The sequence below is a fragment of the Salmo salar genome, chromosome 21, assembly GCF_965601325.2.
Source record: "Salmo salar chromosome 21, fSalSal1, whole genome shotgun sequence".
In the NCBI taxonomy this organism is placed as follows: Eukaryota; Metazoa; Chordata; class Actinopteri; order Salmoniformes; family Salmonidae; genus Salmo; species Salmo salar.
In genome coordinates, this window is record NC_138311.1 from 18123687 (window position 1) to 18700402 (window position 576716).

The 576716-nt window shown below is 44.1% G+C and overlaps 8 protein-coding genes, 1 non-coding gene and 1 pseudogene across 15 annotated transcripts; 6 read left to right on the forward strand and 4 right to left on the reverse strand.

Annotated features, from left to right (window-relative positions):
• Positions 1 to 11126: 11126 nt before the first annotated feature.
• rabl3 (RAB, member of RAS oncogene family-like 3) lies at positions 11127 to 15174 on the reverse strand. Of its 2 annotated transcripts, none has more exons than XM_014164013.3 (8): positions 14958 to 15174; positions 14526 to 14611; positions 14183 to 14312; positions 13973 to 14087; positions 13666 to 13816; positions 13343 to 13414; positions 11954 to 11992; positions 11127 to 11833 (listed from the first exon to the last, which is right to left on the reverse strand). In XM_014164013.3, exons 1-8 carry the CDS (start codon positions 15001 to 15003, stop codon positions 11777 to 11779), a joined length of 696 nt encoding a protein of 231 aa, XP_014019488.1. In that variant the 5' UTR covers positions 15004 to 15174; the 3' UTR covers positions 11127 to 11776. The 2 variants fall into 2 exon arrangements, with proteins under 2 accessions (XP_014019488.1, XP_014019487.1); XM_014164012.3 differs by having other exon boundaries at positions 14520 to 14611.
• Positions 15175 to 15232: 58 nt separating this feature from the next.
• Positions 15233 to 59086, forward strand: gtf2e1 (general transcription factor IIE, polypeptide 1, alpha). The gene is given in 5 exon segments (NM_001173567.1): positions 15233 to 15307; positions 15772 to 16419; positions 53101 to 53302; positions 53786 to 54030; positions 57312 to 59086. Coding segments are annotated over 4 exon segments (1365 nt in total). The 5' UTR covers positions 15233 to 15307; positions 15772 to 15971; the 3' UTR covers positions 57782 to 59086.
• Positions 59087 to 100041: 40955 nt separating this feature from the next.
• stxbp5l (syntaxin binding protein 5L) lies at positions 100042 to 334328 on the forward strand. 4 transcript variants are annotated; one of them, XM_045704491.2, is made up of 28 exons: positions 100042 to 101011; positions 123847 to 123944; positions 194787 to 194868; positions 214471 to 214571; positions 242588 to 242722; positions 257106 to 257169; positions 262280 to 262363; positions 266060 to 266183; positions 270199 to 270274; positions 273872 to 274032; positions 274675 to 274747; positions 275968 to 276115; positions 276251 to 276318; positions 276659 to 276699; positions 278492 to 278706; positions 278903 to 279054; positions 279396 to 279521; positions 281266 to 281417; positions 284499 to 284567; positions 286262 to 286327; positions 304689 to 304793; positions 310935 to 311117; positions 318869 to 319108; positions 319563 to 319926; positions 320094 to 320259; positions 330638 to 330749; positions 330943 to 331163; positions 331260 to 334328. In XM_045704491.2, the coding sequence occupies exons 1-28, from the start codon at positions 100844 to 100846 to the stop codon at positions 331299 to 331301; spliced, it is 3636 nt and encodes a 1211-aa protein (XP_045560447.1). In that variant the 5' UTR covers positions 100042 to 100843; the 3' UTR covers positions 331302 to 334328. The 4 variants fall into 4 exon arrangements, with proteins under 4 accessions (XP_045560447.1, XP_014019480.1, XP_082823140.1 ...); XM_014164005.3 differs by lacking the exon at positions 304689 to 304793; XM_082967014.1 differs by lacking the exon at positions 284499 to 284567.
• On the forward strand, positions 274059 to 274134 carry trnas-uga (transfer RNA serine (anticodon UGA)). The gene has a single exon. It is a non-coding gene; the product is annotated as a tRNA-Ser (tRNA).
• A 585-nt stretch (positions 334329 to 334913) lies between the features above and the next one.
• Positions 334914 to 360453, forward strand: poglut2 (protein O-glucosyltransferase 2). The gene is made up of 10 exons (XM_014163995.3): positions 334914 to 335475; positions 337504 to 337709; positions 345529 to 345734; positions 346772 to 346849; positions 349446 to 349618; positions 349897 to 350134; positions 351942 to 352151; positions 352292 to 352381; positions 358878 to 358985; positions 360264 to 360453. The coding sequence occupies exons 1-10, from the start codon at positions 335153 to 335155 to the stop codon at positions 360279 to 360281; spliced, it is 1650 nt and encodes a 549-aa protein (XP_014019470.3). The 5' UTR covers positions 334914 to 335152; the 3' UTR covers positions 360282 to 360453.
• Positions 360454 to 360843: 390 nt separating this feature from the next.
• tex30 (testis expressed 30) lies at positions 360844 to 365105 on the forward strand. The gene is made up of 5 exons (XM_014163993.3): positions 360844 to 361143; positions 361231 to 361467; positions 361641 to 361692; positions 364362 to 364576; positions 364870 to 365105. The coding sequence occupies exons 1-5, from the start codon at positions 361126 to 361128 to the stop codon at positions 365026 to 365028; spliced, it is 681 nt and encodes a 226-aa protein (XP_014019468.1). The 5' UTR covers positions 360844 to 361125; the 3' UTR covers positions 365029 to 365105.
• A 36-nt stretch (positions 365106 to 365141) lies between these two features.
• On the forward strand, positions 365142 to 370947 carry rmp64 (ribonuclease MRP subunit p64). Of its 3 annotated transcripts, XM_014163991.3 has the most exons (9): positions 365142 to 365386; positions 365668 to 365822; positions 367982 to 368070; positions 368306 to 368434; positions 368915 to 368992; positions 369198 to 369550; positions 369762 to 369823; positions 369958 to 370187; positions 370346 to 370947. In XM_014163991.3, the coding sequence occupies exons 1-9, from the start codon at positions 365290 to 365292 to the stop codon at positions 370713 to 370715; spliced, it is 1563 nt and encodes a 520-aa protein (XP_014019466.3). In that variant the 5' UTR covers positions 365142 to 365289; the 3' UTR covers positions 370716 to 370947. The 3 variants fall into 3 exon arrangements, with proteins under 3 accessions (XP_014019466.3, XP_014019467.3, XP_082823141.1); XM_082967015.1 differs by lacking the exons at positions 365142 to 365386; positions 365668 to 365822 and adding an exon at positions 365836 to 367569; XM_014163992.3 differs by lacking the exons at positions 365142 to 365386; positions 367982 to 368070.
• Positions 370948 to 371543: 596 nt separating this feature from the next.
• Positions 371544 to 374923, reverse strand: LOC106581704 (uncharacterized; annotated as a pseudogene).
• A 2243-nt stretch (positions 374924 to 377166) lies between these two features.
• Positions 377167 to 382110, reverse strand: slc10a2 (solute carrier family 10 member 2). The gene is made up of 6 exons (XM_014163990.3): positions 381527 to 382110; positions 381013 to 381131; positions 379899 to 379987; positions 379578 to 379753; positions 379046 to 379203; positions 377167 to 378802 (listed from the first exon to the last, which is right to left on the reverse strand). The coding sequence occupies exons 1-6, from the start codon at positions 381925 to 381927 to the stop codon at positions 378624 to 378626; spliced, it is 1122 nt and encodes a 373-aa protein (XP_014019465.1). The 5' UTR covers positions 381928 to 382110; the 3' UTR covers positions 377167 to 378623.
• Positions 382111 to 383187: 1077 nt separating this feature from the next.
• Positions 383188 to 399472, reverse strand: gtpbp8 (GTP binding protein 8). The gene is made up of 7 exons (XM_014163989.3): positions 399336 to 399472; positions 398600 to 398937; positions 390872 to 390970; positions 390637 to 390767; positions 389444 to 389543; positions 386825 to 386940; positions 383188 to 384665 (listed from the first exon to the last, which is right to left on the reverse strand). Exons 2-7 carry the CDS (start codon positions 398915 to 398917, stop codon positions 384575 to 384577), a joined length of 855 nt encoding a protein of 284 aa, XP_014019464.3. The 5' UTR covers positions 398918 to 398937; positions 399336 to 399472; the 3' UTR covers positions 383188 to 384574.
• Positions 399473 to 576716: the final 177244 nt, after the last annotated feature.

The window sequence follows — 576716 nt, forward strand, 5'->3', positions numbered from 1 at the left end:
TTTGCCGAAAGGATGGCGGGGGATGGGGCCTTGTAGACATCCCGGAAGTTGGAGTAGCAGTGGTCGAGTGTTTTAATTAACAGCGCGAGTACTACAGTCAATGTGTTGATAGAACTTCGGCAGCCTTTTTCTCCAATTTGCTTTGTTAAAATCCCCAGCTACAATAAATACGGACTCAGGATATGTGGTTTCCAGTTTGCATAGAGTCCAGTGAAGTTCTTTGAGGGCCATCGTGATATCGGCTTGATGGGGGTATACACGGTTTTGACTATAACCGAAGAGAATTCTCTTGGGAGATAATACGGTCAGCATTTGATTGAGGTATTCTAGGTCGGGTGAACAAAAGGACTTGAGTTCCTGTATGTTATCCCAATCACACCATGAGTCGTTAATCATGAAACATACACCCCTGCCCTTCTTCTTCCCGGAGAGATATTTATTCCTATCTGCGCGATGAACTGAGAACCCAACTGATTGGATGGACTCAGACAGTATATCCCGAGAAAGCCATGTTCCCGTGAAACAGAGTATGTTACAATCCCTGATGTCTCTCTGGAAAGAAATCCTCGTCCTGAGCTCGTCAACTTTATTATCAAGAGACTGAACATTAGTGAGCAATATACTCAGAAGCGGTGGGTGGTGTGCACACCTCCTAAGTCGGACTAGAAGACCACTCCGAGTACCTCTTCTCTGCCGGTATTGTCTCTGGAATCAGTTCAATTGCCCTGGGGGGTGCAAACATAGGATCCATTTCGGGAAAGTCGCATTCCTGGTCATAATGCTGGTAGTGTTGGTGAGTTACCGCCGCTCTGATATCCAATAGTTCTTCCAGGCTGTATGTAATAGCACAAAAAAAGTCTGGGCTAATAATGTAAGAAATAATACATAAAAAAAACAAAATACTGCAAAGTTTCATAAGCAATAGAAGCACGGCAGCCCTCTGTCGGCGTCATTTCCTTCCTAGCTTTCACCTGGATTCACCTGGTCAGTCTATGTCATGGAAAGAAGAGGTGTTCTTAATGTTTTGTATTGGTGTTACATTCTTTCATAAATGTTTTACAATTGTTAGAATTTTTCTTCCCCTTTGATAAGAATATTTTGTTTAGATTGTTGACAAAAAATGACAATTAAATCCATTATCCCACCATGTAACACAACATGTGGAAAAAGTCAAAGGGTGTGAATACTTTCTAAAGGCACTGTATATATCATACCCCCCAAAATGCTAACCTCCACTGTTAGAGAGAATCTAGAAAATGGTTGCTTTCAAAAAGTGATTGATGCGTTTTGCTGTGTCCTTTGGTAGTCCTCTCAACGGCCTCTTAATGACATCCTCTCCGGATATTCTCACAATATTTAGTGTGTGATTAGGTAACTTGATAGTGCACCTATTATTTTGAAATACTCTCAGGATTTCATTGAGTTTGAACTGAATTAATATATTTAAAAAATGTTTTATGTCAAATCGCCAATTGGCAACCGATCCCTTATGAGGTTAATTGACACATAAACAAACATTACAATAATTCACTGTGATAATTCAGTGAGAATTCTTCTTTTGGTGTTCTCTACAGTGCGCATCGCATAAAGAGTGAACAAAAATCAATACATAATAGTAAATAAGGTTATCCAAACAATAATTATATCCCTAGAGCAGTAAAAATATACATACATACATTACATATACAGATAAATACAGAAAAATGTAACTTGTTCAACTTTTAAAATGTGTTGGAAGTAAAAAAGTAATGTCCTGGTGATGTGTTCTATTCTAGCATTCCCTGTATACAGTTGAAGTTGCAAGTTTACATACAGTGGGGAAAAAAAGTATTTAGTCAGCCACCAATTGTGCAAGTTCTCCCACTTAAAAAGATGAGAGAGGCCTGTAATTTTCATCATAGCTACACGTCAGCTATGACAGACAAAATGAGAAAAAAAAATCCAGAAAATCACATTGTAGGATTTTTTATGAATTTATTTGCAAATTATGGTGGAAAATAAGTATTTGGTCACCTAAAAACAAGAAAGATTTCTGGCTCTCACAGACCTGTAACTTCTTCTTTAAGAGGCTCCTCTGTCCTCCACTCGTTACCTGTATTAATGGCACCTGTTTGAACCTGTTATCAGTTATCAGTCTTCCCAACCTGCACCAGGCTGGGAAGACTGAATCTGCAATAGGTAAGCAGCTTGGTTTGAAGAAATCAACTGTGGGAGCAATTATTAGGAAATGGAAGACATACAAGACCACTGATAATCTCCCTCGATCTGTGGCTCCACGCAAGATCTCACCCCGTGGGGTCAAAATTATCACAAGAACGGTGAGCAAAAATCCCAGAACCACACGGGGGGACCTAGTGAATGACCTGCAGAGAGCTGGGACCAAAGTAACAAAGCCTACCATCAGTAAAACACTACGCCGCCAGGGACTCAAATCCTGCAGTGCCAGATGTGTCCCCCTGCTTAAGCCAGTACATGTCCAGGCCCGTCTGAAGTTTGCTAGAGAGCATTTGGATGATCCAGAAGAGGACTGGGAGAATGTCATATGGTCAGATGAAACCAAATTAGAACTTTTTGGTAAAAACTCAACTCGTCGTGTTTGGAGGACAAAGAATGCTGAGTTGCATCCAAAGAACACCATACCTACTGTGAAGCATGGGGGTGGAAACATCATGCTTTGTGGCTGTTTTTCTGCAAAGGGACCAGGACGACTGATCCGTGTAAAGGAAAGAATGAATGGGGCCATGTATCGTGAGATTTTGAGTGAAAACCTCCTTCCATCAGCAAGGGTATTGAAGATGAAACATATTGAAGCAACATCTCAAGACATCAGTCAGGAGGTTAAAGCTTGGTCGCAAATGGGTCTTCCAAATGGACAATGACCCCAAGCATACTTCCAAAGTTGTGGCAAAATGGCTTAAGGACAACAAAGTCAAGGTATTGGAGTGGCCATCACAAAGCCCTGACCACAATCCCATAGAAAATTTGTGGGCAGAACTGAAAAAGCGTGTGCGAGCAAGGAGGCCTACAAACCTGACTCAGTTACACCAGCTCTGTCAGGAGGAATGGGCCAAAATTTACCCAACTTATTGTGGGAAGCTTGTGGAAGGCTACCCGAAATGTTTGACCCAAGTTAAACAATTGAAAGGCAATGCTACCAAATACTAATTGAGTGTATGTAAACTTGTCTGTCTTAGGTTATTTAGGATCACCACTTTATTTTAAGAATGTGAAATGTTAGAATAATAGTAGAGAGTGATTTATTTCAGCTATTATTTCTTTCATCACATTCCCAGTGGGTCAGAAGTTTACATACACTCAATTAGTATTTGGGAGTATTGCCTTTAAATTGTTTAACTTAACAGGCTTGTGATAAAGGAATTTTATATCCTTATGCTATAAATTAACACTCAATATATCCTTGACTAATCCCCAGGGTTTGTAAGACACTGGGATAATAATTAGGCAAGGGCTCAGCTTTCTAAAAAAGGTCTGTTCAGTTTATTCAAAGAACGTTCTGAGGTCCAAATGACAGAGATGTTCATTTTATCCTCTCTCCGCTTACGCACACACATCCACACCCAAAAGTAGATAACCTATGCACACACATACGCACAGACAGTAGGTGAACAGTATCTCTTCCTTGACCTGCTACCACTGTTCTAGCACTGCCTGTTCCTTTCCCCATAGATTAGGAGAACCTTGAAGGCTCCTCCCGGTATCTCTAAATACACACACACACACATTTCTCTCCCTTTCCAGCCTCTACTAGACCTTTATGAGACTAACGTTCAGTAAATTAATTATTAATTATCCATGTTACATAACTACTAATCAATGATGGATTATTGATTCATTTACCCTTATTAGATAATTCTCTTATCAGCTTGATACTGATGTCTCTAAATGGAAAGATAACTGGCACTCAGCATTAACATTTTACTAGACAACTTTTACTTGTATTACCTTTTTTTAACATTTTATTTAATGGTATAAATCAATATGGGGAGGGAGAAACACTGTGTATTCTGCACCAGGATCGGTATCGACTGGGAATGACAGTGAAAGGTGCACATTGTTATATTAGCAGAGCACTGCTTCTATGGTATTACAGTGCATTTGGAAAGCATTCAGAATACTTGACTTTTAAATGTTTTTCTTCTCATCAATTCACACACAATACCCCATAATGACAAAGCAAAAACAGGTTATACATTTTTGCAAAACCTGGAATACCACATTTACATAAGTATTCAGTACTTTGTTGAAGCACCTTGGCAGCGATTACAGCCAAGTCTTCTTGGGTATGAAGCTACAAGCTTGGCACACCTGTATTTGTGGTGTTTCTCCCAATCTTCTCTGCAGATCCTCTCAAGCTCTGCTGCACAGCTATTTTCAGGTTTCTCCAGAGATGTTCGATTGGGTTCAAGTCCGGGCTCTGGCTCGGCCACTCTTGTCCCGAAGTCACTCCTGCGTGAAAACCCTGCCGCTGAAACCCATCCCCACAGCATGATGCTGCCACCACCACCATGCTTCACCGTAAGGATGGTGCCAGGTTTCCTCCAGACGTGACGCTTGGCATTCAGGCCAAAGAGTTCAATCTTGGTTTCATCAGACCAGAGTATCTTTTTTTCATATGGTGTAAGAGTCCTTTAGGTGCCTTTTGGAAAACTGCAAGTGGGCTGTCATGTGCCTTTTACTGAGGAGTGGCTTCCGTCTCCTCACTCTACCATAAAGGCCTGATTGGTGGAGTGCTGCAGAGATGGTTGTCCTTCTGGAAGGTTCTCCCATCTCTGCAGAGGAATTTTGGAGCTCAGTCAGAGTGACCATCAGGTTCTTGGTCCCCTCCCTGACCAAGGCCCTTCTCCCCTCGATTGCTCAGTTTGGGCGGGCGGCCAGCTCTAGGAAGAGTCTTGGTGGTTCTAACGTCTTCCATTTAAGAATGATGGAGGCCATTGTGTTCTTGGGATCCTTCAATGCTGCAGACATTTTTTGGTACCCTTCCCATGATCTGTGCCTCAATACAAATCCTGTCTCTGAGCTCTACGGACAATTCCTTTGACCTCATGGCTTGGTTTTTGCTCTGACTTGCAGTCAACTGTGGGAGTTTATATAGACAGTTGTGTGCCTTTCCAAATCATGTCCAATCAATTGAATTTACCACAGGTGGACTCCAATCAAATTGTAGAAATATCTCAAGGATTATCAATGGAAACAGGATGCACTTGAGCTCAATTTCAAGTCTCATAGCAAAGAGTCGGAATACTTACATAAATAATATATATATATTTTTTTTTATACATTTGCAAACATTTTTAAAAACCTGTTTTAGCTTTGTCATTATTGGGCATTGTGTGTAGATTGATGAGGAAAAAATGAATGTAATCTGTTTTCGAATAAGGCTGTAATATAACAAAATGTGGATAAAGTCAAGGGGTGTCGAATGCGCTGTTTGTAAAGGGTTGTTTATGCTACATGGACCTGTTACTACATTTGAAAGTGATCAAAAGACTTAGTTTAGAATATGTACATAAATTCAGCAATTGCATTCTTCTCATATTACTCTGTAGGCTACTGACCTATTCAAAGCTTCCTCCGACATCTCATCATACATATGCCTGTAGTTATTGAACTCAACCTGTTGGAGGTTTGTTTGTTGTGATTGATTGGGGGGAAACAGCTGCGGTCAAGGTTCTGACGGATGGGTGAGTCTAGGTGATGGCAAGGACACACCCAAGAAACATCCACATCAAACCACACCCCCAAGCCAACTCACTTCTGTCATTGCCACCAGAATTTATTGAGGAACAACCCAAAAAATTAGGCCAAACCAGCAAGTGGAGTTCCACTTTAAGCCCATATGTTATCATAATTATTTATAAAAAATATCTGTCAGCGGTATTTTGCGAAGGGGGCACACTGACTGCACCAGGCAAACAGTACACTCACCCCACCCCACTTATTCTCCCTAGTAAGTGGTTCCTGCCAAAATGCGCCTTGGAGGAAAGATATGCAAAGTAGGATGCTATATACTCAAATGGATCAGGACAATCGGAAAATAAATGGCAGTCACAAAAGAAGATGGAGGACAAGAAAAAAAAGGAAGAAAGAGGAACATACAGTATTATCAATAAATATGGAGTATGGGATTGCACAAGCAATCTGGTGGAAGAAAAGATGGTGGATAAGGAAAAAAGGAGGAAAGTGGAATATGTTTTGAAGGATTATGGAATGAAGGATTGCACAGAACTTTTAGAAGAGCTATAGAAGGACAGTGAACGTGACGAGGGTTAATTAATTGTGGTTGGTAGGTGCAGTGATGACCGCTGAGAAGGAGCTGAGTGTTGAGGGAAGCAGTGTGGTGAGGAAGGTTGTGTCAAGTGCAAAAAGAGGGATATGTGCTCTAGTAGCTAAAAGATGGAACCTGGCAGGGAGCATGGATGTAATACTCGTGGTGAGGAGTTCGGGCCTCATCCCGAGGATGAAAAGGATGGAAAAAAATGATTCTGGCCCAGTGGGAGTGAGATTTGTGGAGAGGATAGATTCTTTCATTATGGATGGTCTCCATGATGTGTCAAGTTGGGTGGAGAAGAGGTTGGGGACAAATTAGTTGCTGAGAGTAACTTGGAGTGGACTAGTACTGACTGTTGTTTCTTCAGTCCAGAAGGAGCGGGTGCTCCGGATCACCCAAATAGGGACAAGAAATGTGACTTGCTTTGCTCTCCAGAGCAGGGCGCCGTTGAAAGGAGTGATAATGGGGGTGGCATTAAGTGTTGAGGAGGATCAGTTGAAATGGAAGATTCCTGGTGTCTGTGACGCCCGCCAGTTGGTGTGACGCAGATCCGGTGGAGAGCGTGGGGAAACGTAGAAGACATAGTCTGGCCTGCTAACTTTTTATGTGGAGTCTTTGCCCGACAATGTCAAGTTAAGAAGTATAAGGTATCCCGTGAGAGTTTTAGTTCCCGAAAATACTACAGTGTTTTAGGCGTCAAGTTTATGGGCAGGTTGCAGCAGTGTGTAGGAGGGCGATTCCTAGATGTGAGAAGTGTGCTGAAGGGCATGAGACGAAGGAATGTGCTGTACCGGTGGACAAAATGTGTAGTATCGGTGGAGAAAGTTGTGTGTGTCGGGTTGTGGGGGTGCCCATGGGACTGGAGATCGGAGGTGTCCGGTGAGAGAATGGCAGGTTGAGGTTGCCAGGGTTAGAGTAGTGCAGAAAGTGTCGTATGCTGAAGCAGTGAAGAGAGTGGTAGAGAATGATGGCTACAGGGTGAGGGATAGTGAGAGGATTCCTGTGAGAAGGCAGAGGCCAAGAGAGAGAGAGATGGGAAGAATATGTGCTTCAGTAAGGTGGGCTTTTTAGCATTTATAGCCATGGTTGTCAGTTATACTGCAGAAATGGATCGGAAGTCACAGAAAATAGAGGATGTGGTGGCAGTGGCAGAGAAGTACTTGGGATTGCGAGGATTTACTGCAGAACGGTTGCAGGGGGTGTTGAGTGGTAGTGTTCTGTCCTCTCAGACTGTTACGGGTCTGCAGTAGGATTAGATAGGGTTAAATAAGGTAATGGGGTGGTTTTCCTTTTCTCCAATTTTGATTTACTGTATGAAGAATTTAATGTTGGTAGGCCGTGAATGGTCTCACACACACCAGTACAGTAGGTGGCAGTGTATGCGTCTAACCAAATCGCAAAGAAGAAGATACTCTAGTCTAGTGCATGCAAACAGTATCGTCAGTGGAGGAGAGAGAATGTAGAGCAGCAGTGTTTGATGTGATTTTAGCTGGCGGTGATGGGCAGGACTCTCCGAAGGTATGTTTGTAAATTAATTTGATAAAGCTATGTAGTCCATTGATTCCTTCCTGATGAATAAATAAAACAAATGTTTTGTTTCTCTGTAATACTAGCCACCTACCAATTTTATGAAGTTGGCTTTAGCTAGCCAGCTACTGTAGATAGGAAGTTGGGAGATTGAGAACCTAACTAACTATCTACCAAGCCATTTCAGGATATCAATCAAGTTGAGTAGCTTGTCTATCTTAGCTGGCATGCCTGATGGCAAGGTTGCTAGACTTTAGAAAAGCAAGCAATTTCTAAATGCACTGAATATCACTCACATAAGAACTACCAGTCAGGGGGATACAGACAGTTCTAGAGGTATGTTTAGATATGCAGAAATATACTTGGTTTACATGTAATCTGGCACATTTGTGTGTTAATTATGATGCCATGATATGTGCCTGTATTGATGATGCGTGTTATGATCCCATGTACTGTGTTGAAATTTGGATGTAATATCCTAGGCATGTTAGTGCAGTATATTGAGATGTGTGATTTACAACAGTCAGAATGACACCCTCATTAAAATGACAGTTGAACAGGTAACGAGGTATGCTTAGATAACCTATGCAGAAAAATAGACAATTTTGACACAGAATTAGGAATAACGATTATGGATCTAGATTGCAGGAAAAAGCATCAGGTGTTTGAAAAATACTAAATTCTCCAACACCGCTTCGGACCACCCTCTAAAATAATGGGTGCATGACGCTCCTGTGTGTGTGTGTGTGTGTGTGTACACACATGTGCACAGTGTTTGAAAAATGCATCCTAACCAGTGGCGTAAGGTACTTAAGTAGTACTTTAAAGTATTTTTACTTAAGTCATTTTTGGGGTATCATTACTTTACTATTTATATTTTTGACAACATTTACTCCACTACATTCCTAAAGAAAATAATGTACTTTTTACTCCATACATTTTCCCTGACACCCAAAAGTACTCGTCAGATTTCGAACGGAAAATGGTCCAATTGAAGCACTTATCTAGAGAACGTCCCTGGTCATCCCTACTGCCTCTGATCTGGCAGACTCACTTAACACAAATGCTTCGTTTGTAAATTATTGCCTAAGTGTTCCCCTGGCTATCCGTCAATTTTAAAAAAAGAAAATCGTTCCGTTTGGTTTGCTTAATATAAGGAATGTGAAATGATTAATACTTTTGATACTTAAGTATATTTTAGCAATTACATTTACTTTTGATACTTAAATATATTTAAAACCAAATAATTTTACTCAAGTAGTATTTTACTAGGTGACTTTCACTTAAGTCATTTTCTATTGAGGTATCTATACTTTTACTCAGGTATAACAATTGAGTACTTTTTCCATCACTGACCCTAACTAACTTTGTAATGACACCCCTACAGCAGGGGTAGGCAAATAAATCAACAACATGCCATCAAAGGAGCAACACACAAGCATTTTCAATAGGTGGCTTGCCACGACAAGACTACACGCCGCAAATGCAAGGCCACCAACCAGCCGCCTACGAAGGCTTTTCAACAGGCTAAGATTGGTGTCCTGGGTGGTTGCTAGCTAAGCAGGAAATCATAGAATACATCCTCCGCTCCAGGGTGAAGTTCCTCTCGCCAAATCCTAACCTGAAGCGTTAGTGATGAAAATGCAAGACTGACCCAAGATCAGCTTCTAGGGGCAACTTCACCCTACACCCCATCCTCCTGAGGCTGTACAACACCCAAACAAAAAGGATGGAATCTGAAAAGTCAGGAGACACACTCCAGCTGCTTTCAGACCCTGCTCTGGCCAGAGATACAAAGTATTCAAATTACATTAGGTACAGGCAGTTGTTTCCATGTCATTTCAACCCAAAAAACTGATTGGATTTGCTAAGTCATCAACATAAAGGGATTTCAGGAATGTTTCTTTTTTTTCACCCAACTTTTTACCTAAATCCAATGACATGGTTCAAGTTGTTGATTTCACGTTAGTTTACAGCTCAAATGTATATCAAAACTTGACGTGGAACTGACGTCTGTGCCCAGTGGGAGGGCACATCAATGGACTGACCGCCTGGCTATTACTTCCAAGGACACATTCTCTACACTTTATTCATGGATTTTATCCAGAGACACCTATGATTGTGTACATTGTTGCTTGACTGAATACGAATCAGTTAACTGTATGACAGAACTTTGTAAAATCATTTTTTTAGTGCCGAGTGCTGACTTGAACAAAATCAATAAAGGTGATGTAATCTAATATCTGTTCCTGCACATTTGAAACAGTGATTCATAGCACACGTCCATAGTTTACAGCACGGTTGCAAACGCACCTTGTCCTCTTAACCTCAGTTGTTTTCTTATAGGCTCTATGATTTCCCGGCCGTCAAACTCCTAGACAGAATATCTACAAGCACTAAGGATGGTGTCCTAGCCCAAAAGGTATAAGGCTGGGTATTATGACCCATACAAGGTACCACAGGAAGCATCCCATGCTTACATCCAGAAAATACCTTGAGTCCTGGATTAATTTTGTCAAAATGTTACATTTGTATTCAGATTTCTATGTTCTTTTTATAACAATTAATATTGGAAAATAAATTGAAACACTTACTGTACATCTTTACTATGTCATATTATGGGTAATCCTGAATGAATCATGAATGAGAAAGTTACAGATGCAAATATCCGAACCAAGACATGCTAACCAAGACTTTCTCGCTCATCATTACTCACGATTCATCCAGGACTATCCGTAATCATGTTAAGATCCACATTAATGTAGAAGTGTTTAGAAACATTCTTATTTACAATAAGTGACTCAAATGACACAATACATGATTCACCATTAATTTCTATTAGGCAGAAAAATAATCTAAAACAAACCAAACAAACAGCAAATGCATCCAACATATTTATAGAGTCACACGCTTGATGTAGTCATTGCGTCCTATGAATATGGGACCAAATACTACACAAGTGAATTTGTCCCAATGACTTTTGGTTCCCTAAAATGGAGGGACTGTCCAAAAAGTGCAATAATAGCTAAAAGGTTCACCCAATATGGATGAAAATACCCTCAAATTAAAACTGACAGTCTGGACTTTAACCTCAGTCATTGTATCCTTTTCACATCCAAAGTACAGAGCCAAAACAACAACAAAAGTGTCACTGTCCCAATACTTTGAGCTCACTGTATATGCCAATGAGGAATGAGGGGGACGATTAGGTGGCCATGATGGAAGTGGGGCCAGGTTGAGAAATTAGCCAGGACAATGGGGTTAACACCCCTACTCTTACGATATGTGCCAAGTGGGTTTGACCACAGTATTATAGGTCCAATGCAGCAGTTTATATCTCAAAATTATTTCTGGGTAACAAATGTGATTGTTTAAAGTTGGCAACCTCTGGAACGGTACCTTTTCTAGTAGGATAGAGTCATATCCATTAGGCCAGAGAACAGCATTCCACACTTTTCCTTCTCCTGTACTATACACACAGGACAGGGCAAAGTGAGGAATACTGTCCTCTAGCCTAATGGATATGGGTCTATCCTACTAGAAAAAGGTACTGTTCGAGGTTAAGAAGCTATTTCTCAATCAAGAATTGTGCTAGGACTGTCTGGGAGTGGTCTGAGTGGGGAGTGGAAAACTAGCTATTATTGGCAGAGAGGTATGGAACTTTCTTATTGGTCTATTAACTAAATGTATGTCACCAGGCCAAAACATCCCACCACAACAAGCTGAGATTTCACTCAGTGTTTTCAAACAGCTCTTACACTAAAAGGAAATTATCACAATATTATTCCAACCTCAGTGTGAAAAAAATATATAAAACACAGAAAAATCACATTTGACTGCACTGGGCCTTTAACAGAGAGAAGAAAAAAAGTGTAAGAGAGAGACAAAGTACACTTGTTGAGTGAGGGACTGTACTGAAGCAGGTTGAAACCAGAGGCCCCAGCACTGTCCACCTCCATCTCAGTCGTAGTGAACGCTTTTGAAGTTGAAGCGTTTCCTCTCTGTGAAACCTGTCATCTGGAGAGAGGAGAGATGGTTTTATGTTTCAAGTCTAAAGCTGATAAAGTAATGGTTTCAAAATTGGAAAGACCAGAGCAGTGTTTCATGTTCATTATGGCTACATAGACAAACACTTACTTGACTAGGGTCTCTGGTGAAGTATCTCTTCTCTACGACCTAAAATAAAAGACAAGTATTACGTTTTTTTTTATACATGCTCATGCACTCTTGAATAATGAACACCTATGTATAGAAAGAACAGTATCCAGTGCCGTCGGAAAGTATTCAGACCCCTTGACTTTCCACATTGTTAGGTTACAGCCTAATTCTAAAATTGATTCAATTGTTTTCCCCCCCTCAATCTACACAGAATATCCCATAATGACAAAACAAAAAACAGGTTCAGAATTTTTTGCAAATTTATTAAAAAAAAATATAATAAAAACAGTAATATCACATTTACATAACTATTCATACCATTTACTCAGTACTTTGTTGAAGCACTGTTGGTAGCAAGCTTGGCACACCTGTATTTGGGGAGTTTGTCCCATTTTTCTTTGCAGATCCTCTAATGCTCTGTCAGGCTGGATGGGGAGCGTCGCTGCACAACTACTTCCAGGTCTCTCCAGAGATGTTCGATCAGGTTTAAGTCCGGGCTCTGGCTGGGCCACTCAAGGACATTCAGAGACTCATGCGTTGTCTTGACAGTGTGCTTAGGTTTGTTGTCCTGTTGGAAGGTGAAACTTTGCCCCAGTCCTGAGTGCTCTGGAGCAGGTTTTTAATCAAGGATCGCTGTACTTTGCTCCATTCATCTTTGCCTCGATCCTGACTAGTCTCCCGGTCCCTGCATCTGAAAAACATCCCCACAGCATGATGCTGCCATCACCATGCTTGACTGTAGAGATGGTGCCAGGTTTCCTCCAGACATGACACTTGGCATTCAATCTTGGTTTCATCAGACCAGAGAATCTTGTTTCTCATGGTCTGCAAGTCCTTTAGGCACATGACAGCAGGCTGTCATGTGCCTTTTACTGAGGAGTGGCTTCCATTAGGCCACTCTACCATAAAGGCCTGATTGTCCTTCTGGTTTTTGCTCTGACATGCACCGTCAACTGTGGGACCTTATTTAGACAGGTGTGTGCTTTTCCAAATCATGTTGAATCAATTGAATTTACCACAGGTGGACTCCAAGTTGTAGAAACATCTCAAGGATGATCAATGGAAACAGGATGCACCGGAGTTCAATTTTGAGTGTCATAGCAAAGGCTCTGAATACTTACGTAAATAAGGTATCTGTTTTTTATTTGTAATAGATTTGCAAAAATGTCTAAAAACCTGTTTACGCTTTGTCATTACAGGGTATTGTGTGTAGATTGCTAAGGAGTTGTATTTATTTAATCCATTTTAGATTAAGGATGTAACGTAACAAAATGTGGAAAAAGTCAAGGGATCTGAATACTTTCTGAAGGCACTGTATTAAGGGGGTTAAAATATGTAAGAAGAAGCATCCGCTTCTGAACATTTCACCTTGTCAAAGAATCTGCTCAACTTCACAGCGTTGGACGTGCCTGCCGCAAAGTATCTTTGGTTGGTGCAATCCTGTCATGAGAGTCAAGGACAAAACATGACCTAAACCCCAAGCCTCAATGCAAAAAGGTAAAAAAATTACTTCCACTACCTGTAGCCTATTCAATAGCTGTTACAATACTAATGATGTGTGCCCACACATTAGGCTTTCATTGTTAGCAAAAGTACATTGCTGCAGAAAATAAGGTTTTCTTTGACCGCGTGATTGGTATCTCAGAATCCATATAGGCCTAGAAGGATAGTTGAGGTGAGGCTTCACCTACCAGGTTGATCTCCTCCGCGTTGAAGTCTTCAGACAGGAAAGCTGTCCTGGTGAGAACATCATTCCTCTTGTTCTCTGGGATCTGGTCAAACTTGGTGCCGATCAGGAGCAGAGGCACAGAGCTATCAGCAAACTGTTCTCTGTCATAATCACTGGAAGTATTCAGGCAAGACATTCAAGATAAGACTTTCAAGAAGTACATACACTTTCTCCAAGTGCCTATACAGGATAGCAACTTCTATTTAACAAGCTTTAAAATGTATTAAATTGAGGTAAGCTATTTGATTCCAGCAGTAGTAGATACTTGCCCATTTGAGACGATTACCCCCGTTGGGGAGGAGTCTTTGTTCAAGGCTTCTAGTGACCAGCGATACAGATTCTGGGAGGATTTCTTGTTCGTCAGGTCGTGAACTAATACAATACCTGTAAGGATACAATTATCTGTCATTACAGATCTATACAGGTTATCATTTTCCTCATGTGGTGACTGATAGAGCCAGTCAGTGCTGCGTCTTTACCATTGACAGAGTTGTAGAAAACTGCTCTGGTGCTTTTCAGACTGCTGGTACTGCCCACAGATCCTCCAACATCCCATAATTCAATGTAGTAGGTCTTCTCCTCTGGAGTGCCCTCCTTGTAGTCGTGGACCTGTAAAACCAACTCTTAGAATAACCTTAGAATATGACTGGTAAACCTCCAAGTAAAGTAATCTTCAGGGGGATAAAAATCAAATGAGTCGACTAAGGTAACTGAGTTGAGTTTATTTTTCTACAGGGGACTGTGCACATTAATCAACATTTCAGTAAAAGTGCCGGTTTTAGCCAGTCGGCAAATTCTACCGCAGTCATTTCCTACCCGTACATCCACGGAGCAGCCTACAGTCCATGATGGATTTCCCAACACTTGGTTCTGACACAGCAGATGAACGAGTGAGGACTTTCCAACACCTGCCATGACAAAATCATTTTAGTTAGTGAGACAAATACAGTCTTTTTCAAGCACATAGCTAAGTTCACTTCTCATGTCTTGGTATATTTGTAAATGCATCAAGGGAAGCCATCAGCAGAGAATAGAAAATAAGATTAGACTTTCAGATGCTTTTCTAAATAACAACTATAGGTAGTTAGCAAACATTAGCTATATGTCTAGCTTAACTAGCTAGTTACCACGGATAGGAACAAGGGGGACATTCATGTTTTAGATAAGCATTATATTTGACCAAACCATGTCGAAAGACACAAAATTTACAAAAGACAATACGATTAGTGAGACATAAATTAATAGGATACCAACCTGAATCACCCAAAACTAGCACCTTCACTCTGTCAAGAGACGCCATTTAATTTTTGTCCTGGAAGTAAATAGTAAAGTTCCATCCCCAAAAAATAACACTTGTTCTCTGATTGGTTTAGGAGAACGGTTCCGTTTCAAACTGATCCACTTTTATAACAACAACATTAGAAATTGTGAACGTCAATCAAAAAAGTGTTGCGTTGATTGGCTGTTAAAGTATAGCATTACGTACAGCCAATCGGAATAGAGAATTCTTTTTCCAGATTTCCATGGCGAAAAAATATAGAGAAAAGTACGAAGCAGCTCATCCACACGCTTTCAAGTTATTACAAGAGAACACATGCAATTGAGTGAGTGTCGGATTTTCTGTATTTCATACATGTGTTGTAGTTAAAGCTAGCTAGCTCGTTTATTCTCATAGAGATCAATTGTGTTGCGCTAACCGGTGATGTAGCTAGCCGTAAACTGAGCTAGCTACTGTTAGCATAGTTGCTAGCTAGCCAGTTTCATTTCTATTCATTCCGTTTCCATTCGCGAGTATTAGCGAACAACAAAAAGTATCGTTTGCTAAATAATATTTTGGCTAAACATATAAGTTCTGCATTACAGCCGGTTCATCTCTCATTTGGATATGTTTGACTGTAACTGTTATGACTTACAAGCTATCTAATCACATTGCAACCCCGTCCACGTTGGATGAACACATGTTCATGTTTTTAACAAAGAGTTCCTTAGTTATATAATAATCCTACTGATGGATGGTGATGTCTAAGTTTCAATACCAGAATGTATAAACAGTGTTCCTTTGTTGCAGATCCCACCACAGAGAAGGACCCCCTTGACCCCTTGCTGGGGTTGTTCCCTCTCAAGATCCTCTCTTTTCTGCCTGAAGTTTACCCACCCTCCTGTCCAACCACCCACAGACACTTTTCAGGCTATCTATTGTAGCCTTTACTTGTTCCGTAAGCCACTCTCTCTACCAGTCTGCTACCCCATAGGACAGCCATATAGAAGATGTCAGAGCCAGAATTATTAACAGAGGTCCCTGCTTCGCTGAAGCGCCTGGCCAAGCAGGTAGTGCGGGGCTTCTACGGGGTAGAGCATGCCCTGGCTTTGGACGTCCTTATCCGCAACCCCTGCGTCCGCGAGGAGGACATGCTGGAGCTGCTCAAGTTTGACCGAAAGCAGCTGCGCTCGGTGCTCAATACGCTCAAGGGCGACAAGTTCGTCAAGTGCCGCATGCGGGTGGAGACGGCTCCCGACGGCAAGACCACGCGTCACAACTACTACTTCATCAACTACCGCCTGCTGGTCAATGTGGTCAAGTACAAGCTGGATCACATGCGGCGGCGCATCGAGACGGATGAAAGGGACTCCACCAACCGGGCGTCATTCCGCTGCCCCTGCTGCTTCAGCACCTTCACTGACCTGGAGGCCAATCAGCTGTTTGACCCCATGACCGGTGAGGAGAGAGAGGGTGGGGGGGAGTAGGTGGGATAATAGGGTTGAGGGAGGAGAGGAGGAAGTGAGAGGGAGAGTTTTGCAGCAGCATGAGACGGGCAGAGAGGCACTGGCGGACTTCCCATTAGGCAGAAGAGGCAATTGCCTCAGGCTTCACATCATCAAGGGGCCGCATGAGCTAGGCATAATATATAAACCTGCACAAAACGTTAATGATGCACCGATATTACATTTTTGGCCGATATCCGATGTTTTTCTTGTCCCCCCCAAAAAACGATACAGATAATCGATATTTACAATTTTTGTGGCCTTTTAAGCATTCTAGTACAGTTAAATAGTTAACACAGACATGGACGCAGCGGTCTAAGTCACTACAGTCTCTTGTTCGAATCCAGACTCTTATCACATCTGGCCGTGATTGGGAGTCCCATTGGGCGGCGCACAATTGGCCCAGCATCGTCCGGGTTTGGCCAGGGTAGGCCGTCATTGTAAATCAGAATTTGTTCTTAACTGACTTGCCTAGTTAAATAAAGGTTACACACACGCACACACACACACCACACTGACCCCAAACATATTTTGTTGGCATTTACGTATGTCCCCATTACCAGTAAAACATAATCAAAACCTATTTATTTCACTTACTTGCTGTTTTGTTGTTCATTTCTTCAGTCATTTCATTCTCAACCTGGATTTCTATGGAAAGCCGTTTGGGTCTTTGTGTGTCAAAAAAGATACACGTCAAATAACACTATTCTACAATAACACTATTTGACGTGTCAAATAAGCTTGTTGACCAATCAGGATCTGAATATGACTGCACGTCACATAATAATTTAACGCGTTCATACATTTTTTTTGTGTAATTAATGTGTAATAACTACATATCACTTGTATTTCATATGTCACAACGATTCATCGATACGTATGCTGTGATGCTGGTGAAGTTGTCTCGCACACCTACATTGCTGGTCATAAAAAAAAGCTAGCTAGCTCATTGATGCAAACAATGTTCTTCCCAAAAACATAGCAAAATGACAATCTGTTTCAGGAGCTATAGTTGGCTAGCTAACCATATAGCTAGGTGTCATCCATCTAAACTAACCCTAATTTATAAGACAGTTCTTATTTCATTAATGGTGGTCGGACCAGCTATGTGAAGCTAGCTACAATAGTGGACTTTGAAGTTGGCCTTCAAAATAAAAGTATGGCATAATTCTACTGTTTGTATTCATTTGCATCACTGTCAATGACAGACTTTTATTTTGAAGGCAAACCGTGAATTCCACTATTGTGTCTAATCCTTATTGTGGCTAGCTTCACAAAACATAACCCAGTTCTGTCGAGCCTCACAAGCATGATGAAGGTAGCTGGCTGCTTTTAACGTTAGCTTTGGGCAACGGGGTTAAGTAGCTGGCTAGTTATTTATTTTCATGACCTGAAGTTCAATTTTAATAGGCGAACAACAATTGGCAACCTAGCTAATACTTACTCACAAGGACTCCTAAATTATTGCTAAGAATAATGAAAATGACTGCAGTTTCTACTAGTCAATGTTTTCAGGCTGGTTGTATTTCTGTTAGCTAGGTACCAAGCTAAAGCTAGCTAGCCCAGAAGTTGCAGTCGAACAAATTATGCTTTATTACCAACGCGGTATTGGAAACACATTGTTCGTTGTCTGTGTTTGCTTGTTTGCAGGCTTTTTGTACAGCTTTGACAGTGCGACTATCTTTTTTGACACGCAAAGACCCAATCGGCGTTCCATCGAATTTATGTCATGAAGATATTAGCAGTGATGCTATTACTGTGTAACTCCGGTAGGGCAACAGCAGCAGGCCACAAATGTGCATGTGTCTGCTCAAATGGTCAGAAACAGACTCCATGAGGGTGGTATGAGGGCCCGAAAGCCAACATCACCCACGACAGAGAACAGTTCATTGTCAAGGGCATTGAATTCCTTTATCTTGGCTTTAATGGATTTCTCTGTTGTGTTGTCTCGCTGAAATTTCAAATGACTGCTCGACTTATCGACTGCTCGATCCACACAGCAGACATTGTGGGGTAGTTTAGGGATGCTGTGTTGCACGTGTAGCACAAACTTGTACCTGGCGTCATTACTTCATGTACCTACGTTATGTAGGTATGCACGTCTGCTTTGACATCGGTTTTTAACATCGGCGTTAAACTAGACATCGGGCCGATACCGATGTTGGCATTTTTAGCTAAGATCGGCCGATTCCGATATGTTCACCGATATTATCATGCATCCCTAGAAAACGTTATGCTGAAGTACTGAAATTCCCACAGAAGAACGTTGTTTCTTAAAATATATATACACTGCTCAAAAAAATAAAGGGAACACTTAAACAACACAATGTAACTCCAAGTCAATCACACTTCCGTGAAATCAAACTGTCCACTTAGGAAGCAACACTGATTGACAATAAATTTCACATGCTGTTGTGCAAATGGAATAGACAACAGGTGGAAATTATAGGCAATTAGCAAGGCACCCCCAATAAAGGAGTGGTTCTGCAGGTGGTGACCACAGACCACTTCTCAGTTCCTATGCTTCCTGGCTGATGTTTTGGTCACTTTTGAATGCTGGCGGTGCTTTCACTCTAGTGGTAGCATGAGACGGAGTCTATAACCCACACAAGTGGCTCAGGTAGTGCAGCTCATCCAGGATGGAACATCAATGTGAGCTGAGCAGGAGGAGCACTGCCAGAGCCCTGCAAAATGACCACCAGCAGGCCACAAATGTGCATGTGTCTGCTCAAACGGTCAGAAACAGACTCCATGAGGGTGGTATGAGGGCCCGACGTCCACAGGTGGGGGTTGTGCTTACAGCCCAACACCGTGCAGGACGTTTGGCATTTGCCAGAGAACACCAAGATTGGCAAATTCGCCACTGGCGCCCTGTGCTCTTCACAGATGAAAGCAGGTTCACACTAAGCACGTGACAGAGTCTGGAGACGCCGTGGAGAACGTTCTGCTGCCTGCAACATCCTCCAGCATGACCGGTTTGGCGGTGGGTCAGTCATGGTGTGGGGTGGCATTTCTTTGGGGGGCCGCACAGCCCTCCATGTGCTCGCCAGAGGTAGCCTGACTGCCATTAGGTACCGAGATGAGATCCTCAGACCCCTTGTGGTGCGGTTGGCCCTGGGTTCCTCCTAATGCAAGACAATGCTAGACCTCATGTGGCTGGAGTGTGTCAGCAGTTCCTGCAAGAGGAAGGCATTGATGCTATGGACTGGCCCGCCCGTTCCCCAGACCTGAATCCAATTGAGCACATCTGGGACATCATGTCTCGCTCCATCCACCAACGCCATGTTGCACCACAGACTGTCCAGGAGTTGGCGGATGCTTTAGTCCAGGTCTGGGAGGAGATCCCTCAGGAGACCATCCGCCACCTCATCAGGAGCATGCCCAGGCGTTGTAGGGAGGTCATACAGGCACGTGGAGGCCACACACACTACTGAGCCTCATTTTGACTTGTTTTAAGGACATTACATCAAAGTTGGATCAGCCTGTAGTGTGGTTTTCCACTTTAATTTTGAGTGTAACTCCAAATCCAGACCTCCATGGGTTGATAAATTGGATTTCCATTGATTATTTTTGTGTGATTTTGTTGTCAGCACATTCAACTATGTAAAGAAAATAGTATTTAATAAGATTATTTCATTCATTCAGATCTAGGATGTGTTATTTTAGTGTTCCCTTTATTTTTTTGAGCAGTGTATATTACACACAGTACCAGTCAAAAGTACCAGGGCTTTTCTTTATTTGTACTATTTTCTACATTGTAGAATAATAGTGAAGACATCAAAACTGTGATATAACATGTAGTAACCAAAAAAGTGTTAAACAAATCAAAATATATTTGAGATTCTTCAAAGTAGCCACCCTTTGCCTTGATGACAGCTTTGCCACACTCTTGGCATTCTCTCTACTAGCTTAATGAGGTACTCACCTTAAATGCATTTCAATGAACAGGTGTGCCTTGTTAAAAGTTAATTTCTGGAATTTATTTCAGCCAATCAGTTGTGTTGGGACAATATAGGGGTGGTATACAGACGATAGCCCTATTTTGTTAAAGACCAAGTCCATATTATGGCAAGAACAGCTCAAATAAGCAAAAAGAAACAACAGTCCATCATTACTTTAAGACATGGTCAAGTCAATCTGGAAAATTTCAGGAACTTTGAACGTTTCTTCAAGTGCAGTCGTAAAAACCACCAAACGCTATGATGAAACTGGTTCTCATGAGGACTGCCACAGGAAAGGAAGACCCAGAGAATAAGTTAGAGTTACCAGCCCCAGAAATTGCAGCCCAAATAAATGCTTCAGAGTTCAAGTAACAGACACATCTCAACAGCAACTGTTCAGAGGGGACTGTGTGAATCAGGCCTTTGTGGTCGAATTGCTGCAAAGAAACCACAACTAAAGGACACCAATAAGAAGAAGACTTGCTTAGGCCAAGAAATACGTGCAATGGACATTAGACAGGTAGAAATCTGTCCTTTGGTCTGATGAGTCCAAATTTGAGATTTTTGGTTCCAACCGCCGCGTCGTTGTGAGATACAGAGTAGGTGAATCGATGATCTCTGCATGTGTGGTTCCCACCGTGAAGCATGGAGGAGGTGGTGTGGGGGTGCTTTGCTGGTGACACTGTCTGTGATTTATTTAGAATTCAAGGCACACTTAACCAGCATGGTTACCACCGCATTCTGCAGCGATATGCCATCCCATCTTAGTGGGACGATAATTTTGTTTTTCAACAGGACAATGAGCCAACACACCTCCAGGCTATGTAAGGGCCATTTGACCAAGAAGGGGAGTGATGGAGTGTTGTGTCAGATGACCTGGCCTCCACAATCACCTGACCTCAACGCAATGGAGATAGTTTGGGATACTTTGGACCGCAGAGTGAAGGAAAAGCAGCCAACAAGTGCTCACCATATCTGTGAATTTTTACAAGACTGTTGGAAAAGCATTCCTCATGAAGCTGGTTGAGAGAATGCCAAGAGTGTGCAAAGCTGTCATCAAGGCAAAGGGTGGCTACTTTGAAAAATGCAAAATACATTTTGATTTGTTTAACACTTTTTTTTTTTTTTTGGTTACTTCATGATTCATAAGTGTTATTTCATAGTTTTGATGTCTTCACTATTCTACAATGTAGAAAATACAACAACAAAATAATAGTAGCGAGGCTATACAGGGGATACCGGTACAGAGTGAATGTGCTGGGGAACAGGTTAGTCAATGTAGGTAGAGGTAAAGTGACTATGCATAGATAGAGAGTAACAGCAGTGTCAAAATGTGTGTGGGGGGGGGGGGGGGACGACGACAATGCAAATTGTACCGGTAGCCATTTGATAAGCAGTTTTGGAGTTTTATGGCTTGGGGTAGAAGCTGTTAAGAATCCTTTTGGACCTAGACTTGGCGCTCTGGTACTGCTTGCCGTGCGGTAGCAGAGAGAACAGTTTATGACCAGGGTGGCTGGAGTCTTTGGCAATTTTACAGCCTTTTCTCTGATGCCTGATATAGAGGTACTGGATGGCAGGAAGCTTGGCCCCAGTGATGTAATGGGCCGTATGCACTATTCTCTGTAGTGCCTTGCGGTCGGAGGCCGAGCAGTTGCCGTACCAGGCAGTGATGCAACCAGTCAGGATGCTCTCGATGGTACAGCTGTAAAACCTTTTGAGGATCTGAGGACCCATGCCAAATCTTTTCAGTCTCCTGAGGGGGAAAAGGTTTTTGTTGTGCCCTCTTCACGACTGTCTTGGTATGTTTGGACCATGATAGTTTGTTGGTGATGTGGACACAAAGGAACTTGAAGCTCTCAACCTGCCCGTCGATGAGAACGGGGGTGTGCTCGGTCCTCCTTTTCCTGTAGTCCACAATCATCTCCTTTGTCTTGATCACGTTGAGGGAGAGGTTGTTGTCCTTGCACCACACGGTCAGGTCTCTGACCTCCTCCCTATAGGCTGTCTCGTCGTTGTCGGTGATCAGGCCTACCACTGTTGCGTCATCAGCAAACTTAATGATGGTGTTGGAGACGTGCCTGGCCGTGCAGTCATGAGTGAACAAGGAGTACAGGAGGGGACTGAGCACACACCCCTGAGGGGCCCCCGTGTTGCTCAGCATGGCGGATGTGTTATTACCTACCCTTACCACCTGGGGGCGGCCCGTCAGGAAGTCCAGGATTCAGTTGCAGTGGGAGGTGTTTAGTCCCAGGGTCCTTAGCTTAGTGATGAGCTTTGAGGGCACTATGGTGTTGAACGCTGAGCTGTAGTCAATGAACAGCATTCTCACGTAGGTGTTCCTTTTGTCCAGGTGGGAAAGGGCAGTGGTGAGTGCAATAGAGAGAGCATCATCTGTGGATCTGTTGGGGCGGTATGCAAATTGGAGTGGGTTTCTGGGATAATGGTGTTGATGTGAGCCATGACCAGGCTTTTATATCTCTCAGCTGTAGTACAAACACTTCAAAACATAATTTCCTTTTGATAAGATTTGACTGTCTGTTTTTCCATGTATGAAACGGTTATACAAACTTAGTGTTTTGTTTCTTCTCAGCTGCATCCAATTCAGTAATAACTGTCACAAAGGTTGTGACACCTCGTGGATGCGCTCGGTGTTCGAGAGATTTTGTTCAATAGGCTCTAATTACTTACCCATGAATATGCACTGTTGGAAATATATCTCCACTCAACGTTGTTGCAAGCACTTGCAACCAAAATAAAGTGTACCATCTGGGTTAACTTGGTCATCCCCAGAGGAGGGAAAAACAGTTTCAATGCGTAGTACATTTAATCGCTAGGTGTTACACAGGATTTAGCTAGTTAAAATGATGTGTAACTTGAGGGGTACTTACTTGTAATTAAAGTGTGCTTTATATAGTACATTACCCATCCTGACAACCTGGCCCTCCTTTTAAAGCTTCTGGAAGTTTCACTTCATTTCTGTACCTTATTGTGAAATGAAACTTCCAGAAGCTTTAAAATGAGGACCAGGTTGTCATGATGGCTAACGTACTATATAAGCCCACATTTAATTACAAGTAAGTACCCCTCAAGATATACTTAATTTCAATTAGCTAAATCCTGTGTAACAACTAGTTATTACATTGTACTAGGCAAACATTACATGTACTATGCTTTGATATAGTGTATTTTTCCACATCTGGTATGCCACCCATATTCGATCCCAGTCAGTGAGGTTGACCTACTGATCTTTTTTTTTTACCAGCTCAACCAAGTTAACCCAGATGGTACACTTTTTATTTTGGGGGCCATTGATAGCAACATCACTGAGTGGAGATATAGTTTGAACAGTGCACATTCATGGGTAAGTAATTAGAGCCTATTTAGCATAGACACCCAGCACATCCACGAGGGATCACAACCTTTTGTGACAATTGTAACTGTTTGCAGCTGAGTAGAAGCGAAACACTAAGTTGGTGAATTTAGTGGAAACATGCCCATTGGTAACCAGCATGGTAACAAGCATTAATTGTTATACCTCTGTAATTACATACTTCAATTACTACCAGTTACATGATATTACACTGAGTTGTTAGAGTTAACTAAAATGCTTGTTAGTGTAATCACATGTATTACATTGTGATCAGGACCCTTTTACATTTACATTTACATTTAAGTCATTTAGCAGACGCTCTTATCCAGAGCGACTTACAAAATGGTGCATTCACCTTATGATATCCAGTGGAACAACCACTTTACAATAGTGCATCTAAATATTTTAAGGGGGGGGGGGGTTAGAAGGATTACTTTATCCTAGGTATTCCTTAAAGAGGTGGGGTTTCAGGTGTCTCCGGAAGGTGGTGATTGACTCCGCTGTCCTGGCGTCGTGAGGGAGCTTGTTCCACCATTGGGGTGCCAGAGCAGCGAACAGTTTTGACTGGGCTGAGCGGGAACTGTGCTTCCTCAGAGGTAGGGGGGCCAGCAGGCCAGTGGTGGATGAACGCAGTGCCCTTGTTTGGGTGTAGGGCCTGATCAGAGCCTGAAGGTATGGAGGTGCCGTTCCCTTCACAGCTCCGTAGGCAATCACCATGGTCTTGTAGCGGATGCGAGCTTCAACTGGAAGCCAGTGGAGAGAGCGGAGGAGCGGGGTGACGTGAGAGAACTTGGGAAGGTTGAACACCAGACGGGCTGCGGCGTTCTGGATGAGTTGTAGGGGTTTAATGGCACAGGCAGGGAGCCCAGCCAACAGCGAGTTGCAGTAATCCAGACGGGAGATGACAAGTGCCTGGATTAGGACCTGCGCCGCTTCCTGTGTGAGGCAGGGTCGTACTCTGCGAATGTTGTGGAGCATGAACCTACAGGATCGGGTCACTGCCTTGATGTTAGTGGAGAACGACAGGGTGTTGTCCAGGATCACGCCAAGGTTCTTAGCACTCTGGGAGGAGGACACAAGGGAGTTGTCAACCGTGATGGCGAGATCATGGAACGGGCAGTCCTTCCCCGGGAGGAAGAGCAGCTCCGTCTTGCCGAGGTTCAGCTTGAGCTGGTGATCCGTCATCCACACTGATATGTCTGACAGACATGCAGAGATGCGATTCGCCGCCTGGTTATCAGAAGGGGGAAAGGAGAAAACATTTTTAAAATGTTAGTGCTTCACCCAAGCAAGGCATTTGATTGGTTTGAGGTGTAGCGAGGCGTTACTGATTTACACCGGGTCTCCACCCCTATTTAGCTATTTTGCCATGAACTTCTCCAGGCTTACCCGTATTAAGGATGCCTGGTTTTCGATGAGGCTAGCTTGGGGGGGGGGGGGGGGTCTCACACTGGGCTCTGCCTGGGGCCTTCAAATCACTAAATCTGCCCCTGCAGAGAGGGGGGGTTGGGAAGAGGGGGAGATATTTTGGCAGTTATAGCTGCAATATGTAACTTTTTAGGCGATCTGACCAAATTCACATAGAAATATCTGTCATTCTCATTGAAAGCAAGTCTATGAAGTGGTATATCTGTTCTATGTGCGCTATTTCTATACCTCGCAAAAACTAAATTTAAGAAGCCATCTTTTGCTTAATGTTTTGTACACCAGCTTCAAACAGCTGAAATACAATAGTTTTGGTTAGATGGTACAATGATTCTCTACACTATTCTTGCTTGTTTTGTCACAAACTGAAATTAGGCGAACTATTACAATTTCAGCAACCAGGAAATGGTGGAGCGATTCATGCATAGTGCACCAACCTTCCAGGCTTTTCTTCTGCTGATCTGTGTATTCCATTGTCCCCAATATTCATTTTAGGGATATGTGGTCATTCATGGTTTCTTACACTAGATGGCAGTAAATGCTAATAAAATGTAGATATTCTGACTACACGCTCAGTTTGCACTCTATGCACCACTGTCTGTCTGGGCCTTCTCTAGAGTTGGACCTCTACACGGCATGTAATCCAGTATGTTCTTCTCAGGGTTCTAGACTTAACTTCGAACTCTGATGTACCTGCATTCCATACAGAACCAGGTTAATAATGACTAGCCATCATTTAAATGTTACCTTTTTAATTTGCGGTATGAGCATGTATCCTATAGTCTATAATGACCTATCCTCCATACACAAATAATTACATTTTAACTTGATAATATTATTTACATGGATTGTTTGGAGGGAATAAATAAAACCCTTTTGCGCAATGTCAAAAAGGAACGGGGAAGGGGTCATTATTGTTAGCTATGTTCTATAGTTGTAAGGACCTATAAAATATTTTATCTTTTGGTAAATTCTGTTTTTCACGGTATTGTTTTTCCAGGTTTCTTAGTTTATCTTCTTTTTTTTCAGGTTTTCATGTTCAAAATCAAACTTTTTTTATATAAAAGGCATTGGATGTATGTACACAACAATTCTTAAACCACGTCAGGAGACCACTTTTGAGGCCTGGGAACAAAAACAACCAAAGAAAGAGAACACTATATGCGTGAGACGCATGCACATGTTTACATGGTTCTGCGCGTGCTTCAGGTGATAGGAATCGGAACGTACTACCAGAGCTTTGAAAAGTTGATGTAAATATACTTTCCTGTAGGTATGTCTCACATTCTTACTGCCAAAAGGACCAACCACATGGACAACGGGTAAAGTCTGTTACAATATCATTTTATTCAACCTTCTGGCTTGTAGAGGTCGTGTGAGGATACTTTCCTGATTTTTAAAACGCTAATTTCTGCCTGATGTAGAATTCAACCTCGGATTTCCAGGCAAAGGAGAAGGCAACTAAATTCTGCCACGGGTCGAATTTTGTTGGAGTGAATTGTCACTGGACTGGAACGAAATTCTAATAATTTGTACACTGGAAATTGACCACAACTAAGCCCGGAAATAGATTTGTATTTGAATATAACAATGATTTCTAACCTTGATTACATTGAGACACGATCACGTCTCTTTTTTTATTTGTGGGAATACTTGGGATCAGATTTCCTAAATTAAATACATTTTTAGCTATATTCCTGGTGATTTCAGTCTTATCCGATCAAAAATGAAAACTCCCCTCCCCTCTGTCTTCTCCCTTCTCCTCCCTGCGGACGCTGTGTAATAGGCTACCCTTACGGGGGGAAAAACACACATTTTACATGTCAAATACAAACATGTGGTTTGGAAGACTTCACGTGATATTTCACATGAAGTTTCACATGTGGATAATTTTCACACGAGGTGATGCCCTGCAAACAAAAATGAGTCGTAAGGATGTCCCTGGAACGTCAGTCCAGTGTTTTCAACATACATGTTAGAAAAATACTTTGACATACATGATTACATTGTGTATGTTCATTTATACAGTAATTATTATTTAACATGTCCTCACCTGGGATTTGAACTCACAACCTCGTGGTTCATCGCATTCCGATCATCCCGCTACGCCATCACGTCTGTGTCAGTAACTGATTTCACCTGTATTCCTACGCTTTGGACTTCAAAGTAAATCTCAGCTTTGTTAAAAAAAAATACACTATAGAAAAAGGATTATAGTGATGCATGAGTAACATTTAGGACTGTGGCAGTCATGACATATTGCCAGACGGTTATTGTCATACAAATGACTGCCGGTCTTCCAGTAATTGACAGTTCATTAACAAACACGTTTAGCATCTCCTGGCTTCCTCGCATACAAGCCGCATAGAAGCCTCTGATGCACGGCTTTGGAACATCTGCAATTTTAAAACATTCGAATGAATCAATTTAGTATACACCATCACAATAAATCCATTTATTTTAGACAGGTTTAAAGAAACATGCTATATGTAGAAAATGTATTTCAGAAGAACACAATATGAGTTGGCCTACTGTATGTTATCTGGTTATGCTCCATACTGTAGGTTTGTTAATTTAACAGACGAGATATGCTTATAAGTACTGTACCATTATTATATGTTCCGATTTTGTAGTAAGAAGAATATAATAGGATTTAGCTGAATAAAATAGAATTGGCTATGTTGAGCGTAAAAGTGACCGTTTTGAAACAGGTCCTATATGCTAGATTTTGAGTTATTTGTCAACTTTAGCTGTGAATGATACAAACCTTTTTAGAATGTCTTAGAAATCAAAACATATATGGGCTGCATGATGCGACTATAGGCTATCAAAAAGAGCTTGCGCTCTGTTCCTTGCCTCAGGCTGCATACGCTGTTCTCTCATTATGTGATGATATTTTTACCCATCAGACTATTCTCAATTCAATCTTGTCTTTACTAATATGTAAAATTATACTGAACAAAAAATATAAACGTAACATGTCAAAGATTTTACTGAGTTACAGTTCATATAAGAAAATCAGTCAATGTAAATACGTTAATTAGGCCCTAATTTCACATGATTGTGCAGGGGTGCAGCCATGGGTGGGCCAGGGATGAGATGGGCCCACCCACTGGGGAGCCAGGTCCAGCCAATCAGAATGAGTTCCCCCCCCACAAAAGGGCTTTATTAGATGATCTCACAGGTGAAGAAGCCGGATGTTGAGGTCCTGGGCTGGCCTGGTTACTTACACATAGTTTGCCGTTGTGAGGCCAGTTGGACGTACTGCCACATTTTCTAAGATGACATTGGAGGCAGCTTATGGTAGAGAAATTAACATTCAGTTATCTGGAAACAGCTCTGGTGGACATTCCTGCAGTCAGCATGCCAATTGCACACTACCTCAACTTGAGACATCTGTGGCATTGTGTTGTGTGCAAAAACTGCACATTTTAGTGGCCTTTTATTGTCCCCAGCACAAGGTGCACCTGTGTAATGATCATGCTGTTTAATCAGCTTTTTGATGTCACACCTGTCAGGTGGATGGATTATCTTGGCAAATGAGAAATGCTCACTAATAGGGATGTAAAGAAATTTGTGCACAACATTTTAGAGAAATTTGCTTTTTGTGTGTAAAGTTCAGCGATTTTTAGTTAAAAAAAAGCTCATGAAATAGGGGACCAACATTTTACATGTTGCGTTTTTATAGTATTGTTCAGTGTAGTTTCCCGTTATCAAATGGGCAGGAACAGGGGTCGAGGGAAAACGACATTCACTCAAACAGTGAATGGAGGCCACTTTCATTCCAGGTTGTTTTTCACTCATGCCAGGGAGGCTACTCCGATTATTTCACTCCACACATCAACCACTCTTTGAGGAGCATGCAGTCTTATGCTGTGCGGCATGTCATATTCCGCCCAAACTCTGTATGCCATGGGCTCTCTAACCCTGTTTCTGCAGCTAACCAGTGCTTAATTTGGGAAACCAAGTGAAATCAGTTCGGGAACAAAGATGGTAACATGTTTTCACAATGAAACATGTTGAATTAAACTGACAGCCCCTATTTTTGCTCGCTCGAGAAAGGAAGGAAGGAGAGAGAGGAGATGGAAACTCACAGTGGTGAGAGATTCTGTAGCTATAGGTAATGTCAGCCTATTAATTATGAAAATATAAAAAAAATCCCTATTACTAGACTATTCAAAATCAAATACAAATTAACTATAATTGTGAACCAACAGCATCGCCTAGGCCTATACGTTCTCTCCTAGACTCATGGATAAAAAGTTTAGAGCAGTAGCATGAGGTAACCAGTCTATCCAGTATGCATAATAATACAGTCCACACTAAAAGGCGATTACTAGAATTAGTTTAATTTTGGAGTGTAGGCTAGACCATGTGTCGCCAATCTTTTCTCAGTCAAGATCACTTTCTGAGTCCTACTCTTATCTATTTTTTTTTTTACTTTTTATTTTTATTTAACTAGGCAAGTCGGTTAAGAACAAATTCTTATTTACAATGACGGCCTACCGGGGAACAGAGGGTTAACTGCCTTGTTCGGGGGCAGAACGACAGATTTTTACCTTGTCAGCTCGGGGATTCAATCCAGAAACCTTTCGATTACTGGCCCAAAGCTCTAACCACTAGGCTACCTGCCACTTTAATAACTCTAACCACATGTATATATTGCCTCGACTAACCGGTGCTCCCGCACATTGACTCTGTACCGGTACCCCCTGTATATAGCCTCGCTATTGTTATTTTACTGCTGCTCTTGAATTATTTGATACTTTATTTCTAATATTTTTAGGTATTTTTCTTAACTCCATTGTTGGTTAAGGGCTTGTAAGTAAGCATTTCACTGTAAGGTCTACCTACACCTGTTGTATTCGGCGCATGTGACACAACATTTGATTTGATTTTGATTTGATCAACTTTGCTCTGCGCTCGGCTTATTTTTTTGTTTTTACATTCTATGGCTCGAGGAAATTGTTCAGACACGGTGATCTGAGCTATCTGATTGGCCAGCGGTAGGCCTATAGGTGCACTTGATTAGCTATTTGGTCCTGCCTGGTATGCGGAGTTCTACTTTCAGATACATGAAATGGTTCAAAATGGGAACAATTTGGCTTCCTGACGCTAGGCCTGCTGAATCAAGTTCACCTACTGCGAACAGCGCTAAACCCCCAAAAATCAGAAAGCAAGGGTTTATCGTTGTTGTTTTTTTACATGTTTGGTGATCGACCAGTTGGTGACCACTGGGCTAGACCAATTATGCACCAAATATAAGCAATTCTGCCGTGCGTAATATGCAGTAGGGTATGTACTGTGTAAGGGCACAATCATTATTTTAATTCAGTTTTTTTTCAGGCTTGGGCTCTAAATACAATGCCTTCAGAAAGTGTTCATCCCTGGATTCCACATTTTGTTGTTTCAGCCCAAATTCAAAATTGATTAAATCATATTTTTTTTCACCCATCTACACACAATACCCCATAATGACAGCTACATTTAATTTAATTTAATTTTTTATTGAAAATGAAATTCAGAAATATCGCATTTATATAAGTATTCACACTCCTGAGTCAATACATGTTCAAATCACTTTGTCAGTGATTACAGGTGTGACTCTTTCTGGGTATGACTCTGAGAGATTTGCACACCTGGATTGTGCCCATTTCAAAAATATATTTTTAAATTATTAAAAAAATTCTTCAAGCTCTGTCAAATTGGTTGTTGATCATTGCTAGACAACCATTTTCAAGTCTTGCCATAGATTTTCACTCATTTTCACTCACTTAGAACATCTTGGCAGGCAACTCCGGTGTAGATTTGGCCTTGTGTTTTAGGTTGTCCTGCTGAAAGGGGAACCAGGTTTCCCTCTAGGATTCTGCGTGTGCTTAGCTCCATTCCGATTTAATTGTTTATTCTGAAAAACTTCCCAGTCCTTAACGATTACAAGAATTCCAATAACATGATGCAGCAACCACTATGCTTGAAAATATGGACAGTGGTACTCAGTAATGTGTTGTATTGGATTTGCCCCAAACATAACACTTTGTATTCAGAACAAAAAGTTAATTGCTTTGCCACAAGAATCAATCATCACCTTAGAAACGCTGTCCGTTTCATTTGTATTAGGCTTTGAAACGACATCCACAACGACCATGTTTTACCACTCAGTTTCAACCTGTTGTTGAACCAACGCATGTCCAGAGTGAATAAGATTACTTTGACTAAACGGACACGCGCCATGACCTCAGTAAAATTCCACATGACTGCCGGTGTAGCAGTAATCTAGTCAAAGCAAAAGCACTAGTAACATTAAATCAGAATAATATGCCCCACCAACATTTAGAAAACTACACAAAGCACTTAAATTGCTGAAATACGTCAATGAAATCAATTCTGAGAGAATAGTCAGATTAACTGATTAGCTAAATTAGCAGTGCTGATGGCACGGTTTTCCTAAATGCAGAATCTGTAGGGGATTTCTGAGAACAGACAGATCGGCGTACCCCAAATCCAGCGGTTGTGAGTTCAAATCCCAGGTGGGGTCATGTTGAAAGTCATCACTAAGTGATCATGTCAAATGTAATCATATTGATTTGAAGATGTTTACACTATTTTAACTGTACAAGCATACCACTTACCTTAAAACCCCAAACCATTTATTTACTTCCCTTACAACAACAAAAAAACATGTGAAATCCCATTTTGGCTGTTTTCACATGTTGAACAATGAGCAGAAATTTATAATGTGAAAAAAAGAGACATGTGAGGTCAGTTGTTCATATGTGAAACCATATGTTCAAATGTGAAACCATATGTTCACATGTATTGCAGTTCATATCGTAACACCCTTTTCACATGTAATAACATGTTTTCACCTCGTGTGAATTGCAGATTCATATGTGAAATTCGCAGTTTCACGTGTGAAAAACATCCAAATGTTGTCACGTGTAGTTTAGTGGTATCATGTTGAAATTTTGCATCCCCATGTTGTATTTCACATGAGATCATGTTTTCACATGTTCAAATGTTTTCACTTGTGCAGTTTCATGTTATCACATGTCACAGGGTACCGTTATGGAAAAGCCACGACTGTGTGCAGTGAGGCTCCAGTTTGCCTTTCAGCGCTCTCTGCCATGTATAATTCATCCGACCTGCAGTTTAGCACTGCGTCTCTCCCCCCCATTTCCCCCAGAATTATTTACTAAGAGTGGAGAGGGGGAGTAAAGGAATGAGAGAGCGAGAGAGCGACTGAAGGTGAATCTACACGCGCGGTAGTCCCACCACAGCTCCTTAACGTGAGTTATAACTCAGCCTGCCTGGCTGGTTGGTAGCGGGGGACGTTGTCGTAGATTTGAAGACTGTCTAAATACTCCGGGGTATTTCACACTAACCCAAACGCACACAAATCAGCTATGAAGTCTGCCTGCCTGCTCCTAGCTCTCTTTAGGGCATCCATTTTCCAACAGGACAGCTGGAGATATAGCTGTAGCAGGGCCCAGGTCTACCAGCACAGTCAGGGAGCCCTGCCCCTAGGCAGGCACAGATCTTGCTGACTGCACAGTGCACACTCCTGGGAGTGGAACCCTTTTTTTGGGGGGGTTGGGTGGGGCTCGAAGCTCGCTCTAAAAACTGATTTTATTTGAGAAAAGTTAAAACGCTGATAGAGCGCCCTCCTTCTTTCCATATTGGGTCTATTCTTTTCCATAACAATTGAGCAAATTGTTTAAACCTTCTTCCATAGCGCTTAAAGACGATTTTTCAAAAAATCACGGGGTAAGAAAATTCTCATCTATTGAAAACCTTGATTGCTGATGTAGACAACCCTTCATTTTCAAACCGTAATATCTATTGTCAGTAGAAAATGAATAATTCAACAAGCATTTACACTTACATTTTGTGCACTTGTATAGTGTGCGAGTCATCATGACATGGTTTGTATTAGGCTTGGGCAGTATACCGTATAGTACAGGGGTCACCAACCTTTTCTGGGTCAAGATTACTTTCGCAGTCAAAAAGCAAGCTGAGATCTACTGCTCAGATATATTTTTACATTAACCTGACACAAACAATTTTGTAGTAATGTATTAGGCCTACTTCCCAAACCTCATTATCACTGGATATTGGCTATATGATTGGCCTGCCAATATTGTTAATCAGACCATATTATATTTCAAAACTTGAGTTTGATAACAATATAGATCAGTTGGTTTAGCACTTGTGAGGCACTGTGGAGCATGAAATGAAATGAAATAATTAGCTTTTTTATTTTACTGGACTGATGGTACCTGCATCTGATGGTCAACGAGATCAATTCATGACGTCAAAGTCGGAGCTCTGGAAAGATGCCTGAGTTTCTGACTTGGAATTTAGAGTTGGATGACCGTTCAAAACAATTTTTCACAACCGCCTCTCACGGTCTTCTCACGGTCTCTGCTCTCTCTTTCCCTTCCTCCGGTCAGTCTGACCAGAGAGGGGGGACACCGTCTTCCACCTGATGGCAAAACCCGATTCGCAGCGCATCTGCTTCATGCACAAATTCATGTTGTTCCTATGACCAGAGAAAGTTAAATATTCCTTAATTATTCAAATCAACACGACGAGCAGCTAATAATAATAAAACGCAGGGCTTTCAATACTTGGCTACTCGTTCATTGCAGCTGCAGCCGAGCGGAGGTACGGAGAAGTGCTGAATTTAAACGGTGACAGTGCTGAATATTAACTTAAACTCACTCATCAAAACAGCAGCTCTTTGTTGTATTCGTTAACAGTCCCTCTGTGGTCATGGTTTTAGAAGTTATTAAATCTTAATTAGGCTAGTAGCCTATTAAACTTGTCTGTGGCCAGGGTCATGGAAGCTCTGTAGCCATGGTGATTTGAGCTATCCGATTGGGCAGCGCAGTAGGTGCACTCCATTTAGTCACAGATTTGCCAGTCGGCCGGGTAGGCGTAGTTTCTCTCATGGGAACACTTTGCTTACCCGGTGTTCACGACTTTTGAATCAAGTGCACCTCAACACGATTTTAAAAAAGGAGCGCAAGCCTTTATCGTTCGTTGGCTTTTCTACAGAAATATTTGGTGATCGACTAGTAATGCCTTGAAGATGGACCGGTTGATCACGATCGACCGGTTGGCGGCCACTGGTAAAGTATCCAATACAACACATTACTGAGTACCACTCTCCATAATTTCAGGTATAGTGGTGGCTGCATCATGTTATGGGTATTCTTGTAATCGTTAAGGACTGGGTCGTTTTTCAGGATAAAAAATCCGAGAGGAAAACCTGGTTCAGTCTGCTTTCCACCAGACACTGGGAGATGAATTCACTTTTCAGCAGGACAATAACATAAAACACAAGGCCAAATCCGCACTGGAGTTGCTTACCAAGAAGACCGTGAATGTAACAGTTTTGCCTTAAATGTACTTACATCTTTGTCAAGACCTAGAAATGGTTGTCTAGCAATGATCAACAACCAATTGACAGAGCTTAACGAATTTTGAAAAGAGTAATGGACAAATGTTGCACAATCCAGGTGTGGAAAGCTCTTAGACTTACCCAGAAAGACTCAAAGCTTTAATCGCTGCCAAAGGTACTTCCACAAAGTAGTGACTCAGGGGTGTCCCCTGAATACTTATGTAAATTATATTTCTGTATTTCATTTATTTCATTTTCAAAAATTTACCAAAACATGTTTTCACTTTGTCATTGTGGAATATTGTGTGTAGATGGGTGAGGAAATTCAGGATTTAACACAAAATGCGGAGTAAGTCGAGGGGTATGAACACTTTCTGGACACACGCGTGCGCACCTGCGCAAACACACACCCTAAAGCTCGGAAACCTTTCCTATATTCTCTCTGCTCTCTCGTTTTTGTAATTTTCCGCTCACTGGATAGAAAATTGGGAGCTAATTTGAGGAAATTGGCTGCCTTTTGTCAGCTTTTAGGCGATTTCAATGAAGCCGAGTTGGTTGGTAAAGTGCACAAAGGCCTCATTTCCACTTAGGCCTCGCTGATGACAATTGCCTCCCAGGTGAAGCAGGAACTAGGCTAATTGCTCCCATATCTATGATTACTGAATAACTCATTTGTCTCAGAACACAGCTACTGTAACGTGCCATGGCCCCAGCACCACTTTATACAACACAGTTGCCAGGCAATGCATTGACAAGGCAGGGCTCTGTTAGTTGGTGATAGAAAAACAGGAAGTATGGCACAAATTTGTCAACAGCAGGAGGGTAACTCTTTTCTCCATTTCCTCGCCTTGCGAATCACAGCTGTCAAGAAAGTCCATTTGTGTAACGATAACATGCTAACAACCTAATTGAGAAACGTGGCTCAGAAAGTTTAGCCTAGTGCTGTAGAATCCTACACAACACCAGTGCTGAATCCTTTGTATCCATACGGCCTGAGGTCATCCTCAGTGCTGACACATTGACTGAGGATCAGTGACGGCGAGAGGGAGAAGCTAATTCATCTGTCCCATGTTTATTCATCTCTTCTCTCTTTCCTACACTATCCTGGAGGACTGGCACCTGTCCAGGGTGCACTGCTGCAAAATGGATGACATCACAGCCTTCCGCTGCTGCAGCGGGAGCTACACATTACACACTCCCTCTCTTCTGTGTGTGTCTGTGTGTGTGTGTGTGTGTGTGCATATGTTAGTGTGGTACGACTCGTACACTGCTATTCAGGATATGTCTCGTTGTGAATCCAGACAGCGTAGTCTACATACAACTTTGTCTGGAACTACGTCGAAGTTCTGTTCTACTGTTGGATAATAGCTAAATACATGTATTCATCATTCCTTTGGCGGTCTTGATTGTTCCTTCGTCAAGGTGAGGCTCCACGATATCGCACTGCCTCAAAACAGACATCAGAGAACCGGAGCTGTTGCTAGGATACGCACGACAGTCAGTGAAGGGGTAGTACACAAGTCAGCCTGTGTACGAATCCAGTTAAAAACCGAGCTGTTTGTAGAAGGAACACCATTGGTCATGCAGGAAAAGGGAATATCCAAACCTGTGTAGCTAAACGATACTCTCCAGGCCTACTCCACACTCTGAAAGACTGTCAGCCTCGTGAAAGTGAGCCTAACTAGACCACACCTAAAGTTTTCATTTCTTACAAGAGTCAATATGTTAAAAAAAACGTCTTGCATCCGTTGCACGTTTTTAGACGCTAAACACAACAAACCATCAAGCCATTGAGTGTTTGACGGTGATGACCCACTCAGCCCACTGCCGCGTCCGTAAACAAGACCTTGGTCTCAGCATGACTCACTGTCAAAATAACGGTTCAGTAAAATACATTTGAGCCTTCTAACCAACTCATGTGTTGCCAAACCATCCAGGCCTAGTGATTAGCTCCAATGAGAATCCTGTCAGTCTCGTGGAAGAAAGCGCAGAGAGGGACAATGTTGCTCGACCAGCATTGATTCCAGTTGTGAAGTTGGTCTCAGTAGGTTAGTAGTGTCATCTCCATTGATTTGAGGAGAAGAGCCGGAGACAGACGGTAGAGCTTGAAGGACCGCGTGAACCGCTCTTACACGGCGTCGCCCCATATCGTCTATGATTGGAGACAGGAATATCCAAACCTTTTGTAGATAAACGATACTCTCCAGTTATTAGGGCTACTCGACGTGTTTTATCATGACGAGAAAGATCTATATCATGATTGGCTGTTTGTCCCGGGGAGTGTAGATAAGCTGATCTTTGGTTTGATTGGCCGTGTGTCTTTGGCAGATAAGATCTGCTTTGGCTGTCGAAGTCGCATTCAAACAAAAATAACGTAACATTTCATTGTCCTTACAACCCACACTGTTTTGGGCCCTTAAGTGCCAATTTATCCCCCCCAAAAATTGGTATTTAAATCAAAATGTTCTGAATAAATGGCTGGGCCTACATAAAGCTGTCCCAACAGCAGAGCTTTCTTTTCAGCAGCATGGAGTGAATCCTTACCACTGCTAGACCTGGCTATCAGCAGAGCCTTGTCTGGCAGAAAAACAGATTATAACAGCTTCATTTACTGTCTTTAAAAAAGCATAGCTGATATGGCTGACTTGTGTAAACAAATGTGGTTTCTACTGACAATTGAGATGTACAAACTATGGCTTAAAGGGACGACGAGAGGATGAGGCAATCCGCAATTTTGATTAAGACAATGAGTGAGCTAGGATGGATGTAGTCAATATAACTATTTGTTCAGCACTTTTGAAATGTACAGCGACATAATTCAGAACATGGGCCATTCTTACAGTATTCTCCCGGTACACCAAGTCAAGACCGTAGGATAAATAAAGTGGGCATATAAGCAGACAATGAAAGCTCTTACAATATTCAATAATTACATTAGTCTAAAACAGGCTATAGGCTACATGTGCACCACCAAGTCTGAACAGTAGGCTAAACTTATGAGGGGGAAAGGGACCCAATTATTAGGGTGAGGCACATGGGCTACTAACAGCTTAACACACTTAGTATTACTTTCTTAGCTACAGTATACATGTCTCCCTGGCATATTACATCATTAATGCAGCAGCATACAATACATTTTTGGACTCACCTTGTTCTGCTGTGCTCACTTGAACAGGAAGGTGGTTTTTTTTTTACGAGTTCCCAGTTGTCTTGAACTCACTGAAGTCTGAGATTTCAGAGTTGAGTTGTTTTGAATGCGGCAGAAGTCATACTGGATTGACAGATTGGCCAATGCCCATAGTGTTGAATGTTTATCTTTTTAAGCTTGGAAAGGAGACCCTTAAACCCAGACTTGGACCACACACCCACTCCACTGAATGGCAGGCTAGGGGTTTATTTGCAACACTTGCAGTTATCCACTGATTTCTTCCAAACCACTAATTTGTTGAATTTGTGATTTCCAACTTGTTGTGTAATGTTTATATCCAATGGCTGATGAGCATCGATACGTTTTATCTATAATTTCTCTTCATATGACAATGATTGAAAATAATTTGCAAGTAGATTGTCGGCTTGATTCATGGTGATGACTGCTAGCTAAGATTTTGAAAGAATTATGTTGCCATCATCAGTCCAATCATAGCTATGGTAGATATAACATGATTTGACATCTTATCTGTGGCCAATGACCTTGAGCCTTCTCGGATAGGCACTTCTAATGTAACACTATGGCAGCACCCAAGGGAATTTTCGAGATCTACCCGTAGATTTTGCGGTGACGTAGTGTTCCCATAAGTGACAGAACACTGAATATTACCAACCCCTACACTCCCTATTTTCCACCACCACCACACCGAGCTAGGCTGAAACACTTGCATTTTGGAGCTGCCTTACTCAAGAAAGCAAAAAGGAGACCATGTTTGTATGCGACTTTATTAACTGAATGATTATTATTTTTTCATTGTTTGCAAACTGATATGTGACTCAAATTAATGCCAAAATAACATGCAAAACAGGCAACACAAAAATTCTATATATTAGATTTTTTTTGCTAAATAGGTGGGGCTCTGCCTCACTTGCCCTGAATGACTGGTCACCAGTGCTGTTGCCAAATCTTACCCTACTGTAAATTATTTGGAAGCATTTTGCTTACGTCTCTCAGTTGTTTCCCTCTCCATTAATCCTTTACACAAGACTGAATCCAAACCTTACACTGTTGATTTTTATGTGCATTTTACTGTACTTTTCTCTGCATTTGTTAACGAAATCTGAAGAGACTCTGGATACATTCAGTAACATAATACAAATATTCCTGGAAAATTTGGGGTAGGTAGAACATAAGACAAATAAAAGGGTTTGAGTGAGAGGACTAACTGGTTTCCAAGTTGCCACACACCTACAAAGTGCACAGATCCTACGTAATTTCAATGCTTTTTTATGACTCAAAGAAGAATCAACTATAAGGCTTTTTTTTTTTTTTTTTTAGCTCTCCTAGCTGTGCTGTTGAGGAACTAGAGCAATCCCACTTGTAGTTGCTTTGCTTGCAACACAACCCGTCTCAGAGAAACTGATCGTAATTGTAAGTCGTGAGTGCATTCAGGTGCGTGTTCCGCGGCTAAATTTCTTCACAGTACAAAAACAAGCTCATTCTGTTCAGAACAACCCAGAGTATGACACCATGTTCATAGTGATCATGTTGACACTGTATAAGACATGGGTTTTATGATGTGAAATGTTGCAGAGCACATTTGGACTCGCAGGTTTTTGGCTTGCTTGTATGACATCAAGTAGTATTTATTATAATCCTCAATGTCTCATCTTTCAAAAGACATAAAGTCCTCTTAATGTACATTATTTCCCTCACTCAAACTACAGAGAATTAGCGAAAGCTGCCCAATTACCGGGAGGGATGGGGGCAACTTCTAGTCATGTGCTGTGCTCAGGTTCAGAACAGCTGTCAGTCAAAACCCACACAGCACTGTGAGCACAGAGCCAGAGCTCTGACCTCATGTATAGTATGTTACTGTACAGCCACTATGTTCTAATTTTAGTGCCCAAATCTGCCATTTTCATCCCGTATACAGGTATGAGTGTAAAGGGCTATGTCACCGTCCATCTCTCCAGAGCGCTGAGCACCCGTTTTCCTGTCGTCCATATCGAATGGTGCCGCTGTGGCAGTAACAGTACCCCGTACCAGAGAGACAGCTAGGCCTGCCTGCAGAGATTGACAGGGAGAGAGCACAGAGTTCACTGTTACCAATCTGTTAGCTGTTTCTGCTGGCCCAGCAACACTCAACACCACATCACAGGGAATAACAGATGACAATGGAAGTGTTTCCACCCTCCCTAAAGCACAGCTCTGGATTTTCACAGCTACCATTGGAATGTGATAGAGGGGGTGTACTTGTACAACAAGCTGCCTCGTGCTACAGGAACAGGAGATGGGCTCCTGCTGCTATGAGCCGTTTTGGGCGCGCATAAGGCAAGGCTCTTGAAAGGCTACTTATTTACCATCAGGGTCATATATTAACTCCTGCAGAATTAAGCAGCTTTTACAGTAAAACTATACACCAAGTTTACATTTTGACTGGAACAGGAGTGGAGAAATATGATTTATTTCTTTCAGCATCTTGAGAGTGTCACGTTTACTCTCTCTCCGGCGCTCGAGGTCGGCAGTCTGCTTATTATTACGCACACCTGTCACCATCATTATGCGCACCAGTGCCTCATCAGACTCACCTGGACTCCATCACCCTCCTGATTACCTTCCCTATAACTGTCACTCCCTTTGGTTCTTTCATCAGGCGTTATTGTTTCTGTTCCTGTTTCATGTCTGTACGCTACTCGTGGTTCTTGTTTTGTTTCATTTACTTATTAAATTCACTCCCTGTACTTGCTTCCCGTTTCTTTGCGTGCGCGTTACAGGGTCAATGGATGTGCGGTTAGGGTCCGTCTATAAAGTTGCTATATCTTTATTAGCATCATAAAAGCTAATAGTATTTCAAGCACACAAAATATGCATCCAAGCCGAACTGAAATCTTATCAGGTACATGTTGGGTCAATTTCACGTCTTTTAATTCCCTTAAAACCGGTCAAACTGATGTCATATGTAAATTTTGCCCAGAAAATATTTTTTGTTTGTTTTTGTTATTACATTATCTCCCTGGTCCCTAAACGTCTTTGCTGTGTGTGTGAGAGAAGCAGAGATAAGAGAACATTACTGAATATTAATGAGTTACAGTTTATATAAGGAAATCAGTCAATTGAAATAAATGAATTAGGCCCTAATCTATGGATTTCACATGACTGGGAATACAGATATGCATCTGTTGGGCACAAATACCTTTAAAAAAAAGTAGGGGTGTGGATCAGAAGACCAGTAAGTATATGGTGTATATCTCCTTCGCATAGAGTTGATCAGGCTGTTGATTGTGGCCTGTGGAATTTTTCCCACTCCCCTTCAATGGCTGTGTGAAGTTTCTGGATATTGGTGGGAACTGGAACACCCAGTCGTACATGTCGATCCAGAACACCCCAAACATGCTCGATGGGTAACATGTCTGGTGGGTATGCAGGCCATTTGAAGAACTGGGACATTTTCAGCTTCCAGGAATTGTGTACAGATCCTTGTGACATGGACCTTGCATTATCATGCTGAAGCGTTAGGTGACGGCGGCAGATAAATGGCACAACAATGGGCCTCAGGATCTCGTCACGATATCTCTGCATTCAAATTGCCATCGTCCGTAGCTTATGCCTGCCCATACCATAACCCCATCGTCACCAGCAGGCACTCTGTTCACAACGTTGACATTAGCAAACCGCTAGCCCACACGCCGCCATACACGCTGTCTGTCATCTACCTTATACAGTGGAAACTGGGATTCATCCATGAGGAGCACACTTCTCCAGATTGCCATTGGCCATCAAAGGTGAGCATTTGTCGGCTAAATTTGGTTACGACACCTAACTGCAGTCAGGTTAAGACCCTGGTGTGGACGACGAGCACACAGAAGAGCTTCCCTGAGACAGTTGTGCAAACTCTGTTTCATCAGCTGTCTGGGTGGCTGGTCTCAGACGATCCCGAAGGTGAAGAAGCCATATGTGGAGGTCCTGGGCTGGCGTGGTTACCTGTGGTCTGCTGTTGTGAGGCCAGTTGGACAGACATACTGACAAATTCTATAAAACAACGTTGGAGGCGGCTTATGGTAGAGAAATTAACAATAATTTCTCTGCAACAGCTCTGGTGGACATTCCTGCATTCCGCCTGCCAATTGCACGCTCTCTCAACTTGAGACATTTGTGGCATAGTGTTGTGTGATAAACTGCACATTTTAGTAGCCTTTTATTGTACCCAGCACAAGGTGCACCTGTGTAATGATCATGCTGTTTACTCACGTTCTTGATATGCCACACCTGTCAGGTAGATGGATTATCTTGGCAAAGGAGAAATGCTCACTAAAAGTAATTTCTAAATGACAATTTCTTTTAAGAAAGGGTTTATTTTGTCTTCCAGGGCAACAAGTGATGGCACAAGAGAAGCTGCATGTATCTAATTATAGACAAGTTGACCAAGAAATAGCCCACCAAAATGTTGTTAACTATAGACATTTGTTTCTGCTTATCTAAATTGGGCAAATAGTAATAATAACACTGCACCCCCTGTCAAAAAAATCCTTCCGGCATCTCTGACTGTAGGCTACAGTGCATTTTCGAAATTTGCTGGTTATTTTATTTAACCTATATTTTAACAGGGTGTCACATTGCGACCCAGTTCTCTTTTACAAATGAGACCTACAGAATACAGAAATAGACGCATCAAATGCGAAGTGCAATCAATAAATAAGGGGGGCAATCATAAAAAAACAACCACATTCCTCAGTAAAGAGGTCTTCAACCAACACTCTGAATTGCCCGAATGGCACCAATGCATCCAACTGTAGGTTATTCTGAACATTGTTCCATAAATGAGATGTGAAATAACAAGCCACTCCCGACTGTACAGTACTAGCAACTAGATAATCAAATGGTAATATTGTAGACTTTCCTTTTTCCTGGTAAGACTGAATTCACTTCCTTCAAGTCTTACGATTAACTTTGAACTCAACCCATGGGTCAACCCAGCTCCAACTCCCCTTTAACACAATTAGTCACCAGCCTCCCAATTTAACCCACCTTCTCCACCACAGACCTTTAGTCTTGTTCTCTCTACTAAAGACGTATCGCCACCCAACTCTCTACGGCGGAGTCCTTATCATTTTTTCCCAACGTATTAATATTTGATAAGCATGAAGGGGAATCTGCACGCCAACTTTTTCAACACCCAAATAAGCTGTGAGCAGAGCTGTAATTAGGATCCCAGTTCCAGATACATTCTGTTCTCAGTTTGAGACAAAAGCCTCCCCGAGCCTCATTGTCTCTGTCACCCGGCTAATTGTCACGGGCTTTGATGAGATAGAAAAAGGCCCGCTAACGTTGTCTAGGCTCGCCAGCCAGCACACTGTTTTTAGCCTGTGATTACGTGTAAATTGCAAAGGCCTGTCTTTAGTCAAATCAAAGACAGTGATTTTCCTTTTTTTCCCTCTATTTTCTTTCCGAGAGAGGATGGCGTGTTGGAGAGTGGTTATTTTCTGGCGGGTCGGCCTTCACTGTTAGAAACACAGCAGTGTAATCTGGAGGGATGTGTTAGACACAGGCGTACTCGCATAGCAACATACACTTCATCTCCGGTCTCACTCTCACTGGTCTCTCAATTCAATTCAGTAGACTTTGTTGATATGGCAAGTTAAATTACGTACATTGGAAAAGAATACGTATAACAAAGAAAATTGTGGGACCAACGGCAATAATAATAGTAGTAATGTAAATTATATTACCATTAACAGCCTTGCTCTCTCCCTCTGGACCCTCTCAAAAAAAAATTGATTTCTATATTGGCATGAAATACAATTTTTAGATATTGCCAAAGCAGCGTAGTGGTCCACCATTTCAGTAAATGCAGTACAATGCAACGAGGATAATGAAATACAGTTAATTTCAGTAGTAATAATACGCTACATTATTCCTCCTCCACCAAACTTTATATTTGGTGCTATGCGTTAGGGCAGGTAGCGTGCTCCTGGCATCCGCCAAACCCAGATTTGTCCGTCGGACTGCCAGATGGTGAGGTGTGATTCATCACTCCAGAGAATGTGTTTCCACTGCTCCAGAGTCCAATGGCGGCGAGCTTCACACCACTCCAGCTGGCGCTTGGCATTGCACATGGTGATCTTAGGCTTATGTGTGGATGCTCGGCCATGGAAACCCATTTCATGAAGCTCCCAACGAACCGTTCTTCTGTTGACGTTGCTTCCAGACGCAGTTTGAAACTCAGTAGTGAGTGTTGCAACCAAGGACAGACGTGGCCTGAGCTTGTGGCTGAGCCGTTTCCACTTCACAATAACAGCAGTTACAGTTGACCAATGTTTGTCTATGGAGATTGCATGGCTGTGGGCTCAATTTTATACACCTGTCAGCAACGGGTGTGGCTGAAATAGCTGAATCCACTAACTTGAATGGGTGTCCACATATTTTTGTATTTATAGTACCAGTCAAAAGTTTGGACTCATTCAAGGGCTTTTCTTTATTTTTATTATTTTCTACATTGTAGAAACTATGAAATAACACACATGGAATCATGTAGTAATCAAAAAAGTGTTAAACAAATCTAAATATATTTATAAAGTAGCCACCCTTTGCCTTGATGACAGCTTTGCGCACACTTGGTATTCTCTCAACCAGCTTCATGAGGTAGTCAGCTGGAATGCATTTCAGTTAACAGGTGTGCCTTGTTAAGTTAATTTGTGGATTTCTTTCCTTAATGCGTTTAATCCAATCAGTTGTGTTGAGACAAGGTAGGGGTGGTATACAGATGATAGCCCTATTTGGTAAAAGACCAAGTCCATATTATGGCAAGAACAGCTCAAATAAGCAAAGAGAAACGACAGTCCGTTACTTTAAGACATGAAGGTCAGTCAATCCGTAAAATTTCAAGAACTTTGAAAGTTTCTTCAAGTGAAGTCGCAAAAATTATCAAGCGCTATGATGAAACTGGCTCTCATGAGGACCGCCACAGGAAAGGAAGACCCGGAGTAACTTCTGCTGCAGAGGATACGTTTATTAGTTACCAGCCTCAGAAATTGCAGCCCAAATAAATGCTTCAGAGTTCAAGTAAGACACATCTCAACATCAGCTGTTCAGAGGAGACTGCGTGAATCAGGCCTTCATGGTCGAATTGCTGCAAAGAAACCACTACTAAAGGACACCAATAATAAAGAAGAGACTTACTTGGGACAAGTAACACAAGCAATGGTGAAAATCAGTCCTTTGGTCTCATGAGTCCAAATTCAAGATTTTTTGTTCCAACCGTCGTGTCTTTGTGAGACGTAGAGTAGGGGAACGGAAGATTTCTGCATGTGCGGTTCCCACCGTGAAGCATGGAGGAGGAGGTGTGTGGGTGCTTTGCTGGTGACGCTGTCTGTGATTTATTTTTAATTCAAGGCACGCTTAACCAGCATGGCTACCACAGCGTTCTGAAGCGATATGCCATCCCATCTTAGTGGGATTATCATTTGTTTTTCAACAGGACAGTGACCCAACACACCTCCCAGGCTGTGTAAGGGCTATTTGACCAAGACGGAGAGTAATGGAGTGCTGCACCATTTGTGATGGTTTGGGATGAGTTGGACTGCAGAGTGAAGGAAAAGCAGCCAACAAGTGCTCAGTAAATGTGGGAACTACTTCAAGACTGTTGGAAAAGCATTCCAGGTGAAGCTGGTTGAGAGAATGCCAAGAGTGCAAAGCTGTCATCAAGGCAGCGGGTGGCTACTTTGAAGAGTCTCAAATATATATTAAATATATTTTGATTTGTTTAACACTTTTTTTGGTTAGTACATGATTCCATATGTGTTATTTCATCGTTTTGATGTCTTCACTATTATTCTACAATGTAGAAAACAGTAAAAATAAAGAAAAACCCTTGAATGATTAGGTGTGTCCAAACATTTGACTGATACTGTATTTAGTGTGTACTCATGTATACAGGTAGAACACAACTGTTGTATTGTGTAATATTTGGTCAATACATTTAATTAAATAAAAATAAATGGCTAATAAATAAACAACAATGTACATGGATAATGGTTACACTATGTAGTTCTTGTTAGTTATATACAATGTAAATACTTCAAGGAATTAATGGTCATGGGATGTCCCTCAGGCTCTGGCAATCATATACATATCTGGCGGTAATATTTGCGGTTTCTCCCTCACCCAGAATAATTCCCAGCTTTATGTTATTAGTAAATGCACAGAAGTTGGAAATTCATTGAGATATTTATTTGAAAAATTATCTTATTTGGGAGTTTTTCTCACAGTGTAGGAAAAAGTGGTCACTATGGTCTCTCTCTCTCACTATGGTCTCACTATGGTCTCTCACTATGATCTCTCTGTCTATGGTCTCTCTCTCTCTCTTTGGTCTCTATGGTCTCTCTCTCTATGGTCTCTATGGTCTCTCTCTCTCTATGGTCTCTCTCTCTCTATGGTCTCTATGGTCACTATGGTCTCTCTCTATGGTCACTATGGTCTCTCTCTCTCACTATGGTCTCACTATGGTCTCTCACTATGATCTCTCTGTCTATGGTCTCTCTCTCTCTCTTTGGTCTCTATGGTCTCTCTCTCTATGGTCTCTATGGTCTCTCTCTCTCTATGGTCTCTCTCTCTCTATGGTCTCTCTCTCTCTATGGTCTCTATGGTCTCTCTCTCTCTATGGTCTCTATGGTCTCTCTCTCTCTATGGTCTCTCTCTCTATGGTCTCTATGGTTTCTTTCTCTCTCTATGGTCTCTATGGTTTCTTTCTCTCTATGGTCTCTATGGTTTCTTTCTCTCTCTATGGTCTCTATGGTTTCTTTCTCTCTATGGTCTCTATGGTCTCTCTCTCTATGGTCTCTATGGTTTCTTTCTCTCTCTATGGTCTCTATGGTTTCTTTCTCTCTATGGTCACTATGGTCTCTCTCTATGGTCACTATGGTCTCTCTCTCTCACTATGGTCTCACTATGGTCTCTCACTATGATCTCTCTGTCTATGGTCTCTCTCTCTCTCTTTGGTCTCTATGGTCTCTATGGTCTCTCTCTCTATGGTCTCTATGGTCTCTCTCTCTCTATGGTCTCTCTCTCTCTATGGTCTCTCTCTCTCTATGGTCTCTATGGTCTCTCTCTCTCTATGGTCTCTATGGTCTCTCTCTCTCTATGGTCTCTCTCTCTATGGTCTCTATGGTTTCTTTCTCTCTCTATGGTCTCTATGGTTTCTTTCTCTCTCTATGGTCTCTATGGTTTCTTTCTCTCTATGGTCTCTATGGTTTCTTTCTCTCTCTATGGTCTCTATGGTTTCTTTCTCTCTATGGTCTCTATGGTTTCTTTCTCTCTCTATGGTCTCTATGGTTTCTTTCTCTCTATGGTCTCTATGGTCTCTATGGTCTCTCTCTCTATGGTCTCTATGGTTTCTTTCTCTCTCTATGGTCTCTATGGTCTCTCTCTCTATGGTCTCTATGGTCTCTCTCTCTATGGTCTCTATGGTCTCTCTCTCTCTCTTTGGTCTCTATGGTCTCTCTCTCTTTGGTCTCTATGGTCTCTCTCTCTATGGTCTCTATGGTCTCTCTCTCTATGGTCTCTATGGTCTCTCTCTCTCTATGGTCTCTCTCTCTTTGGTCTCTATGGTCTCTCTCTCTCTATGGTCTCTATGGTTTCTTTCTCTCTATGGTCTCTATGGTTTCTTTCTCTCTATGGTCTCTATGGTCTCTTTCTCTCTATGGTCTCTATGGTTTCTTTCTCTCTTTGGTCTCTATGGTCTCTATGGTCTCTCTCTCTATGGTCTCTATGGTCTCTCTCTCTCTATGGTCTCTCTCTCTCTATGGTCTCTCTCTCTCTATGGTCTCTCTCTCTATGGTCTCTATGGTTTCTTTCTCTCTATGGTCTCTATGGTTTCTTTCTCTCTCTATGGTCTCTATGGTTTCTTTCTCTCTCTATGGTCTCTATGGTCTCTATGGTTTCTTTCTCTCTATGGTCTCTATGGTTTCTTTCTCTCTATGGTCTCTATGGTCTCTCTCTCTTTGGTCTCTATGGTCTCTCTCTCTCTCTTTGGTCTCTATGGTCTCTCTCTCTCTCTTTGGTCTCTATGGTCTCTCTCTCTATGGTCTCTATGGTCTCTATGGTTTCTTTCTCTCTATGGTCTCTATGGTCTCTCTCTCTCTATGGTCTCTATGGTCTCTCTCTCTCTATGGTCTCTATGGTCTCTCTCTCTATGGTCTCTATGGTCTCTCTCTCTTTGGTCTCTATGGTCTCTCTCTCTCTCTTTGGTCTCTATGGTCTCTCTCTCTCTCTTTGGTCTCTATGGTCTCTCTCTCTATGGTCTCTATGGTCTCTCTCTCTCTATGGTCTCTATGGTCTCTCTCTCTCTATGGTCTCTATGGTCTCTCTCTCTCTATGGTCTCTATGGTCTCTCTCTCTCTATGGTCTCTATGGTCTCTCTCTCTCTATGGTCTCTATGGTCTCTCTCTCTATGGTCTCTATGGTTTCTTTCTCTCTCTATGGTCTCTATGGTCTCTCTCTCTATGGTCTCTATGGTCTCTCTCTCTATGGTCTCTCTCTCTATGGTCTCTCTGTCTCTATGGTCTCTATGGTCTCTCTCTCTATGGTCACTTTCTCTATGGTCTCTATGGTCTCTCTCTCTCTATGGTCTCTTTCTCTATGGTCTCTATGGTCTCTCTCTCTCTATGGTCTCTCTCTCTCTATGGTCTCTATGGTCTCTCTCTCTATGGTCTCTATGGTTTCTTTCTCTCTATGGTCACTATGGTCTCTCTCTCTCACTATGGTCTCTCACTATGGTCTCTCTCTATGGTGTCTCTCTCTATGGTCTCTCTCTCTATGGTCTCTCTCTCTATGGTCTCTCTCTCTATGGTCTCTATGGTCTCTCTCTCTGGTCTCTATGGTCTCTCTCTCTCTATAGTCTCTTTCTCTCTCTGGTCTCTATGGTCTCTCTCTCTCTCTGGTCTCTATGGTCTCTCTCTCTCTCTATGGTCTCTCTCTCTATGGTCTCTATGGTCTCTCTCTCTCTCTCTGGTCTCTATGGTCTCTCTCTCTCTATGGTCTCTTTCTCTCTCTGTCTCTATGGTCTCTCTCTCTCTGGTCTCTATGGTCTCTCTCTCTCTGGTCTCTATGGTCTCTCTCTCTCTATGGTCTCTTTCTCTCTCTGTCTCTCTTTCTCTCTCTGGTCTCTATGGTCTCTTTCTCTCTCTGTCTCTCTTTCTCTCTCTGGTCTCTATTGTGTCTCTCTCGCTGATCTCTGTCTGGTTTCTCTCAGGTCTCTCTCGCTGATCTCTCGTCTCCCTTCTGTTACAGACTAGCATGGGCTCCCTCTGAGGCTTGTTCTCTCTGTCTGGGTCTGAGTCCCCCCCCCCCCCCCCCCAGTGTCCGTGACATTAATGGAGAGGTTCCATGTATTTGAACTAGTACATCTGTTTCTACTTTTAAACGAATGATCAAGCCCTTGATTAGGTAAATGAATTAGCTAGTTCAGGGCTACAACAAAGTTGTGAAACGTTTGGGGGTCCACTGGGCAGTGTTGTACCACTCGATTTTGTAGAACTGTCTGGCTGGCTTGTGAAGGCTCATCTGTGGTATCTGACTTTTCCCTCATTGCAGTTTGGCAGTTTGTGTTAAGGAGTTATTTTAAGCTTTTCAATATAGATTTTCTTGTTGCAGGGAGTATTTTGTTCGTCAGCCAGAGTTGAGTCATGTCACCTCCCTCTCTCCTGTGGCGGTAATGACACCTCAGTCCATGTCAGTCGCTATTCCTCTGTGGAGAGGTGTCACTCTCGACAAGCGTGCCCTCACTTTCCACCTTGTCACCAATCAGAAAGCCGCAGGCCATTTTCTGTCACACACACACACACACACACACACACACACACACACACACACACACACACACACACACACACACACACACAGTACGAATGGGCGGTTGGTCCTCTCTGTTCACCTGGTGCAGCCGGTACTAGGTCCTGTGCATTGTGGTGGCCAGACGCGCACACAGAGAGAGAGAGAGAAAGAGAGATATCACATCACACTCTTCTTGCTTGTGGATACATTCCGCTGTTCAAGGGGGAAAAGTACATGCATTGCTATGTTTTCACCAGTAGCTATTTTTCTTATCTTCGTTTGTCAGATTTTCATTTTTTCCTTATTTTAGTCTGTCACATTGGAAACAGGAAAGAGCAGACCGAAACGGACTGTGTGATCATTTTACATTTTTTTGTTTGTTTCTTGTTATTTTGAGTTGTTGGCGATGACCCAGTGGATCTTTCAAACTGTTGACAGGTGTTCATTTGAGGGAGACACACAGGGCGGGTGGTTGAGGGTCTGTAGTCATGCTGGTGCCGCTCCCATCTGAGGGACTGAAAATAGCCTATGGAGCAGATGGCTCGGTTTTGAACTGATGCGCAGCCAGCGAGCCAGGACACTTCGATTGTAACCAACCTCAACTAGACAAAATGATCTATACTCTCTTGAACTTTCATGTAGCTGGGCTATTTTGTTTTGGGTGCGCTGTTATTCATCTGTGTTGCCGCTCTCGTGGTCGGCTAATGCGAGTGCATTTTCTTTTCTCCCCGATTTGGGAAAATATTTATGCAATTAGCAGTTGCTTAATATTAGAAGCACAGTCATATTTCTGGCAGTGTTGTCAAGCTCAGATTATCCCCCTTTTAAGGGAATAACTAATCTACCGCATCCCAGGGTTGTGATTGGGAGAAAAGAGCGGTATACCTAAATTCTTTAACCTGTAGCCAAGGCTTTGTAGCCTACATGGTAAATCATGGCTGGCGTTGGTTACAATATGCCACAATAGCAATGTGTAAGCTATATGAGGGTTAGTAGCCTGGTCCAACTAGGCCTATCTGAATGTGCACATGATGGAAGTTAGAGGTAAATCATATTAAATACACTGAACAAAAATATAAACGCAACATGCAAAAATGTCAAAGATTTCACTAAGGTATAGGTCATATAAATGATTCAGTCAATTGAAATGAATAAATTAGACCCTAATCTACACATATACCTTTATTAAAAGAAAAATGTAGGGGCGTGGATCAGAAAACCAGTCAGTATCTGGGGTGACCACCATTTGCCTCACGCAATGCGACACATCTCCTTCGAATATAATTGATCAGGCTGTTGGTTGCGGCCTGTGGAATGTTGACCCACTCCTCTTCAATGGCTGTGAGAAGTTTCTGGATATTGGCGGGAACTGGAACACGCTGTCGTACACGTCGATCTAGAGCAGGCCTGAGCAACTCCGGTCCTCGGGGGCCTGATTGGTGCCCCAGCCCCAGCTAACACACCTGACTCCAATAATCACCTCATCATGATCTTCAGTTTAGAATGCAATTTGATTAATCAGCTGTGTTTGCTAGAGATGGGGGAAGGGGGGGAGGTGTGACACCAATCAAGCCCCTCGAGGACTGGAATTACCCAGGCCTGATCTAGAGCATCCCAAAACATGCTCAATGGGTGATATGTCTGGTGAGTATGCAGGCCATGGAAGAACTGGGACATTTTCAGCTTCCAGGAATTGTGTACAGATCCTTGCAACGTTATCATGCTGAAACATGAGGTGATGGCGGATGAATGGCACGACGACGGGCCTCAGGATCTCGCCACGGTGTCTCTGTGCATTCAAATAGCCATCGATAAAATTCTATTTTGTGTGTAGCTTATGTCAGGTGGACGGATTATCTTGGCAAAGGAGAAATGCTCACTAACAGGGATGTAAACAAATTTGTGCACAAAATTGGAGAGAAATAAGCTTTTTGTGTGTATGGAACATTTCTGTTATATTTTATTTCCGCTCATAAATCATGGGAACAACACTTTACATGTTGCATTTCTATTGTTGTTCAGTATATGAGAGAAAATGTACTGACTAAAAGTTTTAGTCGACTGATAACTAAAACTAACGAAGGATGAAACGGCAAAACTGAATAAGACTAAAATATATTTAAAGATAAAAAATGGAATATAGCTGACAAAAATGAACGTGTTTGTTTGTGTTTGTGTGTGTCCATCATGTTCCAAAGCTGTAATCAGGATCTCTTAGCAGGGGGCACCGTGTTTGTGTGATGGCGTAAATGACTGTATGTGTGTATCTGTGTGTTTGTTTGTGCGTTCCATGGGCCATATTGGGTCTCCCATGGTGTGTGGGATGAGACGCTGTAACTGTCCCCATCAGGAGACCAGAGGGGAGAAGTCTGTGTATGATGACACACCACACAAACACTCGGGTGGGTTTCCGTCCACACAGACGGTCTTCTCCAGGGGGGTTGAGGAACTATAGAGGAACGTCAGACAGACAGACACCTCTAAATCCGTGTGCTTTTTTTCTGGTCTATCTGCTCCGTCACTGCATTGCTCCTGCCTGTGGTCTGAACCGTCTAACCCAACCAACTTTACCAGCGTCATACTTAAGCAATAAGGCCTTAGGAGGTGTGGTATATGGCCAATATACCACAGCTAAAGGCTGTTCTTATGCACGACACATCACAGACTGCCTGGACACAGCCCTTAGCCGTGGTATATTAGCCATATACCACAAACCCCCAAGGTGCCTTATTGCTATTATAATCTGGTTACCAATTGCATGTGGTATACGTTCTGATATACCACGGCTGTCAGCCAATCAGCATTCAGTGCTCGAACCACCCAGTTTATAATCGCAAATATACCAGTGAAATCTCTGTGACATATGAATTACGAGTGGTAGTGTAATCACTTCGTACATTTTTTTTTTGTACATGTTCAATTATTAAGTGAAGTGCAGTGCTATTCAAGTCCAGATTGGTCAATTACTCTTATTTGACGCGTCAGATAACGAGACGAGTACTCACCAAAACGGCGTTCGATACCTACTAACCTACCGTAGGTTGCCTTAGTTCATTTTTTCCGTGGGGTGGGGGTGGGGGGGGGGGGGGGGGGGTGTAATCAGCTAGCCAGCGGGGGTGAGAAAGAGGGAGGGCGAGAGCAAGAGAAATGCACATTTTCAAGTTTTATCTGTCCTCTGGAGCTACACCACCACCGCCGCCATGCATTATTCATCAACCATGTTCATGCAAGCCTTAAACTGCACCAGCACCAGCCCTGGAGACCTGGAACTCATGCTGCTCTCTCTCTCCCCTCTCTCTCTCGCTCTCCCTCTCTCTCTCGCTCTCCCTCTCTCTCTCTCTCCCTCTCTCTCTCCCCTCTCTCTCTCCCCTCTCGCTCTCTCCCTCTCTCTCCCTCTCGCTCTCTCTCTCTCTCCCCTCCTATCTATCACTCTCTCTCCTCCCTATCTCTCTCTCTCTCTCCTCCCTATCTCTCTCTCTCCTCCCTATCTCTCTCTCTCCTCCCTATCTCTCTCTCAGGGACGTTTCGCTGTACGTTCTGTCAGACGGAGGTAGAGGAGGACGAGTCTGCGGTGCCCAAGAAGGATGCCAGGACCCTGGTGGCCCGTTTCAACGAACAGATCGAGCCCATATACGTGCTGCTGCGTGAGACCGAGGACGTCCACCTATCAAACGACCTGCTGGAGCCCGAACCTGCCGAGATCCCCGCCCTCAAACAGAGGTCGTCCCCACCCCTTTTCACCCCGTTTCTCTGAGTCCCGCTGTGAACGTGTTCCTGTCACCGCTCGGCTAGTCCTGTACACCAGAGCGTTATATTTAGTTAGGACATTGAGGTTTCTGCCTTATGATGCATTTTACATGACACTACAACATTCTATGGCAGCCATGTTAGCACCACATTAACATTACATGGGGGGTATTTAAAGAATGCTATGTGACAATGTCTAGAATTAGAACGATATTTAAAATGCAAAAAGTTGGCCCAACTTCCTAAATATATGGCTCTCCTGTAAACTGACCTGTAACAGCTCTGCTTAACCTGCAATCTGTGACTTATTCACAGATGAAGTCCTTGTGTCTGTTATTAGTGGAATGCAATGTAGTTTACTGCTCTCGGGCTTCTCATTAACAGATCACACTGTGAACTACTGTCCCGGGCAACAGTTCTAACTTGACGCGCTCTCCTCTCTGTCCCGCCCTGTAGTCGGGACCGTGCGGCGGCGGCGGCGGGTGCAGCAGCTGGCGGTCCCCACCGCGAGGCCTGGTCCACCAAGGGCTCGTCCTACGCCGACCTGTACACCCAGAACGTGGAGATCAGCATGGGGGAGCAGGAGGAGCAGCAGCGCAAGCAGGCCAGCGAGGGGAAAGCACCTAGGGAGAGACCCGTGTGGCTGACAGAGAGCACTGTGCACGGAGGAACGTACAGCGAGCCAGACCCACTCAAGAACTGTGAGTTACTAAGTGCTGCTGCAGCGCAGTACGGACTCTGCTGTTTCTCTCTCTCTCCTTCTCCTTCTCCCTCTGTCTGTCTGTGTCTCTCTCTCTCTCTCTTTGTCTGTCTCTTTGTCTGTCTGTCTCTTTGTCTGTCCAGGCTTTCCTCTGTGTACTTGTTCTCCAAATCATTTTATGAAGCGATTTCAGTGCCAACAGTATTTTAATTTGTATTAGGGTATTGAATTTAATATTTATGAATTTGTAATGCACAAATGTAATCATTGAATTCATAAATCAAACTTGTATTTCATGATTTGAAATTGAATGAATATCGCATTCAGTTTTAAAATGTAATATTCAATATGTGTATATATTCAGTTTCAATATGGTAGATATTGCATTCATTGTCTATCAAGTTTACGAACCTATAATTTCAAGTTGATCAAAGTTTTGTATTCAACTTCCCCAATGGATTCAGATTTCTAATTCAGTTCTCTGAATCAGAGACAACATCCTGGTACTTTGCCAGAGAGGAAAGATAGAGGAGAACAGTTTCTGAATCCAATGTGGCATGTTGAATTTATTTTCTTCCCCATGAATTTGGCTCTAGCATTTGAACCAATTTGGCTATGAGCTATTATGAATGCTAAGACTCTCTAGAGCACGGATGTGCCTTCTGTTCCACTCTATGATGATCACAGGCCGCGTTAGAAGGGAGTGTCACTTAAACCGCAAGACAACCCCCAATAGAATATAGTTAAATAGCCATGTCAGAGCCCTTCTAAGGATAGTCTTTCCACTTCCTGTTTCATCTTGCGCTTGTGACTGACTGGGTTCGAACCGGGTCTCCTGCATGTCACGATACTGTGTTAGCCCACTTGGAGAAAGCCCACAGGGATGAGTTCAGGAAGCTGACGCAAGTCTCCAGAAAGCTTCATCGAACCACCTCGGTTTACATTTCACTCCCCCTTTGACCTCAGACTCAGAGATCACTGCACCAATATAACTGACTGGGTTCGAAATCAAACCTACTGCACAACAACAACACTTTCTGTGGCAAACAGAAAGCTCTGTGCACCCCATTTAATGAACGTGCAACAGAGGTGGATTGGTGATCCATCCATGTGATGAGTAGTCTTGTAATGTCCTGACTGACTGATTCCCGCTTGTAGTGATCCCCGCTTGCATGTAAGCTCGCGGGGTCAGGACCAGGTGCGAGGAGGCTATGGGATGCACAACCTTGGCTGAAGATGTTTGTTTAACTGATGGGGCTCTAACCCAGGTCTCTTGCGCACCAGACAATGCCGCTTTTCAGGTCTCAGGCAAGTTACTCTCAAACGAGCCTGGTCACCGAACCACCTGTGTTACACTTCATTCCCCTTTGTCGTCCTCCTTGAAGAGACCCGTCCTAGACACGGGACCGATGCCTGGGCTTTAGCTCAACAGGCTAACACAGTCTTAACCCAGTCAGTCAAGTTGACCTTATAATGACTGCCCTTACCGGAGACTTGAAACCAGGAGCGGACTAGGACCGAAAATCGGCCCTGGATTTTCTAACACACCGGCCCCGTTCCCCTGAGGCCCCCACACTGGCCCATTCTTTTCCTTGAGGCCCCCATTACTAGCCAGAGAATGATCATTTTGAACAAGAAAACCAAAGTTAAAAATGGACGAGCCCATCTGGCATTAGCTCGAAATGCCAGATAACCAGTCCACCCCTGCTTAAAAAAAATGTCTAAACAGGCCTCAGGCAAGGTTCTCATCACATAAGCATGGATCACCAAACCACGCGAGAAACTTTGCTGGATCTTCGAAGACTTGTGTTGTTGCAGCAGATGGGGAAATGTAACACTCAGTCACTCAGCCTGAAGTGTAGCCTCTTGCGCAATTGTAGAAGGCTTTTTTATTTTTTTTAAATAGCACGTTGGGTTCGTGTTAAGACCCGAGTTCGAGTCTCCATATGAGCTGAATCAGGGGAAGCGTAACTCGCTAAGCAGGCAGCGTGACTTCTTTTAAAGTGGTGCCACTGGACTTGGATCTACGGTTCAACTGCTGGGGCCACCGTGGAGGGATTTTTAAGGGGGTGAATGAAGCAGATGAAGCTCTTTTGAAACTCACTCATCAGCGTGAAGCGTTGCTCCTTGCGCAATTTGAAAAAGGCCTTTTTTTTCAATAGCGCAGTGGGCTGGAATGCTTCAGTTGAGCGGTCAAGTGTGTTTGTGAGGCAAAGGTTCGAGTCTCGGGATGAGCTGAATCAGGGGGAAGTGGTACTCGTTAAGCAAGCAGCGTGTCGTCCTTTTACGTGAACTTCCTGAACTTATCCTCCTCACCTCATTTGCTCACATTGTATATACACTTATTTTTCTACTGTATTATTGAATGTAGGTTTGTTTTACTCCATGTGTAACTCTTGTTGTATGTGTCGAACTGCTTTGCTTTATCTTGGCCAGGTCACAGTTGTAAATGAGAACTTGTTCTCAACTTGCCTACCTGGTTAAATAAAGGTGAAATAAATAAATTATCCCTATATTGAAACCGAATATATACATATTGAACTTGGATATTCAATTAAATCATGAAATACAACTTTGATTTATGAATTCAACGGTACAATTTCTATATCCTAATACAAATTCAAAATTATGAAATTTGAATACAATTTCTGTTGGCACTGAAGTCGCTCCGTATCCTCAGTTAAGGCCTTAAGACATTAGGTTCTACATTTATTACCATCTCCCACTAAAGGCTAAGCCCTGGTGTGTGTGTGTGTGTGTGTGTGTGTGTGTGTGTGTGTGTGTGTGTGTGTGTGTGTGTGTGTGTGTGTGTGTGTGTGTGTTTGTGTGTGTGTGGCTGAGGTTAGACTGCTCGTTAAAGGCATAGTGCAGGATTTTGGCACTGAAGCCCTTTATCTACTTACCCAGAGTCAGATCTCATGGATACCGTTTTCATTGGCTCGCGAATCTACCTCGTAACTTCCTCCATACTGGATGCAGAGACATTCAAATGGTATTAATCAGTTCATCTGACTCTGGGGAAGTAAACAGATAAAATCTTGCACTTATCCCTTTAATAAAACCCTGTCTGATTCATGACCTTTCAGTCCTTTATTGGAGGTGTTTGTCTTTGTAATGACCTCAGAGACCATGGGACTTTAAAAGAAGACATTTAATCTCTGTGATGAATTTGCACATCTAGCCTTTTAGTTTACGTGTATTTGCATAGCCGTGTGTACTGTTGTTTTTCCTAATGATTTATTATTAGCTGTTTCTGATTGACTTGTGATGTTCTCTCTGCAGCCGGAGACGACGCGGGAGGAGCCCAGGTGGGCGTGGCCGGGCTCGGAGGTGGCCAATCGGACGAGAACGAGGAAGTGATGCGCGCCCTGCTCATCCACGAGAAGAGGAGCGGGGCCGGGCCGGCAGGAGGCGGAGCCGTAGCGGCAGCCAGGGCACTCACCTCCTCATCAGCAGCCAGGGGCAGCGACTCGGAGAGCGACACCAGCGAATCAGACGAGGACTCTCCCACGGCTCCGCCGCCTGTGGCTGCGGCCCAGCGGCGGCCGACGGGCATGGAGATGGAGGAGGAGGAGGATGATGACGAGTTTGAGGAGGTGGGGGACGATGAGTCCATGGTGATGGTGGGGGGGCGGTCGTTCTCCTATCGGGAGGTGAGCCAGAGGCCAGAGCTAGTGGAGAAGATGAGCTCTCAGGAGAAAGAGGCCTACATCGAGATGGGACAGAACATCTTCCAGGAGATGTACTTCTGACTGAAAACACACAGACACTCACGTACACAGCCTCTCTCTCTCTCTCTCTCTCTCTTTCGCTCTCTCTGTCGTGTCTCCTTCACCCTCTCGTCTTCAAGATGTCACTCTAGTTCCAATTCTGTTCTAGAGACCAGACTATTGCCATGACAGGTGTATTAGCGGTGTGTTAGTCTGGCAAGTCACTCAGACTCAGCTCCACCAGTCAGTGTTTCCTCAGTATTACAGTAGCTGAATGTTACAGCACACTGCTCTAGTGTCGCTCTGTAACCACAGCATGATGCCTAGTGAAGACACACACACTGCCTCCCCTCTCATCCTGTCTCTACCTCCTGTACCCATTACTAAACAGGAACAGAAGTTGTAGATCTGGGAACCTGTCCAGAAAAACAAGTCACACGCACTCACGCACACACAGTTGCCAACCAGTTGGTTAGACCACAGTAGACCACGCCGCTCCTTTTTCTCTCCCAGTGCTCCAACCTTATGGCTCTCTGTCTCCACACTCTGTGAATTCTTTACTGTTCTCAGGGTGAGCTGTTTATTATTCATTTCTCCTCTCCTCGCCCCTCTCTCGTTTTACCGTCTACACACACACACACACACAAGCTCCCTCTTTTTTTTCCATCTGATTGAGAGGCTTTTTTGCGGGGGGGGGGCTCCCTCCACAGGGAAAGAGACAACTCTGGAGCGAATAATACTGGCTTTGATGTTACCGCGGTAACCCCCGGGATGGGGTGACCTGCTCAAACGCGGAGGCACCCCCCATAGCGAGGCCTTTAGCGGTGGCGTGGGGATGACATTTGCAGAGCATGTGGCTTTTTCCCTCCGAAATGTGACCGTATATGACGGTGTCTCTGTCGCTGTGTGAGACACAGTACCACTCCAACCTTCAACTTTCTGCTTCTGATGAATTTTTCACTGTTTTTTTTTTTTTTTTACAGAGCAGTATTTACCTGTTAGGGAAGAACTACCATATACTGTGTAAAGAGATTGAGAAGAAAATAATGGTAATTCAATGTTTTTTTTTAAGAGAGGGTGTCCTTATTGTATTGTATACTGGCAATGGGGCCAAGAGTGTCTAATTTTCCTTTTTTGGCTAAACATGAACATGGACTGTTTACTATGTTAAATTTCTCTTTGCTTTTCTCTACTATGGTTTTGACCTTTGCCCTTTTGAGTTGTACCACCTCCCCACCACTAGGCTCCGCCACATCTTTAGTTGAGCCTGTCAATGAAGAGCCACTTGCCTAACGTTTTAAGTTCATTGATTTGTAAAGGTACAGCATTAAAGCAGATTATACTTTTGAGGATTTCAGTGAAGTATTTCTTTGTCATTATTGGTCCATTTTTGATCTCGCTTGGATACATTCCATTACAGGTTTGGTTGTCTTCTTATTTCTCCTCGTAGAGACATTGCTGCTACCTCAACAGAGAGTAGTTTATCTTCAGCTTTAAAAAGTGAGCTTGCTTATGGGGCTGTCGAACCTGGCCAAATGGCTTAGGGAGAAGCTGCCAGTTCGCATTAGTTCAAATGTCGACAGTGGAGTTTAGACAAGGTGAAGTGCTATCCCCGAGGACTAGCGAAGAGACGGACGTGCGCACACACACACACACTTCCCTTGCATCTTCAGGCCAATTAAATGAGTCGAAAAAGAAGCGGAGCTTCTCAGGGGCTTCCATCGTATAGCAGCTTTAACCTGTCCTGTCAGATCTGTGGTCCTGAAGCCGGCCAGGAGAGGAAGCTATTTAAAAGGCACATTCTCTTAGTCACGCTGCTAATTGCTCATGCTAACTCCTGAAATGCTTTAGAGAAATGTCTCGCCTGGATAAACTGTACCCACTAGCTCTGGGCCTGTATTCGTCAAGAGTAGGAGCACTGATCTAGGATCAGTTGTGATTTTAGGTCATAATGACGAAGAGGGGGGGAACCTGATCCTAGATCAACACTCCAGCAAGTCTAAGCAACTCTGTCTGACACCACAAACAAGATGTTCCACTCAGCCACAAAATATTTATTTATTTAGCCTTTATTTAACCAGGCTAGTCAATTAACAACTAATTCTTAAAAAGCCTGTGGGGACAGGGATAAAAACAAATAAACCAACCAATGTAAGACAAAACGGACAACACAGACCGAAGACACTGGCAACAGCACAAATACAACAGAAAATAAACTGCGTGTGTGTGTGTGTGTGTGTGTGTGTGTGTGTGTTTTTTTTTGGTAAAACAACATGCTTCCTTACATAAGGCAACGCAAACTAGTGACAACTAGAAACAACAACCTGTTCATCTATTTGTCCTTGGAACTCTTTAAGATCAACCTTACCTACAGGAATGTATGTATCCAACCTTACCTACAGGAATGTATGTATCCAACCTTCTCGGACATTCAGAAGAGCAGAGTAAGGATGAATGTATTTTTGCGCAACCGTGCCATACCACACTGTTGACTTTTTACATAAACCTACAGTAGAGGCCTCTGGGTAAAGAGGGAGATGAGAGGATGGCCACCTGCAAAGCACAGCCTCAAAGGTCAGGATGAAACACGACCCCTAGCTCATTAAACTCACCTGGCCTCCATGCAGCCCTTTGGAAGTCTCAATTAAAACCAACGGCATAGCCACACACAGACCATTGATCTGTCATGGAGCGGGTGGGGTGGGGTGAGGGGCAAACCAGCCCCTTTACAGGGTCTCTTCTCAGATCTGCCACATCCCAGTGTATTGTGGGGGCTGGGTCTGGAGCTGGGGGTCCCTGTTGGTGCAGTAGAGAGGGAATTATTGAACAGGTAAGGGATTAAGGTTGGCACCCCTGGCTGACTGGGGAGGAAGCTCATGGGGTTATGGTGGGGGTGTAGAGTGTCTCTGGTGTAGTTCGTAATGATTGATGCTCAGGATGGATGCCGGGGGAGATTACATGCAGGTTGACGTTTATAGTCGTGAGTCTTGTCCTGGAGGCAGAGCTGAATGATTTCCCTTTAGGGCTATATTGTAAAAATACAAAATAAAATAGCTTTTTGGCCTTGATTTAAGGTTAGGGTTAGCAGTGTGGTTAGGGTTAGGTTTAACATTTTATGAATTTGTGGCTGTGCCAGCTAGTGACCTCTCTGTAGAGCTGCCTCCAGAACAAGATTCATGACGAATAACGCTAACCTGCAGATTACATAGTGATTGATTGAAGGTTCTGTCGTCCTTTCATCTGATAATCTGGTCTAGAAGAAGATTAATGTTCAACCCTGTCTGTGCCTGTCTGTCTCTGCGTACCTAACTGTCTGTCTGTCTGCCTCCTTGCCCTCCATCTTATGTCTCGTCAGCCTGGTAAGTACTGTAGTCTGGTAAAACCTAGCAGTGTCTCAACCCCATGGGACACTGGAGATTGGTTGCACCGCAGATCGGCTTTCCAGTCAATTAGTGGACAGTGAATTAATCAATTCTGAAGTACTGAGCCAAGATGCAATAGCGGTTAGTTTGTGTGCGTTGCACTGTCACGAAACAGCCAAAGTTCATACGCTATGAAATGCTTATGCATGTTAGGCTATATGGCAACAGAAGTCTCGCAATACATATTGAAATAGTCAATGATGAAGTTCTCTGAATGTTCTGAGGAAGTTTTATTGTTGGCTTTGATGCATTGTGTGACAGTGCAGGGAAGCATAGCAGGTAGCGTACCGCGTTTATTGAGGCGAGTGAATGAACCTTAGCGTTTCTTTACTGAATCTAGTCTGACATTCAGTCAGATGCGAGCTCATTCGACAGTGACTAAATACATTGAGTATTTGAAATGCAAAGCACTGACATTTGAAATGAGTACAGGCTGTATAGCAATTCCATTTTTGAAATCAGATCACCGTGTTTTAATCTTAAATTGACTTCTGTGCATATTTTCCATTCCGATCTCCTGCTACCTTTTCCACTCATCTCCTGTTGCCTTCTCAATCTATCGTCCTCTTCCTCCCTCCCTCTCTCTTCCTTTTCTCTGATTGACAGAGGATTTGCGGTGAGAGAAAGCAGATAGAGGTTTGAGGGAGGTTTGAGCGAGAGCAGCTGCACTCCTCTATCCACTCTTTTCCCCACTAATTTCTCATCTCCTTCTCTCCTTCTCTGAGAGCTCATCTATCTCATGGCAGATGTTGGTCATAATGAGAACGGGGCTGTGTGAATGAGATCGTTTTCTCCTCGCAGATCTCCATCCAAACTAGCAGCAGATGCAGCGGGCCTCTCTCACTTAGGCACAGGTAATGGGAGAAGAGAGCAACACGGATGTGGATCACCCATTTCCTTTTTCCCCTGATCCCTCATTCGTTTACCTTTTATAAATAATACTGTTTGCTTGTTTGTCCCTTAATCATTGCCTCCCATTATCCTGTCTTCCTCTCTTCATGTCACTCTTTCCCTCTCTTTCATATGCCTTCACTTTTCTACATCCCTCTATCAACAGTGTCAGCGCGCATCTTTCTCTCTACTTTCAGTGCCAGCGTCTCTCTCTCTTTCACGGCAGAGCTCAACTTTCCCACAGGGCACGATCCCTGACTGCCAATCAAATGTCAGATTTCAACGTTTGACCTTCATAGCCCCGCCCCCAGCATGCCATTGTGTCCATCGATTCCTCAAGACCTCTCAGCAGAGAGAGAGAGAGACTGTTTGGGAAAACGAGTACAGAGAGAGGAGAACCTGCTACGACGACGGGGGCGCTCGATATCAATTGTGACCCTCCCATATTTGTTTTTGTACCAGAAGCAATGATGTGGTCTATACCTGTCCCAACAAGCACACGCTAGCTATCTCCAATCAAGACGTTCCACACATAACATCTGTCCTCATTTCAAAACCATTAACCTTCTCAGGGTGTAGACCCCTGGACACGCACGCACGCACACACACTGCTGAGGAGATTGATCTCTATTTCGGTTGACGTGGATAAAGGTTAGAGATGGATCTCCTTAACTCAGGGGTAACAAAGGCACTTTGTCTCTCCCAGGGATCATTTTCTGTAAAAGGCAATTGTGAAGACTGCTGCTGCTCCTTGGCGAGACAACATCAAAGGTCACCCTTGATTCCGTACGTTTGCACAGCCTTTCACCTCCGATTCACACGGACGCACTCGCTTCCATCCCAGTGCAGTCTGCCTTTCATACTAAGCAACCTGAGCTGTTTTCGGCATACTTTTAAGACATGACTGAACTGTTTTTTTCTTTTTATGATCTTACCACTTAACACCTTTTCATTTCTGTTGTTTTGATGATTTTTTTCTCTCACTTTCCTACATGTGAGAGAGCTCTGACAGAAGTGTGTTACTTTTATTACCTGCAAATTGCAAATGTAATTGCACTGAACAAAAATATAAATGCAACGTGCAAAAATGTCAAAGATTTTATTGAGGTGCAGTACATATCAGGAAATCAGTCAATTTAAATAAATTAATCAGGCCCTAATCTGTTAATATCACATGACTAGTCTGGCCCAGGAGTGTGAAGGTGAACGGAAAGGCTGGAGCAACGAACCGCCCTTGCTGTCTCTGCCTTGCCGGTTCCCCTCTTTCCACTGGGATTCTCTGCCTCTAACCCTTTTACAGGGGCTGAGTCACTGGCCTACTGGTGTTCTTCCATGCCGTCCATGGGAGGGGTGCGTCACTTGAGTGGGTTGAGTCACTGACGTGGTCTTCCTGTCTGGGTTGGCTCATGGCGGAGATCGTTGTGGGCTATACTCGGCCTTGTCTTAGGACGGTAAGTTGGTGGTTGGAGACATCCCTCTAGTGGTGTGGGGGCTGTGCTTTGGCAAAGTGGGTGGGGTTATATCCTGCCTGTTTGGCCCTGTCCGGGGGTATCATCGGATGGGGCCACAGTGTCTTCTGATCCCTCCTGTCTCAGCCTCCAGTATTTATGCTGCAGTAGTTTATGTGTCGGGGGGCTAGGGTCAGTCTGTTACATCTGGAGTATTTCTCTTGTCTTATCCGGTGTCCTGTGTGTATTTAAATATGCTCTCTCTAATTCTCTCTTTCTCTCTTTCTGTCTTTCTCTCGGAGGACCTGAGCCCTAGGACCATGCCTCAGGACTACCTGGTATGATGACTCCTTGCTGTCCCCAGTCCACCTGGCCGTGCTGCTGCTCCAGTTTCAACTGTTCTGCCTGCGGCTATGGAACCCTGACCTGTTCACCGGACGTGCTTGTTGCACCCTCGACAACTACTATGATTATTATTATTTGACCATGCTGGTCATTTATGAACATTTTAACATTTTAACATCTTGACCATGTTCTGTTATAATATCCACCCTGCACAGCCAGAAGAGGACTGGCCACCCCTCATAGCCTGGTTCCTCTCTAGGTTTCTTCCTAGGTTTTTGGCCTTTCTAGGGAGTTTTTCCTAGGGAGTTTTTCCTAGCCACCGTGCTTCTTTCACATGCTTTGCTTGCTGTTTGGGGTTTTAGGCTGGGTTTCTGTACAGCACTTTGAGAATATCAGCTGATGTACGAAGGGCTATATAAAAATAAATTTGATTTGATACAGATATGCATCTGTTGGTCACTGATTTCTTAAAAACAAAAGTAGGGGCGTGGATCAGAAAACCAGTCAGTATCTGTAGTGACCACCATTTCCATAATGCAGCACAACACATCTCCTTTGCATATAATTGATCAGGCTGTTGGTTATGGCCTGGGGTATGTTGTCCCACTCCTCTTCAATGGCTGTGCGAAGTTTCTGGATATTGGCGGCCATTGGAACACGTCGATCCAAAGCATCCCAAACATGCTCAATGGGTGACATGTCTGGTGAGTATGCAGGCTATGGAAGAACTGAGACATTTTCAGCTTCCTGGAATTGAGTACAGATCCTTGCGATATCGGGCCTTGCGTTACCATACTGAAACATGAGGTGATGGCAGCAGATGAATGGAACGACAATGGGCCTCAGGATCTCGTCACGTTATCTTTGTGAATTCAAATTGCCATCGATAAAATGCAATTGTGTTCGTTGTCCGTAGCTTATGCCTGCCCATACCATAACCCCAACGCCACCATGGGGCACTCTGTTCACAACGTTGACATGATCAAACCGCTAGCCCACACAACACCATGCCATCTGCCCGATACAGTTGAAACCGGGATTTGTCCGTGATGAGCACACTTCTCCAGCTTGCCAGTGGCCATTGAAAGTGAGCATTTGCCCACTGAAGTTGGTTATAACGCCAAACTGCAGTCCGGTCAAGACCCTGGTGTGGACGACGAGCATGCAGATGAGCTTACCTGAGACATTTTCCCTCAGGTGAAGAAGCCGGATGTGGAGGTCCTGGGCTGGAGTGGTTACACGTGGTTGTGAGACCGTTTGGACGTACTGCCAAATTATCTTAAACAACGTTGGAGGAGGCTTATGGTAGAGAAAGGAACATTACATTCTCTGGCAACAGCTCTGGTGGTCATTCCTGCAGTCAGCATGCCAATTGCACACTCCCTCAACTTGAGACATCTGTGGCATTGTGTTGTGTGACAAAACTGCACATTTTAGAGTAGCCTTTTATTGTCCCCAGCACAAGGTTCACCTGTGTAATGACCATGCTGTTTAATCAGCTTCTTGATATGCCACACCTGTCAGGTGGATGTGTTATCTTGACAAAGGATAAATGTTCACTATCAGGGATATAAACACATTTGTGCACATTTTCTGGGATCTTTGATTTCAGCTCGTGAAACATAGGACCAACACTTTACATGTTGCATTTATATTTCTGTTCAGTGTACTTGAAAATACACACACACACACACAATCTGTGGTATCTCCTGCCTCACTTTGTTTTGAAGGAGAGATGGATGCAGCAGCTGCTGAAATGAAGGGAGCTCCAGTGGAAATAACAGCGCTGCCTTCCTTAACTCTTTCACTGGTATCGATAGCGCCTAATTACTATTCAGATGGATCCCGTTGATTCCCCTGCCTTGCGTAGCTGCTCTGAGTGGGAGCTCACTTTCAAGCGTTTGATGTACAAGTGTGTGTTTGTGCATGTGGGTGTGTGCTTCCGTGTGTGATCCCAGTTTGTGTGTGTGTTATCTCTATGTAACCACAGAAGCACTGTTACACACCTCTTATAGTGTATAGTACAAGTTGATAGATTGTGTGAGTCTTTAAATAAGTGTATGTATCAGTGTGTATGTGTACTTTCGAGGGTGTAAACTGTGTGTATGTTGTGTTACACATGTCTACGTGTCTAGCCTGGATCTCCTGTGGTGGTCACAGTGACACGGTGGCAGCGTCTTGTCCCCTCCTCTCCGCTCCCCCTCTTCTCCCCCTCCTTTCTCTGCAGCTCCATGTTACTGCCTGGCTGTCTGAAGTACACTGCTGGTGAATCATGGGCTCTCTGCCTGTTACGGCAGCGGACTGACTCACATGGCGAGGAGGCTGTCTGATTAGCGTGCGTCACAACGCTACAGACATCCTTATATGATTGACTGGTGATCCTTTAGTCCAGGGAGCGAGTTACCTCAGCCTTAACCTAAGGATACAAAGTCCAGTAGACCCACTGTGCAGATGTGTGATATTAGCCACAGGTTCATACACAATGTGTCTATCATTTAAATGTCTTCTATAGATATGCCAGTGGAGGTTAGTGGTTTTGAAGAACCACTCTACTATCTCACCTCTAGTAGGGTACCTGGATGTCAGGGCTACCTGACCACCGGCCTATAGCCTCCTGCCCTCCCTACCATACCCTCCTGCCCTCCCTACCATACCCTCCTGCCCTCCCTACCATGCCCTCCCTACCATACCCTCCTGCTCTCCCTACCATGCCCTCCCTACCATACCCTCCTGCCCTCCCTACCATGCCCTCCCTACCATACCCTCCTGCCCTCCCTACCATACCCTCCTGCCCTCCCTACCATGCCCTCCCTACCATACCCTCCTGCCCCCCCTACCATGCCCTCCCTACCATACCCTCCTGCCCTCCCTACCATGCCCTCCCTACCATACCCTCCTGCCCTCCCTACCATGCCCTCCTGCCCTCCCTACCATACTCTCCTGCCCTCCCTACCATACCCTCCTGCCCTCCCTACCATACCCTCCTGCCCTCCCTACCATGCCCTCCCTACCATACCCTCCTGCCCTCCCTACCATGCCCTCCTGCCCTCCCTACCATACCCTCCTGCCCTCCCTACCATGCCCTCCCTACCATACCCTCCTGCCCTCCCTACCATACCCTCCTGCCCTCCCTACCATGCCCTCCCTACCATACCCTCCTGCCCTCCCTACCATGCCCTCCCTACCATACCCTCCTGCCCCTCCCTACCATGCCCTCCCTACCATACCCTCCTGCCCTCCCTATCATGCCCTCCTGCCCTCCCTACCATGCCCTCCCTACCATACCCTCCTGCCCTCCCTACCATGCCCCCCTGCCCTCCCTACCATACCCTCCTGCCCTCCCTACCATGCCCTCCTGCCCTCCCTACCATACCCTCCTGCCCTCCCTACCATACCCTCCTGCCCTCCCTACCATACCCTCCTGCCCTCCCTACCATGCCCTCCCTACCATACCCTCCTGCCCTCCCTACCATGCCCTCCCTACCATACCCTCCTGCCCTCCCTACCATGCCCTCCCTACCATACCCTCCTGCCCTCCCTACCATGCCCTCCCTACCATACCCTCCTGCCCTCCCTACCATGCCCTCCCTACCATACCCTCTTGCCCTCCCTACCATGCCCTCCTGCCCTCCCTACCATACCCTCCTGCCCTCCCTACCATGCCCTCCCTACCATACCCTCCTGCCCTCCCTACCATGCCCTCCTGCCCTCCCTACCATGCCCTCCCTACCATACCCTCCTGCCCTCCCTACCATGCCCTCCCTACCATACCCTCCTGTCCTCCCTACCATACCCTCCTGCCCTCCCTACCATGCCCTCCCTACCATACCCTCCTGCCCTCCCTACCATGCCCTCCCTACCATACCCTCCTGCCCTCCCTATCATGCCCTCCTGCCCTCCCTACCATGCCCTCCTGCCCTCCCTACCATACCCTCCTGCCCTCCCTACCATACCCTCCTGCCCTCCCTACCATGCCCTCCTGCCCTCCCTACCATGCCCTCCTGCCCACCCTACCATACCCTCCTGCCCTCCCTACCATACCCTCCTGCCCTCCCTACCATGCCCTCCCTCCCTACCATACCCTCCTGCCCTCCCTACCATGCCCTCCTGCCCTCCCTACCATGCCCTCCCTACCATACCCTCCTGCCCTCCCTACCATGCCCTCCTGCCCTCCCTACCATGCCCTCCCTACCATACCCTCCGGCCCTCCCTACCATGCCCTCCCGACCATACCCTCCTGCCCTCCCTACCATGCCCTCCTGCCCTCCCTACCATGCCCTTCCTACCATACCCTCCTGCCCTCCCTACCATGCCCTCCCTACCATACCCTCCTGCCCTCCCTACCATGCCCTCCCTACCATACCCTCCTGCCCTCCCTACCATACTCTCCTGCCCTCCCTACCATACTCTCCTGCCCTCCCTACCATACCCTCCTGTCCTCCCTACCATACCCTCCTGTCCTGTGGAAGGAGGATTAGGATGCATGATGAATCCAGAAGTACACCAGGGTGAATGCTGACGGTCTTTAGAGTAAGATCCAGTCTCGAACTGATACAAGACGGATGTGTTGACTGATAATTGCTGTACAGAAGTGAATGGCTAAAGCATTCAATCAATCAATAAAATGAATATTATAAATCCCTTTTTACACCAGAAGTTGTCACCAAGTGCTTTATAGATACCCATCCTGAAACCCCAAAGAGCAAGCAATGCAGAGGCAGAAGCACAGTGGCTAGGCAAAACTCCTTATAAAGCAGGACCCTAGGAAGAAACCTGGCATCTACATGTATTTGTAAATGTTCTTGCTTTCCCCTTTCTGTTCTCTTTTTCATCAGCCTACCAAGGATAAGTTAGTATTCTCCTACTAGGGAAGTATTGCAGGATTTTTGAAAACGTTTTGAAAAAGTTGAGCAAAGAGTAGTATTTTGGCTGACATTCTTTCAGAATTCCATGGTGACTCAAATGTGTCTCTTGAATTAATGTCTTATTTGTAATTTTTCACCAGTCCTTCATATGTTACTTGACTTGGAGTCACTCACAGCTGCTGTCCCTCAAGTGGTAACACGAGGAATTGAGGTATTGACATGAAGGCTGTAGACTAGAGGTGACCTACGGTTTTACATTTAGTCATTTATCCAGAGCAACTAGGGTTTAGTGCCTTGCTCAAGGGCACATTGACAGATATCACCTAGTCAGATCGAGGATTCAAACCAGCGATCTCTGTTACTGGCCCAACACTCACCCTCGTAGAGGGTTAACCTTTGATGATTCCTGTATCCATCTTATCCCGCTAGGAATTGGTGTGTCGGTAGATTTGCGACATGACAGATGAGCTGCCAAGTGGCACTCTTCCATGCGTTGGATTTCCGGGTCACGTTCTATCGGAGGGATACAATCAGGTCAAGTCTATGGTCAGCTCTATACAAGACCAGTTTTATCTGCAACGTTCAGAAGGTCACGCCATCCTGAACCCCCCCCGTTGGATCAGAGACTAAGGACAGGAAATGCTTTGTTAATTAACTCTCCATATCACAGGAAGGTATGCAACAAAGTGTTCAAATCAGGTCAAGCTTAGCCCTTTATCATTTCATCATGAAACAAATGTAAAATGCCATCATTAAAAAGCCTATACTAATGAAAGACTGAAATAAATCTAGACTGTCTATGTCCAGGGATCATGAATCACCAGACAGACTTGTCTACACCTGTTAATGAAACTGAAGCTAAGATCTCTAACCCTCCCCGTGTCTGTCTGTCTGAACTTGTCTTAGGCCCTCTGCCTGCCTTGAACCTTGACAGAGAGAGAAGCTATATTTAGCTCACAGTCGAGTTCTTCTTTGACAGCCTGCCTTGATATGTTACAAGGCAGGGCGAATTCAACTCTCAGACGAAAAAAAGAACAAAAGTATAGGGGAGAAAAGAGAGCCAGGATAAGAGGAAGATGATGGATGGATAGATAGGTAATGATGGAGGAGAGAGATGGTATTGCCAAGCAGTGGAGGCTCCTCGGGGGAGGACCATCCACCTCAGTGAATTTCAGACAAATAAAAATTGTGAAACGTTTAAAAAAGTTATCCTTTTTAGACAAAACTACTAAATATATTCTATTCACGTCACCAAATAATTGATTAAAACACACTGTTTTGCAATGAAGGTCTAACAGTAGCCTCAACAGCACTATGTTGGGAAGAACCATGGTGTAGTTGTCTTCTGAGCACATTGACGTCAAAATAAAACCTAGGAGGCTTGTGGTTCTCAGCCCCTTCCATAGACTTACACAGTAATTATGACAGGTTGGAGGACGTCCTCCAGAAGTTATCAGAGCTCTTGCAGCATGAACTGACATGTTGTCCCACCAATCAAAGGATCAGAGAATGACTCTAGTACTGCAAGCATAAGCTCCAGCTGGCTAGCACAAAAATGTGTTGGACTAATGATTACACCCTAGATCAGCTAGATGCAGGCAAGAGTGTGCAAGGCGGTATGGAATGTGTCACTGTCTGTCACCTTGATTACTCAAAATTCTCTCTACCTGTGCAGCTACTTTGTACATTTACATTCATAGGCTAGGTTGTAGCAACCTCATGATGGGTATAGGGAAAATATCCATGTTACATTGCGCTGGGTGACTGAAATATGAGTGACAGTCATCCAATATGCTATAATAGAAATAAGACCAAGCTCATAAATTAGGGAGAATGTTTTTTTTAAACGGCACCGACCGACATTGTTGCCAAGGTGTAGTAATCTACAAGCCTCTATCTGTGTAATGTTTGTTGTTTTATCTGTACTGGGCTTAACAATTTCAACTTCTTCCACTAACAAAAATACTTTTGGACAGCTTATCTTGAAAAATGATTCTTTGTACTGTTTCTTTTCTTCATTACGTCTTTGGCTCCTCTTGGTTCACACCTCTTCCTCCTCCACCTCTTCTGGCCTGCTGGGAAATTTCCCATGAGTCTGTGTGGTTGACGTAGGGTCTTGTTTGTTTGTACCTTGCCAGACACGCAACGTGGAGCCTGCCTGCCACTGTCTTCTGGCCAAATGAGCACAGGGCCTCATCAGAAAACGAACAATTAATTTGTGTCTGACTCAGTCATTCTCCGAGTGTTTCTCATTAAGATAGCAGATATCTTGATGGCTGCATTTACACAGGCAGCCCAATTCTGTTCTTTTTCCCCCCCTAATTGGTCTTTTGACCAATCAGATCAGGTCTGAAAAAGAGCTGATGTGAAAAGATCTGATGTGATTGGTCAATAGACCAATTAGTGTAAAAATATCAGAATTGTGTGAACGCATCCATATAGCTTTGTTGCATTAGCCACAGGGTACTTTGTTTTTGGCTGGTTATAGTCAAAGACCAATCGTTGTATGATTGTGCTGTGAAAACACAGTTTCATCTTTGCAGCCTAAACAATATAAGAGGTTAGTGTTTGAGCATGTCCTCGGCATGGTCCTTTCTGATGAAGTCTTGTTTTGAAGGTGTGAGCTTTTATCATTCCTACCTCATTAAGCTAAATCGATCTCCTGTTGATGTCAATTAGGGGTTTGTTGCTAGAAAAAAGTAGCACGTAATTAGTTTTAAAGTTTGACTAAATCTCAGTCTCTACAAGTTCCTGTATACTTTATGATGCACCATGCATCCAAACAACTACCACAGCTACTTCTAACATGAAGTCTTGTAGCTTACGTTGCACTGGAGTCTAGGTCCAAAAGGCTCCTGAACAGCTTCTACCCCCAAGCCATAAGATTGCTGAACAATTAATCAAATGGCTACCCGGACTATTTGCATTGACCCCCCCCTCCTGTTTATTTATTTATTTATTTTTTACACTGCTGCTACTCGCTAACCTGTAACCCCGCACATTGAATCTGTACCGGTACCCCCTGTATATAGCCTTGTTATTTTGTGTAACTTTCTTTTTACTTTAGTTTATTTAGTAAATATTTTCTTAACACTTTTTCTTAAAACTGCATTGTTGGTTAAGGGGTTGTAAGTAAGCATTTCACGTTAAGGTTTACACCTGTTTTGACGCATGTGACAAATATATTTTTTGATTTCATTTTATTTGAATCGCACACCCTTATCTTTATAGCAATACCTCACATGAATCCATACACAGTTACGGGTGACATTCACATAAACACATTCACCCATACCATGCTTCTCCCTTCTCCTATCCCCTCTACAGGTCCCCTCCTCTGGGCGAGGGCTGGGCCGCTCCTCCCTGCTTATCTGTGGATGACTAGAGCCAAAGTCAGACTGGTGGGAAATGACAAGAGACAGGCTGGAGACAAACCCTTCCCAGCGGCTCTGCCACATGGCTGCTCCCTGGGACCCCAGGGACAGAACACTGCTGGCAGGAACACCACCATCCGCCCACTACAAAGGCAGACATGGCTATTAGCAGATCTCATCATCATTACCAGGAGTAGTAATGTAGAGTCAGGTTCAGTACGTAAAACTGAGGCGGAAAAAAACCCGAAACACTTTGTTAAAAAGCAGTTTCAATTCTAACTAGCACATTAAAAGAAATCATATAAATTATTTTAATTTTTGATTCGATATACAATGTGAGGGATTGAGGTCTGAGTAGCTAAATAAGGTTACTATGAATTAGATGTGGAAATTAGGAGTATTGGATTTGATTGGACAGGTGTCGTATGTAATCAATCAATTAAACCACCAGCTGCCCATCCAGAACGATCAATGATCACATCAATGAATCAAGACCCTGTATCAACATCAAACTAGATAAATGATGTCCTCCTACTATGAAGTAACTGTGTGTGTGTTTGAGAAACAATAGACATTCAACTGTAGCAGATCTTAACTCACTTTTTCGTGGTATCCAATTGGTAGTTACAGTCTTGTCTCATCGCTGCGACTCCCGTACGGACTCTGGAGAGGCGTACGTCCTCCGAAACCCAACCCAACCGAGCCGCACTGCTTCTTGACACAATGGCCACAACCTAGCCGCACCAATGTGTCAGAGGAAACACTGCATGCACTGCGCCCGGCCCACCACAGGAGACGCTAGTGCGCAAGGGGACAAGTACATTCCTGCCGGCCAAACGTTCCCCTAACCCGGACGACGCTGGGTCAGTTGTGTGCCGCCCAATGGGTCTCCCGGTCACAGCCAGCTGCGACAGAGCCTGGACTCGAACCCAGAATCTCTAGTGGCACAGCTAGCACTGCCTTAGACCACTGCGCCAGTCGGGAGGCCCTTTATCACACCATTCTAACCTGAAGGGACTAGTTGGATCCAGTGGTAAGCAGACGTTGATTAAGAGTGAGGTTGAGAGGTTAAACCGTAGTTAACCGTAGTTAAATTATGTCAGTCCAGGACAGACGGGGGACGGACAAGTCAGGGTCTCTCTCTACCCGTCGTTATTGATCACCTCCATCACATGCGTGTGTATCACGTTACATCAGATTTATGAAACGTATGTGCATGTTGGCGTGCGCGCTGAGGATAGACTGTATCCTGATTTATGACATGGGTGTATGGCGACACTCATGATTCATCTGAGCCAAGTACGATCCAGCGTTTTGCCATCGATCCTGATGGCTGAACGGTCACGGCAGGATATTGCCTTTTTCACTGACCTCAAGTTGACACGAGGTAAGGACAGCCCATGTTGTGGTCACGTGCAGGATGAGGGTAGTGCTTTCATCCCACTCAGATATCATTATGATGTGGATACTTGGTTAGCTCATAGAGGACAAGGAAGTTGAATGTTGACTCCTGTTAATAGTGGTAGGTGTTATAATATACTGTATAATATGCCATTCTGCAGGCATGTTTATTGAAAAGCAATTTAGTCATTCTTTTTACATATGGGTGGCCCCAGCAGGAATTAAACCCACAACATTTGGTATTGCAAGTGCCATGTGCTACAGACTGAGCCACACAGGACCAGTAGGACAGAGTTTGGTAAATTGAGCCAAAAGGTTAGTTGAGACAACCCTTATTTCTAGGACACAATACACAAAATGAATCATGTGACCAAATATTTAGAAAGAGGTCTGTGAAGGAAGATGCCACATGGAAAAAAGTGGTAAGCAAGTCAAATTCATTTATTGCGTTATAGGTTTTATGACGATTGTCTCTAGACCAAAGTAAATAGTGTTAAGATTGTTTTATACGTCAGTTGGGGTTTCTATAAGCTCCACTATGAGGTCCTAAACTTAGCATGAAATTGCATCCTTGTAGCTGTTTGGGCTAATATAGTCAAAATGTCAACTTACCCCATACAAATGATGATGATGCAATTGTGTCTGTTTTATGCACAGTATTTTTGCAATGTACCATGCATATGAACTCCAGACATCATCATGCCCCGTGTATACAAACGGAGCCCCCCTCGAAATTCTTGAGAGAGCAGCCAAGGAAGTGAGAGAAGGGATGAAAAAATTTACTAAATGACACTGAAGAGGTAATTTGATGAAAAAGAAAAGGAACAGGTAGAGTTGAAGTCTGAAGTTTACATACACCTTAGCCAAATACATTTAAACTCAGTTTTTCACAATTCCTGACATTTCATCCTAGTAAAAATTCCCTGTCTTAGGTCAGTTAGGATCACCACTTTATTTTAAGAATGTGAAATGTCAGAATAATAGTAGAGAGAATGGTTTATTTCAGCTTTTATTTCTTTCATCACATTCCCAGTGGGTCAGAAGTTTAAATACACTCAATTAGTATTTGTTAGCATTGCCTTTAAATTGTTTATCTTGTGTCAAACGTTTCGGGTAGCCTTCCACAAGCTTCCCACAATAAATTGAGTGAAGTTTGGCTCATTCCTCCTGACAGAGCTGGTGTAACTGTTTCCTCCAGTATCTTCACAAGGTCCTTTGCTGTTGTTCTGGGATTCATTTGCACTTTTCGCACCAAAGTACTTTCATCTCTAGGAGACAGAACATGTCTCCTTCCTGAGCGGTATGACGGCTGCATGTTCCCATGGTGTTTATACTTGCATACTATTGTTTGTACAGATGAACGTGGTACCTTCAGGCGTTAGGAAATTGCTCCCACGGATGAACCAGACTTGTGGAGGTCTACAATTTTTTTTCTGAGGTCTTGGCTGATTTCCCCATAATGTTAAGCAAAGAGGCACTGAGTTTGAAGGTAGGCCTTGAAATACATCCACAGGTACACCTCCAATTCACTCGGGCTTACTGACATCATTTATCAGAAGCTTCTAAAGCCATGACAACATTTTCTGGAATTTTCCAAGCTGTTTAAAGGCCCGGTCAACTTAGTGTGTGTAAACTTCTGAACCACTGGAATTGTGATACAGTGAATAATAAGTGAAATAATCTGTCTGTAAACAATTGCTGGAAAAAGGACTTGTGTCATGCACAAAGTAGATGTCCTAACCGACTTGCCAAAACTATAGTTTGTTAACAAGAAATTTGTGGAGTGGTTGAAAAACAAGTTAATGACTCCAACCTAAGTGTATGTAAACGTCCGACTTCAACTTGTACCTGTGAGAAAGAGAGGCTATGATGGAGTAGCAGAGACACACAAGGTCCTATCTGATGACATGGAGTCTGAGCTCGCTAAACATATAAAGAATCTTTCGGACCAGTCTCATGGACTTCAAATGCGGAGAACTAGCCTATGCATTGGCACATTGAAACAACATCCCTGTCTCGGACAACTGGTCATGAAGTTGAAGGGTAAGTGATATTGAACAGAGATCTATATGTGAATGTTGGCATACATGTAAGATATACAATATACCACACCCCCGTTCCATAAATTTAACTTTGACCTATCAGCACCATCACCCACTGTCACAGGACACCAGCACCCACTTACTCCAAAGCTACTCAACTTACCCCCGGGGTAAGTTGTGTCGAGACAAAGTTATGTTTTCAAAACTGTGATGTTTAGATGAATTGTGATTATTTCCAGGGAAACACAACATTCAGAAATATATGTAGATGTCTTTGTTAGAAAGAATACTACATTTCCCTTGACAGAGGGATGCTGATTTGTAAAACAAATGGCTCAACATACCCCACTCTCCCCTCGAGGTGATCAAGCATGGTTGGATAAGTATGCTAAGAGGGTATTACTCGCCATGGGTGAGCTGATACTACCTGGACAGTTTGTTAGCTGTACAGATTACATGCCTGGGAGGGGATCGTTTGCTGGAGTCAAACAAAATTATGTGGGGTCCCATGTGTGGCTCATGGCATTATGATGAATGACTCTTTTAAATGTGTAAAGTGTTTTCTTTTTCCTTGGGAAGTGAGTAGTCGGAGCACAACAGGGGTTAAAATATGCTGATAGCATGTTGCCATACAGGTTGAAAATAGGACACATTAGTGTGCAGGCTGCTGAAGTTGATAAATTATACAGTACATTATCGGCGCTAGAGACTGCAGTGACATAGACTGACGTAACCAACTGCCTCAAACCAAATAGAGCCACAGAACTGTGTTGGCCCGTTGAGCTAAAGTCTAAGATCAGGGAAATGCTGCAATTCTTCTCTTCTCAGGCAGGGTTACTCATCACTAGGTTTCAAAATTCTGGTAATTTTCCCATAGCACTTATGGAAAACTTGGGAATTTGGGGAAAGTTACCAGAATTTTTCAACCCTACTCATCACGTGAGCAAGTTTCATAAAACCTCCATTACTCTGGCAGGATATACTGTGTTTTATTATATTAGCTTGTGATTGTGGGCTATGGTGATTCCATGCTGTATGCCTAACTCCAACCTGGACTCAGGAGTAGATGTGACATAGTCAATTTAAATCCTGGATGATATGGTTGGTATGGTATGTATTAATTTGTGGATGCCGATAATCCATCTTGTATGATATGTTATGAATTACAATCCGTATAATATGTTACGATTTACAATCCTTATATGTTACGAATGTGCAATTTGTTGTGGCTAACTTTAGCTAGGTGGCTAACACTAATGTTAGCTTGGTGGCTAATGTTTGCTAGGCTAGGGGTTATGGTTAAGGTTAGGAGTTAGCTTAAAGTGTTAATGTTAGGTGAACGGTTAGCTAACATGCTAAGTAGTTTCAAAGTAGCTAAAATGTAGTAAGTAGATGCATGTTTTCTAAAATGCGAAAGTTGTCAGTGATGAGATTCGAGCACATAAACTTTGGGGTGTTAGGAGTTTACATTACACCCTCCTTTTGCCTTAATGTAACCTTCTGTCTTATGTACCAAACGTTACATGTCATATTAATTTGAGTGTCCCGGATTTTAGTTTACTATGTTACATCTGGTCTATGAGACCAGGCTGGTAACTCAGCCAGAAGGGTTAAACCGATGAATTTTGAATGCTAAATATATTTTTCTCCATGAAAATCAGTAATACCATGAGACATATAGTATACCTCTAGGCAGAAGTAAGATAAAAGGAAAGGCAGTGGGAGTATCCCATCTTTTAGTGAATAAAGCATGAAGGAAAGAACGAGGGTTGATGTAATACAGACAGATGATTATGTCAAACACGACGAAATGTAAATATAGAGGACAACAACAGGGACTGGTACAGTACATTGGTCTTATAGGGGCTATATGCAGTTCACACAATAACAAAGCTGACCCCGGCGCGTAAAATTTGAAAATGTAGTTAGCTAGACTATCTTACCCATATACATGGAATGGTCGCTTCTCCCTGTCATGGATGCCATGGTTGCCCTTACTTAGTTTGAAGATATAATCCAGAGACCGATGTTTTCTCCATCTCCTTAGCTATCAGACTCTAATTCCACTGATTTCAAAACTCGGTCCTCCAGAAAGTGGAGAGCAACACTTATGTAGTTCAACTACGCGATATATATATATTTTTAAAGCCACGTTAGACAGGATTACCTACACATACTGACCAGCTCAAATAGAGAGAAGCGTGCTACATGGCAGACCAATCCAAACCCATCTCTCGGCATGTCCAGCCCACTCATTATCTCAGACATTCATGGCCAGCGGGAAGGTTGCTTACTTTTTCTGTGGCTAAACCAACTAGGCTCGTAATTTAATAATTTTATTCGTATTTACAGATGGCATGCAAGTTTGTTATTAAGGCAGGTGAAAGTTCACATTTTTCAGAAGGCATTTCTGCCCCCCCAAAAATAAATAATAATTGACATTCAAATGGCTCTCGTGTTTCCTGAAACATTGTGTTCTTTTTTTTCATTCACTTTATTTTCAACTTTCGACTGGCTCTTATGTGATGAGAATAGCTTGAGCAAAACAAACAAAGCACCAGTCTGCTCTGAGTGCACTGAAGCCCGTCACTTTGCTTCACGTGTGGTGAGTCTGCCACAGTGGAAATCAATGGCCATTCAGACTGGAATTATACTGAACAAAAATATAAAAGTAAATTGTTGGTCCCACGTTTCATGGGAAATAGAAGATGGCAGAAATTGTCCATATGCACAAAAAGCTTATTTTTCTGAAATTTGTGCACACATTTGTTTACATCCCTGTTAGTGAGCATTTCTCCTTTGCCAAGATAATCCATCTACCTGACAGGGGTGGCATATCAGCAAGTTGATTAAACAGCATGGTCATTACACAGGTGCACCTTGTGCTGGGGACAATAAAAGGCCACTCTAAAATGAGCAGTTTTGTCACACAACACAATGCCACAGATGTCTCAAGTTTCGAGGGAGCGTGCAATTGGCATGCTGACTAACTGCAGGAATGTCCACCAAAGAATTTCATTTCAACGTCATTTTAGAGAATTTGGCAGTACGTCCAACCGGCTTCACAACCGCAGACCACGTGTAACCATGCCAGCCCAGGACCTCCACATCTGGCTTCTTCACCAGCAGGATCATTTGAGACCAGCCACCCAGACAGTTGATGAAACGAAAGAGTATTTCTGTCTGTAATACAGCCCTTTTATGGGGAAAAACAAATTCTGATTTGCTGGGCCTGGCTCCCCAGTGGGTTGGCCTATGCACTCCCAGGTCCACCCATGGCTGCACCCCTGCCCAGCTTCACTGGTTGGTCGGTCCATCGGTTGGTCAGTTCATTTTTAGTCGAGGTCCTCACAAGGCCATCGCTCATATAACGTTGTAGCCTTGATGCTGAGCAACCAGCGGTGCGGTGTGTGATATAGACCAAGGTGAACATCTGGTTGTTGTCAGACTGGCTGGCGTGATTGTGATGGCCAAGCAGCAGAGGAGAGCAGAGCTCAGGGTCTCAGCTCAGAGGAGAGGAGCAGTCTTGTATTCCCACGAATGAACAGACAAACCTGTATTAAGCTGAATGGACAGGCTATCAGCAACAAGGCCAACAGGGCAAAGCCATGCACCTTTCTCCGCTCAATCATGGGTCACGTCTCCTTAGGGGTGTTGAGGGGTTTGGATGACAGGACGGCTACTGACCAAGACACACAGGCACAACAGTGCAAACCCACACTCATATACACACACACACTGCCTCCCCACTCATCCTGTCTCTACCTCCTGTACCCATTATTAAACAGGAACAGAAGTTGTAGATCTGGGAACCTGTCCAGAAAATACACACTCACTCACTCACTCACGCCGGAGCACATTTCAGTGCAGCACACACACAGCATTCCGTGCAGAGGTGCGCTCAGTACTGTAGCGTTAAGTCTTAGGCCTGAATACTCAGAGCTGTGTCTCCTATTCCTCTCCTCTGTGGGGCTGATGCTGTCTGTCTATCAGCCTTATCCTGTTTCACACCGGGCTTAGCAGACAATGGAGGCCTGCAGGATTAGGAGAACAAACAGGGATGTTCTTCACAGGAGAGAAAGAGTCAAGGGAGCGAGAGAAGGAGGGAGGAATGGAGAGATTTGGTGCCGCGTGGCCCGATTTCACTATTTACTGTCATGCTGATTGCCGTTGTCAGCTAATTCTAAAATCACATGTTTGGAAGGAGGAAGAAGAACAAATTACATGAGGTGTTACATCCAGGGCCTGATGTGAGTTACATAACAGAAAGATATGATTCAGGCGTGCGATACAGTGTTGTTTTTAAACTGAGGGTGGAGGATGATAGTCTGGCTAACACCTAACCCGACGTCCTCCTGACTTCACAATCTGGAAAGGCTCTTTTGATGTTCTCGGCACGAGGCGTTGATAATGAAGGGGGGCTGTGCTTTTTTTTAATTTGTTTTTTTTTACTGATTGGTTCTCCTCTTTGTCTTTCTCACTTAAACACCCACGTGGACAACCACACACGGCCCCTGAGCGCCAGCCACTTCCAATACAAACAACGTGAGGTCTCAAACCCCCCAGGAAAGAAACCAAAACGTTCAGAGAACCAATCAAAACTTAGCCCCTTGCTGTGCTAATGCTGCATTTACAACAGAATCTTGTCACGACCAATGTGTCACAGCTCTCTCTCTCGGCTGCGTACCAAATGAGTGGCGTCAGCCAGGACAGGAGGATATGGAACAGTAACACAAACTGAACTTGTCGTCTCACTACAGTACCTGCATAAGATAGGTAATAAATACAATGAACAATCGATACTACATAATATGCTTATGATAACATGTTTTTGTCGATGAACATATGGGTGGCTGCAATGTATAAGTCTTCGCAGGTCCAAAAGAACCGAAATTCCAAGATACGACCCGGGACCAGAGAGGGTCCGGGTTCAAAATTCAGAGTTTTGTCTCTGATCTGTGATCTGGGTCGGGTCTGACACAATTTCCACGTGTCTCGGGAATGTGCAGTTAAAATCTCTTTACAGACTGTGCCCTATTGGACCCGTTCTCAGTTAATTTCATGTGTGGTTGAGAAGAACAGCGCAAGCTTGTTATCTGTGTCAGCCAATTGCAACTCAATAAAACGTATCACTTATGTCCAGCTGAAACTGGTTCCGGCTGCTCACCTCACGTGTGGCTGCTGCTGAGGAGAGAGAGACAGCCTAGGCTACTGTTGATTGCGAAGATTAATTGCCAATAAACCTCAGTGGATCAACGAGAGAGAGTAAATCTGCCTCTTTATTGGACAGTAGGTGCGCTCTGCACTCTACTTTTAGCCCCTTTGTGTGGGGGTTTATGGCATGTATGAGCTTTACCTCGGTGATCTGGAAGTGAATGAGATAGCGGGTGATATCAGAAACCTCCTATGACCAAATCTCCTTTAGACCACATCAAAACAATACTAATCCAATTAGCCTTTATTCTCCTAGGAATATATTAATACAGAATGTAACCGCCTTTTCACCCAAGTAATATGAAATATCATTTCTTTTTAATAGCTCATCTTTCAACTTATTTTCCAATAGGCCATTTCCCAGTTCATTCACAGTGAAAACCCCTATAAGAGGTTGCGCTGGGGATGTATTGTGAACGTATACGATCCTCTTGCTCTAGTGGTATTGACACTTTGATTCAAGAGGGGTTGTTCTGCAGGAAATGACATAATACCCACTCTGATTAATTTCCCTCTCAGACGACCCGAAGCCCTCCCCCTCTCATCCAGAAGGCCCCTTAGAACAGAGTTGCTGCTCAGGGGTAATGACTAACCCTGTGTTGTGCATGGACCTTGGTAATTGAAAATGTAGCATCCGCACCATCCCCCGTGATAGGTTGTTTTTCATTCACAAAATGAGAGAACCTGCTCTTGCGATTCTTCTGATCGAAAGAAGATATTCATTATACTCGACTTTCAGCCAATAACGTACAGCGCTGTATGTGCAGGAGCGTATTTACCAGCCCATTTATATGTAAATTTGCTATCCCCAACGGATGTGTCCACCTCCCTCTCCCACGACCCCCATTTTCACCAACCACGCACTCCCGCCACTGTTACTCAATTAGTGCGGGTCTCGCGGCGCCAATCTGAATCTGGAACTGATTAAAACTCTTTCCTTTGTGGCTGTAACCTGCCTCTAACTCAGGCTCTTGTGCATCTATCAAATCTCGATGGTGCTAAATGGTCCAGAGTGACTGAAGAGATGAGAGGAATGGTCCCGGTCAATGGTAATCAACCCAGTAGGGGTGTACTGTTAAACATGCACAAGCAGATGTAATTAAAGATGCTAAACATGGAGCTGACAGTATGTGTGACCAAGGGAGAGGTGGGATCAAACGATGAGTTCAGACTCACCAAGCATCCTGCTGATGGTATGGAAAGCTGTACGGTGTTCTGGTTAGTCTCTTTCACGCCTCTTCTCCTCTTCCCCACTCTTTCCTTCTCTGTCTGTCTTTTTATGCTTTCAGTCTCCTCACATATTCAATTATCCTAATACAGCACTGCTTCCTCTATCCCCAGTGATATTATCCGATTTCCTCTGTGATGTTGACTTTTACAGGCATCAGAGGGCAGTCCAGGTCATTCTCCTCCAAAACAAACTACAGCAACTTTGGCATATTTAATTGCACTTTTTCCACACATGGTGGAGAGTCAGGAGGAGCGAGCACTTTTCCCACCACTGGAGCGTCGCGGTGTGGAACTGCGCTGTGGCGCCACGTATCATTATCCTGAACGGTGAGTCATTGCTATGCATGGCAGACGTTGGGTGAGAAAGCCAGACTAATTCCGTGGTGACAGTGACTACGTCCTCTCTTACTGTAGCCAAGCACCTTGGCTCATAAATCCTGACCGCTGTTGAAGTGCAGGGAGGGAGAGAAACAGAGGTGGTTCGACAAACCACGCTAACTTGGATGAGTCACCTTGACTGAGACCTCTAACTTGGCTCCTGTATCTGATGACTAGGCTTTAGCTCAGCGGGCTACCTGGGGTCGAACCCAGTTGGTTCCGACTTCAGTGTGAATAGCCGATGACTGTGATGATTCAAGACATTGCTTAACAATGGGTTGTCAAACATTGCTTTTTCCTATTGTAGCCTAGTCTCTGAACAATGGGTGGGATTTCATTTGATACATTGTGGTGAGAAAATACATTACATCTCAGCTGGTTGACAATGTCATGTTTGGGGTAATGATGATCCTTCAAATATCAATAGACATGTTTTACATAATACAGAAAAAATCTATACAGCCTATAGGCTGTCACAACAACATCCTAACTGTTATTGCATATCAACTGTACTGTCTGGAAACCTGTAATACAATGTCTGTCTAGACTGAGAAGGTACTTTTCACCCCCTACTAGTCTTGTATTATACCAAGTGGAGACTTTTGACAGATGTTAGCTGTGGATGTATTGCAGTGGGCAGGGTGTTATACAGTATCTGACCAGTGAAGAGGCTCTAATGAGTGGATAAATATATCTGTACTGCTGGTCTGTCTACTGACTCCCATCACCTCACTGTCAACTCTATTCTACTGGCTAATGTCAGGTAGGACACTGTTCTCTCTCTCTCTCTCTCTCTCTGTCTCTCTCTCACACACACACACACACACACACACCATCTTCCTCGTCTCCTTGTCCGCCAGACCAGAGTCAGTAGAGATGACGAGGGATGTGTGTGAATTTCCTGTCCTGTTAAGAATTCAAAATATAATGAGTACTTTTGGGTGAAGTAAAAGTGGTCAAAAATATAAATAGCCAAGTAAAGTATAGATACCCCACCCAAAAATACTTAAGTAGTACTTTAAAGCATTTTTACACCACTGCTGAACAGTGAGAAGCCTCATGTCCGGTAGATTTATAGGCTTGATTCTGGACTTGTATCGGAGGGAAACACATGGAAATGGGTTGTAAGGAGATGGATTCACAAAACGGGGAGCTCTCTGTTATTAGATATTTATTGGAGAACCTCACAACGAGCTATTTCATTTTATAGGGTGGCCATGGATGTAATGACAGATTGAAGCACACGCGGTGTGTGTGTGTGTGTGTGTGTGTTAATTTGTGTGTGCCGTGTGTGTGTGTGTGTGTGTGTGTGTGTGTGTGTGTGTGTGTGTGTGTGTGTGTGTGTGTGTGTGTCTGCTCTTGGAGTAGACGCAACACCTCTCGTGTCTCTTCACAGTCAAGGTCAAGGGCCGCTAGGTGAAAGGTAATGTCTTATCTGATCCCTCACCAACGACTCCCACAGAGTCTTTATACTCTTTGCCTTTTGGGCTCTTCTCTTTTCTCTCTCTTTCTCTCCTCTTTCGCCCCTGTAAATCCCTGGTTTAGAGAGGAATTCCCTGACTGCCATTGGTACCAGTGGCTGTTAGTGACTTGAGCCATGAGGACAGCTCTCTCTGTATTCATCGATCACTGGATCTATGGCTTGGCTCATGTTCTTAGGAAGTCTGTAGCGTCGACCTCTAGTGATTTGAGAATATGCTTTTTAACTGCCTTTTGCACAAGAATGGATAGAGATGATTGTCTGAATTCCACCCTTAGGCACAGATATGGTTGCAAAGGGAGGGTAAATTACTGGAAACTGTCAAAGTTTACTAGTAAACTACAAGAATTGTATGTAATTTATCACAAGACATCTAGTGGCCCTTTTGGGTACTTCAGATTACTTCAGCCTTATCACATTTCAAATATATAAAATAATAAAATAAAAAATGTAACAACAAAGCTGTAAAACACTATCATAAATATAAAACAATGCAGTGAATACCATTTGTGTTTAATATGAGGGTTTCAGCATGAAATACCCTTTATATATATATATTTTATTCACTTTTATATATTTTACTATGTCTTTGTTTGGCAGTTGTGAAAAAGTCAATAGTTGTAAGAGTTGCAGAGTTAATTGAAAATAAATGCCACTATTGATTAGAGGACTTTGTTCTGCGTTGCCTCTGAGAATAACATTGACGTATACACTGACACAAGTTCATCAGGAAGTGTATAGGGGATGTTGTTCCTACTGTGACTATTAAAACCTACCCAAACCAAAAACAGTGGATAAATGGCAGAATACACGCGAAAATGAAAGCAAAAACCACCGCATTTGACCATGGCAAGGTGACTGGGAACATAGTTGAATACAAACAGTGCAGTTATTCCTTCTCTAAGGCTCACGAGTGGCACAGTGGTCTAAGGCACTGCATCTCAGTGCAAGAGGTGTCACTGCAGTCCCTGGTTTGAATCCAGGCTGCATCACATCCAGCCGTGATTGGGAGTCCCATAGGGCAGCGCCCAGTGTTGGCCGGGGTAGGCCGTCATTATAAATAAGAATTTGTTCTTAACTGACTTGCCTAGTTAAATAAAGGTAAAAAAATAACAGGCAAAAGTCAGTACAGAGACAAAGTGGAGTCGCAATTCAACGGCTCAGACACGAGACATATGTAGCAGGGACTCCAGACAATCACGGATTACAAAGGGAAAACCTGCCATGTCGCCGACACTGATGTCTTGCTCCCAGACAAGCTAAACACCTTCTTCGCCCGCTTTGAGGATAACACAGTGCCACAGACACGGCTGCTCTCGTTCTCCCTGGCTGACGTGAGTAAAACATTTAATCGTGTTAACCCTCACAAGGTTGCTGGCTCAGACGGCATCCCTAGCAGCGTCCTCAGGGCATGCGCAGACCAGCTGCCTGGTGTGTTTACGGACATATTCAATCTCTCCCTATCCCAGTCTGCTGTTCCCACATGCTTCAAGAGGGCCACCATTGTTCCTGTTCTCAAGAAGACAAAGGTAACTTAACTTAATGACTACCGCCCCGTAGCACTCAATTCTGTCATCATGAAGTGCTTTGAGAGACTAGTCAAGGATCATCTCACCTCCACCTTACCTGACACCCTAGACCCCTTTCAATTTGCATACCGCCGCAAAAGATTCACAGAGGATGTAATCGCCATTGCATTGCTCCACTCATCTGTACAAGAGGAACACCTATGTAAGAGTGCTGTTCATTGACTATAGTGCAGCATTCAACACCATAGTACCCTCCAAGGTCATCATTAAGCTCAGGGCCCCTCTAATCCCACCCTGTGCAACTGGGTCCTGGATTTCCTGACGGGCCGCCTCCAGGTGGTGAAGGTAGGAAACAACACCTCCACTACGCTGATCCTTGACATTGGGGCCCACAAGGGTGTGTGCTCAGCCCCCTGCTGTACTCCCTGTTCACCCATGACTGCGTGGTCACGCACGCCTCTAATTCAATCATCAAGTTTGCAGTCGACACAACAGTAGTAGGCCTGATTACCAACGAAGACAGTCTACAGGGAGGAGATGAGGGCCCTGGCGGAGTGGTGCCAGGAAAATAACCTCTCCCTCAATGTCAACAAAACTGACCTGATTGTGGACTTCAGGAGACAGCAGAGGGAGCATGCCCCCATCCACATCGACGGGGACGCAGTGGACAAGGCGAAAAGCTTACATTTCCTCGGCGTACACATACTGACAACCTGAAATGGTCCACCCACACAGACAGTGTGATGAAGAAGGTGCAACACCGCCTCTTCAACCTCAGGAGGCTGAAGAAATTGGGCTTGGCCCCTAAGACCCCCAAAAACTTTTACAGATGCACCATTGAGAGCATCCTGTCGGGATGTATCACCGCCTGGTACGGCAACTGCAACGCCTGCAACCGCAGGGCTCTCCAGAGGGTGGTGTGGTCTACCCAACGCATCACCGGGGGCACACTGCCTTCCCTCCAGGACACCTACAGCACCCAATGTCACAGGAAGGCCAAAAAGATCAACAAGGACATCAACCACCCAAGCCATGGACTGTTCATCCCGCTATCATCCAGAAGGCAAGTTCAGTAAAACTGGGTATGAGAGACAGAAGCTGTTTTTCAATCTCAAGGCCATCAGACTGTTAAACAGTCATCACTACCCGGCCTCCACCCAGTACCCTGCCCTGAACTTAGTCCCTGTCACTAGCCGGTTGCCACCCGGTTACTCAACCCTGCACCTTAGAGTCTGCTGCCCTATGTACATAGACATGGAATCACTGGTCACTTTAATAATGCAACACTGGTCACTTTAATAATGTTCACATACGGTTTTACTCATTTCATATGTATATATTGTATTCTAGTCAATGCCATCCTATTCAACTATTGCTTATATATACTATTCTATCCTATATATTCTACAGATATACTAAATATTCTATCCACATACTGTCCATAATGTCTATACATCCCATATATACAGTACCAGTCAAAAGTTTGGACACGCCTATTCATTCAAGGGTTTTTCTTTATTTTTACTATTTTCTACATTGTACAATAATAGTGAAGATATCAAAAATATGAAATAACAAATATGGAATCATGTAGTAACCAAAAAGTGTTAAATAACTCGAAATATATTTCATAATTGAGATTCTTCAAAGTAGCCACCCTTTGCCTTGATGACAGCTTTGCACGCTCTTGTATACAGTACCAGTCAAAAGTTTGGACACACCGACAGTTTTACCAGCAAAGCACCCTCACACCATCAAACCTTCTCCTCCATGCTTCACGGTTGTAACCACACGCAGAGAATATCAATTCACCTACTCTGCGTCTCACAAAGACACGGCGATTGTAACCAGAAATCTCAAATTTGGACTCATCAGAGCAAAGGACAGATTTCCACCGGTCCAATGTCCATTGCTCGTGTTTCTTGGCTCAAGCAAGTCTCTTCAGAGGAGACTGGTTCACGCAGTCTCCTCTGAACAATTTATGTTGATGTGTCTATTACTTGAACTCTGAAGCATTTATTTGGGCTGCAATTTCTGAGGCTGCTAACTGTAATGAACTTATATTCTGCAGCAGAGGTAACTCTGGGTCTTCCTTTCCTGTTGCGGTCCTCATGAGACACAGTTTCCTCATAGCGCTTGATGGTTTTTGAGACTGCACATGAAGAAACTAAAAGTTCTTGACATTTTCTGAATTGATTGTTTTTTTTAAAGGTATTTATAACCAAGAGATGCATACAGTGCCTTTGAAAAGTATTCAGACCCCTTGACGTTTTCCACATTTTGTTAGGTTACAGCTTATTCTAAAATGAATTTTAAAAAATCCCCAGCAATCTACACACAATACCCCTTAATGACAAAACAAAAACATGTTTTGAGAAATTTGTGCAAATGTATAAAAAAACAAGAACAGAAATGCCTTATTTACATAAATATTCAGACCCTTTGCTATGAAAATCGAAATTGAACTCAAGTGCATCCTGTTTCCATTGATCGTCTTTGAAATGTTTTGACAACTTGATTGGAGCCAGCTGTGGTAAATCCAATTGCTTGGACATGATTTGGAAAGGCACCCACCTGTCTAAATATCTTTCTTTAACATAAAGAAAAAAAATACAAATAAAGACAAAAACACCAACTCAGACGCACATAAATTTCAACAAACATGAATTATGTCGCACTTGCTCAGACCCTCATGCTCTTACCGTATTCATACCCATCCTGAACATCTCAAAATAACATCCCTTCCTATTTCTCGTCTTTTGGATATCTCCAGTGCTTGTAACCATTTTTGCCATATGGCTTCAACTTGCACTATTTACTTTTTCTCTTCAGCCCACATTTTTCTATATTTAAATTAGAATGCATTTGATTCATCCACTTTCTTAACGATGGAGGATCACTTGATCACTTCCAGTTTTTTAAGTAAAAGTTTTTTCAAAATGATTGATGAGAAAAGTATGGTCCAACCTATTGGGTATCTCACTGCACCCTCATATGCCATGTCTTGAAATATGCAGATAGACAGATCAATAGTAAACTGACATTGTAAAACCTCTGACAGCCAACTTTCCAACTCCACCCGTAACTTTCTGACTTTATAGCACTCCCAGAAGGCATTAATTATCGAGTCATTGTTAGTTTTACACTTAAGACATGACTCTGCCATTGTGCTATAGAATTTCAGAATTTTGTCTTTTGCATAATACATTCTGTACTTTAGTTAATAATGGATTAAGCATGCATTTTTGTTTAGTTATATTCCAACACTCCTTCCATCTTGTGCCAATATCAGTTCTTTTTAAGTCTTGGTTCGAATAGTTAATATTTTTGTCTAAGAGATTGTTAGTTGGATAGGCTTTCTGTAAGGTTTTGTGCATCTTGCCTATCGTATGAGTATCCTTTACGGTCTCAAATAGAATTCCCTCAACATTGCTCTGATGTCCAAAATATTTCAGATTGAAATTTCGTTATATTAAACATTTAAGTTGCATGCATTTGAAAAATGTCTACACTGGTCAGTCCAAAATGGCTTTTAAATTCAGTCATGGAAATAACTGTATTTCCTATTACCAAGTCATTTACGGTTTCAATTCCTTTAGTTTTCCATGTGAGCCAATATGTCTGTGAATTCTGAAAAGCTATCCAAGGATTGTTCCATAGTGGTGTGTTTTTAGGGAGTGACATCTCAGACAATGAAATATATTAATAGCAATCACTGGCTGTTTTAGAGAAACATTACTTCGCTTAATCATTCGTTCATGTGAGAAGAAGAGAGGTTAGTCCAGGAATTTCACATTAGTAGTGAAATGGTTTGGGGTTTTTAATAAGGTAAGTGGTATGCTTGTACAGTTAAAATAGTGTAAACATCTTAAATCAATGTGAATACATTTGACATGATCACTTAGTGATGACTTTCAATATGACCCCATCTGGGATTTAAACTCACAACCACTGGATTTGGGGTACACCGATCTTTCTGCTGCATCACGAACAGATTCATTCAGGGTCGCAACTTTTTTTTATTTTTTTTTACATCCGTTCGGATAAAGCACTCCAACAGCCTACCCGACCGTTAGGAGGCGTCTGTGTGGTCCTAAAGCATACCTTTGCCCACCTTTTGTATCACATTCCAATGATAAAACTGGGGGGGGGGGGGGGGACAAAAATGTAATTTCAGAATGTGGGGGCAACTTTCCCCAGTGTAAGTTGCGCCCCTGGATTCATTACCTATAGTACATCTCTGCACTTAGCAAAAGAGTGCCATTTAGACTGCTAATTTAATTATAAGTTATTCTGACTTTTCTCTCATTGATTACATGTACTTATTTCAACAATTTTAAGGTAATCTGTATAGTTGTCTGTTATTGGAGCATATTATTCTGCTTTAATGTTACACCTGAATCACTATGATAAATATAACACTTTTCCTTGAGTGTATTATACAAAGCTGATGTTGTTTTTCATGTTCCAAGTGTCAGAATGCAGGTCAAATCAATCATTGATGCAGACATGGTGGCATAGCAGGAAGTTTGGAATGCAGTAAACCAAGAGGTGAGTTCAATTCCCAGGTTGAGTAATAATTACTGTATAAATAAACATACACAATGCAATCATATGTCAAAATTGAAATTTCATGTCAAATATCTTCACATGTGAAGTGTTCCAAAAACACTATCATGACTGTCCTGTGAGGATCAGAATGGGTCAGATATGCTTGGCAATGGCTGACAGTAACCAGACCTTCTCTCAACCACAGGAGAGGGGAGGAGGGAACTGGTGTGGGGGTTTTGACACCTCATGCCCTGTCGTAAATTTAAGTAGAAGAGGATTCTCTTTTCCCCTCCAGTATTGGCGAAAGGAATTGTCTTTGTTAACAGACTGTTTACTGCCGAACTGTAACACGTTCAGAAAAAGTGAATACTGGAACAATATTTCCAACATAAGAACATGGGGAATGGTCAGTGGGGAGCTATAGAAAAATGATGTAATATTGGTTTTTATTTTGTGATGTCATAAAAATTGGTATGGACAAAATACTGTAATTTGAAAGTTATTTACACCAGTAGGTATGTGGTCTCTATCCTTAACGTTGTGTGTGGATAATGAAAAAGTATGAAAGTATTTTTGTTAAGATAGGAGTGTGATTTTAAGAGCCATAAGAGATAATAGTTTTACATAACTTTGTACAAGTAAGTAGCCACACCCCGAGTGAGGTCAGTGAGTGTGTCATACTGCCGGAACGGTCCCCTTTGGCCAGAGTGTATAAAAGGATTGCCAACAGAGATTAACATTAGACCAGGAAATGTGAGGCAGGAGCTACATTTTTGAAATGGTTGGAACTTTAAAACTCAACACGAGGTGAAGTAATAAACTCACCTTCCTTTAGACCAGAGAGACGGCGAGCTGCAGCTCATGTCCATCGTGGTCTGAATCCTGAATACCAACACAAGGGGGAAAACAAACTCCTCTCAGACAATCACTGAGACAGCTGTCTTGAGTCAAATATCTAGAAAAGCGATTCTAAGTGAGACTATCCTACTACGCTCGGCTGGCTAGCTATCTTTCAGAGTGAACAACAGTAAGAGACGGGAAAGGGGAGACCCCTTTTGGACAATCAGAGCCATACAGCTTGCCGCTAAAAGGCCAACAACCTTCCTAAGGAGGGTTGGTTCCGACAGAGATAAATGGCGATCAAAGGCACTCACACGTAAAAACATTTATGATTTCTTATTCCAAAAGGGCGGTGGTTCGTGCGCAAACTATATGATTACTGTGAGAATAGTTATGCAACATATCAACGATGTGTCTTTTTCGCTCTCTCTCTCCATGTCGTTGTGTAGAAAGCCACGATATTGTAAAAGTCCGCTTGGGACCTTTGTCTCATGTATTAAGTTATCCTGTGTATGTTATCCTGTTATTATTTAGTTAGCTAGTGAATAAATAATTAAACCAATTTGTGTAGTACTGAATCATGAGTACGGCTGGGGTTTTTGCAGATGCATGAGGTTACGATTGTTCAGAATGAGGACATGAATAGAGGTACATTTTTTAAATGCATTTTTTATTTAACCTTTATTTAACTAGACAAGTCATTTAAGAACAAATTCTTATTAACAATGACAGCCTACCCTGGCCAAACGCTGGGCCAATTGTGCGCCGCTGTATGGGACTCCCAATCACAGCCTGATGTGATACAGCCTGGATTTGAGCCAGGGACTGTAGTGACGCCCTCTTGCACTGAGCGACAGTGCCTTAGACCACTGCGCCACTCGGGAGCCCGAGTGATTAATAAGATTACTGCTTATCGATGAAATAGATATATACCTTATAGAGCTTAATTCGGGAGATGGTAACTTTTTAAACAACCTCTTCCGTGGTGCCCCAAATCCTACTGAGTTAATTGTGACATTATTCATTTAATCGGGTAACAATTAAACATAGTAAGTGGATTAAATAAATAACAGTCACGTAAAGTCACGACACCACATACAACTTTACATGTCCGAAACATGAAATCATGTGGTTTTTCCATAAGTGATAAGAGTTAACAGTGCAGACAGAAGGCTGCTGATAGGCTGGCTCTTCCCTGGCCGTAACTCAGCAATCCTCATTCACACCCTCTGTTAATTTAATCTGTAGTCATTATGGTATTGTGCTTGGACATGCGTATTGAAAATGAGTTTTTCTCCTGACATTCATGGTAACAAGGTGGATCGTGTGTGTGTGTGTGTGTGTGTGTGTGTGTGTGTGTGTGTGTGTGTGTGTGTGTGTGTGTGTGTGTGTGTGTGTGTGTGACATTTAGTCCAAGCAAAGGGTTAATCCCACTTCGGATCCTATTCATCGAAAGGCCTGTTGTATTCCATGCCTATGGCCACCTAGCCTCCTAATCAGCACAACTCATGGTGAGATTAATCACAGAACAGACCATGACTACAAATATCTCCCTTACACCAATGAGCTTTAATTATTACACCGCTGCCCTTTATAAATCCTTGATTGCATACGGCAGCCTGATTGTTGCTCCATGGCAAAAGGAAAAGGACAGGCGCACAATAGAAAAGATGAAGGCCGCTTTCTGAGAAGTGACAATTAAGTTTTAATAATGCTATTCAGCCAAACGGAATGTGACTGGATTTATGACCCATGGCTGACATGCGCTGCGCGTGTTCTTGAGAGAAAGTTAAATATTTCTGCTTTTTAATTCCTCAAGTGACAGCAAGGCATTGTGTGATCATGGAGGCCATGGATAAATTAAGAATTCTCCGTCGACCATTGAATATTCAACAATGACCAATTATCCAAAACCTTCCGGAACAATGTGTGAATGTGCTCAAGCAAACGAGTGTGTAGCTGCATGTGTTTATGTGTCATGTTCGTTGGAAATATGCGCACACACACACACACACACACACTCTCTAATTGTTGTGTATAGCCTAGGCCCCAGGGGTATCTCTCTCTCTCTCCATGTCTCCTACACACAAAGATCAAACGATGATGAAGTAAGGACCTTTGAGCACAGTTTAGTGTTGTGTTCACCAGACAGCTCTGAACATCCTATGTGAAATCCCCCCCCCCCCCCCCCGGGTTGTGTCCTAGTGCGTCGAGGAATGCATTAGTACCAGGGGTAATGGGCTGGTGTGTTTGTTTAGTATTTTCTCTTCTATTACAAGGGCCTCGGCCAACTCATGGCAGCCACCCATCACACCATATATTCTTAGAGCCGTAATGAATGAGGTACTGAGTGCTCCGCTCTTCATATAGCACTCTGTGAGAGAAATTCAGAAGTTATTCAACATAGATGCTATGCCATGCACAGTCATGTATTTTGTAGTCCATGCAGCCATGATTGATATTTAATTCAATGGTTTTTCTTTCTTTTTTTTTTACAATTTTCTACATTGTAGAATAATAGTGAAGACATCAAAACCATGAAATAACACATTTGGAATCATGTAGTAACCAAAGAAGTGTTAAAATAAATCCAAATATATTTTATATTTGAGTATCTTCAAAGTAGCCACTCTTTTGACGACAGCTTTGCACACTCTTGGCATTATCTCAACCAGCTTCACCTAGAATGTTTTTCCAACAGTCTTGAAGGAATTCCCACATATAATGAGCACTTGTTGGCTGCTTTTTCTTCACTCTCCGGTCCAACTTATCCCAAACCATCTCAATTGGGTTGAGGTCAGGTGATTATGGAGGCATGGCTATCTGATGCAGCACTCCATTTCTCACCTTTTTACACAGCCTGGAGGTGTGTTGGGTCATTGTCCTGTTGAAAAGCAAATTATTTTCTCATTAAGCGCAAACCAGATGTGATGGTATATTGCTGCAGAATGCTGTGGTAGCCATGCTGGTTAAGTGTGCCTTGAATTCTAAATAAATCACAAACAGTGTCACCAGCAAAGCACCCCCACACCATCAAACCTCCTCCTCTCTGCTTCATGGTTGTAACCACACATGCGGAGATCATCCGTTCACCTACTCTGTGTCTCACAAAGCCACGGCGTTTGGGAACCAAAAATCTCAAATTTGGACTCATCAGACCAAAGAACAGATTTCCATCAGTCTAATGTTCATTGCTTGTCTTTATTGGCCCAAGCAAGTCTCTTCTTATTATTGGTGTCCTTCAGTAGTGGTTTCTTTGCCGCAATTCAACCATGAAGGCCTGATTCACACAGTCTCCTCTGAACAGTTGATGTTGAGATATGTCTGTTACTTGGACTCTTTGAAGCATTTATTTGGACTGCAATCTGAGGTGCAGTTAAGTGCGTCGAGGAATGCATTAGTACCAGGGGTAATGGGCTGGTGCGTTTGTTTAGTATTTTCTCTTCTATTACAAGGGCCTCGGCCAACTCATGGCATTTCTGAGGCTGGTAACTCTAATGAACGTATCCTCTGCAGCAGATGTAACTCTGGGTCTTCCTTTCCTGTGGCGGTCCTCATGAGAGCCAGATTCATCCTAGCGCTTGATGGTTTATGTGACTGCACTTGAAGAAACTTTTAAAGTTCTTCAAATTTTCCAAATTGACTGACCTTTATGTCTTAAAGTAATGATAGACTGTCGTTTCTCTTTGATTATTAGAGCTGTTCTTGCCATAATATGGACTTGGTCTTTTACCAAATAGGACTGTCTGCTGTATACCACCTCTACCTTGTCATAACACAACTGATTGGCTCAAACACATTACAAAGGAAAGAAATTCCAGAAGTGAACTTTTAACCAGGCACACCTGTTAATTGAAATGCATTCCAGGTGACTACCTCATGAAGCTGGTTGAGACAATGCCAAGAGTGTACAAAGCTGTCATCAAGTATAAAATATATTTTGATTTGTTTAACACCTTTTTGGTTACTACATGATTCCATCTTTGTTATATCATAGTTTTGATGTCTTCACTATTATTCTACATGTAGAAAATAATAAAAAAATAAAGGAAAACCCTTGAATAAGCCCGTGTGTCCAATCTTTTGGACTGGTACTGTACGGTCATGAGGTTAGTTTGCTTGGACAAATGGGCCATGGGAATAGGCCCACAGATATGTTTTTGCAGGCCTTCCCCTTTTCAGCAGACCTGCAAGATGTTAAAAATGCATCTGTATTGATAAAAGCCTCTCTTGGGCCTTCAATACTGCAATCCTATGGTCTAAACTGATCCTCAAGTCCCAGTAGTTTACTGAAAAGGATGACTAAGGATTTTAATCATCTACCCACCCACCATATCGCAGGTCATTGAGATGACCACACACGGCGTGTTCCGTGAAATTACTGGGATAAAAAAACACACTGCTTAAATCAAACAAGCCATGCATGGCAAACACAGAGGAGGACCTTGGTAAAGTTTGCACGGTTCAAGAGTTTCTGTTGGTTGTCACGCAACTCTGTAGTTTGGGCTCGCACTGGGGCCCCTAACGTGCTCTGGGTCTTAATCCGTGTCGGCAGGTTTTAGCGGTGAAGATTAACCGTATCCTCCACCGTGATTTTGTGCGCTTCACTGGTGTTGTCTTGCCAGAAGTATTTTAGTGGATGCCGCTCACCCTCAGAGAGCAATGAAGAGGATTATTTTGCATTTTATTGTCCCCCATACATTTAAAGAATGGATTTAATCTGCAGTACAACCAAGATGTGAAAGGCAAAAAGAGCCATTGATTTGTTTTAATTTTGGCCTACCTATAGCTCCCAGGCAAATATTGTTCTTGATAGGGAATGTCTGCTTACTTTCCTATATGTAAGCCTAGGGCTTGTGATAATGATGACAGATATTACGATAGTGATGATGAGGATGATACTAGCCTACTACTACTTCTACTGCTACTACATATTCATATAATATGCTGAAAGTAATAGCTACTCATAATCATCTTTATCTTTATGATCATCATGAACAACAATCTATAGGGTTTATCTTCAGATGAGCAAATATTTGATACAAAACACCCTTGTCCAGCGTTTTCCTTGACTTTCCACTCCTCTTGCTGGGGTCCTACAGCATCCCGAGCAGCAGAAGAACCGTACGGCGTGCCACCGAGTCATCGCGGTTCCTTCTGCATCATTCAATGCAGAAGAAACCGCGATGACTCGGTGGCGCGCAACGCGTATCCAAATCCATTAGAGATGCAAAAAGAAAATTCAGACTTAAATTGGAATTGATGTTCGACAACTCAGACTCGCGACACATGTAGAAAGGACTACAGACTATCACAGACTACAAAGGCAAATCCAGCTGTGTGATGCCCACCGAAACCTCCCTCCCAGACGAGCTTAACACATTCTGTGATTGCTTCGAAGGCAAACAACACCAAGCCATCCAGGAAGGCCCTCGCTGGTACGGACGACCAGGTGCTTTCGCTCTCCATAGCTGACGTGAGGAAAACTCTCAAAAAGGTGATTACTCACAAAGTCGCCGGCTGTTTCCTCAGAGTGGGTGCTGACCAGCTAGCTCGTGGGCATCTTCTCAGACATCTTCAACCTGCCCCTGTCCCAGGCAGTAGTCCTCACCTGCTTCAAGGAGACCACCATCCCAAATTACTATCGCCCTGTTGCACTCACCCCGGTCATCATGAAGTGCTTTGAGAGGCGGGGCATGGCCCATATCAAGGTCAGCCAGGCCCACTCCATTTTGCCTACTGCTCCAACAGATCCATGGAAGATGTCATTTCCATCGCTATTCACACAGCCGTAACACATGTGGACAGGAGGAACACCTACAGTGCATTCGGAAAGTATTCAGACCACTTGACTTTTTCCACATTTTGCTACGTTACATCCTTATTCTAAAATTTATGAAATCATTTTTTCCCCCTTCGTTCAATCTACGCAGAATACCTCATTATAGCAAAAACGGTTTTATATAAATTTGTGCACAATTGACTAAAAATAAAAAACAAAATGTCACATTTACATAAGTATTCAGACCCTTTACTCAGTACTTTGTTGAAGCATGTTTGGCAGTGATTACAGTCTCGCATCTCCTTGGGTATGACTCTACAAGCTTGGCATACCTGTATTTGGGGAATTTCTCCCGTTCTTCTCTGCAGATCCTCTCAAGCTCTGTCAGGTTGGATGGGGAGCGTCGATGCACAGCTATTTTCAGAATTCCCCAGAGATGTTAGATTGGGATCAAGTCCTGGCTCTGGCTAGGCCACTCAAGGACATTCAGAGACTTGTCCCGAAGCCACTCCTGCATTGTCTTGGCTGTGTGCTTAGGGTTGTTGTCCTGTTGGAAGGTGAACCTTCACCCCAGTCTGAGGTCCTGAGTGCTCTGGAGCAGGTTTTCATCAACGATCTCTCTGTACTTTGCTCTGTTGATCTTTCCCTCGATCCTGACTAGTCTCCCAGTCCCTGACACTGAAAAACATCCCCACGGCATGATGCTGCCACCACCATGCCTCACCGTAGGGATTAATTGCAGGTTTCCTTCAGATGTGGTGCTTGGCAAAGAGTTCAATCTTGGTTTCATCAGACCAAATAATCTTGTTTCTCATGGTCTGAGAGTCTTTAGATGCCTTTTGGAAAACTCCAAGCAGGCTGTCATGTGCCTTTTACTGAGGAGTGGCTTCCGTCTGGTCACTCTACCATAAAGACCTGATTGATGGAGTGCTGCAGAGGTGGTTGTCCTTCTGGAAGGTTCACCCATCTCCACAGAGGATCTCTGGAGCTCTGTCAGAGTGACCATCGGGTTCGTGGTCACCTCCTTGACCAAGGCCCTTCTCTCCCGATTGCTCAGTTTGGCCAGGCAGCTAGCTATAGGAAGAGTCTTGGTGGTTCCAAACTTCCTCCAATTAAGAATGATGAAGGACACTTTGTTCTTGAGGACCTTCAATGCTTCAGAAATGTTTTGGTACCCTTCTCCAGATTTTGTGTCACAACACAATCCTGTCTCGGAGCGCTACAAACAATTCCTTCAACCTCATGGCTTGGTTTTTGCTCTGACATGCACTGTCAACTGTGGGACCTTATATAGACAGGTGTGTGCCTTTTTGCTGGGCTCCAATCAAATTGTACAAACATCTCAAGGATTATCAATGGAAACAGGATGCACCTGAGCGCAATTTCGAGTCTCATAGCAAGGAGTCTGAATACATGTGTAAATAAGCTATTTAAAAATATCTTTTTTTTAATATATAAATGTGCAAAGATTTCTAAAAACATGTTTTCACTTTGTCATCATAGGGTATTGTGTGTAGATTGATGAGGATAAAAAAAATCAATTTTAGAATATGGCTGTAACGTAACAAAATGTGGAAAGTGTCAAGGGGTCTGAATACTTCCCAAATCGCTGTATGTGAGAATGCTGTTAATTGACTACATTTCAGCATTCAAAATAATTTTTGCCCAAGGTCTGGACACCACCTTCTGCAACTGGATCCTGGACTTCCTAAAGGGCACACCATAGGCTGTGAGGATTGGCAACAACACCTCCTCCACACTGACTCTTAACACAGGGCCACCCTGAAAGGCCTGATAACTAACAACGACGAGTCAGCCTGCAGGAAGGAAGTAAGTGAGCTGACATTGTGGTGCCAGGACAACAATCTCGTGTCTCAACGTCAGCAAAAGAAAGGAGTTGATTGTTGACTTCAGGAAGCAGAGGAGGGAACATGCCCCGATCCACATCAACTGTCTGCAGTAGAGAGAGTCAGCAGTTCTAAGTTCCTCTGCCTCCACATAACTGAGAACTTGACATGAACCACCACTCTTGGCAAGAGGGCGCAACAGCGTCTCTACTTCCCAAGACGGCTGAAGATCTTCGGCATGCAACCCTGGGTCCTCTCCAAACACTACAGCTGCACCATCAAGAGTGTCCTGCCAGGTTGAATCATGGCCTGGTATGGGAATTGCTCCGTCTAAGACCACAAGGCCCTCCAGTGGGTGGTGAAGACGGCCCAGTACATTACTGGGGCCGTGCTTCCACCCATCCAGGACATCTACTCAAAACAGTGCCTGAGGAAGGACTAAAGCATCATTTTTTTAATTTAACCTTTATTTAACTAGGCAAGTCAGTTGAGAACAAATTCTTATTGGACAATGACGGCCTACCCCGGCCAAACCCTTCCCTTACCCCAACAACGCTGGGCCAATTGTGCGCCGCCATATGGGACTCCTGATCACACCCGGGATCGAACCAGGGTCTGTAGTGATGACTCTAGCACTGAGATGCAGTGCCTTAGACCACTCGGGAGCAATCATCAAGGACCCCACACACCCCAGCCACGAGCTTCCTGTTGTGCAGACTGTATCGGAGCATGACAGTGTCTACCTAAAAGCCATCAGAATGCTGAACACTTGAACTGGACTGACCATCTGCTCTGATTCTCTGCACCTTAGAACACATGCACTCACTCACTCACTCACTCACTCACACACGCTACACAGACATCATAACTGCTGCTACCAGACTCGTATTATGATTACTAAATACTGCACAATTTAAATAATTGCCCCCCAATCTCCCCTCCTCAAAATACGTGTAAATATTGGATATAAATTGTGTCTTCCTGTATTATACTTATGCTGAAATGTTTATACTACTGAGACATTAACCAAAACTTGGAGAGAGGCTGCCTGGTGATGTAAGCGCTTGCAATTCAATTCAGCGTCTCAGTGGGGCCGATTTTATACCAATCTGCTGCTTATAGTGTACGTATATATATATATATACCGCGGCGCCACATATCCGTGAATCTGTTTTAACCTTTATAAGGAGGTGTGAATGATGCACATGCGCCTTGACTAGTTTAACGGTCTGGTTTACCCATGTTTAATTAAATTATTGATTGTTCCCAGTGATTGGTTTTTGGCGGTTCACTTTTGTTCCCGCACATGACATTGACAAATTGCACAGCTGTCAAATGCAAACAGCTGGGGAAGGTTCTAACTAACCAAGCAGCAACCTTGGGCCTACACCTTAGCGTTATCCCCATCCACATTTACAAGGAGTCAAGTTCAGTTTGTCACGTGTGGAAGCGTCATGAATAGATTGTGAATAAGCAGTCCTATGTTCACACAAACGCACGTTTCACAGATGGTGCTGTTCCACAAGCCAGGCAAAGTTGATTATTTCCCCGTTGCTTTTATTCACAATACTGCCTATTCAGTAGGTATTGGCTGGAAACCGTAATCCAATCGCTACCGAGAAAGGGCGGGGAGAGGAACGAAGAGAGAGGCGGTGCCCGAGTGGAGTCTTTCAGTACCATGGACAGCAACTCGCGCTAGACTGCAGAGAATCAGCTCAAGGGGAGAGGGCTGCATACAAACGCTGGAACCGCGACAATTCGGTTTTAAACTTAATTTGACTGATTCCATTCTCGTTTACCTGTTCCTCTCCTCAGTTCGTGCAAGGGTTTACTTTAATTTCTAGTTGTAATACCAGCGAGTGGAAGCGAGCTGCATTTAGCTGCATTGTCTCTCTGCAAAGACCTGCTTCACTCTCCATCCAGTCAAAAAGTGCGATTTATTTTGAAGCATTGTTTAGGTAGTGCATTGGTAAGTCTTTGAACTTTAGCTTGTTATCTATCTATCTATCTAGTTAGTCTCTCATAACTGCTGCAGTGGTTGATTAGGTTATTCTATTGTAGTTTGTGTTTTGCCTTCATGCTTAATAGTGATGCAGGTTAAAGAAACATGACGTTTCTTAGTTTAAATCTTTGCTGGGGCATGCTCTTTTGATGCGCAATATACATCCATTTGCAATTGGCGATTCTCTTTTACCTAAGTATCCTCCTCAAACCAAGATAAACAGTTTTGTGGACAGAAGCCTAAGTGCACAATGAGGTCCCTCCACGACTTTTTCAATTGCACTTAAAAAGAAGAGGGAGCGAGAGGGCGAGAGAAAGGCTGCAGGAAGCGACGCCTGCCAACCCTCAGGGGTTCCTACATCAAACAGACTCTCGCGTCATCTTAGCGTTTGAAACGGAGACAACTCTTGATAGGTTGATAGAATATATAGAAATAGAAGTTTTTCTCGCTAAAATAAAGCAAGATGAAGAAGTTTCGAAAGGTACTGGACGGCCTGTCATCCTCCTCCCCGGGGGGTGTCGCGTCCCCGTCGTGCGGCAGTGCAGCTGGTACCCCGACCGCTCATGCGCCCACTCCCCAGGATATCCACGTCCAGGAGACGCTAGTCTCGGAAAACTTTCAGATATGCAAGGTGAGTTGTGTGTGTGTGTGTGTGTGTGTGTGTGTGTGTGTGTGTGTGTGTGTGTGTGTGTGTGTGTGTGTGTGTGTGTGTGTGTGTGTGTGTGTGTGTGTGTGTGTGTGTGTGTGTGTGTGTGTGTGTGTGTGTGTCTAGTTCTCCACAGTTATGTTTCTCAAATGGACCGAGAATAAAACCGCCAAATCTACGGTTTTATTACAAGGGAACAAGGGCCAAATGTTACAAGGGCCAAATGTACATGCTGGCTAGTGGCTATAGGCTACAGTATATCAATTTACCAACAATGGTGGTGAAATGTTGACGTACAAACGCATTGTTTTTATGGAATAGAGTATAGTGTTTTGTGTGGTATTGAGTAGCCAATAGAATAGAACCTACCAGACTAACAGACTGTCATGTTGTCGGTTCACACGGGTGCTTTTCAATCAGTCATCTTATCCGAGTTTACCATTTTAGACGCTGCCTGTATTCAAACCTAACTCAGTCTGGTTTGTATATGTTGTGTGCTTATTGAATGGATATAACGCTGTAACACTTGTGCAGAGGTACTGATTTGGCTAGTGACCAACACATTACCCCTCTCCCTTATCTGTGACACAATACTTTCAATGAGGTGTAGGCCTGTATATCCTATAGCTTATCATTTCTAGTAGGCTATTGTTGTGTGTCCACTTCTTGGGAGGAGGCAGTACACAATTATGCCTTGAAAAGCATGGCGCCATGGGCGGTTGTATGTGTGCACAGCTGGCTGCTCATTGACTTTGGGTATTACCGTCAACGCAGGGTGTGTGCCAAAGATGGTGGATAAATTAAGATGGTTCACTCAGACCGTTTAGCATTGAAAAAAAATGGTCAGTTCTGGTCTATTTAACTGGGTGTGTCTCCCATAGGTACCAATGCAATAGCAGCTGGGTCTGGTCTACTTAGTTCTGTGACTTTCATTTCGCTTCCTCTTCCGTCAATGGTGTGCACGCTGATGACGACCGCATCATGCTGCATGTATTCATTCAATTACCGGTCCCGCCGTGCTCCGACCGTTCGCCTATAGCTCCCACCGCTCTCCTTCTCTCTCTCTCTCCTTCTCTCTCTCTCTCTCTTTCTCTCTCGGTCCCAGCAAATGTATGTGCATTTCTGGGGCGATGTGCATTTAGTAGGCTAAACACAAGTGGTAAGAAAGAATGGCTTGTAAGTGGTGGTGGTTGTTGTCTTCTCCGCAGACAGTTATTTAGTGTTGTAGAATCGATGACATAACGGCTGTTCATTCCTCCCCTTTTTTATAGCCCATAAAAAGTGAGCGAGCGCGCGGAGCGACCCTGCGGTACTATCCGGCTGATGTGATTTTCGGGGAGCTATTTTTAGAACGCTCCGCGCCCATTGCAGCCCCGCTGATGTATTTGGAGCTGACTGACGCGATTATTCCTTGCCCCAAAGAGGGAGGGATTTTGGATCTCACTGTAAATAATTAATTGAGGAGCGAGCAAGACCGGTATAACATTGTAGCTCAAGCAGATGAGAGAGTATGGGGGGGGGGGGGGGGGGGGGGGATAAAATGAACAATGGGAAGATAAGGAGAGGCAGGCAGGCAGTTGACTCCCAAACCGAGGAGGTGGATGCTGCAGAGCATCGGATTCTGCATACTGGAGAAAGTGCTAGAAATAACCACGTGGTAGGCTGGGCAAATCCCTGCAGAGACTATACATTCTTATTGTGTCTGTATTAGTAATTACACAGTATTTTCCCCACTGCAGTCTCAGCTACTCAAGACTAAACGTTCATAACTTATGAATAGCCTACAACTTGCCCACAAATCACCTGAGCTAACCTGTCATTGGTGTTTCCCAACATCTCGAGGACCCACACCAGCACGCAACTCACCTGATTCCACTCATTGAGGCCTTGATGATTAGTGGAACAAGGTGTGCTTGTCCTGGGCTACAACAAAAAGATGAGCCGTTGAGGGTACTTGAGGACTGGAGTGTGGAAACACTGGCCTAGGCTACCTATTACCGAACATCAACATTTCTTCTACGGTAATGGTTCAAGTGACAGATACGCGCAGCTGTTGTTTGGCATCATTCATTGAACCTTGCTGTGACCACAACAGGCAGGAAATTCGAGGTAAAAGACGAGGTGTGCCTCCGGTCAAGTTGGGCACAGAGGTGATGGCTTAAGAGCCATACGCACGCCCAAACGTTAAACGTTAAATACAGAGTGCACTTACTGTGTTAGCAGCATCTCTGGCACCGGTGGTGTTGTCACAACCCTCACACTGTTCCCTGCCCACTGTAGCAGACAGTACGGAAGGGCGGGAGTGTGAGCGGAGCTACACGCTAATGTTTGTATTGATTTTAAAATGTTGGTTCTACCAGTAACAGATAGAGCTATTATAGCTTTGCATGTGCATTTTGTAATGCTTTCTATTTAACAGTAAGCCTGGAATAAAAATCTATGAATGGGGATGTGGAAGAGGGGAATGGATAAATGAGACAGCGTGCAGAGGAAATCCTCTCCCAGAGGCAGCACACCTTTTCTGGGGGTAATGAGGGTGGGAGTGTCCTGGAGGTCAGTCGTCAAAAGGATCCCGAAGGAGGAACACGTACGCGCACACACACACACACACACTCACACCTATAGGGAATTGTGCCCGTTTGATGAATGAAAGGCGGTCACTACCCTAACCTTTTACTCATTCATTAGTATCTTTGGTATACGCTTCAGAGGATAAAATACTTAGTTTGTTAATGGTGTCACATACCAGAGATTCCAGGTGTGTGTGTGTGTGTGTGTGTGGGGGGGGGGGGTTCCATACATTTACTAACTTTCTTAGTCATGACATTTATTCTTCTCTCTAGTGTGTGGGAAGATAGCACACGTGTCTTACCGCTCTTCTTTTTATGGCTTTGGCCACTATTAATGTCGGTGATGACGCGTGAACAAGTGCGTGATATGAGTTTGTCATGAAAGCTCTCTGTCAGACTACAGATATTGGTCAACTTATTCAGTAGAGCAGATAGAGGTACCATGGGGTGACCCAGCTGTGAGCGTGCCTCATCCAAAAGTTGAGAGCAGGGTTGCATGGGGAATTGTGTGTGTGGGTGTGTGTTCGTGTGTGTGATAGAGGGAGCGTGATATGTGGATGGAGCTTAGCTAGAATAGGCATGGATGTGAAGAGAAAGAGAGAGGGAGCAAAGTGAGGTCATGGCTGCAGGTAATTGCAGGTAGCATAGTGGTTAAAAGCGTTGGGCCAGTAACCGTGCAAAATGTGCAAACGTATAAAAATCTGTTTTTGCTTTGTCCTAATGGGGTATTGTGTGTAGATTAATGAGGGGAAAAAAACAATTTCATCACTTTTAGAATAAGGCTGTAGCATAACAAAATGTGGAAAAAGTCAATTGAACACCTACAGTGCATTCGGAAAGTATTCAGATGCCTTGACTTTTTCCACATTTTGCTACGTTATTCTGCAAAAACAGGTTTTTATAAATATTTGCACATTTTGCACGGTTACTGGCCCAACGCTCTTAACCACTATGGTCCCGCTAAGCGCAAACCAGATGGGATGATTCACGCAGTCTCCTCTGAATAGTTGACTTTGTCTGTTACTTGAACTCTGTGAAGCATTTCTTTGGGCTGCAATCTGAGGTGCAGTTACAGTATTTGCCAATCTCTGAGACTGGTAACTCTAATGAACTTATCCTCTGCAGCAGAGGTAACTCTGGGTCTTTCTTTCCTTTGGCGGTCCTCATGAGAGCCAGTTTCATCATAGCGCTTGATGGATGTTGCGACTGCACTTGATTTTTTTTTTTTTAAGTTCTTGAAATTTTCCGCATTGTCTGACCTTCATGTCTTAAAGTAATGATGGACTGTCGTTTCTCTTTGGTTATTTGAGCTGTTCTTGCCATAATATGGACTTGGTCTTTTAGCAAATAGTGCTATCTTCCTTATACCACCCCTACCTTGTCACAACACAACTAACTGATTGGCTCAAACGCATTATGAAGGAAAGAAATTCCACAAATTAACTTTTAACAAGGCACACCTGTTAATTGAAATGCATTCCAGGTGACTACCTCATGAAGCTGGTTGAGACAATGGCAAGAGTGCACAAAGCTGTCAGCAAGGCAAAGGGTGGCTACTTTGAAGAATCTCAAATCTAAAATATATTTTGATTTGTTTATCACTTTTTTGGTTACTACATGATTTCATGTGTGTTATTTCATAGTTTTGATGTCTTCAGTATTGTTTTACAATGTAGAAAATAGTAAAAATAATGAAAGACCCTGGAATTAGTAGGTGTGTCCAAACATTTGACTGGTAGTGGGTTTGAATACACTATAAATCAGGTAATAAGTCACATGTACTCACTCTTTGTGCAATAATAGTGGTAACATGATTTTTGAATGAATACCTCATCTCTGTTCCCCACACATACAATTTTCTGTAAGGTCCCTCAGTCGAACAGTGAACTTCGTACACAGGTTCAACCACAAAGACCATGGAGGTTTTCCAATTCCTTGCAAAGAAGGGAACCTATTGGTAGATGGGTAAACATTCAAAAGGCACATATTGAATATCCCTTTGAGCTTATTAATTACACTTGGGACGGTGTATCAATACACCGTCCTTCCTTACTCAGTTGCTGGAGAGGAAGGAAACCGCTCAGGGATTTCATTTTTATTTTCCTGTCACCTCTCCACCAGTGCCCCCCCCCCCCCCCCCCCCCCCCCCCGTGGGGCGATATGCAAATTGTAGTGGGTCTATTACAAAAAAGTATGAATATGTATGGTCTCTGGATAAGAGCGTCTGCTAAATGATTAAAATGTAAATTTCTAGGGTGTCGGGTAAGGTTGAGTTGATATCCTCTCAAAGCACTTCATGATGACTGAAGTGAGTGCTACGGGGCGACAGTCATTTAGTTCAGTTACCTTCACTTTCTTGGGTACAGGATCAATGATGGACATCTTGAAGCAAGTGGGGACAACAGACTGGGATAGGGAGAGATTGAATATGTCCCTAAACACCACATTGACACCACACTCCAAAAATCAAGTCCGGCAGGCTCTAGTTTTGTCTTATCTTGATTATTGTCTAGTCGTGTGGTTCAGTGCTGCAAGGAAATACCTAGTTAAGCAGCAGCTGGCCCAAAACAGAACGACACGTCTCTGTAATCAGAGGGCTAATATAAATACTATGCATGCCAGCCTCTCTTGGCTAAGAGTTGAGGAGAGACTGACTGCATCACTTCTTCTTTTAATTAGAAACATTAATGCGTTTAAAATTCCAAATTGTTTGTATAGCCAACTTCCACACAGCTCTGACACACACACTTACCCTACCAGACATGCGAACAGGGCTCTTTTCACAGTTTTCCCCAAATCCAGAACAAATTCAAAAATGTGTACAGTATTATAGAGAGCCATTATTGGATTGAACTCCATCTTATATTGCTCAAATTAACAGCAAACCTGGTTTCAAAAAACAGATAAAGCAACACCTCATGGCACAATGCCTCTCCCCTATTTGACCTAGATAGTTTGTGTATGTATTGACATGTACTGTAGGCTACGTGTGCCTTTTTAAATATGTATGTAGTTCTGTCCTTGAGCTGTTCTTGTCTATTGATGTTCTGTATTATGTCATGTCTCATGTTTTGTGAGGACCCCAGGAAGAGTAGCTGCTGCTTTTGCAACAGTTAATGGGGATCCTAATAAAATACCCAAATACTAAATACCAAGTAAACACTCCAGCCATCTGGTCTACACATCCTCTGAAGACTAGCGAAGCCTTGCGAGGTTTAACACTTTAAATGTCTTACTCTCACGTCGGACACGGAGAGCGGGAGCTCCCAGTCCTCCTGAGCGGCTGTGGAGTCCCTGCCACATGCTTGTGTCTTTAGCTGTTGAATTGTGACTCCACTTTGTCCCTGTACCAACGTTTTACCACTTTGATTGCCATACGGATAGCATAGCTGGTCTGTTTGTACATGTCCATGGTCTCAGTCACCTTGTCGTGGTTCGCACTTTCAGTTTTGCGCAAATGCTGCCATCGATCCATGGTTTTTGGTTTGGTTAAGTTCTAATCGTCACAGTGGGAACAACATCCTCTATGCACTTCCTGATGAACTCAGTCACCGAGTCAGTTTATATTTCTATACTATTTTCAGAGGCAATCCAGAACATTTCCCAGTCCGCGTGATAAAAACAATCTCTGCCATGCTATTCATGCATACTAATCAAACATGTGATTACTGAGTAGTGTGAACCTCCGGCGACAAGCCTCAACCTCCCCATGACCCATTATAATGATCAGCATAATAATCTATTCACAATTCATAAAGCGGTTTTCTCTACTCAAAAGTGCTTTGCTATTGTATGGAGGTCACACCCTCCACCATTCAATTGCAGCGCCCAACAGCTGTAGCTAATCAATCAGTCAGCAAGAGGACTGTTGAATTCTGGTTTTACATCAGGACCCACATTTGACACTCAATCATTGCATTTGGCTTTTTATCATTACCTTTAAATTTGACATTTGAGTCATTTAACAGACGCTCTTATCCAAAAGGACTTACAGTAGTGAGTGCATACATTTTCATACTTTTTCGTGCTGGTTCCCCGTGGGAATTGAACCAAAAACCCTGGCGTTGCATGCGCCATGCTCTACAGTCTTACACTCTTAGAAAAAAAGGGTTCCAAAAGAGAACGCTTTTTGGTTCCAGGTAGAACTCTTTTGGGTTCCATGTAGAACGCTCTGTGTAAAGGGTTCTACATGGAACTCAAAAGGGTTTTACCTGGTTCTTCAAAGGGTTCTCCTATGGGGACAGCCAAATAACCTTTTTAGGTTCTAGATAGCAGTGTACCAAATGAGACATTTACCTCTACTACCAGAATGAAATGTCTAGGATTCTTGAAGTTGGCCCTACTTGCTTAGCTAAAGTCCGTTTTGCATTTGTTTCCCCCGTAATAGTTATGGTCAGCATTTGGGGCGAGAAGACTGATCTCAGATCTGTGACTACAGGCAGTTTCTGTCTCAGTCAGGGTCAAAGGTCAGTGGGAGGAGCCTTTATCTCCCATGTCTCCTCCTCATCACTCTTCGGGCATAGATGTGTGGGTAGAGGAGGAGATGAGATGACGTCAACCTCATCTACGACCCTTCAAACTTTCTGCGATCGCTGGCCTCCATCCCGAGTCTGATGACTCATTGTTTCACTGCCTGCCTGTGAAGTGTTAGAGTGAGATAAAATAGGGAGGTGTGGGTGTGTGTGGAGGCAGAGAAGAGAAGGGGGAGGAGGGGAGGGAAATGGATCCGGGGGCTGTACTGTGTGTGTGTGTGTGTGTGTGTGTGTGTGTGTGTGTGTGTGTGTGTGTGTGTGTGTGTGTGGTGTGTGTGTGTGTGTGTGTGTGTGTGTGTGTGTGTGTGTGTGTGATTATTCACAAATCCTCTTGGTTACTGGGCTGGTGGAGCATTGTGTAACTCTCTAGGAGCAGGTTTTATGTCCTTATTGGAGAGGTTGGTCCACTTACTCTCTGGGTGATGATGCCATTCCTGGCAAGCCTGGCAGATTGCCCACCGCCTCAGTACCTCATGCGGTGCAACACATAATTGTCTTTAAATTAAGTGAACTTTTCAATCATCCCATGATCTCGCTAAGTATTGCTTCATCTCTCTTTTGGAAAGTCTATTTTCTTCTCTCTGTCCTTTGATCAAAGGCAGTGGTAAATTGTGTAGACATACTGTATACTGCAACTTAGAGTGTGTGTGTGTTTGTGTGTGTTTGTGTGTGTGCAATTACGTGCATGCCCATGCATTTATGATCGTATCTATAGGAGGGACCCTCTGACAGTCTTGTCTCTTGAGGATTGTCTGTCCAATGAAACGCCAGGCTTCTGCCTATTCTGAGACACAGCTACTTGTACTACTCCCCTCAGCCACTCCTTTTAGTGGGATGTACGTGAGGATGGAGATTGGGTGGTCTGGAGGGGCTCTGCTCCGATGGAAGTTGGTGGATTTAGCATTTTTCAAATACCTGAAACAGTGTTTTCATGCAATATAGAGCTATAATCATGGGTAATTCTATTTAAAAAAAAGCATGATATTTATCTGCATAGGTTATCTAAGCATACCTCTTTACCTGTTCAATTGTCGTTTTAATGAACGATGCACGTTGATTCTTTAAGAACTTTTATGTCTTAGGAGTTTAGTAAAACTCCCACACTGGTAGATAGTATCATAGCCCAAGAGTTAAACGGCCATTGCAGTCAAAAACTAGATTGTTTTTGTGTTTTATATATATTTCCACACTATGAGGTTGGAATAATATTGTGAAAATGATGATAATGCCCTTCTAATGTAAGAGCTGTGTGAATAGAGAGCCTTAAATGTTACTGTTTTGGTGGGATGGAGTTTTAGCCTGCCTGGTAACAACCTACTCTAACTTGATTGGTAGCCTGAAATGGCTTGGTAGCTAGTTATGATGTTGGGAATTTCGGAACCTATCTAGGTGGCTAGTATTACAGAGAAACAACAAAACATATTTGTATTTATTTATTCATCAATAAAGAAATCAATAGGCTACATAGCTTGATTAAATGACAAACATACCTCCTGCGAGTCCTGCCTATCACCGGCATCTAAAATCAAATCAAACGCTGTGTCACACTCTCTGTCCTCCACTGACAATACTGTCTGCACCCACTACTGGACTATCTAGCATCCTAGTATATCTTTGCTCCGTGGTGCACCTTGGAAGGAACCACTTACTAGGGAGAATGGGGGAGGTGGTGGGGGGGGGGCACTCTTTGCCTGGTCCAGCCAGTGTGCCCTCTACGCAAAATACTGCTGACAGATCTTTTTATAAATAATTTTCGTGATGTCTTTATGCTAATTAGATTTTGACTCTAGGGTGTTAAAAATAAAGTTGAGTAAGTCATTCAACACCTAAAAAAATGTAAAAACTGGACGAATCTGAGGGGGTCCGTGCCCTTGTGCCCTTATGGGCATGATGCCTCTGGTGGTATGTGTGTGTGTGTGTGTGTGTGTGTGTGTGTGTGTGTGTGTGTGTGTGTGTGTGTGTGTGTGTGTGTGTGTGTGTGTGTGTGTGTGTGTGTTAGAGCTGGGCGGTATCCAGATTTTCATACTTTCATACCGTGCCTGTGCCATCTTGAGTTATACAGTATTACTGGTGGTGCAACAAAGGGTGCTATTTTTTTTACTTCTTATTTTTTAACGTAAACTCCAAATCAAACTTAAGACATCATCTGACGTGGTTGATATCATTTGTTGTTGCGTTTCTTAAGGTCAGACGTCATTCGCAGGAGCGCCCACCCCTCCTCCTCACCCCTCCCCCTCTCCTTGATGTTCTGAGCCTCAGCATCCCTGTGGCGATGCATTGCCTTTGCTGTTTAGCCACCTTGTGTCACAAGGAATCAATCAGTCCTATAGCTGGAATGATGGCCCCACCAGTCTCGCTGGTCCCCAAGAGATTACATCATCGCCCAGGCCTAGCCCACGGAGTCTAATGGATGATGCAATTGGCCCGCTGTTGACATGCTCGATTCTCTTTCGCCATGACAAGTCGCCAAGGGGGTTAAACACGCGTGCACATGGAACACCTTGGAACCCAGTGGCCACAATTACCCGTGGTTAAAGGCATAGTTCACCCAAATTATGAAATGACATATTAGTTTCCTTACACTGTACGCAGTCTATGGACAAGGTATGACAGCATTCTATGCTTTGGTTTAGTTCAATGGCACTGTTTCCAAATGTTAACATTTTTGGAAACAATTCTAGCCATTGCCAGGGGAACTAACCCAAAGCATGATTTGCTGCCATACCTTTGTACATAGCCCGCTTACAGGGTAAGGAAATCAATGTGTCATTTTGTAATTCGGGTGAACTATGCCTTTAATCACAGGCTAACAGGCTTTAGCCCCCATCATACGAATACGTAAAGCATGTCACACCCACACAGAGAGACAGGCTCACTGTTGCCGGAAGGCAAGCATGGAACCATAGATATCTTCTAGAATACAGTGTGTATGTGAAGACATGCTTGTGTGTTCACCTGTGAAGATGGAAGATGCAAGACAATTGCACACCCACACGAACATCCCGCTACACACACACACTCGCACGCACAGTACACAGAAACACTCACACACACATAGACACACACAAACACACACGCATTGTATAAACAAAAATATAGTATACGCACATACCAATGAGACCCTACACTCTTAGAAACAAGGTTCCATGTAGAACCAAAAAGGGTTCTATCGCTTGCTTCTGTAGCGATGTGTCCTTTTGAATGTCACATGTTGAACAATGCTGAACATTATGTTGATTTGACCTGAAACAACTTTAGGTTTTCTCCCCAAAATACTTTTTTGACACCTAGATGTGATACCATGTGACCTAGCAGAATATACAAGTACTGCTCCCCTCTCTCGTACTCTCTTTAACTGTGGACCTGAAGGAGGGAGTAGGACCTTCATCTTCAGCAGGCCCCGACCATAGGCCCTGGACCTTTGCCTTTAACGGTCAGAACCGATACATTAGGGGAAAAGTACCTTTTAGGGAATAGTACCTGTAATCCAGTACAGAAATAGGGACGGAAGTGCCCATGCACTAAACAGGCTCAGAAGAAGACAGAATACTTTAAAGAGCTAGTGTTGTCTGAACAGTACACGTCAGCCAAATCTTCTTCAAGGACAGAAGGAGTAGACAATTAGAGCTCAGCCTGTGCAACTCAACGAAGAAGCGCAACAAGCATAAGGATATCAATTCAGGACCAAAGGAAAAACCTGAAGGAGGAAACCAACCAACTGAACCAGAAAGGACACACAGCCATCTTCTTCCTTTGTTCTCCTCTATGCTGCCTGAACAAACAGGAAACCAAAACAGACTTGGATCACAGACTGAGTTTAACATCATTTAAAGTTCAGGATCTCTGGTTCTTCACTTCTTAACTTTCTTTCCATTTCCCGATCATTCTCATTATGTTTGTAACTATTTGGATGAGTGTTGATAAATGTTGATTGTATAAATCAATTTTGTTTGTCTTGTTATTCTGGTAAAGATCTCCAAATGATTGTCAAAGAGTTCAGACCTTACTGTTTTTCTAATTCTACTCTTATAGAGTTATTACAACAATAAGTCAGAAGACCATTTTGACCAATAACTGGACTGTTGCCCCGTAAATAGTTAAATAGTAATTCTGTAAGTGTAAATATTTCCTCAAATTTCTCCACCTTGTCTGCGACTGTTTCCCTCTTCCTTGTAACTGCAGATTTAACCTGTTTAAGTTACAGAATACGGTTGAAGTCGGAAGTTTACATACACTTAGGTTGGAGTCATTAAAACTCGTTTTTCAACCACTCCACCAATTTCTTGATAACAAACTATTGTTTTGGCAAGTCAGTTAGGACATCCACTTTGTGCATGACACAAGTCATTTTCCCAACAATTGTTTACAGACAGATTATTTCACTTATAATTCACTGTATCACAATTCCAATGGGTCAGAAGTTTACATACACTAAGTTGACTGTGCCTTTAAACAGCTTGGAAAATTCCAGAAAATTATGTCATAGCTTTAGAAGCTTCTGATAGGCTAATTGACATAATTTGAGTCAATTGGAGATGTATCTGTGGATGTATTTCAAGGCCTACCTTCAAACTCAGTGCCTCTTTGATTGACATCATGGGAAAATCAAAAGAAATCAGCCAAGACCTCAGAAAAAATATTGTAGACCTCCACAAGTCTGGTTCATCCTTGGGAACAATTTCCAAATGCCTGAAGGTACCACGTTCATCTGTACAAACAGTAGTACGCAAGTATAAACACCATGGGACCACGCAGCCGTCATACCGCTCAGGAAGGAGACGTGTTCTGTCTCCTAGAGATGAACGTACTTCAGTGCGAAAAGTGCAAATGAATCCCAGAACAACAGCAAAGGACCTTGTGAAGATGCTGGAGGAAACAGGTACAAAAGTATCTATATCCACAGTAAAACGAGTCCTATCTCGACGTGTCAAATCGGAGGGCCTGTTGTCCGGACCTCTGGCAGTCTCTATGGGGGTGCCACAGGGTTCATTTCTCAGGCCGACTCTTTTCTCTGTATACTTCAATGATGTCGCTCTTACTGCTGGTGATTCTCTCAAAACATTCATCTTCTGCACATCTACCATTCCAGTGTTTAATTGCTATTGTAATTACTTCGCCACCATGGCCTATTTATTGCATTACCTCCCTTATCTTACCTCATTTGCACACACTGTATATTGGCTTTTTATACTGTATTATTGACGGTATGTTTTTTTTCTTCCATGTGTAGCTCTGTGTTGCTGTATGTGTCAAACTGCTTTGCTTTATCTTGGCCAGGTTGCAGTTGTAATTGAGAACTTGTTCTCAACTAGCCTACCTGGTTAAATAAAGGTGAAATAAATACAAAAATACCTGAAAGCCCGCTCAGCAAGGAAGAAGCCACTGCTCCAAAACCGACATAAAAAAGCCAGAATATGGTTTGCAACTGCACATGGGGACAAAGATCGTACTTTTTGGAGAAATGTCCTCTGGTCTGATGAAACAAAAATAGAACTGTTTGGCCATAATGACCATCGTTATGTTTGGAGTGAAAAGGGGGAGGTTTGCAAGCCGAAGAACACCATGCCAACCGTGAAGCACAGGGGTAGCAGCATCATGTTGTGGGGGTGCTTTGCTGCAGGAGGGACTGGTGCACTTCACAAAATAGATGGCAGCATGAGGAAGGAAAATTATGTGGATATATTGAAGATATATCTCAAGACATCAGTCAGGAAGTTGAAGCTTGGTCGCAAATGAGTCTTCCAAATGGACAATGACCCCAAGCATACTTCCAAAGTTGTGGCAAAATGGCTTAAGGACAACAAAGGGAAGGTTTTGGAGTGGCCATCACAAAGCCCTGACCTCAATCCCATAGAAAATTTGTGGGCAGAACTAAAAAAGCTTGTGCGAGCAAGGAGGCCTACAAACCTGACTCAGTTACCCCAGCTCTGTCAGAAGGAATGGGCCAAAATTCACCCAACTTATTGTGGGAAGCTTGTGGAACGCTACCCAAAATGTTTGACCCAAGTTAAACAATTTAAAGGCAATGCTACCAAATACTAATTGAGTGTATGTAAACTTCTGACCCACTGGGAATGTGATGAAAGAAATAAAAGCTGAAATAAATCATTCTCTCTACTGTTATTCTGAAATTTCACATTCTTAAAATAAAGTGGTGATCCTAACTGACCTAAGACAGGGAATTTTTACTAGGATTAAATGTCAGGAATTGTGAAAAACTGAGTTTAAATGTATTTGGCTAAGGTGTATGTAAACTTCCGACTTCAACTGTATGTCAGCAAAAAAAAGCTGTGTGGGCAGCTTGCGGTTAACGGTTCAATATTTCTGTGTCGGCCCTCTATATTGGACAGGAAGGTCACTGAAAGTTCTGTGCTTAGATTCACTCCATAATTAGTCTAAGATTGAATTATTTGCAAACAGCAATATTTTCATTGCAAATAAGACACTCTGGCTTGGCACTGGGAAAAGATGGAGAGATGAACTCATATCTCTCTGTACCTTCTCTGAAACTTCGATTTTCATTATCCACCTTTCTTCTTGATTTGTTTTGAGAGCGACATTTTATCTTGCTATCAAGCAAATTATTCGGAACAAATGTTGACGTTAAAAAAAGTAGTGTAGACTCAGGGGCGGAAATCCCGGGGGGGACGGGGGGGGACACGACCCCCTCATCCTGGGAAAAATATGATTTGTCCCCCCAATATATCACTGAAACATAACTATGTAATTTAAATAATATTAATAATACGCAATGAAAGCAATTGTGCTGATTATAGACACTTAATAGCGCGTTTTTAAGTTTCAAAAGATTGCAACCCCCCCACCCTTTGCCTCACAATGGTTTGATCCACTGCCAGTTCCTTAGCTTGCTTGGTAACAGAGAGGTCGTATCTACTGTCTGAAAGGCACTCAATGCACGTAACTGACGTGAGGTTAATCCAGTCAATCGCGCACACACACTAGCTGAATATGCAGAGCTAGCGCGCAAATATTAACTATTAAGCTAGCTAGTACCTATTCCATTTATGTGGCGTCGTCAAAGATGGAATCAGCATGCAGATGATGTAAGTTAGTGCTTCAAAGTCCCTGTGATTAGGTTAGCGATAAACTGAAATCCAAACTGAACAGAACTTCACTCTCTTCTACCATTGTCTTAAATATATTTAATGGTCTCGTTGCAAAAGCTAAATTGTCGCAAGTGAACTTTTATTTCTTTATTTTATTTCACCTTTATTTAACCCGGGTAGCAAAGATTATAGCAAACACCACTGAAACTGAATTGGTGCTCGCTAGCTTTGCAAAGTCAGCTATTGTTGGAAGCCAGCCAATATGAAACAAACTATTAAAATTACAAAAGGTTGCAGCATATGTTGTGTAAATGGTGAACTCATACAGCTGTCAACTCTTGTCATTTTAATCCGTTTCACATTTGCTAGCTACCTTTTCGATTGAAGCCCAAATAGAATGATTGAAGATGATAGAAGCCCATCTGCTACTGTAAATAACCTACACACTGTGTGTGTAGCCAGCCAGCCAGCCAGCCAGGTAGAAAAATGGCAGAAAAATAAAAGACGGACATCAGAGTATTTTTCAATACACCAAAACGCATAGTAAGAACCCTAGTAGCCTAATATCCCAAAGACTAGTTGATAAAATGTTCATAAGAAAGAAATGAAATTCTAATGGAAATGTTTCACAATGATGTCATTAGGCAGAGCAGGCAACAGATGGCACACAGACAGCAGAGTTGGGGACAGATATGCAGGGACAGACTGGCAGAGACAGGGAGTCTCAGGTAAGTTTGTTGAGTCTTTGTTTGGCAAAATTATGAAAGGTTCTCAATTTTTTTGACTTGTAAAATAGGAACATAATTGGAAAATGCCATGGATACCCCCACTCTCAACTTAAACTGGTGACTGAACTAAGATTTGTTAAAGGCAATGGTATTGCTGTTGTGATTAGTTGTGTAGTTTTGGGTACCGGTAGTTAGGAGTACGGCAAACACCTTATTTCTTTGGTTCCTCAATATACATTTACCATATTACAATGTAGGCTATGTGTTACAGCACTACTTTTGGTGTCCCCCTCAGGAATTGCTCTTGAGAAAATTTCATGTAATTGTCCCCTCCAAAGTTGATATCAGATTTTCGCCCCTGTGTAGACTACTGTAGGCTATGTAGACCTGTTTTTCCCCACCAATCAACACACAGAGAAATATACACAAATAATCATTGAATAGAGACAGTGTTAATTATGTACATATCATATGTGTAAAATATGCTACATTTGTAGTGTAGGCCAATTAATTGTGCTAATAATTACGGTCATACTTATTATGTTCTGGCCCGCCATTGTCCAATTGTTATAATAGGATTTTCAGTAATAGCCAACCCGGGTGTGGTCAACTATTTCAGCACCGTTTCGCGCTGCTCTGAGACATACATGGGGACTGGTATTGATAAATCAATGAGATTTTTATTTTCACTGAATCTCCATTTGGGTATTGGTTAGACTACAATAAGGGTGTGGAAACGGTCACGTTGTATAGTGAAACCGTGAGGGTTTTGTATTTTGTTTTTCTTGGAATAGAAACACCATAATATTAATCAAATTAATTAAGCTACATTTAAAATCCATCCCATATACTATGTTCTTACAAAAAAGGTTTTGCATTTTCTAGTACAGCCAATATTACAAAAAGTAAAATGCTTCTCAAAGATGCCCTCTGGTGGTCAAACTAGCACTAACTAGCATTAATGGCAACAATGGCTGACAATTAAATAACATGCCATAGAATTCTGCGGTATCCCGCAAGGTGTGCTGCAGTATTACACAACTTTTAAAGGAAGAACCACTGTACACTTCATACAGTATATGGAACCCCTAGGGTGGCAGGTAGCCTAGCAGTTACAGTGTTGGGCTAGTAACCAAAAGGTCGCTGGTTCAAATACCCGAGCCGGCAAGGTGAAAAATCTGTTAATGTTTTCTTGAGCAAGGCACCTAACCCCAATTTGCTCCATTATGGCTACCGCTAATAAAATAGTATTACAAAGAAAATAATATCATAAATAATGAGAGAATACCAATATATTTTGAAGATGTTATTGTCATTATAGTCACTCTCAAACACAAACAGTTTAGGTAATGCAAACATTGTTTGGAAATATGCACAGATCGGTAGACAGGAAGGCTCTTTGTTTGAATGATGTTTGAATGATGGCCCAATGTCAATTCTGGATGCCTTCAGAGGGGTTATGCCTTCTGAGGGGTTATGCCTTCCAAGGGGTTATGCCTTCAGAGGGGTTATGTCTTCGGAGGGGTTATGTCTTCGGAGGGGTTATGCCTTCGGAGGGGTTATGCCTTCCGAGGGGTTATGCCTTCTTTATGGAACAGTACAATATGTGTTATTGCCTACCTGGTTTCCTAGAGAAAGAAAAAAGGAACATAATTGGTGTTATATCTTATACCTGCAAGAATGTAGACAAACTGGTACGCAGATATATCATTATTATAATGTAGAAGACCAACTTACATGCAGTTGTTGCCATCAACAGCAGCCAAAAGATTGATCCTTTTTCCGCCTGGTAGTTTTGTTCAGGGGCCTACATGGCTAGACCCCCCCATCTGACTCCACCCTGAAATACTGAGATAAAAGTAACAATTAGCTAGTTGCCAATGTCAGGCTGGGTCTGCAGCTCTGTTTGGCACATTTCAATAAGTAAAATGAACGTTTATTCGTAAGAGTTAGCTAGCTTGTAAAGTGGCTAGCTAGCTAATTAAAGTGTTTTTTCCCCTATAGGCTTAGCTAGCTAGCTTGTAAAGTGGCTAGCTAGCTAATTAAAGTGTTTTCCCCCCCATAGGCTTAGCTAGCTAGCTTGCTAGATAACAAACGGTAGCCTAATATAGTGCACAAAATTTGAAACAATGCTATCTATCTCGCCCTATATTTTATCTTATCATTATGGCTTCATTTATTTGAATGGAAAAATAAACATTGATTAACTTAAACAATTGTGTTATTGAGTCGTCACACTGGATAAATGGCAGTTGGTGTTGACAGTTTTTGAATTATGGAAACCACTTTCTCAAGGATTGAACCTTTCTCTGAAAAGGGTTCTTACATTTTGACCAAAGAACCAAAAGGTTCTACATAGAACCCCAATGAACCCTTAATTTGTAAGAGTGTAGCTAGCACCCATTAGCGAAGAGGAGGTCATCCCAGCTCATTCATTTATTTCCATCCCTTCACTCTGGTCTCATACTGCCCTCTCTCCCTGCTCGCTCAACTGGGCATGCGTGTGTGTGTGTGTTTGTGCTTGGGAAGCACTTATATCTGGATGTGGATAAGAATGGCTTCCTCCCGTTCTGTGAGAATCTGTAAGCTGCTGTCTCTCTACTGAAGGAAGGACTTACAGCTTTCTGGCTTCCTCAAACATTACACCAGACCAGCCAAACCAATACTCAGGATCCTCCCTTTTTCCTATCGCCTTTTCTCACTTAAAATATTTCACTGTAATCCACAATCAGGCAACCGGAATTGTTCTCAACTGACACAATGATGTACTTCGATGTGCTGACTCCTACTCCCTCCTAGTTCTATTTTTTACGTCTCTAACTATGGAGAGACCCCGTCTAGCCTGTCCCCCTCTCCTCCACTCCTCCTTTCATACCTCTCTCCTACAGTACCAGTGTTCAGATCTGTCTTTTTATTTTTAGTCCTCTGCACATCAAAGGAATTTTCGAGTAGCCTCAAAATATCTCCCCCTTCACTGTTGGTGAGGAGGTTCAGTGGAGTTCTCCTTCTGTCTATCTTCACCTTCTTTTGACTGATGGAAACAGCTCATAATTCTATGAAGCGAGGTTAGATAGGTATTCTTAGCGTAGGAAGTTATTTCCATTTTCCTTCAACTACTGTGTCTTCTCTGAGGCTACCATCACCCAATGAGGCAATGGAGTGTGGATGGATGCACAGAACCACAATCACACACGGCAGAACCACAATCACACACACGCATGCACAGACCGTAGTATGTATCAGTGGGCCCCCTGCTGCAGGTGATGCATGTTTAGTGTGATGTTGAACGTGTGCGTATGTCTGTGTTTGTGTACATTCTTGGGTCTCTCTCTCTCTCTCACACACACACACACACACACACACACACACACACACACACACACACACACACACACACACACACACACACACACACACCCCCCACCCTCCCTCATACACACAACCTCCCCCCTCCCCACACACACACACACAACCCCCACCCACCCTCCCTCACACACACAACCTCCCCCTCCAGACACACACACACACCCCCCCCACAATGCGTTATTCATGCCTAGTCAGTATTTGTGCCTCAGGTTGTGCATCACTGTTGCCTTCTGAATCTCTCCCCAGTTGTTACTTTATCTTTGGTTTAAATGTATGCACTCACTACTGTAAGTCACTCTGGATAAGAGTGTCTGCTAAAGGACTCAAATGTAAAATGTAAATGTATATTTGAGTTCTACATATTTTGCTGTGTGTATTAATGTATAAAACAATATGTGCTGTTTTTTTCTCTGTAATGCTTGGGTCTGTTGTTTGTGTTCAATGCTCTAGACCTCTCCTGCTATAACGTATTTGTATTCATCCAAGCTGGTACAGTATAAGAACGTTCAGGTAGTAATGGCAAAACAAAATATTTCTTTGGATGTGATTCAAGCACGTTTTATATTTGACTTCAGAGATCTTTCTCAGAGTTACAGTAGCAAAACTTTTGTTTTTCTTTTATTGGATTGAAACGTATGAGGAGACATGTTCGCTGTGGTTTCACCAGAAACGCCAGGTTCCAGTGTTTGATTATGAGCAGCTGATGAAGTCTTGGGTATGAGGCTGAGTTGACGAAGCTCTGTGTTGACAATGACTGGTCTGTCTCCGTCGTGGCCTATAGTTCACTGTAGCTGAGAGCGACATGAGGATGGAGTCACAACACTTCTGTTAGAAGATATTTAGATTAGGCTCGTCTTGTCCACTAGGATTAGCAGAGAAAGTGGCGAGCGAGATCGAGAGTGAGAGATAGACAGAAGGTGGCAGAGAGAGGATGTGGGACAGAGCTGGGGGAGGGAGGCAGACAGGGAGACAGCGAGAAGGAGGGAGCGAGAGAAGGAGCAATACGGGTATAGCTTGATATCTTGACACCCTCTGAAGATTCCTCTGACAGGCCTCTGACATAAAAAGAGAGCAGATCTTATAACGTGGCAAGATAACGACAGTCTCCCAAGAGGAGGAGAGAGGAAGGGGTGTTATCATCAAACACTGCCTGTCTGCTACAGTAGGAGTCCGACACAGAGCCAGTACTGAAACACAATGAGGAGTTATAGCTACGACACATAGATTACTCAGCTGCATGTGGAGCCCCACACATCCATAATACAGACAAATACTGTTTCAGTATGTAGTGAGAGAAAGAGAGGGAGAAATAGAATGAGAACAGAGTGTAAGAGCAACCATAGAGATGGACCCAGAGCAGACACACGCACACACACGCACGCATACACACGCACAGAAAAAAATGGCTTTAGAAGTTGTGAAATATGCATGAGCAGCTCTGAGATTCACCAGGGTAAATGCATTTTTCATCCACTTCATGTCTGTGATGTGTATATTTAATGGTTCTTCCCTCCGGGTGGGTCTCTATTGGCCCCATCAGTTGCCTGAGCAGAGTGCACCGAGCTGGGCTTGGTTCCCCATATCTCCCTTATCTCCCTCCTCTCCAGGTCGTCACAAGTTAACTTCTTTGGGATAGGTGGGACATCCGGTGAAATGGCAGAGCGCCAAATTCCCCCAAAATTATAAAAATATTTAACTTTCATACTTTCACAAGTGCAATACACCAAATTAAAGCTGAACTTCTTGTTAATCTAGCCACCATGTCAGATTTCAAAAAGGCTTTAAGGCGAAAGCAAACCATACGATAACCTGAGGACAGCGCCCAGCATACCAACACATGAAAATCGGATTTCAACCTGTAGGCGCGACACAAAAGTCAGAAATAACGATTTAATTCATGCCTTATCTTTGAAGGATTTCTTCTGATGGCACTCCAATATGTCCCATAAACATCACAAATGGTCCTTTAATTCCGTCGTTATATCTCCAAAATGTCCATTTATTTGGCTCATTTGATAAAAACAAACACCAGTTCCAACTCGTGCAACACGACTACAAAATATCTTATAAGTTACCTGTAATCTTGATCCAAACATTTAAAACAACTTTCCTAATACAACTTTAGGTATTTTTTAACGTAAATAATCGATACAATTTAAGACGGGATAAACTGTGTTCAATACAGGATGAAAAGAAAGTGGAGCGAGCTTTCAGGTTACGCGCCCACACCACAACAGTACACTAGACTCGAGCCACGTTCTGAACGTTCATACTTCTTCATTACTCAAAAGAAAAACATCAACCAATTTCTAAAGACTGTTGGCATCCAGTGGAAGCGATAGGAACTGCAAGCAAGTGCCTTAGAAATCTAGATCCACACAGAAAAATACATTACAAATACTGTCACCTCAAAAAAACTAAAATCCTGGATGGTTTGTCCTCGGGGTTTCGCCTGCCAAATAAGTTCTGTTATACTCACAGACATAATTTTAACAGTTTTAGAAACGTTAGAGTGTTTTCTATTATTATATGCTAGCTTCTGGGCCTGAGTAGCAGACAGTTTACTTTGGGCACGGTTTTCATCCGGACGTCAAAATACTGCCCCCTATCCCAAAGAAGTCAATAGCAACTGGTGGTTAGTTAAGAGGTCAGGTCCACACAGCAGCAGCAGTTCACCCCAGCCAGGCCTGTTCTACTCCTGATTGAAAGGTTCCTTCTGTACAGTGTGGATCATTGCCAGAGACCCTCTGCCCACCACACCTACAGGTGTGTGTGTGTGTGTGTGTGTGTGTGTGTGGTGTGTGTGTGTGTGTGTGTGTGTGTGCGTGTGCGTGTGCGCGTGTGTCACTCATGAATTTCATTACTGTTAACCCATCTCCCCAACCCTGCACTTACACAATGTCTGTATGCAGATTAATGTTGGATGATTGAATGTTACGTTCTCAGCCTTTTGAGAAGCATAAACACATATCTCTCTTTTCAAAGGTGTTGGCAAAACAACATATGCACCGAGAATAGGAAGAAATCAAAATGCAAGCTATTTGCTCTTCTCAACGAACACAATACCTCTGTTGCTTCCTCCTATTCCAACGTGTGATGCTGCTATCCTTTGATAGCAGCCTGCTGTGAATTATCCGTGCGATCAAAACCTTGATATTTTTTCCCATTTTCTTTTCGTACGTGGTATCAGAGACACAGCAGAGCACAAAAACAGAACAGGTGTACGCTGATATTCGTTTGATTTTTTTCAGCTGTTCCATTGATTATGCCAAGGCATATTTGATTTGCTTTCCCTAGTTTTTCTATGACTAGTAAATATTTGACAGTGTATCCACATAGCACTCCCTCTCCTCTGAAAACTGTCTGTATGCAAGTTGAGATAGTGGGCGTTGGAAAGCCGCTTGTTTTGGGGTGGACAGACACAGAAGGAGCAGGGTTACAGTAGGAGTCTGGAGGCTGCTGGGGGTTTTAATAGTGGGCAATAAAACAGGCCCCTAAATGAAAATCTATAGGCTATAAAGTCCTTCATTAGCACGAGTGTGAGTAGTGGAGCAGATGCCACATGTAAACATACCGGATGCAAACACACACACATATTCCCTTTTAAGGCAGGATTCACACCTCTCTCTCTCTCTCTCTCTCTCTCTCTCTCTCTCTCTCTCTCTCTCTCTCTCTCTCAGCTTGTATGACCTCTCTCTCTCTCTCAGCTTGTATGACCTCTCTCTCTCTCAGCCTCTCTCTCTCTCTCAGCCTCTCTCTCTCTCTCAGCCTCTCTCTCTCTCTCAGCTTGTATGACCTCTCTCTCTCATGACTCTCTCTCATGACCTCTCTCTCAGCTTGTATGACCTCTCTCTCTCTCTCTCTCACACACAGTTTTTATGACCACTCTATCTCATTCATTCAGCCGGTTGTTTGGTAGCCCCGCTCCAATTTCATGTCTATGAATTAAAGATGAGAGGACAGAGACGGTGTTGTCATAATTCAGCCAAACACAGGAGCTTGTCTGAATGGAAACAGATGAACAGGGCCACTGCTGGGTTTCCTGGGAGGCCATTGGATAACACACAGCTCAGTTGTTGTCGCCTATATGGATTTCAGCACCAGCCTGTTTGGACAGCTCGGGTATGATTACCAGTATAGATTCTGGGCAGTGACAGCATTGATTTCAGCACCACTGCTAGCGGACAGCGCCCATGCAGATTTAAACACCAGTCTTAGTTGACTGGGGAAAGAGCTGCTGAATATTTCAGCACCATGGACAGCAGCTCAGTGTAGACTGTTGCTGTTTACCTATTCTAGAAGCCCCTTCTTCCTTCTGTTTTCTGATCTCTTATGGGCTCTTGCTCCTGATTCATTACTTCAATTTCAGTATATCGTTTGGTGTTTGTTTGTCTCTGATTAATCTATTTATCTATTTTAGTAATAAAATAAAAATAGTTTTCCTGCATACTGATTACAATTCCGTAACATATGTACATATTTACCAATTTCTAACTCTAAAAATGTCTATTGAATGGGAATGGTAATTAAAGTGTGTTTGTGTTTTTCCTATTCCAGACGGTGCGCCATGGCTTCCCGTACCAGCCCACCTGCCTGGCCTTTGATCCAGTCCAGAAGATCCTGGCCATCGGCTCCAGAACAGGAGGCATACGGATGTATCCTTTCCTTTCTCTTCATCCCTCCCTCCCCTGACTTGTCGTTCTGTGTTGCGCTGCTGTCATGGCTGTCATTTCACAGAGTCAAACCTGTCCGTTAGCCGGCTCCCAGGAGGCACCTGGGCCGGGGAGGATGTGGTGGACGTGGACGTGTAGCGCCTCAGGTAGGAGATTATACTCTCACACATCCAGCCTCATTCTGCTCATACCCATCAGCCACTGGGGATCGGCACGGAGCCAGGTGGATGGGCCTGACAATAACGTCAGTGATAGACACCAGCAAATCTGACTAGCTACTGAGGGAGAGAAAAGTGTGTATGTGTGTGCTTGGAAGAGAGAGAGTGTGTTTGTGTGAGAGATAGAGAGAGGGGAAGAGAGAGAGAGAGAGAGAGATTTGTGATGGTACAGAGAATAGCTAATGAAAAAATTAAATGTGATTTGATTAAATTATTGGCTGGGCCAAAATTAGATCTCTCGCTCTCTACCTGTCTCACTCACTCACTCACTCACTCACTCACTCACTCACTCACTCACTCACTCACTCACTCACTCACTCACTCACTCACTCACTCACTCACTCACTCACTCACTCACTCACTCACTCACTCACTCACTCACTCACTCACTCACTCACTCACTCACTCACTCACTCACTCACTCACTCACTCACTCACTCACTCACTTCCTCTCTTCCTCTGCCTCTCTCTCTCTCTGGACCTGCAGCAGAGGCTTTGATGAAGCACTGACTGGAGGGAGAGCTCAGGTTTCTGTATGATGGAGACGCGTGACGGAATTAGCATTAGCATTGAAAGGCTAAACACAAATACCACTGCTCTCTCTCATGTGGCCTGTCATTCAGTCCATCTCTCTATTCCTTCCATTCTTTCCCTCCCTCTTTCATTCTCTCTCTCTCTCTCCATTTCTCTTTCTTTTTTCTCTACCCCTCTTGCTCTCCTCTCTCTCCCTTCTTTCTCTGTTCTTCCTGTGCTTTGAAAGTGTCTGGGTATAGACTAGAGGATAGATGTCAACACCTAACGTGGCTGTTCTTTGTCTAGGTCCATATTGGATCCCTCTTTTCTCTCTGTCTTTGTTGTGTCCATGGAGTCTCTCCTCTCACACACACACACACACACACACACACACACACACACACACACACACACACAACACACACACACCACACACACACACACACACACACACCCTGCTCTATACAAACACTATCGTCTTCTCCAGATGACATGATGACATTGAAAACAGTCCCATCATTACAGGTGCATTGTATTATTCATCATCTGATAGTAGGTCGGACAGAAGTGGGTGTGGTTTAGAGTTTTGATGGTTGTGATTGGATGGTAATTGGACAAGGGGGTGTGATTTTCAGACGTGTTGTTACACCTTATCAACTGTTACTTGCAATCAGCCTTATTTTCTTTACTCCCTTTCATTCTCCCTCCCTCCTGCTCTCCCTCCCTCCCTCCCTCCCTCCCTCCCTCCCTCCCTCCCTCCCTCCCTCCCTCCCTCCCTCCCTCCCTCCCTCCCTCCCTCCCTCCCTCCCTCCCTCCCTCCCTCCCTCCCTCCCTCATTTTGCTGCATCTCTATTTATTTCCAATCTCTCTGACCCATGTCTTCAGATGGTGATTTCCCCTGCCTGCTATAGCAGCACATTGGCACCAGGTAGAAATATATATTTTCTTCCTGTTAAAAAAATCCTCATTGATCTCCAGAGCTCCGAAGTTAAACATTCAGATGAGAGTATTGATTGTGTGTGTCTGTGTGCACCGTGCCGGTACCCTCCCCATGTAATTCATTTCAAGGACGCTCGTGTGTGTGTGTGTGTGTGTGTGTGTGTGTGTGTGTGTGTGTGTGATCAATATTGTTGCTGATTTCTGGACCAAATCCCTCACATGAACTCCCACAGAGTCAGAAAGCCCTGTCACCCTATCCGTGGCTGAAGGAATGATCAATACATTGATCATGATTGGTTAGATAATCCAAATTGATTAGTGAATCTGGTGATCAAGTTCAGAATCTAGATTTCCGTTTAAAAGTAATTGTTTATCATGAGAGGCTCATACATAATACCTAGTTCTGCCAGAAAGATTCAAATCTCACATTTCTGGTAAATAGAACACAGTACAAATTATACATTTATTTGATTTGTTTTTCCTATTCAGCAAAGTGGGGGAATAGGGCTTGAAATATTTAAACTGCTTTCTAATTAATGTATTTTTTTTAACCCTTATTTTACCAGGTAAGTTGACTGAGAACACATTCTCATTTAAAGCAACGATCTGGGGAATAGTTACAGGGGAGAGGAGGGGGGGATGAATGAGCCAATTGGAAGCTGGGGATGATTTGGTGGCCATGATGGTATGAGGGCCAGATTAGGAATTTAGCCAGGACACCGGGGTTAACACCCCTACTCTTACGATATGTGCCATGTGATCTTTAGTGACCACAGAGAGCCTGGACACACATTTAACATCCCATCCCGAAAGATGTTAAATACAGTAACAATCAAATTATAAACGACTTACTGTAACATTTCACCTTTCTTATAACCGTAAAATAAAGATGATCATACATAGTGACAGTACAAATGAATAACATTTCATATACCTGACGACGGAGAATGTTCTGCCAAGCGTCCTCTGAGTGAAGCAGAGCCTCCATTCAAATGCCTGTTGACTCGTTACGACTTCAGTTTTAAGCGTGAGGTGATTTCGTCCCTCTGTGACCAAGTCTTGTTTTGTTTGGTCTTGTTTCAGTTCTACAAAATGATTTGTAATGGTTTATGTTCAGCGCTCTAAATTCATCTGCGAACATCACAGTGAGATGTCAATAGGCGCGCGCTGGTCTGGCATTTTGAGGAAATGTAAACCACGTGGGTCTGTGACTCTCGCAGGCAGAGAAAATCGATCCTTTGTCTGGGTAGGTCAGAAGATGTGACGAGGCACTCCCTAGGCAAATGAGGTGTCAGATTTCACAGGCTGCATGTCAGCTGACAGCAATTAATGTTGTGCCATTCACAGAGTGCTCTGTACACCAAAAATGTAGTTCGGAACTGGTCCAGAACCGCTCAGAGTTCCCCAAATAGAGGACTTTAAATCTATAGCTCAGTAGGTAAAGCATGGCGCTTGCAATGCCATGATAGTGGGTTCAATTCCCGGGACCACCCATATGTAAAAAATGTATGCGTACATGACTGTAAGTTGCGCTACATAAAAGTAATATTATATATCATAATGCTTCCCTGTACATCCTGGGTCCATTGTGAAAATCCTACTGGTAGTGCTGCTGTAGAAATGGCACAGGCCCAACTGTGGTGTCTGTGAGTGGTGCATAATGATGATGTCATCGATGCTGGACTGTCACTCTGCAATGTGACCACCCAGTGACTAGATCCCAGAGAGCTGCAGACTGTCACTCTGCAGTGGGACCACCCAGTGACTAGATCCCAGAGAGCTGCTGGCTGGCAGACTGTCACTCTGCAGTGGGACCACCCAGTGACTAGATCCCAGTGAGCTGCTGGCTGGCAGACTGTCACTCTGCAGTGGGACCACCCAGTGACTAGATCCCAGAGAGCTGCTGGCTGGCAGACTGTCACTCTGCAGTGGGACCACCCAGTGACTAGATCCCAGAGAGCTGCTGGCTGGCAGACTGTCACTCTGCAGTGGGACCACCCAGTGACTAGATCCCAGAGAGCTGCTGGCTGGCAGACTGTCACTCTGCAGTGGGACCACCCAGTGACTAGATCCCAGAGAGCTGCTGGCTGGCAGACTGTCACTCTGCAGTGGGACCACCCAGTGAATAGATCCCAGACAGTTACTGAGATCTGGCACAGACCCTATGTGATTGACGTGGTGTGTGTGGTTGAAAGACCCTACAATCATACAATAACTTGTGTGTCATCTTCAGCAGAACTGAAACAGCCAATTTGTTTAATGTGCTATGCAGTGCATTCACATTTTGTTCGAATTCTATGTGTGTGTGTGTGTCTATATATCTGTCTCTGTGTCTTTGTATGTATCTGTCTGTCACTGCATCTGTGTGTGTAGCTGTCTGTCTGTCTGTCTGTCTGACTGTCTGTCTGTCTGTCTGTCTGTCTGTCTGTCTGTCTGTCTGTCTGTCTGTCTGTCTGTCTGTCTGTCTGTCTGTCTGTCTGTCTGTCTGTCTGTCTGTCGTCTGTCTGTCTGTGCGTCTGAGTGTATGAGTGTTTGACATTCCTGTTATCCTGCCGTGTCATGCTGGATTGGAAAAAGGCTTTTCAATAAAGGCCAGGTAATAGAATCCTCTTCTGTCTGATGGACAGTCACTTCTCATCACAGCCTATCAACAGACACACCGACCGACCTGACAGTCACTTCTCATCACAGCCTATCAACAGACACACCGACCGACCTGACAGTCACTTCTCATCACAACAAATCAACAGATGCATTGACCAGCCAACCGACCGTTCTCACACAACCTAATGGGAGAGAGAGGATGGGAGGAGAGGAGGGAGAGAAATAGAGAAAGGGGAGCTGCAGGAAGGGGAAAGGAAGGAAAGAGTGGAGGGTATAAGAGGATGAGAAAAAAAGAGAAGCAAATACACAAGGACGGAAGAAGGGAACTGAGGAGAAGACGGAGGCAAGGGGTTCAGATGAGAGGATGAAGGGTAGAAAGGGGTGCCTGAGAAGGAGGGAATAGGAGGAGGAAGAGGAGGAAATAAAAGAATGGTAAGCAGAAGGATGAAGAAAGTCAATTTCAGTCTACCCTGATGATAGGGCCGTTGCTGGGCTGTGATTTGAGTAACACCAGTATTGTAGGACATAGACATGTAGCAGTTATGTGCCTGGTGGTTATTGTGTGTGTTTGTGTGTGTGTGTGTGCCTGCCTGCCTGCCTGCGTGTGTGTCTGATGAAGTGTTTTGTAGCAGTGGTCTGCCTCGTCGTTTGCAGGCGTGGCACGTGCTGGATTCACTGCAGCTCCTCTCTCCCATCAAAGTAATGTCCTAATAATGGTTCTGGTACCCGTGTGGACATGGACACACACACACACACACACACACACACACACACACACACACACACACACACACACACACACACACACACACACACACACACACACACACACACACACACACACACACACACACACACACACACACACACACACACACACACACACACACACACACACACACACACACAACTGTCAGACATCAGCCAGGCAGTGTGTGTGTGTGTGTGTGTGTGTGTGTGTGTGTGTGTGTGTGTGTGTGTGTGTGTGTGTGTGTGTGTGTGTGTGTGTGTGTGTGTGTGTGTGTGTGTGTGTGTGTGTGTGTGTGTATATCTACAGTATACATAGTGTGCTGTGTTTGCTGTCAGCTCTGTAGCCCACCATTGAGTCATCACAATGCTTCCAGAAAGGTATTTCCAACAACACACAGCAGCAGCAGTATAGACACAACGAGACATCCCACAGTGGTTGCAGTGACAGCTGCCATACTCGTCCTGTCACAGCACTTTGTGACAGTACAGCAGTACAGCCAGGCTGAATAGGGACGATGACGATGACAATGACAATAATAGCCACCTCGCTTCTCTGCCTCTCTCTGCTGACTCCAGTCCTATAGCCGGGACGTCTGTTCTATTCACTGGCTATATGATAGACTCACCGTGGCGTCGTATCTGTACGGAGAGATAATGTCGATATATTTGCTAGCAATATTGTCTTCTTTGGTATGGTAGAGTGCCACTGGGCTATTTAATGTATCCACACGTTAGACCCACCGTGCAGTCACATCGGTACAGGGATAAATGTGGCTACAGTACACCATGATAGCAGAAATACTGGCAGGATACGTGAAACACGGTCTGTGGTAGGCCTGAGTGTCACTGAGCGATTTGATTTATCCACACAATGCTATCAGCTTCTGTGGATGACATGATACGTCCTCTAGGACGTCAGCAATATTATTGTAATCTACTGGCTATATGATACTCTCTGTTGTTTAGCAACTACGTGGAGCTGGTATATGATCTACATAGTGGTATATACAGTACACTACACGACTAAAAGTATATGGACACCTGCTCGTCGAACATCTCATTCCAAAATCATAGTCATTAATATGGAGTTGGTCCCTCCTTTGCTGCTATAACAGCCTCCACTCTTCTGGGAAGGTTTTCCACTAGATGTTGGAAAATTGCTGCGGGGACTTGCTTCCATTCATTCACAAAAGTATTAGTGTGGTCGAGCAATGATGTTGGCGATTAGGCCTGGCTCGTAGTCGGGCGTTCCAATTCATCCCAAAGGTGTTTGATAGGGTTGAGGTTGAGGCTCTGTGCAGGCTAGTCAAGTTCTTCCACACCGATCTCGACAAACCATTTCTGTATGGACCTTGCTTTGTGCATGGGGGCACTGTCATGCTGAAACAGGAAAGGGCCGTCCCCACACTGTTGCCACAAAGTTGGAAGTACATAATCATCTACAATGTCATGTCATTGTATGCTGAAGCATTAAGATTTCCCTTCACTGGAACTAAGGGCCCTAGCCTGAACCATGAAAAACAGCCCCAGACCATTATTCCTCCTCCACCAAACTTTACAGTTCACACTATGCAGTTGGACAGGTAGCATTGTCCTGGCATCCGACAAACCCAGATTCGTCCGTCGGACTGGCAGATGGTGAAGGGTCATTCATCATTTTAGAGAACACAATGGTGGCGAGCTTTACACCACTCCAGCTGGCGTTTGTCATTACACATGGTGATCTTAGGCTTGTGTACGGCTCCTCGGCCATGGAAACCCATTTTATGAAGCTCCTGATGAACAGTTCTTGTGCTGACGTTGCTTCCAGAGGCAGTATGGAACTCGGTTGTGAGTGTTGCAACCGAGGACAGATGATTTTTACGCGCTTCGGCACTCGGCGGTCCTGCACCGTGAGCTTGTGTGGCCTGTCATTTCGCGGCTGATCCGTTGTTGCTCCTAGACGTTTCCACGTCACAATAACAGCACTTACAGTGAACCGGGGCAGCTTTGGCGTATGTGTTATTTCATCGTTTTGATGTCTTCACTATTATTCTGCAATGTAGAAAATAGTAAATATAAAGAAAAACCCTTGAATGAGTAGCTGTGTCCAAACTTTTGACTGGTACTGTAGATATATATGGAGCGTGCGACTCTCTTTTTATTTTTCTATCTTCCAGTTTATTCTCCGTTGGTCAGCACCTCCACGCTAAGTAATGTTCTCTGGGGGTGCTCCAGCTCACGATTTTAATTAGAAAATTCGATCCCAACAATATAGAAATCTTCCACCGAATGCCCAGTACCTAAACAGATGAACCCCTCCTGCAACAGTGACTACCGCCCCTGTAGCTTTAACATTTAGTGATGAAGACCATCGAAAGGCTTATTCTACTACCACTCTCTCTACTCATCTATGCATTGCCACTTTAATAACCCCTACCTGCATGTACATCATTTCCTCTACTACCTCGACACCGGTGCCTCCCACACATTAACACATTGACTCTGTACTGGTACACCCTGTATAGAGCCCCGCTATTGTTATTTACTACTACTCTTTAATTATTTGTTATTCTTATCTCTTACTTTTTTGGGGGGGTGGGGGGTATTTTCTTCAAACTGCATTGTTGGTTAAGGGCTTGTAAGTAAGCATTTCACTGTAAGGTCTACACCTGTTCTATTCGGCGCATGTGACAAATAAAGTTGATTTGATGTGATTCTTCGCCAGCTACAAAAGGAGGTATGCTCTTAACACAGACCCACTCCAGTTTGCCTACAAGCAGCACAGAGGTGTTGATGATTCACTCCTATCCCTACTGCACAGTGCCTACACCCACATGGAGAAGCCCAAAACTGCCAGGATGGTATTTGTGGATTTCTCTAGTGCCTTCAATACAGTACAGCTTAACTTAACGGGTCAAAAGCTCCAGAACATGAATTTCAATCCACATCTGATTCTCTGGGTCCTCTCCTTCCTGACAAATAGACACCAGCCGGTCAGATTCAACAGTCGCTGCAGCTCATCCAGAACCATCTGTACAGGATCACCACAATGCTATGTCATCTCGCTGGTGTTATTCCCCCTCTACACAGACGACTGTAGGAGCTCGGACCCAGATATGACGTTGATTAAGTACTTGGAGGATACAGTTATAATGGACACATGTAACTCAGAGACCTCCAGGCTGCAATCTACAGGTTTTCCCTCTGGTGTAGCCAGAACTACCTGGATCTCAACTCAAACAAGATACCTGGTCATTGACTTCAGAAGAGACCCACCTCCCAACTCAGCGCTGGAGATTAACGGCCAGGTCAGTGAGTGAGTGGAGGACTATAAATACTTAGCAACCATCATCGACAACAAGCCTTCAAAGAGGAACACAGAACAGATTCACTCGGTCAACAACGGCTGTTCTTTTTACAGAAATTGAGGACGTTTTAATGTACACCCATCCATCCTCCAAGCATTTAATAAATTCTTCATAGCAACCATCCTATCTTTTAATATTGAGGGGGGGTTTGGTGCTCTAGGGAACACTAGTCAGAACCCAATGAACGAGATAATAAAAATCAGTAGGAAGGTCATTGAAGAAAGCCATGAACCCTTCAGTGACATCTCTAAAAAAAAAATGAGTGAGGAAAAGGGGAACAAATAGGCTTGGACAGGGGCGGCAGGTTTCCTAGTGGTTAGAGAGTTGGGCCAGTAACCGAATGGTTGCTAGAACGGATCCCTGAGCTGACAAGGTAAAAATCTGTCGTTCTGCCCCTGAACAAGGCAGTTAACCCACTGTTCTTAGGCCATCATTGTAAATAAGAATTTGTTCTTAACTGACTTGCCTAGTTAAATAAAAAAAATGACGCACACACTCCATGACCAGTATAGCCCCCTACCTTATGGGCAAAGATATAGATCTCTGGTATACAAATCTAAAATGGCAACTAATAATTTTATTCCATCAAACTCCTCAACTCTTGAAGTTATTATTTTTATTTGTATAGTGTGCGAAACATTAAGAACAGCTTCTTAATATTGAGCTGCCCTCAGAACAGTCTCAATTCATCAGGGTATGGACTCTACAAGGTGTCGAAAGCGTTCCACAAGGATGCTGGCCTCATATTGACTCCAGTGCTTCTCACAGTTGTGTCAAGTTGGCTGGACCATTGTTTATACACACAGGAAACTGTTGAGAGTGAAAAAACCCATCAGCTTTGCAGTTCTTGACACACTCAAACCGGTGCTCCTGGCACTTACTACCATACCCCGTTCAGCAATACTGAGCAATACGATACTCTCTAGGTTCCTGATACTGGAGGGTATACAGGGCTAGTCATCTGTGATACAGCAACACTGAGCAATATGATACACTCCTACCGCCGGATATTAGAGGCTACACACTTCTGGTCAGTCCAGTGGAGGGCCAAACCACGACATGATGGACGTCTACTTCCATATTCATAGTCGCACTATGTTTTGACCTTCGCTCACTGAGCGACTGCGTTACCGGGAACGTATGGATGGCTCTGTTGTGCTCCACCGCAGCAAAGCATGGGAATAAGACTGGGCCTGTATTTAAAGCAATAAGGCCAGAGAGGTGTGGTATATGGCCAATATACCACGGCTAAGCGCTGTTCTTAGGCACGACGCAACGCGGCTCATTGGCCTTTTGTAGGCCGTCATTGTAAATAACAATTTGTTCTTAACTGACTTGCCTAGTTAAATAAAAAATATAGATGTATCGCAAACACCCGAGGTGCCTTATTGCTATTATAAACTGTTTACCAACGTAAATAGAGCTGTTCAAATAACTGTTTTGTCGTACACGTGGTATACGGTCGGATAAACCACGGCTGTCAGCCAATCAGCATTCAGGGCTCGAACCACTCAGTTTCTAAATGGAAACGAGCAGATGTGTGCTTATCTCTCTCTCTCTCTCTCTTGTCCTCTCTGTCTTTGTCTCTTTATACACAACCGATACAAGGGGACCGATTGAATTAGATGTACTATGATTCGCAGCCCCTATGACTAATTAGTGTAATGACAGTTTTATCATTGCAAGGTGAGTGAAGCATACACTAGGACTGGAATGGAACCTCTGCTGAAATAGAATAGGAATTCATACAGTGTATTTGTAATGCATGGTGATGACTGAATACACAAGATTATCTGGTGCTTTGGATGTCAGAGACTTTCAATTCAACGAGGTGCGCTGGAAACTTCTATGGTGTGTACGAGCTCATAATCACTAAACAATATAATCCCACTGTTTCAATGTAGCCCCACCCTGTGGTGCTAGCTGTTAGGTAGCTCTCGTCTGTGTAGTCCCGCTCTTGCTCTCTCCATCTCTTTTCATTCATCTTTATCCATCCTTAGGGGTTCGATCAAGTCTGCCCTTTTCGTTTGAGAGCAAGCTCATTCGTTCCTGCCATGTAGCGCTGTTTTTCGATCCCAATCGACCCGTCCCGCTAGCCTGCCACGCTGTCCAGTGCGCCATGCCGCTCTGTTGTTTCTCTCTCCTCTCTTTCCTTTTTTTCTCCTTCTCTTTGTCTTCCATCAATCTGGTCTGTCCAGCTGAAGGAAGTAGGAAGGGCTGCTGGCTCTCTCTGGCTCTCTCTCGCTCTCTCTCTCTCACTCTCTCCCCCTGCTCTCTCTCGCTCTCTCTCGCTCTCTCTCTCTCACTCTCTCCCCCTGCTCTCTCTCTCTCTCTCTCTCTCGCTCTCGCTCTCTCACTCTCTCCCCCTGCTCTCTCTCGCTCTCCCTCTCGTTCTCTCGCTCTCTCTCTCTCTCTCTCACTCTCTCCCCCTGCTCTCTCTTGCTCTCCCTCTCGTTCTCTCTTGCTCTCTCTCTCTCTCCCCCTGCTCTCTCTTGCTCTCCCTCTCGTTCTCTCGCTCTCTCTCTCTCTCACTCTCTCCCCCTGCTCTCTCTCGCTCTCCCTCTCGTTCTCTCTTGCTCTCTCTCTCTCACTCTCTCCCCCTGCTCTCTCTCGCTCTCTCTCTCGTTCTCTCAGTAATGTCTCTCTTGCAATATGCTGATTTTATTTATGCAACTACAGTCTTGGCCTCGGTCAAGAGAAGCTGAGTTCCCTTCCCTCTCTCTCCGCTCTCCTTCTCTCTCGCTGTCACACACACACACACACACACACACACACACACACACACACACACACACACACACACACACACACACACACACACACACACACACACACACACACACACACACACACACACAAAGCCCAGACAAGATATATCAGTTATTTTTCCTAGTGTTTTTTCCACACAGTATGCCAGAGCATCCCCAGTTTCTCTGGCAGATGAAAGCAGTGTGAATGTGGGTATGTGTGTGTGTGTTTGTGAGTCTGTCCTCTTTGCTGCCCTGCCTCTAGTCATTGAGACTGCATGGTGTGTGTCTCTGTGTCAAGCTTAATTTCATTCATAATATAAAGAGCATACAGTATGAACGCCCTACCAGAGAGAAAGAGAGAGGGGGGAGGTGGGTGTGGCAGGGAGAGAGAGAGAGACAGAGAGGGATAAGGCCCTTCACTCTGATAGTAAAACATTTCACCAAAGCCTTGGCATACAGACCTCTGCTTATAGACTTCTGTCTTTTGATTTGGGGTCATGTTGTGACAGGCTGTGTGTCTGGATGCAGGGCCATCGGGCTGTAATGGAGAGTAGTTACACTGAAATGACTCCCTTTTGATTGCAACTGGTTGTTGGTGGTTGTCGTAACCATCGCTGCTTTGCATTATTGTCACAGCTGTTTATGTTACTGTTGATGCTCTTCTTGTTGCTGTTACTCGTAGACAGCAGATCGTTTAATCAGTTAAGGATGATAATGGATTGGATGTTTACAGTATAAGGGTGTTGTAAAGAACACAGTGGGAGACAGAGTGCTGGTTTCAAGCGCAGGGCGCAGCGGGTGTTTGTTGCAAAGGACCACAGGAGGAGGCAGGTAGCTGGGTCCAGGAGCAGGCAGAAGGTCATACACAGGGGTTCCAAAAGGGCAACAGTACAGGCAGGGAAAAGGCTAGTAACGTAGTCCGGGAGATCAGGCAATAGGAAGATAACAGGAAATCCGAGGCTAAAGAACAGGCAGGGAATAGGCAAAAAGGTGTCGTTAGTGAGGCAGGCAAAAACTGTCATACACGGCAGGAGTAAATCACGGGAAACCCAGCTCTCTGAAATACATGTGTCACAAAGCAAACAATACCTCACAGTGATGGGGTGCAAAGAACTGAACTAAATAGTGTGTAATAATGACATACAGGTGTGTGAACAGGTGATCAGAATTCAGGTGATTGGGATCTGGAGAGTAAGCTGCTTTCAGGGGATCTAGGTGTTTGAGAGTGTGAGCTGGAGAGTGAGCTGCGTTCAGGGGATCTAGGTGTTTGAGAGTGTGAGCTGGAGAGTGAGCTGCGTTCAGGGGATCTAGGTGTTGGAGAGTGTGAGTTGGAAGCAGACGTTACAGGTATAATGTAATCAGGGATCCTGTTCTCATGACATAAAAAGTCAAACGAGTTTGGTACAGGAGAGACATACATTTTCCCATACAAATCTGATTAGATACAGCATTTGACTATTGAAATATCAGCCTAATTTTAACTTCAGAGTTGACTTTTTTTATTTTATTTTTATTTTTTTGATGACGGCTCTAGCCGGGGACAGGCCACCAAAACCGGGGACTGTCCCCGGAAATCAGGGACGTTAGGTTACCCTAGGGTGGGGACTCACCTCATCCAGCTACCTCCGATGTATAGCATGCATCAGCTCAAGTTGCAAATTCCTTTCCTTCCTTCCTTCCTCCTCCTCATCTTGGTCTTACGTTTGTTGTCTGTTCATGCTTGGTCCTGTCTCCTCCTGAGGGCAGAGGGCTGAGCGGAGTGCTAGAGAGATACCCTGAACTAATGAAAGGTCAGCAAGATATAAATAGGCACACTGGAAGAAGTAAGGGGAAATGTCACTGGGGTATATAGTCTGTATGTGCGTGCATTGTACATGTGAGAGAGAGAGAGAGGGGAGGGAGGGAGGGAGAGAGAGATCTACAATATTTCTTATTTTCTTTCTGCTCTACAGTACACATTCGACATTTCTATTACTGATTCTGACCTGCTGGCTTTGGTAAAAGCCACATTGCTGTATAGAACTTCATTCTTGTACTCTGAAAAGACCTTGTGGTTCTAATCAATGTTGCTTGTATTCAATGTTGCTTGTATTCAGACGCACAAAGGTCGAAGTACAGCCAACAAAGGCTGTAGGAGAAAAACATGCTTAATGTAGGTCAGAGTCGCAGAATGAGGCAGATTTATGGAAAGAAATCATCTTTAGACAGTGTCGGTGTTCTCTGAATAATCAACAATGATACAATACTTAAAGAAAGAGTGTCTTATAAGACCACACGGGCTGGGTACCAATTGGTGTGTGACACTGAAAGAAAATGAATCAATCAATCAATATTCAACAGTAGACTGAATGCGGAAGGCCGACAGTCTGGTCCAACTCTTAAGTTGTTAGTCCAAAAGGTCTGCAGCAGCTACAGAGATGCCCTTCATCACAGACGAAGCTCTGTGATTGACAGGTAGAGGCACGTCGAAGAGAACAACAACTATTACAATTGATGAACCTATTCCTATTGATTAGGTTTGGCTTGATTTAGGAACGTTCTGCTTTGCTGCACGGTGTCTGTCACTTATTCTGCTCAGGTCGTTATTGTAAAAGAGAAAGTGTTCTCAAGTCTCTCTGACTTAGGTACCTGGTTAAATAAATGTCAAATAAATGTCAAATAAAAAGGTTGACTGCTGCAGTCGTATCTGCCGAAAGACATGGGATGACTGTTGGACATTGGACAGGTAAAACTGATCAATGTCCGTCAAACACCTAGCCGGTTCTATTCACAGGTAGCTGTTCTTTACAGAGTTTCTTGAATAGATAACGGATAAATACATCCAAATGATTTGATTTTATGGTGACGCCTTTAATCTGTGAGAGGGAGGAAAATACAGGAGAGGAGGAGAAAAGGAAAAGGAAGGTAAACAACATTGTTTCACACAAAACCAAAACATCTACTTCTGCTTTATCCGAATGTTTGCATGTTTCCCCGTGTATTTATTCCACTCTTGTATTTTTTTTTACGAGCCTAGGTGTGCGTCGGAATAGGGTGATGATGGAAACGTTGTTTGACGGAGACTGTCAGAAAAACACTCGTTCGACCTTTAAAGCAGAAAGGTCATGAAGAGTCACTCCTTTCTTGTTTTTATTGTCATTTTGTAAGATTCACAGGGTAATTTCAAGTAGTACATCTTTTTTTCTTCCCCAGGATTTTTTCTTCCGAAGAGGAGAGGAAACAGTGATCAAATCGAGTGCTTTTCTAGTCATTTATCGAGGATGGGTAAAACAATGTGGGACAGGAGGACAGGCAAAAGAGTAAAAAAGGAGAAAGAGAGAAAGAAGAAAAGGGTGGAGTTTTCACAGAGAAAAGTGAGAGAAAGTGGAGTATTCAGAGAGAAAAGTGAGAGAAAGTGGAGTATTCAGAGAGAAAAGTGAGAGAAAGGATGAATAGAAAACGATGGGGGTTGGTTTGAAATGTGTGTCTGTTTTTTTTTTTAGGTTAACAGTGTATGTGTTCTAAATAGTTAATGACTAGCTGTACCCTCTAGTAAAACTACATTTTAACCTATTTTCAGCACAGAGACTCACTCAACATTGAAAAATGTAGAGCATGTGTGGAAACCCAAACTGGAACCCCGCAAATGTCCTAAATGTAAAGTAATCTTAGCTTAACATCATGCTAGAATAGCTTTCATATCTTTCAATTAATAAATGTGGGCTGACTACCCAAGGCTAACATGCTAAAAACGTGTTTTGGTTATGTGTGATAGTAGCTGAGGTGAATTTTAACATACAGCTGTGTTGTGTCTCAAACTAATGGCCATACATCCTCCTCTCACATCTGGGTGAAACTCTGAAGACCGGAGCTCTAGAGGTTCAAAAAGGACCAGTGTGTTTGGCTATGTGATAGTGGAAGGCTTCTCTCTGTGAAGGCCTTTGATATGGAGGCTGGATGCATCGCTGGAGTGGATCTTGAGTGGACTGAATGTACAGCAGATAGAAGGGTAAAGATAAACAAAGAGAACGAGAACTAGAGAGAGAGAGAGAACTAGAGAGAGAGAGAGAACTAGAGAGAGAGAGAGAGAGAGAGAGAGAACCTCATCCTCAAACTGCCCTGCAGACGAGCAGCCCCAAGAGGAGAGCCATCCCCCCAGCACTGAACAGACCCAGTTCCCACAAATGCACTGCTCCTCCATTGTTGAGAGAGAGAAAATCACAGAGCTGGAGAGAGAGATGGTGGAGCTCAAAGAGCGGGGGTGCTCACAATGCAAATAGTCTGGGTAACCATTTGATTACCTGTTCAGGAGTCTTATGGCTTGGGGTAAAAAACTGTTGAGAAGCCTTTTTGTCCTAGACTTGGCACTCCGGTACCACTTGCCATGCAGTAGTAGAGAGAACAGTCTATGACTGGGGTGGCTGGGGTCTTAGACTATTTTTAGGGCCTTCCTCTGACACTGCCTGGTGTAGAGGTCCTGGATGGCAGGCAGCTTAGCCCCAGTGATGTACTGGGCCGTACGCACTATCCTTTGTAGTGCCTTGCGGTCAGAGGCCGAGCAATTGCCGTACCAGGCAGTGATGCAACCAGTCAGGATGCTCTCGATGTTGCAGCTGTAGAACCTTTTGAGGATCTCAGGACCCATGCCAAATCTTTTTAGTTTCCTGAGGGGGAATAGGCTTTGTCGTGCCCTCTTCACGACTGTCTTGGTGTGTTTGGACCATTCTAGTTTGTTGTTGATGTGGACACCAAGGAACTTGAAGCTCTCAACCTTCTCCACTACAGCCCCGTCGATGAGAATGGGGGCGTGCTCGGTCATCCTTTTCCTGTGGTCCACAATCATCTCCTTAGTCTTGGTTACGTTGAGCTATAGGTTGGCACCACCCAGCCAGGTCTCTGACCTCCTACCTATAGGCTGTCTCGTCATTGTCGGTGATCAGGCCTACCACTGTTGTGTCGTCTGCAAACTTAAGGATGGTGTTGGAGTCGTGCCTGGCCATGCAGTTGTGGGTGAACAGGGAGTACAGGAGGGGACTGAGCACGCACCCCTGGGGAGCTCCAGTGTTGAGGATCAGCATGGCAGATGTGTTGCTACCTACCCTCACCACCTGGGGAGCTGGAAGTCCAGGATCCAGTAGCAGAGGGACGTGTTTAGTCCCAGGATCCTTAGCTTAGTGATGAGCTTTGAGGGTACTATGGTGTTGAACGCTGAGCTGTAGTCAATGAATAGCATTCTCACATAAGTGTTCCTTTTGTCCAGGTGGGAAAGGGCAGTGTGGAGTGCAATAGAGATTGCATCATCTGTGGATCTGTTTGGGCGGTATGCAAATTGGAGTGGGTCTAGGGTTTCTGGGATAATGGTGTTGTGAGCCATTACCAACCTTTCAAAGCACTTCATGGCTGCGGACGTGAGTGCTACGGGTCTGTAATCATTTAGGCAGGTTGCCTTTGTGTTCTTGGGCACAGGGATTATGGTGGTCTGCTTGAAACATGTTGGTATTACGGACTCCATCAGGGACATGTTGAAAATGTCAGTGAAGACACCTGCCAGTTGGTCAGCACATGCCCGGAGCACACGTCCTGGTAATCCGTCTGGCCACACAGCCTTGTGTATGTTGACCTGTTTAAGGGTCTTACTCACATCGGCTACGGAGAGCGTGATCACACAGTCGTCCGGAACAGCTGATGCGCTCATGCATGCCTCAGTGTTGCTTGCCTTCGAAGCGAGGATAGAAGTGATTTAGCTCGTCTATGCTCAGGCCGTGAGCAGTGAGCAGAGCAACAGGCCCAACTAAGAGGCATGTATCAGATGCTCAGACGCTCAAAATGTTCTGCTCACATAGTTGGTTATTTGAATCAGCTGTGTGGTGCAAGGGCAAAAAAACTAAATGTGCACCAAGGGGGGGCCCCAGGACCGAGTTTGGGGAACCCTGCTCTAGGTTATAGAGAGCTGGTAGTCCCTTCCACTAAACTACCAGCTGTGAAACAGGGAAGAGACTCACAGGGTATGCTAATTTGGTATAGTGCAGACCTAACCCACTCTATTAAATTAGTCAAAAAATGAACATTTTACATCTGATTTGAAATTAATGGGGAAATTATCTCAACAGAGAAAAATGCCCGTGCGTGTCCTACCTATATCCCCCCCCCAATAGAATCCCCATACTTTAACAATGATAGCATTTCCATCCTAGTGGGGGAGATCAAACATTTCCAGGCCCAGGGACATGTACTAGTCTGTGGCGACCTAAATACCAGAACTGGACAAGAACCTGACACTCTCAGCACACATGGGGGAAAAACACCTACCTGGAGAGACAGCATTCCCTCCAAAATATGCCCCCCAAGACACAGCTCTGACAAAACAACCAACAAAAATTGGTCACAACAGCAGCTCTGTCACACGCACAATCATAAGGCATCAAAGCCAAAGGAAATGCATAATATTAAGAAATGCTATAGATGGAAGTAAAGTAGTGTAGGAACCTACCAAAAAACGATTTGGCAACAACAGTCCCTTCCAGACAACTTCCTGGACAAAACGTTTCACTGCAGTAGTGAAGGTGTAAACTTTGGCAGCAGAAAACCACAACAGTATACTGTATATCAACGAATTGGCGAGGGCACTAGAACAGTCTGCAGCACCCAGCCTCACCCTACTAGAATCTGAAGTCAAATGTCTACTGTTTGCTGATGATCTGGTGCTTATGTCACCAACCAAGGAGGGCCTACAGCAGCACCTAGATCTTCTGCACAGATTCTGTCAGACCTGGGCCCTGACAGTAAATATCAGTAAGATAAATAATGGTGTCACAAAAAAAGGTTGAGTTTCCAGGACCACAACTTCCATCTAGACACCGTTGCCCTAGACCGCACAAAAAAACTATACAGACCTCGGCCTAAACATCAGCACCATAGGTAACTTCCAGAAAGCTGTCAACGATCTGAGTGACAAGGCAAGATGGGCCTTCTACGCTATCAAAAGGAACATAAAATTTGACATCCCAATTAGGATCTGGCCAAAGATACTAAAGATCAGTTATAGAACCCATTGCTCTTTATGGTTGTGAGGTCTGGGGTCCGTTCACCAACCAATAATTCAGAAAATGGGACAAACGTCCTCTGTGTACAACGTAAAACACCAAATAATGCATGCAGAACAGAATAAGGACGATACCCAAACCTTCCATAACAAAGCCATCACCTACAAAGAGATTCATCTGGAGAAGAGTCCCCTAAGCAAGCTGGCCCTGGGGCTCTGTTCAAACACAAACAGACCCCACAGAGCCCCAGGACAGCAACACAATTAGACCCAACCAAATCATGAGAAAACAAAAAGATAATTACTTGACACACTGGGAAGAATTAACCAAAAAACAGAGCAAACTGGAATGCTATTTGGCCCTAAACAGAGTACACAGTGGCAGAATACCTGACCACTGTGACTGACCCAAAATGAAGGAAAGCGTTGACTATGTACAGACTCAGTGAGCATAGCCTTGCTATTGAGAGAGTCCGCCGTAGGCTTACCTGGTTCTTAAGAGAAGACAGGCGGATGTGGAAACTGAGCTGCACTTCCTAACATCCTGCCAAATGTATGACCATGTTAGAGACCCATATTTCCCTCAGACCCACAAAGAATTTGAAAACAAATCCAATTGTGATAAACTCCCATATCTATTGGGTGAAATACAGTGTGCCATCACAGCAGCAAGATGTGTGACCTGTTGCCACAAGAAAAAGGAAACCAGTGAAGAACAAAAACCATTGCAAATACAACCCATATTTATCTTTATTTATTTTCCCTTTTGTACTTTAACTATTTGCACATCATTACAACACTATATATAGCCATAATATGACATTTTAATATTTTGTGAGTGTAATGTTTACTGTTAATTTCTGATTGATTATTTCACTTTTGTTTATTATCTATTTCACTTGCTTTGACAATGTAAACATAATATGTTTCCAATGCCAATAAAGCCCTTTGAATTGAATTGATAACGAGAAAACATGAACATTTCCTAAGCGCGTTCTTTTCACGCAATGGCGAGAGGACCCAGAGAGTGACAGAAAAAGAGAGAGAAATAAGAAATAGCACTTCAGTGATACTGTAGGTGACAACCGTGTATATATGGGTATAGAGAGGGTTGGAAGAGGTTGAGAGAGAAAAAAAGAAAAAAAGGAAAAGAAAGATAGCGTTAGATTCAACGATGATAAACACTCGAACACACACACACACACACACACACACCCACACACACACACACACACACACACACACACACACACACACACACACACACACACACTGGGATGCTAATGGAGTTGCTGTTGAAATGAGGTCACAGAGGTATTACCTTAAACAACAGTGTTATTGCCTAATTCAATGCAATGTAACATTCTAGAGAAACATCTTTAATTCTAGCATAGCTCTTGTCACATGACTAGATGTAGGGTGAATACAGTATATGTCTCGGTCCTGATTTTAGACTTAGTATGTCCTTATCTGTATTGCCATTGTTTTCAAGCAGACTGGGATATTAAAAGAATTGATGCAAGGCTTGGTTGATGTTATGGCCACATGACAGAGTAACATAACTTGTTGGCCTCACAGTGTGTGTGTGTGTGTGTGTGTGTGTGTGTGTGTGTGTGTGTGTGTGTGTGTGTGTGTGTGTGTGTGTGTGTGTGTGTGTGTGTGTGTGTGTGTGTGTGTGTGAGACACGGACAGTTGGTGTGTAGTTGTGAAGGGAGTGTTTTGCGTGAGTGTGTGAGACAGAGTTGCAGTGTAGTTGTGAAGGTGAGTGTTGTGTGTGTGTATGCATTATCACGTCTGGTGTATAGACACACATGTTATTTTGTGTCTATAAGATCCCCCCCCCCCCCCCCCCAGGCAGTTCTTATCTGGTATCTTATCACAGTCTTCAGGGAATAGAATAGAAGTGACTGTTAACAGAAATGTCATCACTCTTGTCTCTTTTTCGCTTTCTGTCTCTGTGTTTCTCTCCATGTCTGTCTCTTTCCTGTCCTCTCTCCCCCTCTTTCAATTCAATTCAAGGGGCTTTATTGGCATGGGAAACATATGTTAACATTGCCAAAGCATGTGAAGTAGAGATTCTCTGTCTCTCTCGCTCTCTCCCCCCCCCCCTCTCTCTCTCTCTGTTGCTCTCTCTCTCTCTCTCTCGCTCTGTCCCCCCTCTCCCTCTCTCTCGCTCTGTCGCTCTCTCTCTCTCTGTCCCCTCTCTCTCTCTGACACATATTTACTCTGTTACACTACTGAAGCCAGCTCAATCACACAGTACATCAACTAATCCATACATTCCATAAGTATAGGGTTTACAGTAGTCTATGTGGGACATGCTTAAACCACCTGACCAAGTCATAAAACAATGGGACTCCCTAAATCGTTCTCAGATTGTTACCAATCCCACAAGGTATGACTCCACAAACACCCAGAAAAGCCTACTCTCCTTGATGTTAAGCATCAGTCTGGTGTTTTCTGTAATCACCTTAGTGATCACTGTTTTACAGCCTGTGTTCGTTATGGCTGCTCAGTGAAACGACCTGTCCTGATTCTTCATAGACGCTTGCTAAAAAACTTGAATGAGCAAGCCTTCCTTCATGACCTGGCGTCTGTAAAATGGTATAGAATCAGCTTGATCCCCTCTGTCGAAGACACTTGGACCTTCTTTTTTAATATTTTCAGTGGTATTTTGAACAAACACTTCCCCATAAAGAAAATGAGAATTAAAAACAGGTTCAGCTCCTGGTTCGACTGTGATCTTGCAAAGTTACTCCACCTCAAGAATTGCATTTGGCGAAAGGCTCGGCACACGCATACTCAGGCTGACTGGCTCTCGTTCAGGCAAATGAGAAATAAGTGCACTCAGGCTATCCAGAAGACCAACGTTAGTTACTTAAGGAGCAGGTCTCTCTCTGTGGGTCTAACCCCAAGAAGTTCTGGAAAACAATTAAAGACCTGGAGAATAAAACCTCCTCACAGCTGCCCATGTCCCTTAATGTTGATGATGTGGTTGTTACTGACAAGGAGCACATGGCTGAGCTCTTAAATCACCACTTCATTAAGTCAGGATTCCTATTTGACTCAGCCATGCCTCATTGCCCGTCCAACATTTTCTCATCTCCCACCCCTTCTAATGCGACTAACCCTGATGCTCCTCCCTCTTTTTCCCCTGCCCCGCTACAAAGTTTCTCCCTGCAGGCAGTCACTGAGTCTGAGGTGCTAAAGGAGCTCCTTAAACTTGACCCCCCAAAAAAACATCTGGGTCAGATGGTTTAGATCTTTTCTTCTTTAAGGTTGCAGCCACTATCATCACCAAGCCTGTCTCTCCCCTCTGGGGAGGTCCCCATTGCTTGGAAGGCAGCCACGGTGCGTCCTTTATTTAAATGGAGAGATCAAGCTGATCCTAACTGTTGTAGGCCTATTTCTATTTTGCCCTGTTAATCAAAAGTGTTTGAAAAACTTCTCAATAATCAACTGACTGGCTTGCCTGGTTAAATCACTATTCGTTACAATTACCGCTCAGACTGCCACGGTAAGAAAAAAAAGGAACAGTAGATTACTGTAAATTCCAAAGAAATGTTGGTTTAACAGTGCATTATTGTAAAGGTTCCGGTAATGTACTGTTAATCTAAAGTTTATTTGGAATACGGTAACTTACTGTACCTCTTTTTACAGTAACTTACAGGTAACTGGCTGTCCGTAAGTAACCGTAAAAACCACAGGATTTTGTTTGGTGTGTGTGTGTGTGTGTGTGTGTGTGTGTGTGTGTGTGTGTGTGTGTGTGTGTGTGTGTGTGTGTGTGTGTGTGTGTGTGTGTGTGTGTGTGTGCAGTGTATACATTATTATCTCCACCTCACCATCTCCTCTGTGTAAACGTGTTGCGTAATAGCGTGAGTTATTCAATCCTTTACGCAGGGGAAGGACTGCTGCAGGAAAAAGAGATGAAAAAAGAAAGAGAATTAGAGAGAGCGAGAGAGAGAGAGAGGCAGCTCTGCCATGCAAACCCAATGCATAATATAAACAGCGTAGGGACATATACTGAAGTGAGCATTTCGGCTATAATTAGAAAAGGGACATTTCCACAGCTGCTGAGATCTGACTAAAAAGACGGGAAGGCAGACTTTCAACTGTAAAGGGTTGTGTTTATTCAAATCTTTGAGTCAAATCTTTAGAAATGAACTGTCTCTGGACTACAATGGCCACAGTGCCTAGAGGGAACAGTCTTAAGGTTGTTTGGGGTGTAAGAGTCCGTGGAGGATAAATAGAACAGGGGATGAGAAGGAGGAGGGAAGGGCCAGATGTGTAACATGATGAAGTTAGCTCTAGCAGTCTGAGACGGGCTCAATAATGTTTGCCGTCCTTTCCTGTGGAGGGGGGTGGGGGGTTAGTGGATATTTGAGTTCTGTATTCTATCTCCTGTCCTGTCCTGTTCTGTCAGCGCACACACACACACACACACACACACACACACACACACACACACACACACACACACACACACACACACACACACACACACACACACACACACCACACACACACACACACACACACACACACACTCACTCACTCACTCACTCACTCACTGTGCAGTTCGTGGGAGCTCTTACCATGGCAGTCTGAGCGGTAATTGTGACGAATGAGGTCAGTGACCTGTCTGTGAGAAGTGAATCACTCACTATCCTCCAGGAGGGAGGGAGATAGGGAGGTAGGGAGGTAGGCAGGCAGAGGAGGAGAGGAGAGGACAGCAGAGGAGAGGAAGGAAGGAGACAGGCGGGCAGGCAGGCAGAGGAGAGGAGAGGAGAGGAGAGGAGAGGAGAGGAGAGGAGAGGAGAGGAGAGGAGAGGAGAGGAGAGGAGAGGAGAGGAGAGGAGAGATAGAATATGCAACATGCGGATGTTAGCAATGGTGGAAAAATACCCAAATGGCATACTTGATTAAAAGTTAATTAAGATACCTTAATAGAAAATTACTCAAGTAAAAGTGATAGTGACCCAGTAAAATACTACTTGAGTAAAAGTCTAAAAGGATTTGGTTTTAAATATACTGAAGTATCAAAAGTAGATGTAATTGCTAAAATACTTAAGTATCAAAGTAAAAGTATGAATCATTTCAAATTCCTTATATGAAGCAAACCAGACGGCACAGTTTTATAGTTTTTTAAATTTACGGATAGCCAGGGGCACACTCCAAATCTCAGATATAATTTACAAACAAAGCATTTGTGTTTTGTGAGTCCGACAGATCAGAGGCCATAGGGATGACCAGGGATGTTCTCTTGATAAGTGCATGAAGTACTTTGAAGTATTTTTACTTAAGTACTTTAAACCCCTGGATGCTAGACATTGTAATCTCCAGGGAAATCATTGAAGCATCAGTCTTACAAAACACAACAACATAGTGGAACATAGAGGTGTGGGTGAGTAGTCCATGTACAGTTGAAGTCAGAGGTTTACATACACCTTAGCCAAATGCATTTAAACTCAGTTTTTTTTAATTCCTGACCTTTAATCCAAGCAAAAACTCCCTGTCTTAGGTCAGTTAGGATCACCACTTTATTTTAAGAATGTGAAATGTCAGAATAATAGTAGAGTGATTTATTTCAGCTTTTATTTCTTTCATCACATTCCCAGTGGGTCAAAAGTTTACATATACTCAATTAGTATTTGGTAGCATTGTCTATAAATTGTTTAACTTCGGTCAAACGTTTCAGGTAGCCTTCCACAAGCTTCCCACAATAAGTTGGGTAAATTTTGGCCCATTCCTCCTGACAGAGCTGGTGTAACTGAGTGAGGTTTGTAGGCCTCCTTGCTCGCACACGCTTTTTCAGTTCTGCCCACAAATTGTCTATAGGATTGAGGTCAGGACTTTGTTCTTCAGCCATTTTGCCACAACTATGGAAGTTTGCTTGGGGTCATTGTCCATTTGGAAGACCCATTTGCGACCAAGCTTCAACTTCCTGACTGATGTCTTGAGATATTGCTTCAATATATCCACATAATTTTCCTTCCTCATGATGCCATCTATTTTGTGAAGTGCACCAGTCCCTTCTGCAGCAAAGCACCCCCACAACATGATGCTGCCACCCCCATGCTTCACGTTTGGGATGGTGTTCTTCGGTTTGCAAGCCTCCCCCTTTTTCCTCCAAACATAATGATGGTCATTATGGCCAAACAGTTTTTTGTTTTATCAGATCAGAGGACATTTCTCCAAAAAGTACGATCTTTGTCCCCATGTGCAGTTGCAAACCGTAGTCTGTCTTTTTTTATGGCGGTGTTGGAGCAGTGGCTTCTTCCTGGCTGAGCGGCCTTTCAGGTTATGTCAATATAGGACTCGTTTTACTGGAGATATAGATACTTTTGTACCTGTTTCCTCCAGCATCTTCACAAGGTCCTTTGCTGTTGTTCTTGGATTGATTTGCACTTTTCGCACCAAAGTACTTTCATCTCTAGAAGACAGAACATGTCTCCTTCCTGAGCGGTATGACGGCTACGTGGTCACATGGTGTTTACACTTGCATACTATTGTTTGAACAGACGAACGTTGTACCTTCAGGTGTTTGGAAATTGCTCCCAAGGATGAACCAGACTTGTGAAGGTCTACAATTTTTTATCTGAAGTCTTGGCTGATTTCTTTAGATTTTCCCATGAAGTCAAGCAAAGAGACACTGAGTATGAAGGTAGGCCTTGAAATACATCCACAGGTACACCTCCAATTGACTCAAATTATGTCAATTAGCCTACCAGAAGCTTCTAAAGTCATGACATCATTTTCTGGAATTTTCCAAGCTGTTTGAAGGCACAGTCAACTTAATGTATGTAAACTTCTGACCCACCGGAATTGTGATACAGTGAATTATGAGTGAAATAATCTGTCTGTAAAGAATTCTTGGAAAAATGACTTGTGTCATGCACAAAGTAGATGTCCTAACCAACTTGCCAAAATTATGTTTTGTTAACAAGACATTTGTGGAGTGGTTGAAAAACGAGTTTTAATGACTCCAACCTAAGTGTATGTAAACTTCTGACTTCACCTGTAGATGGAGACGCTCATTCTCCTTCTCTCTTCAGCCTCCAGTTAACCTGTTAACCTCCCTGCTATAGTCAACTCCTCACTGATTGACTCATTTGATTGCGTCTGGTGGAGTACATTTCATCGGTGCATGTCCCCGCGGCAACAAGATGAAAGGGGAGGAGGTGGAGCGTGGGACAGTGGAGGGAGTGGGGAAGAGGGATGGAGAGAAAGAAAAGAGATGCAAGAAAGATACATGAACTTATTCATCCTTCTCAGATAGTGGGATTGCAATTACAGTGGAGAACAATGGGCTGGGATGTGATAAATGTGGATTGGGGGAAATTATTGTTGTCGCCATGGCATTGTCAGATCAGAGGTGGAGATAGAGCACTTGTTGGGTTTCCTGGCTCTGCCTCTCTGTTGGTGGAGATGAGAACTGACCTATCGACGCCCTGACAAGGACTAGCTATCTGATTTCACTTGGGTGTTGGAGAGTGGAAGATGACCATTCTGAGACTGTGGTGGTGGGGCATCGATGAAACACTGGAATCAAACATTCATATTGGGTGATAAAGTATTATGGGCATGTGTTTCACATAACCAGTGAGTTTCCTTTCGAGGGCATATAAAAATATGTTTGGTAAAGCACTACAAAGCACCCTTTTTTTTCCTTTACTTAGCTGCATTTACGTGCCATGATGATGAAAAGACATGAGATGAGAGAGTGAGGGAGAGAGTGAAAGAGCAACGAGGGGGACTGCTGGGAGGATAGGCAATACAAAAAGCTTTTACCTTTGATGGACATCTAAATGCAGACAATAATGACCTCAATGGACAGAGAGAGAAAGTCTAAGTGCACATCACATGAGTAGATGCACCCAGTTTTCAGAAGACAAAGTGAATTTGGGTCTTGAAATAATGGGGCCAATGTGTGACATTGGGATCAACATTTCAAAATGGTTTGTAACAAAAATATGAATGATTTATTTTTGTGCTTAGAGGAATTAACATGAATGTATGCAAATTGGCCCTTAACTCCACCTATAGAACAACATAGGCCTATACATCCTTTAAGCAGGGTTCATACATAGACTATACATCCTTTAAGCAGGGTTCATACAGACATTTTCAAGTGAAATTCAAGGACTTTCAGGGACTTTTTCAAGCACTTTTTCAAGCACTTAATTTTCAAGGACCTCAATGTTATACAGTTGTATAATTTATATAATTGTACATATAGGGCCAAATATAGAACCCCTCCCCCTGAAAAAAAGCATGCAAAAAAGGAAATGAACACTAACAATTATGCATTTTTTGTCCTTGATATTCACATCATTATTTCATTCTAAAATATGTGAGAATAATGTGTACTTGCCTGACTAAATAGATTGGATGCATGCCTGGAGACTTTCTGTGGCCTATGTGACAGACGCAGGCACACATAATAAACCCATGAATAGCGGTAGTATTAATCTCACCATTTGGATCTCACTATCACTGTTTTTGTAATGAGAAAGTGACACAAAACCAGGTTGCTTTTTTAATGGAAGGATTTGTATGGAAAGTCAAGTTGAAGCCAATATTACATGTTGTCTTCCTCATAACAACCGTGCACGGCTTTACTACAACAGAGTAGAGCAAAACACTTCAATCGAAGCGGCAGGAAACAAACAAACGAAAGTGGCCACATTTCTCACAAAAACAAATCAAAAATGAAACCATGGATAATTATGAGAGCAGCAGAACTTATAAATTGGCTAAAACTTTTCAAGCATCAAATTGTGGAAATTCAAGTTCAAGTAGGCTACTTCAAGCCCCTTGTGTTGTTTAAAATTGCCGGTGTAACAAGGAAAACAACATGTATTTGCCATGTTATTTCATTGCCAGATGATACTGTCAATAAGCCCACTAGGCTACGCCATTTGTTGTCATTATATCCAGAATAATTCATAGGAAGCGCGTTGGGTGATGTTAGATCCTAACGAGACCCTGCTGGAAGTTAAGCAGACAACAACAGATGATCATCGTCAATTCGCTAGGGATATTAGATCCAACGTGGATCCAGGCACAACTGTCTTCACCAGCGTAAGGACACCAAAAATATTCTGGACATTCCTCGCAACTTTTTTTTCCTCCAGCACTTGAGCTGTTGTTGCATGGCATGCACTATCACAACAGCTGTTCATCACTTAACTATCCCTAGGAAAATTCCTTCCTGGACCAGATGATGATGTGTGAAAATATCAGGGCGTAACTAATCAGCTGGACACCAAATGCATTATTATTGAAGAACCACGTTGATGACAGTATCGATTTAGGTTTGAAATATCAATGTAAGGGGAATATTTGTGTTAGAAGCATTCAATTTTGCAATAGCATATACCATTTTGGATTTGTGTGCTCATGAAAAATGTTATCACCCCATAACATAAGGAGATCTGAAATGTTACATAGTTAACACTGCAATTCTGAGATCTTTATACAAAACACTGTCCGACAGCTAGATCCAGAATTCTTACAGAGTTCAAGTTCAATGTCTAATTTAACTGATTCATCTTTAATGAATGATATAACGACAACTTACACAGCCGTAAATGCAAGGACAGGAAAGTAATGTTTTATGTCACACGATTTCGGACAAATCCGTCAAGACGCCAACCATGATAAAGGTTCAACCTAGGTTTTAATTCAACTCGTGAACTTTATTGAATATAGCTATGAAACCCCTTATCTTAACGTAATGAAACAATCCGGTTATTATCAATGACTTATCAAAAGATGTAACAAGTTGTACAATATATGAAATCCTCACTATTTTCTAGAAAGACCCATGCACAGTGTATGTATGTACTGTATGCATGTACGTATGTATTTTTTTCAAAGATGGCGTAGCAGTCGGACGTGTGTGTTTGTCTTTGTCTTATCCTGTGTCTTAACCCGTGTAAGTAGCCAGTCTTTTTCATATATATCTTAATCTCACTTTCTATCTACGGACTAAATATACTTTCCTGCAACCCGCCTCACCCAATGTGGTACAGATCTGCTATTTTTATTCCTTATAACTGGAACTTCCATCAGGAGCTAGCCAGTTAACTAGCTACTAGTCTTTGTTAGCTACGTCTAGCAGTCTTCACCTTTTTCTCGGTCACCAGCTAGCCTAAGCTCGGACAATACCTGCCAGTCTGCACAGCGCGATATCAACGCAGAGCATATCGGACTGCTTCTCTCTACCACATCACCGGATTCCTGCCGCTCTGGATCATTACACAGGATCATTGCAGCTAGCTAGCTGCAAACGAGTGGCTACTGTTAGCTAACGCCTCTGTCCCGAAGCAACCACCAGCTAGCCTTGAGCTAGCCTCGAGCTAGGCCCATATACCAGTTAATTCTAGGGCTACAATACCTCTTTTGCCAATTGGCCTGGACCCTTCATTGTCGACACGGAGCCCCGCCGATCCATCATGACTGGACTGCCGACGTGATCGTCCGATGTGGTCTCAACAGGCTATTCTGTTACGATGTTGCCGAAGAACCATCTACTAGCCCCGACCCGCTAGCTTTTCTGAACGCTGTGTCCCCTGCTCGACTAGCGTAGTAGTGACCACTGAACGGCACCCTGACTCACCTATTGCTACTCTTTTGACCCTATGATATCTCGGCTACACAGCTGATTCCCCCTGGACTGTTTTAATAACACGGTACCTCATTTTGTTTACCTGTCGGCCCCAGCCTCGAACTCAGGTCCTGTATATACCTAAGTGACCCGCTCTGCCAATTCATCGCCATTTACCCATTGTTGTCTTAGCTCTCCTGATCTACACCTGTGATTGCTTTATGCCTCTCTCTAATGTCTACTGCTGTCTTGGCTAGTTCTTATTGTTTTATTTCACTGTAGAGCCCTCAGTCCCGCTCAACATGCCTTAGATAGCCCTTTTGTCCCACCCCACACACATGCGGAGACCTCACCTGGCTTAACTGGTGCCTCCAGAAACTAAACCATTGTTCTCACATCCTACCATACCATTGTCTGTACATTATGCCCTGAATCTATTCTACCACGCCCAGAAATCTGCTCCTTTTATTCTCTGTTCCCAACGCACTAGACGATCAGTTCTTATAGCCTTTAGCCGTACCCTTATCCTACTCCTCCTCGGTTCCTCTGGTGATGTAGAGGTTAACCCAAGCCCTGTACCCCCAGTTCTACTCCTATTCCCCAGGCGCTATCATTTGTTGACTTCTGTAACCGGAAAAGCCTTGGTTTCATGCATGTTAACATCAGAAGCTGTAAGGGCTGTCTTCAGGAATGGACCAAAATGCAGCGGAGTTAGTATTCATCCTTCAATTTAATTGGAAAGAACACTATACAAAACAAAAACAAGGAAACTGACAGCCAAATAGTCCTGTCAGGTGCAACCACACTAAACAAGAAACAATTACCCACAAACCCCAGTGACAAACAACTCCTACATATGTGACTCCCAATCAGGAACAACGATTCCCAGCTGTTCCTGATCAGGAGTCACAAGACACACACCAGACTGCCACGTCCTGACCCCCAAACTACTACACCAGCTCCATCTGCTGGTCAGGACGTGACAGTACCCCCCCTCAAGGTGCAGACCCCAGAATGCACCTAACCACAACAACAAAAAACCACCAACAAACAAAATCCCCAACAAAACCCTAAAACAGTAACCCTAAACAATAAGGGAGGGAAGGGAGGGTGGCTGCCGTGAACGACGGCACTGTGCTACACCCTCCCTCCCCAACCCACCTATCCTGGAGGCGGCTCAGGCTCTGGCCGTTCCAGGCAGTCTGGCAGCTCGGGGCAGTCTGGCAGCTCGGGGCAGTCTGGCAGCTCGGGGCAGTCTGGCAGCTCGGGGCAGTCTGGCAGCTCGGGGCAGTCTGGCAGCTCGGGGCAGTCTGGCAGCTCAGGGCAGTTCAGGGCAGTCTAGCAGCTCGGGGCAGTTCAGGGCAGTCTGGCAGCTCGGGGCAGTTCATCACTTAACTATCCCTAGGAAAATTCCTTCCTGGACCAGATGATGATGTGTGAAAATATCAGGGCGTAACTAATCAGCTGGACACCAAATGCATTATTATTGAAGAACCACGTTGATGACAGTATCGATTTAGGTTTGAAATATCAATGTAAGGGGAATATTTGTGTTAGAAGCATTCAATTTTGCAATAGCATATACCATTTTGGATTTGTGTGCTCATGAAAAATGTTATCACCCCATAACATAAGGAGATCTGAAATGTTACATAGTTAACACTGCAATTCTGAGATCTTTATACAAAACACTGTCCGACAGCTAGATCCAGAATTCTTACAGAGTTCAAGTTCAATGTCTAATTTAACTGATTCATCTTTAATGAATGATATAACGACAACTTACACAGCCGTAAATGCAAGGACAGGAAAGTAATGTTTTATGTCACACGATTTCGGACAAATCCGTCAAGACGCCAACCATGATAAAGGTTCAACCTAGGTTTTAATTCAACTCGTGAACTTTATTGAATATAGCTATGAAACCCCTTATCTTAACGTAATGAAACAATCCGGTTATTATCAATGACTTATCAAAAGATGTAACAAGTTGTACAATATATGAAATCCTCACTATTTTCTAGAAAGACCCATGCACAGTGTATGTATGTACTGTATGCATGTACGTATGTATTTTTTTCAAAGATGGCGTAGCAGTTCAGGGCAGTCTGGCAGCTCGGGGCAGTTCAGGGCAGTCTGGCAGCTCGGGGCAGTTCAGGGCAGTCTGGCAGCTCGGGGCAGTTCAGGGCAGTCTGGCAGCTCGGGGCAGTCTGGCAGCTCGGGGCAGTTCAGGGCAGTCTGGCAGCTCGGGGCAGTTCAGGGCAGTCTGGCCACTCCGGCAGTTCAGGGCAGTCTGGCCACTCCGGCAGTTCAGGGCAGTCTGGCCACTCCGGCAGTTCAGGGCAGTCTGGCCACTCCGGCAGTTCAGGGCAGTCTGGCCACTCCGGCAGTTCAGGGCAGTCTGGCCACTCCGGCAGTTCAGCGCAGTCTGGCCACTCCGGCAGTTCAGCGCAGTCTGGCCACTCCGGCAGTTCAGCGCAGTCTGGCCTCTCTGGCGACTGTTGACTGGCGGGCAGCTCTGACGACTGTTGACTGGCGGGCAGCTCTGACGACTGTTGACTGGCGGGCAGCTCTGACGACTGTTGACTGGCGGGCAGCTCTGACGACTGTTGACTGGCGGGCAGCTCTGACGACTGTTGACTGGCGGGCAGCTCTGACGACTGTTGACTGGCGGGCAGCTCTGACGACGACTGTTGACTGGCGGGCAGCTCTGACGACGACTGTTGACTGGCGGGCAGCTCTGACGACGACTGTTGACTGGCGGGCAGCTCTGATGACGACTGTTGACTGGCGGGCAGCTCTGATGACGACTGTTGACTGGCGGGCAGCTCTGATGACGACTGTTGACTGGCGAGGCTGGGTTGACACACTAGACTCCTGGTGCGTGGTGCTGGGCGTACCAGATTGCGAACACACACCTCCATGCTAGTGCGGGGAGCTGGCCTGGGGCTCCATTCTTGCCCCGCAAAACTCCCCTTGTGCCCCCCCCTAAAAATTTATTGGGGGTGCCTCCCGGTCTCCCTTACCTCGCCAGCCTTCCTCCGCTGCTTGGTCCTTTGTTGGTGGGTAATTCTGTAAGGGCTGTCTTCAGGAATGGACCAAAATGCAGCGGAGTTAGTATTCATCCTTCAATTTAATTGGAAAGAACACTATACAAAACAAAAACAAGGAAACTGACAGCCAAATAGTCCTGTCAGGTGCAACCACACTAAACAAGAAACAATTACCCACAAACCCCAGTGACAAACAACTCCTACATATGTGACTCCCAATCAGGAACAACGATTCCCAGCTGTTCCTGATCAGGAGTCACAAGACACACACCAGACTGCCACGTCCTGACCCCCAAACTACTACACCAGCTCCATCTGCTGGTCAGGACGTGACAGAAGCCTCCTCCCTAAGTTAGTTTTTTTCACTGCTTTAGCACACTCTGCCAACCCGGATGTCCTAGCCGTGTCTGAATCCTGGCTTAGGAAGGCCACAAAAAATTCAGAAATTTCCATCCCCAACTACAACATTTTCCACCAAGATAGAACTGCCAAAGGGGGCAGAGTTGCAATCTACTGCAGAGATAGTCTGCAGAGTTCTGTCATGCTATCCAGGTCTGTGCCCAAACAGTTGGAGCTTCTACTTTTAAAAATCCACCTTTCTAGAAATAAGTCTCTCACTGCTGCCGCTTGTTATAGACCCCCCTCAGCCCCTAGCTGTGCCCTGGACACCATATGTGAATTAATTGCCCCCCATTTATCTTCATTCAGAGTTTGTACTGTTAGGTGACCTAAACTGGGCTATGCATAACACCCCGGCCATCCTACAATCTAAGTTAGTTGCCCTCAATCTCAAACAAATGATCAAGGAACCTACCAGGTACAACCCTAAATCTGTAAACACAAGCACCCTCATAGATATCCCCTGACCAACCTGCCCTCCAAATACACCTCTGCTGTCTTCAACCAGGGCCTCATTGCCTGCGTCCGTAATGGGTCCGCGGTCAAACAACCACCCGTCATCACTGTCAAACGCTCCCTAAAACACTTCAGCGAGCAGGCCTTTCTAATCGACCTGGCCCGGGTATCCTAAAAGGATATTGACCTCATTCCGTCAGTAGAGGATGCCTCTTTAAAAGTGCTTCAAAAAATGGGGCATGCAAGTGCTCTATCTCCAAATCACTCCAGACTTGACTGCCCTTGACCAGCACAAAAACATCCTGTGGCGTACTGCATTAGCATCGAATAGCCCCCGCGATATACAACTTTTCAGGGAAGTTAGGAACCAATATACACAGGCAGTTCGGAAAGCAAAGGCTAGCTTTTTCAAACAGAAATTTGCATCATGTAGCATAAACTCCAAAAAGTTCTGGGACACTGTAAAGTCCATGGAGAATAAGAGCACCTCCTCCCAGCTGCCCACTGCACTGAGGCTAGGAAACACTGTCACCACCGATAAATATACGATAATCACGAATTTCAATAAGCATTTTTCTACGGCTGGCCATGCTTTCCACCTGGCTACGCCTACCCCAGTTAACAGCTCTGCACCCCCCACAGCAACTTGCGAAAGCCTCCGCTACTTCTCCTTCACCCAAATCCAGATAGCTGATGTTCTGAAAGAGCTGCAGAATCTGGACCCCTACAAATCAGCTGGGCTAGACAATCTGGACCCTCTCTTTCTAAAATTATCCACCGCAATTTTTGCAACCCATATTACTAGCCTGTTCAACCTCTCTTTCATATCATCTGATATCACTAAAGATTGGAAGGCTGCCGCGGTCATCCCCTCTACATGCATACTGTACATACAGTACCAGCCAAAAGTTTGGACACAACTACTCATTCAAGGGTTTTCTACATTGTAGAATAATAGTGAAGACATCAAAACTATGAAATAACACAAATGGAATCATGTAGTAACCAAAAAAATCCAGGTGAAGCTGGTTGAGAGAATGCAAAGAGTGTGCAAAGCTGTCATCAAGGAAAAGGGTGGCTACTATGAAGAATCTCAAATATACTCTTTTGGGGTTACTACAGATTCCATATGTGTTATTTCAGTGTTTTGATGTCTTCACTATTATTCTACAATGTATAAAAAACCCTTGAATGAGTAGGTGTGTACAGTATGTATGAATAAAGTGTGTGTGTGTGTGAAGGTAACCATCAAGACACTGTGAACATTGGCCTATATCTATGGGTGGTTTGATTGCATTTCTGCGTCGTGTTTGTAGGATGGTGGTTCCCAGCCACGTCTAACGCCTTGTCATCTGAACACACACAGACACAGGGATGCAGGGGCATGATGTGTGTTGGGTGTTTGTGTGTGTGTGTGTGTGTGTGTGTGTGTGTGTGTGTGTGTCTGTTTGCCATTTGTAGTTTACTGTAGCATACAGTAGTGAAATGCGTGGGAGCATAGTACTAATCATCACTTAGACTAAGCCATGGCTCTCTTTGTTATGTGGGTCACAGTGGGTGTTGAATGAGTTTGAGCCATAGCGGATCCAGGACAGATCGGTCTCTTGAAGAGGCCTATGCTACTTAAACTGAAGAGGCACTGGGTCATTAAATAGTGGGTGTATTTTCTAAATGTGGAAAGGTAATGTGCCTTTATTTGCCATAGTGTGTGCCTGAAGTCTGTAATGGCATGGAATGACTGTAGTGTGTAGGCTACGTAATGAATAGAACCTGGGTGTGGATCATCCGCCAGTGAAGACAGTGTTAACCTGCTGAACTAAAGGCTGTATGTATAAAGCTCTAGTTCCTTCGCATTCAAATCTGGACTACAAAGCCACTTCCACGACTTATATAAAAAAATAAAGGGTTATGTTGTTCATGTTAATGAGTGGGTTCTAGTCCATGAAGTTATTTGATAGTCATGTAATAACCTCCGTGAATAACTTTGACCTGTGACCTATGCAGGTTTCTATAGAGTGTCTAATGACAGCAAAGGTCACCAATCTTGGAAACGATCTAACAAGGTGTAAGAGAATGGTGCTAGGGTAAACATCACGTCATTCAGTCTCCTTCTTTCCCTAGACAGTTATTCATAGTTGTTTTGTTACCAAGATGCCCCTCTTGCTAATTGACATTATCACCTTACCCTGTCTAGGCAATATACTTCTATTGGAGCTGTTTGTTTCTGTTTCCCTTGTGCATCTGTTTAGATGTACAGTCTGTCACCCTGCCCCTGGCTGAAACAGCATGTCCAGGTGTGGGATGGAGATAAACACCATTGTTTAGAGCCTTAAAGGGATAGTTCACCCAAATTACAGGGGGGATTTGGATATGGAGCGCGGAAATGCTAATAGGTATAATTGGCTTGCATTGGATTTGTGCCACAATTGCTAAAAAATGTGCATTTGAAAAACTAAAAACAAATTTAGTAATTTGGGTAAACTATCCCCTTAAGGGGAAAAAGCAAGAAGGAGAATTAGAAAAGGTTTGTCAAGGGATTTACAGTGGATGTGGAGGGGACAGCTGAACGACTCTGGTCTGATATGAACTGAAGGGACCACAATGAAATAAGTAATTGACTTTACTGTGCTATCCCTCACATGTTTTAAAATGTATGTACTGTGTGTACATGGATATATTTTTTTAAATGTCAAATAAAGTCAATCGAGAGAGAGAGAGAAAGATTAAGCTAGGCCCATAGTGAATTCCTCTAAATTGGATTGTGTTAGGCAGGGTGTGCTTGCTAAGTGGTGTGCTGTTTTGATTTGATTTGATTTGATTGAGGGGGTATAAGGCTTTCTACCCTTGGTGGAGGACACACACACACACACACACAGTGTATAAATACGAGGAGTGTATAAGACCTTGTCTATTGAACAGATCCCAGCTGCATGCAGATTACTGAACTGCAGATTATCGCTTTGGCTCCGTCCGTAATTACAGTATTGTTAAGGGTGGGGTCAATTACATGAAGTCACTTACAGAGAACACCTATTCGGTACATGTGGCTCATACCGGAATGAGAACTGCAGTGAGATGCTGGCCGAGTGCAGAGCAGTGGGTTTTCATGTCTGTCCTGGCCTTACTTGTTCAATTTAAGTCATGTTTTGCTATCCCTGGCCTGTTCTGTGTGTGTGTGTGTGTGTGTGTGTGTGTGTGTGTGTGTGTGTGTGTGTGTGTGTGTGTGTGTGTGTGTGTGTGTGTGTGTGTGTGTGTGTGTGTGTGTGTGTGTGTGTGTGTGTGTGTGTGTGTGTGTGTGTGTGTGTGTGTGTGTGTGTGTGTGTGTGTGTGTTACTGTCCCTGGGCTTTTTCTGGCTCTAATGCTTAGTGCTGATGGATTATGTGTCAAGAGGTGTGACCTCCCTTTTCTCCACCTCTGGTTCTCCCTACCTTTTCTCTGTCTATTTTGCTGTGCTTCCCTTAGCCTCCTTCCATGTTTCGCTCGAGCTCCACATCTCTTTCTTCTACAGGGAGGAGGTTAGAGACCTGGCAGGGTGGTGCCAGGACAACAATCTCTCCCTCAACGTAGGCAAGAGCTTCCACAGTGTCCACATCACTAAGGACTTATCATGGTCCAAACACACCAACACAGTTGTGAAGAGGACATGACAACGCCTCTTCCCCCTGGAGAAGCTGAAAAATGTTGGCATGGGCCCTCAGAAAGTTCTACATCTGCACCATTGAGAACATCTTGACTGGCTGCATCACCGCCTGGTATGGCAACTGCTCGACATCTGACCGCAATGCGCTACAGAGGGTAGTGCGTACGGCACAGTACATCACTTGGGCTGAGCTGCCTGTCATCCAGGACCTATATACCAGGCGGTAACATAGGAAGGCCCTAAAAATGGTCAAAGAATCCAGCCACCTAAGTCACTGTCTGTTCTCTCTGCTACCGCACAGCAAGCGGTACCGGAGCACCAAGTCTGAGACCAAAAGGCTACTGAACAGCCATAACACTGCTGAACAGTTAATGAAATGGCTACCTGGACTTTCTGCTTTTAACCCCCTACCTACATGTACATAGTACTTAAATCAATCACCTAACCAAACCTACATGTACATATTACCTCAATAATTTACCCCAAGTACCTCGTACCCCAGTACAGGTACTGCTTGTATATAGCCTGTTGTATAGCCTCGTTATTATTATTTTATTGTGTTACTATTTTCTTTTAATCTATTTGTAAATGTTATTACTTTTTAACTGCATTGTTGGGAAATGGCTCGTAAGTAAGCATTGCAGGGTAGAGTCTACACTTGTTGCATTCGGCGCATGTGACAAATAACATTTGATTTGATTCTCTCCCCCTCTTCCTTCATGCCTTCACCTGTCTCTCCCTCTGTTTCTCTCTATTTATATCCATCTCTCCACACCTTTCTCCCTCCCGCCCCTCTCTCTCAGTCTCCCTCCATCCTCTCTCTCCTTCCCGCTGCGTTACAGCAGATATGAGATGAATGTGGCTGTCTGATCCTTTTGCATCTGGTATTTAGACAGCAGAGGGTGAGTGAGTCATGTCTCAATGCACAAGCTCCATAACCTTTCCTCAAAGCAGTTCTTAGCTTTTAAAAGCCCAGAACCTTCGCTCCGTATAATCAGCTCCTACAGCACTAGGGTGTGCGTGCGTGCGTGCGTGCGTGTGTGTGCGTGTACTTGTAAACTTGAGTTTATCATGACTTACTGTGCCCTCAGAAAGTATTCAGACTCCTTGACTTTTTTCACATTTTGTTGTGTTACAGCCTGAATTTAAAATGGATTAAATTGATATTTTGTTTCACTGTCCTACACACAATTCCCCATAACATCAAAGTAAAATCAGGTTTTTCCAAATTTGAGTCAATAAGTATTCAAACCCTTTGTTATGGCAAGCCTAAATAATTTCAGGAGTTAACATGTTGTGATAAGATATAAGAGAACTGTGATAAGGCTGTGATAAGAGAACTGAGGATGGATCAACAACATTGTAGTAACTTCACAACACTAAAGAGTGAAAAGAAGGATGCCTGTACAGAATAAAAATATTCCAAAGTATGCATCCTGTTGGCAACAATGCACTAAATGAATACTGCAGAAAATGTGGCAAACTAATTAACTTTTTGTCCCGAAAACAATATAAAAAAAAATATAAAATGTAACATATAAAGTGTTTGTCCCATGTTTCATGAGCTGAAATACAGTGCCTTGCAAAAGTATTAATTCCACCTTGGCGTTTTTCCTATTTTGTTGCATTACAACCTGTAATTTAAATTGATTTTTATTTGGATTTCATGTAATGAACATACACAAATAGTCCAAATTGGGGAAGTGAAATGAAAGAAATCACTTGTTTCAAAAAATAAATACAAATTTATAACGGAAAAGCGGTGCGTGCATACTGTATGTATTCACCCCCTTTGCTATGAAGCCCCTATATAAGATCTGGTGTAACCAATTACCTTCAGAAATCACATAATTAGTTAGATTGCACACAGGCGGTCTTTATTTAAGTGTCACATGATCTGTCACATAATCTCAGTATATATACACCTGTTCTAAAAGGACACAGAGTCTGCAACACCACTAAGCAAGCGGCAGCATGAAGACCAAGGAGCTCTCCAAACAGGTCAGGGACAAAGTTGTGGAGAAGTACAGATCAGGGTTGGGTTATAAAAAATATCCAAAACTTTGAACATCCCACGAAGCACCATTAAATCCATTGTTAAATAATGGAACGAATATGGCACCACAACAAACCTGCCAAGTGCCAGGCGGTGGTTAACTGGTGCAGTGAATCAGGCGCAGGAGAGTAGAAATTAGTGTACAAGGTTTTTAATTCCACGACAGCACCAGTATACAGACAATACTCAAAGTGCGGAGAAATACCGGTCACTCGAAAATAACGGGCGTAAATGCATAACCCGGCAAACATAACCAGCTGACAAGTACCGCCATGAACAATCAATAAACACGCACACTAACATGTGGGAAACAGAGGGTTAAATAATGAACATGTAATTGGGGAATAGAAACCAGGTGTGTAGAAAACAAAGACAAAACAAATGGAAAATGAAAAGTGGATTGGCGATGGCTAAAAGACCGGTGACGTCGACCGCCGAGCGCCGCCCGAACAAGGAGAGGGACCGACTTCGGCGGAAGTTTTGACACCAAGAGAGGGCATTAATCAGAGAGGCAACAAAGAGACCAAAGATAACCCTTTTTGAATTTTTTTATTTCACCTTTATTTAACCAGGTAGGCCAGTTGAGAACAAGTTGCGACCTGGCCAAGATAAAGCAAAGCAGTGTGACACAAACAACAACACAGAGTTACACATGGAATAAACAAACGTACAGTCAATAACACAATAGAAAAGTCTATATACAGTGTGTGCAAATGAGGTGAGGGAGGAAAGGCAATAAATAGGCCGTAGTGGCGAAGTAATTACAATTTAGCAATTGAACACTGGAGTGATAGATGTGCAGAAGATGAATGTGCAAGTAGAGATACCCGGGGTGCAAAGGAGCAATTTTTTTAAAATAAATAACAATATAGGGATGAGGTAGTTGGATGGGCTATTTACAGGTAGGGCTATGTGCAAGTGCAATGATCTGTGAGCTGCTCTGACAGCTGATGCTTAAAGTTAGTGAGGGAGATATGAGTCCAGTGAAATATACCTGCTGGAGCACATGCTACAGGTGGGTGTTGTTATGGTGACCAGTGAGCTGAGATACGGTGGGGCTTTACCTAGCAGAGACTTATAGATGACCTGGAGCCAGTGGGTTTGGCGACGAATATGAAGTGAGGGCCAGCCAACGAGAACATAAAGGTCACAGTGGTGGGTAGTAGTATATGGGGCTTTGGTGAAAAAATGGATGGCACTGTCATAGACTGCATCCAATTTGCTGAGTAGAGTGTTGGAGGCTATTTTGTAAATGACATCGCCGAAGTCGAGGATCGGTAGGATAGTCAGTTTTACGAAGGTATGTTTGGCAGCATGAGTGAAGGATGCTTTGTTGCGAAATAGGAAGCCGATTCTAGATTTAATTTTGGATTGGAGATGCTTAATGTGAGTCTGGAAGGAGAGTTTACAGTCTATCTAGACACCTAGGTATTTGTAGTTGTCCACATATTCAAATTCAGAACCGTCCAGAGTAGTGATGCTGGATGGGCGGGCAGGTGCGGGCAGCGATCGGTTGAAGAGCATGCATTTAGTTTTACTTGCATTTAAGAGCCATTGGAGGCCACGGAAGGAGAGTTGTATGGCATTGAAGCTCGTCTGGAGGTTAGTTAACACAGTGTCCAAAGAAGGGCCAGAAGTGTATAGAATGGTGTTGTCTGCATATAGGTGGATCAGAGAATCACCAGCAGCAAGAGCGACATCATTGATGTATACAGAGGAAAGAGTTGGCCCGAGAATTGAACCCTGTGGCACCCCCATAGAGACTTCCAGAGGTCCGGACAACAGGTCCTCCGATTTGACACACTGAACTCTGAGAAGTAGTTGAGGCTGTTGAGTCTGCCGATAAGAATGTGGTGATTGACAGAGTCGAAAGCCTTGGCCAGGTCGATGAATACGGCTGCACATTATTGTCTTTTATCGATGGCGGTTATGATATCGTTTAGGACCTTGAGCATGGCCTGAAGGAGCTGCAAAGCTCCACAGCGGAAGATTGGAGTATCTGTCCATAGGACCACTTTAAGCCGTACACTCCACAAAGCTGGGCTTTACGGAAGAGTGGCTGGAAAAAATCCATTGCTTAAAGAAAAAAATAAGAAAACACGTTTGGTGTTTGCCAAAATGCATGTGGGAGACTCCCCAAATATATGGAGAATGTACTCTGGTCAGATGAGACTAAAATTGAGCTTTTTGGCCATCAAGGAAAACGCTATGTCTAGTGCAAACCCAACACCTCTCATCACCCCGAGAACACCATCCCCACAGTGAAGCATGGTGTTGGCAGCATCATGCTGTGGGATGTTTTTCCATCGGCAGGAACTGGGAAACTGGTCAGAATTGAAGGAATGATGGATGGCTCTAAATGCAGGGAAATTCTTGAGGGAAACCTGTTTCAGTCTTTCAGAGATTTGAGACTGGGATGGAGGTTCACCTTCCAGCAGGACAATGACCCTAGGCATACTGCTAAAGCAACACTCAAGTGGTTTAAGGGTAAACATTTAAATGTCTTGGAATGGCCTAGTAAAATCCCAGACCTCAATCCATTTGAGAATCTGTGGTATGACTTAAAGATTGCTGTACACCAACGGAACCCATCAAACTTGATGAGGAGTAGTATTTCTCATTCTGATTGGCTACGCCTGGCTCCCCAGAGGGGGGATGCACCCCTGCCCAGTCATGTGAAATCCATAGATTAGAGCCTAAAGAATTGAACCCCATAATGATGAAGTGAAAACAGGTTTTTAGAAATGTTTGCAAATGATGACAAAATAAAAACAGAAATACCTTATTTACTTAAGTATTCAGACCCTTTGCTATGAGACGCAAAAATGAGCTCAGGTGCATCCTGTTTCCATTGATCATCCTTGATTGGAGTCCGCCTGTGGTAAATTCAATTGATTGGACATGATTTCAAAAGACACACACTTGTGTATGTAAGGTCCCACAGTTGACAGTACATGTCAGAGCAAACACCAAGCTATGGGCTCCCAAAGACTGCTCCCGAGTGGCGCAGTGGTATAAGGCCTTAGTGCTAGAGGCGTCACTACAGACACCCTGGTTTGAATACAGGCTGTATCCCAACCGGCTGTGATTGGGAGTCCCATATGGCGGTGTACAATTGGCCCAGCATCGTCCAGGTTTGGCCAGTGTAGGCTCTCATTGTATATAAGAATTAGTTCTTAACTGACTTGCCTAGTTAATTAAATGAAAATGTATATATATATATATATATATATATAATATATATATATATATATATATATATATATATATTAAATGAGGTCGAAGAAATTGTCCGTAGATCTCCGAGACAGGATTGTGTTGAGGCACAGATCTGGGGAAGGGTACCAGCACATTTCTGCAGCATTGAAGGTCCTCAAGAACATAGTGGCCTCCATCATTCTTAAATGGAAGAAGTTTGGAACCACAAAGACTCTTCCTACAGCTGGCCGCCTGGCCAAACTGAGCAATCGGGGGAGAAAGGCCTTGGTCAAGGGGGTGACCACGAACCCGATGGTCACTCTGACAAGACCAAATACAAGACCAAATCTAAACTGGAGTCGATTACCAAGAAGACAGTGAATGTTCCTGAGTGGCCGAGTTACAGAGTTGACTTAAATCTACCTGGAAATCTTTGGCAAGAACTGAAAATGGTTGCTTAGTAATAATCAACAACCAATTTGAAAGAGCTTAAAGAATTATGAAAAGAATACTGGTCAAATGTTGCTCAATCCAGGTGTAGAAAGCTCTTAGAGACTTACCCAGAAAGACTCACAGCTGTAATAGGTGCCAAAGGGGCTTCTACAAAGCATTGACTCAGGGGTGTGAATACTTATGTAAATTAGATATTTCAGTATTTTATATTCAATATATTTGCTACATTTTCTAAAAACATGCTTTCACTTTGTCATTGTTGGTATTGTGCGTAAATGTGTGAGAATTTTTTTTTCTTTTTTTATCCCTTTTGAATTCAGGCTGTAACACAACAAAATAGGGAATTAGTCAAGGGGTATGAATACTTTCTGAAGGCACTGTATATAGTTGTGTGTGTCTATATAAGTATTTGTATACATGTGTGTATGATCATGTTTGGACACACCTACTCATTCGGGGGTTTTCTTTATTTATACTATTTTCTACATTGTAGAATAATAGTGAAGACATCAAAACACTGAAATAACACATACAATCATGTAGTAACCAAAAAAGTTTTAAACAAATCAAATATATTTTATATTTGAGATTCTTCAAATAGCCACCCTTTGCCTGATGACAGCTTTGCACACACTGGGCATTCTCTCAACCAGCTTAATGAGGTAGTAACCTGGAATGCATTTCAATTAACAGGTGTGCCTTGTTAAAAGTTAATTTGTGGAATTTCTTTCCTTCTTAATGTGTTTGAGACAATCCGTTGTGTTGTGACAAGGTTGGGGTGGTATACAGAAGATAGCCCTATTTGGTAAAAGACCAAGTCCATATTATGGCAAGAACAGCTCAAATAAGCAAAGAGAAATGACAGTCCATTATTACTTTAAGACAAGAAGGTCAGTGCAGTCGAAAAACCATCAAGCACTATGATGAAACTACCACTCATGAGGACTGCCACAGGAAAGGAAGACCCAGAGTTACCTCTGCTACAGAGAATAAGTAACAGACACATCTCAACATCAACTGTTCAGAGGAGACTGCGTAAATCAGGCATTTGTGGTCGAATTGCTGCAAAGAAACCACTACTAAAGTCCACCAATAAGAATAAGAGACTAGTTTGGGCCAAGAAACACGAGCAATGGACATTAGACCGGTGGAAATCTGTCCTTTGGTCTGATGAGTCCAAATTTGAGATTTTTGATTCCAACCGCTGTGTCTTTGTGAGACGCATAGTAAGTGAACGGATGATCCCTGCATGTGTGGTTCCCACCGTGAAGCATGGAGGAGGAGATGTGATTGTGCTTTGCTGGTGACACTGTCAGTGATTTATTTAGAATTCAAGGCACATTTAACCAGCAGGTCTACTGCTGCGTTCTGCAGCGACACGCCATTCCATCTGGTTTGCGCTTAGTGGGACTATCTTTTTTTTCAACAGGACAATGACCCAACACACCTCCAGGCTGTGTAAGGGCTATTTCAACAAGAAGGAGAGTTATGGAGTGCTGCATCAGATGACCTGGCCTCCACAATCACCCAACCTCAACCTAATTAAGATGGTTTGGGATGAGTTGGACCGCAGAGTGAAGCTGTCATCGGCAAGGGGGCTACTTTGAAGAATCTCCAATATAAAATATATTTTGATTTGTTTCACACTTTTGTGGTTACTACATGATTCCATATGTGTTATTTCATAGTTTTGATGTCTTCACAATTATTCTACAATGTAGAAAATAGTTTAAAAAAAGAAAAACCCTTGAAGGAGTCGGTGTGTCCAAACGTTTGGCTGGTACTGTACAGTATGTGTGGAGTGTTAGTGATGTTACGGCATAAGAGTGTGTACAGCCTCTTCTATTTCATAAGGCCAGCCCTGAAGTGACAGCAGGATTATTTATCTTCCCACAGAGTGACTCACTGTTTCAGTATATGCAGTTCATATCAAAGGAGAGAATTACAGTAGATATAGAGAGAGAGATGGATGGATGGATGGATGGAGAGAGCGAGAGAGAGAAAAGGGGAGAGAGATGAATGGATAGAGAGCGAGAGAGCGATAAAAGTGAAGAGATGGATGGATAGATGGATAGATGGAGAGAGAGAGAGAGAGGAAATGGAGAGACTTAATGGGATACAAATCATCCATCCTATGACAGCTATCTGCTCTGTGTTTGTGTAAATTGTCCCTGTTAGAGAGGGAGTCAGACAGAGTAGCAGACCACTTAATAAAGAAGGCATACTCAGAAGTCCCATGCTAGCTCTAGCTCTGTCTCACATCATCGATGTTTCTCAAACATCATATTTCGTTGTTGCAAACGTCAAATTTCAACGTGTTTAAGGTTAAGTTTAGGCCTTAACCCCACATTTTTAAGGTTAAGTTTAGGCATTAACTCCGAATGGTTAAGTTAAGGGTTAAGGTTTGGGATAGGCTTAAAACAAATATCTCAAAAACAACGTTCTGTTGCTGGATTCAAACATGCAACCTTTGGAATCAGAGGGAGATGCTTACACCAATCTGCTCTCCCCGTCCACAATGCCCTAGCAAATCCGAAACCTACTTGAAGGTAATAGCGCTTACTGTTGCCCGTAGTGGCCGGTTTACACGTCATCTCCCAATGTCGTCAGACATTGATGGGCGTCGGATACTGACTTGTATCACGGGTGACCTGGTTGAACTAGTCCCAACCCCACACCTGTTGCTTAAGGCACAGACAGACCAATAGGATTGTCGAGCGTTTGCCGACTGATAGTACTTAGGATCTCTGAAAAAGTTGGCGGCTGTAATTTGCAAACCGAGCTTAAACCGATTCTACATGTAGAAGCAGGCGGAAATGACGTCCGTCAGCCACCGCCGGTGGGTGGCACCTACAGTATAAAAAAAAACACGCCGATTGCAAGCTAACGAACTGCAAACAAACGGCTCTGTGCTGTACTTACCGACAATCGGTCTGGTGAGTTTTCTCCTTTAGAGATACTGAATTCTGGATGTCTGAACACAGACCTGAGTCCTCTGAAAGCTCTTATAAGAGTTTAGCATCATTTCCCACAATGGGTTAACATCATCCACATCAGTTCTTGTGATGCATCCGGTAGTTGCATTTTTGGCCCAGAGATATCGAAACCATACACAATCTGAAGTTCTCATTTCATTGATCCAGAAACTTCTAGAAGTCAATCTTCTACAAATAGAGGTATAAACCCTTCATAGATCCAGCCATGGGTTTCCACGTGTTGCCATGGTCTTGAGACGATCACAAACCGGATGATGTATTAGATTATACCTCAATGTTGAGCTACATGTGTGGAGTAGGAGGCGACGGGAGCAAGGAGGGATGAGGATGCTGTCCCAAGGCTAGTTGAGGCTTCATTGCCTGACAAAAATTCTCAGTTTAGTAATAACGATCTGAACAATCTGAATGTGTAAGCCCTGTAGGAGATGTCAGCATATCGATTTCAATTTAAATGTTTTAGCACACACTGTCAAAAAAAATCCTGTTGCTTTTACGGTAACTTACTGGCGACCAGTTACCTGTAAGTTACTGTAAAAAAAAGGTACAGTATGTTACCATAAATTCCAAATAAACTTTGGTTAAACAGTACATTAATATACAGTTTATAGTAATGTACTGTTAAATCATAGTGTATTTTGAATTTACGGTAACAAACTGTACCTTTTTTTACCGTAACTTACAGGTAACTGGATGCCAGTAAGTTATCGTAAAAACAACACGATTTTTCTTACAGCGCACTTACCCATTGGGTATAGAAGACGGGAAATGTCTTGTGAGATAAGCCTGCAGTTGAACATGTACAGCTTTAGTGTACAGTATGAATGGTGTCAAATGTATGTGCATGCATGTACTGTAAAAGTCAGTATATTTTGAAGGGAGTGTTTATATGACTGCCTTTGTGAGCACAAAATAGGTGTATTTCTCTTTCCAAGTGTTTATGATTACAATAGGGCATTTACGTTTCTGTGTATCTATGTCTATTGTATATAATTGTGTATAGGTTATTTGTGTGTTTCCGTGTGTTGATGTCTTTTCCAATTTCCTCCACTGTGGCTTGTCAACTTGACACAACAGCCCGAGGACACTTAATGTAATGTCCCCCAATAGAACGGCATTATGCGGCATTTTCATAAGTGACAGGCCCATGATTGGGCCTCTCGGGAGTTTCAAACGACCCTATCCTGCTTGGCCTGCATGCCACACCATCTCATGCTGCTGAAACCCCCTCCATTGGGCTGAATGCTGTTTATGCCCTGAAAGCTGAATGCTTTTCATGCCCTGAAAGCTGTTTATGCCCTGAAAGCTGAAAGCTGTTTATACTCTACCACTATAATTTGATTGTGTTATTCAATCTGCCGGCTGGGTGGAGTGGTGGTGGCGCTGAATGAAAGAGAGAGAGAGAGAGAGAGAGCAATTCCCTCTGCATCGTAATCATTGATTCAGAGCTGGAGGATAAGTTCCAGTCGGAGGGGAGCGGGCGAGTGGGGTGGACATGCTAAATGGGCATGTATGGACCTGGCTGCTGGCTGGTGTTGTTCTTGTTGTTGTTGTTGTGACCAATACTGAGAAGTGTATAGTAATGGACATACATAGGTGGGGCACATAAATTCACCAATCAAAGAGCAATTAGACTGGAGTCAGGAGGACACTGGAGCAGTGGAAGATGTCTGGGAGGGAGGAATGGAGGGAGAGAGGGAGAGAGGGTTAATGTGTTGGGGACAGAGTTAGAGAAAGGTTAGCCAGCTCTCTCTTTATTTTGGTCTCTCTCTCTTTCTCCCTCTCTCTCTGTCTGTGTTGCATATTGGTTAGTGTGTGTAGTGTAGGTTGTTTGAACACCTAGTAGTGCTTTAGTAGAGAGATAAGAACAGGTTTTACACTGCTGTGTATCACACCAGACAGCAAATTACAGATTAATGTTGCACCCTAGGGCAGGGGGTACTGAAAATACACACAAACACATACACACGCATGTACACTCACACACGCATGTACACTCTCTCACACACACACACACGCACACACAAGCACACACACACTCATGTACGTATGCACACACATGCACATGCAAGTAAGGACACACGCACACAAATGAAAGCATGTCTTATATGTTTATGATTTGGTAATATAGTCAACCATGATTTCTTTCAATCACACTATGTGTGTATGTTTATGATTTAGGAATATCTACCCTAATTAAGATAGCGACAACACCCCCTCAGCTCTGTTTTGAAAGCTACTTAGGATACATATTAATTGAATGCCTATGTAATAGAAGCCAGGGAAATGAAGTGATTACCAAGATGTTACCTAACATTAGGCAGTAAATCCTACTTAGGCTGTTTCTTATGCTACAGCACATATCACAGTGTGACTGCACTTACATTAGCATATGGAATATAAAGTACATGTGTAATTAGTGATAAATAACAAGGCACCAGTATTTCTGAGTTTTTTTTCCATGTCTCTCTCTCCTTCTCTCTCTGTTTCTCCCTCTCTCTTCACTCTGCAGTACCTCTTCCTCTCTCTTTCTCTTTCACTCTCCCTTTCCCTTCCTCATTCCCCTGACTCTCAGTCTTCCTCATTCCCCTGACTCTCTGTCTTCCTCATTCCTCTGACTCTCTGTCTTCCTCATTCCTCTGACTCTCTGTCTTCCTCAAGCCTCTGACTCTCTGTCTTCCTCATTCCTCTGACTCTCTGTCTTCCTCAATCCTCTGACTCTCTGTCTTCCTCAGTCCTCTGACTCTCTGTCTTCCTCATTCCTCTGACTCTCTGTCTTCCTGATTCCTTGCCATCTCTCCCTCTCTATTTCCAAATCCTCTCTCTCTCTCTCTCTCTCTCTCTCTCTCTCTCTCGCCCCCCCTCTAGCTATCTCTCCTTCTACTGTATATGTCTCGCTCGCTCTCACTCTCTCTCTCCGTCTTTCTCTACTCTCCATCTTTCTCTACACCCTGTCTCTCTCAGATGGGCAGGGAGGCAGGCAGGCAGTGTTTGGGCTGGGCCCTAATGATGGTGCTGGTTGCTATAAAAAGCCTGCAGGCAGCAGAATCGATATCTCCTGATGGCAAATTGAGCCTTGCACAGAGAGGCAGTTGGAGGCAGGGTGGGGGACAGCCTAGCAGGGAGGGACCTGAACCTTCTTACTGGCTGCAGCACAGAGCAACGTGTGTGAATGTGTGTGTATGTGTGTGTACATTTGTTTGTGTGAGTCTGTTTACGAATATGTGTGCAGATGTGTGTGTCTTTCTCTGTCTCTGTGTGTTGGAGTGGATTTCCATGTGCATTTGGGTGTGTGTGTGTGTGTGTGTGTGTGTGTGTGTGTGTGTGTGTGTGTGTGTGTGTGTGTGTGTGTGTGTGTGTGTGTGTGTGTGTGTGTGTGTGTGTGTGTGTGTGTGTGTGTGTGTGTGTGTGTGTGTGTGTGTGTGTGTGTGTCCAATTATGTGTGTGTGTATGTGAGCCCTGGCAGGCTTGGTCACAGCGGGATGTTGTTATTAGCTAGCTGCACCTAATTCTGTGGAGCAGAAAATCTAGCAGGGCTTGTCTTTGTGTGTGTAGGCAGGGGAGAGTGTTGCAACACAGCCAGCTCTGCAGAGGATTAGGGCCAATGCAACAACACCATCAGAATAGTAACACTGTACCTACACCACACTCATACACCCATATAGTACCAACACCATCAAAATAATGTACGTACACCACATTCATAATACCATGCAGTACCAACACCATCTTAGCATTTACAGTTGAAGTCAGAAGTTTACATACACCTTAGCCAAATACATTTAAACTCTGTTTTGGACAATTCCTGACATTTAATCCTAGTAAAAATCCCCTGTCTTAGGTCAGTTAGGATCACCACTTTATTTTAAGAATGTGAAATGTCAGAATAATAGTAGAGAGAATGATTTATTTCAGCTTTTATTTCTTTCATCACATTCCCAGTGGGTCAGAAGTTCACATACACTCAATTAGTATGTGGTAGCATTGCCTTTAAATTGTTTAACTTGGGTGAAACGTTTCGGGCAGCCATCCACAAGCTTCCCACAATTTTGGCCCATTCCTCCTGATAGAGCTGGTGTAACTGAGTCAGGTTTGTAGGCCTCCTTGCTCGCACAAGTTTTTTCAGTTCTGCCCACACATTTTCTATAGGATTGAGGTCAGGACTTTGTGATGGCCACTCCAATACCTTGACTTTGTTGTCCTTTGTTGTCCATTTTGCTACAACTTTGGAAGGATGCTTGGGGTCATTGTCCATTTGGAAGACCCATTTGCGACCAAGCTTCAACTTCCTGACTGATGTCTTGAGATGTTGCTTCAATATATCCACATAATGTTCCTGCCTCATGATGCCATCTATTTTGTGAAGTGCATAGTCCCTCCTGCAGCAAAGCACCCCCACAACATGATGCTGCCACCCCGATGCTTCACGGTTGGGATGGTGTTCTTCGGCTTGCAAGCTTCCCCCTTTTCCCTCCAAACATAACGATGGTCATTATGGCCAAACAGTTCTATTTTTATTTCATCAGACCAGAGAGGACAATTCTCCAAAAAGTACGATCTTTGTCCCCATGTGCAGTTGCAAACCGTAGTCTGGCTTTTTTATGGCGGTTTTGGAGCAGTGGCTTCTTCCTTGCTGAGCGGCCTTTCGGTTATGTCGATATAGGACTCATTTTACTGTGGATATAGATACTTTTGTACCTGTTTCCTCCAGCATCTTCACAAGGTCCTTTGATGTTGTTCTGGGAGTGATTTGCACTTTTCGCACCAAAGTACGTTCATCTCTAGGAGACAGAAAGCATCTCCTTCCTGAGCAGTATGACGGCTGCATGGCCCCATGATGTTTATACTTGCGTACTGTTGTTTGTACAGATGAACGTGGTACCTTCAGATGTTTGGAAATTGCTCCCAAGGATGAATGAGACTTGAGAAGGTCTACAATTTTTTTTCTGAGGTCTTGGCTGATTTCTTTTGATTTTCCCATGATGTCAAGCAAAGAGGCACTGAGTTTGAAGGTAGGCCTTGAACTACATCCACAGGTACACCTCCAATTGACTGAAATTATGTCAATTAGCCTATCAGAAGCTTCTAAAGCCATGACATCATTTTCTGGAATTTTCCAAGCTGTTTAAAGGCACAGTCAACTTAGTGTATGTAAACTTCTGACCCACTGGAATTGTGATACAGTGAATTATAAGTGAAATAATCTGTCTGTAAACAATTGTTGGAAAAATGACTTGTGTCATGCACAAAGTAGATGTCCTAACCGACTTGCCAAAACTATAGTTTGTTAACAAGAAATTTGTGGAGTGGTTGAAAAACGAGTTTTAATGACTCCAACCTAAGTGTATGTAAACTTCCGACTGTATATCATACACTACATGACCATAAGTTTGTGGACACCTGCTCGAATATCTCATTACAAAATCATGGGCATTAATATGGAGTTGGTCCCCCCTTGCTGCTATAACAGCCTCCACTATTCTGGGAAGGAATTCCACTAGATGTTGGAACATTGCTGCGGGGACTTGCTTTCATTCATCCACAAGAGCATATTAGTGGGCACTGATGTTGGGCAGTTAGGCTTGGCTAGCAATCGCCGTTCCAATTCATCCCAAAGTTGTTCGATGAGGTTAAGGTCAGGTGTTCTGTGCAGGCCAGTCAAGTTCTTCCACACCAATCTCGACAAACCATTTCTATATGGACCTTGCTTTGTGCACGGGGGCATTGTCATGCTGAAACAGGAAAGGGCCTTTCCCAAAGTTGGAACCACAGAATCGTCTAGAATGTCATTGTATGCTGTAGCATAAAGATTTCCCTTCGCTGGAACTTAGGGGTCTAGCCCAAACCATGAAAAACAGCCTCAGATCATTATTCCTCCTCCCTCAAACATTACAGTTGGCACTATGCATTTGGGCACGTAGCGTGCTCCTGGCATCCGCCAAACCCAGGTTTGTCCATCAGACTTCCAGATGGTGAAGCGTGATTCATAATTCTAGAGAACGCGTTTCAACTGCTCCAGCCAACGCTTGGCATTGCACATGGTGATCTTAAGCTTGTGTGCGGCTGCTCGGCCATTGAAACCCATTTTATGTAGCTCCCAACGAACAGTTATTGTGCTGACGTTGCTTCCGAAGGCGGTTTGGAACTCGGTAGTGAGCGTTGCAACTGAGGACAAAGGATTTTTATATGCTACGCGCTTCAGTACTTAGCGGTCCCATTCTGTGAGCTTATGTGGCCTACCACATCAGAAATGTTCCGAACTTACTTGCTGGAAAGGTGGCATCCTATGACGGTGCCGTGATAAAAGTCATTGAGCTCTTCAGTACTGGCAAATCTTATGCCAATGTTTAACTGTGGAGATTGCATGGCTGTGCTGTCGATTTTATACACCTGGCGCCAACAGTTGTGTCTGAATTTGAAGGCGCGTCCACATACTTTTGTATATATAGTGTACTTATGCCTGAATACAGAGTATTACTACTGTATAAATGTATGACACAATTACTACACATTATGCTAGATCTTATTCCAATTGCCTCAATCTTAAACTGAACAGGTGGTAATAGCAGTGATAATAGCTGCGGTGATAGTAGCTTTTTGAGTGCTTCGTCATTTGATTTCATTCACCTTTGATTTCATTCATGCTTCACATGACAAGTGACACGAGCAAGAGCTTTGAACTTTGCCTCACATGAACCAGAGATTATGTTGTGTATTTACGTTTCTATTCAGGCATATTTCTAATCATGTCTTTCTTTATCGTGCAGTAATTGCCAAATTGCATGTCCTGACTGTTAATTGCCTTATTAAGGGTTCTGCACTCTTATTGGCTAGTCTGTTTCATTCTATTACGTCTTCTGTACTGCGGTTGGCTGTGACTAACTAACAGGTTCTAAGCTGATGACAACATTTCAATCCATTTGTCTGTTTTGTTTTATAGAACAGGGCTCCAGCGCTAATCTAGTGCACCAGATTCTAATAACTTGCTGGTTGATGAACTGAATCAGGTCAGTGACAGCAGGTTGGATTGATAACCTACAGGAAGGTGGCTCTCCACGAACAGGGTTGGACTGGAGAGCCCTGGTCTAGAAGCTGCCAGACAGGTGATACCGCATTTTAGTTCACCGCAGCTCGACGTAACAAGTTGAAGTACAGTCAAGTCAATGCATTTATTATTATGTTATGGGCGGTAGGCTATGGTATTGGGTTAGCGCTGTCACTTCTGGATTAAGAGTCTCCCATGATAACTCTGTGAGTGGAATGAATTGAGTATGGATTTTTGTTTATGGAGTTTATGATGATGAAGGCGGGTGGCTGTAGCAGACAGACGCCTCTGACTGTTACCCGGTGTGTGTGTGTGTGTGTGTGTGTGTGTGTGTGTGTGTGTGTGTGTGTGTGTGTGTGTTAGTGTGTATGTGTGTGTGTGTTTCCAGTGTCATTTATGATAATGAAGGTCTCCTCAGCGTGGTAGCCAGGGCACCCAGGCTTGTTTAACATACTATCTGTGGCTACAGCTGCATGGCCAGGCAGAACGCAGTTAGCGCCCACCCTAGCTATCCAGGTTAAGTACCTTGCTCACTCAGCTGTGGAAAAAATGGAACTGTGCCTCACACTCTTTCAAAAAAATGTGTGTGCGTGTCCTTTGTGGTCGAGTCGTTATTGGCAGTGCATGCAAGGCAGTGAACCATGAGACACTGCAGTAAATAGTGCCAGTTCAGACACACACACACTAGAGACCACACCCCAGTCTGTTCAGTCCCACCTGCCTGTGTGTCTGTGTTTTTTGACAGTCAATTTATCTTGCTTGCTTTCCTCTTGGATGGACAGCAAATCCACTTATCTATCACAGGTCCACCCATTTCACACATGACCTCTCTCTCTCTCTCTCTCTATCACACACACACACACACACACATTGTTGCCTGTACAGGAGAGAGAGAGATCTGGGGAGGTGGTAGGCAGTTGACGCGGTGGCTCCTCTGTGCTGTCCAGAATGATTATGGTCTGGCACCTCCGAGTGTGCAGTGGTCCGCATGCAGGCAGTGGGCTGACAGGGGGTACTGAAGAGAAGGGGGAGAGAAGGGTACTGAAGGGAAGAGCACACAACCCCTCCAACTGACTTGTATTTACCTCTGTTTCAAGGACATGGAATGCATACTATAGATGTGCACACCTACACCTACACACTTACGCACGTGCTGTAAGCACACCCACCCAGACAGATACACACACCCTAGTGCATGTAATGCAAACATACAGTCGTCAAGCTGTATACACACACCCATTCACACGCACGCCCTTACCTACTTACCTGAAGTCCCTGTGTGAGACCAGTGTGACAGAGAGACAGCAAGGTGTCCCAGTGGGTCCTCCCACCTGCCACCCCCCCACCCTTTACTTGGCGGGAAAGAGACAGAGATGAGATGAGATGGGGAGGTGGGGAATGAGGGCAGCGTGAACCATGCCTTTTAATGACCCTATTTTTCCTCCAGTTTCCCAGGAAGACAGACCAGTGAGTCTTTTCAGGAAGGACCCAATATAGCGTGACACGTGTGGTAGTGTGTCTGCCAGATCAGGTTTGTTTCTTGCATTTTAACGAGAGAACACAGAAATGTGTTATTTTTCTTCTATTACCGCTGGCTGGACTGCTGCTAAGCAAGCTAGGGGTCTTCAATTGCTCAGTTGGTAGAGCATGGCGCTTGCAATGCCAGGATTGTGGGTTCGATTCCCAGTTAATGCCATTTGGACACATACAATGTTCTCTATGGCTTGTTGTTGACACCTATCTGTCCCTCTCATTGGCTAGAATGGTCCCATCTGATCTAGCCTCCTTCCATCTTTGTGGACATGTACAGTATTTCCATTGTTAGAGCTGTCAATCGACTATCTTGTCAATATAGTAGACCATCTTTGGTAAAATTAACAAATTTGTCAAATATTGATTACAATGTATAGCTTGGAAAAGACTGACCAACCACCCAGCATTGGAGTTATTAGAAAGTATATTTCCCTGCTTTTGAGAGGATACTGTACCTGGAGACTTGCGCTAAGCTAACGATATGCTAAATTCTATCATCTCCAAACTGCACGCAGAGACATAAAAGTGGTATCCATGAGTTCATCTGACTCTGGGTCAGTAGAAACACGACCTAAATCTCGAATTCTCACAGTATCCCTTTAATAAATGATTTGCCTGCAGACAGAACAAATGTGTCAATTTTGCACACGATTCACAGGACTACAGTATGCCAAAACCAGAAGAATATAGGCGGGAGGAGGATAAAAACCTAAATTATGTTCACAAGTCTATCCTCCCTCCCTGCGGTGGCCAAGGACCCTATTTCCTCAGGTCCAGATTACCCAGAATCCCTACCCACTTTAATTTAGGAAGTGCCAGAGCATAATTTCCAGCCTGCCTCTTTCCTGTTAGAACTCTCTCTAGAGCCAATCGACTCCTTTGCCTTTTTGCCAGCTTCTTCTTCTCTGTAAAAAAAAAAAAATACATCTCCCTCTTTTCTCCTCTTCTCCATTTCCCCCTCCAGTGTGCCATCCTACAGGCCTCTTGAAATGAGAGGCTGTCTCCCTCAGCCCTCAGATTGAAGGTGGAAATGGAGGATGGAAATGGAGGGTGGAGGAGGTTGATGAGTCATGGCCTGCTAAGCTGTGTAATGGCTGCCATGCCATCTCTGGTAATTGTAGCCCATCGTGTCCCTTCGTTCCTGGTGTCCGCTGTGACAAGCAGGGTGACAGTGTGCCAGCCTGATCTCTCCACAGATGAGGACACACAGCTGTGGCAGGGCGGAAAGAGGAGGAAGAGAGGAGAGGAGGTGTCGTGTAGTAGGCTCAGTAACAGAAGGACACGATAGGTATAATTAAGTGTACGTTTACTCGGCGAGATTAGCACTCCATCACCACATGCATACTCTTCTTCTACACATCCCGACATCATCTCAGTAGGCACTTCAGTTCTGTATTTAATAGGTATGTTATAATGCACTTGGGTAGTGCAGCAGAACACAACAGGAGGAGAGGGCGAAAGATGAGTGGTGTTCTTTCTCTGAACATGACAATTATTTGGAACAGCCAGGTCCAGTGCACGTTGAACCCTTTACCTTCATTTCATCCCACCCCGTTCTGCTCTTTTCTCGTCCCTCGTTCCCTCTCTCCTTCAGTCCTCTCCTGTCGTGCTCGGCTCGGTAGCCAGGGATCACTGTGCGAGTGGTCATGATCATTTCTCAGTTTGATCCCTTCATCATTAAATGGAGCGTGGCAAACAAACACTGTTAATTACTGTCCCTTCAGCAATAGAGAGGGGGATGAGAGCTTACACCTGCATGATCTGGCCAGCAGATTCCCAGTCCTCCCTGGTCAGGCCAAAACACAGTTAGAAAAGATAATTAAAAGTGATAGGATGCCAGACAGACAGACGGTCGGCTTGGAGGCAGCGGAAACCTGGAGTGGTGGAGCGATGCACTCATCATTGTACTGGGACTCAGTAGCACCTCAAACCAACCTGCTATTCCGTAAGGACACTCCTCGTATACTACAGAATTCCTGGAGCCATGTGAGGATGAAGTTAAATGTTCCAAACATGGAGGAAAATTGTATCGTGTACAACACAAGATTTTGATGTATTGAACTCATCCTGTACATACCAGTCTTAGCCTATGCAGTGGTTCCTAACGTTTTTTGGTTATTGTTCCACCAACTGAATTTTACTCTGCCCAGAGTACCCCTGAAGTACCCCCTCATGTGTATTTTAACATTAGGCCAATGGTCTCATGAGTCTTCTCAAGTACCCCCTGTGGATACATCAAGTGCCCCCAGGGATCCTACTACCCCTGGTTAGGAACCACTGGACTATAGCATAGACGAGGCAAACAGTAGTTTGTGTGCAGGTTTTCAGAGTCCACTCAGATTCGGAGAACTTTGCAGTTGCCTCTCTTTTCCAGTGAGGGGGAAACATGTCCGGCTGTAGTTGTCCTTTAGTCGTTCGGTACAAAGCTCCATGCGTTCTGCTTCCTGCTCTGAATTATTCAAACGACTTTCATCAGAGTTGAGCTCCTCATGAAAACACAGAGGATTTTTATTCTACTTTATGTGTGGAATTCTGAAACACAGCACGAAGAGCATATGAAACATGGAGCATAACGTCTATAATCCATATATTTATCCGTAAACTAACACGACTCCCTGATTGATCATGTTAACTAGGAGACTAGGCAGTTTGATCATCCCAGCATTGGCTCAGAATGTGGTCCTCTGTAGCTCAGTTGGTAGAACATTGCACTGCCGGGATAGTGGGTTCGATTCCCAGGATCACCCGCACGTACAATCTATGCACGCATGACTGTAAGTTGCTTTGGATAAAAGCATCTGCTAAATGGCATATATTTGAATCTTTTTTTGTTATTACCACAGTGTGTGGAAAATAAGGTAGGATAAGCCTTTAGCCCCAGGCAGGGAACGCTAATAAGTAGTGATAATCTTCATAATGAGGGCTACATTAGGCTAAGCCAGGGATATCACACCTCAACATATTACTGATTAACATCCACAGATACAGCCAGGGGCCGTGCACACACACACACACACACACACACACACACACACACACACACACACACACACACACACACACACACACACACACACACACACACACACACACACACACACACACACACACACACACACACACACACACACACACACACAGTTAAACATGTCACACACACACACACACACACACACACACACACACACACACACAGTTAAACATGTCCACACACGTCCACACACACACTCACACACACAGTTAAACATGTCCACACACGTCCACACACACACTCACCAACGCACACACACATAGTCATCTCTGCCAGTTTTCATCCATCTAACAGCTTCATGACGTGTTTTAAAAACATTGCAGTCAGATTTACATGGCACCACGTTCACTGTCTATGTTCTATGTTGACGTATCTCTCCTCCCCCTTTTCACCTCCCCCTCCTCCTCCTCCTCCTCCTCCCCACTTCCTCCTCCCCACCTCCTCCTAGGGGGGAACATACACTAATCCAACAGCGATGGATATCTATTCTACCCGGTGTCAAATCAGCAGTCTGTGGAGCTCCTCGCCTGCCATTATCTCCCCTGTCAGTCACATCTACTGGTAGACACAGCTTCCTCCTGCCTCATGTACTGTGTTGTTGACCACGTTGCAATTTGATTCATTTTGCCAATTATTTGACTTCTCATATACAGTAGTTAATGAGACAAAATAGTTTTGATGAATCTTTGGGCTCATTTCGACATAGATCTGTTAACATTGTCTTGGTTACCAGAAAGCCATGACTATTCAGCAACGACACATATTAAGTCCTGAGTCTGATCCATACTGTCCTTCACACTGTCCTTCTCCAGTGTAGATGAAGATTAAGGAGAACAGGCTGGAGAGGATGACAGGGTTAAAGTAACTAGCAGGCTGGAGATGATGACAGGGTTAAAGTAACTAGCAGGCTGGAGAGGATGACAGGGTTAAAGTAACTAGCAGGCTGGAGATGATGACAGGGTTAAAGTAACTAGCAGGCTGGAGAGGATGACAGGGTTAAAGTAACTAGCAGGCTGGAGATGATGACAGGGTTAAAGTAACTAGCAGGCTGGAGAGGATGACAGGGTTAAAGTAACTAGCAGGCTGGAGAGGATGACAGGGTTAAAGTAACTAGCAGGCTGGAGAGGATGACAGGGTTAAAGTAACTAGCAGGCTGGAGAGGATGACAGGGTTAAAGTAACTAGCAGGCTGGAGATGATGACAGGGTTAAAGTAACTAGCAGGCTGGAGAGGATGACAGGGTTAAAGTAACTAGCAGGCTGGAGATGATGACAGGGTTAAAGTAACTAGCAGGCTGGAGAGGATGACAGGGTTAAAGTAACTAGCAGGCTGGAGAGGATGACAGGGTAAAAGTAACTAGCAGGCTGGAGATGATGACAGGGTTAAAGTAACTAGCAGGCTGGAGAGGATGACAGGGTTAAAGTAACTAGCAGGCTGGAGAGGATGACAGGGTTAAAGTAACTAGCAGGCTGGAGAGGATGACAGGGTTAAAGTAACTAGCAGGCTGGAGATGATGACAGGGTTAAAGTAACTAGCAGGCTGGAGAGGATGACAGGGTTAAAGTAACTAGCAGGCTGGAGAGGATGACAGGGTTAAAGTAACTAGCAGGCTGGAGAGGATGACAGGGTTAAAGTAACTAGCAGGCTGGAGAGGATGACAGGGTTAAAGTAACTAGCAGGCTGGAGAGGATGACAGGGTTAAAGTAACTAGCAGGCTGGAGATGATAACAGGGTTAAAGTAACTAGCAGGCTGGAGATGATAACAGGGTTAAAGTAACTAGCAGGCTGGAGATGATGACAGGGTTAAAGTAACTAGCAGGCTGGAGATGATGACAGGGTTAAAGTAACTAGCAGGCTGGAGATGATGACAGGGTTAAAGTAACTAGCAGGCTGGAGATGATGACAGGGTTAAAGTAACTAGCAGGCTGGAGATGATGACAGGGTTAAAGTAACTAGCAGGCTGGAGATGATGACAGGGTTAAAGTAACTAGCAGGCTGGAGATGATGACAGGGTTAAAGTAACTAGCAGGCTGGAGATGATGACAGGGTTAAAGTAACTAGCAGGCTGGAGATGATGACAGGGTTAAAGTAACTAGCAGGCTGGAGAGGATGACAGGGTTAAAGTAACTAGCAGGCTGGAGATGATGACAGGGTTAAAGTAACTAGCAGGCTGGAGAGGATGACAGGGTTAACATAAATCAGCAGGCTGGTCACTTGGTGAAATGTCACAGCCAGTAATCAGGCTCTGAGCGCCTGTCAAACAGCATCACCAGACAGACAAACAAACAGAAACTGTTTACTTCTGACTAGGGGCCTTCCCTTCCACCACGTACTCCAGATTGCTCTGCAATTTAGCCTGTCGCAAAAATTTTGCTTTTCAATAAAGGAGCCTGCTAGAGTTGAATTAGCAAATGAGAGATTGGAGTGGTGATGTTTAATTGGGTTTTCTGCACTTCTGAGGTAATCATCTTGTTTTGTCATCATCTTGTCTTCGTGATGGATTATGCTAATAACTTGCTGGTCATGGTGGGTTTGGTATTGGAGCAGACGGGAGCTGGCATTGTGGCAAAGACAGACAGACAGACAGACAGACAGACAGACAGACAGACAGACAGACAGACAGACAGACAGACAGACAGACAGACAGACAGACAGACAGACAGACAGACAGACAGACAGACAGACAGACAGACAGACAGACAGACAGACAGACACCAGCTGCTGAACCACCTGATACAATGGTCAATTAATACATGTCATACACCATGCGTGCCCATGCATGTTTGTATTAGTCAGTGTGGCTTTCTAACATCGAAACTATTCCATTCTTCCTGTGGCCCTGGCTATACATCCTACTAATGTAATCGCCTCTGTCTAACCTCTATCTCTCTCTCTCTCTCTCTCTCTCTTCCCCCCCCTCTCTGTTTCTTTCTTCCTCTCTCGCTCTTCCTCCCTCTCTCTCTTTCTCTTCCCCCTCTCTCTCTCTCTCTTTCTTCCTCTCTCCGTGTCTCTCTCTCTTTCGTCTTCTCTCTCTGATCATAGCATGTTTGTGTTAGAGACTGTCGCATCTGAAATCCTGCAGCTGTTGGATTGATTCATGTAAATATCACAAGTTTAGATCGTTTATATAATTTATAGACTTGGTTAAAAAAAGTATGTGCCAGACTGATGTGTCTCTGAATGGAAATCATGTGAATAGATCTGGCAGAGGAGGGGGTGTCGCCATATTCAGAAAGAACAACTTGAATGTTGCTGTGTGTATCACCACCTCTGTCCCCAAGCAATTTGAACGTCTTGTCCTAAATGTGGGTCTTGGTAATAATACCCAACTAAGGTTAAGATTGGGTGATCTTAACCTGGATTGGTTGATGCCAGTATCAGATAGACTGAAATATTTTGTACTGAACATTTTATTTACTCAACTGATATCTGAACCAACGCCCCTCATAGGTACAGTATACTGTACAGCCAATGGAATCTTTGCTAACGAGCTCAGTGACCGTTCTCCCATTGCTTGCATTAGAGATACTAAGCTACCTAAATCGCGTCCATGCGTTATTACAAAGAGACATTTCATCCCTTTTAATGAGCAACATTTTCTGTATGACCTGGTGTTCTACAATTGGGAGGGTCTATCCTCTATCTCTGATTTGGATCAGGCCCTTGAATGTTTTACTCTGTGGCAGATAAGCATGACCCATAGAAGAAATGTAAGGTAAGGAACAGGTCTAACCCATGGTTTCATGAAACAAATGTAGCTTGGGCTAAGGCTAGATTGACTGATTCTAGCTGTGACTGGCAGTCCTTCAGACATTTGAGAAATAGATGTGTTACTCTGGTTAGAAAAGCAAAGTCAACATACCTCTTGAAATGTGTATCTGAGAGTGGTGGAAATCCAGCCAAATTCTTGAGTGGTCAAATCTTTGAAACAATACTTCATCCCCTCATTGCCCCAGCAGGTTATGATAACCTCTGGTCCCATAAAAGACAAAAATGACATTTGAGGTGCTTTTAATAACCATTTTGCCTAAGCTGGCCCCCTATTTGAAAGAATGGTTTCTGAAAATACTTAAAGCTCCACTAGAGGGAGTCCTTTATTCACCTCTAAACAGATAGCAGAGAACGATGCTCTTCCAGGAACTCACTCTTTTTTTAATTTGAACTATTTTAGGTCAATGATGAACCAAATGCCTGGCAAAATGTATGTCAAAAAAATCTATTGGAGCTCATTCGCTTGATCCCTTTCTACTCCATTTTTCTGCCTCCCTCATTGTAGAACCTTTGACCCACATTTTTATTTAACAATTGCTTCTGGTGCTATCCTTAAGATATGGAAGGCAGTGCAGGTCCTCCCCCTTCACAAATGTTGGAATCCTTCTGACCTTGATAACTACTGCCCAATTTCTAATCTATCTTGCCTTGCAAAAATATTAGAATCATTTGCAATCTCTCAGCTAAGAACTTCAAGAACGATATTCTTAATGTTCACCAGTCTGTCTTTACCTGGACATAGCACCGTTTCAGCAGCTACGCCCGTCTTAAATGATGTGTTAAATTGCTGAGATCCTAGGACTCACTGTAATGCTATATTTATAGACCTATTCAAGGGCTTTGATACTGTCGACCATCCCCTACTCATTCAGAGGTTGTCTGAAATGGGCCTCGACCATTTCTGATGGTGTCAAGTTACCTTAGCGTTACTAAAGTTGTCCCGCATGGGTTGATTTTGGGACCTGTCCTCTTCACTAATTATACAGTGCATTCGGAAAGTATTCAGACCCCTTGAGTTTTTCCACATTTTGTTACGTTACAGCCTTACTCTAAAATTGATTGAATTATCGTTTTTCCTCTTCAATCTACACACGATACCCCATAATGACAAAGTGAAAACAGGTTTTTAGAAATATTTGCACCTTTATACATTTTTTTTAAACAGAAATTCCTTATTTACATATGTATTCAGACCCTTTGCTATGAGACTCTAAATTGAGCTCAGGTGCAACCTGTTTCCATTGATCATCCTTGAGATGATTCTACAACTTGATTGGAGTCCACCTGTTGTAAATTAAAGTGATTGGACATGATTTGGAAAGGCACACACCTGACTATTTAATGTCCCACAGTTGACAGTGAATGTCAGAGGAAAAACCAAGCCATGAGGTTGAAGGAATTGTCCATAGAGCTCCGAGACAGGATTGTGTCGAGGCACAGATATGGGGCAGAGTACCAAAAAATGTATGCAACATTGAAGGTCCCCAAGAACACAGTGGCCTCCATAATTCTTAAATGGAAGAAGTTTGGAACCACAAAGAACCTTCCTAGAGCTGGCCGCCTGGCCAAACTGAGCAGTTCCTTGGTCAGGGAGGTGACCATGAACCCAATGGTCCCTCTGACAGAGCTTCTCTGTGGAGATGGGAGAACCTTCCAGAATGACAACCATCTCTGCAGCACTCCACCAATCAGGCTTTTATGGTAGAGTGGCCAGACGGAAGCCACTCAGTAAAAGGCACATGACAGCCTGCTTGGAGTTTGCCAAAAAGCACAAAAAGACTCTCAGACCATGAGAAACAAGATTCTCTGGTCTGATGAAACCAAGATTGAACTCTTTGGCCTGAATGCAAAGCGTCACATCTGGAGGAAACCTGGCATTAATCCCTACGGTGAAGCCTGGTGTTGCAGCATCATGCCGTGAGGGTGTTTTTCAGCGGCAAGGACTGGGAGACTAGTCAGGATCGAGGGAAAGATGAACAGAGCAAAGTACAGCGAGATCTTTGATGAAAACCTGCTCCTCAGACTGGGGAGAAGAGTTGTCTTCCAACTAGACAACGACCTTAAGCACACAGCCAGGAGTAGTGGCTTCGGGACAAGTCTCTGAATGTCCTTGAGTGGCCCAGCCAGAGCCCAGACCTGAACATCTCTGGAGAGACCTGAAAATAGCTGTGCAGTGCCGCTCTCCATCCAACCCGACAGAGCTTGAGAGGATCTGTAAGGAAGAATGGGAGGAACTCCCCAAATACAGGTGTGCCAAGCTGGTAGCGCCATACCCAAGAAGACTGGAGGCTGTAATCACCGCCAAAAGTGGTTCATGTAAATGTTATGTAAATGTAATATATATATATATATATATATATATATACAAAACAGATCTTTTTTTATAAATTAGCAAACATTTCTAAATACCTGTTTTTGCTTTGTAAATCAGCCTTTAGTTTTAATGCCCCCCTCGTTTTCGAATAATTTACAAACTTCATTAAATGTTGAATCCTTGGTGCCAATAGGGCAGTTTAGAACACTGATGAGGGATGAATTCACGAAGGTTTGCACGTGTTTTGGTGGTTTATTTGTGTTTAGATCTGGTGTGTCTGATTCTGCAGTATCCTGTGGTTTCTTTTTTGCTGTTTTGTTGATTAACCACCCATGACTGTATTTGTTTGTGATAGAGACATGCTCGTTGCAGTCATCCATTTTCAGCCCTGTGGCCTTCACCAATTGATATTCCAAGTCAATATTTAATCATTTAAATTAAATTATTTAACACAATACAACAAGTATTTAATAAGGCCTTATTTTGAGGGCCTAGTTTTACTCAATACAGTGGTCTGAAACTCATGTTTTATAAACCTGCAAGTCACATTATGATGGCTTGCGAAATGATGTGTAATTCCTATTAGAATCCAGCCACAGTGTGGATATTCAACATTTTGAATTTGTATTCAGCCACAACCTGCATTAGGAATGACTGTTCAGCCGAACCCCCCCCCAGAATGAGATTAAGCTATGAGACTACCTAAACCATCTAAACTGGAACAACCATTTCGGTAACAGGTGCAATAAGTCCAAGTAACAGATTGGAATAGTTTAGAAAAATGTATGTTATTTATATTTGAGTAGCATAAGATTAATTAATCAATCAAAACATAGATATTGAAACAAATAATTCTAAAAGTCAACCTGCAATAGAGCATGCTGGGAAACATGATAATGATAGGTGTGGTTTTGGTTAAACACTGTTTCTTAACACAAACACTGGGGTTCTTTTAAACCAATGAGTGTTAATTTAACAGCTGAATCAACACTAGAAATGTTACACTGAAAAATCAATACTAGATAAAACTCGGCAATTTGCTGTTTAGCTTTCCCTATCTCTGAGTCACCACTTTCTAACTTTTCTCCTCTTTCTCTCTCTCTCTCTCTGTCTCAGTCTCTCTCTTCCTCAATTCAATTCAAGGGGCTTTATTGCATAGGAAACATATGTTAACGCAAGTGAAGTAGATAATAAACAAAAGTGTAGTAAACAATCTCTCTCTCTCTCTCTCTCTCTCTCTCTCTCTCTCCCTCTCTCTCTCTCCATCTCTATTTTATTTCGGTGAGTCACCTCTTCCTATTCTTACCCCTCTATTTCTATCTCAATATCCCTCTCACTGCCTGCTGAAATCCTATTGACTCATTACACCAAATTAAATAATTCAAGGATAGTTGAAATTTGGTTTAAATTGACTCTACTGGGAGTTATCTTAACCCTCGAGAGACTGATACGCTCCCTGCAGTTAGTGTTGATAACTGAGTTCATTGGGAAGGAGTACTTTTAACTCAATGAAAGGGAAACGTCACGATTTTTCAACGTCATATTCAGCATCTTCAGCATCAGCCCAATATCAACATATGTGAAAATGGTGCGTTTCTATGTTTTGTAGTAAAAAAGACAGAGAAAGATCATTTTCAATGACATCATCAACCAGTTAGCAGACAATTACTAATGCCAAATTCACACGATGAACACCGATGATGTCATTATAAACACCTATCTTCTTCTGTCTTTTTTACAACAAAACATAGAAATGCACCATTTTCACATGTAGATGTTGGGGTGGTGCTGGAGATGAGGAATATGTAGAACATTTTTGAAGTTTCCCTTTAAGAGTAACCAGGGACAGTTAAATATGTAAAAATAATTCCCAGCATGCTCTTGTAACGCGCGGGATATGAACTCCGGTCTCCCAGGGGAGCAACCAATGTCTTAGACCAAGAGGAAATGTCCTTTTGGGCTGAGGGCAGACACTGGTTTTGAAGTTCACAGGCGGGTCTACTTCGTCACGCAACCTTGTCCGACACATTCACCCCCCTTTGACCCCTCCCCCACGAGAGTCCGCAGCACATTTGGCGCCAATGTAACACTCTGGATATGAACCTGTGTCTCCCATGGGAGCAACCACCGTCTTAGAGCGTTAGGCTAACAAGAAAATGCCTTTTGGACTGACCGTGACCGACTCATGTCCACTACACTCTGTTGCAGGTTGATTTTAAAACATTTTTCAAGATCTGTGTTTTCTCTTGTACATTGAATGTTTCTTTTTATCTGATGCTACACAAAGATACGATACATGCAACTAATCCAATCTGGAAGTGGTTGGATTCATAGCAACTGTTAGTGAGATAGTTGTTCCAGTTTGACGTAGGTAGTCTCCATGGACTGTATTGTCTTCCCTACTCTGACAGGTGTTCTGAATGCAAGTTAGGGGTGATGTGAAAGTGCCGGATATCTTCCTGTAAGATGACTTCCAACAGAAATTGGATATCTTATTGCAAAACACCATAATGTGAAACATTCAGAAGTATTCAAATAAGGCTTTTGTAGCATGGGTCATTTAAAGGGGAACAAGGCGCAGCGTGTAGAGTCCTCATATTTCCTTTTAATGAATATACTTTTATACAAAACGACCGACAACAGTTCCGTCAGGTGAACTACACTAAACAGAAAACACCCCCTGTCACGCCCTGCCCTACACTACTATAGAAAATGACATCTTACTGGGGTCAGGACGTGACAGCTTTACACACTTATTACTCAAAGGAAATCAACTGAAAGAAAAATGTACTCTGCTGCAGTTGATTGTTGATTTAAAAACAACACAGAAAAGTGTAAAATGGCAAGGGAGTTGATTAAAAATGATACTGAAATTAGTAAAATGGCAATTGGAGTTCAATTCAAGAAACTCTGAGTTTGATATTTACTCCATTTAGTGTCATTTTAACTCCAAAAATACCAACCTCATGACCAAAATAGTGTTACATTTGACTCCATAGGAGTTGAATTAACTCATGCGATTTCACTATGTGGGTGCTATCTTATTTTTGTATGCATCCACAACCCAGCTATATCTGTACACTAACTGATTCACTAGGAATGGGATCATTTGCTTGGTTTAACAAACTCCTATACTATAAGCTTTTAGTGCCAAGTTGGCACCCGATCAAAACTCAATCTCAACCCCAGTTGGCCAACCTCTCCTATGTCTCTGGGTAGCATACACAAGGGCACAGCCCAGGCTGCTGTGTATTAACAACCATACTGTAAGTGAGTGCATCCCAAATGACACTCTATTGCCTACATAGTGCCCTATAGGCCCTGGTCAACAGTAGTGCACTATATAGGGCATACGGTGCCATTTGGGATACAAGCAGTGCGAGCAGGCTGGCACAGAGGTAATGATCCATCTTAGACAGCAGCAGCCATTCTGGCATCTCCTGTCCTGGCTGTGTGTGTGTCTCTGTAGTGGCTCCCATGCAGTCTGGATCCCATGTGTGTGTTTATCAAACTAATTAAACCAGGACCAATTAACAGGCAACCATGCAGAGAGCACAATTAGACCTAAGACCCATACCATCCATCCTTCTCTCTCCCTTTCATACCATCCCTTCTCTCTCTTTTCCCTTATACCATCCATCCTTCTCTCTCCCTTTCATACCATCCCTTCTCTCTCTTTTCCCTTATACCATCCATCCTTCTCTCTCCCTTTCATACCATCCCTTCTCTCTCTTTTCCCTTATACCATCCATCCTTCTCTCTCCCTTTCATACCATCCCTTCTCTCTCTTTTCCCTTATACCATCCATCCTTCTCTCTCCCTTTCATACCATCCCTTCTCTCTCTTTTCCTTCATACCATCCCTTCTCTCTCTTTTCCCTCGTACCCTCCCTTCTCTCTCTTTTCCCTCGTACCCTCCCTTCTCTCTCTTTTCCCTCGTACCCTCCCTTCTCTCTCTTTTCCCTCGTACCCTCCCTTCTCTCTCTTTTCCCTCGTACCCTCCCTTCTCTCTCTTTTCCCTCGTACCCTCCCTTCTCTCTCTTTTCCCTCGTACCCTCCCTTCTCTCTCTTTTCCCTCGTACCATCCCTTCTCTCTCTTTTCTCCTTTCATTCCCTCCCTCTTCTCTTCTCCTCCTTCATAAAACTAAATACAGACCCCTTGGCATGGTGTCGCTGGTTGGAGCAACAGTCCCAGAATGTTTTCATGAGTTGTGTTTCTTATGTCATTGTTCCGAGTTTTGTCACACCTTTCAGTGGCATGTAACATGTTCAGTGGCTGTCCAGTCATTACGGAGAGAGGGAGACTGGAGGGAAAGAAGGATGAGTGGTAGACGGGGCGCCAGGGAAAGAGGGATGAGAAGAATGAGTTTACGGTCCCCCCTCGCTTGTCACCCCCTTCTCCCTCATCAACCACCTCCTCCCTCCTGGGGAACGAATGGGAAATGGTACGGTCACGGATTGTTAATTCTGCCGGTCCCCCGCCGCCCACGAGCCCTGCTCAGCCGAACCCCCCCCCACCCCCCCCCACCCATTCCCCGCACAGCACAGCACGCCTGTCTGCATGCCTTGCACGCTCCCTCACTGGTGATAATGTGCATGGAGAATACACATGGAGGGAGCATAGAGGCTGACACAGCTAGACACACAGTGAGTTTCAAAGGTAGGCATACACACACACACACACACACACACAAAAGAGGCCATTCTTGCTAATGTTCTTGAAATGGGCTTGTATAAAGGCTTTTGGGATTGTGATTACCTGCAGTATTGATTTTGATTAGAAGTGCCTCCCTAACTAGAGAGAAAAAAGAGATGCCCAGCCAATCTCAATTCAAGTGGACAGCCACAGCTGTACTTAACATATTGGCTGGGCCTGGAAACAGATCTTTCGCCATCTACTCTTCCTCCTCTGAACATGGAAGGCCCTGTCCACTCAATTTTACTCCGAATTGCTCAACGTTGTTGCCGTGGTGTTAGCCATAGCATGTATTAGGTATTGACCTGCTGTTTGACAAGCACAGTGCCTACATGTTTAGCTGTTTTATATCACACTGTTTATCATGTCTGGGACTAAAATTAGAGGTCCCATGACCTTGTCCTTGTCGTGTGTGTGTGTGTGTGTGTGTGTGTGTGTGTGTGTGTGTGTGTGTGTGTGTGTGTGTGTGTGTGTGTGTGTGTGTGTGTGTGTGTGTGTGTGTGGCTGGCAGTGCCACCCCGGGTCGGCTGCCCACCGGAAAAACCGGCGCGACGTAGGCACACCTCCTGCTGGTCCACAGATGTAGTGCCCTGTCCTTACCACCTGGTGCTCGCCTCTGTCCCCTTATGTAGTCAACCAGAACCCTGTCTCTACAGCCACACACCTCTGTTCTACTGCAGATGGAGAGCAGGGCATCAAACATACTGTACTGGCTGAACACTGGTTGGGTTGGCATCGTTCATTAGTGTGTGTATGAGGGGGGGGGGGTTTGTGTAGAAACAAACATAATCAAATAGCACTTTGGTTTCCACTGGGATGTGGGAAATTGTTTTTGGCTATCATTTGCTTTGCTTTGAGATATAATTGTTCTGGAGATATAATTGCTCTGGAGATATGATTCTTATAGAGATATAAATGTTATGTCCACCCCCACCGCTAAATAGGGAATAGGGCGCAATTTGGGATGCAGGCCACTGTGTGTCTCAAAGTGACCTGATATCCTCTCTTGGGGTCCCTTCATTACTCCATCCCTCAGGCATGTTCTTTTTAACACAGAGAGAGAGAACTTCCACAACAATAACAACCCACTGGGCAAAAACTGAGTGAATCATCATTAAAAAAAATATACAATTGTGATGACGTTGAATCAATGTGGAAAACTGATTGGATTTGCAAAAAGTCATCAACATAAGGGAATTTTGTCTTTTTTTCACCCAACTTTGAACCTAAATCCCCCAAAAACGTGTTCGTTTCACGTTGAATTCACGTTAGTTGAAAACTCAAACCAAATGTAAGTCAAAACTAAACGTTGAACTGAAATCCGTGCCCAGTAAGAAAGCTGCCCCCACCCCCCCCCCACACACACACACACACACACACACACACACACACACACACACACACACACACACACACACACACACACACACACACACACACACACACACACACACTCCACCCTCCGTTTCTCCAATCATATGACTCGTTGTTTAAGAGAGGCTACTCTGGAAGGTTAGGCATATTATCTGGGGAAAGAGATGACAGAATGGGTGTAAGTGTGGCTTTACAAGACTACTAATGTACTTGATTCACTTCACTCCGGAATTCAGTGTTAATAAAGGAATGTTACTGACCTAGAGAGTTCATTTCATTCCATATTTTATTACACCTAACCAGGAGAAATAATGTTTTCAGTGTCCTGCCCTGCAGCCTACGACTGTTATATCATTTCTAAATATTCAGCTGTTCCAGTGGCGGTCAGTGCTGTTTCAGATGAGGGAGGACAATATTTTTTTTAATGAGCATGTCCTTATTTCTACTACAGCCTATTGGATGACTGTCATTCATATTCCGCTCTCCCTGCTCAGAGTAACGTCGATAGGTTTAGGCTACTACATGATTCTCTAATTTTCCCTGTACCCATCATGAGGTTGCTACAACCTAGTCTATGAATGAAAGTTTAGAACGTAGGCGCACACAGGTCGGGAGAAAACTTAGAGTAATAAAGGTGGCAGACAGTGACACATTTAATACCGCCTTGCACACTCTTGCCTGCACACTCTTTCATAGCAGCCACATACAAACAGCATGATCACTTTGCTCGTATAATTCCTATTCGCATCTATATGCTCTCCTCGTCTCACCTTTTCCCTTCGCTTGTGGACTTCAGTGCACAACACATCAGCTGTCTGTGACCAGGAAAAAATCTTTCCAAGCCAAACCTTCATATCATAACCAATAACCGCTACAAACAGCCTACATTGTTGTGGTCACCATATTAGCTAACGTCATACTCAACATAGCTACTAGAAATAACGCGTTAGTAAACTCGCTACAATCATGCAGTGCAGTGTACAGTCAGCAAGCATTTACACCGGCGGGCCACAGTTGCGATAAATTCATAAAACTAAAAGCTTACCTTGACTTGTAAGAGTTACGGTGTTGGATAGCCATAGCCATCTAGCTAAAATAGCATCTCTCTCTGTTTCAGCCGGGTGTTTGAGTAGGCTAAACTAGCTAGCTGCATTTGCTAGCTCAGTGAAAGTGAAAAGAATATAACAAAATATAGCTAGCTCTCTCTCTCTTGCTTCTCCTTTATTTTTGAAGAAATTAATTTGTTCAAAATGGTTCAACTATTGTCTTTCTCTCTCTTTGAGTCAACAACTCACCACATTTGATGCACGGCCATTCAAGCTAGCTGTAGCTTATCCTTTCAGTATTAGATTGATTTTCTTATCCTTTGATTGGGTGGACAACATTTCAGTTCATGCTGCCAGACCTCTCATAGGTAAGAGGACGTCCTCCGGAAGTTGTCATAATTACGGTGTAATTCTATGGAAGGGGGTGAGAACCATGAGCCTCCTAGGATTTATATTGAAGTCAATGTACCAAGAGAAGAACGGAAACTAGCTGTCCTCCGGCTACACCATTGTGCTACCCTACAGAGTGCTGTTGAGGCTACTGTAGACCTTCATTGCAAAACAATTATTTGGTGACGTGAATATATTTAGTATAGTTTTATCTAAAAAGGGTAACTTTTTAAACGTTTCACTGTTTTTATTTTTATTGAATTCACTGAGGAGGAGGGTCCTCCCCTTCCTCCTCTGAGGAGTCTCCACTGGTTCGTTCAGTGTTTTTCATGTTTTATCCTGCTCATACAGTCGGTGCTAGAGATGGTCCTGTCCTATGCCAATGCATCCTGCTGTGTGTGTGTATTTTTCTGTGTCTGCCAATGCGTGCATGTGTGTGTGTGTGTGTGTGTGTGTGTGTGTGTGTGTGTGTGTGTGTGTGTGTGTGTGTGTGTGTGTGTGTGTGTGTGTGTGTGTGTGTGTGTGTGTGTGCAAACGTGTGTGTGTGCGCTAGACATTGTCCTGTGCTATGCCAATGCATTCTACTTCCTGGTTATTTCCTTGACTCTGTGATGTCATCAGCCTGGGACGGCCTGGTGTGGACTGCTATAGCCAGCATGAAAGTGGAGCCGCTGTCCTCCAGCTACAGTTCCTCATCAACGAGGTAAGACTAATTATATTCTATTCAAGGTAAGATTCCCTCCCTGGTACCTTCATATAACAATCTTCTCAGTAGTCTACAAGCAGTGTTTCCCATTTCCAGTCCTCGAGTATCCCCAACAGCACACATTTATGTTGTTACCCTGGACAAACTCACCCGATTCAACTCATTGAGGGCTTGATGATTAGTTGACACGTTGATTCAGGTGTGCTTGTCCTGGTCTACAACAAAAATGGGAAACACTGGTCGACAGGTCTCTTCTCCTTGCCTCTCATCTGAAAATATAGTATGGGTGAAGGCAATATGGCCAACAAACATGAAGTGCATCTCCAGTTCACCCATCTGAGAACACATCATCTGTAATAGAAGCTAAGAGTTCTACCATTCCTCTTCATACTTTGAATTTAGCTCTGTTCTAAATCTTGTTCTGGGCAGATACATTCACAGTTCACAGACTCACTATTGATTTCAAACCTTGACTCGACACTCTTTTAGGATGGTTATGACTAATGGTAGCACTGTTATTTAGCAACTATGAGGGGTGTAGAGCAGGGGAGATGGATGGGTGGATGGGTGGTGGGAGATGGGGGATATGGAGGGGGGTTTGGTGGGAGAAGATGGGGCTTTATGAGGGGTGGGTGGGTGGGGAGGGAGATGGGGTTTGTGGACGGGTGGAGAGGTAGATGGGTGGGGGAGATGGGAGGGGTGGATGAGTGGGGCGAGATGGAGGGTCCTGCGGAGAGGAAGGCTGCTGGAACATGGCTGTCATTGGCTATGACCTCTTGACATCTCTCCTCTCTCAACCCACACACTCTCGCTCCAACAAGATCTCATCGTTTCCCTTCCAAATTCGACGTATTGTGGGATGAACGTCTGTTTTTGACACATTAATTCTGCGCAGTTACAGGGTTAATTCCGCGTGGTTACAGGGTTAAAACAGAAAAAAGAACTGAAAGGCTAACAGTTTAGGCATTCATTCTTAAAACAAAATAAAACAAAATAAATTCTTAAAACAAAATAATTAAAAAACAACTGGCTATTACCATCAAGTATTCTCACGGCGAGCTAGAGCATTTTGAACTGTGGTGGCTCAGTGGTCTGAGCAGCAGACTTCGACTACGAGCATCACGAGTTCGTCTCCCTCCACTCACTGTCACTTTCCGTAATACGCCCCCCTTAGTAATTGGGTGTGTGTGTGTGGTGGGGTGGGGGGGTAAGCACAGCTGCAGCAGTGTAGTAGTTCTTCATGTGTGTGAGGGGGTGGCTAATTACTGTGACAAGAAGGAAGGAAGGGGGTCATTAATGTCTTTATCCTGTGTGGAGGGAGAGTGTGATATAGGAAAGAGAGGGGAGAGGTACAGAGAGGGAAAGGAGAGAAAGACAGGGAGAGAGAGAGTGGAGAGATATTGATAGATGTTAGAGTTGGCTCTTTTCATACCCATTCATGTGAAGCAAGAAGCATATTTTCCCTTCAGAATGTGGATAATATAATCACTATGTGTAGTGTAGGGATGTGCGTGGTTATTTGAATATTCAAATATCCAAAACAGACATTAGTATTCAAATACTTGTGAGTATTTGTTTTTGTGAGGAAGAAAATATGAATTTTAGGCATATTCTACCACTGAAATGTATTTTTCTAAATGAAATTAAAATATCCATGTGACATTGTTTCACACAAGGATATCATGACATGTCAAATTATTAATTTAATAAAACAACAAACTTCTCAATGTAGTGTTTATCACTTGCACTCCATGAAAAGCCCATAAAAAGGCCAGTAGCCGACCCGTACGTGTGTAGCTTGTTGTTTATGTTGGCCAAACAAAGCAGCAGTAGTGAGTGGAGTGAGAGTTCACAAAATATGGAATAAAAGGACGGAATTAAAAGTTAGTGAAATAAAAAGGATTAGGCTACATCGAGCAACCAACGGGTTAGACGACTCAACTCAACTCCACGATTTACGAGCTACAGTCTGCCCACACTAGTCGCCGCTCAACTCCACCGCCAATCGTAGAGTTGAGTTTAATAGGCTACCAACAGATAGGCTGTTGTTTTATCTGAATGGGGTTGGGGAGAAAGTGCAGCATGTGGCCTCAAAGCCTAGCTAGTTTGGCAATAGAGCTCCAGCCTCTCTCCCTTACACAGCAGTGATCAGATTAAAAACGTATGTAACAAAAAAAACACAAGTATTTCGAATATCCGTCAAATATTAATGATGCTAATCGAATAGTGAAATTATTTCAAACCCCCATAGTTTAGTGTACTGATGAAAACACAACTATCGAAAGCAGAGCAGAATGTTTTATTCAAAACCAATGTAAAAAAATTCTGATGTACTGTATACTCCACACATCAAATCAATGTCTGATAATCACATTTTCTCGTATGTATATACTAGTTCCACACATGTAATACTGTGTACCGTACATTGACACAGACATGTACACAAATACAGTGCTTTAGAAAGTATTCATACCCCTTGACTTATTAAACATGTTGTGTTACAGCCTGAATTCAAAATGGATTGAATATATGTTTTCTCTCACCCATCTACACACAATACCCCATGATGACAAGTTGAAAACACAGAAATATCTCATTTAAATACAGAAATATGTCACGTCCTGACCAGTAAAGGGCTTATTTGTTATTGTAGTTTGGTCAGGACGTGGCAGGGGGTATTTGTTTAGAGTGTTTAGGGGTTTGTTATATTATGTGTTTATGTAGAAGGGGTATTTGTTTAGAGTGTTTCGGGGTTTATTGGGCTATGTGTTTATGTAGAAGGGGTGTTGGTTTAGAGTGTACCGGGGTTTTAGGTTTAGGTTCTAGGTTAGTGTATTCTATGTTAGTTCTAGGTTGTTTACGTCTATGTTCAGTTTATTGATTTGACCTTCAATTGGAGGCAGCTGTTCCTCGTTGCCTCTGATTGAAGGTCCTATGTATAGGGGTTGTTTTGTATGGGGGTATTGTGGGTAGTTGTAGTTGCATAGCTTTGTGTTTAGCCTGCATCCTGTTCATTCGTACGTTTTCTTGTTTTAGTGTTCAATAAAAGTGAAATATGAGCACTCAACCCGCTGCACCTTGGTCCATTACCTACGAAAGACGTGACAAAATATCTAATTTACATAAGTATTCACACCCCTGGGTCAATACATGTTAGAATTAGCTTTGGCGCGATTACAGCTGTGAGTCTTTAAAAGCTTTGCACACCTGGATTGTACAATATTTTTTTTAACTCTTCAAGTTTTGTCAAGTTGGTTGTTGATCATTGCTAGACAGCCATTTTCATGTCTTGCCATAGATTCTCAAGTCAATTTAAGTCAAAACTGTAACTAGGCCACTCAGGAACATTGAATGTCATCTTGGTAAGCAACTCCAGTGTATATTTGGCCAGGTGTTTTAGGCTATTGTTCTGCTGAAAGGTGAACTTGTCTCCCATAGTCTGTTGGAAAGCAGACAGAGACAGGTTTTCCTATAGGATTTTGCCTGTGCTTAGCTCTATTCCTGTAACGGTTGTCGTATAGAGGGGACCAAGGTGCAGCGTGTTGAGTGCTCATAATTACTGTTTATTTAAACTCAGAACACTAAAGAAAATAACAAAGAGAAAACGATCAGCTAACAGTTCTGTCAGGTACTGAAGACTACACAGAACACAACTAAACAGAATACAACTGCCCACAAACACACTAGAAAAAACCCCAACATAAATATGATCTCCAATTAGAGAGAACGCGAACCAGCTGCCTCTAATTGGAGATCATCCAAAAAACCTCCAACATAAAAATAGAATACTAGAACAAAACATAGATATAGAAAACATAGACTAAACACCCCTTGTCATGCCCTGACCTACTCTACTATAGAAAATGACGTCTTACTAGGGTCAGGACGTGACAATTCCATTTATTTTCATCCCCAAAAAACTCACTTGTCCTTGCCAATGACAAGCACACCCATAACATGATGCAGCCACCACAATGCTTGAAAATATTAAGAGTGGTACTCATTGATGTGCTGTGTTGGATTCGCCCCAAACATAACGCTTTGTATTCCGGACATAAAGTACATTTTCTGCCACATTTTTTGAAGTTTTACTTAAGTGCCTTATTGCAAACAGGATGCATGTTTTGGAATATTTACATTTTAGTCATTTAGCAGACGCTCTTATCCAGAGCTACTTACAGTAGTGAGTGCATACATTTCATACATTTCTTTTCATGCATTTTTTTTGTTGTTGTACTGGCCCCCCGTGGGAATCAAACCCACAACCCTGGCGTTGCACACACCATGCTGGCGTTGCAAACACCATGCTCTACCAACTGAGCCACAGGGAAGACCATTTGTATTCTGTACAGGCTTCCTTCGTTTAACTATGTCATTTAGGATAGTATTGTAGAGTAACTACAATGTTGTTGATCCATCCTCCGTTTTCTGCTATAATAGCCATTAAACTCTAACTGTTATAAAGTCACTATTGGCCTCATGGTGAAATACCCTGAGTGGTTTCTGGATGTCTGTATCTTTGTAGTTACTGGGTGTGTTGATACACCATCCAAAGTGTAATACATAACTTCACCATGTTGAAAGGGATTTTCAATGTATGCTTTTTCCTCCCCATCTACCAATAGGTGCATTTCTTTGTGAGGCATTGAAAAAACCTTCCTTGTCTTTGTGGTTGGACCTGTGTTTGAGATTCGTTGCTCAACTGAAGGACCTTACAGATAATTGAATGTGTAGGGTACAGAGATGAGGTAGTCATTCAAAAATGATGTTAGACACAATTATTATTAGACACAAGTCCATGCAACTTATTAGGTGACTTGTTAAGCACATGTGTACTCCTGAACTTAGGCTTGCCATAACAAAGGGGTTGAATACTTATTGACTCAAGACATTTCAGCTTTTCATTTTTTTATTAATTTGTAGACATTTCTAAAAACATATTTCCACTTTGACATTATGGGGTATTGTGTGTAGGCTAGTGACACAAAATCTAAATGTAATCCATTTTAAATTCAGGCTGTAACACAACAAAATGTGGAAAAGGTCAAGGGGTGTGAATATTTTCTGAAGGCACTGTACCTGTTGACACAGACATGTACACAAATACAGGATATGGACTTTAATTTTCTCTGTCTCTCTCGGACTCAAACTCTCACACTGCGCTCTTGTGTGGCTCAGTTGGCAGAGCATGGCGCTTGCGACGCCAGTATTGTGGGTTCGATTCCTGGGGCCAAGCATACTTCAAATATATGCACAAGTTGCTTTGGATAAAAGCATCTGCTAAATGGCTTATATTATTATATTCTACGCTCACAGGGAAAAACACTGACCTCTCTTATCCTCCAGTGACTCACAGCACTGATCTTGACACAGTTCTGATGACTCTGATGCGGTGGTGTGTGGGTTGTCTAGTATGGAATACTGATGTTAGACACACATACAGCCCAGCTAGCAGCCCCTTGACATTCAACAGGCTGATTAGCTGCTGGGGCCCTGGAGGGCCACTCCTGACCTGCATGCCTCTGCCTCCCTCACACACCCAGTCAATAATAAGCCTCTGGTTAATGAGAGCCCAGCTACTTTACATTCAAATACAGCTCTCAGCAAACACAGACACTGGGTCATGGTACTTGGGGATGCTGTATTGTTGGTGTGGTGGACCAACATGGATATTATTTTCACTCTTTATTAATATGCCCATGCCCTTGTTATTGCCCTGATTTTGTTGCATGCCAGAGCCCTGCTGTCATTCACCTCTTCTGTCATTCACCTCTGCTGTCATTCAGCTTTGCATTGGGTCACCTCTCATAATTATAGCCACAGTGTCCCTGTTCAGGTTTGATCCCATAAAGCTGGACTTATTCACTCCAGAGGACAAAGGCTTGCTCTTTATGTCAGAGTGCGACTAAAGGCTAATTAGATTGTTTGTTTGCTAATGTGAATGATTTGTTCCATGAATTATACATCTGATTAGTAAATGGGCTCGGCGGATCAGAGGGCCCTCTGTAGCTCAGTTGGTAAAGCATAGCGTTTCCTACGCCACGATAGTGATTTTGATTCCCATGATCACCCATATGTGAAGTGCATGACTGAAGTTGCTTTGGATAAAAGTGTCTGCTAAATGGCATATATTATTAGAATAGTTCTTTTTAATATGGATAGTACTGTAAGAGAGGTTGTCAGGGCATCTGTAGACCAGACTGTTGGGTTTCAGGGGGAGCTGGAGCAGAGTAGAGTGCTCTAGAGGACACAAGTGAAGCAGAGCATCCAGGTAAACAGCCACCTGGGGAGATCAAGGATATTAACTTCTGACCAGGAAATAATGACATTTTAGAGGAGCAGAACAGGCATTATATGGATGAATGTGCAAACAGCTAATGGCTGACAGTTTTATGGCTTGGTTTTACCTGAACACATACAAATGCAGTCCTCTCTAACAATGTGGTGTAAATAAATGAGGTGAGTGCTATTTATGACTTTACACAGTATCTCTGAACCTATGGTTCATTAATTGCTGCTCTCCTCCCCTTTATCCCCCCCCCCCTTGCAACTCATAGCATCCTCGTTTCGTTCCTGCGCTCTGTTGCATGTCTTTGAAGAAAGGCGACAGAGAGCATGTTTCTGTAAACACAATAAGCGCGCTGTTTTTCCTTTCTGTCTACTAGCCTGGGTGACAGGATCGTGATTGACAAGCGCACACAAAGGATTGCTAGACACAGAGGAAGTTTGAGAGCGAACAATTGAGGACAGAAAGAGCGAGAGAGGTGTATACGTATAGATTGTATTTGGATTACTTAGATTCGTTCTGACATTTCAAGATTATATGTTTTTTATTTATACTTTCTTATTATTTGTGTACTTGTTTGACATTTTACTGCACTGTTAGGAGCTAGTAACATAAGCATTTTTCTGCACCCACTATAACATCTGCTAAACTTTGATTTGGTTTTGATTTGATTTGATTGTGAGAGTGAGAGAACGTGAGAGAGTGAGAAGAACGTGAGAGAGGCAGTGAAGCAAACAGAATGAAGGGCGATATCAGATCTCTTAATCTCCTGAAGGTGCTAGCTAATCATCGCTGTGTACTCCATCAGTCAAATTTGACATGGATTAGTTGAGCATATCCAAGTTAATGCTATTAGCCAGCCAACAAAACCAGAGCTCACTGAAACAGGATAAGAGTTCACTGACACCAAAACAGACAGAGGGTGGAAAAACACAAGCAATTATATCGTTCATTATTTTCCAGGCTGCTTAATTATTTTGTGGAGATTAATTTATTGTGGTTCATACCAACCTCCTATCCCTCATATGCTAATATGGTGTTATGAAGTAGCTGCCATGTTTTTAACTGAGATGGAGGAGGAACCAGGAAGATACACAGCAAGGTTTGAGCTCTCACATTTAAAGGGATATTACAGGATTTTGGCAATGGGGCCCCTTGATCTACTTCTCCTGAGTCAGATGAACTCGTGGATATCATTATGTGTCTGTGTCCGGTATGAAGGAAGTTGGAGGTAGTTTCCTGAGACGATACTAACTAGCGTTAGCGTAATGACTGGAAGTCTATGGGTATCTGCTGCTTTCTAAGAGTATACTGCTTAGTTAGAAGAACACTTTCACTTAGCTCCAAAATGTTAAAATCATTGGTATTCCAAACCAGAGCACCTCAAACTAGCGCTTCAGCTAATTGGGTAGAACATGATGTACCTGACATTGAAAACAGGGAGATATACATGCATATAGAAGACGCACACACACACACACACACACACACACACACACACACACACACACACACACACACACACACACACACACACACACACACACACACACACACACACACACACACACACACACACACACACACACACACACACACACACACACACACACACACACACACACACACACACACACACAGTCCCAGAATACAACTGAAGACAATCATGAAAAGATGTTTACCCAGATGGGAATCTCAGTGGATTAGTGCCTGTATGCATGTTCCATGGGGATATGATGTTCTATGAGATGTGGAGTAATTTCCTCCCATGATTGAGCCCTTAATCTGGAGCTAATCCCCCCGTGGTTCCCCTGGGTCCCATCCTCCCCGCAGCCTTCCCACAGCACCAGTTACTGCACCGTACTGGGAATTCATGTTATCACTCACTCATAATCCCCCTTCACACAGAGAGGAAAGAAATTAAATATATTTCATAATCTCGGAAACTCAGAACTAAAATCTTGCATAATTGTGTCAGATGCTCGGTTAAATTCTGAGGGGAGATGTTAAGAGAAAGATATTAACATGACTTGTGAAGTCTCCACCCCCTAAACGTAAACGGAATTCGAAAGATATGGGCACCTGTGAGATCGTGCTTTGTCCAAATGATCATTGACGGAAAATCAGCATACAGGAACAAAGTTCCTCATTAGTCGTCACAAATCCACAGTCTGTTGACAGACATTACTACCATTTATGTTACGTGCGTCTGTCTACAAGAGATTACTTATTTCATAAAAATGACACTATACATCCTGTTGGACAGCCTCCTGGAGCTCTGTAGTTCCTTGACACTATTTACAATATGTTTCTCAGACATTAAATGCATATTTTTTTTAAACATCCACCATATTCAGGTCATCGTTTACTTCAGAGTATGCTAATGCTAGTTCAGACACATACATCCACAGGGCTATAGGAACAAGTCTGATTCAACACCTCATTCAACATCCACTCAGTGAAAAATGACAGCGAGTAAGGGAGAGACCCCTCTCCTCTCAGTTCTCATTTTCTGCGTCCCAAATGGCAGCCTATGGGCCCCAGTCAAAGGTAATGCACTACATGGGGAATAGGGTGCCATTTGGGACCAAGTCATTGTGTCCCGTTCACTCACTCTCACAGGTCTGAACTATGGCCCCAGTGTGTGTGTATGTGTAGTGTGTGTGTGTGTGTGTGTGTGTGTGTGTGTGTGTGTGTGTGTGTGTGTGTGTGTGTGTGTGTGTGTGTGTGTGTGTGTGTGTGTGTGTGTGTGTGTGTGTGTGTGTGTGTGTGTGTGCGTTCGTGCGTTCGTGCGCTGCCTGTGTGCAATTTTTGGTTTGTCCGTGTGTTTGTACACGATGTAGACACACAAATAATGATTCTCTGTCATAGGCCTGCATTTCCAAGGAGTAAATGTCAGCCTCTGTGTCTTGGGACCTCATTTCTCACCTGTATGTTTCTGCACATGCAGCTCCTGTCTCCAGAGACGTATACAGATGCATTCTGGTGGTGTCTACTCGCTGTACTTGGGCATAACCGCTGATTAGGCTTACTGTCAACACATGCATTCACACATACAGACACATACGCTTTACAATGCATATTCACACCCACACACATACAGGAAACTGCCAAAATAAAGGAAACACTTGTGTAAATGAGGGATTCAAATTGAAATTGAAAGCAGGTGCTTCCACACAGCTGCGGTTCCTGAGTTAATTAAGCAATTAACATCTCATCATGCTTCGGGTCATGTATTAAAATGCACAGTTGCCCATTTTTTTGGCTACCATGGCTAGAAGAAGAGATCTCTCTCTTTCTCCACTTCCCTTATGGAAAAATCACATGATTTCACGTGACATTTCCACATGTGAAATCATCTCAAACCATGTGTTTTTGGAACACTTCACATGTGGATTTTCACGTGATCACATAACGTTCACATGTGGATTCACATTGTCGAGACTTCACAGGTGATGCCCTGCAAGCAAAAATGAGTTGTTATGATACAGTTGAAGTCGGAAGTTTACATACACTTAGGTTGGAGTCATTAAAACTAGTTTTTCAACCACTCTACAAATTTCTTGCTAACAAACTATAGTTTTGGCAAGTCGGTTAGGACATCTACTTTCTGCATGACACAAGTCATTTTTCCAACAATTGTTTACAGACAGATTATTTCACTTATAATTCACTGTATCATAATTTGAGTGGGTCAGAAGTTTACATACACTAAGTTGACTATGCCTATAAAAAGCTTGGAAAATTCCAGAAAATGATGTCATGGCTTTAGAAGCTTCTGATAGGCTAATTGACATCATTTGAGTCAATTGGAGGTGTACCTGTGGATGTATTTCAAGGCCTACCTTCAAACTCAGTGCCTCTTTGCTTGATATCATGGGAAAATCAAAAGAAATCAGCCAAGATCTCAGAAAAGAAAGTCTGGTTCATTCTTGGGAGCAATTTCCAAACGCCTGAATGTACCACGTTCATCTGTACAAACAATAGTACGCAAGTATCAACACCATGGGACCACGCAGCCGTCATACCGCTCAGGAAAGAGACGCGTTCTGTCTCCTAGAGATGAACGTACTTTGGTGCGAAAAGTGCAAATCACTCCCAGAACAACAGCAAAGGACCTTGTGAAGATGCTGGAGAAAACAGGTACAAAAGTATCTATATCCACAGTAAAACAAGTCCTATCTCGACATAACATGAAAGGCCGCTCAGCAAGGAAGAAGCCACTGCTCCAAAACCGCCATAAAAAGCCAGACTACGGTTTGCAACTGCACATGGGGACAAAGATCATACTTTTTGGAGAAATGTCCTCTGGTCTGATGAAACAAAAATAGAACTGTTTGGCCATAATGACCATCGTTATGTTTGCAGGAAAAAGGGGGAGGCTTGTAAGCCGAAGAACACCATCCCAACCGTGAAGCAAGGGGGTGGCAGCATCATGTTGTGGGGGTGCTTTGCTGCAGGAGGGACTGGTGCACTTCACAAAATAGATAGCATCATGAGGTAGGAAAATGATGTGGATATATTGAAGCAACATCTCAAGACATCAGTCAGGAAGTTAAAGCTTGGTCGCAAAAGGGTCTTCCAAAGTTGTGGCAGAAAGGCTTAAGGACAACAAAGTCAAGGTATTGGAGTGGCCATCACAAAGCCCTGACCTCAATCCCATAGAAAATTTGTGGGCAGAACTGAAAAAGCATGTGCGAGGAAGGAGGCTTACAAACCTGACTCAGTTACACCAGCTCTGTCAGGACGAATGGGCCAAAATTCACCCAACTTATTGTGGGAAGCTTGTGGAAGGCTACCTGAAACGTTTGACTCAAGTTAAACAATTTAAAGGCAATGCTACCAAATACTAATTGAGTGTATGTAAACTTCTGACCCACTGGGAATGTGATGAAAGAAATAAAAGCTGAAATAAATAATTCTCTCTACTATTTTTTGGACATTTCACATTCTTTAAATAAGTTGTGATCCTAACTGACCTAAGACAGGGAATTTTTACTAGGATTAAATGTCAGGAATTGTGAAAAACTGAGTTTAAATGTAGTTGGCTAAGGTGTATGTAAACTTCCGACTTCAACTGTCATACACAGCGCATTTATTTTCAACTTATATTTGACTCACTTTAACATACATGACTACATTGTGTATGCGTTTTTATTCAGTATTTATTATTCAACATGTTCTTACCTGGGATTTGATCTCACAAACTCTTGGTTTATTTCATTCCGATATTCTTGCTACGCTACCATGTCTGTGTCAGTAACTGATTTCCCCTCCTTTTCTACACTTTGGACTTCAAAGTAAATCTCAGTTTTGTTAAAAAAATATACTTAAGAAAAAACTATTATACTGTATTCATCAGTATGATTCAGGAGTAACATCAAAACATATGACAACTACACAATTTCTAATTTGAAGTGTTCCAAAACACGTTTTCACTTGTGAAATGTCAAATGTGAAGTGTTCCAAAAACACATGTTTTCATATGGGAAATGTCACGTGAAGTGTTCCAAAAACATGTTTTCATGTGATTTTCCACGTGAAAAATCCTCACTTTCAATTGCGCTTATTGCACAAGCTATTACAAACCTTTCCTGTATTTTTTTAATAGTAAGTTACCAGCTACTGAGTTGCAGTGAAAATAGTGGAAACACCTTTTAATGTATTTCTACAGCTGAACTGTATTTATTTGTCAATAAATATACAACAACAAATTGTATTCAGGAAGTAGTACACAGAAATTCAAATTTTTATATTTTCAATACTGGAATATTTGGTTTACTTTCTGAACTGACTGGAACTTAAATGGAATTGACCTCCTCATTGGTTAGCACACTTGGGACACAACCACACCTGAGATTTTAAATGACAGTCTCTTAAGTAACAGCAACCTGAATTTGCTGCTTTGCCACCAGGTCTGTGGCCATGACAGAAATTGGCCAGAGATTTATTAGCAAGAATGCATTTCTGCACTTTACTAAAAGTTACCCGGATTCAAGTCAATAATTGTGTGAATATCTGACACCACCAAATAAAAAGTAGCAGTGCTCAGGGACACTTGACATTAAGGCCTAGATTCAATCAGATCAAGCATAAACATGCAATAGCCGACACCCGCATAGCTGGAGTTTAATGTGACGTTGTACCTGCTACACCTGAAAAACAACTGAAATCTTTTTTTGTCATTATTTCCATTCACAAAATAGAATGAAAGCGCGTGTCAACCATTCTTGAGCTTGCCATTGGACATGACGCAACATGGGCAGTATAGCAGCTTGCATTGACTTCAGAGGAAGCGTTCCCTCAATGGCTGATGGTGGATGACAATGCCGGATGCCCGATGGCTGTAGTGTAGCAGGGACATGAGAGCTGTCAAATCGGTGAGCGGCAAATCGTTTTGTCATTGTCATGAATCCACATCGTTCTACTCGCGTTAGAGGATTTCTATCAGCCTTATTGAGGTGTAGATTACATATCACAATCCAATGTTCGAACTTGTAAACAAGGCTGCATGGGATTTAACTTAATGATGCTCCATAAAGCCAAAGTCAAATTTCCACTTCAGGTAAATTAAAATAAAATACAATTGTGTGTGTCACATGCTTAGTAAAAAAAACAGGTGTAGACTAACAGTGAAATACAATGCAGAGGAAAAAATATTGCAAAAATTATAACACAAGGAATAAATACACAGTGAGTAACGATAACTTGGCTATACACATGGGGTACCATTACCGAGTCAATGTGCAGAAGTACGAGGTAATTGAGGTAGATATGTACATATAGGTAAGGGTAAATTGACTTGTGTGGTGGTTAATTTCTTTGGTATCAAATGAAGAGAGACAAACTTATTACACAAGTCAGAGTTATGCTTAAACTAAATCTTTATTCACTTAATAAGGAAAGCAGGTCACACCACAGACAGAAGTGAATGATGTGAGTGCTCTGCAATAACGATTGCTGTTCGACAAACCACACTTAGATGATTCGTTGAGAGCCCTGAGACAATTAATACAAACACCTTTTATAGCAAAGATACACCCCTTTAGTCTAAATGACAAACAACAGATGTGTGGAATGGATCACAAGGTTAGGATTTGATATATGAGAAATGAGTATCCCCCAGCCAGATAGCATTTGCTATGAAGACTGTTCTTATTGTACAGAGTTTGGCCCCTAAGGCACGGCCCTGCCCGTCCATGGTACTTCACAGCACAGAATCACCAACTCATTCTATGGCATAAATCAATTGTCAACTCCAGATACCCTTATCTCAAGTAAAACCCATGTCCTTGACCACACGGCTGGACGAGCTCACTGAGGGGAGTGAGCCTCTAAGATACACTATCCCAGGATAGGTGCAACACAAAAGATGACATACAATGATTCCAGACACTATCCCACACATCCTGTCTCAGACCTTATCTCCCCCAAGGCCGAAGGAGGGAGTGACTGGCGCACAGACATTGTGGAGACAAGTAATTGGTTCCCCACATGGTTTGTAATAGGTAAAGATACATATCTACATATGAAGACAATGTTCCCTCCTGTCCTCTTCTCTTTCTGATATTCTGCATAGCAACAGGGACATGTGATAGACAAGCCTGTCCTCTCCCCTCTCTGGGCCCCAGGTGACTGAGGCCCATATGAGGGAGGAAGTGCAACTGCCAACACCAGAGTCCGAAGGGATACATTCTAATAACAAGAGTTCAACAGTTCAATCATATAAGCGCATTATGCAGATAAGACATCTTAATTATCTATGTTACCGAGCTAATTCTGATTCTTCCACCACACTAGGCATCAGGATAGATAATAAACAGTTGCTGAAGGGTATTGATGAGTCAAAAGAGTTAGTGCAAAGAGGGTCAATACAGATAGTCCGGGTATTTATTTGGGGCGGCAGGTAGCCTAGTGGTTAGAGCGTTGGGCCAGTAACCGAAAGTTTGCTAGATTAAATCCCCGAGCTGACAAGGTAAAAATCTGTCGTTCTGCCCCTGAAAAAGGCAGTTAACCCACTGTTCCTAGGCCGTCATTGAAAATAATAATTTGTTCTTAACTGACTTACATAGTTATTTGTTTAACTATTTAGTAGTCTTATGGCTTGGGGGTAGAAGCTGTTTATGGTCCTGTTGGGTCCAGACTTGGTGCATTGGTACCGCTGGCATAATGCCAGGAGACGCTTGTGGATTTGACAGCTCAAATGCAATTCCACCTCTGACAAAACAACCGCCATGCGGTTGTCCGCCAGCACAGATCTGATAGTGTGCATAAATACTCTGAGGATTTGAACTTTCAACCTTATGGTCGGAATGTATTAATGTTTCAGCAGTCGATGGTTGTTTGTTACCAAGAGCATACAGTATCTCCACACACTCTGAAAAATAAGAGTAAGGTTACAGTACAGTGTTGTTCCCTGATGTACAACAAGGTCAAAAGGTACACATTAGGTACCTTTTAGAGGTATACATAGGAACTCACATGGTTCTGATTGGTACCTTTTAGGGTACATGTGTGGTTGATCTAGTATAAGGAAGAAAAAAATCTCCACAATATATGAATATCAAGCTGCATTCTTAACCATGAGGGAGGTGGGAATTTACCAGTTGTGAATTTACCAGTTGTGAAGTAAATACCTGTTGGATGCATTAACGTGCTTGGAAACCATTGTGAACCGTCAATTGACTAATGGCCAACAAGCTGTGTCAACCATGAACTAAAAGTACAGCTATCATGCTTGTCAAAAATGTATAGAGTTCAAAAGCCATATTAATAGATTGCTTTTTAGCATAATGTTTTGTCGTTCCAGTTAACTGCCGAAAAAATACAGTTATTGAGCTAATTTCATTAGTCAGTGATGTGGGAGAAGTTGAAGATCAGGGATGATAGACGCATTTCCCACTAGAAATTACCAGTTGGAGGGTTGTTCAAGCTGATTTTTCCCAGTTGTAAATTCCCACTTCCCACTTGGTAACAAACGCAGCCATTAGATGCAACCATTACTGCACTTTGAAATGTAGGTGGGGAAAATGTGCTGGTGGGGGCTCATTAGCATATTTTGTAGCATGGTCTAAATATTTAGTATTTGTGCCAACTGTCAGTGGAAATACAGTTTAAGTGCTTTTATCATTATGTTGAACAAGGTTGAGCAAGGCTTTTGACATTGTTTGTTATGCAATCTTTGTCAGAATGTGTGACACTGTTAAAAGGTTAGCGTGCATTTTCCAGTAGAACCTGGTTCACGAGAAGTTAATGTTCAATAGCTTACTGTCAATTAGTTACAAGTGGGTTATTGTGAAATTCACACTTACTCTACCTAATGCATCACACTCACTGACCTAAAGGTCTGGTAGGAAAGTGAGTATTACAATTGCATGGTGACTAGCTAAAAAATGAAATATATTTGGATGCTTTGGTGTCTAATACACTGATAAATAAATAAATAAATAAATAAATAAATAAATAAATATAGCGATGCTCCCCATCCAACCCGACAGAGCTTGAGAGGACCTGCAGAGAAGAATGGGATAAACTCCCCAAATACAGGCGTGCCAAGCTGGTAGCGTTATACCCAAGAAGACTCGAGGCTGTAATCACTGCCAAAGGTTCTTCAACAAAGTACTGAGTAAAGTTTCTGAATACTAATGTAAATAAGGTATTTATGTTTTTTATGTTTAATACATTTACAAAAACAAAAAAAAAGGTTTCTCTTTGTCATCATGGTGTATTGAGTGTCGATTGATGTGGGGAAAATCATTACTTAATCAATTTTAGAATAAGGCTGTAACGTATCAAAATGAGGATAAAGTCAAGGGGTCTGAATGCTTTCAGAATGCACTGTGTGTATATGTTTATATATATTTATATATGCACTGAGGGTACAAATCATTTGGAACACTTGCTCTTTCCATGACAGACTGACCAGGTGAAAGCTATTATCTCTTATTGATGTCACCTGTTAAATCCACTTCAATCAGTGTAGATGAAGGGGTGGAGACAGGTTAACGAAGGATTTTTAAGCCTTGAGACAATTGAGACATGGAATATTTAAGTGCCTTTGAACGGGGTTTGGTGGTAGGTGTCAGGCGCACTGGTTTGAGTCTGTCAAGAACTGCAACACGGCTGGGTTTTTCACACTCAAAAATGTCCTGTGTGTATCAAGAATGGTCCACCACCCAAAGGACATTCAGCCAACTTAACACAACTGCGGGAAGCATTTGAGTCAACATGGGTCAGCATCCCTGTGGAACGCTTTCGACACCTTGTAGAGTAGTTGAGGCTGTTCTGAGGGCAACTATTAGGAATGTGTTCCTAATGTTTTGAACAGTCAGTGTATATTAGGGCTGGAGAACTGAGTGTACAAGCTTAATGTTTATGAACAGACAACATTAACAAAGTTATTGTGACTTTTACATTAACTTACTGACAATTAGTTTCCAGTAACTTCTGACAACAAGTTTCCATTAAGTTACTGGAATATGCACAATAACCTCTTCACACTTTAGCTCATTACTGACACATTCTCTTATGAAGTTTACTGAAAGACAGTATCAAAGAAAAGGTTCTTTCCCAGCATTAGCATAACCATCAAACACTTAAACAGCTACAACACTTCCACTAACGGTTGTACACATATATTTGACCACGCCCCTCAGATATGCTAATGAGACCCACCAGTATATTGCCACCACCTATCAAAGCCCAGTGATGGTACCTTATTTTCAAAATATTGGGTAGCAACCAAGAGCTTATGAGTTCAAATCCCATTTAAGCCCCAAGTGTGGTCACAGTAAACAATTATACAAGATTCTTATATAGCAGTATACTGTAATGTTATAGAAATAACACCTTCAAGTTGTTTTATATATTTATTTATACTGTAACTTTAGCAAAGTGCAGAAATATATTATTGCCAATCTGTTGTGAGGTTGAGTTGTGAGGTCGAGTCCTAAGTACAGCAGCATACTGTCCTTTAACATTAACACCTGAATTCATCTATAAACATACAGTAACTACACTGAACAAAAATATAAATGCAACATGCAACAATTTCAAAGATTTTACTGTCTTATCGCTCATAAGGAAATCAGTCAATTGAAATAAATTCAAAAGGCCCTAATCCATGGATTTCATATGACTGTGAATAGAGATATGCATCTCTTGTTCACAGATACCTTTTTTTTTTTTTAGGGGCCGGGATCAGAAAACCAGTCAGTATCTGGTGTGACCACCATTTGCCTCATACAACCCAACACATCTCCTTCGCATAGAGTTGATCAGGCTGATTGTGGCCTGCGGAATGTTGTACCACTCCTTTAATGGGTGCACGAAGTTGCGGGATATTGGTGGGAACTGGAACACGCTGTCATACATGTTGATCCAGAGCATCCCAAACATGCTCAATGGATGACATGTCTGGTTAGTATTCAGGCCAGGGAAGAATTGGGACATTTTCAGCCTCCAGAAATTGGTTACAGATCCTTGGGGCCATGGGGCCATGCATTATCATGCTGAAACATAAGGTGATGGCTGTGGATGAATGGCACGACACTGGGCCTCAGGATCTTGTCAATGTCTCTCTGTGCATTCAAATTGCCATAGATAAAATGCAATTATGTTTGTTGTCCGTAGCTTATGCCTGCCCATACTGTACCATAACCCCACAGCCACTATGGGTCACTCTGTTCACAAAGTTGACATCAACAAACCGCTCGCCCACACAACACCATCTACCTTGTACAGTACAATTGAAACTGGGATTCATCCGTGAAGAACACACTTCTCCAGCATGCCTGTGGCCATCGAAGGTGAGCATTTTCCAACTGAAGACGGTTACGCCGTCGAACAGCTGTCAAGTCAAGACCCTGGTGAGGACGACGAGCACGCAGATGAGCTTCCCTAAGACGGTTCTGACAGTTTGTGCAGAAATTCTTTGGTTGTGCAAACCCACAGTTTCATCAGCTGTCTGAGTGGCTGGTCTCAGACGATCCTGCAGGTGAAGAAGCTGGATGTGGAAGTCCTGGGCTGGTGTGGTTATAGGTCGTCTGCGGTTGTGAGGCCGGTTGGATGTACCTCCAAATTCTCTAAAACGGCTTATGGTAGAGAAATTAACATTCAATTATCTGGCAACAGCTCTGGTGGACATTCCTGCAGTCAGCATGCCAATTGCATGCTCCTTCAAAACTGGAGACATCTGTGGCATTGTGTTGTGTGACAACTGCACATTTTAGAGTGACCTTTTATTGTCCCCAGCACAAGGTGCACCTGTGTAATGATCATGCTGTTTAATCAGCTTCTTGATATGCCACACCTGTCAAGTGGATGGATTATCTTGGCAAAGGAGAAATGGTCACTAACAAATTTGTGCACAGAATTTGAAAGAAATAAGCTTGTTTGGCATGTGGAACATTTCTGTGACCTTTTATTTCAGATAATGAAACATGGGACCAACACTTTACATGTTGCGTTCATATATTTTTGTTCAGTATACTTGTAGATTTACCATATTTTGACTGTAATTAGACCGAAACATCCAGGGGACCATGACTATTTAAATGTTATTAATGTCAATTATGTCTTTAAAAGTAAAATATTCAAAATTACATTTGACACCTGGGTTTTCTTATGTGCTCAAATGTTGTCACGTGTAGTTTCATGTTATCACATGTTGAAATTTTGCATCCCCATGTTGTCACATTTATTGCACATTAATTTCACATAAAATCATATTCTGATAGATATGTTCTCAGTCACGTGTAGTTTTGTGTTATTACATGTTGTTTCACGTGTCACATGTTGCTTAACAAGTTGCCACATGTTTTCACATTAGCTTCACGTTAAATCACATGTGATCACATGAGATCACATGTTTACATTTGAAATTCATGTTGTTTTTCCATAACGGTTCAGTCTTCCTCCCACCTTTTGAAACTGATTTGCAGTTATTATAAGTACCGTTCCTTGGCAGGAATATGCAGTTGCTCAGGGGTATGTTCGAGAATCAGAGTTCATTATGAGCTGCATTAGTTCACGGTTTACATAGCAGTGATCAGCATAGTAATGATGGAGTCAGTGTACCAGGGTTGGGGTCAAATTGAAGGCAGTTCATTCAGGAAGTGATTTATATTTAAAATTCAGAAATTGAAAAATGTTTTTGAAATAAATAGTGTCTACTTTTCAGTTTATTGAGAAGTCATAAAAAAATATAAAATAAATGTTTTCCATAACTTAGTTATTATTTCTGTTTACTTCCTGAATTGACCCCAATCAAGTGTACTGACTGTCTGTGTTCTGTTTGTTTGTCTCACCTTCAGGGGGCGCTGGTTACGGCATGTGCAGACGACACGCTACACCTGTGGAACCTTCGCCAGAGACGCCCAGCCATTCTGCACTCGCTTAAATTCAACAGGGAGAGGTAAGTACTCTACGTGCGGTAACACACACACACAAACATATACACACACACACACAAACACACACACACACACACACAGGACCTTGCATAAAGGCATGCATCTTTTCTGTTTGACATCTTGTGGCTCGATGAGATGGATTCTACTTCAAGGCCAGAGTATTCCCAAATGAATTCAAGTTAGACAGAATAAATCTACATGTCCCAAGGTTCACCGTCAAAGTTCCCAAACTATACTCAGAGTTCAGTAAAAGCATTCACCACAATGCTGAATGTTGCAAACATCAACATTTCCTCATCTTTCAAAACGCTCTGGGTGAGCCATTCACACATTTTCTGCATGGCCCTGTCTGCCCTGAATATGACAGATGTATTGTGTAGGTGTATGCTGTGCAGAATGTGGGAGCATGGTGAAGTTTGTGCAGAGTCTAGCTAAAAGGGTTCATTCATCTTCCCTTAAGCCTTCCAGGCAATAGAGGTGGATAGGGCATAGGGAAGAATCAGTCAAAGATACTGTAGTGAATGGCGGAAGTGAGTAACACCCTAGCAGGGATTAAAACCTGGTTCGTCTCACCCAATATTACCCTAGCCATAACAGGCTTATGAAGGGGTAATTCAGGAAAAATATTGGTGTGAAAGACTCTATTCTGTTCTGAAATCTGATATTTTGTAGTTTTGTAAAATGTCTAAAGTTTTATGGCCTCTCCATCTATTTTTGTGTCTCTTTCTTCAGTTAATTGTATGCAGACACCAATAAAATATTGGAGCAAAGTTTGAAAACATCCTAAATGATCAAAACAGCCGATACTACAATGTTATTAACTGGTCTATCTCACGACTCTCTTGTCCTGTGGGGTAATCTTCAGGTGCTATGAAACAGAAAAAAGCTCATTCAAACACTTTGTACATATTGTTTGAGTGCTTGAAGAAGAGAGAGAGAAAGGGATGCTTTGGAAGGATCTGTTTTTGTGTGTTGTGGAGGTCTTCCTGTGTGAATATTTGAAAAAGTGAGAAACAGAGAGATCCTTTGGGAAGATATTTTGAAGGTCTTTCCCATTTCGACTCATGAATACAAAAAAAAAATCCTGTGACAATGAAAAATGTCCTAACCTTTGAAGCCCCATCTAAGAAGTCATGAATGATAGTGTTGTAAAGCTTTCATTATAGGAGTTTTCTGCATGTGTTCCCTTAAAAAAACACATACAATTAGCATTTTCACATGTGAAAATCACAATTGTCATATGTGAAATAGATGTTTAGAGTTCATATGTTAACTCCCCCTTTTCACATGAGTAGAAAAACATGTTTTTACCTCACATGTGAAATGCAGTTACATGAAATGCATGTTAAAAACTTTCAAATGTGGAATTGCAAAACCATTCTAGTGTACATCTAATTTGCATTTTCACATGTAATAAAAATTCACACGTACAAATATCTAACTTTCACATGTAAAATTGCAAGTTCACATGTGGTGGTGAAATAGTGGTATTCGACACACGTGAGAAGGTAGTGTTAACTTATTCCAATAGTAATGTTTTCACATATGGAATTGAAAATTCTGTAATGTCATTCTCTAAAAAGGTAACAGCCTACTTGAGTATAATAATTCAAGTGTGTTAAAAATAATTTGTTGTTATTTCTGAGACATCCATTCCTGAGTGTTACTGCTGCAGACGCATGCCTCTCTTCTTCATATGCTGGTCAGTGACCGTTGGAAGAAGTCCAGTGAAAAGAACAGAAGTTAACGCTCCATGTTTCCATATTTATCTTGTTTTTTTTTAAATATAGAGCTATTTTAGGCATTGAACACTTAACTACTCTTCTACATTAGAATGAGATTGAGTGTCTGGAAAGAACTGCGTTGTTAGAGTTAATCAGTTAACTCAAATTAGCTTTTTGGAATTTTAGTGCACAATTTTTTCATTGCATTGTCTGAAAACGTTCAGAATACACTGGGAAAAAAAAGAAAATACATCATCTATACAGTTAAAAACAACAATGCGATGACAAGACAAGTTTATCAATTTACCTGGTTTTGCTCAGCGTTACTTTGGACAAAATCTAAACGGCAATATTCTTGTAATTATTTTTGTGTAAAAAAATCTTAAATTACAGCTCAGTTTGAGCAAATTATGAATTTACGATTAACCGTGATCCAATGACATGGTGACATTTTGTGTTGATTTCACGTTGAATTCACATTAGTTGGCAACTCAACCAAATGTAAATCAAAACTAGACGTCTGTGCCCAGTGGGTAACTACTTATATTCCTTCAGATAATAAGATAAGAGGTATGTCATTCAACCCATCTCCCTTACCGAGAATAGTGGATGTCAGTTTTCAATTAACAGGTCAAAGGAACTGTCACATTGAAGGTGGTATAAAACCACCATTTACACAAATGAGGTCAATTGTTGATAATGCACAATGTTCACAGGAGTTATGGCTGTGTTTGAACAGCAGTAAGTTATATCTGAAAGTGAAATACACTTCAGGAAGGCAGGGACTTGAATCGAGTCCAGTCGCTCACCACCGCCACATCTCATCACACAGGACCAATAAACCTTGAGAAAACAGACAACACTTTTAGATTCCACTGAAAATCCACCAGAAATCCTTCTGCAATGTTAATCTAGGTAACAGTATCTTTAAATCATAAAGCTACTTTGTGCACACTCTTTAAAATGCCAACGGTTTAGGGGTACGAGTGTGATGGCCTCCTTAATGTCCACTAAAATGCTACATTTAATCCCTTTTAGGCCGTGACAGAGAAACTACCTTTGAGTCATGGTGTGTCTCAAGGCTCCAATGTTGAACATTTAGACCAACAGTCAGACCCTAGAACACTACAACACCCATAATCCACCTGGTCTGTACTGGGTGGCCATTTTTTCTCTCAAATCAACCAGTAAACTCCAAACACTACAGTCCCCAGAAAGGTCATGCAAAAATGCTGGCTTTGTCATAGCCATTTTGCGTCCAACCCAATAGCTCAGTTATGGTCTTACTTGGTGGCATTCCAGCTCAATGTTTTTGTGTAGTGTTCGTCAGACGTGTCCGAAGGTCCCCTTGTGTGTGAGTGACGTTTAACACTCACTGATACCCCATGTGTAGGATTAAAGGGATGGGAAACCCTCTGGCAGACAACTCTTTCTTTCTCTCTATTTCTGTCTCCCTCCATTCCCATATCACAGAGAGCCAGACAGTCCTCAACCTTTGCCTAGTAATTGCCATTAAAGTCGTTTAAACCTGAGGAATTGAATTACCTTTCCTGGTGATAACTGCAGTCCGTGTGACGAGGGGGAATTGCAGAGCAGGGGGGAAGGAAGGTGTTTTTAATAGATTTCCACTAGCCACCCAGGTGGGAAGTGCATGGGTTGCAAAATTGAAAATGTCCGGGCATGATCATTCCCATCACCATCATATAGTACATTTTCTGTGATTATTTCTGGTATGACGCCAGTGTGGGTTTTGGTCAGGGAATTTTCACATCATGCAGATGCTCTTCAGTTGTTTGTGTGGATTTCAGTAACAAAATCTAATCAAATCAAAGCTTATTGGTTGTGTACACAGATTTGCATAACAGATGATAGTGCAGGTGCAGAAAACTGCTTATGTTTTTAGCTCCAACAATGCAGTAATATCTAGCAATGCAATAAAACTAAAAATATCAAAAAACAAACAAGAGATTAAGAAATATCAGAACCAGCAATATCAGAGTCTGGAATGTATATTTACATATAAAACATTAGGAACACCTTCAGAACAGCCTCAATTCATCGGGGCATGGACTCTACAAGGTGTCGAAAGCATTCCACAGGGATGCTGGCCCATGTTGACTCCAATGCTTCCCACAGTTGGCTTGTAGTGGATCTCTACTCCGAATAGCTCGTCCCAACTCATCCCACAGATGCTCAATTGGATTGAGATCTGGTGACTGGGCAGGCCACTGCAGTAAGCTGAATTCACTGTCATGTCTGTGAAACCATTACAATCCTAGCCTTGTGGCATGGAACATTATCCCATTAGTTTGTAGCCCAAACGGTTCGAACGTTACCAAACAGAAGTTGGCACATCACCGGTACTGACTTCAGACGAGTCTCCTGACACTTGTGAGGGTCGTAGAGAAAAACGGAGATGACCATTGTGAGAGTCTCCCCTTTCCATAGAGTGTTCATAATAGTTTGTAGGTCAAACCGTGCGGACACTACAGACGTTCTCGTGAGAAGAGCAATTTTTGGGATGTCTCACGGTCTGACAAATAACGTTCTACTTCTACCACATTTCACCGCAGGTGCGGAAGTGCGACACTGGCGGATGCGGTGGATTGATCCTACGTTTTTTTGTTCAGAATGTTTTGGTCATCGTTTCATATGACTGAACAAACCTTCTGGACATCAAAACAGCGATTACTAACCTCGATTTGGATGAAGACTTTTATTTCAACAAATTGGAGGTGAAGGACCATAATGCTCCCCCCAGACCAGACCCATATCCCCGTCACCTGGAAGAGGTGGAAGCGGCGATACAGAGGTCCGCGTTGGGGATATCGAACGAGATCCCTAATATTAAGGAAGTCTTGAGGTTCTGCTCGCCTGAGTTAGAATACCTCATGAAACTATAGACCACAGTATTTACCAAGAGTGATTTCATCTATATTTTTCAAAGCTGTAAATCGACCAGCACAAACTGATGCTGACACAAAGACCGCACTCAACCAGCCATATAAGGCCATAAGCAAACAAGAACATTTTCACCCAGATGTGGCGCTCCTATTAGCCGGGGATTTTAATGCAGAGAAACTGAAATCTGTTTTACCTCATTTCTAACTTGAGGCTTAAAAAACTCTAGATCACCTCTACTCTACATACACAGATGCATACAAAGCTCTCCCTCGCCCTCCATTTGGCAAACCTGACCATAACTCCATCCTCTTAATTTCTGCTTACAAGCAAAAACTAAAATAGGAAGTACCAGTGATGTGCTCAATATGGAAGTTGTCCAATGAAGCGGACCCTAAGCTACAAGACAGTTTCGCCAACACAGATTGGAATATGTTCTGGGATTCATCTGATGACATTGAGGAGTTTACTACATCAGTCACCGGCTTCATTAATAAGTGCATTGACAACGTAGTCCCCACAGTGATCGTACGTACATGTCCTAACCAGAAGCAATGGATTACAGGCCACAGCCGCACTGAGCTAAAGGCTACAGCTGCCGCTTTCAAGGAGTGGGACACAATACGGACGCTTATAAGAAATCCCTTTAGCTCTCCAACGAACCATCAAACAGGCAAAGCATCAATACAGGACTGAGATCGAATCCTACGACACCGGCTCTGACGCTCTGCAAACTATCACGGATTACAAAGGGAAACCCAGCCACGAGCTGTCCAGTGATGCCTCCCAGATAAGCTAAATGCCTTCTACGCTCGCTTCAACGCAAGCAACACAGAACTACACATGAGAGCACCAGCTGTTCCGGACAATTGTGTGATCACGCACTCCGTAGCTGATGTAAGATTTTTTTAAAGATTGATTACCAGGATGCGTACTCAGAGCATGTGCTTACCAGCTAGCAAGTGTCTTCACTAACATTTCCCTGACCCAGTCTGTAAAACCCACGTTTCAAGCAGACCACCATACATAGCCGCTGGAAGAAGGAGAGGGTTACACACTGCTATATCAGTCTGCTAATACAGAAAGAGTAAAGGCCCAGTGCACTACTTATTATTCATTTTGTATTATTTATTTATGTCTGATTTTTTAGGGGGTGCTGCAGCACCCTCAGCACCCCTACTTCCCGCGGCTATGCCACCACAGTCCCTGTGCCCAAGAATACCTAGGTAACTTGTCTAAATTACTTTCTCCACGTAGCACTCAGCTCTGTAGCCATGAAATGCTTTGAAAGGCTGGTCATGGCTCACATCAACAACATCATCCCAGACACCCTGGGCCCAATCCAATTAGCATACCGCCCCCAACAGAGCCACAGATGTTGCGATCTCTATTGCATTCCACACTACCCTCTCCCTTCTGGACAAAAGGAACACCTACGTGAGGATGCTGTTCAAATCAAATCAAATCACATTTTATTTGTCACATGCGCCAAATACAACAGGTGTTGACCTTACCGTGAAATGCTTACTTACAAGCCCTTAACCAACAATGTAGTTCAAGAAATAGAGTTAAGAAAACATTTACAAAATAAACTTAAGTAGAAAATACCATTACCAAGTCAACGTGCGGGGGTAAAGGTTAGTTGAGGTTCATTGACCATAGCGCCCTTCAAGCTTATCACTAAGCTAAGGACCAGGGGATTAATACACCTCCCTCTGCAATTGGATACTGGACTTTCTGATGGGCCGCCCCCAGGTGGTGAAGGTATGCAACAACACATCCGCCACTCTGACCCTCAACACGGGGACCCCTCAGAGGTGCATGCTTAGCCTCCTCCTGTACTCCCTGTTCACCCACAAATGTGTGGCCGCACACGACTCCAATACCATCATTAATTTTGCTGACAACATGACAGTGGTAGGCCTGATCACCAACGTTGAGACAGGCTACAGGGAGGAGGTCAGAGACCTGGCAGTGTGGTGCAAGGACAACAACCTCTCCCTCAACGTCAGCAAGAGAAAGGAGCTGATCATGGACTACAGGAAACGGAGGCTGAACACGTCCCCATTCACATCGACGGGGCTGTAGAGGAGACGGTCGAGAGCTTCAAGTTCCTCTGTGTCCACATCACTAAATCCAATCAAATTTTATTGGTCACATACACATGATTAGCAGATGTTATTGCGGGTGTAGCAAAATGCTTGTGCTTCTAGCTCCGACAGTGCAGTAATATCTAACAAATTACACAACATATACCCAATACACACCAATGGTCCTAACACACCAACACAGTCATGAAGAGGGCACGACAATGCCTCTTCACCCTTAACTCAATCAATCACCCACCTATCTCCTACCCCACAACACTGACTCAGTATCGGTACTCTTTGTATATAACCTGTATAGTGCCTCGTTATTGTTATTTTATTGTGTTACAATTATATTTGTATCTATTTGTTCATTTGCTTAGTTTTTAAGTACATTGTTGGGAAAGGGCTCGTAAGTAAGCATTTCACAGTAAAGTCTACACATATAACGGCACATATGACAAATACAATTTGAAATGATTGAAGTGACATCAATAAGGGATCATAGAATTCACTTGGATGCACCTAGTCAGTCTATGTCATGGAAAGAGCATGTTCCTAATGTTTTGTATGCTCAGTATACATCTGGTATGTACAGACAGTATGGACAGTAAATTAATAGAACTGGTGTATACAGCAGTAGTTCTGTTGGATGAACCATGACTAGAATACGGTATATACATATAAAGTGGGTAAAACAGTATGTAAACATTATTAAAGTGACCAGTGTTCAATGACTATGTACAGTACATTGGGCAGCAGTCACTAAGGTTCAGGGCAGGGTACCGGGCGTAGGCCGGCTAGTGATGACTGTTTAACAGTCTGATGGACTGGAGATAGCAGCTGTTTTTCAGTCTCTGTGTCCCAGCTTTGATACACCTGTACTGTCTCTGACTTCTAGATGGTAGCAGGGTGAACAGGCCATGGCACAGGTGGTTGAGGTCCTTATTTTCTTGTCCTTCCTGTGACACCTGGGGATATAGATGTCCTAGAGGGCAGGCAGTGTGCCCCTGGTGATGTGTTGGGGTGACCGCACCACCCACTGGCAGTGATACGGCCCGACAGAATGCTCTTGATGGTGCATCTGTAGAAGTTTGGGATGTTCTTAGGGGCCAAGCCAAATTTCTTTAGCCTACTGAGGTTGAAGAGGTGCTGTTGCACCTTTTTCACTACGCTGTCAGTTTGGAGGGACCATTTCAGGTCTTCAGTGATGTGCATGCCAAGGAGCTTGAAGCTATTGACCCTCTCCATGGCGGCCCCGTCGATATGGATGGTGGCGTGCTCTCTCTGTCTCACGTAGTCCACGATCAGCTCTTTCATTTTGTGACGTTGAGGCAGAGGTTATTTTCTTCCCAGCACCCTGCCAGGGCTCTCACCTCCTCCCTGTAGGCTGGCTCGTCATTGTTGGTAATCAGGCCTACAGTACCACTGTTGTGTTGTCAGCAAACTTGATGATTGCATTGGAGACGTGTTTAGCATACGCAGTCATGGGTGAACAGGGAGTACAGGAGGGGGCTAAGCACGGACCCCTGTGGGGCCCCCGTGTTGAGGACCAGTGTGGCATAGGTGTTGTTGCCTACCTTCACAACCTGGGGTTGGCCCGTCAGGAAGTCTAGGACCCAGTTATACAGGGAGGGGTACAGACCCTGAGCTTAGTGACGGTCTTGGAGGGCACTATAGTGTTGAAGGTTGAGCTGTAGTCGATGAACAGCATTCTCGCATACAGTAGGTATTCCTCTTGTCCAGGTGGCATAGGGCAGTGTGCAGTGCAATTGTGATTGCGTCGTCCATGGATCTTTTGGGGCGGTATGCAAATTGTAGTGGGTTTAGGGTAAGGTGGAGGTGATATAATCCTTAACAAGCCTCTCAAAGCACTTCATGATGACAGAAGTGAGTTCTGTGGGGGGATAATCATTTTGTTCAGTTACCTTCACTTTCTTGGGTTTAGGAACAATGGTGGACATCTTGAAGTAAGTGGGGAAAGAGATAACTACACTCTGGATAAATAGAAAACCTCAAACGTTCAAAAGATCCTCATTTTGATATGCTTGAACAGCAATCAAATAAATCATCCAATGAAGCACAGGAGGAGAAATGTCCTTCCAATGAATCAAACAAAACAATGGAAGAGGAGGCGGTTACAACAATGTCAAAGAAGGACAGCGCATTGCTGGCAAGAATGAACATACAGCTACAAAAGCTTGATCTATTGCCCGGAGTAATAGAGGACATTGAAGCCCTCAAGGTAGGAATGGATTACAGCAACAAATGAATGGAAGAAATAAGGACTGAAAACAAAATATTGAAAGCGACAGTAGACTCCCTACACTCAACGACAGAGAAACTCCTGAGTGATAACACTAAAATGAAAGCGGAGCTACTTCACCTAAAAAGCAGAAGCATGAAAAATATATATTTTAATACTGGGAGTGAAGGAGAATGGAAATTCTGGCAACAGAAGAAAAGGTGAAGGATTTCATGAAACATAATCTTAAAATGACCAACAAACAGATGAATAAAATTGATTTCCAAAGGGCGCATCGTTTTGGTCGAAGGGTTCCCCAGAAACCCTGACTCATTGTTGCTAGACTATCCCATTACAAGATGAAGGTGGCCGTGATGGAAAGGGGTAGGGAGTTGAAGGGCACACCATTCTCAGTCAACGAACAACTCCCCCAAGAAATAATAGAGAGATGACACGTCCTTTATCCCATTTTCCAAAAAACATAGAGCAGAGAACCAGAATGTGCGCTTAGTATTGGATAAACTGTATGTAAACAACCAGCTCTTCAGGGACTCAAAGTTTACAATGTGGCCTCCTAAGCTAGTTCCCAATACACAGAATTACACCACACTACACATTACCACTCTACACCACACTACAGAAAAATCACACTACAGCATTACAGCACTACAGCATTACACCACACTACACATTACCACTCTACACCACACTACACAAAAATCACACTACAGCATTACAGCACTACAGCATTACACCACACTACACATTACCACTCTACACCACACTACACAAAAATCACACTACAGCATTACAGCACTACAGCATTACACCACACTACACATTACCACTCTACACCACACTACACAAAAATCACACTACAGCATTACAGCACTACAGCATTACACCACACTACACATTATCACTCTACACCACACTACAGAAAAATCACACTACAGCATTACACCACACTACACATTACCACTCTACACCACACTACAGATTACCACTCTACACCACACTACACATTACCACTCTACACCACACTACACATTACCACTCTACACCACACTACAGAAAAATCACACTACAGCATTACACCACACTACACATTACCACTCTACACCACACTACACAAAAATCACACTACACAAAAATCACACTACAGCATTACAGCACACTACACATTACCACTCTACACCACACTACAGAAAAATCACACTACAGCATTACACCACACTACACATTACCACTCTACACCACACTACAGATTACCACTCTACACCACACTACACATTACCACTCTACACCACACTACACATTACCACTCTACACCACACGACACAAAAATCACACTACAGCATTACACCACACTACACACAAAAAAAACATTTATTCTCATCAACTTTTGCAAAAAACTGTTGTTGGTTTTTGGCTCCATCAGGCTACTAGGCCTCGAACAATCCATAACGGGCTAGGTGCCCTTACAGTCCTATAAACTTTTTTTGGTATAGCATATTCTTGGACTATGCAGATGTAGATTCAAGTTTGAGATAATAGGCAAAAGAAAATGGGTGATGACAGGCGGACTGTTTTACAGGACTGCACAAGCCTTAAAATGTTAAATAATGGTTTGGTGTTTATTCTTGTCTTTGATTTAAACTGAATGTAAGGATCTGAACATAGTTATATTGTGGCTACTCTCCTAGCAGATGTGAATCGGAACAAACAGTTTTGATAGAGATTATTGACTAATTTAATAAGGTTGTGATACGATATAAAAACGTAAAGGATTTAATATTGCTCCGATGTACATAGGCCCATGGTCACCAGGGTCGGTTGAATCCGCTTGCTCACGGCTGGTAAATTAAAACAAACTAATGGTATGCTAAATTAAATTGGTAAAGCCAATAGTAACTGGTTTAAGAAAGTACATTTTAAACCAGTACTTTCCCATGGGGCAGGACATTTTGATCTTATAAGTTTTGTCTACGTTAAATCTTTCTCTCTCCACACCTTTTCTACGTTTTGTAAAACAGCCTAAGCGTTTGAACAGAGACCCTGGCGCAAAAGTGGATGTGAATCGGAACGAATCATTTTGATATAGATTATTGACTCATTTAATAAGGTTATTGTTATGTTCGTCGTAAAGATTGGACCAAGGTGCAGCGTGGTAGGCGAACATTTTACTTTATTTAAAATGAACACCGACAAAACAACAAAATACAACACGAACGTAAAGTTCCGCAGGCTACACAGCAACTATACAAAAACAAAATCCCACAAACTAAAGGTGGAAAAAAGGCTGCCTAAGTATGATCCCCAATCAGAGACAACGATAGACAGCTGCCTCTGATTGGGAACCATACCCGGCCAACAAAGAAATAGAAAACATAGATTGCCCACCCTAGTCACACCCTGACCTAACCAAATAGAGAATAAAAGGGATCTCTAAGGTCAGGGCGTGACAGTTATGATACGATATAAAAATGTAAAGGATTTAATATTACTCCGATGCACATCGGCAATCGGTTAGGCCCATGGTCACCAGGGTTGGTTGAATCCGCCTGCTCACGGCTGGTAAATTAAAACAAACTAATGGTATGCTAAATTAAATTGGTAAATCCAATAGTAACTGGTTTAAGAAAGTACATTTTGCCTAGTCATTATGGGGTATTGTGTGTAGATTGTTGAAGAAAAAAACAATATAATCCATTTTAGAATATGGCTGTGACGTAACAAAATGTGGAAAAAGTCAAGGGGAATACTTCCGGAATACTTTCCGAAAGCACTGTATATATCCATAAAAATGATGCGAGCTGATTCATGATTTCGACTGGCTGAAAAACACTGCCTGTCTGTCTCATCCCGTCTCGTTCATTACTATGGGACAGCTGGAGATCGAATTTCAATATTGAAACAATGTTGCAAATGTCGGAGAGACAGACAGTAAGGTTTATACAAATCGCTGTTTTTGAAAACGAAATGTTAGTCGAAAAGAAATGTGAGGTAATGTCTAGATGCTTTTCATAGTGGAGACCAAGTTTTTAAATTGCTTGTCTGGGCTGATGAGACAGTGGATTGCACAGTCAGATGGAACAGAGAAAAAATAGTCATTTAACGTCATAGATTTAGCTGGTGGTAACTTGTGGCATAGAAACCGTCTGGAATGCGGTTTTAACCAATCAGCATTCAGGATTAGACCCACACATTGTATACATTTGGATGATGTATTATTTTTGGTGTTGTGATGTATAAATTGGATACCAATCATCAGTTTGGGAAGGCCTTTTCCGGTTTCAGCATGACAATGCCCCCCGTGCACAAAGCGAGGTCCATACAGAAATGGTTTGTCAAGATTAGTGTGGAGCACAGGAGGCTGCTGAGGGGAGAATGGCTCATAATAGTGGTCCCAACGGCGCAAATAGAATGGCATCAAACACCTGGAAACCATGTCTTGATGTAGTTGATACCATTCCACATATTCCGCTCCAGTCATTACCATGAGCCCGTTCTCCCCAATTAAGGTGCCACCAACCTCCTGTGGTGTGATAAACTTGACTGTCCTGCACAGAGCCCTGACCTCAATCCCATGGAACACTGACTGCGAGCCAGGCCTAATCGCCCAACATCATTGTCTGTCCTCACTAATGCTCTTGTGGCTGAATGGAAGCAAGTCCCTGCAGCAATGTTCTAACATCTAGTGGAAAGTCTTCCCAGAAGAGTGGAGTCTGTTATAGCAGCAAAGGGGGGACCAACTCCATATTAATGCCCATGATTTTGGAATGAGATGTTTGATGAGAAGGTGCCCACATACTATTCGTAATATAGTGTATTTGTAATGCTAGAATATAACAAGGATGACATATGAGCACATTTCTTTTGATATTTTTTTTCTTCCAAATAGGCAACGTGCAAGTAATGAACATTAAGAATGGTTCTTGTTTTCAATTTCCTTCTCTCGTTTTACTGACATTCTGATCTAATGAACTGAATGAATGCCTTTCCTCTATAGTGATTGTAGGAATGCGAATAAGTGAGCCTATAATGTTTACGCTGAATTTTTATTTGGCAAACGGATCTAATGAACTTAACGAAATGGTCCGATATGGCTTTCCTTTGTTTTATTCAACAACTGCCAACTTGCAAAGTGAGCCGATAATGAGCCGCTGTATACAGACTTAGTGACATATACTGTACATGGAGGAGGCTTAATCAAGCTAGTCATCTTGATTACTTTCTTGTATCCTTCACGCTAGCACCAAAAGTAAAAACGTATTGATAGGGGGCAAAATGCAGTCGGACCCTCAAATAACTGGCATCCACATCACTATTACAGAATTTCCACATATAATCAAAGCCTACTGGATGACAACCTGTTTTTAACCAAGACAAAGGATTTTACAACTGACTTTTTCCTGCATAAACATATGTACAGCAGATCCCCTTGTAGAATGGGACACTTTAAAATGTGGCTTTTAAAGGTCATGCAATTCAATATTCATCTTTAAAACAAATTAAAAAATCTGTCAAAAGAGTTTGTCATAGGCGTCGATGAAAGGTGACCAAAACGCAGCGGGTATAGTGCTCATCTTCTTTTATTATTACGAAAACAACAAACCGACAATCAACAGTTCTGCAAGGTACACAGACTATACAGAAAGCAACCACCCACAAATCCAAAGGAAAAAACAGGCTGCCTAAGTATGGCTTCCAATCAGAGACAACGAAAAACACCTGCCTCTGATTGGAAACCATACTGGGCCAAACATTGAAAAAGAAACATAGAAATAGAAAAGTAGAACCAAAATCCCCTAGAACCAAAAAAAAAAAAACACACAAAACAAACACCCCCTGCCACGCCCTGACCATACTACAATTACAAATGACCCCTTTACTGGTCAGGATGTGACAGAGTTCATATTATTAACAAAGGAAATAGAATAAATAACAGTAGAGATAGAATCTTCAACATAGAAATGGAACCAAAAAGAATTGACAGAAACTTGTTACAAATGACTGAGTCATCTATGATTCACAAAATTATATTTTGAAAGAGGAAGCAAAGTAATTTAAGCATATGTTCTCTTTTCAGTTTCCTCCATTTCCACTAACTGAAGTTAACTGTAAGGATTTTTCCCCTAATAATAGTGAAAAATTAACCTGTACAGCTGTACAGAGAGACTTGCACGAGGGCCAAATTGCGGAGGAGGAACTTCTAGATGCAATTAAAGCCTTTAGGCCATGGAAAACTCCAGGGATGGATGGCATATCAGTTGAGGTATATGAAACCTTCTTTGATCTACTGAAATATCCACTATTAGCATGTTTTAACCACTCCTATAAAAATTGTAAACTTTCAGGTACTCAGCAAGGTCTGATTTCACTATTACTGAAACAGGGCCCAGGTGGTATGTATAAAGAGCCGGTCTAAAAAACTGGAGGGGCCTTACAGTTCACTGTTGTGATGCGAAAATCCTAGCAAAATGCATAGCACATAGAATTAAAAAGGTGCTGTCGGATATTATCCATCCTGATTATTCATCCTGATCATGGAAGATACATTGGAAATAATATAAGACAAGTACTTGAAACAATAGAACACTAGGAACAATCTAGGAAAGAAGGTCTGGTATTCATAGCAGATTTTGAAAATGTTTTTGATAAAGTACAACTAGAATTTATATAGAAATGCCTGGACTATTTTTATTTTGGAGAATCTCTTAAAGTTATGTATAGTAACGCCAGGTGTAAAATAGTAAATAATGGCTACTTCTCAGAAAGTATTACACTGTCAAGAGGAGTAAAACAAGGTTGTCCACTGTCAGCATATCTATTTATTATGGCCATCAAATGTTAGCTATTAAAATCAGTTCCAACAACAATATAGAGGGGCTAGAAATCCAGAGCTTAAAAACAAAGGTGACTCAAATTTCCTCTTAAATCCAAAATCTGGATCCTTGCACAGCCTCATAGAGGTTCTAGATAATTTTTCTGGATTACAACCAAACTATGATAAGTGTACCATATTACGTATTGGATCGCTAAAAAAACTTTTACATTACCATGTAGTTTACCAATAAAATGGTCTGACGGTGAAGTGGACATACTTGGTTTTCATATCCCTAAAGTAATAAAGGAACTTACTACAACACACTGTTACAGAAATTTAGCAAAAATAGATACAATCTTGCTACCATGGAAAGTTAAATACCTCTCTATTTGTGGAAAAATCCCTGTAATACATTTTTTACTCATATCCCAGTTGACCTATTTACTTACGGCCTTGCCTAGGCCGAATGATTTGTCTTTTAAATTATTTGAGCAAACATATTTCACTTTATTTGGAATGTCAAGCCAGACAAAATAAAACATGGTTATTTATATAATGAATATGAGTTCGGGAGGGAGCTAAAATTATTAAACATTAAAGCATTAAACCTCTCACTAAAAGCATCAGTCATAAAAAAGTTATACTTAAACCCAAACTGGTTCTCCAGTAAGAACGTCTCATCCCTTGTTCAAAAATGGACTTTTTCTCTTTATCCAGATTACAAGCTCTCACTTTTAGTTAATGGAAAAATCTATTTTCTTTTAAATATCACCCTTTCTAAAACAAGCCATACAAAGCTGGTTGCAATTCCAGTTTCATCCTGCAGAAAAGACAAAACAAATATTACAACAAATAATATGGTTACATTTAAATATGCTAATTGATAAAAAAAAACATTATGCATGATTTTTTTACGGAATTATCTTTGTTACATTTGCAGTTGACAAACATATATGGAAATGTTTGCTCTATCCAAAATTACAACCAACTGATCGCAGCATTATCTCCAAAAATGGAGGAGGCAAGTGGAAGGGGGAGAAGGTAGTGAACTTGTTTGTTTTTCCTTTATTAAAGACCAAAATTGGCATAAAAATAATAAATAAAATAACGTATCAGTTTTACTTTTACTTTACAAAATGTTGACCACGGCGCCATAAAGGTTGCAAAATAGTTGGGAAGAGATTTTCGATGTGTCAATTCTGTGCCACATGGTTTATGAACTTATACGCAAAACGAACGGTTGATTCAAAACTTAGTTTTTCAATTTAAATTATTATACAAAATTCTTGCCACAAACAGAATGGTATGTGTATGGGGCATACAACCATCTCAGCTCTGCAGATTTTGCTGTGAAGAGAGAAAATCAATAGATCACTTATTTTGGTAATGCCTCTATGTAGCTTGTTTCTGTAAATCATAGTCAATCAATCAACAATATAATAATACTTTAGTACAAATATTTATCTTTAACTTACAATCTGTAGATATGTGAGACAGGTTCAGAATTTATGTGAAACATCACAGCAAAATATATGGCACATGGAAATCATAAGAGTGCGATTCACAGCGATAGGTGGGATGGACGGAGTAGCTGAGGGGTGGGTTTAAAAGCTCATGTTCAATAATAGTTATAACTAAAAACACGATTTATAATGTATATGTACTGCTGTATCCAGGGGGGGGGGGGGGGGGGGGGTTAGGACGATTCTAAGGGCCTGTGACTGACAGTGGCCTTCAAAAATTATTACAACAGTAGGTTAAAAAAAATTCAATACTAAATTATTAACCTATCATCATTAATATAACATTTTATTTACAATGTACTAATAAAACAAACGGTTTCTCTTTTTTTAGGGGGGGGGGGGGGCAAAAAGTAAACATCCAGAGAGCCTCTGTATTGACCCCCCCCCCCCCCTGCTATGGACAACATCATAAGTGACTTGGACACTAGGTTCCACACCACTGCAAAAATTGTAAAATCATTTTCTGCTGTTCTGAAAGTTGGGCAGATAAGTGAGGATAAAGTCCCTTCTGTGTGCCAACCACTGATCATGACATATTCCAGAGATCTTACACCTGAGTTTCAACATGAAGTAAGACACCTGAACACTGTATATGCTGCCACTTTCCCCCCTAACTTGTCCCCTCTTGGTCTCCTGAATGCAGTTTGTAAGATGCAGCTGCAAAGCATTTTTGGAGAAGTGTGCATTGCTTTACATATATTTTGCACACTGCCTGTAACTGTTGCTGGTGGCGAGAGAGCTTTCAGTAAGCTAAAACTGATAAACTATTTGAGGTCCACTATGTCCCAGGGCAGGCTTTGTAGTCTTGCCATGCTGTCCATTGAAAGTCAGTTAGCTAGAAAGCTGGACTTCAAAGACTTGATCAAGAAGGCTGGGCTCTTGGTGAGTAAGGCTGAGCAAGGGCCAGTGAAAACTATTAAATGGCATGGCTATGGATATTGGATCACTACACACATGATGCCCACAAGCTGAGAAAAATACTGAGAACAGACTGAGAACAAGATATATCTCAAAGTAATGGCTGGATTTTCACAAAATTTGTTGTGCACAATCAAGACCCCAAGTGGAAGAAACCTATTGATTTGGTGACTTCTTGACCTTTCCTCTAGCGCCACAATCAGACCTTTTCATTTCCATTTTGTTTTCCATTTTCTATTCCCACTTTTACAGGTGTTTATTTTCTAGTTGGTATGTATACTTAGTTCAACAATCTGCTGCTGATTTTATTATTTTGTTTGTTATATCATTCTATAGTTGATAATATACATTTATTTTAATTTAAGTGGTTAATGTATATTTAAGTTATATTTATTTTAAGTTATTCATTAATGTTAAGAGAATTTTCCATTCAAGAATTTTACCAATAAAATTACATTTAGACTGTAAAAGATGGCCTTTAGCACATTTCTTATAGAGGGTATCAGTCTTGCATCAAATCGTGAATTCCACTGTATGCAGAATGTTGCATGCATGTCTGCACAGTGTTATATTTTCACAGCTCACTATCAGAGAGTTGCATGCCTGCAAAGGTAGAGTCATTTAAAGCTTTGAATGGGTCGATTTGGTTCTGGAGGTGTGTGGTTACAGGTAATTGCGCAGGGTTGTTGTGGCCTGTGGTGGTGGGGACCAAAATCTTTTCATGGGGACCAAAATCCCTGGCAGCGCCCCTGGCTGTATGGTATCTACCTAGATGTAATGTATATCAAAATATCACATTACTTTATTCTTGCTATGTACAATACTGTAGAAAAAAAGTGCCATGTATGTAAAATGTGGGTAGAATATACATGTAAAAAAAATATTTTTAAAAGTGGTAGTGGATCAATTTTGCTTAAAAAAGAATGACCATAATCCATTGCACATCTGCTTGTCCGGTCTGTGTTATTTTACGCCTGCTACGGAAGAGACCGAAGAATGCGTAATTGTGAGGGGAAATAGAGAGCAGCTCTTGCTTCGCAAGGTACAGTATCTCTACTTGAAAATACATGATCTAAGTGATATTATATTTGGTATTCAGGAGTCATAAAAATATGCGTTATTTTCTTTGAAGAACTACACAATAGTGATTTTTGTCAGACAGCCTAGGCAGCAGCTCTAAAGAGATGAGATTATGACTTGGAATGAAATAATAAAGTAATCAAATAAAATAAATGTAATATACACAACAACTGAAATATTTTATTAAATCTAAGTAATGTGAATAAATGATGGGTAATAAGTGATAATCAGTAATGGGCAGTCACTACCATCATGGGACTTTTGTTAATTGTTTTATTCTGTTACAGCATTCAACTCACTAAATGCATAGTGCATTTAATGTTAAAAAAAATGATCGAAACCTAAATAGAAAACCGTAATTATTTTTTAAATAATCAAACTGAAACTGAACCGACCTCAAAAAGCACTAATCGATCAGCACTAATTGCTAGTTTGTTTGTACACATCCATGTTCCCAGTCACCTTGCTGTGATTAAATGCAGTGGTTCGCGCTTTCAGTTTTGTGTGAATCCTGCCATCTATACAGGGTTGTTGGTTTGGATAAGTTCTAACCATCACAGTAGGAACAACATACTGTATGCACTGCATGATGTACCCAGTCACAGAGTCGGTGCATACGTTGATACTATTCCCAGAGGTGACCCAGAACATTTCCTAGTCCGCAGGATCAAAACAGTTTTGAAGCAAAGATTCTGATTGGTCGGACCAATCTTGAATAGTCCTGACCATGCATGCTTCCAGTTTAAGTTTCTGCCTGTAGGTGGGGAGGAGCTGGATCGAGGTGTGATCTGATTTGCAGAAGGGAGGGTAGGGGAGGGCCTTGTAGTAGTCCCGGAAGGGAGAGTAGCAGTGATTAAGCGTGTTATCGCCGCGTGTAGCACAGGAGATGTGTTGGTACAATTTCGGGAGCATTTTCCTCAGATGTCCTTTATTAAAGTGCCTAGCATTGTTATTCACCAGGCTGGTGAGTGACAGCATTGTTGCAGCAGTATTGTCTTGGAGGAGTTACCTTCTTTCGTTTTGATCTCTAAGAAGTAGAGGTGAGAAGTGATTCTATCAAAACAAAATTATCTTATATTTACCCTCTGCTTGTCACTGTCTCTCCTCCCCTCTCAACCCCTCTATACTCGCTTCTCCTCTACTTGACTTTCCTGAGATATTTTACACTGTGGGAATAAGCTTTCTTATTATAAAGTTTGTTTTGTAATGGAAGGTTTTTGGGACTTGCACCCAGACCTACAACATCTGAGAAATTCATGATTATGATCCAACCCCTAGATGCCGAGAAGTACACTGGTCGCCAGAGATTATCCTGTATAAAGTTATTCTCTGTGCTTCTCGGTGCCTGGCTGAGATACTGAATTCCAGGCATCTCAAGAGCCAATTAGAATCTCACACCGCTGAACTGAATAAAGGGGGACGCAATACTCTTGGGAGGCGAGATAGCCTTTCCTCTCCTAATGCACATGGATGAAAGCGTTTCATTCAGAAGTAGGGCTTTTATGAAGGTTTGCCAATTAATGTGTCTGAGTGTTTGGAGTGTGTGTACGTTTATTGATGTCCTTTCACGTCACTGTGTCTGGGTCTGGGTCTATGTCTATTCCATCAAAAAATAGCTAACAGCAGGTTTTCAGTAGGTTTTTACTTATGATGACATATTCTGTTTATTCTGTTGGGCTCCCGAGTGGCGCAGCGGTCTAAGGCACTGCATCTCAGTGCAATCGGCATCACTGCAGTCCCTGGTTTGAATCCAGGCTGCATCACATCTGGCCGTGATTGGGAGTCCCATAGGGCGGCCCAGCGTCGTCCGGGTTTGGCCAGGTAGGCCGTCATTGTAAATAAGAAACTGACTTGTCTAGTTAAATAAAGGTTAACATTTTTTTAAGTGTTTGGATTGTACACAGCACATACACACACACACACACACACACACACACACACTCACACACACAGAGGAGACAAAATATGCATTTTATTTTTTCTGAATTCACAGGTGGCAAAATCACTTAAAATGGACTTTATTCCTCTTACTCCTCTGGAATAACTGTGGGGTATCATGTGTCACTCCACAGTAGCATAGGTTATGCACACACTAGAGGTCTTCACAGGTCCAGGTGGACCCGATATACCAGAGACCCGAGCCCGATTTGAAATTAGAACTTGTCCATCGGGTCTGGGTCGGGTTTTGTTTGAATGTCATCGGGTTACGGGTCTATGTAACTACAGCTTAAAGAGCCATGTGGACCCAAATGGACCCGACCACGGCTCTGCATAGCCTATACCATATTTATTTTTACACCGAAAAGGTGAATTTATTTATAGAAGTCCTAGCCAACATACAGTATAAAGACCTATTCATTTACCTGATAAACATAAAAAAATATTGTCACTCGGGTCCAATCGGTTCGGGTCTGATTATTCTCAGGTCTGTTCGAGACCGGGTCCCCTTTTTTTTTCATATCGGGTCCATTCAGGTCTTGTTGTCCTCGGGTCCGTTCGGGTCCTGGGCCAACTTTTTGGACCCGTGAAGACCTCTAGCACACATAGACAAAGACATGGATGGTGATTCACAAGCCAGCCAGTGAACCCTTGGTTAGCTATGTAACCACTCCTATGATGCAGTGCTTTACCCCTGCAATACCCACAATTCACCTGAGTGTTGACTGGTAGTCATCTGGGAATCATATGACAGATAACTGAGAATCACTTGTGTGACACCTGAATATCACACACTCGGCCTGTATCCTCTTTGACGCTCTGCTTGCAAATTGGCATATCAATCTCCCCATGCTGCATACAGTTTCTTTATCTGCCCATGACTAGTAATCTAAAATGGCCCGCTCCTCTCATTCTCCTCTCCGCGGGAGAAACTGAGACTGTTACAGAAACAGATGGGAGGTCACGAGGCATGTGGCCGAGATGGTTAGAGAAACAACATCTTCAATTAATTCTCTCCCTCCCTCCATCTATTTACTTCATTACTTATATTTGTTCCCTCAGAAGCTCCTTGGCTGCCCAGCCAGCTGGCGGTCAGTTCAACCCACGCCTCCTCCTGATTGATTGATAATTATGAGCCGTGGTGACGGCGCCTCGTCAAGCTATCTGAGTCAAACAAAGCCTTTGACTTTCTCTCCATTACACAGTCACCCTCCGAGACCCGCGCCAACCTTTTTATTTTCTCACCCTCCCTTGTTTCTGTATCTCCGCTCCTAAAGTTCTTGATTTCCAGTGACATTTAAATTATGTAAATGGTGTGTAAATGAAAGAGGTCGTCTGGGCACCATCGTGAGTCTAATGGGGTTGTCTGAAATGGCCGCCTCCTAACAGCTGATTGCCTGAGTGGGGACTGAGTCATGTTTCTCCTCAGCCAAGGGCTTTGATTTCAGCATAGTTTTTCTTATAGTTGCAAGGCTCAGTGAGTTATACCAGTTGGAGTACTTAACTTCACTTTGATTAGGGCTCTTGGGGTTCATTTTAGAAAGAAATGTCCTTTCGTGTAACGATCAGGAGAAATATAAAAGGGGCAACAGTTGAACCTTGAGGAACTCCTAATTTAAGTAGTTTATTTTGTAAATGTCCATTATCTGAGTTTTTCTCCATATACTGCTGGGAATCAGATGTCAATAATTATCCTTGCCAGCTATAAGAACTGACAGACTATCTACACATGTCATTGTGACATGCAACCTCACTCAACTTTCCTCTCTAGATTATGCTTCTGATAGACTTCTGGCAGCAAAGCTCGGAAAGTGTGAAGTCAAATATAATCGTCCCCCTGTTCTCTCACACAGTTCCTCTCCTGCCTGTGGAGTGGGTAACAGGTGTGCTATCTTGCTTTATTAGCTGGGTGCTCTGCCATATATGACAATGACTTCAAATGAAATCCCAAGTTCAAGAACATTGGGAAATGACGGCACTCCAAAATGTTTAAAAAAAAGATGTCTGATGAAGATTATGCGGCTGAAACGCTACTTGCAGCAAAGCTGGGGAAAGCGTGAAGTCAAATATAATCTTCCCCCATTCTCTCAAACACAGACGCCCTCTCCTGCCTCTCCTGATTTACCATTCCCCTCCCCCAGCACACCCAAGAGGTCAAAATCCTTTTTGAATTGTCTTCCATCTCATTTGTCTCCTATCTAATAATCCTGCGTCTCCCGGGTAAGTGGAAGTAGGGTGGCGAGGAACGGGGCCCGCTCATTCTCTATCCTGGAGAGGTAATCAGCATAGACAGGAGAGAATTAGTGTGTTGATCTGTATTCCCTAGTTATGGTGCTTATAAACATGATGGATGCTAATGCAGACTGAATGACTGTATGAACACCCCACCACCACATAGAAGCCTACTTCTGAATATATTACATGACCCCACCGCCACATAGCAGACTACCCCTGAATATTTTTTACATTTGTACATTTTAGTAATTTAACAGACGCTGTTATCCAGAGTGACTTACAGGAGCAATTAGGGTAAAGTTCCTTTGCTCAAGGGCAAATTGACAGACGTTTCACCTTGTCGACTTTATTGCAAGACAGCAACGCTACATAGAAGCCTACCTCTGAATATATTACATGTTACATAAACACCAAGCATGACTCTTTATCAATGGTTTATTGATTGACTAATAATTACACAGCTGACGTAGTGTATTATGCACAACCTTATGTGTGAGTGAAGTATGCTTGTACACAGGGCTCTAAATAAAACAAAATCATTGGTAGCACTTGTGCTCCTAACTTAGGAGCACCACACAACATTTAGGAGCACCAGAAACATGTTTTTTTTAATTATTATTATTGAGATATAGCCTACGTTGGGCCTATATGAATCCTACGTACTTATTGCTGTGCCATCAAATGTTTGCATATACTGGTAAAGCTACCAGGTAGTTAATAGGGCAAAAAATATCATTAAGATTTTTAAAGCAACTATTGCGATATACTGTAGATTAAAACACTTGGGTCAACTGTTGGAATCATAGAAATAGAATGATTATTCTAATTATAAGTTTGATGTTGTTTGACATGACAATTAATTAAAAATCCAGGTAGGAGTTATGACAAGGTAGGAAGCAAAGTGTTGGTCAGTGTTTCCCCGGGGAACCTAATCACATTTGAATAGAGTTGCATTTAGACAAATATTTTAGAACCGGCTATCTAATTCAGAACATCCCGTTGCACAAACACCATGCTGACCCATACCGAAGCCTAATATATTGACATATAATACCAGTCAAAAGTTTGGACACACCTACTCATTCAAGGGTTTTTCTTTATTTGTACTATTTTCTACATTATAGAATAATAATAGACATCAAAACCATGAAATAACACATATGGAATCATGTAGTAAGCAAAAAAGTGTTAAACAAATCAAAATATATTGTATATTTGAGATTCTTCAAAGTAGCCACCCTTTTCCTTGATGACAGCTTTGAACGCTCTTGGCATTCTCTCAACCAGTTTCATGAGATAGTCACCTGGAATGCATTTCGATCAACAAGTGTGCCTTGTTAAAAGTTAATTTGTGGAATTTATTTCCTTCTTAATGTGTTTGAGCCAATCAGTTGTGTTGTGACAAGGTTGGTGTGGTATACAGATGATAGCCCTATTTGGTAGGGTCCATATTATGGCAAGAACAGCTCAAATAAGCAAAGAGAAATGACAGTCCATCATTACCTTAAGACATGAAGGTCAGTCAATACGGAACATTTCAAGAACTTTGAAAGTTTCTTCAAGTGCAATTGCAAAAACCATCAAGAGCTATGATGAAACTGGCTCTCATGAGGACCGCCACAGGAAAGGAAGACCCAGAGTTACCTCTGCTGCAGAGGATAAGTTAATTAGAATTAACTGCACCTCAGATTGCAGCCCAAATAAACGCTTCACAGAGTCAGCTGTACAACTGAATGCAATCAACTGAAATGTGTCTTCCGCGTTCAACCCAACCCCTCTGAATCAGAGAGGTGCAGGGGGCTGCCTTAATCGACATCCACGTCATCAGAGCCCGGAGAACAGTGGGGTTATCTGCCTTGCTCAGGAGCGGAACGACAGATTTTAACTTTGTCAGCTCAGGGATTCGATCCAGCAACCTTTTGATTTCTGGCCCGATGCTCCTACCCGCCAGGCTACCTGCCGCCCCTGGGAATATATTATAATACATGAGTTTCCCTTATGGGGACCTACATCAAATCAAATCAAACCACCAGTAGTAGCAACCAGTGTTAGCACTAACGTTTGCTTTGCCCTAGCTAGTGCATTTAGCTAAATGGAATTTAGCTAGCCAGCTAGCTAATAAGCAATTAGCATTAGTGATTAGCATTATTTTAGGCACATGCCAGCTTCCTTAAACTAACTTGTGTTTCGCGGAGAACAAGATACACAAACTAATAGTATAATAGAGAAAACTCGTGGATTCATATTTAGAAGCAATGTGGAAAGCCGCATCGTTCTTGTTTTGCAATAATATGTTGAGTGCATGAATTGACAGCATGCTGAGAGAATAAACAGCATGGAGGAACTGTGTGCTGTCTGCTTGAGTGACAGGGGGTGGGGCTTAGTGTGTGTGGCCCAGGAACTGGAAGCAAGCATCTGCAGGTGTCAGCCTGACTTGTTTGAGAAGTGTTGAGGGAAAATATCATTACTCATTTATAATTTTTTTACATTTTATTTTAGTTGTACTGGTGCTCCCAAAATAAAACAGGTCGCACATCAGAATATTTTGTTGCATATGCGACCAAGTTGGTCGCACTTTAGAGCCCTTATTTCATACTTTCAAGTGAGAAAATGACACGTCGAAATGGAGCCGGTAATGCATATAATCAGATGCGTCGTATTACTGCAATGTAATGGAACAATAAGCAAATACACAAGGCAGTGTGAGAGAGAGAGAAAAATGGAGCTTGCAGCTGGGATAGCACTTGCCATGATAATTGCTTTCTACTGGTTTTGTCTGTGTTTTTGAGCCCTGGGCTCAATAGTTCAGAGAGATAAAGAGGGGTGAGTTGGGGGAGAGAGGGAAGGAAGTAAAGAGGAGATAACAAGTGAGAGAACAAAAGGTGCAGGGCATTTTCTATCACAATGATACTGACCACTTGTGATTAGCTTCTGTTTGTCTCAGGGTAATGATGCGTGACTTATTGAAGACTGCTGCCTAATAGGTTGAGGAAGAGGAATAATTAAAGTCCCAGTGCAGTCAAAAACGTGATTTTCTGTGTTTAATACAGTATATATTTTCACAATATGAGGTTAGAATAATACTATGAAAGTGTGAAAATTACGATAATGTCCTTTTAGTGATATACTACTTTCACACAGGATTTACAGTATTTTTGCCTGGAAAAGTGTTTGGCCAATGTTTACATGACTCCCTTACAAACAGGCCAATTTTTACCACATTCTTGCCTGCATACACCTTTTATAGCTCCTGTGCCGTTATGCCGGTGACGAGTAGTAGTGGTGTGCAGATATGGGTGGGCCTCTATTTGAATAATCAATTGAGAATGAACACCATAAAAAATGAATCTATATTTAATTTGTTTAAGCAGGTCCTAAGAAACATACGACTAATAAAATATATTATCAAAAGAAAAGAATGGCATATTTTGAGTTTAATTAGACCGATGTTACGGTTCTGTGCAGCCATGGCTGCGCCATCCAATTGAAAGCAATAGTTAGTTATTTTGTTAATTAAACAGACAAGACACACCTACCCGATCACAGTCAACACACATATATTTTATAGTAAGAATATAATGGAATATAACAGAATAAAATAATATTTTTCCCACACAGCAACATGGGGAAGTACGTGAAACCACTGCCATATCAAAAAAAAGGCCATCCTTTTTGGATCAATGTTTCATCTCTTTCCTACCCTCAACCCACTTTGTTTGGGAGCAGGCGTAGAGACCTATCTTCATCATAATAGCAATCCTATTTTCAAAAGCATGTGAGTCTCCTGTTCATATTTCACAACCTCTGCAGGCTTTTGGAGTTGCATAGGCTATACACGATCGAGCAAAATAATAGGCCTACTCTTGATTTAGGCTACATTATTGCATACTAAATGTTTCTGATCAGTGATAGATGACCCAACTAATAGATGAGCTATACCACTTCCACTTATTTGCCCAGCCAGAAGCCATTTAACCAAATAGCCTATACAGACAGAGATTCAGTGAAACAAAATCACATTGCTTGATTATCAAACAAGTCAGCCTTTTGGTCGGGAGTAGGCCTAGGCTACTACCTAACATGGCAAAATGTTCTAATAAACTAGACAAGGTGATCATGAGCAGCACTCACCTTAACTTAGCTAACATTTCCCCAGCCTAATTGTAGTTTCACCAATATCCAAATCGAGATTCAGTGAAAACTGAAATCAGACATTGAATGATTTATCAAGACGAGTCCTCACGCTTGTTTCAAAGCAGCACGGTGGCGCTGTCCCAATCAAAACTGTGCTGAAATGATCATCTAGTTGACAACACTATGCATGGATTGAATGACTTTGGGAATTTCACTAACGATTTGATACATGCCTTCAATTGCGTTAGCCTACTTTATTCCAATATTTTTGTCATTCTGTGCTATTTATTCCCTCAGTAATTATTTATGGATCCATCCAGTATTGGTTAGAGTGGAAAGAGTGCATGCTTAGTGGTGGGCTATGCTAAGTTTAAAACTGCCAGAAGGATAGTAAAACTTGCGCTACCTAGCAACCAGCAAGAGTTTAATAGCGTAGTACGTGCCAATGCCGACTCAGCACGATTCATACTAAGCCGTAGGCATAACTTTACATAAATGATCAAATAAAATGTTATTTGTCACATGCGCCGAATACAACCTTACAGTGAAATGCTTACTTACGAGCCCCTAACCAACAATGCAGTTTAAAAAAATACAGATAAGAATAAGAAATAAAAGTAACAAGTAATTAAAGCGCAGCAGTAAAATAACAATAGCGAGACTATATACAGGGGGGGGGGGGGGGGGGGGGTACCGGTGCAGAGTCAATGTGCGGGGGCACTGGTTAGTTGATGTAATATGTACATGTAGGTAGAGTTATTAAAGTGACTATGCATAGATGATAACAACAGAGAGTAGCAGAGGTGTAAAAAAAGGGTGGGGGGGGGCAATGCAAATAGTCTGGGTAGCCATTTGATTAGATGTTCAGGAGTCTTATGGCTTGGGGTAAAAGCTGTTTAGAAGCCTCTTGGACCTAGACTTGGCGCTCCAGTACCGCTTACCGCGTGGTAGGTTGTTTGGAGGAAATAAACATGTATGCTTTCATACTGGCAATACCTTTCAGATATGAAGAAAAGGCAAAAAAAGTTTGACGATATTGTTAAGTTGGTGAAAAAACATCTTAGTATGAAAGGGATATAAGAGCCGGAAATTTGAGCTTGTTTAGGTGGGATGGAGTTTTGGGCTGCCTGGTGACATCAATTAGTTAATAGGCCAATAAAAAAGAGAGTTCCAAACCTCTTTGTCAATAACAGCTAGTTTTCAGTTTTCACCACCCCACTCAGACCAGTCCCAGACAGTCCTAGCAACATTTTTCCTTGAGAAAATGCTCTTTGCTAAGAAGCAATTTTTCTTAATTTTTTTTAACAATTTTAACTGAAAACACAACATAATCCCTACCAAATCCAAAACATTGTATCAAATGTTATCGTATTTTAACACTGTTGTTTATTTTTCCTCCTCAGGATCACTTTTTGCCACCTCCCCTTCCAGAGTAAATGGCTGTACGTGGGCACAGAGCGTGGCAATACACACATCGTCAACATCGAGTCCTTCGTTCTGTCTGGATACGTCATCATGTGGAACAAGGCCATAGAATTGTGAGTTGAATCATCTAACATACACAAATGTTCAATAATCAATGATAACCTAATGATGACGACTACTGTAGGATGACGTTGAGTTGAGAGCTGTTATGAAGTTCTTGTTGTGTGGGTGATAATATTATGAGGATTGTTGTAATGATGATGACCATAATGATGAAAATGTTCTATTCTATTTTCTACTGAGTTCACGGCAGTGACAATGCTCTTGTTGGGTGGATGATAATATAATGATCATGATGATGATGATGATAATGACATGTCACGTTCGTCATAAAAATTATCGGACCAAGGCGCAGCGTGAGTAGCGTTCCACATAATTTATTATAATGTGAAACGTAATGCAAATACAAAACAAATAAAGAATAGACAAACCGTGACTATAATACAACTATACATAAGCAATATCCCATAACCCCCCAGTGAAAAACAAGCTACTTAAGTATGATCCCCAATTAGAGACAACGATTACCAGCTGCCTCTAATTGGGAATCACACCAATCACCTAAACATAGAAAAACTAAATTAGAACCCCACATAGAAAATAACAACTAGAAAAAAACCCTGTCACGCCCTGACCTACTCTACCATAGAAAATAAAAGCTTTCTATGGTCAGGACGTGACATGACAGTGACTAGCCAGGCAATTTGGGCCACAGAAGGCCTGGTATTCAGTTAGTTGAAGCCATAGACCTATATTTACAGAGTTGGGCCAACTTTTCGAATGTTGAAAATGGTTCTGATACCAGAAATTCAGTTACATAGCATTGTTTGAATATTCCCTGTGTAATGTTAATGGGGGTGCTAACATGGCTGCCATATAATTTTGTAGTGTAAATGCATCATAATGCAGAAACCTCAATGTCCCAAGTAACTCTCTAAATACAGTTGAAGTCGGAAGTTTACGTACACCTTAGCCAAATACATTTAAACTCAGTTTTTCACAATTCCTGACATTTAATCCTAGTAAAAATTCTCTCTCTTAGGTCAGTTAGGATCACCACTTTATTTTAAGAATGTGAAATGTCAGAATAATAGTAGAATGATTTATTTCATCTTTTATTTCTTTCATCACATTCCCAGGGGGTCAGAAGTTCACATACACTCAATTAGTATTTGGTAGCATTACCTTTAAATTGTTTATCTTGGGTCAAACGTTGCGGGTAGCCTTCCACAAGCTTCCCACAATATGTTGGTTGAATTGTGGCCCATTCCTCCTGACCGAGCTGGTGTAACTGAGTCAGGTTTGTAGGCCTCCTTGCTCGTACATGCTTTTTCAGCTCTGCCCATGAATTTTCTATAGGATTGAGGTCAGGGCTTTGTGATGGCCACTCCAATACCTTGACTTTGTTGTCCTTAAGCCATTTTGCCACAACTTTGGAAGTATGCTTGGGGACATTATTCATTTATAAGACCCATTTGCGACCAAGCTGTAACTTTCTACTGATGTCTTGAGATGTTACTTCAATATATCCACATAATTTTAATTCCTCATGGTCATCTATTTTGTGAAGTGCACCAGTCCCTCCTGCAGCAAAGCACCCCCACAACATGATGCTGCCACCCTCGTACTTCACGGTTGGGATGGTGTTCTTCGGCTTGCAAGCGTTCCCTTTTTCCTCCAAACACAACGATGGTCACAAACAGTTCTATTTTTGTTTCATCAGACCAGAGGACATTTCTCCAAAAAGTATGATCTTTGTCCCCATGTGCAGTTGCACAGTCTGGCTTTTTTTATGGTGATTTTGGAGCAGTGGCTTCTTCCTTGCTCAGTGGCCTTTCAGGTTATGTCGATATAGGACTCGTTTTACTGTGGATATAGATACTTTTGTACCTGTTTCCTCCAGCATCTTCACAAGGTCCTTTGCTGTTGTTCTGGGATTGATCTGCAATTTTCGCACTGAAGTACGTTCATCTCTAGGAGACAGAACACGTCTCCTTCCTGAGCAGGATGATGACTGCGTGGTCCCATGGTGTTTATACTTGCGTACTTGTCACGTCCTGACCAGTAAAAGGGGTTATTTGTTATTGTAGTTTGGTCAGGACGTGGCAGGGGTGTGTTTGTTTTGTGTTGTCGTTTTTTGGGGGGTATTGTTCTATGTTTTGTATTTCTATGTTCGTATTTCTAGTTGTTCTATTTCTATGTTAGTTTTGGGAACGGCCGCCATTTAAAAGCAGCTGGTTGTCGTTGCTTCTAATTGGAGGCCATATTTATATGGGTTTATTTTCTCTTGTGTTTGTGGGTGGTTGTTTCTTTGTATAGTCGTAGTACATTACAGGACTGTCGTTCTTGTTTTGTTTAGTGTTCACGTTTGAATAAAAATATAAGTATGGACACTTAACACGCTGCGTATTGGTTCGATATTGATTTCTCCTCATCAGAAGACGAAGCTTATGACAGTACTATTGTTTGTACAGATGAACGCTGTTCCTTCAGGCATTTGGAATTTGCTCCCAAGGATGAACCAGACATGTGGAGGTCTACAATTATCTTCTGAGGTGTTGGCTGGTCTTTTCTGGAATTTTCCAAACTGTTTAAAGGCATAGTCAACTTAGTGTATGTAAACTTCTGACTCACTGGAATTGTGATACTGTGAAATAATCTGTCTGTAAACAACTGTTGGAAAAATTACTTGTGTCATGCGCAAAGTAGATGTCCTAAACAACTTGCCAAAACTGTAGTTTGTTAACAAGAAATGTGTGGAGTGGTTGAAAAACAAGTTTTAATGACTCCAACCTAAGTTTATGTAAACTTCCGACTTCAACTGTACATGGCTCTGGTGGAAGCTATCGTCATAAGCAGCACCTGGTATGCTGACCAGAAGGAACAGTCATACAGTGTAACAATCATTTATAAAACCGGTAGTGTTTGGACCCTGAATGCTGATTGGATGAGCAGCATTCCAAGCTGTGCTATTTTGGCCATTAGACACATCTATGCCTGCTAACAGTTCCCTCTGAAAATGATCACTGAGTCTCCATCAGAATATCATGTTCATGTTACTGTCCCAATCATTTCTTGTATTTATCTCAACTCACACATTATTTCCCCTTGTTTCCAGCCTGGTATTTAGTTTGGTACAGTGGTGGTTAATATAAGCCTAGCATTTAGTTTGGTACAATGGGGGTTAATATAAGCCTAGCATTTAGTTTGGTACCTCGGGGTTAATATAAGCCTAGCATTTACTTTGGTACAGCGGGGTTAATATAAGCCTAGCATTTAGTTTGGTACAGTGGGCGTTAATATAAGCCTAGCATTTAGTTTGGTACAACGGGGGTTCATGTAAGCCTAGCATTTAGTTTGGTACCTCGGGGTTAATATAAGCCTTGCATTTAGTTTGGTACCTCGGGGGTTAATATAAGCCTAGCATTTAGTTTGGTACAGCGGGGTTAATATAAGCCTAGCATTTAGTTTGGTACCTCGGGGTTAATATAAGCCTAGCATTTAGTTTGGTATTTCGGGGTTAATATAAGTCTAGCATTTAGTTTGGTACAGCGGGGTTAATATAAGCTTAGCATTTAGTTTGGTACAGCGGGGTTAATATAAGCCTAGCATTTAGTTTGGTAAAGCGGGGTTAATATAAGCCTAGCATTTAGTTTGGTACAACGGGGGTTAATATAAGCCTAGCATTTAGTTTGGTACAACGGGGGTTAATATAAGCCTAGCATTTAGTTTGGTACAGCGGGGTTAATATAAGCCTAGCATTTAGTTTGGTACCTCGGGGTTAATATAAGCCTTGCCTGTTCTACCTCGGAAGCAATGTGTCACGTTTTTACTTCGATCTCTGTAGTACCATACATAGAGTGAACGGTGCCCAGATGAGACGAGACAGTCAAAATCACGTACTGTATCAACGTCATGATCATAGGCATATCCAAATGACAATAGAAAAAAGCTAAAGCAAACGAAAATGTAGACTGGGTTAGCTATCTAACTGGGTTAGCTATCTAGCAAGTGAAAAGAACGTTATTCAGCCTGCACAGCAGATTTTGTTTAGAACTGAGGACCAGTCCTTTTGCATAGTAACTATTCAGAAAGAATTGAAGACCAGGTTGCGTCTGTAGCAACGTGATCAAAAACAACCAGATTTGTATCCGGACTATATCATCTGTCCATTCAACCAGTGAATGAACAGGTCTCGTGCTTCGGGGTAATGGGTACTGTGGCGAGGCCAAGTATTTTTAGGCCGGTACACGCTATACCAGCGCCCCGCATTTGCCAGGGGGTAGTGGGCATCCAGCCAGTAAAAGCGATGCCAGTTCTGCGCTTGAAACCACCTCTACGGTCCAGTGCGTCAACCCAGTCCGACTCGGCCTGTTCCCGCTCCCCGCACTAGCCCTGAGGTGCGTGTTCCCAGGCTGATACCTCCAGTACCAGCACCACGCATCGGGCTTCCAGTGCGTCAGCCCAGTCCGACTCGGCCTGTTCCCGCTCCCCGCACTAGCCCTGAGGTGCGTGTTCCCAGGCTGATACCTCCAGTACCAGCACCACGCATCAGGCTTCCAGTGCGTCAGCCCAGCCTCAAGAGTTCGGCAATAGTGTGCAGTCCAGAGTATCCGGCAACAGTGTGCGGTCCAGAGTATCCGGCACCAGTGTGCAGTCCAGAGTATCCAGCACCAGTGTGCAGTCCAGAGTATCCGGCACCAGTGTGCAGTCCAGAGTATCCGGCACCAGTGTGCAGTCCAGAGTATCCGGCAACAGTGTCTAGTCCGGAACCGAGGGAGACTGCCTGCGACCCGGAACCGAGGGGGTCTGCCTGCGACCCGGAACCAAAGGGGTCTGTCTGCGACCCAGAACCGGGTGAGTCTGCCGATGACCCGGAACCAAGGGAGTCTAGCAGCAACCCGGAACTGAGTAAGCCTGACGATTTGGAACTAAATATGATTAACTGTATAACGAATGAGTCTGCCTTCAGCATGGAACGGAAGAGGTCTGCCGATGATCCGGAACGAGGGGAGTCTGCCTACGGCCCGAAACTGATCAAGTTCTGCATTCTGGAGGACAGTAGGCCGGAGCCAAAGCCACCTCCGGTATAGGTGGGTTGGGGAGGGGGGGGTGTAGCACAGGTGCCGTCGTTGACGGCAGCCACCCTCCCTTCCCTCCCTTTAGTAGAGGGGGAATTTTCTTTTGTTGTTGTTTTTTTTTATTTAATTTTTTATGAGGTGCATCCGGGGTCTGCACCTTTGGGGGGGTACTGTCACGTCCTGACCAGTAATAAGATTATTTGCTATTGTAGTTTGGTCAGGACGTGGCAGAGGGTATTATGTTTGTGTTTCAGGGTGATGGTTTATGTAGTGGGGTGTTTGATTTATTATTTCCGGGTTTTTTGGTCACTGCTATGTGTTAGTCTATTTCTATGTTCTTTCTAGTTAGTCTGTTTCTATGTGTAGTTAATTGGGGTGTGGACTCTCAATTGAAGGCAGGGGTTGTCTAGTTGCCTTTGATTGAGAGTCCTATATATTAGTTTGTGTTTGTGATTTGTGGGAGGTTGTTTCTTGTTTAGCTGTCTATGCCTGTCTATGCCTTCGTCGTTCATCATTGTTGTTATTTTTGTATACGTGTTTGTTTGGTTTTCCTTCTTTCGCCTATTAAAAGAAGATGAGTATACAACCCGCTGCGTTTTGGTCCTTTCCAGACGACAAATGTGACACTTATTGCCTAAGTACACAAGTGATTCTGTATGGCTCAGTCAGTATAGCGGGACACTTGCAATGCCAAGGGTCATGGGTTTGTTTCCCGCTGGGGCCATACTTACATAAAATGTATGCACACATGACTGTAAGTCGCTTTAGATAAAAGCATCTTCTAAATGTATTATTATAAGTGACATGTCCAGACAGAGCCTTCCTAGTGCAATGAGTCTCTTCCCTGTCACACACAGGAAGTCAGTTCTGTAGGCTTCATTCACCTATGCTTTGTCCCTCGGGTGTTAGTCTGACATGCCCTCCACTGTAGTGTCAATCACGCTTCCCTCTAGTCCCATCCACCGAGGCGGCTTTGTGCCTTGACTTGACAGTGTTAGCCAAAGTAAGCAGACTGGATTTCAACGGGTGGGCCGTCTGTCAGTCGCTCCAATGGCAGGCTCAGGAGTTTACCACTGGGTGGGAGCTAACCAAACATATATCCGAATCCTCCTGCTTAATTGGAATGTATGTTAAATATGATCATATATTATACCGCAACATTGTTGAGTACTAGTTTCTGATTGGCTCATTTCTAGTGTGCATTATTTCTCTGTAATACATGGCAATAACCAACAGTGTTGTCAAACATTCATATGTTTGGCTGCCTTTGAAATCAAAAATCTAATTGAAAACATTATTGGCATTGTTCAATATTCGATTTTCAAAATAGCAAGCTAATATTTAGGAGGACTGATGGTTTGGTTAGCTAAGCTAGCATGTCTGTTTAGTTACCGATGCAACTACAACAGCTATCTAGTAAACTTGCTAGCTACTTCAGTTGACGTTGAACACAGTTATATTGGCAAAATAACACATTTCTAGCTGCAAATGTGGTAAATTATAGCCGTGGTATAAGAGAGATAACCGACACGGGGCTTCATGCGTTCTCTGAAAATAATGCAACTCTACAGAAGGTTGGCGCCACTCCACTGTGCGTTGTGACACATACCTTTCACATCGTGCATTATTTTCCAGAGAGCGCGTAGCCCCTCGTTGATTATCCCTTACATGGTCGTCAGCAGTTGTTGACGTTGGTATCATTCATTTGACCTTTGAGTCATTTAACAGACAGTCTCATCCAGAGTGACTAGGGTTGAGTGCCTTGCTCAACACCTAGTAAGCTCGAGATTTGAACCAGTGACCTTTCGGTTACTGGCCCAACACTAGCCCTTGTTCTATCCTGAAACCTCTTACACTGCCACGTCAACTCATTTGTCAACTAACCCTAGCTGAAGGTTTGGCAAACTAACTTTGCTCACTACACCATGCCAGTGTTAGATGGTGCTCATGCAATAACTACGACTACTTTTAACATGCGTTAAGTGGGTTTTAAAGAGTAGCTCAATAAAAGTTGAACAATAATGTTTGGTCCTCATCAGCGTGTTTAAACAGAGCCAATGAAGCCTGTATTTTCTGACTGTGCTGAACTGCTTTCCACTCAGTATATATGAAGATGAGTCTCTCACACACACACACACACACACACACACACACACACACACACACACACACACACACACACACACACACACACACACACACACACACACACACACACACACACACACACACACACACACACCCACGCACGCACGCACCCACACACGCACGCACACACGCACACTGTGCTCCTTCACAGGGAAAGCATCAAGCATGCCTCTAATGGAAATGAACTGCAGAGGGGAAGGAATGAGGTTTGTTTTTTCCCTCTCAGTCATGCTCGAGGAGGACGGAGGTGTGTGTGTGTGTGTGTGCGTGTGTTAACGTGTGTGTGTGTGTGTGTGTGTGTGTGTTTCCATATGCGTATAGTGGAACTAAATAAAACTTTGCACAAGTATTAAATTGGAACAGCAAAACCCATATCCCCAATGTTTATTTTCATGACTTTTACCATATGCACTTTCAGGCTTAAAGGCCCAGTGCAGTCAAAAATGCGAACCCCTGTGTTTTTTAAAATATATTTCCACACTATGAGGTGTAGGAGCTGTTTGAAAAGAACCTGAAATCTCAATCTGTTTTGGTAGGAGGGAGTTTTGGCCTAGCTGGTGACATCATCAGGTGATAAATTAGTTAATCGACCAATAAGAAAGAGAATCCCAAAACTTTCCAATAAGAGCAAGTTTTCGCTTTTCCCCTCCTGACTCAGACCACTCCCAGACAGTCCTAGCAAAATTGTTGCTTGAGAAATTAGTCTTTGCTAAGAAGCCATTTTTGTTTCTTTTTGACCATTTTAATTGAAAATAATCACAGTAAGGTACTTAATATTAATTGTTACAGAGAAATGTATCAGGGATCAAGGTAAGACCCAGATGCAGACTATCGAATTAACACTGTTTATTTTAGCAACGGGCAGGCAACGACAAGTCAAGGCAGGCAGGGGTCGAGAATCCAGAGTATAGGGGCAAAGATACAGGATGGCAGGCAGGCTCAGGACAGGCACAGTAGTCGGGCAGGTGGGCTCAAAGACGGGACAGGTAAGGGTCAAAACCAGGGGGGCAAGAAAAAGAGAGACTGGGGAAAAGCAGGAGCTGAAAAACGGTGGTTGACTTGACAAACAAGATGAACTGGCAACGGACAAACAGAGAACAAAGGTATAAATACACAGGGGATAATGGAGAAGATGGGCGACACCTGGAGGGGGGTGGAGACAATCACAAGGACAGGTGAAACAGAAATGATTTAACATTAAGATTAAAACGACTGCATTGGACCTTTTTAAATTGAGGTGGAGGATAAGTTATTATACAGATTTTCAGCTCAACACACACACACGCGCTAAGACACACATAACTTATTTCAAGTGGAGCTTTTCTGAGTAGGACTCTTTTCCTAAAAGAGTGTAAGCCCGTACCAAAACACTCATTACATGATGTGTGTATCTCCCCTCCCTCCTGAGTATTGACTGAGCAGTGAGGCACTTGTGATCCAAAATGAATTTGCTTTTCCATTATCAGAAGTGGGAGACACGGCAAGTACACTGCATTAATCTCGATAGAGCTGCAATGCTGGCAGGAAGAGGATGTATCGGACACATAAACATCACACTAGCATGCTGTCTGAATCCCCCAATGGGTTCCAAAGACAATAGACCCAATTCATTCTGGCTCCTTGGAAGCAATCAATCACTCACAACTATTATCCCCCCCCCCAAATAAGTGTCAATTTAAAGTAAGTGCCTGCTGTCCTTTATTCACAGCTCCCAGGATGGGGCCAGAACCCCCTACTACCCATAATGCTCTAGTCTGGGTCTTTTCCTACGAGGCTTTAGATGTAGTGTCTGTGTAATAAAACCAGGGAAAGAAAAGCACAGCCTCAAATCAAAGAAGAAAGCGGGAAGCCTGATGGGAACAGAGCTTCATTAGGAAGACACAGGGGCTCCAACCTGACTCCTCATTGTATTTCACAAGACAAAAATGTCCAACGTGTTGTATGAGAAAGGAACACAAAAAGAAAAAGACTTGGCAAAGACGCTTTGGTGTGAGGAAAAGATAAAAAGACCGATCAGCTATTCAAATATGAGTCATATTGATGTCAGATTGTTATTTCAGAACGTTTACTCTTCTGTATATAGCTCCTTGTGCGAGGATTCAGTCTCTGATTTCCTATACCTTTGAATGACTGCAGTAATGGCTTGTATATTTCCTTAATGAGCCCATTATTTTCTAATTAGGCCTGAGTTTATCAGTCTAATGCAATCTCACTGGTTAACGCCTGCCGGTTTTGGCAGTAGCCTAAATTGAGACAGAAATCCCTGAGGGGCGGAACCCAGGCACACGTCTGATAACAAGAGACACATGCTACGTTTCCTCTCCCCCTCTTCTTCCCACCTCCTTCTCCTCCCTCCACGTCCTCTTGCATGTCAGTCTTTTCACTAGTCAATCTAGTGAGGCACAAGAGGAGTAAAGGCTGACACCTAACAGGAAATGAGTGGAGAAGAACACATGGTTACCGCAGCAAATAAAAAAACGTTTAGGTATCTTGTCTGTTGAAGTCGCTGTGCAGAGATACACATAAAAAATACTTGCACACAACAGAAGCGACGCCTTTCTCTCTGTGTGTGTGTGTGTGTGTGTGTGTGTGTGTGTGTGTGTGTGTGTGTGTGTGTGTGTGTGTGTGTGTGTGTGTGTGTGTGTGTGTGTGTGTGTGTGTGTGTGTGTGTGTGTGTGTGTGTGTGTGAGCGAGAGAGAGAGAGAGAGAGTGGGGCAATGACAGCTTTAGCAGAGGGAGTGTGACTAGCCATGATTCTACTCAACTTGGCTGGCTGGCTGGCTGGGGGACCAGAGGCTGTTGGGAAATTAGTTTGTCACCACCAACCAGGCTTTTCTCCAGAGAGAGAGATAAAGAGGAGAGAGTCCTTGGGAGAATCTCAATTGCATACACCTCGCGTCCTCTCTCCTAACCTCCTTCTCAAAACCCATTGGATCAGAAATCCAGAGGCCGTTCCCTTCTGACCTTCTCCTCCAATGGGCTTTGAGAAGGAAGCGAGGAGAGAGGAGCCAAGGAGTATGCAATTGAGATTCTCCCCTTCTGCGTTGACAGATCGAGGACTGTCGTTACTGCAGGGCCAGCAAATATTGACACAGGAGCGCCTAGTCCCAAAGCCCTGAGCCTCGTTCACCCAGCTCTGTTTCCTCCACTTTTCATGTTGATGTTAAGGCAACTTACCATCTATCCTCATCAGCTATAATACTATAGGCCATCCGGTGAATAGAGATTTTATTTATTTATTTTATTTCACCTTTATTTAACCAGGTAGGCAAGTTGAGAACAAGTTCTCATTTACAACTGCGACCTGGCCAAGATAAAGCAAAGCAGTTCGACACATACAACAACACAGAGTTACACATGGAGTAAAACAAACATAGTCAATAATACAGTAGAAAAATAAGTCTATATACAATGTAAGCAAATGTGGTGAGATAAGGGAGGTAAAGGCAATAAATAGGCCATGGTGGCGAAGTAAATACAATATAGCAAGTAAAACACTGGAATGGTAGATTTGCAGTGGATGAATGTGCAAAGTAGAAATACTGGGGTGCAAAGGAGCAAAATAAATAAAAAGGCACAGTACCAGTCAAACGTTTGGACACACCTATTTATTCAAGGGTGTTTCTTTATTTTTACTATTTTCTACATTGTAGAATAATAGTTAAGACATCAACACTATGAAATAACACATATGTAATCATGTAGTAACCAAAAAAGTGTTAAACAAATCAAAATATATATTATATTTTGCATACTTCAAAGAAGCCACTCTTTGCCTTGATGACAGCTTTGCACACTCTTGGCATTCTCTCAACCAGCTTCACCTGGAATACCTTTCCAATGATCTTGGAGGAGTTCCCACATATGCTGAGCACTTGTTGGCTGCTTTTCCTTCACTCTGCGGTCCAACTCATCCCAAACCATCTCAATTGGGTTGAGGTCAGGTGATTGTGGAGGCCAGGTCATCTGATGCAAAACTCGATCACTCTCCTTCTTGGTTAAATAGCCCTTACACAGCCTGGAGGTGTGTTGGGTCATTGTCCTGTTGAAAAACAGATGATAGTCCCACTAAGGACAAACCAGATGCGATGGCACATCGCTGCAGAATGCTGTGGTAGCCATGCTGAGTAAGTGAGCCTTGAATTCTAAATAAATCAATGACAGTGTCACCAGCAAAGCACCATCACACCTCCTCCATGCTTCACGGTGGGAACCACACATGCAGAGATCATCCGTTCACTTACTATGTGTCTCACAAAGACACGGCGGTTGGAACCAAATATCGCAAATTTGGACTCATCAGACCAAAGGACAGATTTCCACCGGTCTAATGTCAATTGCTCATGTTTCTTGGCCCAAGCAAGTCTCTTCTTCTTATTGGTGCGAAGATGTCATCAAGGCAAAGGGTGGCTACTTTGAAGAATCTCAAATATAAAATTGATTTTGATTTGTTTAACACTTTTTTGGGGGGCTACTACATGATTCCATTCGTTATTGTTATTTCATAGTTTTGATGTCTTTTATATTATTATAAAATGTTGAAAATAGTAAAAATGACGAAAAACCCTTGAATGATTAGGTGTGTCCAAACGTTTGACTGGTACTGTACCTTGCGCAGGTTTTTCATTCTGTACTTTTCTGCACTCTGTCATCATGCCCTATCCACTTGAGGTGTGTCACATCAGCCTTTTAATTTTCTCATCACAGAACATGCCCACCCCCACTCACACACATACCACAAAGAGAGGGAAAATGACTAATGCAACCTACAGCATTTTATAATTGTCTCTTTTGTCTGGTGTCTTTCAGGAGCAATACATTTCTAATCCTGCTCTAAAGAAATGATTCACACCCTCAGCAGGATGAGGAACAGAAAATACCCTAATCCTTTGTGAGCCCTGAAGAAATAATGATTTTCATTATCTTTTCCTTTTCATTGCCAGACAAAGCGTGCTCATCTGAAAAACAAGCATAAAAAATAAAAAAAACGGTCATTTCACCTGAGCTCTCATGGTTGGATATTCTCTTAGGGAATCTCAATCGCATACTCCTTGCGTCTTCTATCTCCTCGCCTCCTTCTCAATGCCCATTGAATGAGAAACCTAAAAGTCCCTCCCATCTGACCTTCTCCTCCAAAAGGGGTTTGAGAAGGAGGCGAGGAGAGAGGAGTATGTAATTGAGATTCTCCCATTGTGTATGTGCACGTTGACACAAGAGAATTCTGGGTATTGGTTGAATAATGAATGTCTCAGCGTAGACGGTCGAGGCCCTTTTCAGACGGGGTGGAATCTTCTCACCAGGATGTAGATATTTCCCCTGCTGGTAGCTCCTCGTCATCCCATCCCGCCGTTACCATGCCGACCAAGGAAAGCCAACCTAAACCTGCCGGCCCTGTGAAGCTTCTACAAAGGCTTGCAGCGTGTGTGTGTGTGTGTGTGTGTGTGTGTGTGTGTGTGTGTGTGTGTGTGTGTGTGTGTGTGTGTGTGTGTGTGTGTGTGTGTGTCAGCGAAAAGGAGGACACTCGGACGGACAGATTGGTGTGGTGACCTCTCCCTCAGGGGAGCCACGTTTTTACCATGAGTGCCAAACCCAACACAGACAAATCTAAGGGTGTTAAAACTGTTGGAAATGATCTCCAGAGAGAGAACCTGGGTGTTTCCTTTGAGACTCAGTCTGCTGTACTCCCGCAGAACCTCTTTCAAGGATTATAATGAACCAATTCAGGTTCAGAAAACTTTAATTTCCTCAATGAGGCAATTCATTTTGCAGCAACACAATACCTATATGGTGAAATCAAACAAACAACAACCAATAGCAAAGAGTATTTAAAAGCGAAGAAGGCTGAGGAAGTGCAATTTCATAAAAATGTAAAAGGGGTATAGAGATGTGAAGCCTAAAAGAATCAGCAGAAATAACACAAACTAATGTCTTTGTAATGAATTGAGAACATGTGTTTTTGTAATGGCTTATAATAGATGAGCTCACCAGCCGACAACAACAAACCCACTGGGTTCTAGCGTTGCCATGGCTCCCCGGGACCTGCCAGAGCACAAGGTGTCTGTGTGTTTCCCGACAGCGGTGGTAATTTGTGGCCAGTCTCCTCTGATTGGGTTTGCCTGCCTCTCTTTGTCTGAAGTCGGCAGCTGTAAGGCTGTGATTCTGCCTAGGCTAGCGCAGCGTGGTGATAGCCAGGGTCAGGCCAGTCCAGGTCTCTCTCTGTCTGTCTGGCTGTTGTGTGAAGTGTTTCCATTGCACTGTTTTAATGAAATGTTGCTGCTCCAGACGCTGAACCCTGAGTAGCCAATGAAGCAACTCTACGCAGTTCATACCCTGTAAAGCTGTAAGGACTCCGAGTCCCTTCTTTCTCTCAAGTCAATTCAACACAACCTTTACTTTGCAATATCAACGTGGTGAAAGCGCGTTTCAATCTCACTTTCCTTCACCTAGACCGTGATTTATGAACCAATAATTTGTCAGACAAGAGAGTACAACCATGAACCTAACAGTGTGATTTATCGTCTTTATTCTATTCTATTCTATTCAAAGAGACACTGACCAGGCTGCAGGCGATATGCTGTCAAGCGATTTCCAGGCCTTCATTGTAAATATGAATTCATCAACCTGCCTGGTAAAATAAATGATCTTAAACCATGCCAGAGATGTCATTACCTTCTGCTCAGGAATGACTACCATCCAGGGCACTGTTGTTGCCAAGAAACAAAAGATCAGGGTTCAGGAGGACATAAACATTTTAACTGGAGTATGCTGGCACAGTCAACTGCCACTGTGCATTGTATAAGTAAGTAAGTAAGTAGCCCTGCACTGGCCTTGGCTTGTGCGAGCCGGAACGGCTCATAAGAGTAGGAGCCTATCTCCTGTGTCTGTAGCGTGAGGCAGATTCATGTTCGAGTACACCCCCTGGACAGGACTCTAGTCTATCGCAGGGCTTGTGCATTGTGTGGTGATGTCTAATAGTGAACGTCTGGTTGATTCTGGTGCTGGGTGCTGAAGGCCACTGGTCACTATGACATTCTGCTGGTGCTCTGTGGTCTGGAGCGTCTATCTATTTGGTACAGCAGATACAGAAAATAGATTCAGGTTAACTGGATGGCAGCCAGTCACACACTCCCTTGACTATCACTCTGAAACATCTGCACTCATGCTCATAACCTGATAAACCTTTTCTCTCTCCTCCTCTTGTTCACAGAGCAACTAAAGCACATCCAGGGCCCGTGGTTCATCTGAGTGACAGCCCGAAGGATGAAGGCAAGGTGAGTAGGCGGAACAATAATACATCAAAAACTGCTTGCCTCCTCTTTCTCTCCTCTAGCAGGAACTCTGGTACACATGTTGTTAGACTTGTTCTTTTAAATACAGGACTATGACCCAAAATGGCTCCCGAACAAGTTGGTAACGCTCTCAGCATCACAGCTAGCATTTGGGTCATTGCGTGCCCTCTGGTACTGGCTGTCCTCCTTGTCATCGTCTCACAGTGGGGACGGCGTGTGTGTGTGTGTGTGCGTGTGTGTGTGTGTGTGTGTGTGTGTGTGTGTGTGTGTGTGTGTGTGTGTGTGTGTGTGTGTGTGTGTGTGTGTGTGTGTGTGTGTGTGTGTGTGTGTGTGTGTGTGTGTGTGTGTGTGTGTGAGCAACGTAGAGGGGTTTGGGTCATGAAGCGGTCGCGCCTGCTAAGATGATGGTCGGGGTTGTCGGGGCGGGTTGCCGGGGGCGCGGAGGCATTAGGGGGAATCGATTTGCCATGCAAGACCTGCTGGCACTCGATGTGCGTGGGCTGTTGGCGTGAAAAAAGTCTAAGATGCTGTCAGGAAAATAACAACACTTTAGCGAGAGAGAGAGGGAAGGAGAGAGAGAGAAATACGAGGGAAAATACAGAGAGAGAGAGCCAAACCACATGCACAACAACATTGGAGACTTTATGGAACACAAAGCCTTCACTATCTCATCCTAGAATATCCAAGGCCTGAGGTCATCTGCCTTTGGCCTAAAGAGCAGGAACCTGGACATCACCAAAGAAATTGGAAATACAGACATTGTCATCCTACAAGAAACCTGGCATAGAGGAGACGGACCCACTGGTTGCCCTCTAGGTTACAGAGAGCTGGTAGTCCCATCCACCAACTACCAGGTGTGAAACAGGGAAGGGACTCAGGGGGTATGCTAATTTGGTATAGAGCAGACCTAACTCACTCTATTAAATTAATCAAAACAGGAACATTTTACATTTGGCTAGAAATTCAAAAGGAAATTATCTTAACAGAGAAAAATGTCCTCCTGTGTGCTACCTATATCCCCCCCCCCCCCCCCCCCCCACTAGAATCCCCATACTTTAATGAAGACAGCTTCTCCTTCCTGGAGGGGAATATCAATCATTTCCAGGCCCAGGGACATGTACTACTAGTCTGTGGCGACCTGAATGCCAGAACCGGACTGGAACCTGACACCCTCAGCACACAGGGGGAAAAACACCTGCCTGGAGTGAATGACAGCATTCCCTCCCCCATTCCCTCCCCCATATGCCCCCCTAGGCACAACTACGACAACATAACCAACAAAAACGGGTAACATCTTCACAAGGTCCTTTGCTGTTGTTCTGGGATTGATTAGCACTTTTCGCACCAAAGTACATTCATTTCTAAGAGACAGAACATGTCTCCATCCTGAGCGGTATGACGGCTGCGTGGGTCCATGATGTTTATACTTGCGTACTATTGTTTGTACAGATGAACCTGGTACCTTCAGGCGTTTGAAAATTGCTCTCAAGGATGAACCAGACTTGTGGAGGTCTACAATTTGTGGAGGTCTTGGCTGATTTCTTTTGATTTTCCCATGATGTCAAGCAAAGAGGCACTGAATTTGAAGGAAGGCCTTGAAATACATCCACAGGTACACACACCTTCAATTGACTCAAATTGTGTCAATCAGCCTATCAGAAGCTTATAAAGCCATGACATGATTTTCTGTTTAAAGGCACAGTCAGCTTAGTGTATGTAAACTTCTGACCCACTGGAATTATGATACAGTGAATTATAAGTGAAGTAATCTGTCTGTGAACAATTGTTGGGAAAATTACCGACTTGCCAAAACTATAGTTTGTTAATTAACAAGAAATTTGTGGAGTGGTTGAAAAACAAGTTTTAATGACTCCAACATAAGTGTATGTAAACTTCCGACTTCAACTGTATGTTGCCTACCTACAGTATATACACTGCTGTCCCCTGTGAGGAGGAGGTAACCTTTTTCAGCAGTATCACACTACTTTATGGAGTAAATCAAGGTGATGAATGTGCTGAGATAGAGAGACGGGCCGTTTTGGTTTAATTGGCAGTAACGCAGGTTTATGTGGTAGGAATTGAGACAGGTATGCATGTGAACGTGAGCGTGTGTGTGTGTGTGTGTGTGTGTGTGTGTGTGTGTGTGTGTGTGTGTGTGTGTGTGTGTGTGTGGCCCATGTGGGACTGAGAGTGGCAGAGTGAAGACAGGCTGTTTTCCACCCCACCTGCTCTCCATTCCACAGTGTGTGATCTGTGCTTTCACAGTGTCTCCTCTCCTCCGTACAGGGACCTGTCTTCTCCTCCCCTCCTCAGAGGATCCCCTCCTTTAAATACTCCTCTCTTCCAGGCTGCGCCACCTCTTCTGCTCTGTCTGTCTCACTGTGTGACACTGCCATTACCCTCCGCACCACCCTCTTAAGGTGTACTTAGTGGAGAGTGTGTGTGTGTGTGTCTTTGTGTATCCTACTTTTTACTCAGGTTGTGTGTATTCCTCATTCCGTGCATGGGTCTGTGTTGTCTATCTCTCTCTCATCCTGAGGGTGTGTATAGTTTCATCTCTGCCTTCAAGTGTAGACTCCTCTCTCTGTGGGGGTGTAAGTGGACTTCTGTATTTTCTCTGCAGGCTTAATACATACAACATATTTATTGACGTTACAACGTACTGTTTGGTCAAAAATGAACGCAGTAAGCAAAGAATATCAGCATGCTAGATTCGTCCTTCTGAGAATGAGTCGTCTAAGGCGCAATTGCGTTGATTCCCCGCCATTCCTTCATTTCGGTATAGCGTGTTCCCTCAGCTAATTATCAGCTGTTGTCAGACAGACGTGGGTCTGGAAAGATGATTCTCATCCTCAATAGTACGCAGTGAATTCCCCTGTATAAAAAGGCTAAATGAATATGACATCTTGGTTTACTTACTATAAAATTGTTTCACATCATTTTTTCACATACCCAAAAGACCTAATATTTTGATCGCTAGTACGGGTGTTTGGACACCACCAGCGTCTTTGCATATCCCTGCGAACCTAATATATGTGCTGTTTCTCATTAATCAAAAACTGCAGAGCCAGTGGATTTTAGATTTTTCGCTGACAAAGGCCACTCTTTCTCTCTCTCTCTCTCTCTCTCTCTCTCTCTCTCTCTCTCTCTCTCTCTCTCTCTCTCTATAAATGCCCCATATTCCCATCCTCTCCTAAACCCTTCAGACATCTCCCAGTCCTCCTCCCCAAAAAGTAAATCCTCTATAAATCACACACATGGATAAGAGCAAGCCAGAGAGAGACAGGCAGAGGGAGCAGATTGGTTGTGTGCTGAGTGGAACACTCATGGTGAAGATCATCCCTCCCAATCCTTCTAATCACATCTTCCACAGGGAGAGAACCACAGCCACTGGAGCTACAAGCCAGGGGCCACTACGTCTGTAAAGGGGGAGAGAGAGAAAGAGTTTCTGTTTACTGAGACAAGCTCAAGTCTATAAGACTCTTATTTCAATGTTCAATGATTTGATCCTGTATTTCCTTCTCTGTCGCTCTACTGTCTGGCCCTCGGATTCTCTCCCCTCTTCTTTATCCTTCTCCCTCTACCTGTCTTCTCTCCCTCTACCTGTCTTCTCTCCCTCTACCTGTCTTCTCTCCCTCTACCTGTCTTCTCTCCCTCTACCTGTCTTCTCTCCCTCTACCTGTCTTCTCTCCCTCTACCTGTCTTCTCTCCCTCTACCTGTCTTCTCTCCCTCTACCTGTCTTCTCTCCCTCTACCTGTCTTCCCTCCCTCTACCTGTCTTCTCTCCCTCTACCTGTCTTCCCTCCCTCTACCTGTCTTCTCTCCCTCTACCTGTCTTCTCTCCCTCTACCTGTCTTCCCTCCCTCTACCTGTCTTCTCTCCCTCTACCTGTCTTCCCCCCTCTACCTGTCTTCCCCCCTCTACCTGTCTTCCCCCCTCTACCTGTCTTCCCCCCCTCTACCTGTCTTCCCTCCCTCTACCTGTCTTCCCTCCCTCTACCTGTCTTCTCTCCCTCTACCTGTCTTCTCTCCCTCTACCTGTCTTCTCTCCCTCTACCTGTCTTCTCTCCCTCTACCTGTCTTCTCTCCCTCTACCTGTCTTCTCTCCCTCTACCTGTCTTCTCTCCCTCTACCTGTCTTCCCTCCCTCTACCTGTCTTCTCTCCCTCTACCTGTCTTCCCTCCCTCTACCTGTCTTCTCTCCCTCTACCTGTCTTCTCTCCCTCTACCTGTCTTCCCTCCCTCTACCTGTCTTCTCTCCCTCTACCTGTCTTCTCTCCCTCTACCTGTCTTCCCCCCTCTACCTGTCTTCCCCCCTCTACCTGTCTTCCCCCCTCTACCTGTCTTACCCCCCTCTACCTGTCTTCCCTCCCTCTACCTGTCTTCCCTCCCTCTACCTGTCTTCCCCCCTCTACCTGTCTTCTCTCCCTCTACCTGTCTTCTCTCCCTCTACCTGTCTTCTCTCCCTCTACCTGTCTTCCCTCCCTCTACCTGTCTTCTCTCCCTCTACCTGTCTTCCCTCCCTCTACCTGTCTTCCCCCCTCTACCTGTCTTCCCCCCTCTACCTGTCTTCCCACCCTCTACCTGTCTTCTCTCCCTCTACCTGTCTTCTCTCCCTCTACCTGTCTTCCCTCCCTCTACCTGTCTTCCCTCCCTCTACCTGTCTTCCCTCCCTCTACCTGTCTTCCCTCCCTCTACCTGTCTTCCCCCCTCTACCTGTCTTCCCCCCTCTACCTGTCTTCCCACCCTCTACCTGTCTTCCCACCCTCTACCTGTCTTCCCCCCCTACCTGTCTTCCCCCCTCTACCTGTCTTCCCCCCTCTACCTGTCTTCCCCCCCTCTACCTGTCTTACCCCCCTCTACCTGTCTTCCCCCCTCTACCTGTCTTCCCCCCTCTACCTGTCTTACCCCCCTCTACCTGTCTTCCCCCCTCTACCTGTCTTCCCCCCTCTACCTGTCTTCCCCCCTCTACCTGTCTTCCCTCCTCTACCTGTCTTCCCACCCTCTACCTGTCTTCCCCCCTCTACCTGTCTTCCCCCCTCTACCTGTCTTACCCCCCTCTACATGTCTTCCCCCCCTCTACGTCCTCCACAGTTGCTGATAGGGTTTGAGAGTGGAACAGTAGTCCAATGGGACCTCCGAGCCAAGAAGGTTGACTTCAGAATCTACTACGATGAGGTGAGTACTCTCTTTCATTCTCTCTCTCTCTCTATCTCTCCCTCCCACTAGCAGACAGTTGAACAAGTGATTTCACCCACATGAACTGTCTGATGTAAGGTTTACAAAGACTGTGTGGGAGCTTCTTTTACATGGATGCTTTCTTAGGGTTCATTAAGAGTCCCTTAAAAGTATGTTTACGTAAGGTCACACAATCAGGGACGATGTAAGGGCCCTATCTGATTAAATATTGACAGTGTACACGATTTGTAACCTATATGCCCTCATTTAAACCTCTACATTCCTCCCCTTATTTCCAAAGAGGTGTCATTAGAACAGATCTGTCAGTCTTAATTACCCATTGTGATGCATGGTGGATGCTCGTCTCTGGTGCCTCCACGTTGCTAGGCCTCACCATCAAAGACGATTTAGAACATGACAAGGGAGAGGCATCGCCATGGCAGCCTCGACAAAAGCTGGGAGCGCGTAGGACAAAAGGAGCTCTCTCTCTGCCATGATTCATTAAGGAAGGCTCTTTGTGTGACGCTCCGGTGCGAGCCGGGAGAAGAGAGGAACGGGGGGATAAATAGCAGCGCTCCAGATATCGCACGGCGCTCCAGATATCGCACAGCGCTCCGTTTGGAGCCGATGCTCATCACAGAAGAGGCCGACGCACTGGAGCACGCTTTAGATGTTACAACACTCCCTCTTTTTTATATATATATACCATATATCTATTACTCACTCTCCGGGAATAAAAAGCAAACCCCATTTCAAAGGCTGGTAGATGAGCTCTCTGCTGAAACCTATAGTTTTTCATTAGTGCAGTTCGATTAACTGGCTCATGAATCCTCCCAAGTCATTTCTGGCTTCTTTAATATCACAGGCACGCAACGTCAAAGACTTTCACTAACACCACCTGAACTCGTCCTACAGAACCATACAAATAGGGTCATATCTGTAAATGAGTGAATGCACGCGTGTGCGTTCGTTTGTTCGTGTGTGGTGCAGTCGAGGGGAGAAGAATAGAAGTCACTGTCGGTTCTGAGCTTCACTAATTGCTTGGCAACATTGATTTCTCCTGTGTCACTCATCGAATGTTTACACGTGAGACTGTATTTTCCACACCTGTCAATATCCTTTCTTTCTCCTCCCCTTGTTTTTCCGGAGCTCTCCGGTTCTGTGCGTGGTTAGTGCTATGATCCTTCTCAATGTTCTAATCAGCCCAGCTCGAAGTCGCGGCCTCTCTCATTTAACACCAGATTAGTTGAGGGACAGCACTCATTTGTTTTAGCTGCTAGGTTAACTGTGGTTGAAGGACTGTATTCTATCCTCACGTTGGTGTTGTTACTCCCCCAAAACAGTTATATATAACCTATTATTATTTTTACTGATTACTCCCTAGGAAAAGTAATTTATTACACTACTTGTTATATTACTTTTGCGTTACACCCCAAAATGTTGCGGGTCCTCACTCAGTGTCAACTGTCATCGGCATTTTGTCTATCTGTCTGAAAGAGGTGGATTCTACCGTGGATAAGGGCAGCATTTCTTCTACTACATGCCCAGCTTTAAGCTTGTTCTTCAGTTTCTGGGTTACAGCCTGTCCTCCTGAACGATTAAAATCAAGCCTTGGTTGTTTGGATGAGGTAGGCCTACAGTCATTTTCAGCAGCAGTGGTCAGGTCTTGGGGGTCTTTCGCAACGAGTTTTGTGTTTGCGTGTTGCCTTTGCAGATGCTTCAAGAGATTGGAAGTTGTGTTTATAGCAGTGGAGAGTTGTTTCTTGCCTGGGCACAGTTTACATTTTACAGTTATATTCTTACCATTTTGTGCTACCAAGTCAAACTAATAGGAGTACTTCCAGTGGTAGTGCACGCATACGTTAACAGGAACTTGGTGAGAGGACGAAAATATTTAGAATCTGGGGCAGGGGGATTTTTTATATTGTGCAAAGAGTGAGGGAATAATCATCACAGATATTTATTTGGATCAATGTACACTGCTCAAAAAAATAAAGGGAACATTAAAATAACACATCCTAGATCAGAATGAATGAAATAATCTAATTAAATACTTTTTTCTTTACATAGTTGAATGTGCTGACAACAAAATCACACAAAAATAATCAATGGAAATCCAATTTATCAACCCATGGAGGTCTGGATTTGGAGTCACACTCAAAATTAAAGTGGAAAACCACACTACAGGCTGATCCAACTTTGATGTAATGTCCTTAAAACAAGTCAAAATGAGACTCAGTAGTGTGTGTGGCCTCCACGTGCCTGTATGACCTCCCTACAACGCCTGGGCATGCTCCTGATGAGGTGGCGGATGGTCTCCTGAGGGATCTCCTCCCAGACCTGGACTAAAGCATCCTCCAACTCCTGGACAGTCTGTGGTGCAACGTGGCGTTGGTGGATGGAGACATGATGTCCCAGATGTGCTCAATTGGATTCAGGTCTGGGGAACGGGCGGGCCAGTCCATAGCATCAATGCCTTCCTCTTGCAGGAACTGCTGACACACTCCAGCCACATGAAGTCTAGCATTGTCTTGCATTAGGAGGAACCCAGTGCCAACCGCACCAGCATATGGTCTCACAAGGGGTCTGAGGATCTCATCTCGGTACCTAATGGCAATCAGGCTACCTCTGGCGAGCACATGGATGGCTGTGCGGCCCCCCAAAGAAATGCCACCCCACACCATGACTGACCCACCGCCAAACCGTTCATGCTGGAGGATGTTGCAGGCAGCAGAACGTTCTCCACGGCGTCTCCAGACTCTGTCACGTCTGTCACATGTGCTCAGTGTGAACCTGCTTTCATCTGTGAAAAGCACAGGGCGCCAGTGGCGAATTTGCCAATCTTGGTGTTCTCTGGCAAATGCCAAACGTCCTGCACGGTGTTGGGCTGTAAGCACAACCCCCACCTGTGGACGTCGGGCCCTCATACCACCCTCATGGAGTCTGTTTCTGACCATTTGAGCAGACACATGCACATTTGTGGCCTGCTGGAGGTCATTTTGCAGGGCTCTGGCAGTGCTCCTCCTGCTCCTCCTTGCACAAAGGTGGAGGTAGCGTTCCTGCTGCTGGGTTGTTGCCCTCCTACGGCCTACTCCACGTCTCCTGATGTGCTGGCCTGTCTCCTGGTAGCGCCTCCATGCTCTGGACACTACGCTGACAGACACAGCAAACCTTCTTGCCACAGCTCGCATTGATGTGCCATCCTGGATGAGCTGCACTACCTGAGCCACTTGTGTGGGTTGTAGACTCCGTCTCATGCTACCACTAGAGTGAAAGCACCGCCAGCATTCAAAAGTGACCAAACATCAGCCAGGAAGCATAGGAACTGAGAAGTGGTCTGTGGTCACCACCTGCAGAACCACTCCTTTATTGGGGGTGTCTTGCTAATTGCCTATAATTTCCACCTGTTGTCTATTCTATTTGCACAACAGCATGTGAAATGTATTGTCAATCAGTGTTGCTTCCTAAGTGGACAGTTTGATTTCACAGAAGTGTGATTGACTTGGAGTTACATTGTGTTGTTTAAGTGTTCCCTTTATTTTTGTGAGCAGTGTATGTGATAGGAAGGGAATGATAATAAAAGTAACAACCTATTTCTTTGATCAGTAACTGTAATAATATCTGTCTCTCTCTCTGTTTCTCTCTCTTTTCACATTACCCTCCCTCCTTCCCTCTTCCCTTTACATCTCTCTCCAGGCTATCCATTCTGTGAGCTGGCATCATGAGGGGAAGCAGTTCATGTGCAGCCACTCAGATGGCAGCCTGACTATGTGGAACCTGAGAAACACAGCCAGGCCCATTCAGATCACCTACCCTCATGGTGAGACACGCACACACACACACACACACACACACACACACACACACACACACACACACACACACACACACACACACACACACGCACGAACACACACACGCGCACACACACACACACACACACATAACCTCTGACCTATGGTCTAAGACCCTACAGCCCTGACCCCAACGTAGTGACACAGTACATGCGGTAGTCATTGAGGGGACGTTTGAGATGTAGATGAATTTGCAGGCACTAGCGAAAACACATGGCATCAATTGATAGTGCTTTAAATGATAAACCTTTGCTGGATAACATCAAGACATGTTACAATGACTTGGTGAGTCCATAGATTTTCCAAGGTCCTGAGCTTACACTCTGCTACCCAGCAGATGAATAAGTGCACCATCAGGTCAGATGTTTGCGGAATACTCTTTGAGGAGCTCTGATTGCAATGAGCAAACCCTGCGTTTCTGCCACGGCCTTGGCTCTCTGACGCTGTGTCGGAGTGGTCTGTGTGTAGGCGGCATAGTTTGACCCTGTGACTTTACACATGAAAGACTCCACCAGACACTCAGGAAGGACACACGGTGTCTGTCTGTCTGACTGTCTGTAAACACTGGGGATGAGTAATAGGGACGGAACAGAGGACCAAAGATCTGTTTATCAGGACCGTAGCTGTGATTGTCTGATCGTCTTCATGACTGTGGGTGGTTTGTGTATGATCGCGATGCCTGTTGTGGCCGTGGGTGGTTGTCTCTGATGACCGCCGTGCCTGTGGGTGGCCCAGACCAGACTAACACATTCACAGTCACTCTGTGGGCTGTGGGCTAACTATCTCTCTCTGTTCTGGCGGACTCACTGAGACAGACAGGAAGGATTTTGCCAAGCAGCACTGTGGGAAGGAAGGGCACCATTGGCTGAAATATACTGTACATCATTATCCTGCCATGTGAATTTAGTATAGGGCTGGTATTGGATCAGTCAGACATCACTTTGAGCTGAGTATAGACCTGGTATTGGATCAGTCAAACATCACTTTGAGCTGAGTATAGGCCTCGTATTGGATCAGTCAAACATCACTTTGAGCTGAGTATAGGCCTGGTATTGGATCAGTCAGACATCACTTTGAGCTGAGTGTAGGCCTGGTATTGGATCAGTCAGACATCACTTTGAGCTGAGTATAGGCCTGGTATTGGATCAGTCGGACATCACTTTGAGCTGAGTATAGGCCTGGTATTGGATCAGTCGGACATCACTTTGAGCTGAGTATAGGCCTTGTATTGGATCAGTCGGACATCAATCAATCAATCAATCAATCAATCAAATGTATTTATAAAGCCCTTTTTACATCAGCCAATATCACAACGTGCTATACAGAAACCCAGCCTAAAACCCCAAACAGCAAGCAAGCAGATGTGGCTAGGAAAAACTCCCTAGAAAGGCAGGAACCTAGAAGGTAACCTATAGAGGAACCAGGCTCTGAGGGGTGGCCAGTCCTCTTCTGGTTGTGCCGGGTGGAGATTATAACAGTACATGGACAAGATGTTCAAACGTTCATAGATGACCAGCAGGGTCAAATAATAATAATCACAGTGGTTGTAGAGGGTGCAACAGGTCAGCACCTCAGGAGTAAATTTCAGTTGACTTTTCATAGCCGATGAGAGAGAGAGAGAGAGAGAGAGAGAGAGAGAGAGAGAGAGAGAGAGAGAGAGAGAGAGAGAGAGAGAGAGAGAGAGAGAGAGAGAGACCTGAGGCATGGTCCTCAGAGAGAAGAGAAATAAAGAGGGAGAGAGAGTTAGAGGATGCATACTTAAATTCACACAGGACACCGGATAAGACAGGAGAAATACTCCAGATATAACAGACTGATCCTAGCCCCCGACACATAAACTATTGCAGCATAAATACTGGAGGCTGAGACACGTCAGTGACTCAACCCACTCAAGTGACGCACCCCTCCTAGGGACGACATGGAAGAGCACCAGTAAGCCAGTGACTCAGTAATAGGGTCAGAGGCAGAGAATCCCAGTGGAGAAAGGGGAGCTGGCCAGGCAGAGACAGCAAGGGCGGTTCTTCGCACCAGTGCCATTCCGTTCACCTTCACACCCCTGGGCCGACTACACTCAATCATAGGACCTACTGAAGAGATGAGTCTTCAAAAAATACTTAAAGGTCGAGGCCGAGTCTGTGTCTCTCACATGGATAGGTAAACCATTCCATAAAAATTGAGCTCTATAGGAGAAAGCCCTGCCTCCAGCTGTTGGCTTAGAAATTCTAGGGACAATAAGGAGGCCTGTGTCTTGTGATCGTAGCTTACGTGTCGGTATGTACGGCAGGACCTAATCGGAAAGATAGGTAGGAGCAAGCCCATGTAATGCTTTGTAGGTTAGCAGTAAAACCTTGAAATCAGCCCTAGCCTTAACAGGAAGCCGGTGTAGAGAGGCTAGCACTGGAGTAGTATGATACATTTTTTTTTGTTCTAGTCAAGATTCTAGCAGCCGTGTTTAGCACTAACTGAAGTTTATTTAGTGCTTTATCTGGGTAGCCGGAAAGTAGAGCAATGCAGTAGTCTAATCTAGAAGGGACACAAGCATGGATACATTTTTCTGCATCATTTTTGGACAGAAAGTTTCTGATTTGTGCAATGTTTCTGTTTCAAGCTGTCCTTGAAACAGTCTTGATATGTTCGTCAAAAGAGAGATCAGGGTCCAGAGTAACGCCGAGGTCCTTCACAGTTTTATTTGAGACAACTGTACAACCATCAAGATTAGTTGTCAAATCCAACAGAAGATATATTTGTTTATTGGGACCTAGAACTAGCATCTCTGTTTTGTCCGAGTTTAAAAGTTTAAAAATTCCACCATCTGCCTTATGTCTGAAACACAGGCTTCCAGGGAGGGCAATTTTGGGCCTTCACCATGTTTCATCGAAATGTACAGCTGTGTATCGTCCGCATAGCAGTGAAAGTTAACATTATGCTTCCGAATGACATCACCAAGAGTTAAAATATATAGTGAAAACAATAGTGGTCCTAAAACGGAACCTTGAGGAACATCGACATTTACAGTTGATTTGTCAGAGGACACACTATCCACAGAGACAAACTGATATCTTTCCGACAGATAATATCTAAACCTGGCCAGAACTTGTCCGTGTAGACCAATTTGGGTTTGGTGATCGATGGTATCAAGAGCAGCACTCAAGTCTAGGAGCACGAGGACAGATGCAGAGCCTTGGTCTGATGCCATTAAAAAGCAATTTACCACCTTCACGAGTGCAGTCTCAGTGCTATGATCGGGTCTAAAACCAGACTGAAGCGTTTCGTATACATTGTTTGTCTTCAGGAAAGCAGTGAGTTGCTGCGCAACAGCTTTTTCAAACATTTTTCAGAGGAAGAGGAGATTCGTTATGGGCCGATAGTTTTTTTATATTTTGTGGGTCAAGGTTTGGCTTTTTCAAGGAGGCTTTATTACTGCCACATCACTTTGAGTTGAGTATAGGCCTGGTATGGGATCAGTCGGACATCACTTTGAGCTGAGTGTAGGCCTATATTCCTTGTTTCTTCCCCGACTCAGTTTTTTGAACGCAGGGAGACAGTCCTCTAGGTATTTATTTAAGTCTGATTCGTGACGGCCAAAAGTAATTTATCTTCGAACGGGAACAGGGAATACTGCCTTTATATATAGTTCAGAAGAGATAAACAATGTAAAAAACATACATGCAACTCACCCGCCAGCCACCACATTATTTAACATGATCTATTCGACTGCACTCCACTCCCAGGCGTGTTAATCACAGTCATTTGCATGAGAGGACAGGACTTAGAGAGAAACAGATTCATCAATGGTGAAAAAGCCCAAAACTGTTGTTGAAAAGAATGTGCACACTCAATAAGAGGGTTCGTTGTCCTCTGCTGTCTTAGCAGTACTTTACACTTTAATAACTACCTAATGATATGACGATAAAAACAACATAACTGGCTTATTTTGTTGATGTACCCAACATGGCTTCCCCTTTTTTTCGTCTTCCCCAGGGAAGATACTGAAGGACGGGAGGAAAGAGTCCTGTAAGCCCATCCTCAAGGTGGAATACAAGACCTCCAGGAACAGGTAAATACTCTGCCTCTCTTCATCTCATACACCTACCCAACAGATCCCAGATCCCTACATCACACCCTGCACTGTACTAACCAACATGGTACTCTAGTGCTGGGCGAAGCTACCTTGTGTTCTGTAAAATGAAATGTGTTTGCCATAACCACTTTTCAGGCAGCGGGATTTTCATAAAGGTTGTTGCTTTCTATTCCATTTACCCTCAAATAGAGACATTTTTCCTATGATATTTCAAATTATTGCCAAGAGCAGTTCCCCTGTAGTGAAAAATGTATTTGTCAAGTTTCCGATGTTTGTATTTGCCAAAAACTATTTTGATCACAGCTTGTTGTTCAGAAGTGAAACCTGATACGAACGAGCTCCAGATAGGTCTGAGTCATCCGCTGGCTTTCTATCACAGAAAACAGTACAAAATACAGGGAGCCTTTAACAGGAAGCTGTTAAGAAGCGTTTCATCTCCAGACATGGGATTGAGAGGAGCCGCTGAAGCAGAATTCCCTCTTGGCTTGATGCTCTGTGTTGTCTGTTTGGAATGCATGATTGTTCCTAATTATCTCTTCCTATTTCTCCCTTCAGTGGTTAGTCAATTACAATGGAGGCTTGTAATCATATAGTTGTAGTTGTGTGAAGTTGAATATTAAATGAGCTAGATAGACAAGCAAAGGAAGTACAGGTGCAACACTGAGACAACACTTTAGACTGTGCCTTTCAGGGTGTGACCACGCTTTGTAATGCTGAGAGAAAACAGCAAAATGCTCTTGTTACTCACGGCCATGACCGTGACTTTGACGGTGGGCGGTTGTTATCTAATGGCCAGCGTGACTGTGGGCAGGTGTGTCTGATAACCGTTGTGCCCGTCGTGACTGTGGGCGGTTGTGTCTGATGCCCGTCGTGACTGTGGGCGGTTGTGTCTGATGCCCGTCATGCCCGTCGTGACTGTCGGCGGTTGTGTTCCTTGACTGTGTCTGGAGGGTGTTGATCGTTTGATCCTCAGACGGTTCAGTTTGTCCCAGGGCTGGCCCAGACCAGACTAACACATTCACAGTCACTCTACGGGCAGTCAGTTTGTCCCAGGGCTGGCCCAGACCAGACTAACACATTCACAGTCACTCTACAGACAGTCAGTTTGTCCCAGGGCTGGCCCAGACCAGACTAACACATTCACAGTCACTCTACGGACAGTCAGTTTGTCCCAGGGCTGGCCCAGACCAGACTAACACATTCACAGTCACTCTACGGACAGTCAGTTTGTCCCAGGGCTGGCCCAGACCAGACTAACACATTCACAGTCACTCTGCGGACAGTCAGTTTGTCCCAGGGCTGGCCCAGACCAGACTAACACATTCACAGTCACTCTACGGGCAGTCAGTTTGTCCCAGGGCTGGCCCAGACCAGACTAACACATTCACAGTCACTCTACGGGCAGTCAGTTTGTCCCAGGGCTGGCCCAGACCAGACTAACACATTCACAGTCACTCTGCGGACAGTCAGTTTGTCCCAGGGCTGGCCCAGACCAGACTAGCACATTCACAGTCACTCTGCGGGTAGTCAGTTTGTCCCAGGGCTGGCCAAGACCAGACTAACACATTCACAGTCACTCTGCGGGCAGTCAGTTTGTCCCAGGGCTGGCCAAGACCAGACTAACACATTCACAGTCACTCTGTGGGCTAACTGTCTCTCTCTGATCCTTCTGACTCATTGAGCGAGACAGGAATAAATACTCCCAGCAGCCTTGTGGGAAGGAAGGGCACCATTGACTGAAACATAGAACTCTGCCTAACTCATAATACCAATGGCAGTTCCCCTGTAGTGCAAATTAATTTGTCAATTTCATGTGTTTTACTTGCCAGAAACGATTTTGTTCCTAGCTTGAAACCTGGTATGAACGAGCTCCAGATAGGTCTGAGTCATCCGCTGATATTCTATCACATCAGAAAAGTATTACAAATACAGGGAGCCTTTAACAGGAAGCTGTTAAGAAGCGTTTCATCTCCAGACATGGGATTGAGAGGAGCCGCTGAAGCAGAATTCCCTCTTGGCTTGATGCTCTGTGTTGTCTGTTTGGAATGCATGATTGTTCCTAATTATCTCTTCCTATTTCTCCCTTCAGTGGTTAGTCAATTGCAGTGGAGGCTTGTAATCATATAGTTGTAGTTGTGTGAAGTTGAATATTAAATGAGGTAGATAGACAAGCAAAGGAAGTACAGGTGCAACACTGAGACTGAGATAACACTTTAGACTGTGCCTTTCAGGGTGTGACCACGCTTTGTAATGCTGAGAGAAAACAGCAGAATGCTCTTGTTACTCACGGCCATGAACGTGACTTTGACGGTGGGCGGTTGTTATCTAATGGCCAGCGTGACTGTGGGCGGTTGTGTCTGATGGTCATTGTGACCGTTACCGTGGGTGGTTTGTGTCTGATGGTCTTTGTGACCGTGGGTGGTTTGTGTCTGATGGTCATTGTGACCGTGACCGTGGGTGGTTTGTGTCTGATGGTCATTGTGACCGTGACCGTGGGTGGTTTGTGTCTGATAGTCTTTGTGACCGTGACCGTGGATGGTTTGTGTCTTATAGTCTTTGTGACCGTGACCGTGGGTGGTTTGTGTCTGATGGTCATTGTGACTGTGGGTGGTTTGTGTCTGATGGTCATTGTGACCGTGACCGTGGGTGGTTTGTGTCTGATGGTCATTGTGACCGTGACCGTGGGTGGTTTGTGTCTGATAGTCTTTGTGACCGTGACCGTGGATGGTTTGTGTCTTATAGTCTTTGTGACCGTGACCGTGGGTGGTTTGTGTCTGATGGTCATTGTGACTGTGGGTGGTTTGTGTCTGATGGTCTTTGTGACCGTGACGGTTGGTGGTTGTGTCTGATCTGGAGGACTGCCGGTGGTTGTGTCTGATGGTCATTGTGACCGTGAGACCGTGGGTGCTTGTGTTTGATGACCGGTGTGACCGACAGGTCCGTGGGTGGTTGTCTCTGATGATCATCATGACCGTGGGTGGATTGTGTCTGATCATGATGCCCGTTGTGACCGTGGGTGGTTGTCTCTGATGACCGCTGTGCCCTTGTATGGTTGTATTAGTCTGGCCCAGATCAGACAAACACATTCACAGTCATGCTGTGTGCTGTGGGCTAACTGTCTCTCTCTATTCTCGCGGACTCACTGAGACAGACAGGAAGGATTATGCCAAGCAGCACTGTGGGAAGGAAGGGCACCATTGGCTGAAATATACTGTACATCATTATCCTGCCATGTGAATTTTTTATATTCCTCCTTAAGTATCTATATTATACTGTAGTTCTGATTAAATTGTTCACTTCTTTTAGACACTGTGATGTTTCTCGTAGTTTCATGGTTTAATTTGTTGGGAAGGCTTAGCTTGGATGGTGCGTCAGCGGACGTAAACAGGACGTGATGTTTTTCATGATCATCCATGACACGTTCACGAACGCTCTCGTGACCAATCATCCTATGTTATACCAACATTAAATATTTCCTGGATTTCATAGCGACACTTGGTCACTCTATCGTGATATTGACATATGGTCACAATAATGTCAGTCCTTAAGACCTGTTTGTTTTTGTTTCCACAGCAGTGAGCCCTATGTCATCTTCTCTGGGGGTCTGTCATATGACAAGTCCGGTGGAAGGAGGCCCACCCTGACCATCATGCACGGCAAGGCCGTCACGGTGCTGGAGATGGACCACCCTATCGTAGAGTTCCTAGTACTCTGTGATACCCCATACTCCAACGGTGAGTGGAGGGGTGGGGGGGTGGAGGTCCCTGTTGCTCAGTTGGTAGAGCATGGTGTTTGAAACGCCAGGGTTGTGGGTTCGATTCCCACGGGGGGGGGCAGTACAAAAAAAATGCATGAAATGAAATGTATGCATTCACTACTGTAAATTGTTCTATAAGAGCGTCTGCTAAATGACTAAAATGTAAATGTAATGTCAGTAGGTTGGGTTTGAAGGATGGAGTAAAAGCCCCCCCCCCTCTCTCTCTCTCTCTCTCTCTCTCTCTCTCTCTCTCTCTCTCTCTCACTGGCCCTCTCTCTTTCACTCACTTGCTGACTCTTACTCTGTTTCTCTCTCTCTCTCCCCATGATAATTAGTCTAATTTGAGTCGAAGGTGTGATGGTAATGAGTGCCTCTGTGAGACCTTAAATTACTATATCTGCTCTCTCTCTGTCACATACCTGGGAGAGCAGAGGAACAGAGACTTCAGCACAAAGTACACACGCTCGCACACGCACGTACACATTCATATATTTACATTTCTATTTAAAGTGTTGGAAGTGAAGGATTTGCACAGTATTACGTTCTCGATGTCGACTATCTATTGTTTCTGTGTATGAATGTAATTCACTACTCTGTGTATCTATGTGACTGTCTACAGAGGTCCAGGATCCTTATGCGGTGGTTGTGCTTTTAGAAAAGGACTTCATCGTGGTGGATCTGACACAGAGCAAGTATGTACGCACACACGCACACTCGCACACTCACACACACCCACACACACACACACACACACACCCTCCTGCTGGGAGGTGTCCTGCTGTGGTCCAGAGGGGAGCAGACTGTCACCTCCTGATGTGACTCGATGTGACAGGAGGTATAACAACCCTCTAACTCCACGTAACAGCTATAAGAGTCCCGAACAGCATCAATGGATTTAAACATAGACACACTATTGACACATTCCATTGGCTGATTAAGAGAGATGGTCACAGATGGCCATTAAAACAAAGAAAATAAACACACACACACACACACATCCACCCAAATGTGTCACGTTGCCTTGAGAGAACCTTAGTCCACTGCCACTCCGGTCAGCTGTCTGTCACTAACGTGTCATCGTCCACTAAGGAAGCAGGACAAAGGCCACGTCACTGTGACACTGTCACACCTATGTCCACTGCTCTTCTTAAAATAGCCACCTTGACACTCTCTGTAGATGATACATCAGCACTATGATGGAGGGCGCTGGAGGAGGGACAAGGACATCTAAGCTAGTTATCAGTAGCTGTGTTAACGTTATGAGGATGTTGATAAGAAACACTAATTGGACAATATGGTGCTGGGAAGAACTGAAGTGGTGACCAGGGTGAGGTTATCTCCTGCAGAAATACCCATTAGATATACACTACAAAACATTAGGAACACCTGCTCTTTCTATGAATCCAGGTGAAAGCTGTGATCCCTTATTGATGTCACCTGTTAAATCCACTTCAATCAGTGTAGATGAAGGGGAGGAGTAGTAGGTGCCAGGCGCACCGGTTTGTGTCAAGGACTGCAACGCTGCTGGGTTTTTCACGCTCAACAGTTTCCCGTGTGTATCAAGAACGGTCCACCACCCAAAGGACATCCAGCCAACTTGACACAACTGTGTGGATGTGTTGGAGTCAACATGGGCCAGTATCCTTGTGGAACGCTTTCAACACCTTGTAGAGTCCACGCCCCAACAAATTGAGGCTGTTCTGAGGGCAACTCAATAGTAGGAAGGTGTTCTTAATGTTTTGTCCACTCCGTGTACATAAACTGCAATACTCAGAGCTAGAGCACTGTACCTTTTTGCTTCTTTACTATTTAGATATTTTGGTGATAACATTCTGTAGCAGTCACATACGTCCACGTCTCCCTTGTGAGAACTCTACATGCACGCTATAACAGTTCCCTCTCCCTTTTGCAGCTTCCCCATCTTTGAGAACCCCTACCCAATGGACATCCACGAGTCTCCTGTCACCTGTACGGCTTACTTCGCTGAATGCCCTCCTGACATCATCCCCATCCTCTACTCCATAGGGGCCAAGCAGAAGAAGACTGGCTACAGCCACAAGGTACGCTACAGGTCATAGGTCAGACAATGACAAGATGGCTAAAGCAACAACAAAAAAGTCAATTACGTCCTGCATTTTTCAGTTCATGACCTGCTGTTTCTTACAATCCATGACCACCTGTTTAATTGATGACAGGAGTGGCCAGTGAGTGGTGGCACATGGACACTAGGTTCACAGACATACCCAGAGATCATCGTCACAGGGTAAGTCAGTGGGTTCCCTACCGTTGGATGGGAGACTTTTTTTGAAAGCTTGGCCACTGGGCACACACTTGCTGTATCAACGTTGTTTCCACGTCATTTCAATGAAATGACCTCGAACCAATGTGGAATACACGTAGAATTGACGTCTGTTCCCAGTGGGTGTGAAAGAACATTGAGTCACTGGTTCTATTTATTCGGACAGGATGTAGTAAAGGTTTCCTCTGCTCCTCTGGTGTTTATCATCGGTAGAAGCATTAGAGTGGGAATGTCTAATTCTGCTCCAGTTTTAGAAATAGACTGTGCTCTTTACCTCTTTCCCTGTCTTTTACCCTTTGTGCAGACACGCAGACGGAACCGTAAAGTTTTGGGACGCCTCTGCTAGTAAGTTCTCTCTCTCCACCCTTTCTTACGTTGAATGTTGGCAATATTCTCTAACGCTTGTCGTGTACGATTACATAACGTGGTGGTAATAGCATTGCAGGTAAAGTCAAGTAGGCGGTGCTTACATTTGTCCTGTTTCACGTAGGCGTAACCTGTACAAGTGTGTGGTGTGAAGTGGAAATGTATTTTTGTTTGCCTTTCCGACACCCCTGAGACACCCTCGGAGAGCGGGGTCACGGCCAGGGATCAGCCATTATTGACAGCGACCCTGGCGCAATTAGGGTTAAGTGCCTTGCTCAAGGGCAGATCGGCAGATTTTTCACCTAGTCAGCGCAGGAATGGCCCAATGCTATTACCGCTAGGCTACCTGTCGCCCCATAATAACTAAATTCATGCATTTATAAACTCAGCAAAAAAACAAACGTCCTCTCACTGTCAACTGCGTTTATTTTCAGCAAACTTAACATGTGTAAATATTTGTATGAAGATAACAAGATTCAACAACTGAGACAGAAACTGAACAAGTGCCACAGACATGTGACTATCACAAATGGAATAATGTGTCCTTGAACAAAGGGGGGGTCAAAATTAAAAGTAACAGTCAGTATCTGGTGTGGCCATTAGCTGCATTAAGTACTGCAATGCATCTCCTCATGGACTGCACCAGATTTGCCAGTTCTTGCTGTGAGATGTTACCCCACTCTTCCACCAAGGGACCTGCAAGTTCCCGGATATTTCTGGGGGGAATGGCCCTAGCACTCACCCTCCGATCCAACTGGTCCCAGACGTGCTCAATGGGATTGAGATCCGGGCTCTTCGCTGGCCATGGCAGAACACTGACATTCCTGTCTTGCAGGAAATCACGCACAGAACGAGCAGTATGGCTGGTGGCATTGTTATGCTGGAGGGTCATGTCAGGATGAGCCTACAGGAAGGGTACCACATGAGGGAGGAGGATGTCTTCCCTGTAACGCACAGCGTTGAGATTGTTGCAATGACAACAAGCTCAGTCCGATGATGCTGTAACACACCGCCCCAGACCATGACGGACCCTCCACCTCCAAATTGATCCCACTCCAGAGTACAGGCCTTGGTGTAACGCTCATTCCTTCGACGATAAACGCGAATCCGACCATCACCCCTGGTGAGCAAAACCACGACTCATCAGAGAAGAGCACTTTTTGCCAGTCCTGTCTGGTCCAGTGACGGTGGGTTGTTGTCATCATGTACCTGTCCCGCAGGTGTGATTTTCGGATGTACCGATCCTGTGCAGGTGTTGTTACACGTGGTCTGCCACTGCGAGGACGATCAGCTGTCCGTCCTGTCTCCCTGTAGCGCTGTCTTAGGCGTCTCACCTTACAGACATTGCAATTTATTGCCCTGGCCACATCTGCAGTCCTCATGCCTCCTTGCAGCATGCCTAAGGCATGTTCACGCAGATGAGCAGGGACCCTGGGCATCTTTCTTTTGGTGTTTTTCAGAGTCAGTAGAAAGGCCTCTTTAGTGTCCTAAGTTTTCATAACTGTGACCTTAATTGCCTACCGTCTGTAAGCTGTTAGTGTCATAACGACCATTCCACAGGTGTATGTTCATTACTTGTTTATGGTTCATTGAACAAGCATGGGAAATAGTGTTTAAACCCTTTACAATGAAGATCTGCAAAGTTATTTGGATTTTTACATATACTGTAAACCCTATTCCCTTTAGGTCCTGGTCAAAAGTAGGGCACTACAAAGGGAATAGTGTGCCATTTGGATTGCATTCTATATACCTTCCTGTCTTGTGTGACCAGTTACACTGCAGATGCTGTACAAGCTGAAGACGTCCAAGGTGTTTGAGAAGCCCAAGGCGGGAGACGGTCGGGCGGGCGAGCTGGTAGAGGAGGACCCCTACGCCGTTCAGATGGTCAGCTGGTGCCCACATAGCCGTCTCTTCTGTGTGGTGGGCATTTCTGCCCACGTCATCCTCTACCGGTTCAGCAAACACGACGCCAACACGCAGATAGTGGTGAGTGGATGAGAGAAGTTTCCAAACCCGCTTCCCAAGTCCTTCCACATTAGTTTTACCACCAGAACACCTGATGTTAACGTATGAAAGGCTTGAGGGTTAGTTTACTTGTTTAGTGAGGTATGCCAGTGAGTATGCTTGCTATATCAGTCCTAGCAAATCTCTGCATCTATGTGTGTGTGCATGTGCTTGACAGTCACTAGAGGTGCGTCTGCAGTTTGATTCGGAGGACGTCATTTCCCCGTCAGAGGCAGAGAACAACCCGTGTTTCTCGGACCCCAGCTCCCACTCCCCCCAGCCGCCCGGTAGCCCTGGCAGTGGCACACAGGACAGCCTCCCCTGCCTCAAGTGAGTCACTCCTGTCAGACACCTCAACAGGCTCCGCCGGCGCCAAAGGTGTCGCTGTGATGGAAAAACCCGATTTACGCCGAGTTCCTATGAAAATGCAGAAGATATATTGAACAACAGCGTCAGAAAGAGCGAATCGATATGTATCACACATACAATCTCTCCCTTTTTCCTTCCAACTCTCAACCTCCCTCGCTCTTAACAATCTCCATCAACTGTCTCTCACTTTCCCTCTCCGTCGCTCTCTCTTTCTCTCTCTCTATCTCTACCTCTCCCTCTCTACCCTTCTCCCTCCCCCTTTCCCTCCACCCTCTCCCTCCCCTTCCTGCTCTGTATGTCAGGGTGAAGAATCGTCCAGTGCGGATGCCCCCGGGGTACCAGGCTGAGTTGGTGGTGCAGCTGCAGTGGGTGGATGGAGAGCCCCCCCAGCAGATCACCAGCCTGGACATCAACTCTGCCTACGGCCTGTGAGTGACCCTGTACTCTCTATGTGTCTCTGTACCCTAACTACCTTTCACTTCCACGCTCACACCATCCATCTCTCACTCTCTTTCTCCAGCTCTCACTTCATCTCTCCCCTCCGCTCCATGTCTGTTCCCTGCTTTTTCATGTTCCCTCCTTCCCTTTCCCTCTATCGCTCTCTGTCTTTCTTTCTTTCTCTCTGTCTATCTGTTTCACACAATCCGTCTTTTTTTTCACCCCCCTCACTCTCTCCATCTCCTCGTATTTCCCTCTCTCTTACCTCCTCTCTCCCTCTTTGTCTCTGTCTCTGTCTGAGCTGCGCTTCTTGATTGTTGTCAGGCGTCCTTTGTCTTCAAAGTGATTCACATCATATCCTTCTCATTTTCCACCTCTCAAGCAAAACACTGTTTTATTCATCAGCCCAGCTACTATTTTCTAATAAATGGAATAAAGTATACGCCTAAATACACAGCATGAAATGAATGTTATTTTTCTGCTTCACCCTGATACATTTTCCATAACATCCATCTATGATTCAAGTGTAGCAGAGGGAAACGGTAATCAGTAAAACATGATTAAAAGGTAGAAAATGCAGCTTGTATAGTTTGCTGGGAAAATAACCTGCTTTGACAGAGGAGAGAATCTTTGTTTGCTCTTTCTCTGCAGTTAATCAATAGACAGCCTGAAGGCCATTTACAAACTTCTGTTCTGAATGGCAGAGTTGGTAGAAAAAGCCGATAAATTCGCAGCTCTTTAAAAAAAAAAGTCTACATTACTGGGGGAATACACAGAAAAGGTCACTAACCTTACCCCTGAGAAGCTATTAACATTTTAAAGTGTGTTTGAGTCATCTCTTCTGTGTGTCTTCTCCAGGCGCTTATAGGCCTACACTCAACACACACACACTGGGGATATGTTACAGTGGTATGAAGAAGCAATATATTGAGCTGGATTCTAAGTGATGTTGGTTCTAGTGTGGACATTGGAATGTTGGTCGCATGCTGAAGTTGTTTTCTGGAACTGGAATGACAGGTAGTCTAGCCATTAGAACATTGGGTCTTTAACCGAAAGGTTGCTGGTTTGAGTCCCTGCCCCAACAAGGTGAAATATCTGGCTATGTGCCCTTGAGCAAGGCACCTAATTGCTCCAGGGTCCCCTTTGATAATGGCAGAGCCTGGCCGTGACCCCACTCTCTGAGTTGGGATATGCAAAAAGAAGATATCCAATCCACATGTGTATTTATACACACTTGTACATGTGTGAAATAGGCCAAATATAAGCACCCGCCAAATGATTAATATAAGTCTTCCTACAGTATTTCAGGCATGCTGTTGATTGGCAATGTAGTATTTGTATGCTGGTCATCATGCTTCTCAGTACACAGGGATGTTGTTGCCACAATACAGGAAATTGTGGGGGAAACCACTTTCAATTTTCAGTGATTCCATGTGTAAAAATCCCTGACGTAATCTCTGATTCTGTGATCTCAAAATAAATCTAAATAAGCCATTTTACATCGGTTACATATGTATGGGAAAAGATGCCTCATATGTGATTACCTATGTGTTTCCTGAACAGACGAGTTTCTGGTAAATTGTATTATACTATAGATAGGAATTATTCTTCAGGTTATGGGTTTCGAACCTCAGGTTTCTCTATCCGTTTTCTCCCTTCAGTTTCACACTAACTAGGTAGTGGCTGGTTCTCACTCTCTTCTCGTGTGTGTGTGTGTGTGTGTGTGTGTCTCAGCCTAGCGTTTGGGAACTGTAATGGTCTCACGGTGGTGGACTTCCTTCAGAAGACGATCCTGATGTGTATGGGCACGCTGGACCTGTATGGAGCCGCGGACCCCTACCAACGACTCACACGCTCTCCACGTAAGAACAGACAGTCCACCTCAGGTAGGGGAACACCCACACCCCGTGTTCCACCCACACACACACACACACACACACACATACATACAAACTCATATGCACATTAACATAAACACATGTATTGGTATGTTTGCACATACAGTGCATTCGCAAAGCATTCAGGCCCCTTGTCTTTTTCAACATCTTTTACCTTACTGCCTTGTTCTAAAATGGATAAAATATATATTTTTTCTCGTCAATCTACACACAATACCCCATAATGATGAAGCAAAACAGGATTTTAGAAATGTTTGCAGATGTATAAAAAAAACAGAATATTTACTTAACTTAAGTATTCAGACCCTTTGCTATGAGACTCGAAATTGAGCTCAGGGGCATCCTGTTTCCATTGATCATTCTTGAGATGTTTCTACAACTTGATTGGAGTCCACCTGTGGTAAATTCAATTGATTGGACGTGATTTGGAAAGGCAGACACCTGTCTAGATAAGGTCCCACAGTTGAAAGTGCATGTCATAGCAAAAACCAAGCCATGAGGTTGAAGGAATTATCAGTAGAGCTCCGAGACAGGATTGTGTTGAGGCACAGACCTGGGGAAGGGTACCAAAATATTTTTGCAGCTTTGAAGGTCCCCAAGAACACAGTGGCCTCCATCATTCTTAAATGGAAGAAGTTTGGAATCACTAAGACTCTTCCTAGAATCTGTCTGCCCGGCCAAACTGAGCAATTGGAGAGAAGGGCCTTGGTCAGGGACGTGACCAAGAACCCAATGGTCACTCTGACAGAGCTCCAGAGTTCCTCTGTGGAGATGGGAGAACTTTCCAGAAGGACAACCATCTCTGCAGCACTCCACCAATCAGGCCTTTATGGTAGAGTGGCCAGACAGAAGCCACTCCTCAGTAAAAGGCACATGACAGCCCGCTTGGAGTTTGCCAAAAGGCACCTAAAGGACTCTCAGACCATGAGAAACAAGATTCTCTGGTCTGATGAAACCAAGATTGATCTCTTTGGCCTGAATGCCAAGCATCACATCTGGAGGAAACCTGGCACCATCCTTACGGTGAAGCATGATGGTGGTAGCGTCATGCTGTGGGGATGTTTTTCAGCGGCAGGGACTGGAAGACTAGTCAGGATCGAGGGAAAGATGAACGGAGCAAAGTACAGAGAGATCCTTGATGAAAACATGCTCCAGAGCACTCAGGACCTCAGACTGGTGAGAAGGTTCACCTTCCAACAGGACAACAACCCTAAGCACACAGTCAAGACAACGCAGGAATGGCTTCGAGAAAGTCTCTGAATGTCCTTGAGTGGGCCAGCCAGAGCCCAGACTTGAACTCGATCGAACATCTCTGGAGGGACCTGAAAATAGCTGTGTAGCGATGCTCCCCATCCAACCTGACAGAGCTTGAGAGGATCTGCAGAGAAGAATGGGAGGCTTGTAGCATCATACCCAAGAAGTCTCAAGGCTGTAATCGCTGCCAAAGGTGCTTCAACAAAGTATTGAGTAAAGGGTCTGAATACTTATGTAACGTAACAAAATGTGTAAAAGGTCAAGGGGTCTGAATACTTTCCGAATGCACTGTATCAACAATTCTCTCTCTCTTTGTCTCTGTCTGTCGCTCTCTCTCTCACCTTTTCTTTTGCATCCGTTACGACCTTAGTCTCCAATTCTGTCTCTCTATCTTATCTCATCTGTCCATTCTTTCTCGTTCCTGTATCTTTTCCTAACCTCTCTGTGTCCCTACAGTACAGAGATACATACATACAGTACATATGCAACATAAAAAACACACACAACTGTTCACAAACAGCCACGTGAGGTGCATGTGACAGGCTGCATTCTGCGGTGGCATCATGTGCATGTTGTGATTCTTTCTGTTAGTCCGGCTTGAGCACTACTCTAAGATAAGAGTCACAGAAGCTTTCCTGAGACTGACACCCTTCTGAGTACTACTAATCTGGACTGGTGCTGGTACACCCTGTGACTACATCACTCCTCCTAGCCCCCTCCACCCTCCCACTACACACACATGCGTATGCACATGCCTGCAGGCCCACAGACAAACACACATGCAGTGCTCTCGCTGTCTGTCCATTTTCTAAGGGAAACCCACAAGAACTTAAAAGTAGAGAAAAGGTTGAGAATAACTTCGGAGGCATAACCTTTGTATTATTTTCTGAAGGACAGTTTAATGTACGTTTTAAACCCTCCTCGCGATCTCGGAAAGGTTTTTTATCTTGTAAAAACTCCCACAAGTAAACCTGAAGAAGCCTTCCATGTATTCAGGACTTTGTTTGGCAGCGGTAGAGGTAGGAGGAGGATGACTCTGGGCTTTGAGTCCTTCTTTCCTTTGGTATTTCGCAAGCGCTTTTATAGAGCGACGGGACTATTCACATCGCCTTCTCTGCTTCAGTGAAGTCTCCCAGGGTAGCCTCAGTCAGATCAATCAGTCTCTTTTAGAAGAGAGAAAAGAGAGAGGTAGAAAGGGATGCTCTCGCCCCTGAAGTTGCTACTTTTCTCCTTTTCGGTAATGGCCAGCTTAACTCTGTTCACGTTGCTTATCTGCCTATTTAAATAAAGGTTAAAAAATCAAAACATGTAAAAACTGAGTATGTTGTCCTTTAGCTGTTGTCCCTACCACATATCTATGTGAATCGGACTATATATGTTTTCATCTCACATAAGTAGACGTTTTAGTGTTGGTTTTATTGCGGTATTGCACTTTTCTTACACTCAATTCCAATTGATAAACAATGCTTTTCCAGAAATACAATTGTACATCAACTTTGCCCAATCAGCAAGTTGCACAAGTAATGCTAATTGGACATTGGGAAGGTGGACTGGGTTTGTCCTTATTTTCCCCCATACTACTAGGTTTCTGTCTATTCCTGTACAATGCTTTTTCATTTTGGGATAAGTAGGATCAGTTACTGTTTGGGGTTGGAACCTGGGTTGCTCTGTTCTCCTTTACACTAACTGTGTTGCTGCTTGCCTTCACTTTATTTTTCACTCTGGGCCTTTTGTGTTCTTCTCTCTCTCCCTCCTCCTCATCCCTCCCTTTTGGTGACTGTGGCTGCTGGTGTGGGCATGTGGGCCTGCCTGCAGACTTTTGCATGCGTGGCCTGTCTCACTTTTATTCAGATTCAAAGAAAAGGATCCGTACGTCCTATCAGAGTAAGTCAGGCCATCCTCAAGGCAAGGAGACTGGGGAGGGAGACAAGGGGACAAGGGAAGAAGGGACCAAGGGAACAGAGAAGCAAGAGGATTATGGCACGGGGACGTACTAGAGAGATGATTGGAATGACATTGATTGTTGCTGAAACAGCTCTGAAACAAATCCCAGTGGCACAGCCGTTATTGAATCAAATGCCAGTGCTTTATCAAAACCTATGAATTATTTAATCATATTCCAGTTATGTCAATATAGTATGTCCTTTTGCCAAGGGTCCCCTTTTATGAAGTGACTAAATGTCAAAAAGCCAAGACGCTGTATACATTGTAGATGCAGCACAGAGATTTGCGTGAGTAAACTTTCAATCATGACATAGATATCCAGACATCATATAACTACTATGTGGACTTTTCATAGCTGAGTAAAAAAAAAAAAATCTTTATTTAATAAATTATTTGAGACACTTAATCAAAGTTGACTTTGTTTTATGTCACAACTTCAAGAACCAAGCATTCATTTGATGAATTACTTCAAATTAAACATTTCAGGCTTTTGTTTCCCTATAGTTGATCAGAGTCAAAAATGTATTGAAACATTGGAGCTGAGTTTTGTCCCAGCACAGTTACTCAGTTAGAACAGTGCAATTTTTCAGAATTTCAAGACATTTAACTTAATGTTTCGGTAAAAGACTAAAGTTTAGATTTGACATGAGATTTTTGGTTTCATTAGATTTAAGATCAACTTGGTCACACTGCGACAAGGTCTTTGTCTCTTTATTTTTCGTGTGTATCTGTTTGAATGAGGCTTGTGCTGCATACAGTATGTTTTAATACATTTGTCATTACTTTAACGTTCCGATATCAATCATAGGGCAATGTAGGCCCACCCCTCTAAGCCTGGTTCCTCTCTAAGATTCTTCCTAGGTTCCTGCATTATAAGGAGTTTTTCCTAGCCGCTGTGCATCTGCCTCTGCATTGCTTGCTCTTTGGGGTTATAGGCTGGGTATCTGTAAAGTACTTTGTGACAAGTGCTGATGTAAAAATGGCTTTATAAAATCAATGTGATTCATTGAAGAGCAAACAATGAAAATGATTGAGTTGGGTTAATATCTGATGCGTTGACATTACAGGCCTCAGGCTGAATACTCAGCCAAACTCTGCAGTGCAGGCCTCATATCATGTGGTGTTCATTGCCATACATGCTGATAGTGAACTAAGCTGATCCTGAGCTTCAACACAAGACGAAAATTATTCACTTTGAACTTTTAGCTATAGCTATATTGAGATTTGTTGCCTCTGTAGACCATGGTATAATTAAAGAAACGAAAGATGGGACTACTTCAGAGGTGTCCAATTTCTATATATCTGAAATTGACGTACGCCAGAGAATGCCCTTCTAGCCAATCAGAATCCAGTATTAAACAATGCTGTGGTATAAATGATCATCATGTATATGGGAAAACTTCCTGAATCTTGTGTGTTGCGTCAGGATCAGAGTGGTCCGCCTCAGCAACAGACAACGTTATGCTACTGATAACTGTATGTTGTATCTCCATGGCAACAGATGCTGTTAAGGCACTGTCAACTGTCTGTTATATCACCATGCTTTCTTTATATGACCATGACTGAAGAGTCTCTCTTTATCCCACATCCTTCTCCTCCTCTTCCTCCTGTTGGAATCTGATTGGCTGCGACAGGCCTTACAGAACTCTCCGATAACCAGGTATCCATGGACATGGAGAGAAGCAAGTCACCCACCTCAGGTAACGCCACACACACACACTCTCTCCACCCAACTCACTTCACAGGATTGTTACATCTGATCAAAGCTGAAGGTCGTACTGGGATACCGGTCGGTTTCAGCAAGAACCTAGCCTTGGGGTATGGACTCTGTACCTGTCACTGGGGTACGGACACTTTACCTTTGGGGCATCGCTTTAACTTGAAGTGAATGGTAACTGTATTAACATATCACCCTGGAGGATACTTGTTAAAGTGTTCCCAGCAAGCACATAACGAACCATATGTTTCTTAGAGCTCGGTGAGAGCGTGGTTATTTAGCATTCTATGGTTAACCTTGCCACAACTTTCTTGGAATGGTGCAGGATAGTTGCATTCCTTTGGAACATTATCAGCACATTTAACCCTTTGACGCGTACGATCACATATTTGTGATCATTGTTCAGTGGTCCCTGCAGCATCGCAACGCAAATATGTGATTGGGACAGTAGCAACAGAACGTATGATGCAACAAACGCCTCTAAACAGCATTGTTGTCTGAAAAGCATCTAAACAATGTTTTATACTGATGGGAAATAAATGGTCTTCATAACTTTATTCCTCAATTTCACCTTTTATTGTAAAAGATAAATGTGACCTTCATCATCCAAGCATCAGATGAACCGCATCCACAACCAAACTCGTTCCATAAACCAGTCTAAATAACAGGTGGAGCTGACAAAAAAAAGAAAACACAAGTTAGCAACCTAACAGCTAAGCTAACAGCAGCTAAATTCTTTATGACGGCAGCCATGTTTCTTTATGTTTGACAAGCGGAAACTCCCTAATCCCAGAATGCCATTCACTATAAGACGCAAATTAACAACGTGTCACGCCCTGACCTTAGAGTTCCTTTTTATGTCTCTATTTTGGTTTGGTCAGGGCGTGAGTTGGGATGGGCATTCTATGTTCCCTATCTATATTTTGTATTTCTTTGGTTTTTGGCCTGGTATGGTTCTCAATCAGGGACAGCTGTCTATCGTTGTCTCTGATTGGGAGCCATACTTAGGCAGCCCCTTTTTCCACCTGTCTTTTGTGGGAAGTTGTTTTTGCATTGCTGTGAGAAGCCTGCGAAACTGTTCGTTCATTGTGTTGCTTCTTGTTTTGGTTTTTGCTGGTTCACCGTTTATATTAAAGTATGATGAACCCAACCCACGCTGCGCCTTGGTCTCATTCCAACAACGGACGTTACAGAACTTCACACCACAAGAAGACAAAGCAGCGGGGTAAGGAGCTGGAGAGGAGCTATCTAGAGTCATGGACTTGGGAAGAGATTCTGGACGGACAGGGACCCTGGAGACAAGCGGGAGAATATTGTCGCCCGCCGGAGGAGATAGAGGCAGCGAAGGCAGAACGGCGTTTCTGGGAGGATCGGCTGGCACGGCAAGAGGAGGCTGAGAGGCAGCCCCCCCAAAAAAATGTGGGGGGGGGGCAGACGGGGAGATTGGCTAAGTCAGACAATAGACCTGAGCCAACTCCTCGTGCTTATTATGGGGAGCGTTTGGCGTGGAGAGCACCGTGCTATGCTGAAGTGCGCACGGTCTCGCCTATCCGCACGCACAGTCCGGTGCGGTCGATACCAGCCCCCAGCTAGTGCCGTGCTAGAGTGGGCATCCAGCCAGGAAGGAGTATGCCTGCGCAGCACATCTGGCCACCAGTGCGTCTCCTAGGCCCAGGCTACCCTGCGCCTGCTCTATGCACGGCAGCCATCAGTCCTCAGCACAGCCCAGTTCGCCCTGTGTCAGCACTCCGCCCGTGCAGGGCTACAGTTACAACCCAGCCAGGACGGGTTGTGCAGGCTGTGCGCTCCAGACCTCCAGTACGTCTTCGAGATCCGGTCTATCCTGTGCCTGCTCCCAGAGCCAGGCCTCCTGCATGTCTCCCCAGCCTGGTGAATCCTGTGCCTGCTCCCAGAGCCAGGCCTACTGCAAGTCCCGCCAGTCCGGAGCCGCCCGCCAGTCCGGAGCCGCCAGAGCCGCCCACCAGTCCGGAGCCGCCAGAGCCGCCCGCCAGTCCGGAGCTCCCAGAGTCGCCCTCCAGTCCGGGGCCCGCTGCGAGGGTCCCCAGTCCGGGGTCGGCGGCGAGGGACCCCGCTCTAGAGGCGCCACCAAAGTGGGGTGAGCCAGTGGTGGAGCGGGGTCTGCGTCCCGCCCCTGAGCCGCCACCGCGGATAGATGCCCACCCGGACCCTCCCCTATAGGTTTAGGTTTTGCGGCCGGAGTCCGCACCTTGGGGGGGGGTACTGTCACGCCCTGACCTTAGAGTTCCTTTTTATGTCTATTTTGGTTTGGTCAGGGCGTGAGTTGGGGTGGGCATTCTATGTTCCCTATCTATGTTTTGTATTTCTTTGGTTTTTGGCCTGGTATGGTTCTCAATCAGGGACAGCTGTCTATCGTTGTCTCTGATTGGGAGCCGTACTTAGGTAGCCCTTTTTCCACCTGTCTTTTGTGGGAAGTTGTTTTTGCATTGCTGTGAGAAGCCTGCGAAACTGTTCGTTCATTGTGTTGCTTCTTGTTTTGGTTTTTGCTGGTTCACCGTTTATATTAAAGTATGATGAACCCAACCCACGCTGCGCCTTGGTCTCATTCCAACAACGGACGTTACACAACGTCTAAGTCAGAGATGGCTGTGCTCATTGCCTGAAAAATATGAACTTAGTTTGGCAACTTTTCAGCATATTGCAAATCTTCGATGTACTTGTTACAGTGTATACAAGAACCGTAGCACATGACTTGACAAGTCGTTTACAGTTTTTGACAAATCACAAAGCAAAATAAAATGTTATATTCTCACAGAGCATCACCCCAAATACAAGCCTACTGCCTAGCCTAACTGTAATGTGAAAGCTAAACAGGGTTGCCAGATATGGATGAAATAATTTTATGGGGGCTTTGTGGGGGGGGGGTTCATTTAATTTGTGGAGGGTTTTCAAGTCTATGGGGGGTAGAAATGGGGGAAGATATCATCAGGGGAGATGATGCAGGAAATATTACTATTATGTAGGATTTATCAATAAATGGGGGCAAACACAGGAGAAGTTTCTAAGCTAAAAAAAATAAATAATAAACCAGGAAAGGGGAATCTGAGCTGGCAACCCTGAGGTACCTTAGTTACAATCTGATGCCGCGTTCAAAACACCTGGGAACTAGGAAGTTGGAAATCTCAGACTTCCGACTTTAGTGTGTTCAAGACAACTGGGAACTCAGAAAAAAACAAGCTCCGACTGGGGAAAAATTTATTTGAACGGTCATCTAACTCGAAATTCGAACTCGGGAATTCCGTCCATTTTCTCGAGTTCCAATTTTCCGACCTGAATATCACTGATGTCATGATTTGACCTCGTATATTTCAGAGTTCCCAGTTGCACCATAAATCACGTAACCTTCCCTTCACCTTGTTCTGTTATAACATCTTTGGTCTGACAGACACTTACGTGACAACCAGAATGCATTGTATGATGTCAACAAACATGGGAAATAGCTTTGCATTAGCTATTTCAACCTTCACAAAAGTATTTTACATATGTGTCCATTACAAACTACGCAAGAATCGGAATGCATGATTTTTCACCAGTACTTGAAAACGTGAATAAAACAGTAAATACATTATGCTCCATACATACAGTATGCTACAGTAGAAACGACAACACCATATGCAGAAAATAAGCACGTACTTTGATAGGAACGCACACATGTCCAAAGTTATTATTTGTAAGGGAATCAACAATAAAGGCAATGAGGGGCAGCCAGAAAATGTGCCGTAGGAAAAAGTTTGTGCAAGGCCTGTTCACACTAGATATGGGCAAATGTCTGGATACTTGATCTGGGGAAACACTGGGGAAGTGCTTGGGCTCTCCTCGAAGAGAGAAGTTTGTCTGGCTCAGTAAAGCCTCAAACATAAATTGTCTGCAACAGTGAAATGGGCTAACTCTTATGTGAATTAATGAGGATGCGGAACACACCTCAATTCAAACTGTTTGAAAATAAAACTTGTTAGAAAATAATTTGAAATTGACAAGTTGAAACATAGCCTATAGATCATTATCAGACAGCGTGCCTTGGTTTGCGTGCTGCGCGCATAAAAAAAACTGTTAGAGAGATATTTGGAACTCACAGTGAAAAGGTTAATGAGTGCTTGTTTCCTTTGAAATGGTTTTTATTTGAATAGGTACAAATGAACAGCATTGTGTGAGTTAAAAAAATGGCATGCTCGCTCCCTCCTGGTGGCGCAGTGGACTAATACCATGGATAGAGAACTGGAGAGTATAGTTTAATGCCTAAGGAAAATCATGTGTCCTCTCTCAGCTTGGAGTAAAACAAGTTAACTCAAAATAAGCTATCATTGTTATTAAAGGCATTATTGAAACATTGAGTGAACATTTTAAGGAAGTTAATCAAAAACTTCCAAATAACCTAGAATTTCTATTCTCTGGGCGTTAATAAAATCTCCCATGATAACTTTCAAGGAGCCACAGTAAAAAGATACAGTACCAGTCAAAGGTTTGGACACACCTACTCATTCCAGGGGTTTTCTTTATTTGGACTATTTTCTACATTGTAGAATAATAGTGTATGTTCCCACAACTTCAAAGGAACCAACTGTGCTAGTTGGGTTAGCTTTCTTGCTACGTTGTTGTTAGTATTTTCATGGGTCTATTTAGGAAACAGATACTGTATCATCCCTGCAGTTGTTGAGGAAAAGTACATATTGTGTGTGTGTGTGTGTGTGTGTGTGTGTGTGTGTGTGTGTGTGTGTGTGTGTGTGTGTGTGTGTGTGTGTGTGTGTGTGTGTGTGTGTGTGTGTGTGTGTGTGTAATGCATTTTGGCACCTTTTAGGGCTTTTTGCACCATTACCAGGGATATATGAGAGAGAGAATTGTATTTGGTACAAGTCATTCTCTAAGCTCTAGACCTCAGCTGAATCTGGTAATGAATGGTCTGGCTATTGAACAAGTTGAGGAGACTAAATTACCTGGTGTTACCTTAGATTGTAAACTGTCATGGTCAAAACATATAGATTCAATGGTTGTAAAGATGGGAAGAAGTCTGTCCGCAATAAAGAGATGCTCTGCTTTTTTGACACCACACTCCAAAAAGCAAGTCCTGCAGGGTCTAGTTTTGTCTTATCTTGATCATTGTCCAGCCATGTGGTCAAGTGCTGCAAAGAAAGACCTAGGTAAGCTGCAGCTGGCCCAGAACAGAGCAGCACATCTTGCTTTTCGTTGTAATCAGAGGGATAATATAAATATTATGCATGTCAGTCTCTCTTGGTTAAGAGTTAAGGAGAGACTTACTGCATCGCTTCTTCGTTTAATAAGAAACATTATTGTGTTGAACATTTACACACAGCTTTGACACACACACTTACCCCACCAGACATACCACCAAGGGTCTTTTCACAGTCCCCAAATCCAGAACAAATTCAAGAAATCAAACAGTAAAGTATTCAGACAACTTGACTTTTTAAACATGTTGTTACATTACAGTCTTATTCTAAAATGGATTCAATACAAAAACAATCCTCAGCAATCGACACACAATACCCCATAATGACAAAGAGAAAACAGGTTTTTACAAATGGTTGCTAATTTACTTAAGTATTCAGACCCCTTGCTATGAGACTCGAAATTGAGCTCAGGTGATTCCTGTTTTCATTGATCATCCTGGAGATGTTTCTACAACTTGATTGGAGTCCACCTGTGGTAAATTCAACTTATTGGACATGATTTGGAAAGGCACCACCTTTTTATATAAGGCCCCACAGTTGACAATGCATGTCAGAGCAAAAACCAAGCCATGAAGTCTAAGGAATTGTCTGTAGAGCTCTGAGACAGGATCGTGCCAAGGCACAGACCTTGGGAAGGGTACCAAAAAAGAACAGTGTTTTCCATCATTCTTAAATCCAAGAAGTTTGGAACCACCAAGAATCTTCCTAGAGCTTGCCGCACCTGGCCAAACTGAGCAATCAGGGGAGAAGGGCCTTGGTCAGGGACGTGACCAAGAACCCGATGGTCACTCTGACACTCTGACAGAGCTCCACAGTTCCTCTGTGGAGATGGGAGAACCTTCCAAAAGGACAACCATCTCTGCAGCACTCCACCAATCAGGCCTTTATGGTAGAGTGGCCAGACGGAAGCCACTCCTCAGTAAAAGGCACATGACAGCCCGCTTGGAGTTTGCCAAAAGGCACCTAAAGGACTCTCAGACCATGAGAAACAAGATTCACTGGTCTGATGAAAACAAGATTGAACTCTTTTGCCTGAACGCCAAGTGTCACATCTGGAGGAAACCTGGCACCATCCCTACGGTGAAGCATGGGGGTGGCAGGATCATACTACGAGGGTGTTTTTCAGCGGCAGGGACTGGGAGACTAGTCAGGATTGAGGGAAAGATGAACGGAGCAAAGTACAGAGAGATCCTTGATGAAAACATGCTCCAGAGCACTCAGGACCTCAGACTGGGGCGAAGGTTTACCTTCCATCAGGACCACAACCCTGAGCACACAGTCAAGACAACGCAGGAGTGGCTTCGGGAAAGTCTCTGAATATTCTTGAGTGTCCCAGTCAGAGCCCAGACTTGAACCCAGTCGAACATCTCTGGAGAGACCTGAAAATAGCTGTGCAGCAATGCTTCCCATCCAACCAGACAGAGCTTGAGAAGATCTGCAGAGAAGAATGGGAGAAACTCCCCAAATACACGTGTGCCAAGCTTGTAGCATCATACCCAAGAAGACTCGAGGTGTTAATTGCTGCCGAAGGTGCTTCAACAAAGTACTGAGTAAAGGGTCTTCTGTAATTTAATTTCTGTAATTTAATTTTAATAAATTAGCAAAAATGTCTAAAAACCTGTTTTTGCTTGGCCATTATAAAAAAAAAAAGAAAAAAAAAAGATTGAATTAATTTAGAGTAAGGCTTTAACCTAACAAAATGTGGAAAAAGTCAAAGGTCTGAATACTTTCCGAAGGCACTGTGGACATATATAGAGCCATTATTGCATGGAGCTCCTTTCCATCTCATATTGCTCAAATCAAACGCAGACCTGGTTTAAAAAAACTACTTTTCACGGCTCAATGCCTCTCCCCTATTTGACCTTGATATTTTGTGTGTACAGTGGGGGAAAAAAGTATTTGATCCCCTGCTGATTTTGTAAATTTGCCCACTGACAAAGAAATGGTCAGCCTATAATTTTAATGGTAGGTTTATTTGAACAGTGAGAGACAGAATAACAACAAAAATATCCAGAAAAACGCATGTCAAAAATGTTATAAAGTGATTTGCATTTTAATGAGGGAAATAAGTATTTGACCCCCTCTCAATCAGAAAGATTTCTGGCTCCCAGGTCTCTTTTTTACAGGTAACGAGCTGAGATTAGGAGCACACTCTTAAAGAGAGTGCTCCTAACCACAGCTTGTTACCTGTAAAAAAGACACCTGTCCACAGAAGCAATCAATCAATCAGATTCTAAACTCTCCACCATGGCCAAGACCAAAGAGCTCTCCAAGGATGTCAGGGACAAGATTGTAGACCTACACAAGGCTGGAATGGGCTACAAGACCATTGCCAAGCAGCTTGGTGAGAAGGTGACATCATTTGGTGCGATTATTCGCAAATGGAAGAAACACAAAAGAACTGTCAATATCCCTCGGCCCGGGGCTCCATGCAAGATCTCACCCCATGGAGATGCAATGATCATGAGAAAGGTGAGGAATCAGCCCAGAACTACACGGGAGGATCTTGTCAATGATCTCAAGGCAGCTGGGACCATTGTCACCAAGAAAACAATTGGTAACACACTACGCCGTGAAGGACTCAAATTCTGCAGCGCCCGCAAGGTCCCCCTGCTCAAGAATACATATACATGCTCGTCTGAAGTTTGCCAATGAACATCTGAATGATTCAGAGGACAACTGGTGAAAGTTTTGTGGTCAGATGAGCCCAAAATGGAGCTCTTTGACATCAACTCAACTCGCCGTGTTTGGAGGAGGAGGAATGCTGCCTATGACCCCAAGAACACCATCTCCACCGTCAAACATGGAGGTGGAAACATTATGCTTTGGGGGTGTTTTTCTGCTAAGGGGACATGACAACTTCACCGCATCAAAGGGACGATGGACGGGGCCATGTACCGTCAAATCTTGGGTGAGTACCTCCTTCCCTTAGCCAGGGCATTGAAAATGGGTCGTGGATGGGTATTCCAGCATGACAATGACCCAAAACACACGGCCAAGGCAACAAAGGAGTGCCTCAAAAAGAAGCACATTAAGGTCCTGGAGTGGCCTAGCCAGTCTCCAGACCTTAATCCCATAGAAAATCTGTGGAGGGAGCTGAAGGTTCGAGTTGCCAAACGTCAGCCTCGAAACCTTAATGACTTGAAGATCTGCAAATAGGAGTGGGACAAAATCCCTCCTGAGATGTGTGGCCAACTACAAGAAACGTCTGACCTCTGTGATTGCCAACAAGGGTTTTGCCACCAAGTACTAAGTCATGTTTTGCAGAGGGGTCAAATACTTATTTCCCTCAATAAAATGCAAATCATTTCATAACATTTTTGACATGCGTTTTTCTGGATTCTTTTGTTGTTATTCTGTCTCTCACTGTTCAAGTAAACCTACAATTAAAATTATAGACTGATCATTTCTTTGTAAGTGGGAAAACGTACAAAATCAGCAGGGGATCAAATACTTTTTTCCCTCACTGTATGTATTGATATGTAGTGTGTGTTCTGTTTTTTAAATGTATGTAGCATAGCACCTCGTATTATCGTTATATTCAACAGCATTCAAGAAATATATTATCTTCAACAGTGTTATCTTGTGATCAAGCATCAATGTTTTGTAATTATTAGTGTCGTAAAAATGTTAGCTAACGGGTTAGCAATTAGCACGTTTGACATTTCTGTGGAAATACTACAACTATCCGCTTTTTGATAAGTGGTTTAGCAAAAAAAATACGTCTCGTATTATCGGCGTACGGTCCCGAGTTATTGGCCACCTTACTATTTTGTTCAATTACAAGTTATATCCGTTTAATTTTGTTCAAAAAAGAGACACCAACCTCGTATCCGAAGTGTTTACTAGATAGTTGACTAGTTGGCTAGCCTTCCAGTAAAAAAAAAAAAAGACTTGCCTGTCAACTTTTCATTGCGTAGCCCGGTGTGCCCTCCAGTAGACTCTTAACAATGGTTCTTCACCAACATCTTCTTCTGTGTTGGAACCAAATAATGTCTCATTATTTGTTTTACAGATTAATCTTATGTTTTGAGAAAGTAGATAACAGTTTAATACTAACATATAAATGAGTATGAATAATTTAGGTAAAAAGTTGGATGTTAAATTATGTGTGATCTGTCGCTCAGTCGAATTTTACAATATACAGCATGTCCCACAAAGTGTGTGGTTGTGTGTGTGTGTGTGTATATATATATATATATATATATATATATATATATATATATATATATATATATATATATATATATATATATATATATACACACACACACACACAACCACACACTTTGTGGGACATGCTGTATATTGTAAAATATATATATATAACTCAGCAAAAAATGAAATTTCCTCTCACTGTCAACTGCGTTTATTTTCAGCAAACGTAATGTGTAAATTTTTGTATGAACATAACAAGATTCAACAACTGAGACATAAACTGAACAAGCTCCACAGACATGTAACTAACACAAATGGAATAATGTGTCCCTGAACAAAGGGTGGGTTCAAAATCAAAAGTAACAGTAACAGTCAGTATCTGGTGTGGCCACCAGCTCCATTAAGTACTGCAGTGCATCTCCTCATCATGAACTGCACCAGATTTGCCAGTTCTTGCTGTGAGATGTTACCCTACTCTTCCACCAAGGCACCAGCAAGTTCCTGGACATTTCTGGGGGGAATGGCCGTAGCCCTCACCCTCTGATCCAACAGGTCCCAGACGTGCTCAATGGGATTGAGATCCGGGCTCTTCCCTGGCCATGGCAGAACACTGACATTCCTGTCTTGCGGGAAATTACACACAGAACGAGCAGTATGGCTGGTGGCAGTGTCATGCTGGAGGGTCATGTCAGGATGAGCCTGCAGGAAGGGTACCCCATGAGGGAAGAGGATGTCTTCCTTGTAACGCACAGCGTTGAGATTGTTGCAATGACAACAAGCTCAGTCCGATGATGCTGTGACACACCGCACCAGACCATGATGGACCCCCCCACCTCCAAATCAATCCCACTCCAGAGTACAGACCTCAGTGTAACGCTCATTCCTTCGACGATAAACGTGAATCCGACCATCACCCCTGGTGAGACAAAACCATGACTCGTCAGTGAAGAGCACTTTTTGCCAGTCCTGTCTGGTCCAGCGATGGTGGGTTTGTGCCCATAGGCGACATTGTTGCCGGTGATGTCTGGTGAGGACGTGCCTTACAACAGGCCTACAAGCCCTCAGTCCAGCCTCTCTCAGCCTATTGCGGACAGTAGGAGCACTGATGAAGGGATTGTGCGTTCCTGGTGTAACTCGGGAAGTTGTTGTTGCCATCCTGTACCTGTCCCGCAGGTGTGATGTTTTGATGTACCAATCCTGTGCAGGTGTTGTTACACGTGGTATGCCACTGCGAGGATGATCAGCTGTCCGTCCTGTCTCCCTGTAGCTCTGTCTTAAATCAAATCAAATCAAATGTATTTATATAGCCCTTCTTACATCAGCTGATATCTCAAAGTGCTGTACAGAAACCCAGCCTAAAACCCCAAACAGCAAGTAATGCAGGTGTAGAAGCACGGTGACTAGGAAAAACTCCCTAGAAAGGCCAAAACCTAGGAAGAAACCTAGAGAGGAACCAGGCTATGAGGGGTGGCCAGTCCTCTTCTGGCTGTGCCGGGAGGAGATTATAACAGAACATGGCCAAGATGTTCAAATGTTCATAAATGACCAGCATGGTCAAATAATAATAATCACAGTAGTTGTCGAGGGTGCAACAAGTCAGCACCTCAAGAGTAAATGTCAGTTGGCTTTTCATAGCCGATGATTGAGAGTATCTCTACCGCACCTGCTGTCTCTAGAGAGTTGAAAACAGCAGGTCTGGGACAGGTAGCACGTCCGGTGAACAGATCAGGGTTCCATAGCCGCAGGCAGAATAGTTGAAACTGGAGCAGCAGCACGGCCAGGTGGACTAGGGACAGGAAGGAGTCATCATGCCAGGTAGTCCTGAGGCATGGTCCTAGGGCTCAGGTCCTCCGAGAGAAAGAAAGAAAGAGAGAATTAGAGAGAGCGTACTTAAATTCACACAGGACACTGGATAAGACAGGAGAAATACTCCAGATATAACAGACTGACCCTAGCCCCCCGACACATAAACTACTGCAGCATAAATACTGGAGGCTGAGACAGGAGGGGTCAGGAGACACTGTGGCACCATCCGATGATTTCCCCCGGACAGGGCCAAACAGGCAGGATATAACCCCACCCACTTTGCCAAAGCACAGCCCCCAAACCACTACAGGGATATCTTCAACCACCAACTTACCATCCTGAGACAAGGCCGAGTATAGCCCACAAAGATCTCCGCCACGGCACAACCCAAGGGGGGGCGCAAACCCAGACAGGAAGACCACGTCAGTGACTCAACCCACTCAAGTGACGCACCCCTCGTAGGGACGGCATAGAAGAACACCAAGTAAGCCAGTGACTCAGCCCCTGTAATAGGGTTAGAGGCAGAGAATCCCAGTGGAGAGAGGGGAACCGGCCAGGCAGAGACAGCAAGGGCGGTTCGTTGCTCCAGAGCCTTTCCGTTCACCTTCACACTCCTGGGCCAGACTATACTTAATCATAGGACCTACTGAAGAGATAAGTCTTCAGTAAAGACTTAAAGGTTGAGACCGAGTCTGCGTCTCTCACATGGGTAGGCAGACCATTCCATAAAAATGGAGCTCTATAGGAGAAAGCCCTGCCTCCAGCTGTTTGCTTAGAAATTCTAGGGACAATTAGGAGGCCTGCGTCTTGTGACCGTAGCGTATGTGTAGGTATGTACGGCAGGACCAAATCGGAAAGATAGGTAGGAGCAAGCCCATGTAATGCTTTGTAGGTTAGCAGTAAAACCTTGAAATCAGCCCTTGCCTTAACAGGAAGCCAGTGTAGGGAGGCTAGCACTGGATTAATATGATCAAATTTGTTGGTTCTAGTCAGGATTCTAGCAGTGCTTTACCCGGGTAGCCGGAAAGTAGAGCATTGCAGTAGTCCAACCTAGAAGTAACAAAAGCATGGATAGATTTTTCTGCATCCTTTTTGGACAGAAAGTTTCACGCAGATGAGCAGGGACCCTGGGAATCTTTCTTTTGGTGTTTTTCAGAGTCAGTAGAAAGGCCTCTTTAGTGTCCTAAGTTTTCATAACTATGACCTTAATTGCCTACCGTCTGTAAGCTGTTAGTGTCTTAACGACTGTTCCACAGGTGCATGTTCATTAATAGTTTATGGTTCATTGAACAAGCATGGGAAACAGTGTTTAAACCCTTTACAATGAAGATCTGTGAAGTTATTTTGATTTTTACAAATTATCTTTGAAAGACAGGGTCCTGAAAAGGGATGTTACTTTTTTTGCTGAGTTTAAATAGTTTTGAGAATGACACAAATATTAATTTTCACAAAGTCCGCTGCCTCAGTTTGTATGATGTCAATTTGCATATACTCCAGAATGTTATGAAGAGTAATCAGATGAATTGCAATTAATTGCAAAGTCCCTCTTTGCCATGCAAATGAACTGAATCCCCCCAAAAATTCCACTGCATTTCAGCCTTGCCACAAAAGGACTCGCTGACATCATATCAGTGATTCTCTCGTTAACACAGGTGTGAGTGTTGACGAAGACAAAGCTGGAGATCACTCTGTCATGCTGATTGAGTACGAATAACAGACTGGAAGATTCAAAAGGAGGGTGGTGCTTGGAATCATTGTTCTTCCTCTGTCAACCATGGTTACCTGCAAGGAAACACATGCCATCATCATTGCTTTGCACAAAAAGGGCTTCACAGGCAAGGATATTGCTGCCAGTAAGATTGCACCTAAATCAACCATTTATTGGATCATCATGAACTTCAACGAGAGTGGTTCAATTGTCATGAAAAAGCCTTCAGGGTGCCCAAGAAAGTCCAGCAATCGCGAGGACCATCTCCTAAAGCTGATTCAGCTGCAGGATCGGGGCACCACCAGTGCAGAGCTTGCTCAGGAATGGCAGCAGGCAGGTGTGAGTGCATCTGCACGCACAGTGAGACAAAGACTTTTGGAGGATGGCCTGGTTTCAAGAAGGGCAGCAAAGAAGCCACTTCTCTCCAGGAAAAACATCAGGGACAGTCTGATATTCTGCAAAAGGTCCAGGGATTGGACTGCTGAGGACTGGGGTAAAGTAATTTTCTCTGATGAATCCCCTTTCCGATTGTTTGGGGCATCCGGAAAAAAGCTTGTCCAGAGAAGACAATGTGAGCGCTACCATCAGTCCTGTGTCATGCCAACAGTAAAGCATCCTGAGATCATTCATGTGTGGGGTTGCTTCTCAGCCAAGGGAGTAGGCTCACTCACAATTCTGCCTAAGAACACAGCCATGAATAAGGAATGGTACCAACACATCCTCCGAGAGCAACTTCTCCCAATCATCCAGGAACAGTTTGGTGACGAACAATGCCTTTTCCAGCATGATGGAGCACCTTGCCATAAGGCAAAAGTGATAACTAAGTGGCTCGGGGAACAAAACATCGATATTTTGGGTCCATGGCCAGGAAACTCCCCAGACCTTAATCCCATTGAGAACTTGTGGTCAATCCTCAAAAGAGGCGGGTGGACAAACAAAAACCCACAAATTCTGACAAACTCCAAGCATTGATTATGCAAGAATGGGCTGCCATCAGTCAGGATGTGGCCCAGAAGTTAATTGACAGCATGCCAGGGCGGATTGCAGAGGTCTTGAAAAAGAAGGGTCAACACTGCAAATATTGACTCTTTGCATCAACTTCATGTAATTGTCAGTAAAAGCCTTTGACACTTATGAAATGCTTGTAATTATACTTCAGTATTCCATAGTAACATCTGACAAAAATATCTAAAGACACTGAAGCAGCAAACTTTGTGGAAATTAATATTTGTGTCATTCTCAAAACTTTTGGCCACGACTGTGTGTGTGTGTATGTGTATGTGTGTATATATATATATATATATATATATATATATATATATATATATATTACTTTATATATTACTTTATTGAAAACTCTCAAAACCTAACTTAACTTGCATAAACTGCAATGAAAATCGGTGGTCAGCTGGCTAGAAAGGCAAAACGTACCATTATTTTCCAGGCCATTTAAATGTTGAGCTCGAAGTGATTTAACCCTCCAAGCACTAGAGAGTGTCTGAAGTTAAGGGGAGTTCGATGTTGGGGGAAAATTAGTTTGTTCTGTTCTTGTTGATTAATGTTCTGTTTTGTGTCATGTTTTATGTTTTGTGAGGACCCCAGGAAGAGTAGCTGCTGCTTTCGCAACAGCTAATGGGGATCCTAATACAATGCCAAATACCCACAGTTGTGTCCAGTTGGCTGGATGTCCTTTGGGTGGTGGGCCATTCTTGATACACAAAGGAAACTGTTGCGCGTGAAAAACTCATCAGCATTGCAGTTCTTGACACAAACCGGTGCGCCTGGCACCTACTATCATACCCCGTTCAAAATCACTTACATTTTTTGTCTTGCTCATTCACCCTCTGAATGGCACACATACACAATCCATGTCTTAATTGTCTCAAGGCTTAAAAATCCTCCTTTAACCTGTCTCCTCTCCTTCATGTGCACTGATTGAAGAGGATTTAACAAGTGACATCAATAAGGGATCATGGCTATCACCTGGTCAGTCTATATCATGGAAAGAGCTTTTGTATACTCCGTGTGTGTGTATATATATATATATATAATTAGAGAGCGAGATATACAATTAGAGAGAGCAGTGGCCTGCAGGTTTGCTAGATGGATGTGTTAGAGCGAGTAGGTCGGCCAGTGAGGGAGTTTGCTCGAGGCCAGATGCACCAGACTGTTCTTAGATCAGAGAATTGGCTTTCATGCTGATGTGTGTGTGTGTGTGTGTGTGTGTGTGTGTGTGTGTGTGTGTGTGTGTGTGTGTGACAGAGTTACATTTTTCCCACTGCCCTTCTCCTCCTCTCTATCTCTCCCCTCCCTTTCTCCTCTCTCTGCTCAGACCAAACAAGCTGTGCCTGAGAATGAGCATTGAGAAGGAGTTGGGGCTAAATGTTTAATATTTGTATTTATCACACTGAAAAAGGAGGATAGCAAACACCGAGCGGTTGCCTGCAGCTGCTGGTTAGAGAGAGAGGAGGTGGAGACAGAGAGCGAGATATGTAGATGAAGAGAGAGAGAGAGTGAGGGGAGAGAGAGAGAGTAGTTCTGCTGTTAGACTAATATGTGTGTGTGATGGGAATACAATGCCAGCCATGCTGTTAGACCTGCTGTGTTCTCTAGGCTTTGGTTTCTATACAGCCTGGCTTTAAACTTGATGTAAGGCCATCTTTATATCACTGGGAGTGTGTGTACGTACATGCGTCTGAGTGTGTTTGCGTTAATTACTTTTTTTTTTTTTTACATAGCCTAAGATAGCAGATTCTCAGCAACTTAAGTTTAGACGAATGTTCTTCTTCTGTGTAAGTATTTGCTTCGTATTTGAATCATCACAGAGCTATCATAACCTAAAAATAATGTTCTCACCAGACCCCAGACATTAAATCTAGAACGGAATGTATGGAAGGGGGCTGATTTATGGTGTCAACAATGACCCGTTATGTCTGTTACGGTGATGTCACTGTGTTTGATGTGCTCCTCTTAGGAGCGCCACACATTAGTCTGTCTGCGCGGGTCACTTAGTGCTGACGCGGCGACAAGGGACGGAGGAAAAAGTGTCAATTGGCATGTACTCAAGCAGACAGCTATTTAACCAGTCTTATTTTGCAGGAAGCAAGAATGCACTTGAACTCTTAAACCTGTCAGTGGAGCGTGAATAACTTGAAATGCTTTGTATGTGTATGGCGTTTGGGAAATGGAAAGAATTCGGGGGAAAAAGAGAATGATGGGAGGTGGTGTGTGTGTGGGGGGGGAGTGAGGGATGTTTGTGAAAGCACAGCCATTCTGAAGAAAAACTTTTCCGACAGACTTTTCCCCTGACAGGGATTGATGAGGCCTCATTTGTTTTTCCTGACGTCATCTTTTCTGCCCGTTATTTACACACTTATTTCCAGAGGCGAATCTAAACTCCGGAGCATGTTGTTGTGAATATTTAATGAGTCCATAAAAAAAAATAAAAAAATCCCTGTTTGGAGACGTATGCTTTTGGAAATCAATTTGCCATAAGTGTCTGCATTATGAATGAACATGGCTTCTATTTCGGAGGAAGTAGGACCAGTAAATGTAAGGCCTTGCACAAGGCTCTCTTTCACTCTCCCTCCCTCTCTCTCTCACTCTCTTTCTCTCTCTCCCTCACTCTCTTTCTCTCTCTCTCTCTCTCTCTCGCGCTCTCTCTTTCCATCTTTCTCTCTCTTTCTCTCTCTCCCCCCGCTCCTTCTCACGATCCCTCTCCCTCTCTCTCTTTCTCTATCTTTCCATCTCTCTCTCTCTCTCTCTCTCTCTCTCTCGCCCTGACTGCAGTTTCTCTTGGGTCTATAGGATCTTAGACCTGGCTGACCCTGCCATGTATACACAAGTCTCCTGAGGATACAGTGTTGGTGGTATGCCGTTAGAAGGAATGAATACCAATGTGCATAGCTATGTGGAATATGTCAGGGTAGCCTATCTATTATCTGGTCCCATCCCTTTTATTGATTGCAGAGATGAGAAAAGCGAGACAGGTGGAGAGCGAGTTGGAAGAGAGATGGAGAGGATGTGATGTGTGACTGTGTGGTATTTACAAAGGTGCAGAGAAAAGGAATGATGAAGACGTGTGTAAAGAATGCCACAGGTATGGATGGAGAAAAAGCGGTGGGAAACATAGGGGATATCAGAGGTAGGAAGGAAGAGATGGACAGATGAAAGGCAGAGTCTCCATCCTGAGACAGAGGGCTCATGGTGAGTTTCTGTCGTCATTATTCTCCCAAGCAGCTCTGAGGCGATTAGTGACCTGAGCCTGGCTGGCTCTGGCTGTCCCCCTGCCCTGACACCCCAGTCCTGCTGTGACCACCACTGGCCAAACCCAGACTCGGCAGGCAGCCTATTAACTATCCACCATCACCCGTCTCACCTCTCCTCTCTCTCACTCCCTCCTTCCTACTTCTGTCTCACCTCTCCACACCGGGAAACATCCTCCTTTTTCCCCCCGTTAGGCCCCGTAATTGGCCCCTGTTCGTCTTTGAAGCCATATCCTCCTTTCCGTTGTTGTTTGTTTACTTTGTTACTGTCTCTTGTTGCGTCTGGGTTTCTGCTCATGATGGCGGCTGCTGTGGCTGATGGTAGTCTAGGCCCTGTAGTCTGGGGCGAGACGCGAGTTGTGAGGTTGGGCAAAATAAGTGGAAATGCCAGAGAGTGGCTCTGACCAAGCAGGATACATTTAGAGGCAAAGCGAGGCTCCAGGAGAAGAGAGGTGATGGAGCTGTCCCTGAGCTTGCAGGCTGGCTGTTTAAACGGGAGCTTAAAGGAGAGCGGGGAGATGAAGCCACCTGCCTGGGCTGGATGTGGCAGCTCTTATCTCCTGTAATGAGCAGAGTGGCTGGGATTAAACGTACTTACTGTTCACCACACACCAGCACACCAAGTTTGATACCTCATTTAGTCTGTGTTATGTCACAAGGAATCTAACGAGAATTTGAAATCGAGTTTGAGAGGTGCTAGAGAGCAAATTATACAGTACAGTAAGGAAGCACATGTTGTTAGCCAAGTCTGGAATCAATACCTCAAGAACACTCTCTCATCCTGAATTCTGTTGGAAGGGTGCTGGGTTGTTTTGACCGGAGTGTGGACTGGACTGGACAACCGGCTGTGGGGAAAGTCCTAGCATAAATGTTAACGACAGGTGTTACTTTACCTGTATCATCAATTGACAACATTTCATTGAGTTGCAGTGATTTGTGATGGTGAGTCGTGATAGTAGTTGTAGACATAGTAGTCATTGTAGTAGCAGTATTAGTCACTGTTTTTGTTGTTGTGGTTGTGTTTGCATGGTAGTCTTACCTTGACCTTATCGTACACGCTTGTATTGGTATCTTCAGAATCAACTGATATTATGTACCTGCTTGTCTTTATCCCAATTCACCCATGTTGTTTTGTTTTCTCCCTCCTGAAAAGTGTGTGTTCTGTTGCATCTCCTATTCCAGTTCCCTACCCAAGCTCCCTTCACTATGACCCTCGCTCCATGCCTGAGCCTGTGGCCAGTCTGAGAGCCAGCCACTGCAGTCCAGTCTTTTACTTACTGGACAATGGTAAGAGGATGGACCACAACCCAGGGAAACCTGTCCCTCTCACGTCCCATCGCTGGGGGAGTGTGCGTGGGTGGGGGAGTGTGCGTGGGTGGGTGGGTGGGTGAGTGGGTGGAGGGAGGATGGTTTGTGGGTGGGTTTGTGGGTGTGGGGTGTTGCATGGTAGCATATGGAGTGCGTTCCTATGCTTGTCTGTTCCAACTTTCAACATTGTGATTCATGCATCTGTGAGCTGAAGATTTACAGCTTATAGGCGTTGTTGCATTGTCTCAGCCCCAGCTGTAGGGGGCGATGTGTGTTTTGTGCTGGGTCTGGTCTGGTCTTGTGGCCTTGCATCCTTCATCAGCCGTGCTACTGAGGAAGACTGGGGAGAAAAGCGGGAGGAGTCAGTCAAGGTCAGACACTCCTCCCTAATTCTTCAGCTCCTCTGTGATTCATCCATGTTGTTGTTGTTGTTGTCATCATGTTCTTGTGAGGAAGGCCATGCATCTTTGCCCTTCCTGTTGGGGGGCACTCTGACTCTCATTCATTTGTAACACTAACTTTGTCTATTTGGTTTTTCTCACCCACAACCTCCTCTTTAACATAATAACAACATCTAATACTCTGTGATGTGTCTAACTGCATGGACTCCATGATGATACCAGACAGCTGTGTCTAGGTTCTCTATTCCCGCCCCCAATGAAATATCGCCCTATCAGGAGCATCGGAAACCGACAGGCTGATAAACTTTTAATTACACATTTCAAATATGGACAGACCAGGAATAGTTTACCTCCGATTTTGATAAGAAATGACCTTACCAGACAATTTTATTTTACAGACAGTTGTATTTAACGGATAACATAAATTGGAATCATATAAAGTATTAAGAGTAGGCTACACCAACATTAGTTTTCCATTCACACGGGTAAATTGCCACAGTAGATATGTCGTGGTAAGTGAGAAAATACTTTATTTCAGTTGTACGGTATGATTGTCAAATCGATAAATTGCCCTTAATCTGCTCAAAAAGTAGGACAAAATTGTTCCGTTGATAATACCCATCAGAGGGTGAACATACTGTATCTTTAGACACTTTGGTAGCAAGCAGGACTGAGGTAACACCGACATCAGCTTTTAGGGAGTGGTAGAGGTGCCCAATAATGGTTGCAATTGAGATCAGCTCTGCTGGTGAATTTAACCCGTATTGATGGCTTAACGAGAGATCAACTGACGATAATCTGTTGGCCATTGATGGTTTAACAAGAGATCAACTGACGATAATCTGGTGGCTATTGATGGTTTAACAAGAGATCAATTGACGATAATCTGGTGGCATTGATGGTTTAACAAGAGATCAATTGACGATAATCTGGTGGCCATTGATGGTTTAACAAGAGATCAATTGATGATAATCTGGGGGCCATTGATGGTTTAACAAGAGATCAATTGACGATAATCTGGTGGCCATTGATGGTTTAACAAGAGATCAATTGACGATAATCTGGTGGCATTGATGGTTTAACAAGAGATCAATTGACGATAATCTGGTGGCCATTGATGGTTGCAATAGGCTCCATGTCACTAGCAATTAATACTTCATAAATATTTACCATAAAATGGCATTTGGATGTTATCAGGGCATATAAACAAGACAATATACTTTTCTATTTTTCCATAACTGATAAAGACAAACTGGAAAGGGCAACAGGTTGATATGTAGCATAATTATGTCCCCAAATATGTAAATACTATCATTTGTTAAAAGGCATCGCTGGCACAATGCACAGTCCCACTTTTATTCAGTTCAAACATCCTTTTATCCAACAGGGATATTCCCACAAGAGTCCTAAAATGGTGCAAATGAGCTGTTAAATGGCTTGTAGAATTCCACCTGTGAATAGTGAATACCAGTGCTATTGGTAGAGCACTGTCATTCCATCATTATATTCCTCTGTTTCTACACAGTTCTGCTGCTACGCATCATGGCCGCAACATCTGGCCACACACACACGCGCACACTTTATTGATTTCGGAATTAAATGATGCCACGGTACTATACCACAGCAATTTCGTCACAAGCACCGCACAAGGAGAACATTTAATTTACATCAAAATCCCTTTCAATTTCTTTGTTCCCAACAGGGCAATTTATCATAAAATGACTCCAACTTCAATTCTTTCTCAGCATACCACTTTCCCCCTACTCAAAGTCAATGAAAGATGGTGGAATTCAGTCTTTTGGCCTCTTGAATTATCATCTGTAAAACAGAGTGTTCTTTTAGGGTCCAGAAGAGTTTGTTCAATTTCAAAGCTAAAATGTTCTGGATTCCACTTACAGATGGTGCAATCAAACAACTGCACTTTCCAATATCTGCTAGCTTGCCCCAAACATTACTTTACAAAGATTGGTTAGAGGACAATGAGTGTGGTTTCTTGATTTGTCATCCTTACAACATCCCACATTTCCCATACACCAGAATAATTATTTAACCAACCAAAACCAGTGACCTCATGGTATGTCCTCTGAATCGACTGAGGAAAATGAATGACCATCTCTCTCAACATGTACCTTTGCAGTTCTGTATATACTGCAAAATGCTTGCAAAATGTTGAACTTCTTTGTTTCTTTCCAATCTGTTTTGTGTTTATTTGAGTTCCCCGTTTATTTCTGTTTCTTATGCCAAACCCCCCAGGCCTTAGCGAACTCTGACAACTCTAACATACAGAAATACATTAAACAAACAATCAGAACATACATATACTTAAATCAGTTGCATTTGAGTGGCCAGAGAATGGAAGACTTGGAAGACACACTGGGAAGGAGTCTTGCCCGAAAACGGGTTTCACGGTTCCTGTTTCTAGAACTTGTTTCACTGTTCCCGTGTCTACACTCTCTGACTGGGAGCACTGGCCAGGGAAAACCATGGAGCATGATGGGAATGGCCTCTGCATCTGCCTGCCATGTGCGACAACTGCACACTTTTGCACGTTTTGAATTATGTTGTTTCGTTTTTGTTTTGTTTGATCTTTTGTTTTCTGCATCGTTTGGCTTTTACTTTTGCTTCCATTTTGGTTTTGGTTTTGGTTTGGAAACATTAACTGCTCCTTTCTTTCCTATGTCTTTTGTTACAGTAAAGGGACCCGGCAGAAAGTTAAGTCTGCCAACAGATCTTAAGACTGATCTTGGTACGGTAGGCGAAAGCCAGCAGTTTTACCCTCTTTTCATTTGATTAATTTACTTCCTCTTTTGTCCTGTTATTCGCAGATATGAATTTAAATTTGTTTTGTTTACGTTGTTCACTTCAAGTAGTTTCTTCTTCACGCAACCAGCAGTATTTTCTTATCACTCACTTCTTCTACTCGACCAGATCATGATGAGACTGTTGGCCTGTTCTGTCCTTCTCCTTTGACTTTCTATGTTTTGTTTTTACCCGTCGTAAGCTTTTTGTTTATCGTACATTTTGCAAGTGTTTCCAAAGGTGGTTCATGCCCATATCGTTTTGGGAGATGCATTTCTAAATGTACTCTCGCTCTATTGAGATTGGACCCTTCTCTGTCTCTATACAGCCTCGCTCCATCGTAATTGGATCATTTTCTATCTCCAAACAGCCTTGCTCTATACTGTGATTGGACCATTCTCTAACTCTAAACAGCCTTGCTCCATCGTGATTGGATCATTTCCGTCTCTCAAACGGGACTTGCTCCATCGTGACTGGACCATTCTGCATTTCCTGTAGACTTTAACGAAACGCTCTTTCTCAGTACATCTCTTGAGCTCCTGCACCTCCTTGCAGTCACAGGTTCTCTCACTCATGCTTCTGCTCTGTCCTGTCCTACTATATCCTTCTACTTATATGCCTCTTCAATTCATATACAGTACACTAATGTGCCAATATCTACAGTATGACGTCTGTGACATGATAACTATTTCCTTCAACAGGTTTGAAATGTGTAGCTGTAGTTTTAGAGTGAGACAGTGTTTGGTAAACAAGCAAACATTTAAAATGAAGAAAAAAAAACTGAAAAGGATGATAGCTGTAGCAAAAACATGCCTACCTCATTTAAAAATTTGAACATTTGGAAGCGAATCAAAAGGTTCAAGCAGTATTCCAAGCAGTCAAAATTAAATTGTACATTAATGCAGTGGGAAAAAAATATATTTCAACCATGATCAGTACACTGTTTAGGCTATTAACATAGTAATGCACCTATGTAATTAGTTCAAATATAATATGAGCAGCTGTCTGTCATTAGTCAAGGATACAGCTGCTACAAAGTGGGACTGTTTCATGTGATTAAATTACTTGAACCTGCGTGTGTGTGTGTGTGTGTGTGTGTGTGTGTGTGTGTGTGTGTGTGTGTGTGTGTGTACTGTATGTATCTGTGTGTGTTAGAAAGAGAGTGAGTGTGTGTAGGTGGGGTGGGTAGAGTGCCATTTCTTCTGATGTGGACCAGTTTCCTTTAGACTGTGCCAGGACAAACCACTGATTGGCAGACCCAACCATGATGATAAGTGCTAGCCAGACACACAATGGCGTAGTCATGTAGCACATTCATTGGCTGGTGCACTAGAGTTCTCCCCAGTTTCCAAGCCCGCTATTGCCCTGCTACAGCCTGCTGTGAAACTGGACTGGAGGCGCACGCGGACTGGGTGGCACCACAGAGTCTTTCATCCTCACTTAGAAAGTGAACCAGATTTGCATCAATGGGCCTAACAAGGGATTTGGTGTTAGGAGTGTGTGTTCCTTCAAATCACCATAGCTAAACAGACAACCCACTAGAGATTCCTGTCTGGCATATTCAGTAGTTAACACGGGGCCAACTTAGCCTGGTCCCAGATCTGTTTGTGCGTTTGCCTACTCCATTGTCAAAACGAACATGTTTTTGCATGACAATTTCTAGGAGTTGGCAAGAGAGCAGAAGCAGACTGGCACCCAGGCTAATGCCAACTTTCTGAATGCAGTTCTCACTCAACAAGGATTGCTCCCAACAAGTCTCCCTGTCACACACACTGATTTCTGCTCTGAAATGGAGCACTGGTGTAGTGCTACCTCACTGGGAGCTGTCAGTCAATAAAATGCCAAAGTTTTGTTTACTTGACAGGGAAGACATGAAAGCGGCAGAGTGGCCTGCATCTGGCACAGACGTCATCAGCTGCTTAATTGGTAGTCTCTTGGTGGCGCAGAGCTTTCTCTATTCGGCTGACGAAGCCACAGGCTGACGAGCTGCGAAATAGGAGCCAAGCCCATAGAATCAAAAAACAAAAATGAGTCTCATTAACATAAGGTCTTTGGCTCGAAAATACGATTGGAGAGAGCAGGCACACACACGCGCATCTATGCACACACACGTGCATGCGCACACACACACACACACACACACAAGCAAGTGTGGGCACACACACGTATCAATATGAATATACACAATTCCGAGCAGGCGCCATGCATGTACCCACCTTGTCTCAGAGGCATCAGACAGTCCAGTATGCTGTTTCATGGACCTGCACTGGATACCTACACTGTATACCTACAGTATCAACCAATTGTATTCAAGTATTGATACACTCTGGAATCTACCCGAAGGTCTCTGATTTCTTAAATGTTTGAAGTCCTGCACCACTCCTGATGCTAGTCTGGTGAGGACCTTACTGGTCAAAAATGTATTACCTGAGTTTCGTTGGCATCTCTCAAAAGTAAAATAAAGTTTGGTACTGAGTGTGAAACTCTCAATGCCACTTGAGGACAAAAACAAAGGGATGATGAAAGACTCTGATCCTGTAAAATGCCTGATCCGACCGAATGTACTTAACCATCACCTGTGAATCTATTTATTTATTTTAATCAATATTATTTTGTATCTTTTTTATTTTCTTGGCATGGATTGACTAAAAAGCTTCTCCATATATTTTGACTGCTTTTCCACTCTCTTCCTCTCACTAACTCTATCTCTCTGTAATTATCTTTCTAACTCTCTATCTCCATCTAAATCTAATTATATCTCTCTTCATCTCTCTAACTCTCTATCTCTCTAACTATATCTCTCGTTCTAACTCTAATTCATTATCTCTGTCATTTTCTCCTTACCATAGACTTTTTTCCCTCTCTCTCTCTCTGCTTTGTTTTCCTTAAGTTGTTTGCTAATGCTTTGCCGTTGTTGCAGATCATGTCAATGGACATTGCACTAGTCCCACCTCCCAGCCCTGCTCCGTGGGGAAGCCTCGCATCACAGGGGTTCCCGAGGGCCCGCGGCTCACCCGGAGAGGGCCTGGCCGACCGCCCTTCCGCAAGGCCCAGTCCGCCGCTTGCATGGAGATCTCTTTGCCTGTTTCCTCCCACACAGAAGGTGTGTGCTTGTCCCCTTCCCCTTAAACCCTCTTCCTAACCTCCTCATCCTCCCCTCCTAAGTGCATGTCTACCAGTCATCAACAGGTAGGGGGTGAGAGGTTGATTGGTTGGGTTGTGGTTGGTGGGATATCTGGTGTTTTCTCATTCATTTTGATTGTGCCTTCTCTCTGACTTTTCTATCCTGAAGAAAAAAATGGAGAATGCTGTATTACTGAAGTATAACTGAAGTATAACTGACATTGAATGTTACAGTGTTATGTCCCTCCTGGTTAGTCACCATATAGTGACAGCAGGGTGGATACTGTGGGACTTTTCTCTTCAGCATTTTCTGTGATGAGTGTTATATTGATAGGGTAGATGATTACAGTTGACCACGTCAAAACATGTTTTGTCACATGTAAAACTGTAAGAGAACGGCTATCAAGTCAAAGTTCACCAAAAGGTTTTGCTGAAGACAAATTGTTGGGGATTTTCACACACATTTGCGCGCACATCCTCCAGTGGCCCTTCCGCTGTGACCTCACTTGTCATTCACAGCCCTTCACTTTCCACCACAATGTGACTACACCACAACACTACAGCCCACACCCTCACTTTGTACCACCCATACTGTCCCTGTGTTAGTGAATCAATGGTGACAGTGTGGGTGTGTGTGGCGTGTTTGTGTGTGTGTATCTATGTGCTGTATGTGTGGCACCAGTAGGTGTTTCCGTTCCATACTGTACTGTGTATGTATGTATGTGTGTGTGTGTGTGTGTATATATATATATATATATGTGTGTGTATAAATATTTATGTGTATATATGTGTGTGTATAAATATATATGTGTATATGTGTATAAATATATACGTGTATGAATATATATGTGTATATATATATAGCCAGATGTGTATTTATATATACACATCTGTCTAACTCCCTCTAGGTGCTTATCTGACTGCAATACTATCCCGGATGTTGCTACTTGGCTAAATGTATCTGAGTCCTGTTGGTTGTTTGTCCAGTGTTTTCCCAACCATTGCTTTTGGGATCTCTGGTTACTACCTCAATAGGAAGGTTATCCTCATATGTTTGTCCCGTGTTACACAGCGTAGGTATGTTTCATTGTTGTGCTCGAATGTGTCTTGAGGCGTCCTGTCACAAATAATATCAAACAGAGGACATCCTCTCATCTGACACAGTCAAGCGGTTACTCACATCTACTTTTCTCTGTTTCTTGTCGAGCCAAAATGTTTACCTCGCCCCTGCGAAACGCTGTGAGAGAAAATGGCTGCTGTCAGGATGGGGATCAACATGCCATTACGTGCAATCATACCCCCCTGTCAGTCATTTTTCTTTAGTCACAGTCAGAACGCTATAGAGACAGCTCGAGACAACATCAAACGATGGACATCCATTCATTGTTTTCCACACTTACGTCTCTATAGTCTGGTGGGTAGGAGTGTTGGGCCAGTAACTGAAAGGTTGCTGGATCGAATCCCCGAGTTGACAAGGTAAAAATATGTCGTTCTGCCCGTGAGCAAGTCAGTTAACCCACTGTTCCCCGGTCACCGTGGATGTCGATTAAGGCAGCCCCCCGCACCTCTCTGATTCAGAGGGGTTGTGTTAAATGTGGAAGACACATTTCAGTGGAATACATTCAGTTGAACAACTGACTAGGCATCCCCTTTCCCTTTCACAGCCAGCTACATGACCTCGCCCCCCTGGTTGTGCCTCAACTAGCATCCTATTCCCTACCTAGTGCACTACTTTTGACTCAGGCCCGTAGGCCTCTGGTCAAAAGTAGTGCACTATATGGGGAATAGGTTGCCATTTGGGACGCAGCCCTTGTCTTACAGCAGCGTACTGTCACTCAGCTCCTGGCCCAGTAATAGCACCAGTCTCAGTCGGGGTGCGCTCATTTTCTCAAAATGGACAAAATGACGGTAAAATGTGTTGAGTGTCGAGGTCAGCTGCCCAGGCCTGTTAGTCCTGAGTAGAATGGAACATCCACAAAGGAAATGTTCTACTGGGTATATTCAGGAGGTGGGGCTGTGTGCACCTTAACTGAATGCAAGTTCAATATGCATTCACATAGGCGATAATAGGCTCTTAACACAGAGACAAGTCGTCTAACGTAACGTTGCATGGTTTATGAACACAGTCCTCCTCCTTACTGAGGATAGAGGGACATTTACTAGATTGTATAGTCACAGTGGCAGCTAAACTCAGGTAATATTGTTAAAAGTGCTGTGCAGCTTTTATGCAATACCCTTCCACTATGGATCTGAACATCCAGATTACCACTATGGATCTGAACATCCAGATTACCACTATGGATCTGAATATCCAGATTACCACTATGGATCTGAGTATCCAGATTACCACTATGGATCTGAACATCCAGATTACCACTATGGATCTGAACATCCAGATTACCACTATGGATCTGAACATCCAGATTACCACTATGGATCTGAATATCCAGATTACCACTATGGATCTGAACATCCAGATTACCACTATGGATCTGAATATCCAGATTACCACTATGGATCTGAGTATCCAGATTACCACTATGGATCTGAATATCCAGATTACCACTATGGATCTGAATATCCAGATTACCACTATGGATCTGAGTATCCAGATTACCACTATGGATCTGAATATCCAGATTACCACTATGGATCTGAATATCCAGATTACCACTATGGATCTGAGTATCCAGATTACCACTATGGATCTGAATATCCCAGATTACCACTATGGATCTGAGTATCCAGATTACCACTATGGATCTGAATATCCAGATTACCACTATGGATCTGAATATCCAGATTACCACTATGGATCTGAATATCCAGATTACCACTATGGATCTGAATATCCAGATTACCACTATGGATCTGAACATCCCAGATTACCACTATGGATCTGAACATCCCAGATTACCACTATGGATCTGAACATCCCAGATTACCACTATGGATCTGAATATCCAGATTACCACTATGGATCTGAACATCCCAGATTACCACAAAGGATCTGAATATCCCAGATTACCACTATGGATCTGAATATCCCAGATTACCACTATGGACCTGAATATCCAGATATTATTTCAAGAGCTGCATACTAAAACTATACATTATTATGAGTGGTTATGTCAACATCTAAAGGTTAATATATGTATACTGTGACAAATGCGCTGCTTAGAATGTCAAACATTACTTATAGATGTGTTACACAATCCTTGTACTTTTCTATCAGTGAGTTAGCGTAATCCACTCTCTGACCTTTCTGAGTCATTCTCAGGATGCCAAACGTTTGCCCTGGTATTGATCTGCTGTTGTGTGCTGTCCTGTCAGTGCACAGACCGAGGGGTTATCTGAGTACTGTAAGCCTGGCCAAAGCTCTTCCTATCCAGGTCACACTAGCACTACCGTGGCCTGGCTGGTCCTCCACTCTGGTTCATCCCGATCCGGATGGATTAGCAGACAGACACCAGCGGTCCTTCCAGCTAATCTCTCCACGGTACAGAGAGAATGGGGACTGCTTCCAAAACGTCACAGTTAGCCGACCTGCGCCGGCGTCAGAGGGCTCTATCGCCCAGCTGGAGCGTCAGATCAGACAGATGGTCAGGCAGGTAGGGAGGGACGGAAGGCAGACTGAGAGAGTTGTGTTCCAAGAGGACCCTGGACCCTGGACCAGCCCCGGGCCACCGCAGGGTGTTCAGTCCTCACTCTGAGTTGTGTTTGATTAGCCGAGGCTGTCCGGAAAACAAAACATTTTAACTTGTCAAAAGTAGCAGCTGCTCCCGAATTGCAAAGACAGTGGGTGATTATCAGGGATAGAAATTGAAATGTATCCATGTTAATGGCAACATAAGAATCTCTATTCTAGAAGATTTCGAAACACACACACACACACACACACACACACACACCAGCATGCACACTTTCTCAAAAACAGTGTGATTGTATTTCCATTTCCTGAACAAATCCTCCATTAAGGTAGAACCCATAGAGCTGGGAGGCAGGCTGTAGTCTGCTGTGTTCCACATTAGCATACGCCCCATGTTTTAATGAAGGCCACGGTCGCCTTTGTTACTGATCAGATTGATACTGACATGCTATAAATGCCTAGTTTACATGTATTCCCAGAGCTCCTGAGTCAGAGTGGTAATAAAAGCCCATTTAGAACAGAATATTAGTGCCAAAATGTAGTTTGTTCAATTTCGCTGTAACTCAGAACCTTGACTTCTGTTCATAATGGAATGAAATGACAGCAGGATGTGTGAAAGCCTTTAGTTAGCCTAGATCAGCGTTGTCAACGTGTTGAAGTCGCCAGAGTGCCAAATTGGGATTCGCCTAGATAACAATGAGGAGTCATTGACCGTGCAAATAGGCCTAATACTTATTCTCTCAAAGCTTTTCACACAGGAAGGTAGTGAGAGGTTACGGTGACACACCGGAAAAATAAAAAGAATTTGTAGAAGGATAGATGACCTCATTTGAACTCAAACTGTGTAACCGTATCAAAACTAGCCAACAGCTCAACAGGTGGATCTTAATATGGTTTCCTCAAAATGTCAAAGCACATGGGAGACTAGGAGGTGTTAAAGTAGTTTTAGTGCTATATATGCCCTGGGCGGTTCACTAACTATGTTTAAATATCTTTTCCTCTCACCATGGAGACTATACCTACGTCCTAAATGGCACCTATTGCCTTTATAGTGCGCTACTTTTAAACAGGACCCATAAGGCTCTGGTCACAAATAGTGCACTATGTAGGGAATAGGGTGCCATTTAGGACGTAGCCAGTCTATGGCGTGTGTTATGCTGGTGCTCCCATCAGGCAGTGCGACCCCCTTACCCATTCAGTTTGTCGCTAGCGCTGGCTGGGTTACCACAGCGATGAAACAGCAGGGTCACTGGAATAATGAAAGGTCAATGAGCGGTGTGAAGGGCTGAGTTCCTGTAATGAGGCTCACACACCAGGCGACACGCCACACACACACCAGGCGACACGCCACACACACACCAGGCGACACGCCACACACACACACCAGACGACACACACACCAGAGAAAGGGGACAGGCACAACGTAAACAACCCTGCCATGCCTCCCTGTCTGACAGAGAATGAAATATTAAAGCTATGCAACATGAGGCAATTATGGCCATAGTTACAGCTTTGACATTGTTAGGAGCAAACAATGACTGTGAATGGACAAAGCCATCGATCACTGCAACCTTTTGTTGCAGTGGGCTAAATCAGGGTCACACAGAGTGATTCTTGGTAGTCTTAAACAAATCTACTTTCAACAAAGGTATACACCTCACACACCTGGTTATGGGCTTAAAAACAAGAAGACACCTGGACCATGTCAGACATAGAGTTAAAATGTATTTCATTTGGAGTTTATATACATCACAGAAGACTGAAATATAACAAAACTGTTTGACATAGAAACACCAGAGTTTCGTCATTCCGCCCATGAGGCCAAAGTGGGCGCTTTTTGTCATTCACTACCTGGGTGGTATGTGGGGTATTAACTTGCTGAAGCCTATGGGTTTCATTCCAGTAGTGATGAAGTTATTGACCGAGGTGTCAGATGAAGCTCCAGGGCGTCTGTCTGTCCTCGTCTCTCCACTATACTGTCTATGTGTGTCTTGAGTCGCTGAAGCATTGCCCTCCTTCCTTACCTTCCTCTCTACTTTCCTCCCCTTCTTCTCTCTTCCTCCTCCCCTCCCTCTTCCTACTAAATCCCTGCTTGGCCCCCTTGGGGGTCCCCGTGTCCTGTCCGAGTGCCACTGTGCGTGACTTTCATTAGCTACCACCTTGAAGGCTCTGTCATGCACAAACATAACCCGGACACACACAACAGAAAATGAGCTGCCACTCTGGACATAAAAGCCATTATATATTCTAGCCTCAATGCTAGCCGGCAGCGTTGTAGCGTAGTGTAGCGTTGCCCTAAACATGGCTCGGCTGTACTGCAGCCTAGAGGGATTTATTTATCTTCATATCCCTATTGATTAGTCACAGAAACAGGTTTCACTTGTCATGTATGGTCCGAGGAGTTTGTAGTTTCCAGCTGGCACTTAATATAGGAGGAGGGTTAGGCAGTTTCTTTCTGCTGGAGGGATAAAACTTCTCTGTTTCTCTCTTTTTCTTTTGTCCTAACCATGCTCATCCCAGCTGAGTTGTTTTTTTTCTCTCCCCCTCTGTCTATCTCTGGTATTGCCGTCTGTCCCGTCTGTCCTTCTGTCGGCTGGTTTTCTGGCTGGCTTGGTTGGTGTTGGGGGTTTGGATGGGGGTTGTGATGTGGTGTGGGGAATAGGTGGTTATGCGTCCAGGAGGGCAATGCTTCAGCAGTTACATGGAGTCAGTATGTACTCCCACGACGAGCACCACACCACCTCCTACAACTGGAGCGAGAGAGGTAAGGGGGCGCAGTGCACCGCCACGTGCGGCCCACTGTCCCCAACTCCGTCAGTCAGTACGTCCGTCCTGTGGCCCCACGTCGCTCTGTCACCGTCCATGTCCTGTCTAAAGATGTTCAGGGACACACGCTTGTTGCTCTTGTACTGGGGTTGACAGGATGAACATGGTTTTGTACTTTATCTCTCCATGGCTTATAGGAGTGTGTGCTGTGTCCAAGGTACAGCTGTTCTGTATGTGCTTAGTGTACTGTTCTGATGTTTGCATGCCACGGACACACATCGTTATTACTGCGTTTGCTTGTTCAGTTTTGTTTGCTTGCCTGATAATCCAAGACACTGTGAAATGCCATAAGGTGTATTAATGATGTGTTGGTGCTTTTCTTTATTCTGATACACTTTTTATTTTCTACTGTTAGTAAAGACAGAGTAGGGCAGAGAGAAAGCAGTGTTTAGCTAGAGCCTTTTCCAATTTGTTCAATTTGCTTTTTGAATGAAAATATTAAGAGTGAACCTTGGGCAATGCAGAAATCCCCAGCCGCTGTTAAGTTATAAAGTCTGCGGTGTTTGTAGAACAAGCCCAGGCAGCACATAGTCAGGTTGTAAATAATTGAGAAGTGCATGAATCATTCTTGGGCAATACAGAAATACTTTTATGGTGGAGGCAGGAGGCTAAATCTATAAATATGTAATGGAGGATCCGAATGCCTAGCAAGGCAAGGGGTCAACACAATCTGTGTGTTTTGATGTGATGTGTGTGTGTGTGTGTGCGTCCATCTATTTTGTGTGTGTGTGTGTGTGTGTGCGTACAGTATGTGTACCTGTGTTTTGTGTGTGTGTGTATGTATGCACATCAGGGTATTTCTTGAACCTGCAGTGAGTGAGAGAACATAATATGGGAAAATTCAAAAGGACAGAAATGGTTTCGTACTGTGTGTTTGCTTTCATTGGTCCATAATCAAATGAGTCGTAGATGGATCCAACTGTAACTAAGCACTACAGCTGTGACTTCATGTTGGTTTGTGGTGTGTGTGCGTGTGTGTCTGTCTCTGCGTGTGTGTGTGTGTGTGTGTGTGTGTATTGCACGTGTGTATGTGCTCTCACTTGGCTGCTCGTTGTCTCTCCCCTGTTTTAAGCAGCTGTTTTCTCCCTTCTCTATGTTCCACATCTTCCTCTTCCTGGTCTTATTGCCTTGTTTATCTTTCTGTATATCACCCTCTGTTTTCTGTCTGTCTGCATACTCCATTGTCCTATTCCTTTTCTCTCCCCCCCCCGTCTCATTGTGTCCGCGTCCCTCCCCGGGCGTTTGCTGTAAAGCAGAAAGTAGAGAGAACTCGTTCAGTCGCTCGCGGAGCTCCAGTGTGTCCAGCATCGATCGCGACACCAAGGAGTCAGTGACCACGCTGCAGTTCGGAGAGTCCTACGGCCGTAAAGGCGATGCTCTGCCTACCGCCTGCCTGTGGGTGGGCACCAGCCTGGGCGTGGTCCTGCTCCTGCCCATATCCATCCCCACAGAAGAGGAGGAGAGGATGGAGGAGCCCATCACCATGGGGCCCAGTGGTGAGCCTGGCTGCCTGAGGGAATGATAGATGGTCTGGGGGAAGGAGATCCCTAATGTGGCCTACCTTAGCCTACGTTATTTTGATGTCATTGACATTAGACATGATTGTAATGGAGGAATCACTCACTGACTCACAGGGTAGGGTGTAGGGGTGCAGGTTCAACAGAGGGCATGGTGGTGGGGGGAGGGGCTTACTCATCAAGCCCACCTAAGCAACAATTGAGTAGAGATTATCAATATGCTAACGTGGGTGTGATAATGGGATTTGCAGGTAGGCATTCTTCGCTGCCCTCCTACACTCTCATTCCATTTTAATGACTGGTATTAGTCAAATTAGATAGCAAGATCTGAAAGAATTGAATGTTTGGTGAATATCGAAAAGATCTCGGATGTCACATTACTGAAAGTGCTATCTTTTCTTATCTTATCTGCCTCTTTCCATGGCACACCCAGGTACCGTCCTGATGCTAAAAGGCTCTGTGTTGCGATTTGCCTTCCTGGACTGTGGGGGCGCTCTCATTCAGAGTCCGTACGAGGTGTGGCGGGACCCCAACGGTCCCGAGGACCCCGACCGGCCCCGCAGGCGCAAGCTGGTCAACTTCTCCCCGTCATCATCCCAGGAGGCGTGCAGTGACGGTCACCTGGCCGTTGTGTGCTCTGAGAAGCAGGCCAAGGTCATCCTCATGCCCACCCAGGCTGTCCTGTTCACCCACAACATCACCGAGTCCTCCTTCCTCCTGCGGGCTGACGTTGTCTCCGTCTGCAACAGCGTCTGCCTGGCCTGCTTCTGCGCCAACGGACACATCATGACCCTAAGGTATACGGTCTGTCTTTCTCACGCCTGTTAAAAGCTGTCTTGGTTGTGTTCTCTTGATGGATAGAAAAGACCTGTCGTTCTGTCGTATTCCTACAGGCCTATGAGATTACTTCTACTACTACGACCCTTGACAGCGTTGTGGTTTTTGTGTTGTTGTCACCTCCCAGTTTGCCCAGTCTAAGACCCCTGATGGATATCAACTACCTTCCCCTGACCGACTTGCGTATCGCCCGGACCTTTGTTTTCACTAACGGAGGCCAGGCCCTGTATCTGAGCTCTCCTACAGAGATACAGCGCCTCACATACAGCCAGGAGATGACGGACAACCTACAGGTCAGCACCCATCTGTGTGTGCATTTGTGTACTGTGAAGGTTAGAATAATCTGTATTTGTTTGTTTGTGTGTGTGTGCGTGTTTGTGTGTGTGTGCACGTGCGCGTGCGGCTCTGTGCATGTGTTTGTGTGTCTATCCTTGGTAATCTCATTGCTCTGTGGGTATGACAGCACATTGCGTCCTGCAGCTTAGGCAGAGTGATTTCTCAGAGCCAGTGGTGCAGTAAATATATGGGTGCTATAATTGATACCTTTGCTAAAGCCCAATCATGACAGTGGCCATTGAAGTGAAATGTCACGCTTGTCATGTGTGGTTTGAGCTCCACTGCGCTGACTCCATGGTGGTGGAGTGTGTGTGTGTGTGCAGTGTCTGGGGAGTAGTGAACCAAATGTAGTTCAACTAGTAACTCAACTATATTTTGCATTAGCTTGGTGGTGGTTGAACTACATTCTAATCTAGGTAGTGTTTTCAGTAGTTAATGACTTGTTTTGTCATGCAGCGCTGTAGCTAACTACTGGAACTACACACTATATATTCAGCAAAAATAAAATATGGTTGGCAGGAATTTTCTTCCTTTTTTCGGCATCAGACCTGCCTAATTCTCGACCCAGTTAGCTCTATTAGTTGTATATCTAGAGACAAGACCCAGTCAGTAGTTCTATTATTCTATATCTAGAAACAAGACCCAGTCGTTAGTTCTATTAGTTCTATTACTTCTATATCTAGAGACAAGACCCAGTCGTTAGTTCTGTTTGCTCTATTTCTAGAGACAAGACCCATTCGTTAGTTCAATTACTTCTATATCTAGAGACAACACCCAGTCGTTAGTTCTATTAGTTCTATATCTAGAGACAAGACCCAGTCGTTAGTTTCATTAGTTCTATTACTTCTATATCTAGAGACAAGACCTAGTCGTTAGTGCTATTAGTTCTATATCTAGAGATAAGACCCATTTGTTAGTTCTATTAGTTATATATCTAGAGACAAAACCCAGTCATTAATTAGATTAGTTCTACATCTAGAGACAAGACCCATTCGTTAGTTCTATTTCTAGAGACGAGACCCATTCGTTAGTTCTATTACTTCTATATCTAGAGACAAGGCCCAGTCGTTAGTTCAATATCTAGAGACAAGACCCAATCGTTAGTTTTATTAGTTCTATTACTTCTATATCTAGAGACAAGACCTAGTCGTTAGTGCTATTAGTTCTATATCTAGAGACAACACCCAGTCGTTAGTTCTATTAGTTCTATATCTAGAGACAAGACCCAATCGTTAGTTTTATTAGTTCTATTACTTCTATATCTAGAGACAAGACTAATTTGTTAGTTCTATTAGTTCTATATCTAGAGACAAGACCCAGTCGTTAGTTCTATTAGTTCTATATCTAGACACAAGACCCTGCCATTAGTTCTATTAGTTCTATATCTAGAGACAAGACCCAGTCGTTCGTTTTATTAGTTGTATTACTTCTATATCTAGAGACAAGACCCAGACTTTAGTTCTATATCTAGAGACAAAACTAAGTCATTAGATCTATTAGTTCTATATCTAGAGATGCGACCCAGTCGTTAGCTCTATTAGTTCTATATCTAGAGACAAGAACCAGTCGATAGATCTATTACTTCTATATCTAGAGACAGGACCCAGTCGTTAGTTCTATTAGTTGTATATCTAGAGACAAGACCCAGTCGTTAGCTCTGTTAGTTCTACATCTAGAGACAAGACCCATTCGTTAGTTCTATTACTTCTATATCTAGAGACAAGACCCAGTTGTTAGTTCTATTACTTATATATCTAGAGACAATACCCAGTCGTTAGTTCTATTAGTTATATATCTTGAACCAAGACCCAGACGTTACTTCTATTAGTTCTATATCTAGAGACAAGACCCAGTCATTAATTATATTAGTTCTACATCTAGAGACAAGACCCATTCGTTAGTTCTGTTAGTTCTATATCTAGAGACAAGACCCAGTTGTTCGTTCTATTAGTTCTATTACTTCTATATCTAGAGACAAGACCCAGTCATTAGTTCTATTAGTTCTATATCTAGAGACAACACCCAGTCGTTAGTTGTATTTCTTCTATATCTTGAGACAAGACCTAGTTGTTAGTTCTATTAGTTCTATTACTTCTATATCTAGAGACAAGACCCAGTTGTTAGTTCTATTAGTTCTATATCTAGATACAAGACCCAGTCGTTAGTTCTATATCTAGAGACGAGACCCAGTCATTAGTTATATTAGTTCTATATCTAGAGACAAGAACCAGTCATTAGTTATATTAGTTCTATATCTACAGACAACACCCAGTCGTTAGTTCTATTTGTTCCATATCTAGAGACAAGACCCAGTTGTTAGTTCTATTAGTTCTATTACTTCTATATCTTGAGACAAGATCCAGTTGTTAGTTCTATTAGTTCTATATCTAGAGACAAGACCCAGTCGTTAGTTGTATTTCTTCTATATCTTGAGACAAGACCTAGTTGTTAGTTCTATTAGTTCTATTACTTCTATATCTAGAGACAAGACCCAGTTGTTAGTTCTATTAGTTCTATATCTAGATACAAGACCCAGTCGTTAGTTCTATATCTAGAAACAAGACCCAGTAGTTAGTTCTATTAGTTCTATATCTAGATACAAGACCCAGTCGTTAGTTCTATATCTAGAAACAAGACCCAGTAGTTAGTTCTATATCTAGATACAAGACACAGTAGTTAGTTCTATATCTAGAAACAAGACCCAGTAGTTAGTTCTATTACTTCTATATCTAGAGACAAGACCCAGTCATTAGTTCTTTATCTAGAGACAAAACCCAGTCGTTAGTTCTATCAGATTTATATATAGAGACAAGACCCAGTCAGTTTGATTATTTCTATATCTAGAGACAAGACCCAGTTATTAGTTCTATATCTAGAGACAAGACCTAGTCAGTTTGATTATTTCTATATCTAGAGACAAGACCCAGTTATTAGTTCTATATCTAGAGACAAGACCCAGTCATTAGTTCTCTATCTAGAGACAAGACCCAGTCATTAGTTCTCTATCTAGAGACAAGACCCAGTTATTAGTTCTCTATCTAGAGACAAGACCCAGTCATTAGTTCTCTATCTAGAGACAAGACCCAGTCATTAGTTCTCTATCTAGAGACAAGACCCAGTTATTAGTTCTCTATCTAGAGACAAGACCCAGTCATTAGTTCTCTATCTAGAGACAAGACCCAGTCATTAGTTCTATATCTAGAGACAAGACCCAGTCATTAGTTCTATATCTAGAGACAAGACCCAGTTATTAGTTCTCTATCTAGAGACAAGACCCAGTCATTAGTTCTCTATCTAGAGACAAGACCCAGTCATTAGTTCTATATCTAGAGACAAGACCCAGTCATTAGTTCTATATCTAGAGACAAGACCCAGTCATTAGTTCTATATCTAGAGACAAGACCCAGTCATTAGTTCTATATCTAGAGACAAGACCCAGTTGTTAGTTATATTGCTATATCTAAGACCCAGTCATTAGTTCTATATCTAGAGACAAGACCCAGTTGTTAGTTATATTAGTTCTATATCTAAGACCCAGTCGTTAGTTAGATTCAGGTTTTTTTGTAACAGAAGTGTAACTTAATTTGTTGCAGTGTGAAGGAATTGGTAGCTAGGAAAACTATATTTTCAGAGTAGCTTTCCCAACACTGTGTGTGTGTATTGCTAGAGAGCCATCACAACAAACACACTAATAAGAACAGACATTGGTGGAGCTCCAGCTTCAGACATGCAGTCTTTCTCATCCAGCAACATGACTGAACATGCAGCATAATCCTACTGCCATCTGCTGGCACAGTAGAACACCAACACTGATATGCTTCTCAGCAAGCTCCTTTTTTAAATTGGCAGACAAGTGATTATTTTGCCCTTCACCTACAATATTTCTAACCTGTTTCATCAACAAAGTGCATTTTTTAGCCAACTTGCAATCCCTAATATCCACAAATCCCATTGTGCATATTCTGCTGTTGTGTGTCTTTGGTTCAATATGACTGTTACTGTTGGTTAGTTATGACTGTTTTACTATGTTTTAATGTTGGTTAGTTATGATTGTTTTACTGTGTGTTACTGTTGGTTAGTTATGACTGTGTGTTAATGTTGGTTAGACATGTGTATTAATTTGTATTTTCTTTTTTTTAACCTTTATTTAGCGAGGCAAGTCAGTTAAGAACAAATTCTTATTTTCAATGACAGCCTAGGAACAGTGGGTTAACTGCCTGTTCAGGGGCAGAACGACAGATTTGTACCTTGTCAGCTTGGGGATTTGAACTTGCAACCTTTCGGTTACTAGTCCAACGCTCTAACCACTAGGCTACCCTGCCGCCCCAGGACTTGCGGCGCAATCTGCGTCAGAAATAGAAAGGAGTTCTATTTTAGCCCTTTGCATCGCAGACGCTCGTTGGCGCGCACGAGCAGTGTGGGTGCAATACTTATGTGTGTGCAGGTATTAATGTGTGTGTGTGTGTGTGTGTGTGTGTGTGTGTGTGTGTGTGTGTGTGTGTGTGTGTGTGTGTGTGTGTGTGTGTGTGAGAGAGAGTGTGTGTGTGTGTGTATTAATGTGTGAGGTGTAGAGGTCGATCGATTATAATTTTTCAACGCCGATACCGATTCTTGGAGGACCAAAAAAAAGCCGATACCGATTAATCGGACGGTTTTTATATATTTGTTAGAATGACAAACTAATACGAGTAATACTGAATGAACAATGAACACTTTTATTTTAACTTAATATAATACATCAATAAAATCTATTTAGTCTCAAATAAATAATAAAACATGTTCAATTTGGTTTAAATAATGCAAAAACAAAGTGTTGGAGAAGAAATTAAAAGCTCAGTATGTGCCATGTAAAAAAGCTAACGTTTAAGTTCCTTGCTCAGAACATATGAAAGCTGGTGGTTCCTTTTAACATGAGTCTTCAGCATTCCCAGGTAAGAAGTTTTAGGTTATAGTTATTATAGGACTATTTCTCTCTATACCATTTGTATTTCATATACCTTTGACTATTGGATGTTCTAATAGGTACTTTAGTATTGCCAGCCTAATCTCGGGAGTTGATAGGCTTGAAGTCATAAACAGCGCGATGCTTGACGCACAGCGAAGAGCTGCTGGCAAATGCAGTAAAGTGCTGTTTACACGGAACCCAAACCGGCAGCACGCATGTGCTATCGTGCATACATTTATTTTGTCCCCCTACACCAAACGCATTAATTTGGGGAAAGGTTGAAAAGCATTAAACATGTATGGCGATTTAGCTAGTTAGCTTGCACTTGCTAGCTAATTTGTCCTGGGATATAAACATTGAGTTGTTATTTTACCTGAAATGCACAAGGTCCTCTACGCCGACAATTAATCCACACATAAAACGGCCAACCGAATTGTTTCTAGTCATCTCTCCTCCTTACAGGCTTTTTCATCTTTGAACTTATATGGTGATTGGCAACTACACTTTCATAGTATTACCACGACAACCGGCAAAACAGTTCGTCTTTCAATCACCCACGTGGGTATAACCAATGAGCAGATGGCACGTGGGTACCTGCTTCTATAAACCAATGAGGAGATGGGGAGAGGCAGGACTTGCTACGCAATCTGCATCAGAACTAGAAAGGAGTTCTATTTTAGCCCTTGGCAACGCAGACGCTCGTTGGCGCCCACGAGCAGTGTGGGTGCAATAATTGAATAACATGGATTTCAAAATGTATTTTGCGACGCTCACACACGCGATGTGTCCGGTCTGGTCAGCATGTTACGAGCCTGCTGCTGCCTACCACCGCTCAGTCAGACTGCTCTATCAAATCATAGACTTAATCATAATATAATAACACACAGAAATACGAGCCTTAGGTCATTAATATGGTCGAATACGGAAACTATCATCTGGAAAACAAAACGTTTATTCTTTCAGTGAAATAGGGAACCGTTCCGTATTTTATCTAACGGGTGGCATCCATAAGTCTAAATATTTCTGTTACATTGCACAACCTTCAATGTTATGTCATAATTACGTAAAATTCTGGCAAATTAGTTCGCAATGAGCCAGACGGCCCAAAATGTTGCATATACCCTGACTCTGCGTGCAATGATCACAAGAGAAGTGACACAATTTCCCTAGTTTAATATTGCCTGCTAACCTGGATTTCTTTTAACTAAATATGCAGGTTTTAAAAAATATACTTCTGTGTATTGATTTTAAGAAAGCCATTGATGTTTATGGTTAGGTACATTCGTGCAAAGATTGTGCTTTTTTCAGAAGAAATAGTCTTCACACATTTCACAATGAGCCAGGCGGCCCAAACTGCTGCATATACCCTGACTCTATTGCACAGAACGCAAGAGAAGTGACACAATTTCTCTAGTTAAAATAAATTCATGTTAGCAGGCAATATTAACTAAATATGCAGGTTTAAAAATATATACTTGTGTATTGATTTTAAGAAAGCACTGATGTTTATGGTTAGGTACACATTGGTGCAACGACAGTGCTTTTTTTTGCGAATGCGCTTACTTCACCAGCAATGCACTTAAAGTAAGAAAATTAACAAATAGATAAAAATAAAATAGTAACACAATAAAATAACACAATAAAATAACAATAACGAGACTATATACAGGCTATATACTGTACAAGGTGTACTGTACAAGGTATATACTGTAGTCAGTATACTGGGGTTCGAGGTAGTTTGATTGAGATAATATGTACATGTAGGTTTGGTTAGGTGATTGTTTCAAGTACTATGTACATGTAGGTAGGGGGTGAAAAGCAGAAAGTTTGGATAGCCATTTAATTACCTGTTCAGCAGTCATGGCTTTGGGGTAAAAATTGTCTTGTCAATGTAAATTGTCCGTTGGCGAGGGGTAGAAGCTGTTGAGGAGCCTTTTGGTCCTAACTTCGTGGGCACTATGGTGTTGAGCACTGAGCTGTAGTCAATGAACAGCATTCTCACATAGGTGTTTCTTTTGTCCAGGTGAGAAAGGGCATTGTGGAGTGCGATTGAGATTGCGTCATCTGTGGATCTGTTGGGGCGGTATGCGAATTGGAGTGAGTCTAGGGTATCCGGGAGGATGCTGTTGATGTGAGCCATGACCAGTCTTTTAAAGCACTTCATGGCTACTGATGTGAGTGCCACGGGGCGGTAATCATTTAGGCAGGTTATCTTCGCTTCCTTGGGCACAGGGACTATGGTGGTCTGTTTGAAACATGTAGGTATTACAGACTCGGTCAGGGAGAGGTTGAAAATGTCAGTGAAGACACTTGACAGTTGGTCTGTGCATGCTTTGAGTACACGTCCTGGTAATCCGTCTGGCCCAGCGACTTTGAATGTTGACCTGTTTAAAGGTTTTGTTCACATCTGCTACCGAGAGCGTTATCACACAGTCATCCAGAACAGCTGGTGCTCTTGTGCATGCTTCAGTGTTGCCTGCCTCGAAGCGAGCATAAAAGGCATTTAGCTTATCTGGTAGGCTCGTGTCACTGGGCAGCTCGCGTCTGGGTTTCACTTTGTAGTCCGTAATAGTTTTCAAGCCCAGCCACATCCGACGAGCGTCAGAGCCAGTGTAGTAGGATTTCAATCTTAATCCTGTATTGATGATTTGCTTGTTTGATGGTTCATCTGAGAGCATAGCAGGATTTCTTATAAGAGTCCGGATTAGTCTCCCGCTCCTTGAAAGCGGCAGCTCTAGCCTTTAGCTCGATGCGGATGTTGCCTGTAATCCATGGCTTCTGGTTGGGATATGTCTTCCCCATAGTGACTGTACGTACGTCATCAATGCACTTATTGATGAAGCCAATGACTGAGGTGGTGTATTCCTCAATGGCATTGGATGAATCCTGGAACATATTCTAATCTGTGATAGCAAACAGTCCTGTAGTGTAGCATTCGCGTCATCTGACCACTTCCGCATTGAGCGAGTCACTGGTATTTCCTGATTTAGTTTTTGCTTGTAAGCAGGCATCAGGAGGATAGAATTATGGTCAGATTTGCTAAATGGAGGGCGGGGGAGAGCTTTGTATGCATCTCTGTGTGTGGAGTAAAGGTGGTCAAGGATTTTTTTTCCCCCTGGTTGCAGATGTGACATGCTGGTAAAAAAGTGGTGAAGAGGTGTTGTTGTGCCCTCTTCATGATGGTGTTGGTGTGTTTGGACCATGATAGGTCCTTTAGAGATGTGGACACCGAGGAACTTGAAGCTCTCGACCGTCACCGCTACAGCCCTGTCGATGTGAATGGGGGCGTGCTCGGCCCTCCGTTTCCTGTAGTCCACGATCAGCTAATTTGTCTTGTTGAGGGAGAGGTTGTTGTCCTGACCTCCTCCCTGTAGGCTGTCACAACGTCGATGGTGATCAGTCGTGGGTGAACAGGGAGTACAGGAGGGTGCTAAGCTCGCAATAAATAGTGATGAGCTTTGAGGGCACTATGGTGTTGAATGCTGAGCTGTAGTCAATGAAAAGCATTTTCATGTAGGTGTTACTTTTTCCAGATGGGAAAGGTTAGTGTGGAGTGCAATAGAGATTGCGTGATCTGTTGGTGTGGTATGCGAATTGGAGTGGGTCCAGGGTGTCTGGGAGGATGGCTACAGTGAGTAATTTAGTCATTTAGACAGGTTACCTTGGTGATCTTGGCCACGGGGACTATAGTGGTCTGCTTGAAATATGTGCGTATTACAGACTGAGTCAGGGAGAGGTTGAAAATGTCAGTGAAGACATTTGCTAGCTGGTCAGCTCTGAGTACGTATCCTGGTAATCTGTCTGGCCCTGCGGTCTTATGAATGTTAACCTGTTTAAAGGTCTTACATCAGCTACAGAGAACATGAGTACACAGTCATCAGGAACAGCGGTGTTCTCATGCATAGTTCAGTGTTGCTTGCCACGAAGCGAGCATATAAGGTATTTAGCTCGTCTGGTAGGGTCGCGTCACTGGACAGCTCATGGCTGGGTTGCTCTTTGTAATCCATAATAGTTTGCAAGCCTTGCCACATCGGACGAGCGTCAGAGCTGGTGTAGTAGGATTCGATCTTAGTCCTGTATTGATGCTTTGCCTGTTTGATGGTTCATTGGAGGGTGTAGCGGGTTTTCTTATAAGCGTCCAGATTTGTATCCCACTCCTTGAAAGCGGCAGCTCTAGCCATTCCCTCAGTGAGGATGTTACCTGTAATCCAATGCTTCTGGTTGGGATATGTACGTACGGTCACTGTGGGGATTACGTTGTCGATGCACTTATTAATTAAGCCGGTGACTGATGTGGTAAACTCCTCAATGTCGTCGGATGAATTCCGGAACATATTCCAATCTGTGCTAGCGAAACTGTCCTGTAGCTTAGTGTCCGCTTCATCTGACCACTTCCGTATTGAGTTCATGACTTGTACTTCCTATTTGAGTTTTTGCTTGTAAGCAGGAATCAGGAATATAGAGTTATGGTCAGAGGTGATCAACAGTTTTTTCACTTCAGGAGACATGCTGGTAGAAATGAGGTAAAATGGATTTCAGTTTCCCTGCATTCAAATCCCTGGCCTCTACGAGTGCCGCATCTAGGTGTGCTTATGGCGTTATACAACTCGTTGAGACTGGTCTTAGTGCCAGCATTGGTTTGTGATGGTAAATAGACAGCTTTGAAAAATATATATTAAAACTATTTTGGTAAATAGTGTGTTCTACAGCTTATCATGAGGTATTCTAACTCAGACGAGCAGAACCTTGAGACTTCCTTAATATTAGAGATCGCGCAACAACTGTTGTTGACAAAGAGACACACACCCCCTCAGTTTACCGGACACAGCTGTTATGCCTTGCCAATGTATAGAAAAAACAGCTAGATTTATATATTCCTTGTTCAGCTACGACTCGGTGAAACATTGGATATTACAGTTCTTCTGATCACATTGATAGGATAGTCTTGGATGGAGCTCATCCAGTTTATTTTCCAGTGATTGCACGTTCACCAATAGAACGGAGGGCAATGGCAACTCATCCACTTGCGGCCTCATTAGATATCCCGCACCCCGACCTCTATAGCGCCGTCTCCGCCTCCTCCGAACGGGGATTTGGGCCTGGTCTGGGATGAGCATTATATCCTTCACCTCTGATTTGTTGAAATAGAAGTCCTCATCCAAATCGAGGTTAGGAATCACTGTTTTAATGTCCATAAGCTCTTTTTGGTCATATGCAATGATGGGCGAAACATTATGTACAAGAAAAAGTTAGGAACATTCCAAAAAAACACACAAAATATCAAAACTGGTCAGGAGCTCGTAAAACGGCGGACATCCCCTCCGGCGCCATTCTTCTGTGTGTAATAGTGTGTGTGTGTGTGTATTAATGTGTGCGGTGTGTTGATTCAGGACATGCTGGGGGAGCTGTTCACTCCTATAGAAACACCAGAGGCCCAGAACAAAGGATTCCTCAAGGGCTTCTTCGGTGGCAATGCCCAGACCTTCGACAGAGAGGAGCTGTGTAGGTTACCTTCTATATTTTATGTGTGTTATTTATGTGTACCAAGTAAGTATGTGAGAGACAGTTTGACACACATGAACCTTTTCCCACCCTTTATCTTTTCATTTCTCTCTTCGTGTCGCTCCTATCCATCTCTCCAATTTCTCTTTCTTACTATCTCTCTCTTCTATCATCTCGCTCCATCTCCCTATAGTTGGGGAGGCAGCAGCGGGTAAGGCCTCTCGGAGTTTGGCCCAGCACATCCCTGGTCCAATGGGATTGGAGAACATGAAGGCTGCAGCCGGCGGCGTCGTGGGGGACCTGGCCCGAGCCCGCATCGCCCTGGACCAGAGAGGAGAGAGGCTGGGCGAGCTGGAGGAACGCACCGCCCTCATGATGAACAGCGCCGAGACCTTCTCCACACACGCCCACCAGGTACAACCCCCCAGCCAGTGATTGTGTGATGAAGCAACTTGGCGAAAGCAAGATACATATCTTACCCTTTGTCTCTTTTCTATCTGTTCTTCACAGGTGATGCTGAAACAAAAGGACAAGAAATGGTATCAGCTTTAAAGGCAGGACAGCGGGCTGTGACTGCCCCTCCACCTGGTGGGGGGGGCACTATGCTGGGACATGGACCTTTACTCGACGGACATGATAGCGATAGAGAGAGACACAAGAGGGACTTTGTGTTAACGGGCCTTTCTGTAGGCCATCTGTACATCATTGTCACAAGACTTGGACAGAGGGCAGTCACTTATCTAGACTATAGTGAAATGGACACAGACCAGGAAGTAAGTTGGTACGACAGGGGAACCCAAAGTGGATGATGACAGTCCATCAGTGTGTGTGGGTGGGTTACCCAGATCTTGCTGTGTAGATACTCTAAAGTTAATAATCCAACAAGACTGCATGAAACTAAACAGATGAATACAAAAAAAGTTAAACTGCAATATTAAAAAGCAGCATGCTACTTTAACAGAGGGAAATAAAACAAAATAAAACGTTTATTTAATAATATAAGCCAACAACAGAAAGTATGAAAAAAACTTTATATTTTTTGAAATATGGAAAAAAAATATAAAAACTAAAATGTATTCCTGCATAGCTATAAAGCCACATTTTTTTCTTTTAGCCTTTTTTATTACTTTCATTTGGTTTTTGAACACATTCTGAACACACACATAATTTCAGTTTCAATACTTTCTTTACACAATACTACTACTGATGATACTATTCATATTCCCACCATTAGACACTGAGCTCAAACTATATCGTTATCCAAGATCTCTGTGGTGTACACACAGTGCAAAAACACAATCTAGTCTTTCAACGTATATCACTCCACACATTCTGAACAATTGAATTGTCAATTTTACTGGCACTAATTCCATTCTCTTGGCTGCTACTACTGACTATACCTGTTACCAGGAAAAAAAGGTACATTTCACCCCCCCCTGCCAGAAATGTGTGAACACAGAGAATATATTGATTAATAATGTGTGAACACAGAGAATATATTGATTAATAATGTGTGAACGGTCATGGAAATGAGTTGTGTTGGCTGAGGTGCCATGGTGATAGTAGTCTGTGAGGTCTGGATTGAGTGTGTTTATATTTCTAATCTGAACATATATAACATAATGTAATAATTCACGTGCCATAAATCAAGATGGGTGAAGCCCCTTACTGTAAACTAGCAAAGAGCTAATACTATGTGGTAGTAATGATGTGTTTGCTGTAGATAAGAGTAGGCTAACTGAGCCCAACTTTTCAGTATGGCCGTTGATAGGCGTCTGTCGCTGTAACTGAGTTTCTGGTTCTTTTGACAGAATTGTGACCCTCTTTTTTTATGTTTTGTTTTTGTTGTAGTTTGTTGCTTCTTCATTGGAATCTTCTGCTGCCTTTCTCATATTATGTATGAGTTTGTTGAGCCAGTGTGTGTCTCACGCAAGCCCATGTAAAGACAAAACTCTTACTCTTTCTTCTGCCAAAGCAATTCACGAATGAAGGTGTCAGTTGGAGGATTGTGTCATTATATGTTATTGTGGGTGGTGGGTCCTGTGTTTACATTTTGGTATCCAGAATGGTCCTCTTTTACACGTTGACGAGAGAACTATGCTTCAGAAGTCTCCAGGGGTCATGTTGAACAGGAGTAGGCCTAGCTAAAAGACTTCGGTAGAGTCAGATCCATTTAAACACTACTACCATTCCGGATGAAAAATATCCTGCGGTCGGTCCGTGTTGTTGATCTATATGGAGAAATGGAATACGAGCCAGACTAACAATAGTCTACCATCATGAGTCTTGCGGTTGTCAGGTGTCGTTGACACATACAGTATAAAGATCTTCTATGTTACACATATTGGTACATGTAAGGAATCCAGACTGATATGAGGTTGAAGCAAAGGTGTTTCTATTCTTCGTTTTACTCGTAATTGCTCTTGATGACCTTAATGTAACCCCCCTTATCCTCACCCCCTAGTGGATGGTGGTAGCCTCTTCTCTCCTAAATGATCATCTATGTACAAAGATTGTTCTATGATACATGTTATTGTATATGTTGTACAAGTCAATAAGTGTACACGTAACACTGACAAGTCCTCTCGTAACTGATCAAATGTGACATGACAATACCATCCATTTATTTTTCTGTTTTCAAAGGTTATGTTTGTATTTTCAAATGATATACGAAAGTCTAAATGATTGTTATGACCACAACAGTCACTCACTCTCCCTCACTGACGCTCACATATCCACCCTGCCTTGAACCACAGAAAGGTGGTTACCATGACCATACAGGCAACCATTCTCTCACACAACATATGTTACACAACACACACACACACACACACACACACACACACACACACACCACACACAGGTTAAAAAAAACGGCATTATCACTATTCATTTCACTCTGCTCCTTCTCAGGCTAGTGAGACATTCCTAAAGGACAGACAGTCTACTGAACTGGGAGCCAGTCAGTCGCAGACCCTAGAAAGAGTTGGATTCGATTGCCTGGCTGCTTTCCAGGCCAATATGAAGGCCATTGTCCATAACTGATTGTGGTGGTCTAATGAAGAGGGAACAGATCTATTTCTCTATGTGTATTATACTGTCCCTGAGGTTTGTGTTGAGTTTGTAGCGGTGCAGTTAACTTCAATGGCTGAGAAAAAGAAAAACGTGACTTCTACTGACATAAAGGGTGTTTTGTTTGTATGTTTTTTTGTTTTTATATCAACTGTACAACAATGCTGGCTGGGAGTAAAGAAAAACACAAAAACATAGAAAAATGGGATATTCTTAGGATATTCATTCTCTGTAGATGTCTGTTAAATGAATCATGGTACTGTACCTGGTTATTCTGGCTGTGTCTAAAGTCACTGGAACTCTTGTCCACACTGTTGTTTCCTGGCCAAGCCAACCGTTTCTCTGGTTGTTTTCTCAGTGATGGCAGCAAAGTTTGTCTTGTTTAAATGGATTCTACCACCTTTTGTTCTTATTGATATTATAGTAGTGTAATAGAGATTACTGAAAAAAGAACTGAAAATATGTTGATGCAAATCAAAAATTCAAATAAACATTGATTGATGTACACACCAGAGAAACCTGTACTGCTTTGTTCCCCCAATGTGACTTCTGTGACTTTTTGAAAACTAAGGCTACACAGTAAAGAGTTGTGGTATGAAGCCATAACGATTGTTAAAATTGGAGATGGAAGCCTTTTGTAAACCAACATTGCACCAACACATTAAAAAGTTGGGCAATCTACTACAGAAATATATATACATACATATGACTGATTTCTAATATTAGGTCAATATAAGTCAAATCCACAATTTATTTTACTAGGCAAGTCAGTTAAGAACAAATTCTTAATTACAGTGACGGCCTACCCCGGACGACGATGGGCCAATTGTGCGCCGCTCTATGCGACTCCCAATTACGGCCGGATGTGATAACCAGGGACGCATCTTGCACTGAGATGCAGTGTCTTAGACCGCCGCGCCACTCGGGAGCCCACTATCTAGGAACATTGAAGAACAAACCCCTCATGTAAAAATGTTTCACTTAGTCATTGGAAATGATCCTTGCATGGCAGTAAATACGTCTGCCCCAATGGCCTTTTCCTACTATTTTGGTCCAATCAGCTTCCCGCTCTACCAGACGTTGTGGGGGCGACCAATCAGATTGCCAGGCTCGCCTGTCTGCGAATAACTTCTACCCAAACCGGACAGGATTTTGTCTGCATGTATGTTTTATTAGAAACTTTACCGATAAAAATGTGACACAGCAAACTAATAGAAATACGCTGTGTTGTGTTAACGTGAGTATAGTATACACAAATCGAAACATTGCATCCGCATATTTTCCAGAAAGGGTGTTTCGCTGGATGTAGGCTATGCACTGCTGGCGGCCAGATGTCGAATTATCCGGCGTTTCCTACATTTTACCGGGATGGTCATTTTACAGGCTTGAAATTCCATTGTAAAAGAGTAGTTTGGAATAGACAAGGGACCAAAGCATTTTCACAAGAACCGAGTCGCAGAAATATGTTGCGTAAAGTGCTTTCGTTATTTGTGTTGTGCTGTCTGGGGCTGATGGAACAGACACCTTCCGTGGCTTCAACCGGCGCGGTGCCCAGTGCTACAAGAACTTTGGTATGGGGTTCTGGACTCGAAGCAAATATTGTCCTTCCAGCTCGTTTCTTTTACATACAGACTGTGGACAGCTCGGGGAGAAAGTAAGTATGTCGCTATTCTTCAAGGAAGCCTACCAGACGATACAAAGCGGCTAGCTAGCTGCCGATGGCATGGCCAGTGGACACAATGTAGCAGTGGAATCGTAAAACCACACGTGAATTATGATAGAAAGTGCAGATAAAGTAGAACTGGACGCTTACATCACTGAACACATTTAATGACTGTGTTTCCCAAGGGTTGGAGATAGATAGTATTCGGGGATAACACTCATTGAACACATCGTTGTGGCACCTCTGCCTCTGGGGGAGTTTCCTCCTCCACAGTTGTCATTGTTGTTTTGGGTGTTTACTCACGAGGTTCACTTTTGGCCTACATAATTGTAACCGACAGTCATTTAACAGTTTTAAATGCATATATCACCTGGAGTTTAAACTACAGATAGGCCTGTAGTGCCTTCAGAAAGTATTCACACCCCTTGACCTTTTCCCCCATTTGTTGTTGCAGCCTGGATTCGATTTAGATTATTTATTTTTTTGTTACTGGCCTACACACAATACCCCATAATGTCGAAGTGGAATTATGTTTACAAATGATTTATTGAGTGAATAAGTATTCAACCCCATTGTTATGGCAAGCCTAAATAAGTTCATGAGTTACAAGTCACAGAAGTTGCAGGGACACACCCTGTGTGCAATAATAGTGTTAAACATGATTTTTTTCTGACAACCTGATCTCTGTACCCCACACATACAATTATCTGTAAGTCGAGCAATGAATTTCAAACACAGATTCAACCACAAAGACCAGGGAGGTTTTCCAATGCCTCGCAAATAAAGGCACCTATTTGTAGATGGGTTAAAAATAAAAAAGCAGACATTGAATATCCCTTTGACCATGGTGAAATTATTCATTACACTTCGGATGGTGTATCAATACACCCAGTCACTACAAAGTTAGCGGCATCCTTCCAAACTCAGTTGCTGGAGAGGAAGGAAACTGCTCAGGGATTTCAACTTGAGGCCAATGGTGATGTTAAAGTTTAATGGCTGGGGAAACTGAGGATGGATCGACAACATTAGTTACTCCACAATATTAAGTGAACAGAAGGAAACCTGTACAGAATAAAAATATTCCAAAACATGCATCCTGTTTGCAACAAAGTAATACTGCAAAGAATGTGGCAAAGCAATTAACTTTTTGTCCTGAATACAAAGTGTTATGTTTGGGGAAAATACAACACATTACTGAGTACCATTCTCCATATTTTCAAGCATAGTGGTGGCTGCATCATATTATGGGTATGCTTGTAATTGTTAAGGACTGGGGAGTTTTTCAGGATAAAAAATGATCGGAATGGAGCTAAGCACCCGCAAAATCCTAGAGGAAAACCTGGTTTAGTCTGCTTTCCATCAGAAACTGAGAGATAAATTCACCTTTCAGCAAGACAATAACCTTAAACAAGGCCAAATCTTAAATAGAATTGCATACCAAGAAGACAGTGAATGTTCAATGAGTGTCAGAATTAGAGTTTTGACTTAAATCTGCTTGAAAATCTATGGCAAGACGTGAAAGTGGTTGTCTAGCAATGATCAACAACCAATTTAACAGAACCTGAATGTTTTTAAAGAATAATTGGCAAATATTGCACAATCCAAATGTGAAAAGCTGTTAGACTTACCCAGAAAGACTCACAGCTGTAATCACCGCCAAAGAGGATTCTAACATGTATTGACTTAGGAAGTGAAATTCTTATCTAATCAAGATATATTAGTGTTTTATTTTTTATGATTTCTTTTTTTAAATGTTAGATTTTTTTTCTTTTTCACATTGACATTAGAGTATTTTGTGTAGATCATTGACAATTAAATACATTTTAATCCAACTTTAACAACAAAATGTGGAAAAAGTCAAGGGGTGTGAGTACTTTTCTGAAGGCGCTGCAATCAGATTTGTTGACACTATTGTGATCATATGATGACCATCAGCTCAGCCAAATATAATCTGCTCAGCTCATAGGCCTACATGTTGTTTCCCTCGTGCTTGTATATGTCGCTGTGTACGCCATTCAGTTTCACATCATCCCCCGGAGAGAACACATTCGAGGTGAAGATCGTGTCCCCAGTGGAACAGTTCACTAGAATCTGGGTGCAGGTTCTAGATCGCAGAGATGGCTCCTTTCTGGTGCGGTACAGGATGTATGCCAGCTACACAGACCTACACATCCACATACTGCTCAATGACAAGCACGTCGCGAAGTCCCCATTCATTCTGAAAGGTAAACCAACTAACTCACTCTTTCTGTCTCCCTTTCTCTTCATCTCTCTTTCTCTACCTCACTCTCTCGTTCTCTCTGTCTTTGTCAATTCAATTCAAAAGGCTTCATTGGGATGGAAAGTGTTACCACATACAGTGCATTCGGAAAATATTCAGACCCCTTCCCTTTTTCTACAGTTTGTTACGTCAACAATCTACACACAATACCCCATAATGACAAAGCGAAAACAGGTTTTTAGAAATTTTAGCAAATGTATTAAAACCAAAAAAACATACCTTATTTACATAAGTATTCAGACCCTTTGATATGGGACTCGAAATTGAGCTCAGGTGCATCCTGTTTCCATTGATCATCCTTGAGATGATTCTACAACTTGATTTGAGTCCACCTGTGGTCAATTTAATTGATTGGACATGATTTGGAAAGACACACACCTGTCTATATAAGGTCCCACAGTTGACAGTGCATGTCAGACCAAAAACCAAGGTATGAGGTCGAAGGGATTGTCCGTAGAGCTCCGAGACAGGATTGTGTCGAGGCACAGATTTGGGCACGGGTACTAAAATATTTCTGCAAGGTCCCCAAGAACACAGTGGCCTCCATCCTTCCTTCTTAAATGGAAGAAGTTTGGAACCACCAAGACTCTTCCTAGAACTGGCTGTCCGGCCAAACTGAGCAATCGGGGAAGAAGGGCCTTGGTCAGAGAGGTGACCAAGAACCCAATGGTCACTTTGACAGAGCTCCAGAGTTCCTAGGTGGAGATGGGAGAACCTTCCAGAAGGACAACCATCTCTGCATCACTCCACCAATCAGGCCTTTATGGTAGAGTGGCCAGACGGAAGCCACTCCTCAGTTAAAGGCACGACAGCCCGCTTGCAGTTTGCCAAAAGGCACCTAAAGGACTCTGACCATGAGAAACAAGATTCTCTGGTCTGATTAAACCAAGATTGAACTCTTTAGCCTGAATGCCAAGCATCACGTCTGGAGGAAACCTGGCACCATCCTTACAGTGACGCATGGTGGTGGCAGCATCGTGTTGTGGGGATGTTTTTCAGAGGCAGGGACTGGCTAGACTAATCAGGATCGAGGGAAAGATGAACGGAGCAAAGTACAGAGTTCCTTGATGAAAACCTGCTCCAGAGCGCTCAGGACCTCAGACTGGGGCGAAGGTTCATCTTACAACAGGACAATGACCCTAAGCACACAGCCAAGACAACGCAGGAGTGGCTTCGGGACAAGTCTCTGAATATTCTTGAGTGGGTCAGACGGAGCCCGGACTTGAACCCGATGGAACATCTCTGGAGAGACCTGAAAATAGCTGTGCAGCGACGTTCCCAATCCAACCTGACAGAGCTTGACAGGATCTGCAGAGAAGAATGGGAGAAACTCCCCAAATACAGGTGTGCCAAGTAGAGGTCGACCGATTAATTGGAATGGCCGATTTAATTAGGGCCGATTTCAAGTTTTCATAACAATCGGTAATCCGCATTTTTGGACACCGATTATGGCCGATTACATTGCACTCCACGAGGAGACTGCGTGGCAGGCTGACTACCTGTTATGCGATTGCAGCAAGGAGCCAAGGTAAGGTGCTAGCTAGCATTAAACTTATGAAAAACAATCAATATTAACATAATCACTAGTTAACTACACATGGTTGATGATATTACTAGTTTATCTACAGTGAGGGAAAAAAGTATTTGATCCCCTGCTGATTTTGTACGTTTGCATACTGACAAAGAAATGATCAGTCTATAATTTTAATGCTAGGTTTATTTGAACAGTGAGAGACAGAATAACAACAAAAGAATCCAGAAAAACACATGTCAAAAATGTTATAAATTGATTTGCATTTTAATGAGGGAAATAAGTATTTGACCCCTCTGCAAAACATGGCTTAGTACTTGGTGGCAAAACCCTTGTTGGCAATCACAGAGGTCAGATGTTTCTTGTAGTTGGCCACCAGGTTTGCACACATCTCAGGAGGGATTTTGTCCCACTCCTTCCTCTTTGCAGATCTTCTCCAAGTCATTAGGGTTTCGAGGCTGACGTTTGGCATCTCGAACCTTCAGCTCCCTCCACAGATTTTCTATGGGATTACGGTCTGGAAACTGGCTAGCCCACTCCAGGACCTTAATGTGCTTCTTCTTGAGCCACTCCTTTGTTGCCTTGGCTGTGTGTTTTGGGTCATTGTCATGCTGGAATACCCATACACGACCCATTTTCAATGCCCTGGCTGAGGGAAGGAGGTTCTCACCCAAGATTTGACGGTACATGGCCCCGTCCATTGTCCCTTTGATGCGGTGAAGTTGTCCTGTCCCCTTTGCAGAAAAACACCCCCAAAGCATAATGTTTCCACCTCCATGTTTGACGGTGGGGATGGTGTTCTTGGGGTCATAGGCAGCATTCCTCCTCCTCCAAACACGGCGAGTTGGGTTGATGCCAAAGAGCTCCATTTTGGTCTCATCTGACCACAACACTTTCACCCAGTTGTCCTCTGAATCATTCAGATGTTCATTGGCAAACTTCAGATGGGCATGTATATGTGCTTTCTTGAGCAGGGGGACCTTGCGGGCGCTGCAGGATTTCAGTCCTTCACGGCGTAGTGTGTTACCAATTTGTTTTCTTGGTGACTATGGTCCCAGCTGCCTTGAGATCATTGACAAGATCCTCCCGTGTAGTTCTGGGCTGATTCCTCACTGTACTCATGATCATTGCACCTCCACGAGTTGAGATCTTGCATGGAGCCCCAGGCTGAGGGAGATTGACAGTTCTTTTGTGTTTCTTCCATTTGCGAATAATCGCACCAACTGTTGTCACCTTCTCACCAAGCTGCTTGGCGATGGTCTTGTAGCCCATTCCAGCCTTGTGTAGGTCTACAATCTTGTCTCTGACATCCTAGGAGAGCTCTTTGGTCTTGGCCATTGTGGAGAGTTTGTAATCTGAATGATTGATTGCTTCTGTGGACAGGTGTCTTTTATACAGGTAACAAGCTGAGATTAGGAGCACTCCCTTTAAGATTGTGCTCCTAATTTCAGCTCGTTACCTGTATAAAAGACACCTGGGAGCCAGAAATCTTTCTGATTGAGAGGGGGTCAAATACTTATTTCCCTCATTAAAATGCAAATCAATTTCTAACATTTTTGACATGCGTTTTTCTGGATTTTTTTGTTGTTGTTATTCTGTGTCTCACTGTTCAAATAAACCTACCACTAAAATTATAGACTGATCCTTTTTTTTTCAGTGGGCAAACGTACAAAATCAGCAGGGGATCAAATACTTTTTTCCCTCACTGTAGCTTGTCCTGCGTTGCATATTATCGATGCAGTGCCTGTTAATTTTTCATTGAATCACAACCTACTTAGCAAAAACGGCTGATTTAACAAGCGCATTCGCGAAAGAAGCACTGTTGTTGCACCAATGTGCACCTAACCATAAACATCAATGCCTTTCTTAAAATCAATACTCAAGTATATATTCTTAAACCTGCATATTTAGTTAATATTGCCTGCTAACATTGATTTTATTTTAACTAGGGAAATTGTATCACTTCTCTTGCGTTCTGTGCAAGCAGAGTCAGGGTATATGCAGCATTTTGGGCCGCCTGGCTCGTTGCGAACTGTGTGAAGACCATTTCTTCCTAACGAAGAACGTAAATTAATTTGCTAGAATTGTACATAATTATGACATAACATTGAAGGTTGTGCAATGTAACAGCAATATTTAGACTTAGGGATGCCACCCGTTCGATAAAATACGGAACGGTTCCGTATTTCACTGAAAGAATAAACGTTTTGTTTTCGAAATGATAGTTTCCGGATTTGACCATATTAATGACCTAAGGCTCGTATTTCTGTGTGTTATTATATTATAATTAAGTCTATGATTTGATAGAGCAGTCTGACTGAGCGGTGGTAGGCAGCAGCAGGCTCGTAAGCATTCATTAAAACAGCACTTTCCTGCATTTGCCAGCAGCTCTTCGCTGTGCTTCAAGCATTGCGCTGTTTATGACTTCAAGCCGATCAACTCCTGAGATTAAGCTGGCAATTCTAAAGTGCCTATAAGGACATCCAATAGTCAAAGGTATATGAAATACAAATGGTATAGAGAGAAATAGTTTTATAATTCCTATAATAACTACAACTTAACTTCTTACCTGGGAATATTGAAGACTCATGTTAAAAGGAACCACCAGCTTTCATATGTTCTGAGCAAGGAACTTAAACGTTAGCTTTTTTACATGGCACATATTGCACTTTACTTTCTTCTCCAACACTTTGTTTTTGCATTATTTAAACCAAATTGAACATATTTCATTATTTATTTGAGACTAAATTGATTTTATTGATGATGTATTATATTAAGTTAAAATAAGTGTTCATTCAGTATTGTTGTCATTGTGTGTGTATATATATATATATATATATATATATATATCTGCCGATTTAATCGGTATCGGCTTTTTTTTGGTCCTCCAATAATTGGTATCGGCGTTAAATCATAATCGGTCGACCTCTAGTGCCAAGCCCCATACCCAAGAAGACTTCAGGCTGTAATCGCTGCCAAAGGTGCTTCAAAAAAGTACTGAGTAAAGGTTCTGAATACTTATGTAAATTTGATATTTCATTATTTATTTATATATACATTTGCAAAAATGTCTAAACCTGTTTTTTCTTTGTCATTGTGGGGTATTGTTTGTAGATAGATGAGGGGAAAAAACATTTACATTTATTTTAGAATAAGGCTGTAAAAAGCAAACATATAGACATATCAAATCAATGATGACACAGATAATAATAGGAACAATTGTAATAACAATTATCAGGACAAATATAGTAGTAAATGAATGAGGACAATATTTACTTGGTGAGAAAGACACAGGTAGCAATGTTATTGTCCTGGTTGTTTGTTCCACATGCTGTCCCTCCGCGTGTGGCGGGAAGCTACATTTGTTTTGAAACTTAGTGGCAAGAAAAACCCTTTGGAAACCCTTTGGAATTACCTGGATATCTGCATAAATTGGTCATCAAATTTGATCTGATCTTCATCTAAGTCACAACAATAGACAAACATAGTATGCTTAAACTTATAACACACAAATTGTATTTTTCATGTCTATATTGAATATATAATTTAAACATTCAGTGTAGGTTGTAAAAAGTATGTGAACCCCTATGGTAATGACTTCTCCCAAAGCTAATTGGAGTCAGGTCAGGAGTCAGCTAACCTGGAGTCCAATCAATGAAATGAGATTGGAGATGTTGGTTAGAGCTGCCTTGCCCTATAAAAAAACACTCCGAAAATTTGAGTTTCTCTGGAACATGCTAACATCTCTGTTGACGAGTCTATGATACGTAAAACACTAAACAAGAATGGTGTTCATGGGAGGACACCACGGAAGAAGCCACTGCTGTCTAAAAAAAACATGGCTGCACGTGTGAAGTTAGCAAATGTATACCTGGATGTCAACGCTACTGGCAAAATATTCTGTGGGCAGATGAAACTACAGTTGAGTTGTTTGGAAGGAACACAACACTATGTGTGGAGAAAAAAAAGGCACAGCACACCAACATCAAAACCTCATCCCAACTGTAAAGTTTGGTGGAGGGAGAGTCATGTTTTGTGGCTGGTTTGCTGCCTCAGGGCCTGGACAGCTTGCTATCATCGCGGAAAAATTCCCAAGTTTATCAAGACATTTTGCAGGAGAATGTTAGGTTTATCTGTCCGCCAATTGAAGCTCATCAGAAGTTTGACCCAACAGGACAACGATCCAAAACACAGAAGTAAATCATCAACAGAATAGCTTCAACAGAAGAAAATACGCCTTCTGGAGTGGCCCAGTCAGAGTCCTGACCTCAACCCGATTGAGATGCTGTGGCATGACCTCGAGAGTGCAGTTCACACCAGACATCCCAAGAATATTGCTGAACTGAAACAGTTTTGTAAAGAGCAATGGTCCAAAATTCCTCCTGACCGTTGTGCAGGTCTGCTCCGCAACTACAGAAAACGTTTGGTTAAGGTTATTGCTGGCGGTCCACCAGTTATTAAATCCCAGGGTTCACATACTTTTCCCACCCTGCACTGTGAATGTTTACACGGTGTGTTCAATAAAGACATGAAAACATATAATTGTTTGTGTTATTAGTTTAAGCAGACTTTCTATTGTTGTGACCTAGATGAAGATCAGATCAAATTTTATGACCAATTTGTGCAGAAATCTAGGTATTTCCAAAGGTTTCACATACTTTTTCTTTCCACTGTATATGGCACAGAGGGGTTTTTTCTCCCAATAGATTTATCTTTTCTGTTTTTGTTTCAAAACCTTTTATTTGTTTTCATTTTGGGGAAGAAAATTGCCTGGAAGTCTGCATAGTTCTCGCAGTGTAGGAGAAAGTAGAGCTCTGTCTCGACCTCCTCTCTGAGGGCGGAGTGAGCACAGCCTGTCCTCTGTGGGTAGCCAGATCTACCTGCGACAGCTGGTTTCTATGGCCAGGCTGTGCTCAATGAGTCTGTACAAAGCCAGTGTTTTTCTCAGATAGTCTGCCACCGTGTACTGTCAGGTTTTAGAGCCAAATATCATTTAAGTTAGATATTTTGTGGTATATTTTCCCAATAAGGTGATATACTTAGCCTTCACTAGTTTTTGTAATGATTATAACATTTGGTGGCTCTTTCAATATTAATCAGAAGAGGGAATTGCTCTGCATGCGTGGTTTGCTGTTTCTCTGTCCTCTGAGGATGTTCTTACAGAATTCCGCATGCAGGGTTTGTCGATGCTTTGTAAGCCGACCCCACGCTTCACTGCCATATAATGCAATTGGTTCTATTATTGAATCTAATATTTCCCAATTGTAATTGGTATGTCTAATTTTTATAGATTTGTTTTAATGGCATAGAAAGCCCTCCTTGCTTTGTCTCTCACTTCATTCACGGCCAGGTTGAAGTTTCCTGTGGAGCTCATTTTTGTTGTTGTCCCAAGTAGGTGTGTTTGTGTGTAGGAGTGGAGCCCAGTTAAAAAAGTAGATGGCTTTCCCTGACATCTGGACCTTTTCTGGAATATCATAAGAGTGACTGTCAGTGCCCAGGTCTGACTGAACTGTTGCAGATGATCTACTTGCTGCTGTAGTTCCTATTTTCTGGATGACTGCACTACCAGATCATCTGCATAAAGGAGGAATGTTTTTTTTCCTTCTTCTGTGTTAAGCATGAGACTGGGGGCTGTTGATTGCTCAAGTGTTTTTGGCAAATGAATTTATATAAATAATAAGTAGGCAAGTTGTTTCTGTGTTTTACTCCACGCCCTTGGGAAAATAAATGTGTGTTTATCTCACATTTTGACTGCACGTTTTGTTGCTTGTGTACATTGATTTGATGACATGGGTTTTTCCACCTACCACTTTCAATACATTTTATTAAAATGCCTTCATGCTAAATTTAATCAAATAGTTTTTGGAAATCTACAAAAACATTGTTTTAGTTTTGCATGTTTATCAGTTAGGGTGTGTAGGGTATAAATATGGTCTGATGTTCAATCATTTGGTAGGAATCCAATGGAACTTTTGCTCAGGACATCTTGTTGACTGAGAGAGTGCAGTAATCAGCTGTTCATGATGGCGCAGAATATTTCCCCCGGGTTGCAGTTGGCGCAAATGCCACGACAATTGTTTGGGTCAAATTTGAAATAGAATTGGTGTTATTAGTCCTTGGTTCCAGACACCAGAGAAACTGTATTTCTCTCTGTGAGACACTACTGCATCTATAATGCTTCATGAGGGTCATCTAAACTTTCTATGCTCCCTTCTCCACCCCCTCTCTTTAGGTCCAGTGTACCATGATGGTTGTGACTGTCCCCAGCCCAGTGGTTCTGTGTGGAAGGAGGACATGCAGTGCCCTGTGTCCTTCCCCCAAATAGAGCAGGACCTTGCCCTGTTCCCCAGGGTGGACCCAGACCGCAACGCCCTGGAGGTGCCCCAGCGTTTCGGACAGAGACAGAGCCTCTGCCACTACACAGTCAAAGACAACAAGGTATATGGTAGACCAGGACCCATGTTCAAAAAGCATACCCGAGTGCTGATCTAGAGTCAGGTCCCCCCCCCCCCCCCTCCATATAATTGTATTCATTTTGATTCTAAAAAGCTAAACTGGTCAAATATCATCACTCGTATTTCTGAGACTTTTTGTGAATATGGGACCAGGTGGCGTGGCCATTTCCAGTCATAAAAATGGACTTATTGTAAAGGTTGAAGACACCTGAGTCCCATTTTTATTAGACACCTGTACCGTGTTGAACAACCAGGTAGTATTGTTAAGCCCCCCCCCCCCCCCAATAATTCTGGAAGACCGCGAATCATGGTACCTGTAATCATACTATTACATACAAACAGGTGTCAGTCAAAATGTTGTAAAATTGAATCCGACTATACAGTTGTCAGTTGAAATGTAGATTTGAATCCCACTATACTTCAAAAGCTGGGATTTGATACATCTCTAACACCCACTAACTGGATATGCTTCATCTCTTGCTTGAACCGTATTCCATACCCAAACTACAATAGGCATGTTCTGGATATATCCCCTTTTCTTGTTTCCTCACACAATGCTGCATAAACACCGCAATCCAGTGTGAGTGTGTGTCACTCCAGTGACGTCACACTGCCCTGGTAAGCGGTGGCGGTAGGCTTTATGCAGTGAGGTTGTGGTGAGCTGCAAGAGGTCAGCAGCAGTTCCCACTCACTTCTGTGGTCATCTGGAATTACACACTAGCTCAGTTGATTCTACATCTACATAAATGTGAGCTTCCCAAGAGATGTTGATTCCACCACTGTTATGATTACAGCCAGTATTAACAATGTAATCAGAATTTTTTTCTAACTTTTATCATGAGCAATTTCTGTCCATCCAGGGCTGCTGCACTGCAGCTTGACCATGTGCTCGTCTGAACTGTGTGCGACGCGTGCTGTCTGCGGGAGGGTTGAGAATTAGAGCGGGAGACAATTTTCCATTTGTTTGCTGTAACACATGGACGATAAAGTTAATATTCTATTCTATATTTCCACCCTGAGGTCTACATTAAGACACTAGGGGAGCATGTGGGATTCAGGATCTTCATGGATGCCTTCCTCCTCTCGCTAACCAGAAAGGTGAGTTCTTGAAAATGAAGTTAAAGGACCATGTGGAGTTGATGAACATCAACAGCTTGCGCTAACTGTCTTGCTGACCTTATCTAGTTAGCTCATTTTATTTGTTTCCGTTATATTTTTTTTTTTTTTTGCTACACCATATTCACAAGATTAGCTGGATTGGAGCTGGATTTTTCATACGCTTTGATTTAGGGAAAACTACCACAGATGGAAACCACTGGCCTATCGTTGACTTCGCCATCTCTTGTTATCTCAAGTTTTGGCATCTTCCGTAAATTGTAGCCCCGAGTCCGCCATAGATATAGTTAAAAAGGAATAAGATGAAGCTCCTGTAATATCGATAACTATTGAAAGATCGCCCATATGTGTTTTTCTACAGTGGCAAGAAAAAGTATGTGAACCCTTTGGAATGATCTGGATTTCTGTATAAATTGGCCATAAAATTGGATCTGATCATCTAAGTCACAACAACGGACAAACACAGTGTGCTTCAACTAATAACACACTAATTATTGTATTTGTCTTGTCTATATTGAATACATCATTTTAAACATTCACAGTGTAGGCTGGGAAAAGTATGTGAACCCCTAGGCTAATGACTTCTCTAAAAGCTAATTGGAGTCAGGTCAGGAGTCAGCTAACCTGGAGTCCAATCAATGAAACGAGATTGGAGATGTTGGTTAGAGCTGCCTTGCCCTATAAAAAAACACTCACAAAATTTGAGTTTGCTATTCACAAGAAGCATTGTCTGATGTGAACCATGCCTCAAACAAAAAATATCTCAGAAGACCCTAGATTAAGAATTGTTGACTTGCATAAAGCTGGAAAGAGTTACAAAAGTATCTCTAAAAGCCTTGATGTTCATCAGTCCACGGTAAGACAAATTGTCTATAAATGGAGAAAGTTCAGCACTGTTGCAACTCTCCTTATGAATGGTCGTCCTGCAATGACTGCAAGAGCACAGTGCAGAATGCTCAATGAGGTTAACAAGAATCCTAGAGTGTCAGCTAAAGACTTACAGAGATCTCTGGAACATGCTAACGTCTCTGTTGGCGAGTCTATGATACGTAAAACACTAAACAAGAATGGTGTTCATGGGAGGACACCACGGGAAGAAGCCACTGCTGTCCAAAAAAAACATGGCTGCACGTCTGAAGTTCACAAAAGAGCACCTGGATGTTCTACCGCGCTACTGGCAAAATATTCTGTGGACAGATGAAACTACAGGTGAGTTGTTTGGAAGGAACACACAACACTGTGGAGAAAAAAAGGCACAGCACACCAACATCAAAACCTCATCCCAACTGTAAAGTATGGTGGAGGGAGCATCATGGTTTGGGGCTGCTTTGCTGCTTCAGGGCCTGGACAGCTTGCTATCATCGGCAGAAAAATTAATTCCCAAGTTTATCAAGACATTTTGCAGGAGAATGTTAGGTTTATCTGTCCCCCAATTGAAGCTCATCAGAAGTTTGGTGATGCAACAGGACAACGACCCAAAACACAAAGTAAATCAACAACAGAATGGCTTCAACAAAAGAAAATACGCCTTCTGGAGTGGCCCAGTCAGAGTCCAGACCTCAACCCGATTGAGATGCTGTGGCATGACCTCGAGAGCAGTTCACACCAGACATCCCAAGAATATTGCTGAACTGAAATAGTTCTGTAAAGAGGAATTGTCCAAAATTCCTCCTGACCGTTCTGCAAGTCTGATACGCAACTACAGAAAATGTTTGGTTAAGGTTATTGCTGCCAAAGGAGGGTCAACCAGTTATTAAATCCAAGGGTTCACATACTTTTCCCACCCTGCACTGTGAATGTTTACACAGTGTATTCAATAAAGACATGAAAACATATAATTGTTTGTTTGTTATTAGTTTAAGCAGACTGTGACTAACTATCATACTTTGACTAAAACGATGACATCTTGACTTAAATCGTTGTGCAACATCATGGGGTAAGCTCTGGCCATCTTTCAGCTCCGAAAAGTGGATTTCTATTGGTGTGGGCGTTTTTAACATTCATGACCATTTACTTTGGAATAGGAAGTCCTTGTTGAGCCACTATTGAAAGACAAAGGCCCGTTAAAGGCTGATCGGAAATGGAGGTTTCGCTTGCCCCTATCAGATTCCTTCACATCCGCAATCACCGACGTGGTGGGAGATAATGGAAGGTGTTGGGGTTGATTCTAGGGTTATTTGTCCCCGTGGCCACTAGATGGCACTGTGGACTCATGAAGATCACAGCCTAGGGCATTTCTGTAAAGAATATATGTCAACTTCATTTATAAAGGCTGTGTTATTTATCAGGGTATACTGGGGGGTGAATTTAGATGCAGAGATGTTTATTTTTTAAAGAGGTTGTGTAGAACAGAGCAGAAGACATTTCCGTTGTTCGCTGCAACATGGACAATAATGTTATGTTTTGTAGGCAACGTATATTCTAAGCCCAGTATCTTCTCTCTCGCTCGTCCTGCTCTGTCTCTCTCTTCTCCTCTCTCTCCTTCTGTCTTCTCTGTCTCTATCTCTCTCGCTGTGCGGTCAGGTAGTGATGTATGTTCTAAGCCCAGTGTCTCCTCTCTCGCTCCCTGTGCGGTCAGGTGCGGGTCCCAGATCTAGAGTTCTTTGTGAACCTGGGGGACTGGCCCCTGGAGAAGAGGAGGCCCTCAGAGAGGCTCCACCCCATCTTCTCCTGGTGCGGCTCCAATGACACCCGCGACATCGTTATGCCAACCTATGACCTCACCGAGTCGGTCCTGGAGACCATGGGAAGGCAAGCACCACTGTTGCTCTCCTCATTTATCTCTGTGTGTCATCCATTATACACAGGTGCAAGTGATGCTACAGCCAAAATATTTTGTTTTTCAGAATGTACTATTATGATAGTGTATTTGATCCGAAGGGAAATGTGCGCTGGACAAATAATATAATCCAAAATAGAATAATGGGGCCCACACACTCAACTGGTTAGTGACAGCATTTTAAGAACATTATCTTTATCAGGTCTGTGTGCTAGCGAATTGTGTCTGTTGTTTCTCTTCCGATGAGCAGAGTGAGTTTGGACATGATGTCGGTCCAGGCCAATACAGGGCCTCCGTGGAGGGAGAAGAACGCCACAGCGTTCTGGAGGGGGCGGGACAGTCGCAAGGAGCGCCTGGAGCTGGTGAAGCTGGCCAGGGCTCACCCCGACATGGTGGATGCAGCCTTTACCAACTTCTTCTTCTTCAAACACGATGAGAGCCTCTACGGACCGCTGGTCAAACACGTCTCCTTCTTTGACTTCTTCAAGGTGAGATGGATGTGGTGTAGGCAGAAAAAGTATCCAGTCTCTGCAGATGAGACAGACTCACTCCCAGGCTAGGTGTATCATCAATTAGACACCTCGCTGCTTTGGGGTAGGTAATGATAAAGTTTGGGTTGATTTCTGGTGTTATCATATTTGGCAATATATTTAATTTATAAGTCCATAATTAGAAAATGTACACGTTGATAATTTTTACTATTTTAGCGGTGACATTTGACTACATTTTATTTAATGGGGCAGATAATTGCTTGTAAAACAAAAAGAACAAGGGACGAGACTTGTAAAAATGAGAACGGTTTGGAGGAGACTTTATGCCAGAGATAAAAAGTAGATTTTAATAGTTCATTTTACAAGACAATATGCACATGGCAACGCATGAAAACGAGAGGCCAGTAAAGTGCTTTCCAGTCATAAAGCCAACAAATAAAAACATTGCAGCCTGCAGGTAGAAAATATTCTGATTTAAAATAAATATCCTATTAATCACATTGGCTACTCATGGCCTGTCTGCAAGGAACTAGAAACATTGTATAAACTATTAACTTGGGTCCAGCCTGAAGCTTAAACTAGCAAACTTGCAACATTGTATGTAATATTCTGGGCCCTCGGTTTCCCAAGCCAGTGAGCTCGGAAACAGAACAGATGTTGTGTATTTTTCACAAGGTATAAGAGCTCATCAGGTAAACCTATTTTATGATGTTTCCTCTGGATCAGAGCATGACATTTTTCCCTTTCGCGCTGAGTGGTTATTGAAAGAGCTGGAAAGATTTTTCAAATACATTGAGGAACTATTGTCATTCTCAATGGCTGTAAAACAGACTTTGTTTGCTTGCTGTTTGAGGTGAAGACATTACTTTGAGAAGTGCCTACATTTGCGCTCAGGCCAGGTAGCCTATAGGCCTACTTCCATGCATAATCAGGTATGCGTCTTTCCTTACGCCTCGATCACACCGATAGTATATTTGCACAAAATGTGACGCAGCATCATCTGGATATGTGTGCAACAAAAGTTCAACGTTCACCTTCTGCTACCATTTCTGTCAAGCCGTCTACACATAGTTTGACGCGTATGTTCGATAAATCCAACGTATGCACCACACAGAACGCACTGCAACTGCCTCTGCAACTCAATGCTGCGAGGCAAACGCAGCGTTCCATTGGAAATGAATGTACTTCTGGTGTACCAAAATGCAATGCTGTCGGTGTGATCGAGGCATTACTCAACATTGACAGTTGCGCTCCAAACAAAAGACTGACTAAATTGTCAAAACTTGTAAGTGGAATGAAATTTACCAAAACTAACAGTCAAGGAAAACATTTCACACAATTAAGTTATGAAGCAATGAATGTGCAGGAGAGAACACATTCTGGAGAGAGATTTAGCACTGTGCCATCCACGTGGCTCCGCGATGGATTACTCTCATCCTCTGCAATGGATTAGTTCACTGAGATGGGCGCGACAGGTATCAGAGGGGTATCTCGTGTGCCATAAAAAAACAAATATATATTTGCTACTGCTTGCCAAAAAAAACTACTTGGTCAACTAACAGCCTATTGACCAAACAATTGACCAGTCGACTAATTGGGGTCAACACTACTGGACTTCATTTAAAATGGAGATTCTCCATTGAGTTTGCTTTTTAGTCCAGGACTAGGCTTATTCTGTATCAGGTTAACCAATCCCTTGAATCCCACAGGAAATAGGTCAGGAACAAGCATATACACCCCAGAAGATTTTATTTGAAAATGGAACTGAACAGTCTCACCACCCCACCTCTATCTCCTCTGACAGTACAAGTACCAGATCAACATAGATGGCACGGTGGCAGCCTACAGACTGCCCTACCTGCTGGCTGGGGACAGTGTGGTGCTGAAGCAGGACTCTGGTTACTATGAACACTTCTACAGCCAGCTCAGACCCTGGGAACACTACATCCCCATCAGAGCAGACCTGGCTGACCTGCAGGACAAGATCCATTGGGCCCGTGAGCAAGATGAGGAGGTGATGAGGATGATTGATGAATACGCTGTTGGATTTGTAATGCACTTCAAAGTTTCAAATATATTGGGGGAACATACAGTATGTAGGCACACATTTTTTCCCATTCTGTTCAAAAGCTCAGTATGATCTCGCTCTTCCAGGCAAGAAAAATCGCAGTTGCTGGTCAACAATTTGCCCGAAATCATCTGATGGGGGACAGTATATTCTGTTACTACTACAAACTCTTCCAGGTAACATTTCACTTTACACTACGACTACATTTATTTAACTCTACATACTGTATACAGTCAAGATTCAGACATGCACACTTGAAATTAGAGCTGTATTTAATAAGTAAGTGAAGAGTGTGCCTTTGTGGAGAAACTTGAGAACCTGGATAACCGACGGTAGTAGGTATAGATAGGGCTGTGGCGGTAGGGCATTTTTGTCAGCTGGTGATTGTCAAGCAAATAACTGCCGGTCTCACGGTAATTGGCCGTTGATTAACGTAAACACGTTTGGCATCTCCTGGCTTCCACACACTGATGCAGACCTTTGGAACATCTACATTTTAAAAAGTCTAATAAATCCATGTAATATCGCCTACACCATCACAATAAACCCATTTATTTATTTTAGACAGGTCTAAAGAAACATGACATGAAGAAAATGTAGTATTTCAGAAGGACAGAATAGCATTGTCTGAGTTGTCCTTATGTTAGGTCCTGATCTGGCTATGCCATATGGCTGTGGGCTGCACTAGTTCATTTAGCAGACTAGATTTGCGTAGAGTTCCATGGCATTATTTTATGTTATTTGATAGTATGAAGAATATAATTGAACATAGCTGAATAAAATGGAAAGAATATTTTCAACAAATGATTTGAGGGAGTGCACATGAGCTGTTAACAAAGAAACAGGTACTCGTATATGCTTCATTTAGAGTTATTTATGTAATTTTAGTTGTGATACAAATGTTGGGCTATATGTTTAGATTTTTATACATTCTAAGGCTGCATGATGCGACTCAAATGATGATTTGACCAAAGTTTTTTTGGCGCGGGCTTTACACACTATATCAGTCTCTCATTCACAATTTAACAAGCACTTGATAATGCCTCTATTTCCCAATGGCATCCCCTTTGTGTGGCCGTAATGCCCCTTAAAACAATCCATGCCTTTTGCGGCCAGTGACCGTGCCCTTGGGCTGAATATAATAATTATAATTCCCTTATCCCGACTGCGTGCTCCGAAGCACCTCTCACTCACATGGCTCTCCGTCATGTGATCGGGTCTTTCTCACAGGCTACAAGTGAAGACAGACACTTCATGGATGCAACTGCGCGCATCCTTATCCAATTTCGAGGCGCATATTGAAGATCTTGGAAGAACTGTTCACACTTACTTTTTGTCACCCAATAAAATGAGTAGGCCTAATTAAGCTGGGCATCATTCACAAGTGATATGCTAATATTGTCACCCATCAGACTATCCTTGATTTAATCTAGTCTTTACTAGATAATATGTGTGAAATTTGTTTTCATTTAGAATGTACCATTATCATGCACCTGTGACGAAACAGGGCAGGGAAAAAAAGACATGTAATCTATGCACTTAAATAGCGAATGAGGACACTTTTCCCATGGTTCATTTCCATGCCAGCCAGATAGGCTATACTCCTGTTGTAAAGAGAAGCAATGTGCTTAATATTAGGAAAGTTGAGAAATAAATATCGTAAGCCTATAGAAAGCTGATGGGATCCTCCTCCTTTTAATAGAGGCCATCACTCTGTTTTCTCAGGAAATTGCATAGCCTATAGAAATGTTACGCAACATGAGCTCATGGGCTCTCATGAAGTGTTTGATTAGATTTTCGATTTCATTTGCATTGTAGGCTATGTGACCATTAGCAGCATTAGAGTTTGGAGAAGCCAAATTACTGTGACTTAACTGTCACATGGAATTTGACTGGCGTCATGACTCGTGACCGCCGGTGGGGCTGTAATACGGTCACCGTAACAGCCCTAGGTACACACACTTGTTGCATTGTTGGTTTTAAAGAACTAGATGTTGAATGTGTGCCTAGTGTTTCATGCACCCTTGTTATCATCATCATCATCAGCTTGCGTATCTCATCTCTTATCTTCCCATCTCTACCGCTCACTTTTATACCCACACTTCAAGGACAGTAGTTACTCGTACAGAGGCCAGGTATTCCTAGGTCGGGCTACTCCTCAGCTGTGACACTGACACGTCAGGGCTCAACCCTCAACTTTCACCTTGGCTAGGGCAGAATAGAAGGGCCCACCTATTGGAATGACACTTGGGTGGGTGACCCCCCGGCTAGAATAGGGCGTCATTGAACCATTCCATGGTACGCCTCCAAAGAGTGAATTTAATTCAGAGTATTGAGTTCAAGTTAACATCATGATAACCAAGCTTCCCATGCATGTGTCTGGGTCGTCACGGTAAAGAACTGTGTCTGGCTGACAAGGAAGAGATTTTTTGCCACTGGATCTCGTTTTGTGACTTGTGTGTCTTTGCACTGTCAACAGTGAGGTTTTGCATGCTCAGTTCAGACCCTACACGTGTTGCTGTTTTATAATGGTGGTATATGCTGACCTTGAAGAAGCAGTGGAGTCCCTTTTAAGCATGTGTACCTTCAACAATTTCTTTGGCTCTGGTTGTTTTTCAATGTGGTTTTACATGTTCCTCAATTTGGATTGCTTCTAATGTTACTATCCTCCCTCCCAGCCCTTAGAAGAACATGTAATTATAATGTAGTAATGTCAGTCAAATGCAATACATGTTTATCAATGTCTATTTTATTCATGAGAATATACTTTTTGTATTTATTTTACTGACAACTATAGATAGCCTCGATGTACATTTTAGTCATTTAGCAGACACTCCTATCCAGAGCGACTTACAGTAGTGAGTGCATACGTTTTCTTACTCTTTCGTTCTGGTCCCCTGTGGGAATCAAACCCACAACCCTGGCGTTGCAAATTCTTCCAACTGAGCCATACAGATGGGAGATGTTTTTCCCTTTGCACTCTTTCAAACATAAAAAGTGTACCTGTGTGTTTCATCCAATGCCACATTTACAAACACATTTCTGAATCGGATGCGTGAAGAGCACTAACCCAAACCACCACCACCTGCCTCCAGCCTTGGTCCACTTCTGAGCCCACAGGTCAGGAGGGTCATGGGGCATCATGAAGAGCCATGGCCCCTCCCTGTGTTTTTTTTTCTGGGAAAGGAACACTGGCCCAGGGACATAATGGTGATGTGTCTCTCCCTGAAGTGCTTTATTGGAGCTCATAACCCAGCCGTTGCAGAAATGAATGTTTAAACGGACAACTTCCTGTCTTCACAAAAGATATCAGCCATAAAGACAGGTGTGTTTTATGAGGGATAGTGGTGGAGGTCAACAAAGTTGGGGCTACCTGTGTTCCTTGTTGGAAACCGAATGAATGTGCACATTTTACCTTCTCATCTTGCGTACATATTACATAACTGGATTAGGTCAATTTAAATCTAAGGCAGTTCATTCTGAAAGTGATTATAAATATTCTTTTTTTAAATAGATACTAAACTCAGGGGAAAAAAAGAAACGTCCTCTTACTGTCAACTGCGTTTATTTTCAGCAAACTTAACATGTGTAAATATTTGTATGAACATAAGATTCAACAACTGAGACAAACTGAACAACTTCCACAGACATGGGACTAACATAAATGGAATAATGTGTCCCTGAACAAAGGAGAGTCAAAAGTAACAGTCAGTATATGCATTAAGTACTGCAGTGCATTTCCTCCTCATGTACTGCATCAGATTTGCCAGTTCTTGCTGTGAGATATTACCCCACTCTTCCACCAAGGCACCTGCAAGTTCCTGGACATTTCTGGGGGGGAATGGCCCTAGCCCTCACACTCCGATCCAACAGGTCCCAGATGTGCTCAATGGGATTGCGATCCGGGCTCTTCGCTGGCCATGGCAGAACACTGACATTCCTGTCTTGCAGGAAATCGCTCACAGAACGAGCAGTATGGCTGGTAGCATTGTCATGCTGGAGGGTCATGTCAGAATGAGCCTGCAGGAATGGTACCACATGAGGGAGGAGGATGTCTTCCCTGTAACACAGCATTGAGATTGCTTGCAATGACGACAAACTCTGTCCGATGATGCTGTGACACACCGCCCCAGACCATGACGGACCCTCCACCTCCAAATCGATCCCGCTCCAGAGTACAGGCCTTGGTGTAACGCTCATTCCTTCGACGATATATATGCGAATCCGACCATCACCCCTGGTGAGACAGAACCGCAACTTGTCAGCGAAGAGCACTTTTTGCCAGTCCTGTCTGGTCCAGCGATGGTGGGTTTGTGCCAATAGGCGATGTTGTTGCCGGTGATGTCTGGTGAGGCCCTGCCTTACAACAGGCCTACAAGCCCTCAGTCCAGCCTCTCTCAGCCTATTGCGGACAGTATGAGCACTGATGGAGGGATTGTGCGTTCCTGGTGTAACTCGGGCAGTTGTTGTTGCCATCCTGTACCTGTCCCGCAGGTGTGATGTTCGGCTGTACCGATCCTGTGCAGGTGTTGTTACAGGTGGTCTGCCACTGCGAAGATGATCAGCTGTCCGTCCTGTCTCCCTGTAGCGCTGTCTTAGGCGCCTCACAGTACGGACATTGCAATTTATTGCCCTGGCCACATCTGCAGTCCTCATGCCTCCTTGCACGCAGATGAGCAGGGACCATGGACATCTTTCTTTTGGTGTTTTTCAGAGTCAGTAGAAAGGCCTCTTTAGTGTCCTAATTTTTCATAACTGTGACCTTAATTGCCTACCGTCTGTAAGCTGTTAGTGTCTTAACAACCGTTCCATAGGTGCATGTTCATTAATTGTTTATGGTTCATTGAACAAGCATGGGAAACAGTGTTTAAACCCTTTACAATGAAGATCTGTGAAGTTTAGATTTTTACGAATTATCTTTGAAAGACAGGGTCCTGAAAAAGGGACGTCACTTTTTTTGTTGAGTTTTTCTTTTCAGTTTATTGAAAACCAATGTCCTCCTTTCAATTATTGAACTGATATGCTTTCAATTCGAGTTGACCCCTACCCTGTTACATACATATGAATCTGAACGCGTAGTATGAAGTTGAACTTTTGTGTATCATTGTTTTGCTACTTGAATGACAGGATTGTGGGATAGGTTTTTTTCATCTCCAAAATAGCACTAATATTTCAACACCTGTGAGTTATGATGATAGGTAGTGAATGATGGGGCCATGACAAGGTGGTGTCATGACAAAGCGATATTTGTCAAAGTTTTCTTATTTTCATCATCTCTTTAATATATACACTACCATTCAAAAGTTTGGGGTCACTTAGAAATGTCCTTGTTTTTGAAAGAAGAGCACATTTTCTGTCCAATTTAAAATTACGTCTAATTGATCAGAAATACAGTGTAGACGTTGTAAATGACTATTGTAGCTGGAAATGGCAGATTTTGTTTTATGGAATATCTACATAGGCGTAAAGTGGCCCATTATCAGCAACCATCACGCCTGTGTTCCAATGGCACGTTGTGTTAGCTAATCCAAGTTAATCATTTTAAAAGGCTAATTGATCATTACAAAACCCTTTTGCAATTATGTTAGCACAGCTGAAAACTGTTGTGCTGATTTAAAGAAGCAATAAAACTGGCCTTCTTTAGACTAGTTGAGTATCTGGAGAATCAGCATTTGTGGGTTCGATTACAGGCTCAAAATGGCTAGAAACAAATAACTTTCTTCTGAAACTCGTCAGTCTATTCTTGTTCTGAGAAATGAAGGCTATTCCATGCGAGAAATTGCCAAGAAACTGAAGATCTCGTACAACTCCCTTCCCAGAACATTGGCCAGTCTGTGATATGGCTTTTTCTTTGCAACTCTACCTAGAAGGCCAGCATCCCAGATTCGCCTCTTCACTGTTGACTTTGAGACTGGTGTTTTGCAGGTACTATTTAATTAAGCTGCCAGTTGAGGACTTGTGAGGTGTCTGTTTTTCAAACTAGACACTAATGTACTTGTCCTCTTGCTCAGTTGTGCACCGGGGCCTCCCACTCTTTCTATTCTGGTTAGAGCCAGTTTGCGCTGTTCTGTGATGGGACTAGTACACAGCGTTGTACGAGATCTTCAGTTTCTTGGCAGTTTCTTGCATGGAATAGCCGTCATTTCTCAGAACAAGAATAGACTGACAAATTTAAGAAAAAAGTTATTCGTTTCTGGCCGTTTTGAGCCTGTAATTGAACCCACAAATGCTGATGCTCCAGATACTCAACTAGTCTAAAGAAGGCCAGTTTATATTGCTTCTTTAACCAGGACAACAGTTTTCAGCTGTGCTAACATAATTGCAAAATGGTTTTCTAATGATCAATTAGCCTTTTAAAATGATAAACCAGTATTATCTAACATAACGTGCCATTGGAACACAGGAGTGATGGTTGCTGATAATGGGCCTCTGTACGCCTATGCAGATATCACATAAAAAATCTGCCCTTTCCAGCTACAATAGTCATTTACAACATTAACAATGTCTACACTGTATTTCTGATCAATTTGATGTTATTTTAATGGACCAAAAATGTGTTCTTCTTTCAAAAACAAGGACATATCTAAGTGACCCCAAACTTTTGAATGGTAGTGTGTGTAATATATCATTGTTTTTTTTAAATCCCCATGTTTCTCTATTTCTGTTGACCAGGAGTATGCCAAGTTGCAGGTGACTGAGCCTAAGATCAGAGAGGGCATGGAACGGGTCGAGCAGCCCACTGATGACCTCTTCCCATGCTCCTGCCACAGGACACCACAGGTAAGCATCAAGACACAAGCTAATTTCTCTATTACAGCACATAGGGAGGAAAATGGAAGCAGGAATGTTTGCACAAGGGATTGCATCCTAGCTCTGATCCCACTGCAGTCAACCTTGAACTGGGCTATCAGTGTTTTGACAACAGGAGATTCTGATATAGGATAGAGCTGGGACTATAAACACAAAATTATTGGCAAATCACATTTTTATTTGTCACATGCTTCGTAGACAACCGGTGTAGACTGACAGTGAAATGCTCACTTATGGGTCCATTTCCAACAATGCAGAGTTAAAGATAAAACATAAATAGTGACACAAGGAATAAATACACAGTGAACATTGCTATATATAGGGAGTAGAAAATAACATACTGTATGTATAGGTAGGTGTAAAGTGACTATGCAACAGGTTAGATAATGGACAGTAGCAGCAGATGCAGCATATGTGGTGAGTATGAAAGTGTGTGTGGCGTCAGTATGCCTTGTGTGTGTGTGTGTGTGGGCGTATGTAGTGTGTGTTGGGTCGTGAGTGTGTGGGTAGAGTCAATTGTGTCTGCATAGAGTTAGTGCAAAAAAGGGTCAATGCAGGTAGTCTGGGTAGATGTTGGTTCCAGACATGGTGCATTGGTACCTCTTGTCATGCGGTAGTAGATCAGGAAAAAAATTAAGGAAAATCACGTTTTGACTGCACTGCTCCTGTAATATCATACACACATCGTCCTATTCTTCTGAATTGATCAATTCAGGCAATTTATCGCGATATAGACACTTGTCCGTATTGCCCAACTCTAATGCAGTATATGATAATTTGCCCCCTATGTCTACAATGCTAAAGGAATGTCCCTGCCAGTGTCTTTTTACAGGCTGCTGTCTGTCAAAGGTGACATGAAAACAGATCTTTGGCAAAGGGATATTCAATCAACTGATTGGATTCATATAATACGTTTGACAAAATGCATTTGCCACAGAGCTAAATGTTATCTTAGCCTATGCTAAATCCCCCTAAGCTGGTTTTATATCAGTCCAAACATATCATAAATGTTATGTTGCAAATAACACACTACTCTATCGATCTTTTTAAGTCTTTTTTTGTAATACACATGCGGATGGATCGAAGATTCCGAGGGAACAGATTCATTGAATTGGAAAAGCTTTATGGCATTGCATGGTTTTTATAACAGTTTTTTTTTTGACAAACGTATGACTTTTATGACACTAACATCAACCCTGCCCTGCATATGAAGTTTGACATTGATTTTTTTTTATGTTTGCTTTTCAGGTCAAGGATGAATTATGATTTGTCCGCTGTTCAATTATAAAACAATCACATTTTTATCTGATGTTTCTGTGCTGTAAAATGTTTTTTTTGGGGGGCCAAAATGTGAATTGTGGGCTTGTCAGTCACCCTAACCATACATGATTGTTAGTTTCCACATGTTTATAATAAATATTTTTTCATTGTATGTTAACACTTGTTGTGTTCTTTTCTTCCTTCGATATATGCACACACCATATCACAGGTTAAAGTTATACACAATAGAAGCATGTAAAGACAAACACACAGATGTTAGTTGATTATATGATAGACCCATTGTATTGTTTTCCTTGTTAGACTTCCATGTAATAGCCCTATAGATTTGTGGAACTGATAGCTTTAAGGAAATGGGCAAAGTGCCTCTCTGACAGTAGTCTACATCCTATGAGGCATATTTACAATAATAAAGCAAGACCTGACCTTGGAAATGTAATTGTCACACACACTGGCTAGTCCATCCAGGACTGACACACACCCATCGCCAGTGTGTGTAGTTGGGAGGGTTATTGCTCATAGTCTGGCAAACACCTAACTCGAAGTCCTCCTGTCACAGCTCTCCCTCGCTGTGAGTCGCACCACTGTCGGCAAGGCTATATTGCTCAGGGAGCTAGGAAAAATTACACATTGTGTATTCAAATCTTAGTATACATATGACTGTGAGTTTCCAACCATTTATTATAGTCAAATAAATTATCCCAAATCCTCATTTGTAATTGTGTAGTACCATCGACTCCAGTACACTAGATGGCGTGTTATGAATAGTTTACAGTGAAGTTGAGAAGTCATGTGATTTAGATGAAGCTGTGCGGGATAAACAAATGGGAGCATGGACACGATTCAAGAGGTAAAATGTTTGTTTACTATTGATACAAGTATCGGATAGGTTACCTGGTCAAGTTTAAATCACTCACTAACTTGAATTACTTTGCAGGACAGCATGACAATACCTTTTGGGGCAAAACATCTAGTTGCTGTGTTGAGTATCCCAGCCAACGCTAGTGATGTGCAGACTGCCGTTATCCTGACGCACGGGGCTGGTGGGGACATGAACTTCAAGCATTTGGTTTCTCTTGCTCATGCACTTTCATCGAATGGCCTGCTATGTCTTCGCTTCACATGTAAAGGTTTAAACCTGGTTTACAGAGTGAAGGCTTACCATGCCGTTTGGGTAAGAATTATTTTCGAAATACAGATTTGTGCATGTTTCGTTCCATAGACGACGTGAATAAAGAATACCAAGTCATAAAAAACCTTGTCTTTAGTTGGCTATGAAGATCTACTCTAGTTAATTCACTGAATGCAAGTGTGCCATTTATGGAAATATTCTATTTGATTTTGCAGGAATACTTGAAAAATCTTGAGAAATTCACAATAAGAAACATATTTCTTGGTGGTAAGCAATCAAAACTATTTTATAACCTCAATTAAATCTTATTGGCCTTATGTATTTCCCAGTGCTGATGAGCCACACTTGGGGTTTATGCTTACATAACAAACCAATACAATTGCATCATTCTGAAAGATCCTTGCTCAATGTATATCTGCACATAGCTCTCTACTGTATCTCCAACCCCTTGCCCAGACAGTGGCCCTCCTCACCTGCATCCTTATTAGCTTCTATACCAATGATTTATAAACTCAGCAAAACAAGAAACGTCCTCTCACTGTCAACTGCGTTTATTTTCAGCAAACGTAACATGTGTAAATACTTGTATGAACATAAGATTCAACAACGGAGACATAAACTGAACAAGTTCCACAGACATGTGACTAACAGAAATGTAATAATGTGTCCCTGAACAAAGAGGGGGTCAAAATCAAAGTAACAGTCAGTATCTGGTGTGGTCACCAGCTGCATTAAGTACTGCAGTGCATTTCCTCCTCATGGACTGCACCAGATTTGCCAGTTCTTGCTGTGAGATGTTACCCCACTCTTCCACCCAGGCACCTGCAAGTTCCTGGACATTTCTGAGTGGAATGGCGCTAGCCCTCACACTCCGATCCAACAGGTCCCAGATGTCCTTGACGGGATTGAGATCCGGGCTCTTCGCTGGCCATGGCAGAACACTGACATTCCTGTCTTGCAGGAAATCACACACAGAACGACCAGTATGGCTGGTTGCATTGTCATGCTTGAGGGTCATGTCAGGATGAGCCTGCAGGAAGGGTACCACATCAGGGAGGATGATGTCTTCCCTGTAACACACAGCATTGAGATTGCCTGCAATGACAACAAGCTCAGTCTAATGATGCTGTGACACACTGCCCCAGACCATGACGGACCCTCCACCTCCAAATCGATCCCGCTCCAGAGTACAGGCCTCGGTGTAACGCTCATTCCTTCGACGATAAACGCGAATCCGACCATCACCCCTGGTGAGACAAAACCGTGACTCGTCAGAGAAGAACACTTTTTGCCGGTCCTGTCTGGTCCAGCGACAGTGAGTTTGTGCCCATAGGTGACATTGTTGCCCATGATGTCTGGTGAGGCCCTGCCTTACAACAGGCCTACAAGCCCTCAGTCCAGCCTCTCTCAGCCTATTGAGGACAGTCTGAGCACTGATGGAGGGATTGTGCGTTCCTGGTGTAACTCGGGCAGTTGTTGTTGTCATCCTGTACCTGTCCCGCAGGTGTGATGTTCGGCTGTACCGATCCTGTGCAGGTGTTGTTACACGTGGTCTGCCACTGCGAGGATGATCAGCTGTTCATCCTGTCTCCATGTAGTGCTGTCGTAGGCGTCTCACAATATGGACATTGCAATTTATTGCCCTGGCCACATCTGCAGTCCTCATGCCTCCTTGCACGCAGATGAGCAGGGACCCTGGACATCTTTCTTTTGGTGTTTTTCAGAGTCAGTAGAAAGGCCTCTTTAGTGTCCTAGGTTTTCATAACTGTGACCTTAATTGCCTACCGTCTGTAAGCTGTTAGTGTCTTAACAACCGTTCCACAGGTGCATGTTCATTAATTGTTTATGGTTCATTGAACAAGCATGGGAAACAGTGTTTAAACCCTTTACAATGAAGATCTGTGAAGTTAATTTGTAAAAATCAAAATATATTTGAAAGACAGGGTCCTGAAAAAGGGACGTTTCTTTTTTTGCTGAGTTTATATACACTAGATGACTCAATGGCCAATACATAGCATCTGCAATCCGGGTATATATTCATTATTATAAACTGGGTGGTTTGAGACCTGAATTCTGTTTGGCTGAAGGCCATGGTATATTTAAGCAATAAGGCCCGAGGAGGTGTGGTATATGGCCAATTTACTACAGCTAAAGGCTGTTCTTAGGAACGATGCATCGCAGAGTGCCTGGACACAGCCCTTTAGCCGTGGTATATTTGCCATATATTACAAACCCCCGATGTGCCTTATTGCTATTATAAACTGGTTACCAATGTAATTAAAGCTGTAAAAATAAGTGTTTTGTCATACCCGTGGTATACAGTCTGATATACTATGGCTGTCAGCCAATCAGCATTCAGGGCTCGAACCACCCAGTTTATAAGACCGTATACCACGGGTATGACAAAACATTTAGTTTTACTGCTCTAATTACATTGGTAACCAGTTTATAATAGCAATACGTTTCCTCAGGGTTTGTGATAAATGACCAATATACCATGGCTAAGGGCTGTGTCCAGGCACTCTGCGTTGCGTGTGCATAAGAACAGCCCTTAGCCGTGGTATATTGGCGATATCACACCTCCTTGGGCCTTATTGCTTAATTGTTCTATACCCGCAGTCGTAAATCACGCCCATTTCTAAAATGTATCTTACTAAAATTGTATTTTGAACCTAACCTTAACCGCACTGCTAACCTTATGCCTAACGATATTTATTTTCCAAAAAGCACTTTTTTTGTAGCCAATTTTGACTTTGTGGCTGTGGAAGCTACTGAAAACTCCTCACCAGGGACATATTCTGAGTATTGGTGTTTACTGGGGGCATGAGTATTGAGCATTGTTAATTGATCCATAAACTAGTTCTTCTTAAGCAATCACTTCCAAGACAGATATAATACTCACTGTGTACTTACTCACTGTGTACCCTCCACTTCAGGACGTTCTATGGGGTCTCGTGCTGCCTCTGCCCTGGCCAGGCAGCTCAGTGGTGGGTCAGAGGATGCATTGCAGGGACTGGTCTGTCTGTCCTTTCCCCTACACCCTCCAGGACTGACACACGCTCATCGACAGCGGAGTGAGGACCTCAGGGCGCTGCCCAAGGAGGTGCCTGTACTGTTTCTGTCTGGTACTGCAGACAACATGTGTGAGAAGGTGAGAATGGTGATGGGTGTCTTTTGGTTAATGCATGAACATCAGCAGATCGGAGGAATATGATCATTCACAGAAACCATTGAAGTTTGCACATGCACATCTCTTTTTGATGATGCATGTGTTTCACTTCAAACTGATTACACGTCTCCCTTATAATGAAACTGTTCAAGTTTGCACATGCATCTCTCATTTGGTTGTGTATGTTCTTTTATTATTTCAAACTGATGGGCTGGAAGAAACATTCTTTTCTAGTCCCAATTTTGTTTTGCACTGGTGATTTTTCCTTTGTCCAGATCCTTCTGGATGATGTGTTAAAGGAGATGAAGTCTCCAGCGACTGTTCACTGGATTGAAGGAGGCAGCCATGGGCTTACAGTGAAGGGAAGGGCTGAGGAGTCTGTGCTGGATGAAGTCAACTCACATGTCGTATCATGGATTTTGGAACATACTTGAACATTTGGTTTGATGAATTCATGTGTTTATGTTGGTGTATTTATGATGTGGATTAAATCTATACTTTTATAATACCAGAGATAGTATTTTGTTTATTTTGGGTAAGGTATTTACATAGATTGGCAATAAATAATAGCCTGCTGGTTGCTTCTCTGAAACAGCAGTGTGCCGAGGTGCAATTGTACCTTTAAATCCTGGCGATGACGTTAATATTTCCTTGATTCTAATTGGGTAGCTTTCACTTCCTTGGTTTGCGATGAAATGGACGTGAGCATGGCTGAAGAACCGTGGAATAAAGTAAACATTCCCTTTCCAAGTGCGGTTTCAACTGTCCATATACCGTTCGGCCTCTCAACAGGTATGTAGTTTATCGCATTTCTGCATAAACTTTTTGTAGCGCCCTTTCGCTGTGTGATAATAGCCACATTAGCGCACGGAAACTAGCCCTGCTGCAGACTACAGCAAGCTACGGTACACACGTGGGGAGTGTTCTGACTGATGGTAGAGAATATTGCTCTTGCTCTGTAAAAGTTAGGCTAACTAGATGAACGTTATTTACATCACAATTGTGCGGTGTTTTTTGTGTGTTTTTTTTACTGCTTATTTCATGCGTGTGTGTGTACTGTGCATTGTATCTAGGTACATGTGTAAAACGTGTCCTGGAGGAAAATGAGAAAGTGCTCAAGTTGCTTGGCAGTCGAGTCCTGCAGACTGAGATCCGTGTCCTGTACGAGCTTCTCTATGTTCTCAATAACAGCCTCAGGCAACACAAGACTTTCAGGATTCTCAAACAGGTGAGGATCAAGAAAAAGGCCTGCGTTACCTGACCATTTATTGTTGTTTTTACCAACTAAGTTGTAGCCTATTATGATTATAGTTATTAACAATATTACCTATTCTGACCATTATTAGTAGGCTACTGTTCCAGCTGATAGGCTTTATTAGGTAACATTATGTCATGTTAAGCATAGCACAGAATTTTCAATGAGATCAAATTTGAAATAGACAAGATTGCGGTGTGCACATTGTTGGATTACTTCAGGGTGAAAAAAAATATTTCATTTAATAATGGATCATTTTCTAAATTCAATCAAACCCCCTGCAACTAAATGTGGACGTTTAGACTTGTGTTGACTTCCAAGTTGGGAATTGAGTATCACCAATTGAAGGGTAACTTACATGAAAACCATATTTCAGTTTTTAGATTTGAGTTATAGTGAAACAAGTCAATTCTGGTTTTATAACAGTTTGTTGCAGAAGTGATATATTTTGGTCTTTTGGTAGAAAAATCTAGCCCCTTTTTAACCTAGCGGTTCAACTCTACCATTGAAATCGTGATGTATAGGCCTCTATGTCATCTCAAAGGAGGGGGTCGGTATGAAATACACTCTCTTCTAGATGTGCTGAGTGGTACCACCTCAAGGCTTACTATAAAAGCTGGTGACAGCATGACCTATTTGGTCTCGGTAAGTAAAGTGTGCCAATATATTTAGCATGACGCTTCCTTGACTAGACTACTGACATTACACAGAATTCAAAAGGCAGTAAGGCACATTTCCGCATCTGACCAAATTCAACGTTTTTGCTTACCGTTTCATACACATCTATATTGCTTTTACGAAGAAAGAAAACGTGTAGACTGTGGATTATACCTTTTTATATGCGTAGCTATATCCATTGTAACAAGTAGATGTCAACTTGTTGTATTTTTTCCTCAACCGTTATGACTGATGGTGCAGTCTGCTAAAACAGTTGGGCTCATAGTTCAATGGCTGTAAATTCTAATCCCACATGGGGCATATTAATCCTTTATTTACAATATTCATACCGTGCCCACACAGTTCTAATTCTGAAAAATGAAAGCTTAGGCCTTCGCTCTGGTAGTAGTTGCTACCAGCTCTCACAGTCTCAGGTCAGAATTAAACATCCATGTTTCTCAAACGTCAAATTTCAAAGTGTTTTAAGGTTACATTTAGGCATTAACTCCAAATTCTCAAGGTTAGGCATTAAGGTAAGGGTTAAGGTTTGGGATAGGCTTAAAACAAGAATATCAAAATCAACGTTATGTCGCTGGATTTGAACTTGGAATCGGTGGCAGATGCTTACACCCATCCACCATCTCCGTACACAACGCCCTAGTAAAACCGAAACCTCACTGTTGCCCCTAGTGGCTGGTTTCCACTTCATCTCCTGATGTCCTCAGACATGGATGGACTTCGAATACTGACTTGTATCACGGGTACCAAAGACATCTTAAATCAGTTTTGTTTGATATTTTTCTGCCATGCGTAATATGCGGTACACTATGTAATGTATAAGGCACAATGTTTATTAAACACACCTCCATGCTGTGTAAGGGCTATTTGACCAAGAAGGAGAGTGATGGAATCCTGCTTCAGATGATCTGGCTTCCACAGTCACCCGACCTCAACCCAATTGAGATGGTTTGGGATGTGTTGGACCGCAGAGTGAAGGAAAAGCAGCCAACAAGTGCTCAGCATATGTGGGAACTCCTTCAAGACTGTTGGAAAAGCATTCCAGGTGAAGTGGGTTGAGAGAATGCCAAGAGTGTGCAAAGCTGTCATCAAGGCAAAGGGTGGCTACTTTGAAGAATCTCAAATATAAAATATATTTTAATTTGTTTACACTTTTTTTGGTTACTACATGATTCAATATGTGTTATTTCATAGTTTTGATGTCTTCACTATTATTCTACAATGTATAAAATAGTAAAAATAAAGAAAAACCCTTGAATGAGTCATGGTGGCCGCAGTGCAATATAGAAGTATGCCGAAAACCAGCGACCAATACATTTTCACCCGTGACATGCTTTTTTCAAAATAGCCCAACTGCGGGAAAAACCATGGGCATGGCAACCCTACCCCCAGGGCAAAATTAGTTTGATACCACTGATGTAGAGGGTTATTGACTTGAGTTTTGAAAACCCCTGCAGGTTGAGCAATGCATAAACCGGTTGAAGGAAATGAAGCTGGATGCTGCTCTTCTGGACCTGAAGGAGCTATGTCCAAAGAAAGTGCAAAGGTACTAACTAGCGAGAATTCCTCTGCATTTAGCTATTAGCAAATGGTTCTGTGCCAGGGAATTGACATGCCCTTGTTGGACTACTTAGCTGCATCTAATCGTGCAGACACAGCACACTATCGAGCGTCAAGATTCATATAACTTGTTTTTGAGTCTATGTTTATTTGATATCCAATACACCGTAGACTAACTGTGTCATCTTGATGTGTGTATATCTGTATGCTTGTGTTTGCAGCCAGCTGGCTATGGAGACAGGTCAGTGTGATGTACCCAGTCAGCCCATGCTGGAATGGCTTTGTCTCAAGGTGTTGGGAGCTGCCAGACTGATGACATGTCTGCTCAATCACTGCACCAGAGCCTTCATGTATCCTTCTCTCTCTCACCCTCTCCTCTGGGAGACTTCAGCTGCTATCTTACCTCTCTTTTTTGCTTAAGTGTCCTTGTTTTTTTTGAAAGGTGCTCTAAATCCAATGTATTATTACTATATAAATGACTGTTGCTGGCGTTCCAGGTCATCTTTTTTTGCAGTTGCATATTGTTAGGTCTCACGACGCCTGGGGAAGTGTTTAACTTGTCAGGAACCACAGTAATACCTACTCAGCCATCAACATGTCTTAATGCATCTTGAGACATATCCAGAGATGACTTTAAGACCAATCTAAATGAAGACGTCTCGAGACAAAAGTGATGACGGGGTATGTAACAACATGACAATCTTCTGTAATGTGCAGCATGACTGCAACAAAAAAAGAAAAAGACAACCTGGAACGCAACAATGGTCTCAGTGTAGACATGTATACATGAGCATGGTGTGTATGATTGCCTTGACCAGTCTCCTCTCCAGACTAGCGAAGCAGCACCTCCACTCAAAGGAATTCATTATGTTGAACGTGGTGCTCACCAGCATGCTTAGTCGACTGTGGTGAGTCCCGTGGCTCTTTCAGGGTCATGTCTGACGTACTGCTTTTCACTCAAACCTGTCCCTTCTTACTAGCGATGATTTACTATGACGTTTACTTACTATGACTTTGTGTGGTTGTCTCATCTAGCTATCTTAAGACGAATGTAAGTGACTCTGTAAGTGGAAGTGACTCCGGATAGGAGTGATGTATCTTTCTGCTCCTCAGGGTGTTCTTCCGGGGCATCCTGGGTAGCCTGGCCCCTCTCTACCAGCACCTCCTGGAGCTCCTGAAAGAGGTGTCCCAGGCTCAGGCAATGGCCTTCCTCATAGACTTCACCCTGCCTGCAGGGATGGCAGAGTTCCTCGGGCCCTCTGACTCTTCCTTGTTGAAGATGCAGCATTCCCGGGCCCCTAAGGGCCTTGGCGTGAAAGGAGCCTCCAGGTCCTCTGTGCTCAACAGACTGTTCAGAGAGGAGGGAGAGGAGAGGAGGGAGCAGGCTCTGGGTGGTCCCTCCAATAGGAAGAGCAGCAAAGTGGATCTGGGAACTGCAGTCTTACTCCAGAGAACTGGTGATACAGGTCAGTGTCATCGGCCTCTGCATTCCTTGCTTTCTGGGGTTTCAGGCTGGGTATTTATAAAGCACTTTATGACAGCTGCTGATGTAAAAAGGACTTTATAAAATACATTTGATAGATTGATCAATTTTTTGTAGCTCTCCTGGCATAGCCTATATTCTGTTGTTTACATTTGAACATATAATATAACCGTCATATAATTTCCTTATAACAGGTGCCGTCTCTGGATTTGATATGAAGCAATTGCTGAAACGAACCCATGGCGGTATCACAGAGGTATGTGTGGTTGTTTTAATGTCAGAATATTATATCCATTACACCTTTTTAAGTCCACTGCTTTCATTTGAGTTAGTTATTTGATGATGAGTGTTGTTACTTATACTAGATTGTCATTTGAACTCTTTGTGCAGGTGTCAACAGAACAAGTGCAGCCTTCATTACTGGATGCTGCTGTGATTGGTCAGAAGAGGAAGTTTCTGAAGCAACTGAGAACAGCCCCCACTTTCAGCAACATGGCCGCCCACCTGGAGGAAGTGATGCGATGGTGTGAAAGCAGGAAGCTGCGTCAGGAGAAGGGGCGTCTGACGTTCCTGAACCTGAAGTGCCAGAGGATGAAATGCCTGGAATCAGAGGGCTGCAGGTACAGGGACTCTATTTTAACTGGGCTTTTAATAATATTGTCTATTGCATCTATCGGACTATCACAATGGGACATCTTTGCACACCTTTCCCAAACTAAAACTTCCAGTCACATTAATGATGGGGAACCTATGTGGTGTTTGTTCTTGGTCTCCCCAGTGTACAAGGGAAACTAACGCGCTACAAACGGGAGGTTTGCTGGGCCCTGTCACTCAGAGGGGCGGTACCCAGGACCTGTCAGCCGCTGAAGACACTGTGGAGGAGGGCTCACCCTAGAATTTGCTTTCAGCCATTCAGGACTGCATTTGAACCAATCACAAGTGCATTCTGTGTCAACAGAAAACGGTCACTAAGACACAAGAGAAACAGGAGTATTTTACCAGGCACACCGGGGGATGTGGCCACGATGACTGATGACCAGTCCCTTAGCAATGAGCTTAGCAACCAAAGTAGAGACACTCCAGTTCAGAAACCCTTGGATCTGAATGAGACTAACATTGATGACATTTTTGCCTTCATAGGTTTTTAAGACCCCAAAACCCTGGCCTATGGGATAAAAGGGGTTCTCAGCTTTCATGATTTAAACAAAGAAATCCACACAAGGTTTTCTTGGTTGCATGCGTTTCATCTCTGACATCAAGTTACAATTTTTTCACTGACGTTTTCTAGACCTACATCAGTCGCTTGCCTTAAGTTTTTCTTAAAGTAGCCTATTATTAAAATGTTTTAGAAACGTGGTATTAAACCTATGCAAACCCTTAGTCTGTGTGCAGTATTCACTTTTTTATCGAATTAGATTTGTCATTTACAGGAAAACTGCTAATACATTGCCTACAAATAAATGTTAACTTTTCTTTAAGACGAATCATAAACAGAAAATGGCAAGTTTCCAACATTTCAGCTAGATGCCTTTTTTTCTAGGGCATAAATTATAATCAAATAATACATTAAAACTGGGTTCCTTCCAATTCACAAATATTGCCTAGAATTCACCTGATTGGAAGGAAAGGGGGTGTGATAAACCACATAACCTACAGGTCAAAATGCAAGGTAAACAATCATCAGGGATACCTAGTCAGTTATTCAACTGAAATGTGCTCTTCGCAGTTAACCCAACCACTGAATCAGAGGTGCGGGGGGCTACCTTATTCGACATCATCGGCACCCAGGGAGCAGTTGTTGGGGGTAGAACGGCAGATTTTTCCACCTTGCCTGCTCAGGGATTTGAACCAGCGCCCTTTCGGTAACTGGCCCAATGCTCTTAACTCCTGCCTCAATTAGCGACCTCCGTACAAACCTCTTTTGATTTATGTTGAAATGAAAATAACTGCTTCATTGAATGAACATTAATGGATTGTCACTCACAGCAGATGGACAGGTTGTTCTCAACCTGATATACTGTAAAACAGAAAGGCATCAAAACCACAGAGTTCTGAGAGCCTTTTTCAGTTGCTCTTAGCAACAACGATGCATATGTGTATTGGAAAAACTGGTTAAAAGTCCTCAGTACAAAATTCTCAACATATCTGCCAACCTTCTATCAGCATCAACACAAGGTCCTACATAAACCTCTGAGCTTACGCTTCAGTCCGAGGGTTTCATTTTAGCCCACAATTTGTCCCAGAATGCCTGGTGCTGATGGTGGTCCTGGTGCCATTCCAGATAGGTCCTGGACTTCACCAGGCCAGCCAGGCAGTGAGGGGGGATCTTCTCCAGGAAGATCAGGAGAAGGCTGTCCCTTTGCTCCACCTGCAACCTGGAGGTGGCCAGCTGAATCTCCAGGGAACACCAGTTACTGTGCAGGTAGTGGCGACTGACCAGGCAGAGGGTGTGGCGGCTCCGGTAGAGGCTCTGTGATGTTCTCCACAATGTCCTTCCCCATCTGGAAGTCTACAGTTGTGGCCAAAAGTTTTGAGAATGACACTCATGTTAAATTTCCACAAAGTTTGCTGCTTCAGTGTCTTTAGATATTTTTGTCAGATGTTACTATGGAATACTGAAGTATAATTACAAGAATTTCATAAGAATCAAAGGCTTTTATTGACAATTACATGAAGTTGATGCAAAGAGTCAATATTTGCAGTGTTGACCCTTCTTTTTCAAGACCTCTGCAATCCGCCCTGGCATGCTGTCAATTAACTTCTGGGTCACATCCGGACTGATGGCAGCCCATTCTTGCATAATCAATGCTTGGAGTTTGTCAGAATTTGTGGATTTTTGTTTGTCCACCCGCCTCTTTTGAGGATTGACCACAAGTTCTCAATGGGATTAAGGGCTGGGGAGTTTCCTGGCCATGGACCCAAAATATCAATGTTTTGTTCCCCGAGCCACTTTTGCCTTATGGCAAGGTGCTCCATCATGCTAGAAAAGGCATTGTTTGTCACCAAACTGTTCTTGGATGGTTGGGAGAAGTTGCTCTCGGAGGATGTGTTGGTACCATTCTTTATTCATGGCTGTGTTCTTAGGCAAAATTGTGAGTGAGCCCACTCCCTTGGCTGAGAAGCAACCCCACACATGAATGGTCTCAGGATGCTTTACTGTTGGCATGACACAGGACTGATGGTAGCGCTCACCTTGTCTTCTCCGGACAAGCTTTTTTCCGGATTCCCCAAACAATCGGAAAGGGGATTCATCAGAGGAAATGACTTTACCCCAGTCCTCAGCAGTCCAATCCCTGTACCTTTTGCAGAATATCAGTCTGTCCCTGATGTTTTTCCTGGAGAGAAGTGGCTTCTTTGCTGCCCTTCTTGAAACCAGGCCATCCTCCAAAAGTCTTCGTCTCACTGTGCGTGCAGATGCACTCACACCTGCCTGCTGCCATTCCTGAGCAAGCTCTGCACTGGTGGTGCCCCGATCCCGCAGCTGAATCAACTTTAGGAGACGGTCCTGACGCTTGCTGGACTTTCTTGGGCACCCTGAAGCCTTCTTCGCGACAATTGAACCGCTCTCCTTGAAGTTCTTGATGATCCAATAAATGGTTGATTTAGGTGCAATCTTACTGGCAGCAATATCCTTGCCTGTGAAGCCCTTTTTGTGCAAAGCAATGATGACGGCACGTGTTTCCTTGCAGTTAATAATGATTGACAGAGGAAGAACAATGATTCCAAGCACCACCCTCTTTTTGAATCTTCCAGTCTGTTATTCGAACTCAATCAGCATGACAGAGTGATCTCCAGCCACACTCACACGTGTGTTAATGAGAGAATCACTGACATGATGTCAGCTGGTCCTTTTGTGGCAGGGCTGAAATGCAGTGGAAATGTTTTTTGGGGATTCAGTTAATTTGCATGGCAAAGAGGGACTTTGCAATTAATTTCAATTCATCTGATCACACTTCATAACATTCTGGAGTATATGCAAATTGCCATCAAAGAAACTGAGGCAGCAGACGTTGTGAAAATTAATATTTGTGTCATTCTCAAAACTTTTGGCCACGACTGTACTGTGTAGACAGAAGCACAGGAAAGGAGGACCCCTCTGTTCCAGGTTGGGCAGAAGCTCCTCCACCACCCAGCGCTCGTCCTTCCCGCTGTAGGAGACACATGCGTCATAGTGGTAGCGCTCCCTGGTGTTGGATAGCATGGCCTCCAACAGCCAGCCAACGGTGATGTGGTAGAAGGGGAGGAACTAGAGGCCAGCCAGGTTATGGATGAAAACCACCAGCATGAAGAACAGGACTCCCAGGGTAGTTGCTGCAAAGAGCACAAGAGCTCTGTTGTGCAGTAGGCTTCTGTGTACTTGACAAAGTTAGGTTTGTCTAACAAGCATATCAAGTCTTCCAAAGTTTAATTATGATCATGATTAAGCATGATCACTTCAACCTGCCTGTACCCCTTTGCCTGAGCAATGAGCCAAGCATTGTCACAACTGCAAAACATTTGTAGTGTATTAAATACTTAAGTCTAGAGAGAGGTTCAGTAAAGCTAGAATATGTTATAAATGTTCTCGATACGCAAATACGATGTTTTCAAAGATATTAAGTATTTTGTTAAACTTCCCTCGAGTCAATCCTGCAGTTTGAAAGTTTCAGAACATTCAGTTTGGTCAGGTTGTGAAAAATGTTGGCAGTACGCTGTATTGAAACATCCACCTGTATTTAGTCAGTTTTCTCAGGGGAATCAGCTGCTTGATGTTAAATCAACCACTTTTAGCTGAAAGCTTAGATCTGTACTCAAGTGTTTCCAATGATCTGAAGTACTTTCCCATGAATTCAGATCCACAAAGGAATTCCTCAGCATTAAAGATAAATGACAGACTCAAGAAAGGTCTGTCACAGTCCTCAAATGACACGGTCTGGCCTTTGAGCTGGAGACTCAGATTGTGTTTGGACGTGACATTACTGCCAATTATCAACTGCATTGGCCTCATACCTGAACTAATGTACAGATGAGTCCGCTGCCTCAGAATGTCGCCAAATATCAGTGTCAGATTCAGCTTGATCACAGGTTCTGTTCTGTAGGTGGAAAGTTCAAGTCCCCAAGAGACACATGAGGTGTGTGAAAGACCTTGCCTCAATAGTGTGAATCAGTGGATTGTCCCTCAGGTCTAACAATGCCAAACTATGTAAACCAGTAAACATGTTTGCATGCATCTCTCCATCTTATTTTGTGTAATATCTAAGAGCTCCAGATTTGTCAATCCCAGGAAATCAAAGTCTTCAATGTGTGAAATTAAATTCAGTGATAAAACCCGATTCTGCAGCTTCTCAAAACAACTGAACTGTTTTGCAAAAGGCATTTCTAGATAATTTCCCAATAGAATTTGATGTGTTATCCATGTAATTGGTTGTTTTTGGAAAAAGCAGAGATCGGGTCTATTTTGTGTCTGGCCATTTATCTCAAATTTATTAAGATTTTTGAGACTGGAAATAAAATTCCATTTAATATGTAAAGTAGGAGTTACCTTTTAAATGCAAATATTTCAGCCCAATGCATGATTCAACACTGGACATTGGAAGTTGGTAGTCACCTCGTACAAGTACTTGGGAGTATGGCTAGATGGTACACTGTCCTCTCAGCACATTTCAAAGCTGCAGGCTTAAGTTAAATGTAGACTTTGTTTCCTCTATCATAATCGCTCCTCTTTCACCCCAGCTGCCAAACTAACCCTGATTCAGATGACCATGCTAGATTACGGAGACATAATTTATAGATCGGCAGGTAAGGGTGCTGTCAAGTGGCTAGATTTGCTTTACCATTCGGCCATCCGATTTGCCACCAATGCTCCTTATAGGACACATCACTGCACTCTATACTCCTCTGTAAACTGGTCATCTCTGTATACCGTAGCAAGACCCACTGGTTGATGCTTATTTATAAAACCCTCTTAGGCCTCTCTCCCCCCATCTGAGATATCTACTGCAGCCCTCAACATACAACACCCGTTCTGCCAGTCACATTCTGTTAAAGGTCCCCAAAGCACACACATCCATGGGTGGCTCGTCTTTTCAGTTCGCTGCAGCTAGTGACTGGAACGAGCTGCAACAAACACTCAAACTGGTCAGTTTTATCTCAATCTCTTCATTCAAAGACTCAATCATGGACAGTCTTACTGACAGTTGTGGCTGCTTTGTGTGATGTATTGTTGTCTCTACCTTCTTGCCCTTTGTGCTGTTGTCTGTGCCCAATAATGTTTTTACCATATTTTGTGCTGCTACCATGTTGTTATGTTGTGTTGCTTCCATGCTGTGTTGTCTTAGGTCTCTCTTGTTGTGATGTGTGTTTTGTCCTATATTTATATTGTATTTATTTTTAATCCCAGGCCCCCGCCCCCTGCAGGAGGCCTTTTGCCTTTTGGTAGGCCGTCATAGTTAAAAACAAATTCTTATTTACAGACTGCCTAGTTAAATAAATAAAATACAATCAGGTGCCATTGCTGATAGCCTATTACCAAATATGGTCAAATGACTTGACTAGATCTCTGAATTTGTGAGGCCCAAAATGACAATCACACTACCCAATTATCATTGGCTCATTCAAATACACCTTTTGCAGATTTGGAAGGCCCTGGCTATTGCCGGTTGAAAATACTTGAGACAACCACTAATGTAAAGGTACTCCAGATCTTGAAGCTGAGACAAAAAGCCCAGACACATGGAACTATTTTGACCAAATTTCATGGATATGCAGACGATATTTGATATTAGGGGGAAGTCCAAGTAGATCCTCCTCAATGGCTGTGACATCTTGACAGGCAGCAGTGCACTGTTTTGCATGAAGACAGTTCCAGGTAGGCAAGTCTTCATCACTGTCAAAAATGTAGCATTTAGGAAGCATCCATCCACTAACACTCTGAATCCACTGGAGCAGACACAGCCTTCATCTCTCCCAACGAGTCAAATCTATTCAGGTGATTGTCAGAAGTTTGCTTTCGGTTGAAATCTGTAAAACGTTGGTTTGATACAGTAACACCCTTGGGAGTGCTGCAAACAGTAGTCGTAGTTTTTTGTCAGATGCCGCCATTGGTGACTAACAGCTCACAGCTTTTTGTTGTTCACCCTTCAGTTGAAAGGTACTCAAGGCTACAAAGTAATTATCAAATGGTTAGTTTGGTTCCGTAAGTAAAAGTACAAATGTCTCACAGTCAATTAAGAAATGAGTGCAGGGCTGCAATAAGTTCTCTGATCGTCACAGACTTGCAGTTGATGTCTATGTACATCTGAGGAGCAGTACCCTATTTGTACAATACCCTCCCACTGTAGACAGATTCATGATGTATGAATGGATAAGGCGGGGTGGATACATACAGTACCATGTCTGATATGCCACATGGAAGAGATCTTTGTTAAACAGCTTTGGAAGTGTTTTTAAAGCCATCTTGGAAAAGAAAAATTCTGTATATTTGTGTCACCTTTAAAAAAAAAAAAGACCATTCACAGGAAGCATGTGTTCCGATGTGATAGATGTCAGAAGATAAGTCTCACTGAAGGATCTGCAGTTTGTCATGAAATATATATTTTAGTAAAACTCTTGATAGACCACTTAATGTTCACCTTTATTTAATTTCTGGGTACATTTACACATCAAAAGATCAGGTGGGTAGGTACTTTCTATAAGACAACACACTAGCAACTAGCCTCTGCGTAAAGACAAAGACAACAACTAAGGTGCAGTGCAGTTCTTCACAGACATATACACTGAGTATACAAAACATTATGAAAACCCACTCGTTCCATGACAGACTTACCAGGTAAAAGCTATAATCCCTTATTGATGTCCCTTGTTAAATCCACTTCAATCAGTGTAGATGAAGGGGAGGAGACAGGTTAAAGAATTTACCCTTGAGACATGGTTTTTGTATGTGTACCATTCAGAATGTGAATGGGCAAGACAAAAGATTTAAGTGCCTTTGAACCCGGTATGTTAGTTGGTGCCTGGTGCACCGGTTTGTGTCAAGAACTACAACGCTGCTGGGTTTTTAACACAGCAGTTTCCCGTGTGTATCAAGAATGTGTGTACCACCCAAAGGACATTTAGCACACATGACAACTGTGGGAAGCATTGGAGTCAACATGGGCCAGCATCTACACCTTGTAGTCCATGCTATGACAAATTGAAGCTGTTCTGAAGACAAAAGGGGGTGCAACTCAATATTAGGAAGGGGTTCTTCATGTTAGGTATAGTCTGTATTTAGGCAATTCATCTATGTAAATATTTCAAAATGCGCCAAAACATGAATTACACCAATGGATACAAAGACAGTACATTCATAAATATGGTTCAAATATACTGTCTAAATAATTTAAAACTAAATGAATGTTCAATACAACACTTGTATTAGTCAGGAAGACTTGTAATGTATTTTTTTTGTTGCTTTAACATACAAATTATAAAATATCCTGGAGGGGTCCATTTAAAATTCTATATAATGTCTTAATGCTGGTGTGTGTCATGAGTCCTACGACATGGACTAATAAATTAGTTTAAGTTGACTGGTTTGCAAATATAAATATAAAAAAAGTTATTGTAGTTCTGACAGGAGTGACTAGACAAACCTTTTCATGGTGAACAGTTTCCTCTGTGTCTCTTGTGGAGCTAGAGAGGATGAAACCCTCACCACTCAACAAATTTCACAATACCTCACCTCAGACACTACCACACTGCAACCCTGCTGGCCTCCACGAGGTCTCTGCAGGTATACACTGTTGTTAAAAAAAAAGTGAGGTAGAGGAGAACTCAGACTTCATTCAGGATCTGAGATGGCTTCCTACCCCTGAAGAGTGTTTTTTTTTTTGTTATGAAGTAAAGCTTCACAGAAACCTCTCCCATGTTGAGAGTACCTCACTTTTTTAAATGGCTGGACCTGTAATGCACAATTTCAGCCTTTCAAGGTCAGTGTGTGTGTATGGTGTGATTGAGTGGGAAGGATGTAGGTACGGTATTGCACCCAGGTCGCTGCGTGCTGCTAACTGTCAAAGAGTCCCGCGGCTTGTCCGTGCTCACATCTGGGTGATCTTGCCCTTTCCTCCGTTGTTGCCATTCTCGTCGCACTCAAAGCCTCCATTTTCCAGGGCGTACTCCTGCTTATCCTTAGGAGGTGCCTCAGCGTCCCCCTCTGCTCCCTCGCTGTCTAACTCAGACGAACCCCCTCCACACTTCCTCTTATACATCTGGTAAGCTGTAGGAGGCGGAACCACTCATGTTACACCTACATCTTTCAATCTAAATAAGCACTGAAAAGCATCAATAACATAGTCTGAGAGAAGTTAATGATCAAACTGACACCCGGGCAATCAATCATTAGCTAGAATGACAAGTAAATGTTGGGAATATAGATAAGTCGACCACAAAACCATTCAAATCTTTTGATAACATATCAATAGTGACATTAGCTCTTCAACAGCGGTATAAGCTGACCCACCTCCAACAGACAAGACGGCCACCACCAGTTGGAAGATGCTGTAGATGAGAGGGAAGGCGAACATGACCTCCAGGTCTTCAGGGGAGAACGACAGCTGGACGATGGTGCTGCACAACTGGGAGTTCTGGAAGCCTGTCTCCAGGGCGATGGTACGACACCTTAAACACACAACGACGGGCTTGTTAACGACAGTAGGTTCCATGGAGCGACGAAGGGCTCCGCTTGACTGGCGTGCTTATAAAGAACATCCTGCTCTGTTAAATGAACTAGGTGAAGTTAAAATGCACTGGATGGTTTTCAGTGTAGCGTCTTTGGAGTTCATTGCACATCTGGTACTGTAGTGTTTACATTAACATGAATGTTAAGGCATTTCCAGAGGGGAGACACAAAGGGAATAACTCATTCAGGTTATTCAAGTGTAATTCAGGTAGGCATTATCAACACCTTGTATTGCAATGGTAACTTGGATTTTATCAGCTAGGTACAATATTAAGACTGGACTATCATGAATCATATTATATTGCAGTAGTACCTGTGCCAGGGTTGTCCTACAAAGCGGGCCATGAAGAAGCCCAGGGTGAAGCCTACGAAGGGGTAGATGGCTCCGATGATCCAGAGAGAGGGAGAGATGGTCCAGGAGGACTGGTACAGCACCCCACCTACCACTGCAATTATGATGATGAGGAGCAAGCCAACTATGGAACCCACCTGCAAACACACATTTTAAAGACTTGATTTGAATCCACAAATCGCATGCACACTATTGATCCCGGAATAACAACCTAGAAGTGTATAGTGTAGCAGTAGTGTGGAACAACACCAGCTGTATGCAGTGCAAGGAGTTTAATCTTACCTTGAGGATCTTTTTGGCTGTTTGGGGCCACTTGTTTTTGACGTAGATTCCCAGGGCGACGGGGATGAGGAGGGACACCAAGGTGATACCTGGAGACAAAGATATACAATCTGTCATGATCTTCCAAACTGCCTCTGGAAGCAACGTCAGCACCCGAACTGTTCGTCGGGAGCTTCATAAAATGGGTTTCCATGGCCGAGCAACCGCACACGAGCCTAAGATCAACATGCGCAATGCCAAGCGTTGGCTGGAGTGGTGTAAAGCTCGCCGCCATTGGACTCTGGAGCAGTGGAAAACGCTCTCTGGAGTGATGAATCACGCTTCACCATCTGGCAGTCTGATTTGGGTTTGGCAGATGCCAGGAGACTACCTGCCCGAATGCATAGTGCCAACTGTAAAGTTTGGTGGAGGAGGAATAATGTTTTTTCATGGTTCAGGCTAGGCCCCTTACTTCCAGTGAAGAGAAATGTTTATGCTATGACATTCTAGACAATTCTGTGCTTCCAACTTTGTGGCAACAGTTTGGGGAAGGTTCTTTCCTGTTTCAGCATGACAATGCCACTGTGCACAAAGTGAGGTCCATAGAGAAATGGTTTGTTGAGATCGGAGTAGAAGAACTTGACTGGCCTGCACAGAGCCCTGACCACAACCCCATCGAACACCTTTGGAATGAATTGGAACGCCAACTGCGGGCCAGGCCTAATCGCCCAACATCAGTGTCCGACCTCACTAATGCTCTGGTGGCTGAATGGAAGCAAGTCCCCGCAGCAATGTTCCAACATCTAGTGGAAAGCCTTCCCAGAAGAGTGGGGGCTGTTAGAGCAGCAAAGGGGGGACCAACTCCATATTAATGCCAATGATTTTGGAATGAGATGTTTGACGAGCAGGTGTCCACAAGCTGCTATAAGGATCCGAATGTTTTAGCATTTCTAACGGTGTTCTAACACATAGAAATAGAATCTATATGTGGAAATCTATACTAATTATATGTTCCTGTGCTGCTAGATGGAATCTAGAGTGCTGTACAAAAGCATTCCCGCCAATACATTGTCTAGATGGTACATCAATGCATATGCCCCTGTATGGAATGGTTTATTTTAGTATTGGTAGCTACCTATGCTTTGGTAGGGGATCTGGATGGTGTCAGCAGAGGTCCAGACAGACGTGTAGATGAGCAGACACAGAGGCATCATCCCCAGGGCCAGGATAGAGGAGCAGGCTGTCATGCTGATACTAGAGAGGGGAAAACACACAACATTAGTATGCTGGATCACGATAGAAATGCACTCACATAAAAGTACTCAAAAATGTAGTACCAAAGGCAAAACTTGAAAGTAGGCTAAATCATCAAACAAATAACATCTACTCTTAGGGGGGGGGGGGAAAGGTGCTATCTAGAACATAAAAGGGTTCTCCGGCTGTCCCCATAGGAGATCTCTTAAGAACACTTCTGTTCCAGGTAGAACCGTTTTTGGTTCCATTCCACAGAGGGTTCTACATGGAACCCAAAAGTGTTCTACCCGGAATCAAAAATAGTTATCCTATGAGGACAGCCGAAGAACCCCCCCCCCCCCCCCCACCACCGTTCTTCTTCATCTAAGAGTGTTACTCCTTCCAGTCAGTCTCACCTGAGGTCCATGTCTCCGTCCAGCCAGTAGGCAATGATATTAGAGCTGGAGCCACCGGGACAGCAGCCCATGATGATGATGACGACAGCCTGCACGGGCAGCACGTTGAAGGCCAGCGACAGGGCGAAGGCGGTGAAGGGCATGATGCCGAACTGGCACAAGAAGCCGATAAAAATTCCCCATGGCCTCTTGATGTGTCCCCACAGCTTACCGGCCTCCACAGTGCAGCCCATGGAGAACATGACCATGGCCAGCATGACGGTCAGCACAATGCTGAGAACTAGGCTCAGGTTCTTGTTGTAGTTGCTGGGGGCCACCAGGCACGACGTGCCCGAGCATATCGTGGCGTTGGTGTGGCAGGTGGCCAATGCCACGGCAGCTGTTGTCATTGGTGTGTTCATAGTGGAGAACGGTGACGGGGGGCGTAAAAAAAATGATCTAAAAAAGGAACCCAATAGAAGAACTCCAGAGTGCGGGGGGGATGGAGAGAAGTCGTCTGTCCTGTGGCGTTGCGTTCTTTTAAGACTCCTCCGGCTCTCCTCCCTCCTGTATCCACGGTGACAAGGGCTGCACTGAGACCATACACCTCTCCCCTCCAGGCCTTTAATACCTACCTAAAAAAAATATATATATAATAATAATTAACTTGTGCCTAACGTTTTTATGAGGTCAGTGTCCAAATGCGAATGCAGAAAAAGACAGTCATTGATTAAACTTACAATAAACGTAAATTGCACCATCTTACTTTTTTATCACTCCTTCAGCTCTTAAATTTTATTGTCCTCCTCCAATCACAGCCATTCAACATCATCATCCTGGTACCGCCACCAAAGGAGTGATGATGCCTACCTGTACGTGTTGAGCACGGGCCCAAGGTCCTGTCTGGTGTGCGTCACTTCTCCCCAGTGGGACTGTAAAAGAGTAGGACTGGAAAAAGCCTCTGGATGTTGGACCCACTATGAAAAATAAAAGCTAGAGGTGGAAGGAAAGCTCTGTGTCTGTCACTGAAAGACATCAAAGTGACATCGCATAAGCCTCGTACCCAGTGTGTGGGGGGGGGGGGGGGGGGGGGTAGACTTTAGCTGTTTGAGGAAGACAAGGACACAAAAAGTAACTGAGGATCTTCACACTTCTATCGCTTGGAGAGAAAGAAAAGGAGTTGTGAAATTCATACCCTAGAAAATAATATAACATCAACAAAGTAGATGGATAAATATCTGTCAACCAAAAACATTGAAATAATGTGTTACAGCACAAACTGTGAGAAAGTGTGTGTGCGTCACATTTCACCATATAATCAGTCTTATTACTGTACCTCAAATGTATCATAAACCATCTGACTCTATTGTAGGCCTGTAACTAGGTTGTTCTTCTTACGCAATCTATCCAGTTTATATTACATGAATGTAACCTTATTTTTCCTGAGATGAGACCTTGGTTCAGTCTTACTCCAGAACTGATCACCTTTCCCCACAAAATACAAGATCTTATCTCAGTCTCTCAAAATGTAGCCAGTTCTCAGAGTTTTTGCTTCCCTCAGTCTTTCTTTCCCCATTAATTCTGTCATTCATTAAATGCTAGGGGAAATGTTTAACAGTCTCCACCAGTAGCTTAATATATAGGACCCTTTAGGTCCAGAGTTCTACAACAACCAACAAATGTTTCCTTTTATAGTTTTTATTACAAAACTAAAACAATACATATTCCCATCACCATACAGTGCATTCAGAAAGTATTCAAACCCCTTCCCTTTTCCACATTTTGTTCCAACTTATTCTAAAATCGATTAAATAAAAACATTTCCTCATCAATCTACACAGAATGACAGTGAAAAAAGTGTAGAAATGTTTGCAAATGTATTAACAATAACAAACAGAAATACCTTATTTACATAACTAATTAGACCCTTTGCTATTATACTCGAAATTGAGCTCAGGTGCATCTTGTTTCCATTCATCATCCTTGAGATGTTTCTACAACTTGATTGGAGTCCACCTGTGGTCAATTCAATTGGACATGATTTGGAAAGGCACACACCTGTTTATTTAAGGTCCCACAGTTGACAGTGCATGTCAGAGCATAAACCAAGCCATGAGGTCAAAGAAATTGTCCGTAGAGCTCTGAAACAGGATTGTGTTGAGGCACAGATCTGGGGAAGGTTACCAAACAATTTCTGAACACAGTGGCCTCCATTATCCTTAAATGGTAGAAGTTTGGAACCACCAAGACTCTCCCCAGAGCTGGCCGCCCAGCAAAACTAAGCAATTGGGGGTGAAGGGCCTTGGTCAGGGAGGTTATCAAGAACCTGATGGTCACTCTGACAGAGCTCCAGAAATATAGGTGTGCCAAGCTTGTAGCGTCATACCCAAAAAGAATTGAGGCTGTAATCGCTGCCAAAGGGGCTTCAACAAAGTACTGAGTAAAGGGTCTGAAAACCTAAGTAAATGTGATAGTTACGTTTTTTAATTTGTAATAAATTCAAAAACATTTCTAAAAACCTGTTTTTGCTTTGTCATTATGGGGTATTGTGTGTAGATTGAGGTAAAAAATAACTGAATCCATAGAATAAGTCTGTAACGTAATAAAATGTGGAAAAAGTCGAGGGGTCTGAAACCGTACATTCGGAAAGTTTTATACAGAAATAGTAGTCTGACTATAGTAAACAATGTACACAAACACTAAAGGTGAAGCGGCTCTATTGGGAAACTGTCTTCAGGTCAGCTTTTATTTTGTCTCTTTTCCCAAGGTGAAAGTTCCCGTAGAATCACACAGTGCCGTGTCCATAAGAAAGCACTTACAGAGAGTGGATCCGATCTCAGATCAGCTGTCTGCTTTGTTATAATGGTTTAGAAGAGAAACACTGTTGCAGCACATGAGCCAAGTATAGCAACTGATCTCTGGTCAGTTTTGAAATCTGTCCACAATAGGCTACTGTATCAGTGGTGCGAGTGTTCATAGATTGAGTAAGTATGAGCTGATTCCAAAGAAGTTATCAGCTGTGCTCCAGAGTGTGCAGTCAAAGAGAAGAGGTGGTTAACTGGTCTTAGATCAGCTTTGACAAGTGTCTCCCAGCTGAATGCTCCCGGTCACATGGGCAATGAAACATCGGAGCAGGTATATCCCCGAAAAATGGAGAGAACTGTCGATTAGGAGAAAGAGAGAGAGAGATCAATATATAGCTGCTTCAAATTTTGAAGACATCCAAACATATTTGCATGTATAGAATTGGCGAGACCTGCTATACACGACACAGGACAGAGTAATGAAGTAGTTGTCAAAGTGAGAAAGTAGGTTTGCCTACCTGTGAAGAACGACAGTTAACATACTAGGGTATGTGCATGTACAGTTTACGAGCCATTATAACGGGGCCCTTCCGTGTTAGTAAATTAGCGCATTAGTGTGCTGGTATCTGTAGAGTAGCACTTCAGTGGGTCTGTTATCAGTTAGTTACGGGTGTGAGATATTCTTCCGACACTCAACCTTTATGGAATGTGCAGCCGGCCGAAACCCCCAAGGCCTTGGCCGAGAGGCAGTGTGTGAGTGACAGTTAGTCACTCTCTCTCTCTCTCCTGCACACGGTCATTCCCCTCCCTCCAATTTCAATGACAGTTTGCAGTCAGGTCCGTGTGTGTGTGTAGGTCCGTGTGTGTGTGTGTATGCCCAACCATACGTGCGTGCCACTGCCACCATTATCTCGTCTTATCTGATCACTGATAGCCATTTGACCCAATTAGAAAGGTAGGTTTTATTTACACAAATGCATGTGTGCCGCAATGGTGCACTTTCACAGTTTTCAATAAAGAGAACTGAACCTGCACTGCAGCTTACATAAGATAATATAAGATAATATGTAAGCTGCACTGTGACATAATCCAGTCTGTCCTTTCCCATCACCTAAAGAATTAGGAAGATTGGTTAATGCTGTAGTTTGACTGTAACCTATGGCACACTTTCTGGTTTACAGTGAAGGCAACAGAGATTTTACAATACAATATCACTGTACGGTCTGGTTGGCATGACGATGGAACTGAAGCATATCGTTCCATTACCTAACAGTTTGAACAAGAAATATCTGAGATGTACAAAACATGAAGAACCCCTTCCTAATATTGAGTTGCACCCCCTTTTGTTTTCAGAACAGCTCAAATTGTCGTAGCATGGACTACAAGGTGTAGATGCTGGCCCATGTTGACTCCAATGCTTCCCACAGTTGTCATGTGTGCTGGATGTCCTTGGGTGGTACACACATTCTTGATAGACACGGGAAACTGTTGAGCGTGAAAAACCCTGCAGTGTTCAAAAGCACTTAAATCTTTTGTCTTGCCCATTCACCCTCTGAATGGCACACATACAAAATCCATGTCTCAATTGTCTCAAGGCTTAAAAATGCTTCTTTAACCTGACTCCCCTTCATCGACACTGATTGGAGTGGATTTAACAAGTGGGATCATGGGATTCACCTGGTCAGTCTATGTCATGGAATGTTTTGTACACTCAGTGTATATTTTGCATGTAAGCAGTCAGCCACACTTTCTTCCTATAGACTCCATCTGTGATGACCTTGGTCTAGTCATGTGATTGCTACAATGACATGAGTGAAATGAGAGAGAGGGTGTGTCAGTCGGTCTTTTGCCAAATAAGTGTGACTCTGTGACTAACTCTTTATGTCCTTGAATATTGAGCCATAGTAAAATGGCTTCTTTTTGTAAGCACTAACTCCGCCATGGCTTGTTGGGCAAAGCCTATGGGGAAAGGAATGGGTGTTTCGGAGGGGTTTCCGATTAACGCAGAAAATAAAAAGGTCTTAGGAGATCATAAATGCATCATAATTCCCAAAAAGTGACGTTAGCTGATAAAAGATTATCTGATTAAAAAAAATTACGTATAAGACATACGTATTTTTTAAATCAGATAATGTTCATCAGCTAACGTCACTTTTTTGGGGAATTTTGAAGCATTTATGTAATCAAAACGAGCACATAAATGCTCCATAATTCCTAAAGGTAATTAACTCACAGAACAAAACGTTTAAGATCTCCTAAACCTGTGTTAACCTTACTTTCGGCATTTATCCCAAAGCCCCACTCTTTCCCCATTCATTTCCGTCATAGGAATGGCCGGACGAACCAGAGGTAACACATTTTTTAGGACTATAAGGATGTGTGTGTAATTCTGACATCACATTTACATTCTGACATGGCAAGTTCACAGTGACAAGCCATCAGTCTAAAAATAGATAGATCTATCTATATATATATATATATATGGTGCATAGTAGGGTGTGTGGGTGACTCTCACCTGACCAGGAAGGGCTGTGGGAAGCAGCTAACAGTTTGTGTTATGGCGTCCTGAAGTTGCAGCAGGTTAGTCAACAGCACCCCCTGGCGGCACTTATCGATCTTGGTCACCACAATCTGCATCACACACCAGACAAAACAAGAGTTTGACAAAGATGCCTCATTAACAAGTGCTGACAGGCTATACGATCATGAATGAATAAACAGGTTCTCATTGTGTGCTCGTCCAAATCAGACACTGTGTTCCAAATTCCCAAGCAAAATAAGCGGTTCAATGAAGCACAATAGCTACTGTTTTCGGTCATCTTCTGGGTGGTTTTGGAAACTACAAGCGGCAGGGGCTAGGCCTGTATTTAACTTTGCAGTATGACGAGTGCATCCATTCATTCCATGTAAGTACATCAACGGGATAATTTGAATCTGACGTCAGTCCTTAATCTGTTGTGGCTCAACAAGGTGGACATAAAAACTTTATTTAAGATCCCGTTGACGTAACTAAAATGATGTGGTCAAAGTGCTTAATAACCTGATAGCTTTATTTAAGATCCCGTTGACATCATTTTAGTTATGTGGTCAAAGTGCTTAATAACCTGACAGCATGAATAATTCACAGCTTCATGCATTAAGCACAGGACAGGGCCAATCAATAATGGCCGGATCCAGGACTGCAGTTTTTAAATAGCTGAGTGGGACAAGTTACAGCGTTCTACATGAATCTGCTCTCTACAGTGAGTGTGATGGAACATAACACACTAAGGAGGAGAGGGAGTGAAAAGGCTTAAATGGCATGCAATGAAATTAGAGAACCTAGATACAAGGACACAAAACAGAACACTGAGTTGTTTAACAATGCCCTCATCACCACACACACACACACACACACACACACACACACACACACACACACACACACACACACACACACACACACACACACACACACACACACACACACACACACACACACACACACACACACACACACACACACACACACACACGAAGTCGGAAGTTTACATACACTTAGGTTGGAGTGATTAAAACTCGTTTTTCAACCACTCCACAAATTTCTTGTTAACAAACTATAGTTTTGGCAAGTCGGTTAGGACATCTACTTTGTACATGACACAAGTCATTTTTCCAACAATTGTTTACAGACAGATTATTTCACTGTATCACAATTCCAGTGGGTCAGAAGTTTACATTCACTAAGTTGACTGTGCCTTTAAACAGCTTGGAAAATACCAGAAAATGATGTCATGACTTTAGAAGTTTCCGATAGGCTAACTGACATTTAAATCAATTGGAGGTGTACCTGTGGATGTATTTCAAGGCCTACCTTCAAACCAAGTGCCTCTATGCTTGACATGGGAAAATCAAAAGAAATCAGCCAAGACCTCAGAAAAGAAAATTGCAGACCTCCACAAGTCTGGTTCATCCTTGGGAGCAATTTCCAAACACCTGAAGGTACCACGTTCATCTGTACAAACAATAGTTTGCAAGTATAAACACCATGGGACCACGCAGTCGTCATACCGCTCAGGAAGGAGACGCGTTCTGTCTCCTAGAGATTAACGTTCTTTGGTGCGAAAAGTGCAAATCAATCCCAGAACAACAGCAAAGGACCTTGTGAAGATGCTGGAGGAAACAGGTACAAAAGTATCTATATCCACAGTAAAACGAGTCCTATATCAACATAACCTGAAAGGCCACTCAGCAAGGAAAAAGCCACTGCTCTTCCAAAACCGCCATAAAAAAGCCAGATTACGGTTTGCAACTGCACATGGGGACAAAGATCGTACCTTTTGGAGAATTGTCCTCTGGTCTGATTAAACAAAAATAGAACTGTTTGGCCATAATGACCATCATTATGTTTGGAGGAAAAAGGGGGATGCTTGCAAGCCGAAGAACACCATCCCAACCGTGAAGCACGGGGGTGGCAGCATCATGTTGTGGGGGTGCTTTGCTGCAGGAGGGACTGGTGCACTTCAGAAAACAGATGGCATCATGAGGGAGGGAAATTACGTGGATATATTGAAGCAGCATCTCAAGACATCAGTCAGGAAGTTAAAGCTTGGTCGCAAATGGGTCTTCCAAATGGACAATGACCCCAAGCATACTTCCAAAGTTGTGGCAAAATGGCTTAAGGACAACAAAGTCAAGGTATTGGAGTGGAACTGAAAACTGAAAAGGAGGCCTACAAACCTGACTAAGTTACACCAGCTCTGTCAGGAGGAATGGGACAAAATTCACCCAACTTATTGTGGGAAGCTTGTGGAAGGCTACCCAAAATGTTTGACCCAAGTTAAACAATTTAAAGGCAATTCTACCTAATACTAATTGAGTGTATGTAAACTTCTGACCCACTGGGAATATGATGAAAGAAATAAAAGCTGAAATAAATAATTCTCTCTATTATTCGGACATTTCACATTCTTAAAATAAAGTGGTGATCCTAACTGACTAAGGCAGGGAATTTTTACTAGGATTAAATGTCACGAATGTATTTGGATAAGGTGTATGTAAACTTCCGACTTCATCTGTATATATGTATATATTCAATTAAAACAGAGGCTAATCTTTTGAAGAACGAACTGAGCACAGAGTAGGTTAATCTCACCACGTAAGGCCGACTGAACTCTTCACACATCTCCAGTGCGATCATATCTGCCTCCTGCAGCCCAACACTGCCGTCCACCAATAGGAAGGTCCTCACCAGACTGATAGAAATGCAACACAGCAGAGGGAAGCATGATCATGTTACACAAACAGACAAATGCATTCGATCTACATCAAGACTCTCCAACCCTGCTCCTTGAGTGTTACCGTCCTGTTGGTTATCTAGCACATCTGATTCTAATTATTAGCTGGTTGATAAGCTGAATCAGGTTAGTTACAACTGGGGTTGGATCGCAAACCTACATGAGGGTAGCTCTCCAGAAACAGGGTTGGAGAGCCCTGATCTACACTGAACAAAAATAGAAATGCAACATGTCAAGTGTTGGTCCCATGTTTCATGAGCTGAAATACAAAATACCAGACATTTTCCATACACACAAAAAGTTTATTTCTTTCAAATTTTGTGCATGAATGTATTTACATTCATATTAGTGAGCATTTCTCATTTGGCAAGATAATCCATCCACCTGACAGGAGTGGCATATCAATAAACGGATTAAACAGCATGATCATTACACAGGTGCACCTTGTGCTGGGGACAGTAAAAGACCCCTTTAAAATGTGCAGTTTTGTCACACAACACAATGTCACAGATGTCTCAAGTTTTGAGGGAGCGTGCAATTGACATGTTGACTGCAGGAATGTCCACCAGAGCAGTTGCCAGAGAATTTAATGTTCATTTGTATACCATAAGCTGCCTCAATGTTATTTTAGTGAATTTGGCAATACGTCCAACCGGCCTCACAACCGCAGACCACGTGTAACCACGACAGCCTAGGAGCTCCACATCCGGTTTCTTCACCTGAAGGATCGTCTGAGGGGTGGGGGAGGTGCTGAGGAGTATTTCTTTCTGTAATAAAGCCCTTTTGTGGGGAAAAACTCTTTCAGATTGTCTGGACCTGGCTCCCCAGTGGGGGGGCCTATGCCCTCCAAGGCCCACCCATGGCTGCAACCCTGCCCAGTCACGTGAATTTCATAGATTAGGGCCTAATGAATTTATTTCAATTTACTGATTTCCTCATAGGAACTGTAACTCAGTAAAATATTAGAAAATGTTGCGTTTCAATTTTTGTTCAGTATACTTACTGTACATTGATTAACGACCACTAAAGCTAAAACATCCTGAAGACCTACTTTTTTCTTGAACCCAGATAGTGCTCCACCATCTCCACAAAGTCCTTGGGAGCCCTGTATCCATAACCAGGCATGTCCACCATGGTGAAAGCTTTGCCCACTTTGAAAAAGTTCATCTTCTTGGTATGGCCCTGAGAGAGAGTGGATAAAATGCCAGGCAGTGAAAGTACCTTTAGAGAATGTATGGAAAGAGAGAGAGCGATAAACAATAAACAACAGATCTTAGTTTACTCACTGGTGTTTTGGAGACTCTAATTTCTACATCAGGAGCCAGGGAGAACAGAGCTCTGATGAGAGACGACTTCCCCACATTACTCCTGCCGATGAAACACACCTGGCAACGCACACACAACAACAAAACATCCAAAGGGTGTAAGGACCTTAACAACAGGCTGACCAAATTGAAAATATGAATATTTCAAAAACAAGTGACCCCAACTAAGTGACCCCAACTTTTGACCGGTAGTATACATACATACATACATACATACATACATACATACATACATACATACATACATACCCACACACATAATTTTTTTTTTTTTTGTATTATCACTTTGAAGTTAAAGCTTAGTGTACGTAGAAATTTGAAAACTAGATAAGTTCACCTTAAAGTGTTTATATTCTGCAATGCTGAGCACACTGCTATGGGTTTGCAACTGTGTGTTGCCAGCCATGATATAAAATCTGTCATTTGTAGAGATATGACAGTGTGCTACTGTAATATCCCTGGAGTCCCAGCGGACAATCAGAGCTACTGGAGCCATCTGTCTCTGACACAAGATGGAGTCTGTCTGACACAAGATGGATGCAGAGAGCCGCTCCCCCATGTTGCCGGGGGATAAATCACACTGTGACAGGGGAGAGGTGGTGAGCCGAGCGGTAACTAAAACCACGTCTCACAATCACTGCACCACTCCTCTCTCCAAACATCTTTCCATGTGGCACTGCGGGGAAGAATCTAGGTTGAAGTCCTGGTCTGACTGAGGTTACATGAATACATTTCAGAATTCGGTTAATTTATGAAGCCATGGCCAATGTTCACTTCATTCCATTCTTATAAGCATAAGAGCATGAAGGAGGGGGCGAGCGTTAATCTGCCCATTCCACACACTTAGTCATCCAGTCTTCCACCCACCCACGCATGTGCCCCCACACACACCCACCAGACCTGGGTTCAAATACATGTGTATTTGAATATTTGTTATTTAATATACTTTTTCTCCTGTGTATTTTAGTATTTTCACAGCCCAAAAATGTTTTGTATACAAGTACAGTACCAGTCAAAAGTTTGGACACACCTACTCATTCAAGGGTTTTTCTTTATTTTTTACTATTTTCTACATTGTAGAATAATAGTGAAGACATCAACATTATTAAATAACACATATGGAATCATGTAGTAACCAAAAAAAGTGTTAAAATAAAAAAATCTAAATATATTTAATATTTGAGATTCTTCAAATATTTGGTAGCTTTGCACACACTTGGCATTCTCTCAACCAGCTTCATGAGGTAGTCACCTGGAATGCATCTCAATTAATAGGTGTGCCTTGAAAGAAATTCCACAAATTAACTTTTTTCTTAATGTGTTTGAGCCAATCAGTTGTGTTGTGACAAGGTAGGGGTGGTATACAGAAGACAGCCCTATTTGGTAAAAGACCAAGTCCATATTATGACAAGAACAGCTCAAATAAGCAAAGAGAAACGACAATCCATCAATACTTTAAGACATGAAGGTCAGTCAATCTATAACATTTCAGGAACTTTCAAAGTTTCTTCAAGTGCAGTTGCAAAAACAATCAATCGCTATGACGAAACTGCCTCTCATGAGGACTGCCACAGGAAAGAACGACCCAGAGTTACATCTGCTGCAGAAGATACGTTCATTAAAGTTACCAGCCTCAGCAATTGCAGCCCAAATAAATGCTTTACAGAGTTCAAGTAACAGACACATCAACATCAACTATTCAGAGGAGACTGCGTGAATCAGGCCTTCATGGTCAAATTGTAAAATGGCGCCGGAGGGGATGGCTGACATTTTAAGTGCTTCTAACAAACTGTGCTATTTTGATAGCTTTTTTTTTTTTTCACAACTTATTTTATACATAATGTTGCTGCTACCGTCTCTTATGATCGAAAAAAACTTTGGACATCAGAACAGCGATTACTCACCTTGAACCGGAAGAAGCTTTTTCCTTTAACGAGTCCGACGCAAAGGATATACTGCTTTCTCGGGAACAGGCCCAAATCCCTGTCATTTGCGTGAAGAAAAGATGGAGAAAAAGGGGGCGGAGGTCGGGCTGCCTTCTGAGAATTCGTAGGCGAACGAGTAAACCCCCACTGCCATCCGTTCTATTGGCCTACGTACAAGCATTGAGAAATAAAATCGATGACTTACGATCAAGATTATCCTACCAACGAGACATTAAACTCTGTAATAGCTTATGTTTCACGAGTCGTGGCTGAACGACGACACTGATAATATAAAGCTGGCGGGATTTGCCATGCACCGGCAGGACAGAGAAGCTACGTCTGGTAAGACGCGGGGTGGGAGTGTGTCTCTAATTTTCAATAACAGCTGGTGCGCGAGGTCTAATATTAAAGTAGTCTCAAGGTATTGCTCGCCTGAAGTAGAGTACCTTATGATAAATTGTAGACCACACCATCCGTATTATTCGTAGCGGTCTATTTACCACCACAAACCGATGCTGGAACTAAGACCGCACTCAACCAACTGTATAAGGCCATAAGCAAAGAAGGAAATGCTCATCCAGAAGTTGTGCTCCTAGTGGCCGGGGACTTTACTGCAGGCAAACCTAAATCCGTTTTACCTCATTTCTACCGGCATGTCAAATGTGCAACCAGAGAGAAAAAATAAATAAATAAAAAATAAAAACTCTGGACCACCTTTATTCCACACACACAGACGTGTACAAAGCTCTCCCTCCATTTGACAAACCTGACCATAATTCTATCCTCCGGATTCCTGCTTACAAGCAAAAACTAAAGCAGGAAGTACCAGTGACTCGCTCAATACGGAAGCGGTCAGATGACGTGGATGCTACGCTACAGGACAATTTTGCTCGCAAAGACTGGAATATGTCCAGGGATTCATCCAATGGCATTTGAGGAGCATTCGAAGCTAATTCTCAGAGTAAAAAAAAAACTCCATTCCTTACATCTTATGGTTCGACAGGAATCAAATCAAATCAAAGTTTGTCACATGCGCTGAATACAACAGGTGTAGTAGACCTTACAGTGAAATGCTGACTTACAGCCTCTAACCAATAGTGCAAAAAAAGGTATTAGGTGAACAATAGGTAGGTAAACAATTAAAACAACAGTAAAAAGACAGGCTATATACAGTAGCGAGGCTATAAAAATAGTGAGGCTACATACAGACACCGGTTAGTCAGGCTGATTGAGGTAGTATGTACATATGATTAAAGTGACTATGCATATATGATGAACAGAGAGTAGCAGTAGCATAAAAGAGGGGTTGGCGGGTGGGACACAATGCAGATAGCCCGACGAAGAAATAGGGTAATAAACCATATCTCCCTTAAGGGGATCTGACATGACCTCAACCACTCATTTGCCTAATCCACAGGATGTCCATCCGTATCCCCTATAGAAATTCTGTGACTTCCTCCCATCCACCCAGCAAATTCCAAAGCCATCTGGCTCCTACAGATGACCATTCATTTCTGATGTAAAAACCAGCCTCTAGGATAGCAATGTTCCAAGTTTAACCCAGAATTCAACAGTAGTATACCACCTCAGTGTATCGGCTTCATCAATAAGTGCATCAACAATGTCGTCTCCACAGTGACCGTACATACATATCCCAACCAGAAGCCATGGATTACAGGCAACATCCGCATCGAGTTAAAGGCTAGAGCTCCCGCTTTCAAGGAGCGGGACACTAATCCGGTTGCTTTTAAGAAATCCGGCTATGCCCTCAGACGAACAATCAAACAAGCAAAGCATCAATATAAGATTAAGATTAAATCCTACTACACCGGCTCTGATGCTCGTCAGATGTGGCAGGGCTTGCAAACTATTACAGACTACAAAGGGAAACCCAGACACGAGCTGCCCAGTGATTCAAACCAACGAGACGAGCTAAATGCCTTTTATGCTCGCGTCGAGGCAGGCAAAACTGAAGCACGCATGAGAGCACCAGCTGTTCTGGTTGACTGTGTGTTAACACATCGGCTACCGAGAGTGAGCAAGACCTTTAAACAGGTCAAAATTCACAAAGCCGCGGGGCCAGACAGGTTACCAGGACGTGTAATCAAAGCATGTGCGGACTAACTGGCAAGTGTCTTCACTGACATTTTCAACCTCTCCCTGACAGAGTATGTAATACCTACATGTTTCAAGCAGACCACCATAGTCCCTGTGCCCAAGGATGTGAAGGTAACCTGCCTAAATGATTACCGCCCCGTAGCACTCAAATCGCTAGCCATGAAGTACTTTGAAAGGCTGGACATGGCTCACATCAACAGCATCCTCCTGGACACCCTAGACCCACTCCAATTTGCATACCGCTCCAACAGATCACAATCTCAATCACACTCCCCTTTCTCACCTGTACATAAGGAACACCTATGTGAGAATGCTGTTCATTGACTACAGCTCAGCATTCAACACCATAGTGCCCACAAAGCTCATCGCTAAGGACCTTGGGACTAAACACCTCCCTCTGCAACTGGATCCTGGACTTCCTGACAGGCCACCCCCAGATCTGCCATGCTGACCCTCAACACTGGGGCCCCTCAGGGGTGTGTACTTAGTCCCCTCCTGTACTCCCTGTTCATACATGACTGCGTGGCTAAACACCACTCCAACACCATCATTAAGTTTGCTGACGACAACAGTGGTAGGCCTGATCACCGACAACGATGAGACAGCCTATAGCGAGGAGTTCAGAGACCTGGCAGTGTGGTGCCAGGACAACAACCTCTCCCTCAATGTGAGCAAGACAAAATAGCATATCGTGGACTACAGGAAAAGGCAGGCCGAACAGTCCCCCATTAACATCAACGGGGCTGTAGTGGAGCAGGTTGAGAGTTTCAAGTTCCTTGGTGTCCACATCACCAATGAACTATCATGGTCCAAACACACCAAGACAGTCATTAAGAGGGCACAACACCACCTTTTCCACCTCAGACTGAAAAGATTTGGCATGGGTCCCCAGATCCTCAAAAAGGTATACAGCTGCACCAGAGAGCATCCTGACCGGTTGCATCACTGCCTAGTATGGCAACTGCTCGGCATCTGACCATAAGGCGCAAACAGAGGCTAGTGCGTACGGCCCAGTACATCACTGGGGCCAAGCTTCCTGCCATCCAGGACCTATATACTAGGCGGCGTCAGAGGAAAGGCCAAAAAAATGGTTAGACACTCCTAGTATAGAGGTCCTGGATGGCAGGATGCTTGACCTCAGGGATGTACTGGGCCGTATGCACTACCCCCTATAGAGCCTTGCGGTGGAGGCCGAGCAGTTTCCATACCAGGCAGTGATGCAACCAGTCAGGATGCTCTCGATGGTACAGCTCGAGAACTTTGAGGATCTGAAGACACATGCCAAATCTTTCAGTCTCCTGAGAGGGAATAGGCTTTGTCGTGCCCTCGTCACGACTGTCATGGTGTGTTTTGACCATGAAAGTTTGTTGGTGATGTGGACACCAAGGAACTTGAAGCTCTCAACCTGCTCCACTATAGCCCCATCGATGAGAATGGTCGGGCCTCCTTTTCCTGTTGTCCACAATCATCTCCTTTGTCTTAAACACATTCAGGGAGAGGTTGTCTTGGTTGTTGAGCCTGAAACAAAGTTCACCAGCACAACCCAGGATGTCTCACACAGTGAGCCAACACCACCAGAGAAGAAGAGTCGATTGGGCACACTGTTTGTTTTCATGGAACAACAAAGCGTGGCTGCATGAAACACAAAAGAAAATTGAGTAGCTCAATTTGGGCTCCCGAGTGGCGCAGCAGTCTAAGGCACTGCATCACAGTGCTAGAGGAGTCACTACAGACACCCTGGTTTGAATCCAGGATGTCACACAACTGGCCTTGATTGGGAGTTCCATAGAGTGGCGCACAATTGGCCCAGCGTCGTCCGGGTGTGGCTGGTGTAGGCCGTCATTGGTAATAATAATTTGTTATTAACTGACTTGCCTAGTTAATTGATTGAAAAATACCTCATGACCCCATATCTTCCACCAACTACTGATCCTCTGGAATTATGGAATACACACAGTCAAATAATATAATAATAGTAGAGAGAATTATTTATTTCAGCTTTTATTTCTCATCACATTCCCAGTGGGTCAGAAATTTACATACACTCAATTAGTAGTTGGTAGCATTGCCTTTAAATTGTTTAACTTGGGTCAAACGTTTTGGGTAGCCTTCCACAAGCTTCCCACAATAATTTTGGCCCAATCCTCCTGACAGTGCAGGTGTAACTGAGTCAGGTTTGTAGGCCTCCTTGCTCGCACATGCTTTTTCAGTTCTGCCCACAAATGTTCTATAGGATTGAGGTCATGGCTTTGTGATGGCCACTCCAATACCTTGACTTTGTTGTCCTTAAGCCATTTTGCCACAACTTTGGAAGTATGCTTGGGGTCATTGTCCATTTGGAAGACCCATTTGCGACCAAGCTTTAACCTCCTGACTGATGTCTTGAGATGTTGCATCAATATACCCACAATTTTCCTTCCTCGTGATGCCATCTATTTTCTGAAGTGCACCAGAACCTCCTGCAGCAAAGCACCCCCACAACATGATGCTGTCACCCCCGTGCTTCCCGGTTGGGATGGTATTCTTCGGCTTGCAAGCCTCCCCCATTTTCCTCCAAACATAATGATGGTCATTTTGGCCAAACAGTTCTATTTTTGTTTCATCAGACCAGAGGACATTTCTCCAAAAAGTATGATCTTTGTCCCCATGTGCAGTTGCAAACCCTTAGTCATGGCGGTTTTGGAGCAGTGGCTTTCTCCTTGCTGAGCGGCCTTTCAGGTTATGTTGATATAGGACTCGTTTTACTGTGGATATAGATACTTTTGTACCTGTTTCCTCCAGCATCTTCACAAGGTCCTTTGCTGTTGTTCTGGGATTGATTTGCACTTTTCGCACCAAAGTACGTTCACCTCTAGGAGACAGAACGCGTCTCCTTCCTGAGCGGTATGACGGAAATTGCTCCCAAGGATGAACCAAACTTGTGGAGGTCTACAATTTATTTTTCTGAGGTCTTTTGATTTTCCCATGATGTCAAGCAAAGAGGCACTTGGTTTGAAGGTAGGCCTTGAAATACATCCACAGGTACACCTCCAATTGATTTAAATGTCAGTTAGCCTATCGGAGACTTCTAAAGCCTTGACATCATTTTCTGGAATTTTTCAAGCTGTTTAGAGGCACAGTCAACTTAGTGCATGTAAACTTCTGACCCACTGGAATTGTGATACAGATTATTTCACTTATAATTCACTGTATGTAAACAATGGTTGTAAAAATGACTTGTGTCATGCACGAAGTAGATGTCCTAACCGACTTGCCAAAACTATAGTTTGTTAACAAGAAATTTGTGGAGTGGTTAAAAATGAGTTAATGACTCCAACGTAAGTGTATGTAAACTTCCGACTTCAACTGTACATGTTCCAGCATTCTCTGCAGTTGTGGAGTGGCTTTTCCAACATTGAAGGGCGTATCTTCAGACCAGATTGCTGCTCCATGTCTGACAAGCTTTTTGAAACCCTGATGTTTTTTTAAAAATGTAACAATGGCATCTTCACCTTTCTTGAGACACCAATGTTAAATTTAAGCTGCATATTGTGATCTAAAAGTGAAATAAGACCTAGCCTATACAAGTGTTTTTTATTTCCAATCAAACTACTATTTACATTCACAACTATTTTAACATACATCCAACACACATCCCTCCACCTACCTCTGGCTGGTTCTGTGAGGGTGCGTGTTCCATCCTCACGGCGGAGGTGTGGTAATCAATCTTGTGTGAGGGGGATGGGGAGAAGAGTTTCTCTGCCTTGGTTATGTCCTCCACACTGGGCTGGAAGAGCTGGAAGTGGCCCCTATCCACTGAGCAAGCCAAGTGGGGCTCCAGCTCACTGAAGGGGAACAGCAGGCCCCGGAGCTTTCTCTGGGGGAGCAGGGAGGCTTGATGGAAAGAAGCCAGATTGTGAGCACCCTGCTGGGATGCAGTCCAAAATCCAGTCCCTGGCTTTAGCCATAGCCTCCTGCAGAACATCTTTTGTTTCGATGTGTGAGCTGCAAAGGTATGATGTGTTATTGGTTATATTTGTATATTTCTTTATATAGTAACAATTGTTGGTTGACTGTTTTCGAATACCACTATGCACTGCCCTCACACAGGTATAGGCAATTGTCATTATCACCTAAGCACTTTAATAATAATAAAAATGGGTTTGGCACATCTCTTGATGCTCTGATGAAGTCACAACTGTCGAAACGCGTTTGCCTGCCCGGACGAAAATAAAAAGGTGAAATGAGGTGACGTCTTTTTAAAAATATTGTGCCGTCGTTTCCCAATGTTAATGAACTTGGGATTTAATGTATAGGTTAACAAATGTCATGGCTATTATTACATTTTATGTCAACTAGCTAGCTATCTGTTTACTTCGCAATTCTTGACTAATTAAACTTACCCAATGACTTGCTGAAATACTACGCCAATAATTCCTGCGCGTTTAAATGTGACAATACATATATTGATCAGATTACGAAGAGATGCATTGTTAGATGTACATTTTCTAGTCAACGTCCTCCATGTTTGATTTTTAATGGTTACATTGAAATGCAACCGGCAGACACAAGTAGACATGATTATAGTTCCGACTTAAAACTTACCCTCTCCATTCTCTAAGTCTTTTTCTTCTTCGATGAGGTTTAAAGGCGGTTAGCATCCACTAAATATTGCATTGCCGCCACCTACTAGACTGGAGTGGAACTCCCTTGTACTTTGCTTGAAAAAATAAATATATAAACACCAAATACCTCTCTGAGCTACCACCACAACCTCAATTTTCTGTGACCTACGTTCTATCCCTGCAGTACAATTGAAAACCATTACTATAAATGCTAAAAATCCAATCTTACTGAAACATATATCACTTGTTGGTTCATCCCTCTGTACTGGTACAGATCTACTACTACACCACTCCTCTCAGGATCCCTCCCCCTTGACCCATCTTCCCCTACTTTCCCCAATGCTACACATTCCTTTGTCTCATGGCCTTCTGCACACTTCTCACCCCTAGGAACCTCCCTTCTACACACTGCTGCCACATGCCCATAACCTTGACACCTGTAACAACATAATGTATTCAGCACAAAAGCTTGTACAGGATAACTTATATCCTAACATCACTATGTCGGACAAACATCAAAACTCAAAAGAACAGACAATGACTCTTCTGTTTCACCACTCATGCCACCATGTTTCTTGCCCCCATTCGTTTAACGCGGAGCGCCTTCTCCTTCTGACCAGCAGAAACACAAACAATTATCACAAGACCACTTCTGGTTACCCTCACTGATTCCACAGCTCCCAACTCTGTTTTCACCCACCCTGAAACCACAAATGGATCAGCCAAAAGGCAAGGGTCCACTTTTTCCAAAAACTTTACTCCTACTGTCACAGACTTATCTTTATCCTGACCCTCGGTGCAAGCCTCGGGCTCCGAGAACTTCACCACACCTACCAACTCCCATACTTCGATCTCATTCACCTCCATTTCTCCTCCTGTCTTCAGCTCGCTCTGTTTACACTTCTTTAACAAGCCATCTCCCTTTTTTCCGCCATTTTTAACCGACTCAAGCTCACCCTCTTCCTCCCTCTCTCTTAGACCTCCTCTGCCTCTCTTTTTCCCTCCATTCCTCCTCCGTATTCCAAGTATACGTCTCCTTATGGTAATACTGAACTTCTCCTGACATACATCTTGTTCTTGCCCTCTCAAGGGATGCCATTTAACCGGCTGTCACAATCTCCGTACAATCAGAACGAATCCCTCGGGATGTAGCGCTCAACAGTGCATCCCACTTATAAAGCAGCTGCTTCGTCCTGATGTTCTTCTTCATCAAAAGCTACCGCAACTCTTTTCCATTTCAAGCAAGTGTGCTCTTCCAACCACCATCCACTGTCTGATATCCCTGTCAGCGTTGAGTTTCCTCATGAACAGTTATTTCTCACTTCATGTCACGCATATATATTATTGATGTAGTCCTAAAAAATGCCTCAGCATTAGTCCCCCCCTCCCCCAAAAAAGTGTAGATTATTTACAGTTAGTTACTTTAACCACAATGCTTTTTTTTGCAATTTACACACAATACCCCATAACGACAAATAATACTTTCAAAAGTATTATTAATAAAAAACAAATACTTTATGTACATAAGTATTCAGACCCTTTGCTACGAGACTCGAAATTGAGCTCAGGTGCATCCTGTTTCCATTGATCATCCCTGATATTTCTACTTGATTGGACTCCACCTGTGGTAAATTAAATTGATTGGACATGATTTGGAAAGCCACACACTTGTCTATATAAGGTCCCACAGTTGACAGTGCATGTCAGAGCAAAAAACAAGCCATGAGGTCGAAGGAATTGTCCATAGAGCTCCGAGACAGATTGTGTCGAGGCACAAAATTCTGTAGCATTGATGGTCCCCAAGAACACAGTGGCCTCCATCATACTTAAATGGAAGAAGTTTGGAACCACCAAGACGCTTCCTAGAGCTGGCCGCCTGGCCAAACTGAGCAATCGGCGGGGAAGGTCCTTGGTCAGGAGGTGACCAAGAACCCGATGGTTACTCTGACAGCGCTCTAGAGTTCCTCTGTGGAGATGGGAGAACCTTCCAGAAGGACAACCATCTCTGCAGCACTCCACCAATCAGGCCTTTATGGTAGAGTAGCCAGACAAAAGCCACTCCTCAGTAAAAGGCACATGATAGCCCGCTTGCAGTTTGCCAAAAGGCACCTGAAGACTCTCAGACCATGAGAAACAAGATTCTCTGGTCTGATGTAACCAAGATTGTACTTTTTGGCCTGAATGCCAAGCATCACGTCTGGAGGATACCTGGTGCCATGGTGGTGCAGCATCATGCTGTGTGGATGTTTTTCAGCGGCAGGGACTGGGAGACGAGTCAGGTTTGAGGAAAAGATGAGCGGAGAAAGGTACAGAGAGATCCTTGAAAAAAACCTGCTCCAGAGTGCTCATGACCTCAGACTGAGACGAAGGTTCACCCTCCAACAGGACAGCAACCCTAAGCACAAGGCCAAGACAACGCAAGAGTGGCTTCGGGACAAGTCTCTGAATGTCGTTTGAGTGGCCCAGCCAGAGACCGGACTTGAACCCAGTTGAACATCTCTGGAGAGACCTGACAATAGCTGTGCAGCAACGCTCCCCATCCGACCAGACAGAGCTTGAGAAGATCTGCAGAGAATAATGGGAGAAACTCCCCAAATACAAGTGTGCCAAGCTTGTAGCGCCATACCCAAGAAAACTCAACTCTGTAATCACTGTCAAAGGTGCTTCCACAAAGTACTGAGTAAAGGTTCTGACTACTTACGTAAATGTGTGTAGATTGATGAGTGGGGGAAAAAACAAACAATTTAATCAGTTTTAGAATGAGGCTGTAACGTAACATGTGGAAAAAGTCAAGGGGTCGGAATACTTTTCGAAGGTGTGTGTGTGTGTGTGTCTCCACCAAATTTCATATGTGGGAAATTTGTGAAATTTGGTGGAGGATTGGTGATGATCTGCTGGTGCTTCAGCAAGGCTGGAATCGGGCAGATTTGTCTTTGTGAAGGACATGTGAATCAAGCCACGTACAAGGGTGTCCTGGAAGAAAACTTGCTTCCTTCTGCTCTGACAATGTTCCCCAACTCTGAGGATTGGTTTTTCCAGCAGGACAATGCTCCATGCCACACAGCCAGGTCAATCAAGGTGTGGATGGAGGACCACCAGATCAAGACCCTGTCATGGCCAGCCCAATCTCAAGACCTGAACCCCATTGAAAAAACCACTGGAATGTGATCAAGAGGAAGATGGATGGTCACAAGCCATCAAACAAAGCCGAGCTGCTTGAATTTTTGCTCCAGGAGTGGCATAAAGTCACCCAACATCAATGTGAAAGACTGCATGCGAAGACGCATGAAAGCTGTGATTGAAAATCAGGGTTATTTCACCAAATATTGATTTATGAACTCTTCCTAAGTTAAAACATTAGTATTGTGTTGTTTAAAAATGAATATGAACTTATTTTCTTTGCATTACTCGAGGTCTGACAACACTGCATCATTTTTGTTATTTTGACTATTTGTCATTTTCTGCAAATAAATGCTCTAAATGGCAATATTTTTATTTGGAATTTGGGAGAAATGTTGTCAGTAGTTTATAGAATCAAACAAAAATTGTAATTTTACCCAAACAGATACCTATAAATAGTAAAACCAGAGAAACTGATAATTTTGCAGTGGTATCTTAATTTTTTCCAGAGTTGTGTGTGTGTGTGTCCCAGAGCATTTTAGCCTGATTAACGGTACCCTGGGCCGCTTGGGTGTTTGTTGATTCCGGATTGTTTGAATGAAGGTCAGCATTGATGTTTGGCTGCCTTCTTTTGTATTCCGCAGAGAGTTGCACCGCCTTCGGGGTCCCCTATTATCCTCAGAGTTTTCTATTGGGTTATGATTGTCACTGGTCTCAGTAGCCACTTTTCCATCTTCATTTTTAGCATTTTTTCTGTTCTTCTTTTTCTTGGAATGAGAGGTCACTGTTGTAGACTCTGGCTCACCAGGTACCAACGCCAATGTTTCATTCACCCCCCGTCTTTGTCCGTGGGAGCCGAGGAGTTATCCTCTTCAACCTCAGTCTCACATTCTGTCATTTCAGCTGAGATATGTGATATGTCTGTCCTACTCATAGGGACAGGATTGTTGTACCGGAACATCCTCTATGCACCTTATGTTGTCCAGTGTAGTAGGACTGTACTCTACCATCTCCTGACCCCCTCTAGCATGGGATTGTGTCAGCCAGTCCTGTCTATGCGCAGAACCTTGTCCATCATAAAATACTTTGATCCAGTGAGGGCCCATCTTTACAGACCGTGTTATAGGAATGATGGGTGCTGCTTCAACATACAAAACAATCTGCTTTGGAGCAGTTTGTAAGTTGACCCTTGTATCTTATCATGCACCTCAACACTCTCCCCACCAGCTTTCATCCAGCTTTAGCCAGAAACTCAGTCACAACACTACCATCTGCTGATTCAGGTAGTTCTTTATTTGTAACTTGAATTGAGTTCTGGTCAGCCATGTGCGACTTCAAACTGAACGGATTATTCTCTTTGAACACAACATGTTTTCCTCTGACTATTATTCCTCTGATCAGAAGCTTTGCCCTTGCTTCATTACTGAGAAGATATATATACGCCAGAGTGCACGTACTCTCTGTACTGACCTCAAGTGGTTTGGATGAATTTCATGTATGAGACTGTGGTAGAGCTCCTCCTCCTTAATGGGGTTGGCTATGGCCTCCTTCTTTGTCAGGATTTCTCTCTCCATGCTCCATGATAAAAATAGGTAAAATAGTCTCCTTTGGGGCATTTTCAACCCACAACCTTGCTCCAGGTCTCAATTTCCTTGACATCAGTTTTTGCATCGCTGGAAATAGCCACAACTACATCAACCATTTTAATTATAGTGTTGATGATTAAAGTAATTTGTTTAACATTGAAATATATCAACAAAACTATTCAGCATTATAAAGCGAGGATACTTCTTACTCAATAATTGACTACTAGTTAGCAAATCGGAAATGTAAAAGTTTTCTAGTTCCAACTAGCACATGAACACAGCAATAATAAAAGTGAAATTGTTATCCATCACATTTTCAACTCTACTGATGATTTGTCTCAAAAATATTTGTGTGCACTCTGGTCTAGGCACGTGCTCTCTAGCCAACAGCTCACAGATGTATAGTGTGGGTAGGCTAGCTACATGATGAGATTATTCTGGACAAAAAATATTATTTTTATTTGTCAACGATCATGTCACCAGAATAAGCCCCTCAATATTTATTGGAAAGGAGCATCAAAATCACCATGCACTTCCACCACCTTGTGAAGTTCATCATTTATTTCATCTGTAGCCTCATGACCTGCACGTTTTCCCCTAGTGTAGTGGGAGGATCACACAACATATACATTTAATTTGATAGGATGGTTATTATCTGAGTATTTGCAGAATGAATTTTACCAACACAAAAAGATCCCACCTTGTCCAGCGAATTGTGTTTTGTCGAGTTTGTCAACTTTACTGAAAAATGTGCTGTTTCCATCAGACATGTTGTGACATTTTTTTTTTTTACGCGACATGAAGGCCTACTTTACTCGCATATGAAGTTTGGATGGAAACCTGGTTATGTGTATATTTGAAGAGAAACTTAAGTTTCTCATATGTCACATGAACGTATTTAAGAGCAGTTTAATCCTTTTTGGCCTCGGCAACATTCTTCCAGTTGATACATGGCTGTCTTGTCGAACCTCCTTCAGATTTGTAATGATACTGTAACATTCTTGAGGTCCAACTCAGGGTTTTGGAAAGCAACTGCCTCTCTGAATGTAGATGTCACATATATCGTCTATCACCTTCTGAAAGGGGATTAGGACGGGATTAAAATGATGACGTTTAAATACACCGAGCCAGGGAAATGTTGTGCGATGTCATCATAAATTAGATTCTAGGAGGTGGTAGTGATAAGAGTGACTCCATAGACCTCACTCCTTATACATTCCTTTACATTGACTCTCTGAGGGGAGATGATACTTCAGGTGTTTGGCTGATATGTTACAGGCTACTGAACAGCAGTGTTTTCCAACCTGCTTTTACGTTGAACAAAATATAAATGCAACCTGTAACGTGTTGGTGCCATGTTTCATGAGCTGAAATAAAATGTCACATTTTATCGATTGGCAATTTGAATGCACAAAAATACCATGTCGAAATCCTGAGGCCAATTGTGAGGCCCATTTGTTTTTTTAAGGTATCTGTGACCAACAGATGCATATCTGTATTCCCAGTCATGTGAAATCCATAGATTAAGGGCTAATTTATTTATTTTAATTGACTGATTTCCAGTAAAATCTTTTAAATTGTTTCATGTTGCGTTTATATTTTTGTTCAGTATAGTTGGGTGAATGAGCGTCCAGGGCTGCCCTTACTTTTTCCATTCCAATAAATCGAAGCCAAACTTTAGTCAATCGTGCCATATAGTAGTAACTAAATGAAACATTGCTACATACTCAGATCTGACAACGTTTACTGGTTTTCAGGTTGGGTTGCAATAATCTGGTAATTTTCCGAAATTAACAGGTTTCCTAGAAATTCCTGGTTGAAAGATTCCCAAAAAACGAGGGAATAAGCAGGAGATCTTGAATCCTCCAAACAGGATTCCTGGAAAACCTGGGAAATGTTAGAAAGTTATGGAATTTTGCCACACCAGTTTCAGACCAAGAAAGCCGCCTTCTCTTTCTCCCATCATTTGGTTTGTGTTTCTTCCTGTACATCCACGAGGTGGCAGTGTTGACTGTCCAAAAACCTTGCTCCAGCTGGTTGGCCTTGGCAACATCCCCCTCCCCTGCAGTCCTCCTCCCTATCCACCCATTCGTTTCCTAACCCTCAGAGTTCTAGACAATTACTGCAGTGATTCATGCTGAACTGCACCAGCTAATTCAGAGAAATCCTATCACTCTCTACAATATTCTCCCTCATCCATTTACACTGTAGACCTAGGCTACATGCAATAATCATGCAGATGATTCTTTTTCATTTGTCAGCCACTTAGTGGATTTACTTTTTAACACTCTGTGCATCTTGTACCTTTTGTGTGAATCATCAGTCAGTTCAGGCAGGCTCATATATAGAGAAAAAGAGTTGCTCTGTGTGACCTCAGTGGGATTACTTAGTAAATGAGATGGTGTCAGCTGCATTATTTCAGAGAGAAGAGAATGATGTTCCCTTAATCACATTCCAACAGGAATTACCAGCGAGGACAGCTGACGGGATTCTTTATGGACAACCATTATTATCCCCAGAACGACCACCAGCCATTTATATCGCTCTTAACACAATAGAGCGGCGGGCAAATTCATTAAACCCAAAACCACACATTCCCAGGGCTTTATGAGGCACTTACTGGGGAACGAGACATACAGCAGGATGGGGGGATGGAGGGAGGTAGGGTTGGAGGGATGAGAGCACGGAGAAGTAGTAGGGAGAGCGGAATGGAGGGATGAGAGGACGGAAGGAGGCCCTCTCTAGTTCTCTCATGACTCTGTCCCCCCCCCCCCCCCCCATTATTCTGTGTGAGCCACAGCATCAAATGGCAGAGCAATCAATCGTACCCCAAGCAGACATCTATAGTATAGCCATGATGGCATTTACCTCCCCAGGGTACACATCAATAAAATAAAACAGAAATCATAAAAAATGGATTGTCCCCAAACAACTTACTGAACCAACCCACGCTATCAAGCTAGCTATCCCCTCTTCTCTATAATCTTTCTCTCTCTCTCTCTCTCTCTCTCTCTCTGATGATGATGATGGTGTTCTTTTTATGTCTGTCTGATTTAGTCTGTCTGATTTATGTGGTTGAGACAGGTGTTGGCTGTATGTTGAGGTGTAGGCAGTGAGGACTGTGTCCACTCCAAGGCCGGGTGTTTCATTGCAGCACATGGGCGATCACCCCCCCCCCCCCCCCCACACACACACACACACAATAATACACACTGCAAACTAAAAGCTAATGGTGCTTAAACTGACACTGAATTATCATGCATTGTGACCTCCACTACCCCTGCAAAACACATAACCACGTTCATTTGCATGTTAACCACTATTCCCCAACACCTCCCCCCAACCTCCTGCCCCTCCTTTTGTGCAATGAAGTACCAGAGCAGTTTATCAAGTCAGGAGGTCAGACTATCAATACAACTCCTACACACGCGGATGCCCATCGTGAGGGAAACCAACGCCTGCCAGGGATGATCATTATCACAATGTGTTCCTGTTTTATCTCCTCATCGGCCTAGCAGTGGCTGAACAGAGCCTGTGTGTCCAGTGGGTATTGTATCTCCAGGCTTGCACCTGTAGCAACCACCACAATAATACTCAGACCACCTCGGTGTTGATAAATGTTAATTAATATCAGTGTTCACTGTTCACCTCACAAATCCTGTTTAACTGGGGTGAAACGTGAAGCCACAAGCTCTCAATCCATATCTGAGCTCTGCGATGAACCTTAAGCTAAACTGAGCTGAGCTAAAACTGAGCTGAGCTGAAGTCAGCTAGCGCCCTAAGCCTGTTATAACCACAAACATGATCAATCATGAACTAATATGAGCTTCAAGTTCTCTCTTTTAAGAAACCCCCCAAAACCACCAGCACTGTCTCTCCCATCTATTGTCTCTTTCTTTAGGCATCTGCCTTGAATATAGCATAAATATTTTGGCAGGTGGTATTTGGAAGATATTAGAGAGCTAGCATCCAGAGCTCAGGGATATTGATTGTGGCTTCCCTGCCAAGAGCCCCAGCTCTGCTGTTTTCCGCTGCTGGTATCGATACTTAGAGGGGAGGAGGGGGGAGTGACCTTGAGCCAGGATCCAGGAAGAGAACCTGGTAAAAAAAACACAGCAGTAAGGAAACGCAGAGGGAAACAAACGCTGTCTGGAGATGTCCGCCAGGCCACACTGACTCTGGGTGACACAGGGTGGGCTGGAAGGAGAGAGAGCGAGAGAAGGAGAGGGAAGACAGCCACAAACACTGACTGAGTGTAACCACGGTGGGATGGGAGAAAAGAAGGCGAGAGAGAGGGAGAGTGAAGACTGTCATACGCATGTGAATTGGGAACATAGTCCATCAGGCTACTTTAATTTGCTCTGAATTCCTGGAGTATTTCAGATAATGTGCTGATTTTATAAAGTTGTGGACTATAGTCCTGGTCATCAGACGCATCAGTCACACAGCTGTTTACAGTTCTCCTGAAACCATCTACATCTGAAACAACAAACTACTATAGAACTTGTTTGTCAGATTCTGAGCCACATCAAAAAGTTATGGCCACACTGTGTTATGGCCACACTCTCCCTTCCAGTGCCTGCATCTAAGATGTATAACCTTCTAGAGGCTGAGGACTAAGGCAACACAGACACACACACACCACCCCCTATACATTCACTCCCCATCCGTCCCTTCATCCCTCTCTTTCTTTTCACAGAGATGATTTATCCCCTCTTTCCCTCTCCTCCATGGCCCTCGGGGTCAGAGCCCATGCTGTCTGGAGTCTTAATCCCCACACTGGAGACGCCCGGCCAATACTAGCCTATAATAGATTTGAAAAAAGCCTGACTTTCTCGTTTTTTCATTTTTTCCTTCAATAAAGGAGAAAGCGAAAACAAATTCAGGAAGCTTCTCTACTGTAGACTAGAGTTAAGACTCTAGTCTACAGCCAAGTGATTAGAGAAGAGAGGAGAGTTTCATGGACAGTTAAATAATGAAGGTGGTGCTATGAAAACCCTGCGGTGACCCCCAGAGAGTTATTGGAGTCTTCTGAGATGACAGAAACCAGTGTTAAGGTTTCCACGACAGCAGGAGACAAGAACAAAAACAGGAGTCCTGGATGTGGATCAACACAGGAGGTAGGTAGATATATATGTAGATAGATACTGTAGGTAGGTAGGTAGGTAGGTAGGACTGTAATCATGAGTGTCACAACTAGCTTCTGCTTAGGTCACCAACGACTGTAGCTCTGCCAGGGTCGACAGAGCGAGAGAGAGAGAGAGAGAGAAGCGGATGAAGGAGGATTTGTCTTTTGTGTGTATATGAGACGGTTGTCCTTGGTGAGGGGGGGGGGGGGGTGCTAGCCATGGAGCGATAATGGCCGTGTCAGCCTCACACTGTTCTTCTCATAAAAGCAGAGCCAGGAGGAAGCTAAGAGAGAAGAGGGGGGAGTAGGTAGGTGTGTGTGTAAGTGTGTGTGTGCAGCATTACACACTGCTCCACACCTCTCTGACTTTCTAAAGAGCCAAAGTCCCACTGGTCAAGACCACAACAGTTGTGCCTCCCCATCCTCGCTGACAATAGGTCCATCCCATGGCTGCACAGCAGCAGTATGGAGACACGCTGTTGTCCATTGTGACTCGCTGGACTCTGACAGCCCCAGGCATACTAACAATGTGTTTAATGGCTACATGTCAGATCGTCGTCTGTGTGGGGCAGGTGGGGGTCTGGGGGGGTTGCTGAGGTCATTGTCTGTCGATGGCTAGTGGGATCGGATGGGTGGCCCAAGAAGGTTAGTCTGTGAGATTATAGAGAGGAGAAATTGAGTAAGGTGACGTGATGAGAGACAAACGGACGGACAGACAGACAGACAGACAGACAGACAGACAGACAGACAGACAGACAGACAGACAGACAGACAGACAGACAGACAGACAGACAGACAGACAGACAGACAGACAGACAGACAGACAGACAGACAGACAGACAGACAGACAGACAGACAGACAGACAGACAGAGGAACCACATGAAAGACAAACAACTCTTTGAGACAGCTTCTATAATACTCCAGGTGGTTGCTGGGGTCAGATGGATGACTCTTTATCTCGGTTGTTTTTTTTTTGTCTGCTACCTCCTGGGCCGTGAGTCTGTTGCCAGTGACTGTCCCAAATGCCACCCTATTCCCTTGATAGTGCACCTACTTTTCACCAGGGACCATAGGGCTCTGGTCAAAAGTAGTGCACTATATAAGGAATAGGGTGCCACTTGGGACAGAGACTGTGTCTCTCTGTCTGCTGTCTCTGATCCGACGAGACGCTGCCTGCTGCCTGGTTAAAGCAGTGATTGATTGAGAAGTCCTAGACCCCCCCCCCCCCCCCCCCCCCCCCCGCATGGTTCATTTGTTATACATTTATAGTTCATAATCCATCTGCTCACCCCTCTTAGAATTTCATCCATTTTTCATCTTCCTTTTGTATGAGGAGACACATTTTTATCCATGGAAGTGATGGATAGTTTTATGCCTGTTCTGTTGTCTGAAATAGGCCCGGCACAGGTAGTGGGATCTGTGAAGACTCGCCAGAGATTACCGCCAAATACAATTTAATCAAATGTATTTGTTTATAATAGTGTTTACTGGGTTATTCCACAAAAAGATTGTCTTTTGCATCCCTTTGATATTTTGAGTAGAAATTATGCACCAATATTGATTTTTAAAAGCCTTTTATATAAAGTGCTCTTTAATACAGACCACATGGATAATATAATAAAGCTTTTGATATGAATAAAGGCTTGCTAAAGTGCCAAAATTCAGCATTTTGACATGTTCCTCTGGAATCCCTATGTCACGTCTAGGAAGGTTTCAACCCACTTAATCCAAAAAGGTTTCACCCTAATTATTGTGTTTCTTTGACAAAGTCATTTCTGAAGATTATTATTTATTTAATGTGATTAGTGATTCATTTACATCTGTCCCTCATTTTAAAGTGAACCCTGTTACGTGAACTGAACTGTCATTTTAAACTATTCCTTTTCAAATATTTATTTCAATAGAAACATTGAACATCTAATAATCAAATCATAGCGTAAAAGCACGTGAGCTGGTTCTACTAGTTTTGGCCCTTTTCTGGTGTTTTGTGGTGGAAAACTGAGTGGGCCGAGCATAACTCGTCAAACCTGTTACCCATAGATAGACAGGCTAGAAATGTATTTGCAGTAAAAAAAAAAAAAAAAGTGAAGCTTGCATTCAATTGCCACTCCCTGTTGCACACAACAAGCTTCCATTCAGCCATCAATCACCTCGTCACAGGGGGAATGGAAAGGTGATTGATGGCTGATTTAAGATGAAATCATCAACCCTCAATCCCAGTGACTTTATTTGGAACTTAATAAGCAATTGCTATTTTTATTTAACCTCTTGAGATGGGAAAACATATTTTTTTATGAAGTGGAACATGCGCTCTTTATGACAGAATGTTAAAATGAGGTGAAATCCCCCAAATAATTATCACCAAGTTACACTTCTCAAATAGCACCAAATTGGTGGAACGACACAAATGCATTCATATATTTCTGTATTAAATCATCATGTTCTTTCAACCAATGTAAATCTGAAGCCAATTGGCTGTTGAGTTGCGGAGGTGAACAGTAAAAGTTTCACTGATACAGCTGACGTTAGAATCCATTTTCATTGAGGGATGAATGTAGAATAGAGTTAAAGTAAACAAAGAATCTTTATTACTCATCATTAGCACTGTTTTCATTTGTTTGTTGTCAATAACATTTGACCCAGCTTGTTTAATGAACCACTTTACTGAAATCTAAGTTCCAATTCGCCTCGTGCAGTTGTCAAGAGGAAGCCCCTACCAGCAGATGGCAGTAGAGCCCCACGGATCCCCAGGCAGCGGCTGAGTCACACAGAGTTTACAATCTGTTGCCTTTCATAGGGTCCTGGGAGAGTCCAGACAGAGTATGTGAACCTAAATCATGTTACCCAGCGTTTCTTCCTCTCTCTCCCCAGCCAAGCTCACTCATCTCAGCTGTTAACAATACAAGGCGGAGGGGGGAGTGAGTGGAACAAAGTCTAGAAGCTAGGCTGGCTAACCTTTAGCGAGGCCTGCTATGGGATGTGTTAACAATGGGGACGGCAGTGTTGGTGAATGTCAGAAGGACAGAGAGAGAGTTATGACCGAGCTATTACTGGGGTTGGAGACAATACGGATGGGAGAGTCAGACCAGACGAGGATGGGTTCAGGCCAACACTGAGACTGAGACAAGCCACGACTGGATCTGCTAACAGTAGGGATAGGCATTACACATGGTAGATATATGGCACAGAGCTACAACCTAAAGATGTGGTAGGGTTGGGCATGGCTCATGGCTCGATTGTGGCAAACACTGTAGAGAATGTTAATTTGCACTTTAGAGTACATTTGACTAAGCTTCCGTTAGGGGCAACAAACATGAAATGATCTAAAATAGGACTTGCCAACAAGTCAGCCATAAAAACGTATTTTAGCATCAGGCTGGGACACAGTGGGCCAGGCACGTGCACAGATAGGGGTCTACCCAAGCACCTGCCCCTTTGCCCTCCCACTCGTCAAGTGCCAGTGACAGTGACACCTTTCTGTTGTTTGGCTCTGTACTCCAGCACTTTGGATTTGAAATGATACAATGAATATGAGGTTAAAGTGCAGACTGTCATCTTACATTTTTTGGGGGTATTTTCATCCACATTGGGTGACCCGTTTAGAAATGACATAGTCCCTCCATTTTAAGGGTCCAAAAGTATTAGGACAAATACACTTATGTGTATTAAAGTAGTCAAAAGTATAGTATTTCATCCCATATTCATAGTACACAATGACTACATCAAGCTTGTGACTCTACAGACTTGTTGGAGGCATCTGCAGTTTGTTTTGGTTGTGTTTCAGATTATTTCGTTCCCAATAGAAATGAATGGTAAATAATATATTGTGTCATTTGGAGTCACTTTTATTGTAAATAAGAATCGAATGTGTTTCTGAACACTTCTACATTAATGTGGATGCTACCATGATTATGGATCATCCTGAATGAATTGTGAATAATGAAGTGAGAAAGTTACAGATGGACAAATATCAAACCCCCCAAGACATGCTAGACTCTTAACATTACAATAACAGGGGAGGTTAGTATTTTTTGGGGTGGGGGTGGGTGGGGGGGGTATGATATTTGTGCATCTGTAACTTTCTCACTCATCATTATTTACAATTCATTCAGGACTATCCATAATCATCGTAGCATCCACATTAATGTAGAAGTGTTTAGAAACATGTTCTATTCTTATTGATAGTAAAAGTGACTCCAAAATGACACAATGTATTATTTAGCGTTCATTATCATCTGAAACACAACCAAAACAAACAGCAAATGCATCCAACAACTTTGTAGAGTCACAAGCTCGATCTAATCATTACATTCCAGGAATATGACCAAATACTAAACTTTTGACTATTTTAATACACATCTAAGAGAATTTGTCCCAACAATTTTGTTCCCTTAATTAACATGTGGAGACTATGTACAAAAAGTACTGTAATTTCTAACTGTTTCATGCCGATACAGATGAAAATACCCTCAAATTAAATCTGGCAGTCTGCACTTTAACCTCACAGTCATTGTATCATTTCAAATCCAAAGTACTGGAGTACAGAGCCAAAACATCAAAACATGTGTCACTGTCCCAATACTTTTGGAGCTCACTGTATATTTTTTTGGATACAGTTTTGATGTTGTTGTTCTGAACCCACTGCCCCCAAGTGGTCGTGAGGTCGTCATGTTCGCCACCCCTACCCCGTCCGTTAGACTGCTTCAGTATGGAGCTCACATGCGCCCGTTGTGCCTTTCTCCCAGTCTGCCCTGTAACCCGGTATCCAAACATGCATGGTTTTAAATGCGGTGGTCGAGTGTGTGTAGCGAGCTACCTAGTTTAAATAGCAACAGTACTGCCACAGCAGCATAAAATTTGATTTGGCTGGTTTGCTGATAGCCTACCCGCAGCACTTCATAATTCATTTCCTTATAGAATCATAGCCTCGGGAAGGGTGCTGGAGGTGCTGGAGCACCCCTGATAAATTGAAATACATTTCCCAAAGTTATAGAATGAATGCTGTCTGTCAGAAAGAAATGAAATAATTCAGAATAGCCTAGGCCTGTTACAGCATGAGTAGGCCTATAATTTAGCCACAGAGGATCAATAGCTTCTTTAAAAAAATGGATTGCCTAGGACCAAGAGGCATGGAGAGGCAGCATTTACTTATTATGCCTCTGGAACAGCCTGCCAGAAAACCTGAGGGGGGCCAAAACTATGGACATATTTAAAAGAGATCTTAACACACATTTTTAGCTTTGATTTTCCTTAGGGTACATTTTAGAATTCAGTTTTTATTGTTATTCTTTAGTTTTTATCCTCTTAAGTTTGTTGTGTAGTAAATATTTATATTATTATTATTATTATATACTTTTTCTGTGACGCACATTCCACTGCATTCCGTGTCTGAAATGTGCTGAATAAATAAAGCTTTATTTCATTTGACTGTGTGTAACCCAATAACAAGGCATAGCCTAGAGTCGGGAACACGCGGCAAATCTGTCAGTGAACAGCATACAGACAAAACAGGCCTTTCGCAATATTTCAAATACAATCGCGAGAAAACACAGGTTGGAAAGCAAATGGCTCCTGTTGAAAAGAGAAGACTCTAATCTGTCTGCTGTAGGCTACCACAATATTTGATCAACTTCTAAATAGGCCTATTGAGCGAATATTTTTTTACAAAGTAAAACAAAAGAAAGAGGTAGGCTTTTGACACGAGCATCGACCATCGCTGGCGAGTGTGCTGCACATAATTGGGTGAGTCAGTGTAACTGGAAAGCTTTTTTAGGACTATAATTTTCTCCTCATATTGTACCCTACAATATGTGTGTCTCCACATATCCAGGCCTAGGATATTGATGGATTCAAGACAAAGTCGTTTTTATTGATCTCAGTTTGTCAGTGTCAAGGTAGCCTGTCATTTCGATCGTTTGTGAGGTATTAAAAACCCCTAGAGTTGATGTGCGCGCTCCCGTGGAAATGTAATTAGCATAATAAAAAAATCCCCATCAAAATCTGTCTATTTAAGCTAGAGATATGTTTTTTGTTTTGTTTTGCATGGGCTGTGTCTCAATCCACCGCATCCGCCAATGTCAGCTTTCCGCATCTGCGGCGGAAGGTGGCCGAGCTACTGCGGTGTTTATCAGACCACGAGACATCCCAAAAATCGGTCTTCTCACGAAAGCATCTATAGTGTCTGTTTGGCCTATAAGATGAGGCTCTCACAAACATGATGGTGTTCTCCGTTTTGGAAGTAGTTTAGTGGCAAAATAAATGTGTTAAATATGAAGAAAAAAATGTTTAAATAATAATTTCATGATCTTTAGTATATCTCTCAGATATAGGACAGAAACTTTTAAAACAAAACACATTTTTGACTTGGTTTTTCTATGTATGAATCTGTTATTCAATGCGTTTCTAAGGGCTAATAGTAGTAAGACCAAATTCAATGTTTCATAAAATATATGTTTTATATATTTTAAAATGATGTGGAATTGCATGGAATGCATTTCTAAAAGACCAAATTCTTTCCCATACCCTTGGCTACGAAAAATGGTCCCCCATGTGTGCAACTTATGTAAGCGCCTCTACTCTATGCCACTACACAAATGTGATGATATGCCTTGCAATGCTTTATTATAAAGTCTTTATTATAAATATATATCTTATGCTTTCCGGTACCACAGAGCATTTCCCAGGCCACCCCCTTCTCGTCCTCACTTTTTGTTCTGGGACCTCCCGATTTACAAATTAAGCACTGAACACAGGTAGTTTAGACTCTAGCTAAACAACATACTAAAATATCCACACAAGCCACTAGCCAGACAGTCATAACCTGTATCAGCTATATAGCCAATACCCTCTTTTCCCGATGTCAATCATACCTTTAGGAGTTTGTTTACAATTTGTGATGAGTGAGGCCTATAATTGTTTTAAATAATGTTTGAAGAACAATTTTCGCTACAGAGGCAATTAGTATATGTTCTGAATTCCGAGATATTAGTTATGAAAGTCTGATTATGACAGGTATGTGCATGGCTTTATTTGAACAAACCTAACACAATAGAAAATCGGAGCGCTATAGGGTCAGGGGTGAGTCAGAATAATTTTTTGCTATTTTCACAACCAGAATTATGGTCACAGTAGCTGGCGGTGGTGCAAAAGGGCTTTGATGAATAAACAAGTTGAAGGTGTGTCAACTTGACCCCTTACTGTCCAATTAACTAAATTCAGGCCTATCCTATAAGTGTAGATTATGTTTTTGAACCGTAATTCCATGGCTTCAGTATTGAAATATATTGCTAACACAGCACTCACACTGATATAGGCCTACTGTAAAATGGATTATGTCTGAGCCATGGACATGCCAAACGTTGTCAATAAGCCGGATTAAATTCACTATTGATGAGACCTAAAAAGACTGAATAATTCTAGTCAAATTCTAATTAAATAAATAACTTGTTTTAGACAGGCTACGTCTGAATACAGTTACCGGCACCATAAATGCTCTCAGATGGCATACAATATTATGGAGGGTTTTACGCACATTTAAATCTTTCACAGGAGCTGTAAAAAGATATAAATATAAAGTCCAAAATATGTCCAAAATATATAGCTATAGCCTACCATTGCCGTTGATATGGCCTGTAGTGACTTTGCCACGTGAAAGGTAAACACACACCCAGGCAAATATAGCCTACAAACAGATTCAGCACCACAGAATTCCTGAGATTTGACAGAGGAAAGTGGAAGATGCATTTTTTGGATTTTGGATTATGAAGGAAAAACAATGAGCATTCTTTTTAAGTAACTTGATTTTCCTAAACATGCTTCCTACAGTCACTGACACCTTTCATGCAATGGGCATCGCACATAACGAGTCCAAATGTTTAACAGAAGCTGGGCAAAAAATAATGTCCAATATCAATAAAAAGGCTTGTGATAGTTTAATAAAACATTGGTGATGTACATATCCAATTTGTATGTCATATGCAATGAATACAGCTGGTGTAGACTACTGTGAAATGTTTGCTTACAAGCCCTTCCCAACAATGCAGAGTTTAAAAATAGAAACATTGTAACACAAGATGAATAAAATAAAATACACAAGAATGAAGCTGTATAGAGGGAGTACCAGTACCAGATCAATGTGGAGCTGTATACAGGGAGTACCAGTACCAGATCAATGTGGAGCTGTATACAGGGAGTACCAGTACCAGATCAATGTGGAGCTGTATAGAGGGAGTACCAGTACCAGATCAATGTGGAGCTATATACAGGGAGTACCAGTACCAGATCAATGTGGAGCTGTATAGAGGGAGTACCAGTACCAGATCAATGTGGAGCTGTATAGAGGGAGTACCAGTACCAGATCAATGTGGAGCTGTATAGAGGGAGTACCAGTACAAGATCAATGTGGAGCTGTATAGAGGGAGTACCAGTACCAGATCAATGTGGAGCTGTATAGAGGGAGTACCAGTACCAGATCAATGTGGAGCTGTATAGAGGGAGTACCAGTACCAGATCAATGTGCAGAGGTACCAGGTACTTTAGGTAGATACTGTATGTACATGAAGGCAGGGTAAAGTGACTAGGCATCAGGATGGATAATAGTAAATAATAAAGAACAGAGTAGCAGCAGCATATCATCAGTGCAAAAATGAGTGTGCGTGCGTGTGTGTGTGTAATGTGCATGTATGTGTGTGTTGTGTCAGTCTGCATGTGGGTGCTATGTGTGTGTGTGTGTGCGTACTGCACGTAGTGTATGTGAATGTGTGTGGGTTTTGTGTGGGAGTGTCAATATAGTGTGTGTGAGTGAGTGTGTACTGTATGTGGTGTGTATATATAGTCTAGTGAACGTGCGTCGGGTCAGTGCATGATAGTTTGGGTACCATTAGTAAGGCTACTGTGTGCGCCATAACCAATTGGGTTACTGCTAAGACCAGCATTTGGAAAAGGTATTTTGTTTTAAAATGATATTGTAAATTGGAATTCTCAATCCAAGATTACAACCAATTGATTAGAGAATTACCATCAAAATGGAGGAGGCAGGTGTCAGCAGGAAGTGGTGGGGAACTGGTCTGTCGGCCCAATATAAAGGATCAAAACTGGCGGAGGAACAAAAATATAAAAAATAGTTAAGTATACCAGTTTAAGTTGAGGACCAGGATGTTGACAGCTGTGCCATATAGATTGCAAAATAGCTGGCAAGAGATTTTTGATGCACCGATTTCATGGCACAGGGTGTATGAGTTCATACATGAAACTTTTCAGCTAAAATTATCGTACAGAATCCTTGCTTTCAACAAAATGTTGAATATTTTGGGCATAAAATCATCGCAGCTCTGCAGATTTTGCTGTGAGGATACAGAATCAATAGACCATTTGTTCTGGTATTGCCCTCAGGTAGCCTGTTTCTGGTCTCAGGTTCAGAAATGGCTGAAAATGCATAGCATTAATCTAAAATTGACCCTAGAAATAGCATTGTTGGGAGATTTAGAGAGACCTGGTCAGTCAATTACTAATACTCTAAGTAAAAGTATTTATCTTCAACTCGCCATCTGTGGATTCTATTCAATTAGGTAGATTAAAATTGTATGTTAAACATCACAGCATAGTTGAAAGATACAGTATATGGTGCGTAAAAATCCGAAGAGGTTGGTCTCGGATGGTTGAGAGGCAGCTCTAGGTGAACTGTGGGGGGATCGACGGCCTGGCGGTTGGGAGCTTGGGTGCGTCGGTGGCCGATAGGTCTCTGGTTCGGGTCCCTGATTTGGTGGGGGATCCGTTGACGTGCCCTTGGGTGGGGCGCTTGACCCTGGCTGCTCCTGTGGGTCGCTCTGGATGGGAGTGTCTGCTAGATGACTGAATGTAATGTAAATGTCGAGCGGCTTCACCGCACGTAGATTGTATGTTTTAATATGCAGTAAAAAAATAAATACAAATAAAGACCATTCTTAAATTCTCCTAGTTGCGCCCACTGAAATTGTCTTATTGGCACACGTTTTTAAGTACACACCTCAACTATTTAAATCCCTCCCACCTCAGCACAAGCCAGCTGATGTTAGACAGGTAAATTGCCGAAACTGCCGTAAGGGCAAAAAAAAAGCCAATTCGCCAATATTTGCATGACACAATTCCATGACGAAATTTGACACCAAAAACCAAAAACAGAGCCCAATATGTGTAATAATGATATATGTCATTTAGCAGATTATTTTATCCAAAGCAACTCATGCTTGCAGAACTTTTTTTACATATGGTCGGCCGAGGGAATCGAACCTGCTATCCTGGCATAGCAAGTGCCATGCTCTGCCACCTGAGCTACAGAGGACACGGCAGTCTAGACCCAGTGCAAATCTAGCCTCAGCTCTTCAGCGGGAGCTGTAATCTGTATGACGTAGAGAGAGTGTGTGTGTGTGAGAGAACTGAGAATGTCATCAGAGTGAGGCTAGGGCACAGTATAATGAGGTCTAGTGCAGGAAGCTGTTTAAAGAGGAACACAGGGGAGCGTGGCGCAGCGTCTGATCTCTGTGTGGCCCAGCTCGTTCCCCGTCACGTCACCCAGACCCTGGTGGCTCGTTCTCCTCATTCCCCTTTTCGTCCTTGTCGCTCCTGAGGACAGCACTCCGGGGGCGATGGCGATCCTTTGGCCCAGGACACGGCCAGCGATGTTGGAATAAATCTGTCCTGATTTGTGGGCCATGTAGCTACAATCATTATCTCTTGAGTCCTGTCCAGGCAGAGCATGGAGCTAACAAGGAGACGGAGTGCTCACTTCCGTGCAGACAGGGAGGAGGTGGAGGGAGGTAGGGAGTGTGGGAAAGACAGAGGGAGGGGAAGAAAGAGTGAGGCAGATGGAGGGAAAAGGAGAGTGCGAGAAAGAGGGAAAGGTTGAGGGGGAGAGAGAGAGACGGTATTAGATTAAGTCCTGGATTTAAATCCTTCTCTGGCAAACTCAATTGACGCATAACATCAAATCTTTCTGATCATGAGAGAGAGATGATGATGGTCTTTGTTTATTACGACTGCTGAGAAAGAGAGATTTTTACCCAACCCTCTTTGGAATAGAGTTTTTCAAAACTCTAGAACTCCAGAAGTCCAGGCTTCTATTTGTTCTTCGGTCATAAAAAGTAAAGTTTAATCTTCACCCCAACATAAAGCAAAGTGGTAATTCACAAAGTTATTTAATTATGCTACATTTTTGCAGAGCTGGTAATGCTTAATAGATTTAGCACATTGACATGCAAGTGGGCCAGCCATAGAGAGAGAGAGGGAGAAATGAAAGAGTGTCTGTCTAAACGAGGGGACTGTGTGCTGTGCAGTGCAGTGTGTTGAGCTCCTGTGGTCGTGGGTGTCTGTCCAGGCTTAGTGGTCTCTGGATGAGAGCCGGAGCCGTCCTCTTTGGGTCTGATTTTGCTGGATCTGGTGCGGTGGCAGTGGGCCTCTTTGGCTTGGCATTTGGCGCTAACTTCTCCTCTACTCGTTCCACTCGGATAAGGGCGTGCAGAAGGAGAGTGCGCACCAGGGAGAGAGGCCACACCGCGGGCCCTTATGGCCCAGAACAACCCCTGGCTCCTGGGGCTGCTGACTCATCAATCTAGGCACCAACCGTCCCCTCTCCGAAAACAGCCCTCTTACCAGGCTTCAGTGGAAAAAGCATCACATATCACTTCATCATGGTCACAAAACCTCCCTTTGAACCACCATCCAACTGTATTTGTCTTTGGTTCTCTATATCACTGAAAAACTACAGCCTGGGGGATGATTATTACATTAGTAGGGAAATGATGGTCATATGAGATAAAGCCAAGCAATGTAATTAAGATTGAGCTGGCTGGCTTGTTAGAACACGTACTATACAGCCATACATGCAGACGGCTGAGATTATGACTCACGACAGACGTGCATAACGGCATAGCAATTACTATTCAGTGTTATAAGTCACTCAGGCTTCCAACGGGTGCTCTTTTTCAGTAATCTCATATCCAATTTCTCTCAAGTGATCTAATCTAAATTATGATGATATTACTATACAGTTACCAAGATGTGGTAATGACATAATGATACCAATGCATGGGAATGAAATTAACACATTTTATTCCCTTAGTAATGCTCTGATGCTATGAAAACCACCACCGTCACTATAGAACAAAATGTACATCTGGTGAATAATAAACCCATATTCCTTTATCCCAGGCTCTATTCCTAATAATCCTTGCTGAATTAACTGCAAAGGAATGAGGGGCTCTAAGGGTTGTGAAACAACAGAGGGTCGGTGGTTGACTTAACAAGGTGCGTGGAGAGACTAAGTATTAGAAAGCCCCCCCGCTCCAATCAGGCATGTGTGACACTAGGTGAACATGATTCAGCACCCCTCCCCTCCCCTCCATCTCTATCCAAAGACTTGGCAGTAGATCGTTGCCATGACTTCATCACCAGAGATAGGACTTCCCCCTTTTGTTCCGAAACCCGAGGCCTCGCTGTGCTGACAAACACACTGGGATTTATCATGACTTATTAATCACTCAACTGTTATGCTCTTACACATTCACATAACTGTGCTCCCTTTAAAATAAACCATGTAGACCTACAGAGCAGGATCCCTCACAGGTCTGTCTTCAAATTAGCTTGTGTCGTCAGGTACACGCTCTCGAGTGGCCGTGCTACGCTGAAAATAAGTCCTCTGCAGTTTTGAAAAGTTACTTTCTCCCACCCTCTGGCGTTGGTTCATAGCTAAATCCCCGCTGGCTAGCATAGCGCTAGCAATCAGCCTGTGAGGCGTAGTCATTCATGAGTGAATGACAGCTTCTCGACAGCTTCATTAAGAGCACAGATGGCGGGGAAGCATAGAGAAGCAGAGAGGGGCTGGAACCAATGTAACATTGGCTATATGTGATGGGGCCGCAGGACTTTTACACAGCTTGCACGGCTGGCGAAGAGCCAGGCAGCCCGCCCTCTTCAGAACTGGCTTGAGTCAGGGTCACACCGCCCTGCAGCCACGTTGTTAGCTGTTTCTCTGAGCTGCCTGGTGGCTGTGTCGAGCAGAACACTGCAGAACAGAACACTGCCCACCTCAGGTTCGGAAGGAGGAGTGTAGAATCAGCTGAGATAAGATGCACTTCAGGATAGCTTTACCTCTACAGGAACATGCAGCTTGGTTGGTTCAGGTCCATGGTACTGCAGTGTTCTCCTCCCCTCCCCAGGCTCCTCTCTGACACAGATCGCTATTGGAAAACATAGAAAATGTCTCACAATAAGAGACGGACGAAACAGACTATTACCTGGATTGGCAGTCATCAAAGGTGCGTGTGTAGTGGTGCGTGTGTAGTGTATGAGCGACAGGGGGCAAGAGAAGAGCTGATAGAGGGGTTTGACAGAGAGAATAGTCTCAGACAGAGAGAAGGAGAGAGCGAGAGCAAACACAAGAAGGATGGTAAGAATGGAGGAAGGCGAGGGAGATAGTGGAGGAAACGACAATGACAGAGTCGCATAGGGTAGCTAGAGAATAGGGGCTTAAGACATCCATTCAGCTTTACAAGTACAGATAAAGAAACCTGTGAATGTAAGTAAGTGTAGTCCAGACATCAGACACAGTCCTGCTCAGTCTGAATGATTAATACCTGCAGGGGAAAATGGACGTACGCAGCAGCACCTCATTTATACAGACGCATACAGCCCCCGTTAGAGGGAGAGGGGTTATCACACAGCCAGAGAGCCATGAATAAACCCATGTTTAAGAAGTCAAATTCACAGGAGAATCTGCAAGTGGAGAAAAAGGTAGCGCTGCCAAAGGAATAGACAGGCTAGACGCTTCTCCACTCCTACCACCCACACAGCTTATGTTAGGTAACCGGGGTGAAAATGAACAAGGTTAGGCCTATAAAATGTAGACAGAGAGACTGGCTAGATGTGACAATCAAACCCGATCAAACATCTCTGGAGAGGCCTGAAAACAGTTGCCAGCGATGCTCCCCATCCAACCCAATCAAATGAGAAAATGACCGGTACAAAGTCAGTTATTTCACCACAACTCAGTAGCTAAGTCTGACAGGAACTTGTCTCAAAAAGAAGACCCTGATCAAATGTAGAAGGGCAAGATATGACAAGATAGTCCAAAAGCTGGAAGAAGAGAAAGATGGGTACAAAGTCAGTCAGTGCAATTCCCTGAATTCAGTAGACAGGTCGGATAAGACTTCATAAAGTCTGAACAAACCCTCACCTTAAACACTTCCCTTGAGCAATTGTGCTACTACTTTCTTGGCCAGGTCTCCCTCGCAAAAGACACTATGTGTCTCAATGGGTTTTTCCTAGTTAAATAAAGGTACAAAAAAAACATGCCAAATTTCCCTTGTTTTCTTAATTTGTCTTGTTGCTTCCAAAGTCCCATGCTGAACTTTTGTGATTGCTCAGCTCTTCCCATAACCATATTTACTGCTTGATATTTCCATCCTATTTTTAGCCATGAGGAGGATGCTAGACCGTGTGGTCAACACTAGTCCAGGGACATTAGTGGTCTCAATTGGCCATTCAGTGGTCATTTCCATCTGCACCGTCCAGCCTCCGTTATTTTAGATCCCAGCCCACAAGGAGCCCTCCCATTGAAAATAAATAAAACCAAACTATAAAAGCGAACAAGAGTAAACCAAAGCACATTTAATGCATGTTTCCTCGATTTCCTCTTTTCCGTTGTTCGTTCCTCAATTCCATTTTCTTTGTGTTTTCTGTGGTAATAATGATTTATAGTCCTGCAGTGGCAGAATAGTTTCAGAGGCACTATTTCTTCATGTCATAACATCTTGGCATCCGACATGGAAAAGCTCAGTGTTCCAAGTTAGCATTCTGAATTCTGATCCAACGTCTTGTTTAATGATAGCTTTGCCCTATGCATGGTTGAATGAAAATGTGTAAACATAAAGAATAAAAGGAAATAAAGAGTTAAATAGTGTTGAGGTCTGGTCAACGCTTTGTTGATTCCACCTCTATTGTTTCACTGAACATACAGTATCATACCTTTTTAAATCCATGTAAATATTGTCCTTTCTCATTATTCAGTCTTGACAGTGTAAGAACAGTATGTTACTTCTTTATATTATATCTCCAGGACCAGGTAGAGCCCGATATTTCTATAAACTATCGAAATAAAGAAAGTCGCACACTCCACATATAAACTCCCAGCAATTTAATGGCTAGAGCCCAATATTTCAACACTACTGATCAGCCTGTCTCTGCCCAGAGGAACGTCTCACATTGGGCCTAGGACAGACAGGACACGCTCTCCTCCAAACAGGCCTGGGTTAATGAGCTCTCCAAATCAGCAGCACACAGCTCAGGGCGTGTCAGACTAGCGTGATTGACAGCTGCTCGGGAACAGAGGGTGACTACCAGTAAATGTACTCTGTGACTGTTGAATTAGCAAGTGATATTGAATTTGACCACAGGAATCCTCCAGTGCTAAACTTTGATGTTATATTAAAGTTACATGTTGTGTTGAAATTCAGTATATCTGCTTTACTACCTTGATAATATATTATTCAAATCAGTGCAGTATCTTTTACTGTCATTGAGTTTATACAGACTGGAAAGGTTGGTTGGACTCTCCGGTTCAATTCTAAATAGGTTTATGGACCTATTTAACCGGTCAAGAGATTTTTTTCACCCTTGGCGAACATAACTCACATGTGGCGTTCCTCAAGGTTTGATTTTGGGTCCAGTACTGTTCAGTTTATATATGTTACCCCTTGGCAGCGTTATCAGAAAGCACAGCATGGATTTTCACTACTACGCCGATGATACACAACTTTACATTTCTGTGTCACCAGAGGATTTTAACTCCACAGACAAATTATTAGACTGTATTAGTGATGTACAGTGCATTCGGAAAGTATTCAGACCCCTTCCCTTTATCCACATTTTGTTACGTTACAGCCTTATTCTAAAATGGATAAAAAATGAAATAATCCTCATCAATCTACACATAATACCCCATAATGACAAAGTGAAAACAGGTTTACATTTTTTTTGCAAATGTATTAAAAATAAAAAACAGAAATACCTTATTTACAGTATTCATAACCTTTGCTATGAGACTTGAAATTGAGCTCAGGTGCATCCTGTTTCCATTGATCATTCTTGAGATGTTTCTACAATTTGATTGGAAACTACCTGTGGTAAATTCAATTGATTAGACATGAAAGATCCCAGAGTTGACAGTGCATGTCAGAGCAAAAACCAAGCCATGAAGTCGAAGAAATTGTCCTTAGAGCTCCGAGACAGGATTGTGTCGAGGCACAGATCTGGGGAAGGGTACCAGAACATTTATGCAGCATTGAAGGTCCGCAAGAACACAGTGGACTCCATCATTCTTAAACAAAAGAAGTTTGGAATCATCAAGACTCTTCCTAGAGCTGGCCGCCCGGCCAAACTGAGCAATCCGGGGCGAAGGGCCTTGTTCAGGGAGGTGACCAAGAACCCAATGGTGACTCTGACAGAGCTCCAGCATTCCTCTGTGGAGGGGAGAATCTTTCAGAAAGCACTGCATCTCAGTGCTAGATGCGTCACTACAGTCCCTGGTTCGATTCCAAGCTGTATCACAACCAGACGTGATTGGGAGTCCCATAGGGTGGTGTACAGTTGGCCCAGCGTTGTCCGGGTTAGGGTTTGGCCGGGGTAGACCATCATTGTAAATAAGAATTGGTTCTTAACTGTCTTGCCAATTTAAATAAAGGAAAAAAAAGGCGATGTAATACATTTTTGAATAATGCTGTAACGTAACAAAATGTGGAAGAAGTCAAGGGGTCTGAATACTATCCCGAATCCACTGTAAATGCTTGGAAGGCTCACAACTTCAGAGGTACTCTTTTTTGGAGCCAAAGCACAGAGAGAGAATCTGGCCACACATTTTCATTCACGGGCAATAAAGGTAAAAAAAACTGGCAATAAAGGTAAAAAAAACGGTTATTTTAGATTCTGAACTTAAATTCCAATCACATATTAGGAATGTGACCGAAATAGCTTATTACCACCTGAGGAACATTGCCACGGTGGGGACATTTCCCTCTCAGGCTGATACAGAGAGACTCATCCATGCTTTTATTACGAGCAGGCTTGACTACTCTAATCTTCTCCTGTCTGGTCCAACTAAAAAAGCCATTGGTCAACTGCAAAACATACAGAATACTGCAGCATGGGTACTGACCAAGACCAGACGGAGAGCACACATTACACCAGTTTTAAGGTCTCTGCACTGGTTGCCTGTGAGTTTCAGAATAAATTTTAAGATTATTTTATTGGTTTTTAAATCAATTCATGATTGTGCACCCTAGTACATGTCAGACATGCTTTTAAGTTACGTACCCAGGAGATCCCTCAGGTCCTCTGGCACTGGCCTTTTAACTATCCCAAAGCCTAGGACCAAGAGGCATTGAAAGGCAGCCTTTAGTTACTCTGCCCCCAGCCTCTGGAATAGCCTACCAGAGAACCTGAGGGGTCTGAAACTGTGGACATCTTTAAAAGAGATCTTAAAACAGTCTATCCTAATCCGAGGAGTGAATTGCTCCCTTTGGTGAATGACAATCAAATGACTGCACAGCAACTGCGGCTGAAAAGCCCTACTGAAAAACGTTCTGCTTCAGCTCTGTGTTCTGTGTGTATATTGATGACCTCGTCCTTGACCTTTGAACATTCTCTTTTCATTCTGCTGGATTTACAGCTGCACTGTTGAGGGTTACACTGCAGCCCAGAGGTCATGTGTGAACAGATACAGTACACCGAGCAGAGACAGGTCTGGAGTTCAATGCCTCGTGGTCCTCTGGCAGAGACCTTCTGTTATCAATATGTTACTTTGGTACTCCAGCACCACTTCATGTGTCTCATACTGTGTCACTTCCTTTCATGTCTTTGATTATTATCAAACCTATATTTCAAGTTCCAACCTATTTCTTTCAACACTCAATTTACTTTCCCATTTGGTTAAACCTAATAAATAACAAATAAAAACAAATATTTCATGTGAACACAACCTTTTTTTTGTTATCTTGTTAGAAATTCACTTCTTAATCTGGAATAAACCACTTCGGTTATAATAAATGACATGACTTCCCTGTAAATCAATAAACATTACTTTCATATTTAGTAGTCACAACATTAAAAACAAGCAATTACCAAAACTTCATCAGGCTCTTTAGTTCCACATACACACATTCAAGTATCTTTAAAGGTGGTGTCAATATACATCGGCATGTGATGGACTACCACAATAGACCAGATTAACTAGAATGACATTCACTTCCACGGATGGGCAAAAAGAGCAAACTTAAAGCCACGCCCCAAGTACGCCACGCCCCCAACTCTTCTGATAGGCTGCTGCCGCTTCTACGTTGCCCCCACCGATATTCAATCTGCATTGCAATTTTCGAGCTTTCATTCAATTTAAAAAAATCACATTGATCTGTCAAATGTTGTTATTTTATTTCAGACAAATTGAATGGAATAGGTTGAATGAACCCAAGCATAATTTTCAATCTCCCAATCAGTAAAAGCACTTCAGATAAACAACAGCGTTGTCCCACTTTTTAAAGTGTAGTTGTTGACCTCTGATAGGACATCTCCCCTGAGTGATCTTCAACAATGTGGATGTTTTCACATCACCAACTGATATGCAAGGCGCTTAGATAACCATGTTTCATGCTATGACTCTGAAAGGACTATTGACAGTCTTGCTCTTGTTGTTGAAATTGATCAATTGCTTACCAAGTTGGAGGTTAAACTAAGTAATGGGGACTAGCCTTTATTCAGACAGCCTGTCACCTCCCAGACTTTGTAGCCCTATCCCAGGGCAGCTAGTGTGACAGCACCATGTTCAATCACTTTGTTTTGGGAAAGCAAGCACAGGATCACATCGATACCGCAGTGCAAAACTCTCTCTGAGGTCAGGTCTGAGAACCAGTCAACCGACAGGACCTCCTCAGCAGGAGCCTTGCTACACATAATGGGAAATCAATGTTATTTTGGTTGCCTGAGCAGGTGGGCTTAAGGAATAAGGACAGAGATTGAAGAGGGAGAGAGAGTGAGAGAAGTATAGAGGGAGAAAGAAGCTGTCCCAACTTTGCTTATCCACTGTCTCCTTCCTGCTCCCTACTTGATGTGAAACCGATACCATTATCCGGGTAAATCTGGCCTGGTCTGCTCCTGCTTGGGCTCCAGGAGAAAAACATCAGTCTGAAGCAGAGCCATCGACGCGTGGAGGGCTTTAATGAGATTCCTAAGGTGCATTTTAATCGCTGGGATTTCATCAATTAACCAGCATTGGGTTCACACAGTCCCAGAGGAGAAACAAATGATTACACACTTAGAAAGCCTATCGCTTAGTCCAGGGCACTTCATATGCTGGCTCCCACTGGAGACCCAGGCAGATGTGGCCAGCCCCGGGGGGTAAGCCCCACTTCAGATGGGCTTTTCTAAGGTAACGTGACTTGTCTGGTTTTTCCTCCATAGTGATGAAGGCCACAGCCTACCCCTGATCAGAGCTATGCATTATACATCTAAATACGTACCTCTATCCCTGACCATGTGATGTTTATAATCCTTTAACCACTAGTGGTGGTCTGTGTTGGTTGCTTGTACCCTGTTTGGTACATGCATATTATGCCTGATTGCACAGACCACAGTCATGACAAAATATACAACTACTTACAGATGTAGTCATGTTAAAAGCTGGTATAGAACAATACAACCACATGTCCAGAGCCTCTATGTATGTGCATGAGCCGGGTAATTGCTGAAAATTCCTTTGGTTAAGGGCCAAACCTCCCCTATACCCCTACTCCTCCTCCACCCCTCTTTCTCTCTCTCCCTCCCTCCCTCCTGCCACTCAGCTATCTCTCCCTCCCTCCCTTTCCTTACACATAACCGTCCCAGGAGGCTCAGTGTCTTTGTGTGTGTGTGAGAAATGCCATGTGGGTTTAACATGGCTGAACTTGGGAGTGGAATCTGGATGCAGCTAACCAACCCAATTAACCAGGAGTCAATGGAGAGCAAATTAAAAAGCCCTGGGGCATCATACCTCGCCAGAAAATGCCAACCGCATCAAGATGGTCAAGGCCACAACAAAGGCGTGAGCCCCCTAGCTCCCACAATCGTCTTGAGCTCCCTGATTAGGCTGGGGAGGTTTAGCCTCCCCTTTCATGGAGAGGAGGAGAGGGTATCCATTCATACAGGGCAAAGGGCTGGGGAAAATGGCAGATATGGGGTTGAGAACCATCGAGCGTGATCACTGAGGTGTGAGCAGCCACCGCTCAAAAAACAACAAGCATTAAAACAGCAATGATTGGAGGAACATGAAAAACAACCGTTCACAGATGTTCGCAAATATGGGCCTAGATACACTGTATACTATATGTCTATGTTTTAGACAGGGTTGGGTAGGTTACTTTCTAAATGAAATCCATTACAGTTACTAGTTACCTGTCCAAAATTGTAATCTGTAACTTGACTTTTGGATTACCAAAATTACTTTTCGTAATAATTACTTTTAGTTACTTTTGATTACTTTCTCTCTAAGAGGCATTAGAAGAAGACTAACATTAATATTACTGAATAACATCTATTACAAGAAAAATCAATGTTAGAGTTTACATAGCCTACCATTAATGGATGTTGCATTTTACTTTATGGGTTAGTTATGTAGGCTTCTTCTAACCCATTGCTTTCTACTTAAAAACAGATAATATTACTATTAGGCTATAGCTATAAAATGTAATCAAATCAAATCAAATGTTATTTGTCACGCGCGCCGAATACAACAGGTGTAGACCTTACAGTGAAATGCTTACTTACAAGCCCTTAACCAACAATGCAGTTTTAAGAAAAATAAGTGTTAAGTAAGAAATAGATAACAAATAGTTAAACAGCAGCAGTAAAATAACAGTATATACAGGGGGTACTGGTACAGAGTCAATGTGCGGGGGCGCCGCTTAGTCGAGGTAATTGAGGTAATATGTACATGTAGGTAGAGTTAAAGAGACTATGCATGGATAATAACCAGAGAGTAGCAGCAACGTAAAAGAGAGGGCGGGGGGGACAATGCAAATAGTCTGGGTAGACATTTGATTAGTTGTTCAGGAGTCTTATGGCTTGAGGGTAGAAGCTGTTAAGAAGCCTTTTGGACCTAGACTTGACGCTCCGGTAGCGCTTGCCATGCGGTAGCAGAGAGAACTGTCTATGACTAGGGTGGCTGGAGTCTTCGACAATTTTTAGGGCCTTCCTCTGACACCTCCTGGTATAGAGGTCCTGGATGGTAGGAAGCTTGGCCCCAGTGATGTACTGGGCCGCACGCAATACTCTCTGTAGCGCCTTGCTGTCGAAGGCCGAGCATCGGCTACCGAGAGAGTGATCACACAGTTGTCCGGAACAGCTGATGCTCTCATGCATGCTTCGGTGTTGCTTGCCTCGAAGCGAGCATAGAAGTAATTTAGCTCGTCTGGTAGGCTCGTGTCACTGGGCAGCTTGCGGCTGTGCTTCCCTTTGTAGTCTGTAATAGTTTGCAAGCCCTGTCATATCTGATGGAAACAGTGTAGTACGATTCAATCTTAGTCCGGTTTAGAGTCCTGCTCCTTGAAAGCGGCAGCTCTACCCTTTAGTTCAGTGCGGATGCTGGCTGAAATCCATGGCTTCTGGTTGGGGTATGTACGTACGGTCACCGTGGGGACAATGTCATCAATGCACTTATTGATGAAGCCAGTGAATAGTGTGGTGTACTCCTCAATGCCATCAGAAGATGGCTGTGCATATTCCAGTCTGTGCTAACATAAACAGTTCTGGAGCTTAGCACCTGCGTCATCTGACCACCTCTTTATTGACCGAGTCACTGGTGCTTCCTGCTTTAGTGTTTGCTTGTAAACAGGAATCAGAAGGATATAATTATGGTTAGATTTGCCTAATGGAGGGCGAGGGAGAGCTGTGTACATGTCTCTGTGTGTGGAGTAAAGGTGGTCTAGAGTTTTTTCCCCCTCTGGTTGCACATTTAACATGTTGGTAGAAATGAGGTAAAAACAGATTTAAGTATCCCTGCATTAAAGTCTCCGACCACTAGGAGCGCCTTCTCTGGATGAGCGTTTTCCTGTTTGCTTATGGCCTTGTACAGCTCATTGAGTGTGGTTTGTGGTGGTTTGTGTTGGTAAATAGACAGCTACAAAAAATATAGATGAAAACTCTCTAGTGTGCTCTACAGCTTATCATGAGATACTCTACCTCAGGCGAGCAAAACCTTGAGTCTGTCAGGTTTCCAGTCATTCCAAGGAATTGAATACCCCCTGATCTTCAAGAATAGGACTTGGAAATATGGAAGTATAATTAGCCAAATTGTTTTACCTCAGCATAACCCAAAGCTAAGCACTTATAAGCCTGCCCTACTCTGTTGTTTATGATTTTGTTGTCATGAAGACTGATTGGGCTCATTGGTTTGAGTTGAAAAATAAATGCTGCTCTCATGGAATGGCATGCTTTGAGCATTACCGAAAAGTTCTATTAGCATGTGAAAAATGTATTCCATATGCTGAATTTGCTATCGGCCTATTGTTTACGTTTTTTTTATGACACTTGGATATCTTGATAATTTGCAGCTATTTAAATGGCAAATCCACAGTTGAAACAATAACAAAGCGGATACGCTGCCTAAGTTCTGGTAAAATGCTGAGGGATGGGCCTGGAGAATTGTATTTACTCTCAGATTAATAGACAGAGCTATGGATGCAAGAACTGACCATCCAGGATATCAAAATTATTGCTTTAACCATGTTTTGAGGCTATACAGTGTTTGTTTACATTTGCAATGTTTACAAACATTGGAGAAAAACAAGCTTATATTTTGGGGTACGACAGTTGAGCTAAGCTCATTAGGCATGTATAAGTTCTATTCTTCAAGAAACAATGGGTATACATAATTAATTTATCAATCCTAAAATTGATGTAGCAACAGCAGATTTCACCTTGACTGATTGAGCAAGTGTCCGTTAGGCCTATGGATTTTGTTTTTGAATCACCTCAAATTGGATACAGCAACAAAAGCCCCACTCATGGTCTACTTAAATAAATGTAACTTGTTTTGAACAGCATGGAGCACAATACTAGGGAGGAGTTCAGAAGGGAGGAACTCCCTCAAACTTGTATTCCATAGGCTGGGATCCGCACTATGCAGCTGTTTCAAGAGCGCAATTTTCACTGGCTGTCCACTGGTCGCAAAACAATGATTGGTAGGCAACTTAAACTTCGTAAATTGAACCATTATTGGGTTAAAATACACAAATACAATTGTGAAAATACAGCCATCCACAACAACCACAATCCGTAAGCTACAAATAGCTAAATGAGAGAGCAGCAATGTGATTCACATCAATGCACTATGAAGATATTAATAATAAATGATATCCGCACCGCCAGTAGACTACGCCACTGCTGTCGTCCTTACCTCTAAGCATTTCTTCAAGTTGGATATTCTTTGGATGTCGACAGCAGTCACACCATTGGAAGACGTACACTACATGCTCGTCGAACATCTCATTCCAAAATCATGTTAATATGGAGTTGGTCCTCCCTTTGCTGCTATAACAGCCTCCACTCTTCTGGGAAGGCTTTCCACTAGATGTTGGGAACATTACTGCGGGGACTTCTATTCCATTCAGCCACAAGAGCAGTAGTGAGGTCGGGCACTGATGTTGGGCGATTAGGTCTGGCTTGCAGTTGGCATTCCAACTTATCCCAAAGGTGTTCGATGGGGTTGAATTCAGGGCTCTATGCAGGGAGTCAACGTCTGACACACCGATCTGGAAAAAACATTTCTGTATGAACCTCGGTTTGTGCACAGGGGCATTGTCATGCTGAAACAGGAAAGGGCCTTCCCCAAACTGTTGCCACAAAGTTAGAAGCATAGAATGGTCTAGAATGTCATTGAATGCTGTCAAGTTTAAGATTTCACTTCACTGGAACAAAGGGGCCCGAACCATGAAAAAGCTCCAGACCATTATTCCTCCTTCACCAAACTTTACAGTTGGCACTATGCATTGGGGCAGGTAGCGTTCTCCTGGCATCCGCTAAACCGAGATTTGTCCATCGGACTGACAGATGGGGAAGCGTGATTCATTACTCCAGATAAAACGTTTCCACTGCTCCAGAGTCCAATGTCGGCAAGCTTTACACCACTCCAGCCGACGCTTGACATTGCGCTTGGTGATCATAGGCTTGTGTGTGGCTGATCGGCAATGGAAACCCATTTCGTGAAGCTCCCTACGAACAGTTCTTGTGCTGACATGGCTTCCAGAGGCAGTTTGGAAGTCGGTAGTGTGTTCCAACTAAGGACAGATGATTTTTACACGCTACGCGCTTCATCACTCAGCAGTCCCATTCGGTGAGCTTGTGTGGCCTACCACTTTGCGGCTGAGCCTTTGTTGCTCCTTGACATTTCCACTTCACAATAACAGTCCTTATAGTTGACCGGGGAAGCTTTAGCAGGGAAGATATTTGACTAACTGACTTGTTGGAAAGGTGGCATCCTATGACAGTGTCACGTTGAAAGTCACTGAGCTCTTCAATACGGGCCATTCTACTGCCAATGTTTTACTTTGGAGACTGCACGGCTGTGTGCTCAATTTTATACACCTGTCAGAAACTGGTGTGGCTGAAATAGCCGAATACACTAATTTGAAGGGGTGTCTACATACTTTTGTATATATAGTGTAGTTTGGACTGTAGCCTACAAAAGCTTATTCCTACTCTTTTCCTGCTATCCATCAAACGCATTATGTTGGTCATCATAGTGGTCTCTGACTTGTGGTCAGACTCGCTCAGATGGTACAAATGTAAATTTGCGCCTTTTTTCAATGCTGATTTGAATGTCAACAGAAAAGTGTCATCCATTCTTTTTTTTTGCACATATCCTTTCTGAATTTAAAAGTAATCATAGAAGAAATCATCTAGTTTTTCGAAAGTATCTATAATCTGATTACAATATTACAGTTATAGTTTTTTGTAAACCGTTACTTCCCAACCCCGGTTTTGGATAACTCAACTGAAATAACATTTTATGAATTGAACAAAAATGTTCTTCACTTCCCTGAATAGAGCCTATCCCTTCTCTCCATGACCTGAATGATGTTTGAGCCTCCTTGTAGGCTGACTCCGGACTTGCCTTTCTGTGGGTAAAGCCCTCTCCTGGCAGAGGGCGAAGCTGAGAGCGCTAAACTAATTACCGTCGGTCCCCTCTGCCTGGCAGTGTAAGCCAGGGGCTTTACCAGACAATGGAGCCTTGAGCTCCGAGAGCCTCTTTCCTTTACTTCCTCCGTTTGGTAGCACCTAGTCCAACAAAGAAACCTCCATTAGCGTAATTAGGAGAAAAATTAAATGCACTCTTGTTCTGTATGTAAAGTAAGTTGTGTGTGTGTGTGTGTGTGTGTGTGTGTGTGTGTGTGTGTGTGTGTGTGTGTGTGTGTGTGGGGGGGGGGTCTCGTTCTTTGAAAGTGGGGACTTCGATTGCTTTTGACTTTGTTCAGCACTTGGGTGATAATGACACGCAAAATGGAAAGCTGGGGACTTGTTTTTTTCTGTTCTGTTCTGTGTGATTTAATTTAATTGGAGGTTATGTTTGTTTCCATGCCAAGCATGGCATGACTTATGAACCACGAGAGTTGATTGGTTTGAATTTAGATCTGAATTTTAAAGAGATGTACCAACATGGAAGCCCGATAGCTTCTGTGGCAACTTTCATAATGAGTTCAAATGGGAACAAAACAGACTCTGCAATATGAAGTTGCCAAAGTTGTTGAGAATAACATCAATGGCTAATCAAGACATAATCACGGGCAATTTACCAAACCCCTCTTGCACAGACACAAACAAAACATTCAGATCGATGGATTTTGATTGTCTGAAAAGTCAAGAGTCCACTTTAAGTTCTCAAATGATAAACTTGGATCAACTGTCCACCAGCCCTGCTCATCTCCCCACTTTGAGACAACAAGAATATAACTTAGAAATGCCTCATGAGCTTAGTTCAACTGCCATACCCAATTCAATTCCAAAATATAAGCTGCAATGTTTGAAAACAATGCCAATCTATAGCACTGTATAGCCTAAAAACATGGTTAAAAATATAATTTTTGATATAATGGATGGTCAGACCTTGCATCCATACCTCTGTCTGTGAATTTGAGAGTGGTTACATTTCTCCAGGCCCTTCCCTCAGCTTTTTACCAAACTCAGAGGACCAGAGAACCCAGCCCACCAGCACTGTGTACCTGACCCAGGAGGCCAGACCTGGGCTGAGTGACAGTTCCACGCCCCCTCTGATCCCGGCCTTGGCCCCATGCTGGAGGAGGTCTGATTTTGTGCATGTGTGAATAGCTTGCGTCTGAGGAGGGATCTGGGGGCTTGGGGAGTTCCTCTGCAGCCTGGGTCCTGGATCTGGTGTGCAGTCAGACTCCGAGGTGTTTATGTTCGAGTACATAGCTGTGAACTGTCACTACCGGCACTCACAGTTAGTCTCCCCCCAGCTGGGCCTGGATCACTCTACCTACAGTAACTGTATGTGCATAACAAATTAGCCAGCTGATTTCTCATGAGTATTCTATGGTGTCCTCTGAAAACATACATTCTTTACAATAATAATGAATAAACATGTCAGTTGAATATCATTAAACTCATTTAATCTACACATAATAGACAGCCAAACATAATGTGGTATTGTGCCCAGTATTTGTACAAATAGTTATCAATCAGTGACCATAATCAATTCTATTTGTCTGTATAAGATAATACAGTTATATTAGTAGCCGTCTTTTATTGGCTCTTGCTATCACCACTCCTCCTAATGGTATACACTACCGTCAAAAGTTTTATCACCTACTCATCAAAACTATGAAATAACACATATGGAATCATGTAGTATCCAAAAAAGTGTTAAACAAATCAAAATATATTTTATATTTGAGATTCTTCAAATAGTCACACTTTGCCTTGATGACAGCTTTGCGCACTCTTGGCATTTTCTCAACCAGCTTCATGAGGTAGTCACCTGGAATGCCTTTCAAATAACAGGTGTACCTTCTTAAAAGTTCATTTGTGCGTTTTCTTTCCTTCTTAATGCGTTTGAGCCAATCAGTTGTAGGGGGGTACACAGAAGATAGCCCTATTTTGTAAAAGACCAAGTCCATATGATGGCAAGAACAGCTCAAATAAGCAAAGAGAAACGACAGTCCATTATTGCTTTAAGACATGAAGGTCAGTCAATATGGAAAATGTCAAGAACTTTGAACGTTTTTTCAAGTGCAGTCGCAAAAACCATCAAGCGCTATGATGAAACTGGCTCTCATGAGGACTGGAAAGAAGGAAAGGAAGATCCGGAGTTACCTCTGCTGCAGAGGATAAGTTCATTATAGTTACCAGCCTCATAATTGCATCCCAAATAAATGCTTCACAGAGTTCAAGTAACAGATCAATCAATCAATCACATTTATTTATAAAGCCCTTCTTAAATCAGCTGAAGTCACAAAGTGCTGTACAGAAACCCAGCCTAAAACCCCAAACAGGAAGAAATGCAGGTGTAGAAGCACGGTGGCTAGGAAAAACTCCCTAGAAAGGCCGGAACCTAGGAAGAAACCTAGAGAGGAACCAGGCTATGAGGAGTGGCCAGTCCTTTTCTGGCTGTGACGGGTGGAGATTATAACAGAACATGGACAAGATGTTCATAAATGACCAGCATGGTCAAATAATAATAATCACAGTGGTTGTAGAGATTGCAACAGGTCAGCACCTCAAAAGTAAATGTCAGTTGGCTTTTCATAGCCGATCATTCAGAGTTTCTAAACCTCTCCTGCTGTCTCTAGAGAGTTGAAAACAGCAAAGAGAAAGAGAGAAAGAGAGAAAGAAAGAGAGAAAGAAAGAAAGAGAAAAAGAGAGAGAGAATTAGAGAGAGCATACTTAAATTCACACAGGACACCGGATAAGACAGGAGAAATACTCCAGATATCACAGACTGACCCTAGCCCCCTGACACAAACTATTGCAGCATAAATACTGTAGGCTGAGACAGGAGGGGTCGGGAGGCACTGTGGCCCCATCCAACGATACCCCTGGACAAGGCCGATACATCTCAACATCAACTGTTCAGAGGTGACTGTGTGAATCAGGCCTTCATGGTCGAATTGCTGCAAAGAAACCACTACTAAAGGACACGAATAATAAGAAGAGACTTGCTTGGGCCATGAAACATGGGCAATGGACTCTGGTTTGGAGTCCAAATTGGAGATTTTTGGTCCCAACCGCTGTGTCTTTGTGAGACACGGTGTGGGTGAACGGATGATCTCTACATGTGTATTTCCCACCGTAAAGCATGGAGGAGGAGGTGTTATGGTGAGTGGGTGCTTTGCTGGTGACACTGTGTGTGATTCATTTAGAATTCAAGGCTCACTTAACCAGCATGGCTACCGCAGCATTTTGCAGCGATACGCCATCCCATCTGGTTTGGGCTTAGTGGGACTATCATTTGTTTTTCAACAGGACAATGACCCAACACAACTCCAGGCTGTGTAAGGGATATTTTACCAAGAAGGAGAGTGATGGAGTGCTGCATCAGATGACCTGGCCTCCACCATCCCCGGACCTCAAGCCAATTGAGATAGTTTGGGATGAGTCGGACTGCGGAGTGAAGGAAAAACAGCCAACAAGTGCTCAGCATATGTGGGAACCCCTTCAAGATGGTTGGAAAAGCATTCTAGGTGAAGCTGGTTGAGAGAATGCCAAGAGTGTGCAAAGCTGTCATCAAGGCAAAGGGTTGCTACTTCGAAGAATCTCAAATATAAAATATATTTTGATTTGTTTAACACTTTTTTTGGTTACTACATGATTCCATATGTGTTATTTCATAGTTTTGATGTCTTCACTATTATTGTAGAAAATAGTAAAAATAAAGAAAACCCTTGAATGAGTAGGTGTTCTAAAACCTTTGACAAGTACTGTATGTTATAGAATGTTGCTGCCATTCTGGAGTGTTCTGATGCAGACAGTTCCAATTCCGCTGGCCTCCTTCAGCTGTGTTGTGTCTGAGCTTCATCCTGTAGGGCCCGGGGCCCGTCTGTTAGCAGCCTGGCCTTGCTCATGGTCAGCCACCTGTGCATCCGTCAGCACAGGGCTCCGGGGGTCTCCCGGTAGGTCTCCTGAGATCCAAGGGTCTGTCTCCTAGAGGAAATATCCCAGAGGAACAGCCGTGTGCTGGGGCTCTGTCACCTCCCTCACTCCCCTCTGGTCCCCTCTCACACCTCTCTCACTCACTCATCACCCCACTTCTCTGTCCCAGCTCCAAACAGGGTGTTACCTAATCACATACTGTTTGTTTGTTTATTTGGATCTCCATTAGCTTTTGCAGAAGCAGCAGCTACTCTTCCTGGGGTCCACAAAAAACACCAAACCTGACAAGTAACAAAACACTGATAGACAAGGACAGTCACACAAATGTAAAATACAACGATATACAAACAATACAACAATTTTTTTTACAAACAATACAACAACAAAAACGATGTGTGTTTGTGTGCCCCCTCACCGTCCCCATCGTTCTATGCTGTTGTTCAATCCGGTTGTTTAAAGGTTATTTTCCTGTTAACTTGAGTAAAGGGAGTTCCATGCGATCATGGCTCTGTGTTAAACTGTGCGTTGCCGTGAATTCGTTTTGGACTTGGTGACCCTTGGAGGCATGTCTTGTGGGGTACAGTATGTATGGGTGTCTGAGCTGAATGTTATTTAATGATAAAACTAGAAGAGAAGCAGTTCATCTCTCATCAACCCTCAACCAGGAAAGGGTGGCATGCATGTTGTTGCTTTTAGTTATTTATGTGCGGTGAAGGGCAAGGCGTGCTGGTCTGGTTTGAGCAAGCTGCAGCTTTGCTAGGTATTTCTTTGCTGCACTTAACCATATTACCATAATGTAATCAAGACGGGACAAGACCAAGCCTGAACAACTAGTACAGTTGATTTTTGTGTCAAAAACGCAGAACATATTTTTATAATAGAAATACCCCTCCCCAACTTACCATAAACTCTGTCAAAATGACTTGACCGTGATAATTGATCATCCAATGGTATACCTAGGAGTTTAGCTTCCTCAACTTGCTCAATGGTCACACCCTTTATGTACACTCCAGTTGAGGTTTAGGTGTTAGAGAATGTTTTGAACCAAATACAATGCTTTTAGTTTAAGATGTATTTAAGACCAGTTTATTATTAATCACCCATTCTGATACAGACTAACTCCTTATTTAGAATTTCAGTGAGCTCACTGGCTTTGAGTGCTGACATGTAGAGTGTGGAATAATCTGCATACATAGTCATTCTAGCTTTGTGTAAGACCAGTGGAAAATCAATTGTAAAAAATAAAGAGTAACGGCCCAAGGCAACTGCCCTGAGTGACACCGCACAGTACATCCAGTATCTGATGTTAGCGAAGATTCCATTGAAGAACACTCTCTGGGTTCTATAGGATAAATAACTCTCCAACCACGTGATGGCAGGTGATGTAAAGCCATAGCAAGTGAGTTTTTTAATTAACAATGTATGATCAATAACATCAAAGGCTGCACTGAAATCTAACAATTCAGCTCCAACTATCATCTTATTATCCATTTCTTTTAACCAATCATCGGTCATCTGAGTCAGTACATTACAAGTTGAGTGCATTTCTCTAAATGCATGCTGAAAGTCAGTCCTTATCTTGTTCTCAGAAAAATAACATTGTATTTGGTCAAACACAATCCTCTCCATCAGCTTACTAAGAACAGGCAGCAAACTGATTGGGCGGCTGTTATACCCAGCAAAGGATACTTTGCTATTTTTAGGCAGTGGAATTACTTTAGCTTTCTTCAACGCCTGTGGACACACACTCCCTTAGGCTTTGGTTAAAGATACAGTATAGCAAATAGGGGTGGCATGACAGCCTGCTACCATTTTCAATAGTTTCCCATTAGGGTTGTCTATACCTGGTGGCTTCTCATAATTGATGGATAACAATCGTTTTTCCACCTCTCCCACACTAACTTTACCAAATTCAAAGCAGCAATCACTGTTCAATGTTGTCATTTGACTACTGAGTTTTTCCACTTTACCAGAGAAATAGTCATTAAAATGATTGGCAATATCGAAAGGTTTTGTTATAAATGACACAAAAACTTCAATGAACGATGGAGATTTATTTTTTATATTTTATTTAACCTTAATTTAACTAGGCAAGTCAGTTGCATTGTTGTTTACTGAGTTGTGTTTTCTGCCCATGATATCATTTAAGGTACTCCGAATAATTTTTCCATTGTGTTTTATGTCGTTTATGACATAAAACACGATGGAAAAATATACAACTAATAAAACGTGACACTTATCTTAATGAAGGTGTTGAACAGCTGCAGGCGGTGTGAAATATGAACAACTCAGGCAACAATATACGGTGGAAACACTACATTGTTGACAAGTATTGTATCTTGCAATACAGGGAGATATTTACTTGGGGCTAAAGAGGATGTCTCTGTGACAGGGACAAGTGTGAAGAGCGTCTTGCTTTTCCATGCAGTATGCTTGATAAACAGACAGACAATGCACTTTGCTGATAATGTCCCAAGGGTAAGAACTGATGGGTTCTTATCTGCGCCTGAGAACATTAAGTTGAACTTGATGGTGGCTGTCTGTCGCTCTCTCCAGGGTTGGCTAGATGATGTGATAGACCACTTATTGTTATTTTGTCTAGCTCTCCCCTCTCTGATGTTAATGAACACCAGTAGGTGGTGGAGGATGTGAACATGGCCACGTTGTCTGACAAATGAAGAGAACATTCGCACTGTGACAGACAACAACGTTGACTCACAGAGAAAGAGCGAGAGAGAGAGAGAGAGAGAGAGAGAGAAGGAGAGAGAAAGAGTAATATAGTAAGAGATAGGATTAAAGAGAGAGAGAGAGATGAGAAATCAAATCAAGTCTAATTTTATTGGTTGCATAAACATATTTACCGGATGTTATTCCATGTGTAGCCAAATGGTGGTGTTCCTAGCTCCAACAGTGCAGTAATATGTAACAATACACAACAATACAGACACATCTAAAAAGTAAAAGAAATAAAGAAATATTAGGACGAGCAATGTTCGAGTCCTGAGTATATGTGACGGGATGTATAGGCATGATGGAGTGTAGAATATGTAGTATATCTGTAGAATACATAGGATATAATCGTACATGTACAGCAGTAGTTAAATAGGATAGGCCTTGACTAGAATATATTATATACTGTACATATGAAGTGGGTAAAACAGTATGTAAACATTATTCAAGTGAGCAGTGTTCCATGCCTATGTACATAGAGTAGCTTTGAAGGTGTAGGGTTGAGTAACCGGGTGGTAGCCTGTTAGTGACAGTGACTAAAGTTCAGGGCAGGGTACTGTAACCTTGAAGTCATCCCACCTCCTCATTTGGGTGGATGCAGATCCAGAGATATGAAGCTGTAATTGATGTAGTGAGCAGATTGAAATCCCCGGGCGGTGTGTCTGTTTATAATGCCTGCATGAAACAACATGCAGGCTTATCTGCCAAACACGGGAGTAATCACCTTAGTGAAATTATCTTTCTTACCCAGGGAGCAGTCAAACCACAGTTCTTCTCTTGTGGGAGTCCCTACCCAGGTTCCATTGCATCATTTTTTTTATTTTTTATGATTGAAAACCTGTGCAGGGCTTTTAGGCAATCACTAAGAGAGGATCCGGACGTTGTTTCACAGCCAACAGGGTGACATGTATCTGGATGGTTGCGGTAGCAGGGCCTCACTGCGGTACATATATAAGGTGAAATGAAGGGAGAGGAATTATTCCAAACTCACCGCTGACTATTTTATTTAGCGTTCTCCTCTCTGATGTTAATGAACACCAGTAGGTGGTGAGGGATGTGAATATGGCCGGCGTTGTCTGATGAATGAGGAGAACATTCACACTGTGGCAGATAACAACGTTGAGAGAGCAGAAAGAGAAAGACAGACACAGAGAGGAAAAGAGCAGAGCGAGAGCGAGATAGAGAGACAGTAATATACTGTAGTAAGGAAGATATAATTAAAGTGAGAGAGACAAGAAAGATGGGGATAGGGGGAGAGAGAGAGAGATTAAGATAAAAGAGAGAGATCCTAGTGTCCCCAAATCCACCCAAATCCCCATTTGGGTGGATGCAGATGCGTTTATTCCGTTTTGAGAAAATGTATGTGGACAATTTGATGCCACGTTGGTGAAAGCCATTAGGCTTTTTATGTAGGAAGAATGTTATTCTTGATTTGGCAGGGTCTAAACCTTTCTGTAACAAAATGATTGACAAACATAACATTGCAATTGAGAATTCTAGGCTGAACTAATGGATAGATGATGGTAAACATCTGGCTTGAAGGACCATGGCAAACAGGAAAGAGACATAGTGGACATTGTTCGTTAAATGTGTTTGGAAGGAATCTCCTCAAAACACTAGACTAATGGAGGGTCCTGCAATGAACTGACAGGTGTCCATTTGACTAGATATTTGTTTGTGTTTGGTTACGTATGCCCCATTGGTGAAGTCCTTATGTACTAGGTACTGTTTTGGAGACAGGCTGAGGTAATTTGGAGGCTGCACTATAAGAGAGTCTTCCAGGCTTAAGAATGTTGTCCTGTGCCCCTACAGGCTGCAGGAAGGGAGTAATGAAGAGGTGTTAAAAGCTTTGATTGTGGAGGGGACTGGTGGTGCTGACATCACGGCTAAATAAATGGACTATAAGCAGTTTTTCTTAGTTTCCCAGCCAGAATGTGTCCCGTTCCTCTCTACTAATGAATTGCAAAACAGAGCAAAAGATTCTAAAGCCTTAATAATGGTGCTGTGCTGAGGAGATGAAAGACCCTAATGCTGTTTTAAAAAGATAGACGCAGTGTTTTAAAGGATATGTTTGGTAAATTAAAACGTCACTCTTCTTCTTCTCTTACCCTTCCTTTTTTAAACACATTTCCCGGAAGAAAAAAAATCATAAAATAATAACAATAACAATAATAGTCGAAGTTGCTGATGAAACAGCTGAATTAATGGTCTTTGATGAAGCTCAAAGACTCACTATAATGGTCGCTTTGCTCTCCCTAGGCCAGTACAGGAAGCGTGGTCCAACGGTCGCCTCGCTCCCTGCCTGCAAAACTCCTGTTTACGAGTCTGTTGCTATGGCAACAAGGATGCAGCCATGTTGTTCACAGGTTATTTACAGATGGGCAAGGCCAAACATGCTGGGTAAATGTACGACTGTACTGTTAGACAGAGGATATTTTCTGTCAGTCATTGCTAGTTTTGGAAAGCATTTGGTTGAAGACAGTAAAACAAAGAAAGTCACTGTAAAACATGGGCCTCGCGAATATGTCCAGGGAGGCAACTGAATAAAAATGGTCTTCAAATGCCGTCTACTCTATACGCTCAACAGGAGAGAATTCTGCGACATTTTCTCCCTGTTTCTAAATCTATATTTGAATGCCTATGTGGTAAATTTCCTGCTGATGAAGCCTGATGAGAGTGTGATTGGGATTTGAGTAATACAATTAATGTGAAAACCCCTAGTCAAGAGGTAGAGAGCTGTGCTTCAATGTAAAATGCTCCAGCTTTTCCTTTGAACTATCATGTGAAGACCTTTCCAGGAAATTAAATACATGCATTTTTCTTATTCTATTTAGAAGGACAAGGACAGAAAATCCCTGTTTTCTCTCTGTTCTCTCTCAAGTCAATGATTAAAATCTTGAAATGTTCCAGATTTAATTAACTCCCCACTGTCTTCTTTCCTTTTAGCTTACCGTTAAGGATATTAGAAAATTACATTATGTCTGATGTATAAATGGATCCTAAAGACGTTGGAAATCCAGTCCAATAAGCCTGGGCAATAATGCATTTACTCTCTCTCTCTCTCTCTCTCTCTCTCTCTCTCTCTCTCTCTCTCTCTCTCTCTCTCTCTCTCTCTCTCTCTCATGAAGTATTGTTCAGAATCATTCTACGCCCAAGGTTAGAAGAACAGGGGAAGTTTAATATGTGTGTGTGTGTGTGTGTGTGTGTGTGTGTGTGTGTGTGTGTGTGTGTGTGTGTGTGCGTGCGAGAGTGTGTGAGTGTGTCGGTGATATTATTTAAATGACGAATGAATCATTATCATGAGGACTACAACAGTTTGAGAGTACTTGAAAATGGAGCCCCATTGAAATGCCAGTTGGAATCTATTTTTCCTCTACTTAGAAGCCCGCCACTACTCAAAGGGCCTCTGCTTAAACTCAGCCAATGCCATTTCCCTTCCACTCTCTCGCAAGATCACTGCTACCTCCTATGTACCTACGTATGTAGACTGAGTTATGACGACAAAAGGCAGAGGAAGTAACCTCTGAAAGGATCAAGGACAAAAGAGGTCAGCAACAGGGGAGACACGACTTAGGGGACAGAGAGAGAGAGAGAGAGAGAGAGAGAGAGAGAGAGAGAGAGAGAGAGAGAGAGAGAGAGAGAGAGAGAGAGAGAGAGAGAGAGAAGAGAGAGAGAGAGAGAGAGAGAGAGAGAGAGAGAGAGAGAGAGAGAGAGAGAGAGAGGAGAGAGGAGAGAGAGAGGAGAGAGAGAGAGAGAGAGAGGAGAGAGAGAGAGAGAGAGAGAGAGAGAGCAGGGAGAGAGGGAAGAAGATGGATGGGGAGCTGGCTTTTGCCGTTAATCATCCCTTGGCCGGCCGGCCGGTCGGTCAGTGTGTGGGAGTGAGAAGGAAAGAGAAGCCCATGGCCCCAACCCTGACAGCATCAAACTATCCCTCCACTGCCAGATCTCCCTGGCCGCCCCGGGTCCCCGAGCGGAGCACCATCTGTGGGGTTGAACTACGAGCCCCCTGCCTCTCGATACACCTGTGGCCCTGAGAGGGTCTCCGGGGAGGCGGGGCACAGCTGACACTTCCCTCCCTTTGAACCCCCTTCCCTTGGGGGGTGTCGATCCGGTCACACCTCACACCTTCTCTGGCTCCATCCGGGTTGGGAGACATTATTATTATGAGGCTGAGTGGTCCTGGATGTGGTCTGAGAGCCAATGTGCTGGACTGGACGCCATGTCACCCCACTGCCAGAATAGCTGCGTGGTAGAACTGTACAGTAGTACTGTACAAGCACCAATGACATCAGGAAGACGTTGATGTCAATTAAGGCAGCCCCCCGCACCTCTCTGATTCAGAGGGGTTGGGTTAAATGCGGAAGACACATTTCAGTTGATGGCATTCAGATGTACAACTGACTAGGTATCCCCCTTTCCCCTTTCCCTTTAATACTGTACAAATACCAACAACATCAGTAGTACTGTACAAACACCAATGACATCAGTAGTACTCTACAAACACCACTGACATCAGTACTGTACAAACACCAATGACATCACTACTGTAGAAAGACCAATGACACCAGTAGTACTTTACAAGCACTAATGACATCAGCTCAGTTCTGCTTAGCCCACATTGCTGTGCATGTTACACACCAACTGTTTCATGGAATAACGTGAAGTCAACTCATTTGGAACGAACATACAGCACAGTACATTAAAGTTTTCATAGAATAACATCATTTCTGTTCAGCTGTAACATTCAAGCACGCACATTCCATGGAGTAGCATCAGCTCACTGATTTTAGTAATGAGCATTTCAGCACAACGTAGACTTGACTCATCAGTAAAAACATGTTTTGCTCGGTTTTCAGAATTGACGTCTGTTTAGGTTTAGTTTGAGTTTTTTCAAAGAAGCATCCATTTGTAATGAGGCATAACACATTTATATATTTTCATAATGTGTTGTGGTCACAGTCAAAAGCACAGACGGATTTAGTCAAAGCCGATTCAGCTCTTGGCTTTTTAGTGGAAATAATTTATTATAATTCTGAAATGGTTGAAGTCTGCCGTTGCTGTTATCCTAAGTGCTTTCGCCTTTTGTCTGTGAGGCTCTCCTCCCAGTCAAATATAGAGAGAGGCTGAAGAGACGCACTGGGAATAAAGGTCAAGCTTTCTCTTCCCTGTTCGGAGCTACATTCACCTGCCACTGACTGCCATGTAGTGTGGGCCGGTCTGAAAGGGCCCTAACATGTGTGTCTGCGTGTGTGTGCACGTGCGTGGTGTGTGGTGTGTGTGTGTGTGGACGTATGGGGCATTGTGTGTGTGATTGTTCAGGTTCTATTCTCTGTGAGAGGCCTGAAGGTTGGCCCAGCCTTGGCTGTCATTTCTCATAGTAATGGTTGCTGCCATGGCTGCTGCCAGCACACCGCTGGAGAGAAACCAACAGCCAGAGACAAGGAAAACGCAGAGACACCCACCGTCAGTCTAAGAGGGTATTTTTGCCTTCTTTTAGAAATGGAACCAGCAGAATGTTTCTGTTTTTCCTCTCAGGAACATTTCAACACCTGCGTAGAAGCGGAATATTGTCTGTGTCTCACGCCCACAAAGCCGAAGACTGAGGGGAAGAACACACCAAAGTGAATGTTGTAAATAACAGGTGTAAACTAATCCCTTTCCCCACACACATCCCTAGGCCCAGTCGGTCGGTCAGTGTGTGGGAGTGAGTTGGAAAGAGAGGGATGAGAGAAGCCTATGGCCCCAACCCTTTTTCTTTCATTGTCTTCTCTGTAAGCAGAATGATAATGCTCCTCCTCTCCCTCTCTCTCTCTCCCTCATTTTATATCCACTCCCTCTGCCCTATTGTTGCAATATCCCTTTATATTTCTCTGGTGCTGCTCCCCTCCCTCTTTTCTTTCTCTTTCTGTGGGGATAAAGGAGCCCCAGGTGTCACTCTCTCCTGTCACCTCTGCTTGGGTCTCTCTCTCTCTCTCTCTCTCTCTCTCTCTCTCTCTCTCAAAGACTCCATTGTACATCCCACAATAGGGTGTCCATGCTGGGCTGAGTGGCCACTTGAGACTCTCCTTCCACACAGCCAGGAATGACTCCACACAGAAATAATCATCAGAGATCACTTAACCTTCCTAGGGTGGTGGAGGAGGCAAATTACTTATGTCACAAAACACGAGCTGTGAGAAAAATGTTGATGAAGCATTTCTTTATTTAACTAGACAAGCCATTTAAGAATACATTGTTATTTACGAATTTACCATCCCCTAACCCGGACAACACTTGTGTGGTGCCCTATGGGACTCGCGATCACAACCAGTTGTGACACAGCCCAGAATCGAGCCAGGGTCTGTCGTGACGCCTCTAGCACTGAGATGCAGTGCCTTAGACCGCTGCGCCACTCGGGAGCTGAAAGCTCACCACGTTTGCTAAAATAACATTACGCCATTACCTTCCAAAACAATGGGACGTTTGCGTTGGCTCCGTTCCTGTTGTGGCATCCATCATGCATCTATTAAGGCACGAGTGAAACTATCTATTTACACATTATGTACAACATTATCTGATTTATTCTCCTTCACTAACGCCTGCAGAGAGAACCATTTTACCTCTGTCTCTCTATTTCCCTTTCTTCTTTCCTCATCCATTCTTTTAACCTCATAGTGATTTTGAAAGGTACATAAGATTCTGTCCACATCTCTTATCCACTTGCTTCTGTGGTCATATTGGTGTTGACATTTTATCCCCATTCTCTGTCGTCATAAATGTGTACTTTGTTTTTCAAGCTATAGTCCTACCATGTCTGTAGGGTTGTCTATCCTTAAACCAGGAACTAACCTAAACCTAAACGTGACCTCTGAACCCTGCCTCAAGGGGCAAAACTACTATGTTCCTGAATAACTCTCACCCAGATTGGATTCAAGTTCAAGTTCACGTTTGTTTATTCTCCATGTTAACGATATACATAAAGTACACAGTGCAATGCAATGCTTACTTAGAAACAAGTAACTAGGTAAGCAAAGAGTTATTAAATAAAAGTGAAATAAGAACTTGATGAAACAAAAATAGAATAGTCATTTAGCAAGGATATAATACACAATATGAAACAAGAAGGCACTCACCGAATTAAGACAGATACTTTAAAACATGTCCAGGGGAATTGTGCAATAGATTGCCCAATAATAGCACACATTGTGCAGTAATATAAATACATCATATCATACACAGGAGTCCAGTAACAACAGTCATGGAGTGTGTGTGTGCAGCGTGGATGTGTGTGTGTGTGTGAGCGTGTGAGTGTGGGAGCGTGTGTTTTAGCCTATGTGTAGGGGTGTGTGTGAGTGAGTGAACGTATGGTAAGGTGCATAGAGTCACAGTTCAAGAGTTCAGTAGGTTCAGTTCAAGAATTCAGTAGGTTCCAGCTTTGAAATACAGTAAATCAGACGGCTCATTTAATCTAAATACGTTCCCATGCATGTCTCCTTATATTTTATAGGTACAAATCTCCCTTTGGTGCCATATAAGGCTCCACAACAGAGCATCTAGACAAGGCTGTAACCTGATGATCAAGTTCTCCTGGAATCCCACTGGCTTTCTAATGGAGCAGAACATTTTATGCCTCTTCTTAGTCGTAGAGACGTGAATCATACATTCAATCTGACCTGCAGCGTTGTAGTTGTCAGGATGCTGTAGTACGTCTGTGTATCATGCCTCTGGAGAAACAGGAAATGGTGATGATGACGTTTGACCTTTGATTGGAGGATAGATAGTGCATAGCATGAGCCAGGTTGGCTTTAACGTTTGTAACACTAGGACATTGTAATATAAACAATGGGAGTTGAGTGATGGTTATTTCATTCACATTGAACACTTTCTGAACTTCTGTTTTTAAATTTCATGAGGACACATCCTGTAGGTGTGTAGTGCTTTGTTCCCTTTTTGTCCATTTTGAATCTCTTAGCGGCCTTACCAGAATCATTGGTTAGATCCTCCAGGATCCTACCAAACCGATTCAGATCTAACAGGTACAGCCTGTACAAAACTATCTTACCTTGGGTCATATCAGCCTAACACACGCTGAAGCCTGGTCAATAGCTAAACATTTCCCCCACTTAATTCACTGCCAGAGGAGACCACATGTACGGCAGGTACCAGAGGAGGTGCTACTGTACTGTTTTAGAAGTGATTTGCTTCTCTGATTGCAGTTGCTTGCCTCCTTGGCCTCCTTTGCACTTTCTCTCACTAGCTCATGAAAAGCTGTGCTCTTGCTAGGTTACTAATGTTACCTTTAGTAAGCTGATTGAGATGGAGTACCTAGCTCCCTTGTATAGAGGTAGTTGCTCAAAATTCAGTGCTGAAGGTACCATGTTGGGAGTAAGCTAGGGAGGAAAACTATGTTTACTATATGGAGGTTACTAGATCTCTGAATGCATACTGTTCAGTACACTCTTCGAAAAAGGGTTCCAAAATTGTTCTTCGGCTGTTCCTATGCCTTTTTGGTTCCAGGTAGAACTTTTGGGTTCCATGTAGAATCATTTGAGGAAAGGGTTTTACATGGAACCCAAAAGGGTACTACCTGGAATAAAAGGGGTTCTACCTCAAACCAAAAAGGTTTATTCAATGGGTTCTCTTATGGGGACGATAAATCAACACTCTAGAAAGATGTTTGTTGTGCACTCACTCATAAAACATGTTTTGCATGATATTGAGTGTATTGTCTTCAAGCTTGATAAGCTGAGCAAATGCATGTATTATTCTCATAACTGTAGCCCATACAATAATTATTTGTAACAATTAGATATTTCATTGCGTAAAACTAGTAGCTAGCACATTTGATTGTGTGTTGTTCCTTCTCTCTTTCCAGAAGCAATCAGTTACAAGGCAAAAATACAGATTGAGGGCTTCAATCAAACTGAGGACATACAAATGTGTGCACCAGGTCAAGGCTTCTTGCATGCATGGCTTTGAGATGGGTTCACATATTCCATTTTGGAAAAATAATATGAATTGCAATATTAGGCGTAACTCAATATTGTGTTGCTTTTCTACCTTATACACCCGCGTCAGGAAGAAGAGACAACTAATCTCTTAATGATGAAGTCCCAAGTCAAGATTGCATAGCATAGTTGATTAGCTTGAATCAATTGTGTTGTGGCTTGGCTGGGGGAAAATGTTGTATAGTGTGGGCTCTCTGGGAACAGAGGCAACACATTTAAAGGCAGATTTAGTAGGCCTACAATAAGTCCCAGTTTATGCTAGCTACATCATTTGTTTACGTAGCATTTATACAAGGCAGAAACCTTGTTTCCTTTCTGAAACATATATAGAATGCCAGTTTCAGTGAGAAGCATAGCAACATCAAGGCAACTTTGTAACAGCTGACCATGTTTTCCAAGGCCAAACCTGCCCATTACCCGCCATGTCTACCTTTTAAGATGCCAAAATAGAAAATGTTTTCAGTATCCTAATTACATTTTTCTTTTGTGTTTTCTGATTGAATGCATGCACTGAAACAACAAGCTTTGGACAAAGGACATCCACAGGGCCGCCTTCTCTAAAGTTCACTCAAAAAGGCAATAGTTCTGAATTGGGTTTGATTTAGTTTTTGCTGTTTTAATTATTTAAATGTTAATTATCTTTTAAACTTTTACGGTTGAAAGCTATTGCTCAGTTGTCACTTGGCTCTTGGAAATTCTGTAGCTATCAAGGCACAAGGCAAGACCCAATGCAGACACAGGAGGTAGATGGTTGGAGTCTTACAATGTTTATTCATCCAAAGGGGTAGGCAGAGAATAGTCATGGACAGGCAAAAAGGTAAAAACCAGATCAGAGTCCAGGAGGTACAGAGTTGCAGGCAGGCTCATGGTCAAGGCCGGCAGAAAGGTCAGGCAGGCAGGTACAAAGTCCAGAAACAGGTTAGGGTCAAAACCGGGAGGACTAGAAAAAGGAGAATGCAAAAAGCAGGAGACCAGGGAAACAAGCTGGTTGACTTGGAAACATACAAGACGAACTGGCACAGAGAGACAGGAAACACAGGGATAAATACACTGGGGAAAACAAGCGACACCTGGAGGGGGTGGAGACAATAACGAGGACAGGTGAAACTGATCAAGGTGTGACAGTAGTTGAGAGAGGCTGCTGCCAACATACAGACTCAAATCTCAAATCTCTGACCACCTTAATAAATGGACTTAATAATGGTATCACTAGTCACTTTAAATAACGGCACTTTAATAATGTTTACATATCCTACATTACTCATCTCATATGCACACACTACCGTTCAAAAGTTTGGGGTCACTTAGAAATGTCCTAAGTGACCCCAAACTTTTGAACGGTAGTGTATACTGTATTCTGGACCATCTACTGCATCTTGCCTATGCCGCACGGCCATCGCTCATCCATATATTTATATGTGCATATTCTTATTCATCCCTTTACATTTGTATGTAGGAGGTAGATGTTGTGAATTTGTTAGATTTCTTGTTAAATATCACTGCATTGTCGGAACTAGAAGCACAAGCCTTTCGTTACACTCACATTAACATCTGCTCACCATGTGTATTTGACCAATAAAATTAAATTAGATTTTTTGCCCCTTTATTAAACATCCTAAGGTCAACATCCCCATAGTGCTCACATTTCTCTCATGTAAATGTTGTAGCTACGTAAAAAGATTAAATGAAGATTTTATTTGGGAAATATCCAATCTTTGCTCTTTTATCCATTAGCACGCTGGTGATATCAAGTTGTATTGGATTTGTATCTGTTAAGACATTGGTAGATTTAGTACATTTAGTATGTTTAGTTTAGTTTTCTCTGTGAGATGCAATTTTATTTCAATGTACGTGTGATTTGGTTTATGTAGATACAACATTTCATAGCTGTTTACACACATTAACCAAAAAAAACATGATCTCATTTGCATATTCAAACTGATTTTGTAGGATATTTGCCGCAAAATGTAAAATGGCAAGGGCATGTACGGTCCTTGCATCCATAGCTTTATACCAAAACAGAGGAACAGGGTTGGTGGAACGTCTCGAAGTAAAATGTTATTTCTTAAAGTCACATATTGCATTTTGAAATATGGTCACACTGCACCTGGACTGGGGCCTTAGTAGACTGTTCTGTGAATATGCTGATGTCATTATACATCTGTTGAAGCCTGTTGAAAGACTTCAAAGGAATTATTTGGTTGGTAACGGTTTCTTTTAGCTCTCTGAGTGAAATACACTGGAGTGCAAGACTAAAAACAGAGCCCAGTGAAGCCATGTGAAACCAGCACAAAAACGGTTAGGTACCCTAAATATTTTTGTTGCTACTAACGCTTTCAGTTGGTCAATCAACAAATATACACCCTGTTGTCCAAAACAAACCAAATATATTAATGAGCTGGTGACAGGTGACCATCTGGAAGGTTGGACTGAAGTATTCTCCTCACAACATGGTTGACAACTGTGTCAAAACACAAGGTGTCTCCCACACTCCATAATACTCCTGATGACAGCCGTAGGACCAAGGAGGGAATGAGCCCTGAGCAAGATGGAGAGCAGATCCCTCACATACAGTATATACGTACAGACCCACCTAACACTGGATACAGAGGTCTACTTGAAAAGCTTTTACATTTCCCTGCCAAAATATAGTTGGCCCTTGTAACCATGGGTACTAACCCTTCCTGAAATATAGCAAGCCTGAATCCACATTTGCCTTCCTTTTGTAGCAGGGAGTAGGGTTGCAAGCAGCGAGGGGGTGTTTTATGTGTTTGTATATCCCAGACTGGCTCAGAGCAGAGCCTGTCGTCTGTTGGCTCATCAGACTGCGGAGCGCAGCGCGTCTGAATAACTCATGAGGTGGACCAGTGAGGAGAAAGTGACCCATTTCAATGCTCCAATTCTGAGGCCTCAGTCCCAGCTCCAGTCCCCCCTGAATCCACCCTACTGCTGCTTTTCAAATGGGAGGAGAAAGCGAGAGGATGGAGATGGAAACAGAGAGAGAGAGAGAGAGAGAGAGAGAGAGAGAGAGAGGAAGAAAGAGGAACAGAGAGAGAGATTTACAGAGAGAGTTCCAAAGAGGAACAGAGAGAGAACATAATTTTCTTAACGTAGCTCAAACAGTCGTCCTTTCTGTTTCAGAATAATTTGCGGAAAGCATCTGGGAAATACACTTCAATGTCACCAAGGATGAAGTATCGATGAGCCATCAATCCTATGACATGTATGTGTTTTGCACCTAGAGTAGCCGGAACATTCCAGATGCTCTGAAAGTGACTCTGGCTCCGGCAGCCTTTCACATGGGAAGAATCTAGACTTTAAAGCCCCTAAAACCAGGACACATTATTGAATAATTCATCCATTGAGCTCATACATTATTCATCCCTGGGAGATGTTTTTGAATAGGTACTGTTATTATGTAACGACTCATGTTCTATTGTACAACGCAAAGATTTGGGGAAATGATCTTATCATCTGAAATGTCAGGTGCACCTTTTTGAGAGGTTCAGCAAGAGCCTTGTCAGTTAGCCATTGCCATGTTTGTTTTATTGTCTGGGAGTGTGTGGCTAATTTTGTTGGGTACATAATGACATAGATTCAGTAGCTCTGGGACCTACTGTATGTATATGAGACGTTGGTGAGTTCCTGGTGGGCTGTGGCCCGATGCGTGGTTACGTGACGTGATCGACCTCCTCCTCTCCATTAGGCTGAATGTTTAATTCGTCCTTGTCGTCGCGAGTCTGCCTGAATGATGGACGCCGCGGACGCTGCACAGCACTATAAGAAAGAGAACCTAACGTGCTGGAGAGTGTCATTAAGAAGTAGGTACTGCACTGTCACTCATGGCCATCACATTGGAGATAGAGAGAGAGAGCAGGAGAGGGGGGATAGGAGGGTGATAGAAATGTACTGTTTTTACAGTAGAGAGAATTGCACCAACACAAACATACAAAACAAAAGGTGGTTACATAGCTATTACTACCTATTCTTGACAACGGGTGTAATTTATCAAAATAGAAGGCTGGTGTGGAAAAGACACAGAATGGAAGCATTTACACACATCCTGTAAATGGATAGATTGCCTTTCTAATGATAGTTGGACTACAGTGTTATTTACCAGGACCACAAAACATACACCTCTACTGATAATAATGGAGTTTCTGCTGGTTGAACTGCACTATAACTGCACTATAGACACTGACCGGCCATTAAATGTGTAGAGACATTTGTCAGATCCTCTGTGTTTTGTTGTCCATGATTCAGCCTGTTTTTCTGTGAGTCGTAAATTACCAGCTGCCACCTGTAATTTACGGCAATTTGCTCCCACGTTGGTGTAGGCTGACACAAGGTCAGCTGAGCTTCCTGCACTGCTACTTTCACTTTATTATACTCAGAACAATGCCCCATCCCACACACATTATATTACAGGCCTTTGAATGGTTTAGAACAGTGTTTCCCAACTCCGATCCTTGAGTACCCCTAACATCACACATTTTTGTTGTAGCCCCAGACGAAACACCTGATTCTATATGTCAAGGGCTTGATTACAAGTAGAATCAAGTGTACTTGTATAGGGCCACAACAAAAATATATGCTTTTGGGGGTGCTTGAGGACCAGAGTTGGGAAGAATGTCAGGTGTATACTGTATGGTCAAGCAATAGAGTCCTGAGGAACTCCAAACAAACAAGGAAATTACAACTACCTGCTTGTGTATGTGCACGGTCCTGTCAGTGATAGTATTTATGTGAGAACACAAACTGTGACTCGTTCGCCAAATCTGTTGACAGGCCAGAATGGGGGTTGTGTTTAATGGACTTGAATGGGTTTCTCCTCTGACCTGTCAGGAATGGGGTCTGGTCTGACCAGGCGGAATGAAACCTTGTTTGATGTCTCAGGGTACGGGGTCTGTCCCGTTTGATATGCCAAAATGAGGCTGTTGTTTGTGTTTGGCATTTCCATTCCTGCCCAGAGAGAATTGGCCTTTCACTTTCTCTGGTTTCATGGGAGGGTGTTTAAACACTCCTGCCAGGGCCAGCAGACACTCCTGCCTCTGAGGCCAATTAGGATCATGTGTCAGTGTGTTGACAAGGGCAGGAGGGAATGCGCGAGTGGCCGAAGAGACAAGGGGAGGGAGGTGCCACTGGTGGTGAAAGGCGATGTCACGGACATGGTGGAGGAAGGATAAAAAACACATGGCCACCAGACCAGGAAACCTTTACTTGGCCCTGTGGATACCAGCCTATAGCTATCTAGGGGTTAAGATTTTCTACATTTCTCCCTGGAAAGCTATCATTGAGATGGGGTTCAGTTATGATTCTCATTAGATTTTATATCATTCTGAGTCATAAATGACTAACTCACTGATGGGCTATTGCTTGAAAAGAAGGTGTTTGGGAAGCAAAAACAAGATTTAGCTTCATGTAGCCTTATATTGGGTATTTACTTGTAATGGTCTTTTAAAATCCTGATGGTGTCTTCATGTGCTGTGTTAGCTCTGTAACATTAGCACTCTACAAACTGAACTGTTCAAATCCCCTCTGGCAATACTCAGTATTCCAGCCACACTATCTCTTACTTCCAAGACCAGATCTGAAATGGAAAAGCCTGACTTCTCTTCTGACCGATTTCTTTTCCCACAGTTTAAAAAGAGATATCTAAGGTCAGCCTTCAGAAGCTTCGTTTGAACTGGAGGGATAGAAAGTGGAAAAATATCACAATAATATGATTCTATTTTTTATGATTTCTCTCTTTCTCTCTCAATTCAATTCCATTAAATTCATGGGAAACATATGTAAACATTGCCAAAGCAAGTGAAATAGATAATAAACAAAAGTGAAATAAACAATAAAAATTAACAGTAAACTATCATGACACAAGGCGAGGCCCACACGCAGACACAGGAGGCAGATGGTTTGAGTTTAAGATGTTTAATAATACAAAAAGGAGTAGGCAAGAGAATGGTTGTGGACAGGCAAATGGTCAAAACCAGTTCATAGTCCAGGAGGTACAGAGTGGCAGACAGGCTCGAGGTCAAGGCAGTCAGAATGGTCAGGCAGGCAGGTACAGAGTCCATGTCACGCCCTGACCTGAGAGAGCCTTTTTATGTCTCTATCTAGGTTTGGTCAGGGTGTGATTTGGGTGGGCATTCTACGTCCTTTTTTCTATGTTTTTGTATTTCTTTGTTTTGGCCTGGTATGGCTCTCAATCTGGGACAGCTGTACATCGTTATCGTTGATTGGGAGCCATACTTAGGCAGCCTGTTTTCCCTTGGGGTTTTGTGGGTAGTTGTTTTCTGTCTTGTGTTTTTCACCTGACAGAACTGTTGGCTTTCGTTTTTGTTTCTTTGTTTAAGTGTTTCGTAATTTATAATAAATTATGACCACGCTGCATCTTGGTCCCCGCTTTCAGACGATCGTTACAGTCCAGAACAGGCAAGGGTCAAAACCGGGAGGACTAGAAAAAGGAGAATGCAAAGGCAGGAGTACAGGAAAAATGCTGGTTGACTTGGAATATACAAGACGAACTGGCACAGAGAGACAGGAAACACAGGGATAAATACACTGGGGAAAACAAGCGACACCTGGAGGGGGTGGAGACAATAACAATGACAGGTGAAACAGATCAGGGTGTGACAGTAAACATTACACTCACAGAAGTTCCAAAAGATTAAAGACATTTCAAATGTCATATTAAGTCTATATTCAGTGTTGTAACGATGTGCAAATAGTTAAAGTAAAAAGGGAAAATAAATAAACATAGATATGGATTGTATTTACAAAGGTGTTTGTTCTTCACTGGTTGCCCTGTTCTTGCGGCAACAGGTCACAAATTTGCTGCTGTGATGGCACACTGTAGTATTTCACCCAGTAGATACGGGAGTTTATCAAAATTGGGTTTGTTTTCTAATTCTTTGTGGATCTGTGAAAACTGAGGGAAATATATGTCTCTATGGTCATACATTTGTCAGGAGATTAGGAAGTGCAGCTCAGTTCCCACCTAATTTTGTGGGCAGTGTGCACATAGCCTGTCTTCTATTGAGAGCCAAGTCTGCCTACTGTGGCCTTTCTCAATAGCAAGGCTATGCTCACTGAGTCTGTACAAAACATTTTCTTAAATTTGGGTCAGTCACAGTGGTCAGGTATTCTGCCACTGTGTATTCTCTGTTTAGGGCCAAATATAATTCTAGTTTGCTCTGTTTTTTTGTTAGTTCTTTCCAATGTGTCAAGTAATTATCTTTTTGTTTTCTCATGATTTGGTTGGGTCTAATTGTATTGCTGTCCTGAGGTACTGTGGGGTTTGTTTGTGTTTGTGAACAGAGCCCCAAGACCAGCTTGCTTAGGGGACTCTTCTCCAGGTTCATCGCTCTATAGGTGATGGCTTTGTTAAGGAAGGTTTGGGAATCGCTTCCTTTTAGGTGGTTGTAGAATTTATCGGCTCCTTTCTGGATTTTGATAATTAGCTTTGTGGAAGTTACATGTGGCGCTGATGTTTAGGCCGTGGTATGTATAGTTTTTTGTGTGCTCTAAGGCAACAGTGTCTAGATGGAATTTGTATTTGTTGTCCTGGTGACTGTACCTTTTTTGGAACACCAATATTTTTTGTTTTACTGAGATTTACTGTCAGGGCCCAGGTCTGGCTGAATCTGTGCAGAAGATCTAGGTGCTGCTGTAGGCCCTCCTTGGTTGGAGACAGAAGCACCAGATCATCAGCAAAAAGTAGACATTTGACTTCAGATTCTAGTAGGGTGAGGTCGGGTGCTGCAGACTGTTTTAGTGCCCTCGCCAATTCGTTGATATATATGTTGAAGAGGGTGGGGCTTAAGGTGCATTCCTATGTCACCCCACGTCCCTGTGGAAAGAAATGTGTGTTTTTTTGCCAGTTTTAACCTGAAACACACTTGTTGTTTGTGTACATGGATTTTATAACGTCGTATGTTTTTCTCCCAACACTACTTTACATCCATTTGTATTGCAGACCCTCATGCCAAATAGATTTTTGAAATCAACAAAGCATGAACAGACTTTGTCTTTGTTTAGGTTTGTTTGTTTGTCAATTATGGTGTGCAGGGTGAATACGTGGTCTGTCGTACGATAATTTGGTAAAAAGCCAATTTGACATTTGCTCAGTACATTGTTTCACTGAGGAAATGTAAGAGTCTGCTGTTAATGATAATGCAGAGGATTTTCCCAAGGTTGCTTTTGACGCATATCCCATGGTAGTTATTGGGGTCAAATTTGACTCCACTTTTGTGGATTGGGGTGATCAGTCCTTGGTTCCAAATATTGGGGAAGATGCCAGAGCTAAGGATGATGTTAAAGAGTTTAAATATAGCCAATTGGAATTTGTTGTAGGCATATTTTATCATTTCATTAAGGATACCATCTAGAGGCCTTTTTGGGTTGGAGGGTTTGTATTCAGTGTAATTTTAGAATCCAGTGGGTTCTGGAAGTCTTTAATAGTTGGTTCTAAGATTTGTATTTGATCATGTACTGTCTGTTTTTTTCTGTTTGTTCTTTGTTAAAGAGCGCAAAAAAATTGGGTAAGTGGTTTGTCCATACATCTCCATTTATCACTCTTTGTGTTTTTGTTTGTTTAGTGTGTTCCAAGTTTCCCAGAAGTGGTTAGACACTATGGATTCTTCAATTACATTGAGCTGATTTTTGACGTGCTGTTCCTTCTTTTTCCGTAGTGTATTTCTGTATTGTTTTAGTGATTCACCATAGTGAAGGCGGAGGCTCAGGTTTTCTGAGTCTCTATGTTTTTGGTTGGATAGGTTTCTCAATTTCTTTATTAGGTTTTTGCATTCTTCATGTTTAGATTACATAGGGAAGCTGAGAAGTCAAATATACTGTTTAGGTTTTCTACTGTCAAGCTTAGACCTTCGCTATTACAATGAAATGTTTTGTCCAGGAAGTTGTCTAAAAGAGACTGAATTTGTTCTTGACTAGTTGTTTTTTGGTAGGTTTCTACACTACTTTCTTTCCATCTATATCATTTCTTATTATTATGCAATTTCTTTGGCTTTGATACCTCATAATTGAGTATTGCTCTGTTCAAGTAGACTGTGATTTTGCTGTGATCTGATAGGGGTGTCAGTGGGCTGACTGTGAACGCTCTGAGAAACTCTGGGTTGAGGTCAGTGATTAAAACCTCTTGAGGATACCCTAGGATAGGGGGCGCCACAGCGCATTTTGAAAAAAAATCGTTCCCATTTTCAACGGCCTACTAATCAAACTCAGAAGCTAGTGCATGCATATACTTATTATATATGGATAGAAAACACCCTAAAGTTTCTAAAACTGTTTGAATGGTGTCTGTGAGTATAACAGAACTCAAATGGCAGTCAAAACCCCGAGACCGATTGAAACAGGAAGTGGAATTCAGAATTGTGGACTCGACTTCTCATCTTTCCCTATAAATCACACCGTTAACCATGGTTCAGTGAGCACTTCCTATTGCTTCCACTAGATGTCGCCAGTCTTTTCACAGTGGTTTGAGCCTTATACAGTCGAAACTCAGTGAATGAGAGTCATTGGAAATTGGTCACAGGGGATGGGCCATCACCATTATGACGCCGGCGGCCATGTCTACCCCCACCTTTGGAAACGGTTTTAAAGGCAATGAAATCATCCCCCTCGAATCTTATTGGCTCTCTTGGTGTTACAGGCCCTGAAGATTAATGTTTTACAACGTTTGACATGTTTGAACGAACCTACAGGCGGGAGAATCTCATTTCATCCGGAACTTCAGCCCTGCGCTTGGAGAGAGCCCTAGGACGCGCTACCAACAGCAGGCTAATGGAACGTGAAGTATGGACTTTTTCGACCGAAAATACATCTGTTGTGGACCTGGGATGCTTTCTGATGAAGACAACTAAAGGTAGGCGATTATTGACAATATTATACAAGATGAGATGTGACATGCGATTGTTCCAAGATGGCGCCGAGCTCTGTATATTAGCTCATTTTCTGAGTATCGCATCTCCTTTTATCGCAAAGTGTGATTACCCAGTAAAGTTAATTTAAAATCTGGTATGACAGGTGTTCTCAAGAGATATTCATCTATAAATGTTAGATTGACAATATAAATTTAAAAAATCGTTATCGGATAGTAATTTAGGGAATTGTAGCATTGTTTACCAGGACGCATTTGAGGGGAAATTATTTAGTCAACGTCAGACGCCGATGTAAAATGCTGTTTTTATATATAAATATGACCTTTATTGAACAAAAGAATGCATGCATTGTATAACATGATGTCCTAGGTGTGTCATCTGATGAAGTTTGTAAAAGGTTAGTGCTGCATTTAGCTGTTTTTTGGTTATATGTGATGCAAGTGGTTGGTCGGAAAATGGCTCTGTTGCTGCTTTTTACGATGGACTCATCTAACATAATCTAATGATTTGCTTTTCCTGTAAAACCTTTTTGAAATTGGACGACGTGGGTCGATTCAGGAGAGGTGTATCTATAAAAAAAATATATATATATATATATATATATATATATATATATATTTTTTTAATTATGATTTTTTTTAATGCTAATTGGCGATATGATTTTTCGCTGGATTTTGATCCCGCTGACGGGATGAGACGCTGAAGAGGTGTAGTCTACAGTACCACTGCCAAGAGATGAGCAATAGGTGTACCTACCATAGGAGTCTCCTCGAAGCCTACCATTGACTATGTACATACCCAACGTGTGACAGAGCTGCAGGAGTTGTGACCCGGTTTTGTTGGTTATGTTGTTGTAGTTGTGCCTTGGGGGGCATATGGGGGAGGGAATGCTGTCACCTCCAGTTAGGTGTTTGTCCCCCTGTGTGGTGAGGGTGTCAGGTTCTTGTCCAGTTTTGGAAATTAGGTCGCCACAGACTAGTACATGTCCCTGGGGCTGAAAATGATTGATTTCCCCCTCCAGGATTGAGAAACTGTCTTCATTAAAGTATAGGGATTCTAGTGGGGGTATCTACAGTTGAAGTCAGAAGTTTACATACACTTAGGTTAGAGTCATTAAAACTCATTTTTCAACCACTCCACAAATGTCTTGTTAACAAACTGTAGTTTTGGCAAGTTGGTTAGGACTACTTTGTGTGTGACACAAGTAATTTTTCCAACACTTTTTTTACAGACAGATTATTTCACTTATAATTCACTGTATCACAATTCCAGTGGGTCAGAAGTTTACATACACTAAGTTGACTGTGCCTTTAAACAGCTTGGAAAATTCCATAAAATTATGTAATGGCTTTAGGAGCTTCTGATAGGCTAATTGACATAATTTGAGTCAATTGGACCTGTGGATGTATTTCAAGGCCTACCTTCAAACTCAGTGCCTCTTTGCTTTACATCATGGGAAAATCAAAAGAAATCAGCCAAGACCTCAGAAAAAAAGTCTGGTTCATCCTTGGGAGCAATTTCCAAATGCAATAGTATGCAAGTATAAACACCATGAGACCACAGAGCCGTCATACCGCTCAGGAAGGAGACGCGTTCTGTCTCCTAGAGATGAACGTACTTTGGTGCGAAAAGTGCAAATCAATCCCAGAACAACATTTAAGGACCTTGTGAAGATGCTGGAGGAAATAGGTACAAAAGTATCTATATCTCCAGTAAAACGAGTCCTATATTGACATAACCTGAAAGGGCGCTCAGCAAGGAAGAAGCCACTGCTCCAAAACCGCCATAAAAAAGCCAGACTATGGTTTGCAACTGCACATGGGGACAAAGATCGTACTTTTTGGAGAAATGTCATCTGGTCTGATGAAATAAAAATAGAACTGTTTGGCCATAATGACCATCGTTATGTTTGGAGGAAAAAGGGGTAGACTTGCAAGCCGACGAACACCATCCCAACCGTGAAGCATGGGGATGGCAGCATCATGTTGTGGGGGTGCTTTGCTGCAGGAGGGATTGGTGCACTTCACAAAATAGATGGCATCATGAGGAAAGAAAATGATGTGGATATATTGAAGCAACATCTCAAGACATCAGTCAGGAAGTTAAAGCTTGGTTGCAAATGGGTCTTCCAAATGGACAATGACCCCAAGCATACTTCTAAAGTTGTGGCAAGATGGCTTAAGGATAACAAAGTCAATGTATTGGAGTTGCCATCACAAAGACCTCACCTCAATCCTATAGAAAATGTGTGGGCAGAACTGCAAAAGCGCATGCGAGCAAGGAGGCCTACAAACCTGACCAGTTACAACAGCTCTGTCTGGAGGAATGGGCAAAAAGTGGTGATCCTTACTGACCTAAAACAGGGGAATTTTTACTAGGATTAAATACCAGGAATTGTGAAAAACTGAGTTTAAATGTATTTGGCTAAGGTGTATGTAAACTTCCGACTTCAACTGTAGGTAGCACACAGGAGTACATTTTTTCTGTTAAGATAATTTCCTTTTGAATTTCAAGCCAAATATAACATTTTCCTGTTTTAATTCATTTAATAGAGTGAGTTAGGTCTGCTCAATACCAAATTAGCATACCCCCTTAGTCCCTTCCCTGTTTCACATGTGGTAGTTTCGTCACTGGGACTACCAGCTCTCTGTAACCTAGAGGGCAACCAGTGGGTCCGTCTCCTCTATACCATGTTTCTTGTAGGATGACAATGTCTGTATTTCCGATTTCTTTGGCGAAGTCCAGGTTCCTTCTCTTTTGGCCAAAGGCAGATGACCTCAGGCCTTTTCCAGGATGAGATAGTGAAGGCTTTGTGTTCCATAAAGTGTCCAATGTTGTTGGTCGTGTGGTTTGGCCTCAGGTCAGTAAGTGTGAGCAGAGCTTGCTGAGCATCTGGTATATGCCATTGGCTTGGGCTAGCGTAAGAGTGGAGGTTGGGCCTGTTTTCCTGCTCATGGCCTGAGCGTATGTGTGACTTCCATGTTGAGGCCCTCTTTGCCAGAGTGGGAGGCACGGGGTGGGCAGGAGGGGCGCAGGTCTGATCTGAGGGTGCCTAAAAGGGGTAGTGGGCATGGTTGACTTGGGGGGGGGGGGGGGGGGGTTGATTGGTTGGGGTGGGTTGTGGATGTGGCTGGTGGTGCTGTGGTCTGAATGTAGGTCCTCTCGGCGTGGGTCCTTTTTGTGTAGGTCTCTTCCTCTCTCTCCCAAGATGCATCTGGACCTCCATACATATACTGTACAACATCACACACACTCATACACATGCACCTTCACACATGCACAAACAAATGCATGCACAGACAGCGCAGCACAGCACCCACACACAGCACAGCACCCACCCCCAGCACAGCACAACACCCACCCCCAGCACAGCACCATTACCTTGGTAACATACAAAGGAAAGCACACAAACCACCAATGTTATTTACATGGATAAGACATGGGAAAATTTCATTTTACACACATTTGACATCCTCATTAGAAGCCCCTGTCCTATCTCCAGTCACAGAGCATCAGTCCACACTCAGCTCCTCCTTTAAAGAGCCTGTCCTGTCTGTTTCTCAATACAACAGGCAGCTAGCTCCTAGGGGGGCAGGTGAATTAAATGGCACATCCGTCTACCGCTGTCTCTCTACGTAGCACCAATCCATTCCCTCCTTCACTCCTTCTCTCCTCATCTGTTTACCTCTCTCAGGGTCTCCCACCTCTTGTCCACTCTGTCACCATTTGGTGCTCAACTGCCAGTAGGCAAATGTAGTGACTAGGTTTGTTTGTCCATTCTAAATTGGTGAGGTTGATAACCAGGATGGTATTGGTAACATGTTTGCATGGTTGTCAGTGGTTACGCGCTCAATTTAAGCAAGTGAAAGGATGTTGATATTCCAAAGTGCACTTCCTTCCATGAACTTCCTACAGAGATCCCTGTTCATAGTTCACAGACAATTTGTCACGATGGCATGAAGGATCGGGAGACAGACACAGGAATGCGTCATAGTTTTTTTTATTAAGCCCAAATTACGGCATGCCATGTAAAGGCACGGGGACGAAGACCAAACAAACACGTAACAAAAACACAGGGTTGAAACCCAAACAAAAGAGTGAGGAGTACCTCTAATAAATAACACGCGCTCACAATGATTAACCCACGGGACGAGACCTGGAATCATCTGCACAATCCACATTGGCACAAAAGCCAAAACACACAGCACAGGTACTCACACGCACCAACGGACATTGTAACAATAATGGACAGCCCAATGGAAACCAAAGGGCACATATATACAAATACTAATCAGTAGGAATAGGGGACAGGTGTGCATGATGAATGTTCCGGAGGGATCCGTAACACATATCAAAGCTCTATTATCTCATTGCTCGTGGCAAAGAGTAGAACTGTTAAGTCCACCATGACCTCCCATATGGAGTGTATAGCATGGCATTTCATTATTACATATTTTGCTATTATTAGTATTATGACCATTATTATTATTATGATCATTATTATGATCCTTATTATTATTATTATGACCCTTATTATTATTATGGTCATTATTATTATTATTATGATCATTATTATTACTATTATGATCTTTATTATGATTATTATGATCATTATTATTATTATTATTATTATCATCCTTATTATTATGATCCTTATTATTATTATGATCATTATTATTGTTATTATTATCCTTATTATTATTATTATGATCCTTATTATTATTATTATTATTATGATCATTATTATTATTATTATGATCATTATTATTATTATTATGATCATTACTATTATTATTATGATCATTATTATTATGACCATTATTATTATTATTATTATTATTATTATTATTATGATCATTATTATTATTATTATGATCATTACTATTATTATTATGATCATATTATTATGACCATTATTATTATTATTATTATTATTATTATTATTATTATTATGATCCTTATTGGGTGTATATATACTGTATGTAGAAAAGCTCCTCCTTATGTCTCGCTGGAGTCCTCCTTTGTCTCTGCTTGTTTTCCTCTCTCCTCACATTGGAGCTGTATCTTTTAATGAGATCAGACTTCATTAAAGAGGCCCCTTCAGAATCTTCCCCAGGTCTTTTAAGCGTATGCTTCAATTATTGGCCGACAACACCAGGAGATAGAGCTCGCTGTGGTGGGGAGAGAGACAAGGGGAAGGGGGAGACACTGAGTCTTAATGAAGGTGCAGTGCTCCTATTGGCACTATGTACTGTGTGTGTGTGTTGTGTGTTGTGTGTGAGAGAGTGTGTACTTCTCCTTGAAGTGTTGGTAATAAATATAATGCATTGGGCACTATTTCTGGACACAGGGAGAGTTTCTCTCATTTGTAGCCTGCGTCACATGAGGATCAGATAGTGGCCATGACAGTGTGTGCTGAACCCTGTGCCAAGTCAACATGGAGATGGTTGTTACGTGCACAGACAGATTCGTGCACAGACAGATTCGGGGCCACACGCAGAAAATCACATATATACGGTCACATACACATCGATCATCCTGACTTGTGATCCTTAGGTACATAGTACCTAGAACAGGTTAATAACGACCCATCAGAAAATCACAAACGTGGCGTAGAGCTGAGAAACAAACCTCTCTATGTAATGAATGTGTTCAACCCTGGTTTTCTATTGATTACTGTTTTCACCGGGTCTTTTTAAAGCGATCTCCAAAACAATAATTGACCTACATCCAGGGCAATAGGAAGCTGAGATAGCTGAAAAATACATACCCACAGTGTTGGAAGGCAGATGCTCTATTATCACATCAATATTAATACTGGCCTGGGGGCAGAGTAGGAATGTGTGTTTGCTTTTGATTACCACAGACCGCCACTTGTTGTAAACCATGAGAGTCTCCTGTCCAGCTCCAGGCATGTGTGTTGGATGCCTTGAAGGCATCTCAGCCCAAGGGCGGGAACATGCCAAAGCTGAATGAATGAAATATACATTATATACAATATACATTATAACACCCCTTCACAACACAACGTAAAGAGTAGGGCCATTATGTTAAACAGCACACAGTTGACCCTCTCTCACTACGCTTATCATTTATTTTGCCTTTGGCGAAGGGCAGACAACCTATCCGAGCTAATGAATGTGGGTACAGTGAGAGGCGTTGTTGATTTAATTTTTGAAACATGTTTTTGGCCCTAGTAAAGGTCAAGTGCTGATGGATGTGCGATCATTTCTGTTTCGCCATCAGGCAACGTGCAGAGGGTTAAACAGCAGAACACCTGAGCTGGGTTCAACACGATAAATCGTTTGTGAACGTTAGCTAGCATATCCCATTTGTTTTGTGTTAGCCGCAAGCCTGCGACTGTTCACTAACGTTAGCCCACAGTCTGAGAAGGTAGTGTGCGGCAAACGTAAAATGTCTATTTGGGATCTAATCTGTCACAACAAATAATCACGTGTCCATGTAGGCTTTCTATTGTGTGTAGTAGGAATAGCAAAGTGAGTTGCAGTTCGACATTATTGCCCATAAAATGCCACAGTAGTCATTTAAAAAATTGGATGCTTGATGTTTCACTGTAACATTGTGGAATGTTCATTGAAATCGTTACACAGGCAGCTCAAATCTGATATTTGTTTCCATTAATCAATCTTTTGACTAATCACATCAGATCTTTTCACATCAATCTTTTTCAGAGCTGATCTGATTGGTCAAAAGACAAATGAGAGAACGCAGCCTAAGTAAAATGTTTGCCGTAAACAGAAGCCTTGTTGAACTCGCCTCGTGTATGTGAAAACTATAACGTGTACAAAGTCTAAGTCGCCTGATGTCCTTTTGACCAGGTCACTGTGGGGTTTACTGAAGTAACATATGGCCCCATAAAAATAAACGCTGTTTTATTACTGTAACCAGAGGACCAGTCTGGAAGGCCTGAGACTGATGATTATTGGGATAGTCGTGGGTTGAACATTAAAATACCTCATGTGTTAACAAGGGTGGCACGTACCACACTCAGAGTGTCTGGGGCTCTGTATTTTAGATGTGATCACCTGCAAAGTGTTGCAGCTCAGATGGGCCTCCAACCAAAAGCTAAATCTAATACCAATAGTTAAACAGTTTGGACCTTTAGAGAGCAGTTCAAAGTGTGTCCTTATTATAAAACAAGGCACTGCATTGTTCATACCTGTCCTCTCTGAACCCAAGACGGCCATGTTGGTGGTGGGAGGTGATGATGCACTTTCTTTATGAAATACCTCGGGCGAAGCCGAAACAATGCCAGGGAAAATAGAACCTGAGAATAAGGCAAGTAAGTGTATATATAACGCTACACAGTTATCTGATAGGAGTTGTACAGTTGCAACACATTCAATGACTCTGAGTTTTACTTGTAAAAGCAGAAAGCAAATGCGGTTGGAGGTTTAGGTCATATCAGTTGTCGGGATAGTGGTGCTTGATAAAAACATTGACCCAACACTTTCTGTTCCTTTGCCTGAGGTTTCACTTAAAATACCAGATGCTTGGTACACTTTAATACTCAATATTGCAGGGCAAGACTTCCAGGTCGTTTTGTCAATGCCACAGTTTCGAAAAGCCTTTGGCGAGAAGCTTTGCTCTCAAAGCATATTCCAGCCCATGTGCAATTTATGCTTCTGCATGATCAGAGACGGACATCATTGCCATATAGAGGCCCAGATTCAATTCGAGCATTTCTCCAAATGCTGCCCATCAAATATTAATATTTGTCAGAGTGCCACGTACAGGTGGAGTATAAAAAGAAAGGGCAAAGAGACTTACGGTCTGCTTGAGAGTGAGTTCAGAGAAACGTACACACTAATCGAAAGACCCGGGGTCACGGCAAATCACTCCACCAAAATTAATTTGAGAATTTCATTTGGCCCTTTTATGAAGCTGTACTAGTGCAAAACTGGGGAAGTCAGTACACCCTAGTGCATCCTGGGGGAAATGGAGGGGGAAGGAAGTAGGAGTGACCTCGTCTAAGAGAGGGGACGTAAACTCAGAGAGTACTGTGCTGGCAAGTTGAACCAAAGATGGCTGCTTTTCTTTATTACTGCGTCGTTATTATTTAATCACCTTTCAATGGGCTCGTCTAAGGTCGTCAATGGTCACTAGAAAGAGCTGATTTTACCATAGGAACGGAGAATCGCAAAGTTGCAGTTTTGAAAAGTTTCAATCTGAGGAGATTTCTCGTTGAGTGCGATGAGGATAGAGGAGGAGATGATGTGCACAGGGACATCTCTCAATGTTCCCCAGGGAAAAACAAACTATCTAGACCCGAATAGCAGGAAATAAGGGATGCTCTCTCATTTAAAGGGAGGGGTAGATGAGTGAAGGAGGGAATTGGAGGACAAACAGACAGGAGGTGTCAGTGAAGCACAGAATAACACCCTAGAATGATGGATGGCAACATTCAGGAGGAGGAACGTACACTTAGCCTGCTCACTGGTTCCATTCTCACAAAGCTGTACATAAAAAAAAGAACAGGAAATGCATACCAAATCCAGCTAAATTATACCAGCACAGACATGATGCATGTTGTTCTCTTACCACTGTCTAATCACTGAAATAATTAGCATTTCACACTGTAGCAAATGTTTTTTTGTCATGGATTTAAATAAATTCAGTGAATCAAACAGCAACATATCCCCTGTTAATAGAATCCCCCCAAAATCCCCTAAACGATGCATACTATTTATTTTGCACTTTATGTCCCTGTCTACATCGATGGCGACATTTGAATGCCTTACCTGAGGCATTTGCGTTAGTCAGTCAGACCAGTGTTCACTGTGTGTGTGAGGTGATAAGGAACAGGTCTGTTAGATGAATGGCTCCCTGTGTCTTGTATGTGCAGGTGTCTATCAATCAGTCAGACAGTCAGTCAGGCAGTCAGTCAGTCAGACAGTCAGTCAGACAGAGGCCTGTGGGTGGCTAATCTGTGACTTTGTAAACCATATTCAAACACACACGGATTACATCTCTTAGTACAGTACCAAAGAGACTTCCTTCTGGGCCCCGGGCGAAGCCTGGATTTAGCATGAGTTACACATAGCAAGACAGAGCAGAAATGGTCCTAGAGATAAGGATGATACAGAATGGACAGATGGAGGGAAATGTGAGGAGATGAACTGGATAAACGGGGGGGGGGGGGGGGGACTGCAGAACACTTAGCCTGCTCACTGGGACTGCAGAAAGGGAGAGGGCAGAGAGAGTTGGAGAGAGAAAGAGAAAGAGAGAGAGCCTGAGAGGGAGGGAGAGAGAAGGGGAGAAAGAGGGAGAGAGAGAACGAGAGAGAGAGAGAAGAGAGAAAGAGAGGAATATTGTGCTCCCAAGACAACGCCTTTGAGCATCTGTAGCAGTATGAATCATGCGTCTTGACATGCTGCCGAGACAAAGGTCGAACATGTTTAATAACTCGTCAAATATGTACGCGAATGTTTGCGTTGGAGTTGATGTGTTTTATGACTGTGGAACGTGTGTGTGTGCATAAATGCGTGTGTGTGTAAGTGTGTGTGTGTTGTAGCAGACAGACAGAGAAATACATAACCTTCCCTTCATGGTGCTGTACTCAGGAGACTTGTCATGTTCAAACATCATCCAATTGTGTGAGAGAACGAGAGACATTTTTTTTTAGGGAAGGTTGTTTTGACATTGGTGTGTGTGTCCGTGTGAGTGGGTGTGCGTGTGTGTGCGTGTGCGCGGGCGCACGCTGTGTGTCTGTGTGTGAAAGAGACAGTGAGTGAGGAGTAGAAGCACTGAACCTACATCTCCAGAGGATGAGGAGGACATGCAAGATATATCCCCAAGGCCTGAATCTGTCAGGTAGGCAGCATGAGGATTCCTGATTCTGTCACAGATACAGCACACAGCACGACCTTGAGAACAGAGAGCTATACGCCCCCTCACTCCCTCACGCGACAAGCACAGCGCTTCAGGCCTGATTTAAGGGCCTGTGTCGCTCACCATAAGAATCCCTCAATCACGCCTCCCCATCAAATCAGGGCCTAAACCGGCCTTTGTGCCCCATTAAAGAGACAGGGCGTTTAGTCAGCCAGCATACAGCCTGCTACGCAGAGCCATAAGGGCAATGAGGGAAGAATATCAATCAACGTTGTTTTGTAACTAACCTGTCCCATTCAAGACGGAGTGATAGAGTGGGGGAAAGTCCAGAGGAGGAGTATTAGGGGGACGGTAGAGAGACATGAAGGCATATACTCTCATGAACTACAATCCGTTCTCCCAAGATTGTGGTGTAATGTTTATTTTACACACATACACACGTGTCCATACACACACAACATAGCCTACCCAGCAGAGTTCTGAAACATGCAAAACTCAATTACTGCATTCCTTCATAAAACCAACACATGCTGAAGAAATGTACTTACACGGAAACATACATGAAATATTAGGTACATAAAAACACATAAAGAGAGAGAGAGAGAGAGACCAAATCAAACATCTACACAGATCGTTTTCAGAGTCAGCTGCTTTTCTGTGCGCTGAACCTATGGTGGCACTTCTGCTGTCATAAGCAATTTAAATTCCATAACCACCAAACCGAATCTAAGGGGAATCCTGCCAAGAACTGAGCACAGACCAATTTATTTTATTGTAAATGATATGTGTCCAGCTATTACAGTAAATGATAAATGTTTCATCGTTCAGCCAAAGGCCTGTGTGTATCGGCTTGCAAACAATCATTTCATTCTCCCTGTCAGCAGGACAGCATCCTTTTCCCCCGACACTTACCGTTATTTGCCATAGAAATCCATCGAAATCCACTGCTAAATCAAATGCCTGTCGCTGCTGAACAGGCTTTATGTTCAGACAATTCACATAGAAAGTAAACCTGCAAGAAAACCATCCCAGACAATCTCTGGCATATAACTCATCTTAAAAACCGGGAACTGATTTTGACAAGATATTGGCCGGAATTACTGATACTGTGCCTTTGCCATGTTAATAAAAACTATTTTGAGGGGATGACTTACAGCCTTAAATTGACAAAATGTCCATTTCCATTCCAACACAAAAACACACATTACTGGGTAAAATATAAATAATTAAGAAGCGCAATTAATTTCTACATTCACTGCTAGTTTGACATTCGTTACCATCCATGGACCTCCAGCGTCAATACTGCAAGTAACATGAGTTGTGAGTAAACCAGGGTTTTTACATTCCTCACAGAGTGTAGAGAGAACTTCTAAAACCGGGAAACATTGGGCAGATAAGATCTGTAGCTGACTTGACATCATTTAACATTGCCCTGGGCTGTTCATCTGACAGGCTAATATCCATAGCAACCAGTAGATCAGGACCTGTCGACGTCGCTCTCGTCTGATGGAGGGCGTGTAGGTAGATAATCAAGGCCCATTGTGTCTGAGGCAATGGGGATGGCACCCATAAGGTCATTCCACCCAGGGAGAGGTCAAGGGTCAATGACCCTAAGGGTTATGGTCGTAACACACAAACGCTTGTTTTCACTGGAGTGCCATCTCACATGACCAGACAACAGATTACTGATTAAAAAATGTTTTTGATGGTGTGGGTGTTGTTATCGCTTTACATCATGATTCTACTTCTCATTACATTGACAACAACAGCCACTTTTTACCATGAATCAAATCAAATGTAATTTATCAAGCGCTCCGAATCCAACTGCTGTAGACTTTACAGTGAAATGCTTGCTTACGAACCTTTCCCAACGATGCAGATTTTAAAATAATCAGAATACAAAAAATTGTAACTAACACAAGATGAATATAATAAAATACACAAGAATGGAGCTGTATAGAGGGAGTACCAGTACCAGATCAATGTGGAGCTATATACAGGAAGTACCAGTACCAGATCAATGTGGAGCTGTATAGAGGGAGTACCAGTACAAGATCAATGTGGCGCTATATACAGGAAGTACCAGTACCAGATCAATGTGGAGCTATGTACAGGAAGTACCAGTATCAGATCAATGTGGAGCTGTATAGAGGGAGTACCAGTACCAGATCAATGTGGAGCTGTATAGAGGGAGTACCAGTACCAGATCAATGTGGAGCTATATACAGGAAGTACCAGTACCAGATCAATGTGGAGATATATACAGGAAGTACCAGTACCAGATCAATGTGGAGCTATGTACAGGAAGTACCAGTACCAGATCAATGTGGAGCTGTATAGAGGGAGTACCAGTACCAGATCAATGTGGAGCTGTATAGAGGGAGTACCAGTACCAGATCAATGTGGAGCTGTATAGAGGGAGTACCAGTACCAGATCAATGTGGAGCTGTATAGAGGGAGTACCAGTACCAGATCAATGTGGAGCTGTATAGAGGGAGTACCAGTACCAGATCAATGTGGAGCTGTATAGAGGGAGTACCAGTACCAGATCAATGTGGAGCTGTATAGAGGGAGTACCAGTACCAGATCAATGTGGAGCTGTATACAGGGAGTACCAGTACCAGATCAATGTGGAGCTGTATAGAGGGAGTACCAGTACCAGATCAATGTGGAGCTATATAGAGGGAGTACCAGTACCAGATCAATGTGGTGCTGTATAGAGGGAGTACCAGTACCAGATCAATGTGGAGCTATATAGAGGGAGTACCAGTACCAGATCAATGTGGAGCTGTATAGAGGGAGTACCAGTACCAGATCAATGTGGAGCTGTATAGAGGGAGTACCAGTACTAGATCAATGTGCAGAGGTACCAGGACATGAGGTAGATATATATGTACATGAAGGCAGGGTAAAGTGACTAGGCATCCGGATAGATAATAATACGAGTAAAATGAAGAACAGAGAAGCAGCAGCAAAAGATGAGTGTAAAAGAATGTGTGTCTTGTGTTTGTGTGTGTGTGTGTGTGCATATGTTGTGTTTGAATGAGTGAGGGATTTGTGTTGGAGTGACAGTGTAGTGTACATGTACGTGTGCGAGTAAGTCTGTACTGCATACTGTATGGTGTGTATATAAAGTCTAGTGAGTGTCCGTAGGCTCAGTACAAACAGTGAGAAGAAAAGCATCTGTTTCACTGTAAGTAAAGGAATGACGAGATATGTATATTGGCGCTGTAGTAATTATCTCAGTTGGACATAAGCATTAAGAAAAGATGCACATAATAACAGTGATGGAAAGAACTAGGGCTTTAGGTCGCAGTATATGTAAGGGATAAACGCACATGTTCTGTACATTACCTTGGCAATAATGGACGACACAGTGTGACGATAAGGCGAGAGACATGGCATAGGCCAGACATAACATCAAACATACAAAATCATCAAAAACAAAACAAGAATGACAGCTTAAGGACATTTTAGTAATTTAGCAGAAACTCTTACCCAGAGAGACTTACAGGAGTAATTAGGGTTAAGTACCTTGCTCAAGGGCACATCGGTAGATTTTTCATCTAGTCAGCTCGGGGATTTGAACCAGTGACCTTTCGGTTAATGGCTCAACGCTCTTAACTACCTGCCGCCCTATTACTTAGTTATGCCCCCCTTCATATACTCAATATTACACATCCCCTTAATGTCCAAGGTCCCTGAGCGTTGCAAATAATGTTATTGTTGCTATTTTGTTTGCCATCCTCAGCATGTTTGTGTGGTAGCTGTCCAGAAAGGTTTTGTCGGTGGGCTTACCGATAATTTTTTGGGCAGTATTCAGCAGACCTGTCATCCTGGGTTTTGCCTGTACAATGACACTGTCATACCTCACACTGGATAGTGGAGCAGAAGAACAAGTTCAGTATTTCTGAGCATGCCACGAAAGATCTCAGCCTGCAAAGATAGTACAAGTACCCTAAAGGTACTTGGCCTATTCACAGAGGGTACTTGAGAAGACTCATGAGACCATAGGCCTACTGGTAAAATACACATGAGGGGGTACTTCAGGGGTACTCTGGTAGATCACAATTTAATTGGTGGAACAGTAACTGAAAAAGGTTGGGAACCACTGCTTTATTACACACAATCCACATGGACACTCTAGTCATTCATTTTCAGTTGGCATGCTGGCTGACAACGTTCTTATCCCTTACTTGCTAGCTAGCCAACTACGACTAACACAGTCACGTCAAACAGAGCAGCCAGAATAACTGCAAAGTAGCTGCATTTGCTTTTGTGGGCAATTCCACGATAACAGAATGGCGCTGAGACTCCGATTTTTACTTTAAAAGTTTGCCAAACAGAAACCATTGATTGGAAAGTTTTAAACAAACCATACAACTCTATTCACAGAAAATTGTACAACAACACATTTACTCGAAGAACAGTGCAGATGTAAAGTTTGGTAACAGAATGACGGTAAAATCTCCCTCAGTTATTTATGTTTTCCAAAAACCTGGTTAAATGTCCGCTCCAAATTAAGATTCAAATATGTCTGCAGAATGAATGGTGTCAGCTATGATATGACACCTTGAGTTTGAGAAAGTCGATTTTGGTTATTGAACTATAGTAAATTAAATGGATTATACCGGTTATGGAACGATGGTAACATAATTATATCATGGGTCACTGATCTGTACTATACAGAAATGCATAATTATGAAGGTCATTCTCTTCATGGTGATGTATCCTGAATAGATACACAAAGGTAGAAACATTTAAAATCCTCCATTGCATGTTTGGGTATAATTCTACACACTGGCTATTATTCTAATGAGCTCCAAATCTATATCAATCATAGACATCTATGTTTTACAAGTTTGGACATCACAGTAGAGCACACTATAGTATACAGTACAGTACAATACAGCACAGTACAGGAGAGTTCAGTACAGTACAGTAGAGTATAGTTCAGTAAAGTACAGTAAAATACAGAACAATACAATCAATTATACTGTACTCTACTGTAGTGTGCTCTACTGTACTGTAATAACCTATACTCTACTCTACTTTTCTTTAAAAAATGTATAATAATAATAAAAATCCCAAAAATGTCACATGCTTCATAAACAATAGAGAAATGCTTACTTACGGGCCTTTCCCAACAATGCAGAGAGATAAATAGAAAAATTATAGAAAATAATAACACAAGGAATAAATATAGCATGAGTAACGATAACTTGCCTACACAGTACTGAGTTGATGTGCAGGGGCATGAGATAATTGAGGTAGATACTGAGGTACATTTATAGTGCCTTTGGAAAGTATTCAGACCCCCTGACTTTTTCAACATTTTGTTACGTTACAGCCTTATTCTAAAATGGATAAGGCATCAATCTACACACAATACCCCATAATGATGAAGCAAAAACACGTTTTTAGAAATGTTTGCAAATTTATGAAAAACAACAACTGAAATATGACATTTACATAAGTATTTAGACCCTCTACTCAGTACTTTGTTGTAGCACCTTTGGCAGTAATTACAGCACAAACCTTCTTGGGTATGACTCTAAAAGCTTGGCACACCTGTATTTGGGGAGTTTATCCCTTTCTTCTCTGCAGATCCACTCAAGCTCTGTCAGGTTGGATGGGGGGCGTCGCTGCACAGCTATTTTTAGAGACTTGACCCAAGCCACTCCTGCGTTGTCTTGGCTGTGTGCTAAGGGTCATTGTCCTGTTGGAAGCTGACCCTTTGTACCAGTCTGAGGTCCTGAGCACTCTGGAGCAGGTTTTCATCAAGTATCTCTATGGACTTTGCTCCGTTCATCTTTGCCTCGATCCTGACTAGTCTCCCAGTCTCTGCTGCTGAAAAATATCCCCACAGCATGATGCTGTCACCATCATGCTTCAGCCGTAAGGATGGTGCCAGGTTTCCTCCAGACGTGGCACTTTGGATTCAGGTCAAAGAGTTCCATCTTGGTTTCACCAGACCAAAGAATCTTGTTTCTCATGGTCTGAGAGTCCTTTAGCTGCCCTTTGGCAAACTCAAAGTGGGCTTTCCTGTGCCTTTTACTGAGGAGTGGCTTCCATCTGGCCACTCTACCATAAAGGCCTGATTGGTGGAGTGTTACAGATATGGTTGTCCTTTTGGAAGGTTCTCCCATCTCCGCAGAGGAACTCTGGAGCTCCGACAGAGTGACCCTTGGGTTCTTGGTCACCTCCCTGACCAAGGCCCTTCTCCCACGATTACTCAGTTTGGCCGGGTGGCCAGCTCTTAGAAAGAGTCTTTGGTGGTTCCAAACTTCTTCCATTCAAGAATGACGGAGGCCACTGTGTTCTTGGGGACCTTCATTGCTGCAGACATTTTTTGGGACCCTTCTCCAGACCTGTGCCTCAAAACAATCCTGTCTCTGAGCTCTACAGACAATTTCTTCAACCTCATGGCTTGGTTTTTGCTCTGACATGTACTGTTATCTGTGGGACCTTAAATAGACAGGTGTGTGCCTTTCCCAATTATGTCCAATCAATTTAATTTACCACAGGTGGACTCCAATCAAGTTGTAGAAACATTTCAAGGATCTGAGGGCCCATGCCAAATCTTTTCAGCATCCTGAGGGGGAATAGGCATTGTTATGCCTTCTTCATGACTGTGTTGGTGTGTTTGTACCATGTTAATTCCTTAGTGATGTGGACACAAATGAACTTTAAGCCCTCGACCTGCTCCACTACAGCCCAGTCAATGTGGATGGGAGCGTGCTTGGCCCTCCGTAGTCCACAAATAGCTCCTTTGTCTTGCTGACATTGAGGGAGAGGTTGCTGTTCTGGCACCACACTGCCAGGACACTGACCTCCTCCCTGGCTGTCTCATCAGGTATACTGCCGTCGTGTTGTCAGCAAACTTAATGATGGTGTTGGAGTTGTGCATGGCCACGCAGTCGTAGGTGAACAGGGAGTACAGGAGGGGACTAATCACACACCCCTGAGGGGTCCCCGTGTCAGGAAGTGTTGTTGCCTACCCTCACCACCTGGGGCTGGCCCGTCAGGAAGTCCAGGATCCAGTTGCAGAGGGAGGTGTTACGTCCCAGGTTCCTTAGCTTAGAGGGCACTATGTTGTTGAATAGTGAGCTGTAGTCAATGAACAGCATTACCACTTTGGTATTCCTCTTGTCCAGGTGGGAAAGGGCAGTGTGGAGTGCAATAGAGATTGCATCATCTGTGGATCTGTTGGGACGGTATGTGAATTGGAGTGGGTCCAAGGTGTCTGGGATGATGGTGTTGATGTGAGCCATGACCAGCCTTTCAAAGCATTTCATGACTACAGATGTGAGTGCTACGGGGCGATAGTCATAGTGTTAGTGTTAGTGTTCTTGGGCAGAGGGACTGGTGGTCTGCCTGAAACGGATTACAGACTGGGTCAGGGAGAGGTTGAAAATGTCAGTAAAGACCCTTGCTGGCTGGTCCGCGCATGCTTTGTACTATTAATCCGTCTGGCCCCGCGGTAATGTAATGTAATGCTGTTAACCTTTAAATTAGTCTTACTCACATCAGCTTCGGTGAGTGAAATCAAACAGTCATCTGGAACAGCTGGTGGTCTCATGCATGGTTCAGTGTTGCTTGCCTCGAAGCAAGCATAGAAGACATTTAGCTCGCCTGGTAGGCTCGCTATCACTGGGCTGCTCGCGTTTGGGTTTCCATTAGTAATCTGTTATAGTTTGCAAGCTCTGCCACATCCAACAAGCATCAGAGCCGGCATAGTAGGATTCAATCTTGGCTCTGTACTAACACTTTGCCTGTTTGATGGCTCGTCGGAGGTCGTAGCAGAATTTCTTATAAGCGTCCGGATTAGGTTCCCACTCCATGAAAGCGGCAGCTCAAGACTTTATCCCAGTGCGGATGTTGCCTTAATCCAATAAAATAAAATAAAATTGTATTTGTCACATGCTTAGTAGACAACATGTCTAGACTAAAAGTGAAATGCTTACTTACGGGTCCATTTCCAACAATGCAGAGTTAAAGATAAAAAAAAAAAAAAAAATAGAAACAGTGACACGAGGAACATACACAGAGTGAACAGCAAATAAAAATAATGAGCAAAAATAACATTGCTTTATATAGGGAGTAGAAAATAACATGTACTGTACATAAAGGTAGAGGTAACGTGATTTGGCAACAGGATAGATAATAGACGGTAGCAGCAGTGTTTGTGTTGAGTGTGAAAGTGTGTGTGTGTGTGTATAGGTGTGTGTGTGTGTGTGTGTGTGTGTGTATATATAGTGTGTGTGTGTGTGTGTGTGTTTCAAGGGTTTTTCTTTATGTTTTACTATTTTCTACATTCCAGAATAATAGCGAAAACATCAAAACTATGAAATAACACATATGGAGTCATCTATTAATTAAAGAAGTGTTAAACAAATCAAAATCTATTTTATATCTGAGATTTTCAAAGTAAACACCCTTTGCCTTGATGTCAGCTTTGCACACTTGGCATTCTCTAAACACGCTTCATGAGGTAGTCCCCCGGAATGCATTTCAATTAACAGGTGTATCATGTTAAAAGCTAATTTGTGGAATTTCTTTCCATCTTAATGCGTTTGAGCCAATCAGTTGTGTTGTGACAAGGTGGGGGGGAGGGGGGGGTATACAGAAGATAGCCCTACTTCGTAAAATACCAAGTCCATATTATTGCAAGAACAGCTCAAATAAGCAAAGAGAAACGACAGACTATCATTTTAAAACCTTTTTAAAATGTCAAGAACTTGGAAGTTTTCTTCAAGTGCAGTCGCAAAAACCAACTATGATGAAACTGGCTCTCATGAGGACCCACAGGAAAGGAAGACCCAGAGTTACCTCTGCTGCAGAGGATCCTGTAGTCCTGTAGCTTTCTGTATTGTACTGCCCTATACTGTGCTCTACTGTGTTGTACTGCCCTGTACTGTGCTCTACTGTATTGTACTGCCCTGTACTGTGCTCTACTGTATTGTACTGTGCTGTTTTACCTTGTGAAACAGATGTCTATGATTGGTTCAGATTTGGACTGACCAAATTGACATTAATTGGAGAGAGAATGTGAAGAGAGACAGGAAGGGAGAGAGGGAGGGGTTGTCCAGACTGTTTTCACACTCTTGCTTTGACCATGTGACAGAAAGAGAAATAAAACATTGAGCTGAACATAACTGTATGCCAGTGGAAGGGAGGACAGTAGCAGGAGACACTATGAGCTGAACATAACTGTATGTCAGTGGAAGGGAGGACAGTAGCAGGAGACACTATGAGCTGAACATAACTGTATACCAGTGGAAGGGAGGACAGTAGCAGGAGACACTATGAGCTGAACATAACTGTATACCAGTGGAAGGGAGGACAGTAGCAGGAGACACTATGAGCTGAACATAACTGTATACCAGTGGAAGGGAGGACAGTAGCAGGAGACACTATGAGCTGAACATAACTGTATGCCAGTGGAAGGGAGGACAGTAGCAGGAGACACTATGAGCTGAACATAACTGTATACCAGTGGAAGGGAGGACAGTAGCAGGAGACACTATGAGCTGAACATAACTGTATACCAGTGGAAGGGAGGACAGTAGCAGGAGACACTATGAGCTGAACATAACTGTATACCAGTGGAAACACTAGGCTAGAAGCTAACTAATTATTTTGTTACTAGCAACTCTGTCAATATAACAATAGAATTCATCAATACCAGTTGCTGAAAACTGCTGGTCAAATTAGAAATGTGGGATGATTTGACAGTATAGATCCACTTCATGACTGCAACATTGAAGGACCGGAGAAATTCATGTTCATCACTCACCAGGTTAGGTCATCAGATGTTGCAAAAAATATGTCTTTGCAAAAACAAATTGATGCTATCTAGCTATGTTTTTCATCGTTAGACCTGCATTTACAATGTATTCAATTTTGGTTTCTGTGGTTGTTGGTTTAGCTTTCTGTAACCTTGTAGCAAGTACGATCCGCATTGTGCAGTGCTTTAGAACGGTCAAAAGGTGCCTATTGTTGGAACTACTTCAGAAGTGTCCTACAGTGCCTTCAGAAAGTATTCATACCCCTTGACTTATTCCACATTTTGTGTTACAGCCTGATTTCAAAATGTATTAAATATATTTTTTTCTCACCAATCCACACACTACCCCATAATGACAAAGTGAAAACATATTTGTAGAAATGTTGACAAATTTATTGAAAATGAAATACAGAATAATCTAATTTATATAAGTATTCACACCCCTGAGTCAATACATGTTATAATCACCTTTGGCAGCTATTACAGCTGTGAGTTTTTCTGGGTAAGTGTCTAAGAGCTTTGCACACCTGGATTGTACAATATTTCCCCATTACTATTTTTAAAATTCTTCAAGCTCTGCCAAGTTGGTTGTTGACCATTGCAAGACAGCCATTTTCAAGTCTTGCCATAGATTTTCAAGCCGATTTAAGTCAAAACTGTAACAAGCCACTCAGGAACATTCAATGTCGTCTTGGTAAGCAACTCCAGTGTATATTTTGCCTTATGTTTTAGGTTATTGTCCTGCTGAAATGTGAATTTGTCTCCCAGTGTCTGTTGGTTTTCCTCTAGGATTTTGCCAATGCTTTGGTCTATTCCATTTCATTTTATCCTAAAAAAGTCCTTAGTCCTTGCTGATGACAACCATCACCACCGTGCTTGAAAATATGAAGAGTGGTACTCGTTGATGTGTTGTGTTGGATTTGCCCAAAACATAACGCTTTAAATTCAGGACATAAAGTTAATTTCCTTGCCACTTTTTTTTGCAGTTTTACTTTAGTGCCTTATTGTTAATAGGATGCATGTTTTGGAATATTTTTATTCTGTACAAGCTTCCTTCTTTTCACTCTGTCATTTAGGTTACTATTGTGGAGTAACTACAATCTTGTTTATCCATCCTCAGTTTTCTCCTATGAAACTTTGTAACTGTTTTAAAGTCATCATTGGCCTCATGGTGAAATCCCTGAGCTGTTTCCTTCCTCTCCGGCAAATGAGTTAGGAAGGACGCCTTTATCTTTGTGACTGAGTGTATTGATACACCATCCAAAGTGTAATTAATACATTCACCATGCTCAAAGGGAAATTCAATATAATTTTTTCTTTTAGGCATCTACCAACAGGTTCCCTTCTTTGCGAGGCATTGGAAAACCTCCCTGCTCTTTGTGGTTGAATCTGTGTTTGAAATTGTGTTGGATACAGAGATGACTTAGTCATTAAAAAATCATGTTAAATGCTATTATTGCACACAGTCAATGCAACGTATTAAGTGACTTGTTAAGCAAATGTTTACTCCTGAACTTATTTAGGCTTGCCATAACAAATGGTTGAACACTTATTAACTCAAGACATTTCAGATTAAAAGTTTTCATTAATTTGTAAACATTTCACTTTAACATTATAGTCTATAGTGTGTAGGTCAGTGACAGAAAATCTACATTTAATTCAATTTAAATTCAGCCTGTAACACAAGAAAATGTAGAAAAAGTCAAGGATTGTGAATACTTTCTGAAGGCACTGTATATATTTTCCAACTGTCCTATATAGAGGGTTGCCAGCTGACGTATGACGCCTCCTGGCGGCCATGTTGGAAGACCACTGAGCTGAGCAGAGTCGATTTTTTTATTTATTTATTTCACCTTTATTTAACCAGGTAGGCTAGTTGAGAACAAGTTCTCATTTGCAACTGCGACCTGGCCAAGATAAAGCAAAGCAGTTCGACACATACAACACAGAGTTACACATGGAATAAACAAACATACAATCAATAATACAGTAGAAAATCAATATACAGCATGTGCAAGTGAGGTAGGATAAGAGAGGTAAGGCAATAAATAGGCCATGGTGGCAAAGTAATTACAATATAGCAATTAAACACTTGAATGGTAGGACATGCAGAAGATGAATGTGCAAGTTGAGATAATGGGGTGCAAAGGAGCAATATAAATAATTAAATACAGTATGGGGATGAGGTAGATTGGATGGGCTATTTACAGATGAGCTATGTACAGGTGCAGTGATCTGTGAGCTGCTCTGACAGCTGGTGCTTAAAGCTAGTGAGGGAGGTAAGAGTCTCCAGCTTCAGAGATTTTTGCAGTTCATTCCAGTCATTGGCAGCAGAGAACTGGAAGAAGAGGCGGCCAAAGGAAGAATTGGCTTTGGGGGTGACCAGTGAGATATACCTGCTGGAGCACGTGCTACAGGTGGGTGCTGCTATGGTGACCAGTGAGCTGAGATAAGGCGGGGCTTTACCTAGCAGAGACTTGTAGATGACCTGGAGCCACAGTGGGTTTGGCGACGAGTATGAAGCGAGGGCCAGCTAACGAGAGCATACAGGTCGCAGTTTTGGGTAGTATATGGGGCTTTGGTGACAAAATGGATGGCACTGTGATAGACTGCTTCCAAATTGTTGACTAGAGTGTTGGAGGCTATTTTTTAAATGACATCGCCGAAGTCGAGGATCGGTAGGATGGTCAGTTTTACGTGGATATGTTTGGCAGCATGAGTGAAGGAGGCTTTGTTGCGAAATAGGAAGTCGATTCTAGATTTATTTTGGATTGGAGATGTTTAATGTGAGTCTGGAAGGAGAGTTTGCAGTCTAACCAGACACCTAGGTATTTGTAGTTGTCCACATATTCTAAGTCAGAACCGCCCAGAGTAGTGATGCTGGACGGGCGGGCAGGTGCCGGCAGCGATCGGTTGAAGAGCATGCATTTAGTTTTACTAGCATTTAAGAGCAGTTGGAGGCCACGGAAGGAGAGTTGTATAGCAGGGGCCAGAGGTATACAGAATGGTGTCGTCTGCGTAGAGGTGGATCAAAGAATCACCAGCAGCGAGAGCGACATCATTGATGTATACAGAGAAGAGAATCGGCCCGAGAATTGAACCCTGTGGCACCCCCATAGAGACTGCCAGAGGTCCGGACAACAGGCCCTCCGATTTGACATACTGAACTCTATCGGAGAAGTAGTTGGTGAACCAAGTGAGGCAATCATTTGAGAAACCAAGGCTGTTGAGTCTGCCAATAAGAATGTTGTGATTGACAGAGTCGAAAGCCTCAGCCAGGTCAATGAATAGGGCTGCAAAGTAATGTCTCTTATCGATGGCGGTTATGATATCGTTTAGGACCTTGAGCATGGCTGTGCTGCACCCATGACCAGCTCTGAAACCAGATTGCATAGCGGAGAAGGTACGGTGAGATTGTAAACGGTCAGTAATCTGTTTTTGTTAACTTGGCTTTCAAAGACCTTAGAAAGGCAGGGTAGAATATATATAGGTCTGTAGCAGTTTGGGTCTAGAGTGTCTCCCCCTTTGAAGAGGGGAATGACCGCGGCAGCTTTCCAATCTATGGGAATCTCAGACGATACAAAAGAGAGCCCCCAAACTGATTCCCCAAGCTGCATGATAACAGTGCCTAAAACTAGTTGATTCATCACCAAGGTCAATTTCAGTACAGTATTTGGCTGCTCTAACAAGCAGGAAAGACAACTGTTTTACAATTAATTTTTTACATATTACCCATAATCATGAAACACCCAGGAGATAAGAATCAAGAACTGTCAGAAAAGCAAATAAATTGTTTTTCCCATCAAGACATGAACCCACTGGTAAGTCTGATCGATTTTGAGTTTAGTTTAGCTGTTATGCTGACCAGGTGTTAACGACAAGACTAAGTTAGCTAACATTAGCTAGCTAGATAGCATAGGCGTTGCATGAGTTTCAAGTTTTGGGGAAGCTATTTGTTCACCATAAAATGCACTTTTATAACAAATCATCACATTTGCAAACTAAGTTAAGCCTACTATGCCTAATGTGATGAGTAGTTTGGATAGTCATAATTTAGGCTATTGATGAGCGCGTAGTGGCATCGGCCTATAGGCTATCAGATACGTTTCTTTCCTCGGCACTGAAAAAATGTGGCCTTTGATAAACATTTAAACCGTATGAATATATAAAATGCAATTTGGAGCAACATGTTAAATACTATTGTTTATGATATTGTAAACATACTGTGCTTGTTTGTCATCTTTGCCTTTCCCCATTGAGTAAAATGTTGTTTCTTATAGCTTAACTTTTCTTCTTTTACAATTTAAAAACATTTATCATAGACAATGTCATTGTTGTGGTAGTCTTAGGCAAACCATCTTCATTATCACAGTGGCACCTCCGAGTGCCACTCAGACCTTCTGGGAGAAAAGTATCTGGCATTGAACTTTGGGGTAGTAGTTGTTGTGTGTATGTTTTAAGAAAAGGATCCCGTCATGTCCTGCTTCCAGACATTTCACTACATAGACTACAAGGGTTGGATTTACACTAACAATGTCATGTCAGCACAAGGGATGTACAAAATCTAGTATAATGATTAGCCTCATATACATTGAGTACTGGTATTTTTTTTTAAATTGTGAAGATATAGCTCAACAATATGTAAACAATGTACTATTCTCTGCTTCAGATGCACAATGTCTATGGAGACATTGCAAATGCCATCATTCTGTAGGCCAGTGGTTCCCAACTCCGGTCCCCTTGGGACCTCTTCATCTGCAGACAGGGTTTCAAAGTGCTCTGTATCTTAAGACAGAAAACATCACAAAGAAACAAGCTGCGTTATACTCAAATAAGACAGCGCTGAATATTATGTTGTTATATCGCTGTCTTCAATTTTTTTCACTAGGTACTGGAACTGGAGAATCTTTTCATAATGGTACCTGCTGTAAGGCCACAGGGTGAGACCCAGATGCAGACACGGGAGGCAGGTGGTTCGAGTCTCTGATATTTATTATAATCCAAGGGATAGGCAAGAGAATGGTCGTGGACAGGCAAAATATCAAAAAGGTCAGAGTCCAGGAGGTACAGAGTGACAGGCAGGCTCAAGGTCAGGCAGGTGGGTTCAGAGTCCAGACAGGCAAGGGTCACAACCGGGAGGACTAGCAAAAACAGAGAGAAGGAAAAAAGCAGGAGAACGGAATAACAAACAAGACGAACTGGCACCAGACAAGCAGGGAACACAGGAATAAGTACCCAGGGACTAGTGAGGAAAACAGGTGACACCTGGAGGTGGGTGGAGACAATCACAAAGATAGGTGAAACAGATCAGGACATGACACCTGCCCTATCCAGAGTACACTGCTCCATTTTCTGACAGCTGTTAGCTAGCTACCTATCTACAAATGCATTTAGCGTTACAATGATAAAAACATCAAGATAGCTAGCTAACTAGCTAATATGAAGTTAGCTAGCTGGTGATATTTCATTCACTTAGTTAGCTATACAGTATGTAAAGCTAGCTAGCTAGCTAGCGAACATTACGTTAGCAGTTCATTTGAGTTTGCCTGAACACTAAATTCCTGTTAGCTAGCTAGCTAATAATACATTGTGTTTTATCATTAAAAAATATATATTTACCTTAGAAAGACTAAATAATGAGTAATCTGTGTGAAGTTTTCTGTGGCAGCAAAACGCAGCCAGACTGACTCTGGTCTTTCAACATGGTGCCTGGTGTAGTTGCTAGGTGATTTGTGATGCAACTGCAAGCCCTCTATACCTGGTTTTAATGACCACTCTAGAATGCAGTTCTAGCCAATCAGAAAAGAGGATTCAACAGTAAGGTGGTATAAATTATAATAATAATACATGGTATTTATTTAGCACTTTTCAAGGACCCAAAATCGCTTTAAACCATTCTCAACATACACCATTCTCAGAATTCTATACCACAATCCTTCACTGTCTTCAGGAGGAATCCATTTTCCCACACCTGTTCCCCAGGAGAATAAAGTTGAGGATTATTGGTGTTGTTGTTGAATTACAGTTGAAATTGCTTTTTTGTTATTTTTCTGGCATTGGGGGTGGTGATAGAGAGAGGGATGGAGGGGTGGATAGAGGGAGTGATGGAGGTTGTTGAGGTGACGGAGGTACTACTTGTTTCTTTCTTCTTTAAGTTGCCTTTTTTCTTCTGAGTGCGTGTGTGCAATATCACTTCAGATCCCAGCAGAGTTACAGAGCAGGCAATCACTTGAGGGAGATTCTTTCCAACGTCTAAGAAGCCAATTCTATTTACCTCTGGACAATCTCACCTGTTATTATTTTCTGTCAGGTGTGTGTGTTTGCAGTAGTGGAAAAAGTACCCAATTGTAGTACTTGAGTAAAAGTCTAAAAGTATTTGGTTTTAAATATACTGAAGTATCAAAAGTAAATGTAATTGCTAAAATATACTTAAGTATCAAAAGTAAAAGTATAAATCCTGCTAAGCGTTCAAAATGTAACAAGTACTTTTGGGTGTCTGGGGAAATGTGTGGAGTAGAAAGTACATTATTTTCTTTAGGAATGTAGTGAATTAAAAGTGAAAGTAAAAAAAATATATAAATAGTAAAGTACAGATACCCCCAAAAACGACTTAAGTAGCACTTTAAAGTATTTTTACTTAAGTACTTTACACCACTATGCGTTTGTGTGTGTGTGTGTGATAGCCTACTATTGTATTTGACACTATGAAAACTGATTGCCAATGTTTAACGTTACTTATACAGTAGCTGGAGTCCGTAGTGGTGAAACTACCATGTCCGTTTGCGATAATATAACAACAAAGACTTTAGATAAAACAACGAACACCATTTTTTTCCGTCGGACGTCCTTGCACATAATTGCACGAGCAATAGAACAACCCTATGAAGCCTGATTCTAATATGATAATGTCGCCCCTTGAGGGTACCCCTCCTAACATTGGCTGAGAATGTGTTACTGCTCTGATGCACATTCTGTAGTCCATATGGAATCTTCATTGGCTCTTCATCCAGTCATCACACATCGTCCCTGACAACCAGCATTGACAACTGTCAGAGACTCGTCAAACATCTCTTTCCCTTCCTCTGTGAGTCACGCTGATGCTAGCCAATCAGGTGAAGGCAAACTCATTAGCGATCTGATTAATTAGGGGAATTGTGTAGCGAAGGTGCTCACATTCTCTCTCTTCCCCCCCCCCATCTCTCACTCTCACGCTGGGCCTGTGGTGTTACACATCTCACCACCTTCCTTCCACTGCTGAGGTAGTTTCTCCTCACACACCCCTCATCAAACCACACATGCTCAAACACACGCATGCATGCACTCACACACACACACACACACGTGCATTGACACACGCACACTCACACACACACACATGCACACACGCACACACGCACGCACACACACACACACACACACACACACACACGCACACACACACACACACACACACACACACACACACACACACACACACACACACACACACACACACACACACACACACACATTCTAATTATCCTCTTCCTCCACCAACCACTTTATCTACAAGGGCTGGTGGCAATGTTGCCGGCGTGCGTTTTCTGTGAGGCTACTGTGGCAATTTGATCATAATGTAGGTCTACCAGAGTGTCCTAACATAAACAACAATGGATAAAATGCATCACATAACATTTTAACATGAAAATAGTTGTTCTATCATAGCAGCCAATGTGTGGTGTTCAATGCAGGTCTACGTTCCATGAGACTTTTGAAAGAAACATGTAGGGCTTGACATTAACCTGATTATCCACTTTCCTTCAGATAAGGAGGTGACTGAACATTTTATTGTGTTATTGATGCAAGAAACCACTTCACAAAATAAAATACATTTTATTCCCATTCCATTATTACATTGAATCAGACACATTTTGCTGCCCTCTACCTATTGGCTACTATGATTATTCAAGCCTGTCTCAAAATACAACACTGCCCCTTTAAGACAAAACTATTATTTTTTTTACCTGACTCGCTTTTCTAAGATGGCTAGAAATGTTCACGTTTTGTGCTCTTGTAGGAAGCAATCACTCCCACATTTCTGACTACAAATTAGCTATAACTGGGCTAATAACTCACTAACTAGCAAAGATTATGAACAAATGTGCAAACGTGACTACATGCAGCTCTCGCTTGATCTCAAAACAAGAGAATAATAATCGTGACTGCTCATGCTGTAAAACAGTCCAGTTCAAAGTGAATGGCACAAATCCATATATGGCAATGATCTATTTGCATATAGGCCTACTGCAGCGCTGATTGGTTATGCCGCACCGGGTCCTACCTGTCAATGCAATAGAATCCTCCTCCGATGCGCTCTGATAGTTTGTTTTGTTTCCGTATGTTGCATTGAAAGTGGCTAATATTGCGTTGATTTGATCACAATTCTCACAGTAAAGGGAAAAGTTAATAGTGTAAACCTTCTTCAGGATTGGTGGGTCCCCTGCAGGACGGTTGAGCTAACGTAGGCTAATGCGATTAGCATGGGGTTGTAAGTAACAAGAACATTTCCCAGGACATAGACATATCTGATATTGGCAGAAAGCTTAAATTCTAATCTTACAGTAGCTATTACAGTGAAATAATACCATGCTATTGTTTGAGGAGAGAGCACAGTTTTGAACATGAAAAGTTATTAATAAACAAATTAGACACATTTGGGCAGTCTTGATACAACATTTTGAACAGACATGCAATGGTTCATTGGATCAGTCTGAAACTTTGCACATACACTGCTGCCATCTAGTGGCCAAAATCTAATTCGCACCTGGGCTGGAATAATACATTATGGCTTTTCTCTTGCATTTCAAAGATGATGGTACAAAAAAAACACGTTTTTTTCTTTGTATTATCTTTTACCAGATCTAATGTGTCATATTCTCCTACATTACTTTTACATTTCCACAAACTTCAAAGTGTTTCCTTTCGAGTGTTACCAAGAATATGCATATTCTTGCTTCAGGGCCTGAGCTACGAACAGGTAGATTTGGGTATGTCATTTTAGGCGGAAAAATTTAAAAAAGTGGCCAATCCTTAAGAGTATCACCGTTAACTAACGGGGAAAACACTAGAAAGTTGCGTGACCGGGGGAGCTGCGTGCAAGGGCACATCTTAGAGGAAACGTTGCATGTATCTATCTATCTATCTATCATCCATCTAAAAGAATTGAGAGTGTCTCTGCGAAAGTCTGTCACTAACTGAGTCTCAGTGGTGAGTTATTTACACATCAATAACACACACGTCACTGGAACGTAACCCAAGACAACACTTACAAATATCGGTTGTGATATATCAATATCGTGTTAGCAATTATCCTTGGTGTTTGGTCTTTAGGCTTAAGACTGGCAATGAAATAATGATAGTTACGATCAATCTCGTCAAGCAAGTCTACTGGGAATGCTGGCTGCCAGAACAGTTTACAATCTGTCTCAGAGAGAAATAAAAGCACACAAAGAAATAAAAGACATGCCATGAAAACTTTCACCCGAAAGAGTATTGGTTCGATCAATAACTGTAACTAGCACTTTGGCTGTGTTATTTGGTCGAGGGGTGTGTGTGTGTGTGTGCACCTAGGTGCCTGGGTGTGGGGAGAGGGAGGTGTGAGGCTTGTCATGGTGGCTATAGTGACAGCCATTTTGCCTGAGCATGTGTCCTCTCCACGCTCAATCACCTCACCTTGGCTACGCTCAGCAGAAAATCCTTTTGTTGAGTTTAGAGGTCAGCTGAACCTAAGAGAGCTGCAAGGTATACAAACAGCTACATGTCTTCTCTTCGGTGAGCTACTCCACTTCCAGTATACTCCATGCCTGGTTCCTGGTTCATGAGTTCATTGCCCTCCTCAGGCCTTTTCTTTTTGCCATTTAAAAGTTGTCGAAAGGAGAATATCAATGCTTCTCTCTGTCTTTCTTTCCTCAATTTCTCCAGTGACCTTGTGTAGCAGTTTGGCATTTCTACTGCCCTTTCATCTAAATGAAGGAATGCCGGAGATGAGAAATATCCCTGATGTGTCTGCCAAGTTCGTTGGTGGGCCACAATACAAAGAGGGAGATGGATTGCACTGAGTCGTAACTAACAGATACAAGAGCATCATAATTAATTTCCAGGCCTATGAGGATATGAGTCACTGTTTATCTGTTGTTTCAGTAGCATCCCTTCTACTATCTCGTCCTGTTGGAGAGATTGAATTAGCAGTGTGTTGTCTGTGAGAAGGGCTCAGGCGAGGGCTGGCATGAATACCGATCACTTTACACTGGAGGCAGGTGACCATCCCAGCTCATCTTTATTGTGTGAACATACTCTTTGTAGCTTGGAATGATAGTTGTAGCTGTGATATGATTTATATTTAATACAAATGGTACATGACGATTCCATAAGGGGGACTGCTTAAACGTTGCTATATTAATTAATTAATTCATTCATTCATTCATCACACAAGTGGGGTTCACAGAAAAGTAGCTTACGAAAGTTCAATCAGTGAGGCTGGTCTGAATGCTCGCTTTAACTTAACACAGCAAGCACAATGTAATTCACATTGTTTCCTATTCTGTGTGCATAGTGGGAATGTATATGTTAGAGGTTACAAATGCTATCATCATTAGCATAGTGTCATATCTCTCCTACGTGTTTCTATTAGCCTTATCTAGTTACCTTATAACCTATGAGCACAGCACAATAATGCACAGTCCTCATGCTTGCTGTTGTAACCTATGGGCTCACCCTAGCAATTATCAACTTTCTCGCTCTCAACCCATGGGTCTAAATCTCGGGATATATTTATATGTCAAACATACCCATGTTCTCTTATTTGCTGTGTTACAGCAAAAGCTACCGACGACCCTCCACCTCCACAACACCACCAGCTATAATATCCTTATAAGGCCCCTCATTGGGACTCCTTTCTCCCAGCATGGGGCTACCTGCCATCACATCATCTGGCTCCGAAGATCTTCCCTTGGAGACGAGGCCATTAACCAAACTATTTAATAAAATGTCATATTGCATTCCGTCTCCATTCAGTTAAGCCTGTACGAGATTGAACATGTATTGCCTCCATCATCTCTTAAATGAGTTCCAAAAGGAGTGATATTTCTCTAATATGCTGCTGGTGATTCTCTGATCCACCTCTACGCTGACGACACCATTCTGTATACATCTGGTCCTTCTTTGGACACTGTGTTAACAAACGTCCAAACGAGCTTCAATGCCATACAACACTCCTTCCGTGGCCTCCAACTGCTTTTAAATGCTAGTAAAACGAAACGCATGCTCTTCAACCGATTGCTGCCCCCCCCCCCCACACACACTTCGGTGATGTCATTAACAAAATAGCCTCCAGCACTCTACTAAGCAAACTGGATGTAGTCTATCACAGTGCCATCCTATTTTGTCACCAAAGCCCCATATACTACCCACCACTGCGACCTGTATGCTCTCGATGGCCGGCCCTTGCTATATATTCGTCGCCAAACCCACTGGCTCCAGGTCATCTATAAGTCTATACTAGGTAAAGCTCCGCCTTATCTCAGCTCACTATGCACCATAGCAACACCCACGCGTAGCATGCGCTCCAGCAGGTATATTTCACTGGTCATCCCCAAATCCAACACTTCCTTTGGCCGCCTTTCCTCTGAGTTCTCTGCTGCCAATGACTGGAAATAATTGCAAAAATCAATGAAGCTGGAGACTTTAAATCTCCCTCTCTAACTTTAAGCATCAACTGTCAGAGCAGATTACCAATCACTGTACCTGTACACAGCCAATCTGTAAATAGCCCACCCAACTACTTCATCCCCATATTGTTATTTATCTTCTTGCTCTTTTGCACACCAGTATCTCTACTTGCACATCACCATCTGCACGTCTATCACTCCAGTGTTAATGCTAAATTGTAATTATTTCGCCTCTATGGCCTATTTATTGCCTTACCTCCCTAATCTTCTACATTTGCACACACTGTACATAGATTTTGCTATTGTGTTATTGACTTCACGTTTGTTTTTCTTAGTTGTAAATTGAGAACTTGTTCTCAACTGGCCTACCTGGTTAAATAAAGGTGAAATAATTGTTTTAATAAAAATTTTATACACGGAGTATAGAAAACATTAGGAACACCTTCCTATTATTGAGAACAGACTCAATTTGTCAGGGCATGGGTTCTACATGGTCTCGAAAGCATTCTAAGGGGATGCTGGCCCACGTTGACTCCAATGCTTACCACAGTTATGTCAAATTGGCTGGATGTCCTTTGAATGGTGGACCATTCTTGATACACACGGGAAACTATTGAGCATGAAAAACCCTGCAGCGTTGCTGTTCTTGACACAGTTAAACCAGTGTTCCTGGCACCTACTACCATACCCTGTTCAAAGAAACTTAAATATGTTGTCTTGTCCATTCACCTTGTGAATGGCAAACATTCACAATCCATGTCTCAATTGTCTCAAGGCTTAAAAATCTTTCTTTAACCTGTCTCCTCCCCTTCATCTACACTGATTGAAGTTGATTTATCAAGCGACATCAGTAAGGGATCATAGCTTTCACCTGGATTCACCTGGTCAGTCTAGGTCATGCTTTGTACACTCAGTGTAATACACAGTCTTTTTCTTTCAATTATCATGCCTGGTGAGAAAATCCCTCAGATATCATGCACCACCAATTGGTTTCTTGACTAGTGTTAAACCCCTTAATGATTTACAGCTACAGGTATGAAATACACCTTGTAACTTGGGGGACAAATTGACTTACAGCTGGCTGACACACCAGAGTCAGTCAGTCACACTTCCTCCACCCCATCCCCACCCTACCCCTCTTCCCATTTTATCCTCATCCATGCCTGCGAGTTATAAACCACTGTTTAAGCCCCTTGTTAAAAAGATACAAATCAGCATAATTGATAGCAGATGGTGTGGAAGTGGAGGGAGTGGGGGCGCACACATTACAGGACGTTTGTACCTGAATGAAGGCCGCTTTAAGGGGTGAAGTGGGCACTCCATGGGACCAGCTGGCTGCTGATAATAAGCCAGGCTGACTGGCGCCCGCTAACTGTGTTTTCTCTGGGCTGGCTATAATGCCTTACCCAGGGTGGGGAGGGAGCCCGAGAGCGCTTTCTAATGGCCCCAAAATAGCGTTAGCATTTGAGGTACAAAAGCGGCATTGACATTGGGCACTGTCTGTGAAGCACATTGACACTGGCAACAGAAAGGGAAATAACGGGGTAGTTATGTTTTTTCAAGTGCTGTAAATGGTGACTGTATTCGGCCTCCATTATGAATGCAAAGCACATGCTGAAAGCCGCTGCTGAAACAGTGAAATAGCTCCACAATACAGTCTATTACTGTTCAACCTGTTAGTCATCGACATCAGTGAAAGTCAATGAGCCAAGCTGGCTTAAATGTGCTTATAATAGGATATATCTATCACTGGGTTTCTCTTGTCTTCATACTCTTCTCTTCATGCATGTGTGCGTGTGTGTCAATGAGGTTCAGTAGAGATTCATCGATTATTTATTATACATTTGATGTCTGTTTTGGTACAGAGAAATGCAATTGCTTTGAACTTTGTTATACCTGACCTGACCTCAATCTCAGATAGGCCTACTAGGAAATATACATTTATATCCTAAGAACAATATAAATTAGACCAGATGAGGCTGCTGAGGGGAGGACGGCTCATAATAATGGCTGGAACGGAGCGAATTTCGCTCCAGCCATTACCACGAGCCTGTTCTCTGCAATTAATGTGCCACCAACCTCCTGTGAATTAGACTGATAAATCACTATGCTTTTTACACTGAATTATTCTCAGTATGTTTCCTCACATGACTTTTACAATTCTCACTTTTCTATAGGCTACATTTTCTGTCCTCTCCATTAATGTTATCATGCTCTCCTCTTCCAGTCAGGGCGAAGTGTTTTCTGATTCACATGAGAGATGAACAGAAAAGCTAAAACCAGGGGGGTGCTTCAGAGGTCTCTCTCTCTTCTTCTCTCTCACCCCCTCCTCACCCTCTCGCTCTCTCTCTCTTTTTCTCTGATCGTTTGTTTGAAGCAGATCCACATGTACCTTTTTCAAAGACATCTGGAATTGGAATGCTCATCTCTGTTACTATGGTACCCACACACACTCACTTCTCTATTTTTCTCTTTTTCTAATCCTGTAAAATCCACAGAAAATACATCACAAGATGCACTTACTGGAAGCAGATAGAAATTTAACCGTGGATTGGCTAAGTGATAATGTCAGAGAAGTGGTTTGGAGGACATTTTGGCATGGTGTTGTTAGGCCTAAGACGAAGTCGAGGGCCGGCAAACCTTGACAATATATCCTCCAAACCACGGCTTTGTGGGCAATATCACTTTTATACAACGGTTATCAACATATTGCAATAATGGTTGACATATTTTCATTAAAACCATTATTTTGATGGATTTATTCATAGTATTTCATCCTTTCCATGAAGATATACCCCCGAGGTTGCTACCCAAGTCGTCTGGTCGTACGTTTGATTGGCATTGTTGCCAGCCAAGGTTCACTGGTTTTTTGTTTGATTGGCAGGTTGCTATGGCAAACAAAAATGGTTGCTATAGAGGCTCTTACCCGCTGCTAGCTAGCTAATTACACAGCTAACACAATCACTTCAAACTGAAGCTGGAAAGACAGCAAACTAGCTGCACTTAGTTCCGTTTTATTATTGACATTTCTTTTTATATATCCATAAAAATTAAGCTGAATCATGATTTCAACTGGCTGAGAAAAGCTGTCGGTCTCATCCCGACACGTTCGTTACTATGGGACAGTGGAGAGCTCAATTCAATATTGAAACTCTCCGCAAATGTTGGAGAGAGAGACAGCAATTGCCTGACTGGGCTGATGGAACAGAGACGTGCAGTCACTTTTCAGATGCAACACATTAAATAGGCATTTATGGAAACCATGTGTTGTGTCACATCCTGATCTGTCTCACCTGTCTTTGTGATTGTCTCTCCCCCCCCCCCCCCCTCCAGGTGTCACCCATCTTCCCCATTATCCCCTGTGTATTTACACCTGTGTTCTCTGTTTGTCTGTTGCCAGTTCGTTTTGTTTCGTCAACCCTACCAGCGTCTTTCCCTCTGCTCCGGTCTCTCGATTGTTCCTGTTTTCTTGTTTTCCCAGTTGACCATTCTGCCTGCCCTGACCCTGAGCCTGCCTGCTGTCCTGTACCTTTGCCCCACCTATCTGGATTACTGACCCCTGCCTGCCCTTGACCTGTCTTTTGCCTGCCCCTGTTGAATAAATAAACTGTTGTTACTTATGTTGTCTGCATCTGGGTCTTACCTGAAACGTGATAGTGTTGGATGTATTTGACATCATTCCAGCTATACCACTCCACTCATTACCACGAGCCAGTCCTCCCAACTTAAGGTGCCACCAACCTCCTGTGGTTAACTTCAAACTTTTAAGTGAGTGAATAAACCATTACATATCTAAAATAATTGGCTTTGGCAGGGTATCTGGGATACCAATAGGCTACTGTACGTTGAGAGGCCCAGCCTGATATAAAGTTGGATCAGGCAACCCATGAGTGAGCACAATACACAAGACAATAAGAGCACAAACATCATCTCTCAAGTTGTTTAGACATCTCAATGGGTCTGATTAAAGAAACATCCTCTCTGATGTTCAAAATTGAAAAACAAGATTCGGATTCATCTGTCCCCCAGTCCGCCTATCTCTCTCTTTCTCTCTCATTCAAAAATGCACACACCTACCATACACTTGTTTACTTTCTGATTATAAGTCAGCTAAGAGGTATCTAAGGAAGCAAGATATGGGTCTCTGTAGACAGTATATGTAACACTTGTCAAGCACATAATGATACTGACAGCTTAACAACTAATAGGTTATTGCACATCCTGTAGGAATGTTTCCTCTAATCTTGAGATTTCAGTTTGATAACTAAACCAGAAGTATGACTTAGTTTTCCTGACCCTGTGCCAGTTCTTCAGTAAGCCCATGCAGTCAAGTCCTGCTGTCCAGTACTGTAGTGGGAGGGTAGAGTCAAGATCCATGGGGTTTCACGTTCACAATGATGCATGCAGGGGCTGATTCAAAGCTGTGTTTCACACCAGTCTACATGCGCTCCCATGCCACGCTCAGCAGAACAGACAGCACACACACACACACACACACACACACACACACACACACACACACACACACACACACACACACACACACACACACACACACACACACACACACACACAGAGAGAGAGAGAGCTCCTGTTCCTGAATAGACCTGGTGTGATGTTGGACTACATCAGCAACCTGAGAAGGGCATGTCTTGGCATGAATTCATAGGGAACTGGTCCCGAGCATATGTTCCTCTATCGTCTGTTGTGTCTGTGAGAAAAGGGAGTAAAAGTATCATTGTAATTTTACTCAAACAGCAGAGACACTGCAGTACGCTGCAGTACGATAAGACACCCTTTAGGCATTTTCATTGTTCATTAACCCTAAAATCGCCAACAGGGATATGTTCTGATCCCAAGTGGTAAAAAAAAGGTGATAACTTCAAAACCCTTTTTTTATCTTCTGAAATCCTGGGACTTTGTTAATTAAGTAACTGATTACAGAGCAAAAAAAACACTATTTACCATGATTTCTGTGTTAATATGGAGGAAAAATGATCTATCTTTTGTATACTAGTGGAATGCTAGCTGATAATGTGGACTCAATAGTAAACTTTGTGATTAAAGCACCAAATTTGTCTCAGAGGTAGATGTGGTGGGTGTGGTAGCCAATATAACAAACAAAAAAAATAACAAAAAATGTAAAAACACATTTAGTTTCCAGTCAATGTCTCTATTCCAACTCGAGAGTTTCATCTTTCAGATGTAGTTGGAACTGAGTTGATAGCCAATAGCATTCCAAGGTTAGAGCTAAAAGTCTGACGGCATAGGCGTCCATATCGCCTATATACTGTAACCCATATCGGTGGCCATCTTAGGTCATACCGGTAAGTCAGAATAGCTAAAGCGTAAATTTCTCAGCCTCTGAGTATCACACAATACTTGAATAACAGACAAATGTTCATAACAAGTGGCTATGAAAAAACATGAAAAGCATGCAAAATAAAATTGGACTATAAAAGTTTTATTTTTATATAAATGCTTATTTTGGGGAATTTAAACCATTTACTTGTGTTACAAAAAGGCTAATAAAATAAAAATTGTTACTGCTTCACAGAGAGTCTTTTTGCAATCATTGCAAATTTGGGGTAAACTATTACTCTCGTTGGTGCTTTTAACAAAGAACCTCTGACAGAGAGAAAAGTGTTGGTTTTTTATATTGAATAAAAGTAAAGACTCAGAGCTACAAAATGGTATATCACACACTGCAGTTGAGGAACAATTGGAAAGAAATTCTGCTTTGAAAATGGATAAACTTGTAACCCCACTTTTGAGTCAATGGCCTTTGAATGTTTTGGTACACCTACTAGAGAAATAATTAATTGTTTAAAAAACTATTTTATTTAGGCAAGTCAGTTAAGAACAAATTCTTATTTACAATGACCGCCTACACTGGCCAAACCTGGATGACGCTGGGCCAATTGTGCACCGCCCTATAGGATAATTTGCGCCGGTTGTGATACAGCCAACCTAACTAAGAAATACATTTGATGATACAATTCTCCCCCTACCCTCCTTCTTGGAAAGAGTCTATTGTCCTGCTAATAGCCCATAATGGCGCCGAACAACGTTACTGGTCGGGAGTAGGCTACAGTACTATAGTAAGAGCAAAATAATCCGAACATTTCCACACCCGAACTGTAGTCTAACCAATACCCAAACGGAGATTCTGTGAAAATAAAAATCTAATTGATTTATCAAGACCAGTCCCCATGCTTGTCTCAGAGCAGAGCTGTCTTCACCTCTGAATGCTTCCATTCATTTTGAAAGAGTATTTTCCAGTAAGCATAATCAGTGCTCTAACTCCCCCTTGCGCTGGTCTGGAACAGTGACGCAGTGATGCAGGGTACCGTACTACACCACAAATTATCCTCTAAGTCCCGCAGCATAATCTCAAAACTTTTAGTTGAGTAACCACTGTAGTACTAGCAATACAAACACATTGTCATAGCTAGCCACCATGTATGAAATGCTGTAGTATGAATCTACAGGTAGCTAAAGCTAACCAACTAGGTTCAATGTTAGCTAGCTAGCTAACATTAGGCTATAATTAGCAATGCAAATATCATTCTGATATATTAATAATATTACTACACAGATTATACACATACAGTAACGTTAGCTAGTGAGCCAGCAAGCTAACGTTCACTAGTTAGCTAACAGTACGCTTTAACTTTCAATGAAAATTACTTTCTGAAAAAATTAGAAACGTATAATATCTGAACATGTAGGTACACTCTTACCCGTATACATGGATGAACGCTTCACTACAGACTGGAACTTTTAACCTCTACGGGATCGGTTTCCCCTCCGATTAGCATGAGATTGTAAGTAACAAAAAAGATTGCCGCAATTACAGTGAAAGAATACCATGCTATTGTTTGAAGAGAGAGCACAATTATGAACTTCAACATGTATTAATAAACCAATTAGGCACATTTGGGCAGTCTTGATACAACATTTTGAACAGACATGCAATGGTTCATTGGATCAGTCTAAAACCTTGCACATACACTGCTGCCTTCTAGTGGCCAAAATATAAATTGTGTATGGGCTGGAATAATACATTATGGCCTTTCAATTGCATTTCAAAGATGATGGTACAATTTTTTTTTTTTTCTTTGTATTATCTTTTACCAGATCTAATGTGTCATATTCTCCTACATTGCTTTTACATTTACATTACATTTAAGTCATTTAGCAGACGCTCTTATCCAGAGCGACTTACAAATTGGTGCATTCACCTTATGATATCCAGTGGAACAACCACTTTACAATAGTGCATCTAAATCTTTTAAAGGGGGGGGGGGGGGGGTTAGAAGGATTACTTTATCCTATCCTAGGTATTCCTTAAAGAGGTGGGGTTTCAGGTGTCTCCGGAAGGTGGTGATTGACTCCGCTGTCTAGGCGTCGTGAGGGAGCTTGTTCCACCATTGGGGTGCCAGAGCAGGGAACAGTTTTGACTGGGCTGAGCGGGAACTGTGCTTCCTCAGAGGTAGGGGGGCCAGCAGGCCAGAGGTGGATGAACGCAGTGCCCTTGTTTGGGTGTAGGGCCTGATCAGAGCCTGAAGGTATGGAGGTGCCGTTCCCTTCACAGCTCCGTAGGCAATCACCATGGTCTTGTAGCGGATGCGAGCTTCAACTGGAAGCCAGTGGAGAGAGCGGAGGAGCGGGGTGACGTGAGAGAACTTGGGAAGGTTGAACATCACACTGGCTGCGGCGTTCTGGATGAGTTGTAGGGGTTTAATGGCACAGGCAGGGAGCCCAGCCAACAGCGAGTTGCAGTAATCCAGACGGGAGATGACAAGTGCCTGGATTAGGACCTGCGCCGCTTCCTTTGTGAGGCAGGGTCGTACTCTGCGAATGTTGTAGAGCATGAACCTACAGGATCGGGTCACCGCCTTGATGTTAGTGGAGAACGACAGGGTGTTGTCCAGGATCACGCCAAGGTTCTTAGCACTCTGGGAGGAGGACACAAGGGAGTTGTCAACCGTGATGGCGAGATCATGGAACGGACAGTCCTTCCCCGGGAGGAAGAGCAGCTCCGTCTTGCCGAGGTTCAGCTTGAGCTGGTGATCCGTCATCCACACTGATATGTCTGACAGACATGCAGAGATGCGATTCGCCGCCTGGTTATCAGAAGGGGGAAAGGAGAAGATTAATTGTGTGTCGTCTGCATAGCAATGATAGGAGAGACCATGTGAGGATATGACAGAGCCAAGTGACTTGGTGTATAGCGAGAATAGGAGAGGGCCTAGAACAGAGCCCTGGGGGACACCAGTGGTGAGAGCGCATGGTGCGGAGACAGATTCTCGCCACGCCACCTGGTAGGAGCGACCTGTCAGGTAGGACGCAATCCAAGCGTGGGCCGCGCCGGAGATGCCCAACTCGGAGAGGGTGGAGAGGAGGATCTGATGGTTCACAGTATCAAAGGCAGCAGATAGGTCTAGAAGGATGAGAGCAGAGGAGAGAGAGTTAGCTTTAGCAGTGCGGAGAGCCTCCGTGACACAGAGAGTTGAATGCCCAGTCTTGAAACCTGACTGATTAGGATCAAGAAGGTCATTCTGAGAGAGATAGCAGGAGAGCTGGCCAAGGACGGCACGTTCAAGAGTTTTGGAGAGAAAAGAAAGAAGGGATACTGGTCTGTAGTTGTTGACATCGGAGGGATCGAGTGTAGGTTTTTTCAGAAGGGGTGCAACTCTCGCTCTCTTGAAGACGGAAGGGACGTAGCCAGCGGTCATTTCCACAAACTTCAAAGTGTTTCCTTTCAAATGGTATCAAGAATATGCAGGGGTGGCAGGTAGCCTAGTGGTTAGAGTGTTGGACTAGTAACCCGAGAGGTTGAAAGATCGAATCACCGAGCTGACAAGGTGAAAATCTGTTGTTCTGCCCCTGAATCAGGTAGTAAACCCACTGCTCCTAGGCAGTCATTGAAAATAAGAATTTGTTCTTAACTGACATGTCTAGTTAAATAAAGATCAAATTAAAAAATATATATGTTTCAGGTCCAGAGCTACAGGCAGTTAGATTTGTCATTTTAGGTGAAAACTGAAAAAAAGGGTCAGATCCATAAGAGGTTCATCCTGTGATGTTTCCGTTTTGTTTGTACAGCTTGGTTGGCCTGCGTTATGTCAAGTCACTCTGGTTCACACTGACCATGTGTAGAAATTAGTCCCTCACAACTTTTTCCCACTGATCTTTGTCAATAGCACCTGCTAAATTCATGTTGTTGAGAGCAGTAGCAACACTTTTGCAATTCTCTGTGGCTTATGCATTATATCTTTCAAAAAAGCCGCGATAGCAAGGATTATTGACACATACTGAACAGCTCATGTTATAGACAGAAGCGCCCTACATGGCAGACCAATCCAAACTCATCTCCCGGCATGTCCAGCCTATCCATTATCTCAGCCAATCATGGCTAGTTGGAAGGTTCCAGTTTTTTTACGTGGCTAAACCAACTAGGCTTGTGATTTAACAATGTTATCCTTATTTACAGATGGTATACACATATTTTATTCAGGAACATGGAAGTTCACATGTTCCAGAAGGCATTTCTGCACTAAAATGTTTTGGGCAAAGTGGCTGGGCCAGGGAGAGGGGCAGGTAGAGAGGAAGATAAATAAATACACCCAAAACAAAGTGAAGAGCCTGAAGCTTAAACATCTCCTGAGCTCTACTCCTTTGAGAACTTTAAGGTCCTCACTTTAATTCTGGACCACCTGGAAAGACTCTTGGTGTTCTGGGACACATTATGTTTTCACTTGCTGGACATACTCTGGCAGACAGACAGACAGCCACAGACAGACACACAGACACAGACACATACACACACACACACACACACACACACACACACACACACACACACACACACACACACACACACACACACACACACACACACACACACACACACACACACACACACACACACACACACACACACACACAGGTGTCATATTAGTCATGTCAGCCGCATGTCCTTACTCCACCCTGAAAGGTTATTGACTTTAACAGTGAGATCACGTCCTCCAAGCTAACCTTGGCTTAGATATTTCCTAGTCCTGAGATCCTCTTCCTGGTCCTCAACATCCTGTCTACTCTCAATGACACTCAATGAGTGACACATGACACATGAGTTCTCTGTTAAATCAATGAATATGCAGTTTACTTTCTTCAAGGCTGTCTTTGCGCACAAACCATTTCATGTATGCGCAGATTAATAATACAGTAATTAGATTGTGTTTTATAATTTGGATGATACACTTATTTAACTGTAATTATGTTTCACTAGATTTCAGGGCTAATGAGGGATACATTTCTGCTAGTCATTAGCACCATTACTATTACAGTCAAAATAAAAATATAAACGAGCACTTGGCACTTTTAGAGTCATTCAATAAAATGGTAAACCAAGTGACACGAAGGAGGTGTACAACCTTCAAACTTTTCAAATGTGGCATTTAGAAATACTCAATACATTTATCTCAGTAGACTATTGAACTTTGGCAGAGGGAGAAAGTCAATATAAAGACCCCAGCATCTTTGTTCAGGAAGTAGCTAAGCGCTCTGCCAAGGGAAGCTTTGAGCGCTCACTCTCCTCCTCTTGCGCAGGCACGTTGTTTTTGGAGGTTACACCTGGCACATAATCCATGGTATTAACCTGCTCGCAGTAACTAGAAATGGAAGACTAATAATAGACAGCATCCTGATCAGGACCAAGGGAGGCTGGGTGAAGAAGTCAAAGCCTTGTCTGCTGATGTTCTCCTGTGCATATGTTTCGCTGTGCGACCGTGCGCTCCCTGAGGCTTCCGGGGGAATAGATTAACGGACTTTACAACAAAAGACGGTCCGCCAGCCGCAATGCAAACGGCCAGATTAGCAAGGTCGGTCAGACCAATCAAGCATCAGTGCTGACAGTACAGGCCTCGGGGGACCAACTCCACACCATTATATCAATCTGTCTATCTTCAAAAGCAATTCCAGCACATCAATAGTGTGTTATTGTGGAGACAAGACGCGCCTAGGAGGGAGATCGATGCTCGTACATTTCTTATTTTCTTTCTTTTTTACCTCATCTTGGTCTCTCTGTCTTTGACTCTTAAGGGGTGGTGGGGAGTATTTACAAGGCATTGGCTGTTTTCAGATGGGGAGTATACGAACCACTGATGGAAACTAACATGAAAATTACAGAAAGCAGATAATTATTGACTCCTGTTGAGAAGGCTGACGACTTTCTACTCTAAACAAGAAGAGATAACTGACAGGCGGGCACATTCAGCTTCTTGTGTGCCACTCACTGTCTTGTCTGCTCATGTAAAGCACACCACAGATATACATTCTGACTGACTGGTAATCTGTACACCCCTTTTCCCTCCTCATCCAGACATTTCAGGCATTCATTCATTCATTCATTCTATTGAGGTGTCCACTTATCTAGCCTTGGCCTGTAGACCCCTGCTGAGTTGTCTAATGGTGCATTGAAATGAGCTCTCCTCCTCTAGCATTAGCCTTTCCCTCTCGAAGAGAGAAGCATAGAATGAGCAGAGAGGCTTTTGCCTGAATGAAGACAGTCTCTCACAATCACACATCAGTTTAAATGCAAACTGTGTTTTTGGTGCCAGTTGTAAGCTTTTTGGTGCCAGTTGACCTGCTTTAGCCAAGGACCGCCCAACCTTGTTCTTGGATAGCTACCTTCCGGTAAGTTATCGCTCTAAACCCAGTTCTATATCTAACCTGATTCATCGTATCAATTAACTAATTATTAGAACCAGGTGTGCTAATTAGTGTTGGAGAGAACCTGCAGTACAAGACGGTAGCTCTCCAGGAACAGGGTTGGGCAGTAATAGCCTAGGCCTTCGCTCCGTGGGCTAACACATTGGCAAGCAGGTTGGATACCCAGTTAGGCAAGCTTTTACGAGAATTGCCACATACAGCCTCAAAACCGGACCAACACACAGTAAACACAAACGTTCTAGTGAAAGCCTTCTTGTCGTTTACTTTTCCTCTCTCTCGCCACTCTCCACTAGGCAACCATCAGAATGGGTTATTTTATCTGCTCTCATTCCATCTGGGATGACCTCAGAAAGAGATAATTTCATTCCCCATTACCTTAGCGATACAGCCACACTGTGGGCTGGCTGCTAGCTGACTCCTTATTTCCAGGCCCAACTCAGCCTGGGCCTTTTGGTAGTCTCCAAGGTGACGTTTATCGCACAATAACACTCACTGATGATTCTCTGTCTGTGGCTTCTCTGATGGCATGGCCACGAGTCTAACTCACTCTTCCCAAGGGTCTAGCTAACTCTAAACCATCTTAACACTGCCCTTATAGATGCTGCGAACCATATCCTGTAGTTTTTTCACTCTAATGCTAGTGAAGTATCCCTCCCAGGCAACAACCTTCAAGGAAATTAATTGTGGTGAGTAAAACAGGGTCTGCAAATTAGGTCAGAGCCAATCATCTAAGTCCACCATGTGCGCTACCGTGCCATGCCTCCACCTTGGGAGTGAGCTTAAAGCTATGGATGTTCCTGGGGTGTTGTGGTAGAGTGAGATGCCAGGTTTAAAGTGCAGTGGGAAGTGGCTCCTCTGTGGGGCTTGGCTGGGTATCAATGTCCCACCATGTGTCTGTGTGCCCTGCCGTTGTCAAATGCAACTGGCGCTTTTCATGTTTCACATTTTACTGTACAGCACTGTGTGTCCCTGTGCCTCCCTCCAGCTCTGCAGTTCTCTGGATCCGGAGTTCTGCACTAACAGTCTAACTAACAGACTAACCCCCGCTGGGCCTGAGTGCTACCTTGCCAGGCAGGACACTTCGTCATACTAGTACCTGCACGGGAACACCAGCCAAGTGCTTTTAATGAAATGTAATTTTCCACACTAAGTTTGTCCAGGGTAAGAAAAAAGCCTTCATGTAATGAGAGGGAGAAATGACTGGTCTATAAGTGCAAGGTTGCTGACAGCTCTACACAAGCCAACAGGGACTTAATGCAGGTGCACGTATCGGAGCGGGATGGAGGGGGGAGAGAGAGAGAGAGATACATTGGCAGCATATTAAGTGGGTACTCAGCGGGGTACTAATGGGCAAAGATGGATGCCCAACATATATGCGTGAGGCATGTGTGAGGTGTTTGTGATACCTGTGTGAAGTGTGTGCTTGACATAGCCAATTAGAAGGCAATATGACCAATATCCTCTATTAACAATGGTTAGGGGTAAATTTGTTTTCACACTACAACAACAGACTGTGAAGTTGAAAAAATATACATTCTCTGTTCTTTCATAAGAATTCGTAAACCGAGCATAATAAATTGTTCTTAGCACAATTGTAATCATCAGCAGCATAATGTGACAGGGAAGCCTAGTGGTTAGAGCGTTGGGCCAGTAACTGAAAGGTTGCTGGATCAAATCCCCGAGCTGACAAGGTAAAAATCTGTTGTTCTGACCCTGAAGGCAGTTAATCCACTGTTCTCCGGTAGGCCATCATTGTAAATAAGAATCTGTTCTTAACTGACTTCCCTCGTTAAATAAAGGTTAAATACAAAAACATTCAGAATGGGTTTGATCACCGTGGCAACCATCTGACATAGAAAATGCCTGGGCTGTCAGAGTCAACTGCTGTTAAGTTATTTTCTTTGGACGGTGTGTTCCTGAGCCTGCCAACCCCTTACCTTACCAGACATTACATCTTAAACACACAGATGTAATGAGACGGTCCATATTCATGAAGGTGCCACAAGGTTAGCTTCATGAATCCAGGTGCTGCTGCAGGTTTGACGGGAACCATTTAGATTTGTATTGATTGGAGCCTCTAGCTGTGGTCAACTGATTTTTGTAGGTGGGATAGGGGATGTGGTAGACAGGGAAGGGTAAGAAGAGGGTTGGTGGGTGCACACATACATAAAATTGCTTAATGATTTCCTTTTATCTCCATTCTGCCAATAGAGCTGGCAGCGTCTTCTTGGTTTCCATGTAGAGAGAGGCCATTGTCAACAGCTACAGTTAAACACTATTGCAAGCTCCTTGGGCTGGGTACAAGGAACAATATAATGTAGGTACAGAGTGTGTGAATTTCTGCCAAGTTTGGTGTGGTTTTTGCTGGTTTTGCACTTTGGGACATAACTGCATTAATCTGATCAATTGAGCTCCCGTTAAAAGTGCCTGCAACAAAACCATTTTGTGTTTTTCCCTCTGTACAATTTACTTATTCTGATTCACGTAAAGGTACAAGAACAACACATTATATTTAACACATTTAAAAAAACAGTATGACATATTACTTAATGGACCATTTACAATTTATTTTAAAATGCCACAAGTCAACATGCATACATAAGTAGGTAGCAAGGCCCTTGATTAGGCTTAATTCCATGTATTTGAAGAGTTTAATTCCAAAACGCTATGTATCCATTTGCAGAAATGTTGGTAAATTGTTTTTTATTGTTTAAAGAAATTATGAAAGAGATTGGTGTGTTTTTTCACTATCTAATCATGGCATGGGGTTGTTCAATGACAGACAGACAGTATATTTGATTAACTTTTTGGTGTGACCCGACCAAATTCACATAGAAATGTGTGTTATAAATCTGTAACTTTCACCAAAAGCAAGTCTAAGAAGCGGTAGATCTGTTCTACGTGCGCAATTTTTATGCTTCCATTTCTTGAGTTTAGTTTTTGCGTCTTTTACTTTTGGTTTTGCACACCAGCTTCAAACTGAACATTTTGGTTCTGCAGAAGATATATTATGGAAAACATATTTCACAGTGGTTTAGATGGTACCTTAATTCTCTACACTATTCTTGCTTGTTTTGTCACATAAACTGAAATTAAGTATTAGAATTTTTGGAAACCAGGAAATGGCAGAGTGATTTGTGTATAGTGCATCTTTAAAATCTATTAATTGATGGTTTCATTTTAGAGAGATATATAATCATCTTTTTTTGATGAGTGTACACAACATTATATACACCTGCTCTTTTCATGACATAGATTGACCAGGTGAAATATATGATCCCTCTGGTGTGTCAGCCAGGTGTAAGTCAATTTGTCCCCCATGTTAAATGTGTATGTCATACCTGTAGTTGTAGATCAGTAAGGGTTTAACATAACAGAACATAGACTGACCAGGTGAATCCAGGTGAAAGCTATGATCCCTTGAAAGCTATGATCCCTTGTTAAATCCACTTTAATCAGTGTAGATGAAGGGGAGGTGACAGGTTAAAGAAGGATTTTTAAGCCTTGAGACAAGTGAGACATGGATTGTGTATGTGTGCCATTCAGAGGGTGAATGGGCAAGACAAAAGATTAAGTGCCTTTGGATGAGGTGTGGTAGTAGGCTCACCGGTTTATGACAAGAACTGCATTGCTGCTTGGTTTTTCACGCTCAACCGTTTCCTGGGTGAATCAAGAATGGTCCACCACCGAAAGGACATCCATGCAACTTGACACAACTGTGGGAAGCATTGGAGTCAACATGGGCCAACATCCCTGTTGAATGCGTTCAACACCTTGTAGATTCCATGCCTCGATGAATTGAGGCTGTTTTGAGGGCAAAAGATGGGAGTGCAACTCATTATTACGAAGGTGTTGTTAGCCCCCTAATTTCGATGTCCACGCCCCTGCTCAAATCTAATTAGCGTAATAAAAAAATACCCATAAAAATCTGTAAAATTAAGCTAGAGATTTTTTTGCATTAGATTCTTCTTAATCCACCGCATCTTCCAATTTTGCACTTCCACATCTGTGGTGAAAGGTGACAGAGCTAGAGCGGTGTTTGTCAGACCATGAAACGTCCCGAAATTGGCTCTTCTTACAAAATCGTCTGAAGCATCTGAACGATTTGGCCTACAAACTATTATGACCACTCTATGGAAAGATGAGACTCTCAAGAACACAATGGTGTTCTCCGTTTTACAACCTCCACAAGCATCTTGGGACTCGTCTGAAGACGGTACAGCCGATCTGCAAACTTCTGTCTGTAGCATCCACAAGCCATCACACTATCACCACCATGCTTGACCGTTGTTGAGGTTCTTACTGTGGAATGCAGTGTTTGGTTTTCGCCAGACATAACCGGACCCATCTCGTCCAAAAAGTTGACTCAAGTTTTCCAAAAAGCACCTGGTAGCACCTGAATGATCATCAAGACTCTTAGAAAAAATTTCTATGGACAGATGAGTCAAAAGTATTTTTGGATGACATGGGTCCCATTATGCCTGGTGAAAACCAAACACTGCATTCCACAGTAAGAACCTTCTACCGATGTTCAAGCATTGTGGTGGTAATGTGATGGTTTTGGGATGCTTTGCTGCCTCAGGACCTGGACGGCTTGCCTTAATAGAAGGAAGGAACCATGAATTCTGCTCTGTATCAGATAATTCTACAGGAGAATGTCAGACCAATCCGTCTGTGAGCTGAACTGACGCACAGCAGGGTCATGCAGGAAGAAAATGATCCAAAATACACAATCAAATCTATATGAAAATGACTACAAAGCAACAAATTTGAAGTTTTGGAATGACCTAGTCAAAGTCCAGACCTAATCCCAATGAAGATGTTGTGGCAGGACTTGAAACGAGCAGTTCATGCTTGAAAACCCACAATGTTGCTGAGTTGCAACAGTTCCGCATGGAAGAGTGGGCCACAATTCCTCCACAGCAATGTGAGAGACTGATCAACAACTACAGGTAGTGTTTGGTTGGAGTCATGCAGCTAAAGGTGGCACAACCAGTTATTGAGTGTAAGGGGGCAATTACTTTTTCACACAGGGGCATCGGATGTTGCACAATTTTGTTTAAATAAATAAAATAAGTATGTAATTGTTGTGTTATTTGTTGTCTAATATTAAGTTTTGGTTGAAGATCTGATAACATTCAGTATCAAAAATATGCAAAAGTAGAGAAAATTGTGCACTGTGCACTCGGAAAGTATTCAGACCCCTTGACTTTTTACACATTTTGTTACGTTACAGCTTTATTATAACATTTATTAAATTAACATCTACACACAATACCCCAAAATGAGAAAGCAAAAACAGGTTTTTAGAAATTTGTGCAAATGTATTAAAAACGAAAACAGAAATACCTTTTTTACATAAGTATTCAGAACCTTTGCTATGAGACTCGAAATTTAGCTCAGGTGCATCCTGTATGCATTGATCATCTTTGAGATGTTTCTACAACTTAATCGTAGTCCACCTGTGGTAAATTGAAGTGATTGGACATGATTTGGAAAGGCACACACCTGTCTATAGAAGGTCCCACAGTTGACAGTGCATGTCAGAGCAAAAACCAAGCCATGAGGTCGAAGAAATTGTCCGTAGAGCTCCGAGACAGGATTGTGTCAAGGCACAGATCTGGTGAAGGGTATAAATTTTTTTTGCAGCATTGAATGTCCCCAAGAATACAGTGGCCTCTATCGTTCTTAAATAGAAGAAGTTTGGAACCACCAAGTCTCTTCCTAGAGCTGGCCGCCCGACCAAACTGAGCAATCGGGGGAGAAGGGCCTTGGTCAGGGAGGTGACCAAGAACCCAATGGTCACTCTGACAGAGCTCCAGAGTTCCTCTGTGTAGATGGGAGAACCTTCCAGAAGGACAACCATCTCTCCAGCACTCCACCAATCAGGCCTTTATGGTAGAGTGGCCGCTCCTCATTACAAGCCACATGACTGCCCGCTTGGAGTTTGCCAAATTCACCTGAAAGACTATCAGACCATGAGAAACTTGATTCTCTAGTCTGATGAAACCAAGATTGAACTCTTTAGCCTGAATGCCAAGTGTCATGTCTGGAGGAAACTTGGCACCATCCCTTTCGTTGAAGCAAGGTGGTGGCAGCATAATGCTGTGGGTATGTTTTTCAGTGGCAGAGACTGGGAGAATAGTCAGGATTGGGGCAAAGATGAACGGAGCAAAGTACAGAGAGATCCTTGATGAAAACCTGCTCCAGAGTGCTCAGGACCTCAGACTGGGGCAAAGGTTCACCTTCCAACAGGACAGTGACCCTAAGCACACAGCCAAGACAACGCAGAGTGACTTCAGGACAAGTCTCTAAAAGTCCTTGAGTGGCCCAGCCAGAGTCCGGACCTGAACCCGATCTAACATCTCTGGAGAGACCTGAAAATAGCTTTGCAGCGAGAGGATCTGCAGAGATGGATGGGAGAAACTCCCCAAAAACATGTATGCCAAGCTTGTAGCGTCATACCCAAGAAGACTCGAGGCTGTAATCACTGCCAAAGGTGCTTCAACAAAGTAGTGAGTAAAAGGTCAGAATACTTATGTAAATGTGATATTTCCGTTTTTTTTATTTTATACATTTGCAAACATTTCCAAAAACATGTTTTTGCTTTGTCATTATGGGGTTTTGTGTAGATTGATGAGGGAAAAAACAATTTAATCCATTTTAGAATAAGACTGCAATATAGCAAAATATGGAAAAAGTAAAGGGATCAGAATACCCATAAGCAATCATTTCTGATGAAAAAACTCAAATGTGAAAAATTGTTGGATATAACGCTTTGGAAACTCTTCCTTTAATATTCAGTAGTAGAACGATAGTTCAATATCATAATTTGTATTTTGCGTTAATATTTTTTTACATTTTAGTCATTTAGCAGACGCTCTTATCCAGAGCGACTTACAGTAGTGAATGCATACATTTCATACATTATTTTCCCCCGAACTGGTCCCCCGTGGGAATCGAACCCACAACCCTGGCGTTGCAAACACCATGCTCTACCAACAGAGCCACACGGGACCAATAGGTTAGGCCAATACGTAGTCGCAAGGGAAACATAAATAGAATTACAAAAGGGAAAAAATATTCTCCTAAAATATGTCTTAATCAGACATGTAATGCATAACTACATTAACCTCAACATATTTAAGGTTGGTGAAAGCTGTACCCATCTCCAGGTTACTGGTATACAGTAGCTAGAAGATCTTTGACCCAACTGTGTCAATGTGTGGCTATGTGGGTTGAGCAGGTTGGACGGGTGACATGTGGACTGTGTGTGTGTGTGTACGAGCATGTACTTGTGCGTGTGCTTGCATTTGCTACCAACGAGACTCTCGGATGTTCTACCAACGGGACTCTCGGAACAGCAATATTCTTTGCTTTTCAGAAACATGGCTGTTGGACAAGATACCCCCCACGGCAATCCAAATCGATGGATTCTCCATTCACCGGGCAGACAGGACAGTGGAGTCAGGGAAATTGATGGGGGGAGGGGTTTGCCTCTTCAGCAACACCAACTAGTGTGCGCATTCCAGCGCGGTGGAAGTATCAACCCACTGTTGCCCCATCTTGGAATACCGGAAGGTCAAATGTCAACCCTTCTACCTCCCGAGGGAGTTTTCAGCTGTTATCGTGACTGCTGTATACATTCCACCCCAGGACAATAAAAATATCAAACTGGCACTTAACGAACTGTACAAGGCTATAAACAAGCAGGAAAACCTACACCCAGAGGCTGCCTTTCTGGTTGCCTGCGATTTGAATTCGGCGTCTAAGACACGTGAAGCCCAACTTCCATCAAATCAAATTTATTTTTATATAGCCCTTCGTACATCAGCTGATATCTCAAAGTGCTGTACAGAAACCCAGCCTAAAACCCCAAACAGCAAGCAAAGCATGTGAAAGAAGCACGGTGGCTAGGAAAAACTCCCTAGGAAAAACTCCCTAGAAAGGCCAAAAACCTAGGAAGAAACCTAGAGAGGAACCAGGCTATGAGGGGTGGCCAGTCCTCTTCTGGCTGTGCAGGGTGGATATTATAACAGAACATGGTCAAGATGTTAAAATGTTAAAATGTTCATAAATGACCAGCATGGTCAAATAATAATAATCATAGTAGTTGTCGAGGGTGCAACAAGCACGTCCGGTGAACAGGTCAGGGTTCCATAGCCGCAGGCAGAACAGTTGAAACTGGAGCAGCAGCACGGCCAGGTGGACTGGGGACAGCAAGGAGTCATCATACCAGGTAGTCCTGAGGCATGGTCCTAGGGCTCAGGTCCTCCGAGAGAAAGACAGAAAGAGAGAAAGAGAGAATTAGAGAGAGCATATTTAAATTCACACAGGACACCGTATAAGACAAGAGAAATACTCCAGATGTAACAGACTGACCCTAGCCCCCCGACACATAAACTACTGCAGCATAAATACTGGAGGCTGAGACAGGAGGGATCAGAAGACACTGTGGCCCCATCCGATGATACCCCCGGACAGGGACAAACAGGCAGGATATAACCCCACCCACTTTGCCAAAGCACAGCCCCCACACCACTAGAGGGATGTCTCCAACCACCAACTTACCGTCCTAAGACAAGGCCGAGTATAGCCCACAACGATCTCCGCCACTTCCATCAATACATCTCCAACACCACTAGGGGTGATAAAATCCTAGACCACTGCTATTCTACCCACAAGCAAGTATACAAGGCCCTCCCTTGTCCGACAATCAGCAAATCAAATCATGAGTCTGTACTCTTGCTTCCTGTTTATGTGAGCAAGACAAAGAGCTGATCATGGACTACAGGAAAAGGGGGGCCAAGCACGCCCCCATTCACATAGACGGGGCTATAGTGGAGAGAGTCAAGAGCTTCAAGTTCCTTGGCCTCCACATCACTAACAAACTATCATGTTCCAAACACACCAAGGCGTTGTCGTGCCCTCATGTAGAGTTCCTGACTGGTTGCATCACCGCCTGGTATGGCAACTGCTAGGCATCTGACCGCAAGGCACTACAAAGGGTGTCAGAGGAAGGCCCTAAAAATGGTCAAAGACTCTCGCCACCCTAGTCATAGACTGTTCTCTCTGCTACCGTATGGCAAGCGGTACCGGTGCCAAGTTTAGGTCCAAATGGTCCTTACAGCTTCTACCCCTAAACTTCTTCTACCCCCCATTAGACTGCTAAACAGTTAATCAAATAATCAGATTATGCTTTTAAAAAATATGTGCTGTTTATAATATGCTTACTTACTTACATACTTACTTTCTTGTGTATTTCATATTTCTTATTCTTATTTCTTGTGTTTTTTTCTAGTAATACATTGTTATTGATTATTGCATTGTTGGGTTTTGAGTTTGCAAGAAAGGCATTTCACTGTACTTATGCATGTGACATTGAAACCTGAAGCGTGAGTGTGTTAGCCTGTTGGGGATAGGGGGCAGTATTTGCACGGCCGGATAAAAAACGTACCCGATTTAATCTGGTTACTACTCCTGCCCAGTAACTAGAATATGCATATAATTGTTTGATTTGGATAGAAAACACCCTAAAGTTTCTAAAACAGTTTGAATGGTGTCTGTGAGTAACAGAACTCATTTGGCAGGCCAAAACCTGAGAAGATTCCAAACAGGAGAAAAATAGCATAAAAATAGATTTTAAACAGCATTTGACATGCTTCGAAGTACGGTAATGGAATATTTTGAATTTTTTTTGTCACGAAACGCGTCGGGCGCATCACCCTTCTTTACCCTTCGGATAGTGTCTTGAACGCACGAACAAAACTCCGCTATTTGGATATAACTATGGATTATTTGGAACCAAACCAACATTTGTTATTGAAGTAGAAGTCCTGGGAGTGCATTCTGACGAAGAACAGCAAAGGTAATCAAACTTTTCTAATAGTAAATCGGAGTTTGGTGAGTACCACACTTGGTGGGTGTCAAAATAGCTAGCCTGTGATGGCCGGGCTATCTACTCAGAATATTGCAAAATGTGCTTTCACCGAAAAGCTATTTTAAAATCGGACATAGCGAGTGCATAAAGGAGTTCTGTATCTATAATTCTTAAAATAATTGTTATGTTTTTTGTGAACGTTTATCGTGAGTAATTTAGTAAATTCACCGGAAGTGTTCGGTGGGAATGCTAGTCACATGCTAGTCACATGCTAATGTAAAAAGCTGTTTTTTGATATAAATATGAACTTGATTGAACAAAACATGCATGTATTGTATAACATAATGTCCTAGGATTGTCATCTGATGAAGATCATCAAAGGTTAGTGCTGCATTTAGCTGTCTTCTGGGTTTATGTGACATTATATGCTAGCTTGAAAAATGGGTGTCTGATTATTTCTGGCTGGGTACTCTGCTGACATAATCTAATGTTTTGCTTTCGTTGTAAAGCCTTTTTGAAATCGGACAGTGTGGTTAGATTAACGAGAGTCTTGTCTTTAAAATGGTGTAAAATAGTCATATGTTTGAGAAATTGAAGTAATAGCATTTCTAAGGTATTTGAATATCGCGCCACGGGATTACACTGGCTGTTGAGTAGGTGGGACGCAAGCGTCCCACTGGGCCAAAGAGGTTAGAAAGGTGATATGGGTTCATCTTAACCTCAGTTTTAAACAGCATATGACAGTGTGACCTCCGTGGTTTCACCCTGAGTCTTTAGATAAGGCTGGATGAGCTCTGGGTGACTGACGTCCGGTATGACTCAGCTTCTGACAAAAATGTCTGCATTGCCCGCACGGTTTAATGTAATTCATCCCCATTCAATCAAAATGCCAATTCCGCCGCTATTGCTCTTTCTTATACTCTTCCCTTGGCATCGTCTTCATATTCGTCTCCCTCCCAAACAAAATGAATAAGTGTGAGTTAAAACGCTGTCAGCCTGACAGGCCTCGAGAAGGCCCCGTCAGGATGGGAGCCCCAGCGACACATCGCTCGCTTTGATGCCCAGCCGCCACCCGCCCACCCGCCCGCCGCCTGCCGCCCGTCAAGACAAACAGGGCACCGCACATCACTAGAACAGCCTGAATGAACTTTTCAAAAACGCTCTCTCCACTTATTCTCTCTCTCTCCATCTCTCTCTGGCGCTCTCTCTCTATCTCCATCTGTCTCAGACCCCTCTTTCTGCTCTGTGCGTCTCACTGACTCTCGCTGTTTTTCTCTTTTCCCTGTTTTTTTTTCTCGCTCCCTATTGGTTTCTCCCCAGTCTGTTTCTCTTGATATGCCTTAATGATGATATCTGACATATTATAATCAACAGAAGTGATTCCCCCTAAGGCTGGTGACAGGCACGGGAGGAAACTGGTATCATCAGTTAGTGATTGACAGCTTACCTACGGTATTTGCATATTTTGTGCATAACTTTGTTCCACAGTCTTTGCAACATGGGAATACAGGACTTGTACAGCGGGAAAAGTATTTTTATAGCATTTATTGAACCTAACTTTTAGCTAAACGAGAGGAAAGTGAATTGACCCATTGCACACCAAAAAGCAGGGAAACGTTATTTGTTACGTTAGACATTTTTTTACATTTTAGTCATTTAGCAGATGCTCTTATCCAGAGCGACTTACAGTAGTGAATGCATACATTTCATACATTTTGTTTCTCCGTACTGGTCCCCCGTGGGAATCGAACCCACAACCCTGGCGTTGCAAACACCATGCTCTACCAACTGAGACCACTACTCACCACCAACTGAATAGTCTGAGACCCATTGGAAACACGTGACTAGGAGAATGCATTAACAATCTGACCATTCAACGCTGTCTTGTGAATTCAGCATGCCTATACACGGGAATAGATGATCATGTTCATAACTTATTCATCCAACTTGGCAGTGAAATAGTGTGGAAACGGTTAACATATATGCGAAAATCCATGTGGAGCCCCAGAAACACTCGTGCAAAGAAGATTGCTAATGGTCCTATTTTTACGAGGTAACCCATCTTGTTCTGTCGGGTCAACGGTTACGGTTTTCACATTCACAAAAAGTTCATGGTAAACTATGATATTCTGTCTCATAAGATCTCTGAAGACGGTACATGTTCCTGCTAACCCAATTTGACATGCTACGGTGGAACATGTCTGCTTTTACTATTTTGGAGTAGTTCCAAGATGTTATTTCAGACTCACTACTTCTAACAGTTATGCTACATGTACACTATCCCCAAGACCATACAAGAAACCTATACAACACCATGAGACCAACAGTCTGTGAATAACCATAGATTCTTTACCATCATATCTTAGCTAGGCCAGCACAAGGGGATTTCATTCAAACGTATATAAGAGTATATGCATCTCCCACAAATACAACTGTTATGGTATTTTGAGTACATTTGTGATTTTGGTTTATTTTCCCGAAACCATTCAGTGGAAGTGCCTCTTTCGTCAGCTCGTTGTGATGGGGTTAGACTGAGCCGTGTGAAGAGGAGACATTTTTACAGGAACATTTGATGTCTGGAAAAGTGGCAGAAAAAGCTGAACACAAGCACTAATTAAATCAGCTGAACCTGTGTTTAATATCTTAACATAGATTTAGAGTGACAGGATTCTCATAACTTTGCAATAAAAAAGTATAACAATTTTCCAAAGGTAATGGCAGTACCGGTTTTATACCGGATTTAATGCCATCTCAATGACACTCCATACTTATGCACCCACTATATTTTTAATCACGGTACATCCCTCAGCACACACAGATGAAACTTTAATGCAATCCTCTACTCTTGGTAATGGACATTCTAGGTATTCACATTTTAGGTGTGAGAATGGGTGACAGGCGCGCATGTGTGTGTGTATGCGTGTGTATAAGTGTGTTTGTGTGCGTGTGTGTGTGAGTGTGTGTGTGCGTGCATTTGTGTGGTGTGTGCACGACTGTCCCGATTAATTCTCCTAGAGCGAGTGTAGTTCAGAAGTTCAGCGTTGCTTACAGAGCCCCTCTCTCTCTCCCTCTCTGCCACGGGGAATGGCCTGCTGATTTAGCTCCTTTCACATTATATCGTACATGACTAAGCAGACCTAATTTCACTCTCTCTCTCTCTCTCTCTCTCTCTCTACCTCTCCTTCTCTCGCCATCCTGCTCCCTCTCTCTCTCTCTCTCTCTCTCTCTCGCTCTCTCTCTACCTCTCCATCTCTCGCCATCCTGCTCCCTCTCTCTCTCTCTCTACCTCTCCTTCTCTCCATCTCGCGCCATCCTGCTCTCTCTCTCTCTCTCTCTCTCTCTCTCTCTCTACCTCTCCTTCTCTCTATCTCTCGCCATCCTGCTCCCTCTCTCTCTCTCTCTCTCTCTCTACCTCTCCTTCTCTCCATCTCTCACCATCCTGCTCCCTCTCTCTCTCTCTCTCTCTCTCTCTCTCTCTCTACCTCTCCTTCTCTCCATCTCTCGCCATCCTGCTCCCTCTCTCTCTCTCTCTCTCTCTCTCTACCTCTCCTTCTCTCCATCTCTCTCCATCCTGCTCCCTCTCCCTCTCACGCACTCTCTCTCTCTATCTCTCTCCATCCTGCTCCCTCTCTCTCTCTTGCTCTCTACCTCTCCTTCTCTCCCTCTCTCGCCATCCTGCTCCCTCTCTCTCTCTCTACCTCTCCTTCTCTCTATCTCTCGCCATCCTGCTCCCTCTCCCTCTCTCTATCCCTCTCTCTCTCTCTCCCTCTCTCCCTCTCCATCTCTCGTGTTATTCTTAGACAGATAGACAGTGGAAGGGGCTTCGTATTTTCATACATGTAATCTTGTAAAGAACTTTAACTGAAATGCAGCTAAATGCCATTTTACTCCTGTCAGCTAACATCGCCTCTTGCGTCCACCTCTTCCATCTCTCCCCGCCTGTCCCTGCCTCCCCCTGCCTCTCCCTACCTCCTACTGTCCTTCCTAATGTGTTATGAAAATCGATGTGCCTGTCTTAATGACTGATTTGACCATCCTCTGTCCATCATCATATACACTGGAAAATAGGTAACATGATGTCATCAACGTGTATCAACTTGTCCCAGGATATCATAAAATGTTGCATATTGATGAAACTGACAAACATGAATTTTCTGTATGCTTGGGTAGATTATGTGAGTACCAGGAACTCACACATCTGCCCCAATACCCCCTTCCTCATGCCCTAACCCACTCCTCTTCCTCCTTCATGGTCCAGTACTCTGTGTGACAGCTGGGATTGTAATAGCTGCACACTAACCCCTCCTCCTTCCCTCCACCTCTCCTTCCCTTCATCCTTCCATTCCTGATGGGGTTTGCCTCATCTACTCACATTACTGTGTTTTTAAAACCAGCACTGAGCTTCAGAGAACACACTCACTGAGAGCGTCACACACACACACACACACACACACACACACACACACACACACACACACACACACACACACACACACACACACACACACACACACACACACACACCACACACACACACACACACACACACACACGCCTTCTGGCGTTCCTGTCCCTGAGGATATACAGCACTGGCGCCCTTGCTAAGATAGATATGCTCAAATGTGTACGCTTAACTAACAATTAGCAGTATTGGATTCTGAGCTGTTTTGATGCGTCATTTGTGTGCAAGTATACCATTAGAAATACTGTATGGAAATATGGTTGAAATTGACTGATATTTTGGGAAAATATATGCTTTTTGCTTTTAAGCTACTGTAGATGTGTTGTGGTTCAGAGTTTGTATTATGCCCTTGGTGTACTGCTGAAGCAGCATTTTCATTTCTGATTATCTATTGATCACTTCAGACAAGTCAGTGTTTTGTCATAACTACACAGTTAATAAGTTTATTGATTTTCTTTGTTTTGAAATTGAAAGTATTATCCAAAACACAAAACTCTCTACACATTGGCCAACTCACAACTCACTCTTTTTTTTTTAAAGAGACTTATGAAATAGACCTATGTGTGTTCTCCTGTCCAAAACATGCTCCTTTTCTATCCTCTTGGTTTGGGCCTACAATACAATCCTATACACAGCATGAACATAAGAAGCATACAAACAGTACAAAGCAACTGTGCGTGGCCACCCATGGAAGAAGAACCCATCCCCACAGATATCCTAGGGGGAAAATGACGGCATTGTGGGCTTTTTTTCCCCATACACTGTGCTATTTCACTTACTATGTTGACGAAACAACAGCGATGGTTTGTGGTGTATGGGGTTGTGTGTGTGTGTGTGTGTGTGTGTGTGTGTGGGGGGGGGGGGGGGGGGCAGAAAGAGAGACAAAGACAGAAGAAAAGAGAGAGAGTGAGAGAGAGAGAGAAAGAGAGAGAGAGAGAGAGAGTGTGGGTTCGAAGAGGTAATGCAGTGGTTTCAGCAACCCTGTGGGTTTGTTCTGTGTTTTTCTTTACCCAGCCAAGCCTAGCCTGGCCATGGTTGATTTATTATGGCTGATGTATTTATTTATACTGGGAGACAGAGCGTGGCAAACACACAGGCAGACGGATGGCCCTAGTGCAGGCCTGGGTGGTTGGACTGGCTGTGGTGGTGGTCTGATAACCCCTCTCTCAAACAAATAAACAGCTCATGCTTCAATGGCAGACCACTTTACTTTTCTTCTCGTTGTTTGGGTAAACGTTTGTGTTTGTTATGCACTGGTTAGGACTGGATAGGCAACTATAAGCCAGGTACAGTAGAATCAACAGACATACCTTCAGGGCTGATATCTTTCATATTTCCTTATCTACGGGAGAACGTTTCTGAGACTAGTCCTGTACCTCACATGCGTGAGTCCGTAACACTGAGCCCACACAGTAGCCATAGACAGATGGAGTGCACCCTTTATTGACACAACAAACCTCAAAGTTCAAGGAAATTGTTAAAATCACCTTTTCGACTTTTCCTCCACCAAATGAGCTTACACAGATGACGATCACAATCTCAAGTGTGCGCTCTCTGTCATGCTCAATACTCGCTGTCCTTCCTAAAGGAGCATATCAACCCATCTCCTTCAGCTCCACACACATGACATTTACTTTCCTTTTGTCTCGTCTTTCCCTCATCTCTATATTTGATTGGGCTTGTTATATTGTATACTTCTTGACTGGCGCTTAAAATATTCATCAGATTACATGATGCCATTGTGCTTTTGAAGGCTGTCTACAGGCTGTTCAGTGAAGCAGCGGGGAAGATGAGGGAGAGCTAATATGCCTTTAACACAGCCTCGTCTCTCCATCTTCCTCATTTCCATCTCCTCCATTCCCTGTCTACCCTGGAGCCCTAGACACTCAGAGGTTAGACGAGGGCTACCGTAAACACTTGTGACTCGTCTCTCCCCAGTACGGGTTAAGTGGTCAACATGAGGGCATCCCGCGTTGACGCAACTCTCCGGTGTCTCGAGCACGGGCTTGCACGCTCACAGGCATGCACAACAGACACAGACACACACACACAGAGAGAGAGAGAGACATGAACCGTTGGAGGGGATGGTGTGTCTGTGTTTCCAATATATTGATGTTCAGCTCGATGGAGGCTCACTGTGAAACCATCAGGAGTCTGTTGTCCTTGAATGACAGCTTGGGCTCCAGAACTCTGTCTCTTTTTATATCCCTCTCTCTATTGCCCCCCCCCCCCCCCCCCCCACCACCGCTCTCTCTTTCTGTCACAACCTCGCGTTGCTGACTGAACCTGACAGGCTGTAGGAGAGGGACACAGACTTACGTATTTTTTTTTTACTTCCTTTTCCCTCCAACAGATCCAGGGCTGGGCGTGGTGACGTCATGCTGACCTTCCCATAATATTATATTTCGGAGGATCTGACAGGAGTAACAGCTTTAGTTCAGGACGGACAGGGCATCGAGAGGACATGGCCAACACTAGGAGGGAGGGGAGGGGTGAGGGGAGTGGTGGGGGGTACGCCATCTTTCAAAAAACTGCCTCCCTCCTTCTCTTCTTCCTCTTTCTCCTCTCGCTCGGCCATCGCATACTTCTCTCCTTCCTCGTCCTCTCGTCCCTCGTCCTCCTCTTTCTCCTCCCTTTCTGTGCCCCGTATCTTGTATTATGGCCCTTGGACACACACTGTGCGGCTTCTTGTAGGTCACAGCTTTCAATTTGTATTGCACATTGTGGCTATAATTTACATTCGATGCATGTTTCAGTGTCACTATTCACCACAGGAAGAAATAGCATATCTTTGTAAGGGTCAAAGTGTTGAGCCACACCTCAATGCTGAGGTCATTCAGTCTAAATTCAATGGGAAATTCTCCACTACTCTTCCCCTTGTATCCACGAAGAGGAAGATATGAATCAAGCGTTTTACGCAGGGACTATATGATCAATCACACTGCAAATGGACACCAAAGCCATTTCTGTCAGGTAATGAGAAAGAGGGTCGGTTTAAGAGGCTCTCTAAAATGATGCTTATCTGACAGGCTGAGTGGGATCTGAGATAAGGGGAAACGGAAAGGAAGTGGGAAAGAGACATGGGAAGGAAGGGATATGGAGAGAGGGGAGAGGAGGAGAGTGTGAGAATGAAAGCTAGATGGAGAGCAACAGAGTACAAAAAGTTTAAATTCAAAGAAAGAGAATGAGTAAAAGGGTAAAAGGGGGCTAGATATGCTACGTGACCAAAAGTATGTGGACACCTGCTCGTCGATCATCTCATTCCAAAATCATGGGCATTAATATGGAGTTGGTCCCCCTTTGCTGCTATAACAGCCTACACTCTTCTGGGAAGGCTTTCCACTAGATTTTGGAACATTGCTGCTGGGACTTGGTTCCATTCAGCCACAAGAGCATTAGTGAGGTGGGCACTGATGTTGGACGATTAGGCCTAGCTCGCATTCGGTGTTCCAATTCATCCCAATGGTGTTTGATGGGGTTGATGTCAGGGCTCTGTACAGGCCAGTCAGTTCTTCCACACCAATCTCGACAAACAATTTTTCTATGGCCCTCACTTTGTACACAGGGGCATTGTGATGCTGAAACAGGAATGTGCCTTCCCCAAACTGTTGCCACAAAGTTTGAAGCACAGAATAATCTAGAATGTCATTGTATGCTGTAGCATTAAGATTTCCCTTCACTGGAATTAAGGGGCCTAACCTGAACTATGAAAAACAGCCCCAGACCATTATTCCTCCTCCACCAAACTTTAAAGTTGGAACTATGCATTGGGCCAGGTACCAAACCCAGATTCATCCGTCGGACTGCCAGATGGTGAAGAATAATCATCACTCCAGTAAACATGTTTCCACTGCTCCAGAGTTCAATGACAGCGAGCTTTACACCACTCCAGCCAATGCTTGGCATTGCACATGGTGATCTTAGGTTTGTGTGCGGCTCCTCTGCCATGGAAACCCATTTCATGAAGTTCCCGATGAAAAGTGGAACTCGGTAGTGAATGTTACAACAGAGGACAGATGATTTTTACGCACTACATGCTTCAGCACTCGACGGTCCCCTTCTGTGAGCTTGTGTGGCCTACCACTTTGAGGGTGAGCCATTGTTGCTCCTAAGCATTTCCACTTCACAATAACAGCCCGTAAAGTTGACTGGGGCAACTCTAGCAGGGCAGAAATTTGAGAAACTGACTGGTTGGATGTCGGTGCCACATTGAAAGAAACTGATCTCTTCAGTAAGGCCATTCTACTGCCAATGTTTGTCTATGGAGATTGCATGGCTGTGTGCAAATGGCCATGCAATGGCTGTGTACACCTGTCAGCATCGGGTGTGGCTGAAATTGTAGAATCCATTAATTTGAAGGGGTGTCCAGAAACGCTTGTATATACAGTGTAGCTGCCAAAAAAGAGTGCATTTGTGTGTGTGTGAGAGAGAGAGAGAGAGAGAGAGAGACAGGCAGAGAGCGAGGCAGAGAGGCAGAGAGAGGCAGAGAGAGAGGCAGAGAGAGAGGCAGAGAGAGAGGCAGAGGGAGCGGCAGAGAGAGAGAGGCAGAGAAAGAGGCAGAGAGAGAGGCAGAGAGAGAGAGGCAGAGAGAGAGGCAGAGAGAAAGAGGCAGAGAGAAAGAGGCAGAGAGAAAGAGGCAGAGAGAAAGAGGCAGAGAGAGAGAGGCAGAGAGAGAGAGGCAGAGAGAGGGAGGCAGAGAGAGGGAGGCAGAGAGAGGGAGGCTGAGAGAGATAGGCAGAGAGAGAGAGAAAGGCAGAGAGAGATAGGCAGAGAGAGAGAGGGAGAGAGAGAGATAGAGAGAGCGAGATAGGCAGATAGAGCGACAGATAGATAGGCAGAGAGAGAGAGGCAGAGAGAGAGAGAAGCAGATAGAGAGAGGCAGATAGAGAGAGAGAGGCAGATAGAAATATAGAGAGAGGCAGATAGAGAGAGAGAGGAAGATAGAGAGAGAGAGGCAGATAGAAATATAGAGAAAGGCAGATAGAGAGAGGCAGATAGAGCGAGAGAGAGGCAGATAGATGAGAGAGAGGCAGATAGTGAGAGAGAGAGAAAGAGGCAGAGAGAAAAGGGCAGAGAGAGAGGCAGAGAGAGAGAGAGGCAGAGAGAGAGAGAGGCAGAGAGAGAGAAAGGCAGAGAGAGATAGGCAGAGAGAGAGGCAGAGAGAGAGATAGGCAGAGAGAGAGATAGTTAGGCAGAGAGAGCGACAGATAGATAGGCAGATAGATAGGCAGAGAGAGAGAGGCAGAGAGTGAGGCAGATAGAGAGAGGCAGATAGAGAGAGGCAGATAGAAATATAGAGAGAGGCAGATAGAAATATAGAGAGAGGCAGATAGAAATATAGAGAGAGGCAGATAGAGAGAGGCAGATATAGCGAGGCAGATAGAGCGAGAGAGAGGCAGATAGAGAGAGGCAGATAGAGCGAGAGAGGCAGATAGAGAGAGAGAGAGAGAGGGGCAGAGAGAGAGGCAGAGAGAGAGGCAGAGAGAGGCAGAGAGAGAGGCAGATAGAGAGAGGCAGATAGAGAGGCAGATAGAGCGAGAGAGGCAGATAGAACGAGAGAGGCAGATAGATGAGAGAGAGGCAGATAGAGAGAGAGAGAAAGAGGCAGAGAGAGGCAGAGAGCGAGAGCGAGGCAGAGAGCGAGAGAGAGGCAGAGAGAGAGATAGGCAGAGAAAGAGAGGCAGAGAGAGATAGTCAGAGAGAGATAGGCAGAGAGAGATAGGCAGAGAGAGAGAGAGAGAGATAGAGAGAGCGGCAGATAGATAGGCAGATAGGCAGAGAGAGATGGGCAGAGAGAGCGACAGATAGATAGGCAGATAGATAGGCAGATAGAGTGAGGCAGATAGAGAGAGATTGGCAGATAGAAATATAGAGAGGCAGATAGAGAGAGGCAGATAGAGAGAGGCAGAGAGAGAGAGGCAGAGAGAGAGGCAGAGAGAGAGGCAGAGAGAGCGAGAGAGAGGCAGATAGAGAGGCAGATAGAGCGAGAGAGGCAGATAGAGCGAGAGAGGCAGATAGATGAGAGAGGCAGATAGAGAGGGAGAGAGAGAGAGAAAGAGGCAGAGAGAGGCAGAGAGCGAGGCAGAGAGCGAGAGCGAGGCAGAGAGCGAGAGCGAGGCAGAGAGCGAGAGCGAGGCAGAGAGCGAGAGAGAGGCAGAGAAAGATAGGCAGAGAAAGATAGGCAGAGAGAGATAGGCAGAGAGAGAGAGAGAGAGATAGAGAGAGCGGCAGATAGATAGGCAGATAGGCAGAGAGAGATGGGCAGAGAGAGCGACAGATAGATAGGCAGATAGATAGGCAGATAGAGTGAGGCAGATAGAGAGAGATTGGCAGATAGAAATATAGAGAGGCAGATAGAGAGAGGCAGAGAGAGAGAGGCAGATAGAAATAAAGAGAGAGGCAGATAGAGAGATAGATGAGAGAGAGGCAGATAGATGAGAGAGAGGCAGATAGATGAGAGGGAGAGAGAGAGAGGCAGATAGAGAGAGGAGGCAGAGAGAGAGATAGTCAGATAGAGAAAGGCAGGTAGAGAGAGACAGAGAAAGAGGCAGAGAGAGAGAGAGAGAGAGAGAGAGAGAGAGAGAGAGAGAGAGGCAGAGAGAGAGAAGCAGATAGAGAGACAGAGGGAGAGAGAGGTGGAAGGTCAGTGAAAGAGAAAAAATGTGTAAAAGATAGAGTAGACCCAGATGAGTTTTCACCATCTTCCTGCTGCGGACAATACCAATCTGCCCTAAAATTGAACATTAGAGGGAAATGCTATTTCAATAGAAGTAATTTACTCTGCTTTCTAAAATCGCACTCTCCTAAATGCCAGAGAGAGAGGACTGGAGAGCAGGGGTTGATGGGTGGATGGACGGGAAGGCCTGCTGCTGGGTGGGAGTGGTGAAAGGAGCAAGCTGGCAATCGGAAAACTCCAACTGTGAAAATGTGAAATGCAGCTAACACAAACTAATATTAGTCGAGCTTTTCCAAAGGTGTGATCATAGCAACATGCGGTAAGAAAGACAGATGGCAAAACTGATTACAAGTTATACCTTTGATTTACAAAGTTATGCAGGCGAGGCTCAATCACCAAGTGAAAAGGATACAAATGTTTTAGAACCTTGAATGTGTTCAAGTCAGGTTTTCCCACGTTTTCCTCCCCCGGAGGAATATATATATATATCCTTTTTGGCAAGCTGGGCGGCCTAGATAAGGGAAGTACACTGTCAACTCAGCACCTTCTCTCAGTGGTTGAAAGGACCATAATCAATACATCATTAATCATTGGTTTAATGTGGCCAAGCCTGATGTGGACATGCATGAAAATGAAAGGATTAGAGGGAGAAATGATGGGGGTGATGGGTTGCATGTAAAGGAGAACAGCTTTACAGAGAATAGCAATAAACGATGATGATGGATTTGTTCTGAAATCGGAATATTTCTGATAGATGATTATGGTTAGAGGGTGTGACTACGTGGGAGAGTGTATGCACAAATGATGTGTGCGTGTGTGTGCGTCACATCATACGTGTCTAATATCTTGTTACCGTCAACAACAAAGAACATACCTGAAGTGCTTTAATTAAAAGACGCTTTGTTTGTCTTTGTGTCTCTTACGAAAGCAAGGGGACTGTTTGACACGTGACATTTAGACGCAGGTTGTAAAGCGAACCGCTTTTGTCGTCTGTACCGGGAACATGGGACACTTTGAGATAAATGAAAAGTCCTCCCTGCGAAGGTAATCAGATAAAAGTAACAAAGCGTCTTCGAACAAATATATAGCACGGATTAAGACAAAGTATACCGAAACACAACGCAATCATCGGTCAATAACAATGCAACCGTCCCGTTTCCATCTCTGTCTCTACCTGCCACGGACTTGCCTGTTCTTTTCCCAGTTCCGCTGAGGTAGGGGTACTGAGTGCTGAGTGACATGTCCCCAAACACCACATTTACAGTCGGTCTTTCGCCCCCTGACTAATTTGTAAAAGCCATTGGGGTAAATAATGCAGCAGTTTCAGCCGTGGAGGTTTCTGCCAGCGTTAGCAAATGATTTATGGTGAGTATTAAGAAACTGGCACTGACAGTGAGCAACATCCAGGGAGCCCATACTTCAGGCAGACTGTGTGTGTGTGTGGTGTGTGTGGTCATTGGTACACTTTGCTTAAATTTCAACAGCATCATCAGTCAAAAAAATGCTACGGTGAAGCCAAAATACTTCCATATTTTTTAAGGAAATGCTTATTGCATAAAAAAGTGAAATCTGTTGACGAAGAATCTCTAAATATGTCTGGAATGATGTCAGGTGATCCAGCTAAGGGGAAACAGTATGACATTTGTTGAAGACTGTAGTGACAGCTAGACGTTGATTCGGTAACTCTGATAACGGGATGGAAGTTAATTAAAAAGCTTTGGCTTTAATCTTTCAAAGAGCACTCACCTAAAACAGAAAACAGGAGCACTGAATGTTCCTAACCAAGAATGAATAATTAATTTGAAATGAGCACAGAGAAATGAGCACAGTATGATAAAAACTGCCAAGAAGGTTATGGATGTGAGGCAGCAGTTTTTGAACAGACCGTTACCAGAGAAGCGCAGAAAACGATTTCAGATCCCTCCCATGTACTCCATTCCGAGTATTAGTTCCTCCCATCAGGCAGATGGTATAGGGTCCCTCCTCCCCACAGATAGACACTACAGGGTCCCTCCTCCCCTCAGATAGACACTACAGGGTCCCTCCTCCCCTCAGATAGACACTATAGGGTCCCTCCTCCCCTCAGACACTATAGGGTCCCTCCTCCCCTCAGACAGACACTATAGGGTCCCTCCTCCCCTCAGATAGACACTATAGGGTCCCTCCTCCCCTCAGATAGACACTATAGGGTCCCTCCTCCCCTCAGATAGACACTATAGGGTCCCTCCTCCACTCAGATAGACACTATAGGGTCCCTCCTCCCCTCAGATAGACACTATAGGGTCCCTCCTCCCCTCAGATAGACACTATAGGGTCCCTCCTCCCTTCAGATAGACACTATAGGGTCCCTCCTCCCCTCAGATAGACACTATAGGGTCCCTCCTCCCCTCAGATAGACACTATAGGGTCCCTCCTCCCCTCAGATAGACACTATAGGGTCCCTCCTCCCCTCAGATAGACACTATAGGGTCCCTCCTCCCCTCAGACACTATAGGGTCCCTCCTCCCCTCAGATAGACACTATAGGGTCCCTCCTCCCCTCAGACACTATAGGGTCCCTCCTCCCCTCAGATAGACACTATAGGGTCCCTCCTCCCCTCAGACACTATAGGGTCCCTCCTCCCCTCAGACAGACACTATAGGGTCCCTCCTCCCGTCAGATAGACACTATAGGGTCGCTCCTCCACTCAGACACTAGGGTCCCTCCTCCCCTCAGACACTATAGGGTCCCTCCTCCCCTCAGACACTATAGGGTCCCTCATCCCCTCAGATAGACACTATAGGGTCCCTCCTCCCCTCAGACACTATAGGCTCCCTCCTCCCCTCAGAAACCATAGGGTCCCTCCTCCCCTCAGATAGACACTATAGGGTCCCTCCTCCCATCAGATAGACACTATAGGGTCCCTCCTCCCCTCAGACACTATAGGGTCCCTCCTCCCCTCAGATAGACACTATAGGGTCCCTCCTCCCCTCAGATAGACACTATAGGGTCCCTCCTCCCCTCAGACACTATAGGGTCCCGCCTCCCCTCAGATAGACACTATAGGGTCCCTCCTCCCCTCAGACACTATAGGGTCCCTCCTCCCCTCAGATAGACACTATAGGGTCCCTCCTCCCCTCAGACACTATAGGGTCCCTCCTCCCCTCAGATAGACACTATAGGGTCCCTCCTCCCCTCAGATAGACACTATAGGGTCCCTCCTCCCCTCAGATAGACACTATAGGGTCCCTCCTCCCCTCAGACACTTTAGGGTCCCTCATCCCCTCAGACACTATAGGGTCCCTCCTCCCCTCAGACAGACACTATAGGGTCCCTCCTCCCCTCAGATAAACACTATAGGGTCCCTCCTCCCCTCAGATAGACACTATAGGGTCCCTCCTCCCCTCAGATAGACACTATAGGGTCCCTCCTCCCCTCAGATAGACACTATGGTGTCCCTCCTCCCTTCATATAGACACTATAGGCTCCCTCCTCCCCTCAGATAGACACTATAGGGTCCCTCCTCCCCTCAGATAGACACTATAGGGTCCCTCCTCCCCTCAGACTCTATAGGGTCCCTCCTCCCCTCAGACACTATAGGGTCCCTCCTCCCCTCAGACTCTATAGGGTCCCTCCTCCCCTCAGATAGACACTATAGGGTCCCTCCTCCCCTCAGATAGACACTATAGGGTCCCTCCTCCCCTCAGACACTATAGGGTCCCTCCTCCCCTCAGACAGACACTATAGGGTCCCTCCTCCCCTCAGACACTATAGGGTCCCTCCTCCCCTCAGACACTATAGGGTCCCTCCTCCCCTCAGACACAATAGGGTCCCTCCTCCCCTCAGACACTATAGGGTCCCTCATCCCCTCAGATAGACACTATAGGGTCCCTCCTTCCCTCAGACACTATAGGCTCCCTCCTCCCCTCAGAAACCATAGGGTCCGTCCTCCCCTCAGATAGACACTATAGGGCCCCTCCTCCCCTCAGATAGACACTATAGGGTCCCTCCTCCCCTCAGATAGACACTATAGGGTCCCTCCTCCCCTCAGATAGACACTATAGGGTCCCTCTTCCCCTCAGACAGACACTATAGGGTCCCTCCTCCCCTCAGACAGACACTATAGGGTCCCTCCTCCCCTCAGACAGACACTATAGGGTCCCTCCTCCCCTCAGACAGACACTATAGGGTCCCTCCTCCCGTCAGATAGACACTATAGGGTCCCTCCTCCCCTCAGACACTATAGGGTCCCTCCTCCCCTCAGACACTATATGGTCCCTCCTCCCCTCAGACACTATAGGGTCCCTCCTCCCCTCAGATAGACACTATAGGGTCCCTCCTCCCCTCAGACACTATAGGGTCCCTCCTCCCCTCAGACAGACACTATAGGCTCCCTCCTCCCCTCAGATAGAGACTATAGGGTCCCTCCTCCCCTCAGATAGACACTATAGGATCCCTCCTCCCCTCAGACACTATAGGGTCCCTCCTCCCCTCAGACAGACACTATAGGCTCCCTCCTCCCCTCAGATAGACACTATAGGGTCCCTCCTCCCCTCAGATAGACACTATAGGGTCCCTCCTCCCATCAGATAGACACTATAGGGTCCCTCCTCCCCTCATACACTATAGGCTCCCTCCTCCCCTCAGACACTATAGGGTCCCTCCTCCCCTCAGATAGACACTATAGGGTCCCTCCTCCCCTCAGATAGACACTATAGGGTCCCTCCTCCCCTCAGATAGACACTATAGGGTCCCTCCTCCCCTCAGACACTATAGGCTCCCTCCTCCACTCAGACACTATAGGGTCCCTCCTCCCCTCAGATAGACACTATAGGGTCCCTCCTCCCCTCAGATAGACACTATAGGGTCCCTCCTCCCCTCAGACACTATAGGGTCCCTCCTCCCCTCAGATAGACACTATAGGGTCCCTCCGCCCCTCAGATAGACACTATAGCGACCCTCCTCCCCTCAGATAGACACTATAGGGTCCCTCCTCCCCTCAGACACTATAGGGTCCCTCCTCCCCTCAGATAGACACTATAGGGTCCCTCCTCCCCTCAGACAGACACTATAGGGTCCCTCCTCCCCTCAGACAGACACTATAGGGTCCCTCCTCCCCTCAGACACTATAGGGTCCCTCCTCCCCTCAGATAGACTCTATAGGGTCCCTCCTCCCTTCAGATAGACACTATAGGGTCCCTCCTCCCCTCAGATAGACACTATAGGGTCCCTCCTCAGCTCAGATAGACACTATAGGGTCCCTCCTCCCCTAAGACACTATAGGGCCCCTCCTCCCCTCAGATAGACTCTATAGGGTCCCTCCTCCCCTCAGATAGACACTATAGGGTCCCTCCTCCCCTCAGACACTATAGGCTACCTCCTCCCCTCAGACACTATAGGGTCCCTCCTCCCCTCAGATAGACACTGTAGGGTCCCTCCTCCCCTCAGACACTATAGGGTCCCTCCTCCCCTCAGACACTATAGGGTCCCTCCTCCCCTCAGACAGACACTATAGGGTCCCTCCTCCCCTCAGACAGACACTATAGGGTCCCTCCTCCCCTCAAACAGACACTCAGACAGTATAGGGTCCCTCCTCCCCTCAGACAGACACTATAGGGTCCCTCCTCCCCTCAGACACTATCGGGTCCCTCCTCCCCTCAGACAGACACTATAGGGTCCCTCCTCCCCTCAGACAGACACTATAGGGTCACTCCTCCCCTCAGATAGACACTATAGGGTCCCTCCTCCCCTCAGATAGACACTATAGGGTCCCTCCTCCCCTCAGATAGACACTATAGGGTCCCTCCTCCCCTCAGATAGACACTATAGGGTCCCTCCTAAGCTCAGACAGACACTAGAGGGTCCCTCCTCCCCTCAGACAGACACTATAGGGTCCCTCTTCCCCTCAGATAGACACTATAGGGTCCCTCCTCCCCTCAGACACTATAGGGTCCCTCCTTCCCTCAGACACTATAGGGTCCCTACTCCCCTCAGACAGACACTATAGGGTCCCTCCTCCCCTCAGATAGACACTATAGGGTCCCTCCTCCCCACAGATAGACACTATAGGGTCCCTCCTCCCCTCAGACAGACACTATAGGGTCCCTCCTCCCCTCAGATAGACACTATAGGGTCCCTCCTCCCCTCAGATAGACACTATAGGGTCCCTCCTCCCCTCAGATAGACACTATCGGGTCCCTCCTCCCCTCAGACAGACACTATAGGGTCCCTCCTCCCCTCAGATAGACACTATAGGATCCCTCCTCCCCTCAGACAGACACTATAGGGTCCCTCCTCCCCTCAGATAGACACTATAGGGTCCCTCATCCCCTCAGATAGACACTATAGGGTCCCTCCTCCCCTCAGATAGACACTATATGGTCCCTCCTCCCCTCAGATAGACACTATAGGGTCCCTCCTCCCCTCAGATAGACACTATAGGGTCCCTCCTCCCCTCAGATAGACACTATAGGGTCCCTCCTCCCCTCAGACAGACACTATAGGGTCCCTCCTCCCCACAGACAGACACTATAGGGTCCCTCCTCCCCTCAGATAGACACTATAGGGTCCCTTCTCCCCTCAGACAGACACTATAGGGTCCCTCCTCCCCTCAGATAGACACTATAGGATCCCTCCTCCCCTCAGACACTATATGGTCCCTCCTCCCCTCAGATAGACACTATAGGGTCCCTCCTCCCCTCAGATAGACTCTATAGGGTCCCTCATCCCCTCAGATAGACACTATAGGGTCCCTCCTCACCTCAGATAGACACTATAGGGTCCCTCCTCCCCTCAGATAGACATTATAGGCTCCCTCCTCCCCTCAGACAGACACTATAGGGTCCCTCCTCCCCTCAGACAAACACTATAGGGTCCCTCCTTCCCTCAGATAGACACTATATGGTCCCTCCTCCCCTCAGATAGACATTATAGGCTCCCTCCTCCCCTCAGACAGACACTATAGGGTCCCTCCTCCCCTCAGACAAACACTATTGGGTCCCTCCTTCCCTCAGACAGACACTATATGGTCCCTCCTCCCCTCAGATAGACACTATAGGGTCCCTCCTCCCCTCAGATAGACACTATAGGGTCCCTCCTCCCCTCAGACACTATAGGGTCCCTCTTCCCCTCAGATAGACACTATAGGGTCCCTCCTCCCCTCAGACAGACACTATAGGGTCCCTCCTCCCCTCAGACACTATAGGGTCCCTCCTCCCCTCAGATAGACACTATAGGGTCCCTCCTCCCCTCAGACAGACACTATAGGGTCCCTCCTCCCCTCAGATAGACACTATAGGGTCACCCTTCCTCTCCTCAGATAGACACTATAGGGTCCCTCCTCCCCTCAGATAGACACTATAGGGTCCCTCCTCCCCTCAGATAGACACTATAGGGTCCCTCCTCCCCTCAGACAGACACTATAGGGTCCCTCCTCCCCTCAGACACTATAGGATCCCTCCTCCCCTCAGACACTATATGGTCCCTCCTCCCCTCAGATATACACTATAGGGTCCCTCCTCCCCTCAGATAGACACTATAGGGTCCCTCCTCCCCTCAGACAGACACTATAGGGTCCCTCCTCCCCTCAGATAGACACTATAGGGTCCCTACTCCCCTCAGACAGACACTATAGGGTCCCTCCTCCCCTCAGATAGACACTATATGATCCCTCCTCCCCTCAGACACTATATGGTCCCTCCTCCCCTCAGATAGACACTATAGGGTCCCTCCTCCCCTCAGATAGACTCTATAGGGTCGCTCCTCCCCTCAGATAGACACTATAGGGTCCCTCCTCCCCTCAGATAGACACTATAGGGTCCCTCCTCCCCTCAGATAGACATTATAGGCTCCCTCCTCCCCTCAGACAGACACTATAGGGTCCCTCCTCCCCTCAGACAAACACTATAGGGTCCCTCCTTCCCTCAGATAGACACTATATGGTCCCTCCTCCCCTCAGACAGACACTATAGGGTCCCTCCTCCCCTCAGATAGACACTATAGGGTCCCTCCTCCCCTCAGACACTATAGGGTCCCTCTTCCCCTCAGATAGACACTATAGGGTCCCTCCTCCCCTCAGACAGACACTATAGGGTCCCTCCTCCCCTCAGACAGACACTATAGGGTCCCTCCTCCCCTCAGACACTATAGGGTCCCTCCTCCCCTCAGATAGACACTATAGGGTCCCTCCTCCCCTCAGACAGACACTATAGGGTCCCTCCTCCCCTCAGATAGACACTATAGGGTCACCCTTCCTCTCCTCAGATAGACACTATAGGGTCCCTCCTCCCCTCAGATAGACACTATAGGGTCCCTCCTCCCCTCAGATAGACACTATAGGGTCCCTCCTCCCCTCAGACAGACACTATAGGGTCCCTCCTCCCCTCAGACACTATAGGGTCCCTCCTCCCCTCAGATAGACACTATAGGGTCCCTCCTCCCCTCAGACAGACACTATAGGGTCCCTCCTTCCCTTCAGATAGACACTATAGGGTCCCTCCTCCCCTCAGATAGACACTATAGGGTCCCTGCTCCCCTCAGATAGACACTATAGTGTCCCTCCTCCCCTCAGATAGACACTATCGGGTCCCTCCTCCCCTCAGAAAGACACTATAGGGTCCCTCCTCCCCTCAGATAGACACTATAGGGTCCCTTCTCCCCTCAGACAGACACTATAGGGTCCCTCCTCCCCTCAGATAGACACTATAGGATCCCTCCTCCCCTCAGACACTATATGGTCCCTCCTCCCCTCAGATAGACACTATAGGGTCCCTCCTCCCCTCAGATAGACACTATAGGGTCCCTCCTCCCCTCAGAGAGACACTATAGTTTCCCTCCTCCACTCAGATATACACTATAGGGTCCCTCATCCCCTCAGATAGACACTATAGGGTCCCTCCTCCCCTCAGATAGACACTATAGGGTCCCTCCTCCCCTCAGATAGACACTATAGGGTCCCTCCTCCCCTCAGATAGACACTATAGGGTCCCTCCTCCCCTCAGACAGACTCTATAGGGTCCCTCCTCCCCTCAGATAGACACTATAGTGTCCCTCCTCACCTCAGACAGACACTATAGGGTCCCTCCTCCCCTCAGACAGACACTATAGGGTCCCTCCTCCCCTCAGATAGACACTATAGGGTCCCTCCTCCCCTCAGATAGACACAATAGGGTCCCTCCTCCCCTCAGATAGACACTATAGGGTCCCTCCTCCCCTCAGACAGACACTATAGGGTCCCTCCTCCCCTCAGATAGACACTATAGGGTCCCTCCTCCCCTCAGATAGACACTATAGGGTCCCTACTCCCCTCAGATAGACACTATAGGGTCCCTCCTCCCCTCAGACAGACACTATAGGGTCCCTCCTCCCCTCAGATAGACACTATAGGGTCCCTCCTCCTCTCAGATAGACACTATAGGGTCCCTCCTCCCCTCAGATAGACACTATAGGGTCCCTCCTCCCCTCAGATAGACATTATAGTGTCCCTCCTCCCCTCAGATAGACACTATCGGGTCCCTCCTCCCCTCAGACAGACACTATAGGGTCCCTCCTCCCCTCAGATAGACACTATAGGGTCCCTTCTCCCCTCAGACAGACACTATAGGGTCCCTCCTCCCCTCAGATAGACACTATAGGATCCCTCCTCCCCTCAGACACTATATGGTCCCTCCTCCCCTCAGATAGACACTATAGGGTCCATCCTCCCCTCAGATAGACACTATAGGGTCCCTCCTCCCCTCAGACAGACACTATAGGGTCCCTCCTCCCCTCAGACAGACACTATAGGGTCCCTCCTCCCCTCAGATAGACACTATAGGGTCCCTTCTCCCCTCAGACAGACACTATAGGGTCCCTCCTACCCTCAGATAGACACTATAGGATCCCTCCTCCCCTCAGACACTATATGGTCCCTCCTCCCCTCAGACAGACACTATAGGGTCCCTCCTCCCCTCAGATAGACACTATAGGGTCACCCTTCCTCTCCTCAGATAGACACTATAGGGTCCCTCCTCCCCTCAGATAGACACTATAGGGTCCCTCCTCCCCTCAGATAGACACTATAGGGTCCCTCCTCCCCTCAGACAGACACTATAGGGTCCCTCCTCCCCTCAGACACTATAGGATCCCTCCTCCCCTCAGACACTATATGGTCCCTCCTCCCCTCAGATATACACTATAGGGTCCCTCCTCCCCTCAGATAGACACTATAGGGTCCCTCCTCCCCTCAGACAGACACTATAGGGTCCCTCCTCCCCTCAGATAGACACTATAGGGTCCCTACTCCCCTCAGACAGACACTATAGGGTCCCTCCTCCCCTCAGATAGACACTATATGATCCCTCCTCCCCTCAGACACTATATGGTCCCTCCTCCCCTCAGATAGACACTATAGGGTCCCTCCTCCCCTCAGATAGACTCTATAGGGTCGCTCCTCCCCTCAGATAGACACTATAGGGTCCCTCCTCCCCTCAGATAGACACTATAGGGTCCCTCCTCCCCTCAGATAGACATTATAGGCTCCCTCCTCCCCTCAGACAGACACTATAGGGTCCCTCCTCCCCTCAGACAAACACTATAGGGTCCCTCCTTCCCTCAGATAGACACTATATGGTCCCTCCTCCCCTCAGACAGACACTATAGGGTCCCTCCTCCCCTCAGATAGACACTATAGGGTCCCTCCTCCCCTCAGACACTATAGGGTCCCTCTTCCCCTCAGATAGACACTATAGGGTCCCTCCTCCCCTCAGACAGACACTATAGGGTCCCTCCTCCCCTCAGACAGACACTATAGGGTCCCTCCTCCCCTCAGACACTATAGGGTCCCTCCTCCCCTCAGATAGACACTATAGGGTCCCTCCTCCCCTCAGACAGACACTATAGGGTCCCTCCTCCCCTCAGATAGACACTATAGGGTCACCCTTCCTCTCCTCAGATAGACACTATAGGGTCCCTCCTCCCCTCAGATAGACACTATAGGGTCCCTCCTCCCCTCAGATAGACACTATAGGGTCCCTCCTCCCCTCAGACAGACACTATAGGGTCCCTCCTCCCCTCAGACACTATAGGGTCCCTCCTCCCCTCAGATAGACACTATAGGGTCCCTCCTCCCCTCAGACAGACACTATAGGGTCCCTCCTTCCTTCAGATAGACACTATAGGGTCCCTCCTCCCCTCAGATAGACACTATAGGGTCCCTGCTCCCCTCAGATAGACACTATAGTGTCCCTCCTCCCCTCAGATAGACACTATCGGGTCCCTCCTCCCCTCAGAAAGACACTATAGGGTCCCTCCTCCCCTCAGATAGACACTATAGGGTCCCTTCTCCCCTCAGACAGACACTATAGGGTCCCTCCTCCCCTCAGATAGACACTATAGGATCCCTCCTCCCCTCAGACACTATATGGTCCCTCCTCCCCTCAGATAGACACTATAGGGTCCCTCCTCCCCTCAGATAGACACTATAGGGTCCCTCCTCCCCTCAGAGAGACACTATAGTTTCCCTCCTCCACTCAGATATACACTATAGGGTCCCTCCTCCCCTCAGACAGACTCTATAGGGTCCCTCCTCCCCTCAGATAGACACTATAGTGTCCCTCCTCACCTCAGACAGACACTATAGGGTCCCTCCTCCCCTCAGACAGACACTATAGGGTCCCTCCTCCCCTCAGATAGACACTATAGGGTCCCTCCTCCCCTCAGATAGACACAATAGGGTCCCTCCTCCCCTCAGATAGACACTATAGGGTCCCTCCTCCCCTCAGACAGACACTATAGGGTCCCTCCTCCCCTCAGATAGACACTATAGGGTCCCTCCTCCCCTCAGATAGACACTATAGGGTCCCTACTCCCCTCAGATAGACACTATAGGGTCCCTCCTCCCCTCAGACAGACACTATAGGGTCCCTCCTCCCCTCAGATAGACACTATAGGGTCCCTCCTCCTCTCAGATAGACACTATAGGGTCCCTCCTCCCCTCAGATAGACACTATAGGGTCCCTCCTCCCCTCAGATAGACATTATAGTGTCCCTCCTCCCCTCAGATAGACACTATCGGGTCCCTCCTCCCCTCAGACAGACACTATAGGGTCCCTCCTCCCCTCAGATAGACACTATAGGGTCCCTTCTCCCCTCAGACAGACACTATAGGGTCCCTCCTCCCCTCAGATAGACACTATAGGATCCCTCCTCCCCTCAGACACTATATGGTCCCTCCTCCCCTCAGATAGACACTATAGGGTCCATCCTCCCCTCAGATAGACACTATAGGGTCCCTCCTCCCCTCAGACAGACACTATAGGGTCCCTCCTCCCCTCAGACAGACACTATAGGGTCCCTCCTCCCCTCAGATAGACACTATAGGGTCCCTTCTCCCCTCAGACAGACACTATAGGGTCCCTCCTACCCTCAGATAGACACTATAGGATCCCTCCTCCCCTCAGACACTATATGGTCCCTCCTCCCCTCAGATAGACACTATAGGGTCCCTCCTCCCCTCAGATAGACTCTATAGGGTCCCTCCTCCCCTCAGATAGACACTATAGGGTCCCTCCTCCCCTCAGACAGAACACTATAGGGTCCCTCCTCTCCCTCAGATAGACACTATAGGGTCCCTCCTCCCCTCAGATAGACACTATAGGATCCCTCCTCCCCTCAGACACTATATGGTCCCTCCTCCCCTCAGATAGACACTATAGGGTCCCTCCTCCCCTCAGATAGACTCTATAGGGTCCCTCCTCCCCTCAGATAGACACTATAGGGTCCCTCCTCCCCTCAGATAGACACTATAGGGTCCCTCCTCCCCTCAGATAGACATTATAGGCTCCATCCTCCCCTCAGACAGACACTATAGGGTCCCTCCTCCCCTCAGACAAACACTATAGGGTCCCTCCTTCCCTCAGATAGACACTATATGGTCCCTCCTCCCCTCAGACAGACACTATAGGGTCCCTCGTCCCCTCAGACAAACACTATATGGTCCCTCGTCCCCTCAGACAAACACTATAGGGTCCCTCTTCCCCTCAGATAGACAATATAGGGTCCCTCCTCCCCTCAGACAGACACTATAGGGTCCCTCCTCCCCTCAGACAGACACTATAGGGTCCCTCGTCCCCTAAGACAAACACTATAGGGTCCCTCTTCCCCTCAGATAGACAATATAGGGTCCCTCCTCCCCTCAGACAGACACTATAGGGTCCCTCCTCCCCTCAGACAGACACTATAGGGTCCCTCCTCCCCTCAGACAGACACTATAGGGTCCCTCGTCCCCTCAGACAAACACTATAGGGTCCCTCTTCCCCTCAGATAGACAATATTGGGTCCCTCCTCCCCTCAGATAGACACTATAGGGTCCCTCCTCCCCTCAGATAGACACTATAGGGTCCCTCCTCCCCTCAGACAGACTCTATAGGGTCCCTCCACCCCTCAGACAGACACTATAGGGTCCCTCCTCCCCTCAGAAAGACACTATAGGGTCCCTCCTCCCCTCAGACAGACACTATAGGGTCCCTCCTCCCCTCAGATAGACACTATAGGGTCCCTTCTCCCCTCAGACAGACACTATAGGGTCCCTCCTACCCTCAGATAGACACTATAGGATCCCTCCTCCCCTCAGACACTATATGGTCCCTCCTCCCCTCAGATAGACACTATAGGGTCCCTCCTCCCCTCAGATAGACTCTATAGGGTCCCTCCTCCCCTCAGATAGACACTATAGGGTCCCTCCTCCCCTCAGATAGACACTATAGGGTCCCTCCTCCCCTCAGATAGACATTATAGGCTCCCTCCTCCCCTCAGACAGACACTATAGGGTCCCTCCTCCCCTCAGACAAACACTATAGGGTCCCTCCTTCCCTCAGATAGACACTATAGGGTCCCTCCTCCCCTCAGATAGACACTATAGGATCCCTCCTCCCCTCAGACACTATATGGTCCCTCCTCCCCTCAGATAGACACTATAGGGTCCCTCCTCCCCTCAGATAGACTCTATAGGGTCCCTCCTCCCCTCAGATAGACACTATAGGGTCCCTCCTCCCCTCAGATAGACACTATAGGGTCCCTCCTCCCCTCAGATAGACATTATAGGCTCCATCCTCCCCTCAGACAGACACTATAGGGTCCCTCCTCCCCTCAGACAAACACTATAGGGTCCCTCCTTCCCTCAGATAGACACTATATGGTCCCTCCTCCCCTCAGACAGACACTATAGGGTCCCTCGTCCCCTCAGACAAACACTATATGGTCCCTCGTCCCCTCAGACAAACACTATAGGGTCCCTCTTCCCCTCAGATAGACAATATAGGGTCCCTCCTCCCCTCAGACAGACACTATAGGGTCCCTCCTCCCCTCAGACAGACACTATAGGGTCCCTCGTCCCCTAAGACAAACACTATAGGGTCCCTCTTCCCCTCAGATAGACAATATAGGGTCCCTCCTCCCCTCAGACAGACACTATAGGGTCCCTCCTCCCCTCAGACAGACACTATAGGGTCCCTCCTCCCCTCAGACAGACACTATAGGGTCCCTCGTCCCCTCAGACAAACACTATAGGGTCCCTCTTCCCCTCAGATAGACAATATTGGGTCCCTCCTCCCCTCAGACAGAACCTATAGGGTCCCTCCTCCCCTCAGATAGACACTATAGGATCCCTCCTCCCCTCAGACACTATATGGTCCCTCCTCCCCTCAGATAGACACTATAGGGTCCCTCCTCCCCTCAGATAGACACTATAGGGTCCCTCCTCCCCTCAGATAGACACTATAGGGTCCCTCCTCCCCTCAGATAGACTCTATAGGGTCCCTCCTCCCCTCAGATAGACACTATAGGGTCCCTCCTTCCCTCAGATAGACACTATATGGTCCCTCCTCCCCTCAGACAGACACTATAGGGTCCCTCGTCCCCTCAGACAAACACTATATGGTCCCTCGTCCCCTCAGACAAACACTATAGGGTCCCTCTTCCCCTCAGATAGACAATATAGGGTCCCTCCTCCCCTCAGACAGACACTATAGGGTCCCTCCTCCCCTCAGACAGACACTATAGGGTCCCTCGTCCCCTAAGACAAACACTATAGGGTCCCTCTTCCCCTCAGATAGACAATATAGGGTCCCTCCTCCCCTCAGACAGACACTATAGGGTCCCTCCTCCCCTCAGACAGACACTATAGGGTCCATCCTCCCCTCAGACAGACACTATAGGGTCCCTCGTCCCCTCAGACAAACACTATAGGGTCCCTCTTCCCCTCAGATAGACAATATTGGGTCCCTCCTCCCCTCAGACAGACACTATAGGGTCCCTCCTCCCCTCAGATAGACACTATAGGGTCCCTCCTCCCCTCAGACAGACACTATAGGGTCCCTCCTCCCCTCAGATAGACACTATAGGGTCCCTCCTCCCCTCAGACAGACACTATAGGGTCCCTCCTCCCCTCAGACACTATAGGGTCCCTCCTCCCCTCAGATAGACACTATAGGGTCCCTCCTCCCCTCAGACAGACACTATAGGGTCCCTCCTCCCCTCAGACAGACACTATAGGGTACCTCCTCTCCTCAGATAGACACTATAGGGTCCCTCCTCCCCTCAGACAGACACTATAGGGTCCCTCCTACCCTCAGATAGACACTATAGGATCCCTCCTCCCCTCAGACACTATATGGTCCCTCCTCCCCTCAGATAGACACTATAGGGTCCCTCCTCCCCTCAGATAGACTCTATAGGGTCCCTCCTCCCCTCAGATAGACACTATAGGGTCCCTCCTCCCCTCAGATAGACACTATAGGGTCCCTCCTCCCCTCAGATAGACATTATAGGCTCCCTCCTCCCCTCAGACAGACACTATAGGGTCCCTCCTCCCCTCAGACAAACACTATAGGGTCCCTCCTTCCCTCAGATAGACACTATAGGGTCCCTCCTCCCCTCAGATAGACACTATAGGATCCCTCCTCCCCTCAGACACTATATGGTCCCTCCTCCCCTCAGATAGACACTATAGGGTCCCTGCTCCCCTCAGATAGACTCTATAGGGTCCCTCCTCCCCTCAGATAGACACTATAGGGTCCCTCCTCCCCTCAGATAGACACTATAGGGTCCCTCCTCCCCTCAGATAGACATTATAGGCTCCATCCTCCCCTCAGACAGACACTATAGGGTCCCTCCTCCCCTCAGACAAACACTATAGGGTCCCTCCTTCCCTCAGATAGACACTATATGGTCCCTCCTCATCTCAGACAGACACTATAGGGTCCCTCGTCCCCTCAGACAAACACTATATGGTCCCTCGTCCCCTCAGACAGACACTATAGGGTCCCTCTTCCCCTCAGATAGACAATATAGGGTCCCTCCTCCCCTCAGACAGACACTATAGGGTCCCTCCTCCCCTCAGACAGACACTATAGGGTCCCTCGTCCCCTAAGACAAACACTATAGGGTCCCTCTTCCCCTCAGATAGACAATATAGGGTCCCTCCTCCCCTCAGACAGACACTATAGGGTCCCTCCTCCCCTCAGACAGACACTATAGGGTCCCTCCTCCCCTCAGACAGACACTATAGGGTCCCTCGTCCCCTCAGATAGACACTATAGGGTCCCTCCTCCCCTCAGACAGACACTATAGGGTCCCTCCTACCCTCAGATAGACACTATAGGATCCCTCCTCCCCTCAGACACTATATGGTCCCTCCTCCCCTCAGATAGACACTATAGGGTCCCTCCTCCCCTCAGATAGACTCTATAGGGTCCCTCCTCCCCTCAGATAGACACTATAGGGTCCCTCCTCCCCTCAGATAGACACTATAGGGTCCCTCCTCCCCTCAGATAGACATTATAGGCTCCCTCCTCCCCTCAGACAGACACTATAGGGTCCCTCCTCCCCTCAGACAAACACTATAGGGTCCCTCCTTCCCTCAGATAGACACTATAGGGTCCCTCCTCCCCTCAGATAGACACTATAGGATCCCTCCTCCCCTCAGACACTATATGGTCCCTCCTCCCCTCAGATAGACACTATAGGGTCCCTGCTCCCCTCAGATAGACTCTATAGGGTCCCTCCTCCCCTCAGATAGACACTATAGGGTCCCTCCTCCCCTCAGATAGACACTATAGGGTCCCTCCTCCCCTCAGATAGACATTATAGGCTCCATCCTCCCCTCAGACAGACACTATAGGGTCCCTCCTCCCCTCAGACAAACACTATAGGGTCCCTCCTTCCCTCAGATAGACACTATATGGTCCCTCCTCCCCTCAGACAGACACTATAGGGTCCCTCGTCCCCTCAGACAAACACTATATGGTCCCTCGTCCCCTCAGACAAACACTATAGGGTCCCTCTTCCCCTCAGATAGACAATATAGGGTCCCTCCTCCCCTCAGACAGACACTATAGGGTCCCTCCTCCCCTCAGACAGACACTATAGGGTCCCTCGTCCCCTAAGACAAACACTATAGGGTCCCTCTTCCCCTCAGATAGACAATATAGGGTCCCTCCTCCCCTCAGACAGACACTATAGGGTCCCTCCTCCCCTCAGACAGACACTATAGGGTCCCTCCTCCCCTCAGACAGACACTATAGGGTCCCTCGTCCCCTCAGACAAACACTATAGGGTCCCTCTTCCCCTCAGATAGACAATATTGGGTCCCTCCTCCCCTCAGACAGACACTATAGGGTCCCTCCTCCCCTCAGATAGACACTATAGGGTCCCTCCTCCCCTCAGACAGACACTATAGGGTCCCTCCTCCCCTCAGATAGACACTATAGGGTCCCTCCTCCCCTCAGACAGACACTATAGGGTCCCTCCTCCCCTCAGACACTATAGGGTCCCTCCTCCCCTCAGATAGACACTATAGGGTCCCTCCTCCCCTCAGACAGACACTATAGGGTCCCTCCTCCCCTCAGATAGACACTATAGGGTACCTCCTCTCCTCAGATAGACACTATAGGGTCCCTCCTCCCCTCAGACAGACACTATAGGGTCCCTCCTCCCCTCAGATAGACACTATAGGGTCCCTTCTCCCCTCAGACAGACACTATAGGGTCCCTCCTACCCTCAGATAGACACTATAGGATCCCTCCTCCCCTCAGACACTATATGGTCCCTCCTCCCCTCAGATAGACACTATAGGGTCCCTCCTCCCCTCAGATAGACTCTATAGGGTCCCTCCTCCCCTCAGATAGACACTATAGGGTCCCTCCTCCCCTCAGATAGACACTATAGGGTCCCTCCTCCCCTCAGATAGACATTATAGGCTCCCTCCTCCCCTCAGACAGACACTATAGGGTCCCTCCTCCCCTCAGACAAACACTATAGGGTCCCTCCTTCCCTCAGATAGACACTATAGGGTCCCTCCTCCCCTCAGATAGACACTATAGGATCCCTCCTCCCCTCAGACACTATATGGTCCCTCCTCCCCTCAGATAGACACTATAGGGTCCCTGCTCCCCTCAGATAGACTCTATAGGGTCCCTCCTCCCCTCAGATAGACACTATAGGGTCCCTCCTCCCCTCAGATAGACACTATAGGGTCCCTCCTCCCCTCAGATAGACATTATAGGCTCCATCCTCCCCTCAGACAGACACTATAGGGTCCCTCCTCCCCTCAGACAAACACTATAGGGTCCCTCCTTCCCTCAGATAGACACTATATGGTCCCTCCTCCCCTCAGACAGACACTATAGGGTCCCTCGTCCCCTCAGACAAACACTATATGGTCCCTCGTCCCCTCAGACAAACACTATAGGGTCCCTCTTCCCCTCAGATAGACAATATAGGGTCCCTCCTCCCCTCAGACAGACACTATAGGGTCCCTCCTCCCCTCAGACAGACACTATAGGGTCCCTCGTCCCCTAAGACAAACACTATAGGGTCCCTCTTCCCCTCAGATAGACAATATAGGGTCCCTCCTCCCCTCAGACAGACACTATAGGGTCCCTCCTCCCCTCAGACAGACACTATAGGGTCCCTCCTCCCCTCAGACAGACACTATAGGGTCCCTCGTCCCCTCAGACAAACACTATAGGGTCCCTCTTCCCCTCAGATAGACAATATTGGGTCCCTCCTCCCCTCAGACAGACACTATAGGGTCCCTCCTCCCCTCAGATAGACACTATAGGGTCCCTCCTCCCCTCAGACAGACACTATAGGGTCCCTCCTCCCCTCAGATAGACACTATAGGGTCCCTCCTCCCCTCAGACAGACACTATAGGGTCCCTCCTCCCCTCAGACACTATAGGGTCCCTCCTCCCCTCAGATAGACACTATAGGGTCCCTCCTCCCCTCAGACAGACACTATAGGGTCCCTCCTCCCCTCAGATAGACACTATAGGGTACCTCCTCTCCTCAGATAGACACTATAGGGTCCCTCCTCCCCTCAGACAGACACTATAGGGTCCCTCCTCCCCTCAGATAGACACTATAGGGTCCCTTCTCCCCTCAGACAGACACTATAGGGTCCCTCCTACCCTCAGATAGACACTATAGGATCCCTCCTCCCCTCAGACACTATATGGTCCCTCCTCCCCTCAGATAGACACTATAGGGTCCCTCCTCCCCTCAGACAGACACTATAGGGTCCCTCCTCCCCTCAGATAGACACTATAGGGTACCTCCTCTCCTCAGATAGACACTATAGGGTCCCTCCTCCCCTCAGATATACACTATAGGGTCCCTCATCCCCTCAGATAGACACTATAGGGTCCCTCCTCCCCTCAGACAGACACTATAGGGTCCCTCCTCCCCTCAGATAGACACTATAGGGTCCCTCCTCCCCTCAGATAGACACTATAGGGTCCCTCCTCCCCTCAGACAGACACTATAGGGTCCCTCCTCCCCTCAGACAGACACTATAGGGTCCCTCCTCCCCTCAGACAGACACTATAGGGTCCCTCCTCCCCTCAGATAGACACTATAGGGTACCTCCTCTCCTCAGATAGACACTATAGGGTCCCTCCTCCCCTCAGATATACACTATAGGGTCCCTCCTCTCCTCAGATAGACACTATAGGGTCCCTCCTCCCCTCAGACAGACACTATAGGGTCCCTCCTCCCCTCAGATAGACACTATAGGGTCCCTCCTCCCCTCAGATAGACACTATAGGGTCCCTCCTCCCCTCAGACAGACACTATAGGGTCCCTCCTCCCCTCAGATAGACACTATAGGGTCCCTCCTCCCCTCAGACAGACACTATAGGGTCCCTCCTCCCCTCAGACACTATAGGGTCCCTCCTCCCCTCAGATAGACACTATAGGGTCCCTCCTCCCCTCAGACAGACACTATAGGGTCCCTCCTCCCCTCAGATAGACACTATAGGGTACCTCCTCTCCTCAGATAGACACTATAGGGTCCCTCCTCCCCTCAGACAGACACTATAGGGTCCCTCCTCCCCTCAGATAGACACTATAGGGTCCCTTCTCCCCTCAGACAGACACTATAGGGTCCCTCCTACCCTCAGATAGACACTATAGGATCCCTCCTCCCCTCAGACACTATATGGTCCCTCCTCCCCTCAGATAGACACTATAGGGTCCCTCCTCCCCTCAGACAGACACTATAGGGTCCCTCCTCCCCTCAGATAGACACTATAGGGTACCTCCTCTCCTCAGATAGACACTATAGGGTCCCTCCTCCCCTCAGATATACACTATAGGGTCCCTCATCCCCTCAGATAGACACTATAGGGTCCCTCCTCCCCTCAGACAGACACTATAGGGTCCCTCCTCCACTCAGATAGACACTATAGGGTCCCTCCTCCCCTCAGATAGACACTATAGGGTCCCTCCTCCCCTCAGACAGACACTATAGGGTCCCTCCTCCCCTCAGACAGACACTATAGGGTCCCTCCTCCCCTCAGACACTATAGGGTCCCTCCTCCCCTCAGATAGACACTATAGGGTCCCTCCTCCCCTCAGACAGACACTATAGGGTCCCTCCTCCCCTCAGAGAGACACTATAGGGTCCCTCCTCTCCTCAGATAGACACTATAGGGTCCCTCCTCCCCTCAGATATACACTATAGGGTCCCTCATCCCCTCAGATAGACACTATATGGTCCCTCCTCCCCTCAGACAGACACTATAGGGTCCCTCCTCCCCTCAGATAGACACTATAGGGTCCCTCCTCCCCTCAGATAGACACTATAGGGTCCCTCCTCCCCTCAGACAGACTCTATAGGGTCCCTCCACCCCTCAGACAGACACTATAGGGTCCCTCCTCCCCTCAGAAAGACACTATAGGGTCCCTCCTCCCCTCAGATAGACACTATAGGGTCCCTCCTCCCCTCAGATAGACACAATAGGGTCCCTCCTCCCCTCAGATAGACACTATAGGGTCCCTCCTCCCCTCAGACAGACACTATAGGGTCCCTCCTCCCCTCAGATACTATAGGGTCCCTCCTCCCCTCAGATAGACACTATAGGGTCACTCCTCCCCTCAGACAGACACTATAGGGTCCCTCCTCCCCTCAGATAGACACTATAGGGTCCCTCCTCCCCTCAGATAGACACTATTGGGTCCCTGCTCCCCTCAGATAGACACTATAGTGTCCCTCCTCCCCTCAGATAGATACTATCGGGTCCCTCCTCCCCTCAGACAGACACTATAGGGTCCCTCCTCCCCTCAGATAGACACTATAGGGTCCCTCCTCCCCTCAGACAGACACTATAGGGTCCCTCCTCCCCTCAGATAGACACTATAGGGTCCCTTCTCCCCTCAGACAGACACTATAGGGTCCCTCCTCCCCTCAGATAGACACTATAGGATCCCTCCGACCCTTAGACACTATATGGTCCCTCCTCCCCTCAGATAGACACTATAGGGTCCCTCCTCCCCTCAGATAGACACTATAGGGTCCCTCCTCCCCTCAGATAGACACTATAGGGTCCCTCCTCCCCTCAGATAGACATTATAGGCTCCCTCCTCCCCTCAGACAGACACTATAGGGTCCCTCCTCCCCTCAGACAAACACTATAGGGTCCCTCCTTCCCTCAGATAGACACTATATGGTCCCTCCTCCCCTCAGATAGACACTATAGGGTCCCTCCTCCCCTCAGACACTATAGGGTCCCTCCTCCCCTCAGATAGACACTATAGGGTCCCTCCTCCCCTCAGATAGACACTATAGGGTCCCTCCTCCCTTCAGACAGACACTATAGGGTCCCTCCTCCCCTCAGACAGACACTATAGGGTCCCTCCTCCCCTCAGATAGACACTATAGGGTCCCTCCTCCCCTCAGACAGACACTATAGGGTCCCTCCTCCCCTCAGACAGACACTATAGGGTCCCTCCTCCCCTCAGACACTATAGGGTCCCTCTTCCCCTCAGATAGACACTATAGGGTCCCTCCTCCCCTCAGACAGACACTATAGGGTCCCTCCTCCCCTCAGATAGACACTATAGGGTCCCTCCTCTCCTCAGATAGACACTATAGGGTCCCTCCTCCCCTCAGATATACACTATAGGGTCCCTCATCCCCTCAGATAGACACTATAGGGTCCCTCCTCCCCTCAGACAGACACTATAGGGTCCCTCCTTCCCTCAGATAGACACTATAGGGTCCCTCCTCCCCTCAGATAGACACTATAGGGTCCCTCTTCCCCTCAGATAGACACTATAGGGTCCCTCCTCCCCTCAGACAGACACTATAGGGTCCCTCCTCCCCTCAGACAGACACTATAGGGTCCCTCCTCCCCTCAGATAGACACTATAGGGTCCCTCCTCCCCTCAGATAGACACAATAGGGTCCCTCCTCCCCTCAGATAGACACTATAGGGTCCCTCCTCCCCTCAGACAGACACTATAGGGTCCCTCCTCCCCTCAGACACTATAGGGTCCCTCCTCCCCTCAGATAGACACTATAGGGTCCCTCCTCCCCTCAGACAGACACTATAGGGTCCCTCCTCCCCTCAGATAGACACTATAGGGTCCCTCCTCCCCTCAGATAGACACTATAGGGTCCCTGCTCCCCTCAGATAGACACTATAGTGTCCCTCCTCCCCTCAGATAGACACTATAGGGTCCCTCCTCCCCTCAGATAGACACTATAGGGTCCCTCCTCCCCTCAGACAGACACTATAGGGTCCCTCCTCCCCTCAGATAGACACTATAGGATCACTCCTCCCCTCAGACACTATATGGTCCCTCCTCCCCTCAGATAGACACTATAGGGTCCCTCCTCCCCTCAGACAGACACTATAGGGTCCCTCCTCCCCTCAGACAGACACTATAGGGTCCCTCCTCCCCTCAGATAGACTCTATAGGGTCCCTCCTCCCCTCAGAAAGACACTATAGGGTCCCTCCTCCCCTCAGATAGACACTATAGGGTCCCTCCTCCACTCAGATAGACACTATAGGCTCCCTCCTCCCCTCAGACAGACACTATAGGGTCCCTCCTCCCCTCAGACAAACACTATAGGGTCCCTCCTTCCCTCAGATAGACACTATATGGTCCCTCCTCCCCTCAGATAGACACAATAGGGTGCCTCCTCCCCTCAGATAGACACTATAGGGTCCCTCCTCCCCTCAGACACTATAGGGTCCCTCTTCCCCTCAGATAGACACTATAGGGTCCCTCCTCCCCTCAGACAGACACTATAGGGTCCCTCTTCCCCTCAGATAGACACTATAGGGTCCCTCCTCCCCTCAGAGAGACACTATAGGGTCCCTCCTTCCCTCAGATAGACACTGTAGGGTCCCTCCTCCCCTCAGACAGACTCTATAGGGTCCCTCCTCCCCTCAGATAGACACTATAGGGTCACTCCTCCCCTCAGACACTATAGGGTCCCTCTTCCCCTCAGATAGACACTATAGGGTCCCTCCTCCCCTCAGACAGACACTATAGGGTCCCTCTTCCCCTCAGATAGACACTATAGGGTCCCTCCTCCCCTCAGACAGACACTATAGGGTCCCTCCTCCCCTCAGATAGACACTATAGGGTCCCTCCTCCCCTCAGACACTATAGGGTCCCTCCTCCCCTCAGATAGACACTATAGGGTCCCTCCTCCCCTCAGACAGACACTATAGGGTCCCTCGTCCCCTCAGACAAACACTATAGGGTCCCTCTTCCCCTCAGATAGACAATATTGGGTCCCTCCTCCCCTCAGACAGACACTATAGGGTCCCTCCTCCCCTCAGATAGACACTATAGGGTCCCTCCTCCCCTCAGACAGACACTATAGGGTCCCTCCTCCCCTCAGATAGACACTATAGGGTCCCTCCTCCCCTCAGACAGACACTATAGGGTCCCTCCTCCCCTCAGACACTATAGGGTCCCTCCTCCCCTCAGATAGACACTATAGGGTCCCTCCTCCCCTCAGACAGACACTATAGGGTCCCTCCTCCCCTCAGATAGACACTATAGGGTACCTCCTCTCCTCAGATAGACACTATAGGGTCCCTCCTCCCCTCAGACAGACACTATAGGGTCCCTCCTCCCCTCAGATAGACACTATAGGGTCCCTTCTCCCCTCAGACAGACACTATAGGGTCCCTCCTACCCTCAGATAGACACTATAGGATCCCTCCTCCCCTCAGACACTATATGGTCCCTCCTCCCCTCAGATAGACACTATAGGGTCCCTCCTCCCCTCAGACAGACACTATAGGGTCCCTCCTCCCCTCAGATAGACACTATAGGGTACCTCCTCTCCTCAGATAGACACTATAGGGTCCCTCCTCCCCTCAGATATACACTATAGGGTCCCTCATCCCCTCAGATAGACACTATAGGGTCCCTCCTCCCCTCAGACAGACACTATAGGGTCCCTCCTCCCCTCAGATAGACACTATAGGGTCCCTCCTCCCCTCAGATAGACACTATAGGGTCCCTCCTCCCCTCAGACAGACACTATAGGGTCCCTCCTCCCCTCAGACAGACACTATAGGGTCCCTCCTCCCCTCAGACAGACACTATAGGGTCCCTCCTCCCCTCAGATAGACACTATAGGGTACCTCCTCTCCTCAGATAGACACTATAGGGTCCCTCCTCCCCTCAGATATACACTATAGGGTCCCTCCTCTCCTCAGATAGACACTATAGGGTCCCTCCTCCCCTCAGACAGACACTATAGGGTCCCTCCTCCCCTCAGATAGACACTATAGGGTCCCTCCTCCCCTCAGATAGACACTATAGGGTCCCTCCTCCCCTCAGACAGACACTATAGGGTCCCTCCTCCCCTCAGATAGACACTATAGGGTCCCTCCTCCCCTCAGACAGACACTATAGGGTCCCTCCTCCCCTCAGACACTATAGGGTCCCTCCTCCCCTCAGATAGACACTATAGGGTCCCTCCTCCCCTCAGACAGACACTATAGGGTCCCTCCTCCCCTCAGATAGACACTATAGGGTACCTCCTCTCCTCAGATAGACACTATAGGGTCCCTCCTCCCCTCAGACAGACACTATAGGGTCCCTCCTCCCCTCAGATAGACACTATAGGGTCCCTTCTCCCCTCAGACAGACACTATAGGGTCCCTCCTACCCTCAGATAGACACTATAGGATCCCTCCTCCCCTCAGACACTATATGGTCCCTCCTCCCCTCAGATAGACACTATAGGGTCCCTCCTCCCCTCAGACAGACACTATAGGGTCCCTCCTCCCCTCAGATAGACACTATAGGGTACCTCCTCTCCTCAGATAGACACTATAGGGTCCCTCCTCCCCTCAGATATACACTATAGGGTCCCTCATCCCCTCAGATAGACACTATAGGGTCCCTCCTCCCCTCAGACAGACACTATAGGGTCCCTCCTCCACTCAGATAGACACTATAGGGTCCCTCCTCCCCTCAGATAGACACTATAGGGTCCCTCCTCCCCTCAGACAGACACTATAGGGTCCCTCCTCCCCTCAGACAGACACTATAGGGTCCCTCCTCCCCTCAGACACTATAGGGTCCCTCCTCCCCTCAGATAGACACTATAGGGTCCCTCCTCCCCTCAGACAGACACTATAGGGTCCCTCCTCCCCTCAGAGAGACACTATAGGGTCCCTCCTCTCCTCAGATAGACACTATAGGGTCCCTCCTCCCCTCAGATATACACTATAGGGTCCCTCATCCCCTCAGATAGACACTATATGGTCCCTCCTCCCCTCAGACAGACACTATAGGGTCCCTCCTCCCCTCAGATAGACACTATAGGGTCCCTCCTCCCCTCAGATAGACACTATAGGGTCCCTCCTCCCCTCAGACAGACTCTATAGGGTCCCTCCACCCCTCAGACAGACACTATAGGGTCCCTCCTCCCCTCAGAAAGACACTATAGGGTCCCTCCTCCCCTCAGATAGACACTATAGGGTCCCTCCTCCCCTCAGATAGACACAATAGGGTCCCTCCTCCCCTCAGATAGACACTATAGGGTCCCTCCTCCCCTCAGACAGACACTATAGGGTCCCTCCTCCCCTCAGATACTATAGGGTCCCTCCTCCCCTCAGATAGACACTATAGGGTCACTCCTCCCCTCAGACAGACACTATAGGGTCCCTCCTCCCCTCAGATAGACACTATAGGGTCCCTCCTCCCCTCAGATAGACACTATTGGGTCCCTGCTCCCCTCAGATAGACACTATAGTGTCCCTCCTCCCCTCAGATAGATACTATCGGGTCCCTCCTCCCCTCAGACAGACACTATAGGGTCCCTCCTCCCCTCAGATAGACACTATAGGGTCCCTCCTCCCCTCAGACAGACACTATAGGGTCCCTCCTCCCCTCAGATAGACACTATAGGGTCCCTTCTCCCCTCAGACAGACACTATAGGGTCCCTCCTCCCCTCAGATAGACACTATAGGATCCCTCCGACCCTTAGACACTATATGGTCCCTCCTCCCCTCAGATAGACACTATAGGGTCCCTCCTCCCCTCAGATAGACACTATAGGGTCCCTCCTCCCCTCAGATAGACACTATAGGGTCCCTCCTCCCCTCAGATAGACATTATAGGCTCCCTCCTCCCCTCAGACAGACACTATAGGGTCCCTCCTCCCCTCAGACAAACACTATAGGGTCCCTCCTTCCCTCAGATAGACACTATATGGTCCCTCCTCCCCTCAGATAGACACTATAGGGTCCCTCCTCCCCTCAGACACTATAGGGTCCCTCCTCCCCTCAGATAGACACTATAGGGTCCCTCCTCCCCTCAGATAGACACTATAGGGTCCCTCCTCCCTTCAGACAGACACTATAGGGTCCCTCCTCCCCTCAGACAGACACTATAGGGTCCCTCCTCCCCTCAGATAGACACTATAGGGTCCCTCCTCCCCTCAGACAGACACTATAGGGTCCCTCCTCCCCTCAGACAGACACTATAGGGTCCCTCCTCCCCTCAGACACTATAGGGTCCCTCTTCCCCTCAGATAGACACTATAGGGTCCCTCCTCCCCTCAGACAGACACTATAGGGTCCCTCCTCCCCTCAGATAGACACTATAGGGTCCCTCCTCTCCTCAGATAGACACTATAGGGTCCCTCCTCCCCTCAGATATACACTATAGGGTCCCTCATCCCCTCAGATAGACACTATAGGGTCCCTCCTCCCCTCAGACAGACACTATAGGGTCCCTCCTTCCCTCAGATAGACACTATAGGGTCCCTCCTCCCCTCAGATAGACACTATAGGGTCCCTCTTCCCCTCAGATAGACACTATAGGGTCCCTCCTCCCCTCAGACAGACACTATAGGGTCCCTCCTCCCCTCAGACAGACACTATAGGGTCCCTCCTCCCCTCAGATAGACACTATAGGGTCCCTCCTCCCCTCAGATAGACACAATAGGGTCCCTCCTCCCCTCAGATAGACACTATAGGGTCCCTCCTCCCCTCAGACAGACACTATAGGGTCCCTCCTCCCCTCAGACACTATAGGGTCCCTCCTCCCCTCAGATAGACACTATAGGGTCCCTCCTCCCCTCAGACAGACACTATAGGGTCCCTCCTCCCCTCAGATAGACACTATAGGGTCCCTCCTCCCCTCAGATAGACACTATAGGGTCCCTGCTCCCCTCAGATAGACACTATAGTGTCCCTCCTCCCCTCAGATAGACACTATAGGGTCCCTCCTCCCCTCAGATAGACACTATAGGGTCCCTCCTCCCCTCAGACAGACACTATAGGGTCCCTCCTCCCCTCAGATAGACACTATAGGATCACTCCTCCCCTCAGACACTATATGGTCCCTCCTCCCCTCAGATAGACACTATAGGGTCCCTCCTCCCCTCAGACAGACACTATAGGGTCCCTCCTCCCCTCAGACAGACACTATAGGGTCCCTCCTCCCCTCAGATAGACTCTATAGGGTCCCTCCTCCCCTCAGAAAGACACTATAGGGTCCCTCCTCCCCTCAGATAGACACTATAGGGTCCCTCCTCCACTCAGATAGACACTATAGGCTCCCTCCTCCCCTCAGACAGACACTATAGGGTCCCTCCTCCCCTCAGACAAACACTATAGGGTCCCTCCTTCCCTCAGATAGACACTATATGGTCCCTCCTCCCCTCAGATAGACACAATAGGGTGCCTCCTCCCCTCAGATAGACACTATAGGGTCCCTCCTCCCCTCAGACACTATAGGGTCCCTCTTCCCCTCAGATAGACACTATAGGGTCCCTCCTCCCCTCAGACAGACACTATAGGGTCCCTCTTCCCCTCAGATAGACACTATAGGGTCCCTCCTCCCCTCAGAGAGACACTATAGGGTCCCTCCTTCCCTCAGATAGACACTGTAGGGTCCCTCCTCCCCTCAGACAGACTCTATAGGGTCCCTCCTCCCCTCAGATAGACACTATAGGGTCACTCCTCCCCTCAGACACTATAGGGTCCCTCTTCCCCTCAGATAGACACTATAGGGTCCCTCCTCCCCTCAGACAGACACTATAGGGTCCCTCTTCCCCTCAGATAGACACTATAGGGTCCCTCCTCCCCTCAGACAGACACTATAGGGTCCCTCCTCCCCTCAGATAGACACTATAGGGTCCCTCCTCCCCTCAGACACTATAGGGTCCCTCCTCCCCTCAGATAGACACTATAGGGTCCCTCCTCCCCTCAGACAGACACTATAGGGTCCCTCCTCCCCTCAGATAGACACTATAGGGTCCCTGCTCCCCTCAGATAGACACTATAGTGTCCCTCCTCCCCTCAGATAGACACTATAGGGTCCCTCCTCCCCTCAGATAGACACTATAGGGTCCCTCCTCCCCTCAGACAGACACTATAGGGTCCCTCCTCCCCTCAGATAGACACTATAGGATCCCTCCTCCCCTCAGACACTATATGGTCCCTCCTCCCCTCAGATAGACACTATAGGGTCCCTCCTCCCCTCAGACAGACACTATAGGGTCCCTCCTCCCCTCAGACAGACACTATAGGGTCCCTCCTCCCCTCAGATAGACTCTATAGGGTCCCTCCTCCCCTCAGATAGACACTATATGGTCCCTCCTCCCCTCAGATAGACACTATAGAGTCCCTCCTCCCCTCAGATAGACACTATAAGCTCCCTCCTCCCCTCAGATAGACACTATAGGCTCCCTCCTCCCCTCAGACAGACACTATAGGGTCACTCCTCCCCTCAGACAAACACTATAGGGTCCCTCCTTCCCTCAGATAGACACTATATGGTCCCTCCTCCCCTCAGATAGACACTATAGGGTCCCTCCTCCCCTCAGATAGACACTATAGGGTCCCTCCTCCCCTCAGACACTATAGGGTCCCTCTTCCCCTCAGATAGACACTTTAGGGTCCCTCCTCCCCTCAGACAGACACTATAGGGTCCCTCCTCCCCTCAGATAGACACTATAGGGTCCCTCCTCCCCTCAGACAGACACTATAGGGTCCCTCCTCCCCTCAGACAGACACTATAGGGTCCCTCCTCCCCTCAGACAGACACTATAGGGTCCCTCCTCCCCTCAGACAGACACTATAGGGTCTCTCCTCCCCTCAGATAGACACTATAGGGTCCCTCCTCCCCTCAGACAGACACTATAGGGTCCCTCCTCCCCTCAGACAGACACTATAGGGTCCCTCCTCCCCTCAGATATACACTATAGGGTCCCTCATCCCCTCAGATAGACACTATAGGGTCCCTCCTCCCCTCAGACAGACACTATAGGGTCCCTCCTTCCCTCAGATAGACACTATAGGGTCCCTCCTCCCCTCAGATAGACACTATAGGGTCCCTCTTCCCCTCAGATAGACACTATAGGGTCCCTCCTCCCCTCAGACAGACTCTATAGGGTCCCTCCTCCCCTCAGATAGACACTATAGGGTCCCTCCTCCCCTCAGACAGACACTATAGGGTCCCTCCTCCCCTCAGACAGACACTATAGGGTCCCTCCTCCCCTCAGATAGACACTATAGGGTCCCTCCTCCCCTCAGATAGACACAATAGGGTCCCTCCTCCCCTCAGATAGACACTATAGGGTCCCTCCTCCCCTCAGACAGACACTATAGGGTCCCTCCTCCCCTCAGACACTATAGGGTCCCTCCTCCCCTCAGATAGACACTATAGGGTCCCTCCTCCCCTCAGACAGACACTATAGGGTCCCTCCTCCCCTCAGATAGACACTATAGGGTCCCTCCTCCCCTCAGACAGACACTATAGGGTCCCTCCTCCCCTCAGACACTATAGGGTCCCTGCTCCCCTCAGATAGACACTATAGTGTCCCTCCTCCCCTCAGATAGACACTATAGGGTCCCTCCTCCCCTCAGATAGACACTATAGGGTCCCTCCACCCCTCACACAGACACTATAGGGTCCCTCCTCCCCTCAGATAGACACTATAGGATCACTCCTCCCCTCAGACACTATATGGTCCCTCCTCCCCTCAGATAGACACTATAGGGTCCCTCCTCCCCTCAGACAGACACTATAGGGTCCCTCCTCCCCTCAGACAGACACTATAGGGTCCCTCTTCCCCTCAGATAGACTCTATAGGGTCCCTCCTCCCCTCATAAAGACACTATAGGGTCCCTCCTCCCCTCAGATAGACACTATAGGGTCCCTCCACCACTCAGATAGACACTATAGGCTCCCTCCTCCCCTCAGACAGACACTATAGGGTCCCTCCTCCCCTCAGACAAACACTATAGGGTCCCTCCTTCCCTCAGATAGACACTATATGGTCCCTCCTCCCCTCAGATAGACACAATAGGGTGCCTCCTCCCCTCAGATAGACACTATAGGGTCCCTCCTCCCCTCAGACACTATAGGGTCCCTCTTCCCCTCAGATAGACACTATAGGGTCCCTCCTCCCCTCAGACAGACACTATAGGGTCCCTCTTCCCCTCAGATAGACACTATAGGGTCCCTCCTCCCTTCAGACAGACACTATAGGGTCCCTCCTCCCCTCAGATAGACACTGTAGGGTCTTTCCTCCCCTCAGACAGACTCTATAGGGTCCCTCCTCCCCTCAGATAGACACTATAGGGTCACTCCTCCCCTCAGACACTATAGGGTCCCTCTTCCCCTCAGATAGACACTATAGGGTCCCTCCTCCCCTCAGACAGACACTATAGGGTCCCTCTTCCCCTCAGATAGACACTATAGGGTCCCTCCTCCCCTCAGACAGACACTATAGGGTCCCTCCTCCCCTCAGATAGACACTATAGGGTCCCTCCTCCCCTCAGACAGACTCTATAGGGTCCCTCCTCCCCTCAGATAGACACTATAGGGTCCCTCCTCCCCTCAGACAGACACTATAGGGTCCCTCCTCCCCTCAGACAGACACTATAGGGACCCTCCTCCCCTCAGATAGACACTATAGGGTCCCTCCTCCCCTCAGATAGACACAATAGGGTCCCTCCTCCCCTCAGATAGACACTATAGGGTCCCTCCTCCCCTCAGACAGACACTATAGGGTCCCTCCTCCCCTCAGACACTATAGGGTCCCTCCTCCCCTCAGATAGACACTATAGGGTCCCTCCTCCCCTCAGACAGACACTATAGGGTCCCTCCTCCCCTCAGATAGACACTATAGGGTCCCTCCTCCCCTCAGACAGACACTATAGGGTCCCTCCTCCCCTCAGACACTATAGGGTCCCTGCTCCCCTCAGATAGACACTATAGTGTCCCTCCTCCCCTCAGATAGACACTATAGGGTCCCTCCTCCCCTCAGATAGACACTATAGGGTCCCTCCACCCCTCACACAGACACTATAGGGTCCCTCCTCCCCTCAGATAGACACTATAGGATCACTCCTCCCCTCAGACACTATATGGTCCCTCCTCCCCTCAGATAGACACTATAGGGTCCCTCCTCCCCTCAGACAGACACTATAGGGTCCCTCCTCCCCTCAGACAGACACTATAGGGTCCCTCTTCCCCTCAGATAGACTCTATAGGGTCCCTCCTCCCCTCATAAAGACACTATAGGGTCCCTCCTCCCCTCAGATAGACACTATAGGGTCCCTCCACCACTCAGATAGACACTATAGGCTCCCTCCTCCCCTCAGACAGACACTATAGGGTCCCTCCTCCCCTCAGACAAACACTATAGGGTCCCTCCTTCCCTCAGATAGACACTATATGGTCCCTCCTCCCCTCAGATAGACACAATAGGGTGCCTCCTCCCCTCAGATAGACACTATAGGGTCCCTCCTCCCCTCAGACACTATAGGGTCCCTCTTCCCCTCAGATAGACACTATAGGGTCCCTCCTCCCCTCAGACAGACACTATAGGGTCCCTCTTCCCCTCAGATAGACACTATAGGGTCCCTCCTCCCTTCAGACAGACACTATAGGGTCCCTCCTCCCCTCAGATAGACACTGTAGGGTCCCTCCTCCCCTCAGACAGACTCTATAGGGTCCCTCCTCCCCTCAGATAGACACTATAGGGTCACTCCTCCCCTCAGACACTATAGGGTCCCTCTTCCCCTCAGATAGACACTATAGGGTCCCTCCTCCCCTCAGACAGACACTATAGGGTCCCTCTTCCCCTCAGATAGACACTATAGGGTCCCTCCTCCCCTCAGACAGACACTATAGGGTCCCTCCTCCCCTCAGATAGACACTATAGGGTCCCTCCTCCCCTCAGACAGACTCTATAGGGTCCCTCCTCCCCTCAGATAGACACTATAGGGTCCCTCCTCCCCTCAGACAGACACTATAGGGTCCCTCCTCCCCTCAGACAGACACTATAGGGTCCCTCCTCCCCTCAGACAAACACTATAGGGTCCCTCCTTCCCTCAGATAGACACTATATGGTCCCTCCTCCCCTCAGATTGACACAATAGGGTGCCTCCTCCCCTCAGATAGACACTATAGGGTCCCTCCTCCCCTCAGACAGACACTATAGGGTCCCTCCTCCCCTCAGATAGACACTATAGGGTCCCTCCTCCCCTCAGATAGACACTATAGGGTCCCTCCTCCCCTCAGACAGACACTATAGGGTCCCTCCTCCCCTCAGACAGACACTATAGGGTCCCTCCTCCCCTCAGATAGACACAATAGGGTCCCTCCTCCCCTCAGATAGACACTATAGGGTCCCTCCTCCCCTCAGACAGACACTATAGGGTCCCTCCTCCCCTCAGACACTATAGGGTCCCTCCTCCCCTCAGATAGACACTATAGGGTCCCTCCTCCCCTCAGACAGACACTATAGGGTCCCTCCTCCCCTCAGATAGACACTATAGGGTCCCTGCTCCCCTCAGATAGACACTATAGTGTCCCTCCTCCCCTCAGATAGACACTATAGGGTCCCTCCTCCCCTCAGATAGACACTATAGGGTCCCTCCTCCCCTCAGACAGACACTATAGGGTCCCTCCTCCCCTCAGATAGACACTATAGGATCCCTCCTCCCCTCAGACACTATATGGTCCCTCCTCCCCTCAGATAGACACTATAGGGTCCCTCCTCCCCTCAGACAGACACTATAGGGTCCCTCCTCCCCTTAGATAGACTCTATAGGGTCCCTCCTCCCCTCAGATAGACACTATATGGTCCCTCCTCCCCTCAGATAGACACTATAGAGTCCCTCCTCCCCTCAGATAGACACTATAGGCTCCCTCCTCCCCTCAGATAGACACTATAGGCTCCCTCCTCCCCTCAGACAGACACTATAGGGTCACTCCTCCCCTCAGACAAACACTATAGGGTCCCTCCTTCCCTCAGATAGACACTATATGGTCCCTCCTCCCCTCAGATAGACACTATAGGGTCCCTCCTCCCCTCAGATAGACACTATAGGGTCCCTCCTCCCCTCAGACACTATAGGGTCCCTCTTCCCCTCAGATAGACACTATAGGGTCCCTCCTCCCCTCAGACAGACACTATAGGGTCCCTCCTCCCCTCAGACAGACACTATAGGGTCCCTCCTCCACTCAGACAGACACTATAGGGTCCCTCCTCCCCTCAGATAGACACTATAGGGTCCCTCCTCCCCTCAGACAGACACTATAGGGTCCCTCCTCCCCTCAGACAGACACTATAGGGTCCCTCCTCCCCTCAGACAGACACTATAGGGTCTCTCCTCCCCTCAGATAGACACTATAGGGTCCCTCCTCCCCTCAGACAGACACTATAGGGTCCCTCCTCCCCTCAGACAGACACTATAGGGTCCCTCCTCCCCACAGACAGACACTATAGGGTCCCTCCTCCCCTCAGACAGACACTTTAGGGTCCCTCCTCCCCTAGGATAGACACTATAGGGTCCCTCATCCCCTCAGATAGACACTATAGGGTCCCTCCTCCCTTCAGACAGACACTATAGGGTCCCTCCTCCCCTCAGATAGACACTATAGGGTCCCTCCTCCCCTCAGATAGACACTATAGGGTCCCTCCTCCCCTCAGATAGACACTATAGGGTCCCTCCTCCCCTCAGACAGACACTATAGGGTCCCTCCTCCCCTCAGATAGACACTATAGGGTCCCTCCTCCCCTTTGACAGACACTATAGGGTCCCTCCTCCCCTCAGACACTATAGGGTCCCTCCTCCCCTCAGACAGACACTATAGGGTCCCTCCTCCCCTCAGACACTATAAGGTCCCTCCTCCCCTCAGATAGACACTATAGGGTCCCTCCTCCCCTCAGACAGACACTATAGGGTCCCTCCTCCCCTCAGATAGACACTATAGGGTCCCAGCTCCCCTCAGATAGACATTATAGTGTCCCTCCTCCCCTCAGATAGACACTATAGGGTCCCTCCTCCCCTCAGATAGACACTATAGGGTCCCTCCTCCCCTCAGACAGACACTATAGGGTCCCTCCTCCCCTCAGATAGACACTATAGGATCCCTCCTCCCCTCAGACACTATATGGTCCCTCCTCCCCTCAGATAGACACTATAGGGTCCCTCCTCCCCTCAGACAGACACTATAGGGTCCCTCCTCCCCTCAGACAGACACTATAGGGTCCCTCCTCCCCTCAGACAGACACTATAGGGTCCCTCCTCCCCTCAGACAGACACTATAGGGTCCCTCCTCCCCTCAGACAGACACTATAGGGTCCCTCCTCCCCTCAGACAGACACTATAGGGTCTCTCCTCCCCTCAGATAGACACTATAGGGTCCCTCCTCCCCTCAGACAGACACTATAGGGTCACTCCTCCCCTCAGACAAACACTATAGGGTCCCTCCTTCCCTCAGATAGACACTATATGGTCCCTCCTCCCCTCAGATAGACACTATAGGGTCCCTCCTCCCCTCAGATAGACACTATAGGGTCCCTCCTCCCCTCAGATAGACACTATAGGGTCCCTCCTCCCCTCAGATAGACACTATAGGGTCCCTCCTCCCCTCAGACAGACACTATAGGGTCCCTCCTCCCCTCAGACAGACACTATAGGGTCCCTCCTCCCCTCAGACAGACACTATAGGGTCCCTCCTCCCCTCAGACAGACACTATAGGGTCTCTCCTCCCCTCAGATAGACACTATAGGGTCCCTCCTCCCCTCAGACAGACACTATAGGGTCCCTCCTCCACTCAGACACTATAGGGTCCCTCCTCCCCACAGACAGACACTATAGGGTCCCTCCTCCCCTCAGACAGACACTTTAGGGTCCCTCCTCCCCTCAGATAGACACTATAGGGTCCCTCATCCCCTCAGATAGACACTATAGGGTCCCTCCTCCCTTCAGACAGACACTATAGGGTCCCTACTCCCCTCAGATAGACACTATAGGGTCCCTCCTCCCCTCAGATAGACACTATAGGGTCCCTCCTCCCCTCAGATAGACACTATAGGGTCCCTCCTCCCCTCAGACAGACACTATAGGGTCCCTCCTCCCCTCAGATAGACACTATAGGGTCCCTCCTCCCATTTGACAGACACTATAGGGTCCCTCCTCCCCTCAGACACTATAGGGTCCCTCCTCCCCTCACATAGACACTATAGGGTCCCTCCTCCCCTCAGACAGACACTATAGGCTCCCTCCTCCCCTCAGATAGACACTATAGGGTCCCTCCTCCCCTCAGATAGACACTATAGGGTCCCTCCTCCCCTCAGACAGACACTATAGGGCCCCTCCTCCCCTCAGACAGACACTATAGGGTCCCTCATCCCCTAAGATAGACACTATAGGGTCCCTCCTCCCCTCAGACAGACACTATAGGGTCTCTCCTCCCCTCAGATAGACACTATAGGGTCCCTCCTCCCCTCAGACAGACACTATAGGGTCCCTCCTCCCCTCAAACACTATAGGGTCCCTCCTCCCCACAGATAGACACTATAGGGTCCCTCCTCCCCTCAGACAGACACTATAGGGTCCCTCCTCCCCTCAGATAGACACTATAGGGTCCCTCCTCCCCTCAGATAGACACAATAGGGTCCCTCCTCCCCTCAGATAGACACTATAGGGTCCCTCCTCCCCTCAGACAGACACTATAGGGTCCCTCCTCCCCTCAGGCACTATAGCGTCCCTCCTCCCCTCAGATAGACACTATAGGGTCCCTCCTCCCCTCAGACAGACACTATAGTGTCCCTCCTCCCCTCAGATAGACACTATAGGGTCCCTCCTCCCCTCAGATAGACACTATAGGGTCCCTCCTCCCCTCAGATAGACACTATAGGGTCCCTCCTCCCCTCAGATAGACACTATAGGGTCCCTCCACCCCTCAGATAGACACTATCGGGTCCCTCCTCCCCTCAGACAGACACTATAGGGTCCCTCCTCCCCTCAGATAGACACTATAGGGTCCCTCCTCCCCTCAGATAGACACTATAGGGTCCCTCCTCCCCTCAGATAGACACTATAGGGTCCCTCCACCCCTCAGATAGACACTATCGGGTCCCTCCTCCCCTCAGACAGACACTATAGGGTCCCTCCGCCCCTCAGATAGACACTATAGGGTCCCTCCTCCCCTCAGATAGACACTATAGGGTCCCTCTTCCCCTCAGATAGACACTATAGGGTCCCTCCTCCCCTCAGACAGACACTATAGGGTCCCTCCTCCCCTCAGACAGACACTATAGGGTCCCTCCTCCCCTCAGATAGACACTATAGGGTCCCTCCTCCACTCAGACAGACACTATAGGGTCCCTCCTCCCCTCAGACAGACACTATAGGGTCCCTCCTCCACTCAGACACTATAGGGTCCCTCCTCCCCACAGACAGACACTATAGGGTCCCTCCTCCCCTCAGACAGACACTTTAGGGTCCCTCCTCCCCTCATATAGACACTATAGGGTCCCTCATCCCCTCAGATAGACACTATAGGGTCCCTCCTCCCTTCAGACAGACACTATAGGGTCCCTCCTCCCCTCAGATAGACACTATAGGGTCCCTCCTCCCCTCAGATAGACACTATGGGGTCCCTCCTCCCCTCAGATAGACACTATAGGGTCCCTCCTCCCCTCAGACAGACACTATAGGGTCCCTCCTCCCCTCAGATAGACACTATAGGGTCCCTCCTCCCATTTGACAGACACTATAGGGTCCCTCCTCCCCTCAGACACTATAGGGTCCCTCCTCCCCTCACATAGACACTATAGGGTCCCTCCTCCCCTCAGACAGACACTATAGGCTCCCTCCTCCCCTCAGATAGACACTATAGGGTCCCTCCTCCCCTCAGATAGACACTATAGGGTCCCTCCTCCCCTCAGACAGACACTATAGGGCCCCTCCTCCCCTCAGACAGACACTATAGGGTCCCTCATCCCCTAAGATAGACACTATAGGGTCCCTCCTCCCCTCAGACAGACACTATAGGGTCTCTCCTCCCCTCAGATAGACACTATAGGGTCCCTCCTCCCCTCAGACAGACACTATAGGGTCCCTCCTCCCCTCAAACACTATAGGGTCCCTCCTCCCCACAGATAGACACTATAGGGTCCCTCCTCCCCTCAGACAGACACTATAGGGTCCCTCCTCCCCTCAGATAGACACTATAGGGTCCCTCCTCCCCTCAGATAGACACAATAGGGTCCCTCCTCCCCTCAGATAGACACTATAGGGTCCCTCCTCCCCTCAGACAGACACTATAGGGTCCCTCCTCCCCTCAGATAGACACTATAGGGTCCCTCCTCCCCTCAGACAGACACTATAGTGTCCCTCCTCCCCTCAGATAGACACTATAGGGTCCCTCCTCCCCTCAGATAGACACTATAGGGTCCCTCCTCCCCTCAGATAGACACTATAGGGTCCCTCCTCCCCTCAGATAGACACTATAGGGTCCCTCCTCCCCTCAGATAGACACTATAGGGTCCCTCCACCCCTCAGATAGACACTATCGGGTCCCTCCTCCCCTCAGACAGACACTATAGGGTCCCTCCTCCCCTCAGACAGACACTATAGGGTCCCTCCGCCCCTCAGATAGACACTATAGGGTCCCTCCTCCCCTCAGATAGACACTATAGGGTCCCTCCTCCCCTCAGATAGACACTATAGGGTCCCTCCACCCCTCAGATAGACACTATCGGGAACCCTCCTCCCCTCAGACAGACACTATAGGGTCCCTCCTCCCTTCAGATAGACACTATAGGGTCCCTTCTCCCCTCAGACAGACACTATAGGGTCCCTCCTCCCCTCAGATAGACACTATAGGATCCCTCCTCCCCTCAGACACTATATGGTCCCTCCTCCCCTCAGATAGACACTATAGGGTCCCTCCTCCCCTCAGACAGACACTATAGGGTCCCTCCTCCCCTCAGATAGACTCTATAGGGTCCCTCCTCCCCTCAGATAGACACTATAGGGTCCCTTCTCCCCTCAGATAGACACTATAGGGTCCCTCCTCCCCTCAGATAGACACTATAGGCTCCCTCCTCCCCTCAGACAGACACTATAGGGTCCCTCCTCCCGTCAGATAGACACTATAGGGTCCCTCCTCCCTTCAGATAGACACTATAGGGTCCCTCCTCCCCTCAGATAGACACTATAGGGTCCCTCCTCCCCTCAGACAGACACTATAGGGTCCCTCCTCCCCTCAGATAGACACTATAGGGTCCCTCCTCCCCTCAGATAGACACAATAGGGTCCCTCCTCCCCTCAGATAGACACTATAGGGTCCCTCCTCCCCTCAGACAGACACTATAGGGTCCCTCCTCCCCTCAGACAGACACTATAGGGTCCCTCCTCCCCTCAGATAGACACTATAGGGTCCCTCCTCCCCTCAGACAGACACTATAGGGTCCCTCCTCCCCTCAGATAGACACTATAGGGTCCCTCCTCCTCTCAGACACTATAGGGTCCCTCCTCCCCTCAGATTGACACTATAGGGTCCCTCCTCCCCTCAGATAGACACTATAGGGTTCCTCCTCCCCTCAGATAGACACTATAGGGTCCCTCCTCCCCTCAGACAGACACTATAGGGTCCCTCCTCCCCTCAGACAGACACTATAGGGTCCCTCCTCCCCTCAGATAGACACTATAGGGTCCCTCCTCCCCTCAGACAGACACTATAGGGTCCCTCCTCCCCTCAGATAGACACTATAGGGTCCCTCCTCCCCTCAGATAGACACTATAGGGTCCCTCCTCCCCTCAGATAGACACTATAGGATCCCTCCTCCCCTCAGACACTATATGGTCCCTCCTCCCCTCAGATAGACACTATAGGGTCCCTCCTCCCCTCAGACAGACACTATAGGGTCCCTCCTCCCCTCAGATAGACTCTATAGGGTCCCTCCTCCCCTCAGATAGACACTATAGGGTCCCTTCTCCCCTCAGATAGACACTATAGGGTCCCTCCTCCCCTCAGATAGACACTATAGGCTCCCTCCTCCCCTCAGACAGACACTATAGGGTCCCTCCTCCCGTCAGATAGACACTATAGGGTCCCTCCTCCCTTCAGATAGACACTATAGGGTCCCTCCTCCCCTCAGATAGACACTATAGGGTCCCTCCTCCCCTCAGACAGACACTATAGGGTCCCTCCTCCCCTCAGATAGACACTATAGGGTCCCTCCTCCCCTCAGATAGACACAATAGGGTCCCTCCTCCCCTCAGATAGACACTATAGGGTCCCTCCTCCCCTCAGACAGACACTATAGGGTCCCTCCTCCCCTCAGACAGACACTATAGGGTCCCTCCTCCCCTCAGATAGACACTATAGGGTCCCTCCTCCCCTCAGACAGACACTATAGGGTCCCTCCTCCCCTCAGATAGACACTATAGGGTCCCTCCTCCTCTCAGACACTATAGGGTCCCTCCTCCCCTCAGATTGACACTATAGGGTCCCTCCTCCCCTCAGATAGACACTATAGGGTTCCTCCTCCCCTCAGATAGACACTATAGGGTCCCTCCTCCCCTCAGACAGACACTATAGGGTCCCTCCTCCCCTCAGACAGACACTATAGGGTCCCTCCTCCCCTCAGATAGACACTATAGGGTCCCTCCTCCCCTCAGACAGACACTATAGGGTCCCTCCTCCCCTCAGATAGACACTATAGGGTCCCTCCTCCCCTCAGATAGACACTATAGGGTCCCTCCTCCCCTCAGATAGACACTATAGGGTCCCTCCTCCCCTCAGATAGACACTATAGGGTCCCTCCTCCCCTCAGACAGACACTATAGGGTCCCTCCTCCCCTCAGATAGATACTATAGGGTCCCTTCTCCCCTCAGACAGAAATATAGGGTCCCTCCTCTTCTCAGACAGACACTATAGGGTCCCTCCTCCCCTCAGATAGACACTATAGGGTCCCTTCTCCCCTCAGACAGACACTATAGGGTCCCTCCTCCCCTCAGATAGACACTATAGGATCCCTCCTCCCCTCAGACACTATATGGTCCCTCCTCCCCTCAGATAGACTCTATAGGGTCCCTCCTCCCTTCAGATAGACACTATAGGGTCCCTCCTCCCCTCAGATAGACACTATAGGGTCCCTCCTCCCCTCAGACAAACACTATAGGGTCCCTCCTCCCCTCAGATAGACACTATAGGGTCCCTCCTCCCCTCAGATAGACACTATAGGGTCCCTCCTCCCCTCAGATAGACACTATAGGGTCCCTCCTCCCCTCAGACAGACACTATAGGGTTCCTCCTCCCCTCAGATAGACACTATAGGGTCCCTCCTCCCCTCAGATAGACACTATAGGGTCCCTCCTCCCCTCAGACACTATAGGGTCCCTCCTCCCCTCAGATTGACACTATAGGGTCCCTCCTCCCCTCAGATAGACACTATAGGGTTCCTCCTCCCCTCAGATAGACACTATAGGGTCCCTCCTCCCCTCAGATAGACACTATAGGGTCCCTCCTCCCCTCAGATAGACACTATAGGGTCCCTCCTCCCCTCAGACAGACACTATAGGGTCCCTCCTCCCCTCAGACACTATAGGGTCCCTCTTCCCCTCAGATAGACACTATAGGGCCCCTCCTCCCCTCAGATAGACACAATAGGGTCCCTCCTCCCCTCAGATAGACACTATAGGGTCCCTCCTCCCCTCAGACAGACACTATAGGGTCCCTCCTCCCCTCAGGCACTATAGGGTCCCTCCTCCCCTCAGATAGACACTATAGGGTCCCTCCTCCCCTCAGACAGACACTATAGTGTCCCTCCTCCCCTCAGATAGACACTATAGGGTCCCTCCTCCCCTCAGATAGACACTATAGGGTCCCTCCTCCCCTCAGATAGACACTATAGGGTCCCTCCTCCCCTCAGATAGACACTATAGGGTCCCTCCTCCCCTCAGACAGACACTATAGGGTCCCTCCTCCCCTCAGATAGACACTATAGGGTCCCTCCTCCCCTTTGACAGACACTATAGGGTCCCTCCTCCCCTCAGACACTATAGGGTCCCTCCTCCCCTCAGACAGACACTATAGGGTCCCTCCTCCCCTCAGACACTATAAGGTCCCTCCTCCCCTCAGATAGACACTATAGGGTCCCTCCTCCCCTCAGACAGACACTATAGGGTCCCTCCTCCCCTCAGATAGACACTATAGGGTCCCAGCTCCCCTCAGATAGACATTATAGTGTCCCTCCTCCCCTCAGATAGACACTATAGGGTCCCTCCTCCCCTCAGATAGACACTATAGGGTCCCTCCTCCCCTCAGACAGACACTATAGGGTCCCTCCTCCCCTCAGATAGACACTATAGGATCCCTCCTCCCCTCAGACACTATATGGTCCCTCCTCCCCTCAGATAGACACTATAGGGTCCCTCCTCCCCTCAGACAGACACTATAGGGTCCCTCCTCCCCTCAGACAGACACTATAGGGTCCCTCCTCCCCTCAGACAGACACTATAGGGTCCCTCCTCCCCTCAGACAGACACTATAGGGTCCCTCCTCCCCTCAGACAGACACTATAGGGTCCCTCCTCCCCTCAGACAGACACTATAGGGTCTCTCCTCCCCTCAGATAGACACTATAGGGTCCCTCCTCCCCTCAGACAGACACTATAGGGTCACTCCTCCCCTCAGACAAACACTATAGGGTCCCTCCTTCCCTCAGATAGACACTATATGGTCCCTCCTCCCCTCAGATAGACACTATAGGGTCCCTCCTCCCCTCAGATAGACACTATAGGGTCCCTCCTCCCCTCAGATAGACACTATAGGGTCCCTCCTCCCCTCAGATAGACACTATAGGGTCCCTCCTCCCCTCAGACAGACACTATAGGGTCCCTCCTCCCCTCAGACAGACACTATAGGGTCCCTCCTCCCCTCAGACAGACACTATAGGGTCCCTCCTCCCCTCAGACAGACACTATAGGGTCCCTCCTCCCCTCAGACAGACACTATAGGGTCTCTCCTCCCCTCAGATAGACACTATAGGGTCCCTCCTCCCCTCAGACAGACACTATAGGGTCCCTCCTCCACTCAGACACTATAGGGTCCCTCCTCCCCACAGACAGACACTATAGGGTCCCTCCTCCCCTCAGACAGACACTTTAGGGTCCCTCCTCCCCTCAGATAGACACTATAGGGTCCCTCATCCCCTCAGATAGACACTATAGGGTCCCTCCTCCCTTCAGACAGACACTATAGGGTCCCTACTCCCCTCAGATAGACACTATAGGGTCCCTCCTCCCCTCAGATAGACACTATAGGGTCCCTCCTCCCCTCAGATAGACACTATAGGGTCCCTCCTCCCCTCAGACAGACACTATAGGGTCCCTCCTCCCCTCAGATAGACACTATAGGGTCCCTCCTCCCATTTGACAGACACTATAGGGTCCCTCCTCCCCTCAGACACTATAGGGTCCCTCCTCCCCTCACATAGACACTATAGGGTCCCTCCTCCCCTCAGACAGACACTATAGGCTCCCTCCTCCCCTCAGATAGACACTATAGGGTCCCTCCTCCCCTCAGATAGACACTATAGGGTCCCTCCTCCCCTCAGACAGACACTATAGGGCCCCTCCTCCCCTCAGACAGACACTATAGGGTCCCTCATCCCCTAAGATAGACACTATAGGGTCCCTCCTCCCCTCAGACAGACACTATAGGGTCTCTCCTCCCCTCAGATAGACACTATAGGGTCCCTCCTCCCCTCAGACAGACACTACAGGGTCCCTCCTCCCCTCAGATAGACACAATAGGGTCCCTCCTCCCCTCAGACACTATAGGGTCCCTCCTCCCCTCACATAGACACTATAGGGTCCCTCCTCCCCACAGATAGACACTATAGGGTCCCTCCTCCCCTCAGACAGACACTATAGGGTCCCTCCTCCCCTCAGATAGACACTATAGGGTCCCTCCTCCCCTCAGATAGACACAATAGGGTCCCTCCTCCCCTCAGATAGACACTATAGGGTCCCTCCTCCCCTCAGACAGACACTATAGGGTCCCTCCTCCCCTCAGGCACTATAGCGTCCCTCCTCCCCTCAGATAGACACTATAGGGTCCCTCCTCCCCTCAGACAGACACTATAGTGTCCCTCCTCCCCTCAGATAGACACTATAGGGTCCCTCCTCCCCTCAGATAGACACTATAGGGTCCCTCCTCCCCTCAGATAGACACTATAGGGTCCCTCCTCCCCTCAGATAGACACTATAGGGTCCCTCCACCCCTCAGATAGACACTATCGGGTCCCTCCTCCCCTCAGACAGACACTATAGGGTCCCTCCTCCCCTCAGATAGACACTATAGGGTCCCTCCTCCCCTCAGATAGACACTATAGGGTCCCTCCTCCCCTCAGATAGACACTATAGGGTCCCTCCACCCCTCAGATAGACACTATCGGGTCCCTCCTCCCCTCAGACAGACACTATAGGGTCCCTCCGCCCCTCAGATAGACACTATAGGGTCCCTCCTCCCCTCAGATAGACACTATAGGGTCCCTCTTCCCCTCAGATAGACACTATAGGGTCCCTCCTCCCCTCAGACAGACACTATAGGGTCCCTCCTCCCCTCAGACAGACACTATAGGGTCCCTCCTCCCCTCAGATAGACACTATAGGGTCCCTCCTCCACTCAGACAGACACTATAGGGTCCCTCCTCCCCTCAGACAGACACTATAGGGTCCCTCCTCCACTCAGACACTATAGGGTCCCTCCTCCCCACAGACAGACACTATAGGGTCCCTCCTCCCCTCAGACAGACACTTTAGGGTCCCTCCTCCCCTCATATAGACACTATAGGGTCCCTCATCCCCTCAGATAGACACTATAGGGTCCCTCCTCCCTTCAGACAGACACTATAGGGTCCCTCCTCCTCTCAGATAGACACTATAGGGTCCCTCCTCCCCTCAGATAGACACTATAGGGTCCCTCCTCCCCTCAGACAGACACTATAGGGTCCCTCCTCCCCTCAGATAGACACTATAGGGTCCCTCCTCCCATTTGACAGACACTATAGGGTCCCTCCTCCCCTCAGACACTATAGGGTCCCTCCTCCCCTCACATAGACACTATAGGGTCCCTCCTCCCCTCAGACAGACACTATAGGCTCCCTCCTCCCCTCAGATAGACACTATAGGGTCCCTCCTCCCCTCAGATAGACACTATAGGGTCCCTCCTCCCCTCAGACAGACACTATAGGGCCCCTCCTCCCCTCAGACAGACACTATAGGGTCCCTCATCCCCTAAGATAGACACTATAGGGTCCCTCCTCCCCTCAGACAGACACTATAGGGTCTCTCCTCCCCTCAGATAGACACTATAGGGTCCCTCCTCCCCTCAGACAGACACTATAGGGTCCCTCCTCCCCTCAAACACTATAGGGTCCCTCCTCCCCACAGATAGACACTATAGGGTCCCTCCTCCCCTCAGACAGACACTATAGGGTCCCTCCTCCCCTCAGATAGACACTATAGGGTCCCTCCTCCCCTCAGATAGACACAATAGGGTCCCTCCTCCCCTCAGATAGACACTATAGGGTCCCTCCTCCCCTCAGACAGACACTATAGGGTCCCTCCTCCCCTCAGATAGACACTATAGGGTCCCTCCTCCCCTCAGACAGACACTATAGTGTCCCTCCTCCCCTCAGATAGACACTATAGGGTCCCTCCTCCCCTCAGATAGACACTATAGGGTCCCTCCTCCCCTCAGATAGACACTATAGGGTCCCTCCTCCCCTCAGATAGACACTATAGGGTCCCTCCTCCCCTCAGATAGACACTATAGGGTCCCTCCACCCCTCAGATAGACACTATCGGGTCCCTCCTCCCCTCAGACAGACACTATAGGGTCCCTCCTCCCCTCAGACAGACACTATAGGGTCCCTCCGCCCCTCAGATAGACACTATAGGGTCCCTCCTCCCCTCAGATAGACACTATAGGGTCCCTCCTCCCCTCAGATAGACACTATAGGGTCCCTCCACCCCTCAGATAGACACTATCGGGAACCCTCCTCCCCTCAGACAGACACTATAGGGTCCCTCCTCCCTTCAGATAGACACTATAGGGTCCCTTCTCCCCTCAGACAGACACTATAGGGTCCCTCCTCCCCTCAGATAGACACTATAGGATCCCTCCTCCCCTCAGACACTATATGGTCCCTCCTCCCCTCAGATAGACACTATAGGGTCCCTCCTCCCCTCAGACAGACACTATAGGGTCCCTCCTCCCCTCAGATAGACTCTATAGGGTCCCTCCTCCCCTCAGATAGACACTATAGGGTCCCTTCTCCCCTCAGATAGACACTATAGGGTCCCTCCTCCCCTCAGATAGACACTATAGGCTCCCTCCTCCCCTCAGACAGACACTATAGGGTCCCTCCTCCCGTCAGATAGACACTATAGGGTCCCTCCTCCCTTCAGATAGACACTATAGGGTCCCTCCTCCCCTCAGATAGACACTATAGGGTCCCTCCTCCCCTCAGACAGACACTATAGGGTCCCTCCTCCCCTCAGATAGACACTATAGGGTCCCTCCTCCCCTCAGATAGACACAATAGGGTCCCTCCTCCCCTCAGATAGACACTATAGGGTCCCTCCTCCCCTCAGACAGACACTATAGGGTCCCTCCTCCCCTCAGACAGACACTATAGGGTCCCTCCTCCCCTCAGATAGACACTATAGGGTCCCTCCTCCCCTCAGACAGACACTATAGGGTCCCTCCTCCCCTCAGATAGACACTATAGGGTCCCTCCTCCTCTCAGACACTATAGGGTCCCTCCTCCCCTCAGATTGACACTATAGGGTCCCTCCTCCCCTCAGATAGACACTATAGGGTTCCTCCTCCCCTCAGATAGACACTATAGGGTCCCTCCTCACCTCAGACAGACACTATAGGGTCCCTCCTCCCCTCAGACAGACACTATAGGGTCCCTCCTCCCCTCAGATAGACACTATAGGGTCCCTCCTCCCCTCAGACAGACACTATAGGGTCCCTCCTCCCCTCAGATAGACACTATAGGGTCCCTCCTCCCCTCAGATAGACACTATAGGGTCCCTCCTCCCCTCAGATAGACACTATAGGGTCCCTCCTCCCCTCAGATAGACACTATAGGGTCCCTCCTCCCCTCAGACAGACACTATAGGGTCCCTCCTCCCCTCAGATAGATACTATAGGGTCCCTTCTCCCCTCAGACAGAAATATAGGGTCCCTCCTCTTCTCAGACAGACACTATAGGGTCCCTCCTCCCCTCAGATAGACACTATAGGGTCCCTTCTCCCCTCAGACAGACACTATAGGGTCCCTCCTCCCCTCAGATAGACACTATAGGATCCCTCCTCCCCTCAGACACTATATGGTCCCTCCTCCCCTCAGATAGACTCTATAGGGTCCCTCCTCCCTTCAGATAGACACTATAGGGTCCCTCCTCCCCTCAGATAGACACTATAGGGTCCCTCCTCCCCTCAGACAAACACTATAGGGTCCCTCCTCCCCTCAGATAGACACTATAGGGTCCCTCCTCCCCTCAGATAGACACTATAGGGTCCCTCCTCCCCTCAGATAGACACTATAGGGTCCCTCCTCCCCTCAGACAGACACTATAGGGTTCCTCCTCCCCTCAGATAGACACTATAGGGTCCCTCCTCCCCTCAGATAGACACTATAGGGTCCCTCCTCCCCTCAGACACTATAGGGTCCCTCCTCCCCTCAGATTGACACTATAGGGTCCCTCCTCCCCTCAGATAGACACTATAGGGTTCCTCCTCCCCTCAGATAGACACTATAGGGTCCCTCCTCCCCTCAGATAGACACTATAGGGTCCCTCCTCCCCTCAGATAGACACTATAGGGTCCCTCCTCCCCTCAGACAGACACTATAGGGTCCCTCCTCCCCTCAGACACTATAGGGTCCCTCTTCCCCTCAGATAGACACTATAGGGCCCCTCCTCCCCTCAGATAGACACAATAGGGTCCCTCCTCCCCTCAGATAGACACTATAGGGTCCCTCCTCCCCTCAGACAGACACTATAGGGTCCCTCCTCCCCTCAGGCACTATAGGGTCCCTCCTCCCCTCAGATAGACACTATAGGGTCCCTCCTCCCCTCAGACAGACACTATAGTGTCCCTCCTCCCCTCAGATAGACACTATAGGGTCCCTCCTCCCCTCAGATAGACACTATAGGGTCCCTCCTCCCCTCAGATAGACACTATAGGGTCCCTCCTCCCCTCAGATAGACACTATAGGGTCCCTCCTCCCCTCAGATAGACACTATAGGGTCCCTCCTCCCCTCAGATAGACACTATAGGGTCCCTCCACCCCTCAGATAGACACTATCGGGTCCCTCCTCCACTCAGACAGACACTATAGGCTCCCTCCTCCCCTCAGACAGACACTATAGGGTCCCTCCACCCCTCAGATAGACACTATCGGGAACCCTCCTCCCCTCAGACAGACACTATAGGGTCCCTCCTCCCTTCAGATAGACACTATAGGGTCCCTTCTCCCCTCAGACAGACACTATAGGGTCCCTCCTCCCCTCAGATAGACACTATAGGATCCCTCCTCCCCTCAGACACTATATGGTCCCTCCTCCCCTCAGATAGACACTATAGGGTCCCTCCTCCCCTCAGACAGACACTATAGGGTCCCTCCTCCCCTCAGATAAACTCTATAGGGTCCCTCCTCCCCTCAGATAGACACTATAGGGTCCCTTCTCCCCTCAGATAGACACTATAGGGTCCCTCCTCCCCTCAGATAGACACTATAGGCTCCCTCCTCCCCTCAGATAGACACTATAGGGTCCCTCCTCCCGTCAGATAGACACTATAGGGTCCCTCCTCCCTTCAGATAGACACTATAGGGTCCCTCCTCCCCTCAGATAGACACTATAGGGTCCCTCCTCCCCTCAGATAGACACTATAGGGTCCCTCCTCCTCTCAGACACTATAGGGTCCCTCCTCCCCTCAGATTGACACTATAGGGTCCCTCCTCCCCTCAGATAGACACTATAGGGTTCCTCCTCCCCTCAGATAGACACTATAGGGTCCCTCCTCCCCTCAGACAGACACTATAGGGTCCCTCCTCCCCTCAGACAGACACTATAGGGTCCCTCCTCCCCTCAGATAGACACTATAGGGTCCCTCCTCCCCTCAGACAGACACTATAGGGTCCCTCCTCCCCTCAGATAGACACTATAGGGTCCCTCCTCCCCTCAGATAGACACTATAGGGTCCCTCCTCCCCTCAGATAGACACTATAGGGTCCCTCCTCCCCTCAGATAGACACTATAGGGTCCCTCCTCCCCTCAGATAGACACTATAGGGTCCCTCCTCCCCTCAGACAGACACTATAGGGTCCCTCCTCCCCTCAGATAGACACTATAGGGTCCCTCCTCCCCTCAGATAGACACAATAGGGTCCCTCCTCCCCTCAGATAGACACTATAGGGTCCCTCCTCCCCTCAGACAGACACTATAGGGTCCCTCCTCCCCTCAGGCACTATAGCGTCCCTCCTCCCCTCAGATAGACACTATAGGGTCCCTCCTCCCCTCAGACAGACACTATAGTGTCCCTCCTCCCCTCAGATAGACACTATAGGGTCCCTCCTCCCCTCAGACAGACACTATAGGGTCTCTCCTCCCCTCAGATAGACACTATAGGGTCCCTCCTCCCCTCAGACAGACACTATAGGGTCCCTCCTCCCCTCAGGCACTATAGCGTCCCTCCTCCCCTCAGATAGACACTATAGGGTCCCTCCTCCCCTCAGACAGACACTATAGGGTCCCTCCTCCCCTCAGATAGACACTATAGGGTCCCTCCTCCCCTCAGATAGACACTATAGGGTCCCTCCTCCCCTCAGATAGACACTATAGGGTCCCTCCACCCCTCAGATAGACACTATCGGGTCCCTCCTCCCCTCAGACAGACACTATAGGGTCCCTCCTCCCCTCAGATAGACACTATAGGGTCCCTCCTCCCCTCAGATAGACACTATAGGGTCCCTCCTCCCCTTATAGGGTCCCTCCTCCCTTCAGACAGACACTATAGGGTCCCTCCTCCCCTCAGATAGACACTATAGGGTCCCTCCTCCCCTCAGATAGACACTATAGGGTCCCTCCTCCCCTCAGATAGACACTATAGGGTCCCTCCTCCCCTCAGACAGACACTATAGGGTCCCTCCTCCCCTCAGATAGACACTATAGGGTCCCTCCTCCCCTCAGACAGACACTATAGGGTCCCTCCTCCCCTCAGACACTATAGGGTCCCTCCTCCCCTCAGATAGACACTATAGGGTCCCTCCTCCCCTCAGACAGACACTATAGGGTCCCTCCTCCCCTCAGATAGACACTATAGGGTCCCTCCTCCCCTCAGATAGACACTATAGGGTCCCTCCTCCCCTCAGATAGACACTATAGGGTCCCTCCTCCCCTCAGATAGACACTATAGGGTCCCTCCTCCCCTCAGATAGACACTATAGGGTCCCTCCTCCCCTCAGACAGACACTATAGGGTCCCTCCTCCCCTCAGATAGACACTATAGGGTCCCTCCTCCCCTCAGACAGACACTATAGGGTCCCTCCTCCCCTCAGATAGACACTATAGGGTCCCTCCTCCCCACAGATAGACACTATAGGGTCCCTCCACCCCTCAGATAGACACTATCGGGTCCCTCCTCCCCTCAGACAGACACTATAGGGTCCCTCCGCCCCTCAGATAGACACTATAGGGTCCCTCCTCCCCTCAGATAGACACTATAGGGTCCCTCTTCCCCTCAGATAGACACTATAGGGTCCCTCCTCCCCTCAGACAGACACTATAGGGTCCCTCCTCCCCTCAGACAGACACTATAGGGTCCCTCCTCCCCTCAGATAGACACTATAGGGTCCCTCCTCCACTCAGACAGACACTATAGGGTCCCTCCTCCCCTCAGACAGACACTATAGGGTCCCTCCTCCACTCAGACACTATAGGGTCCCTCCTCCCCACAGACAGACACTATAGGGTCCCTCCTCCCCTCAGACAGACACTTTAGGGTCCCTCCTCCCCTCATATAGACACTATAGGGTCCCTCATCCCCTCAGATAGACACTATAGGGTCCCTCCTCCCTTCAGACAGACACTATAGGGTCCCTCCGCCCCTCAGATAGACACTATAGGGTCCCTCCTCCCCTCAGATAGACACTATAGGGTCCCTCCTCCCCTCAGATAGACACTATAGGGTCCCTCCACCCCTCAGATAGACACTATCGGGAACCCTCCTCCCCTCAGACAGACACTATAGGGTCCCTCCTCCCTTCAGATAGACACTATAGGGTCCCTTCTCCCCTCAGACAGACACTATAGGGTCCCTCCTCCCCTCAGATAGACACTATAGGATCCCTCCTCCCCTCAGATAGACACTATAGGGTCCCTCCTCCCCTCAGACAGACACTATAGGGTCCCTCCTCCCCTCAGATAGACTCTATAGGGTCCCTCCTCCCCTCAGATAGACACTATAGGGTCCCTTCTCCCCTCAGATAGACACTATAGGGTCCCTCCTCCCCTCAGATAGACACTATAGGCTCCCTCCTCCCCTCAGACAGACACTATAGGGTCCCTCCTCCCGTCAGATAGACACTATAGGGTCCCTCCTCCCTTCAGATAGACACTATAGGGTCCCTCCTCCCCTCAGATAGACACTATAGGGTCCCTCCTCCCCTCAGACAGACACTATAGGGTCCCTCCTCCCCTCAGATAGACACTATAGGGTCCCTCCTCCCCTCAGATAGACACAATAGGGTCCCTCCTCCCCTCAGATAGACACTATAGGGTCCCTCCTCCCCTCAGACAGACACTATAGGGTCCCTCCTCCCCTCAGACAGACACTATAGGGTCCCTCCTCCCCTCAGATAGACACTATAGGGTCCCTCCTCCCCTCAGATAGACACTATAGGGTCCCTCCTCCTCTCAGACACTATAGGGTCCCTCCTCCCCTCAGATTGACACTATAGGGTCCCTCCTCCCCTCAGATAGACACTATAGGGTTCCTCCTCCCCTCAGATAGACACTATAGGGTCCCTCCTCCCCTCAGACAGACACTATAGGGTCCCTCCTCCCCTCAGACAGACACTATAGGGTCCCTCCTCCCCTCAGATAGACACTATAGGGTCCCTCCTCCCCTCAGACAGACACTATAGGGTCCCTCCTCCCCTCAGATAGACACTATAGGGTCCCTCCTCCCCTCAGATAGACACTATAGGGTCCCTCCTCCCCTCAGATAGACACTATAGGGTCCCTCCTCCCCTCAGATAGACACTATAGGGTCCCTCCTCCCCTCAGACAGACACTATAGGGTCCCTCCTCCCCTCAGATAGA

Excerpts from the sequence above, each read along its gene's own strand:
- stxbp5l (XM_045704491.2), top strand. The coding sequence starts at position 100,844 with ATGAAGAAGTTTCGAAAGGTACTGGACGGCCTGTCATCCTCCTCCCCG. Across the intron at positions 262,364-266,059 it reads TCAGAATCTACTACGATGAG|GCTATCCATTCTGTGAGCTG; the intron begins GTGAGTACTCTC and ends ATCTCTCTCCAG. Across the intron at positions 270,275-273,871 it reads TACAAGACCTCCAGGAACAG|CAGTGAGCCCTATGTCATCT; the intron begins GTAAATACTCTG and ends TTGTTTCCACAG.
- rabl3 (XM_014164012.3), bottom strand. The coding sequence starts at position 15,003 with ATGGCGTCTCTTGACAGAGTGAAGGTGCTAGTTTTGGGTGATTCAG. Across the intron at positions 14,088-14,182 it reads TTTCTACAACTCTGTCAATG|GTATTGTATTAGTTCACGAC; the intron begins GTAAAGACGCAG and ends GTATCCTTACAG. Across the intron at positions 13,817-13,972 it reads GGGGTAATCGTCTCAAATGG|TGATTATGACAGAGAACAGT; the intron begins GCAAGTATCTAC and ends GAATACTTCCAG.
- rmp64 (XM_014163991.3), top strand. The coding sequence starts at position 365,290 with ATGGACGTGAGCATGGCTGAAGAACCGTGGAATAAAGTAAACATTCCC. Across the intron at positions 368,993-369,197 it reads AGCATGCTTAGTCGACTGTG|GGTGTTCTTCCGGGGCATCC; the intron begins GTGAGTCCCGTG and ends TCTGCTCCTCAG. Across the intron at positions 369,824-369,957 it reads CCCATGGCGGTATCACAGAG|GTGTCAACAGAACAAGTGCA; the intron begins GTATGTGTGGTT and ends CTCTTTGTGCAG.
- gtpbp8 (XM_014163989.3), bottom strand. The coding sequence starts at position 398,917 with ATGTTCTGCAGGAGGCTATGGCTAAAGCCAGGGACTGGATTTTGGACT. Across the intron at positions 389,544-390,636 it reads TATCTGGGTTCAAGAAAAAA|TCTGGTGAGGACCTTCCTAT; the intron begins GTAGGTCTTCAG and ends CATTTCTATCAG. Across the intron at positions 384,666-386,824 it reads CCACAGCCCTTCCTGGTCAG|TTCTCTCCATTTTTCGGGGA; the intron begins GTGAGAGTCACC and ends CCTAATCGACAG.
- slc10a2 (XM_014163990.3), bottom strand. The coding sequence starts at position 381,927 with ATGAACACACCAATGACAACAGCTGCCGTGGCATTGGCCACCTGCCAC. Across the intron at positions 381,132-381,526 it reads GACGGAGACATGGACCTCAG|TATCAGCATGACAGCCTGCT; the intron begins GTGAGACTGACT and ends TCCCCTCTCTAG. Across the intron at positions 378,803-379,045 it reads GGCCGTCTTGTCTGTTGGAG|CTTACCAGATGTATAAGAGG; the intron begins GTGGGTCAGCTT and ends CGCCTCCTACAG.
- tex30 (XM_014163993.3), top strand. Across the intron at positions 361,468-361,640 it reads AGGCTTACCATGCCGTTTGG|GAATACTTGAAAAATCTTGA; the intron begins GTAAGAATTATT and ends TTGATTTTGCAG. Across the intron at positions 361,693-364,361 it reads AAGAAACATATTTCTTGGTG|GACGTTCTATGGGGTCTCGT; the intron begins GTAAGCAATCAA and ends CCTCCACTTCAG.
- poglut2 (XM_014163995.3), top strand. The coding sequence starts at position 335,153 with ATGTCGAATTATCCGGCGTTTCCTACATTTTACCGGGATGGTCATTTT. Across the intron at positions 335,476-337,503 it reads GTGGACAGCTCGGGGAGAAA|TTTCACATCATCCCCCGGAG; the intron begins GTAAGTATGTCG and ends TACGCCATTCAG. Across the intron at positions 352,152-352,291 it reads CCCGTGAGCAAGATGAGGAG|GCAAGAAAAATCGCAGTTGC; the intron begins GTGATGAGGATG and ends TCGCTCTTCCAG.